Genomic DNA, 487,587 nt, shown 5'->3' with positions numbered 1-487,587 from the left:
TACGACTTTGTTTAAACGGCCTGATAAAATAAAAACAGAAAGATCGCGTTTAAGATCTGAATAAAATTAAAAAATTGATAATACACATCGAACACGAAAATTTAAATTATTCATACATAAGTCTATTAAAAAAATATATTTTAATTAGAGTTACATATTCAGATACTATTTTGTCTATGCATCCTTTGAATAAATCTTTAAAATATTATTTATTTGTCTCCTTTTGTTTTGATATTGAGTACTCGAAGATCGAACTATCATCAACTCTTGGCAAAGATTTGATTTTTTTTTAAATTATTCAGGCGGACTGAATTCTCTAAATTAAAACAAGAATTTCCCTTTTACTATAAACCTGTGAGCTTAATATTAATGATTCTTATCCTATGTAAATGTTACTGTAAAAGCTCGAACTACGGTAAATCTTAAGATTTTCCAGTAAAACCTAAGATTTACCGATTATGAATGGTAAATGTCCATAAAACTTTGGGATTCGATCTTTTACCATCATTCACTTGGTAAATCTTAGGATTTACATGTTAGGTTACGTTGAAATGGTAAAAGTCCGAAAAAGTCGTCCCTTTATAATAAATACTTACATTTACCAACTCATGTCGGTAAATCTTAGGTTTTACTGGAAAATCTTAAGATTTACCTCAGTTCGAGCTTTTACAGTAACATATATACAATTAACCATCCCTCTTTAAACAGTTTATAAAACAATCTAAAATAGATTATTTTCAATTTAATTCACTAAGAAAAATTTAAATCACAGTAGAACCTACCCTTATTGCAAGTCAAGAACAATAACATTTCTTTAATTTAATAACGGTCACGTATCCCAACAGGAATTGAGAACGAAAAATAAAAAATATATATGTACTCTCTGCCACCCCTGGGAGATCCGCCTACGAAGCGTTCCTTTATATAAGCTGCACTGGTTTCTTTAGCGTTCACAAGCACAACATCAGCCGAGACGTTACTACCACTTAAAACAACAGAAACCTTTATATTATCGTTCTAATATGATAATATAGTCATTGAATTACATGTAAGTATTTTACGAGATATATTATATTAATACAATTCTAATGTTATTCGTTTAATTAGCTAGAACATAGCTAGCATAGCATAGCATAGCATTAGCTAGATCTTATGCGAAGATAACGGAATCGAACCCGGCATCCATTATCATATCCTCAGCGGAAAACAAGAAAGGCTTAAGCGCCGAAATGCTATTTTTATCAAATGAGGTTAACTAACTTAAGTTTAATCCTCATCTCGCAAAAGCACACTTTTGGCACTTAAGCATATCTTCTTTTCCACTGACGATATTAATTAAAATGTCTGCTCATAAAATCAACTCATGCTCGTTGATCAGTGAAAATACTGTAAGAAATTTGCATGTACTGGATGAAATTATGCCACCTTTTCTCTCAGGAGGAGAAGAGATATGCCCACCAGTGGGACTTTTACTATTTTAAAATAATATAAAGATAACGTAATGGTATAACAAGATGTACATAGTTTTATAATGTATAAATATTCTGGAGGGGAGACCACGCCTTGGCAAGTGTAGCCCTCCAGCTATATGAAATGTTTGGAAATTGAGAGATGAATATCGAGCTCAGTGGCGCACCATTGGCCTATGACCAACAGTGAACGAGTATAGGATGATGACGTTGAATAATTACCATCAACTGTATTACTACGAATATATATATGGAGTGCAAATGTTATAAAGTTAGAAGGTTACGTAAATGTTTTAATAAGAATATATATAAATTTATGTTCATAATAAACGTCGCCTATAGACATTGGCACTATAGGGCAAAATAACCATCGCCAATATGCCACCAATTTTGTGTCTGTAATTACACTGAGTCTCAAATTCAAATCACTCTTCAAATCGGAAGTTTTGGTGTTAGAATATCTGATGATTAGGTAGTACCTGCCCAGAGGACTTGGACAAAGCCCTCCTACCAAGTAAAACGAACTCATATAGGCCGCTTCTTTAATATCTTTTCCTTTGTTTCAGATTCTAATATGCGAAATAAATTACATCTACTATTATTGGTTCTGTTCATATCAAATGATTTGGTATTCGGTAAAAATGGAAATAAAACTAAATTGCTAAAAGCCATTAACAATAAACATGAAACCAATAACAAGGAAAACAAAACCCGCCTCAAAAGATCGGCAGATGACGACATTGAAAACTTATTTTTATCTCGAAAAGATTTCCCAAAAAACGACCATTATTTACAAGAACGAGGAAGAACAGTAAAGTTGAGACCGATTGTAGAGAAAGAACCACCATTTTGGGGTACGAGAGGCAGAAGAGATAGTTCCTCAGACGAAACAATTCCAGATGTGCAGCTACCAACGTACAGTCACCATAAGAGTTCTGGAAAAATGAAAAATTTGCAAAAATTACTTTTGGGCTTCGATGACAAGCATAGACGGGATGAAGCGGATTCACCATTTTGGGGTAATCGTGGTAGACGCAATTCTGACGAATCTGATGAAAATGACATAGATCTTTTTTGGGCTAATAGAGGCAGGAGGCAAGATGACGAACCTTTTTGGGGCACAAGAGGACGAAGAGAGGAAGACTCTCCTTTCTGGGGTAATCGAGGAAGACGTGATGATGATGAACCTTTCTGGGGTAATCGAGGTAGAAGACAAGAATCTGAACCATTTTGGGGTACTAGAGGTAGAAGAGAAACAATCGAACCGTTCTGGGGCACACGCGGTAAGAAAAAAATAAAGAACCGATACATTAATAAAGATTCAATTGAGCCTTTTTGGGGTAACCGAGCAAAATTGAAGGAAAAATTTAAAGATTCTATTATTGAAGCTTTAGAAAATGTTCAGGACAATATAAGCAATTTAGCAAAATTTAAACGAAACGATTTACAATCCCCTTTCTGGATGAACAGAGGAAGAGATAGTAAACTTAAATATTTATTTAACGGCGCTACACGAGAACGTTTGAGTAGTATGCCAAGTATTACAAGTAAACCGACCAGCAATGAGGGACGGTCTAAGGTATATGAACCGAATACAGTGCACGATGATAGAATTTACGCGGAGGAACCACGTTATATTTTAGTAGAGCGTAATAGTCGTTCTTCGCTGGAAGATGATCCATTTTTTATTTCCAGAGGCAAAAAATACAGTGCACTTGACTTTGTAAAAGATGCTCGAAGCAGACGTGGAGCGCTAGAAGAAATAGTAAAATCTGTCCGAAATGATCCTTACTATATAGCAAGAGGTAAAAAAGATTCAAATTCGATGAAGATCGGAAATACATCTACGTTACAAGATCAATTACTCAAAACAAAGGATCTCGTCTGTTCTACTGTTGATCTTACATCATTGAAATATGAAGGGAATAAAGTAAAAAGAGAGGCAACTGATAACGAAAGAGATAGAAGAATTATATTGAAGAAATTAGCCCTACAATTGCAAATGGATCCATATTTTGTTAGCAGAGGGAAGAAAAGTATCGAATCTTATAGCAGATCGGATTTGGAGCAATTTATAAATAATATAAAAGATTTATGTAATTAGTGTATCAATATATTTCAAATAATAAAAGATTATGGCAATGTAAAGTTCGTAGATGACGATTTGTCGATTCAATTATAAAATGTAAAAAAATGTGTACCTACCTTAAATGATGACTAGGCTGCAATAACGTATAAGGAACTACATTAAATATTGTTTTATTTCATTATATTTACTATCATTTCATTTGAAAATAAATATAAAATACCAGTTAAATAAAATTTTAGTATCTTTTGCAAACTGTGGAAAGATCAACCGTAACATACTGCTTACAAACAAACGCTTTATTTTCTATCAAAGTGAATTTCAGATAAATTATCAAAACTCATCAAACCTAACCGAAAAATTATGAACTATAGAAACTTTCTTATTTATTGTAAGAGGAATCACCGTTCATTCGACAGTTTACAAACTCGCGAGATAAATTATAATCTAACCGCATTTACAATTTTGTTATAAATATCTCAATTGAAAAAAAGGTAAATGAGTATATATAACCATTATTGAAATTTTGAAGGTAAATATTAATAATAATAGTATTACGGTTCGAATATTTTTTTCTAGAGATATTTTTTTATTGATAACTATAATGCTCCTCAAAATCTGTTGACTGATACCTGAGACTTGTCTTATGAACTTTGTTTAATGGGCGATCAATCAAACGTTGATATTTCTCTTTCTTTCGTCATTGATTTGACATTCGAAAGAGGGAGACTGCATTGTTTTAATAAGACCCTTAATACGTATACGTAAAGATTATTGAAGAAAGGTTTCATACAATGAAATAAAAACAAATGTTATAAGTGCGATTTGCATTTATTAATCTGCAGCAACGTTTTTACCTACATCAGCCACATAATAAAATAGTTACAAATCTTGCTCTCATTTTGAAAATGGGTAGGTAACTTAAAAGAATTTCATTTGAGCAATAATTTTAGTTTCTGTATAAGCATCGCATTATCCACTTTAAGATAAAAGTACATATACTTTCATTAAGACTATTAAGATATCTACTAATAACAATTATATTGAATATTGTGATTTTACACAAGCATGTTTTATTATTATAAGTACTCCTCGGTAACACAGTTACAAGTGAAATAATTTTATGAACATATATTTATTTATTTTATTAGGTACATTGATCATTTATCTATTTACGATCGACAACTATTTAAATAGCAAAACAGTTACGGACATTCAACATTTTCTATTGATATGATTAAATAGGTACACGTAAATTTTTCTAAAATATATTCTTGTGATATCGTCGCTAACGCACGTCGAAGTACATTAGTGACCGATTATCTTAATTATGACACTCTAAATAATACTGCAAGATGTTATAAATTTCATATTGACACACATAAATCTTCATCTCTGATAAAATTTGACATTTCATGCCTTACTTAATCATTAATAATCTCAACACAGAATTCTATATGCCATTAAGGCGCAAAACAATCAAAATATCTTAAATTTAAAATTTATTCATATCAACATTTTTTTTAAAAAGCTGGAACATTTATAATTAACAAAAACTTGTGATAAAATTAGGCTCCTCGACGATTATTTACTATCGAATAGTTTATCAAGCAGTGTACAAAATTGTCACATGTATATTCTAGAACATTCGTTTGAAGTTCTTATCCGAAACTTTCTGTATCGGGATTTTCTTGAAACCCTGTAGGCCGAAAAATTCGTTCATACTCGCCAAAGAAGTAGATGATTTGTGGAATCCTCCCTTCCTGCGTCTTCTGTCATGGATGAACTTCTGAAGTCTTCGTAACCATCTCCGCCGGAGATGATTAAAGTCTCCTTATTATTCTGTGTGGTTTCCGTCTGCTTCTGCAGTTTCTCCGCGTTTGTGGAGCGTCGACTCAAGGCCTTCGATTTCAAGCTTTGGGTCGGCTTCGTTGCAGGTTTCTGTGCTACTGGATTTTCGACTATTGTCAGAAATCGTACATGACCAGTGTGGCCATACGTTATACCTGGAACCGGATTAGAATACATAGAAAAATAATTAAGACAAATATTCAACACATTTATTAAATTAATTGAGAGAAAACCAAAAGGTTGTAAAAAAACTAATTAAATGTATAGTATGTATAAAAATGTACTGAATAACTAAATGTGGTTACCCAGTCGTGATGGATCAACTGTGAAAGGAGTGATTGAGATTATGACTGGAGAGGGAATGAAATGAATGGAAGAGACAAATACTGCCCGAACTCATAGAAATGAATGAGCGAATGATGATGCAAGGTATTTAAATTATTTATTTATTTCATTGATCATTGTCTAATTACGATCGACACCTATTTAAATAGCAAAACAATTACGGGCATTCAAAATTGTTTATAGTTATGATTAAATGGGACACGTATATGTTTCTAAAATATTCGGCGAATATTCGAGTACGTAAAAGTTAATCAGTGATCAATGACGACGATGGTCTCGTCTGCGAGAGGAGCGCTGCGGGTCCCTCACCGGAGAGCTGCGGCACGGCGAACACGCCGGTGCGCTTGTTGGGCGCGTTGTGCAGCGGCGCCGTGAGCAGCACGCCGGCGCTCGTGCCCACCCACAGCGTGTCGCGGTGCGCCAGCAGCGCCGTCACGCGCAGGCACGCCGCCTTGTGCTGCCGGATTATGTCGTCGCAGCCTGCGCGCCGCGCCACGCAGTGTTAGTCATCGTTTACTCGCTACATGTTTTTTTATAATATAATATGTTCGATGGGCCGACCTTGGGAGCTAAGATATTATGTCCCTTGTGCCTGTTATACTACCTCACTCACCCTCCAAACCGGAACACAACAATGGTATTACTATTTGGCGGCAGATTATCTGATGAGTGGGTATCACCTATCCAACCGGGCTCGCACAAAGCCCTCCTACCAAGTTAAATACTACTTAAGGTCTCTTTTAGTCTAAGAACATTACGTACCGTGCAGCATCTTGGTGACTTGCGGTGTGATGTTAATCTCTGCGAGCTGCTCCCGACTGGTCGCGTTGTAGCAGCGCAGCTGGGCCGCGTTGTGCAGAGAGAGCCAGATCGAGCCCCCGGCCACCGCCATGTGGCTGATCGGCTTCGTTTCTGAACTTATTTGGAATGTTTCGTCCACCTGTGGATTTTATATTATGAATATTTTATACTCGTATCGAATCCATTCACCCACAAAGGCGAGCCCTTTCGAGTTAAATTATAGGCTTGTATTAACAAATATATTCTAATTATTTTTTTTACATTAGCCACGCTAGTCAGCATTTTTTTTACTTACTAAATAACATCGATTACATATACCGATTTTAAACGCTTGTTTGTAATATTATTATTAAAAATAATATTTTACATTTTAATATTAAGTTTACTTCTTATACAAGTGAATATATTTTTTAGATAATGAATTAAAGAAAATGAGGACGCGTTTTCCATTTTTTATTAAATTTTTAAGGTCTATAAAAAAAAATTTCAAAGCCATGGATAAATTAATAAAGTCTATGGTACTAAAGAAATAGACCTAGGCTAAAAAATTAATTAATTTGTGTCAGTGTTTGGGTCGAATATAAGGTACTTTCTCACTGATAATTATTAAGAGAACAATTGGCACAGTACCTGCAAGGTATGCGGGTTTATAATCTTGATGGAGGAGTGCGTGGCGCACCACAACCTACTCTCCGATAGCAGCATGCTGCTCACGGGGCTGCTCCCGCTGCCCACCGCGATGGTGCAGCGCTCCGACCACGACCCATCTGCAGCACATGGGGCTTAGCACACTTCTGACCTTACTTATAACGTATATGTTCTATATAAATTGGTACAAGTGCTACAAATTCCTTTAAAACTACAAATATAAATAATAGTTCCCATGAAGTCCGACAGATTCATTGGATTGACACAATAACATATTATTTGTCTTTTTTTTTTCAAACGTCAAATCAACAATGTTAGGAAAAGAGATACAGTGTTTAACTAAAAACTTACTAAGCAAAATTTTGTAAGTAAAGCCGAAAATGTTCATTTTACGAAAATGCCAACACAGTTAACAGTTTATTTTATCAAAATGTTTTGGCTACAAAAATAAATGAATGAATAACGTTAAATTGTGTCAAAGACGATATGTATGTATATAAGATACGCTGGAAAGAATGTTACTTGTGAGATGACGTCAGACAGAGAAATATGGACGGAGAAGACATCCTGCGCCGACTCCAAATAAAATTGGGATAAGGGCAGGAGGGTGATGATGAATGACGTTAAAATAATTATAACTTAATAACTTATGAACGTAATTATGTTATACCGATATCTCTGCAATAGACCACCAGATCACCGTTCCCCAGCGCCACAAATACTTTTCCCTCCACGAAACTGGAATAAAAAAAAAGAAAAGATTTATTACATAACATAAAACTGTAAATCCTCAGTCAAATTACAACCAAGCTGATCTTAAACTGCGAATTTTTTACAATGCAAAAGCTTGTACTCAGACATGGTTACAGATTCTTTTCCCTCTGTCTTACAATGCAATGGAACTACAATTAATTAGAACGAATAGTGATCAGAAAAAGGAATTTACCAATCTGGGCACCTACCTACCAACTTAGATCAGCCGATCCAAGATTTAGAAAAGGATTATAACCACTTAAACGAAGAGGTAGGCTTAGCATTAAATATGTAAAGATTAAGTCACATTTCCAAATGGTCGTATCGTAAAGAACAGCAAATTAATGATGGATCATTCTAAAGAAGATATTTAAGACCTGCTGAAACATAGTTTTGTGATCCACCAAATTATTGAAGCTTTATTTTAATTATTTACTTGATGGTAGGACTTTGTGCAAGCTCGTCTCGGTATGAGCCACCCACACATCATTCTTCCGCCGAACATCAATACGTAGTTTTGTCGTCTTATGGTTCAAAGGGTTAGTGAACCAGTGTAACTAAAAGTACAAAGGACATAACATCTTACTTAGAAGTTGTAAGGAATGGTTAATATTTCTTACAGCAACAATGTCATTAGGCTGTGGTAATCACTTACCATGGTGGTCCATTTGCCCTCTCGCCTAACTATATAATAAAATAAAGCTGATAATCTTTATAATACTCACACAATGGAATGCACTCCAGAATTGTGTTGCAATTTGACTTTATTCTTCTTGATTCGTATATTGTCTAAACAGTTATAGACGTGTATACAGCCGTCCTCAGTACCGAGCCACATCGTCGGCTGGTTGGCTGTTGTGGCGCTGTCTTCGGATGACTGTCTACTGGCTGGCGACGACAGAGTACCTAGATGATAGAGAACATTTATTCTTAGTAATAATAGGGAGATAGAAGCCAATGGACTATCTGATAATGTGACTATTAAATTGCTCACTCTAGATTTTAAGTCGAAAGATACAATGACAAAATGTCTTATATCCAATTGTTTCGCGTACAGAACGAAGCTATTTAATATAAGTGGGAGTCTACTGTCATTAAAATTGTATTAATTAAGGACAATATCTGATAACAGAGAATCTTGATGCGATAGAATTTTACAATGTTTATTTTTGTAATCTATATACCACTTGGTAGTAAGACTTTGTGCAAGACCGTCTGGGTAGGTAGCATCCACTCATCTGATGTTCTACCGCCAAACAACAGTACTCAGTATTGTTGTGATCTGGTTTGAAGGGTGAGTGAGCCAGTGTAACTAAGGCACAAGGGACATAACATCTTAGTTCCCAAGGTGCCACCAACCTTGCATTGGCGATGTAAGGAATGGTTAATTTTTCTTACAGCGCCCTTGTCTATAGCGATGGTGACCACTTACCATCAGGTGGCCCTTAAGCTAGTCCGCCAACCTACGCCATAAAATATAAATATAACGATTTATATACGTGTATGTGGGTGTTCATTTAAATGCTATCGTAGGGTTTAGTACCTGTTTACATATTTCTGATTAAACTTTAATGAAGAGAATATACATATGTAAGCATTAAGTCAGCTTATACATTATATTAATACATTATATTAGTTTTTATAACATAGTTCATGAAAAAATGAACGAAACCCAAGAACATATGAAAATAAACAGTTTCAAACAGTATTTTGTTATTATTTTTTATAATATATAAAAAAAATCCATACCAGCCATCACACGTCCAGGAACTAAGTTGCAAAGAAAGGGTATAAAGTTGATTATACGGAAAGGAAAACATGCATGCAACACCGATGGCTAGATTAAGACTAGTGGAAAAATATCAGTTTGAATTAATTAAAATTGAAAGAAAACTTAATGTAGCGTTGACATAAGACATGAAATTAGTTAGTACAGTTAGTAGTTACATTGTGCTAATAATGAAAAATCATTAAATATAAAAAATAATTTACATTCAACTGAATCTTATGATATGATAATTCTAAAGTGTATATAATAACGTACTTGAATAAAGATTTCGATTTTGATATTTTACATGAATTTGAAACAAAAGTTCGATGTTGAAGAAATTAATTTAATTGAATATTGTTAGGATCAAGTTTCAAAATTTTAAGAATATCTGAGGTAAACAGTTGCTTTAAATTTAATATGTATCTTAGAAATGATATGATCATGACTATGTTTGAGAAGGTAGCTTTATAGACTTTAAGTTTCATTAGTTAAAGGTGCAGAAGGAGGATATGAAAATTAAGAAAAATGTATTAGTAAGTATTAAATAGAAGATAAATATTTTAAAGCAAAAATTATCTTACCAGACGTTATCCCCATCGCTTGTTTATCAACCGCCGGATTGGAGCTGGATTTCATCACAGGATGTACTGGGATGTTCTGTCCAGTGTGTGGGGTACTGAGACTCTTGCTATGGTTCGGAGTGAGAGTTCGATGGTTCCCGAGGGTCAAGTTGTGGAGACGGAGGCTAGCTGATTCTTGGCTCCTTTCCGACTGAGCGTCTTGGTTTTCGCTGGTCGATGAACCGTCGTCTTCATCATCACTTGATGATGAACTAATAGGGAAAGGAAATCTAATTATTTGTTAGTTTAATGTTGATATTAAGAGATTGGTGTATATCGGTCTCCTGTTTAGCGGTGAAGGAAAACATCGTGAGGAACCTGTAGGTATCGGATGAAACCTACCCCGTTTGAATTCACATCCCCGTATTTGTCACCGCTACCGTGGTGAAATAAACCGCCAAAACCTTCTCCTCAAAAGAAGAGGAGACTTAAGCCAAGCTGTGAGATATCTACAGGATGTTGCTACTTTATTTATAATGTACTCCTCTTACTCTGAATTATGTGTTGTTTGCAATTAAACGCTTGGCAGTTGCTTTACCTTTAATATAATCTTGAAAAATTACAATTCAAATTATCTCAAGAGCCTACTGTATTAAGTGTATTGAGATGACTTCATTTACCTGTCTAGTCGTATGTTCTTGCAACTCTCATCTGGATCGGAAATGCTAATGCCAGGTTTAGTAGAACTGGAACTATTTAAGGAACTTGTACTTCTGCAAAGAAAAAGCGTGATTAAAAAAAATAGTTTAACACACGTATATTTGATAACAAAAAACTAATTGCCTTAAATACAACAATACACATATTTGAAGTTGTATCGAAATATGCCAATGGACTGTTTTCTTTTTAATTTAAAATAGGTAGCTTGCCTGGCAAATGGGCCACGTGATGATATGATATGCCCATCAGCCAAACCTAAGGTGTCCGATGTCCGATGTACCTACACTTACAATACGTAACGTGAGCATCGCTGGTTGGCGGTAGTTTCTGTTTTTATTTTTATATTTACTTTATATTAAGTTGTCATTTATTCGTAATTTTAAATAGAAACTTAATTGATTCGTATTTTTTTACTTAAAAATTGTTGATTAGTTTGTTTCTCAAATAAATAAGTAGCAAGGTCCGCACGGGATGTCGAGCGTGTGCTGGCGCGCGAGCGCGGGCGCGGGCGGCGCGGGCGGCACGCACGCCACGCACAGGATGCGCGCGTTGCACACGCCGTTGCACGACGTCACCTGCGGCTTGGGCGACAGCGTCAGCACGCACACCTGCCCCACGTAGCCGTCGCTGTTGCACACCTGCGGCCGGGGGATATCATGTGACCACTTTTAACTAAATTGCACGGGTGTCGGGTCTATGGAAACTATTAATGGATTAATATTGATAAATCTATACTTTTTAAAAGCATGTAAAATTTACACAGATAGATTATTTACGTGTTCAGGTGATCAATTTTTTTTATTTAGTCGTTTAATAACATCTTCTTCATACAAGAAAAGCGACGCTTATCAGATTTTATCTTACACTAGACAACTGCCTCTTCGTTACTTCAAATAAAACTTGAAATTAGCAAATTCTTAACTTTTTGCAATTCTTAATATATTATACAGCATATTATTGTCGAAAGCTCGAGAATTCAAAACATAAACGTTTGTACAACACAAAAGTTACCAATTATTAGTGAGAACGAAGCTTATAAACTCACCCAAACATCAGGTGACTGTCCTTTCGGTGGGAGAGTGGGAGCCGCACACGTGAACTGCAGACCAGCTCGAGTTTTACGTATTGGAACTGGGGAGAGGAATTCGGGCGCTGGCCTTTCTTGACCATATACACCTGAAACGCATAAATCTCCTTGTGAAAAAACAATGAAACACAAATTTCCTTAATAATATTAAGTCATTTTTGTATATATGTACCTATATTAAAGAAATATACAATAAAACATTTCGAGCATCGTTAAAAGGATATACTGATAATAATTGTTTAGACTTACATAGCTTCTGTTTGGTCTCATTTATCAATTCCTCCCAATTACTCCTCTTCTCAGTTTTTGGGAAGATGATGGTAAGGTTCTCTGGTCCGCTTCTACAATATTAAATACATCATCATAGGGTAAGCGTACTTGCAATGCCTAATTCTATGAGTAATTAAAGTAACTAATTAATGAATATTACTGATATAATTCTAAAAATTATTATTCAAAATAATTGGAATGGTAAAGTCAAGTTAAATTGTCAAAATTAACTTTTAATATGAGCCAAGAAAGTATGTTAACTTTTAGCGTTGAAAAAATAGTTGATTATATTATAGTGTGAAGTTAAATAACATAATATATTGATATAATTTAATTAAGAACCTTCAATGACCCAAAACTCTGCTAAATTAAATGTATTAGGTTAAATTATTATTGCTTTTTTCGTGACACTCGAGTAGATCGAAATTCTAAGAATTATTTACTTGTTTCGTTAATGATATTTATATAAAAGATAAAAGGTATAAATGCCTTTGCTTTTTAATATATTGCACTTATAAAACAATTGCTTAATAATGGAAAGATTGTTAAGCAATAAATCGACTTGATTTTTTGCATAGGATAGTTCAACGGCGGACGACTGTTCTTAGTACCCTGCGCTACCTTCAAGGCAAATTAATCCTGCAGATGTAAGCTTCTGCTTAGAGTGCGGGTGGCCGAAGAAAAGGGTCACATGCCCTAAAAAATGCAGGGTAGCGAAGTTGCGAATAAAAACTATAATTTATTTATACTTACGAGGTATTAACACTGATCTCCATGTAGCAGAGTTGCGTGTCACTGTTCTGCCTCTCAGACAGCTGTCGGTTGACGGTATGCAGCATTTCCCTCACGAGCTCCTCTAACTGGGAGTGCTGGGTGTGCAGCGCTGCCACGTGCTCCGATATTTGTGTTAATGTATTCACATCTTCTGTAAGTGTTTCTACTTCATGCATTATTCGTCTTATGTTTTCGTCTTTTGCTAAAATTATATGAAATACGTAATTACCGACCATTAAGACCATTTGGTTAGGTTTCGTGTGTGCCCGCCTTATTCTAAAGACAGCTATGAATCTTTGTTTTCCAGTTTGAAGGTCGAGATATAATATCTTAGTTTCAAGAGTTAGGTATTAACATATAGTTGATATTATATTAACATATAGACCAATTTTTAGCAAACAACAAGTCGTAGATGTCATGTGCTAATTTTTTTATCTATATTATGAAAAATATGCAAACAAGGAACTCTGTCATATTGCCTTTGCCATCAAAATTTTTTTTTTTTTTTTTATGAAATTTGTATAATAGGCTATAGTGTCAATTTAAATGTGATAATTAAGTGTGTTCAAATTAATATTTCATAAGTGTTTGGTTCTTATGATTGATATTTATGTGTCAATGCATAATAACAACTTTTAATGACCTAATGAACAAAGACATCCTTTTCTCTTAAGGGAAAAGTATAAGGCAATTTCCACGACGCTATTCCGCCTTGGAGAAAATCGATACCATTTAATTTAATGAGCCTTGCGATTCAAATAAAATAATGTCGTTGCCATAAATATCATAAAGAAAGAAAAAAAATACTACGTGTAATATTTATCTTACCTTTAACGATTTCAACATCAGCCAACGATATCCTCATTAGAAGTTTATACTTGTTTCCTTCCATCTGACTCGCTATACTACTTTGATATGTTCTGTAATAAATTTAATAATACGTTGTAACTCTTATATATTTGACTCGTTACAAGAAAATGAACAAAGGAACTCATTTTTTGTTTACAAACATTTTATTTTATGAGTCAGAGTACGAACGATGTTTTTTTCAAAACATTACTCATAATCCTATTTTCTCAAACTACTAAATCTTACAGTGAGATCATAAACGGGTTAAATAAAAAATCTTTAAGCTTGTACACCGATAGTCTTATGTGCACTGAGATATTGAGACAAATAATTTTAGTAGAAGAAATGTGAGTCAAAACAAGTTTGTTTATTGATTAATGTATCTATATATTCATTTCATATTTCATTTACAAAAGTCAAGTACAAAATACAATAAAATCTAAGAATCAATAAATACAAAATTATGCGTTGCTGTATTTACAAAACGGTTTCTATTAAGTACAATGATATATTACACTGTTTAACATTATCTATCTATGGATTATCGTCACGAGCATAGAGTTGTCCAACTCCTAAAACCGATAGATCTGTTTGCATTGCATTGCTGCATGAGCATTACTTGGAGCTGTCTTGGCCTTCTAGATATCTAATGTTACTTATAAAATGATCTATTGTCTTAATCTTATCTAAAACTTACGGAATGGGTTTCTTTATAGTGCCAGTCCTTCTTTTAACGCTAGTTATGAGAAGTGTATCGTTAAACAGGAACAGTGATCTGTCTTTAATGGTTCCTTGCGCTGAAGGCATCGTGACCATTTCATGTCTTATAAACGTCCTGTCAGCTGTCACCAAGTTTGATAGACCTTCAATCATTTGCTCGAGTTCTCTGAGAGTTTGCTGTTGTTGTTCCATCTCTAAGCTTTCTCTCTCTGTACAGTTTATTAGCTCTAAGAGATCGTGGATCTCTTTTTGAGCTTCGAGGAGCAATTTGTGGTCGGGATGTGATTGATCTGTAAATGAAATGCTCAAACATAACTGATATAAGTTTAAGATTTGTCAAGAAAATACGGTTTATGTCAAGTTTATTATGAACTAATATTTTAGGTAGTTCCGTATAATATATAGCTTTGCGTTATGCTGCAGCCACATGATTGCGCAAAGATTCGTGTGGCGTTATCTCAATAAAACTTCATGTTCGATCAACAAACATCTGTATTAGCTTTATATATGCATAATAAAAAAAAATGCAGTTTAGAAACGCCACGATAATTATCGTCAACTAGATGCGGAAGAAATGGAAATCCGCTCGAAGTTTCGCTGTAAACAGAGAGCGCGCGAAGTGTAGCCAACCACACGAACGTTATCGCAATAAAACCCTAAATTAATTTAATGTGCAGTAATTTAGTAGCCGTGCGAAGGGCACTCGAATTTGCTCGAATAATTTCCATTTCCGATTTGGTGGTCCAGATGCAAATATTCGCCTTATAACGATAAAGTGGCCGGAGCATAATAGCAAGTAATTTTAAATATTATAATTTTCTGCCAGACAACGTTCCAGAAGAATCATTTAAAAACTAAATATTTACGAAACCGTTGTTTGGAATTAAAACGTTAGTATTTCATCAATTTAGACCTACATTCATGATACAAAGACCAGAGGTTATTCACACCTGTCCAACTGAATGCAACTCTTGTTTATAAGGCGGCGAAAAGGAGTAAAATATTTAGTATATGATGTACCTGTATGTTTTATCAGCCTTTGTATCAAGAGTTTGTAACTGGGGAACTTCTGGACTGGTTTTATAAGGAGGTTGTCCAGTGACAGTTTTCCTTTGTGGTCCCTTGCCATAGCGTCCAGGAATTTTGCAAACGCTGGCCTTGAAGCTGCTGCATTCTTTATAGTTTCTTTCGCTTTCTTTAAATTGTTGATGAAGGACATGTAAGTGTCCATTACGGTGGGTTTGGTAAACTAAAAAGAGAATGAACAAATATATTCATTTTAACAATGAATAATTAAATTATTCTTCAAGATTAAAAGTCGCTGTCATTGAAAATTAATTAAGGCATCAACTTTTGTTTAATGAAAGCTGATGAAAATGTATCACAATATTTGTAATAAGGAGGCGAGTAAATTACATTCTACAATCTCTTATTTAGTAGATACCTACTAAAGCAATAAAAACGCATAGAACATTGGAATGAAACAAAAATAGTAATTTAAACCTAAATCAAACTGATTGAAAAATTGAAAATGTTAGTATAATTTTATTAAGACAAAGGTATCTCCACAGATTCTTTAATCTCCAAAAATTTATAGTCTTAAAATAAAAGTAAGGAAAAAAATTTACCACATCTAAGAAAACGTCGCCAACTTTCTGCTGCAGGTCCCATTGTTCCAGTCTTCGTCTCAACTGCTCGAGGAATACTTGGTGCACGTTCAATATCGCCGGCACTTGGTAAAATATCTCGTCCACCACAAACGCGTCGAGGAGACCAGCATTCTCTGGACTCTTCAGTGGTTGTAGGTATTTCTGTTGAATGGATTTTGAAAAAAAATGATACAGAAAGTTTTTGTAAAAGTACAGTAATAACCGGTAAGTATCCAATAGCTGGGCTAAGGTCTCTTCTTCATTTGATAAGAAGGTTAGGAATTTATTTTACCACTTAGGGACATTGCGGATTGGTGAATACATTTGTGGAAGATTTTTATCTGATGACATCCTTCACCACCGAGCACAAGATATAAAAAATACAAATAAAGCACATGCATACTCAATGGTGCTTGCCCAAGTATGAACCCACAATATACGTATATATTCTAACCCCTGGGAAAAATCAGCCTTTGTTTAGAGACTTAACGTCTCAAGTTCTTAAAGTGACAATCTAAGTCAATTTGTTTAAAAATGGACGGTATCACGACTTCTTATAGGTATTTACAAAGGTAGTGGAAAAATATATGCCACTAAGAAGATATAAATGTCAATGCCATTATAGTATTATCTAAGTAATTAATTTAACAATCTAGCGCTGCTTAGTGCTACATCTAACGTAATACAATCAACAGCTGAGCTACTAAGTGCCGCTGTGGAGCGGAAAATTTGCTACTGTGGTAAGGGGTGTCATCTAACATAATGTAAATAAAAATGTAAGTGTCTCTCTTATGTCTTGTAATTTTAGGGTATCGAGTTGACATTAATTTAAACTCCATTAAAATTGTAACATTTTAATATAAAGAAATAATTCAAATTTAATTAAATTAATTAAATACATTTCGCTAAATTAAAATATCATATCTCCATGATCGATGAGAAATTTAACATTTGAACAAAAGTTTCCTCTTCTGCCTGCCTTCTTTCCTTTTAAAAATAATGTTTAGGGATTATTCCAAGGCTGAAAGAGTTTCGTCTGCCGTATCCTCTCAAAGTTGATTTAACAATCAATCACGAGATGAAATAGAAATTTGATTCAAGAAAAATAAGTGTTGATTGCCTGAACTTGAACGGTGATCGTTTAAGATTCACGGATTCTAAGCACTGGGGCAACTCAGCTGCTTGGACTTCAACAATTATTTTATAAAAAAAAAATGTCGTTTTTTTTTTAATTTTACAAAACCCATTTGTTTACTCTACCATAAAATAATTTAAAATTTTATATTGCTATGTCTTGATTTGGAGCGAGTGAGCTAGTGTAAAGATATTATGTCCCTTGTATCTGTATACAAGGGACATTTCATCCTCCTGCCCTTATCCCAATTTTACTTGAGGTCGGCGCAGCATGTCTTCTTCTTCCATACTTCTCTATCGGACTTCATCTCACTAGTAACATTCTTTCTAACCATATCGTCTTTCACACAATCCATCCATCGTTTCTTGGGTCGTCCCCTACCTCTATATCCATCCACATCCATTTTCAAAACCTTTCTCACAACATGGTCCTCATTCCTCCGCATAACATGCCAATAATATCTTGAATCCCTTGGTAACCGGCACATTATGCACCGGCATCACTTGACGGTACAGTGGTACCGTCAAGATATACAGTCAATGTGCCATTAATAACCCATTTATTTATCCATTTTCGTTATAGTATTAAACAAATATAATGGATCTATTTTATACACAAATAATAAAAAAAAAAAACTTTGCCACTTCATTTCAACAAATATATTAACCATCATATTTGAAATTAAAATTAGCATTAAATAATTCATCAATCTTCAAATTACCAATCGTTCAATTCGCGTTTTCATCGTCCCACAGTATCAAAGAAATACATCAATGGAATAAGGAAAATTCATGCAATCATGCCAAAAATTTGCCAGCCCTGATATTTCGATGAGCACGTAAATATCATGAATTTGTCACCCGCCACTTAATTTAGAACGGATGAACGGACAGAGTTATTATTATAATTTTATGATGCCCTTATAACTCAGAAAAGTGACATCTAAAATACATACGAGACTCAATCGAGCGAAAACATTTCGTACGAACATCAAATAAGGTTCATAATTGTGTGTGATTTCGTGTACTTTGTAAGGGATGCTGAACGTTTTTGGATATATATTTTACGATATAATTCAAACTAAATTTTAATTAATTTAATGATTTCCTTTTAATCGATACTGAGATGGGCCAACTGCGAGCCAACTGCGTAGCTTATAAAATAAATGTGTAGTGCATTGCAACAAAGATGCTCTTTCTAATACCTCACTATAATAGTCCAATCAATGAAGGGAAGACGATATAACAATAACGAAAAAAGCCATTATTCTTTAGATAATACCATACCGTAATATAAAATAATTTTATAATAAATACCATAAAATATTTTTTATGGTATTGGTAGGACAAATGAGCCACCTGAAGGTAAGTAAGAAATATTAACCATTCCTTATATCGCCATCGGAAACTAAGATGTTATATCCTTCAAGCCGGAAAACGATAATACTAAATATTGCTATTTGGCGGTAGAATATCTGATGAGTGGATGGTACCTACCCAGCTGGATTTACACAAAGTCCTAACACCTTGTAATGAGAAGACTATCCTATATAGCGTGCTGGAGAGTTCACGAAAAACAAAATTCTTGATCAAACCCGCGATTGTTTCTTAGAACTTATTTACCCTTATATTCTACCCACAGAACCTGAACTTGAGGTATGGAAGGTAAATTGTACACAACTGAATACTGTGTCTAGAAACATTATATCGATATTCTTAATCGGCAATTTAAACCAAATAAATTTATACATTTTTATCGTCTGTTAACAAGGCGATACGCTCATTCGTCTATTGCTTTATCGAATAGGGATTGAAATTAAATTGCAGTTTGAATATAACTGCTGTAAATATAGCCACTATTCCATTACTCGAGATATAAAAGGACTTTGTGCAAGACTATCTGGGTAGGTACCACCCACTCATCAGATATTCTACTGCCAATATTATTTAAAAACATATGCATATATTTTATTAACTATTTATTTAATTGTATTGTGTGATGCACATAGGAAAATTATTTTATTTAATGTGAAATCTATTTTTATTTTAAGTGTTTTTTTTAATTATAGCTAGGCGGACGAGTAGCTGGCCCACTGATGCCACTGCCGACAGACATTAGAGCTGTAAGAAATATTAGCTAATCCTTACATAGACAATGTGCCAATCACCTTGGGAATTCAGATATCATATCCATTGTGCCTGTAGTTACACTGACTCACTCATTCTTAAAGTCGAAACACATTAGTACTAAGTAAATATTGCTGTTTGACAACAGAATATTTGATATGTGGATGGTACCTACCCAGACGAGATTGCATTAAACCCTACCATCGAGAAAATTACCACAGAAATAACTACATAACTATATTACTACAGGAATGTTCTACTATTTAAATTTCATTTACCTTAACTAAAATTTCCAACGCCTCCACATAAGACTTTTCAGTCTCGTAGAGTTCGACCACCACGTGCGTCCGTGTGTCCTGAAAAAATAAAAAATATTAAAAAAAAATAAATGATTATCAATTTATAATTAATTAAATATTTCATATTTACATAAAATATAAATTGTACGCTATAACAATTATTCATCATCTTATGTTAATTTCAAAATCAATTCAAAATCTTTTGTTATACTAGTAGTTTATTTTAATCAAATAACAAAAAAGTTACGTAAGAACGTTCAACGTCCAATTTCCATTGTAACAAACAATCGCCATTGTGTAAGCTGTCTAAGTTAGTATCATTCAAACTTAACTTCGTAATAATTGATGAGATATTGATCGAACCAGTATTGAGTAGATAAAAGCCACTTGATTGGTCAATTCGTGGTAATAATTTACTATCGACTGACATAATTGGCTAAAATCTGGTGACATTATCAATATCATAATTAGTATAGCTTTGTTTTGGTAGAGAATAGCCTATAAATATAATTCTGTCTAGTGTCAAATAAGTTGACATTTGGTATTTATTTGGTGGAATTTGTGGATATAATTACGTCGATAGTTTCCACAGATATTTGGGTACATAATTATAATGTATACGATTGAAATAGAACACAGATTTAAATTCCATAGTGTTTGATAAATGTGGAGTATATTGGACATGTAGTTTTTGATCAGTCAGCGCATCTTTTGAATTTGCATCTTTGGTCACAATACTTATATAATAATTTCCAATATTTTCAAATTTTAAGTCAAATTTATTTGTTTCAATGAGTTTGTATTAAAAAAAAAAATTAAGTTAATTTAGTATATTACCAACTAAAGGTTTGTTTTAATAAATATTTTCTTTAACTTTCTTTTCGAAAACAAATAACATAAATAAATATCGATTTGCTACGAAGATTTTCATATTTTTAAAGATTACAATTAGTTACAGTGAATAAGTTTTCACATGGAAATTAATCATGTACGTTAAAATTATTGTTAAAGTCACTTCATACGAAACCTTATTCAGTAGCAGACATATTGAATACAATATTTTATGAGGTATCGATCGCACGTCGAGGTCGAAGTAGATAAGAGCCTTTAGAATCTTAAATCATGATTTTATATACGATAGTGTTGTGGGAAGTAGGTCAGGATGATACGTGTGATTTAGGCTTTATGTTGGTTATCGTTAACGTTGAAAATGAAAGGTAGGAAATAGGTTTACGTATATTTACATATACATATGCGCATGTACAATATCTAATCTTTAAATTAATTTTACATTACATTACCAGCCTGTAAATTTCCCACTGCTGGGCCAAGGCCTCCTCTCCCTTTGAGGAGAAGGTTTGGAGCATATTCCACCACGCTGCTCCAAAGCGGGTGGTGGAATACACACGTGGCAGAATTTCGTTGAAATTAGACACATGCAGGTTTCCTCAAGATGTTTTCCTTCACCGCCGAGCACGAGATGACTTATAAACACAAATTAAGCACATGAAAATTCAGTGGTGCTTGCTTGGGTTTGAACCCGAAATCATCGGTTAAGATGCACGCGTTCTAACGACTGGGCCATGTCGGCTCACTAAAAATTAATTTAATGACAATTAAATGAGCCACCGTATTTGTACCCGACTTACTAAACGTTTAGTAAAAGATTTGCGATCATTTTAATGCTTCTAATGAGAAAGATCTAGCAATATAATATACTGTGAAATTAGCTTAGAAATTGTGAACAGCGGAAATTGCGCCGGTGTCTCTGCACGCGGAACTCGGAAGACGATCATAGAAAAACGATAAATATAAGGCGTTTTTAATCTGACATCTCACGATTCGCCGCGCTGGCGTAACTACATCGAAAACGAATGGCTGTAAATTTATTGCTTGAGTACATTCGTGCTATGAAATATTATTTTCGAATAAAACAAAAGCCTACATCAAACAATTGAACGTGAAAAATTGAACAAAGTCCAGACTGAAACTGAAACAGAAATAATCAATAAAATCGGTTCATTGTGAAACCAAACATACATAAATATATACAAACGCATCGAAAACCTTCTCCTATTTCAAAGTCGGTTATAAACAAGACATGTTTTCTACAAGTATAGTAAATTTGATAAATTTGTCCTTGTAGATCAACGACCTGTAATTAACCTTCGATCTCAAATTTCTAACAACCCCCCCCCCCCCCCCTATAACATAAAGATAAAGAGATTTTTGTATATATCAATTGCTTTAAGCGAATATTATGTTACTGTACACGATACACAGTATCACGTAAGACTCTTATTTAAATATTCAACAACATCACATACATTACTCTGATCCCAATGTAAGTAGCAGTAGCACTTGTGTTATGGAAAATCAGAAGTAACGACGGTACCACACACCAGACCAGACCCAAGACAGCATAGAAAATTAATGAACTTTTTCTACATCGACTCTGCCGGGATCGAACCCGGGACCTCGGAGTGGCGTACCCATGAAAACCGGTGTACACTACTCGACCACGGAGGTTGTTTTTCTCAATTTAACTAGATAAGTATCCTCACAAGTATTTTATTTCATATTTTGGAAAGATGCTGTATAAAAAATACATTAAAAATAGCATTATTTAACGGTATCAGTTATCCGTTATTTATAAAACGAATAAAATATTTTACAGTAAGAAAACATATGGATATATAACAATTAATTTTTAAAGCAGTTACGCGTAACTATGTAAATGTTTAAGGCACTTTGGAAAATCACTTCTAAGACTAAACATTTAAGTAGATGTACATGGAAAAGGAATAAGCTAATCTGAAGTTTAATAAGTTTGCAATTACGACAGTTTATCTTTTCTTACACAGGAAAATGATTTCAAAATATATTCTTGTATACATCTTGTTAGTTCTATAAGTGAAGTGTTGACTGCAGCACGATGATTGCTTTAGACTCGTGAAGCCGTATTTATTTTGGATTTTCCTCATTGCGTAAATCGTATAGCTCACTTTAATTCCGCTGCCTCGCCTGTGCTTTTTCTTGGCGTACATTAAACCGGATTTCATATTATAATGGCATAGTTTAAATTTATATACCGTAACTCATAACATGGCTCAGTCTTGAAATAATATGTGTGTTTTTAAAGAATATCGCTCGTTCGATTTTTAAATTTGTTTTTTTTTTTATTTATCTCGTGATCGGCTGGGGAGAAAACATTGTATTTAAACATATTGTGTCTGATGAATTTCCAACCAACCCGTGCTGCGGCAGCTTAATGGAATATACTCTAATCCTTCTCGAGATTCTCAATCCAGCAGTAGAACATTTACGGTCTGGACTTCATTTATAATAAGCAAAAACTTTTTTTTAATTAATTTTAAGTATGGCTGGGCAAAGTAAAATGGACTCGACGTAAGGTTTTTTTTTACGGACATACAAATGGTTCGAAAGGTGTTTGGTGGTAAAGCTGCTCTGGTACAACAAACTCGAAACTCGCCGCAGAAATAATAACAAAAATAGCATTGACTAGTAAAATAGAAAACGTGTATTCAATTTTAATGAACTGTAACATTTACTTATGAAACATTGAAATCATATACAAAAATATTAAGATAGATTAAAAATTAAAAAAAAAAAAACATTTGCATTTTGAAATTCGAACTTGTATTATGAATGTCATATATTTATGCATTTATCTGTTTTGATTAAACTCTTTGCCTCTATAGATCATCCAGATTATTTAATACACATAACAAAGCACGGCAATCAATAAAGGTTCTTTAAAATACTCGAACAAATCCACGGGCTCAAGTTTACGATATTGATACTAAAGTTTTTTTTTTTTTTTTTCATATAAGAATCGTAATTCCCAACATGCGTCACAAAAGTTATTATCAGTCGTTTGGGTTCGCGACTTGTAAAGTATTTTATTATTTTCTTTAATAACGGTTAGTTTTTTTATCTATACGATATATTGAAGGAAAATCTTTTTATCCTAACTTTTTCCTCCTATTTTCAAAGCAACATTAATGATATTTCAGTTGTGAGTCCGATATTTCGTTTATTTTTTTTTAACGTTTTCCTCGTTTTGTTTTGGATGATGATTATGTATCTTGACCGATTTCGGACACGTCACCAAATCTCAAGGGAGTCCAGCCAACTACACAGGTTATGTTATAGTTTACAGGTGTGTGCGTAAACACAGATTCATTCTCTATTCTCACACTCATAATCCGATGAGACGGCAAATCCGACACTACTGGAAAGATTTCAGGTACAGACCAACAATTTTACGCGTTTTCCGAGGCACGAGATACATACTTCCAGCTTAGAGACTCCGGGCTGTTAATGAGAATTTCTATAGAAAACTCCAATAATTTTTTATCGGTCTAACAAGAGGTTTGAACCCAGGACCTAGGGATCTGCAGCCTTATGTCTAGCCACTAGACCAATGAGGCAGTCAATAGTTTGTGTTATTCAGAATATGAACATATATACGGGTTTATGTGCAGCACATTTTGAAGTGATGATTTACTCTCCAAGCTCATTATCATTTTATACATAATTACATAATGTCATTCTCGCCACCATTCGGCAAACGCTTACACAGCCGGTATTTTTTTTAAGTGTATTTAATAAATAAAGTTTTTGTAATATTATGGACGTATATATTTACAGATGCAAAATCAACACTGCTTAACTGCACACTCGACGTATAATGCATTACGTAACTATTTATTAAATTCTGATCAGTCCTAAAAGAAATATACTTTTAAAAATGGATAAGTTAATTTTAAATGTGAAATCGGACTCCAAGCAATGTTTTTCTTTCGGATATACAAACGAAATAATGACAAAAAGCAATATATAACAATAAGCATAATAATAATAAGTCGGTTTTCTGCATTTTGAAGTGAGATAGAAAATGATGATCTCCTTTGTTTATAGACATTATAATGTAAATGGTTTAAGAAGTTCATATGAGTATATTACTATAATACTACACATTACAAAAGGTATTAATAACTGGTTAATGTGTGATACCAAGTCAAAAGGACTGTACAAAGTCCGACTCTGGTAAATGCACCGTTTTCATTTACTCGCATTAAGTTTCTATTTAACATCGTTTGTCTATTTAAAATGTATTTAAATTTTACTTATATTGTATTTTAGAAATATTTAATCGTTAGGTAGTTTATGAGGTTGTAAATCCAGGTTTAGACCCAACGTCCAGGGTTCAAGCCGGGCCGGAATTAAAAGTTTTAGATCCCCGTCAAGAAGCTGTCAGTGGCAGCCCAAAGTATAAAAGTGAGAAGTGTTTACGCTCATGTCTCGGGAAATAAACAAAGCCAGTTCGATTCTGTAAATTTCACTTCGTATCTCAACTCTTAAAATTTTGTCAATCGACTTATGATGATACGCCACTTTAATACTCGTAGCCTACAAATTTTATAATTTATAATCAATGTCGCATATCGGAATCGGACATATCACGTTCGTATTTTGCAATGAGTTTCGAGTTTTCCTAACAGAATACTTCTACTGGACTCTCTTCTATCGGAAGAGTGAGGGAGTAAAGTGCTCTTTTTATGGTATAGGTTGGAGCATGAGCATATAGGCCACCTTATTGTCATTAGCGCCGTGAGAAATGTTAACCATTTCTTACATTTTCAATACGACACCAATCTTGGGAACTAACGTATTTGACGACCTCCGTGGTCGAGTAGTGTGTACACCGGTTTTCATGGGTACGCCACTCCGAGGTCCCGGGTTCGATTCCCGGCCGAGTCGATGTAGAAAAACTTCATTAGTTTTCTATGTTGTCTTGGGTCTGGGTGTTTGTGGTACTGTCGTTACTTCTGATTTCCATAACACAAGTGCTTTAGCTACTTACATTGGGATCAGAGTAATGTATGTAATGTTGTCCGATATTTATTTATTTATATTTATTTAAAAAGATGTTACGTCCCTCGTGCCTGCAGTCACACTGTGATCGTGTTAATTCAGTTGTTAATGTTAAATATTTAAATGAAATAATAGACTCGACATATCTTATTCAAGTGTTAACAAGCAAATACCGAACACTGTGTTCCCTTTGTTACGTCAATCTTACTTCGAATCTGGTGAAAGCAAAATAATAAAATCGTAACATTGACCAAATAGGTATGGTTGCAACATTGTCGTCTGTACATTGATTTGTAAAAGCGACCTTACTATTACGATACAAAGTTATTAATCGCTTGCATTGGTTTAGCTTAGAACTAGTAATGGCGTCACTTAGTAGCATTTCCAGGTTTATTATAGCATAGCACATGAGCTTAGGAATAATTGAACTGCCAAAGCTAGGGTTGCACACTTGTCATTTATAGTTTTGAGATAAAACTCATTTAAAATATTTTCTTCTTTTTTGGTTTCACTTATTTACAAGTAATATGTTCATGCGTTGTAATATAATTTCAAATTTTAAATATTTTTGTATTCAATATAAACTTTTAATTTATCTTAAGCAATTTATTGCAACAATATCTTAATAGTTCGTTTTGACAATTCGTAATAATAGAATAGATTAAGCATTAAATGTCTTGTCTTTTTTATGACGTACTACATTTTCGAATTAACTAAGAACACAAGGAAGTAACGCTCTATTAACATGACAAAAGAAACGATAGGTGGTCTAGACCATTCGCAAGTCCAATAAAATATATGCTTCACCTTCAATCCAATTTTATAGATTGAAAACACTAAAAAAATCAATCATAATTCATCACGTTACGATTTGAACCCGAGACTATGTTAATATCTAAGCGTTCTGTCCCCTGGATTATCTTTAAAAATATATAATTAAACATCTTTTATCAATCAACATTATCAATCATTAGACCCGCACATCTTATCTCAGTTTCGTAATCTTGTTTCCTCTGTTCATTTGTAGAAGAACATATCATTAGGGCTAATGAGGAAGGTCGGGGTTCACACTGATGGCCACCTTACTCCAAAATGACATCCTTCGTTAACACCCTTTTAAAGTTGATAGCAAGATCGATTATACAAAGCTAAAGATATTTAACTAAAATGTTAAAATGAGAAAGTCGTAGCCTGATGTTATAATTATCTATACATATGTATGTGGTTACCTATACATATATACTTGGAGCACTCATCACATATTCTAGCAAGCAGCAATACTTATTGTTATGTACCGGTTTCAAGAGTACGACAGTTTAGCAGTCTGACAAGGAACATTAGACCTCAAATCCCAAAGTTGATGACGCATATGTAAAAAATGTCATATGTATGTTAAAATGACATACGACGCCAATATATTTGAGCAGTACTGACCACTTACTATGTCTTATGCAGGTGGCATTGTTCCCCGTTAGCCTACCTAAGCCATAAAAACCTTCCCTAATAAATAGACCATGCCAGTAGTGTTTTTGTTATCAAATACAAATTTCTACCAATTTTTTTACGGACTGTTCTCTCGTATTTATAAAATTTGCGATTTAATCTTGTAGAGAATGTTCAATTTACGATTTGTGTCATTCGTAACATAATAATAATTAATAATGTTGTGACAAATTGATTTCGACCAGAGACTGATTTATATCGTGGAAATTCAAGCGGAATGAATATTAATGGAATTTGAATACTAATGATTTTCGAATAATCTATTTATGGTTTCGTATTTATATACGAAAATTTAACTCAAAATTTAGGAGAAATTATCTTAAAAAGTTAAATGATTAAATTTAAGAGCTGATTCAATTAAAATCATAACATATTCCGTATTGAATAAAACGATATCGTTGGTATCCTTTACTTTAAATGATTGTTCAATCTCTAATATAGTTTTATATTGTATATTGTGTACTGAACTGTTAGCAAGCATTTATATTAAATATCTGTTTTGGCCCGCGACTTCGCTCGCGAGTTATCGGGATATTTCATCAAATTCGGTTCACTGGTTTAGCCATAAAATCGTAACAGACAGATAGACAAAAATGCTTTTGCATTAATAATATTTTTTATGGTTTATTGCAACGTTTTAAAACTATTAAGTTGGACTTAATCTCGATATAACAGCCCATTAAAACCTCAAGTGTCGTATTTCGTGGTCGAATTTTAATTGTTTCTTTATTAACTTTGTACATGAGATCTTTTTGTAATAAGCTACAATTTTTTTAAATTTATATTATGTAAAAAAACAATGTTTTATTTATTTAAGACATACTGCGTATCTATGTGACAATTATTTACGACATATTATACTTAATTCTCCTGATCGATATATTAACGACTATTCAGTTATATTAATATTGTTTTATATATGCTTATATAAATAGTCATATAAACTCCTATATATAAAAATGATCATGGAGAAAACTGATCAAGCAAAACGCGATCAATCGATCATACCTTAATACGAATTTCTATTGCCTGTAACAATTACAACCGCGTCTCTCATTCATGAAAAAGATTATAAAAAAACATAATTGTTTCACGGAATCAACTACAGACAGAGTTTTCTGTTTAAATGATCTCCTTGCCTTGAAACCGTATTTATTGCCTTACCTTACCTGGAATAATTCGTTAGAAATAGTATATTATTCAATAATAATAGTTTCCTACTTAAAGTTTGAATTAAATATCATATTTGATACTTGTGGTCAGAGCAAAAGACTAATATATAGTATGGTCTGCAAAAAAAAGTGCCTCAAACGTTAATCGATTACTTTCAACTGTTCTTATAAATATATAACCACTTGGTATAAACTAAACGCAACAAGTATCGTCTTCAAATCAATAAAAACGTTATAAAATTAACAGCAAGTGAAAGACTATAAAATGCTTATAATAAAAATATTCCAACAACGTACATTCTCGAACTAACAGAGATGGAAATGAAATATTTAAATAAATTTCTACTTTTGCAGAAGCAAGGTCATTTTAATCTTATTTTGAGAACCCTACAATGCCTCTGAATAAACATAGTTTCGGTTCCTGTGGTCGAGAAGTAGGACAAGTATACTTTTATTATAATTTGTGAGAAAACTCGAATATAACAACACAATACTGACGACATAACAACGGAAGTAACACGTTCTTGATTGTGTACACATAGAAATGTATATGCAATTGAAAATTTAATATTTTATTCGAAGACTACAGGCGTTTGCTCGACGATGCGACATTTATCCTGCTTCCTGAATATTTCTAGGTAAAGTGAGTTTTGCTTACAAATAAATTTAAATAATATACGAAACTATTACAATTTTCTGGCAACGAGAACCATATCTCTCAACTAAATGGTTTAACATTACTCGGTTGTTTTGTTACTTAACGTTGTGTTCATGCATTGGATGATTATTTATTTACATTTGTAATAAATCGATTTAATTTTGCGCTTATTTGGGCAAACCTGTTTACAAAGTTACTATTTTGTGCAAAATTAATAACATATTCAACCGTATTTTTTTTAACTGTGAACATTTTACGCCACATCATTATAACGTAATAATTAAAAAAAAAGAAACTTTATTTTGATTTTACTTAAAAAATATAATTAAAACTTAATATTCCTAATTATTTTGGTACTTTTGTTATTTACACATAAATTTTAAGTGTTATAAACATAAATCATATCAACACAAAATCTGCATTGATTTAAAACTATGTATCTTGGAAAGGCATATTTAGCCACACAAAAAAATTAATAAAGTACCGGAGACTTATTTTTTAATTAAATTACTGGATATAATCTCGAAAGCCATTGTTCTTTTTCTACAAATTCGCATTAGAATAAGAATGAATGGACCTAATTAAAACCCCCTTCATACAGCAAGTACCTACACGAGCTCATTTAACTATCTCAGACTTTTGTTACAATTTAAATTGCAATTCTGTATAAAAATAACTTTTCTTTTATTTTATGTCGTTGTTAAAAAAGCGACTGTAATGACATAATTTTACAAAAAACTTAATAGGGTATAAGAATAAGCTAGCCGTTAAGTTATCTTATTCTGTCTGTCGAATTCAATGACGAATTATAATGTCAAAAAGAGAAAGGTATATATGTCTATCTCGTATCACAATCACACTATTTTAAAAATGCTCTAAAGTTATAAGTGTACCGAGATTCAAGAATAAATAATGTTTTGGTAGAAACCGAGACGAGTGGTCGTTAGGTGGTAGAAGACATGATATCATATAAAATAGGTAAACCTTTTCATCGAAAGTTCATAGTGATTTTTCAGCTCTGTTATTACTATTCTTAAATAAAAATACGTAGTACAATATCCTATTCGTGTAAGGTATAAGTATCACAATGAGTCTCCTTTCCTTTCGAAGAGATTAATCTACCACGCTGCCCCAATATGTGTTGGTGAGTACACATTATTTAGAGAAGGATTTCATCTGGTGATTTCCACACGACCTTTTCGAGCTAAATTAGAAACAACAGTAAACATACGAAAACTCAGTGTACAAATTATAATATATTATACAACAATTAAAAGTAATGTCTCATGGCATAAACTATACAAACTAACCTTAAAAATATATTCAAATTTAACGATCGTTAAGAAAGACACTTATAAAATTAAACTCGTTTGTTTTTACACAATAAAAGTTGACAAAAAAACTTTAGTGAAGAGCGTCTCTACCCCATGGTTCAACGCGACAAAGACTCCTTTTACTAATTGCAACACTAAGGGTCTACACACCTAGATTCCTCTTTTTTTATAACAATACCAGCCCGTATTTGTATATATGTAGTGTGTAACACAAACGGCTAAAAGATCTTTATATGATCGTTACTTCAAAAAGGCGATCATATTACATTAATATTGTATCACTATATGAAAACCAGACTTCGCTCTGGTAAAATAAATAAAACTAAACAAATATAAATAATTAAATATACTAACTACCGTACCCCAGCACGAAAATATTATTTGGAACACACTTTCTGATTGCACCCGTAAACGTCAAACATGGCCGCCCGTTGAACAGTCATGTCATTGAATTTCATGTATTTAATATCGAAATATTTAGATTATACGAATTTTGCGGATGTTATCGATGCAAAAATCATTATTTTTTAACGATGTATAATTGTGGATAGGTTTCGATCGGGTCTATTGTAGACCTGCGTGAAATCTATATATATTAAAGCTAAACACCACTCACTGATTAATCACGAAATCTCAGAAACTATACCTACAAACTTGAAATTTGGTTAGGAGGTTCCTTATAGGGTGTAGACATCCGCCAAGAACGTATTTTTACGAAATACCACCCCTAAGGGGGTAAAATGGAATTTGTGTTTTATAAATTTCGCGCGGGTAATGCCACAGGTTCAGCGAGTTAATAATATAGATTTTAATTTCAAAACAGTATCAGTTACATTAGAAAGATTTATTTATAAAATTGCTTACTTCTGCCGCATTACTTTTGATGGTTAGAATCAGGCTGTGATAAATAACAGTTACAAAATGTAGCTCTCTTTATTTAATCGAATAATTTGAACAGCAAGCGACTCAAAACCCGATGTATATATTATACAAATTGCTTAGATCGATAGAAGAGTATTGAGACAATCTAGTGTCGAGCTGCAACAAATTGAACTGTATAAAAACGTTCTCCGTTAAAAATATACGTCCATATAATATACATTTTTCATGGCGATCGTTTGAAGTTGATTAATCTTGATAATTATACCAACGTCCATTTTTAAATATAGAATCCATAGCAATGCAACTTATCGTCACGCGATCTAATAAATCTATACTTTTTGAACGCAAAAAGCAAAATAAAACTAAAACCCTCCGATGCATAAAGGACATTGTTATCACATAAAACAACGTCACCGAAAGTTTAGGATTTCGCGTTAATAATACAGCAATCAACACTAAATAATTTAGTATTTTAAATGAAAATTTTGATTTATTTATCTCCACTACGAAGAGATAAAAAACATTGTGACGTAAATCATAGGATTTATCTTGTTTTATTCAAAATTGTCTCATCATTCTAACTGTTATTGGATATTGAACATACTATTAATACAAGAAATAAGAATAAACTTGTTACTACTTACCCTACTTTCCGTTTGCATACGGTACAGAGAACGTTTTTGAGCAATAGTATACGCATATATAATAATATACCGGGAAATATAATCAATTTACCATTTACTAAATTTAAAAAGTTTATTAAGACTCAATTAATAAATAAATCTTATTATTCATTAAAATAATACTTTTTAGAAAAAAAAACTCCTGGATTTAGGCTCGGGTTCCATCCCAGTACACAACAGCATTGTTTATTTGAAAAAAAAAGCAACTATGCGAGTTTCTTGCCGTTTCTTCTCGCTGGAGGCTACTTTCCGAAACGTTGCTAGTATTTAAATATTAACAATTCAAAAACTCTTAATTATGAAGTTTACTTGAATAAAATTGATTTCTATTTGATTTGTACTAAAGTATATCATTATATTTTTATCGCAGGTTCGATTCTGACCTCTGGGGCTATTGTCGTCCATTGGAGCTAACTGGAGGGGTAAATTGCAATATTAGTAATTCCTTATAATGGATTTTGCAATGCTACTACACATTTAACATACAATACAATCTGTTTCATACAATCAGATGGGATAAAAATCAGGCAGACCATCGGTAAGCACGTCTTACCTATTCTATTCGAGGCACGGTAGTGTTAACACTGCTTAATTCCAGACGCCGTATGGAACAAAGAAATTATCGACAAAATCTACAACCTAATTCCTTTTTATAACCCCGACCCGGGACATGAACCCAGTACCTGAGTATCTGCGGAGGTATAAGCTAGCCACTAGAACAGAATGCGATAAAATATGTACTATAACGTAAATAAAACCATAGTCACAGAATAGTGTCAAATATAATGACATTACCCAAAGCATTCTATTTGCGTTAATTATAATAGATCCCGCGGCTACAGAGGAACTTTTATGTCGGATATAAAATTTTCCGAGCAGTCGAGTACATGTTTTGTTAAACCTTTTTACACGGAACCTCATTTGAAATGCCGTTTACCGGTGTTTGTTTTGTAAATAGCAAACATTTTACTCCAAAGATGTTTCAGTGTAGAATATTTTTAAAGTGAAAATGTTTCTTTTTTAATTTTCTGTGCTTATTTAATTGTGGTTTTTATTTGAAATAAATTAAAAAATGAATAATGTTGGAATTATATCGCCCAGATAAAATATAAAAAACAATAAAGTAACAGCCTGGAAGTATCCCACTGCTGGATTAAGGCCTCCTCTCCCTTTAAGGAGGTTCGGATCTTATTCCACTACGATGCTCCAATGCGAGTTGATAAATACGCATAATACAAAATTACATTGACACATGCAGCTTACCGACGAGCACGAGATTAATTATAAATACAAATTAAGCACGTGGAAATTCAGTGTCTCTTGCCTAGGTTTGAACCCACAATTATAGGTTAAGATTCACACTTTCTAACTACTGAGCCATCTCGGCTTAAGAGCCAAGCCGATAGAGTATGTAGATATTAATTTGTAGAATTTCACCCGAAACAAGCAAATTACCTCATACATAAATTATAATATGACTATCGGAAATTCTTGGCTAGATTAGTATTACATATTATGTCTATTTCCGCCTTAACAACAGTTTATAATGGATTTGTTTCATTTAGACTCCTAACATCCGTAACTAGACTATCGTAGATATAGACCTTACACAAAATTAATTTAACCCCTAACACATAGTTATTAAAAAAAATAGCATATTGCATCGATATTGTAACTACATTTATAAAATTACCATTGGCTAGTCCAGGAAAGATATTACCAATAATGTCCTCGCTCAAGAAAAAATCCTACTAACAAAATTTCTTTCCTGGAGAATACATAAAATCAATAGCTTATCTACATATGCACGGTTCATACATACTTGAGCAGCTGAAATCGCTATAGGAATCATGTTGGCATTGTCAGCACTGCTTCTCGAACCCCTGCCGCTTCTCTTAGATATCTCATCATCAGATTCAGAACCGTGAAGTGAGGTGCTGACGGATACGGAGTGCGGATCACTTAGTTTTAACTTCAAACAGTCACGGCGCATCGTTGACACTGTCTCATTATTCAAACTTTTTTTTTTCTTAACACTTTTTTTTTTTTGGTTTATTCTTTGGTTTATCTTTGGGAATGTTTAATTTTTTCCTTTTTTACATTTCCAGCTAAATAAAAAAAAAAAACAAAATCACTTCAAATTGACTTCGATAAGTTATTACGTCCATTGTACAAATGTTTAATGATTTAATAATATAGGTAAATGTAATATCATAGCTATGGTACAATTGAAATAGACGTAAAATAATTTTGACGTAATTAATATCTAAGCTTAACTAACATTGCTTAGTCCATCAATCAATAATTCAAATTGGTATCTAATTACACTGTCAAACGATTCTCTATCATATTACTGGCTACTACGGTCGATAATGGTATATTGTTACTGGTATTAACTCATGTGCATTATTCGATTCGCTTAATACGACCACCTCTAGACGTAAGGTTTCCAAATTTTTGACAAAGGTAAATGTTAAGCTATTTATACTAAATTAAATTATTCGTATAAGGCATCTCTTTGTATTTTAGTTATTTTAAAATAAGTACAGTATTCGAATTACATTTAATTTTAACAAAATACTTTGACCATGAATATAAGAGAAATATATATTTAATTTTACATTACAATAAATTTATCGTAAAAACTACAAGTACAATATTATTGATATTTCAGTTCTAATATAGCATTTACATTTTAATTAATAATGATATATTAATCATTAATATTCATAAATCAGTTATTTTATTTATTGATCATAATCATGGTACTCCTACTCCGTCGTAACCTTACACTCTGCTTGGACGAGGCAGTTTCGGACGTCTTGTATTAGCAAGCCTTGTGATAACTTTATACAGAATTTAAACGACATGCACTTCGTGTTAAAGTTAAAAATAAATTAAAACTTAAAATATTAATTAATATTATCGGTGGTAGGATTTCATACAGGTCCGGCGATATTCTTAAGTTTTGTCTTGCTGTGTGTTTAAAGTTTGTCTCGCGTAGAAATTACAAACCAAAGCATAACGTCTTTGAATCTATGTAAACATCAACTGTGCAATGTGTGATTTATATGACATAAAATGCCAGTATATATATATATATATACTGGCATATTTATATATGTATATGAAAGCGAGTACATCTAAAAATAATTTTAAAAAATTCATCGAATAATATCATATCCTATTAATATATTTTTAAAGCTGTTTGATAATAGAGTAAACATATTTTAGTAAGTATATGTACAAATTGAATAATGTACTTAAAATGTATTCAATCAAATTAACATCGCGTTAACACTATAAGCGAATTTAAGTCCATATAATCAATAGTCTTAAGATCATGATACTTTACTGTAGTTTTATTATAAATGATTCAATTATTATAATATATTTTAGTAGCAATTTCATTTTGAAACAATTTATGAGAATTTAATTATCGTAACAGTAGTGTAGTCGTCTCTGTATCTCACATCGTATCTCACTCGTGAAACTTCAAAAAACCAATATATGTTGATCCACTAATTTCATGTCTGTATCCAATAAATATTATCATTTAGTTAAAGACGTATATCACTTTTAGACATTTCAAGATCACGTTATATTATTAAACTTAAATTAAATTAAAATATTGTTTTAATAGATAGACAAGTAATAATAGTAAGTAAATCATCGGCCATTAGTCACCCACACAGACGATAGTGTATAAGTGTGTGCAACACAAGCTCGTCATGGAGATTGCCGAAAGAAGGAAGAACTCATTACAAATTAAAATACGTATATTAATAAAATAACAATTTATTATTGAAATTCTTTGAAAATAATACATTTATATTGTTCATTATATTGTATATAAAGCTTAGTCCTTTAATTGGGACAATATGGGACAACCGAAAAATTATAATTGACAAAATCAAACATCCAAGACGATGTCACGCGTACATGCGCATATGCAACAACATACAATAACTTTAAGGGATTATTAGTGAAAGCTCGCACACATGCACATGCATACTGCGATATCGATACTCTCGTGTGTGTGTGTGTGTACGCTACTGACTGTGTGTGTGTACGTGTCTATAAAGAAATAAATCGAATTTAGGCCTCCGTTTCATTGTAGTTTAATTCCATTTATATCATAGCACAATTTCATAAAAAGAGTTTTTGTGTTAATGTACGAGTGTGTTGCACGACCTTGAAACGTCATATATACATATATTTATATAGAAAGCCCTTGTAAGTTTTACTGTACAGTCACACGTACGTTATAGATACGGTTTCTTAATCATCGGTAAAGAATTCGATGTTTATGTCCAATGGAATGGTTCCATCTTCCTGCTTTTTGGCCTTGGAGGGAAATCATTCTCCGTTTTTTATGAAAACTACTGTTTGGAACAGAATTTCGACAATACTTTATCATCGCGTTAATCCTATGTTTTTTTATAGGAATTATTTTTTTAGTATTTCGAATTATTTACGATTCAGGGGATTAATAATTATCTCGATTACTAGGCGATATTTTACTTGTTCTATCTTTGATTTAATTCTTTTAATATTTCTGACATCGCGTCCAATTCACATTAAATATGTCATCGGAACTTAAAAGTTTATGACTGAGTAAACCAATTCATACAAATTTTAAAAACAATATGTCACACCTGCGCAACTAGAAGTGGCTGTCACAAATTCATACGTAAGCCGACGGTCACACCGCAACCAAATATACTTTGTTGTTATAAAGCAAATATAAAAATTAAAAGTTATAGTTTAATCGCAAAGGTATGGTCGCAGCTTTAAAGTAAATTTCGCGTAGCGGTCAGTTTGTCGTACACATTAGCTAAGCACACAACTCTAAGATTAACTGCTAACATAATAACTTACATTAACATCAAAAAGCACTTGACGCCAAATATCTTAAGTTACTTCTTTTATGTACTAGACACATGTATTTTCTATACAAAATACGTCCTTCCTAGTCATAACTCAATATTTACTTAAACAAAATTACTACCCGTTTATAGCAAACATAAAATCTTTAATAATTGGCATTATAAGATTTATAAAGGTCAAGGTCAACTTTAGAAAACAACGTGTACTGAAACGCACGCACTTTTTTCAATATTTACATTTCTGATCTGTGACCTGTTCACGCGCATTTTTGACTCACTTTGCAAAAAGGCCTTGTATTTAAAGATAGAATACTAAGTAAGTATTCTTTCCAATTCAAAGTAGGTAGACAGATAAATAGGGCCACCTAAGATTGGTACTATAAGAAATACTAACCATTCCCTGTATCGACAATGCTCCACAAACCTTGGGAACTACGATGTTATATCCCACACTGGCTCACTAACTCTTCATAAACTATATGGATTTTATAAAAGCCTGAATTAGAATGAAATGTCACAACAGAGCGAAAATAGAAATTCTAAATTCAAATTTGCTAAAAACTTTATCACATGACTAATGTATATTCGTAGTAGTTTGGCGAATCAGAAAAACACAATACAAGAATTCGCAGGCGCGATATAATACAATTATTTTTACAATGTTTCCTTTTCTCAAACTAAATGTGTTTTATGTCTGCCACTGAGGAATTTCCATTCTCATCGATTTCAACCTTCAATGATCATGTATAATCGTAAACAATTTCACGATCAATCGATCAATGTTTAAATTTCAATTAATTGATTCAAATGTTTTACTAAACGATGTCCGTCAATGCCAAGAATTTGACTTGAATTACTTTTATACAATACGTAGATTATATTATAACCAGCGACCCGACCCGGCTTCGCACGGGTGCAATGCTGATACTAAATATACTACAGAATTTCTTACAACTTTTCTCTGCGTTTTAAATCTGTTTAATCGAAAATATTTATTTAAATTACATGCTGTAAAGAGCCATATTGATCTATATTAAATTCATAATGTATTTAAGGTACTTAACTCGATAAGGATTAATGCTGTATTGCTTAAAATCGCTTCGGATTTCGAAAATCGGAAATATATAAATTAAAATTGATGATATTCAACAAACACTTTTTGAATATAGGTGAACATCGTCTGCCATAATTGATGACGTCATATTTAGAGTCTCTGATAAAACGAAGGAATGACAACAACTCAATTGTGATAATAATTTGAGATATTAGGTTACTCACGGCAAGTCCTCTAACCGGTTTTCGACCACGCGTGTCAATCTTAAGAACTAGCTAACTGCGCAGGAGATATGTACTACACAAGTGTGGTCATACATTCCCACACTTATAATGGGATGTGACGATAATTCGTTAGTTCCGGTAAGAGATCAAGCGAAGGTCCATCAAGAGTTCTACATGTTTTCTGAGGCATTGGGGGATAACATGCTAACCTTTTAGATTTAGAGAATTTTTTATTGACCAATCCTGAATTTCAACCCAAGTATTAGGGTTTGGCTATCTTAAAAAAAAAATGTTATTTGACATTACTCTTACTTATTACTAATTTAAATAGCTGTTTCTAATTAATGGGGAATAAATAAAGTAAGGAACTGACATCATTATTTTGAACTTCGTCAAATATCAAATTAGTTTAGTTAAGATATTGATTTAAATGAATCGATACTTTGACAAAGTCCTACTCGTAATTATTAAAAAAAATAACCGTTGAGTTTCTATTAGAGTTCAGAAAAATGAAAATTTTCTCTTTGTCATATTACTTTTGACATACCTATGTTTAAGACATTCGACAAAGATCTTAAGAGTCCATTCCATTGTATTCCATTGCAGTCAAAAACGTATTCCAATTACAAATTTAACCAAGCAAGAATTCTGAGCATTAATCAAAAATCGAACGGAATGGAATCAATACAAAATAATGTTTTGCCGTTTGATACTTCGGTCATCTGGATTATCTCAAGTTCAAATAAGGATACGGAAATATTATTACTGGGATTACTTACATATTTTTTAACGAATTAAATGATTATCGGATGAAAATACAAGTGTCAGGCTTTACAGATATTCTTATTAATTTATAAAAAAAATATATTCGATATACAAATTAGCTTTGTGAATTAATGCTTTTTTTTAATTAATATTGTTTCATAAAGGTACGTTGTCTATCAGCCGTTCAAAAAAAAATATAATTATTCATTTTAATCTTAAATTAATGATATCTGTTTCGTGTTATCTAAAATGTGATACATTTTTTAACGTATCTAAATTATTTTATTAAAATCAGACTTTCCACGACATTAATTTTGCTTAACTCTAAATATGTTCATTAGTAATTTATGAATGAATGAAAATAGATCACTAAAGGGCACAGATATATATCAAATACATAACTGAACATGAACAATTTAAACATATTTAACAGAATTAACAAATGTATATTTATATATTATTTTCACCTATACGTAGTCTTACTAATCTCATTAGGCAGGTGTAAAATATTTGACAATTATAGACCATAGTGCTTTGGAATAAGGCATAGTAACACATGATAACGATCGGGCTCTATTGACATTGGACGTAATAATTTGAAATCGATAAACCTCAAAAACAATGTTCATAGTGATGGAAGAGATTTTAATAATTAATAGATATATATATTTTTAATTATAATTTTCGATTTTGATTTTAATTCCCTTGCAACTAAATCACCGGGGAAGTTGGTAAACAGATTGGGCTGTAACCGAACCGTATTCCCAACGCACGCAATCGGACGCCATGCCGATATATATCATAAAATCCTTACGAAATACCTATTTTCACGACGCAAATCAATAATCGAACATCTACACAATATAACATATCACAATAACGTAATAGAACGTAATATTTATCTTACAATATACATTTAATTATATTATTTTTCACCCGAAGTGTTATTTTTTTCAGTGAAAAGCGCGGGGTGACTTCGGGAGCGTCGCGACGGCCACGCACAGTGGCGCCACGCGCGGCACTGACGCAAAACCTGTTATACAGGAACGTTCCGCGTTCATAACTACATCCACCCGTCTTTATTACAACGGAATAAAGTCTAAAATTAACGATTTGTAACAGGTATATGTATTTATAGGGCTGTCCCTTTTGTTCGGAACACGTTTGTTCCGCTCGTTCTAGTGGATTCTGTTTCATAAGGGAGCTACAAAATCGTTATATCAACTGTCATTACATCGGGTTCAGAAGAGTTAATAAGTTTATGGTTATTCTTTGTTTTAATAGCGGATACAGGTGGTTTAACTAATTATCATACAGTCGTCATACGTTTTCCGGTATGGGAAAATATTTTCTATTTTTAATATCATCTCTGATCAATGATATGAATTGCGAAGTATTTTTAGATTTTTTTTTTTTTGTAAAACATTTTTTTTGTCTCAGATCGAAGGTTACGATACAATCATCCACCTTATGGTTAATGATCGAGGCGTCTTACAAACATTTGTCTGAGAGAAGTGTACGTCAATTTTACATTTTCAATACTTTGCCAAACCCGGTATCTCAGATGTTCCCCTATATTTGTAATAACATTAGGACACTCTCTAGAAATGAACATACAGACAGCTATTGAGACAACCAGATCTTACCGTATACTTATACAAGCCAGCATAGAATCCGCTAATCACATTTAATTACACTAAGTTTAATTAAATACACCATACACAATATCGTATCTCCCATTCGTGCCAACATCTACGGGAAGTGACCACTGATCGTCAGGTGGTCAAATTACCCGAACGTCTATCACTTCCATCAACACATCAAACGTAACATCAACACGGATATATTAGCTATTTAAAATATCCGTATACAATCTTTAATCGTTCATAATTTTGCAAAAATATATAAGATGTATTGATGATATCAATAAACCTTTTGTTATTTTATAAAACTAAAAACGTGAACCTCACGTTTGTCACAATATGATATATTATAACTTTCTCCGAAATCCGCTGAATCTTCTGGTAAAAGTTTTACGTATATTGGATAAGTAGTTCTTCAATTAGGCATTACAAAAGCGCCTCAACATTTGTTAGTATAGATAAGCATTAGTATTAACAAATTAAATGGTTTTATTACTAGTACTAATTTTGGCAATTCGATTCATTGTTTAAAGGGTGGTTAGAGGAACAATGATACGTCTTCTTCTTTTGTATGTCAAACCAATGATGCTAGAAAGAGAGAAAACGATGTTTAACTAAATACCCGTTTAATAACGCTTATGTAGGGCCGTTAATCTTTATCTAATAATAATACAAAAGCATTCCACTTGAAATTGTAAGTGCTACTCTAAACTTAGACTTGACGGTCTTATAAAAATTCATTATTCAAAATATAACAACAATAATAAACTTTTACACAATTTATCATTTTTCTTTCGTAATGTCAATGAATTTACTCTACCTGTGATGAGTAATAAAATTGTCAAGTTTGTGCTTAGAACACCTGAAACGTAATTATAGGTTGTGGATTTAAACTAAGACATATTATTTGTATTTATATTTCATCTCATATACATATACATATGCCAAATATCTAGACCAACTCAGATTGGACCATAACGGTGGAAAAAACTCAAAACTACCTCTTCAAAGAGATATAAGATATTTTATCAACAGTGGAATATTTACTAGACATTATTGTTGTTTATTGACATTTGTAAAGTCATCACATGAGGTACCTGATAGTCACCAGTAACCTCTACCAATGGTAATTTTGTACACGATAAATATATCAAAACTCTTAAAAAAATCGGCCAAGGGCGAATCGGACATACATACGAAGGGTTCCGTACCATTGACCAGGTAAACAACAGCAGGTACACAAATTTCATATTGAAACAAAGTATATAACGCGACATACTAAATATAAGTAAATTTTCTGTAAAATAATTAATTGTTAAATAAAACTAAATATTTTGTGAATATTTCAAGCGTTTACTTGGTGCTGATTTTAATAACGAAAAAACGGCCAAAAAATCACTACTTTAAGGGGGCTCCCTTAAATATTTATTTTATTTTATTTTTAATATTTGTATATTATATTTTGTTCTGGCAACAGAAATACAAAATACATAAAAATTTCAACAGTGTAGCTATCGCGATTCTTGAGACACAGACTGGTGACAGACAGACGGACGGTACCCTAAAAACACCTAATTTGTTCTGCCCCCATAGCTTCAAGCTAGAGACCGTTTGCAAAATAATAAGCACCCTTGCAAACCAAAAAAATATAGAATTACATCGAAAGGTCCGCCAGCCAGTCTGTACCACGGCGTTTGGTTTCTCAGAACTTTTACGATTATTTGAAACAAGCGTTTCATTCTGATATTCAAGAAATATCGAACACGAAAGCTTTGCGTGACCTCGTTCTTCTGACGGGTCCCGTTAGCACTGACAGTGTTGAATATTTATAGATATTCAATATTTATAATAATTTACAATACTTTTCAGATTTGTTCTTTATTATTTTTTGAAATATTGGTTTCCGTCAAGAGCAAGACACCTTAAGCACAACATCAAATCCCTTTAACCAAAATATTAGAGCGCATTTGGAATAAGTTGTCCAAAGATGTTACGATGATTAGCTCTGTTAATTAATTTAAAAATAATTTCTCGTACTTTGATTTATTTCTAATACAAATAAATAAATCAAGGCACAAGTGTTACATATGCATCAGCGAAAGCTGGTTACTCGATTATGATGAAAAATTATAATGAGTAAAGTAATTTACAAATAGATCGTATTTAACTATGAGAGAATTTTATCTAATCTAACGTTAAGCTAATCTATATAAAAAAATATAAATTAGCTTGACATTAGAAGAATTGTCCAGTTGATTTTTATAATTTAAATATAAACATATTTCATCTTCAAAAATTTATAAAAGATAGAAGTAACAATCTAATACTACTATCTATATATTCCTATCTAATTACGCAATTAGACAATTCTAGAGAATAATGAGGATTTTCGACTGAACCTCAAATCAAATCTTTATATCTTATATAATATCTTATATGATGTCCTCCATACCGATTCAACGGGACGCTAATCGTATAGCGGGACATATTATATTACACAAGTTTGTGAGTAAACGCAAAGACAATTAGTGCATTCTGTATTTATTCATTCTTATAATCCTAAGGGTCGGCTGATACGACCTTTTCGATTTTAGCAAGACCAACAGTTTTACGTACTCACAGGCACGGGATTGTACACATACTTTCCAGACTCTGGGCTACTACTAAGAATTTATCAATGAACCGTGGATCACGGAATATGCAGCCTTAAGTTAGTCTAGTCTTAAATACCGAAATATCAAGACAGTTGTCGTTTTTTAATTTTATATATTAAGATACCTGCCACTTTCAGTAGACAAGCTCACTAAGAATTTTGACTATGACCTTCAGTGTTCTATTTCTAAAGTATCCTATATATCCAACCAAGTTTATTTCCAAAAACCCGTTATAAATTTATTATAAGTCGTTTTCGTAAGTCATAATAGGATTTTGTTGGAATATATCTTCAAAATAGCTTTTGCTAAAATCTCCCAGAAAATAATAAATCAATTATAACGTTATATATATATATCGTTATAAAGTTTATAACGTTACAACTATAATGGGAATCAGATAATTAGAACAACATCCTTTTTAAGCAACGTATAATTATTGTGAATTCACATAATTATATTGATTTACGACCTATTAATATAATGATAAAATTATTTAAATATAGAAAATGAACTATTATTTATAACGTTACAAATAAAAAAAACGTTATTACAGTTGCATTCCATAAATTTAATTACATAGGTATCATATAAAAAAAAATTGATTACTTATGTATGTAAATATAAATGAAGCGATCTTAGGTCATTTACATAATTGCGATATTGAAAGTATTTTTTTGCAATCTGTATTTTAATGTTTGTATTCGTGATACTGAAAATAGTACGTTCAAAATAAGCATAGCTGCGTCTTTAGTAATAAAGGATGAAGTTCTCGATGTCCATGACGGCAACTCTTAAGGGAAATTAACCAATTGCACAGAAACTATGGTAGGGCACAAGTCTGTATTGCCTTAAGCTTAGCTTTCTTTATCAATCAAATCAAAATATACTTTATTCAAGTAGGCTTTTACAAGCACTTTTGAATTGTCATTTAACAAACTATTTAAAGTAAAGCTACCGCCGGTTCGGAATGTAGATTCTACGGAGAAGAACCGGCAAGAAACTCAGTAGTTACTCTTTTTCAACATCTAAAAATACAGTCAGGTTAGTTAAATACAATTATACATGTATGTTATGTCTCCTGCCTGGACGTCAACAAGCATTAATTCCACGCTTTTTTATCATCAATATAATCTTGTATCGAATAATATGCCTTCTTTACCAATGTATTTTTTACAAATTACTTGAATCTATGAAAAGGCAAAGTTAAAAATGTCGGCGGAATTTTATTATAGAAGCGGATACCTTGCCGCAAGAATGATTTATTGACTTTGCGGAGTCGGAAACTTGGCGTTCTAACCTTATCCTTACTTCTTGTGCACATACAATGATTATCACTGATTTTATCAAAGAGATCAATACTACTGTGAATACGACATGTTTTCCGAGTCATGGGAGATTAAATATTGTCAACTCGGGACGTATAAAATAGATACAGTATACAATTTATTTACCCTATACAGCTAGGGGCTAAACCAACGAGACAGGCACGGAAGCTTTATGTGGACCAGAAGATACTAGTTGTGATCCACGTGGATAATCATTCGCCTATCCCGTTTTTAGTGCCAATGCTGTATAGGTGAAAAAAAAAACCTATTTTTGTTTTTATATAGATTTATACAAAACCATACATAATAAGAATTTAAGCTCGATGTGTCTGTACTGAAGTTTTAATCAGGTGGTAGATAATTTGGGAGCCGAGATGGCCCAGTGGTTAGAACGCGTGCATCTTAACCGATGATTTCGGGTTCAAACCCAGGCAGGCACCACTGAATTTACATGTGCTTAATTTGTTTATAATTCATCTCGTGCTCGGCGGTGAAGGAAAACATCGTGAGGAAACCTGCATGTGTCTAATTTCAACGAAATTCTGCCACATGTGTATTCCACCAACCCGCATTGGAGCAGCGTGGTGGAATATGCTCCATACCTTCTCCTCAACGGGAGAGGAGGCCTTAGCCCAGCAGTGGGAAATTTACAGGCTGATTATGTTATGTTATGTATAATTTGGGATAGTCTGGCTTACCACCGGTTTACCAGACCATTCAACCGCCAAAGCTATCTTTTTGCGATGGTTTTGCTGTTTGGCGGCTAGGTCTCGGTTAAAACCCTTCATCTGCTTGCCTATTTTTTTCGTCTGCCTATTTATATACATTACATAAAAAAAATGAATCTAAAAATAGAACATAATTTATCTGCACTTGATAATAATATCATACTTACTAACTTGATCCTTGAAAACAAACTGTTGAACAAACTAATTTCCGAAGTGAACGCGAAGTTTTCCTTCTGAGAAAGATGTTTGAAGATTGCATCCCATACAAGAGCTTTGCCACGATTTATCTTACATTATTTTAATTTATAACCTTCAATGAAAATCCGTTTTAGAAGTCTTATGTAATATACTTCTGAGAAATGACGAATTTATATTTCTTTCATTGATATAATATTCTGAATGAATAGTTTTTTTCTCCTGATGAATGAATATTGGTGTAATTTAGTAAAATATTTTAATTAATTTAACTATATTTTTCCTTGAAACAAAACTTTTGACAAACATCAAAATCACAGAAATAACTTTCTAAGTTGCACATTGTTTTTTTATATTATTTATAGTCTTAACACTATGTTTAAATATATGTCTTACTCGAAGTAGTGATTCATTTAAATTTTCTTTAGTCCAGCCACTACTTCTAACATCTAAAACATTCGCATCCTAACACATTCCGCGTGAATTAAAACAATAACAAAAAAATAAGTTTAAATAATATTATATAAAAACGCAAATATAAATAGAGAGACAGAGAGAAAGAGGAAGAAAAGGTCGCTTGGAGGGGCATAACTCTTTTTCTTTACGTGAAGCTTTGAGTCAGTTCACTCTACTATAAGCCGCGTAAAAGAACTTCGTTCCAAATAGAATATCATTAAAATATATCTTTAAACAAACCAGCCGCGACAAAAAAAAAACACTCATTGCGAAAAGATAATTTAATTTTTAAAACCCAAGCTGTCAACGAATTTGTTATTAATATATATTACACAACATATCTCAAAGCTGCAAAACATAACATACGTTTGTACATAATACGCTTATATGAAGTCGACGTATTAAGTCATGGCACGTAGGTCAAAAACAGCGTAGGCAGCTAAAGATCTGCGCAGACTGGCAAATAAATTGACAAATAACTCAAACGTACAAGATACGTTTTTCGTGAATAATTATGCACGTATTACATTTCATTGATATTGAAGTATCCTCCTTTTAGTAATCACTGTTTTATTAGTAATCTGGTTGATTATTATTAATAGTTTATTATTATTATAGTGGCATAGTTTTGTTTGACCTAAAAGGTTGACTGGCAGAGAATGCCTTCAGGCATTAAGTCCGTCCTTCGTTCCATTTACGTTGTGGTGATCAATTAAGTCTTTAAATAAATAAAAATAAATAATACCTGTGAAAATACCTTATACGAACTTGTTAATCGTAACATAAATTCATATTAATATATCTATAGTAATATTATAAATATGGAAGTACTCCTCACGCTTGAGCCGCTGGGGATAGGTTGAGTCCCGGAAAGAACGTATGCATTTTTTTTAATTCACCTCTCAAGGGGCTAAAATGGGAGGTGAACGGTTATGTATTATATATTTTTATAAATTTAGACGCGGGTTCAGTTAGTAACTTTAAATACAACTAGTTTCCACCTATGGAATATTCACGTCCACGTATGCGAGGGGAGAGGTACCCCTGATAATGTATATGCAAAATTGATTGATCGGTTGAGTAGTTGCGACGTGAAAGCGTAACAAAGAAACAAACTTACTTTCGCTGTTATAATATCAGTTTGTAACTGTTTCGTTGTTATAAAACAATAAAAGGTTTTTCTCAACGAAATCTCAGTAACAGATCGGAGTTAGAAAGTGTAGTGTTATACTCTTGTGTATTGTGAAGAACTGTTAGTCCTGAAGCTGATCGTTCCCTCGTATCAGATTGCCGATCGGATTATGAGATTGAGAGTATAGTAAGTAGCCTGTGTTTGCTTTCAAACTTGTGCCGTGTCTTGTCTCTTGCGGGCTTGACTACTATCCCTTAAGAATAACCACCGAGACCAAAACAGTCTAAAGAACATCATCATCAGTCATTTTTGATAACTAATAATCCTTCAAATTCCACAATAGCGTGTATCAGTTATACATGCAGATATATTTAAATGAAAACAATAAAATGATAAAACTATAATTGGTATCAAAGAAAATTTTGCATTTGAAAACCCAATGTGCCACTTTCAAATTCTGGCTAAGAATCTAATAACATTAATACGTCGAACTTATTCAGAGTGACCGAGCGTACTCAACCGCACTAACTGCGTTTAGACGGATGGATACACAGTCAAAAGCGAAGCCAAATAATATTGGATAGACAGCTGATTTGTCTAGCTTCGCTCGCCCAGCTAAGCGAGTGTACGTTCATTTGGTATGCCTCGTCATAAGGCAGGATAACTCGACTTTTTCTACGACGTCTCCCTTCGGAGCACTGTCGGTTTTTTGAACGAATGTTACCGGTTTCAACTGGACGTGTCTGTATTTTTACGGCGACCAGTGAAATATTTTCGTGTCAGTCGTGACTTTAATCAGGATATGCGAGTCCAGAAGCTAAGACCCTTGCTGAGGTTCTTGTATTTTAAATCCTTATTAGGACACGAAATAAATTATTTTATCAATTTTCCTAGTGTCGCATTGGTCAAAGTTGGAGAACATATATTTGAGCTTAAGAACATCTTAATATAATATACTGAATGTACCCGGTACGTAATATGCCTTTTAGTGATTTCTGTACACGTATATACAACACATTTTTTTCCTTTATCAATTTGAACAAGCCCTAACAAGTCGTCTGCATCACAGTAACTTAATTTAAACGTGCTCATAACCGTGTTAACTTAAAATATAATTCATTTTAATAATTAAATATCTGACGTTTCCTACACGTGTTCATCATAAAAGTAAAAAGTAACTCTCCTTTTGAAGGAGAAGGTCTGAGCTTACACGGCAGATACACGAGGCAAAGTCTCATCCGCAACATACACGTTTTCTTACGGAGTTTTTCGTCATCGCTGAGCATGAGATGATTTATAAATACAAATTAAGCTTTTGTTTTAACTTGGAATTATGATAAATATAAAAATCTCGAAATTCACGTCTTCTAACCACGGGGCGATCACGGCTCTATGATAAAAGAGAAGATCTGATGTCGAGCCGAGATGATCCAGTGGTTAGAACGCGTGCATCATAACCGATGATTGTGGGTTCAAGCTCAGGCAAGCACCACTGAATTTTCATGTGCTTACTTTGTGTTTCTAATTCATCTCGTGCTCGGCGCTGAGGAAGCCTGCATGTGTCTAATTTAAACGAAATTCTGTCACATGTGTATCCACCAACGTGCATTGGAGTAGCGTGGTGTAATATGCTCCAGAACCTTCTCAAAGGGAGAAGATGCCTTAGCCCATCAGTGGGAAATAACAGGCTGTTAATGTTGTTATGTAATAGCTGTCGAAATCGGTAGCCGTAAGAACGATCGTCGATTAAACAATTTTGTAATATATTTTTGATAGAATTACGATTTGTGTAGAAACTTTCAATTGTGAATTCGAGTAATATTCAATTTAGACCAATTGAAATATTTACGATTATGCATTGTCTGAATTATATTTCATTTAATCTAAATAATTGTCAGTTAGGTTTGTCCATTTTAGATAAACGATTATAGAACTGTAATAAGGGACCAGTCTAGACTTAACGATTAAATCATAAATGATTATTTCCTAGGTAGTTATTTTACATAAACATATAATTAGGCTGTAGGCAATTTATGTCTATAAATATATATTAAAAAAAAAACGGGCGAAAACTAGTACATAATTATAATATTATGCATCTCATTTGGAAGACATTTCATAAAATATTTTTTTATTGCATATATTTGATTTTCTATCACGTTAAGTAACAACAGATAAAACTAACTACAGGACAAATAATTTATAGTCATAAAACAAAAGGTCGGTTTCAATGTCTTCTATCTTTTTTCTTTTCAATGTTCGCTCATTATATACTTATATAAATAATTTTATTTATGAGACATACCCAGTAAAAGCGCGTAAATCTAAACTGAAGATTTAAACTTGGACAAGAATACTCGGCTGTAAAGAAATCATAGTGAAACCTTCTCATAATCATAATTCACCATCCCGTATTAAAGTACGTAGATGGAACGAGATCCAAAACGTCTCCAGGAGAGGAGAGACTATTAGAATATTTAGATACTGTTATCATAAAAAAACACAAATAATATATTTATCTCTTTCTAATTATAGCGATGAAATTTCTACGTCAAACATATCGAGTCATTTCAGAGAGGAATGTGTTAAATTGCACATTACAAACTCGTTCTATGATCTAAGATTGTTTACTGTGACGTCACAACTCTATTTCTATTGCATAGTTTATTTTATACCTCCAGTTTACAAATTTCAATTCCTATTTATAGTAAGTTTACGTAGCTATTTGTTTTCGTACATCCGCAATAGATCATGTATATTTTTATTGAGAATTAATTTAAATTTACATATAAATATATGTATATGAAGACGTTAATTGGGTATGTAATAGTATTAGTTACATTTCGTACTCTTAATTGAAGAGGACTTATAATTGAGAAGACGTTTTTTTATAATAACAAACTGAATAAAACTACTTAACCAACATATGTAAAATTTACTCCAGAATGCAGCGCGTTTAGGGGTTTTAACATATTATATCATCATCATCATCATAACCAGCCTGTATTAGTCCACTGCTGGACATAAGCCTCCCCCAAAGCGCGCCACTGAGCCCGATCTTCGGCTCGTCTCGTCCACTTCCTACATATTATATACTAAGTAGAATATAAGTAGATGCTGTAACTACATGTTATTATATATACTTGGTGGTAGGGCTTCGTAAAAGCCTATCTGGATAGGTATCAATCGCATATATTCAACCGCCAAGCAAGCACTTAGTATTGATGCGATCCGGTTTGAAGAATGAGTGAGCCAGTGTAAATACACAAAGGACATAATATCTTAGTTCCCATGGTTGGTGGCGCATGTGCGGTGATAGGAATTTTTAATATTTCTTACAGCGCCAATGTCAAGGGTGACTTATCATCAGGTGGCCCATACGCACATCCACCATCCTATACCATAAAATTGGATATAAATATCTTTGTGTCAGTTTTATTTTCTAATTACAGACGAGAGCAGATAGATATGCTTATAAACGCTAACTGAAGAATACAAAGAATACCTACTAGTTCCATATAAAAAATCTAATATGTTTAAAGATATTGTCATCACAAAACATCCACAAAAAATTGTACACAGTTTGTATTTAGAAAACGAACTGTTTTTATGAAATAAGAAATATTCACCAATGAAACCAAACTTGTTAACTAAATTATCCCTTTTGCCTCTTGGGCCTGTAGTTGCATGGCTCACTCAATGCTCTTTGACATGGTAGGTGACAAGTGGCAGGTACCTACGCAGACGGGCTTCAATAAACCCCTACTACCAAGAAAACTATTTATACAGACTCGTTTATTTGTTAACACAAGATTTTATAATTTTTACTTTTCTTTTTATAACATAAACGTGAAGTTTAGACAATGAATTGTTGACGTATGTACTTTGTAAGAAAGCAAAAAAATGATTATAAAACCGTACGACGCTTATTAAACCCACGCGATTGAAAATAAAAATCCATCTTAAATGTCTTTCAACGTTACACTAAAAGGCTTCTTACGACATAAGCACTAAAAACTATTTTTGTTTGTATGTATTTAGCATACCACCCCGTTATTTACAGTCTCATTGAGATTGTGAAACTTCAGAGATTTTCTTAAGCTCCATCAGCCGTTGATGTTATTACAGTAATAGATGCTTTATGTTTTTGACGCATACTACTAATGGGGATGAGTTACATGCTTAGGATTCCGTAGTCAGATAGGTGTTACGATTAAAACAGGAACAGTTAAAGATATATTGGTGCTTATGTTCTTTGTGTGAACTTGGGCTTATATTTCTCTTAATTCTTATGATATAGCTCTGATGATATCGTTCAGACGAATTACGTTCGCGACCGTCGATTTTTAAGCTAATTGCTATATCCCAGTGCACAGTTGTAGGAAATTCCCTTTATTTCCTTATTCTCATGATAATGATGTGCTTATCGATTTCGGCCACGGCAACAAAACTTATGGGACAATAGTTAACTACGCAGGATATATTAGTGTACAAGTGTATGGGGACACACAGGTGCACTCTCTATTCCCTTAATCTCATAATCAGATAAGACCGCAAATCCAACAAGACCCGAAAAAGTTTAGCCGAAGAACCAACGGCTTTACTAGCTTTTCAGGCACGGATGTGTACACACATACCTTAACTAATTATGGTATGGTAGTTAAACCCAATAACTTTTTACGGCTTGACCTGGGGCCTATCATATTTTTGCGAGATACAATTAGAAAATATTGTGTGATCTATTTGCATTCATCAAAACTACTTGATGGATTCGAAGATCCTCAGCATGAATAGTTTATGGTATAGTTACTATTAAGGATTACATAATCAGCCTGTAAATTTCCCACTGCTGGGCTAAGGCCTCCTCTCCCGTTGAGGAGAAGGTATGGAGCATATTCCACCACGCTGCTCCAATACGGGTTGGTGGAATACACATGTGGCAGAATTTCGTTGAAATTAGACACATGCAGGTTTCCTCACGATGTTTTCCTTCACCGCCGAGCACGAGATGAATTATAAACAAATTTAAGCACATGTAAATTCAGTGGTGCCTGCCTGGGTTTGAACCCGAAATCATCGGTTAAGATGCACGCGTTCTAACCACTGGGCCATCTCGGCTCTATTAAGGATTACCCTAGAATACCTTTTTATGACAAAGTTGTTCTTACGAAACAGTCGTGATATTATTTTGTCACTAGTGTTTTAATCTAAACTGATTCACATAAAGCAAATTACCTCAAGTTAAACGACCTAGAGGCATCTATGAGTAATAAAAGTACCACCTTATGGTCAGGCATGATAAATATAAAATTAAAAAAAAATAAAGTAACGGCTTGTAAATGTCATGATTCTGAGCTAAGACCTCCTCTTATTTTTTGAGGAGAACGCTGCTCCTCTCTGGTTGGTGGAAAATCGTGACAGATTTTCATCAGCAGAAGCAAGTTTCCTCTGGATGTTTGTCTTCGTCATCGATTAAGAGATAAATTATAAACACAAATTAAGCACATGAAAATTCAGTGGTGCTTCGGCTAAGATAAACGTCATCTAACGACTGCGTCATTATGGCTCACTTTATTATTTATAAATGTATATTTATATAGATATAAATTTACTATATGTCAAAACCAAACAAATATAATAGACTTAGTGATTTACTAATTTCCTGGAGCACAGATGTGATCGAAGTTTATAAGGATTCATCGTCTCGATTTAGTTGCGCTTAGTGATACAGGTGTATGTGATCTTAAATCTTGCCTTAACTATAGAAAAGGTGTTCTTGACCTAAAAATCTTGGCAATCGTTCAAACGTCCTCTGTGTATAAACAATGTGTACTTCCATGAATAACGCGATCCATTCGTTTATCGAAACGGCGCTGGATAGTAACAGTAACAAAGATCGTATAATATCGAAGGTTTATAATTGGCAGGACTCTAACAGCTACCTATATGAAAACCTATATTTGATCAGAACGGGCGCAAAAGATGTGCCTCTACTGTGGCGCGGACCACGCTAAGCGTACGCTCAATGCAGCCTATCAATGAAAAAACTATTTTACCTATATTTAATCTAGTAGTATTTTAAAGATATCAGTCTAGTTAATGTCATACAACATCACAAGTTGTCCCAGAGGCCGTCTTATTAGTAACATTGGAAGGAAATTTGTATAAAGTATTGGATGATTTTCTAATAGTTTTGTATTCACCAACCCGCATGGGGTGCCCTTCACTTAATTCTTAAGAGAGACGATTCATGACCATTGGGATATAACGGACTGTTACTTTTATTAATTCAAAATTCCAGTTTTAAAATACAATAAACGAGCAATAGAATCGATATATTTAATCAACTTTATTTGAAACAACCCTGACATTGTAAAATTGATGTTACATGCCGGTCCGGAGAGTGTGACTGGTCTACTTAAGTTCCACCACTGGGGCGCGTTGAACTGTAGTTATTTATCTTATAGCTACAGGAAGCGACGGGCACGAAGTAAAGGCATCTATCAAGAGGCCATTTAATGCTTCAGCCTCTCAAATTCAGTTGCCAACTTACAAGCAAATGTTATTGCCATACGTTTAATATGTTATCAATTATTATATCAGTCAGCAGTATCTTATATATTGATAGCGTAAGCCGATTTTTATTCCAGTGATTATGGGGCGATAGCTGCATATAAAAAATCAGTTATGGTCTCATTTTGAAGAGCTAAAGCCGTAGATGTGCAAAAAATTAAAGAAGATTATTGATGGCATTCTACTAAATTGCTACGAATTATCGAAAAAATTAGTTTAGAGAGCGGAAAAAAGTTATTGTCCGGTTAGAGAGCACTATGGCTGTATAAGAAAAAAAAATGAAAAACGTAAACAAAATTAAAGTAAATTGTTTTCGACAAGCTCCTATTCTAATGGAACTGATTTATACTAAGTATTTGACTTTCAAAATTTCATTTAAATATGGTTTCATAATTTTGGCGCCAAATGTAGATGAGTGACTTGACATGAAATCAAATCTAAATAAAACCTGTCTCAGGTTTCGAAATTTTTAAATAAACGCGAAGTTTCGCGGGAGACGCACTAGTTATTATTAAGGTCTGAGTAAAAATGTAATGTGTTTAATAAATATTTTTCAAATTTTCTTTAATATTCATACAATAATACAACAATAATAAAGTATGTTCATTTCAAGAAATTTAAATCTTCGATTCGCCTTTATTTTGATCTTGTATTTAAATGATATCTAGGAATAAATGAAAAACGTCTCCTTTTCTTAATGCTCAACTAAAAATACTAAACCAATAAACATAATACCAGAAGATACAGCGCGTTTGGGAGGTTTTAGTATATCTTTTCGCTATTCCATAGCCGTCCTTTTGTTATTTGATTTTCTAATTCAAACGTACTAACGTTCCAAGTCAAGGGCGACCAAGTAACATAAGATGACATAAAACGAGACACTAACTTTGATATTAACGACCTGAAACAGATGTTTGAGATTCAGGTCAAAGGTATTATGTGATCTAAGACCGTATGAACATGAAAATAATCCACAGTTAGATATACACAATTATGCTGTTCGAGGAATAGTTTTAACTAAAATTTATCGGAAACAACAATACTGGAAAAGGAATATTACAAAAAGGGTAGATAGCATTTGATGCTCCTACAGAGTTCTGTAGGAGTATCAAATAAACTTTTTATAGAAATGAAAATTAGCTTCGAAAGGTGGGTCAGCCAGTGTAGAGATTCGCACAAAACTTAACGTACATTATTTGGGACACCACAGCGTAGTTTAAATGCAACAGCTGATTTATATTCTTGTATATCTCTTAGGTCGGTGTAATTTATTTTCCAGTAGGTGTAATGATTCTATATTGAATATAGAAATTTGAATTTTATTTACTTATTTACGTTCCTATAATAAATTACAAAAAAAAGTACAAACATTTCTGTCTATCACAAAGTAAACGTTATGATAACCTTTTCATTGACGTTTTTATGAGGCATTTATCTCGCTAGTTGTAAAACTTGTGAAATAGGTCAGTCTCAAAATAATGTTAAACTTTTAGGGCCGTTACACAGAACAGTGTAAGAACTAGATTGTGTTATTTTATTCAAGAAAAAATCAACACCACCAAATCATAAATTAGATTTTTGAACGAATAATATTTATTATTCCGAAGGTACATCATAGAAACACAAAATTTATGCATTGTACAATTTATTGTAAAGGTTACGAATTTTATGTTTTTTAATAATTGTAATTAGGCACCGGAGAGTTTAAGCGCGGAACCAACAGTTTATGGCATTTCCGAGATTAACTTCCAAAAATTCGAGCTATTAATGACATTTTTAAAATTTTTGCTTCTCTTGCTTCTCCATGTACTGTTTAAATAGTCGTTTCAAAATATCCAAGGTAACCTATGACTTCCACAACGCTAAGGGTCTTCCACATCGTCTAGCTATTTATACTATATTAACAACTTCTAATTCGAGACATGCGGATTCGCACGAAGTTTTCATTCACCGTTGAACACGAGATGAATTGTAGATGAACACAGTTGTACACCTTAGTGTGACATAAATCAAAAATATGAATATTAAAATGTATGTATGTATATTCAATTCAATTATTATTCCAAGTTTTCGACGTAGTAAGGTGTGAGGGAGGCAGATGATACCTGTCCTTTTCTGACCCCCTGAAAACTTGTTGGCAAAGTTTCACGATGATCAGTTGAGGATTTAAAACGTGAAAGCGTTTAAAACTCACTTTCACATTCGTAATCAAGCATGCTACTAATCAAAAATACTAGTAATATATAAAACGAAGCAGCTAAAACGATTCCCATAGCATTTGTCATGAGGATGAATGAGATCACCAAAGATCAGAGTCATCAGTCATCGAACCGAGTTTATCTTTGAATTACGTCGACGGAGACACATGGATTAACCTCTAAAAGGTTTCTAAATGCTATGAGATTTAACATGCCTTATTTATGCTTGTATGTCTAATTGTCACAGCCTAATTCTTTTGTATTAATCTGTGAGACATTAAAAAAAAAAAAAACATTATTCAAAGCTACAAAAACATGAAAGACGTTTAAATTTAGAACGCTTCGATCAAATATATTTCGCAAGACGTCCATTCCCTTTTAGATACGCTATATCAAGTTGTCGTCTACGTGACGCGGTCCTCACAAAACAAGTATAGGACCGCACTTTTCTTATTTTAAATTATTCGAACTTTACAATCTAAATAAACATTTTTTAATTCATCTTCGTGTACGTTGACTTGATTCAAAGATTTAGATATTGTAAAATTAAAGTGTATTTTTTTTGTCTTTTCAAAATCGGACGCGTAGTTCACTTAAGATCGCGATTTTAAGACCGGTTAAGCACCATAGAGTTTTGATGTAAGTAATATTGTACGTTCAAATTCCTGGATAAGGAAATAAGGGTACGAATACGTACCAGATAACATGTTTACACATTTACATGTTTCGATGTCATTATTGTGTCGGTTTAATTTTGGTGTAGCATCATTGGCGGGCTTCAAAAGACCGACTCGTATGCCGTCACGGCAAACGGCGTGACGCCCTCTAAAATCGTTATGCTGTCACCCCACTCTACACTCCTTTACATGAGTTTGTCAATATCAATTATTTATTGAAGTGCAACGTTTCTGAGTATTAAAATTTCTATGTGTATAAAATATTTTGAGTTACAGAGACTCACAATTTTTTTTTTTTATTTAAGTACTCGTATCTTTTAATAGTGTTGTTAATTATAAAGTTATATTATATATTGCTCTATATGATGAACTTATGACACGTGACAATCAATATTGCTATGCTGTAAAAACTCACTTCGCATTTCACTCGTGTAATGTTGAAAACCGTCTTAAGGCACTACGTTATGATCCGTTGCTCTGTGTATATTTAATATTAAATGTTATAATTATTAAAGTCAATGTCGCATATCACCTTCTGACATTTCACGATCATGTTCTGCGGTGGGTTTCGAATTTGTTCTTACAGAATAGTTCAGACTATTAGACCATACTTACATAATCACACAATTGCGCAAATGCCAAAAATAATACATTACACGACGTATTATCAGATACACTTTTTTAGTCAGAAGTGTCACAAATATTATTGACATATTAAATTTGTCAAAACTATAACGAAATAACACATAGACTGAAAAGTAAATAAATAAATATTGGACAACATCACATACATTAGTCTGATCCCAATGTAAGTAACTAAAGTACTTGTGTTATGGAAAATCAGAAGTAACGACGGTACCACATACACCCAAACCCAAGACAACATAGAAAACTAATGAACTTCTTCTACATCGACTCGGCCGGGAATCGAACCCGGGACCTCGGAGTGGCGTACCCATGAAAACCGATGTACACACTACTCGACCACGGTCGTCGAAAAAGTCCCGGGCCTGACAAGTTTTTTTTTTCAAAATTTGCTTTAATTATCAACGTTATTTCCATGAAAAACAACACATTAATTCCAGCGCCGCTCTAACATTTCAACACCACTTTTGTAAAACGATTTATCTTTTGCCTCAAAATAGGCCTTAGTTTCAGCGATAACCTTCATTAGAGCGAAATTTCTTACCGGCGAGCATTTTTTTGGGTCTCCGAATAGCCAGTAGTTGCTGAGAGCCAAATCTGCCGAATATGGTATCCACCATATTCGAAGTTCAATTCATGTAGTTTTACCATTGTTTTGATTGACTTGTGACACGGTGCATCGTCTTGATGAAACAAAACTTTTTTCTTCGCCATTTGCGTACGTTTCTTTGCAATTTCGGTCATCAGACGCTCCAGTAACGCTATATAATATTCACTGTTGATGTTATTTCCCTTCTCACGATAGTCGATGAATGCTTACACCATACACATCCCAAAATATCGAGGACATAACCTTTCTAACCGTATGTTGTGTTTTCGGGCGCGTTGGTCGAGGTTCACGTTGCTGTCCACTCAGATGACGATCGTTTTGATTCCAGAGTGAAGTGATGGATCCATGTATCATCCATTGTCACATATCGACACAAAAATCAGGTTTGTTACGTTTAAACATGGCCAAACACTGCTCAGAAACATCAACACGTTCTTGTTTTTGGTCAACAGTGAATAAACGCGGCACCCATTTTGAACAGAGCCTTCTCATAGTCAAATACTCATGCAATATAAAGCCTTAATACTCTCTTTTTAATATCTTTATGATGTCAGCTAACTCACGCAACTTCACTTTTCGATCATTCAAAACGATTTTGTGCATTTTTTAAACATAATTCTTAGTGGCATTTTACTAAATTGTTACGAAATAACAAAGAATTTCTTTTGAAAAAAGTTAGTGGCCGGTAAGAGGCGCTATGGATGTGTATGAAAAACGTAAACAAAATTTAAGTAAATTGTTTTCAACAAACTCCCATACTAACTGAACTAATGTGTCACTTTAATTTAAAAGATTAAATGCTGCCAACAAGTAACGATATTGGCGGCATTTAATTTGGCAAGAATTATAAAATTTGATCAAACAATTATTGCTGACAAATAATTTGCTTAATTTGCTCACTTGTTCCATTAATATACAAATGCATGGAAGTGTTATTTTTGCCGCCAAAAAACGTCATCGAATTAATTACGTGCGATGTGGACAACTAAAAATAATTATATACAGTTCGCTACAAAAAACAAACCATGTTAAATGCAGTAAACGAGGCAAGAGTAAAACCTTTTTGCGTCAACATTTTATATACCTTAAGAAACATTTTATAGAAATTTATATGCATAATTGACGCATTCATATCAACCGTGTTGCAATTTGTTAGCGTTCGGGCAAATGGGTCACCTGATGGTAAGTGGTCACCACCGCTCATAGACATTGAAGCTGTAAGAAATATTAACCATTCCTTACATGACCAAAGCGCCACAAGCGTTAGGAATTGATGCATGTACTGAAGAGATGCATATAAGACCTTATGCCCCGTGTACCTGCAGTTACACTGGCTTTCATTTCTTTCTTGCTGTTTGATAGTAGAATATCTAATGACTGGGTTATACCTGCCCAGACGGACGTATAAAGCCCTACCACCTAGTAAAATAATTCAATAATCGTATATTGCAATGGGATAACTTTTTTCACAGTAAACCTTGTGGATTAGTTTTAATATTATTTATTTATAGAATGGACTTTCTGATTGAATGTTTTAGAAAAAATATTTAGAGCGAGTTTTATTTTAAATAAGTGTAAAAGCACTATATTTTATAAAAACGAATTATAGCAATTAAACGTTAATAAAAATCTATTCAAATCAAAAGTAGAACGATTATTGATTGCAATAAAAGTACTCTTAAATAAATAAATATATAAATTAAGTTGAATTTTGCTGAATATTTTGCAACTGAAATATTTTGTTTTATTATATTTAATTTTGAGGGAATGTCTTCATGTAAATGTATTAAAAATTTTTAATTTAATCCAAAAGTTTGTATTACAAGTTGCTCTTAATATTTAGATTTTTCACTCTTCTAAAAATATACTACAAATCTCTACTGATATAATAGATGCGAAAGTAACTCCGTCTGTTACCTCTTCATGCTTAAACTGCTGAACCGATTTAGATGAAATTTGGTGTGGAGTTAGTTTGAGTCCCGGGGAAGGTCATGGGCTACTTTTACGATTCGCCCTTCAAGGGGGAAACTGGAGTTTAATGGTTTGTGTTCTATGGGCAGTTTTATAAATTTAGCGCGGGCAAAACCGCAGATTCAACTAGTATAGTTCTAAATATCCTTGCGATATTCTCTACCACCGTTAGTAAAATAAGATAAAAAACTTTGCTTTCATTTTAAATTATTAAATGTAGCGTATTGTATCTCATATGTAATACATAACTATATACATTACATAACGATAATTCTTTGGCATTGGCATTAGGCTAAAAATAGCGCACATGTGCGCAGAATAGCGGTCATAAATACGAGAAATTTTCTATCACATCGAACTCGATATTCTAATTTTTTGTCGTATCGTGAAAATTCTTTGAACTAGACTCCATACGAACTCAAAGATTTATATTTCCAACACGAGATGTGATATTGAAATAAGTTCTTTATACTGAAATATCTTATGAAGTTATGTAAGCTATGTTTGAAAATGTCGAGAGTAAAATTTTAAGGTTAAATTCGAGTGCATATATATCTTGCAAGAAAAATCTAAACGATGAATGAAATGTCAAAGAAATCTCATTTCATAATATAAAACAAAGAATATCAGAGTGACAGCGAATATTCGATTACTTTCCGGCATTCAGTGAGTTTGATATAATGTTTTGTATTCCATTAATATATTATTTAAGCATATACATTGTTCTACCAAAGATGTTTACGTGATTAAACAAAAAAGAAAGTCCCATTTCCAAATATCAGCCCACGTACAGCAGCACAAGTACACGCAAGCACAGGATCTCTTTTTCAATTTTATAGCCCAGCCAGCCGTGTAACCGGGGATATCGTATCGGAGAAATCGAATTTTCTGAAGCACCTCTTAGATTTTTTGGAAGATTGCATTGCCTACCAAATTACACATATGATATTGCAAATATTAATAAAGGAATTAATTTTCAAAAACTCTATATATTTTTTATTAATAACAAAAGCATAATGACTTATTTCGATATTTACATAGAAAAAACTAACTTCTGTACAAACTTTCATCCTCAATTTAAGTCCCACAAAATTATTTCTTAGCGCTCATCTAGGTTCTTAAAGAAATTTTCGTTCGACCCAACGGTTGGTAAGTAAATAGGTTTAAATGTATTAAACTCAGCAGCAATCGTACACAGCTGAAGGAAATTCAAGGACCAACGGATTTACGTACTTTCTGAAATACAGAAACGTAACATTATGAGATTTCCAACTCCGATCTTGTGTTAAGAATTAACTGGACTACATTAGAGATTTTCATGGACCACAATTTTAATAGCACCATAATATTTTAAACGCTCTTTACTAGCTATCGAGTTGAACATTTCTTAATTGTGCCTGAAATTAGCCTGTAATTAAGTCTTTAAATATATTCCGTTAACGTCCTAATGTAAACTCTGATGTTCTATCTCTCTCTCTGCACGTATTGCTTTGGCTCGGTGTCATTTAAAGCGTCACTAAATTTCGTTCGTTCGACGCTAGAATAAACGAAGTGCAACTAAAATATATTAATAAAAGTATACAATATGTTATAGGACAAATTATATTTAGTCATTATACAATCTCAATGACGTACTTGGACGTGTAATACTACGAATTATGAAGAGCGTTTTTGTTGTTTTTATCATTTGAATAACATTTAACAGGTGTTTGGCATGTTCTGCGTACGATTTTTTTTTTTTTTTGGTTGAATGGCAAACGTAAATATGCGTTGTGACGTATGCATTTGGCAATGTTTACGAATAATTAGGTTTTTCTTTCATTTAATTATTATTTTCGACTGTGTATACAATGGATTTTTATGTCAATTACACTACTGTCAATATCATTATTAAATGTAAATATCACTTCTTGTATACCTATACTAACTGTATAGTATATATAGTATACTAAGAAATATTTTAAAAGGAATAACTCATAGTTTGTTGAAATTAATTAAATATATAAATTTGAAAAAAAAAATGAGTCACTGCTGAGCTAAGGTCTGAGCTTACTCGTAAGCTACGACTGGAACTTCTGGAATTTCCAAACATATATAACATAAAGTAAGAAATAACTATTGCCATGCACTACAGAACACAAATAATGAGTATTATTAGGAGTAGGAGTCAGCTCAGTATAGCAGAGTCGAAACACAGTATTGATTTCCAGCAACTCTTCTAACATAAGAAATTATACAAAATCAACAAACAATTAAATATTCAAACAGTAGCAGATATAAATGTTTTTTTTTTTTGTTATTATTATTATATAATGAACAAAAGTAGCATAACTTAAATACGGATGGCAGCGTACTCAATTTCCACTAACCAATTTCAAACTCCCGACATTCGAGTATCTTTATCATTAATCCCGGCTCTCGCAACCTGTCACGTCATATTTTTATCTTACACCGAAGCATGTATTGCTTTGTTCCGAAGGTTTAATGAGTCATTGTAATTACAGGCACAAGAAACATATCATAATCATCCACACCATGGTTTGGCGTATGTACGATGTTAGCAGTGTTTCACACTTCCTGTAGAACTAGTGTCAGATTAGGAACACACACACACACACACAGATTAGGAATCAATCATAATTTACAAATGAGAAATGCGGACTGAGCCCTTATTGAACCATCATTGGAATATTTTAAGTTGATTCAAGACGTATTATGAGTACGTAAAACGTTTTATTTCATGCCATTCAGTCTAGAGATCGAATCTTAGACTTGGCAGAAAAACTGGCGACTGCACGGCCAAATGCGTTGCATTAAAAATAACATAGTTTGAAACGAAACAATTCTTGATATATACTCATCTCCGCTGATTTTGAACGACAGCAGACATTAGACGAGACAGGCGCAAAAGATCGATCTTAAATACTCTTTAATCTGATAATGTCTCTTTTGTAGGATAGGAAGCCTATGCCAATATTTGTACGAGATAATATATTATAAACTAGTTGAACCCTCGGCTAGGTCCGCTTAGAATTCAGTGTGTGCCAAAATTTCAAACTTTAACCCCTCAAATTGTGAAAAGTAACCTCATCCTTGGCGTTCAAGCTTGCAAAATTTTATCAAAATCGATTCAGTAACTAAGCCGTGAATGCTTAACAGACAGACAGATGTTTGTTGACAGATGATCACTTTCTCGATTTATAATGTTAGTACAAAAATTTTGTGACAGAAGTTATATAAAAGAAGCGTATAAAGTAACGTTGCTTTCCACCAACCTATTCGTTAAACTCTCATCGTGCTTGACAAATTCAATAATTATAAAATAACTGCGTTATTATTTATTTTATAACATATAATTGGGCCAACATTGGCTCGAACCGGAACACAGCTATACTAAGTGGTGTTATATAGCAGATGATGAGTGAATAGTACCCAAACAGGCTTGCACAAAGCCCCATCACTAAGAAAAGAATTGTTGTCTGGTCTACCGTCTACACTGATCCTAAGGCACGTCCCACATCATATAAATAAATCAACAGGTGTCTAATCTTGGACTAAATTAATAAACGTCAATAAACCCTGCAGCTAGCGACATCTGTCTGTCCGGCGACGCATTATGAGGAAATATCACGCCTGCGATTACGATCGTTTAGAAGAGAAATGATACATGCACTTATAATTATTATTGATGCCAACTTTATATTAAATATTATCTATTCGTTTTAACTTCGCACGGATATTGGTTTAATGTTTAATTTATTTTTGTTTATTGTTGAAGTTATGCATTCAACAAAGAACGAGCTTAATGATACAAATATTATCATCTTGATATATGTATAAGGAAGTGCAGGGCGAATGTTAACTAAAACTAAAACGCAATTTATTCCGTGTTTATGTGTTATGCAATATTGACTGAAAACATTATAAATATTATAGTATACACATATCAAAATGGCGTATCACTTTAAGGCGATTGTCAACATTTCGCACTGCAGTATATTTTAATAAATAACTTAGACTTTGAGTCTTTAATAGTCCATGGTATTGAGTACGGATTGGACAAAATATGGTGTTTGAAGTGTCGGCATATTTCTTATTGGATCTTTGGGAGTTTAATTAAAATAGATATAAGTGATTCATTATTTTATCAAGAACTATTTGTAATTTACAGTATAAAAGAGCTACTAACAAATCGAATAGGATGTATAAATCTAAGGTTTGTTTACCTGTACTCCTACAATCAGAAAAGACTTGAGTATCAGAAATTGGTTTATAGTCAAATTCTTGTCAGAATTGATTATGGCCAATTCACATTTAAATTTTATATTTAAAATCACATCATATTTTGATATGAGGAAAATTGTAAGGAATACTTCGGCTATCCCTTGACATAGTAACATTATATATTATATTAAAATAAATAAAAATAAATAGTAATCTTTGTATTTTTGTAACCGAAGGAACTACAGTACAGACGCATCCAAAACAGCGTAATGAAGGCAAATATTTATTTAAATACAAATTGATACGTAAATAAAATTATTAATTGTCAGTAGTACAATAAAATACAAACATAGTAACTCAAAGGATTTTTCTGTCCGTACGCAGCTTATTGTACAAGCTTCGATCTTATCATACGCAACACACCTTTTTTGTACCTATTTTTAATATATATTGGAAATTAATTTCTTAACGAAATAAACTTAAATTATTTTTTATTATATGCATGATGACAAAAGCAATAAATATAAACTGGAATACAAATAAATTAAGATTACTCAAATTATTTATTCAAACTTTTTCTTAACATTTGAATAAGATCGTAAATTTTATGTAATAATATATGCATAACGTCATTTTATCATGGCAATTTTGGCTTCAATTTCGATAAAAGTCTTATTATGATATCGATAAAAAAATCAACCCTAAACACAATAAATAATAACGCAGTACATTGCAAGCGTTTATTTATAAGAGAACTTACAAACAAAATATTGCTTGTATCTGGCTTCTAACCCACGACCTATAAATACATAAATACATCGTATCAGCGGTGATCTATCAAACATCTATATTCGATTGCTAGTTCGTTCATGTTGTGTCCGTAGACTAATATGTTTTTAACCGACTCCAAACAAAAAGGGCTATATTATAATATTTTTAAAAGATACGGGTTATAACTTTTTATATTTACTAAATATTTTATATGTCTCAGTCGATTGATTACGACTAATCAATCGACTATATACGATCAGCCTTTCAGTATATACAGAATTGAAATTTAAAGAAAACATTTGTTTCATAATGTAGGACACGTAAAAAAGTAGCTTAATTATTTTCATTGATAAAGTAGGACTTTTATAATTGTATGTATGTTGCTTTTTTTTTTTTATTACAAAGCTAAGCAAACTACACACATATTCCATGGTAATTAAATCTAAAACGAATATTAAGCAATGTGTACACTGTCACTTATAAGCCATTTCTAAATGGATGTTATAACAAAATGTAATAAAACATAATTATTCATATTAAGTGATTAAAAATCAAATATTGTAGCGGATAATGATACAAACTGATTAAGACATACATCTTATGTAGAAAAATAAATAACGCACATTAATAGATAAGATATGGAGGAGGACTGTAAGCTGGGAAGACGATTTGTGGTCAAATTCAGAAAAATATCTCAGAAAAGAAAACCATGGTTAAAATGGTCGCCATTATTAATTTAGTTAAGTCAAGTTACAAAACTGTTCAGAAAAATAAAGGAATTACTATTTTAATACTTGAACTTAAATACATATATACAAATATGAATTAAAAATAGTTACTGTATAAATTATGACTGCGTGGAATGGTGGCAAGAATGCTAGCAGCATTTCCCCGTTGAAACGCAATTCCGATCCTCTAGGCAAAAAACGAACCAGCCCTCGTGTCACCGGTAGAGGCAATAAGGCGAGGTGTTATACTTTAAACGAAGTTTATTACACTACTCCGAGGTCCAAGCGCTTAAACAGAAAATAAGACAAAAGAAAATTGGAAATAAGACACGAATATTAGGATCGTTTGATCGTTGGTTCGTGTAGGGTCCTACACTAGGGCCCGTTCTCAAAAAACCATGTCAGTCCATCTGGGCTCTTGACAAATCACCGGCTTCAATATGAGCAGGAATGTCGATGGTGGCAAGAGCCCTTTTTATTGTATCATTAAGAGTGTGGCCGAAAAACTTAACTGAACTTATATAGTTTATGTGCTTATATAGTTATAGGCTCAAAAGTAGCCAACGTATACGTATGCCTTGGTGTTAAAGTGTGCTTCATACCAAAGTTCATTAAATTAGGTTTAGTGGTTTGGCCGTGAAATAGCTATACACAGACAGAAGGAGTTACTTTCATATTTATAATATTAGTATAGATAAAGTCCATAAATAAACATTTATATTTTATATATATTCATTTGTAAACAAAAGCAAAGTCGTTCGCAATACCTATTGCTGAATAAACCCACGGTAGCTTTTGTGATATTTGGCGACGAGCCAGTCGCTTCCGCTACGAAAAAAAAATCATTTCTAAACTATCGAGAAGATCACCAGTATTAAAAATAGGCGACAAATTGTCATATTTATCTCAATTCTATTAGTGTAAAAGTAAAAATATATGAATATCATATTCGCATCGAAAATAGAAAGTGCAATGCAGATATATTTTAAAAAATTACATAAAATTTAAATAAAAAGTCAAAATAATTCACACACATATAGACTCAAATGCGTATGAACTTCCTCTTTTTTAATAGACAATACTTTCTAGATTGACACGTTCTTGTTTATAGGGCTTTGTGTAAGCCCGACTGGGTAGGTACCACCCATTTTTTATATTCTACCACCGAGCTGCAATACTTCCGGATTGGAGGAATTGAGCTGGTGTAACTACAGGCCCAAGAGGCATCTTAGGTGTCAAGGTCGGGGGCGCATTAAGTAAGAGATGATTAAATATTGCTCTCAGTGCCAATGTCTATGTTCGGTGGTGACCTATTTGATGACGTATTTGAAATTTATAAAAAAACGCATATAATTCCAAAAATTGTGCCACCCCACTTAAATAAGTTGACCTTTCGTTTTCTTAAATCATGTTTGAAATTCGCGTCGTATTTGACGATAATGATATTTGTAAAAAATGTATGTCGGATTATTGTTCTTTAGAGCAGCATGGTCGAATCTCTAAATTGGTACGTTACATCACGCAGGCATCCAACCATCAATTCCGTGGTTCAGTTCGAAGAGTCAAAATAGGTACCACTGCTTTTTTAGTGGGCGCCGGAGAGTCTCTGCTTCATGAAAGAGATCATACTACGCGTGATACGCTTGAAATCCGTTTTGCCAGCCAGTTAAAGAAAAGATGTCCAGTCGTAAAAATCAGACAAATTCGGTTCAATGCCGACCTCAAATAAATAGGATAAGGGCAAGCGAATGATGACGAAATATTATTTTTCTTTTTTTATGGCTTTTGTTAATACGGTTTCAGCCCACAATAAGTCAGCCAATAAAAATGTTAGTAAAATTAGTAGTATAAAACTATACATTTTTTTATATAGTGTGTACATTAATGGTTACGATTAAATAAACAATTTTAAAAAAATTAGGTCAGTAATTTTAAGAAATATTAAGTCGTATTTTAGATTAATTCTTAACAGATTGTTAAAAAAAACTAGTAATATTCTTCACAGTGATATCTCCGTATAACCTTAAAAATATGTTTCGATTCAGCATTACTATTAATACATACAACATAATCAGCCTGTAAATTTCCCACTGCTGGGCTAAGGCCTTCTCTCCCGTTGAGGAGAAGGTATGGAGCATATTCCACCACGCTGCTCCAATGCGGGTTGGTGGAATACACATGTGGCAGAATTTCGTTGAAATTAGACACATGCAGGTTTCCTCACGATGTTTTCCTTCACCGCCGAGCACGAGATGAATTATAAACACAAATTAAGCACATGAAAATTCAGTGGTGCCTGCCTGGGTTTGAACCCGAAATCATCGGTTAAGATGCACGCGTTCTAACCACTGGGCCATCTCGGCTCTTAATACATACAAAGGTTTTATTATTTTTATATGACAAAAGGTGTTAACATTTGTATGCTAAAATTAGCTGTGACTTAGGTTGACACGCTACTTTGATTCGTATATCTTTCAAATGTTATAATTATTATAGACAATGTCGCATATCACTTGGTGACATTTCACGATCGTGATCAGTGAGATTCGATTTAGTTCTTGTAGTTGTAATTTAATATTCGCGTTTATAACGGTGTATCGAACGAAACATCAAGAGAAATAAATTCCAAAAAATTTTTGAATACCCCGTACTAATTTCATAATTGCGCTTTTTTAAATAGTAACTCTGATACTAGAACTCTAAACTACGATAAAAGAAACATCAAAATCTCGTTAATAGGAGGTATTTTGAGTTTTTCCAAACAGGATCGAGCCTGTTGCCGTCGCTGAACGTCCTGTCCGAGCAAATTTATATTATTAAATATATATGTTTCTTTGGATATATCTTAGCTCACATTTTGTTTCTTACTTTAGTCGTTGCCCGCGGCTTTGCTCGCGTTTGAGGAGTTGGTCGTCAGGGGTTAGATATCAAATTTCATAATTGTTTGACCGTTAAAGAGCAAAATATAGACAGAGAGAGTTACTTTCCCATTTACAATGTTAGTATAGATAAAGAATGAAGAAGACGAAGCATTCTATCTTTCTATCTATCTATATATCTAACCAACTATCTATCTATCTATGCCTCTGATTCGTTATACGGATGTGCGAAAGAACAAAACAACGCATATTTAAATTGATGATCTTCGATTTCTGCCATGGCTGCACCTTAACGACCTTACTGACTTAACCAACATTTCCAACCCAGGAGCTAAGGATCTAACGTCTTATAAGCTGTTCACCAAGGCAACGAGGTAGTTTAAAATTATTACATCATACACTATGGATGATATCAGTGCGAAGTTAATACAGACTGTAGTAAAATATAAATTTTGGATACAATTTACAAACATACAATATACCAGTTGTATGACTTATCTAACCAATCACAAGATGATATGTTTAGTTCTTAATTCAAACTTTCTTATATATAGGTCGTTATGTGACCTATTTAATCTTGAAATAAACTTTTTAAGCTACACAGTTTGATCTCAATTATTTTTATTTTCACCAATATTTTTATAACGCGGTATGAATCGTAAACGTCATACGCGCGAATGTTTATCTGCGAGTTTCATTTAAATTATGTTTTTTTTTTTTTTTCCGTGCTCACACTTATCGTTTGTCTTCGATATGCGTTTATAATGACGTTTCTATTTTCATAAATAATAAATCTAATGACATCTTAAAAGCGTTCTTTACATTTATTTCGAAAAATTCTATAAAACTTTTTCATTATAATTTATTTTCTATTCTAAAACAACCGTTAAATATTGAGCAAGGCCTCAAATAAAGCCATTCAATAAAAAAATATTTATGATAATTTATTATTATCCTAATATTAGTTAGATCAATGTTCTCTAAAGTAATGTAAAATTAATTAGAATTTAAAATTTGACTCAAATAATATTAACGTATTTTAAATTAAAATCCGTAGGCTTTATACTTTTCGACTGTTGCTTAAAAAAGAAACCGATAATAGAGTCATATATTATCTCGTATGTAAACACTCTTGAACTCTGAACAATCGCGATGCGAGAATGCAACCTCCACTAATATCCTTATAACATGGCCATCTCGTCGACATTTGCATACAAAAACGTACAAAAGTTTTAAGGTTATTTTCGGGGCCACTTAAAAACTAATTTACATTAAGGTTGTAACGACCCTTTTTCGATTTTATGTCGGCAATTCGAAAGCGTTACATTGCTGTTTTAATATCCAATTAAGATTATAGAAATACATGATAATAAACAACAGAATCATTTCTTTTGACGTATATGTTTTAAACATTATATGCATGTCGCTTGTCTATCGCGTGTTTAAGGAACCATTTAAAGTTAGGAAAATTACGTGGAAAAACGTGTGGAAGAATAGACAGCATCCGAGACATAACTACCAGTAAAGTTCCAATTGTAAGGAACTACGAACAAATAATTACATGACAAGCTGTTATAAAATCTTTTGTATCTTCGATGTACATGCACATTTTTTCGTTCTATAGAATATAGTCTATTCATAAAAGATATGTGTGTGTGTTTATTTATATAACGCGTGAAAGTTATTAATAAAGAAAAATATTTTATTTAATTATAATTTATACCCTACAGCTATCAGGACTAATATACCATTTTTTTTTATTAGTAGTTCCGGAGATTGCCCCCTACATAAACAAACACATTTTACCTATTTATAATATAAAGTATACATATATGTATGAAATCACGTATAGCCTATTCCAATGAAAGTAGGAAAAAAGATAAACAAACCTTAGATTTACGTATATAATAACTCAACTATGTAGTGCACTACTAAGAGTTTATGATTAATATATATTTATTTATAATACAACACTATTACACTTAACTACTTATTTCCACTTTAATTTTACTTCCATGATTCTGATAAGAAAATCGTTGACGTTCAAAACGCCATTTTTTCGAAAATCCATAGTGAATATCATAGGTTAATTAAGCTCTCAACCAATGATATCGCGTCAATTTGCTGTCAAATGTGATTTATTTGGCTTTTTTCTGTTATGGTTGGAATAGAGTATAGGACATTGAAGATCTTACTAGGCGTGTATAACATTTCAATGAATACCTCTATTGATATTGAAAGTTAAGGTGACTTTAAAGTTCTTTAAGGTAGGAGATATCTTTATTTGAACAATAAAATAAATTAGCTCTTTGAGTACAATATGTTTTAAAATAAATAACGAAACTAAATGATAAATATTTATTGACGTGATTCGATAAATTTTATAACCTTTGTTTAGTATTTCATTTTAAAACATTTTTCGCATGGTATTTTTGTTGCATTCCAATACAGAATTCACACATATTCAACACCAAAATAATTCGCAATGCCAGCAATAGTTCTCAAACTATTATGGATTCGCAATTAAATGCGCCGTTTCGCTCTGGCTTTGCAATAAACAAACGTATTCCAAATTGTTTTATAACCGGAATTGTTTCTTTTATGCTTGAATTGCACGAAACTCAGCGATTGGTGCAAAGTTACGTGTACTGTATACTGTAGTATCTTGGTTAGATTACTCCTCATGTGAACGTAAAACGGTAACGACTGATCCATATATGTTCATGTAAATATAAGTACGCATATATATATTTTTTAAAGTAAGAATACTTATGCATAGAAACAGAAATACACAAATACTTTATTAATATAGAAACACGTTATACGTTACGTCATCTAAATCCATCAGATGCATCAAAATATCTACCTATTTAAATGTTTCTCGGTCACGATGACATGTTTAATTATTTTAATGGCGCCAAATCTGAAAATAAAAATGGCGACGCCGGTATTATAGTGCTCGTCCAAGTTATCGATTTTTATCGAAACGAAAATAAATGTGATTCAGAGCAACCTCTCGAACTAATAGACATTTTATTTATGAAAAGTAAAGTAGGTCTGAACTTTTTTAATTATTCACGTCATTTATATTGCAATTAACTTATGTTATATTTGGTTAAACAAATAAAAAAAACTATTTTTATATAATATTGATTTATACTGGCAACATTACACTAAAAATCAAAAATAGAATGAAACGTTAAGTGCGTGTATAACGTGTTTATACGCTAGCCTCGTACAATAATACAACAATAAAAATATCTTTATAGACATAAATCTGCGAGTGCGTATATAAGTGAACTCCTCTTAGGTTGTTGGAGTGATTTCGATTAATTTTTTGTGTGTATTTGAGTAAGTCCTTGAATGGTTTAGACCCGGTAGGTAATTCAGACGAATTTACATGGTGGTAGATATGTACCACCTACTCATTAGATTTTCTACCGCTAAACAGCAATTCTCAGTACTATTGTGTTCCTGTTCTTGAGCCAGTGTAATTACAGGCACATGGGACATAACATCATAGCTAACAAGGTTGATGGAGCATTAGCGATGTAAGGAATGATTAATAGATAGAGCCAATGTCTATGGGCGGTGGCGACCACTTACCATTACATGGCCCATTTGCTCGTCTGCCTACGTTATAAAAAAATAAAAGTAACGACGAGTAACCAGTTTTTTTTATATAATTACATTTTCAACTAATAAATCATCAATTTAATAGAAAAGCCGGCCAAGTGCGAGTCGTATTCGCGCACGAAGGGTTCCGTGCCATTATCTATAAAAACGGCAAAAAAATCATGTCTATTTTATGGGTGCCCCCTTAAATATTTATTTTATTCTGTTTTTAATTTGTTGTTATAACCCAGACAACAACAACAACAGAAATACATCAACTGTAAAAAATATCAAGTGTTTTTCTATAACGGTTCATGATATACTGCATGTTGACAGACGGGCGGACAGCGGAGTCTTAGTAATAGGGTCCCGTTTTATCGTTTGGGTACGGAACCCTAAAAATGAAGTACATCTGTTTATATGATTTCTTCAATCAATGTTACGTCTAATTGACAGTTACAATAAAAAAAAAACAACCAATGAATCATGCGTGTAATTACGTTGTTCAACACCACATGTGCATGTCCACAAATAAAGCTACGACATGTGATTAATAACAAACCGGTAACAAATCGTAGTTGAAACACGAAACTAAACAAAGAGAATGCATGTCAAACAAATGCAATTGCGGTCTGGGAAACATCGGCGCTTTATCGATAGGTTACCTGCCTGAAATACGATTGTTCGAAACTAATAAGTAATATATTTATGGTTTTAATAAAAAAAAAATATTCGTTCTAATTGTTTCTATACCTAACATAATATTTATATCAAAATCAGAAGTACTCTTAGCATATTAAAATAAGTTTTACAAGCAATTTTTAATAGTAATTTTACAAGAGGAAAGAATGCAAATCTAAAAACGGTGCGGTTTTCGAATGTAGATTCTACATACAAGAATCGGTAAGAAATTCGGAAGTTACTATTTTACACGAATACGCAAATTAATTATATTTTACCTACATCTAACACATATATAATTAAGTTCTACATCGTAATACTTTCATAACTGGTAAAGCGTCTACCAGACAGGTGGGTTGATATTCGAAAAAGGTGACGGGATCCGACAGGATAAGAAAACCAAATAATTAAGAGTTTTGCTACACTTCATTATCGATTTAATAATCATAGATATTCATTACAGGTACACGCTAGTAGTGAGTTCAAAATTTTACACGTGATTTTAGTCGATAACTGAAATCGACTTTCAATCGCACTGAAAAAATACAAAAATCGAACTAATATAAGTTTCCACTTTAAACTGTCAATAATTCACTTTCATTTGTTTGAATTTATTTTGAAAATCAAATTTTAATCAACCGAAATCGAAGTGCGCGAACTCGCGTGTGTTTCAAATATAATATAATATTTTGCCTTATTTACCATATGTACATATGTACCAATCATATTTACAGTATGATGTAACCCAGAAACGAACGCAAACAGTACATCGCCACTGACCTATTTCGCGGTGACTCACTGTAAGGGTTGGATTTAATATAAACTCACGATTATGAGTTTATTTCGAGTGATCTAGACGTTAAATTTTATTATTTCAGATACAGTTATAATTTTTTAATCGGTGGTAGAGCTTTGTGCAAGCCCGTAAGTATTACCCGCAAATATATTACCGCTTAACAACGGTAATTAGTAATAATTTAGTATTGTTGAATTTCGGGATTGCTGCGTGAGTGAGCCAGTGTAACAGCCTGCTGTGCCTGCATACAATAACAAGATACATTATATCTTAGTTCCCGTGTTTGGTTGCGCTTTGGTGATGTAGGGACTGGTTAATATTTATCACAGAGCTAATGTCTATGGGTATACCACTTACCATCAGGTAACCCATTTGCCGTTCCGCTTCTATAAAAAAAAAAAATTGTAGACAACTTCTTTCCAAATTTAATAAACAACGCCCCGTCACCTTATTCTTTTAATAAAATATAGTATGGGAAGAGACAAATTTTAACACTGGAATCATAACCCGATGTAAAAGTACGACAGGTTTAATCAGAAGTATTGTGTAGAATATTCTTTTTAGTATTGTTCCAGTGTAGGCAGATGTTGCAGACAAAGAAAACTAAAGGTTCATTGTATTGATTCAAACATGAATGTATTTTTTCAATATATCGACAGCGTAAATGTATTTTAAATATGTACCTATATCGATATAGATTAGGTTCTATTTTCAAAGTTATTCTAAAAAACTTGTACATAAAAATATAAAATGGTAAAAATAATTTATTAAAATCGTTTTATTTAAGTGTTATTACGATCAAGACAGTCAAATACTTTTTAAATATTCGAAACGAAGATATACTCGTTTCAATTGCAATGCCAAATTTATACATCACTTACAGAAATAGTAATTATCGATATTAATATAATATGATATTTTTATTTAATTTCTTCAATCGTAAAAAGTTTCACAAGCTCGTTGATTTCATTCGTACCAACGATCTTACATTTTTATTATCTTTACGTAATAAAATAAATTGACCTTCAACGCTTGAATACCAATCCTTTACTTAAAAACTTTCAAGAGAAAGTGACATTAAAAAAAAATCATTCAATTAATCAATATTACCAGTTCATTCTGCAAGTGCGACAATTAAAAACGAGATCATAATTGCGAAAGTGCTACCATAATTAGTTGTTTATACTTTTTGGATATAGTACTCGTTTTATATGAGTTACAGTGATAGCAATCTTTAAACGACATAATATAGGATTTACAACGTTTTGCAGCGGATATTGATTAAGCACTGAATTCTTTTGGCAAACGAACAGGAGGCTCACGTGATGGAAATTGACGACCAACGGCCAATGGACATCTGAAACACCGGGGGGCTTAAAGGTTTTGCCACAATAATTCTTTCTCTCTCTGCCATCATCGATTTGACATTAGAAAGAAGATACAACATCGTTTATCAAATCACTATAATTTAAATTATAAATATATACTCGTAAAAAAAACAGTGAAATACAATGATTCGGCGTGCAATTAAGTTTCACGACGACGTTGATCTAGTAAGCTTATAAGTCTGTATATCCCGAGATCCAGTATTGAAACTACAAATCAAAATCATAAAAAAGGGTTTTCATGATAAAGGTGGCTGTGCTTTCACCCAAATGCTTTTTTCTGCGTCTGAACTCTCGCCGGTCATGTCGGATCGCCGGACAGTCGGACAAGAGTGAGGGAATAGAGAGTGAACGTTTATTTGAAAAACTTTATGATATATCCTCCTCAGTAGGCACCATTAACTACAATAGTTCAAGAAGTAATCAAGTTCAATAAGTGTCGAGGAGAAAGAAACATCTATTTCGATTTAATTAAAATAATGTGCGTAGACATTCATCAAAGAATGAGCAATTGTCAAATTAATAAAAGACAGATATTAAATTAATATGACAAATCCGCCGAATTGTAAAATCACCGAACGCTAAGTTCACTGTCGACGTTCTATTAATATCCACAATCACCCTTAAAATTTTAATGTTTTTGGAACAGCTGTTGCGTGAATCATACGACATTGGCCTGAGAAATGCTGGGAAACACGAGTAATGTATTTAAACATCCGACCATGAATCTGATCTCGGATTAAGTGGAACCGTAAGCGAAATTGTTTATATTATTATATATGACCAGTAAAAATTTCTAGAAAATAATTTAGATGTACACATATCGGAAATAAAAATATATTCGTCCGCTTTTTTCAAAGATTAACACGATAAATAAATTTAGTTTATAAAAGATTTTGCTAATATGATGAACGAAGGTGACTTACGTCTATCATTGCAACGATTGAAGTTGCGGAAAGTGCTGTATTATTTATTTAATGATCTCTTAATATTATAAATCATAATTCATTCTACGTAATATGAATGTAGGTATCTAAATCCAGATATAGTTTTCTAGAATTAACTTATACTTAAAATCAGTCTTAAAAGTAATATATAAATAGAAAAAAACACTCACGTTATGCTGATGCAGGGTCAAGATCACGTTGTCGAAAGTCGAAGAGTTAGACAGCGCCTCAGAACTGCCCCGAAGAAGTTCGGCCAACAAATCCGTGCCTGGTTTAACGCCTGCAAGTTTTGAAGGCGAAGATGTAGCCCTAACATGTGTAGGCCCCTTTGTTCTCGTACCGGTAGGTACTGCACCAGCGCTAATTTTTCGACATGGTACGGTGGCATCTGAAAAACTCCTGCGACCTACTTCAACAGATCGACTTGAAGGAGCCTCTAAATTTTTTCCAAAAGGACCTCTTGTGAATTGATGTCGTTTTACTTCTACATCTGAAGTGTCTGAAGGACTAAACGGAGAAGGCGATGCAGTTCTATCTCGAGAACAAGAATCGCTTTCTGCTTCAGACGGGGAGTCTCCACGAGAAGTAACTCCGTATTTTCGTCTTACTCGAAAAGTATCCTCATCTCTTTCATCAGAGCTCTGTTGAGAAAACCGAGCACGCCTCGCCCTTAATTCTTCTGATTTTGGCCACACAGGCGTTGATCCTTCACTTGGACTCGGCGGTCCATTTGCACATGAATCGTCGGATTTTTCTCCGAGTAAAGAAGATGTTCTAGCCTCTGCTGATAAACGCATGTCTGAAAGGGAAACGTCACTGCTTTCACGTTTACATCCGTTTACAGAAGATGGAGGATCTTCTTCACCACCGTCATCACTTGCAGTTGTAATATAGATTCCTTTCCTTCTTTTAGTTTTATCTAGAGGCCTGCGTCTCTCTCGTGCACCGATAGGCGCCGCTGTGCACGGATTTTGTACAGCAGCTAATAAATTTGCAACCTGTTCACTGGTTATTGTTTCGTCTTCTTTGTCTCGATCCAAAGAACCATCCGATGCACCATCTGAACGCTGAGCTTCCTCTGATGGCAATTCCTTTGACCACTGTTTCACTATACACTCATATACAGGTACAGGTATCGGTACCGAATTATCAATTTCACTAGCTGATTCTTTACGATGAGGAATATTAACACATTCACAGTCGACGTTCGCACAAATGTTACCTGGAGGAGCTGGAAGAGGTGGGAACGCAAAAGGTTGGGTGGGTTCAAGGGGTGACGTGCCTTCACTATGCGCCTGCGCACTATCAGCTTGTGAACCGTCACTTTCTTCACGTAATTCGTGTAAAACACGTGGGGTCATTAACACCGGTAGGCTACCACCGGCATCGGCCGGTCCCTCCTCCCGCACTGGAGGTACGCGACGCGGCAGCGGATGCGTTAACGATCGAGCACCAAGCTGCTTATGAAGTGCATCTGGCGGTGCAGAACGTGGAGCTGGCGAAGCATGCACAATCAATCCTTCATCCGAACCGACTGCAGAATCTACTGACGCTACCGACCCGCCTTCTGTCACATTTTCCTCAGTCACACTCGTGGTCTCATCACGACCGGAAACAGATTCGTTTTCTTCTTTTCGTTTGGTACGTTTTCCAAAATCGAAAATGGATGGTTGCTTCCCCCGATAATACTTATCCTGCGCAAAGTCACCTTGCGAAAAAGACGCACTACGATATGGTATAGTCTTTTGCGCATACGATCCGACAATTGAACGTGGCTCTACGCGAACTAAGGTAATTTTGTCGGTATCAAAGTCATCATAACGATCAACAGATATGCCACGGGATGGGCTGTGGCGATGCCGTGACCGCGGAGGTGGTACTGGTGGCAACACGGGCGCTGAATGAGGCGGCGGCGGTGGCGGCGGCGGCGGTGGCGGTGGGGTGGGAGCAGTGTGTGAGCGCGGCAACAGGCGCTCGGTGAGGTCTCGCAAGCGCTGGTGGCGCGAGGGCCGCTCGTCGCGCGCGCCGCGGCCCAGGCGGCGCTGGAAGCGCTCCAGCGTGCGGCGGTCCGGCTTGGCGCGTCCGAGGCACGCCGCCACCGCCTCCTCGGAACAGCAGCGGCAAGGGCAGGCTCGCGGTGGCGGGGCGCGGCGAACGGTGTAACGCACCGCGCCCAGCGTCACGTACGGCGACCTGCGCACACGGCGATATTTTTAGCGTAACGTGTAACCCGCCGAGCGGTTGGGCGGCGAGTGCGACGGATTTAGAGCGGGCCAGCTTCCCCCGCAACTCGCCGCTGAATTCCGGGAGGATTCCCCGCGACCCACTCCGACGAAGAGTTATATCGGAGCAGATGATTCGTATCTGCGCTTTTCTTTGAAGAGCCATTATGGACGTTAGACGAAAAGACATAGATATAAGTGAACTTGAAATTATGAAGTAGAATACTGCAGATATTATCAGAAATGGTTGCCCAAGAATTGAAATTGCGAGGTATTTGCGAGAAGACAGCAGGTGGCAGACAGACAGACGGAAGACGCCTCGTGTATAAATAGGCGGACGTTGGCAATTCGGCGATACGCGACCTCGTAACAATGTTTACATGTCGTATCTTTTTGCAGAAGACTAATTTATGTTATTATATTTATTGAATTCCTTGAAATACAATTGAAGACGAGAGGAAAGACAAATTATACTTAATGAGTGAGCAAATAGAGGAGACGTGAATACACCTCCATGCTGCCTACACGTAAAATATCTTTATTGATGTATTTATACTTAATGCACTGAGTCAGACATGCTGTTATTTAGCTGACTTTCCGACGTCTTATATGTCTACGAGCAAATAAAAATGTTTCATTTTATTTATTTTCTGTTTACTCACGCGTCTCACAAACATTTCAGTCTCATTGAATTACATAAACAATTTATAAATATTTACCGATAAATCGTTTCTGCTAGAAAATTCGTTTTTTTTTTTTTAATAATAAATATTCACAAGATAAGGTCACACTCTTGCTAAATCAATGTTTTAAGTATGACTTTGCATTAATTAAAAAAAGAAAGAGAAAATCGGTAAATACAGGGGACCTGGAGAAGTCGCGTCGTCTTCGGACGCCATCTTGGGGGGAACGCGGGCGCGCGGTCGCCATTGATCACGTGACACCGCGCATAATGCGCGCACCTACACGGTCATCTGAAACAACAATAATATAAATTATAGCGGAAAATTACATTATAACTTTTTATAAGCGCAATGTGACTTATATTTGTTTTCATAAATATCAATTGATATGAGCTGTTTTCGAATTATATTTTTCGATTAAATTAACTGAAAAAATATATATTTTAATAGAATGAAATTGTACTAAATTAGAAAATAAAAATGATTCATAGAATTGGGATTTCATGTAATAAGATAAAATAATTTTGAATAACATCCAGTAAAAGATCAGAAAAACCATTTATTTTTAAAACAGCATTATAAAAAACAGAAATTAAACCGGAAATACATTAACAATCGTAATTTAAAATCATAATTATATTACAACCAAGAATCACATATCAAAAAGATTGCGAATCCTTTGATGTCCCACAACAATGCCGCCCGCGGGACATAAAACGGGACAATAAAGCAGGCATTTTTCTTACATTCAATAATTGCTACTTACACTAAAAAAGGATCGGTTCCCGAAGATTCGGTGCCCAATATATCATTTTACTTATCGTGTTTTTATATATAAAATCATGTATGTAATTAAACCGTTTTTTAATAATTTTTGGAAGTTAGATTAGTAAATGGGCCATTTAATAATAGTCAATAATAATTTCAATCAACCAACCAACCGAACCAACACTGCCAATGCGAAGCCAACCATTGGACTAAGATGTTTCATTGCAAAAATCCATCAAAAAAATACACAACTGAGCCAGTTCAGTACTATGATATTGTTTATAAGTAAACTGCATATCACCCATTCGTGTCGCAGAACAGTAATATAAACAAACCCTTATACGATAGCAATACTTTTAATATGGTAATACATTCCACATTAATCTCAACCTTATTAAATATTAAAAGAATATAAAATTTACTCATGAAACGAAAACAATCTAAATTTTAACCGAGTGGAACTGCGAATCGTAGCTACTAATTCATATAGTTCGCTGGTGCCAGCGAACACGCGACAGAGCGACATAAAGTTGGCCGTATGGATTGGAAACTGGATTCGCTTAAAGTAAACGAAAAGGTTTTTGGAATGAGAAGGAACCGGAGTATAAACATAAAATCATCTGCGCCGTACCTATTTAAATTTATTTTCAAATGCAACATTACTGGAACTCTTTAAAAAGATTTTAACCTTATCAGCCCTGATTCCATAACACTCCGATTTTAATAAAACTATACGCTATATGTTACCCCAAGGTTACTAAAGTACTAAAGAAAAATCCAAATCGGTTAAGCCGATTCCGAGTAATTAATTATTCGACTAGCGATAACAAACGAACAGCTAAAAAGACAAAAATTCTAAAAGTCATATTTATGTATGTGATTGCGTTAATGAATATGTACAGATTTCGATCTGTTACGATTTATATGTATAGATATATATATATAGACTATCTACCCGTCCCGGCTTCACTTGGGTACAATTAAGATCAAATCTTTTTCATTTTTGTTTTTTTTTTCCGGCTAGGAAAGGTGACAATATGCATTGACTATACCTTCCTCTTAAATCATTCTGTTTATTGGTGAAAACCGCATTAAAATCGGTTACATAGTTTGAAATATCCAAGCGTAGGTACAGTGGGAAACGACTTTGTTTTAAACTAAGTAAACATTATGTACCAAAACATTTTCCAAATCGCACCGCATCTTCTGGTGTAAATTTTATGTATACTGATTTAGTAGTTTTTCAGTTAAGCGTTACAAAAGTAATATCCATTATTAAATCCTCATAAGTATAGATTAAACATGTCCTTTTGTTTTCGTACCCCCAATGATGAATCGAACCCCTACTGTCTGTACACTACGTCTAACTAATATGTATGTATTTAAATATGCAATAGAGTAACTATGCAATAGAGTAACTACTGAATTTCTTGTTGGTTCTTCTCTGTAGAATCTACTTTCCCAACAGGTAGTAGGTTGACATTTAATATAGGTACATTACATTAGCCTGTAAATTTCCCACTGCTGGCCTAAGACCTCCTCTCCCTTCGAGGTTGCTGCTCCAATGCAGGTTGGTGGAATACACATGTGGCGGAATTTCGTTGAAATTAGACATGCAGGCTTCGTCACTATGTTTTCCTTGACAAACGGATTTTAATTGAATAGTTGGGACGACTTAAATTAATCTCTTTGTAATGTGTTGTTATCTTAAAATATTTATATATGTATTAAGTACCTTATTAACAGCGTAAACCGATTTTTGTCCCAGTGATTATGAGGCAATAGATTCATATAAAAACGGTTATGGTCTCATTTTGAAGAGCTCCAGCCTTACGAATTAATAAATCATTTCTTTTGAAAAAAGTTACTGGCCCGTTAGAGAGCGGCGATATGGATGTATAAGAAAAAAAATGAAAAATGTAAACAAGATTAAAATAAATTGTTTTCGACAAACTCCAATTCTAACAGAACGAATGTATACTATTTGATATTAGAAAATTCATTTAAAAAAGGTTTCATCAGGAAATGAAATCAAAACAAAACCTGTCATAGGTTTCCAAATTCTGAAAAAAATCTTTTGAATAGACGCAAAGTTTCGCGGGACACCTCCTAGTAAATATTATTGTGTAAATATTTGTATGTAGGCTGCACCGCCTACCCTGATTACGTTTTGAAAAATCTCTCTCAGATTCGGTTGCCTGGAAGAGATGGCTAATTAGGCAGAAGACCGTTGTACCGTTGTACAACACATCAAATATTTTTATATTTTTACTTTTAGTTTTATTTCATTTTTAGTACTAAGTTTTATGTATATAATGTTTGTGTGCAATAAAGTATACTAACATTAAATTTGACAAAATTCAAAAAAATATATTGAAGACTGTAAATTCTTTTAAATTTTTTTTGAGTCAATTAAACCCGAAATTTGATTTTGTTCAAATATTAACCTAAATTAAAAATAGTTTATTTTTGATCCCCTGACTATTTTAATGGCTATGCCACTATTGATTCGTGTTTTAGTATGTACAGAAATTCACTTTTTGGTACATTATTATTGCTATAGGATCTTTTTGGTGAAAAAAACGCTGTGAATGTTTGATTTTTCTCTATGTAAAAAAAAAACTGTGGCGACATCTGTAGGAATGTAATGAAAACTTGATGCGTTTTCCGTAAGCAACGCTTGGGCGGGCGGGATAGCTGTTACGTTATTACACGCTAGATGTCGTTTTATAGAATAAAAAAAATCAAATACAAATAAAAATCTACATTTTTTCATAGAGAAAAATATAAAAGTCGGTCTTATTGTTAGTGGAATTCAAAAATTGAATAAAGAACACGAATGATATCGCATAATATAATATATAATTCATAATGGATCTTTCGCTTGCCCTTAACGAATTTATCCAGGGTCGGCAGGGAAAAGTAACAGTTTGTAAATATCCCACTGTTAGGCTAAGGCCACCAACACGTTCTGGATTGAGAAAAAGACTCAATGAAAACGCATGATATTTATCTAGGTAAGCTCCGAGATTAAGATCCGGAATTCGAACCCAAAACTCACAATCAACTTAGTCGAAATGAGAAATACATATCACATCGATTCTTGGCTGCGCTAAATCACTCGAGTTACTTCAAAAAATAAACCCTTTATCAGTTTTTTTAGAGGCGTAAAAAACACTCTTACTTACACTTTATATTAGCATTTCATATTGGAGAATTAACAATAATCTTGCGTAAACCGCATTCACAGTGCAATAAAATGTATTCGAATTTCGAAATATATTGTTTTAAAACCGTATGTGCCTTATACAGATTGGGAGTGATTTATTCGCTCTTTTAAATCGACATGAACATTTGTGTTGCTTTTTAAATTTCGAATCACATATTATTTTGAAGATATAAAACTTTTTATGACTATTAATTCGGTGTTAAGCGAACACGTTAAAAACTCAAATCGATCAATGTTTTATATAAAATAACATTTAAATTATATGCATCGTAATTTTTTATTTTTTTTTGAACAAAATATATTTTATTTAATTATTTATTATTTAGTTCTTATTTTAAAATGTAATGGCAGAATTTCTAATACACTTTCAAATGTTTTTTAAGAATTTTTTTATTTGACACTAATCTTCTAATTATAATATTTAAAAGGAGAAATTTAAAGCTACATAATATTAAACTCTTTACGACTATTAATTTTATATTAAGCGAAAAATCATCTATTTTTTTATGAAATTATGAATATGTTGATTACCATGTCATTACTTAAAAAATATTACATAAAATCTTAGGTTCCAATTGGGAATTAAATAAAATTCTTAAATCACCCGGACGAATTCTAAATGATCGGCTAGTATCATTATTAATATTGATAACAAAATAACATTTACGCTTTTGTAAAGTTTTATTAGTTATAAAGTATTTTCAGTTTTCAACGAAAGAGTTTTTATGATTTTTTTTTAATATTTTCAATTTTTTTGACAGCCTTTAAGATATACGAACCAATACATCAAGCGTCTATTCTAGTCTAATATTAAAAATATATAAGTGACTTTAGTAAATTATAATTTATTAGTCGCCCGCTACTTCGCCCGCTTAAAGGGTTGGTCGTCATAAAAAAAATAGCCTACGTCCTTGGGGTAATTTTAAAAGTCAAACTTCAAACGAAATATAGTTTACAGATATAACGCTAAAAAGCAAATATTGAAAATGTATCACTTTTTTTATAGCACCATATCATTATAATTTATCGCGTACTTAAACCTTGATGAAATCAATTATGTTTTAATTTTACACGAGTGTTGCTTCGTAAGCGAACCAAGGGCAAGATGACAATTCCGATAATATTTTGTCACCAAACTTCCGTACACTACAGTGCTGTAAATGCCAAATCTGCATGCACTACCGGAATTGGTGTTGGGTATTCCCATTAAAGTTTTGATGAGATCATAAATTTAAATCCAAGATACATCGTTGAATTAAGATTTTAAAAATACTTTTGAGCAAAAACATATGTAATAATTGTTTTTTTTTTTCATAATTATATCAGCCTTATATAAACAAGTATTAGACGTCGTTTCATTTAATGTTTATAAGATTTTATGTAATATTTAAATCACACGATATTTAAATAATAATTTTATTTATCGTCATTGAAATTATTCTCAAAGGTTATTAATTATTTTGATTGTATCTATCATTTAATATATAATATATAGCAAAGGCAACTTCGATTCAACCGGGAGTCTCACAACATCTCTTTTTAGGGTTCCGTAGCCAAATGGCAAAAAACGGAACCCTTATAGATTCGTCATGTCTGTCTCTCCGTCCGTATATCACAGCCACTTTTTTTATTTTACCACTGCTTACTCAATTTAATTTCTACATCAAATAAACTTTTATTTCTTTCATATATTATTTTTTGGAACAAATGTGGGCAGTGTAGTTCCGCCAAAAATGACACAATCGAAATTTAAACTTTAATAAAATTAATATTCTTTTTTAATTTAATTTGTAACATTATATAAGATCAAAAATAGAACGTCCTTGCGATGCGGTCGAAACTGCCGCAGACCACAGATTATGTAAACATATTTCACAAAACAGTGAAAAATGATAATATTTTGTCAAGATTTAGCAAAAAATAATGAAGTTCAATTAAAAGCTCATATTTTAATACAATAATGCTTCAGTGAATATTTGGAAGGTTTAATGACCCTCAAATCAAAACTCATGCTGGTTTACCTCCTTGACATGTGCATCACAGTACATAAAGTTATTTTAACATAGTATAATCGTTATAATATTAACTTTAATATATAAAAAAGGCACATCGTAAATCAATTTAATGTTTGCGTTACAATGATGTTCTAGTAAATCTATGTATACATAACAGTATTCAAAATTACAACCGGCTAAATACTCACGAGTTACTTTGTGTTTATTTGTGCAAACCCGTTTGCGCAGTTAAGCGCAGTATAGCAGTAATCGGATCTCAAAAAAGTACTAAAACAAACAATTTTCGTTTGCTTTCGTTTTTTGGTATACTAAGTAATATAACACAATAAACAAGTTAACCCAATATAAATAAGTTCCGTACTTACGCAGTGTCTTAACTTCGTAAGCTGGGTTGAGCAATGAAGTCGTCACGCGTCGCAGAGCTATTAGTCTAACAATGGCAAATACGTTCAGAGGGATTAGCCTTTTTCACTGACATGGCACTTCACATGGAAGGGTAACACCCACTCGCTAGTACTATACTGCAATGATTTATGTTCTATGTTGCAGTATGAAAGGACTTTGTAGAAATTTAATTACATGTACAGGGATAGCAACTTTTCACAAAGTAACATATATTTCATAATAGCTTAATATTTTAAATATTATTATTGATTCCATAGAAGAAAACAACGACATTTTATTCTTGATTTAACATTAGTAATTTTCAAAAGGGCCTTTGATAGGGTTTCGTTTTATTACAAGTCAACTATCCTTTGGTATGGACCACGTGTTTCAAGGTCAAATGTTTTAGACTTGGACAAATCCAGCAATATTTTCAAGCGCATGGTAACCCTAGCGAAATGGTCTGTTTATGCTAAGAGTCGAGTTGTACTCGTAACATTAGAACAGTTGTCAGCTGCGATACGTTACGTAGTCTAGATTTCTTCGTAAAATAAACTTATCGTATCATAAATGTGAATATGTATCTAAACTATACCATGTTAACTTGATATTACTTGGTATAAATTATTTAAGGAGATTCGGAGTTGAAATGATCTAGTGGTTAAATCGCGTGATCGTTAAGCGAAGATTGCAGGTTCCATTTCAGGTATCTCTGAGGTTTAATGTGGTTTATTTGTCTGAATAGTTATTAATTTCGTGGTCGGTGGTGAAGGAAGACGTAAGATATCTTTAGGAAACATGGATTTTCATTATTATATGTAATTGTTTTATTCGAATATAAAACATATTTAATACTGGGATAGTTATGATTTTAATTTCGTTCTTTTTGTCAGTCGATAACAACACCTAACAATAAAGAACTTTTAGCTGTTTGAGATTGAAAATAAACATGTGTAGAAGATGGAAGAAGAGTGGGGAAAACATATAAAAAACAGCGCCAGCACCCGGCGCGATCTCTTTGCTGTTCGGCAGTTATCGAGTCAACATCTCGGCAACGTCATTCTGTCTGTTGGGTTTTTCGTTAGATTGTTCCGTAAATGTTGTAATAGTTTCAGAGGTCTTACATGTTTAGTTTTCGTTTAATTTAATTTTGGTTTGTTAAATTTAATTGTTTTCAAAGTAGATTCGTTTTGTAAATTGTTTTCTTGAGGGTAGTAATAAATTTGTTTTTTTTAAAAAAATAACTTCCAGTCTTATTTCTAAGACATGTGTAATTTCCTTAACGAACACAGAATACATTATTTCTTCGCCATATATCTGGCCACCGTTTTTTATTTATAAAAAAAACCGTAAAACTCGATCGTGTAATGTCAGAAAGACATGCGACATTTGATACAATATTTATAACATTTAATAGATACACGATTACATTGCATATCACACCTTATGTCAGTATAATAATTTCGGGATCGGATCGAGAACAACGTGGCAACATTATTTCAAACTCATTTTTGCAATTTTGTACGATTTCTTCGTTATAGTAATTATTTTACACCGATAAATGTACACAGAATTCAACGTAAAGTATAGTTTTATCTACATTGAATAAGAAATTGTTGATTAAATCAACATACGCACTTAAAATTACGCATTTAAAAATATTCGTTCATACTCCACGACACGATAAATGAATTTAAATTAATAAAATTAATTATTATATAAAAACTTTAGAAGTAATTTTATTTAATGAAACGGAATATTTGTAAACAATATCCGTTATCGGTTTATATGTATATATCTACTAGTATTACCCTCACATTATTTAAGGCCATTAAAATTCCTTAAACAATTATCAGACATTCTACCGACAAACAGCATGCTTATTGTTGAGTTCTAGTTGGAAGGGTAAGTGCGTCAGTAACAGGAACAAGGTAACATCATAGCTCCCAAGGTTGGTGGCACATTGGCGATTTTAGAATTGGTTATGGTTATTTCCTTCAATGTTTAGCCCATAGATAGCCAATGTCTAGACCACCGCCCAGGTGGTGATCATTCGCAGATGGCGTATTTGACCGTCTGCCTAACTAAATTATTTACAAAAAAATGTCACTCGCAAAGTATATATTTCCAAGTTTATAGGAATCTAAGAACCTTTAAGACATACAATTTGAGGCAGTTTATTACATATTATAAACATTTTGTCGTATGATAATAATAGCACTTAAAATTTAAACCAACGATTCCAAACAAACGAGTAATAATATTGATGTGTTAATACTTAACAGTAATAAGCAGGTTTTAGTATTTATTTATAATTAATTCTTCTCATTGATTTGTTGAACCATTTAAAGTGAATTCATTCAGATTTATTTTGAACTGTTCGAAATATACAAGAAATTGTCTTTTTAAAATCTTCGTAAATTCGTTGGAAATAGGGTTGACTCAGACACGAGCATCTTGTTAATATACGCTGTGATGTATTTTGATACAAGCCACAGATATGACGGCATTTTTGACACTATTTTCATACTCAGATTATTAAAATAAAACGTCTTGGAACGCTATATGTACTAAGGTGAAGGTCAAGGTTAAATTTGATTGCAACGTTAAATTGTATTAAAAAGTTTCCTGACACATATTGTGAGTTGTAAGCATTATAATAATATATTTAATGAATTATATGAAGAGATGGGTCGTACACTCGGTTGGAACGAAATTGCTTTCGATATATATTATGTATTAAATAATAGAAACTATGAAATAAATTAACAAAGCTTAAGAATAATTAAATGACAAAAAATTCAATTGTTATATTAATCCCGTCTGAATTAAAAAAAATAAACATTCAAATAACGTTATATAAAACCGTATAATGTTAGAAAGAGATATAGACAAAGACAAAGAGAAGGAAAGGTCCCCTGGAGCGGGGGGGCATAAAACGCTTTATCGTGTAACGCTTTAACGCTAAACGTTATGATTGCTGCCATTTCACTCTACTATAAGCAATTCGTTCCAATAATTATAAAACGGACAATACATTTAAACGGAAATTGGTAAACTTACGGTTAGTGAAGATATTCTTCCAAAAACAACGTCTTTAGAACACCCACTACAAAGTGACAAAAGCAATAAAAAAACAAAATAAAACTGCTGTGGGCGGAAACATCCATCAACACTTAGTCCCGGTAATAATTTTCACCGAATGTACTTTGAAAATGAACGTAGGTATAAAGCCAATATTTGCCAATCCGCCCGAGACCGTGTGGCTGGTCGTGACGTTTTAAAATAGAATAACGTGTTAAAAAGGTGCATAACCTAATAAAAAACGAATATGTGAAAATAAAAATTGGCAGAACGCCACATATAAAAAAGACATATGTCACATTGTATAATGTGCATACATTTTTTTTCTGACGGTACAGCTTAGTGTGTTACTTGAGTTTACTTTAAGAGTTCGAAAATCTTCTTCTCTAAACAGTGTTAACTAAATCAATTGAATATTCATACGGAAATTGGGAAACGATTGAGTTTCATGCCGGTTTTCATCCGTAGAGTCATTCAAACTGACAATAACATTACATCCGATTTAGTCCTAAAACATGAAATATCGCGAACTCGGAAAATTGTCACAAGATCTACTTGTATAAGGAATAGTATCAATGGCCCAAATTAATTGAGGAATTACTAATATTCCTATTTTTATTTTGAGTGTTTGGAGTGGGGACGACAATAGCCCAAGAGGTCAGGATCAATCTTGCAACTTTTTACATCGCTAGATGGCCGTAAACTTTTGCGCTATTGACGCTTCATTTTGATCGTTCAAATAGAATGCCCTAGAACATATACGACTACATCCATTTAACATTATATAAGTAATAACAGCCTTCTAATGCCTTGTTGTTGGGCAAAGGCCTCGTCTCACTTTTGAGGAGAAGTACAAGGGATATAACATATCAGTTCTCAATATTGGTAGTGCTTTGACGATGTAAAAAATGTTTTTTTTTACGTCGCCAACGTGTGGCTGTGGTGACTCACCATCACGTGTCCAATTTTCCTGTCCACCTATCTAAGCCATAAAAAATAGTTTTCAGTAGAAATTCATACACACAAGATATTATTGAAAGAAAAAAAAGTTTAATTTGGTGCTAGCAACCAAACACTTCATGATTTTGTCTTGCCAATAATAATACGTATATTTATATCAGTGATTCGTTGGCGAAATCTTTCTATGATATTTTATTTTATAAGGATTGTATGTAATACACTTTTGAGTTTATAAAAGTATGTAAGTATATCTCTTATACTTGCAGTTAAACTGGCTCATATCAATCTAAACATCGCTGCTTGGCGGTAGAGAATATGATAAGGCCAACTATCCAAAGAGCTTGCACAAAGCCCTAACCACCAATTCAATAACTATCAATATATCCTAAAATTTATACACAGATTTTAAATTGAATTTTTTATCTAAGTATGCCAATATAATCAATCGAATCGCCAAAACAACTGTCGTACGGACAATACTAAAATACGTTACTTGGAGCATGTTATAAAGAATGCTCGAATGATTTTTCATGATTGCCGAATGCCGAATGATGATATCTGTAATTGCCAGTACTAATAGTCCAATTTTATTATTGGCACGTACGTTGAATATCGATCTATTTTCGATATTATGCTTACATATATATATGGTATTAATTTCAGCTCTAAATGGACACATCATTAGGCAACACGGTGAGTCACAGTCCATATTATTATTACATCAGTTTCCGTCCTCAGTTAGCGGGGGGATGGGTTTCACGTATGAAGCTAGCCTATACCATATTAAATGATGATCGATTCAGTAGTTAAGACGAGAAAGCATTACAAACAAATGACCCAAATTAATATCGTATTTGTAATTTATGTGAGAATTTAAATACGACACTAAGTCTCGTTGTTTGAGGGTAGAATATTCATGAAGTGGTACAAACACCCTTTTAATTTTATCATGAGCAAATAAAATCTTTGTTTAATGGAATGATAAAATTAATTAAAATATAAAATCGCTTTAAATAAAGTTCATTGATATTATTATAAACTCACTATATGTTCTAAGCCGTATAAGTATAAAATCACGTATCGATACAAAAAAAATATTTAGTATATAAAATACTCGCTCAAATTCTCCAATCAAAACAAAAACAGTGAATCATTTATCTTAAAAATTATCGTCCGTTGGTTTAGGATCAAGTGTTGAGTTGTTAACACAATAACGTTAAACAAGACTGCAGTTTAATAATAAACTTTTATGATCTGTAATCCTCAGATAAAGCCGAGAGCGGTTTCTTTGCTCGTTGAATAATATTTGATGATTGAAGTTGATATGAGAAACGATTAATATTTCTTAAAGTACCAAAATGTAGGTATGGGGCAAAGAAATCTAAAATCACTTTGATATGAAATAAAAAACGGGCAAGTGCGAGTCGGACTCGCGCACGAAGGGTTCCGTACTATTGACTAGGAAAAAAGACAGTAGGTACACACATTTATTAATATCGAACAAAAATAGGAAAAAAATGACGTTTTTCGTATAGCCCCCTCTAAATAGTTTTTTTTGGGATTATTGTTATAGAGGCAAAAGAAATACATAATTTGAGAAAATTTCAACTGTCTAGCTATCGCAGTTCTTGAGATACAGCCTGCTGACAGACAGGCGGACGGACAGACAGCGAAATCTTAGTAATGCTGTCCCGTTTTTACCCGTTGAGTACAGAACCCTAAAAATCAATCATGCTGACAAATAGACAGATGGATAAAAAAAACATTTGTTAAAATAACACTTAAAAAGGGGCAATTATTTTGAAATCACTCGCAGATATTTCAATTTAATTTTTTTTCCACCTAAATATAGATAAAAAGGGTCTTTAAAACGCGAAACATGGACACGAACTCGTCACATCATAGCTATTTATGGTAAACATATTAAAATATTCTTTTCTTCACTCTTCCTCAAAAGATTATAATATTTAACGCCCATTACTTTTTCTCCTTATCTTTTTAATTAAGTGGTACTGGGATATGCTATTAGCCCAATTTGGTATAATATGGTATAATAAACCGAACAGCCTTTACTTATACGGTATAGAATAATTAATGGAATTTTATAAATATCAGTGGACTTTATTTGTAGCGATTTCTTGTTATTTATTGTCAAAAATTTATAAACGAAATGTCATTTTATTAATTAATATAATTGTAATGAATTTTAACATTTCATTAAAGAATATTTGTATTTGTTTATGTTAAAATTAAAATGTTATTCGGGTTAAACTAAAAACTCAACTATAACCTTTTTAGAAAATATATAAATCGAATTATGTGCTTTCGAATTCAGAATGATCTTGCACGAAACCTACCAAACCAAGTCTATAAAAGACTTGGTAGGGTTTCGTGCAAGGTCATCTAAGTTGGTTCCAGCCATTTATAACATATTCTACCGCCAAACAGTTCCAGTTTAAAAGGTTATATGCAAGTGTAACAATAACATCATACCTTCATACATATAACATCTTAATTTCCAAGGTTGGCGTCGCATTGGTGATGTAAATAATGTTTAGGGTTTCTTAAAGTGCCAATGTTGTAATCGTGACCACTCATCATCAGCTGACCAAATAAGCCACGAGCGACACCATTTAAAAAATCGATAAGGTAATTCAAGCGCTTATTTAAACGATTTTAAAGATTTTCGGCTCAGTTATATTAAAATTTCGTCCAAACCCATTCAGCCGTTTAAAGCTGATTAAGTTACAAACATCTACTTTCGCATTAACGATGTTACGAATAATAATTCAAAAGTTTATTTCTTTGAATTATCATGAACTCTTTATAACAAAAATTCTTACTTTGAGAATCTGGTTAATTATTTATACGAAATTAATTAGAAACGACATTTGTCGGTCCAATGGTAATTTATTAATTTTAATGAATAAATTTAACTTTCGGTCAGCCTTTTTAATGCTAATACACGAGGCCAGTAAGTGTTAGAAAAGACATTGAATTTCGCCTATTAAATGTATAATATTAATGAGTATCTAATTTTTATCGTTTTAAGATGATTACATTTAAACTCTTAAACACAAAAATGTTAAATCAGAGTCCAATCTGTCACGATCTTTTGCTTATCTTAAATTAATTTATTCATAAATAATCGCAGTTTTACTTTCGAAGATTTTGCGTCTCAATCAAAAACTCCAAATTCTTGTATTTCGTAATGTTTAAAAATTACCTTTTATATCATATGAACACAACATTTAAAGTTTGAGAATACAAGCACATTAAAGCGAAGCGAAAATATCATAACAACTATTATAGCAAAGTAATATAAAGTAACTCTGGTCTGGAGAATATCTGAAGAACCCAGATTATCCAGATTACATCCCTTGTAGTGGCTAACAGTTGGTCACTAAATATACGCACATTAGTACAGTCGTATGAAGTTTGGCAAGTATCAAGCATAGCTGTTACGCACACCAATATATTAAAGTTTGCATATTAAAAATCCCAGGATATTAAGGTAATTATATATGCCCTTTTTGGAACGTGCTTCGCACATATAGTTATAAGACTCGCTCTTCAAACGTACGCAGAAATTCTAATTCGATTATTTGTGTAAAATCGATTTTCTCTAGACAGAAAGAAGTAGGCACTTCCTCAAAATATCCCGACATCTGTATAATTTTCTTGCAATATTACCTTAACCATGAAAAAAATATATCGCACGCCAACATTAAACAGCAGTCAGACACGGTTGAAACACGCATGCATAAACGCATTATCTCCAATTTCACATTAAAAGTTTTGAACTTTTTAAACCCGTGGACGTATTAAAAGCAGATAATAATGTGCTGTCGCGAGAGATTTTATTATTGCAAATGAATAACATTAAATCTTCAGATCTGTCATCTGTCACTTGCATTTCGATTATAATCGATCGTCAATTGTATGGGAGGAGATTTTTAAAGTTCATGTTTTTAAATCACGTGTAACCGTTGCCGTGTTCATATTTAAGGTCGGCTTTTATTATTCATTCAAACATTTTTTTAGCCTTCTAAAGGTTGGAGCTGAAATATAATCAGTTCATTATGCCTCGCTGGTCTTGTATAGGTGGTAACAGCTTACGTCCTTTCCTATTTCCTGAATTCAAATAACAGGTCACGCCAATGAAAATTAATTGAATTTTTCTGTCAAAAAATGCTCAGCAGCAACCCGCAATTCAGAAGCTCACTGATTGTTATTCAATATTTTTAATCTCGACAGACTTGCTGTCCTTTTTGTTTGTCGTATTTGTCTATGATCTGATCGAGTTTATTAGTTAGATGTGCCTGCAGTTTTATATTTCCAAAAAATAGGATAACAACTGTTGGCTGTGTTTACGCTCATGTGGTTCTAAAGCTACCTTAAGATGTTGGTTTAGTTTCTAATTACTTTTCCGTATTATCGGATTGTCATTTCATGGAATTTCATTGGATTAAAAGAGTACAGAAGATAGAGGGCGCATCTTTCTTTGTGCACGATATTTTTTTTTATGTTAGAGGTGGCAAACGTGCAGGTGGCTCACCTGATGAAAAGTGACTACCACCGCCCATGGATATCTGCAACACCGGGGGGCTTGCAGGTGCGTTGCAAAATAGCTACTCTACCTTAAGCATCGGTAAAGAAGAATATATATTATATATATTATTATATACAGGGTTATTGGTAATTCGACGTATTCCCGTTAGGGGGTGATAGGGGTGACAATTTGCGATAATTTTATCCCCCATATGCATGATGAAAAAGTGAACCATTTTTGAGTTTTCGCGTTTTTCAGATTTTTTCAAAATAAGTCAAAAATGCAACTTCAAAAATTTATTTAAAAAAAAGTATCAATTAAAATCTAGTTTTTTCTTCTGATTTATAAGAACGATTAAACACTGGATATTTTTCAATATTTAAAGTCATCAGTCAGTTCAGTAGCTAAGTTACAATTAAGATATTTTCAACAAATAAACTTTATCGCATCTAATTCGGTAAATCTACAAAACTTGGTACAAACATATATACATCGAGATCAATTGAATACGAAAGGGATTGCTCGCAATTCAGCTTTAAGTGTCAGAACAAGAACAACTGCCAATGGATTTCAGTTTGACAACTAGTTGCAACAAACAGAGATTTCTTGCGGTTCTTGTTATAATAATTTACGAAAAAAAAACCACCTTTTAGTGGAATCCTAAAACACGAAAATATAAAACAACAGTTATTTAGGAATGTACAATGATTAATGTGTTTATTCAATTTGTTTCCATCAGTCATGCGCGCACGCATCTTATTGATTAACCTACATTTTATGAATCATACTCACTAATTCGAAAAAATTAAAAAAAAACAGTTACTAGATAAAATTAGAATTAAGAAACACTTGTTAAATGACACGCATAATTTGTCACTATTTATATTAATATATATAACTTATCACTGAGTGATACCTATGACCCTTTATTTCAACTTCAGCTCTTCTGCATCCGAAGTTGAGCTGAGATCTTAACCGATGGTTGCGGGTTCAAACCCAGGCAAGAATCACTGAATTTTCATCTGCTTAAATTAGGTTTATAATTCATCTCGTGCTCGGCTACGACGGAAAAAATCTTGAGAAAATCTGCATGTGTCTAATTTCAACGAAATTCTGCCACATGTGTAACCAACCCGCATTGGAGCGTCGTGGAAGAATATACTCAAAGCCTTCTCCTCAAAGGGAGGTAAGCTAGCTACTTGAACAACGATTAACAAAACCTTTTAAGGCAATATATTAATGTAGTCTACAAATCAATGAGCTTAACGGACGTATAATTATCATAATTATCTTAATTTATATTGGAGCGAAATCAATTAAAAAGATAACATTTATTTGTGAAACATTTTAAAAAAATAGTCTTTGTATCAATTGATTCGACTGTTGATTTTTTATTTGAGACCCTTACTAACGAATATAAATAGCATACTTATAAATAGCACGTTCAGTGTGTAACGTATGGAACTCGTTAAAACGGTAAAAGCCGAAGTCGAGGAGATTACTAGATCGAAAACTACTCATTGAAGAGTTATACTGTTTATCCTTTACCTTCTTAATCATATAAGCTCGTTTTGAATCAAATCTTTGTCTTGGTATCCGAACATATGTATTTATAGTTGAACTCGAATTTTGAATCGAAGATTTATATATACATACATATCTTGATAGTGTTGCATGTATGTCAAATAAATATATAGAAATCCATTTTTATTTTATGTTTCATGTTAGGTAGCCGAGCAAATAAATCTCCTGGAGGTATATGATAGTTTTGCCTATTGACTCTGGTACTCTTAGAAGTACAATTCAACTGCCTACACCACCAGCTACGTTTTTTAAGATGTTATTTTACTTGTGCGTGTAATTACACTGGCTCACTCACCTATTACAGTGTCCCCAGTTTAATACAAAGAAAACTTTAGTATAAGTACTGTACAAGTACTTCCTGCTGTTTTGCGGTAAATAAATTGGTGAGAGGATGGTACTCTTTGTTCCATACCGTCGGACAATTAAAGATAATCAGAATCAAATTTTGATTTCTATCCAACCGCTGGCAAGTACTTTTTGTGTATGATGGAACTTTATCCAAATAACGTTTATCGTATAACAATGTTTAACTTAAATTACAATTTTAAACGATAATTAATAGTTACATTATTTACATATTGCTGTAACTGTAGAAATAATATCGAAATATATCTTGCAATTCAATTTCAACCGTGTACACGAAGCAATAAAGTTTACTTTCTTGAATACAAAAGACCTTTTTACTTAATATTAATTAAAAGCCAGTAGCGCCGATTTGTTTGTACTTACACAATCTCTAAATAAACTAATTTGAGAGGACATAAAATATTGCTATCTCTTTTACACGTGTGTGGTTGAAAAAAATACCGAGTCTTTATGGTCTGTCTAATTGATTTAATTTTGGAATTGAGGACAACCTATAGCATTCTGGGTCAGTTTTACTGGACAATAAGATCTACATAAAATTAGCGGATACGTTAATTTTTTTTTTTAATTTTTAATTTCTTTTCAAGATTAATTAATACAGGTGATAAAAAACTTAAGTGTATAAAAGATTGTTTATTTGAGAGATCAATATTGGTAAGTGTAACTAACTTCCCATTTAATCAGTCCAATAAAATCAGAAAAAGTAACCCCTAGGAAGAAAGGGAAAATTGCTAAAGGATATTACAACACTAATGACTTTTTACATGACTGCACACCTTGGGAATGATTGAATAAAGATTTTTGACTTTTGACTTTGACATTTGGAATTGAGGTATTTTTCTTCATTCATGAATCATTTATATTATATTTTAGAAAGAGCTTTAATTGATTAATTATTACAATCGAGGTATGATTATGGAAACCGTTTTAATTTCCCGGTTGGCTTATTGCTTACAACAGGTGAATCTCAACCAAAAATTGCGGGTTTAAAACTGGAAACGAATCAGTTAACTTTTGCAAGCTTAATTTGCGTTTGTAATTCGTCTAGTGCTCGGGTGCAAAGGTAAATATTATGTGAATGAAAATCAAAGATATTTGAGTAATTCTCCAATATAAGTTAACAAATAAATATTTTTGAAGCTATACTACTTTTGGAGCGTTGTGAAAAAGTATGAAAGTGAATTTTTATGCGTGCGTACAGAGTAACGCGAATAGGTACTGCACGATGAAGGTGCTAACTAAGCCGCCTATTAAGTGTCAGTCGGTGGTAAAAATGGATAAATGACATTTATCGTAATAATAATAATAATTTTGAAATTAATAAGTTGATTACTATTATTTTGATGTAATTAATAATTTTCGTCCTATTATTATTATTGTAAACTACTTTTAATAAAGGCGAAAACGTAGAACTTCTCACGCGCACATAATTACACGCAAGTTTTTTTATAAGGTTTCCCATGTAAAATTATATACGGAATCCACTAACATCACTGCTTGTATCAATTTTAGATTAAGCATAAATTAATCTCAGCAAAACGTTTTCCGGTAGTCGTAATGTCAACTAAAATGTTTTTAAGAGATTTATGGACACTATCTTTCACCGCTAGGAGTAATGTAATTAATATCTTTACTCAGCTTAAATCACAAACTTTTATTAACTATCAAATAAACCTTATCTCTATATTAATATAAGCTATAATCGCTAAAAGAATTGTACTAATCGTGTTACTTTTGCGACATTATTATATTTGCGTTCATTAAAACATATTATATTTTTTATGCGTCTTATTTCTTAGGTATAAGGTTTAATTTTCATTGGCTGTTGTTAAAGGAAGTTATGTGTATGTTTGTATTGAAGCGTCAAAACAGCGCACTATATGGCCGAGAGTTAAACGAACTTACACTTGACCTTTGCTAACGTTTAAAGTTCATACCTACTTTAATACTTTACTGTTATTATCAATGTAATAATACAGTAGCTTATATTAGATCTTAAATTGAAAATAATCTTTGGAAGTATTGTCGAAAATTCCGTCGCACTAAAATCCCTTAATTTGACATGATTAAAAAATTAGCAATTTTGTTTTTTTATTTCACGATTATGAAATTGATGGCAGCACTTTTATCTTTGTCATAATATAAATAAGTTAGAGTAAGCAATTTTTACATAAATTAATTGTTAAATAAACGTACAAAAACCTGGACATTAATTTGATTTATTATTTTTGGGTTAACTATGATAGATAGGATAGAACCTCCTTGGTCTTGTGTTTACTTAAACTACGAAAGTTTCACAAAAATAAAAAATAATAAGAACACGCATAACTAACAAAAATATATAAATATACGTACATATATCCATATGACGATTCTTATACTAATTTTATTTTATTGTATAAATAATATATGTACACACAGACAGTAAAGATTACGATTGTGTCTCTAAATGACCGTATAAATTAAATAAGAGAAACATTATGGTAATAGAATGATGTGGGAAGTAATAGATTTATGTAAAACATTGTCCTCTAAGCCATACTCTTTATGGCCTTGTTTTATGTTTTGTTATGTACTTATTCTGTAATAAAATTCCGCAGATATTTTTAACTTTGCCGATTCATAAATACAAATAATTTTAAAAATATATTTCGGTAAAAAAGGCATATTATTCAATAACAGATTACATAGAAGATAAAAAAATGTGGAGCTAATACTTGTTGACTTCCAGGCAGGATGTATCATACAATTATATAGTATACTATACATATATAATTGAATTTAACTAACATGACTGTATTTTTAAATGTTGAAAAAGAGTAACTACTGAGTTTCTTGTCGGTTCTTCTCGGTAGAATCTGCATTCCGAATTCGTAGCTTCAATTAATATAGTTTGTTAAATGACGATTCAAAAGTCCTTGTAAAAGTGTACTCGAATAAAGTATATTTTGACTTATAAATAAAGCATAATGCAGAAGAGTTCCGAGTCCGATTGATAAAAAAAAATTGGTGCGATGTTCTTTTACGCGGCTCACAGTGAACTGGCAGAAACTGTCACGTAAGGAAAAGGCGTTATCTCAGGCCGATCTTTCCCTCTCGTTCTTTTTATCTCCGTCTCTTTCTACTGCATATGGATTTTTACATATTTTAAACTTATTTCTGTTATTGCTTTAATTCAAACGGGATTTTTTATAAATTTTTACATTGTTATTTAATTATTATTATCAAGCGTTGTTAATTTATTTTATTGTGTCTGTTATTTAATACTATTATTAATACTAATATATTAATACTAATATTCAGCGAAAACAGCTTCGTTCCAACCGGATGACACACGACAACTATATATTATTTCGTAAGTTAGTTTATTTAGTGAGAAAGTTTTGTAATCGTTTCATTATCACTCTACGCCCCACGTGGGAGGAATAAAAACAAGAGGGAAACCGGATAGTCAATAATAAACTTTAATGTATAAACAACAATATAATTAACAACATCATTTAACATTTCAAAAAGTGATGAAATGCTTTATCTGTTCGTATTCTTTATGTCAACTTTTATCAACTATGTTTTTTTTTTAATTTAATCTAGAAAGACAGTACGTGGTAGGTTACTTGATGGTACATGATGGTATATGGTCATTGACCATAGACAAGGACAATATATCCTGAATAAAATACCTCAGTGGTTTGAACGCGTGCATCTTTAACGTTGATTGCGGGTTAAAACGTAGGTAAGCACATGGAAATACCCACAGTATTTTCATTGTGTTTATAATTCAAATTCGCTGGTGAAGGAAAACATCATGAGGAAACCTGCATGTGTCTCATTTCAGTGAAATTCTGCCACATGTGTATCCACCATCATGCACTGAAGCAGCGTGATGGAAAAAGCTCGAAGCCCTCTCTTTAAAGGGAAGTCTCAGCGTCAGCAGGACACTTACAGGCTCTTATTTTTAATATATTACAACAGCCAACGCATCGCCAATCATGGAAACTGATACGTTATATCCCTTATCCATGTAATTACACCGTTTAACTCACCTTTTAAACCAGAACACAACAGTATAAATTACTGTTCTCTCTAAATATAAGAATAACGTATCTTCAAATACGTTACGAAGTAGCCAAGGCCACTTCTGATAAGGATTATAAGCTTGATCTGGTACACTTTCGGATCTTAAGCATAAAGTGATGTTTACGTCCACCGAACAAAGTGAATTACAAACAAGAATATATTTTTGACATCAATCATATTTTAAAAAAAATTATGACGTAGGCGGATAGGCGAATAGACCACTCGGTAGTAAGCCACCAACCACCAATAGACATTGGCGCTGTAAGAAATATTCACCATTCCTGACTTCATGCGTCACCAACTGGGAACTAAGATGTTATGTCCCTTGTACCGGTAGTAAGACATTGACCCTTCAAATCGGAATACAAGAATACTAAGTACTGCTGCGGGTGATAGATTGTATGATAAGTAGGTAATTAAATGAATTAAATAATATATATCTCATTTGCATAATAATTATCATTAAATACGAAAAAAATAGCTTCTGTAGTCATTAATACCGTGGGCGATTCTCTGGGCGGAAAATTTATAGATCACCAATGGAGGCAATAAGATTTTATAAGTTTTTTTTTTTTTTTTATTTTTATCCAATCTACCAGTTTCAGTTCATTCAACTGCAAACGGAAGCTTAGATCCTACATTATCACGTTGACAAGTCGATAGTTTTTTCTAAGTATTAATAATAAAAAGTTAACCGCAAAATCGATACCTTGTAATAACAACACAATGTTTAAATTAAGATAATTTGACAACATAAAAAATATACACACATCTCTTTCTCATATGTGGAGTTAAAAAGGATAGCAATATTTTGGTTTGGACATTATAAGACTTGTCTAGTATAAAAATACATCATAATAAAATTAAATGATACCTACTAAGAAATGTTCGTGCTAAATATAGTATCTCAAGCCTTATGGGATCAAAGGATCTTCAACACAAAGCCTCCACCGAACTGGTTTGGATTCAATCGTAACATTAATTTCGAATGATTAATCGAATAACATTAATGCCATCAACGATTATGTGCAGAGTAATATCGATAAACCTGTATGTTTTTTTTAAATTATGGAATTGTTATAAATTAGAAGTAAAATTCATGATTTTGATGCTTTTATTTGAAAATAGAAGAGTATTTTTTTTTATTAATCCAACTTCAATTAATTCAATGAAATTAGTTCAAATTAGAAGCAAAGGTTCAATATATAGTTTTGACTGAAACGTTTTAGATACTGTTTATTGTCATGTAAACATGCATGCACTTTTTTTCTTTTATTTAAGCATAGTGCTTTGGAATATTAATCACTATGAAAACTTATATAATCATAATTTTATGGCCATCAACATAAAGCTACCACCTCCACATAAGTATTATAAAAAGTCATCCAAAAACAAGAGTCGTAACACATTGTTCCCAACAACAATGGCTCAATAATGATGGAATGAAAAAATATTTCTCAAACGCACATGATTGATTAGACATATTTTTTGTACATATATACATTAATAGTCGGATATAGTATTGAAAAATATAAATAACAACTCTAAATGACCGAATATAGACTAAGGCCTACTCTCCTATAGACGAAGCTTTCGAGTTAATTCCACGCTGCAAAAATACGGTGGATACGTGTGTAGTAGATTTTCATCTGACACATGCAGGTTTCCTCGCAAGAGACTTCCGCTACGCAAGACCTTCACTATTGAACAAAACATTTTAGTTTATTTCCAAAAAGGAAGTTTCCCATTAAAACACGGATAGCAATATATACGACCGTTACTCATAGCAAGACGTAACATATATCACAGAATTTTGAACACAAATTAAGTACGTTAAAACCCAGAGGTGCTTGTCTGATTGAGAGTGAGGTTAAGAGATGAAATAGAACAAATAATAAAAATAATTTAATCTTTCAGTTAGTAAAAAGTATGAACGGTACTTGTACTCTATCTGAATATTTATTAATTTAAAAAAATACAGCTATCTTAAATAATAATATCATAATTCATAGATGCACGGCCTCCTTATAACATTTAGAATGCAATCACAAACGTAACCTGGGCTACGTATCCTCTGCTTATTATATTGGACTTTAATATATATTACAAATATTTGTGTTGGCCCTATTTATCATAAATGGTAAAGTTACTTTGTCTGTTTCCTCTTCACGCTAAAACCGCCGAACCGATTTGGACGAAATTTGGTGTGGAGATAGTTTGATTTAAATTTTTTTTTTAAAAATATTACAAACTTTAATATAAATTTTCATCCCCAACCTCACCCTCATGTGTGATAAATTTTCGTACATACTGTATAATCTTCCTTTTCATTATAAACAGAAGCCTTAATACCTGACCTAATATGGTAAATATTTCAAACACTAAAAAAGGTCAACTTCTATTGACAATTTCATCCCAATTTTCAAAATTGTACTAAGTGCGTTGCCGCAAAACATTCACACAAACCGCCCATTTCATTGCTTCACTTTCTCTCTATTGTTTTGTTTTCCATGTTTTCCGTTCGAAATATAAACATACTGAAATATATTTTATGTTTGTGTAATCTGTGCGTATTGTTTGCCAGTATTTTTACTACATAATACCTTATTATAAATATTAACAAGCACACAAAATACAAAATTATTACCTTCGCTTATTACTGGTCATATCTAAACAGTACCACCCACCACCTGATAGTAATTGGTCATATTTTAACCATCGCCGATGCACCATCAAACTTGGGAACTAAGATGTTATGTCCCTTGAGTCTGGAGTTACACTACCTTGATCACACTTCAAACCGGAACACAACAATATCAAGATCCTACATATTGCTTTATGGCGGTAGAATATTAAAATATGATGAGTATCTGGGTATATACCTCCCTAGGATCGCACTAAAGTTGACCCTAAAATTAATTTGTTCTTCTTAAATATTTTTATTTTTTATTCGGTATGTATGTATTAAGTCTTTTGTTGTGAAATATTAATAAAAAAAAAGTTATAAATTACACGGCTTATAAAAAACCAGACTTTTATTGGTGAATTTGTATAATTTATACACTGTTATATACGTTTGACGTATGTTATTTATGGTTTTCACTTATAAGTGTTTTGCAATTTTAATAGAGGTGACATTTTTTTTTATTATGTTTTTAAAATAATGTTGTCGTTGGAAAATTGTGGATTAACATTAAATCGGTACGAGCATTCAATTTAATGTTTATTACTAGTGAAGTGTTAATTACGAAAATTACAAAAAAAAAAAAAATTCATAATGTACTAAGTTCTTGTTATAATATCTTCTTGTATACTTGATATACAATTTTCTAATAAAAGAACAAACAATAGAAAAACGTGTTTTATTTTCGTCTATGAAAGATGAAATTCTCAGCTTTCTGAACTATGACATGCTTGTGTAATACAAATAATTATTCCTTTTAAATTTAAAGCCGTTGCGTAGTTTAAACGATAGCGTATAGACGACAAGAAGCTTTGTTTAATACTGTGTAGAGATACATACATTCATTCGCGCTGTGAATACCCTAACATGTCAGAACCCGTTCAATAGCGAGATTTCGAAATTAAATACCATGAGGGAAATCATATAAAGTAAACATTAATATTTAAAACCTATTAAAATTAAGTTATATACATAATACTTTCTTAAATATTCACAAATATGATACACTAACGGTCTTTTATCAAAGACAAATAAACGCGAAAGATTAAAACATCTCGTACGAAACGATATCGAGAAGACCATAAAAATTTGAATAAAACCGTCATAAAATAACTATAAATAAATAAATTATTTATTTTCATCTATTTTACAACATAATATTAAAAACTTTTTTGTCTATCGGATTCGGTATAATCACATTCAAATTACAAAAAATTGGTGTTCTATTTTTGAATTTCGAAATTTTACAAATCTCCATACAATTACATCAGATTGGTGATAGGGCTTTGTGCAAGCGCGTCTGCGTAGGTACCTACCACTCATCAGATATTCTACCGCAATACAGCAATACTTAGGATTGTTGTATTCCAGTTTGAAGGGGGAATGAGCCAGTGTAACTACAGACACAAGGAATCTTAGTTCCCAAGGTTGATGGCACATTGGCAATGTAAGGAATAGTAATAGTTATTATTTCTTACAAAACCATTGACTATGGACGTTGGCGACCAATAACCACCAGGTGGCCCATTTGCTCGTCCGCGAACCTATATCAAAGAAAACGCCTTTTGCTGGTGAAAACAAAATCTAGTAGGCGTTGCATTAATTCATACAGTCATGTCCTCTTGTTTCTAACGACACACGTATGATGCGTACAAATGTACGTGTCATTTTGATGTTGACAAAAAACTAACAATTAACTTTAATTATGTGCCTTTATATAAGATTGATGGCTGTAGTAAGTACTTGTTTTAGTGCTGAGAATTAATTGATATGTTGAGTCACGCGTTCGTTTTGTTGCTACGTTTCTAAGTATGCGATGATAGAAATTGTTCGCAAAAGGTCAATTTCTATATTCAATCAATCTTTATTGATTTGAAGGCATTCTATTAAGAGTTAGTGATTTGATATAAAATTTTCTTCAGCTCGGCTATTATTTTACTAACTTTCAATAAATTCCTCTTTATAATAGTAACTTAGTACTTAGGTATGTGGACTTTTAAATGGGTTACGAAATGCTAAATGTATCATTATAGCTCGTAGACATTGACACTGTAAGAAATATTAACCATCCCTTACATCTTCAATCCACCACCTTTAGGATGATGTATCACTTCTCTTATCTCACGAGTATACACTGGCTAACCGACCCTTTAAACTGGAACACAACAATACTACTGTTTAGTAAAATAATAGGTGGTACCGACATTGGCAGGCTTGCACAAAGCCCTAACTCGTAAGGAAATACTTTCTATCGTTTCTGTAATTGAATTACTCTAAATATCATCACTGAGTACCGTTTATTTAATTATTCTAATGAATAAATTATTTATAAATTCTTGTACGCACACTCGCAGTAGGTATATGATAAGTGATATCACCTTACCTATTGTAATGTTGTATATATAACGCAGTGATCTGTCAAGGTTGAAAGTAAACAAGACGCTTATAAATCGTTGAATTAAAAATGACAAAAAGAGATCTGAGACAGTTCCTTATCAGAGGTTTTTACTTTAAGGATAAAAAAAAAACGTTTCAATTGTCATACAGGATATATAAATTCCTGTTCGTAAATTTAACTATATATAGTTGACTGTGAGTTTCATTTGAGAAAAAGAATATCTACTGAGTTTCTTGCTGTTACTTCTAGGCAGCCACTTGCATTTTATTTAGGTTACTTTAGTTCACTTTTTTATACAGTTATTATATCTCTAGAGTATTTTACACAACTAGACGACTCTTCTCTCTTCAATTCTATTAGATGGCGTTATGACTTTAGCCTATTAAAGTATACGTATTCCATGGAATTTTCTAATAGTCAGCTATATTGAAGACTAATTAAAGTTCTTGATAAATATAGTATTTGTAATACAAAAGTTCCATTTTATTCAAGCTTTCAACCAATGATATCACGTCCAGTCGATGTCAAATGTTGTTAAATTGGCTTTTGTTCTCTTGTGTTTGAAATAGGCTATACAAGAAATTATCAATAGTACCCGTCGGAAAGTACATACAGCTATTAATCTCTCTCCAAACACAACGAGAGGATGCAAGTTAATAGGTACACGTGAAATTACACTGCAGAAATGTTCCATTAAAAAAAAATCGAAACTTCGAACTTTGATATTTTATAATTTTAAGTGTAACTCAAACCAAGTTTCACTTAAAAACAGATTTCGTTCCGACAATTCGAAATTAAACTTGTTAAGAATCGTTGTGATTTGAAACTCGATGAAACGACAATGCATCACGATAAAGTTACGAACAAAAAAAACAATTGTAAAGATTCAATTCAGCGTGCAAATTGCGTACACACACAGACACTTTTTTATATTTTAATTGAGTTTTTTCCAGAACTTGCTCTATAAACGTAACTATCCCGCAAAATCTTGGGAGATATTTCTCGGTATTAATACGTTGAGGATATTTTTATACCGCCCGTCGGTAGCTCACTAAAATTGCGACTACAGGCACAGGCGCCTACCATTGTAATTACATAAGGCTGTTACAAGCCTCTATACCGTAATGATTGCGTCGCCATAACGTAACCATATCTTTTAAAACTGTACCGTTTATGTTTAGCTTGCATCGGATATAGTTATGTTATGTAAAAAGTTATCTTAGCAATTTTCTATCTATCTATATTCAATCTATAATATGTTTTCATCTACAAAAGCATTAATTTACATACATAAAAAAAATTATACAAATTAATTAATTTACAATTAAAAGTATGGGTGGAAAGTAACAGCCACGAATATCTAAGAGTCTATAATCAAAGAATAAAAAACTTAAGTGTTTTATAAACAACTCAATCTGCAGTATGTATACTGGTAGGAGTTGGTACATAACGTAAGAAAATATATGATTTCTACGAAGTCGGGAATACTCACATCGTGTCCGATAGGAATGCGATCAAGAACGCTGCCAAGACCCTGTAGTGTCGTGTAGATATCCACGAATCACGTTATTAATTGTGCACTCGTGCTGTCGTTATCATTTTATTCTATAATACCATTAAGTAACTAGAAATTTTATTGCAATTATTGCGATAAATTAAAACCCGACACGTATTTTTAAATTATTGTCTCTTTTTGAAACGTTTGGACGTGTTTCTGAATTGCACGCGCTTCAATTTTTTCTTCTTAAATGGAAGTTACAATTACATACATACATTTAAGCCATATAAAACAAGCTTGAAGACAATACAGTACAAATCATTATTGTATACTAGTGAAACTACACAGAATTAAGAAAACGAAGGCCACAAGGAAAGGCCATGTCGTTCAGACAGCATCCTCTTCTAGATATGCTTGGCTAAAAGTATTTATTGTGAATAATCTAATTAAATACTACTGCAATATATAAAACTATAGAGGAAAACATACCTGTGAAACTATTAATCATAAACAAATTGTTGGAACAATAAAGGAGTTATAGCTACTTATAATATGATCGTCGAAACAAGATAGAAAGAATAAAGATAAACTGTTAGAAAGACTCAAAGTCGAAACATAAAACGCTCTTTTAACGGCTGAAAACTAGAGGGAACAAAACCGTAAAGAAGAAGATGAACAATATGGATATATTGCTCATATTCTTCTTAGGAAAACGAATTGGTATCCACTTACAATACAATAACAAAAAAACACGAGAAATACAACTAAATAAAAAAATACTCAATACAACAGACGATTAACGCGATACCCACTAAAATCGTTACTTCGCTTGGTATTAAAATAATGGACCATCCCCTATATGCTAACGCACACATTGACAGGAATGATGACGTTGTTCGTATCCAATGATTGAAATGTGTAGAGATTAGCGAATCTTTGTAAAGTGTATGTGTTTCTTTGTGAAACTTCATATAAAGTGGCGATTAAGTCATGGATGACATAATTCCGTTATCTTTTACATAGAATGATAAGAATTTCAGGTATGCCTATCTATTATTATCAATTTTTAGCCAGTTTTAAACCTTTAATACAAATTAAAAAAAAAACATCACTTAATAAATTCCAAATTGGAATAATGATTTTCTATTGAAATAAAATTATGGTATTTCTAAGATATTTATAAAGGTTATTTTAGAGGACTCATTAAGACAAAAAAAAAAAAAAAAAATTTAAAAAAATACAAAAAATCTTCCAAGAATCAAACATTCTAAAAGCAAAATCATCCAATAATATGTAGAATATAAAATACGGATTTTACGTAGACGGATAATCCTCCAAACACTTAACAATATGCAAAATGTTCTCTCCGATACATTATATCTGCCAATTTACAGTAAATCAGTGTTGTGAATAATCGTGGTGCTTATTCGAGTTTTTGACTTCAGCTTTTATCTCTTACTAGCCAAGACTGACCTGAGATCTTATACAATGAACACTGACAGGCCATTACCTACTTATAACAGAAGTGTTAGTAATTTCGTTTAATAAAAATCAAACAGCAAATACAATCATTACAAAGATTTCGATCTTGATAATTGCTTACACAATGAGTGTTTGCCTTTCACATTCATTTGTACGTTGATTAGTCTTTTGTAAAAAAAAACTTATTGTTACGAACATAAACACTCTTTAAATATACTGTTATTGAATGGATACGCTGATTCAGCAATTTTCGCATAATTACACGATGAATAACTGTTTATTAATGAATTTATAATTTAATTGTAAGCTTTTGATTATGAATCTCTTAACAGAATATTTTATACGAATTTGTAATGAATGAACGGTTTCACGAGTTCTTTAGTTCATATGTGTGTGTGTTATACAATTGGATCTGAGTAATCTTTTGGAGCAGAATTGCCTTTGGGTACTAAAATGTTTACTACCAAAAAATAGATTTCTTTTGTCGTTATTTGTTACAAGAGATGTGTAAGCTGATGTGATAAGAGTTCATCACTTTATTGGTGAAAACACATACCTATATCCTTTTTAATAAGACGTGATGTGTCATCATCATAACATCATGAGGTATTAAAAAGGGAATTATGATTAATGTGAATACTGAAAAATGTGGCAGGATATAATACTACTTAAGTTAAACGGAGTTAGTTCAATAAAATTTTGAATAGATAGAAGAGAATCTAAAATATAAATTCTCCTTTTCATCTGACTCATTCGCTGTCTGACATTCGCTTGCAACAAATTACCAGAGTCCATGAGGAAAGCTAGGTGACGTTTTTAAACGACAACTTAAGATATTATTTTTATTCTGCGCCTCCTAAGGTTTACTGGTAGAGAATGCATTTACAATGTAGGCCGTCATCTGTACAACGTACTTAATTAAATAAATAAAAGCAACGCTTGGTATGATCAGTATAAGTCTTGAGTGAAGTGAATACACTACATTTTGATGTCGTATTTGCTCACCTTCGTTTGTTTTCGTGCTATCAAAATTATAAGATCATGTGCTTTTTAATACTCCAATCATTTGCGTAATAAAAAATATGATCACTTATGCATTTATGCAAAATAATGAGCAAAACAAATAAACTTTATCTCGGGAATGCGGTTAAACAAATTACACGTCACTGAATGGATATCCCAAACAATGGAGTCTGCTCTTGATAAGGTGTAAATATTGATTCTGCCATCAACACGAGATCAAGGACGTCCCCTTGTACGTATAATCTCCTCAAGTGAGTGTCTCACTTTGCAACAAAACAATTCATAAATCTAACATTCTAGAAAATTTAAAATATTTAAATCCTCGTTTTAATGGTTCCGTGAAATGGTTGGTGCTTTTGCTTTAATAGGAATTTATTTCGAGAGGAAAATAGCTGCATATTTGCCACCATTCCACGAAGCCATGATTTGTTTTATAATTTTATTTTTAAATCGTGATCTGTTTCTGTCAGAGTTGTTTTCTTTAGTGTCAGGCATATAAAGAGGTTACCTGACAGTGGATGATATCTTCCCTAATGATCGTCGTATAATAAATATATATATATATTATTTAACATTACTTAATCACGAAATTTACCTGAAAAGAGTAACAACGTTTGAAGCTGAAACACAGCAGTTATTATAAATTCTATAATTTAACTTCTATATTTAGCATGCTGTAACAATCGTTCAAATAATGACTGACAGCTCCCTTGAACTAAACAATTTCACAGATACATTAAACATCAGTTATTACGCGATGAATACAGACTATACAAACTAAATGAAGTGTCACGCACTTTGTTTAGATATATTTAAAGAAAAAGATTATAATACTTAAATTGTCATGACCAAGTTATAGAATCTAAATTTTGCCTGGCATTTTCAAACCAGTTTTATTTATATCTCTACGACCTCCGTGGTCGAGTAGTATGTACACCGGTTTTCATGGGTACGCCACTCCGAAGTCCTGGGTTCGATTCCCGGCCGAGTCGATATAGAAAAAGTTCATTAGTTTTCTATGTTGTCTTGGGTGTTAGTGTTAGTTAGGTATAGTGTTTGTGGTACCGTCGTTACTTCTGATTTTCCATAACACAAGTGCTTTAGCTTCTTACATTGGGAACAGAGTAATGTATGTGATGTTGTCCAATATTTATTGTGATATTGTGAATTAGCATTAGCATTTATATCTCTACTAGCTGAACTGCGGCTTTACCCCCAAAACTTTACCTATAGCACATAAACATTTCGTGTATTAAATTCACTTTGAGAAGTACTCCTTTGTTGAAAATTCTAAACGACTACATAAATTTCATAGGAATTTTAAAAATATCATACATCTCCATTATTACGTTTTAATAAAGAAGTCAAGTAAAATCTTAAATTTTTTAAGAAACTTTTCATCAAAATATTTTTTTGCCGTACACGTAATCATGAGTATGGTACAAAATCCTATAATGATGGTCGTTGATAATGATACAGTCCACTTGACTGCAGCACTCAAATTACAACGTTTATATAAAATTTATGATGCGACGAAATTATTTACGATCAATTATAGTAATTACATTGACTCCCCCAAGTTTTCGTGCTACTTATTTTTTTAATATTGGGAACTCTATACACCTCGAAACGTATTTGACTATAATGGTTATTAAATCTTATCAACAACGCGGTAGTTTGAAGAATATACTAATACTATTTTGGTAACAGTACAATTGTCCAAATTACATCGAACATTTTTAGCGAATCAGTATCCTTTTAAATCTAACGTGTAATATTCAAATGAATAGGAGTTTTAGTCACAGATTCCCAAATTTATAGTTATAAATACAACAATTTTTTTTACCAAATGGCAAAGTTTGGTAATGAAGGAAATATCGCAAATTTCACATGTGATTCCGTTCGTATCCAATACGAAGCCCACTCGCAAACCCTAACACTAATTCTGTTTGTCATCGTAATAATTTCGACCATCCATCCATTATTCATATTCAATATTATTTGTCATTGAAATTATCAATTAGACGCGAACACGACCAAACAGATGAGCGAATCATAAAAGGCGTGACAAATAATTCCGTACAAACAAAGCATAAAAAAAATATACGCTCGTGAAATTCTGCAAATTCCATACAAGTTTAACATAACGCTACAAATATGGCGCGCAAATATTTACGCAGTGTACATTTTTTTTTTAACCAGACGTGTAGGCGTTAGCGCCATACTGATCATATTGATCATATTTAAAATAAATACTAAATGCGATTCCGTTATAACAAGATTTTCCTTAGGAGACCTCTGAAATTTATCTAAAAATACTTCGCGACTGCGCCCACGTATGAGGGGGGGGGGGGCAGTATTAGATACCATATGTCCTTTTTTGTGCCTCCGACGTGTATGCAAAACTAATTATATGTAACAAATTAACAAACAAACAGCAACTTTCGAATATATTATATTATAGGATTAAAATGAACCCACGTTAGACTTAAATTATGACATTACGTGATCATACTTATCAAAGGTACTTGTTGAGCTGGTTAGCTGTATGGGGCGTAGGCTCTAGTTCTGCTGAATTACAATATGTAAATGATGTTAATTATCTTTAAAGACTCTAATGTTTATAATACATACAACATATTTTTACAACATTAACAGCCTGTAAATTTTCCACTGCCGGGCTAAGGCCTCCTCTCCGTTTGAGGAGAAGGTTTGGAGTATATTCCACTGCGGTTTGGAGTATATGCACTCCATGTTGCTCCAATGCGGGTTGGTGGATACATGTGGCAGAGTTTCGTTGACATTAAACATAGGCAGGTTTCCTTACGATGTTTTCCTTCGTCGTCGAGCACGAGATGAATTATAAACACAAATTAAGCACATTAAAATTCAGTGGCTTGCCTGGGTTTGAACCTGCAATCATCGGTTAAGATGAAGGCGTTCTGACCACTGTGCCATCTCATCTCTTATATAATTATATAATGCATAATCTATACTAAATATAATAAATGAGAAAGTAACGCTGTCAGTCTCTCTGTCTGTCTGTTGCACTTTCACAGCCAAACCACCAACCGAATTTTATCAAATTTGGTATAAAGCAAGCTTGAACTCCAAGAAAGGACTTAAGCTACGTTTTTATGCGTAACACCTAACAATCACCCCCTGAAACGCGAACGTAATCGCCGGCAACAACTAGTGTATCATATATTTAGAAGCAAGGCCTGTAGTTTCTCTTCGTAACGAGAGAAACACAATTGACAATATTTAAATTAATATTACATATTGCTAATTGTGTGGAAAGTATTTATCGCGATATACTTACAAAAAATTAATGGTTTCTAAGAATCAAACCCGTTTTTAAAAGACAGTCGCGTGTCACAGAACTCCAAATATTTCAGAGTGTCCCCTTTTTTGTCTATTCATCAATATGCGAGATTATTATCTTAAATGATTGTAATAGCCTATAATTTATGCAGTACATTCGGAAAAAGTCAAACTTGATCGGACGTGTTAGCATACACAAGTTTAATGAGTTTTTTTTTTTGTTGATCTGCATACGTTCAGTGTACACCTCGTCCTAAAAAGCGTTAAAGATAATGAGACACAGATCTATGTAAGCTATAGAGTTGACTCAAACAAATAAATATTTAAGTATCTAATTAACAATGTATTCGTCCTTCCGATTATGAGGACTAAAACTGCGATAGTTAAAAATACAAATTAATTAATTTATATACATTATTCAAGTTGGTTCTCACCGGAATTTTTAAATCATCGTTTTAATATTTAATTAAAGGTAAACTACCGGTTCGAATGTAGATAACTCTGAGAAGAGGCGACAAGTAATTAAAACATATTACATATAATTTAAATTAATTAACGTTTCTTATTAAATAGCAGCTCGATAACATTATAATAATTATCTACTAATGAGACAGACGCAGATTCCTTGTTGATATATATGTATTGTTAGGGCTACTGTTGTATCTATCAGACAACCTTTCTGTGGAACAAGCATTCGCCGCAGGTTTTCCAAACAGATAAGACCTGAGCGCCTTTAAAGCCGGCAACGCACCTCCAAGCCCTCGGGTGTTGCTGATGCCCATGGGCGGTGGTAATCACTTTCCACCAGGTGAACCTCCTACTTGTTTCAACATCCTTTTGCTTTGTTCGATCGTCACCACTATTATGCGTTGCTGAAGAGCTAAGAAGGCTTGATGGATGACCATGACAATAAAGTAAAACCATTACATAATTCAACATCAACAATTCTAATCTGTTCCAATAAAAGCTTATCCACATGTTATTGGTATTGATCTTGATCTGAATTTATTTACACCAAGAGATAACAAAATGTAAACCAATGACAATAATAATAATATAACTATAAATCTTTTTTTAATTATACGACAATGAAGAATAACAAATACTTAAAGGAAACAACCGCTAACATCGTTGAAAAAAGTTTGCGTTCAAAAAGATTCTATTTGGTTTTTACGTGATCATTGAAATAAGGGAACAAATCTTTTAACGACGGACGATATGCGCAAAAGTTATCAAATAAAATTCAATTTACATACGTACTGACATGATTAAAACCCTGAATAAATATCTAAGCTTCTAAATCCTTAAAGTAAAGAAAATTCGTCATTGTACGACGATTATGTTGAAATAGGTATCACAATCAATACAATAGTACTAAACTCATGAACGAACCGTATCTCGTGAAGAATTTTCCTTGATTCTATATCTCTCTAAACAGAATCATCGTCCAGAAAAACCCAGGTATTTTAACTTTCTTCGAAATCAATACAACCGTTTACTAGAAACAAAACCATAACTATCAATAATCGAAATACTTCGTAGAATATTTATTATAGAACCTAACATAGGTGAACAAATATACTAAAATAAATTATGACTCTAATAATAATCACTTGATAATTCTAATTTTAAATGTCACGTTCTTTTTTGTTTTAACTTTGGGCAAATTTCTCGACCAAAATCACATTATTGACAGATGTAACATTTTACACATCTTGCGCAAACACCGCGACACACTTATACCCATTATTTTTATCCCAAAACCCGTGAATTCAATACTTTTCTCGAAGAATCTTCATCGAGCTGGAAATATATACATATATTGTATAATATTTTCATTGAACAGCTGTATTTTTAATTTATGTAGATCGACAGATAGGAAAATGATACACTTTATGATCACTATCGGCCTTAGCGCCAAAGAATTTATGACAGTGTATTTGAATGCGCCACTAACCTTGCATTCTAACATACATCCATTGTGACACTAGTACACATAGCCTTAAATCTGGAACCACTGGTACAAAGCCCTTGTAAATTGGGTTATCTTGTTAATTAGCTTGTAGCAATATAGCAATCTCTTCTTTTTTATGACAAAGGTAGTCGAACAAGCAAATCAGCCGCCACCCATAGATAATGGCGCTGTAAGAAACATTAACCATTTCTTGCAACATCAGTGCGCCACCAACCTTGGGAGCTAAGATGTTATGTGCCTTGTGCCTGTAGTTACACTGGTTCACTCACCCTTCAAACCGGAATACAACTATACTGAGTACTGCTATTTGGAGGTAGAATATCTGATGAGTAAGTGGTACCTACACAGACGGAAATATTTGTACAGCTCTTTAAGGTTACTATTTAAATTTCGTATTTTATTATTATTATTAGTTCAGAAATTTACCTCTAGTATATATTTGAACATTTTGGAATAGAAAAATACTAAATCTTATTTTTTTAGTTTTAATCGCTTGATTTATTTTTTTGTATTTCTTTGGCACAAGCTTATCGTTAGAGAGGAAAGGATGAATTATGGTTTAAGGTTAATGTAAGCATTGTATAAAATCGTCATTTATCAGCTTTATATCACATAAAACCAGTTTATATAATTATAATTATAATCTTTAATGTTTTTCAAATTCGTCTTAATATCATGTCATGTTTTTTTTTTCACAAAATCACAGTATGTGTCTAACAACAAAATATGTATCGTGTGTGGTCGAACACTTAGTTTACATCAATCGATATTTTTTTTAATACACATATTTTTTTATAGTAATTAATTAACTTTGCAAACGACGAAGAAGTCTTTGAGATCGTAAGATATCCCCGATTCTGTTTTCTACTCACCATAAGATCACCACCAAAAGGAGGTGGTCCTTGTGGTGGTGATATCACTCATCTGATATTCTACCGCCAAGCAGCAGTATTCAGTATTGTTGTGTTCCGGTTTGAAGGGTGAGTGAGCCAGTTTAACTACAGGCACAAGGGACGTAACATCTTAGTTCCCAAGGTTGGTGGCGCAATGGTGATGTAAGGAATGGTTAATATTTCTTACAACGCCATTGTCTATGTGCGGTGGTGACCACTTACCATCAGGTGGCCCATGTGCTCGTCCACCTACGGATATCATAAAAAAAAGATCTAATATATTATATCCTGTACCTGTCATTAAAATGGCTGACAGCCCCGGAATACAGCAATACAGGTGTAATCTCGCTTGGCGTTACAATAATTGATGAGTAGGTAGTCAATATAATACAACTAGTTACTATACAAGTCTTTTTTATCTCGCTATATAAACACGGGTATGTTTTTCGCCCACATGAACAGGGGGACTTAAAACTAGCAGTACCCACTCCGTCTCTTCGGTGTTGCTCGATCAGTTACGCCACTGTTACCGCCCGGAACTCCTTGGGTAATCCCGGGGTACAGACAGACAATTCTACTCTACCTATGTTTTTTTTTTTTCAAATTAGTCTATATTCTATATATTCTTTTTAAGTCGATTATAAATTACAACAATGCAGTCAATATTGAGACAAATATTATTATTAATATATTCGTAATCATGTCTACGTAACACCGAACTCTGTATGGAAAAGCATACATCAATATATTTAAATCAGGTTGTCGATACAAGATATTGGCGGTAATTATTTTGACATGCTCGACCGCTTCTTGACATCGCGTGATGTAAGCAATTGTTACCTTAGATTATAGTACAATGGAAGTGAAGTCGTAATTAAACATATCATTTCATACACCAATCACAGAGTTGCTGCTTCCATTGTTGAGGGTAAAAGAGCCAATGAAAAAACGCAAGGAATATATAAACCAATCATTAACAGTAGGCGGCAGCCAGGTTACCCATTCATTCATAACCTCCCTCAATAACAACAATGAGCTTACGAAGATTTCTATACTTGACAGTTTTCATTAAACATCTTAACGTAAAATATTGCAGGTTATAAATAATAAATTTTAATAACACGTCTCATTTCTGTCAGGTTTTTGTTCTGTAGGTGGTCAACGGTAGCGATCACGTGGAATGCCTGATCAGAAGTCTAGCGTTTAAATGGTTGCAATGGTCATTTATATCTGTTTCTCGCGCCGAGAATACAATTAATCATTTTTTGTTAAAAATAACGAACGAGAAAGTGCTATTTTTATTAATTAACGTGTACTGAGCAAACATATATTCTTCATTCAATTATTCGCTAATTTATTAACTCCGACATTCGTATGGACGTCTTAAGATAGCCACGGAACATCCACAGATATAATTGTGTATTAACATAACTATAATATTAAACGAAGGTTTTTTTGACACTTTATTATCTGACTAGATTTATTATAAACTAACGGTCCTTACAATTTTACGGTGACATATATAAAGACGTGCACTTAAAATGTATATGTTACTGTAAAAGCTCGAACTACGGTAAATCTTAAGATTTTCCAGTAAAACCTAAGATTTACCAATTATGAATGCTAAATGTCCATAAAACTTTGGAATTCGAACTTTTACAATCATTCACTTGGTAAATCTTATGATTTACATGTTAGTTTAGGTTAGGTTGGAATGGTAAGGGGTGAATGTCAGTCGCCTCCTGGTGGCGCAACCTGAGCAACGGGGCCGGCTTGAGCTTGCTCGTCGGCCACGGCTAAGACTGACGCGGAGGGATGCCGCGAGGTCGCTCCTGGTACTTCTCCGACTAGCGGAGTGGACTGTGTGAGCGGCCTCGTTGGCAAGAAGGGGGGAGGCTCGTTATGAGCGTCGGAGGTGTGGTCGTACACCGGTGGTCAGCGGCGGAGCCAGTCATCCTATCCGCCGCAGGGCGTCGGCACTTGGCGCCCGGCCTCCAGTGGCGGACTCAGGGGAGTCCGTTACGTTAACGGGACGGAGGTAGCGGAGGAAGGCGCGCCTTCAGGCGCGCATTCATTTATTTGGCCGCCTTACGGTAGCCGCCGCAGGCGGGGTCGCGGTGGTAAGCCATGGCGTTCCCGTAGCCCCACCATTATACGGCGCGGAAACCCGAGGAGGTTTTAGTGGGTAGGACAGGGCATTAGCGTGCCCTGGCACGGGGCATTAGGCCCCGGTTGAGTCCCACATACCCGTCCCGGTCCCCCGACCGGGCGGCATGCGTAAATGCATTTCCTCCTCGTAAAAAAAAAAGTTTGAAATGGTAAAAGTCCGAAAAAGTCGCCCCTTTATAATAAATACTTACATTTACCAACTCATGTCGGTAAATCTTAGGTTTTACTGAAAATCTTAAGATTTACTTTAGTTCGAGCTTTTACAGTAACATATACATGAATGACCAATTCGAAATTAGTCACGATGACAAATAAATAACGAAACGGTTACCTTAACAAGAGCTCTCTTTGTTATGAGTTGTGAAATCGTATTCCTTGGAAAAAAGGGTATTTTCACTAAACGTTCTTGCGCCTTAAAAAATGGTAAGAATTTTTTACATAATGGAATTTACTGTGACTACTATCAGTATCACGTCATATAATAATCTACCGAAAAAAAAAAAAATTTTTTTTGGAACGCACAAGAGCAAATCTGCCGCCTTTGCTCTGATGTACTGGTAGTGTTTGAAATAGTAGAAGAACCCTCACCGTCAATGCTCTGACAACTTATTTACACCCCTTTAAACTGGAACACAGTAATATTGTATGACGGTAAGTAACTGAAAATGAATGAATTAATTAATGGAATGTATGTTACTTATATAAACTAATTTATGTACAATTAGTATAATTAAAGATAATATAGATACTATAAGAACTATAAGAACCTCTAGGTTATAGTCAAAAGTATTTATAATTATATTTATTAAGTAGTATTAAATACTACTGGGTCTTAAGAGCCAGCGATTAAAACCGAGTTTTCATGTACATGTGTTTATCCCCTCCACAGAGGTGACGGAAAACATCGTGAGGAAACCTGCACGTGTCGGATTAACTTCTGTCACAAGCCTGTGTTTGTAGCAGCGAGTTGGAATAAGCTCCAATTCTCAATAGCAGAGGATTTTGCAATTTACTTAAATAAAACTTTGAAATCATTAAAACGAACATGTCTTTTGACACGCGACATAATAACACGTAAGTTTAATAAAAGCAAAAATAAATCAGCAGACGAAAATAATAACTGAATCCAATAAATTATTTTCGCATACACATAAACTGATAAATAAATTTACGAGCAGACGATCAAACATAAATAAAACTACATATAACCGAAATCGGCAACACTTCGCTTCACTTAAAATCAACAGCTATTAAGCTGATCGTCCAATGCCAGCTCTTCTAAAGATATATTAACTTAATATGGCATGCTATGTCAATAAGAAAAATTAATAAGACGTGTGCTTTAGATTTTTAGTATCTTAATTAAAGTAAAGCTATTTTACTATAATTATTTTTTCAAATTAAGTTAAAAGATAAAAAACTGGAGTTAATACTTAACGGTATAATAACATATAACAATAATAATAATCAGCCTTACTTATAATATTTGTTTAGTAGGGGTTTAGTTATCTCTTTCTGTCATTATTGATTTCACATTCGAAAGAAGAAGACACAGCATTGTTTATCTAATCACCCCTAAATAATTTTAAAATTAGAACAACTAAATTTTTTACTTGGACTTGGGATTAGTAGTGCAAAAACCTTTCATTAAAAGACCACTTCTTGCCACCATTCCACGCGGTCATCATTTGTATAGTAACTATTTTTAATTATTATATATGTATATAGTTAAGGCCTTAATATTAATAATTCTTGTGTAAATAAAGTTTTAAAAGTTGGATGAATGTTTCTGATACGGATTTGGTGAAACTTGGAATAGAAATAGAATACTAATCTAACACTTTAACTTAATATATAGCTACTAAAACCTGCCCTATTTAAACGCGAGCGTTTCCACGGGCGAATTGTTTTTATATATTGTATATATAAATGCAATTCGCTTGCCCTTTAATAAATATAAGTTTTATAAACGGACAGAAAATTCATAAAATCCCTAAATGATTGCGCTCAATATATTTTAGCTTTAAGTACAGATGTACGTTAATATTTTTTCGCATAATGATATCATAAAGATCGTATTTCACGTCTGAAATCCAATACGAAATTTTCGCCGGCACAAATCTGTTATATGATTGAAACGGCCTCTTTATTCGTTCAAATAAAATAAAACATTTCTTTGTAAACATGATTTTATATATCTAATACATCCTTTTATTTAATACGAAATAAGTAGGCGGACTGGCAAATGGGCGACCTAATGGTAAGTTGTCTCTTGTATAGCCAATGCATTAGGACATTATGTGTCTTGTACCTAAAGTTATACGGGCTGATCTTACAAACAAGAACATGTGATGTGTCCTTAAATTCGAATCCAATATCTTAATTCAACGTAATAGTCTTCATGATTATGAAAAAAGGATTAGGAATACTGGGTTACTAATAGATTCCCGGCCTCGTGCCTTACGCCTTACCGTGGGGATAAGAAAGACTGACTGACTGACATGCCAACTCTTCGCCGGCTCTCTCTTCTCTCTCGTGTGTGCGTAGCGCTTATCCATGTACGGGCGTCCCGTAAAACATTTTTTTAATAGTTTGGTTACGAGTGAACTAAATGAGTATTTTATATTCTATAAATATGAAAAAAATCTTGACTCATAGCTGAGAAGAAACGGCGAATCTCAGGGGAATTACATTTTCTTCAAAGTTTTTATCGTAACGCACACGAGATTATTTTTGTGTTTATAAGGCTATTCGTGCAAGACATTAATTGTGTTCAATGGGAACCGCAGCAGTCAATAGGATCAAGAATCCAGATCCAACTACAATTATCTCATTCGGTCGGTCCATATACAGTTGAAATCTTGATACTCAAGATATTTTTTTTTACGGTATGCAAAAGACATTCAAATGAACTGTATGTAGTTTATTTTAATGATAGCTATACAATTACAGTAATTGTTGAACAGTAAGTGCAGTGATTATTTGCTTCTATGGGATGTAATGGAGATCTGTGTGAATGAATATATCTCTCACACTCAATACGAAAAATATACTTTAAAATCGATTTTTATCTATATCTATACCTAATATTATAAATGCGAAAGTAAATCTGTCTGTCTGTCTGTCTGTCTGTCTGTCGCTCTTTCACTATCAAACAAATTAACCGAATGAAGCAAACTTGAACTCCATGGAGAGGACATAGGCTACTTTTTTTTGACTAACACATGACAACCAACCCCCCATACAGCGAGCAAAGCCGCGTGCGACAGCTAGTATTATATAATATTATATTCTAAAGATTTTTTTACAAGAGTTAAATTAATGTCAGTAGTATTCTGTTTCTTTAAAGTAATACAAAACTTATGTACATTAATATATACAGTCGTACTAAATTATTAAACGCATGCGCAAACATACAGTAGCGCTCTCTATCCTGCTCTAAGCACGTGCACAAACAGAAAATTCAATGAACCCTGTGTCGTTTCAATGAGACTAGATCTCTTTTTATCTTAGACTTAGAGTAGGTACAAGTACTATCTGTGTTGTGTGAGCGTGTGTGTATCAAAATAAGCACGTTGTTGTTCTCTTTCTAATTTATGGATATGATAAAGATTTATTATACACAACAGAATTATTACAAGATGACCCATTGGTTAGGATAGGAGAACCTAAGCCGAATGTTACGGGTTTAAGTCCGAGCAAGTACGACTAAATTTATATGTGATTAATTTGTATTTATAATTAATATCTCGCACTCTCCGCATTAGATCAGCGTGGTGAAATAAGCTTCTAAACTATTCAAGAAGAGAATAATAAATTGACAACATTATTAAAAGTTAAAAAAAAAAACAACATTTAAGTAGGATTCAAGTTCCATACTTCGTACAGGAGTACACCACGTATCATCTGGTCCCATGGATATTAGACATACAACGAAATAAGCTATATATATTTGATTATACAGTAATAAAATATTTTATTGTTACTTCAAAAGTATCATTATTCAGAAACAATTTTGAATGTGACGCAATGTATAAACTTATTGAACTGTTTACGTTTTATGAAAAAGTATAATACTAAGTATTCAATTTATATGTATATTCGAAGATAACCATCATGAACCTAAACGGTTCAATTGATTTCAATAAAGTGAATGCGTGATTGAATGTTTTTTTATCTGATAATGACGCAGCTAGAGAGGGTAAAGAAATGTAATCTGTTCAATGTATCTCCGTATTATAGAACCTAAACATCGCAACCGATTTTGTTAAAAGAGGATTCCTCGTTTGTTACGTCACTTTTTTTTATTTTACGCATCTGTGCTAAAAGATTATTATTTTTTATTACATAGTATAAAACAAAGCCGCAACAATACAACAGCCGAACATATTCCACCAACCCGCATTGGAGCAGCATGGTGGAATATGGTCCATACCTTCTCCTCAAAGGGAGAGGAGGACAGCCCAGCAGTGGAAAATTTACAGGCTGTTTATGTATGTATGTATGTATAAAACAAAGTGGCTTACCGCTGTCTGTCCCTGTGTATGCTTAGATCTTTAAAAGTACATAACGGATTTTGATGCGGTTTTTTTTAATAGATGAATTCATTCAAGAGGAAGGTTTATATGTAATAATATATGCACAATATAGTAGAGAAACACTGATAATTTTAGAGTTTTCTGAAGTGATGTCGTAAGTGCACATTTTTTGCGCTTCAATTGCAAACGCTGGCTGAACCTTACGAGTTCAAATTAATGATATAATTGGTAAAATCTATGATTAGCGAAAACTGACTTTTTAGTATGTATACGAAACTTTGGAAGAAAAATTAAAGTATATATATAGTCGAAATGTACATATATTTACTTGAAGTTTTGTATTAAAAAACATATATTAATCAAGAACTGTTTAATGCAGAGCTATTACCAAAACTCATGGAATCTTTCAATCCATTGCTTGTTTATACGGAGTAGGTATAAACATAGTTAGGTAGGTATAGGTAGGTAGATTTCTCCGACAGGAATAAACTATACAAAGATTGGTTAATGTACAAATCATGATCGCGAGGATATTGATACGCAAATGTTTCCCGTTGAAAAAACTAAGACATGATTGAACCACTTATTGAATAACCTAATTTTTTTGTCTCTCAATACAAATATTAACTTAATTGTTTACAGATAATAAGTAAACGATGATTTCAATTAAAATAATTTATCGTCCCTAACGTATGACCTTACGTTATATTTAATCTATAAACATTTATTTATTGACATAATATCGTAAGTTTTGTTTATGATCAATTGAAATAAATAAATAAGAATCTTTCAAAAGAAAGTTATACGTTGGTTTAATAAATATAATACATTTTGTTTAAAAAACGTACAGACAAAAGTCTCTAGGGTTACTATGAATATTGAATTTTCGCGATAAGGTTGTTTAATTCGGAAGTATAGAATCAAAATAAAGATTTAAAGTAATCAAATACCATATTGACATCAGAATAACAGCTAAGTTTCTATTAACTGCCTACCTATTTTCTTGGTGGTACGGCTTTATGCAAGACGTCATCATATATCTTATCGCCAAGCAGCAATACTTAGTACCACGGATTCCAGTTTGAAGGGTGAGTGAGCCAGTATGACCAGAGATACAAGAAATGAAACATCTTAATTCCCGAGGTTGTTGGCCCATATTGGCTTTGTGCGGAAAGGTTAAATTACGGCACTAATGTCTATGAGCAGTGGTGACCATCAGATGGCCCAAAAGGTCGTTGACAAATCCATGTTATAAAGAAAAATTGTTCTCTAGACCAGCTAAGCTGTAGTCTCTAGACTGATCCATAAAATAATCTTGATAGTTGCAAATTTGATAATACATCGTATATTTAAGTAAATATTTTATTTACAGCTCTTACATATTATTCTTCTTATAAATTGTATCCAAATTCAATAAGGTTTGAAACACCTGGTCTACCCTCACTTTTTGACATTTGCTTGTACCTTGCCTGAAGTATTATAACTTTAAACAATCTTGTTCTTATTTCTAGTTATATGTTGTAAAAGCTGGTTGAGTTCAATGTAATTTACAAGTATAATAAAACTATCCGACTGTGTACATACAGAACATTAACATAGTATTTGACCATATTATTACTCGACTAACTTTAAATTGTTTAAAGGTGTAATATAACTAAATTATATTTAACAACAAAGATCAAAATGATATGAAATGATTTCAAAAATATATTTAAAATTAAAAGCGTATAGTTGATTTGCGACTGGGTGTTGACAATAAAAGTAAATCGATTATAAGAATTTTATACTATGAGACATTAAAATCATGAGGCAATATTTTAAGCTCATTGTCAGCTCTTTTTAAAAAGGTAGTATGTACTTATGGTAAATCGATTTTATTAAAAAAGTATTCGATAATAATGACTGCAAAGACTGCATTTAATCATTAAACATATTCTCGTTTATAATGATTAAATGATGTTCATAGAGAGCATTCGACTTGACTAGAGATTACTCGACAACTGATTCCGAAAACCATTTTTAGGCATAGATATACAACGCATGGGAGAAATCACAAAATGCTATAACCACATTCTATAAGTAATTTGTTGACCTTCTGATTTTGTAGAGTTCATAATGCCTTTTAATAAGCTAATGTGTAAATAGGTAAAGATAATACATCAATTTTCTATTAATGAAACAATTACTTATATATTTGTATTAAGAAAGGGTGTTCCACAAGGAAAAATTTTAAGTCCTTTTATATTTTTGGCATACAACAAAATACAAAGTGACTTCCTTTTCTATGTTAAAGGTACTTGTGACATTGTATTATTTACTGATACTTTATGTTTATATATATATATAAAAAATCGTATTATAGTAATTGATAGTAGATTGAGAATGTCCGCGGACGCTTTATATTGGACCCGGTAGATGGCGATACCATCGGAAGGTAAATAAAATTTTTATTTCAATCGGACGAAGTCGAGTCAGACGGCTAATTACTTTATAAATTTGACAAAAAAAATTCTTTATTATGAGAATGCATTCTTATTGAGACGTATTTGTGTTTGACAGGAAGAGTCAGCTTCACGGCACAAACGGCTACAAAAATATAGATAAGTAAATTATATTTTTATACATCGATTGATACATTTCGCTTATTTTCGTAGTATATGCATATAATTCAAGGGGAAAGCTACAAACATTGAAAATGTTTTCGTTCTACAAAAAAAGCTGACCACTATTTTCAATAATATTAATATTCCAGCGCTTACTGGAAATTAAATATGTATTTTTTTTATAAATAATTTAGAAAGTAAGTAACTATTTTGCGGACGTTGATTCAGATATAACTTTATTAAGATAAGCGATAAATGATAACAATTAAACTGATTTTTAATACTGAAATAGCATATTTAATATTATTTATGTGTGCGTATGTGTGTATGAAAAGGGAGTTGAACAAATGTGAGTTTTTATTAAATCAAATCATGCCGCTATTTTTACTATAAAAAACAAGGCGTGATTCAGTACTAAATTTCACAACGTCAACTTAAAATGTCAAAAGGGAAAAGGAGAAACACTTAAACTCCTTTTAATATTAAGGATGTAATTATGGCGGGCAGTAAGACAACGTTATTGAAAGTGCAAAGTCCGAAACGCAATCATATTTGTTCTTCAAATTAACGCGTCGCCTGTGTCAAAATATATTAGCACATATAATTGTGCAAAACACTTAGTAGCATTACAAAAACCTTCATTAAAAGTATAACACCACGTCTTATTGCCTCCACTGGTGACAGAAGGGCTGGTTTCTTACGACCAGAGGAATTGCGATTCAACGGGGAAATGCTTCTTGCCATCATTCCACGTCATGCTTTATACTGTCATGATGTATACGTCTGATTTTCCATAACACAAGTGCTTTAGCTACTTGCATTGGGATCAGAGTAATGTATGTGATGTTGTCCAATATTTATTTATTTATTTATTATTATATCAATTTATTTCATTCATAAGAACATCTCATTACACATACAAACAAATGTTTTTGTTTTTCCAAATCATGAGTATTAATTAACGATATAGTGTCTGTCCATAAAATATTTTCTTTTTTTTTTTTATTTGTTATCGGAAGCCAATGGAGCGTTGTTATGGTAAGTGGTCAAATCAAATCTACATGGACGAAGTATTTATGTTAAGTAACGTTATCGTTACAAAAACTATATAGTTGGATTTGTATTCGACGACCTTGCCACAATGATATTAATACAATTTTGTCTCTAATCTTCTATCCTAAGCGAATAAAATTACTCTAGTTTCGGTTTATGTGTGCAGTTGCACATTTAACTCACACAGGTGTATTCGTTTGTCGTGAGACACACAGTCTCATATAAATGTTATCGAATATAAAGTATATTGAACATGAGGTATTACTTGAGTTAGACAGTATAATATTTCAAAATGTAGTCTTGTTCCCTGGTACCACCTACCTCCCCACATCTAGGTAGTTTTGCACTATTAGTTTCGTGACTTAGTAGTTAAAAAGTATCAGAGCTTTGGTATCTTTCTCAATAGTATACCGATAAACCGAAATAATTAACCGTTTTATATGTAACGGTATATATTAGATCGTTAATTGACGCCGAGCCGAGATTCACAAGCGAACACGTGGCTCTCGGCTGAAGGTTAATTACGAGCATATAGGAGTCCTTAATTCACCATGCGTTGAAATGAAGTAAAAAAATATGGTCATCCGGAGATGCCCGGTATGAGTTTCGTTAGTCAAATTTACATTGATAACAACGAAATAAATATATATGTATATACAGTAAACACTTACTCCAGTAGTACCCCCAAAAATCAGCATGCGAATCGATCTTGCCCCCAAAATGCGCTAATTAATGGTTCACATCAAAACATCCTGAGGAATCCTGCACATTCACGGTTAGAATATTGAGTTAGAAACAAGAGTCGCAAATTCGAAATAGATAATATAGTTTCAGCACCTATTAAAGGTGGGTTATTTATGTTATACCTAATTCATCTCGTGCTCTCTTGCAATTAAGTAACGTTAACATTACATACATCAATCGTATTAAGACATTTTAATTAATAGAAGAAAAATCTAATTATAATTAAACGCTCCCGACGTTACTTTGTAGAGACTGTACTGTACATTAAAGTCTTGAGTTTTTCTCAACATCTCTTCACGTAGGTACTCAATATCTATACTAAAAAATAATTTATGCAAAATCGAACCATAACAATTAAAATGACGATAAAATTATATTTTCATAACTGGCTGCATAAAATTTCATTTAGAAAGTTGTTTTTAATATTTTTTTTTTTTTTTTTTTAATTGCGACAAATATGTCATCGAAGAATAGGTACATCGAATTAATTAATCTAAACATTATCGCACGAATCAATGTTAATTTTTAAGTTATATATAATTAAAGTTATATATAAGTAAAAAGTAAAAACACCAAGTTTTTTTTTAATATTTGCTTTTTGTATATTTAATACGTGAATTTGTATTACAAAACCAGCGAATGAAACTTATATAATATAAAACATACACTGCCATAGATGTATAAAAAAGAATCGGCCTAATATTGATCACCTGTTGCTAGAACAAAATGAGTTTTAAAAAAAAAAGTATATTGTACACCTGATTCCATTGTAACGTGATGTTAATATTACAATTGTCGCCAGTCTTTCCACACGTATTAAAAGGTGTAGGTTTCGTAAACCAGTTGAAGAGACGTATAATTATTGCGTGTATGTCGTTGTGCACCAATCTCGCAAACGTGACTTATCCACGCATCTTTTAAGAGAAACTCAATGCAAGTCTAACTGTATTTTTTGTACTTTGTGTTTGTTACGTCATTATTTTGTTCTTGTTTTGTAATATAGGCCAATAATTATTGGCTGGTTTTTAAGGTTGGTCTAATTATAATCAATAATAAAAGACCAACCTTTATTCACTTTTTTTAGACAACTTCAAATGCAGAGAGCAAGGGTCTCGTAACGTTCGATATACACAATTTTTATACAGATTACTTTAAAATTATTGTAATCAACTACATTTATTTAATGTCAATTAAAGTGATGGAATAAAATCTTATTTTAATTAAGATACGAGGAAAATGTTTCTATATTTAAATTTTAATTCGTTTTTAATCTTATTAAACTATTTGACCAAGAAATTACGAGCTAGGGCAGAAAAATAAATGTTTCAAAGTTAGATTTTTATACAATTATTAAATTTGTAAAACATTTTAATCCAGCTTTTATTTATATTGTACATAAAGGGAGTTGAACACAACGCTCAAAACTGCAACAATGAAGAAAGTGCTACAATCATAAATCCACTTACCAGTTTTTGAATCAAGATAACCACGACAATGAACTTGACTGAACCAATTGGTATCTGATACCACAAGACCAATACCGGTACCAATTTCACCCGTACCAAACTTTAATAACACAGGGCTCGAATGCAAAAGTTGCGATGCAAAAAAAATCTATCACTTTAATATCTTTCACTGACAATATCACTTAGTCATATTCGAATAACACGGATGGGTTCTTTATAATCGATTGTTCACTAAAACTTGCGTGGTCGGGCTATGTATTGTAGAAAAAAAAGAATGTATCGATCTCGCCGGCTAAAGATTCAACGCCGCGGTGCGCGGACGCGGGACGTTCTAAAACTGAACGAACCGGTATGAAGTACACGCGTGTGCGAGCGTGACCATGCTCGATCAGCCAAAACGCGACTAACTTCACGCTGCAATATGTTTAATATGAAAACGCTTAATAAATTTCTGATGGACCAATCTCGATTCTCGATAACATGTATGATTGTCATCAACATCGTGACTCCGGAGTCCGGTCCTTCGTCAACTGTAACTTTTTCGTGAAAAATGTTTGAGATTACATCTCCAGAAAAAGATACCGTTGCCGTGTTCCAGTGCTTTAACATTGAATATTAAAAATGCATTGAAAATAAAAAACAAAGATCATTGTTCGTCAGAAAGGGCCATTTCCTGACGATAGGATAACTTCCCGTTACTTGAGATATAGATATTACGTTATTATATAGAAAGTTTGTGAAGTACGTACCTACGTTATTAAGTGGGATCCCTTCAAGCTTAAACAACCCAGATACTACGTCTAAATCGGGAGCGAGGAAGCAGAATAAACGGCGACCATCAATTTATTGCAGTTTATAAAAACACTGACGTCGTTCGTAACCTACATTTATCGATGTAATGAAATTTTCAAAAATAAACCGCGTTTGCAACATAGTTTATCAGTTGTTTTTTTATCTAACGTATGGTTTAAAAATAATTATTAAAATTAAAAAAAAATGTATTTATAGTTTCGCTGATATTAATAATAAATAATTATGAGAGAGTGACTCTTTAATAATTTTATACTTTTCACATTGTTGAAGAAAAAAATGCCTATGTTTAACGCTAAGAAGAAATCTTTAATTAGGCATGAAGTATTTGGGTATTTATAAAAATTTATTATAGATTGAACGAAATAACTACTGAGTTTCTTGCCGGCTCTTCTCGGTAGAATCTACATTCCGAACCGGTGGTAGCTTTACTTTAAATAGTTTGTTAAATGACGATTCAAAAGTGCTTGTAAAAGCCTACTTAATAAAGTATATTTTGATTTGATTTGCAAAATAATTCCTTAAATAAAAATATCTATTGGAACTGTCTACCTGATAGGAATACGAGAACTAATCCAACTTCTTTGCGTCGGAAACAAATTGCAGTCAATAAGATTATATTCGCTTAAATGATGTAAAAGACTTGATTAAAAATTAATTAAATCAATCATGAATAATAGCAAAACATTTCTTTAGAACACTTAAGAATATTTAACTTTCAAAAGTAACTATTATTTTGCATCTGATAACGTTGCAAGGTGAGTGAATTGTTATCATTTGTTTATCATACATTGACATTGTAATAATTCGCTATCGCTACACGAAACGTAACACATTTATATCGTCTATCAATCGATTATTATCAATGTCCTTATCGAAATTATCGGTCATTTACTGGGGAAATTCGAGCGAAACGATCGAAGGTGTTTTGTTTTTTTTTTTCTATGCAAAAATTAGGTCTTAAGAAAATGTATATTTGATCTATATTAGAAACAGTAGGTACTGATATTATAAAATATTATCTAAATAAATAGATTACATAGATTACAATTTCAAATTAATATATTACAATAACAACATAGATTAATAATAATTTCGTATGTTATTGCGCGACGATAAGTAGTCAATATATAAAAAACATAATTGTTTTTTTTTTTATAAATGCCAAATAAGATTAATTCTTAACATCCTAACGTCTAACGTACTTACGTTAATATCAATTAAGTTCATCAATAAATTAAATTAAACCATGATATATTTAAGAAATAACATAATCAATTAATTCAATTCAATTCCTTGTTTAATGGCTTTAAGATAATCAGTTAATAATTTCGTTAATTGCGCCATTCGTTTTATCGCATAGCCTTATTTATCGTTAAAAACGTCTTTAGTATTTTTTTTCTATTTTCTGTCTTTACTCTGTACTTTACTAGGCTACATAGTAACTTTTTATACGAAAGCATTTTAAGAGGAAAACTATCTAAAGTCTATTTAATCACGAACCATACAGTTCTCGAACCCTAACATTTTTTAATTCTTATACGAATCAGATAGCGATCAATTAGATTAAATAATTAGACACGCTATCTCTCTTATTCGGCATCGAACGTGCATTTGAAGAAATCTAATTACAACTACAGTGAGTCATAAACTCACGCATCGTTTACAGTTTTTTAAAGGAAAGCGAAGACTGTTTTGGTTACGAAATCAACGACGGCTATCACGGCTAATTTTTCTATGATAATAATATGTCATAGCATTTTTGCATTTTTTTTTTCTATCTGTTCTATTTTTTATTTTGGATATGGCATCACTATTTAAAAAGATTTTGGGCAGAGCCGGTAAATAAATAAATAAATTAAGATTATTATAACATTTACCTCCACAATTTCTTCGAAATTCTAATTCTAATAAGATACAATAAGACCTATCGTCATAAATAGTCATGCTGTTCTGGGATAAAAAAGGAAAGAAAGTGTGGCGTATTAATTTCAGTGCTAAAAATAAAATCAAAGGGATCATCACGTTGTTTTATGGATGTTAAAAATATACATCAGCAAATATAAAGTAGTCTAATATTCGTATCTCAAATTGAAATCTTTTTAAATTAAATACTATAAAAGGAATTCAAATTTACATGACCTCTTTTTTTTTTAAATTTGGTACCTTTATATTAAAACGTGATATTTTGACAACATTTTGACCGATAAAAAAGCATTCTATCAGTTTTACTGTAAGTTCTTATTGACATTCATCAATTTATACAAAAAAAAAGTATATTAAATTGATGTTTTGCCTAACCGAATAATTAAATAAGCCCCCATACACACCTAACATTATAGTAATCTTTATATTTTTCAACTCTTGTAATTATCACGTACTATTTAATCTAAGTATTACATACAGGTCGTAAGATATGCCTCCTAAGTTCGATATGAAGGTACTTTTTATCAACAATGAAGTTCTCGGAATAGAATGAGCATGGTCATTGTTATTGAATAATCTTGTTTGTTTTGTTTATTGTTCGTCTTACATTGTTTGAGGTGCTGTATTTTGACCTCCGATCAATTATTTTGTATAACTTTAATAGTGTTTAACTAATACGTATCCGTTTTACGACACAACTATTAAGAGTATGTTTATAGTTTCTGTTATATGAGCAATTTCAACATATATTACTGGTAATTTAAAAAAAAGATAGAAATTAATAAAATAACCTAACAAAAAATATTTATAGTTCAACCTTTTTTTAGGCCTACCTTTAAGTATTAGGTAAGCACACGGTAACTCACAAACAAAACAACGAAAATGTTACATACATTTTATTGGGTTAAGTGTTGCTGTAAATAAAAATAGGTTAAATAAAGTACAGTATCGAGAAGTAAAATGCCGATAAAAAGGATAAACTTGCTATGTTTGTTTAGGTCATATCTTGCATGCTGAATAAGAATCGCTTCCTCTTAATACTACCCTGTCGTTGATACAGTTCCGATGATAATGAAATTTTAATTGATTTTATGGTAAGTGTGACCTCATTATGCACCCAGGATTGGCACCAAATGTAGACACTCTTCAACGGTCAACACCGTAGATATACGAGGTTATTTCTATCAATTCATTTAATCTCGTTGAGCATTCAAAAAAAATGTTAATTTCAAATTCATAGTTCGATTCATATTTCAAACAAATTTTAAATGTAAGTATTTTCACGAGTACCTGCGTAAGTATTTTTATCATTATGAAAAGCTCGTAAATAACTCGTTAAATTTAGGAGCCTAAGGCCCGAAATATAAAAAAAAAAGTTTAATATATATATCATTGTGTCGAGGTTATTGACATACAACAGGAAATTTCTCTGGCTTACCATTTATCCAATAATCTTAGCATCCATTTTCTAAACTTAATCATGTACTTATAAGAGAGCTATTCAATGCAAATCAATTTACCGACCATGAATAATTAATTTGAAAGCTAACAAGGTTCCTTCGCAGAATTACGTAAATTCCTTTATGTTTTGTAACTAGATGTTTTAAGTTAACATTGTTATCGAAGTTAATTATATTTCATATAAATAGGATAGGTAACCTACTAAGAATATGTATGTGCGTTTAAATTACTTAACACTAATTAATGACATTTTCATGAAATATATAAAATTATAAACTGTCTGCCTGGCGCTACAACATATTATTCGTTAATTTAATTATGAGTTTGCTTAAATTTTGGAAGATCATTATATTTATAAGCCGTCGAGCATTTCGGGATGTATAATATGGTTTACTCATGTTTCAAAATAATAGGGATTAAAGTTCAGGAGCAATATGAATCACTTTTGATTTACTGGACGTAAATTAAGATCCAAACTCGACCGTATGTCATTACGTGTTATCGCTACAAGTTTGAAAAAAAAAGAGTTATAAATGCCCACAACTGTCACTGGAGTTGATTATATTCCAAATCAAAGATACATCAAAACATCAACTTTGAATTACAACAACGCGTATTTTTAAATTCGAAATGAATATTCTACTAAGTTAATTCTGCTATTGGTTCTTTAATTTGATTCATTATTATATCAAACTTAAACAAAAGTGTTATTTTTTTCAAAGAAATAATTAAGATACATCCATTCAAATATCATTAATAATATTTTACGAATATTAAAAACTCAAATGTATTCAAAAATACTCGGTGTAAGAATTTTGTGTATGCCTGTCTGGGTATGTACCACTCAAATATATAATCTATTGGCGATGTTATACGCACAATTGTTTGGATATTGCTATCAAATGGCCCCCTTTTGCGTACTAAATTTAATATATAAAAAAAATAACGCTCTGGGAAATGCTAAATATTGTCTGTTACCGTGTATTATTTTAAATTATTGTACAATTTAGATCTGCTATGTGTGTGTATAATATAGGTACTGGTTGAATTATTATATATTTAAAAAAATATACTATAAAAGAAAGGCTTTATCTGAAATATATTTAAATATAAATTATTAATAAGTATTGTACCTAATTAAAGTTAATTCTAGTATGTAATTACTAATAAAATAACCAGACACAAAAAACAGTAAAATAAATAATAAGTAAATATAGTTCTCTAGTAGGATATAATTAGGTAGGTAAGTATCTCCTTCTTGATTAAAAATACTGTACTGATCCAAATACACTGCCTCATTTTCTTCGCACCACGGCGAAAAAAATGAGGAAGTGTATTTGGATTAGTATAGAAACAAACTTTAACGTTTCCACATTTTTTAAAGACAAGTAACCCTATTTGCAAGTTAACAAACTTTAAAATCTTACATTTCAATTTATAAATATTTATTTGAATGCTTGATTAATTGAGTGGCCCTTAATTGAAAAACGTCGTTCCGTAGTAGTAATCGATTATTTTCAGCGTTTTGATTAACCGGAACAACAATAATTACATCAGTCGTACTCTGTTTTTATTAAATTAAATTAATTTTTCAAGTCAACTTGTAAAATATGTTGTAAAAAAAACTACATATAAAATATATTTTATTAACTAATTTTGATTTTAGTGCTGATTAACAAGTCTGCTAACAATCAGGAAGTGGGGTCACTGTTGAGTGTTATTTAAAATTAAACTAATGTACCCTACCAACCACTGTGTCAATCATCATATTTTAATATTAAAACAATTTTGTGTACGTTTTTATATTTTTTTTTTTTCGTTTTGTCGATTTTTGTTAGTTGCTATTTTATGTTACCAATATGAAAAACTTAGTAATTATTGAACTGTATAGTTATGTTTTATCTGTGCACGATTCTTGTCACCTTTGAGGCTATGTCACCTGCGTCAGAATATAAATCAAAATTGTCAATGTCAACAACGTATTTCTAAAATTCAAACGCTTCTATTTTAAGGTGTATCTCAAATGTTTAATAAAACACTTCGATTATAAAATAAATTAATTTTGAGTTAAAATCGAACAAACAGTGGCGCTCGTTTTGTCTTTTTAATTTAAAAATAACATCCGAAAATAACTGTAAAGTTGTTTATTGACTAGGTGTGGCATATTTTTTGCCAACAAATTTCTTAACATATTTGTTATTGTTTACAGGTGTTAGGACAATCAAGAATATTTATTATATCCTTCCAGATAGATATTAATAATTTAAAGAATGCCACTATTAGAATCGTGTTGGTCACCATGTATTTGGTCGTCTACTGTGAAAAGCGGAACCAGAGCGGTAGCTGTGTATACCGCGGCTATGAGTATAATTCTCATAATATTTATAGCATACCAGATGGATGGTGGTGATTCTACACAGCTATGGAATCCTCTGTTTGAAGCTGATGTGAGAGGGTGTGAGTGATCACTGATATATTATTTAAGGGTTATGTTTTTGTTTCATGCATATACAAAACTATTTTATTAATTTAAGTTATCAGTAACGAATGCAAAAATATATATATTTTATAATTATTCATTAAAATTGTAATTTGTTTATTTTTTAGCACATTGAATATTATTATTGTCATATTTGATAAGACATAATGATTGTAAAACATTATAAACATCCTGTTGAACATTAATATTATATGTCCTCTAAAGTATTTAAAAAGTGATAAAATATGCTGTTGTACATACTATTTGTCCTTCATTTCCACTGCTTAAATTAACTAAATAACTTAATTTAACTACAGTGAAATTGATTAAGTAGTACCTCAAGAGCTACAGATTCATGTACATTATACTAATTATAACAGCTTGACATTCATTAAAATGAAATATTTCAATTGTTTTAAATGCACAAAATCATGCAGATCGTATGTCTTAATTCTTTAAATGAATGATTCAATTTCATGAACATGTACCAACATATATTCCAGTCAAATCCCTTTAGCAGATTTGAGGTGATTGAATCAGATCAATATTAATTTTCTCTTTTGGTTTTCAGCTCTACAAGTATTTGGAACGATTTTCATTGTAATACTGGTCATTCTTTTTGTATCTTCAATATTAATGGTAAGATATATAATTATTCATAAATATTTAAAGACTGAAATTCTTCCATTAAATTTTTTTCATTTCACCTTTGCATTGATTCCTCTTGTGCAAATAAAAAAAAAATTATATATCAAATTTATTTTAAATTCCAGTATCAATGTTATAAGCCCATAGAAATATATATACAAAGTGTTTATTAGTTTATTATTTATTTTAGGTAATTGGCGTTAACATATGGATGCGCGGATTAATGCTGCCATGGATGATTACAATGGGTTTAATCATAGTCTTTCAGTTATTGTTCGGCTTGTGGCTCATCGGAGGATACTATATTTATGTAAGTTAAGAGAATGTTTTTTCTAATATATAAAAATAAGGTTGAATAAAAGCCTTTAAATGTTCTGTTATTGGGCAGTTCTTTTGAGAGAATAGTTTCAAGTTTACACTACGAAACTACTCCAATGGAGGGTGGTGTACACATATGTTGTAAACGTTCATCCAACACATGGCATTTTCCTCAAAAGGTATTCCTTAGCCATTCAGTGGAAAAAATAATAAATATATAAAATCAATTTAAGCACTTGAAAATTTATTGATGCTTGTTTAAGTTGAGAGGTTCCTATCATTTAATGACTTGAAGTAAAGTTGAGGTTGCTTCTCCTGGTTTTGCTTCATCAGCAGGTTAAATTTTTATTCATGTATTTAGTGACAGATATTTGTACACACATTATTAATACCAAAATATGGTTTTACATGAGTCTTATGTATATCATTAATGTACTGATATATTCAATTTATTTATTCCTATGCAAGGTTGTATGATTGTTTCTATTTTTGACAACACTTAGTAAATGCAATTTTTTGGTATGTGTCATCTTTATAGACACCAACTCTGTGCGAGATAGACATAACTCTTAACAACAATAAATTGTATGTGCATATTGGTACAGTATTTTGTATATTGTTTTGTATCAGTGGTAGGATAGTATTGAAAGACCAAACAAAACTATTGGTACAAATTATAATTATATACTTCTCGTATTTTCAGCTCGATGCCACTTTTGCTGCATTCCTTGACTTTTTATGGATGGCATATAATGTAAGTACCTATTTCAAATTGTCTGTTACGATTAGACCTTTTAAAATTGCACAATGTGGTGGATTATGAATATTAAAAAAAAAGACACTTAATTTCTACTTCATTATATTAAATGTTATTTCATAAAGAGTTTATATGCTGGTGCATGATTTTATGAGGTACAGGGGTGTATACTTAAATTTTAATTTCCCAGCTACTAACTTAAAGAACCCATGTTAAGAACCATATTAGTTAGCCATATGAACAATGATTTTTTCCTTTTTTATAACTAGCCTAGGCTATACTAAGCCCAGGATTTAATATGAGTAAAATTCAAACAAGGCAACAATTACTCTGTCCTTTCGCCCTTGAAGTTGATGTTTCCAAAAATTCTTTGAAACACTATAGGTGATCAGTAACGCACCTATGACACACATTCATCTAACGATGATTGCTATTATTATAATTACTAGCAACTGATTTAGTCAATAATCATCCCGTATATACAAATAAAATTTTAAAACTTTAGTATATTAGTATAGATAAATTGTTAGATTGATTAACTAAAATGTTTTAATAAATGTTCCTTCTCTAATTTCAGATCTATTGCTGGTTATGCGTGTTGTCACAGTATCAAATAATATTAGATATGCAGTCACCGAACATAGAAATTTTAGTTGAATACTAATATTGTTTTAAAGGCAAGACTTCAAAGGTTGTATTTTCAAATGTATGTATGTACAATTTTTTTAACCACGCTGGTCACAAAATAACATCTAGAAAGAAAAAAAAACAACAAACTATACAACTCTAATTCTTGTGATGACTTTAGTGCTTCTTTTGTATTTTTTTAATGAAATTAATTTAAAATTATGAAATTGTCAAACATCAAGGCATTTAAAAATATGAGGTAACTTTAATATTAATTACTATGCATGAGAGATTTGGGTGGTTAACACCCAATTGACATATATTTTACTGTTAAACAGCATTTATTGACATTGCTATTTTTGGGTTTGACAGTGAGTGAACCCAGTGTATTGGACAAATATAAGATATTGTTTCACTATTTGCCGTTACCAGTTAGCCCATTTTGACCATTGGTTTGCCTAAAATAGAATTTAAAAAAATGCTTGATCTTATTAAAATCAAAGAAGTATTTGGAAAAATATATAAAATATTGTTAAATACAGATAAAATTAAACTAAAACATCAAAGCATTTTATTTATTTTGTACTTTTAATAACTGGCAACATCATTCATGAATCTCTTGTAATTTTTATCTTTTTTTTTCATTATGATATTCCATTGGGTTTTATTAAATTAGAAATACTATTTTAACCAATCAAATGAATCTTAATAATAGTGTAGTAGGTTATCTTAGAATTAATGTGTTCGACTTCAAAGATCCTTAAATGTTATTAATCTTAGTTATAATAATATTATTACTATGTATGTGACTGTAATAGAAATACAACAAAAAGAAATAATGGTACCACATCAAATAAAGTTTGGCTGAACATAAATGATGATCCTATAACTTTCCCAGCACATTTTACTTTTAATATAATAAAGTAAGTCTAAAGGAAATAGTAATTTAAAGAAAAAACTATTTAGATAAATAAAAATTGCAAATCATTTATGTTCTGTTCGTATTTTGAACTTGCATACTGCGGCAACCCCAAATTAATCAGATGCTTATGGATAGGATTGAAGGGGTCATTTTTTTTGGTTTAACAAATTCTATTTGATGTTTAATAACCAAGTATGCTGGACATCTCACTGGAAATATTTCAAAAAAATGTCTCAATTCATAAAGTGCTGTTAACTTTATATGGAATTATTTAATTATTGAATATTCATGTAAAGTTTTACTTAGTCTGTTATAAATCCTTATAATTAATAGATTAATATTAATGTATTTTTATCACAAACAAAGAAAAATTACAGAAAGTGGGCATTGAATCTGATAATTTAATGTATAGAAACTAAATCAGGTTGCTCAGAGAATAAATAATATCTGTCAGGTCATGTCTAGTGATATATTACAATACAAAAACAAACGTTTGACATAACAGAGCTCACATTACGTAGCTAGAAAAATAAACAGGAGCTTAACTCTGTAATAGCAGTATGGTTCGTCTGTATTGTAACAGTTCAGATTTGAGGATTACATAACTAAATGACAAGAACTGAGCATCACAGCACCCGTAACGATATAATTCGTCCGACATTGTAAAAACAATTCAATCAATTGCAGGCGAATGTTCAAAATTTAACTTAGATTTTTACATTACAAGCGAATGCTCCCGATGAGGTACAGCATTGAAAATAAAAAAAAAATAGCACAAAATTATAATATAATATGTTATGTTATTATAATAATCGTAAATGAGTTTATTATGAGAACTTGTGTTTAACACATGATCGGCAACATTAAATTACAAAATATTTTTATACAATGAATCAATGTATTTTCCTGCTAAATTGTGTAGTGTTAGTTATAAATAAAATATTGTCAAAGTAGATGTAATAAATAATAGTTAAGTATAAAGTGCCTGATAGCGATGTGTTGCCGATTCCAATGGCCGGAGTAGAGGTAAATAAACAATGTCCTTGAATTTACACATCATCATTGAGATCCAAAATAAACTGGTATTCATGTGAAAAAATACTTATGTGGTTAAGTGTTGTATTATAAATATCGATATATTTACCATGAACTGTTTGTAGAAAGCAGAACTGTTATCAAATTTAATGGAATATGTTAATTTAGATAGAACTTTAGAGTTTGTTTATCTTTAACGTTCCTGCCATCGGAATATAGTATAGATTGTTACGTTTTATAATAGTTGTGGCATTAAAATTAATTATAAGTGCAATTATGAGAAAACATCCGTCCATTTTTATAACATTATATTTTAATGTCAATTAAATTAATCAAGCATTTATTGTTCAATTTTTTTGTTATATTATTATATTATTAGAGCTGGTTCACATTGACATGTATATTGGCGTGAATTTCAATTCCACTATTCGCAGTGACTTGACTGACAATTAAAGCTAGGATATATACATAGTATTTTGAAAAGCAAACACGAACATTGTCTACGAAGCGTAATTCAAAAACTACTATTGAAATGTTACTTTTCGTCTTTCTCCTCTTTTCTTTTTCTCTTTCTCTACGTAAAATCTTCTCTCTGAAATGTGAAACAATGTTCCTAAACGTGTCACGTCCCCAATCAAATCACCTAAGAAATTTCAATTTTAAAAATTGTTAAATTAAATTAGATTAATTCGGGTTTTTGATTGTGGGATCGGATATTTTTAGGAATGGAATATTATGGAATACAAAACTGTATATTTTTGTATTCCACTAACGATTGAGCACCGACAGCGACAATAGTCCGTCTTAATAGAACCAGCTCTAAATTATATCATGAACTTTTTATATATATTTGATAATATTGATAAATTGTAAGTATGAATCTCAATTGTATTAAATTTTGCCTTTTCATTTCCACCGATAAAATTGTGTATTAAACTTTGTATCAAATTACATTGAATTATTAAATAAAAGGAGTATTTTATATAAAATGGTGTTTTGATTTGATATTTTATTTGAAGAATATCTAACATTGTTTGATTTCCTAGTGCACGGTTCATACGATAAAACGCTAATGACATAAATTAGTCATTTACGTACATATTATTGCAATCTTTTGACAGCAGAAATATAGGTTAACTCTTACTCTATTCCACGAGGAGATATAATCCAAATAAACAAAATGTAACGATAATGATGTCATCGGACGATTACTGAAATAATCTGAAATTAAGTAAGGATTTGCGAAAAAAATATATATTTAAAATATTATATATTTTGAATGTCGATTAAGTTGTAGAAACTTTGGAATTAAAATTAAAGTGATAAATGTAATAATAATAATGTATTTACAAAAATATATATGAACAGTTACATAATTGATCTAAGACTACCGATTTCAAGTGTAAAATAATACATTTTTAAACTAAATATAGATCAGATATCTGCTGGCTATTCTAGTTAGGCTAATTAATACTCAGTCCTCTCTCCGAAATTTGAAATAATCGAAATACGTCAGAAATATCGTAATAATAATATCCTAGTAATAATAATTACAAAACATATTGTTATCAATAGGATTCACATCCAATAAATTATTGTATTTGTTCTTAATAGATAAGACAGTAATTATAACAACATATTAAAATATTTAGGTTAGAACCTATAAGAAAAAATAAATAAATTTAATACTATCAAGTATATATAATTTATGCCGACAGAAGACTATTGTTTTTCGAGACAATATTTTTTACAGTATCGAAAAATGATAGTCGGCATTTTTGTAAAAGTTTTTGTTTTTAATAGTAGGTAGGTATTTCTTTTTTCTGCTTTTGGCATATCTGTTTTAATCTGTTCGTTAATCTGTGTCGGCATATCGGTTTTATCGAAAAGGCAAACCAAGATGTCTGCCATGCATGTAATTGTCGTGAAATTAATTGTTATGATGTTATGAAATCATGTAAACAAAGTAAGTATGTAAATAATAATGCCTTTTTATAACCCACTAAATAAAAAATATCAGAATTTATTAAAAATACAAATAAATTGCTAATTTCAACAACTCAGCTCCTCTCAGTCGCTTGCATTCTACAAATAAATTGTGATCAATTGACTGTAACTTAGAACGCAAAGTCTCAGTACCGGACAGCAAGCCAGCAACAATAGGCTATTTGACAATGCGAAAAATAAAGTTTCAATTATTGTAATCAGTATATCTTATGAGTTATTTATTATCGAAAGTTGAAAATAATAATTAATTTATGGAAAAATCCATAAATAAAAATGTATCTTTGATTGGTCGGCTTTATGATGACGTCACTTGCTTGTTAACCTCGTTTGCCTACTGTATGTGGATTATATGTGCCACAGATTACAATACAGGCAAGTGACGTCACCGACTCCATTGCAGCGCCATATTGTAAAAGTAGTGTTTTACGCGCGCTATTTAAATATGGAATTTTTAATTTGATATTTTTCAGCAAATATGTACTAGAATTTAAAAAAAACAACTTTTACTGGGTTCCTTAACCTCTACTAAATAATATAAAATGAATTTTAGAATCAGTCAAATATCCTCTTGTAGTCATTTGACTATACAATATAGCAGTGTCCTCTACTTATCCTCTTATGCTGGTATAGAATTTCATTTAAGACGTCTCATTGTCTTACGCTAAGAACACGACAATTTTAATATAACAAGTTGGTTGGGTAGAGTTTTGGCTGAAAAGTTCCTACTTTTAAGATGGCGCATTGAGAAATTTCAAGAGGCTCAGTTAAGTGGAATAGTGTTGTATTTAAATTAATATATATTAATCGAGTAATGTACATAATATAAAACGTAAATCTAAAGGTTTTGTTTATATTTATTCCTTCTTTGATTGGAATAATCTGGAATGAAAAAATCCATATTTAATTTTTCCATATATAACCTAGTGAACTATGAAATGAGGATGTTTTTTCGTAGCAGCCAGCAGCTTGTAGTGTTTTTTGAGGTGCAAAATAAAACCAGCTTATTGAAAATTCTTAATATTTTAATGGAGATTTCGTTCACGTTATCGTTAAAAATAAAAAAAAAAATCAGTTCATAAAAGAGTTTTAACATAACAAATAATTTCGATACAAGCCTATACCCAATTATTATTTTAATTACAACTTTATTACAATTTTTAAAGATTATCTTAGATTACGATACGATAACGAAGCCTTTAAATTATAATGAACAACTTTTCCTCTCATATTGCACAATAAAATAGCATAAATATATTTTTTTTATCATTATAAAATGTCATCTAAAATTTTAATTTGCATAAAAATAGATTAAAAATAATACACTGGAATGGACATGAGTATTTAATTGTCATGCATGAGTACTTAAAATAAAAAGTAATACTTTGTGGAATGTCAACATTTCAATGGAAATCCTTTAAGTTTTTTAATTGATATTATAAAATACATACAAGAATGGAATTTTAATTACATTTCATCTAAAAACATAAAACTAAATTCCGTACTTTGTTTTTACTTTGTTGGTTTAGCTACCAATGGCAACCAGTTGCTTTTCTGGCATAGTCATAGAGAGGCTTCGATATAAATTCTATACATGATATTTATACTTTTTTTTATTTTATTCACGAATTCTAGAAAATAGTTCCGGTACGGATTACAATTAAAAAATCTACTTAAATCCTACAGATTAAAACGTGTAACAGAATTCTCTGAGCGTTGTCGAGAAACAAAAAAAAATCCTTTCATAACTAAAAAAGGTCATATTTACATTGAAATCTTATTTCGTATAATAAAATATTATACAATACTTAATCTATAATTTACAAGGTTATTCAATACATCGCCTAAATACAATGTCTAACTATTTTACAATAATTTACAAAGCTTATTTTAAAACATTTAAGTGATATGCAATAAGCTATAGTTATAGCTCGCGGGTAAAAATTATCCGCCATTTTATTTGCACTAACGAAATACTGTTATGGCTCAAAATTTACCGCCATTAAAATTACACACGACGCCATCTTGTGACCAAAGGGTATAGACAATTTAACAGATTTATTTAAAATATAGTTCATTGTTAATTTCTAATAATTTTATATGTTGTATTACTTTTTTGGCACAGGCATGTTTTAAAAATAAACATGTTAATAATTTGTGAGTATTTCATAAATTCTTCTTTGTACGATTCAAATGATAATAATCTATATCAAATTGAAATTCTAATTCCACTTTCAAAATAGAAAAAATAACAAACCACGTTTAAAAACAGTAACAATAAATAAACAATTATCGAACGTACAAATCAACGCTACAAGGAAAATTCCTTTGAATATTTCAAACCTTTCGTCACTACCGCAAACATGGCTATGAGCTGGTGGAATACCAATTAGTATTCGGTGGCGCGGACTTGTCTACTGGTTGGTGCGAGTGAGACGCATGCGCTGAATGTGCTTGAGGATGATAGAGATGGAAAGAGGATGGAGGATGAAAGAATTGTGATTGGTCCAATGACGACGCGTAGTCCAAAGCACCAGGAACCGCCGAATATGCCTGAGGCTTCAATGGCAACGGAGCCTCTCCTAAATACGGATGCCTTAATGCTTCGGAATAAGCACTATTATCGTAAGGCAAAGCGTACTGTTGTTTGTCTCTCGGAGATACTGACCCCGGCGGAGTCATTGCTGAATGATAGTCTGCGTATCCTCCATAGGCTAAGGAACCTATATCTGTTCCTTTGTGACCTAATTGTTCACCATACCCAGAACCTTCGCTCCCGGGTGGTGTTGGCAAGGGTCCTGACTGACCATCGCTAGAATAATATCCCGTTCTGCCATCTCCTAAGAAATTACTTCTAATGACGCTTTCCCGATTTGCATAAAGTTGCCTTAACAACGCTGAAGCTGGCGTTGATGTATGATTACCTGGTATTTGACGGTTTAGATGGTTAAGGTGGTGATTTTGAGTGCCAATCCATTGTATGGTCGATTTCTGTTGCTGCTGTTTCAATAGTGCATCAGTGGAAAAATCAGTCGGCCGATGCGATATTTCCTTCCCATCCAACGCTACCGATGGTAAATGTTTGGACATAGCATTTTCTAGATCTCTAACGGATGTAGCGTCGGTACTTTCTGGAAGAGCTAAGTTTGCCTTATTCATGTCACGGTCGGCGGGTGATATGGCGGCGCCGGGATTTGAGGAACTCTTTCGTCTCTCATCATCCTTCTCCGCTTCGTCTTCACAATCTGTAGTGTGTTTTCGTTTCTTCAGTCTTCTAGCTGGCATCGGGGAGGTTCTCTCCTGGTTTGTGTGGAGTGGTATCGGCTGTGTGTCGTTTAGTCTGGTTAAATGTGTGACGTCAGATGTTTGAGGAGCAGTTGAAGCGGAATCATTGTTGGTGGGTGCCTCGGTTCTCTCAGCAGTGTGTCGCTGTGGGGGCGGGGGAGCTCCAGGCGTGTCGGCATCTGGGGGCCCGTTTTCTGGGTCCCCTGTGGTCTCCTCACGCTTTACTCCTTGCACGCTTTCTTCTAACTGACAGCAGTCCATCACAGTGTTTGGATACTCACGTCCGCTGAAAGTAAAAATTATATTTAATTACTTATTATTTGCTAATCTTATACTTATATAAGATTTCTATGAACTGTATGCTAAAAGTATTAGATTTTATACATTTAAATACGGATTACAGATACTTTTAAATTGCAATATTACTTTATAATTGTCTTTTCGTTTTTATCTTCATTTAAAAAAAAATCTTATCTATCTACAACTTTATTTTATAGGAAGTACATTTTTTTATTTTTAATTTCCTTACCTTATGACATAATTAACGCAAATAATGTTCTGTTCTTCAGCATTCTTGGAGGAGCAGACGACCGTGGCGCATGTCTGCATCCATGTGTATCCTCCCAGCTTGTTCATCAGTCTGTAGTAATGTGTCAGCACTTGACCTTTGTTCATTACTGTAAAAAAGTATATATTTAGAGTCACCAAAGTTATATGAAATCTTGTTACGGTGTATTGGAAGTCTCTTATAGGGCGTAGCATAGATGACAAAGACAAAATTGTATGAAGCTTAACGCCACTGACCGTTTTCGTTTAATTAACATTGGTGGTACTACAATGTCATATTCATACATAAAAACAAAAATATATATTTGTAATGAAACGCCTTGTATTTTAACAATGCCTGAGAGAATTTCCCAGTAGCAACGATGTTAAGCGTTTGATAGAGAATGAAAAAAGTTCAGTAACAGTAAGAAGGTCGTTAAGTTTATAAAATTAACAATGCTTTGTTTTTATCTTTGAATTTATGTTAAATCTATAATGTCAGTAACAGACAAATTAGTAAATAACTAAACACCACCTCAACAACACGTGTAAAGTAATTACGTAAATATTTATCATTACAACAAATAACAAGTTTATATGTACTTCTTAAAAGTACCACGAGATATTTACTTCACTTTCATGGATGCTCGGTTCTTATTGGTCAGAGGAAAGTCACTCAGTATGACGAATTAATAACGATATGCATATTTAAATTATTTTATTTACATAAAAATAATATCGATTAATCATTACAACCGCCATAATTATATTTATTGTAACTAAATCAGGACAGATATTCGTAATCGCGACCTTGAATTAGCGACTTAAATCGTTTGATGACGATCATATTGAAATCGTATAGAACAATAATGATTATGTAACTTGCGTTATAATCAGACAAGACAGTCTTGAGACATTTAATATTTATATTTTGATTAGAAAAAATTGTCAGTGTGACGAAAACGATGTTAAACGGAGATGGCCGACTTCATCCGAGTTACCGGTGAAGTGTCAGGTGCCTGATTTGTTCTAGTTAATCATCTCGTGATCGACGCTAAAGAAAATCGTCGTGAGAAAATCACATAACTGTCAGATGAAGCACTGCAGCAACGTATTCCGCGTACGCTCTATGGAAGAGCTCTTTGCTTTTTCGTTAACCAAAGCGACATTATAAAAGCTTACTATAATTTTATGGAAAAAACTTAATTTTTGTTACTAAAGAAAATGATATATTGTCTTAAAAATATCTCTAGTTTTGAGATTTAATGTCTTGCGTCTGTAAAGTTCTTTAAAGTTGCATTATATTCCATACATACAAAAGACAAAGTGTTCGACATGTGTATTGTGTACGTGAATCATTAAGACAAACATATTTTTTGGTTTTGTTGTTTTATTGTTTATTGTTGCCGTTTAATTTACAATACGCTTGGCTTCGCGCCAAAACTTAGGCGTCATTTGTTAATAGTAACTTATTGTTGTGGTAAATTGTAATGATATTTGAGTTTGTTTTTAGTTTATCGAATTTAGATGGCTCAGTGTATTGAACGCATTGCTTTTTTTAAAGATCCCGTGTTAAATATCTATCTTGAAGATTTCTTGCACGAAAACTACTGTATGTTTCAACGCTTGTGTGAGTTCCGACATCTTCTACCTTCCATTAAGTATAAGGGTGGTTGTGTTTATATCTTAAAACTTCTCATAAATTTATGTAAAGACCGATATAATTTCTAATTTTATTAATGTTACCCAGTTAACTAGTTTATGATCTTTTTAGTCATCATTAGGAAAGTCCTTTATGTAGGCATGTAGTAAAATACTTTGTGTAGACAATGTAGGATAGCTTCCTTTATTGTTGTAACATATAACTTTATAAGTATTTCAAAAGCTTTAACATCATATTAGTAACTTCATATTAAAGCAATCAAAAATATAAATACTTTTGAAAAGAAACTAGATAAAAAGATAAATCGGTTATGTGTATGCAATGTACATAAGATCAAATTAAATTATGCAGAGTAAGGTTGTGTAACGAAAAATTTAATCGTATTTGCGTGAAATCGATTATCCTTATTGATTCAAACGATTGTTTTCGATGATTCGTCCACCCATGACCCAATAAGAGTGAAATCCATCGACGATAATGTCGTAACGCCACTTCGTATTCAGTGTGTGCGAATAGAAATTCATGTCAAGACAAGCCTTCAAGGCAGCAGGTAAATTTATTACTGATCTCCTTTAAATAGTTTCGACTTGAATATTTAAATTAATATTACCGTTGAACTTTCTAATTTTGTCGTATAGTTGTATCAATTATACTCAATATATAATGTGTTCAATAATTAAAAAACGACGGTAAAATAAAAAAAAACAATCTCAGTTTCCAGTCCAAACAAGCATCACCTAAGTTTGTTAATCTGACTTTGTATGTATCAAAAAGGAGGTTAGGTTTTGGGCGTAGTGCGAGTTTGTATGCAAAATTGTTGCATATGGACGCTGTCATTTTTATTATAACATTCTCTCATAATAAAAACATAGGCATTGCGTGCAGCTACAACCAGATAATCTTTGCAGTTACTGTTCGTATTTTTATAATACGTAAGTAATCATTTGTACGCTTATTAGTTTAATAAAATAATATAAATCATAATTTAGCTTATAATCTTTGAAATGTATATGTATTGATATTATATTCATTAAGTCTTCATGTTAGCGGTTGGATTACGTCCATATGGACGTTTTACGTACTTAAAAACTGCCAAAGATTTAATGCTAAAACAAACTCATTTGTCGAATTAAATGAAGGTATTTCATTAAAAATAATTAAAGTTAAAGTTATCCTCATCACTTCACGTTTAGTTAAAGCAACCTTCAATTACGTATCTATTCTTCTTGATTAACGCATCGTACGCACTTCCTTATATACAAAAGCGGAAAATATATAACCAAATAAAGTCCTCCGTCTGTATGTATGTATGTGATATCATTATTTTTCCACGTATCCGTCAGAATACAATTTAGGCCTAGCGCCATACCCGACTGTTTGTGATTTGAATAATAATATCCTAGCATCATTTCGTTTCCTTTCTACAGACTTCGACGTGGGAAATGTCGGCTCTTAATGCTCCTTGAGCCTTTATCCGTTTCTTGGGAATGTTATAAAGTTGTGTCGCTGTGGACATTTTATATTTTAGTAATTTTCCATTCCTTCTTGCGATTGTTGTATCAAATTAATTTATATTTATTAAAAGATACTTTTACAAGTACTTTCGAATCAACAAGAGTCAACACTGTATAGTGTTGACTCTTGTATATTCTACTATATTCTAATTTCTGTAGATACGCTTAAAAAAATAGATATTTAGATTGAGCATATTTTTGTGCTTTTGCTAAACCCACATCTTTGTTTGAGAGTTTATTATGACATGGGTCCAGTTTGGCTAGATTTATTCAATAGACTTATGGCTGGAGTTCCCGAGGTCCTATGTTCAAAACTCAGGTCTGAGCAACAAAATATTATTGAGGTTTTCTGTCAAAGACTTCTGAATGATACACCGAAGTCAGGAAGTTTGAAGTGTTTACCCCGAAAGGCACGTAAATCATTCAGTCCTGTGCCTGAACTGTATCCGGTCGTGTTGCCGTTCCATCAAATTATGAAAGTGAGAGAGTTTTTCAAGTCTCCTGTGCATCGGTGCACTATAATATATACTATAATATTGGCCTTTGGCCGAAACTAGTTAAAAGGACTGTATCATCATAGACTTTGTATTTTGGGATTTGTGAAAGCTTAATATAGATACTTTGCATTGTAATTAAGGATGTAACACCTTAGTCCCATGACAAAAACACCGTCAGTATTTTTTACACTGACAATTTTATTACATGCACTGGATACCACTTATCATCACACAACTGGCTTTCCTACTACAAATAACAATGTACCCGAACTTTGGACGTAATATCAACTTTATTCAATACATATATTTAAATTTAAAGTCCATTTCAATGACGTAAATTTAAATGAAGCAATATTATACAGTGCGTATATTGTGTTTCGAAAAATCACGAAATCAATTGCCAACTTATGTAACCATATACAAAACAAAATGGCCGCCGATTAACTCGAATCACGGAGCATCGAAGTCATTTAGTAACTTTTTCACTACAGCCGTTGATAGCTTTACGAGACCATTAATTTGAATTTAAAATGCACAATATACAGATGCCGGTCAAATGTGGACAATTCTGGTGTAGAATAACAATTGTCCGAATTAACATATAACACCGGGTGTTTGCTAGAAAGCGGGTAATTTGGTTACAACCGTACACGCGAATGGGATTCCTGATTCTGATATAAGTTTATAATATTAAAGTATGTGTGGTAATAAAATTAGAAGATTATGGCTAAAACTTCCGTCACGGAGCGATGGCGGAATTTTAAGTTTTGGACATGTTAAATTGATATTAGTTTTAAATACATCATTGTATATATATTTATTGCTATTACGTTTGGAAGTTCCTAATGATTCAGGAATAATGTAGTCCCACTGACCAATTCTCGACATCCTAAGGCTACCTAAATGTATTGGTAATACTCGTATGGGACGGCTGTTTGACGCATTGTGTAGTATAGGAAAATGGATTATTAAAATTAACCTAAAGAATAAATTAATTAATGATTTTGAGATTTTAATTGCTAATGTCATACTTTAGATATAATTATAATTGAAATGGTTTTTTAATTAAATTGTGGGATCGATTTAACGTGCTGTCCAAGGAATGGTATTTTCAAAATCACAAGTTTAAAATCTCACTGCGAAACATCCAGAACCACCGAGCGAAAAAGCAGCATCGTAAAAATCATTTAATTCATTCAATTCATCATCAGGCTTAATAAATCGTATCACGTAATGTATTATACTTATATATTATAAAGTGTAACTTACAATCGACATGACATTTTCTTAGTTTATTAGCATCTTCGCCGTGACATAAAGCGTATAGATTTTTCCCTGTAAGTTCTTCAGCGGTATATCCCAACAGCTCCGACACCCTGCTGATAGACACAAAACATATCATTAATACTCCAATCCGGACAACATTTTATTGAATTCTATAATAGATTAATTTCGATACATAGATGTAAAACGCCTGAAGCTATAATCTTTAAGTAACTATAATTGAATGCGAATAAGAATATATTGTTTACAGGAGATGCAAATAACGGACAAAATTGTATCGTATTTAAAGACAGTTCAACAATTTTATTTAAGAGTGTTATGATAAGTTATGTTTTTGTAATACCTGGGCTCGCAATGCGCTATTCGAAAGTCGAAGCCGATCCTCGTGACAAACATGTCAGACTCCAATCTGATTTCGTGGACCGACGGCGGTGGTAGCGCTATAGCCAACGCCACCATACCCAAGAGTGCTGGAGGAGTCTTGCGACTGTGTGAAAAGGTATACTGCGGTCGGAGGCGGCAAAGCATCAGTACTACCTAAAACAAAGAAAAAAGTTGTTCAAATAATAAAAATATCGATGTTGGTTTGTAGAATTTGATGATTTTGTAGATACGACTAGAACGAGAACATTAAATTGATAACATAATTAATAATTTACAGCAACATATTTAATTAAAAGATAAAAATGTCCAGTATACTTAAGTTTAAATACTATATTCCTATATATATTATATAAAGAACAAAAACCTAAAGAAAAAAATGGTATACAATGTTAAATATCTAAATTATTTGAATCATTAATGTGGTGTTCAGATGTAATTACATCCAAATAAACTTAGCCGAAACTTTTCAAATTTAAGATTAAATACGAAACGTGGTTTACAAACGAAACAAACTTTTAGAGATTTAGAATAGAATCACAGCGAATATCACGTATACAAATTCCCAGGTAACTCCTAAATTCAAGAAGGATGAACTAATTTCAAATTTTCGCAATAAACGCTTCGCCTGTGGCACAAAAGCCATATAGAGGGTTATAAACGATTTTCTCTAATTGCTCTGTCGATATTTACGAATTGTATGAGCAATTTAGATGTAGATAAATACGAATTATGGGTTTAATTCACAAAGTACTAATCTCAAGATGCATAATTTATTCTACTGTGAATTTGATTGCTTATGGAAACTTAGAAATGAATCTAAGTAAAGTCATAGTTGAAGAAGAAATTCACAATGATACCGCTAAAGATTAAGGCTCAAATGAATTTACAGTTTGACATAGGATAATAAAAAAAAAACATGTTAAAACTGATAAATAAAAGATACATAACCACCGGAAACAATCTATTAAGGACAGTTTAACCAACCTAGTACGTTATTCGCAAGTCGCTAGAGATATAATCACATTTTATGTTCTAACACCGAGTTAAGGCAAAAATTATGGACCACAATTCGCCCTGAGGCACCCCACGCCGAGCAATAACTCTAACAATAATATTTGTGATCCTAGCCGGATAAAACCCGTGCGAAATTATTTAAGTGTAATAATATGGTTACTTGTTTATTTATTCGACTAAACGATTTGTTTTTTCAATGTTTTAAACCATTTTCATTGTTTAACACCTCTATTTGCAAGTAGTCGCCGATTTATAAGGGCAAATTCAACATTACAAGCTAGTAATAATTCTACTATAAATTTACAAGTATAGATATTAAAAACTCAAAGGAAAGTAGATCTCTATTGTTTTTAGATAAACTTTTCTGGCATCTTGAATACAATACATATTTGATGATATAAACAAAAAGCAAACAATATTATTAAATTAAATTGAAAATTTAAACGAGTATTGACAAAATTACGAACGTTGTCAAAACTATCACAGTTACAATAAATGATTTTGGTTGAAGAATTAAAATGTCAAATGTCGTGCTTTACGACGTATAAGCGCTGGGTGATAACGGCTGGGAACAGACGGAAAAATCACGAACTCACGAGCACCATGACCAATTGTAATATTAATTTTATTATATTTTTTAATAAATCTATTTTAAAAATATTTGCTGCGATTTCGATTGCATTTTATAACAACCGTCACTGAAAGAAATATATTTTAATTCAGACTAAAAACCTATTGAAACTTAAATCTCTGAAAACTAAAAAAATGAAGAAAAATACCTCGTTGTCACATCCTTCAGTTGAATTTGGGTCATCTATTAAGAGAACAACATAACTAGAAGGTATAGAACAGCTTTAATATGAAAATGAATATCGTTGTTTCTAGAACATAGAAGTTGCAAATCCTATCACAAGGAAAAGTGTTTCTTCGTTTCTGATACCCACCCGCCAGTTACCACCCTCTCCGTTTCTCGTATCACCGTCCTTGCTTCTTCCAACCTAGATCGAAAATGAAAATTCAGCTTCCATTTAATTCTCATAATAGATAAGAAAAATGTCCACATATTTTCATGCCTTTACAGGAATTTCAATATTTCAAAATCAATAGCTAACAACAACATTCGATATAACTTGGATAGTCATGTTATAGGACTAAATGTAAAGCTATCATTGGTTCGGAATGTACCGAGAAGAGCCGGCAAGAAGCTGATCCGTGTGAAAGTTGATCTTGATACTTTAGTGAAATTTGGCTCACTATTGCTAATTGCCATACTCGCTTAAATTAGTAAGAGACTTTAGAACACTAAATCGGTTAATACTGTGTTTTCCAAACTTGTCTTATGCATCTTTTTAACCATAGATTTCATTGGTTCTATAGATAGAATATTCTAGACGTACCAATATAATAGATTAAGATATAACAACAAAAAACTCTTGGGAATATAGAGATTCCATTTTCAAATCTTTTTCTTAATCAGTTTTTTTTTATTTATATGTTATATTACTTGTATAATCATTGCATTAAAACTTGTACTTGTATTCTTACCCTGTAACCAGAGGATTTGAAGTGGCAACCTCTCTTCGTTAGGGTGCTTTTCATTCGTATGCAGAAAGCTCGGTCCATCCCTCGGTACAGCGACCCACTCGCTGCCAGACTCATTTGTGCTGACACTGTGAACAATGTTTGATATAAGTAATAATTATCTCATAATCTAAAAAACGAGGTAGCACAATTGTTATTACACGCGAAGTTTTACGAAGGTTTAAAATGCAGGAGAGAACCACTAAATTTGCATTTAATTTATCTCGAATTGGTAATCGTGAGGAAACCTGCATGTGACAGATGAAATTCTGCCACAAATTTTAACCCGCACTAGAGCGGATTGTAGGAATAAGCTCCAAGACGAGAAGTTGAAAAGAACTTTACCCAGAAGTGATATTTTAAATACATATGTTGGTAAGAAAATGTGGTAGCTGTAAATGAAATTAATTATAGGCCTAAAAAAAATCTCAATTCTACGGTAACGCAGTGTAAATGTTTCGAATTCGAGTGATAGCTTGATTGATTACGGCGCATATCTAATTAATGGCTCTCTATCGATGGGAGCTTCGAAGCGTCGTTTAATTGATTTCATTGGAGCTGAGGACTTGTAAAAACTATCAACGCTTCTCAAACTTCACTCGTAACATTTTATGTTAAGCTTCATATGAAAACGACGTATACAAGTATGTGTGCGTATATATTTTTTTAAATCTTCATGCAATTTAAACGTGTCAAATTAGTATGAAATTTAAAATTCGCCGAATACGCTGTGTTTTAATGTAATATTACTCAATTTAAGAAACTCAATTTGATGTAAAGTTAAACAAAAACCCCGTTATAGTCAACAATAGGTACTCTGTGAATCATTTACTAAATTACAAAAGATGATTCACGATGCAATGTTTTTAAGTCGGTGGTATATTTCATACGTCTTCCTTATAAAATACCTTTGAAATTATTAACAAAGAAAAAGAGATTAGGAAGTTATTATCAAGACCCTGGTCGACACGCACACAGTCACACAAACACACAAAATATCGAATTGTCTATTAGCGTCTTAACGTTTCGTAAGTTTGGAAACCACTGATCGGAACAGCTACCACCAGATAGGTACTTGTATGGCTATCAGACGACAATACAACTTTATCCACGCATTTCGCTTGTCCATCACTTCTGTGCTTCTTTCACCACGCCATTCGGAATACAATCGACGACTGTCACATCTGGTCCTGATTGATTTTTTTCCAACACTTTTTTCCACGTCCAAATTGATTCCTTAGCATCACGTAAAGTGTTTTTAAAACTGGGCTAATAGACCGTCACCTTGAGGAGCGACAGCTTTTTTAAGGTGTAACATTAATTAACATTTTTTTATTATGAATGAAAACTTGTTTAGTTTTACTAAATATTTTGACATAACAAAATACTATCATAATCTACATTAAAAAACAATGTAATATTCAATAGGTGAATGTTTATACTCCTTTACATATACGTCTTTCAGTACGGATGTACAGACATATCCCTAGATAGTTTAGCTTGGGCCGCTCTGGGACCGGGTTTGAAGACTTTTTTTAACAAAAAAATAAATAATATTCTCGCTTCAACTGTACGATATCGGGACGAGCAGCAAGTTTTATAACAACCATCGTAAATTTAAAGAAATATAAAATAAATAATCTATCAAAATAAGTACAAAAGCAAACGCGTTTAATGCAGATCATAGTTTTTATAAGGAAAACTTTAACGTACTTCTGAATGCAGTGGAGCGAGTAACGACCGGTATCAGAGAAATTATACCCGATATTTTTTGTTCATACTCTCTTTTAATTAACTTTAGCCTATATTTTTATATAAAAAACTATCTGCTAACATCTCGAAAGTTAAACGAAACGGTTTCCTAAATTCAATAAACATCTATTTCTTTCCCATAACGATAAAATATAATATTAATCAACACAATAAAGGTGCGTACTGACTCCCCATTGACCATTTCATGAGATGCTAACACCGTGAAGATTCCATAATCTAATTTCAATTTGGTGCACAATTTGTTACATTAACAGTGGGCGATGGAATGATATTTTAGAACCAGTACAGTCGCAATCTTAAAAGGTGCCTTCGATATGGAGGAACTTTAATTGAATTGCGTCTAATTTTGAAATAGTTAATGGTTCTTTTAAAGTTGAAGATTTTCAGCCGTAAATTTGCTCAGTAGATTGGCTACGGGTGTCATCACTCTATTTGAAAAATTACAGCTTTTTGTAGACATTTTCGGCCTGAACTCTAATTATAAACCACACCATGCATTCAATAAAAGCGTCGCCTGTTATAGAATATCAAAATTTTGGCTTTGCTGCAATTTCACACATAATGCGGGTTAGAATTACGACGAAATTGCCGTTTAGATTTCATTCAACAATAGACGCTTATGATAATGTTTGCATTGATCAATCTATAGGATTATTTATGAGTTTCCAACATTCAACACAATACTATAATTTACCCACATTTACATTACAACCGTCTATTACGTATATCTCATATAGACCACAAATTCACTAAAAATTGGATCACATTTTGTTTTAGTAAAGTTGAAACAAATGATAATGTCATATGTTTGCTGGAATCTTGACTGAATGTTGCGGGTTCAAATTTAGACAAGCACGAAATGGAGATGAATTTTAAACGCTAAATAAATACATGAAAATTCATGTACTTGCATATTGGTAACAAACCACATGTTTATCTTACCCGCAGTGGCACAGCGAGTTAGAATAAGGCTTAAGTCTTCTCAATGAGAGGTGGCTTTATACCAGTAGTAGATTATTTACTGGTGGATATTTCTACAACTTCCTTCTTAAATTCAAGATATTGCTTTTAACTTTAAATTAAACAAAAAAAATGGTTTTTGTTAACACTAAGTTATTAAGGATTCGGCTAGTCTTTATTATATAGTTAATAGAATATCCAATCTAATTTAAGTCTTTGAACTCCGTCTGTTGTTATTTTAAGATTTGTTACGGACCAAATTAGATTTTCAGAAAAATTCGCACAGAATGAGAATTTACATTCTGACTGTACTTTTTAATAATGGATATCGCTAAATAAAAACATAAATGCATGTTTTTAGTCATAGTATCCATTCTTAGGTGTTGCAAAAACTTGGACAATTCTTTTGTTAAATCTTTGTACAGCTATGAAAACTATAACGGAAGCTCACTTATTAAAATTACTATACACTTTTTCTTAAGTTAATTACGTTATACCGTTTGGTTATAAAAAAATCTGTCGTTGTGATATAGAAGCTGTATAAATTTGGAGGAAAATGAATCGGGTCGGTTTAAGTCTTAGAGAGACAGACAAATTACAAGAAACCTCATCAGATTCAGTTAACTTCGAATATATGTTTTCAGAAGAATGTGTTAATATAGAAAAGTTTTCGCCATCAATTTTCTAGAAAATTCTATTGTTACATGTAAGGAAAAATAAATCCGTAACTATTTCACTACTGACAAAGTCATCCACTACTCTTAAGGATTGGAGGTCATTACACCATTCTGGTCTGCCGATATCGCGTATATATGTCACAGATTTTTCTCAAAAACATCCAGTTTTTTTTATTGCTCATCTCATCGGAACATGAGATTCATCAATACAAAATGAGCACTTGAAAAGTCAATAGTACTCATTTTAGCTTACAGGTGTTCTACTCATTAGAAATTAAAATAATTTGGTCAATTTAATGGCAATACTTTCTTATGCCTTCAAATATAAAACATTCAGAAAATGTTACAATAAAGTCACCCACCATCAGGATTATTGGTTCCATGTTGACTGCCTTCTTCGCTGCCTGATGCAGGACTGTTCAAGCCCGCACCAGATCTGCCCGCCAACGATAGTCCAAGCTGTTCAGCAATCTCTGCGTGATCGGCTTGATGCACGTAGTCAAATATGCTGCTTCCAGTCATTTCTACCTGAGAAGAAAAATTATCGTTTAATTATATTTCATTCTATAAGAGTAGAGTAGAGTAGAGTAGAGCCTACAGAAAATCGGTGGGACGCAATTTAGAGTATTTTCTAGATTATTATGATCTACTATGTGTTAAAAAAATTAATGAACTACAAGCATATGTACGATCTTATTTAATAAATAAACCGTAAGTCAAGTTTTTTATTTATAAGTGAAAATAATTGTAAATATTGTCGTATATTTTTTAAGCACAATTCTACTAAGGAATCTATTGATATCGTCGTTTTATTTGGAGTCGATAAGATATTTCATTCAAAAACTTATTATTTATTTTAAAAACATTTAAATTAATCTCAAAGCAGATAAATCAGGTTACATAATATTAAACCTAAACAATTATTAATCAAATACCTTTTATTAGAGTCAAGCAAAACAACACTGTGTTTATGTATCTGTATTCGAGATTGTAATTCATCTTTTGTTCGGCAGTGAAGGAAAACATTGTAAGGTAAACCTATGTGTCATATGACATTTTACGACACGTGTAGCATAAATCCTCAATGAATCATCGTTGTGGAATAAGTTCCAAAACCTTCTCCTTAAGAGGATCAGCCTTTACCTAGCTCTAGTATATTGTAACTTCCTATATGTAGGCTCAAAACCATCAGCAAATATTTGTTAAATATTTATAACTACAAATTATTAGCTTAAAACAACGCAACTTGCACCTTATGTGTTAAGTAATTAAGTTTAAAATAATATAAATAGCAATGAAGAAGCTAAGCAGTGGTAGTCAAATGAAGACGCGTCACGTACCATCATCGTTATGAATGAACAACCTGTTATCATACATCGCGAGGCAGGTGGCTTCGAAAACAACAATAAAGTACACAAACTGGAAGCCGTGAACATCCTCGAAGACAGGATTTAAATAAGACTTATATTAGCGTACGGAAGATGGAGATAATTCTAATGTTCGCTTAATATGAATGACAAAAATTTTAATTTAAGAAAACAAATTTTGGACATCCATCATAATTTCTTTACTTGAAGCTAAATAAAATGAGAAGGAAGTAGTAACTGGTAGTTAACTTATTTGGTAACTTACACAAAAGCCATACCATGCTACATAGATAATTTCTCCTCCGTTAAGAAGTATGATCAATAAATTATTAAATGATGGAAATTCTTCATCGCACACTATTGGAAAAGCTGTTGCTATCTAACTTTCTTGCAGGTCCCTTACACGGAGTATGCAAATGTATCTTTAAATAAATTTATCAAATATAATTGTGAGACCCTATTAAGCATTCAAGTATCGTGTATCCGCAGTGATGTCGCGCATGTGAATACCACAAACAATGGTGAAGTTACGGTGGTCGGTTCTGGGAAAGATCCTAAGGATTTTATGGCATTTACCGATTCAACGATTGACGGCCCACAAATTTGAAGCTGGTGACAGGTGATTTGAAGTTGAATAAATGAGCTGAGTTCGCAGTAGCTTGGTTGTTGTTGGTGCAACGGACGTTGTTGATGTCCAATTAGAATATTTGATAAATAGATGTTCATAGTAATTAGATAACAACTGAATCCGCAACAAATATATGTATGTATTTGAAAGAAACATATAGTTCCAAAAACCATAAAGAGAGATCGAATATCTTTTGAAATAGGTCAATCTGATCCAGACCTTCAATAATGAACCGACAAGAAGCATCACGTAAATAATTTTCAAGAAAGGGTCCGAAAATGTCAAAACAAAAAGTGAAATATCCATTTTCTGATTTATCTATAGAAAATACGACTTCGTACTGTCGACGTTATCATCAGTCTTTACGGGCCCCGAAAAAATGGCCGCAACAGAATTTAATATAACGAGAGCGTTAGGCAGGGCTTATAAGAAAGTTGTGTCTGCTTATTTACCAGGAAGTTTATGTATTTTATGTCTACACACACTAACGTGTGATGTAGTGTCCATATGTTAGGTGTTTGGATGATATTTGAGTTTGTGTGCATGTTTGGGGGTGTGTGAGTTAGGTTCGCAGCATTAGGATGAAAGGCACGCGCGCGCCTTGCCCGGAACGTGACTAGCATCTCTCATCGTCCCTTTCCCCCCATCCTCTGTCTCCCTCACACCACCCTCCAGCCATTTTGGATCAACTGTTTCTCAGTTTTCAGATCTTTTCCTTTTCCCTTTAATTTCGTAATTTTGTTTAATTTCATCAGGATGTAAATTTTTAGGTAATTTTTCGTGTGGCTTTTCGCCGACTTAATTATTCTCCGTCTGTTCTTTAATGGCAATCCTGCGTGATGTTTTACCATAGCCAGCCCAAATTTTGGATTAAATATTTAATACGTCGATTTAGTTTTTTTTATGTTTTTAAGAAGTAAGTATGAATTACTTTTCTTAAAAATGAAAATAAAAATCAAGGATAAAATATTTTTTAACGATAGAATTCCCTTTTATTAAATCGTAAGCAGACGAATATAAAATAATCATATAACTTATTATTATATGTTATGTTCGTTGTTAATAGGCGAAGAGATAATTTATTAGGAAAGTAACAAATATTCAACAATGAATGATTTCTCGCTTTGTATTGATCGAGAAAAATATATTCCCATTTCTGACAAAGAAAGTTGTCTAAGAACTGAGAAACACCTGCCAAAAAACGCAACCAGATTATTATATGATACACGTTTTAATACATATATATAAGAAACGTCTACATGTATTATAAATACGAGTATATATAAAAGTTAAACAAAAAAATGATAACGCAGTCATTCATAGTTTCACATGAGACGGTACAGATGTAATCATTATTCGGCGTTAAGACGTCCGACAGATTTCGGATAAGCCGCTACGTGGGCAGATGGGTTTAAGCATGCAATTGTAGTTACGCTTGTTAAAAAATATTTTATAGAAAAAAAACTTTTAAACGTAAGGAATCACTTTATGTTATTTTATACTCGAAATTTAGCATTTTACTTTAACAATACATGACTCAGTTGTTTATCTTTTTTAACAGTAATATTGTCGTATAGTAAGTTTAGTTATCTAATTTAATCTTTAAATGTTTCTCTGTTGAGTATAGCTGTTAAAGAAAATGATTGTTATTTTTGTTGGATATGCTATACAATTGTTGGAATTGCTTCCGAAAGAGGCAAAATTTCAAATTTGGCAACTGATACATTTGTTTTAAATCCACATGTCTTACAATTTTCCAATTTTTAAATAATTCAAGTGCAAACATATCTGTGATAGTCCACATGTTTTCTTCTCAAATAATGATATCATTAAATTATATGAACACCACAAGAAATAAGTCCAGAAAAACCTTAGAATTAGTAATGTATAGTACAAAAGACGGCCTTATGGCCAGTTAGCCATTCTTTCCAGACAATTTACTTCAAAAGGAGACTAATACATATCCGTAATACAAAAATAAAACATAAAACTACGAATGATCGTTGATCATACAAAATTTAATGAGTCTCTATGAAAATGTCTTCTTTGACCCGAAATGTAGTGTTAAAGTTTTCCTTTAAGGTGTTTGTTATGTCCTGGATTCCTAGACTAATGTAGTATTCAGTCAGCCTGCCTTTTATCAGATCATTATTATTATCCGCTCGTTAACTGCACATTAGTCACACTTCGATAAATATAAAATGCAGCGAAAATTCCAAGCACATTGGAATTATAATAACTCAATCGGGATTTTATAAAACACTCAATCAGACACGTAATGAAATACGACTCTAGACGACACCCATCTCAGTGCGTACGTTGAATTCATAACATTTTTAATTACCATTAAGGATATTGACAGAATGACATAGTGCGGATGTGAATTTATTAATAAGGGATCAGTTTTATGTCTAAGTGTTGTCTAACTTCGCATCCTTTGCAATGAATAGATACATTATTCAATTGAAAGAGAAAGAAGTAGACGAATGCAATGATTGTAAGGAAACGAAGGTGATCTGCTTCAGGCGATCTTTTATAAGAATACTTATCGAAAGTTTGAAGATGGTCGGCTGGTACAATCAACTCATCAGTTGGATTAGGTTTTCCGGTTTGAAGGATGAGTGAGCTAGTATAACTACAGGCATAAGAGACAGCATCATAGCTCTCTAGATTGGTGGCGCAATGTCTATGGGCGGTGATGAGCACTTACCATCAGGTAGCCAATAAATAAAATAAAAGAAACAATGTACTATAATCAGACGCATGCAGGTTTATTTTATTCTCACGATATTTACCGTCACCGAAGAGCAAGAGTTGAATTATAAACAAAAACGATTCTGCTTATCTAGCTTATTTGATCCGTAATGACCTGCATAAAAATGTACAACTGTTACATTAAAATTTAATTTTTAATTAATTCAATTAATTCTTGTTCGAACAAGAAAGCTTCTAGCTTTATACAATTAAATTAAATCGGAAGATTTCTTCCTTACGTTCGATCAACAGATTATTGTTTTATAGGCTTAGATGCGGACTAACAAAATGTACATACAGACGCCTTTATTTTAGTTTTAAAATATATAGACTACCTGATTTTTATCTTAGTCGTATTATTTTATAAAAATAACTATATATACACAATTATATACTAAAGTGATTGATTTTTAAACTGCAGCATAAACTTTACAATTTAATTTCCCACAAACGGTGATAAATGTCAGTCTGAGTGTCGCATCCTAATACAGTGTATATACGTAATGAGTATTCATACCATGTATTTATATGATTATAATTATAATCTAATAGAAATAATTAAATAAATTAATGTGTCGGACATAACACGTGTCCGTGCGCTACATTAAACTTTTCAATTAACTCTTGTCAGCATTCTTTGTCACTGAAATATACACACTAATACGCAGCACACACACAGATATACATATAACCGTATCTACTTTTGTATGTAGATAAAATATGTTAAGTAAACAATCGGATACATTGATAATATAAATGCTAGTAACATTTTGCTCACATCGTGTTATTTATGTAGAGTCTAGGTGTCAGTCTATATCGTAGGATAAACTATAAATATTTACTTCGAAAAATAGAGAAAGATGTCAAGTCATAGACAAAAACCTGTTTATCTCTCTATAATAGTCAAAGTCTAGACAAGTGAAATCTCAACGGCTAAGAAAAAAAAAACATAAAACCTAATTTTACGCTAAATTTTCTAACCTGTTAAAATCTTACAAATACTTGTTTTTAAAGAAGAAATCGTAGTGAAACAAAATAAAGCAGGCATCATTATTATAAACCGTGAAAAGAAAAAGGACTAAAGTGCCAAAATGGTGATTTTGAGAAATGAGGTTTAAAGTTACGTTTATTAACCTTTTTTTTCTTTTCTCTGTAATGAGTTTTATACCATTGTTAATTACCTTGATTTTAATTAATATTGGATAAAATATAATACACAAAAAAAAAATATATTTATATAATACTTACTTGTGATAGTCCTAGATATATAGAAACAGTTTCTGATATGTACAGAAATCTCCCATCGGCCGCCACCGACAACGCGAATCCGTCGAGAGACTGTGGACAAAGGAAAATATATTTTAATACCATTACAATATAATTCATTATTGTTTTAATTTAGTCAAAATGAGAGCTTATATTCAGCTATAATATTTAAAACTAGATTTAGTTATTTATATCAATGTATCGACTCTATTGATAACTAGTTACCGCTAGCGGCTTCATTCGCGTGTTACCCCTGGTGATGTGCTATGTACCCTATGTACTTTTCAGTTACCCCGAAAACGTGTATGCAACAATTTACAACGGTCCGTTGAGTAGTTCAGGTGAAAAAGGTACCAAACAAATATTCAAAGTCAATTTGGCATTTAAAATATTAGTAAGAATGACTACTAATTTTAAAATTTGAAGTTCTTTTTTTTGTCAACGGTACTTTAGCAAAAAAACTGTATTAGTTTCAAATTCATCTACTCACTATTCGATTGAAGTCATAAAAAAGCTAAACAAACATTAAGAAACGAAATAGTGTTATAACATAACGTTAATGTACAAATAAATGGATACGGCATGTTTTAAAAAAAAATTCGATGAAATAATTACGACTTTTTTTCTCTCGATTTTATATAAACTATATTTTGGTTAAATATGACTTACTGATACGATAATATTTTTTTATTTTGTATCTAATAAAATTTTTGAATATTTATACATAGTTGGCTAAGTTATAATGAATATCAGTAAATGACATGTTTTTCAACATATTTCAAAATTCACTTATAGTTAAAAGGAATGATTAGTGCCATTTCAGTATCGACTTCTGTTAAAAGTGTGTAAAAAAACGGCCCATCCATTTTTTTGGTAACGCCACGTAAACTACAATGATAGACAGTTGACAAAATAGTTTTTAAGACGAAAATATTTTTTTACGAAAATTCCAATTTGTTGATGATGATTGTAGAAAATAAAATTAAAAGAAAACTGTTACTAATGTTTTTACGACGTTTTCTCTAGACGTGAGTCTATTTCGAAATGGTACATGTAATTTATTTAATAAGAACAAAACGATTACGTAGTACCGACTACCGAACTAAATATCGAACGGTTTTTTAAATCTAAAATCGCATTAAGAGACCAATCTTTTTTTTTTATTTAATTCACAGGCAAAGGCAAAAATTCAGTCCTACTAATCGAATGTACTATATACTAAGTTTTCACGTGCTTAATTTGTTAAACACAAATTCTTAACGGTGAAAGTAAGCATCGTTAGGAAATCCGCATGTGTCTGATGCAATTCTGCCACATGATAAACTTAGCAAAACTTAACTTTCAGTACGAAACACAATACAACGACTTATTGCTTTGCGATCACACACTTGTCACAGTTACGTAACTATCAGTAAAATATAAAAATGTCATATAAGTGTTACCTGATTAAAAAAGGCACGGTTAAAAAAATATCATTAAAATGTATACATTATTATAATCAGATGTACATACTTTTTACGTTATTACTCATGAAATAGTTTTAAGTCAATATCGTAAAAAAATCGATATGACCTCCACAAGTCGCTGCCTGTACGTCCTTATTTTTTTCCTAAAAACGTACAAATAGTACCGCAACGTTGCATTTAAAAAAAAAAAACTATCGGCGCAAGGAATCACGTACTAACCCGTTTTCGATCCGTAATAGAAACCGCAACACCCACAATGTTATAATACAAGTTCGATTGCATAAAATTATAATTTACGTGATCGAATGACAGGTAAATCGATTTTTTAGCATACCGCATTAGTTACGGAGGAACGCGTTAATCGATTTAAAAAACGAACGTTAATTATAAACGATCGATTTAATCGATTATAACGACACTTGTGATGACAATGAGTTCAAATTTTCTCATTCATTATCGTCTGATTACGTCTCGGTAAAAAAATGTTGCTTGTATGATAAATAACATTAGGTATATACCCAAATTGCTTTTAATAAGGCGTAGTAAAGATGCTGAGAAAGAACGAAAGGTTACAGTTAGACTCTTTGAACAAGTTTGATTTTACGTTTGACGAATTTGATTTTAATAAGAAACTAAGAGCCGAGATGGCCCAGTGTTTAGAACGTGTGCATCTTAACCGATGATTGCGGGTTCAAATCCAGGCAAGCACCACAAAAATTTCATGTGCTTAATATATGTTTATAATTCATCTCGTGCTCGACGATGAAGGAAAACATCGTGAGGAAACCTGCATGTGTCTAGTTTCAACGAAATTCTGCCACATGTGTATCCACCAACCCGCATTGGGGCAGTGTGGTAGAATATGCTCCCAACCTTCTCCTCAAAGGGAGAGGAGGCCATAGCCCAGCAGTGGCAGATTTACAGGCTGTTAATGTAAGAAACTTTCAGCTCTGACTTCCGATTGAACTAAAGCATTATATTCAACTGTTTTTTTTATTTAAATACTTTCTAAAGTAAGGTCGAGAGTAAGTAACTAAAGACATTATAAGTTATGCAACTTCTTACACTGGCAACTACAGGATCTATGATGTTATACCCTTGTGCCTGTAAACCGGCTCACTCAGCCTGGACGGCTGCGATGGTGTGTTTATAGTCGAATAATAATGAATGGGGTTTTACCCACCCACATAATATTAATATTTACTGTATATTTTTTATGTTACCGCTAATCTTAAAAACTAAACAATTTCACGAACACTCGAGTAATTTTACTGAAGGATAAAGTAATGGTAGTTGCGAACTAAGAAAAAATCTTAAAGTTTTTTTCAAAAAAGTTTATTTATATTTAATAAAATGCGAGCTATCTGTCGCTGAGACCGTTTGTGCAAATAAGCATTCTATGACTTGACATGATTCATCAATAGTTCAAGTCTCATAGCAAGGTCAGATTAATATATATTTTGATACTACATATTATAATTTTTTTAAAAAATGTAATCAAGTATCGGGTTTTTTTTAAAAAGTTATCTCTGACTGATTTGTAAATTCTTACGTAGTCTTACGTTATGGTATGAAATCGATATATTTTCAGCCGTCAATTAATAATTAATTAAGGTTGCATTCAACTATAATCAGGTAAATATTGCCCCTAATGGTATTAAATGGAGTTATGATGAATAACTTAAAAGGTTACCCTTTATCTATAATACTTAAATGTATAACTCAAGTGTTGCTGTTGCATCTTCGTTATATAAATGACTAAAGGAAATAAAGAACATTAAAAAACATTAAAATACTCAAATTACAAAAATTAAGCTGTACTTAAGACGTTTTTAGTTATTTATCGCGTCTATTTAGTTACAATAAAAATGTTTTATCGATGCTTTAAAATACACAATAAATAATTTGTTGTCGGCACCGAGACGAATTTTGACTAAGTAATATTTAAGTAATCGTTCGCTTATGGCAATCTCACGTCACAATAGACAATCGATTAAAAAAAAAAACGAAGACCGATATAGTCAACACTCAACAATAATCAGCCAAGAACTATTCAATACAGAACCTAAATCACGAAGCCTTTCGCACTTGACCGAGTTTTTTTTTCTCTCTCAATCAATCCTTTGACAAATTGTTCCACAAAGTATATATCCAATTAATTTCGTTATGAAATTTAGGTGAAATCGTCGAATTATTAAATCGAAGTTTCGAAAGTTTTGTATGAGTAGGCAAAGTGACCAAACTCTTGTATACGAACGTTCTATTGTATAGATGCTATTGTATAGTGCATAAAAAGCATGAAGTCGGCCGATTGGGTAACAAAGTCAAGTTCGATTGTGTTTTGAGACGTTCGGAGGTGACGAAAATAAACAAACTTTTATCGAACGAATAAATCTAACGGAAACAAATCCTCAATACAGGTGTGAGGTTAAATTTTAAATGCTTATATTGTTATGGCTCTTGCTTGGGCGACCTTGAGTTCAATTTAACAAATATTAAAAAAAAAAAACTCTGTGATTCAACTTAAGAATGTGTTTATAACATTTTTATATGAATTATGAACCTACATGATCTTGCACACAGATTTATAACAAAGTTGTTATACTTTTATTTTACGGTTTTTGGGCGACTTCGCTTGCCTCTAATTTAACCATAGTATTTGCAATCATTTAATTTATATATTTAAGCATTAGTGACAATCATTGTAAATATAACTGTCGTTACGCGTCAATACTTCCAATTTATATGAAAAAAAAAAATGACATAATAATTGTTTTTTTTTTCTTCATTTAAATAATATGTTGCCATTTGTTGTCTATCAATGTTAATAAATAAATATTCTTTATTTGCTTCCGCGATTTAAAATGGTAGAGCTTTAGGTAGAGTTTGTCTAGATACCATCCGCTGGTGACAGACTCTACCGACAAACAGACATATTTAGTATGTACTGTCTTATTCCAGTTTGAAGGATGAGTGAGCCAATGAGTGTAACAAGCACTAGGGACATATAACATCTTATTTTTCAAAGTTGCTCTATGGGCGGCGGTTAAAATTTGGCATCAGGAGGTCCATTCGCCTGTCTATCAATTTTATTTAAAAAAAAGTGTACTGGTATCGATCCAATGGTATTCTAACGTCTGAACTAAGCGCATAACTCGTCTATGTTTTATAAATAATGAAACTTACCTGTAGTATGTGTGTGCCTTGATGTTGCTCAAACAACTCCAAAGCCAGCCCAGCAGCTGTTCGTCTGTTTTGAGCACCTGCAACAATATGATATACTTTTAAACAAAAACTAAATACCGTCTAATGACCATTTTTATCAAATTACATATAATAATTAATCATTTTTTATCTGTGGAAATTTTCTTACGAACTTACAATATGGTAACAGAAATATTTTTTAAATGTAATACGTGTAACAGATTCGCTTTCGATCACGCTTTGCTTGCGCGTCAGGAGAAGGGTGATAGAATACCCTCGATCTCAGGGATATGAGCTATCTCTATTTCAAATTTCATCCAAAACCGTTCAGTAGTTTTTGCGTGAAAGAAACAGAAACATCCATCCAACCTCAAAGACTTTCGTAGTTCATATATTCAGCAAGGTTCGTCTTAAATAAAACTGAATATGTAAACTACGCGTATAAACAAAAATATAGCGTCGAAATATAATATTGTAAAAAATAAAATATGTCATCGAGAAGAACAAAGGGCGTCATAAAGTAGGATGTAACCCGAGACTCTGATGGTATCGCGACTGGCGGTAGCGACACGAGTCCCTCTTCTACGTACCTGTCAGGGTATCTGCGTACTGAGATGATTACGTTTTTTTTTTTTTTGTGTAAATTTAATTAAGTTTTTCATATCTTATTTAACATTGTTGTAAATTTTACGCACACAAATGTAAAAATGTGTCACGAATTTATTGATATGACGATCAAAAAGTAATTAAGTTATTTGAACTATAATACGACTTCCAGTATATTAAGGTGGTAGTACTTTGTGCAGGCGCATCTGGGTGTGTATCGACTCACCAGTTCCACAAATACATCACTTAATTTAAATGGCGAGTGAGCTAGTGTAATCGGTACAAGATAATTATAATAAAACTCAATAACAAAATCATTATAAAAATACAAACGCAATTTATCGCATTTGAGTTATTGAGCGATTAATCAGTCATTACGTAGATACTGTATACTGTAGAACTGTTAAACTCTAGAATAAAAACACCGTATTATAGACAAAGGCTTTTTATAAAAACTTGAATCCATACTCATAAATTCATATTTTTTCCATAGAAAATCATCTTTAAAAAATTAAAGGAAATAAACAAAATTCCTTATATTCTAGTAAAATAATTATAAATAAGTAATACGTTACTAGAATAAACGCAATGCTGTATACTCGACTCAAATAAATCGATGTAATTCAAGAGTACCGACAGCACAAAAAGGGTACGAGTTAATTCATTTGTTATTGAAAGTGACACTAGTCACAAGGACACAAAACTTCGTGACCGTGCTTCGTGAGGCGGCGACAGACGGACATACAAGCACGACCCGCGCAATATTACGATATTAGTGCAAGGAAGCTAACCATCACGAGTTTATGTAATGTTACCGAACATGAATTCACACTGATTGTTCACGTGACGTGAAGTTTTATTGAGAAATGATTATGCGCCATGAAGACTTACGATAACAGAGAAGCGATGATCTCTTAGACATTTTTTTTTTTATGTTATAGTTGGCAAACGAGCAGGGGGCTCACCTGATGGAAAGTGACTACCACCGCCCATGTACATCTGTAACACCGGGGGGCTTGCAGGTGCGTTGCCGGCCTTTCAGGAAAGAGTACGCTCTTTTCTTGAAGGTTCCCAAGTCGTATCGGTTCGGAAAAACCGTCGGCGAAAGCTGGTTCCACAGAGTGGTTGTGCGAGGCAGAAAATGTCTTAAAAATCGCGCTGTTGTGAATTTTCGGACATCTAGGTGGTGCGGGTGATATTTGGAATTTTGACGAGATGTTCGAAGGTGTAATTCAGCAGCTGGGATTAAATCGAACAATTCCTCGGAACATTCCCCGTGATAAATTCTGTAGAAGATGCAGAGCGATCCAACATCTCTACGCAAAGCCAAATGATCAAGCAGATCGGAAAGGGCTTGATCGTCGATAATTCGAGCCGCTCTACGTTGGATACGGTCAAATGGAAGGAATACATAACAACTTACAGACGTATGTGTTACTGTCGTTATGTGACACTTCTAGTGGTGGTGGTGACCTCTTACCATTCACACCACTAACACTAAGCTACTCTTTTGCCTGCCTTTCTTCTGATGTATATTATATAATACAAAAAAAAAGAAATGAACTTTTTAATTTTGTTAATTTTTAAACTCAAAATAAAAGCATTAAAAGTTCTTTAAGATATATTTAAACACTTTCCCTGAATGTTATAACAAAGGAATATTTAAACGTTGCATATATTAAATGTTTTCGAGTAAAATACAAGATGCATATTGTTTAAATAACGTTGTCATAAGAAGTCAACCGTAACTTTTCAAACAAAACAAAGCAAAACTGTTTGTGCTATGAGTTTAACCAACAGTAGTGACTACATACTCAAGAAAGTCCAAGGATAGTCTTGAGTTTTTAATTTTGTTTTAAATTTGTTCGAAACGAAACTTATTTGGTGATGAGAATGAAATTTAAGTTAAACTATATAAAACTTTGTAATATGTGTATATGAAAAAAATAGGTCGCTTATTATATGTGCGTCTAAATTATTATTTTTTTTTTAGAGGCATACAATATGACCAAAATTTATGCAAACAAGAGCTAACGATTCAATTTATATGCATAACATTCCAATAATGATTCATTGGCGTCATTACGATTTGAATCTTTAACCTTTCAATATTACATTTTTTTACATTCAAGAACTATGAAACAATTTTATTGAAGTTAATATAAACATATTATATTAATTTACATTTATGAAACATATTAAGTGTCATTACATATATAATATTGAGAATCGCTTTATTATAATACTATCGATATCATCGTTATAGTTTTAATATTTGATTTATTCATCTCTTTATTAAACGTATAAGAACTAAAATAGATACAATAAAATATCTAAAAAGCACTAAGTAACAAATTACATGCTTGTGTCTCGAAAAATATTCCAACACACTCAAGAATGACAAAAGAATTTAGATAGACAGATGCAGTTTTAATTCAATTCTAAAGGGACGTTTTGAAAGCTTCCTTGTGTATAGTTTAGTTCATTTTGATTATGAGTCAGGACTATCCGCGATAACAGGTGAATCGTATCGTTCCTACAGACCAAGTCGGCGATTTCAAAGCGCAGTTCTCTCTGTTCTGTTGAATTAAATCGTAATAAAACACACGCTCCGGCTATCGCGACATCGCGAGATAAATATATACCCAAATGTAGCATGTGAACTTTTTTTATCAGTGTAAAATTTCAGGGTAGATTGGGTCAAACGATTACGCTATGCTCTTTGTAATTTCTGAACGATTTATTATTTGCTATTACGGATAGTTTTAATATGTTGAAATTTATATTTTAATTTGAACAATGCTTAAGTCGGTTTATTACCATATAATGTGACGGTGGTCTCGGTGGACTGCCTTGTCGGTATAGTGGCTGGCTTAAAAGGCTGAAGGATCTGGGATCAATGGTTCTATTTTGTAGAGAGAATATTTCTGCGTGGCTGCTGGAAGTTTAAGAGTTGGCAGTATCGACCTGTCCTATCCCCTATCTCCTATCTCCTGTGTCTGCCTGTCTGTGAGTACTCGAAACGGTTTGATCCTGCACCCTGAACTGTATCCGGTTGTTTCGGATAATGAAAGTAAGGGAACAGCGAGTGCATCTTTGTTTTTGTACACGCTTAAGCCCTTCAAAATCTCTTTACAGCATTCACAGTCGCCGTGACCGAAATCGCTTAAAAGATATCATCAATTTTATGGAACAGAGTAGGATTGGAGCGGACGGTGTATGGAATGACGTATTAAAATTCATACTAGATAAATGCAATGAACCTATATATATTTATTTATTATTAATCTCACATAACGCTATATTTATGTATCCCAAGTTTTGTTAAAAAATAACCTTATCTTAGTATAGAAAAAAAACATACAATAGAAAATATTGTATGTTTTTTTTCTATACTAAATCATCAATTCATTGAATATTATTATAGTTTCTGATAAAATGTTTATAAAATTAAAAAAAAAAAAAAAAATTGTATGGTCTAAATTTTTGCACGTCAATTGGTTAAAGTAATTTCAATGTGTTCAGCCATTTAAAGTCAGCTAGTTTGTGTCTATATATAAATATATCGATAGTCGATGCGGAAAGCTAAAGATATGAAAATAAAATATAATAAAATAAGTAATAAATAAAACAATTTATATTACTCGATCGACCCCAACAGGAACAAATTTTTATTAAGGCCGCTAAGACTCGGCATAATTTTCTCATTACGTACGGAACGGTGTGGTATTACTCTAAGTCAGATTCCGACCTCATAATGGCTGCAATTTCGACGCATTACGAGCTATAAGCTAATAATGTCATATTAATCGATAGATTTTGTACATTCGTGACGTCACACCTCCACTAGCTGATGCGTAATTAAGATAAAAACCTTAAGGTTAGTTCTAGCTTATAAATTATAGTGTTTTAAAGTGAAGCTTGAGGTCCTTATGATCTAGAATTAATATACTTTAGTCATACCTACTTATGTTGTGAAAATTAAGATGTCATTATTCTTTTATAAATTCCAAATATAATGTAATGTTTTGGTCTATTTATAATAGTCTTTCACGAAATATATGTAATCAATTTGCAACTGATAAGTTTTAAAAAAAAAATTACGATATCAAAAAAGATTTTCTGGCATGGCGTTTGACAAATACATAATAAAGTTTATTAATAAATAGAGTAAAGGAGCCATACATATAATACGGAATGGAAAGATATGAAGAAGGTAATAAATATTTAAAAAAAAATATCTTAAAACTATCTCGCAATAAAACCTCATTGTAACATTTCCTCATGTTTGGATAGAACAGTAATAATTTGGAGTTATTTGTCCTTTTCGACATGTGCGGCCAGTGCTAACATTGACCAGGGGGTGTTTTCACAGAGCGAAATTAAATAAAACTCAACGCCTAATAAACTGAGGGTTCGTGGAATTCAGAGACTGTCTTATTTTAACGATAGATTTGTGGCTTATTATTACGAGTTTTTTCGTTTTATTTACCGAAAAAAAGGTCTATTTAATGGTGTTTGCGTGATTTTTCAAATTCTATACTTCCGTTTTTTATAATTCGTTGACTGTCATACTATAGTTAAGTGAATGTTCTAGTATATAAAATATATGTACAAACTTATAAAAATTATATACATAAAGTATGTTTTATATAAGACTATTAATAGAAACAATTTACTTCGAATTTTTATATGAATTCCAATAATTAAGAATTACAAGAAAATTTCAGAATAATTTTGAATACTATATTTCATATTAGAATACTTACATTTCTTTCAATAAACAGGATTACTTATATTAATAATATACAAGTCATAAAATAAATAAAATATACTATAATATATAATTGAATACAATTTGAACATAAATATACTCCATAAAACTAAAAACGTTTCCAAGAAATACCCCAAGACAAAGTTTTCCCTCCCTTAAAAATAATACAACACCCGTTGATTACCAACCCCCGGGGCCCTTGACCGGAACTCGGGCATCTAATGAAGAATTACCACCCTTTGTGGTTCCACTACTTAAAGATCACTTGTTTTTATCAAAACTATACTTGTGGTATTCCTTGATGGTCAATTTATTGTAAGCGTGATATCATAGTTGCGTATCTTTTACAAAAAATGTAATAATTATTGATAAAAATCGGCAAGAAATAATAATAATAAAAAAACAAAAAAAAACGATTTACCAATTAATGAAGTATTTTATTTTATTATTTCTGCAATCTTGTAAATTTAATTTTATATAAATTTAAAGTAAAAAAAAAATTGGAGACGTAGCACCTATAAACCGATGAATATTTATTAGTTAAGACAATTATAACATGCGTAATACCTTTAAATAAGTCATAAATAAGAAAAAATCAAGATAGCATAGCATAATGAATTATAACTAGTCAATTACACGGACGAATAACCCTTCAACCGGCTGCCGGGGTTGGAGCGACCGACGATCGATACCAAATAAAAATGGCTACAAAATCCCGGAAAATGTTGCAGTATTCAGAACACGTACTGTCAATATAGAATGCCGGGCGATGATTGTGATGCACCGACAGAGGGACGAGCAAAAATGGTCTGCCAACAACTGCGGATTGAAAATAAACGCGAACTATGAATAGTATCTATAGTTAGTTTGGTATTGATGTTCAAAAAAGTGTATGTTTCATGGCTGTATGCAAAATTATATTATGTACTTCTATTATTATATGGAGAATTCATTAAGTCATTCGATAAAACAATCGGTTACTATATTTACTTATATGTTTCTTTTTGTTTTTTAATATTGCTCAAACTAAATATACGAGTGAAATTATTAGAGAATAAAAACAGGCTGAATAATTATTTCTTTTGTACATAGATCGATTATCGGAAAAAAAAAGTTTTGTATTAATAGCGCGTAGAGGGTTAGAGAGTTCATTAAAGAAGGCTTAGGAAGGGTTAAGTTATTGAATGAGATCAATGTATTGTATAAACTATAGATGAGGGGATCGAAGGATGTGATTAACACTATTTATGAGATAATGACGTAAACACCGGTTCATTACAAGAAGTAATCATCAAGTCTCCTATGGTCTACTAAACTAAAACTAAAATTTTCACAAAGATTCATAAGATTAAACAAAAGATTTGACTATGAAGGTCTGAATAATTAATTACTAAAATATAAGGATACCATGAGAAGTACTAAATAAAGCGGGTACAAAGAAAAATTGTAAAAATCCAATATTTCGTCTGAACCCGTGTCGCGACACTGTTTCCCTTATTTATTGTTATTTTTCTATTTCGCTGGCAGATGTGCCGTACCATGATTTACGGTATATTGTATTCGGAGCCAAAATTATAACGGGCTCGTAATATTTTTCTTTTATATATTTTTTAGATGTAGTAACAATTTACACAACTATTTATTATTAATTATGACATTAAATAAACGTCCCATTACAATGAATCAATCAACCAATATAATAGATATTAAAAAAAGTTAACATTAAACCCGAAAATTAATTTCGTTTTTAATATGGAACATTTTCTTGGAGTTTATTTTTGACTTACTTAGCTAACAAAATAAAAGTAAAGCTTAAAATAATATTTGAAATTTAAAAAGGATAGAATGGAGAAGTTACTTTAATGCACGTTTAATAAAATAAAGAATCAAAAGACCTGTTAACATACAACACGTCCGATTTCCACGAACGCCAACACCCTACTGCAATAAATCAAAGGTGCTGCCGCCAAACGGCAATATGGGGAACAAAACATGTGTTTACCACCAAGTTAATTTGTCGAATTTATCTGCTTGTCTCTTGTTATTGTATTGAGAAATATTGCGTTTCGTTGAGTTATGTGTTTAGATTCTAAGATAGCCTGCTTGCTATTTTCACCGTACTCATTCACGTGTGTGTATACCTATCAATTTTATATTATTATGATAAAATTCGTATACACACATTGATTATTCGAAAGTAGTTGTTATTTTGATGTTAGTTAAACTTATCTCAAAATCTCATTGAAAGTATTGTTCGCAGGTAAAACTAACTGTTATTTCAAATCACATATTTTCCAAAAGGTATGTAAACTTTCAAAGATATTCCTGCTTCAATAAATTCAAAATAAATAATTATTTTACGGTAGATACATACAAAGAAGGATTTACTATTGAGTTAAAATTGAATGTAAATTATACAACTAATTGCGTTTACAGTTGACATCTGTCATTTATGCTAATTAATATCAAATCGGCAGCTGATATTTAAATTTCAACTATTAATATTAGAGAAATTCAATTTTTTTAACTAAATGTTTTTATAAATGCTATATAAAACAATTTACGTTAGTTTTTAAGGTTTTTTCTAAATATTTCATATACAAAACTGACCAAGACTGCTACTTTATTAATATAGTTTTTATTTTGTATAAAATTAATTTCCAGTTTAATATTTTACTAAGTAAATCGTACTAAAAGTGTATTTATGAATTGATTTATAATTTAAATAAAGTATATCAAACTATCCTATTTGCTTGCACATTTCCGAACGTATTTCTAATAGATAGTCTCAGATAGGTTGTATTTACGCTTAAATATTTCTAATAGTGTTGCCATTAAAAAAAAGTTCCATGATAGTGTTGGTAACGTAACGAGGAATTGACTAGGCCAATCTAGTAATCCATTTACGGTAGAAATATCTACTGTTATATGTATTTAAGAACTTAATTTAGCTTCTTAATAGATCAAGACGACATTGCAATAGGGACACGAGATTTCAACGGTATATATAGATACAATTAATGGGACTACATCGTAAATCACTGATCGTAGCCATATTTGATTGTGAATAGAAAACTTTTTAATACGTATTTATATGGTGAAGTGTCTGTTCGGGGTATTGAATAGATTTCAAGTGTTTGTTTATGATAAATAATAACTATACAACTACCTAATAATATTTTCTTACGAGTAATTTACCTATATATCTGAAAATACTGGACCGATTTTAATGAAGCTTACACTATTCTCTAAGTTGAAGTGTACTAACATAATTTAAAAATGATCATCTCGATACGACTTTTAGTTTTCGAGAAATTCGTGAACAAACATACACTTACGAAATTAAGCACACGTGATTGGAAGCCTAAATGGATCATCGTACTCAAATATAATACAATTCTAACAATGTTACATACATACATGTCGAACTGATAACCTCCTTTTTTTTGAAGTCGGTTAAAATATTGAACGATGTAAGTATTCGTGTGACTTTTATTATAAATAAGACATACAAACTATTAATCAAATGCATTTATAATATTAGGTATTTTTGTCAAATAAGGTCAAATAAATAGGACAAGCTCCTTGTCTGAGTCAAGTAGAACTCAAATTGAATATACGCATATATTGTGCACTACTAAGAGTTCGATAGCTTATTTATGATACACCACCATTCCCCTTAACTACTTGTGAATTTTACTACCAAAGTTCCGATAACAGCTTACGTTTATACTGCATTTTTCGCAAATCCATAATGAAAATCATACTTCAACTTTATTGATGAAAACGCCAAAAAACCAATGATATCGCGATTCGACGTCAAATATTGTTTATTTGTCTTTTATCATCTTGTAATAGGAATAGATAATAGATATATACATAAAAATGTGTTACCTCCTAAGTCCTAAACGCGATGGTCGATCAACGAATGCAATTGCTACAAAACTTAATTTAAAACGATACTAAAATTTAATCACTGAATCGGCATAGCGCGCATCACCCACATGAGACTCTTAGTGAACCTCAAACTTTACACAATGCAAGTAGCGCGGTGAGCCAATTAAACGGGCCAGACAAAATCGTCAAACGAACCCCAACAATTTGAATAAACCAAGTCACGTTCGCCAAATAAGCAACACTAACAAGCGGGATATCGCTTGCACTGATTGTTAATTGATTAGATTAAAAATTTTGGCCCAATTCGCGTCGTATTGTTACACCGGGGGATGGCCTGAGTAATTAGATGTTTTATTAGCGTCGGTGCCTTTTACAATTAACGTGTTGACATTTATCAATCATTTTGTATAATTTTAAATTTATTTTTAGAAAAGTTTTTTGTTTCATAATAGTAACAAATGTTCTTTTTTTTTGCGAGTAGGCAATTTTTTTATACAATATAAAAATCAGTGAATCATACGCGGATTTTACAAAAAAATCGATATATTCGATGAATCATTACTCGCAATTTTTTTAAGGTCGTTTTTATTGATTGATGTATTTTAGTCACATTTGGGATTAGTAACGACTACGTCAGATGAGATATTTGCATGAATTTTGTCTTTATCGTCGATAAATAGAGACAATGATTTAGAAATATTTGCAGAGACAGTCCTATCGCTAAAATACTATCCGTCCCAGACCATATTTAGGTAGAGGCTAAGAAGTCGAATTCAGTGACAGACAAAAAGCCCAGTTAGGTAGTTTAAAAATTATATAATATATAAGTTCTGTGTACTCTTTAACTTACATAATTTAAGCACATCGTATTATCAATCACGTAAAAAACGAAATAACTCTCGTACTAACTTACGAACTGTGGAATCTGTAGTACGTCCATCATCCCTAAATTAAATTCGAATTTTACAGAATTAAATTAGCGCTGTGTCTTTATTACGAGTGGAAATACTGCTGATTAAATATTTTCTACTTTCTCGTTTAGAAGTTTCGTAAGAATAATATAAATATAATATTTTCCATGGTTTATTTTTTTACTATATTTTGAAAGGAACTGAAACCGTTTAGAGGACGTAAAATAAGAGACAGTGCGTCGTATAAATCTCACAGGTGACATTTACTTACAAATCGTAGTACTTTCACGAAGTTCCCTCATCTTTATTGCGTACGTGAGCATATTGGAAACACCGTTGCCCCAAAACATTTTGCTCTACAATTGTGACACCCCTAAACGTGCATGTTTTATTGTCGAATATTTTTATTTTAATACCGCTATAGACTATAGGCGGGTTTGAAAATTGAGTTAAAATGACAGTGGCATACGTAGTGATTCGCTCCGCGGTCGCATTAAGCGCATTAGGGACTGAAATTGGATTTGTCGTGGGGCGGTCTGTTAGTACACTTGTTACGAATTTGAACATCTCTCACTAAAAAACTCTTTATTACATCAGTATAATGCGAGTTATTTACTCGTATTATAAATAATCAGTAAGATTACAAAAAATAATTGTACTATTTTCGTATACACACATATGATGAAACTGTAAGATGCTTTTATTTGGTGGTAGGGCTTTGTGCAACCCGTCTGGGTAGCTACCACCTACATAATACATATTAGAATAGGTACTGGGCGCCTCCGCAATGCTTGGTATTGTTGTTTTGTCCACGAATACTATAAAAAAAAACCACTTAGACATGTATGTTAGTGAAACGAGTGTTGGTTGACTAAGCAATTATAATTAATCATCACTTACTAATGTTGTTTTAAAAATTTTAATATTTGTTTGAGCAAATCCTAATCTACTTAATTTTGCACAGTGTAAAAAAGGTTTTATTGAAAAAAAAAAAAAAGTTTTTTAATGATTATTATAATAATATTTTAGAGCTATTAGTTAATCAGTAGCTGATTGATGAGGTAATGTTAGTTCAGGTCATACCCAGTAAATATAGCAAGAACTGATATTGTAAATGCGAAATTGTGTTTGTTGGCCTGTTCTTCTTTCATACATTAAAGGAGGACGAATAAACTTGTCGATTTTCTGCGCAGACGTCGCACCATATTATAATTTAAAAAAATTGATATAAAGCTACATTATTCTTAAGCATAATTCGCATCCGTACGAAGCCGAGGTGAGTCGTCCAATGATTCATGTAGTAGTAAGAGATTTAATATAAAAATATACTTGAATATCCATAATTATCATCAAAGTAAAAACTAAAATAATGCGATCAATGAGTTCTACATTTAAAATTAAACAATACATACAAAAGAAACTTCATTATAAATTAGTATGATTTACCAAAATACCTACCAAGATTTCCAAACTAGAAGTACAACGCATTCGACAATCAACCGCATAGGACGTGCGTCACGTTTACACAGTAAAACAAACATTTGTATTTTTTCCCAATAGCGTATAGGTAATTTATTTATTTGAAGTATTGCGGTGAATCAGAGTCCCCAAAGCGTCTTTATTTGCGTGCACGCGTCCCTTGTCAATGTTTGTGATTTAGTCGCGTATATTTTTTGGCCACGGAAAAGTGGATTCGATGCACTGTGTTTTTTTTTTCTAACACATGTGACACAATATTTATTTGCAAATAATTATAGAAGCGCGAAATTATTATTTTGAATATTAGATAAAGTAACAAGCCGTTTCCCACTGGGCAGAAACCACTTCTAATCTTACGTAGAATATTTCACTATGATATAGAACAGACGAATTAAGCACATGAAAATTTAATCTGTTATCCACTGGGTCACCTAAATTTTTCTATATTACTTAATTATAAAAGATGAGGTAATCAATTATAATGAAACAATAACCTTCCCTTATAAAGATTCAGTAAAACAATTATTTTTCATATGAAAAATGTAGAGCATATTTCTTGTAATGTAAACATAACAATATTAAACTATTAAGTGTAATAAAATTAGCATATTAAAAATGTATTCTCACTATTAAATATACGAAAACCTTGTACAGTTGAAATCTTGTTAAACTGTCTGTAGCATCTCTAACACGGTTAGCACCGACAATGACTTGACGAAGGGAAATCAGATTTGCGAACCCTCCCAAGTTATTTTAAAGCCACTCAGTCATTTTGCATAGTTTTGAGGGGACGGAATATTGTGTCTTTTAGTAGAATACTCGACTATTTTATTTTATATTAATGTTTGTTATCTTACCGAATTATTTGTATGAATACACATGTTTGGAAATAATTATAAATAATTTTAGGTAGCCTTTAATTGATCATCATCTTAATGCTTGCTCTGGTGACAGGAGGCCTGTTTCATTTTTGAAGAAACTATTTTAAATTGTTATTTGTATGTAATTATGGCCTTAATTTAAATAAAATTATATGATTTTAGTCATAATAAAGTTATCAGAGGTATCTGTTTGAATTAGATAGAGTTGGAAATTTAACGCATTGTAAATGTGATAATGTTCATAATTAAATTACTTTTCAGAAACCGGAAGTTTCTGAAATATGAGTGATCAATGAATCAATTAATTAAGTTGATGAAAATGTTATAACTTGCGTCACCTTAAGACATATTTATTTTGTTGTTGTGGATGTTAAGTGGTACCAACCCAGATGAGCTTGCACGACAAAGTTCCATCGAATGGCAGACGGTTTGTTCAAGCTACATTTTGAACTAATTGTAACTTCATACTTTACATATCTTGTAAAATGTTGATTTAAAAGCCCTTAAGAGTTTGTAAGAGTATACTTGTATAAAGAATATTTAGATTATTATAATACCAACCTTTCAAGGTTTTACTCGTAGGCGGCGTGTCGCGACTCCACGGCGGGTCGCCATGACCGGAGAAGTCACGTAATTTGAGGTAGCTTATTGTCAGCCTTATGATCGACGCCTTATCCAGTTGACTGGTGATGGCGGCGGGTAGAGGTAGCATCTTAGCCAGTTCGTAGAACTCGTAGTTCTCTTTGCCTCGTCGGGAACGCGCTGCGTCACGACTTTTCTCTTTCCGCAGCTCGAGGATGCTGTAAAGATATGTTATATTAGTTTGAGATGTTCCACGTTTAATATATGATTTTGTTTTGTGTCACAGGCTATATATAACATTATATTTTTTTTGTTTAATGTTATAGTTTCGAGAGATTTAAAATTCAAATATGTTTTTAAAATTTCAAGCAACATTCAAATTATTATTCACAGTTTAGACATTGACGGCCTAATTGATAGGGCTGATTAGTTAAACAACCTTGTGTCTTCTTTTTTTAAATGACAAATCGATTAAGACAGAAAGGGATAGTATGACCGTAACCCATATTTTAATAGTTGCTTAACAATTGTCTAAAATGTTCTGAAGCTGCTCTCTTGTATTATGACTTTGTATTTTCTCTTCGATAAATATCGAGATTTATTCGATAATAAACAGCGTAAACACCAAAACACACAAAATATATACATTCAGTAAAGAAAGCATATAAAATTCCCGATAAGAATCATATTATATTTCTTCTATATTTCTCCAAAGTTAATAAAACGAGGCTGGTAAAAATCGTATTAAGCCGGCAGGTGGGAGTTTCGCTGTTACGCCACACCCACGGGCGGAGTCGCTAATGAGTTTGTTTTAATAAGGACCAGCCTGCAGACGCTAACTTAATATGCAAAGAGTTTAACGTAGAGACGTAATTTGTTTTATAAAAACAACATTGCATATAAAAAAATTGAATTATTCGTTGAATTCAAAGCATCTTTTCAAAGTAACTTACTTACATATCATGAAAAAATAATTTTCATTTACAGTTATTAGACTTATTTTCAGTGTAGGTAATTAGACGGAAGATAATTAGATAATATTTTTGATAAGTGGTCACATCTGCCCGTGAACATTGCACGGCACTATTAATCGTTGCTCTTAAATTGCTACGTCCTGTAATTACACTGGCTCACTCAACAGTCCACAGCACAAAACAGCGGTGGAATGTAAAAAACGAAATACTTCAAATTAAAACGTTCAAATTTAATAGGCGTCTTAATATTTTAGTGATGGTTAGAAGGCAATTGGCCTGCCCGTATGTATGCGGTAATCGATATAGATTTTGTCTTCTCGATATTACTAATATAATGAAGCGTTGTCATTCATAGGATATGACGTCATCAGCTTTAAAGTTTCATATGAAAATTAATGGAAATATCGCCATTTATCGTGACTTCTAAAATGACATCAAAGTTTTATTTTTTCCATATGACGTCGCTAATCAGATTCCTGTCTGTCTCATTCGATCTTTATGTATAAGTTCTAGATAGTACCTACATTTATTCAATACAATGTTAATACGTTATGGAAATTGCGATTTGCAAGTCTTAATGTTTTGATTTTTTAAATAAACTTAAAAATATATATCTTTATAAAAGGTACCTTTATGATATTTAGCGTTATCAATAAAAATGTACTTATATACATATATGTAAATTAAATTATCATTCATTCATGCAATCAAAGCTGAGATTGCCCAGTAGTTACAACGTGAATTCAAACCCAGAGCTAGAACACTGAGTTCATGTGCATAATGTGTATTTATAATTCATCTCGTGTTCAACAGTAAAGGAACCTGAAAGCGGTGAACGAGAATCTGCCACGTGTATCCAGCAAGAATATGGGGCAGCGTGGTGGAGTAAGCTCCATGCCTTCTCTTCAAAAGGAAGAGGAGGCCTTTGTTCAGCAGTGGGACGTTAACAGGCCGTTTCTTTATTTTTCCAGTATGCAAATTTATCTATGTTTTCCTTAAATTTTCATGAATGGATAATATGTGTTCGGATAATATTCGATGGGCGAGCATTAGTAATAAATAAATGATTGTTTCGATGTGTTTACGCATCGTTTGAAGGATTCCTTTGAAGCTTCGTATTGTTGGTGCCAATACCTTTGTGAAGGTTTCTGGCAGTACCATCAACATAAACTACGTGTCGAATGAATTGTAATAAACAAATAATTTATTATAACAAAAAATTAAGAGGCTCTCAACTCATATAATTGTCTAGTATAAAAATATAAAGAATTAAAGAATCTTTATAAATTTTGCATCTCAACATAAATATACTAATAATTAAAAGTTATTTTTGTATTCGATATTAAGTATCTTCTTGTAAATTTCAATTGGAACAGATTTGTATGCTTATTAATGTTCATTGATTGGCTTCTTTAGGGACTATGTTGTTTCAAAAAAAAAAAAACAATAACAAAAGAAAATATTTGCACCAATATATATATAATAATAATAATAACCTAACGTTATTAAAACATGTTTTTACACACGATACTGTCCACTTTTATTATGTTTAACAATTTTAATCAAAAAACAAAAATACATTAGGACACCAAGTTTAAGTTTACGTGCAGGGGTGCTAAACCCAAGGTGCGGAGTAAGCGATCCTCTGATGGGCCTGGTTTACGATCGAGCTAGATTACTGACTTCCCGGGAGACTCGAGTTTATTGTCACCTGAGTAAGGTCATTCGGAAATGTCCGTGACGTTGCTGAAATGTTTTCGTGTCATGAAACTTGACTAGTCATTGTGAGTCATAAATTTAAAAAATACAACCGATAATGTATAAATCACCTTTTCAAGTATTTACGTATAAAAAAATGATTTTGGTAATAATCAGCTCGGTAGTATTATTCTGCCTATATCCTAAAATTATAGCAAGTTTAAAAAATAAAAAACAAATATCTTATTCGTTAATTTTTTTTGTTCGAAATTCAAATAAATTTGGGTGACCTAGTATTATGAGTTTTTACAGTAATCATCCACAGTGCATTAAAAATAAATTTCGTTATGGTATATACGTTACGTATAACTTAGTAAGTATACAAAGCGGGCTCAAGTGTAAGGAATTGAAATGAAAATTAAAGTCCAGTTCCCCCACTGAAAAATAACTACAGTTTAGGGACTAATAACTCTTAAATATAAAGAAAATCTTTACGTACCCTTTAAAAGATATCAGATCAAATTTTCCGATAACGATACAAAACGGTTAAAGTATAAAACAACCGGCCCTTTGAGCTTGATTTAATGTTACTCGAGGGTCAGTTTTGACCCATTGCGGCATTAAATTGTTTAAAATAACTTTACAGTGACCGAGGGTTGACCGCCCCTGGCTATTATGTAATATATCAAGCGATATTAAATTTTGATTTTTCTTTTTCTTTTATTTTATATTATTTATAGTTGTAACGTTTTATGGTAGTGTGTGTGTTTTATGACGTCACTTTATGTATCTATTTATGATAATTATATTCGTAGATGTGTGCAGATGTTGATTAATAAATAATTTAACAAAACTGATTAAAATATTACATCATGTATTTAATTATCTGTTAACGATGAAGGATGCCTTCTATACATAGAAATTACATACATGCAAAACTATTCGCTTTTTTTGTAAAAATATTTTTTATGTTAGGTATATAAGATTTATTATTTTTTTAATAATTTTTAATACAGTGAGTAAAAAAATAACGGTTCATAAAATATAACAAAAAACTTTTTAATGAACCTTGAGGCACAGAGCCAAAAGGCCGTAAGCATTTAATTCTGATAGGTAGGTTAATAATCTTAGCTAACAAGTTAAGCTTTTGCCAGCTTTGCGTTCTGAAAACTAAAAGATGGTCATTAGTTATATAGTTAGTACTATTTATTCTATACGTCGACACATAACCTCATTTACGATAGACATTTTTTTATTTATCAATGCATATGATCAAACATCTCACCTGACAGACATTGGTACTGTAGCAAGTATCTATATATAAGTAAATCATTTATCGACGCATTGTAGGCACAGCGGAAAATATATTTACAAAGTATTATAAGGCATATTAAGTTACGTTTTTATCGAGAATAATCGGTGAGGTCCCACTGCGTCATAAAGATAGGTAATGACGTTAGTTCCCGTAATATTATCTAGATATAATAGATTAAGTTTATAAAATTCTTTCACAATAGTAGATAATATTTAGGCGAGTCGGTGAATTCCAATAGTAAAACAATACTTCGTTTTTATTTTGGATACCTTTTCCCCTATAAATTCTTCTTAGTACTAAGATCACTCCAATGTTTTCGTTCCGTCCAATTTTTATGACGGACCTCCCTTCATTTTAGAAGTGGCTGTCTTTAAGTGTTCCCGTACGTGTCTCGACGCCCTGTACACCTGGGAATCAAACCCACAATACGCTACTAACGCCTTGACCCCCTTGAATATTCACTCAGCCAATCTACGCGCGAAAACGGTCTCTATTCCTGACAGACTTAGAGTCTAAATTTACCTCGCATTTATCAAACACATTGGTCAGCGTTGATTGGAATAGGCTCAAAGAAAAACGTCCCAATTCAGAAAAATATATAAGCTAAAATCAACTCTATTTCAAAGCGCTAAAGGCTATGTGTATTCTATAGGGAAAAAAATAGTGCAAATTGAAATAGGGAGATGTACACGGAAATCGAAGTCGGGTAGAGGTAATAAAACGCCGTCCACTACGCAACCGTGTCGCGGGAGTTACGACTAATGTGCCCGGGACAAATTGAGTTGTGCCCGGGCAAGAATTAGTTCGCCCCGGGGAATAACTTGCATAGCATGACGGAGATGACAGTTCGTCTATTACATTTAAATGTCACTTCGGTTCTCATTTTGTGATATTAATTAATTATATCATCAACTAAAATAAAAACATTTTGTTAATATAAATTTAATAAATAAAAAATTAAATCCTATTGCGGGTTGTTTAGTCACGCCTTGGCTATACTAGCTTTTATCGATTCTAAAAAAAATATCGTTTCAAAAACATTATTTAATCCCTTATTAACGAGCAAGCAATAAAGTTCTTTTTTTGAAATATCGCACTTTAACCATTGTTCACAGATTAAGCTATCAGGTAGCTGTAGTTTAACGGAGCCTAAATACAGTCTTTCCGACCTTTTATGTCATCGCATTTATTGTGATCTGTCACCTCTGAAGGGTTGACACTAAAGGTCGACACTTCGATTAACCGTTGCAATGATGTGCGTCTATTCGGTTGTATAATCTCTTGTTATGGGTCTTTGATACCGGCCTGGGAATTTTTAAGTATTTTCTGCTTGAATAGTCGTATGTCTAAACATTGGTTTTCTTTGTTGTGGTTTAATGTGATCAATACATGGGAACATGTAAAATATTTCACTTAAAAACATGTATTTATTATTTTATTTATTGAACGAAATCAATAATAAATTAAAGTTATTAATTATTATGATCAGACGTATCGATGTATGTATATTATTATATTGTATCTGACACATAGTGTGTATATTAACCAATATATTTCGAATATATTATTTACGTGTCTAAAACGTGAAATCTTTGTGTCTTTGTCAATATAATAAAATCGTTGTGAGAATTTATTCTAAGGAATATGATAAAACATTATTATTTATAAGTGGTAACGAAAAATGATCCACTTGAGATCAATGAGAGACATTCTATAAGGCGACAATAATATGCTTCTTAATATTTTTATGAAATATGGGGTTGTAAGTGGGTATTATGGATCATTAAACTGTTACAATTTGTGACAAAGGAGCTGGAGCTGAGGTGTGTTACAATCATAGATATTATTATTGTGGTAATAAATTCCATTTTCAAAAATATTATTTATTAAACGTTTCAATTGGGAATAAAAACAACCAAATTTTTTTTTCTTAAATTTATGGTACTAAATGGAACGCCTTAAATATTTAAATATAAAGCCTTGTTCAAATAAAATCCGAATATTTTTTGTATCATTAATGTAATTCAAGACGTAATATGTAATTACAGGTAATAAGCAAATATAGGATCAACATGTCTATTATATTATAAGATACTACAAATAATAAAGATAGAAACAGACTCACTATCAATAGTTATTTATTACTCCTCGACAAATGTACCTTTATTCTTTAACTCGTTCTTTGGAATGGGATTCCGTTAGAAAAATTCGATACAAAGTAGTGGGTGTAATAGAGTTAAACGGAGTGAAACTTTTCAAAGAGAAATTCACACCCTATAAGCTAAGGGTCGGCTAGCTTTCTTTAAAAGCGGACATTTGAGCCCCTGGAATTTAGTCAACCGTCCAGTCCCGGGGGCCTTTCAGACCTACGGTCACTTTTAAGGAAATTCGAATAAATCGAAGTATTTCAGTGTTAGAATTTCTTTAGTAAAGTACTGTATTTAAGATTGACTATTTTTTAATTTTTGGTATTTTTTTTTTTAAAGTTTAATAGGATTTATCGAAAAAGAACTATAAAATAATTTTGACAAAAGAAACCATTGTACAATACGATATTTTAGAACATAAGTAATTGAAAACAATATGTTCTTATTTATCAACAACAAAAGATCATTAATCAACATCGACAATGTTAATATACACGTATTAGCTAAAACGACCAAACGAAATATTTATCCAAAGGGCATAAACGCTTGAAGGGTGTCACTATTTGACATAGGAAATGAAAATGTCATCGGCTTATTACGCCTCGGGATTATTGATATGGCCGACGATTATTTTCGCAGATATAATCTGTGAGTATAATGTCATAATGACAGCCGCCATCTTTGATTGCATAGATTGCTTCGATCCGCCCGTCATTATATGTTCTTAAGTTAATAAGGACATTCTAATAACCTATTTGGCGTGGAATTCCAATCGAATCGTTCAAAAATAAGAAATAATTTATGATAATTATTTTGATATCTCATTATTCAAGGCTTTAATTCTTACGTATTTATCTAATATTAAATAACAAAGATCGGACTAAGTTATCAATTGTATTACAAGTTTCTGCATACGGCTTCACCTGCTGGTGATGTTGTATTACCTGAATCCTTAGTGATGTCGGGTTCGATATGTAATTACCTCTCTATAACCCTGATAACGTATGAGCCAAATGCCATCATGATCAGTTGAGTAGTTAATACAAGTAAGCGTAACAAACAAACAGACTCTGAATTTTTAATATTAGTTGGGATAATCAAGACTAAGTTATTACTAAGTATTTAAAGCTTCAAAATATAGGCAGTGTAACAAAAAACTTTGGTTTAGTTTTTTTATAAGCATGTTATGTCAAAGGGTGTGAAATGCTCAGGACGTTCAGCACGATTGGAAATACGCGTGTCCAAGCAAAGGTCACGGTAACCGTTTTAGCTATAAGACGAGTGTAGCGTAACCGAAATGTCGTGATACTTTAACATCGTTTAGTAGACCAGTTCTAAATTTACAAAATTAAAATTTGACGAGTATAGTACAAAAATAATGGTTGATATTTTAAATATAGCCGAACTCATGTCCACAGGATAAACAATAATTTTAACCGAAGACCGCAATCTTATTATGCTAGAAACACTACGTTTTCATGTAATTAATTTGAGATTATCTGTTTATGACGAACATAACGTAAATTATTATATTATGTTCGGCAGCACATTTAAAGGAAGTTTGCACGTCTTTTCAAAATCTCTTAAAACGTAACTTCTATAGTCATTGTCGCTATCAAACGTTCATTTCGTCCGGTTCGGAAATAATCAGACGGTTCCCGTCTCATGGTACACTCATCTTACCGGGCACCTTGGAGATGAATTTAATATGACTCGGCGAATTTCAGAACGACCTCGTGACTTTGAATAGCTTTCCACTTTGACTTATCAGAATTACTAAGCACATTGGTCAGGTTCCCTCACAAACGATGATACGTTCGTTTAAGACACACAAAACGGGTTCAAATACTACTGTATCGCTATTCCATCTCGTTTTTATATTCATAGTTATTATATAACTTAAATTAATTATATTTGTTATCATATGTCTTGATTAATATTGAAAACAAGCTCAGTGGTGCTTGCCTTTGTTTGAAACCGTACCGATAAGATCCTAGTACTCTATCCACTGAGTCTAAAATTTGCTAAAAAGAAAAATATTTTTTTATATAATAACTTTTTAGTAATATTTATATTTTATTTATAGTATTACTTATTATTACGATATTTTTGCCGACCGCTCTAGCCTCATTAAAAATTGTTTTAAAAAAAATATTTCAATAGATTAAATAACTCAAATTAAACAAAAAAAAAATGTATGCTTGGTATCTGCTGCTCCCATGGACTAGACGCTAATTGGTACTTAATATTAAAGGCATGCCGTGTCTACATCATGAAAAATGTAATCATGTGTATTTTTGTGATTGTCATTTTGTTTTGTAGACCTTTAAATATAGAAAAAAAAAATACTAACTAATCGATTATTTCCAAAATATTTTATACGCGTTAAACAAGACATAAGAATACGTACTTCATTTTTTTCTAAGAATTATATAAACATATGTAAAGTTAAAATATATGTTGAAAATAATAAAAAATATTGTACGACATCGTCTTATCCAAAATCTTCTAACGCCTTAATAACATAAAGTTTACAGTTAGATCTGACGTCATTTACAAGGTTAATCTAGATAAATTTTTATCACTTAAATGCGGAATTCATGGGTGCGGGCCAACGTAAACTTAATAAATTCAAGCCTTTAATTATGATATAAAGAGTAAAAATTTCTAGAATGCCCTTAAAATATAACAATTTTCGAAATTCAATTACTTTTATAATCAAATTTTTGTATTTATATGAGACATGTATTTTTGCAAAGTCAAATAAGTGCGCATTGGTGCATTTATCGTAGAATTCTGGCCAAAAATAAATAAAGCCAACTGCCCTGTCCGCTGGGACTAGCGATTTGCGCACTGGCCAAATTGCCGGTCTTTAGACGGACTTTAATAATCACGTCATATCCAATTTTCCTTTCAAACGAGATAGGAATATCAATTGGGTAAGATGTTGATTGAATGCTTGCTTACATTGAAATAGCTAGCAATTAACAGGTATGTTTGTTTTTGCTCTAGATAATGTATCTTCTTAAATGTTTTAATTAACGTGGGCGAGAAATACTAAAAAAACATACTCGATACAAATTTTACAGTAATAGAATGCTTGCTTGATTTATATAGGATCAAGACCGAATGTTTATATTTATTACAAAATAATAAACCGCGAAAGAAACAATTTCGATCGTTGCTTTATTTAATGTACATTCACGAAAGAATAATCAAGTTTTTCTGCAATATCTAAATCAAAGTTTTTTCACGCGTCACAGTCTTTTATGATACTTCAAAATGTAATGACTAAATTATCGAATTGTAATAAGGTGCTCCGACGTAAGCGACTAATATAAATGGATCGCTGTAGATAAAAACTAGAGAAAAATAGTATTCATTCTGCATACAACAGTCTCGCACCCCAGTGGGCAGTGATCCCGCATTTATGGACAAAAAATGGCCAATCTGCTCGACGCGTCGATACGAGCATGACTAATGGTTGCTAGCCGCTTAGCAAATTGCCTGCCGAAATCGTAACGAAACTGGAAAATTGTTTCATTCATAAATGCAATAACCGGGATTTGCTTTGGATGGTTCTGTGATGAATAAAATAGTTATCTGGGGATAAAGGTCCCATCTGAGAGTGGGCAATGGGATTATGGTTGAATTAATGAAATTGTTTTATTTTTCAACACAAAAAAACATATTATATTTATTTATAGCAATTTTTATAAAATTTTAAATAGTTGTTCAAGATTTTCAAGTATGACTTAAGGGTTCCTTATATTGAAAACGTACAAGTCAAAATAATAAAGTTAAATAATTCGAATGAGTGAATTTAGTTTCTAAGGTGCCTCTAAATAGAGTAAAACTAACGTTGCTTAAAATTAGCAATACAAAGAGAAACGTTGGGGCTGTATTCGCTGCCAATTGAAAGGAGAAGGAAATAATAGTTATTTGCAATAATCGACTGAAGGGACGGCTGATTGCGCCCGGGGCGGGAGCGAATTTTTCCCGCATTTTTGTCTGGAAACTTGCAGTTTAGGAACACTGTGCCGCTCTTTATTATCAACGACTATTTCGACGCGTTCTTTTGAACTTCAAGCAAAATGTTCAGCACAATATAGACAAAATATAGCGAATTTTACTGGTAATAACCAGTAATAGCTTTTAACTTTATGTTAATTTTTTCAGCCAAAACGCTATTCTCATGAAAAAGCCAATGTAACACAGGCACAGGGGACATAGCGTTTTGGCTCCCAAGGTTGGTGTCGTATTGGCGTACTGGCACACTTACCATCGAGTGGCCCATTTGCCCGTCCACCTACCTACATCATAAAAAAAACCCGGAAATAGTCCTTAATGACAGATAACAGCTGATCAATATACCACAATGAATCGATGATGACCCTCGCCCTATCTCGATGCCAATTCAACCCTAAAAGAAGGAATTAAAACAACAGGGGTCACTACAAAAGTCCGTTGATGAGGTAAAGGGGGAAATAATGCATCATTTTCGGGACACTTGTCCCGTTAATCCCGACTGGTCTGACTTGATTGATGGTCACCCCACATACCACTTAGTTTAACGGAATGCTTATTAAATTTCGTAGAACTATATGGCAACGAACATACTTCTATTGAGATGCCGCTTATTATTTTTTGTAAACAATCTTAGATAGTATTTTTCCTCCTTTCCTATGTAAAAAAATATAAGCAAGATATTATATTTCAGCCAATTTAGTGCCAATTTAGAGTACTTTTAATCGAATCTACCTTTGGTTATGAAAATTTTCAATTAAATAGTTCCATAGCAATATATTTCATGCGAAAATATGTTTACGGAAACGTGTATGAGTAATTTATAGAGTAGTTAAGATGAGATAGCGCATTTTATAATTTTACCATCAAAATCTGGTATAAAATAATGTTAATTGTGAAAGAAACATACAATGCTCTGCTCTTGATCTTATGACAAACTCTGATATGTTGTTCTGATAACACTGCATTCCACGAGATTGCACGGTAATAAAAATGTAAATGACAACTGTATCATAGCTATTTAAAAATAAATTTGTCGTTTTTTTTGTTCTTTTGAAATGTTACCTACCTTGAATTCCTCCTACGTGTAATGAGTAAATACCATATTATTGTACGAAATGAAGTTAAGTCCAATATTTTTTAACATAGGGCTTTGTGCAAGACCGTATGTGTTGATGTCCCCACTCCTTAGATATTCTACCGCCAAACAACAATACTTAATATTGTTGTGTTCCGGTTTTAAGAATGAGTCAGTAACTAAAGGCACAAGACAACATCGTCGTACCCGAGTTTGGCAGTACACTGGCGATGTAAAGAATAGTTAAAATTTCTTACAGCGCCAATGTCTATAGTAGTGGTGACCACTTACCATTAGGCTGCGCATTTGCTTATCCGCCTACTTAATACATATAAAAAAAGAAAAAATATACGATAAGGAAATATACCCATTTTTTTATGTAGGACATAACTTGGCAAATACGTTTACTTATAAACATTGCTTAATGAATTGTTAGTTAAATACTGATATTTATCTTTCTGTTAGGATTGATTCTATATTCGAAAGAAAGACAGCATTTTTAAATAATTAAAATATGAAATATTGTTTGTCTACCTTAAACCACAATACGACATAAAATTATAAAAGCATTTTTACCAGAAGTGAAACTATTACAAACTTTTAAATTTCGAAAATAATTTACCGGTATCACTAGGTATTTTTTACCGAAATATAGAGAATTCCGTTTTAAAATAACATTTCAAAAAGCACCTGCATTTAACCGCATTCGAACCGCAGACGAAAATTGATGCAGTTTTTTGAAACATCGATTTCATAAATTTTATTCGCTTTTATAGCCAATAATGGTTTCGTAATGTCGGATAATCGTTTGTCAAAATATAGAATGAGACTATAATTGACTAAATGTGAACATAACGGACGCAATAATATGCCGCCTTGGATAATGACCTTGGACCCCCAAGGTCTTCTATCGTTATCAATACTAATATTATAAATGCGAAAGTTACTCTGTGTGTTTCTCTTACACAGCCAAACTACTGAACCGAATTTAATAAACTTTGTTAAGAAGCAAGCTTGAACTTCAAGGAATTACGTAGATTTCTTTTATACTTAACACCTGACAACCAAGCCCAACGTGAAACTGCGGACGACAACTGGTCGTTTATATTTGTTAGTAGGTCTTTAATCAAAAGTATTCTATTACTTTATCATTAATCAAACTTAAACTAAGTTCCTTGCCATGCCTCTTCAGTACTAATTTATCTAATGAAGACGAAATTTATTTTCACATGTGAGTAACACAAACCACACACACATGTTAGCTCTCAAATCAAAATATTATTTATTCGGGCTCTTTCGAGCACTAATCGTCGTATTACATGATCAAATTAAATTTAAAACTACCCCCGATTCGGGATGTAGATTCTACCGAGAACTGACAAGACACTCAGTCGTTAATCTTATCCAATAATCAGTTACATAATTAAAAACACAAAATTTATTATTTAGCTTAGATAATTATTTTGTATGAATAATCAAGAGCACCATTGTGTATTCTTACGCTGTCAAAGGTCTTATTTTAAGATATTATTGATATTGTTAGAATCGTGTCTAAGTAATAAATATCAAAATACAAACCCTTTGCTGGATAAACTAAACTCCTCTATATATTTTTATTTTATTTATTTTTATTTATCTTTTACGTATATTTTCATACGTCTATTTTGTCATAACTTGATACTTTAATGATCAGTCTACATCTTCTTGTTATTGCAGATAGGAAACAGTGCGACAAAGAAGTCCTCTTTGTCGACTTTATTTATTTTTATTTAAATGCTTTATTGACCACCATAAAGTTAAAAGGACAAAAGGCGGACTTAATGCCTGAAGGCATTTTCTGCCAGTCAACCTTTAGGTCAAACAGAAAAACCATGAAGGCGGTAATTAAATGAATTAAAAATAAATTAAAAATTAATTAACAATATATGCACATACTTACATAAAACTACATAAAAAAAACATATACATACATATCCATATAGTATCTACAAAATAAATATTGATATATACTGTCTATCGTAAAAACATATATATATAATAAAACAATAGTTAATTTAATAATAATAGTGCATAACAGAAATCACAAGAGCTAGAGGCTTTCTGACAATATGTGCTTTATCACTATATTAAAGTCTCAAAGATTTATCATCACGGACAGGAAGATATTTATACACATTTTATATCTTTAATAAAATGGTTGGTCCATTTTATTAATGTTATGTTATGCCGTTCATTGCTTGGATATATTCGAAATGTACTTTTTCTTTTAGTTATTCTATAATATATCTAGTTGAAAGTGTTAAGACACGCTATCCGGCAGCTCGACAAAAACTCGAATGAACAGAGGGCGGGACGAATTAGCGTGATTCAGCGTTCGCCCGCTGATTGAACCCACTACCGTGATCTACAGAATGTTCCTAAAGTATTTTATCATTTTAATTAATACTTTATCTACTTTAACACGACTTAGGAAAAATATAAGTCGTGTTACTATAGAAGCTATACATTACAGCATCAGAATCGTTTAACTCAAACGTTGCACTCAATTTCAATCTTGAAATGTTACTCAAAATGAATCTAAATCATTTTTCTTAAAAATTACTTAAACAATTGAAATTATGTGATTAGTGATTTTAATACCGCTAAAAATAATGAAAATATTAAATATAAACACTCTGTATACATCGAGAACAACACAAGACAAAACGTAATAGATCCATATATCTAAAAAGGGCCCGGCTATCATTTTTAAATCCAACAAAACTGTCGTTTACTGTTAATATCGATATAGCATTATCTCAACGGCATAAAGTTGAAAGTCGCTTGTACATTTACTGTTCGTACATCATGTTATAATGGTAGTCCCAGTTAATCTTCATCTAATGATTGCTAGGTAGCTGTTGAATAGTTTTGATATTGTGTCCAATATTGATATTACTTTTTTTTACAAATTTAACGAAATAAAAGTTTCGTAACGTTCAACATATTTGACCCGAATTGCGTTTTATAACGCTTGAAATACGTTGAGTTATAGAAACTTTAGTAAAAACTAGTATACACTATACACTGCTGCTATTCTTCTGCTCGAGGAGAAGGTTTTGATCTTTGCCGAGCAATGAACGCTCCACAGGGGCATAGTACATATACACATGTCGCACAATGTTATCGCACACATGCAGATTTTCTAATGTGTTTTTTTAGTAGTCACAGAGTACCAGATGAATTATGAACACAAATTAATCACAGTCGTAGTTGCAGAGTTGAGTTCACATCGTCGAGTTTGAAGGCGAATTGTAGTAAAAATCGATACACCTACGTTAATTAATATGGTGCTTCACACACAAAATTAATTATTCTATCAAAACTTATTTATTATTTGATTAAAAAATATTGTACTAACTGGCTGAATTCGAGTTTGAAATTCGAATTATTTTTGTATTCACGACATGAAATTTTTATCACATAGAATACTATACATTCGCTTGTAAATTAATAAAAAATAACATTTCAAATGTCAAAATTGATCTCTTTGTCAATGTGTAATAGATTTCAAATCTAAACAGTCAGTATTCATTCAGTCTTACTGCCGGTAAAAAACGTTTTACTGTTAGTTAGATGTAAAAAATGTCACAAGTTCTTTTATTATTCAATAGTGACTTTATGTCAGTTAATTTAAGATTTAATATTTTCTTATTTGTGGTCTATGTTCCTTAAAAAAAAAAAATAGCCGTAACTGTACGTAAACGTTTTCAAAAATATATTCGGTGACATTATTATGTTGAAAGAAATCCGAAAATATAAATCTTTTTAAACTGTTTTTATTTTCTAAGCCCATTGAACCAACACAAAAATTTATTGTTTTAAAAAAAAAATTTAAAATTATTGACCAGTAAATAGAAGTGACATCATAATGAGAATGCTACAAATTAATAAATAATAATTATTTTCGAAATATTTGCTTCATATATCTTAGCCTTAAATTTACCAAGCAATTAAAAAAATACTTACAGGAAGATATTAAAGAATCGAATAATCAGGCGTCAAATAATGATTTATCAATGAAATCAACATTTCAATTTATTTCAAGCCATTTAAAAAACAATAATTATATTAATATTATTATTACACGCTGACCATTCTACACATCACTAGTACCCATTTCATATCATACTTATAAAGATATATTACTCATACATACAAGAATTCTCTAGCACACATCCAAGTTTATTTCATTTGAATTGTAGAATTATATAGATACGCGTCTTTAGACACGGTCTTTATTTTTCAATCAAAATAACTTAACAACGGATATGGGTTACTTTTTGTTTTCTAAACAATTCTAAAGATTTTTTAAGCAAATTTTGATGAAGTGTGAAAGGGTTTTTGAATTGAATCAAAGGGTCTCGTTTTCTTATCGAACGTTTAAAAATAGATTCAAAGTAAAGTGTTACCATATGTTATAAAATGATTAACGTATTTTAATTGTATTTTGTAAAATCGTATAGATATGAAACTTGTTAGAGACGACTTAAAAAGGAAAATATTTTAATTATACTTAATTGTATTTTTTTAATTCTGTTTCTATAATTAATATGATATAGGGTAACCTAATTAGTGTAGTGTGTGTTCAAGTTAAGATAAATCAATTACCCAGCCGAGGATTGAATCTACTACCATAAGATCAACTATAACGAATATGCAAAAAAGTTGTTCAAGAGTATCTTAGAGCTACATTTGAAGACAATAAAAAGTCTAATAAACTTAATTCCCAAGCCAATTATCCTTTCATACATTATATTTGTATTTGAATAAGACGTAGTTCATAGCTCATTAGGAAATAAGTTTTTGTATAAAAGACGAATTTCAAATTTAGTCAACGCTAGACGATATTGACAAATGTTAAGATTCTTATCGTATTGCTTTGCGTGATATTGTTACTGATTATATTATATATAGCCTATACATTAAATTAAAGTCACAAAACACTATTATGCTTATCATTTATGCACATACGAAATAGAGAGCAATATTTTTTGTTCTTTGAGTTTGACGTTATGGATTCACAGACGAATGTTAATTATGTCACATATCTTTGTCAAGATTAATCACAATAAAACAATTAACATCAATATGTTTTTAACAAAACTTTTTTAAAACGATAATGTATATTCATCGTTTATAAATAATATACAAACAAACCTACAACATATATAAAGTTCAATATGATTTACACGTCCATTTCTAATTGTTACTATTTATCATATTTCAATTATCAACTTTTGTATATTTATTTATTTATTAAATTATTTGTTTTTTATTAAATAAATATAAAATTAACTCAAGGCAATACAAATATCTCATACTCAACAAGTCTGCGTTTGCGCCGGTGCGTTATTGTTCAAGAGTCACGACACGATAACATCTTAATTTACTTTACTTCGTTCCTATGTATTATACATAGTTTTTAATATTGTTATTTTAATACGGAAAATAACATCAACCTTGGTCAGTTTCGTATTGTAAATTATAATGTTTAGGCTCGAAGTTGCGATGTTATAACATGTTATGAAATTCAAAGCGGATCTCTTTCTTGTAATGTTATGGCAAAATATCTTGAACAATAAAGTATATTACTTCCTGCCTTAGCTCGTAATGACGATAAAAGCATGTTTATGTTATGACTCCTATTTTTTATGGAAAATACAATTTTTATAAAAAGTATTAAAATATTCATAAAAGTTTTATATTATATCGTAATATAGTATGTTAACAAAACATTGAAGTTCACACTTCTTAATTTTGTTTTGTTTATAGAAAAGTTAATTTCTCGTAACAATTGTCGTAGAGTTATTAGAATGGTGATCCAGTGTGTTAATTATTATTATGTTAAATTTAATTAAAATTAATCGAGTCGTTTCTGCGTTATGCCTATAGAAAGTTACAGACAAATACTTTTCTAAAAGTGTTTTTTATAAGTTTATATATTTTTGTATATGTTTTTTTAAATAATATTTGTATATATTTTTAATATAATGGTATGTAAATTAGTTTACAAATAAGATAATCATAATGTTACTGTTGAAACCGTCAAGGCTATTTTAATAACAATGTACTCGAACCCTTAATGACGGCTCGCCTAGAAAATAATCAAGTCGAAAAACCAGCTATGATGTCGTTGAGATTAAAATCTTTACATTTTGGAGGTAAATTCGCTTGTTTCGTGCTCTTAATATTGTATCGTTGTTAGCAGTTTCATTACAAGTATTCGTAATATTAAAAAAAAACATTGAAACGCAATTTTGTATAAGTAATTTCACGATTATTATGCTATTGCTTGTTGTTTTTTTTTTCGTTTCGTTTCGTTTTAATGACGAGTAAAAGGTTTAATAGGTTTTTATTTTCAAGATATTCTATTCGAATTCTGATGTGCTTCTTTGCGGTTGGTAATTGGATTTTCAAGAATATACTAATAGTAGTATTGATACCAGGTCATTACAGCCGTCTGGTGACAGATTGGTTCAGTTTTTTCCAAAAAGAAAACCATTTTTCTTTTAAGATGTTTCATTGAAGTTTCTTGATCCAACATTTAATATTAAAAAAAAAAATCATTTTCTTCAATACATTTTTACAAGCTTTTATTTAACATCAATGGAATTTTAAGCTACCTCCTCTGCAAAAAAACTGCAGGATTTGATGATACCGTCAATACAATTAAGTTTAATATTCAACATAGTAATTAGTCCATTAATGGCGCCAAATAAAAACTTGTTTAAACTTAAAACTATAATACTTGTACAACACCAAGTTCAATTCTTATCTATAAAGCACGTAATCAGAAGCCACGTAAAAAACAATGCTAAAATAAAAAAAAAAATGCCGTCAAAACATTGAGAATTTACTTACTACATTTTTTAAATAACGTCTTTAAGTACAAAAACTACTCATTAAAATTGAATTAGCAATTTAAATTTCGTTTGAAAACTTTACCTTTTACTGTCACGTTGGAACAAATTTACATGTCTTTGTTCAAGTATCAGGTAAGTAAAATTAAAAACGTAATAAGTAAATTTAATTCAAGAAGAATTTATAGCTAAAAATAAAAATATAAAGAAAAAAATGAAACGTGCCCAGGTTCGAGATGCGATTGGTTGGATGCTTGTTGCTGCCGACAGATATCCGGGCTTGTCTGTACGAACCAGGAATGGGTGAAAGCCGTGTTAAGCCCCGGGTTGAGGCCTGGCCCAGGCCCTGGCAGGCCCATCACACCAGGCAGCCCGCCAGGTCGCTGGTGGTGGTGGAAACCAGCGGACGCCACCGCGTAGTCCATTGCCACCGCTTGGTACGGCAACATTATCACACACTTCAACGTTCTTTCGATTACTCCAATCTGTCAGTTCCACTTTCCCGCGCTGTCACACGCATTTTGTCCAAAATAATCTGTATTTAAAGTTCCATTTTTAATGTTTACGCGCACTATTTTATTTATTACGAGCCTTTGTGACACTAGTTCGAAATTGAAATGCCAAACATTTCGCTCCTAAGTTCGTTGTCACAAAAATTCACTAGAAGCAACACTGCAATGTCTATTGTTTCAGGCGCAGACGTTTTCAGTTAACAAACAAGTCGTCCTATTTCCGCGACCGATCATTTACGGGGCTAGCTATTCACAGGAGAAAAGTCACGCACAGCCACCCACTTAATAAATATTCTGGGCATATATCCGTTTTTACGCAGACGTGACTGGCAGTGTACTGTCCGATTTTCACGTACGGAACGCGCGGCCGATTATCGAAAACAGTTGCATGCGTCCCCCTCTTTCGACCTCGGACGTGCAACTGAAACCAAGCACGCGCCAAACGCGACTCTATCACACTCGGCCTAGACACGGGGTACGGCGTCCGCTCGGGAATCAAAACGAGACGTCGCTCTACGGGCGAGCGAGAGACGCATCGATCGGACGTCATCGCGAAGTTAAAAGCCTGCGTCGTTACACGGGCCGTAATAGGCGGTTACGTGATTGGGCGTGGCCTGGACTATTAAGTTGAATTGTCGCGCTCTGATTGGTTAAAATTGGTAGTAGTCGCCTACGTGATATGTTCAGGAATACGTTTATAGCTCGCGCTCATAGAATATAATAAGTGAGTTGTAGGTTGGATGCGCGCCAGTTGCGAGTAGTCTTCTTGTTGCGGTTTCGCTCCCTATCCGCGTAAAGGTTTTTAATTATTGCAAAGGGTACCGTTAATAGGTTACCGTGTGGTTATATCAGATAAATGATCGCTTTGAATAATAAAGCACGTTTCAATGAGCGTGCGGGCGCTGGGTGTGGTTCACACCTGTAGATAACTAGTATTGATTGATGCGAGCTTGATAATACACGATATCTTGAATATTATTATACACGCACATATATACTATGAGTTAGAGCAATATACCGTTAGAAGCGATTAAAAATATTCTTAAAACTGGATATATTCTATATAGGCAAATACGAAAACGTAATATTCTGTTATATATTACCCACGATGCTTTTGCTGGAATTTATTAGTTAATTTGTAAATAAAACTTGAGAGGATACGGTCTCTTAAAACTAAGATATTTCTATGACTTATAGATATTGCAATCCGTCATAATCACAAAAAATACGTTTATAAGATAAAGATCAATAAAAAATAACTACATTCGTCTCAAAACTACCTCAAAGTATAGCCTTGACTATTTACCTTTATACAAAAAGTATCAAAAACGTAAAAGTCGCAAAAACTATAAGAAACGTATCCCGATAGAGCTGTCATTGTCAATTTGAAGAATTGTTGTAAAAAATTTCGTCTTTCGTTTTATTTTTATGAAAAACGTTTTTTTATTTATCTGCTAGGTATTTTATAATAGTAGGTAGGACTTGCTTGTAAAGCTGTAGATCTAGAGGTTGCGGATTGGAATCAAGTGCAAATTTTTCGTGCACACACACTCGTGCACTAGATCTGACAGCTGAATAATTCTGTGACTGACACGCTTGACTGATATTTGGACAGAACGACCTTGATCTCAGAATTTGATCGTAAATAGCTATCTTATAAAATGAAAGGAAATAGAAATTAGAAATAGGGTTACAAAAATGAATACAAAAAAAATTATCATTGTTATTGGAAAATTTAAATTTTATAATGGTAGATATATCTAATTATTTTTAACCTTTAATTGTATTAGACCTCTTTATTAAGTATATGTGTACGTGAATAATTTTGGCATAATTATTGTAACTATGACGCTCTAAATAATTAGGAAAAAAAAAAAAATATAAACTAGTTTTATAAACAATTGATATGTGTGAATAAATCGTTCCCTTGAATTCCGTGAATCTTACTTACAATGAAAGACAAGAACGTCTGTAATGATTAAATTATTCCTCAAAACAAATATAAGGACGGCTTGGATTTAAATATTTTTATTTATGGGATATTCTCCAATAAATCCTTCTTCAAACTTCAGCCAGATTGGGCTGTAGGTAGATAGATAGCGTCAGTAGCCCCGCCCACGGCGCGTCTAAATCAATACACGCCGCTAAGAATATATCTAGACAATCTTACACACCTATCTCGTCTGATAAACTTATGAGATTTGGAATAAACTGTATATCGCTTTATACTCATACAAATAAGTATTTATAAATAGTTTATTAATCTAGTTACTGGATTACTATAAGGTCTGCTAGTTTATAACAAATCTTGTTCTTTAAGTCGTTTCGCTCTTGGTAGAGCGTCGTTTTTAGCTCTTAGTGTTCGTTAATAAATCTAGCCAGATTATAAAAAATATGATGTGTACATAGTTTTCAAAATAACGGATTAATATGAGTAATTATAATTATAAACACACTAACCTAACTATTGAACGATCGAAATATTTATTCGATCGATCGAAAGTTTTTTTATAAATTCTATAATATACAAATTTTCCATAAAGTAGATTCAAAATCAAAATTAACTTTATTCAATTAGGCTTTTACAAGCATAATTATTAAATAATCATTTTACAGAACTATATGTACTAAGTAAAGCTACCACCGGCTTAGAATGTAAATTCTACCGAGAAAAATCGGCAAGAGCTTCAGTAGCTACTCTTTTCCAACAATTTAAATACAAAGTTATATTAGTTAAATATTATTTATACATATAATATGTCCTGCCTGATAGTCAACAAGTACGATTATGAATAATTAAAATAAATAACGATATTAATCTGATAAAGACTGGCAATTGGATAACAGAAGACGATCATGGTGTAATATAATCGCAATCACAAACAGCGCGTATCATCGAATCAATTGTAGCGAATTATCAGCAGTCCTGTTAGCCGGCTAAGCCGGACGTTCATGCGTTTGTGGCTTCCGTCCGTTAGCCGACGCCGGCTAGCAATTTAGCTGTTAGATCAGTTGTGAATTACATCATCTGATTCAATAATACAGTTAGCTAGCCGTCGCAATAACAGCCGTGCTGTAATAAAATAAACCGAATTCTATCTATTATTCAAAATGTAATTTAAACATTTAAATATTCAATGTTATTAAGATATAAATGGGAAAAGAGACTTTAGATTCTTATATGCAGGTATAGAAAGAAGTCTTGAAAAAGCCATCGAAAGCATTTTTATTTAATTCCAAGCAAAGGGGCTGGTAGGTTCTGGCTGGTTTCGTTATACTCTAATCAAATTCGCAATGATTTTTTTTTTGTTTGGAATTTGAAATAAGTATTTCCAATAGGATATGCCAGTAACTTCTTATAGGTCCCATCCGGGATCTTAAAGGTTCCACCTGAAAACTCGGGATCTGCAGCCTTATAATCTAGCCACTGGTTTAAAAATGAAGACTTCAAAAGTAACTATTTATAACGTGTAATATATTTAATACCTAATTGAGGTATGAATTACTTCACTTCAAGATATAAATATCGATATTTTTATGTAACGTTTATATAACAAAAGAAAAAGTATTATTTTAAAATTATTAGGCAATGAACGAAATGAACAAAACATATATAACTATGTAATAACATATTAGGTGTAATATACCTAATGTCTATTAAACGAAATAAATATTTGTCCTATATACTTTTAAAACATAAAAAGTAAAAAGGACTTTTACTTTACTTTTTTAATTTTTATACGGTATAAAAGTATGGGGTACTTAACACAGTTTTAAAAGCAGAAAATATATAAATCATAGTAAAAGTTTCTCCAAAAATTCCAAACGAATCGATCGGATACAACTTTTGTTTTATCATAAAAATGTTTTTGTTTTGGACATAGTTACGGTAAACAGCCCCTGGTTATAATCAATAAAGAGATCGTTCGACGGACACGGTCACGACGCTAAGACGCGCGGACGCATTGGTACGCGGGATGAGGCTTCACACACGAGAGATCGCGACAGCGGATTTAATACAGTGTTTTGTTTGTCACTTTAGGTTTTTTTTTATAGTAAGTTTATTAAATTGAAATCTATACGTGATGTGGTTGATCTATGATAATATATAACTTAAGTTTAATATAATATGACCATCTAACTATAACTATTTCAGGTATAGCGAAGCTTTTCAGTAACCGTTGTTAAAGACAAGCAATCATCTCTCCCCAAAGTATAACTAGACAAATAGGTAAATTATTGATATTTTATGTCTTATATAAATTATCTGATGAAGTAAATAGTGTATACAAATTAAATACAATCTTGGACTTTAAGTACTTTAAGACATGATTCAATAGATACAATACGATTAAGTTTCTGTAGTAACTTAAACAAAGTTATTTTATTATTAATAATAATTTATAATTTTATTTGTTTTCATAGTAATTGAATTATAATATTTGTTAGAACTGATATTCAGACTCGATATGAGTTCTTATTTAATATTAAACAGTTCCGTTCCTCAACGTGTCCACACCCGAACAACATTCAACCAGAAAAGTGCTTCTTATTGGATAATTCGTGATTTTCATTTTTTTACTCCCATCAGGTGTTTGAACCTGCCACGATCTTGACATTGTCAGCACATTGAACATTTCAGGTATTTATGATGCACCAATGGCGTCGCGGTTCGATGAACTTCAATTGTCTATTACTTATTGTTACGTATTCAAGCGATTTCTGTGCTTACTAAGCATTTCATGTTACATTTGCTACAAAAATACTCAAAGATTTTCAATTCAATTAGAAATTAATTAAGTTTTTTTTTTAAATAATTTGAGCCGAGATATCAAGCAAACGAAACTTACAGATTCAAAACCGGGCAAGCAGAACAAAATTTTCGCGTACTTGATTAGTGTTTATAAATAATCACGTGCTCGACGGTGAAGAAAAACATCGCGTGGAAACATGTCAGATCAGATGAAAATCTCCCACTATAAGAGAGCGTGGTAGAATAAGCTTATAACCTTCTTTTTAATAAAGGCTCCTCGCCCTTAGCTCAGCTATGGGACTTTCGCAAAATGTTACTTTTTATTTTAATAATTAATCTTAAGATTAATTATTGTGATATGTGTGTGTGTGTGTTAGATTAAGTGTGAGTGTATCGTATATACTATCTATCCGGTTTTTATTCATGTTTGGTAATGGAATTCAACTAATTATACACAAAAATTATTTATATCCTTTAAAATAATTAAAGTAATTGACGACAAAAACTAAGGTTTATTTGTATGAAGCCTTATTAACATTCTTTGCACATACCTGTCAACATAGTTTATGCGAAGAACGCTAATTAAAAACAAACATAGTAACATAAATCAATCTTGATACTATGATGTAGTTTGTTGACTTTGATGGATGCAAATTAATCAAGTGTACTATTTTTTTCAAATGAATGCTTTAAATATTTGTTATTATTTATTGGTATGTATGTTATACTTATAAGTTAAAGTTCGAAAACAAAATGATAATCGTTTTGACTTTTGACTACAGCTGCTTAACAAATTCCAATTTTGACTGCCAACGTGGGAAGAGTTATCTTGGCGGTCATGGGGAATGGAGCGTGGTAGCGGTCGGTGCGTACCATTTTATTTACTAAGTGGTAGAGTTAATACTTAAAAAACAGTCAAACTTTTTATATTATTAGCAAAGGTATTTTCGGTAAACATGCATATTATTAATTGTTTCTTATACAAAATATTACTAAAGTCCTTACTAGCTTTTGAATCCTCATTTTCAAAACGTTTATTTTGAATATAAATCAATGTGAAATTGGATGCAGGATATAATCCTGACAGACTGATAATCAATGAACAGCAATTATAACTAACAAAATTTTATTGAGATTTCGTCTTGTTGACGAGACACATCCGCTTACCTATATCTAATAAAGGATTAGTATAGACGCATTAGTAACGACTGATAGCCTCAAACTCTCTTAGGTTATCTATTTCTTGTATCTTTACAAATATTAGCCAAGAAGTTAGTGCAGCGGCCAGATACAGTAACCACTACGAGCTAATTGATATACGTTGTAATTTTTTGTAAGATATAAAGATAAAACTTCTATACCAACTCTGCATTAGTGAATAAGTGGCCTTTCGTGGTCACATTCTCTCAGCTTTCGATCAATGAAGGTCGCTGCAGTAGCCTTCCTCAGTGTAAGTGGTGCACCAGTGACGTCACTAATCCCCGCACCACGATACAGCCGATACGGAATTTTAAGCAGCATCGATCGCCTCTGCCCTACATTCGACAAGGGACGCACGTACAATGACCTAACCATTATTTTATTGGTAGGGTATCAAATAAATCTTCGCCTCCAACAGTTAGCACACTCGTGGCTTGAGAGTTTAATTGATGTTTAACCTTAACTGTATTTCTTGGTAATCGATGAATAACAGAAGAAACAAGTGAAGGAAACTTCTGAACAATTTGGACGAAAAATAAAGGTTATTTTTATTTTGAATATTAGGTATATTCATAGGTATATTCGTCATTTTGTATCGAAATAAATTGTGACCAAGTATAACCAAATTCTACCAACTAAATGTCTGCTGTGTATAATAATATATTATATAATATAATCACCATATATTTGTCATTGAATAATATCAATATACAGGAATCTAAACCTTTGCCAGTTTTGATCAGTTTCAGTCGGGTTTAAAATATCTCTTTTTTTTAGTTTAATCAAAAATAAACTATTTACCCTTTATTTATTTGTCTACTGGAATTAAGAAGTTGCTATTTAATTAATTCGTGTTTATAAATAATCTCCTCCTCCTCCTCTGTGGTGGACGACCTCCGTGGTCGAGTAGTGTGTACACCGGTTTTCATGGGTACGTCACTCCGAGGTCCCGGGTTCGATTCCCGGCCGAGTCGATGTAGAAAAAGTTCATTAGTTTTCTATGTTGTCTTGGGTCTGGGTGTTTGTGGTACCGTCGTTACTTCTGATTTTCCATAACACAAGTACTTTAGCTACTTACATTGGGATCAGAGTAATGTATGTGATGTTGTTCAATATTTATTTATTTATTTATTTTTCTATATTTAACTAACAAGATTAAGTAAATTATTAGTACTATATTTTATTCTCTGAAGCACCAAAAGTGTGAAGAAAATACTAGATCAGATCAGTGGAGTCTTAAAATTCTTTGGTAAGGTTTGACTCACACAAACAGGTGCTACAAGCCAAAATAACAAGACCAAATGTAGCTAACCAACATGAAACATAATTACAACATATTACAAAGGCTTTGTCCCAAAATGTGTATCTACCCACATAAATTCAGAACACAAACATTCACTTACACAAATAAACATGTCCGAACGACGCGAGTTTATCTCAGCATTACTGGAATTAGGGAGCACACATTAAGATGGCAACCCCGATACTTTGATATGAATTAAGATATTCTAATTTTAATTGCGAGTGTTGCAATATTACTATTGCGGAAATTAGCTTGTTTTTATGTAGATAATTAATATTTTTAGAAAATATATTTTGTCTATCTACTTAGTGATAAATATATACCAATAATATAACATAAAACATTATATGTATCAATTTTAATATAATTATATCACAGCAATTTTTATTTAAAAAAGTATAAAAAAATATGTTTTTGTGAATAATATTATTCACTTAAGAATAATATTAGTTTTATCCACGCATAATATACTTTATATATGTAATATATTTTTGAATTAAATAATATTCGCAAAAAAATTATATACTGTTAACGTATACCACATTTTAAATTATATTGATATAAGCACACTGCCGTAATTCTATTAACCAACGGTATATTTTTTTAACTTTTATTTAGAACGAAGATTAAACTAACAAAATATAAAGTCAACCAAATTCAACAGTTATAAAACGATATCTCCATAACAGCCCCTACCAAGAAAATGTATTAAACATTGATAAAATCAGGGCAAAACATTAAACTCTGCATATGGGGCCAATTATGATGAAATTTGTATAATTTCGAAGATACGCGTCTAAATAAATTAATAAAACAACCCCTAAGTGAAGGGGTTAAGTTGCGAGATAATATCTTCAACCTTTTTATGACTGTATCGGTTATTTAAGAGTTAAAATTGTTTAAAGAATGTTACAATACAATGCCTATGATAAAACTACCGTACCTTACGATATTTATAAATTATTTGAAATTTAAAATCGGTTACTAAAATGGTCCACCTGGTGGTAAGTGGTAGGTACGCCACAATGGAACGTAAGTAAGTAAGTATCATCTTATATCATCCATGGGCCACCAGTCCTGTGAATTAAGATATCATGTCCCATTGTATACTTCCACTGGCTCACTCACCTCCAAACCGAAACATAAATATACTTACAACTCACAGACAGGTCGGTGGTGCATTAGCGACTTAAGAAATGGGTAGTGACCACTTACTATCAAATGGTCAATAGGTATATAAATAATTTAACGACGAATACCGTAAGTACCAACAATATTTTTTTAGTTTAGGTCATTTTTAAATTATACTATAAGGCTGAATTAATAAGTAATTTTGTACCAATGCTAATTATACATTTTAATAGTAAGTTAAAATACAACATATATTTATATATTTAAAATACATATTTATTAATTTTTAATGTCGGTTTATCCTCATTAAAACTCAAGACCAACCTTCAAAGAAAAATACACAAGAACCAATCTCAACCTTTTATTTCATCAGCGAAACTCAAAACTTACTTAAAGGAAAACAAAGTCGTTAACGCAATATTAATCCACCTCTAAAAATAGCGAGAAGAACCGGATATGAGTTTCGGAGTTGAATCAAATATTCTGTTCACGTGACGACCCCTGCGACGAATGTACCTTACATAGTTATATACATGTAGCTAGCGAATAGAAAATCGATTTTTATCTTAAGCTTAATATCCTATTTACGCCCGCCTATCTCAGTGGTGGCTAAGCTAAATTATAGCGACTACAATCATTATGAAGTTTATAGAATACATGTATCAAAAAGGCGTATCATTGTGAGTCGCTCGTAAACATTTCATAAGTGAGTTACGATTCTAACAGAATCGCACTGCAAAAATTTTTATAAAAAAACTTCAAATTCTTATATATCCTATATTTTTCAATTTCATTTCCAATCAATAATAATAATCGAGGTACTTTGGTAAATCTGCATTTTTTTAATTTTTACAGTACAGCGTGTTTAAGTTTAGTTGAGGGCGTGTAAACTAATTTAACAAAATCAAGACCCAACTAGCCCTGTTTATAAGATATTATTCACTACTAAGCAAATAAGTTAAAAATCAAACAGAACGACGAACGCAATAATTAATTATTAAGTCAATAATATTCTTATATAGGTGTAATTTTGTGTCTTTACGAGACTAAATATTCTTAAATATAATATAATTACTTGCGAATGGAAAATGATGATGTTTTAAATACAATGTAATGTTTGGCATTCGTATTACATTCTATGTTTTTCGTGAAAAATAATATACCTAATATGTTTAACGTCACGTCGATATAAGCTTAGAACCATTAAACTAAAAACTTTTTTCCTTCAAATGCAATTTCAACAAATTGCAGCTTACAATTTAAAAGAGCTGATTATATTAACACCCCCTTTGCAAAGAACATTTTTCTCGCCTCGGTGCGTGCATTTTTTTACCGTAGCCAATCAAAAACGCGTAAGTGAATTTTTTCCTCAGGAAACCTAATAACGCGGGTAATTTTTCAATAGTCTTTAAAGTTAGTTTCAAATACATTGACGGGATGGTATTATGCCGTCGACACATAATAATATATCCCTTTAAAGAAAATATTAAACATAATATATACTATTGCATATTTATTATATATTTATAAATTACATTTTATTTAAATAAAGTCAATTTTAAGACAAAGATAATAATAAGCAAATTGAATAAATTGAAAAGAGAGAAAGTAAAACGAAATATATCCAAAGATTAAAGTAATTATTTGGCACGTTATGAACATTGATATACGTTACGAGCAATAGAACAAACGTTGAACTCAATAGTATTAAAATATTATTAAGTTATTTTTAACTTAGCTTTTTAAAAAAATTTAAAAACAAGTCATAAATCATTGATAAACATTACTCAATACAAGATTATATTATATAAAGATAAAAAAGCGTGGCCTTAGTATTTATTGATATCTAGGCAGGATATACAAAAAACATGTACTTTTTGGCTTCCTCTATAATTAAAATGGTGAAAAAGAGTAACTATTTTGTTTCTTGCTGGTATTCTCGGTAGATTCTACTTTCCGAACCGTTGGTAGGTGTACTTTTGATTCAGCACTGTAACATGACGATTCTAAAGTGCTTTTATGAGCCTACTTGAATAAATATCTTGATTTGATTAAGCCTTAGCGATTGGATGAGGAAATGCAGCTGGCTTTCGTGCTACAAGCAGTCATGCTTTGTATTTTGGTAGCGAAACGAAGCTAAGTGTATTGCTAAGAAAGCACGTGTAAAAAGACCTGCAGCCTGTGGGTATACTGTACGCTCACAGTGTACAATATAACAATAGTTTTAGAATGTTTATGAGTATTTTTTCCGCAATACCTATCAAATGTTTTTGGACGCTTATGTAATAATTTGTTAAGATATAATTTGAGAAAGATTACGTGAGTGCACAAATGGCATCCTAAAAAACATGCCAGAAAAATTAATATTTCGTGTGTATGGGGTTGGCAACTAGTGGTACAACCACTACAAGTTAAAAATAAATTTCAATTAAATGTATATTTAATAAAGCCCATAATCGTAATGCGAGCCACTTTAAAAAAAAAGTTTTAAAGAGAAAATAAAAAAAGCATCTGTTCTATTGTATAACATCACCATTTCCAGACATTAACATAAACAATTTTTCTTAACTGAGTTCCTTGTTCGTTTTCGCTGTCTGAAAAACTCGGATAGATTTTTCTTTACAATGCTTAAAACGAAAAAAACATTTCAGTTGGCAATAACAATTTAAAAAAAAAACACTTATTAATCTGTCAAAATGTGTTCAGAGTTCCGTTTTAAAAATAAAACATTAAAAATGATTCTTGATTTTAAAAATCGTTACCATTGGCAGACGTTTGAACTAATTCAACTATTGTATCTGACTCCCGCATGGTACATGTTGACGACGTGTTGACAGGCGACTGAACTTGCGACCCAGCATTGCATACGCCAATGAACAATAAAGACTTGCAAATGAATAGACATGGCAAAAATATATAAATTGGTTTATTATACATATTTTTATCTTACGAATTGCGAAACATTAAACATATTTTGTTTTAATTAATACATTAAAAAAGTATTCAAGCGGAATATTTATTTTCTAAAAAAGTGTTAAATATAAACATGTAAGCATTATTGACGTTACGTTATATACACGTTACATTTACGTTAGTATTATATTTAAATTATTATATATTATAATGTTAAGATGTAACGCATATCTTATTATAGTTGAGTGTTACCACACTTAAATATTCTGAGGTTTTACTTTAGAATTAACGTATTTAATAATTATATCATGTAGTTAATTACTTTTGATAAATATACGCCTTACATATATGTCCTCACTAATGTGTTCTTTAAAATAAAGTACTAATAATTTTAATACTCTTCATTTACAGTGAATAAATATAAACCTAACCATTATTTCTAATTTTATTTAAATAAATCATCAATTACAATTATGTGTTTGAAGTAAGAAAAGCTAGTAAAAAAATAGCTTTGTAATTCTGCAGATTATTATTCAGTTTTAAGTGTTACCATAATAACAAAACAAAATTATACATTTTGTAATAAAAAAAATAAAACATTTTTTCAATCTCTACTTTTCGCAAGTCTGTCGTCCACCCCTCAGTTCACTGTAACAATCTCAAGTTTGTGGGTGACTTTAAGAAAAAAAAGAACGTTTAAAAAAAGGTTCGAATTAAAAACATGACTTTTGCATTATGGCGGGCGACATTTAGACTTATAATAAGATTGCCAATGTAATAATTTCATAAATGTTTTAATGTATTTGATAGATATCAAATAATTGCAGACAGAAATGATAACATCCCTCGATTTCGCAGCGCGTTGACCTTGTAGGGAAAAATAATTATTTTAATAATGTCCAATAATATTTTACAGTGTAAATGGTACTTTCTCTCAGGTAGTCGATTTGCTGGTCAGAATTTAACTCTGATACTGATTATTAAACTCCACTCGGAATTTCATTTCCGTAGGTTGTTTATATTTTTTTATTATTCTAAAGTAGGTATAACATACATTTAAATTTAGGAATTTTACCTTAGGCTGGCTTTAAAAAAAAGATAGTTCAACTAGGATTTTTTTATTTTTTATATAGAGACTGATCATTGTTTTATTCTATATACGAATTACATACACATGACAGAAATAATGCTTTTTGAACCACTATTTTCAAATTTTAAAAATTAATATTTAAAATTCTTCAAATAAATTTGAATTTTTACTTAAAAAATGTGATACTATAAATAGTTCTCAATTTAGGTCTACTCGCAGCTGGATTATCCATTAGGCTGCGTATTCAATTCAACCTGCCTAGAACCCCGCATAGACTAGAGCCCGTATCCCAAAAACTAGGAAATTAAGCATTTAAATTAATTGTTGAAGATAAATATTAATCCTATTGCATACCATTATAATCAGATAACAAAAAAACATCGTGGTAGAGTATATATCCTTTAGAAAATTAGCAAAGGCTAAACGGGAGACAACACGTGCTTTGCATAGGTAGCGTTGCAATTTTTATAGGAATTTTATACCGAATGAATTTTACTTTAAACAGTTGTTTAATGTTCGTGAATTAGAAAAGTGAGCATCAGTTATCGCACTAAGAGCTAAAGGAGACAGCATGAAAAAGTCATTGGAAAAAAAACTGCTTCGATGATTTATTATACTCAACAAAAATGTAGTAAAATATTGTATCGGTTAAAACAGCTGACGTTCAGAGCTGTTATGTGTTAAGGGAAAACAATAATGATTATGATTTTCAGCCGGTATAAAATAACTCACTCAAATAAAGCGCTACCTTCCGTACTATATTAATATTACATAACAAAACACAAAATTGAAAATACCTACATATTATATACTTATACGAAATTAGTGAGTAAAGAACAGCGTACGTGATTATTGAATCAAATGATGACAAAATAAGTCCTATCGCATTGATTTCAGTACAAGAAATATCTATAAAAACACTATAATATAATATTTAAACGTACTTGTCAGTAAAACAATGAATGAGTTCAATACAGTAGACAGTAGCAAAGGTATGCGTCTTTGTCCATCAAACGTGTAGCGTGTCTTTTTAATCGATAGGTTTTGATACTCAACAATATTTGTAATTTGTAATTTTTATATTATAAGTAAATACCCAATCTAATAAGTCAAATATCTTCAATTTATTTTTTAGTATTTAGAAAATTATTAAGCCAGATATATATCAATTATTATCGTAGTTATTCAAATAAATATTTTCACATTAATTATGAACAAAACCTTAAAATTGACTATTAATTACGTTAAGAATAGCTAATGTCGTTTTAATTTGACCCTTGAAAAACCTTAAATGAAAAGTATGATTGCATGATATTTTCCAACAAATCCGATCAGGAGGTTTTTATGAATATAACGGACATATCAATACATACCTACATACGTGCAGACCCGAATTTTATTTAGCTAAATATAGATTTTTCTCTTTCTATCATCTAATATGATTTGATATACAAACGTAGGAGACACTGCAATGTTTAACTAATCAAGTAATCACCCCTCATAAACATTTATAAGTCGTAAGTGTTAACTATAAGCTTAAAGATTTTAAGAAAGTTGAGAAAAAGCCCATAATTATACAAAAAATTGAGCAAAAATTAGCACTATAATAATGGTAAACAAGATTGTAATGTATCGCACATGTAATCAAAAATAACAAGTATCAAAATCAACTCTACAGCGATCTCAAAGTCGAACTCAAAAGTCACGTAAAGGCGCGGTCGTCACCGCACGTACACCAATCATCTGAATCGCGCCCGTGACCGTACACCTGTCCCTTTCACTCTTAACAATATCCCCTCGCTCTGTCCCTGTCGCTCGCGTCGATCCACCGGGAAATCTGAATGGTATGAAGCCATCGTCGTCGAATTAGGTGCTTTGACATTTCTGTGTAAGGCGTTGATAGATTGTATTTGATATACACTTTGGTACGAGGCAAGGTGAAATGTAGGAAGTTGGTTTTATTTTAACATTTGTATGTTAAAATATATGTATAAAAATACCTAACGGCTAAAAAAACAACTAGTCATATAATGTAACGGCTGGTAAATGTTTGGTTTTCGCGTTAAGATTTTTTTTTTTTTTAAAAGAAGATTTTTATTTCGGCAATATTATTATACATTTGTCTGTTACAAATTCGTCTTTTTATTCGATCGGTTATAATACAATCGATTTGACAATTTCTATATTTGAATCTTGCTCTGTGTGGTCTCGATATCTTCGGTTATTCTGAAATGATTTCTTATTTTATTAAATCGTTTATAGGTTAAAGATGACACCATTGCATTTGTAAAGCTGTAAAATAAGCGGTTTCATAGTCTTACAATATAAATGTAAAAATATCAACTGTTTTATTCGCGTTTTTACATAATATACGTTATAATTAAAAGTCACTTCCACATCAAATCCTAAATAAATATATTAACTCTGAACAGAAATATATATAATATATATTAGTATATAGAAGTTATATATATTCGACTTATTCCCAAATGTACGAAAAATAACGTATCCGAGAGCACCGCAAGGAATCGTTCGTGCGTGCCGTCTAGAAATGGAGTTGCAGATTGATTCTGAATAACGTCAAACACAAAATAACTGGAATCGTATGAAATAACTATTTAAGTATCTTATTTTCCCGGTTTTATTTATCATTTAAGACGACTATTAATCACAATCAATTTTGTTCAGTCAAACCAGTAGATCATATATTATAGGGTAAGTAAGCCAGTATAACTACAGGCACAAGGGCCATAATATTAGTTCCCAAGGCATTAGCGATGTATGGTTACTATTTCTTACGTTGCCAAACTCAATAGGCAGTGATGACTTACCATCAGGGCTCATTTGCTAGCTTTCATACATATTTAAATAAAAAAAAAAAAACATATAACATACATGTTCTATTATTGTTGACATGACGCGTCAAAATCGTTTTGTAGACGCCCATTGTAAATATTACTAATTAATTGATATTTGTGTATTTAGTAGATACATTATTTATATACAAAGAAATTGGTCAAGCTAAAAGATTTCATTTATTTTACAAAAATCAGTTTGATTTTAATCAGAATAGCTTGAAGCTAATTTAAAGTAAAATTTTTCTACATAATAAAATATGATAAATGAATATAAAGCTATACTCTATTCCAATCAAACAGGAAAAAAGCCAAATAAACAACATTTGACAGCAAATTGACGCGATATAATTGGTCGAGAGCAAGCGCTCGATAATCAAGTTTAATCTATAAAATATTCACAATGGATTTGCAAAAAAAAATTGCGTTTTGAATGTCGACGAAACAGTTATCGTATCGTAATTGTGGAAGAAAAATTAAAGTTGAAATAAGTGCATTAAAGATATATTAATCATAAACTCTTAATAGTGCACAATATAGTTGAGTCATTAGCAAATCGCATGAAAATCTAAGGTTTGTTTATCTTTTTTCCTACTTCCATTTGGATTAGGCTATATGTAATAGAACCAAAAAATCAATACTCAAATCATCGTTTAAAAGAGTTATTAGCTTCAAATGTCAAATCCGCTAAATACCTAACACCTGTTAAATGCCCCGCTGCTGGACAAAAGCCTCCTCGAGATTAATTTGAACCACCAATAGGCGCATAAAAACTCATTAAAGTTTTGTTTTTATTTGCCCAGATTTTAACTCACCAGTTTTCACTCGGAGACTATTCTATCAAAACATACTTGATACAATTGTGCTCTGACATGATTTTTTAGTTAATTACAAATGTATTCATTGAACATATGACTGGGTTTAATTGAACGTTTTAGTAATGAGATAAGTAACTAAAAAAGTACTGCAAATTGTGAATTTTGTTACAGAAAAGTATTCAATGTATATTTGGACGAAAGCCCCTATACCAAAAAGATACGAGGGTTCAAAAGGATTTTCATTTCCCGCTTACATAGCGTGTATCAAAGTCAATTTTTCTGGTCAAACGGACTCAAGTGTGCGCAACCGACGCCATCATCGATCCATCAACGCGGCTCGCGAGTTGAATCGCAAATGACCAATTGCGTAGCCCGATTCAAACGGACTTAAGAATACAATTCGAAATTTGAAATTCGGACCAATGACTTTTGTTTTACAGATTTAATTCGTGTTTTGCGTTCTTCTGTTCAGTACAATACACACAGTCCAATTTGAAATCTACCACAGTGTAATATAGTTGATATTTGGTTGTATCAGCATGGTTGAACATCAATTTATTGCAATTTGTTTTGAGAATATAAACTATTTCCTGTTAAAAGGTCTCTTTCGCGCTGCCGTTTCACTTCGTGGTGATGTCATGCGCAGCTTTCAAATGGTATTGTTTTTATGTAGAAGAAAAAAACATGAAAAATATTTGCATTAAATTTTACGTCTTTGTTTGTTAAAGAGGAAGTCGTTATTTAAAAAAAAATCTTATCAATATTTTCTATATATAGAAATAAAATTGTGTTCTAAGGCTTCAAGGCCGTTACGTTAAAAATTATTGTCCAAAACTTGCCCGTTAATAGTCGAAATAAAAACTTTTTTTTTAAATAAATGATAATCTTAAATTATATAAAATTATATATACAACAATCCAGAGTTATTAAAGTATCATTCCACACACCATAAATTCCCGACCCAACCCTTCACTTCAGGTGGATAAAAATAATTTATTCAAATAAATCTTTCGAAAATTTCACTACGTCGGGGTCTAGCGTGCCCCGGGGCGTCGTTTTGCGATTCTTTTAACTGCAATGAAGAGATTCTTTTTATCATGATCTTTGTGGAAAATACCAAGAAGGTCGTTTCAAAATACATAAAAAAAATAAGAAATAATATATTATATTATTTTATTGGTTATCACTACTCAAAGTTAAACACGAAGATCATATATTTATTTATTGTCTTAAAACCTTTCTAGCAACTATACATGTTTTAAATAAATTCATTAATTCAGTCGAAAACACGATACAAAAGCCTCATATATCAAAAAGAAGATTGCCTACGAAGAACCAGAAATGAAAAACCATAATCGGTAAATATATCTCTGATGGTAACATTAACGCGTAATGATTTTATAAAGTAAATTTTCCTATGGTCTTTTTAATAATTTAATAATTTTCTGAACAGTATTTGTTCTATGACTGTAACAATATAATGAATACAATTTGATTAATTTCTGAATTCGTTTTAATAAGGCAAATTAAGGGTTATTAATAAATTGTATTCCATATAATAAATGGTTTCTATAAAGTTCTTATGCTTGAATGAAATATAATTATAAAATTATTGTAACAGAATGCGATTAACAACAAGAATTAGATTGTTTTAATATGGATATGGTAAGGCAAGAAATGCTATTGCAAAAAGAGTTAACAATATTATATAAGTTCTTATCGTCGTAATCTCGTGCGGTCATTTAAAAAAATGTTTATTTCTTCCATTCGATTTGCGTGTTCTTTAATTGACAATGATTACTTTAGTTATATGAAGTATAGTATCAACTCGTCTACTTTCTAGTTACTCCTTCAAGAAAAACCTAAACTCATCCCGAAATGAGTCTTAATTTATGAAATATTTTATTTCATGATTATACTCTATATATATATAGTCCATATATTATATGAATATAATTATTGACTTAAGTAATTGAAACTGGTAGTCCACTTGCAATAACAAAACGCTAATAGGAATAACTCGAAAATCCGCAAGCATTACTATTTTGTACGATTCGTCTGTTAATATATCACAGTGGCACTTGTCTATGTAAAATTTTACTAATTCAGAAATACATTATTATCAAAATGATCTCTTAAATAATAGCACAAGTTAAGAAAAAAATATATGATTTATAAGATTAAGGAAGAATAAATTTTCGATTGAAACATCATTATAACACCATTAGAGGAATATAATTTAATATATTTCAGGAAGTATCGTAGGTCGTAAATAAGATAAATACAACATTATCGCACTTGTTTTAATTTCACTCCGCATTAATCATAGCTCTGTCGCCCCCATTTATAATTCTGGGTACTTTTAATTTGTAGCGGCACGCGGAGGGTTGGACTTTCTATGAGAAGCTGTTGAACGTAAGAACGAATGGTTCTTGATAAAAAAAAACGGTACAGTGTAAATAGAATGATCAAACAGTTCATTAAATATGTTTAATAATACTTGATTTTTTGCTGCATAAAGGTTTTATATACTTTATTCATTAAATTGGATTGTAATTTTATGTAAACTTTTTTGCGTGTATTATATAGGCATACTTTAAATTTTATAAAAGTCAGTCTAAGAATAAGAAATCTTAGCAAGTAAATTTTCCATATTTTTATTAAACATCAAAACTATTACTTCCTTAAGTATGATATAAAACATTATAGCGTCATCAACCGCTATTGTCAAATCTAAACTTCTTTTGTTTAATATGATGATTAAAATTTTATGTAAAAATAAGTTTATACGTGATTTTTTATAGTATTTTAAGAAGTTAAACAATTTATTTTGAATGGAGGAAACATCCTTATTATTATAACATAAAACTACCGCGTTCATGGCTTGTGTCTATAAAACGACAAAGTTACGACAGAATTAATACTAAATTAGTACTTAACATTTTTTTTCTTTTGTAGTTTCAGAATTTCGTCTTAGAAACCTATCAACTGGAATATTTTTTGGAAGTAAGTGGACATTCTTTGAATTTACTTTTCGATTAAATTAAAAACATAAATATGTTTTTTATTCATCTATTATACTTTATCCACTTGGAAAAGCAACGGTAGTGCAACAAACAGCCTTCTTTTTGTTTAATTTAAATTTGGAAAACTAATTATTAACGATAACATATTAAAAAATCGAAGGTAAATTTAAATATCACGATAAAAATGAAAAACAAAAACTGTTAAAATCCATAAAACACAAATAAAAAAAGCGTTCGAATAGTCAAAAATATTCCGAGACCGTTCCATACAATGCAAACGTCACTTGTAGGCGCCTGTTTTGTCATCAGAGCATTGTGGGTTATTTTACGACACCATAAATCCGAACACGCATTATGATCTAACGATAATCTTACGGCTCTTATCAGTCAGGTGTTTCTCGATGTACCTGGGATGGAATTTTTTGTGGAACCAACCAGACTTGGTGGAATCGTTGTGACCTTTTGCGGAACTGTTAATAAACGCGTGATCTATGCACTGGAAATTTTTGAAATGTTTCTTATTAAATAAATATTGTTAGAAGTATCAATTGTTTGTGTTTATCTATAGTAAGATTTGAATTATTAAAGATAATATTCATTTTATATGCACACGTGTTTGAGAAATAACCATAGGAATCAATTATTGTTATTATTTATAATAATTTATTATTTTGTTAAGTTTTTATTTTATATAAAACGTTTTTTGTTTTTTTTAAATATATATATCAGTTGTTACATAATTTAAAAAACACTGTATTTCCTTAGAAAAGAGAATTTATTAATAAACGATTTGTTTTAATTACGTTATTATATGTTGTTCTACATTTAAAATATATAATGGAAACAGAAAATTTTTTTTTCTAGAATGCTCTGGTACATTCTACTTTAATGGAAAAGATTTCTCAAGAAACTTCAAACGGTTACTTTAAAAATTAATATGCAGGAAGGATCTCTGTCGAAGGCTTTACTGAATTCAGTGAAAACAACGGTCGTTTGAATTCCGATATCTACTAGCCGTGTTTGCTCAATATATGTAACTTAACCCTTAATTGCTGATGGGATATTTGTAATTCCACTGAAAAAACCCCTTCGAAAATAAAATTGTAACTTACTCTTACAGACACAGTTTAAAGTCCTTAATAAACAACATTGATCCAAAAATATTAAAAACGGTGTCAATGTTTTGGACACAAACGTGTTAAAATAATTATTGTTTATCAGAAATCAGAGCTCTTCAAAGTTCCCTACTCCAGTTCCAACCTACACATACATTCTAACACCTACATACTTTTATCACGACGACATAAAAAAATATTAAGCATATCTTCATCTGAGTTCATTCACAAACCCACGCACAAAGTAGATCATAATCCGTAACACAATTACCGTGAAAACGTATAACAGAAGGAACATACACGTTCTGATGTCGTATGTACCTGAAATGCTTGTCAGATGTTTTCCTGTCCCAATGTACAGTGACATACATAGATGGAAAATAAAAAAAACATTTGACATCGAATTAACGCTAAATAACTGGTCGGGAGTTTAAATAATAATTTATGATATTAATTATGAATCTGTAAACTTTGTTTTTAGTATAAACTGTTAGTAGTATACCATGTAGGAGAGCTATTAGCAAATTAGATAGAATACGTAAATCTAAGGTTTGTTTATCTTTATTTTTTCTTTGATCGGAATTCAGTGCAATATACAGTGTGATGTATAAATGTTCCTTTGCTAGCCTAAGTCTTGGAGCTAAAAGAAACGGCCCAACTATATTTTCTTGGTGTGCGTGACACTCGCCAAACGTCATACTACTTTACTAGTGTGCGTGTACTTAGTGTTCAAACGTTGGCTACCAATTTTTCGATGCGTTCTCAGATTTGTCAGTCTACACAGACAGACGGATAATCAAAGATTTAATGTAATTGCTAAAAATTGAGTGTAGAGTTAATAATGTGGCGAAATCACAAATATTTTTAGGAACAATCTTTGTAGGAAGTTTCAACAGTCTGTACCAAGTTCTTACTTTTTTTTTTTAATTATTCACTATTGGAATCCTCATTATCTTAGAGAAGGATTAAAATTATTTCATATAGAAAGCAAAGAGGTCATAATAAATCGAAAGCTGTTTTAGCTTCCTAGAAATAGTTATATTATTAATTTACAAGCCGCTAAAATATATAATCACTCTTTTGATAATGAAACTATCATAATATATATTTGTACATAACAATTCTAGCGTTATACCTCAGGATACAACGCCTCTTTTCGGTTTAAAAAACACGGACAAATTAAATTAAATAATAAATATTCCAGAACCACGTGCGGGGTGTTTAAAAGCGTGTCAACAAGAAAGCGCGTTTAAGGCGAACACACACAGTCACACATACAATGTCTCTAACAAACCTTCTGTACTAGGAAACTGCGTAAATGATCTCCATCAAAGATTGTCATCTGAGATTTTTCTTTGAAGTAGAAGCAAAGTTTTGGGGTAAAATTGAATATTAATAGCGAAATTATAACTCCGTCCGTCCGTTTTCGGATTTTTATTACTTTATTAGTCTCGTGTTCCTTTTAATGCGATAAAAACAAATCGTCGAGTTTTATACGTTCCGGGAAGGGGTCTGGTGTCAAAAAACAGTAGCATTTTTATAGCTTAATCGCGTGTGTTTGTATTATGTAATTTATTTATATTAGCACTAGTTTTTGTTGATTCTATTAAAATTTTTTGTTCGATTTCGAAGAGATTTCCGAGAGCCGTCAAAAAGAAATTTTTGACTTCTTATATTTATTGTAATATATTTTTTACAATATAACCGTTAGTAAAATGTAAATTGTTGTATATAATATATTTATGTTATATATGTTAATCACATGCCTTACCTTAATAAGATTATTAATTTCTTATCATATTTTGTGGTGTTTATACAAAAGCGCAATTTACTAGCAAAGCATATTATAAATTGCGTTACCCCGACTGCGCAAAAAATGATCAGTGCGCATAGCCAGAAAATATTATGTATATAGGTATATCTTTATTTTATAAGATTTATTTATTAATCCTCTAACATGGTAAATGGGAAAGGTTTGTGAGGATGTATAGATGATTGTTACTCTTTCAAGCAAAACTACTAAAAGGATTTTAATGAAACTTTGCAATAAAACTTATACATCAGAACAACACATCGGCTATATAAAGATTGAGTAAATTGCGCAAAATATACCGATAAGTGTAATGCAAGTAGATAAAAAAATAATTGAAGAGCTATTTTAAGGTGCACCGAATAAAGAGCTGTACGAATCTATTCTAAAATTTATAAAACGTAAAATTTGTTTGTTTGTATGTAGGGGGTTCTGTAACTAATGATCCAATTTCAATTTTTTTCACTGATAGTAATATACATTATACCTTAGTGCTATACCGTATAAATTATATTTATATCAAACAATTTTCTGTATTAATAAATTGCTCCAGTGCGAAACCGGGGAGAGTCCATAGTTATCTCATAATGACTAATATGAATGATAATTCTATTATGAAACAAAGATCAAAGTGTGTCCACGATTTATAGATTCAAATTTGAACCATAAATTAACTGACAAGGACATTTTTTTGTCGTCGTAGGAACCTATCCGACCACCCGTTTCGCAGCGAACGATTTGTTTCGTTGCAAATAATGGAAAGTCTCCTAAAGTATTCGAATGTTATAGACTACAAGTCGAATTAAATTTTCATTAAATGCTCAAGGTAACTAACAATAATTTATCTGAAAAATAATTAATAATTAATTGAAATTAGATTGAAAAAAATCAAAACATCGCAAATAACATAGTTTTTTAATTTGTAATAAATAAATAGTTCTTATGATACCTTGATACCTTAGAAGATAATTGCATGTGATCGCGGACTTTTCTGTAGTTTTTTTTTAGAACTACAATTTTTAACACATAATTTGATGTATCTCTATTGATGTAATATTAGTCAGCCATGTAAGCACACAAAAACAGATTTGAGTGAAACACTGTCATAGTTCAGCAATTTTATACAACATATTTACAAATTATAAGTATAGAACTTCCTAGTATATTGTTCTTTCTATTAGTGAAAACCGTTTTTAAACTTTTGGGTGGTTTCAAAGAAGCTAGTAAAGATACAGACAAAGGTAGAAAGCGACTTTGTTTTATACTATTTATTTATTTTAATTTACGATATCTTCAAATACAATATTTAAAATAATTTTAAATAATAAAGATAATATTTAGTACCTATTATTACATCTTTTGTAATAATTAAATATTATTATTATTCATAAGGCAAATAAAAAAAAATACGAAAGAGTAAAATATAAACTATATATTTTTTTATTTGATTATACAATCACCCCTATACGTAGAAATAAAATATTATTTAGGAACGTATTCGTAAATCATTAGTCCTCGTAAATAATTATAACGGTTAATAAATTAACATTACACACAGAATGTCAAAATAGTGTCGGTTATTCACGGAGAAAAAACAATAACAAATTGACCATAAACCAAAAACACCCGTTTTGTCTATGATTTATACTTTTTTTTGTAGTAATAAAACTGAGGTTGTCTTTTCAAAAAGGGAACAGTCGTTTCGATTAAGTCATATATTATCTGCAAATTGCCACAGATAATATCAATGTATTAAATTTCTGAATCTTTGGACGTATTCCAATTTTTTTTTTGGCAATTTATGTTTAAGGGACGAAATGTACGTCGTACAAACGGTCCGAAATGGTGGGAAATGACACAATAATTCCATAACACGAAATCACGATAACATTTCACCATAAATAGTCATATTTCATAGAAATCTATTCCCATCACTTACTGTAGTTAATTTTATTTAAAAAAAATAATAAATATGTATATCTTTTTTTTTAGTATCCGCAGAATAATTTGCTGATTTATTATATCTTACAAAAGAAATAAGAGAAAAATAATAATATAAATTTCGTTTGTGCTCGAATAGTAAACGTTCATATTAATGATACTAATTTAGTTACTACAAATAGGGAATATTGTATTGAATAAATACAACATTTTTAAAAAGGCAAGAAATTTATTTAAATAACATAAAGTAAAGGCTTTTGTAAATGATAATTAGGATGTCTATTTACTCTATCCCAGCGAATAAAAAAACGTGAATTTCAACCGAATTTCGCTTGTTTTAATCCGAGTAAGATTTTAATCATTGATTTTTTTGTGTCTAAGTTGAGAACGCGTTAAAAAATGTAGTGGCCAACAGTTGGGCGGTAAGTAAACTTACACTAGTAATATGACGTTTAGCAAGTGTTAAGGGTAGCTGTCAAGCACACCAATATTATAAAGTTGGCTCGTAGTTCTTTTGCAGTGCGACACTATAGTCTAAATATATTTTAAGGATAAGGTTTTCATCTCCTTTTTATGTTTATGAGTAGAGCTCTTTGTCCAGCTGAGATGTTTAAAGGTTATTTATCATATACACGATAATGTTTATTTTCATGGTAGTAATTGATAAATTTTTCGATTAGTTTGAGACTTGCAAGTGGACTATCTGATGTTAAATGGTCACCAGCATCCCTGATATCGTCCATGCACCACCTTAACCATCACCACTAACTTTAAGAACTACTCAATATTATGTATGTCCCTTGTACCTGTAGCTATACTGGCTCACTCATCTTCCAAACTCGGAACACCACAAAAAAATATCATTTTTTAAACAGTCTGTTTTTTATGACAAGATTCAGCCGGCAAATATAATTCTCCTGTACTATTTATATACATGTATTTATTAACAAACTCGTACGAATTCGAGACGAGTAGTTATGTGTAATGGGTATTTTTATTCATGGAATACAATTTTAGATTGTTTAATAATACAGTAGGTATCTGAACGTGACTTTTAACACTATTAGGGTAAAAGTAAACACTGCCCAGCAAGAAGACCATTTTTCACAGCGAGACTTAATTTTTGTCCGATCGTTTTTCATCTAACCCTAACGTCAGGCTCTCGGGTGAAGAGAAATAAGTCTATTACGGATGGATTCGGAAATTCTAGGGACAGAAAACGTTTTGTATTCATTTGGAATACAATAATACACCTTAAAGGCTTTATACTTTCGATAAAATTTTATTCGTTTTTTTTTATACAAAAATAAAATAAAAACTTTAAAGTATTTATTTGTATTCTTTCTGTTATTTATATTTAATACTATATATAATATATTTTCATAAATAGAAATACCGATACAAAAAACAATGTCTACAACGCATTCTTAAATATAAATCTGTATTTTATTTCTTTAGTGATAAATTTCCCTATAAAATATTAATAAAACTCGGTTATAACATTTTATATCAGAACGAATTGAAAGGTCGTGTGTTGTCCGTGCTTCGAATAGAATATAACGCAATTTGTTTAGTGACAAAATATCCTTACACAAACTATACTTAAAATTAAGTCTACATTTTCATGTATTTATCAAATGCCTGCCCAATAAATACTTCTTTTTATTGGGCGGTCAGAATCTAATGATTCATAATAATATGTTATCTAATCTTGTACTAGTGAACCTATATTTATTAGATTAGATTAGTACTGCTTATAATAGCTTTATTAGGCCTTAACGGCCGTTCAAAAATTGCCATAGCGGTCGGTATTTCACGACCACACGGCGGGGTATTGGTAAAGTTTTCAACTAGCAATAATCGCACCTCGGATTAACCTCATTGGTTACGATATTGCCTCTGCGCAAAGTTAACAATCCCTGCCGAGCATGGATGTCTTATACAAACGACGCGAACCAAACGATAGCGCGATGTAACTAGACCGTAGCGACATCTATTGGCGGTTTATCGCAACTGACAGAAATAAAACAAATTATGTGTCACACTGACCGTCAGTGACGCCTGAAATTGCGTCAAAAGCTATTTAATTTAAATTTTTAAAAAGAGAAACGATGCAAATTTTGCATACTATGTTGCGATTGGACGATTCGATGGCCGAATTTCTCCGAACGTCAAAATTCAAATTGTACCACGATCACGCGCGTGGACCGTTAGTGCACATTTCAGAAATAGAACATGCCGGCCATACTGAGTGCTTGGCCAGTAGCGATACATGTCCAGCTTATTAAACAGACTATTTATTTTATCGCAGTCAATAAAGTATGCATAAGGCGCGCAGTGACCGCATACGTTCCCGTGAAAATGGCTATAAAGCGGCGTATAATAGACCTAGTCAATGATATTACGAGACGGCTTCGCACATGCATGTTAATCCCGCATTCCATTTTGTATAAGCAAAATATAAACTAATGTATGTACTTTTATGAGAAAAATGATACGCTCTTTAACTCAAACTTTAATTAGTAAAATAGTTGCTCATTTTTTTACAACAGGGGTTGGACAATGTTATTACACATAAAACTCTTTATATTAAGAGCGGCTGTGCAAGCGTTTGTCAATGTCCCCCGTTTTAAGACGGATACAATGGAACCAGTTATGCTTGAACCTTATACAAAAATGATTCACTTCCCTTCATAATCTTTTGTTTCGAACGCGGAGGTCAGATTGTAATGGTTACAGGGTACAAAAGTCATTTCTCATGTCAGATGCTGGTGATACCACGTCTCATAGTCTGATGGACAGAGATTTGTGTAATACAACCTATGAATATTTTTACTGTAATATTCATTTATGACAGAAAAAAATAAATAATGTTACAAGATACAAAAAAACAAACATTTTTTTAATGTACCTCCTTCCCTATTTTATTCCACCAACACTAGTATATTCTAAAATCAAAACCAAGATATTCTTTATTCAAATAGACTCAGAAAAGCACTTTGGAATCGTCGAATGTTATAGTATTGAATCAAATGTAAAGCTACCACCGGATCGGAAAGCATAACATACCGAGAGGCACCGACAATAAACTCAGTAGTTATTTCTTTGCATTTCAATTCAATTCTTAGTTTAATGGCTTTTAGTTGTGCCGAAAGGGCACAAATTATTTCGCCAATGTCACGTTGGATGGAGTAGACACGAATGAGATTAATCGGGACAGTTAGACAAGTACAGTAGTAGTATTTCCTTGTTAATCCTTAGCCTAGAACAACACAAACATTAAAATTAATAATAGGGTAAATTTAAAATAGTTATTGGTATTCTAAACTACAGTTATTATTTTCTATCAATTCACTTACGTGTTTATGTCAATTTACCGTCTGAAAATTAAGAAATCCGAACTCCACTCTTTTTATAATTAATATGATCTTGTAATGAGTAATGTGCCTTATTTATTAAAGATTTTCGACATTAAATATAAATTTATTAATAGGCCGAGTTAAAAATTAATATGGTATTCTATTATAGAAACGAATGTTTACATTTACTCGTAGTTTCTTTTAAAAGTTTATACTAGGTATATTTTAATTATTTTATATGCCAGTTTTATAAATACATACATATATAATTATTACATTTATTATCTGTTACTTTAAGTGAAAACTAAAAAAATATTGACTGTAAAATTATTCTAAAATAAAATCACATTTTCAAAATCCATTACAACTGTATGAATAACAAGGTACAAATCGCAGAGCAGCCATTAATGTAACACCGCCACAGAACATAAATAAACATTAAAAAGAAACCGCGGGAAATCTTTTAAAAAATTCATCGTGATTTTTCTTCAAAGAGTTCGCACCTTACTTAGCCTTTCCTTGGGGTTTCATCTTTTCCCCGTATCAAATTTACATATTTCCTTCGTAAATTTTGTCTGTCTGAAGATTATAAGTTTAGGGCAACGCCGCCTCAGGGAGTTGACTACTTTGTGACGAATATTTTTCTCTTTCTTAATTAACACTTCAAATACTCAATCCTAAGTTCGTAAATTATTTAAATCACGTTATACTATTAATTCAACGCTATGTTTAAAGTATAGCAACACTTTAATGTATATTAATAAACTAACCATTTCATAAAATAATTATGTTACAAGTTTAAATCGAATAATTAAAAACAAGTTTAAATTATTTAAGAACCCTAGTAAAACGTCATGGCTTAGATTCCACCACACGATAAAACCAAGCCACCAGTAAAAGCATTCCTAAGAACTGTCAACTTTCTTAGCACACTGCGCCGGTCCCGAATAGTCTATCTATTTACGGACAAGCGAATGGATACGAGTCATCTAATTAGCAAATCCCCTGCCAAGCTCTGGGCGACTCCAACAAACATACATAACACAAACATAATTCAAATCTCAAACATAAAGGAAATTTCCAGAAATAAACACGGAGGCATTACGTATGACAAAATGTCATAAATTCTTACGTGAGTTGAATAACTGAAATAGTATTATTAAAGATAATTTATTATCAGAAAGATAATATCATAATCAATGGCGAGTTGATTATAGTTAATTTTATTTACGATTGGACACAACCATCCCTTCTCCATAAGACGACATTTTAAGGCTTATTCCTCTCCAATTATTTGCTCAAATGATCCAAGTTTTGCTTGATTAACTTCGACGAAAGTTAAAGTAAACATTTTTAAAAACATAATTTAATGCCATATTAAAATAATCTGTAAAATATACATAAAAATCAAAATATTCATCCGTACACTTTAATACTAACAGCACTTTCCACTGAAATAATTACGTCACATTTTCACAGAGTACAAAATAGTCCGCATGTACCTATTTATAATTCTATACTAGGTTTGTAATTTGATTGTAGCTGCGCGTAAAGATTTTGTATGATGTAGATAAATGGGCCACCTAATGATGAGCAACGGTCAGCAACGCCCATAGACATGGTACTATGTGTGTACTATGTGCATTGGCACTGTAAGAAATATAACTTTGGGAACTAAGATGTTATGACCCTTGAGCTTCAAACCGGAAGACAAAATTGCTGTTTGGCGGAATAATATCTGATGAGTGGGTGGTACCAACTTAGACGGGCTTGAACAAAGACCTTGTACAAATTTTTCTTAACAAATTATAGTGTCCAGTCACTTACCTTGTGGATACGCAGCTTAAGGATTTATATATGTTAATGTTAATATTAAGTGTATAAGTTATTAACTACTTTATATTCACAACAAGTAGATCCACATTTGACAGCTAGTCAGTAATGTACAAAATATCATGTGAGAGTCACTTGTAATTCCGACCATCTATGGTGGCAATGTATGACGACACTGACGAAGACATTAATCAAATCAAACATTCAGGTCAGGAATCGAATCGACTACCGCTTCCTGTACACCCAACACTTGGGCAACGTTCATTAAAATCTTACAGTACAGGGTAGATGATAATGAACCCTATTCTTAAAAACACAGAGTACATTTCAGCATTGATGTAGCAAATCTTTATTTGGGATCAAGATATCTTCACCATTATAGTTTATGGAGAAATTATCACAAGTAAAGTCACCGAATATCCTTCAAAGATCATAAATAATATATTTGAATAAATTTAAGTTTAGTGATTTCATGAGAGAAATAAACATAAAAAATAAAATGTTTTTATTAATATCCTAGAACTCTAGACAGTGGCCCTATATTATATTAATAAGAATTAGGTATATTGAGATCATCAAAGTAAATATCAGTATTTTTCTTAGATTGAAACTATCTTCCAGTGTCTTCTCTCGTCACGAAACTGCAATGATGTATTGTGCAAATTCGGTTCTTGAAATTACTTTACTAATGATTCTATCTTAATTCGATTCAAAGAAAATTTAATATTCGTAAATAAATAACAATACATTTCATTAACATTTTAAAATTAAGAATGACTAAAATTACAGTGATTTATTGCATTAAAAATCGCAATCTTTATTAAATAGGAGATCGGCGGTCAGCTTAAAAACAAATATGTATGCTACATTCCATTGTTTTAGTACTATTAAAATTATATTCTTTAAAAAACACAGATAAAAAATGTATACATTAAAAAAAACCATTCACAAACAGATGTAACATAAATTCTTTTAAAAAATAACTTGAACCTATATTAACTGGAAAACAGAACATCGCCCCTTGTAAGCAACCCTTAAGTTCGAAATTTAAAATGTCCCCTCAGATAATAAAAACTACGGTTAGAGTGCCATAGACAATAAGGCGATCATAAGACAACCCTCTTGAGCCAAACCGAAAATCCGACAAGAGTGAAATGTCTCGAAGCTTAATATGGTTTCTTCACTGAGAAGTATTTAAAAAAAGTTACTATGAAATAAAAAAAATAAACTTAACGTTCATTCACCACTAATTTGTAAACTACAGATTAGTTATGATTTGCTAATTCGACATAATACTGAACGCTGATTGGTCGCTTATTACGTCATCGACTTCCTTCGTCCAATGAAATCATATTAAAGTGAAATTAATTAATCTACCTGTGAACACATTCGTTGTGGCGAAAATTCTTCCCCAAAAACGCATATAACATTTATTTGGTATATTAATTAATTCCACTACTAACAAACTGAGATACACACATGTTTAACAACGATTATCATACATACAGCATAGAGCTACGTCAAAAAATATCAAAATTCTTTTTTGGTTTTATAAATATTCCTGCGGATCTCTAATAGAGCTGAAGGTGAGACCGGGACTTGCTCGGCGGTAAATTTAAACAATACTCTACCAAATGATGTGCGTCGGAAGCCGAGTGCTTTAAACTGTCGTTACGAGTTATTGCGTTTTTATATTTGCGTAGATGTTTTGTTCATTTCCACTTATGTAATGTAACGAGTTTACTCTTAAAATATTAATGGAGCTAATTATTATAAAAGTTATTTTCATTCAAAGATGAAAACAGAATATTAATATTAAGATATTGATCTATATTTGCGACAATCGCACAGATCATAAAGTTTATTTATTTTTTAAATTGGAATTATTTAATTTTTAAAATTGGAAGCTATCATCAAGAAGGTATAGCAGTACCTATAGCTATTATTTAAGAGGAAAATCGTCGCAGAACGAGCGTGAAATATGAAAATGTGGTATGCTATCGACTATAATAATTATTAGGATACACGTTTCAAAATGGCGTATAACCGTATCACCAAGAGTCAGTTGTTAACATTTCACGACTGATATACAAAGTAAATTCTTACAGTATTACAAAATCGAGCGGCTGGTCGTCAACAGCTATCAATTTGTTGATTCTAATAATAATTATCTTTTTTGCTAAAAGTTTTTTCGCCATTTAAGTTTCTTGTCGGTTCTCCTCAATCTACTTTTCGAAGTGGTGCTAGTTTTACATTTCAATTCAAGACCGTAACGTACGAATCAAAAGTACTTTCATGAGCCTACATCAATAAAAAGTATTTTTATTTTGACTTTGATTGATCCGTTTACACAACCTTAATCCTTTTATATAATTGCTTTGTCCGTTCATTATTGGAATACGATTCTGTAGTCTGGAACCCACAATATAAAATTTATATTGATACAATTGAAAAAAATTAACAAAAATTTGTTATCTTCAAAATCCGCTTAAAATTACCTCTTTATTGGATCGTCGATTACTGCGGGATCAAAGTTTTTTATTTAAAGTAATACATAACGTAAATGACAGTCCTTTTCTTTTAAGCAAAGTTTATTTTAGATGCACAAGACTGAATACACGCCATAATGCCTTATTTCATTTACCCTAACTAAAACAAAATATGCTCAGAATGAATTTATTTATCGCTCTTGTAAGAATTACAATAGGAAGTTTAATGACTTGGACGTGTTTTCTTGTTCGCTCAATACATTTAAAGAGAAGGTTAGTATGCATTTGTCAATTTAGTCATTGTTTTATATATATTTACCCTGTTTTTTTTTTTATTTTGGTGTTTCATCTTTTTGAATTTAGATAATTAATATTTATAATTCACTGAATTGCTTGTTTACTGCTATACATGAATTAGTTTTTAGTGGAAACTTGACTGGTTTGTGCGCGGGTTAATTGTTATATAATGTATTTTTCCCAAATAAAAAAAAAAATAAAAAAAAATCCCGTTTGCGCGCCATTTATATTCTTTTATTTGTGACACATCTTACAATAAAGTAAATTAAATATAAGTAAATTAATTTATAAATGCACCTTTTTATACTCTTGCCACGTGTAATTGTATTGGTAGTTCGAATAAAATAAATAAAGAATACTTAAAACAAGCAATTCAAAAAGCCTATTCCAAGTAAAAGCAAATGATAGCCAATAAAAATAATAAGGGAGGCAATCCTTTTCCGTAACAACTGTAAGGGCGTGTTCACACTCCCCAGGCACCTGCCGCGACTTATTTATGTCGATCGTTTATAATGCGCTTCAATAGGCACGGATTGACAATCAACGTGCTCTGCTTGCTATACGAACGAGTACAATATAAGAAATAACAAAATCATATAATTTACTTTTTTATATTAATTCGTTAACATACTGGTTTAAGTTTTGAACGCCGTGATAATTTTTTTTTTATTTATTAACAGACATATTTTTAATTTGTATTATCTTTTAAAAAGAACAATGCATAGACTACGAATGGGTAGTTATTATTTGTTCGTTGTGCAGAACTTACGATATAGTTACCTATTTTTTAGTCATTTATAAAATGACATGATAGTGTTCCAGTTTAAATCTTGTGCCATTTTTTATCTATATTGGTGACCACTTACCATCATTTATGGAAGACACTAGGAACCAACTGATTACCACCGCCCGGAGACATTGGCACTGTAAGAAATATTAGCTATTCCTTACATAGCCAATGCGCCACCGACCTTGAGAACTAACATATTGTGTAATGCCCCTGTGCCTGGAATTACACTGGCTTATTCACTGCTCAAACCGGAAAACAATAATACTAAGTACTGCAGCTTGGCGGTAGAATATATGCGTGCGTGATACTTACCCAGAAGGGCTTTAACAAAAACCTAACACCAAGTTAACCCATTACTCATATCCCTTCCAAATATTTTATTTTTATGATATAGGTTGGAGGACGAGCAAATGTGCAACCTGCTGGTAAGTGGTCACCACCACCCATAGACGACGGCGCTATAAGAAATCTTAACCTTTCCTTACATCGATAATGCGCCACCGACCTTGGGAACTATGATGTTATGTCCCTTGTGCCTGTAGTTACACTGGCTCAGTCATCCTTCAAACCGGAACTCAACAATACTGAGTACAGCTGTTTGACGGTAGAATATCTGATAAGTGGGTGGTACCCACCCAGACGGGCTTGCTCAAAGCCCCACCACCAAGTAATTACTAATTAATAAAGAAATAATTGTATATAAATCGAAGAATAAAATAATTTGACTCTTAAATTTCTTTTCTTGAGTTACTAAACACTCCGTGATTTATCTTAAGATTTTTATCCCACCAATAAAGCGTTTAACATTTTTACGAAGCTGTCGTCTGTAAATTTAAACAGATGTCGAAGGGAGCGCCCTCTTCACGAGACAGAATATATAAATGAACAAAAAAAAGCTGTTCATATTCCGCGATTTGTAACGGATCTGAAAAAACGATTTATAAAATCTTACATAAAGACGGGTAAGAGATAGCCGAGATGGCCCACTGGTTAGAACGCGTGCATCTTAACCGATGGTTCCGGGTTCAGGCACCACTGAATTTTCATATACTTAATTTGTGTTCATAATTCATCTCGTGCTCGGCGGTGAAGGAAAACATAGTGAGGATACCTCAATGTGTCTAATTTCAACGAAATTCTGCCACATATGTATTCCACCAACCCGTATTGGTAGCAGCGTGGTGGAATGTGCTCCATACCTTCTCCTCAAAGGGAGAGGAGGCCTTGGCCCAGCAGTGGGAAATTATTATATAATTATTCATATTCATTATTTTATTTTTTTAAGACTTAAGTTCAGTTTAAACTCCCTATTCTATAATGTTTTTTTTTAATTCTGCTAGCGTTATTGCCAATATTCCACGCGGTCATGATTTGTACAGTAGTTTTTTTTTTCAATTTTGATTTGTGTATTTAAATTATTATTTATTATATTTACCTCCTTGAAGTAAATATTCTATTTAAAAAAATAATAATTAAATCATGTATATGATATGTATGTATTAAATATTTACGATTGCGACCAAAGGTTTCGTTTAAAATAATTAAAAATACAAAAACCAATGAATAACACTTTAAACAACAGATCAAATAGATTATCACCGATTCAAAAGTGACTTAAAAATGGCTGCAATTATAAAAAGCTATCTTCATATTAAATATCAATGATGAAAATTAATCTGAATTTCTTATATTATTGAGGTGATGTCGTTGACAAGGCGTCGCGGCTAATTGACAGATGACCTTGTGAATAGTTCATCCTGAGCTCATATTATAAGTTTTTATTTTTGTTTTCTTTGTTATTTTAGTAAGTAAGTAAAACAGATTACAAAAACACTTGGTTTCTACAATCGTGTCCGATCATGTACGTAAACGATTAACTAAAAAAGCTTATAGCTTAATCTCAAAAATCACAGTTCATATTTTTATGTGTCATAAAATCATTTAAACTATTTTTGAAATGCAATTAAAAATGGACGCGATCGTGATTTTCTAAGACCACTTCACCAAGTAATCACTGACACGTGACTATGACGTCATAGTCTATGACGTATTTAAATTTTACTAGCCGCATTTATGCTGTGTTAAATTACAATAAAAAGGAGAGATGGATACATTTTGATACAAATCAAATTAAATCAAATTCCTTTATTAAATATAAAAGCATTGCACTTACTTATTGATTGTCAAATTAAACACTAGCACAAGTTCGGTAAAGAAAATACCTGAAAAGAAACGACGTAAGAAACTCAGCGGGTTTTTTGTCAATTTCTGATGATTAATATAAATTTAATATCAAAAAGAAATACTCTTTAAATAGCCCTTAAGTAAACTGTAAACAAGATATGGCTTTTTCAACTTCACACTATCCAATGGGACACCTACATAAAGGCGTATTCTATTCGCCTTAATAAACAAAGATTCATTTCAAGTACAACCAAGAGCAATTTAATAGCCCTTAATTTGACAATCAACGTATATACAATACAATTAAATCATATTACGAAAGTATTAAAAAACAAAACAAAAATGCTAATCATTTTTTAAATATAATTAATATGATAGCAAAACTTTTAATTGCTACAATCTTCTAGTACACTCGCATCGAATTTTGCCGCACTAATTTCGTAACTTGAAGTCTAAGTAAAATCTAAATACATAATACGCAATTTAACCGCAGTCGGATAAGTTCAAGTACTCACGCCACGTCTTCAATCGCGATGGAGTTTCCAAGACAATTTATATGCTAATATGATCTCGAGGTACCTGCCGCGTATTGGTGTGAGGATCAAAATTTTACTACAGAATTAATAATTTATTAAATTTATTCAGATATACATTACCCTTGTAACTGAATATATTTAAATTGTATTTTGTATTCTGTGATAAAATAGTTACGGAGCAAATAGTGATCACACAGTAATAATGGAAACAATTATTAATGTGCTCTGTTTATTGTACTTGTAGTGTACTGTCAAATTTTAACTGTACACCTTAACACTTCTCTGCGTATGCGGTCGTTATCGACCAACTAAAAGAATAATTCATTGAAGGCATTAAAAGCCTAGTTGAAGGTCTTTCATAAACATAATTTATGAAAAATATTTAATTCAGACCAAAAAACATTCCAGACATATTGGGTTAATTGAAAACTGTTTATAATACAACCATGGGATTCCACGGTCATAGGTGATTACCTATGACCATTTATGACACACATAATATAATCCTTGACTGCACAACGATAACTCGGAAGGTTGATGTCAAAGTAAACGACGAACGAAAATTAGTAGCTGAGTTATATACGTATATATAATATACTGATAGAGTTAAGTACACAAATATATATTTAGAAAATCATTTAATTATGATATTGAAGCTTAGAACTGTTTAGCATTGATTTATTGATTTTATATTTGCAATTGTTAGTTCTGTAAGATTTTATTTTTTTATCACAAATGACCCCATGGTCAAATAGGGGGTAAGGTATAGATAAATGATAACATTTTGGTATCTCCCATTCTACCTTTTCTCATCTACCTTTCGTAACTTATACCTTCCAATGAGGTTATGGAATTGAAAAGAAACATGAAAAATGACACCTAAAAACATTCTGAATTGAATTTAAAACAAAATCTTGGGGCCCAAATTGGTGGCGTATTGGTTATGTAATGTTTCTTTGAGTGCCAATGTTTGTGATGTTTGACCAAAACCACAAGTTGGCCTATTTGCCAGTCAGCCTACCTTTCATAATAACATTTACTTAAACACGAAAATACAAACTTATAAAATATTTATGTAAAGCCGCGGGCAGGCAACCTCTGACATATTGTATTATCAAACGTATTGCTCACCCCGCTTGTTTAGTAACCTTGTCGATATCACGGTTGGGGTGAAATAGACAAATTGGAATCACAAATCAGATTCTGATTCGAAGCAATGAATAATTACAATCTTTGTCTCAATATATATCTTAAGTAGAGATCGTGTCTTCATTTCCTTAAATACAAGTCTACATATAATAAGATGAACGTTTTATAAAATGTTGATCTAGTGGCTATTTGGGAAGAAAGTATTGGGTTCAAATACCAGGTCGGGCCAAATAATTGGATAATTTTATTAGAATTTCCTAAACGTTAGTCAGGGCCAGAACTCTATTAACAAATTGATACTTATACCCTGCTCAAGTTAGCTTGATCTTTTTGACATTGAATGCGTAATTTAAATTAGAATTCAATTTTTTTTTAACTTATTTTTCTAAAAAGAATTGTACCAGCTAAAGAGACCCCAACCAAATGGACCGTTCGTAAGAATAACTTAACAATGATCTTTAATAACGATTTTTGTAATCGAAATTTGTAGCAGTTACTGCCTGTTATTCGCGTCCCTACCGTCCGTAACATTGTACAAGCGTCTCTTGTACAAAAACTCTTAAAATTTTCAGATAACGCTTGAATCTTTAGGAACTTTTGTATTATATGTATTTCTTTTTAAATATTTTTACAATTATTAAAATCATTAAATTAAGAAAATCATATGTTCGTCATTGCAAAGTTATGTCGATCAGAAAAATTTACATCTGTCAAAAAGATAAAGTTATCTTGTACAGGATATAATTGCAGTCAAATCAAAACCTAACAGTTGCCATTCAACCGAGTACTCATTCTACAAACGCAATCCAGTTGCGATTCGGTCGAAATTGGTTCGTAACCGATATAATTAATTAGTAATTAATCCTCAGTCAATATTAAACTGAGGTTAAGGTTAAGGAATAGTCGAAGTTATATCGGAATAAGATCGTATCATGACCCTTATAAGTTAGTAAAATTGTCCCTAAAAAACAGCGTTTTAACACCTTTTGTGCCTAGGATAGAAAAATAGCCGATGGTCATGCGTGTAGCCTCCTAGTGGTTTCTCATCTCATCAGATTAAGACACTGAGGAGATAAGCATATTATCAATGCACTCTGCAGATATGTTTGCACACACATTGGAGCATTAAACATGTCTTGGTTATAATTTCGTCATAGAATGGCTGTGATAATAATTGTATATAATATGATTTACTGTTTATAAATATAGATCAGCAGTGAGATTCTGTTAGAAATCACTTCGTATCTCATTTGAGAAATGTTAACATTTTAATAATATAATATATATTTTATAATTTTTATTATTATTACAGTCAATGTCGCACAACACATTCTTACATTTCACGCTCGTTCTGCGGTGAGTTTCGAATTTCCTTTTACAGAATATGTCTCCAAGTGTTCCTTTTTTCGTCGATTTAACTGCTATTGGTAAACTATTAAAGTATATTTGCCTCTCTGAAATTATATTAGAAGGCTTTATAATAAGAGAATTATTTATAAAATAAATAATACAAAACAATTTCATAAGTAGCTAAATCAAATAAATCTACTGCAACTATTAGGCGACAAATTTTAAATATACTTAAATCTTTAAACAATTAATTATTATTATTATTAGTTATATAATATTGTTTATTTTTCAGGGGATGTGGTTTTATTTTCTTCAATGGGCAATTTCTTAAAAATAGTAGATTACAAGGTCCGTTAAGCTGTAACCCTTCCGTAGCTAATGGGCGAGTCTCGAGGAATTAAAAGTGTTCGTAGTTTGAGGGTTAAAGATTTTATCGTTATTGTCGTCTGCTAATTGACCGTGTTATGTTGTAAGACGAAACTTCGTCGGATAAGACTTGAATATTTTATCTTTGATTAAAATATTCTTGTACCTTTGTTTTTAACTGTGATATCCTCTAAGATCTCACTTCGCATATCACTCGTGAAATATTAAAATTTACGGTGATACTCGTTTTTGATCCTGCGTCATTGAAATTTAATTAAATTATAATGATTATAGTCATGTCGCATATATAATTTTAATCATTCATTTTCTACGTGACTGCCTCGTTGATCTAGTGACTGGATTTAAGTTCGCAGATCCCGAGAGTCTGAAAAGTTTTTGGGTTTTACTGTAGAAATACTCTCAGTAGCAACCCGACTGTGAAAGATCGATGTGTGGTTCGAAATGTTCGTAAAGCCGTCGGTGTTGCGCCTGAACTCTTTCCGGTGTGGGTTTTACCGTCCCATCGGATTATGAGAGCGAATGGATAAATTGTGCATCTCTTTGCACACACACATGGACAGTATATATTACACTGTCCTGAGCAGTTGGCTGGTCTTTAGATGTTGAAAAAGAGTAACTTGCCGATTTTTCTCGGTAGAATCTACATACCGAACCAGTGGTAGCTTTACTTTAAATAGTTTGTTAAATGACGATTCAAAAGTGCTTGTAAAAGCCTACTTGAATATAGTATATTTTGATTTGATTTGATTTGAGATTGGCCTTTGGAAATTGTTCAGGAGAACTTCATCATCATTTCATTTCCTTCTGCGTGACGTTGCCTCCATTTCTCAAGTTTTTTTTTTAGTAAAGGTAATATCTCTCCGTCTATTGCGAATTAAAATTCTGATAAATGTATACATATATACATACATAAAGCCTAAAATTACCTCAAACACGAAATTAAATATCTAAAAACGAATGCATTCAACTAAGATGAGTATGTTGAGATGGGTATGAGGGGTGAGGAGAATGGGTAGAATACGAAATGAGTGTATAAGAGGAAGCTTGAAAGTAGCTCCTGTGGCAGAATAACTGAAAGAAAATCGATTATCGTATGAACAAAGTAAAGTAATTTAACAGCTGTAAATGACCCACTAAGGTCTAAGGTCGCCTGTCTTCTTGGGATGAAGGCTTAGGGCATATTCCAAGCTGCTAAAATACAGGTTGGTGGATCATGTGACAAAATTTCATACGACACGTGTAGTTTCCTCACGATGTTTTCCTTCACCGCGAACACGAGATGAATTATAACCCCAAAGTAAGCATAATAAACATTTTTTTTTTAAGAAATGTCATAGCTTTATTTTAAAATTAATATGAATTTGGAATTCTAAGTAGAATAAAATATATATTCACAATGGATACTATTAAAAAAAATGAATTTCACGAATCGGTAAAGACCAAATAAAATACGGGTAAGTGATGATGTACTAAAATTACTTTATATTATTTGTATAAAAGCAATTGTTTTTTAGATCTTCTAGCATTCCTCCAGAGAATATTGTCGATATGGTATGTGAAACAAAAAATAGTTTAAATCAAAGTTTAAAACAAAACTAACAAATGATATAATAAAAAAAAATCTAAGACTAATAAAACAGTAAAGCGGTGTTCTTTGTAAATGTTCAATAAGCGTTTATGCGAAAGTGTAATTGATTACGTTGTATAGGAAATAAAATGATTGCAATTCAAATAAAAAATATAAGTAAATAACTTATTTAAAAATTTTACTTAACCAGTTCTCTTGTGCATAGTATCTGAAACAAGTTATTTTTAATTAATATGTGTTATTTATCACCAAACCAAAAATAAACACGAGAAATATAATAAAAGTAAAATATTCTACGATTGTCATATCGGAGAACTCAAAAGAAAGTTTTCATAGTGGTAAACACCTTGACGTACACAGCTTAATTATTATTTAAATTTATTCTTATTAAAAAACGTCAGTTTAATATTTAAAGCACAACGAAACGAACGCACTAAAGCTTGTTAAATATAAAACGAGATTAGATATTGTGGCGCCATCTCTTAGCAATAAGTTAAACGAACGGGATAGTTATTGTTTGGTTTATCCTGCTGACACAAGATGGCGCTACTGTTACGTTTTCGCGTTGTCGATGAATATTGATTTTTGTTTGATGCATAATAGTTTAAATATGGATTGATTAAATGATTTTAATAAAATATCCTATAGTCTTAATACACAAGTAATTAAGTTTAGGTACTAATTACAAATTATAAAAATAAACTAATTTATATTAGCATAATAATAATAAATAAATGTTCACATTTGAAAATTATATAAAGTTAGTTAAATGCATATTACATCTCCGCTTAAGCTACTGCTCTATTTGCGTTACCGGTATTGTTAACAACAGTGTTGTGTCCAATATTGTGCTTATAATAAAAATATTATGGATTAAGTCTGCGGCAACACTAGTGTACCTAATTCCAGATCAAAATTTATTTCTTCATTGGGGAGGCTGTAAATTGTTCATAATGCAGATTGTGCTGTTATACTACGTTCAGAATAAGATCGCGTTCAAGATCTAAATTAACACACTGAACCCTCTGATATGCGTTTATTGTGAAGAAAAAACTAACAGGAGTCAACAGAGTTGTAGTCTACTAAAACATTATTAATGTCGTTGCCGGATAAATTTACGACTTAAAAGTTCGGTAGATGGTGATTAATATTAATAATATTAACACGATAAAAAAATATTGTTTTACCGGATATTTAAAAAAAACTTTATATAGTTTTAGGAACAATTATTTAAATTTTGGATATAATTTTAAGATTTCGTTAACAAACAAACAAAGATGTCTCGAAATAATACAGGTTATTATACTTAATTACTTATGGTATTAACAATACAGCACAGTGAGGGGCAGTATAAATAATATGAACATGTTAAAATAATAAATACACCCAGAACCCATTATGAAGTTTTCCTCAAACATGTGCACTATCTAATGTAATTTTTTTTAGACTGAACATAAAAATTATTGTAATGTTTTTTGTCATATAATAATTATATTTATATATTTGTTTGATGCCTATTTGAAACAATACACATAAAATATATGAATAAAGTAAAATAAATATACAGAGAAAATAATTAAAAATATTACATACAAAACTGCTTAGTTAAATTGAAATTCCGTAACCGTCAAAAATAAATCAATCAAAACAGTATATTATATATAATACTAATGTTTAATCAAATACATAATCGTAAATAATATTCCTCTAAAAACTGCGTACTACCGAATCTAGAATCCCCTTATTTAAAGTCGACTTAATAGAGCTTGGTTATCTAATATACCGAGAGATTGAATCGTAAAAATTAAATACAAAATTAAACGGTAACCGCTATAATGTTATTAATGCTTTAATACAACCGTACACTCATGTAGAACGTCGATAAAAATGATTGGTAATCGAACAATATGAAAATACGCATAATTTACGCGAATTTAATATGAGAATGTATGACCTTACATTTGTAATCTGACCTTTACAAGCGAATTGTTCGAGTGAATATTTTCATGGGAACCTTATTCGAATTGAGAATCGCGCTGTACCATTGGCTAATAATGATTTTATCTTAGCACTAATCAAAAGATTCGGTTAAGATTTAATTATCGAATCGATTTCTATTTTAATCTTATTCATATAGGTACTAATTTTTTTTAATTTTGGAATATAAACTATCGTAATCGTATTGGAGTTGCCATTATAAAGTAATTTATTCTCTAATAAAATGTATATTTTACTTCAAAATATTTTTCTTATACCACCCCTAATATTAATTTACAAAAAAGTTAACCTTAAAATCATATCCGCCATCAAATCAACATTATGAAATAATAACTGCGGCACACCTTAATCTTATTACATTATAATAACTTGGAATAACTTATAGATGTTTTGTCAATCAGATTTGTGGAACCCCAATTTTTCATCATAGGAAATTATGCTTCGAAAATTTGCATTGCCATCGGCGCCATCTATGAGCGAGTAGCAATACTCAGAACGACTTTGCCGATACAATGCACTAACGCTACTTTCGGTTACTTTAGCTTTTATTACATAGCTGTAAAGTCTAATTTTGAACATTAATAAGTTTATTAAGAACAGATGCCAATTTGTAATATTTTGAAGCATAAGATTAGGGTTTACTCCGCAACGCCCTTTGTAAAAACAGTATGAATAATAATGCGATTTGCATAATATCGAAAACTGATCTAACAAGGATATTTACTTTGATAAGGGCTCCCGGAGTAGTTGATTTATGGACTGAAACCGATGGTTCGGAAGAAAAGAATTACATTAAGTTAAAAACATTTCTTGCGTCGTCTACATAAATGTACATTTTTTTAACGAACAAACGAATAAGTATGTAAATTATAAAATTACCTGTTGCCACATTCTAAAAGCCATTAAACTAAGAATTGAATGTAATTGAATAAAACATATACATTATTAATCAATTTTATTAACATTTGTATCTACATTTATTATCTGAGTAGCTGAACCTGCGACTTTACGCGCGCGATATTTATAAAACTGTCTATAGCACACACCTGTTGCCTAGCCTTTGTCTTTCTCTGGGACTCCAACTATCAGATCAGGGATTTAAGCGTGAAGAGGTAATAGACATATATAGCTACTTTTGCATTTATATTAGTATACTAACGTAAAAACCACTCTCGCTCCCTAACAATCAATACATTTTTACGGGTCATTTTTTTGCCCACATTACAATTCAGTTATTTTAGTTAGTTGTGTGCATGTATGTCTCTGTAGTCTACACTTGTAATGGTAATTTCTGCTCGCATATCTTAAGAGCAAAAAAATGTATCGATTCGAAACCCATGTGCAACGCGAAATCCCATAATGAGCATCTGATTGAGTTTTCATTGCATTCGATTGAGAATCTTGTTTATAAGTCATAAAAAAATACACAGTAAGGATATTAATATTGCTCCCAAATTTTATTTTCATATAGCACGGATCAGCGGACACTGGTGCTGTTCATTCCTCACGTCAACATTGCGCCACCGACATTGGGAGCTGTGATTATATTAGTGCTGTAGTTACACTGGCTCACTCACCCTTCAACCTGGAGGAAACCTGCATGTGTCTAATTTCAATGAAATTCTGCCACATGTGTATTCCACCAACCCGCATTGGAGCAGCGTGGTGGAATATGCTCCAAACCTTCTCCTCAAAGGGAGAGGAGGCCTTAGCCCAACAGTGGGAAATTTACAGGCTGCTTATGTTATGTCTTATGTTGTAACGACTTTGTGATTTCACACGCTCACTTTTAACTTCCAAATTTCAGGCTATTACTGAGAATTCTTCAAAAGAAAAACCCACTCAATTTATATCGACTCGACCTGGGGTTCGAACCCTGGACCTCTAGTTCTGCGGCCTTATATCTAGCCACTAGACTAACGAGGCAGTTAAAAAATAAGAAATAAAGTAAAGTTTGACATTTTTTTTATTATTTATATTAAATTTCATACTGAGAAAAGGCTTATACTTGGTGGTAGGGTTTTGTGCAAGTCCGTCTGGGTAAGTACCACCCACTCATCAGATATTCTACCGCCAAACAGCAGTACACAGTATTGTTGTGTTCCGGTTTGAAGGGTCAGTGAGCCAGTGTAACAACAACAGTATAACAAGGTTGGTGGCGCATTGGCGATGTAAGGAATGGTTAATATTTCTTACAATACCATTGTCTATGGGCGGTGGTGACCACTTACCATCAGGTGGCGCATTTGCTCGTCCGCCTACCGCCTACTAAGAAAAGGCCAGATGTAAAATTATTGGTAAATTAAATGTATATTAATTATTTTACATACAACCGAATCATTTTTTGTAGAATTTTATATGCTACATAGAACCTTACCAAATTAAATGTTATTTATAAAAGCGTTCGGAAAACAGACATTCTTACATAAAAAAATCTTATTAAAATTCATGCCGCTATATGGAGGAAAACACATCAAGTATCAAACGCGTTCAAGACCACTACACACAAGATCGAGTCGCCTCTGGATGTCCGTAATGACCGCGCACTTTACATAATTCGGCGATGCTGACCCAACCTTTATGACCTCCGACTGATACCTCCCTACCACCCTCTGAACTACCACTTACAAAATATATGAATATTAGAGAAAAAAATATAGAATTATTTAACTATTTTAGTTTCTCATTGAATTTAAGTTATTTTAATAAAATTGATATAGTATTATACAAAAAACTAAAGTTTTGCGTTTATTTAAATAATGAAATTTGTTAAGAAATTTCATATCGGGCAACTTCACAGACGCAAAATTAAATTATACCTGACTGTAATATTATATAATATTATGGAACTTGAATAATGTAGGAAGAACTATAATAATAAAAATATTCTATCATAAATATAATAGCCCTTGAAGTTATAATGTCAACAAACAATAATTTATTTTTAACAATGAAACGGAATACTCCTTCAAAATGCAGTTAAGATTAGCAATTTCGCTTAACTAACTAAGATTACTCTCAAGACCAAACATTATTCATCAAATATCTTTACGAGTAATATTATTAAAAGTGTTGCCTATCGCAAATTATGATAATATTACGTCTAAATGAAATATATAAGATATTAATTACAACTAGCAACATAGGTTCTACCATTTTAAATATGATTTTAATAAAACCATAACGTGAATTCGTTTAATAAATTTAAAACTAATCCACATAAAATATAATATATTACAATAGTAAACGGTTATCTATTTACAAAATACTTCGTCTTCTTCTTTCGTACGACAAATCACAAATGAAAGACAGAGATAAGAGAAGATAAGAGTTAAGGCGCTAAATATTCACTTAATTAAATTTTAACACGATACAAGGATCAATTTATCTTAGTATTATGTAAAAACATACAAACCACAGGCAGACGAGGTGATAATATTCTTCATACGTAATTTTTAAAATGTAAATAATATGTATCTCTACGATCAGCTGGGAAGGTGGCCGGACTGATTCTTATTAGCTCGGAGTTCGGAGCTCGACAAAAACATAAGACATAATACTAAACTGTAATATTCATTAAATGCTAAACGATGATTAACAATTAAAAGTGCTAAGCGATCGAATATTTATACTATTGGTTCCGTATTGCATATGTTGTTATTTATTTTTCAATGCTGAGAAGATCGGGGATTCCAACCTAACTGAATTTTTATTTACTTATTTATGTTTAAAATTCATTTCATGGTCAGCGATAAAATTATAAATTATGAAGAAACCCCATAACTATATATGCTTGCATAGAAATAATGTTACATGGGTATCCTCCAACGTGGGTAACACATGGGGGGAAAAAGATGAAAATTGCAACTTTAAGGAAGGAAAATGGGAGCACTAACTTTATAAGAATTTTACCCGCACGAAGTCGGGACGACTTAGAACTTGTTTTCAATGTGTATATCATTATAAATTTCACGTTACTATTATCACAATTATATTATCAATATTTATTAATAATATTATATTAATATTAAAATAGTATTTAACATCAATCTAACAAAGACTTGACTAATTGTCAAAATCCTTCTCGATAATTTTCAAATGAGGAAACGAAATAATGCTATAAATAATGACAGCTTCTCATTGTTCAATATGTTAACGAAAATTATTCTTATGTATAATTTAAATTTCGAAGAAAAAGTTTTCAAATCAATTTCGTCATATTTCCCTGCGGAACTTCAAAAGTGGAAAGTAAGCGCAGCAGCACCTGTCAATCAACGTCCCTTCGTTATTTATATTAAAAATGTCGTTTTTATGCGCAGGCGCATAGCTTAAGACGAGAGCGATAACGAGCTGCTATTGTAGTGGAAAATAAAAGTATTATAAAACATTTATGTTTTGCAAATATGGTTTTAAAATAAAAATATGATTTAAAATAATAACTGCGGCAATTTTTATAATTTTTGTTTTATTTCTCTCTCTCATAAGAGTTAAGCGATAAATAAAATAACATTAACGTGAGCTAATTTATTTTTTAAGCTGTATCGTTCCATTAATAGTAATACAAGTGGTTTATTAATCGCATAAGATAGGTGTCATTCATTATCAACGAGACCTTTACCGACTTTGAGAAACGAAGGTATCCAATAAAACCTCGAGTGATGTAGTTTAAGTTGTCCACTATCCATAAATCTGTGTCTTATGTTTTATATTTTTAATTAATTTTGTGGACAGCGGTGACGAAAAGCATCGTGAGACAACCTTCATATGTTGGATAAAATTCTGCCACAGCTGCTTTTAAGTAGCGCGGTGGAATAAGCTGCTAAACTTCTTCTCTTTTTTGGCAAAGGTAGCCAAACATTAAGAGGCTATAACATTCAATTAATTAGCCTTATATATGACAGTTCACAAAAGATATATGAAACAATATGTAGATTTATATTATACTGTGCTGTTTTCCCTTTGTAGATCGCTACCAAATTACTTATTCCATTATGAAAACGAAAGGTCAGTGAGCAGTCCATTCCGGACAATCTAACCGCGTATTTACTGCCGAGGAATTCCACTAAACAGCCCCCGATAGCTCTTGCTCTAACAAACGTTTATCGAAACTGCCCCAAATTTTATGAGACATAACCGTCCACTCGTCGACTATCTGATGCATTTTTAGATTCGATTTTGGGTTAAGACAATCGAATGATTGTGCGATCCAATATATAAAAGTTAGCGTTTTAATAAGTTTTATAAACAAATAAATAAATATTGGACAACGTCACATACATTAATCTGATACCAATGTAAGTAGCTAAAGCACTTGTATTATGGAAAATCAGAAGTAACGACGGTACCACAAACACCCAGATCCAAGACAACATTGAAAACTAATGAACTCTTTCTACATCGACTCGACCGGGAATCGAACCCGGGATCTCGGAGTGGCGTACCCATGAAGTGGTGTACACATTACTCGACCACGGAGGTCGTCGAAATGAAATTAATATACATAATGTTCGATGAAATACATAATATTGTACTTTACATACATAAATGTTATACTTTATTGTGCCTAACATATAATAGTTCCGTTTAAAATATTTTTTTTGATGAATATGTACTTGTATGAGTTTTCGACTCTACTTGATAGAATCATTGATTATAAAAAATATTGCAAAATAACCGACAAAAACATGATTAATATAATCATAATATAAATAAGATTATCATTAAGTAATCTTATGTAAGTTAGTTCATAAATATCTAATTGTTATATATATAGCATAATAGTTCATAAATTTATTACAAAACGTATTATTTTCACTGAAATTTCTGATATTAATGTCATCATCATAATAATCGTTGTTATCTGTGTAGTTGTGCGTTTTCTTTCCAATTGAATTCTATCCCTAGTTATCTACATCCTCATTCCCTGCCTTATTGACAGTCCATCATATATTTTTTAAATATACTCTTTCAATTAAGTAATTTAAAAAAGTTAAGAGCGTGTTTAAATAATTCGCGCATCACTAATAACTTGTTCCGCTTAACAAAAACCAATCTTCCCTGTATAATACAGTTCGCTGGATTAGGATAAACGTTGGTTACCGTTTTTCTGCCGTTAAAGACTATCCCGGTGACGCTTCGAATGCTTTGCGGGTAGTAAAACCGTACGATAAAAGATTTTTATTACACAAAGTAAAGGAAAAGATTATGCTTTTTAAAATAACTGCCATATTCTTCACATATTGACTTAATTTCATGAATATATATATATATATATATATTGTCATATATATTAAAAAAGAAATAAAAGTAGTACCAGCAACGAATGCCCCACTACTGTACTAAGTCCTCCTCTCCCTTAGAAGAGAAGGCTTGGAGCTTATTCTACCACGCTGATCCAATGCTAGTTGGTGGATACACAACGTGGAAGAATCTTATTGAAATTAGATATGTATAAAGGTCTTAAAAAAAAGTAAAGGTCATCAAACACGAGGTGTATAATAAACACAAACCTTGCCTGGTTTTGAACCCGCGATCATGGAATGATTCACACATTCTATCATACGGATGGAGTATTACTTGTATTTGTTTAATATTAATGGAGTCTTTGCTGCAGTAATATATCTAGTAACAGACAAATAGAAATGTTTTGTGACGGTAAAAATCTTAAACATCGGCCTACGATAAGGAACTTTGTAGCAAAAATAAGAACTTAATAATATTAACGAACCTCTGTATGTTTATTTGTTAAGCATTCCTAAACTATTCATCCAAATGTGAGAAAATTCATGAAATTTGGTGAGAAGTTTTGTGAGACGAGAAGTTTCTTCGGTGGCTTACGTACGCCACCCAAAAAAAAAATCTTTTAACGTCTTTCAATATAAATATTTTACGTATACCCGTATTCTGCTCGTCTGAAGCCGGATGAGTACCTTATATAAAGTAAATACAACGATCAAAGTCGCAAACTACAACAAGTTTTTAATAGAATTCAGTAAAACCAAATGCAATAAATATTTCAAACTCATCCATTTCAAACACCGCAAATGGCGCACCGCTGATCCTAGACGTATAAAACAAAAATAAAATACGTCGGTCATGCTCTATTTATTATTTATCAATTGTATAAATTATTGAATTGGTATAGCCCAGCACCTTGACCCTTGATATCGTAGGGTCAATTTTACGACCGCCCGACGTTCTCTACTTAACTTAATTCAACGCGTTTGCTTAAGAATCGATATCTTTAAACATAGTTTCTGATCATTTTCTTTAACACTTAGATCATGTTTTAAATCTAAGAAATTAAATTATTCAAATTATTTAAAAAAATCCACTTAAAAAAGACTGTTACAAGTGAATTGAATCTCCGATTCAAAATAAAAAAAGCTATTCAACTTAATAGTTGAACTAACTAATTTTAACGAGAGGTGCCATTCTCCTCCAAATTAAAACGGAAAATTAGAACTATAATTAATTATTAAATCTGTTGGAATTCATTTATATTTGTTTATTATATGTATTTAAGTTTGATCATTTAATATCTACAGGCCAACATTATCAAAATAAAATATAAAAGGTGAGCAAGGGTTTCATATATATACAAGTAATATATATTTCATGAACTGTAAACGCAAACACAGACGCAGCTGTCTATTCCCTCACTCAGTCATATTCCATGACACAAAAATTCCACACGACCAGAGAGAGTTCCGACGCAAGACCAACGGCTTTACGTGGCTAAGCGTGGATATTTATATAATAATGGTAATGATTACCGGAAAAACTTAAAAAATAATGCGTTAACCTACATCATATAAACCATTTCCTATTATTTTTCAAAACATTGTACACAATTAGTAGAATTATAAATAAATATTCAAAGTACCCTCTGAATTGATTATTTTGAGCTTTTTTTCCTAAGCTAACAATCACAAGAATTTTCTTTTACATTGAAATATTAAGTAAAAAAATACAATGGGAACCTTCGGTGCATATTCGATAAATGTAGTATCTTTTTTTTTATTAACTTAAATTTATGTTGTAAATAATCGAATAAATACTCATCGCAAAGGAGGTTTTAAAATCGATAATTTTGTTTATTGTTCCAAATTTAAAATACGATGAGAAAAATCCACAAACACTTAACAATGTGCATTCACACTTTCTTGCTCCTCCACTAAGGTTATAATCGATAACTTAAGCAGCTCATTGAATAATCGGGAATTTGTGTGAAAAAAAACAAAATTGTAAGTGTGCTATTTTGTTTTTAGGGTTACGTTCGATATATTCAGAAAATAAAGATAGCACTGCGTAATTTAAATTAAAGCCGCACATGTGGATATTTGTTCCCGAATATCACTGAAGCTATAATTGAAATAGTTCTTTTTTCAGTCCGCTTGATTGAGATTGATTAATTTGTTATGTTCTTATATATTATCTTCATTTAAGACAATTTTATCAGAAAAAGGTGGAATAAATCAGTTAAAAATTACCTCTCGAATGATCCTTGAGGATAATAAACATTAAATAGCTTGATATGTAATAACATTTAATTTTTAATATTTTCTTTTTTTATGATATAGGTAGGCGAACGAGCAAATCGGCCACTTGATGGTAAATGGTGACCCCCGCCCATAGACAACAGCGCTGTAAGAAATAGTAACAATTCCTTACATCGTGAATGCACCATCATACTTGGGAACTAAGATATTATGTTCCTTGTGCCTGTAGTTACACTGGCTCACTCTCCCTACAAACCGGAACACAACATTACTGAGTACTGCTGTTTGGCGGTAGAATATGTGATGTGAATGGCTGGTATCTACCCAGACGGGCTTACACAAAGCCCTACCACCAAGTAAGTACAATATTATCTTTAATATTTCAATCATTATCATTACATTTAAATCATTTAGTTTAAATTAAAATTAAATTTGAGTAAAGTCACGATTCAGGAGAAAAATTTACTATAATCAATTTTCTAATTCAGTTTTGCTAAAATTAGGATTTTAATTATTTAATATCTACGGAACCCATTATTTTGATGGTACACTTTTACGATTGATATCAAACGCTGCGTTAACAATCAATCGTTGAATAATATTTTTTTCTTTCCTCTGATTCTATATGATTGCACATTTCACTAAACAACGTGAACTCGCTGAATTCGAATAGCATTCCGTAGCAACTTTTAATTTAAAATCCATCATTCAATAAACAATCTTAACCGTTATATTATAAAGTTGATTTTCGATTACCGTTTATTTCCTTTCGTTTCGATCTACAATGGAAATTGTAATCTTTATGCACCGGCAATAAGATCGATTATTACGTGATAAAATCCGCATCAATCGTAAGGTCACGAATGAAATACTCAAAAAAGCATTTGATCTCATATAAGGTGTATTAGGTTCTTCATAATGGGCGGATTGCATTGTTACGGATGTTCGTATTGAGTGAAACCTTATCAGAAAATACCTTTTAAGAAAAGGCGCGAATGTCTATTTCTTTGACTCTAAGATGAAATCTTCGTCTTTGTGATTTCGCTATTGTCTGTTGTATGTCAGCATTTCTTTGATATATGTAATAAAAATAAATGTGATATTTTTAATAAGTAAGCGAATATTAACCTTAAAGTACAGCCATCGACAAAAATAGTTAAATTTGAACAAATTTATATGCAAGCAAAGTAATAAATGTATTCTGTATTAGACTTTAAATCAATATATTGGTTTTATCATTATACAAGCACATACATTCTACCAACGGAGAATTAATCAAAAAAATATTATATTTATTTATTAAAGTCTTTAATGTAAATATTTTTTTTATATAAATAAATATGTCTCTTATTTTACAGCATAACATTTGTTAGAAAATAAATTACAGTAATACATTCCAGACGATTTTAATGCAATACTGCCATAAATCTTGCAAGTTATTAATGAAAAATTACATTTAGTACGTTGTGTGTGAAGTTTATAAGTAAGGAAGAGGTTTAACAAAGAGCTTGGTAAAGACAAAAATCCCTACTGAGTCGTCCGGCCAAGTTTACGATCTAACGACTGCGGTTTAATGACTCTTAATGAGGTCTTCCTAACTTCCTACTTTATGAACTTGGACTGGCAAGTTTGAAACTTGTTTTCATGGATTTTTTTTTTTTTACAAAGCTTTGAATATTTTCTATTTAGATGAGCTAGGGATTGTAAGCGATTGTAAAATTTAAAAGGAGATGACCGAAACTCGTATGAGCAATTGCGTAGGTTAAATACAAGCGCAAACACTAATTTTATTTAATTTATTATTTTTATTTTGACAACAAAAATATTATCATTAGCATTAACATTAGCGACCTGTAAATATCCCACTGCTGGGCTAAGGCCTCCTCTCTCTTTGAGGAGAAGGTTTGGAGCATATTCCACCACGCTGCTCCAATGCGGGTTGGTGGAATACACATGTGGCACAATTTCGTTGAAATTAGACACATGCAGGTTTCCTCACCATGTTTTCCTTCACCGCCGAGCACGAGATGAATTATAAACACAAATCAAGCACATGAAAATTCAGTGGTTTTCAGGCGTTCTAACCACTGGGCCATCTCGGCTCAGAAGTAAATTTTCCTCAAAAATATTATCATTTGTTATTAAAATTTGTATCGTGCTTAGTTATAAGTATATGGGATGTACCATTTACTTGGTAGTAGGGCTTTGTGCAAGCCCGTGTCACTAATCATACATGCCACCGCCAAGCAGCAATACTATGTTTCGGTTTGAAGGGTGAGTGAGTCAGTGTAAAAAAAGACACACGCGTCATAACATGTCGGTTCCCGTGGTTATCATCAGGTGGCCCATTTGCTTGCCCGCCTACCTATGCCTTAAAAATAGCACATTTTAGAAGAATTTCAGTACATATGAAACTAGCATTAGAAGACTATGGTGCTCGTGAGTAGTAAGTATACATCCACTTAATAAGAAAGTATTCCCAGTTGTGGGATGTATATATGCTGTTACTGTTAATATTATACATGAAATATGTTATCAAGAACTTAGCCTTATATATTTATTTATTTATTTTCATTAGGACAGCCAACAGTAGATACAATATAACATCAAATTAAAAAAAAATACATTTCAAAATTATCTAGGCAAGAGTTCTACTTACAGGTAGTATCACCATGCAATATCATATTGCACAATATGTATTAAAAATATAAAATAAATATAAGGAAAACTTAGAGACAAGAAGCATAATATATAATGTATACATATATATTTTTGCCGATACTGATTATTTTTCATTGATTTTTTATGTATTTCATTAAAATTCAAAATGTTCGTTATTTAAGTTGCCTTATTTCGTCAGTCGCAACGAACGCTGATAGAAATGTTTAACTTAGTGTTGATTGTTATCAAAGCATTGTTTGTGAACAAGGCTGTTAGTGCGTTTCCTTGCTTTTTTATTTAAATAGTTTGGCAAACTGGCGCGTCCAGTATACACATTACCACTGCTAAATATATTAAACCATTCCATCATCAATGCGCCACATACCTTGCGAACTGAGATATAACGTCACTTGTGACTATTTAACTGGCTCACTGATATTCAAACCGGAACACAACAATAATAAAATTGCTGTTTGATGGTAGATATATGTTGGTACCTGCCCAGGTGGGATTTTACAAAATCCTACCAAACCAAAATCGCCTCTCAATTCTCATCAATCGTAATGTTGTTATATCACTTTAAAGTTACCTAACAGTCGATAACAACTTTAAACAGAAAGTATGAACGGTGAAGTATCCGTGGACATTAACTCCGAACCCCAGCGAAGTCCCCTAACACGTAATAAAACAATAATTAAATCCCGCTCGGGGTTCGTGAAAAAATCCTGTCTTTTACGACAGTACTCCTCAATGCGTGGCAGTACGTGAGTGTCGATTATGCTTTACCCCCTACACTATTGCAGTTTAAACGCGGAAGCGTATTTTTTGAAAATATGTGCTCGTTTCACAAATTAATTATTCGTAAAATCTTTAATATATAAGGCATTATTAATTCCTCTAATTTTCGCACTACTGGGCTAAGACGTTCTCCTATAGATGATTTGTTATATACATATATAATAAGCAACTGTTTTATTCTATAAACAGTTCACTTCGTATCTCACTATCAATCATCTCATCTACTGGTATCAATTTCAGATCAAAACGTAGCAATTAATATAAAGCAAAAATAAATAAACTTGATAAGATGCTAACGGTACACGCGTCAGCTGATGCAAACCGTATTGAATTCCAAAAGGTCCTATCCCTTAAGCATTTGGAGCGGATAACCTCTAACATTATAACATTAATTGCTTTTTAATTACGAAAATGATTTCAAAATATATATAAGAAAATTAAAAGTAGACAAAAAATAATAGAATCAACCTTTAAGTTTACTTGGTGATAAAGCATTGGCTTCCATTACATAGTCTACCGTCAAATAACAATACTTAGCATGGTGGCCCGACTACTCATCATCCTCCTGCCCTTATCCCAATTTTACTTGGGGTCGGCGCAGCATGTCTTCTCTTCCATACTTCTCTATCGGACGTCATCTCACAAGTAACATTATTTCTTAACATATCGTCTTTCACACAATCCATCTATCGTTTCTTTGGTCGTCCCCTACCTACCCTATCTAACCTATCCATGCTCAAGACCCTCCTCACAACATGGTCCACATTTCTCCGCATAACATGCCCATACCATGCCAGCCGGTTTCCCGACTACCCATTTTGTAAAAAAAATATCATTTTCTTAATGCGCTCAAGTTTGAAACTGAGATTTTTAATAAGCTAATTGTCGCCTGCGATTTCGCATGCGATTTAGGGTTTGGTCATCAGGTTCGAGATGGAGTTCAAGCTTGTATGATACCAAATTTCATCAAATTCGGTACAGGAGCTTGGCCTTGAAAGAGCAAAAACAAACAGACAGAGTTACTTTTGCATATTATTCGTTTTAAAATTCACAGTAGAAATATATATAATATTGACATCGTATTTTAAACTTGTATTTATAAAAAGAATTATAGAAACGCTGGTCTTGACAAATAAGATCAATAAAACAACGGAATATTGGCTTAAGCAAAAGTCACTTTATCAGGCGGAGGGCTCGACTAACATATTACTCATGTGGGGTGACATGGAAAACAACGAATGTGAAATTTTTAAAAATACATTCCAAATTTAAAATTGAATTTTCTTTTATCTTATTAGAATTTACAGTTTTTTTTTATAATTAGTTTGAATGACGTATAATTGGTGTGGATGAATATAGAGAGAGGGGACGACCGAAGAAACGATGGATGGATTGTGTGAAAGACAAATGGCTGGAAAGAATGTTACTTGTGAGATGACGTCTGACAGAGTAGTATGGAGGAAGACATGCTGCGCCGTCCCCAAATAAAATTGGGATAAGGGCAGGAGGATGATGATGAGTTTGAATGACATATTCTGAATTTAAGTACTTTTTTCTTGAATTTGTCTTCAAAAATTCGGTTTTCAAATTGCAAGAAACTTGAAAGAAAAATTCATTTAGTTTAAAATCGAAATCAGAATGTACCTTTTCGAAGAAGGCAAATTATATGTTATTTTACAAGATAAACTACTACCAAAAAGACTTGCCCATATATATTTATATTGAAATGAGAAATATATTTAACTCACAACAAATTTGATAGAACATTTATAGCACATCAATTCATCTATACATTATCTAATTTTAAACGGAGCGTGGTTTGTTTCTGACAAAGTCCAAGTTTCGGATATATGTCTAATCCTATAGGAAATTTTCTTTAAAAAAATCCAGTTGGATCCCTTTGTTTCAACCCCGTCCGAATAGGTTACCCCTCAATAAATAATTTGGAATGATATTAGCATATGTCGATTTATCTCGTAAGTCGGGGCAGGAATTATTATTTATGGCAACCCCACTACATGTGTTAAGTAAATCCGCTCTTGGATTGAGAAAGGCGTCAAACGCGAAGTTTACCGGATTAAGGGGAGAAGGGTTATGTATGAATGTTCTTTTTTGTTTTGCATTACATTACTTGGATTGAACTATTTACGCAAATCCGCTTGCTTGATTTTTACGTTAATCTTAACGTTATAATTCTAACACTAATGTTCCGAACAATTTATATTTAATCTTCTAACATTGTTTACTATGATAATTACAAATATCCTTTATGAGTAAATATTTCAACACTGCTTAGATAATTAATGTTTTAATAGATCTTAAGTACTAGCACATAACACGCTAACATTATAATAAGAAAAGAAATATATATATCTCATCTTCGAATTTAGGGCAAAGGCAGATAAAAGAAGGTATAAAAACAAAAAAAAAGCGTTGTGGTGAAATTTTATTTTTACATATAAGAATCGTATAAATTATTTAAATGTTTATACAATAGAATTCACACCTTTTTATGTAATAATTTCAAAAACATATTAAAGATACATTGATATATTATAATATTTATGATATAATAGGTATCAAAGAATATAAAGTCACGGGCTTTACTTATTTATATGAATAGATATGACTGTCAAAGTAAAGCACGCGTAGAAAAAAAAAACCAACAGTTGGCCACTAAGTACACGCACACTAATAAAGTATTATGACGTTTGGCGAGTGTCAAACATAGCTGTCACGCACACCAAGATAATAAGTTGCCTCGTTTGTTTTAGTTCTTTTGTAAAGCGACACAATCCAGATACACAAATAATCTAAGAATAAGACGAGCAAAATATTCCAATTTGAATCTTATAAAAAATAAAATAAAATCACTTTTTCAAAGCCCTACATCATCAATAAAGTAATAACCGTATTTTAATATCATCTTCAAATAACATACAAATTGTTCAAACTATATGTATATACAATTTCACACGGTTTTCTTGTAACAGCCTCTACATTATACATTCAAGTTCATCTCCCCGTGTCTCGCTTGGGACTCCACTTTGATTATTGAAGTTTGATGTCTTCACTCGAAGACGTGGTATTAGCATCCGTTAATTTGTTGACACGTCATGTTTTTAATATATATAGAGTACATTATAATAATATTTCGTAGCAGAAAGATTTTACACCTCTTTGCTTTATAATCATTGTAAAATTAATGCCAAGTTACTATGAATATACAAAAAAATAGCTTGAAGCTAGGAAGCCTCGATTCCTATAAAATATTTAACTGTACACTACAAAAACTTACAAGACAACCAACACTCCATCCATCTAAAGCCTTATTTATATTAAATTTCATAAGTCTTGTTAAAATTCATTGCAAATTAGTATTATCACCGCTGTTATCATAAGGGTGGGGCCGACGAAGTGTCGTCGATTACTGTTGACGTGAAACAAGACGAACGACGTATTACCGGAGTTGTTCTTGACTGATGAAGTTAATTAAAATCAAACATTTAAAACACCCCCCAGCTATATAAGGGTCGTTCTGTTTTATTCTCGACGACAGCTCCTTGTTTAATCGTCTTGATAAATTTGATACAATAAACGATAAACGTGAACAAGCGTTATTCATCTGTATTGTTTAATGACGGATCTTATCGAGGATGTGATATGAATAATTTAATTTAATTTATTAGTTTTATTAATTTTAAACATGATATTTATATATGAACTCTTTGGGAGGGCCGAAAGAGTTTAGTGAATTGAATACGCGGGGCGTGATCAAAGATTGCGGATTCAAAGCCGTAAAAGCACAGTTATGTTTAACTTGCAAAACTTGACAATGAAGGAACATATACTCTTTGGTTTGATTGATAACGATGTTCAAAGTCTTCAAAAGTCAAATAGATCAGTCAAGTAATAAAATAACACGTTTTTGTACACTTTATTACATGTTCGATTAATGAATGAAATATCCTGAGGAAATCTATAACATTTCAGGAAATTAAGAATCCTTTTTTTAGACATTGAAGACAAATGTCACCTTCGTTCACTGACTATGGTCAGTATCGTTAACTATAAATAGTACTATGAAGCATTTTGATACTCTTATAATATACCATAACAACCCTGCTGGCCAGTGCGGACGCAAAAAGCCCTAAAATATGTAATACTGAATCTAGCAATATATATATATATATATATATATATATATATATATATATATATATATATATATATAGCGGTGACAGATTAAACTTTCAATTCATCTTCAATTTAAGATTGAAAAGAAAATTCTAGAACGTTCCAAGATTTTATTAATACATAAAATTAAAACCGTAAAATGATTTGAAATCCAACATCTAGTGACATCATTCATTGTCAACAAATTCAAACGAATTTAAGCGACGGTAGCATTGCTTATTCAAGAAAAAACAACTGTCAAAGGCGCCGCCCGAACAATCGACGTCCTCCATTAATCAGGAGCCCGAGGGTAGGAGACACTTAATCAAAGTATCACAATATGACGACTATAACAGATACATGAATATTTATAAGAGAATTAGGCGCGGTCGAGACGCGTCAGACAGTGTGGCCTTGCCTTAATAATTGTTTGCTCGTCTTTAAGTTTTTTGTTTGTCCCTTGTGATGAATACTTGACATTTTTAAGACGGCTTCAGACTGTTTGTTTTTTTTTTTATACAGTTTGAAATGTTACCGTGGATATAGTAGAAAGTAGAAATTATGTTGAAAGTTATGTTGGCGGTTTAGTTTTTGTTTATAAGTATAATATATTTTGCAGAATACTGAAGCTTATTTTAATCTGATACAATTCAAGCGCTACCTGTTGTTAGTGGCACAATACTAGAAACTGGCATGACAGTATCAATGACGAATGCATAAAGTTTCAATTCTTTGCGGTATGTGGACAATGTTGCCAATAGAACTTCAACCTCCATAAGATGCTATGTCCCTCGTGCCTGCACACTGGCTTACTCGCCCTTCCATCCGAGACATAACAATATTTTTTAAGCCTTATGTTTTCTGCGTGTATTTGGCCTCAGTAGATTTTCTTCCGTCCTCCTCCGTCCCTTTTCAAATCACAGATTGCAAGTAAGCGAGAGAAAAAATGTTACTCAAAAATGTACTTTGGTAATAAAATCAAATGCATTCGGTGGAATAAAATAAACAAGTGTTTTCATTTGTGCAGACAGTTTGTGAATGTAAAAATAAAAATCAATTCCAACGTTTTTGAAAGAGAACAAACAATAAGAACACGAATTAGTGCTACAAGTGACCAAATCCCAGTTTAATAATATGACGCTGGTCATCCGATCCCGGGATTAGAGAATTGATCCCGGGACTAATAGCCGGGAGGGACACTCTTCATTTACCACGATTTAAATCAAGAAACGAGACTAAACCTTAATATATTGAAGTAAGGTTGAAATTACAATGTAAGAGTTTTTCGGTTTGACAAAATAATTTTTAGGCCCCCTAGAATGCTCTGTTGAAATGTGAAAGCATTTCGTTGTAAGATTATGATATTACTTTAAGTTGTAGTTATGGCTGACATATTTATGGTTCAGAATTTTCGGAAAATTTTGCGGAATATAAATCTACACACGTCATATAAAATGCTCCTTAATAAATCAAATATAATAAATTAAAACATTGAAAAATATATAATAACAGCTTTTACTTTTTATCTGAAAACCATATAATTTTTAAAGTAAAAATTATCTAGATTTATTTACTTTATCTTGTATAGAACAAATATAATTTAATTTAATTAAATTATTTCTTTTTATCTTTCGTCGAGTATCTTAAAAATCTAATAATATTCAATGGCAATTTCAAAAAATTTCTACAATTGATTATAACTTCGACTTACTGAATTAAAAAATATATATTAGGATTAAAAAACAAAACCTAATAACATACAATGAACTTATAATTATTAATTAAGAAAAATATAGGCAATTAAGGAAACAAAGGAGAATCAACGAATTTTCTTATAAAGAACAAATAAATTACCCGCCGCCCTAATTGTGCGAGGAGCTTCTGAACATTTTCGCGAAGCAAAGAATTTATGCAAAACACTTGGCGCGTACAAATTAAAAGTGTGAAGAAAAAAAAGTATAAATTAATGCACCCAATACGAATTCGTTTTAATTGTGTGGATAAGTAAGAAACTTGTGGATGTGACGTGGCGAAATAATGTAATCTAATAATAAATGAGCTTTACATAATAAAATTTACATTGAAAGTGAAGGTTTGACAGGATGTTGTGGAAATAACTCGGATGTATTTATTCTCTTACCCGGCTTTTAAGCAGTGTTGAGAAAGTTGATCTTCTATGAATCCAAAATTGATATATAAATAGAAAACTCGTTTGCGTTTTTAAAGAATTAAATCTTAACATTAACGATTTATTGTATATTTTATTCATTGAATAATTTGCTGAAATAACGTAACTTAGACAGGTTTGAAGAAAATATAAACTTAGTCGAACACATGACTTACTTTTATTAATGAAATTATATTTTACTCGAGTAAAGAATTTAGATATTTAAATTAAGAACGCTCACGAGCAAGCGATTTATTTTTTGTCCGGAATGTCCACGTTACGTCTTTAATTTACTTAAAGTGCTGAAGTCGAGGGTCAAACGGCGTTATAATCGAGACAATAAATTTCACCTTCCACTAATTACTACTTTATATTTTTACTCTATAATATAAAACTTTATTAAAAGCGATTAAAGCTTTTACAAAACAATAACATTGCTAACATACATATAATATGATAGAGAACATTTTAAGCAACAAAATAGTAACTTTGAAATTAGATAAGTTTGAAAAATAAATAAATATACAATTCATAACATAAAAAATTCAGCTAGTATGCGTACTGATGCTGGGCGTACATCTTTTCTCCTGTCAAGAAGTTAGAGTTGATTCAACCTCGCTAATCTAATGTCGGTACTGCACGATAATTTCTGTAACCGCGATTCATAAGATGGCTTATAAAAACAAATTAAACAGGTAAAAGGTTGCGAATTGATGGTTGTCCGGAATTTAAATGACGATATGCAAAACGAAGATTATCTTCGAAGATAAACTCTTAGCTCATTTCGATTCTGTATATTTTGTACTCAAGAAAAATATACACGGTTACCTTATATTCGATTCGTTTTTAATATTAAAGACAATGAGCTTACAAGCGTTTCAACCTTGTTATAAAATGTAGGTATGTGTGTAGTATTTATTAGATAAAGATAATTTACATATAAAAAATCTCTTTTGTAGTGACAGTAAGCCTGTTAAATTGTATACGTATGTAACTATAATGCTATGCATATTATTTTAAAAATATTTCATAACATTTTTTTTATGTCATAACTTTACTTTTTAAGTTTCTATCTTAACAGCTTTTATTACTCTGTGGGTTGGTACATTTCTGCACAGCACGGTCGGATTGTGTTTGTAATATTTAAAGGCGGTTACACCGCTACAAAGGGAACTGGCTCCGGATAGACTACCTCTCTAAAACAAATGAGAGTCATCAATTGTTTATATGTAGAAAATTGTATGTTCATACCAATGTTATAAGAGGCAAGATATATTCGCACGAAAGATACAAGTCGGATATAAATTAAAATTTTCTGTTATAATAGGGGCTCATTTTCCAATGGGATAAGGTCAGTTAGTAAATTAATATGATCAATATATTAGCATATATATATGACAGAATTAAAAACAATTATAATGAACTATTTTTTTTATCGAATTCGGTTACAATTTCAGATAGATTTTTATTTCGGATATCCAAAGTTTCGGTTACGGCTAGAAAGCTAGAAAGCTAGAAAGAATGATATATATATAACTAAATATGTTAAACGAACCTTTATATCTCAATTAATGGGAGAATTTGCATTTGATTTTACTTGATATAATAATAACTCTACCCAGTTGTACATATAGGTAACATATTAACTACAGATCTTAGTATTGGTTGAAGATTTTCATAGATATTGTCAACGGCTGTAAAAACCGCAAAATGAACTCACAACCACATATGAGACTAATATTTTTTTAAATAGGAGTTACTAACTTAAATATGAAAAAACATCTAAGAGCGATCCCCTTATAGAAAAGTATTTGCATACGAATGCTTCACGGACAATACTTATTCACTTTCGTTTCTTCACACTGACATTCCTCGGATTGAATGGAGCATAGGACTCCCACAATGGCCGTGTAATAAGATTTTTAGAGACCCTTTTTAAAAGCGAAATATTTTTCCGACGTTCGATATTCAAAATTTATATACAAATATTTGGATTCCGATTTATTTTCAAGTAAAAAATCTTAATGTTACAAAATTTTCAATGACAAATTTATAACAAATTTAAACGATTGCTAATTTTTTTTAAAGCCAAGAATCGAAATTAGTTTTTATTGAAACTTGTTTTTTTTATGAAACAAAGGCTATTTTATTTATTTTTTTATAGCTATGTTATTATTCCGGCCTTTTTGGGTGGAAGAAATCTCTTCCATATTCAAGCTTAACTTTTGTTCTAAGTTCTCTTTAACATAATTTGTATATATGATTTTATTTTGATGGTATGTATAATAAAGTGTTACATAAAACGAAAAAACTATACCCTTCAACAAAGATAGCTTAACATTTATTTGAATAGTAAAATGAATTCTTGAAGTTATTATTTTAAATTAATAATGAAATTTACATTTCAAAGTTTAAACGACCTTCATTAACCAAATCGCATAACAACATTGAATATTATATCCCAAAAAAAAAAGAGTCCGAAATGTTTTTCTCATTACATAGTTATTTATTCCGGCCGAATAAGCCGAAAGTATTTCAAAATGCAGCCAAGAATGTTCCTAAGCTTTATAGTCAAACGATTATATCCGGGAGCTCGTTTGGCAAGCTCGCCGTACCCGGCCAGGTGATTTTTCATGGAAACTGCCATAAAGTAGGGAAAACTTTACGTTGCTTGTACGCTGGTCACGTGCCCGTGAAGTGCGAGAGGGATGGACGTATGTATAAATTATGCAAGTTAAATAGAGATAGCTGCGTTTGATATATTGAAGGTATTTCAGTGACTGCTCATCAAATCTAGTAATACTATTACAGAAACGTCTAGCGATATAAATATATGAATGTTAAAATTATTCATCTCGAAGAAGGTATTGTTTTGTGTTAGTAATTATGAAATCAAAACATTTATGTTCAAAATTTACTCATATTAAACAAGTAATAACTACTGTTACAAACAAAGCCACCAAATTTGATGAAAATGTACATTGGAACATTTACACATAAAAAACAAACTGTTGAAACCTCGACATGGAGATTTTTCAAAATTTAAAATGTATTTTATGATGCACGATGGAAATACTTTATACATAATGCTCACCATGCTTATTTTACTGAAATAAAAATTAAATATTTGCTATTATTACCCGAAAATTATTCATCTATTTTATATTTAAAAAAACTATGGAACCATATTCAATGAAAATGTACATACGAACACTTAAATCATAAACTCGGACTAACGCGAACTCAAAACAGAGAATTTTTAAAATATAACTTAGAAAGCGTGAGTTATTGAATGGTATCCGATAGAAATACTTTACGTTGATCCGTAGGATGTACCTATATTGGTAACTACTTATGCCAATAATCTGGTATTTGTTATTCTACCGCCAAACAAATTAAAACAAACATCAATACTTATGAAGTATGGTAGTGTTCCAGCTTAAAACATCAGTGAGCCAGGGTTATAACGTGGACAGTATCTTAACTCATTTGATTGGTTGTTATATGGGGCAAGATTTTGTTATTGTGACATAAATCCGTGATGGCGACCTCTTACGTCATGTACCTTAGTCTATCTTCCTAATTTAAAAAAGAAAACATTTTAATTTTAAAACACAAACGTATAATCTATAGAACAATAAATTTAATTTCAAAAAATTGCCATACGTTACGCAAAGCATTCTATTTTTCCAACCAATTTAAAAATATCATTTGAACATCCATAACTTACAGGGTTCATCCCGACTCATAACTATCGTATGCAAATACATTTTGATTAAAACAATAACAATAAAGCAGTTGAATCGAATAAGGAATCGATACATCGAGTATCGATACCGATCTAGTCGATTCTTGTCCCTTACTAGGCATCCAGTAATTACTCCCAACTATTGTTATAAGATTTATCTCCGATGGTTTAGGTTATGTTTTAATGAGCGCCGCGTATAGAATTTACGATGCTAAGGAATATTATGATTGTAGATACAAATCGAGTTAAGCGGTATTCGAAATAATTATGTTTATGACTTTCAGTTTAAAATATTCGTCTAGAGATCTTGAACAAGCTATGTCATATATCTACTATTGTAAGTATGGCTACAAAATGTATATGTTTTTTTACGTTTGGAGTTCAAATTTATGAAGGATTTTCAATATAATTGCGTCCATACGTTTAGTATTTTGGTAAGGTTGTATGTATTTTGTTTTAATTATTTGTTTACTAAAAAAAAAAAAAGAAAAGTTTCGTTTATAAATATAATATAAACTTATTTGAATTTTCGCTTCAATTGAAATAAAAATAAATTAAAAGTATAATTTCTGAAAAGAGATTCTTAAAAGGTATTAATAAAATTTTATCTAAAATCCTCAATAAATTCGAACTTCAAAAGTAGAAAAATATTTTTTTTTGTATCAATAGTTTAGTAACAAAATTTTATACTCAGTTTCGTCAAAACTCATAAGATTGCTTAAAATTAAAATTAAACTAACGCACAAATAACGTAAAATAAATTTGTTGCTATTTCATCTTGCTATTTATAGTAGGTACAAAGTGTTTTTCGGCTTACTTTAAAATAACTAAATGCTACATCCTTTCAAAATTGGTATATGGTATAATTTAAAGAAGGTTGTATTTCTTTCAAGCAATAATTAGCAACTAGTATGATTCGATTCACCCGACACCTAAACCAAAAATAGATATTTTGTAGTTCTATTATTTTAATAAAAATTATTTTGTGCTTGTAATTAGAAATTGTGAGATGTTAAACCAAGTTAAGGAAAATTTAAAACAGTGGTGGACTTACTCTAGTTTTGTTAAACTCTGGCAACATTTACGGACTGTCAGTTGAATAAAAAAATATTATTTTATGAATCTATTAAAATATTTGTTTTATTTATAAATATCATAAAATATTTAAAAGTTTTCTAGTTAGATATGCTAATAAATTAAAAAAAACCATAACATAACATTACGGGAATTATATTTTTATGATATTTTAAAATTAAATATAACTTAAACACCTGTGTTTCCCCAGCATAACATAAACGATCGTAATTAAAGAATATATATCGCCCGTATGATCACATTGCGTTTGTCTGTTTGTAAATGGCTATCTTATTGGACGTCGTATTATATGTAAATATGTACCGATGAAACGATTATTCAAGACATTTCATTAATAATCGATTAATATGGGTTAAATTTGCTTATAACTAAAATAGAAGTAATTTAATTGGGTCTTTACTTTAATTTTACTGGAAGGTTAACGACATTGCGGTTCGTTTAATTATAATAATAATAAATAAATTTTAATTTCAAATTTTATTTTATGGCAATTTTTTTCTACTTATTTATTTGTTTTTAGTGATTAATTATATATATACATATATTGTAGTTTGTTTGTGTACCCAATATATATAAATTATGCTTAGTGCTGTGAAAACTATAATATAAAATCTATATGAATCATTTCGTTACTTAAAAATACTATAAAACAGGATACAATAAAAAGTGTTTTTAAGAATTTATGATTTCATTATTTTTACTCTGGAAACATGACAGGACACGTACATACGTTAATTTTAAGTCAGTATTGTTGTTACATTTATAAAATCAATAAAAGTAATCAGTTATGCAAGGGACAATATGTCTTTTATTAATATATCTCTCTAGTATTCGGTGTCTTAGTATAAATTGATGTTAGAAAAGGCTATATTTTTTTTATAAATATTAACATTACAGTCCTCATAACAAAAGTGCACTCAGGGATTGTGAATAAATTATACTACTTTATATATGATTCGGATTTTTCTCGTTTATTTACAGTATGTAGGCGGTTTAAGGTACGAAGCGCTGAAGGTCACCGTTCATATATACTGTGAGAAATATTGACCACTACTTACGTTGCCAACGCGACAAATGCAACACAACAATACTAAGTACTGTTGGTAGATGGTATAATAAGTGAAGCGTTGTGGTACTTACCCAGACTTTCATAAAGCCCTACCACCAAATTCAATGTGATTGTATATTTTAAGCTCAAATTAATTGTTGGCACTGCATCCATTGTGGTCGCATGATTAAAATCAGAAATAAATTTGAGGTTTTTTGGTTAACATGGTTAACCTTCATGCTGCATAAATAACAATTCAATAGTATTTAATTAAAAAGTAACTAATCAGTTTTTACAAATATATATGTAACTCAAACATATATACAGAAATCTAATTATAAATGTTAATATATTATCTATATGGAATAGGCAAGATAACATATAATATCAGTGGGTGGATGTGACCCCAACGAACAAAGATCTAATTTGTGCTGGCTTAGCCGAGTGTGGTTTTTCATTATTTTTCGCCAGTGTCTTAAGCCGGAGATTACTGGACTAAAATGTTAAACAAACGTATATAATTCGCTTTATCTATATTAACATGAGCCGAGATGGCCCAGTGGTTAGAACGCGTGCATCTTAACCGATGATTTCGGTTTCAAACCCAGGCAGGCACCACTGAATTTTCATGTGCTTAATTTGTGTTTATAATTCATCTCGTGCTCGGCGGTGAAGGAAAACATCGTGAGGAAACCTGCATGTGTCTAATTTCAACGAAATTCTGCCACATGTGTATTCCGCCAACCCGCATTGGAGCAGCGTGGTGGAATATGCTCCAAACCTCCTCAAAGGGAGAGGAGGCCTTTAGCCCAGCAGTGGGAAATTTACAGGCTGCTAATGCTAATGCTAAATATTAACATTATAAAAGAGGTTAATATGTTTCTTTGCGTGTGTATCTTTTTTTTTCACTGATTGTACATACATTATTCCTGAGTGCTAGAAGCTAGGGTATAAGTTATATTTATATAATATTATTTGCTTTATTAATTAATTGCATCCGTGTGAAGCTTAAAAAACTTATATTAATTTTATATAAGCTCAAATATAAAATTTAAATGAAAATAACGGCAGTTTTATGTTTTTGTTCTATATATATATATAATATATAATAAGTACATTTTCTTGATGTTTTTATCTTAACTATGATTTTATGGAGATCGATTTTTCCTAATAAATATAATAGATTATAATCTACATTTTGATCGATTTTCTTTTACTATTTCTTGTAGAAATTCTTAAAAACATTCATTAATTATTATTTTAGCAGGTTTTGACTGATATGTATGCTTTATATTTGTATATGTGTGTGTTCAACGTACACATGCGTTTTATATCTACCCTAATCAATTAAATTTAACACGTAGGGCACCGTAGAATAAACGTATAAGATACTCATTACACGAACTATCAAACATTTTACTGAATGGTAGTTTGGTTTGGAGGTGGCTTTGTGCAAACCCGCCTAAGTAGGTACCTCCCACTCATCAGATATTCTAGCACCAAACAGCAATACTTAGCATTGTTGTATTTCGATTATCCGAGTTGGACATACTAGTAGTCATTTTAATGATATCCATACCAAAAGTCTTCGTAACATAAGTTAGTTACTGTATTTGACATATGAAAGAACATACATACAAACGAATCTATAGAAGTAAAGTAATCTAATCTATAAAAGTAACAACCGCAAAGTATTGTCTTGTTGTTAAAATATGTATTATTAGAAAAATAAAGGTCGAGTCGCACCTTTAATTTTATCCTTATTCCTTTACGTCATACGAACCGAACGTCAAATTACACCGATCGACATAATTGTGATTGGATATTGTCTCTTTTTCCCTTTTCAATACATTGGAACTTTAGGGTTCACTGGGTAATGTAATAAAACTGATGTTTTATTGAGATTTTTAATCGAAAGTGAACTACAAAAAAACTGTTCTGTATATTGTGTAGGAAACTTTTTTCTTTACGAATTATTTTCATTCCTAAATAATTTCTCACAAATATATATTATACTATGGTCCACAATTAATTAAAATAAATATAGTCAATAACATCACTGTTCAATCTTCAAACAAAATTAAATTATAAAAATGACGATAAATTAATGAATTGCCTAAAAAGAAAATCACAAGTATGCTTAAGAATTGTACACTATGCCCAGTTAAAAAACTATAAAATTGTATACATATATTTTGTTTTTAATTTATAGTTCCTTATGTCATTTATTTTAGTATTTTTTAATTATTATATATTTTTTATTCGGCGAAAGTGCGAATTAAAAGTTACAATGAATTATTTTAAAACGGCTCGCTCTTGACAACTTTTTTCACTAGTGATCCTTTGTTTCATCCGTGAGAACAGCGGATCGGAAATTACCATTTTTAGAGATTGGATTATCGGATACGAAGGATTTTGAGGTCGTTCTCGAAATTCGATAGAAATCGATTCGGAAGCGATATGCAGATTGCTTTAGAATACAGCTTTAGGCTGCGAGTACGTCGACTGTTACCCTTTAGTTCATATTTGCTATATTATATCATTAAGTTAATGTATATTATTAGAATAATTTGATCGCTCTAAATAACCAGCGATGCCTCTGTTATATAAACTCCTGTCCGTATTCGTGATACATACTAATTTACATTATGTTTATAGCAACTAGAGAACTCTCTCAAACATAATATAGGTACTAAAAAAAAAAAAAAGTATTTGTTCTTTGTGCTAATACAATTTTTATTTCTATGTTTAAGTAAATGTGCTAGCTTTATCTATAGCGTCACCGATCGTAATTAAAGCAGCTAAAATAAACATACATAACATAACATAATCAGCCTGTAAATTTCCCACTGCTGGGCTAAGGCCTCCTCTCCCGTTGAGGAGAAGGTATGGAGCATATTCCACCACGCTGCTCCAATGCGGGTTGGTGGAATACACATGTGGCAGAATTTCGTTGAAATTAGACACATGCAGGTTTCCTCACGACGTTTTCCTTCACCGCCGAGCACGAGATGAATTATAAACACAAATTAAGCACATGAAAATTCAGTGGTGCCTGCCTGGGTTTGAACCCGAAATAATCGGTTAAGATGCACGTGTTCTAACCACTGGGCCATCTCGGCTCAATAAACATACATAACTAATTATTTAAAACTAACAAATATATAGCATATGATAGCCGTATGCTATATAGTGCGATTTAAAATACATGTACCGCCATCTAGCGACCGCAGATTAAATATTACTATTAATAATTTAATAATTAAAATATACGTGTGTTGTAAATCTTTTGATATCCGGTACTAAGCATATTTTAGACAATCCTTAAAGTTCGATATCAATTTATTTAATAAAGATTTTCACTCCTTATTGAAAAATATATTTGCTGTATGTATTGTTAAATATTAAAAAATCATTTACAATGAGCATACTGATAAAATCATTTTCGATAACTATTTCTATGAAATAAAATAAAACAATTAATAAATTTTATTGCTTACCGACTGTTAACTGAAGCGGCATTGCTCACTCCATCTACCGACGGTTTCCTGTAACAAAAACGTTTTTTTCACCACAGAACAGAGTAATTTTCAACAAAAATGGCATCACCTTAAATTAAACTTTTTAATTTTTATTAGCGACCTGGCGAGGGAGCAATTTATTAATAAAAAAAAGGCTTGATATTAATATAATTTGTATCATGTAAAACTCAGAAATCCTGTAGTTATGTATCAGTGTTTTTTTTTTAATTCGATCATTGGTTCCTATAATAATTGTTATAAAGTATCATTTATTTTAATATCGTATAGGAAGTTCACAAAGATGGCGGAACTTTGTATTAAAATATGGTCTATTGACTTAAATGCCAATATGTGCACTCGTCAGCAATGATCTTTCTGGAATTATTACCAATTGATAAATATAATTAACATTCAACTTTAAATTTAATCAGTGTTTCTTGATACTGAAATCATAGAATACAGAGTATAGTAGACAATTGACATAAGAAAATTTTAATTGCGTTTAAAATAAAATCTCTTTTTATCTTCGATCAAAGTCAAAGTTAAAACAGAGTATTAGTACATTATACTTACATCCAATATTGTTCTGTAATACCAGAGCTATGAGGTCCATAATGCCCTGCCAAATGATATGGCGCACAATAGTTAATCATTGGCACCGCATACATATTGAACAATAACGAACTATAATACACCAAGCACTATGTCAATAAATTGTGTATTTCGAAGAATAATTTAAAGTTTATTTACTTTTTCTCAACTATCGCCGAAGTAGGTATAATTGCTGCAAAAAATCGAAGTTAGTTATCTACTTAAATTTCCTTACAAAAAAGGACGACGTACCATTAGAAGCGGAGGTCGCGGGCGGTCACCACCACAATAAAACCTAAGGAGGTCTTTTGGTAAGTACTGGCAACAAAAACCACGCATTCCAAATTTAAAATACACCGCAACCGTCACTAAATGCTAGCTAGTTGACAGAAAAGCCGCCGAATGTTTCGACCGAATCGAATCCCACAAAGGTTCCACTTAGCGCCCGCTGCGCACCAACATGCGGTGATACGGAATTGGGCTCGATTTTGAATAGCTGATATCTAGTTAAAGCGGAAATAATTAGGTTCTTTATATGGCTACTGCTCCTTTGTGTCGTTGCAATAAAAAGCAGGAATCAATATTAAGATCAGTAATATATTTAAAAAGTCAATGTGATTGTTTGTGCTACTAAAATTATTATAATAACTGTTGTTCTGTTATTATAAGCGACCGTTTTGAAATAATTATTTATTGATTACTGTGCAGTATGATGAAATGTAAAGTATCACCAATACAATATTAGTAACAAATAAATAAGTAGAAGAAAATCAGGAAGCCCGACCGATTACGATATATCCAGGTTATATATTCAAACTCCTTGGACATTTAACCGATTGTAGCGCGATCAACACATTCTGATACTTTCTAATTACATGTCCTACCATTAAAGTAGTCAATGTTTAAAACAACAAGTACTTTATAAAGCTAAATTTTAAATAAATTAACAAATTCTAACGGTTTTATTACATTGTTTACACACATTTTATTTTCTTCTTTAATTATAAAATGGATAACTAGGTATATCGAAATATTATTAAAAATCATTAATAACGTTATGTAATAATTATTATTAATTATCTTACCGAAATGAAAATGTATTGACAGATTAAGATTAATTATAAAGATAATTGATTTTAACTCTTGACATATTTCACATCAATATGTTTTCAAATAAATTAAATGATTTAATTGTAAAAATCATGGTAATTTAAGCATATTGGTTCAAGATTAGCTCAGCGAAGTAGCATCAATCAGAGACCGATCACAAATCGATCTAGCCGTCAACAATCGCCACCGACTTCGATTCGATTCCGATTTATTCTCGATTGTTATTCGATGTCGGCAAGATCAATGGACAAAGTTAATTCGTCATGGAAAAGTTGTAAACGACGTTTCTATATTTATTTGTAATTATGCCATACGTGGTTTATAGGAAAATAAAATGTTTTTAAACAACAATGTTCGATATGAAAATTTCAAGACCCAATTGAACAGAAGCATACTTCAGTCTTTAACAGTTACCTAATAAACTTGTAAGTGATTACTCTCACACGTGAACAGATCGTCATTGCTTTATTTATTTTTTTTCTTTATAATAACCTGATGGTTGGTGGTCACCACCTCCCATTGGCACTGTACGAAATACTAAGGATTGTTTGGCGGTAAAATATGTAATCAATGTAGGTATTACGCCTACCCTGACGGGCTTGCAGTCCCTTGTTTTCCATTTTATTATTATTTAACAGATTTCATCGAATTATATCACTTGTCTCAAAGTAATAGATCAATGCTGATAAAACTTTTTTTATCTTTTGATGCTATGCAACATAACCTACTTGGAGCATTGCATTAATTAAATAATTGCAATACTTGAGCATGTAATGTATACATTTGTAGAATACTATGTGTTTGATATTAACGCTGGTTTTCACAATAAATCAAACTAATAAGTTGATTTCTTTACAACTTGTATCTTGTATAATATTCCTTAATAAAATGTTAAGAATATATACAAAAAAGTAATCATATTATAATTATTACGCTTAATTTAAAAAAAGGTTATATTCTTAATAAATTTTCTGAGTAATTCCAATTATTGGTTTAGCAGCGATTAAAAAAGTCCTATTGAATCTGTTTTGTAACAAGAATTTTTCTTTCTTGGTACCATTGCAGTCCGAATTCCCTCAAAGTGATCATAAAAACATTTATAATTAATTACAGGACATACTACGAATAAGTTTTAAATTCTTTCATTTACGTGGTCGACAAGTCAATACAAATGTCTTCATTACAAGCGGTCGGTATTTTAAGCAAAAAAACGAACTCCCACATCGCGAATTTCCAAGAAAACTCCTCAAAACGTCAAATACCACAATAAATCGAATATGGCCTGCGAGTGATTAATCGGGACGTTGCGAATAAGCAATCGATCACAGACTCGTTTCGCGTCACTAAGTCCGATGTAACCGCGAAAAAAGTTTTTTAATGTCTTCCTGTTGCTATAAATTTATTTTAAGTTGCTAATTTCACTTTAATTTCAACTGCACAATGTAAAAGAATCAAATGAAATGATTTAAAATTTAAATATAACTTTATTTTTTGACAGCACTAAAACCTTTTTGGTGAGTGACAACTGAAGTTTTGGAGTTCGAACTTGGAGCGGCTAGGCCTGCGTCCGTCGCGGCGTGCCACGTGTTTATGCGGCGACATTGCAAGCGCCCTCCGGAAAATTCGCAACCCCCTTGCACTTATGCCTATAGGATCCGTCCCCATGTGTGGGTATGCCGTAATCGAATAATAATCTGTAATCATAGCCATATTAATGATTCATTAATTTGAGCACGTTTTAACCTCTTCACTTTACGGTTAACATAGAATATTAAATTAATGAAAATCAATAACTTTAAGTTATATTTACAATATGTGTAATTAGTAACTAAGTATAGATATTTTTTTCACAATATTTTTTTTTCCAAAAGCAAGACTTAGTTTTAAGCGAGGTCTTTAAGAAAATAAATAATTAAGTGCTATTATTTATATCAAAAGAGAACTCTAGTCATAACAAAAAAAAAATCTTGAAAAACTAGTCATAACACGGCTTTCTACATCTACAGTACACGCATTCTAGTCACAGCTTCGGAATATATCTCCGATATTAGGGTAATACGGTTGAACAGCCGCAGCCAGTGAATAATATATAAACTATTGGGACTCCCGTCGCGCGCTGTCAATTATTTATCCGCAAATGATGGAAGTGGTCTATAGTATTCTGTTTACAAGAAAAGAAAAGAATATTTATTGTGTACGAACCCGCGACTTTCGTCGTTTGGATATTTTGGTACGGAATTTTGTATTATGTCAGGAAATGTTTTCGAAAAATATTGGGCTGTTTTATACATATTTGTGGGCAGTGGGCAGTGGTTGGGAGAATATTTTGCTTAACTTCACGCCTTGTGTATTATATTTATGTGTGTAATTCGACCTTACGGATAGTGTTACCATTTATTAAACACACTTCTGGTACCTTAAAATTATGCCGAATTTAATGTAAATTTAGAAAAACTATTTTTAACGAATAACAATAAACATATAATTCTTATAAATATAAAATTATTGAAAGTTATGATACAGAAAAAATAAATAACTTTATCACGTGAAAGGAGAGTAATAATGTTTCTCTTTTAGATAAAGCATTTATATTCAATTGGTTAAAAAATCCTACTGTTGCTTAAATAACTCGCAAAATAAAATTACAAGCGAATTATTGTAACTGTGCCTCAAAGATTTACCTTTTTCATTTTCAATCGAATTTTTAAACACAAATTTGAAAGAATCATTGTACTTTCTTCGATCCCAAATAACATTTATATCATAAAATTATACGCTTAATAAAGATTTCATACATAAAAACAGTAATTTATTTAGAATCTTGCCAAACGTACGACGCTTTGAAGAAAGCATCGCAAACATAAACAAAACAAAAAACCTCTTCAACCTGATCACCTACTTAAAATGATTATGCAAATTGATATCGAATATTGATATGGAGAGAAATTTTAATTTTTTGCGTTTAAATAATGCATTATCCGAACAAATATCTAAAACGCCTCAAGGTTTAATGGTTTAACTCAGACCATAGACTCAAAAGCTTAGATAATTTCTATACCATAGACAAGTTATCGATGATTCTTCTATCTTTAAAATAAGGATGAATATTACGAAGAATTAATTCCTAACTCCTGATTTCCATTTTGTTTTGTTGAGTAGTGTGTTTCATATCAACGTTTTTATATATGTTTTAGTTATAAAAACAATTGTTTTAGTTATTGCCAGTGGTGAATATTAATTACTTTCTTCTCAAATTGTTTTGTTTCCATATAAAATCTATAGAAAACAACCAAAAAAAAAAATTACGATAAAGTAATAAATAAATTATAAATATATAAGAAATCAATGCATAGAGGCCAACATATATGTCACTTTTTATGTGTAAACTTCAAATGAAAATATTTAAATTCATCTAAACAAGCTTTCACCATATATTGCAAACATTTTCTCTGACGTCACAACCTTACTCAGGATACAACAAAAGTCTGGGGTAATACAATAGTAATAAGTCCGTTTACTATCGCAGTGGGACCTGCTCATAAACCCGGGGGCGCTTAATGAGGATTTATGCGAAGTGAGAGACGTATGCGTCAGGGCCGAAGTACATTGAAGAATTGTAAATTTTTCCTTGCAACCGAGTTTTATACTTTAAAGGAGTTTTAAATATTTTGGAAAACACATGCTGTATATAAAAATATGCTTAAAGAAAAATTAAGGCGATTATTAATTACCAATCTACACAGTCATCAAGTTTATCTATATTCATTTGGGATACAAGAGTATAAAAATATATTTGACTATCTATACTAATATTATAAATCCAAAGTAACTTTGTCTATCTGTCTGTCGGTCTGACGGTCTGTTCGTCGTTTGGTTTGAAGCAAGTTTGACCTCCAACCCTCGTGTGAAGCCGCGAGCGATATTTTGATATACATTTTATATAGTTGAAGTTGAAGTTCAGTTAGTTATAGGTTAAGTTATAGGTAAATCATAATCGATGATTCAGAGTTCAAACGCTGAGCACGCACCACATACTCGGCAGAGAAGGAAAACCTCGTGAGGAAACCTGCATGTGGTGGATGAGATTCTGCGACGTGTATCCATCAAACCGCATTGAAGCAGCGTGACAGAATAACCTCTAAAACTACATCTTGAAAATGAAAGGAGACCATAGCCCAACAATGAAAAATGTATGTTCTGTTACTTATTTACTATTATGTTGTGAAATTTGAAAACCGCAAAAACGAAAAGTAACAGAAAAAGGTTTAACACCTCTGGCATGTTGAACAAAGTTTACCTTTCGATGATACCGTGACATTGGTCCCTTTATTTTTTACCTCCAAGCCGTACAGTCGGGGTGAGCGAAATAATACAAGGGAAATGATTAAAGTATTTCGTTTAAATATTTATGACAGAAACAAATACGGTACAAGACGCGCTCCGTGAAAAAAAGGACGCATAATGTTACATGCCCTGTGGTCGATTGCACTTTCGATAATATTTTTTACTATATCGTATGTGTGAACTGACATACATGGTGTTTAAAAAATAAAATAAAGATACATTTACTCTTAGTGTGCACACATTTATGCTAAGCTAAATTCTACCAACTTACGGAGTACAGTATTTCTTCTGTTACCGGTTTTAAGGATAGCCTTTTTTTATATAAAACCTCGTTAGTTGTGTAATATGTTTCAATTCTTATACATTGAATTGAATATCATAAAAAACATATAATTATAGACTCTGCATTTAGTTATTATATGATTAATCTTTTATATATGTGTCTAGTTCGGTCTTCCTTTTTTTTTTTGTTAACAATAACTTCTTCTTTTACAGAATTAGTCTATGAATCAAAAAAATCTACGTAAAGAGTTTGGTTATTAAAATCACGATCATTTCTTGTCATAGTATCGTTTCATCTGTGGAATGAAATGATTGATTTCACAGAGATTACCGAATTCTATTCAAATAAAAAATCATCCATGTCAACGCAACAATATTAGTAATTAAGTTTTGTATGTTGAAACTGCACGGTTTTTGTGATATAGCAGTGTTTGGTCTAGAGATATGCGGCACAATTGAATATAAGATTATTTTTTTATTAATGTTATTATACTAAAAGAATTGAATACGTATTGTGTGTGTGTGTTTTTTTTTAATTGAACAGTAACTGAAATAAAATTTGAAAATGGAAATCTTTTGATAGTGATGATTCTAAAATAAACTCAAACTCAGTCTCTCGAACAATCATTGAAAATACAAGAATGTTTTTATGATTCCTAATACAGTTATCCTGTTATGATGTGAGATAAATTTCATAAAATATGTTTCTATTTGACTTTGTTCTTCTTTCTAGAAATATATGGTAGCCGGTCGCTCCTATCCACGGATTGTCAACGTAAAAGGTATTAGCGAGTCTTTATGTCGCCAATGCGATGCTAATCACAACGTCTGAGGTGTCCCTTATATTGAAAATAGCCATACATTAATCTATTTAAAGAATATCAATATCAGCGGTTTTTAGAAGTTTTGTTTGTGATTTAATGTTATCATTTATGAAGGAAAACTTATACATTACTACAACTTAATATTCAATTTAGCTATCTATCAATCACACGGTAGTTAAATTTATAATTATTCAATGTTTTCCGAACAAAACAAGTGAAGACTAGCGAAAAAATTTCAGACGCTTTTCCAACGGCCTTGCATGCTCTCCGAGATATAGGAAGGTGATGCCAACAATACTTGGGGCTGCTACTTAAAATTTCTCATCACAAAATATTCCCTGCTAAACAACCACCTCTTCTCTTATGAAGAAGGTCTGGAGCTTATAAATTAAAATTAAAAAATCGAACAAGTGTCAATGTCCTTCTACACAAGATAATCTAAAATAAAACACAGTGATATGACTTTATTTTCATATAAAATAGTATAGTATTTATAATTAAAATTTAATAACAGTAAAATATAAATGGATTAATTATTTCATGTTGGGCCAACATTGTGCACCAATATTTGTGCCGCTGTGAACTCTGTTTATAAATGCGCGCTCGTGGCCATATCGCGATCATAAGTCGTCGCAGACATTCTTCATTAGCGTCCCTGTTAATATTTGTAACAAAAAATTAAAGTTATACAGACGCAAAATTTTATGTTAATCGTCATGTCCAAAATTTTATTTTAAATAATACATTATAATTAATCAAAAACAATATTTTTATATAATTGTATACATTCTCAAAGACAAAGATTTAAGAAAACTTTTAGTAAGTATATCTAAGGCTACGATTCTACTGAAATAGTTGGCAATTTCTATGTTTAAAGTTCATGCTATTGTTAAATTTTCACACGGGTTTACAACTTTTAAATTATTTATATAGATCTAAGTAACGTACAAGGTGCTAAATTGAAAAAAAAAACATTCTATTTGTTGTGCAGCTTAAGACAATAAAATCTTATATATTAATAACGTAAGCCGATTTTTGTCCCAGTGATTATGGGACGATGGCTGCATATACAAAATCGGTTATAGTCTCATTTTGAAGAGTTCTAGCCGTAGATGTGCAGAAAATTAAAGATAATTCTTGATTGCAATTTACTAAATTATTTCGATTTAATAAAGAATTAATTTTAGAAACAGAAAAATGTTACGGGCCGTTTAGAGAGCGGTACTGCGGCTGTATAACAAAAATATTGAAAACATTCTAACTAAACTAATGATGAACTATTTGATATTAAAAAGATAATTTAAAACTTCCTATAAAATCTTTCGAATAAACGCGAAGTTTTGCATAAATAATCAAAAATATTATAATGATACTCACGTATTAATTGTTCTGAATCGCGCAAACAATATTTTGACCTAAACTATATCAGATAAATAAATATTATAACGATAAACCAGATGTTTTGTTACTACGCTCTATTGAAATATTGTAATAATATCATTTTTATAATTATAATTAAATAATTTGAAATGTATTTTGTTAAAAACTATTCTAATGTTAGTGAGAAAGGTACAATAGATACATGCATTTACTTTAGCAATAAAGAGAGTTTGTATTGCCGAACGCGCTAATCTCAAGGCTTTTTATATTGTGTATGTAGGTGGACTGACAAATAGCCCTCTTAATGGTTAGTGGTTACCACCTGTGCTATAAGAGTGCTGTAAGAAAACCATTTCTTACACCTCCAAAACGCCACCAACTGTGGTAGCTAAGATGTTACAACCCTTGTCCCTGTAATACATTGGCTCACCCACACATAAAGCGGATCAGAATTGCAGTTTGGCGCTAGAACATCTGATGAATGGGTGGTACCAGACTAGCTTACAAAAAGCTCTTGAGTAACTCACCACTAGCCAAGTAACTTGTCGGATTTGAATTGTTTTTGTATTAGTTTATCCTTTTCTTAGGCAACATTTATAACTTCATGCCATAAAAGCAATGTCAACTACCTCCATATTTATTTTAATAATAAAACATGACGATTCAAAAGTGCCGTTATGAACATGTCACACAATATAATATTGTATACCAAAGATGTATAATTCAAGTTTAGCGCGGGTAAAATCGCGGGAACAGCTAGTATATTAAATAGAAACAAAAACATGATACTTAACTAAATCCGCTCCATATCTTACTAAAAGTAATTTTAAAACGAGCGTAAGACTTACAAGACCCTCTTGGTTTAATGCGAAAGATTTAAGAGTACGTAGAGGGATTTGGCTGCGTTTTAGGGACGAAATGTCATTTTTATATGGCAATTAAGAAAAGGAAAAAATATGCGTTGTTATGAATCAGCATAATATACATACCTGTAGACGTCAAACGAAGATCGAGGATACAAATCTGGGCGAGCTTCGGCACCTTTTCTTCAGATTAGCTTAGTGTTTATGTTAATTTTAAAAATGTTGTATGGACGGAAGCAGAACTCTTAATCACAAAACATTTCAGTCAATGCCAAATATCATAGATATGATAATTGTGCCACCGTTATAAAGTATTTCAACGAGCATTATAGAGATTACGAAAACAAAGAGAATCCAGGTTAAGCCACTAACGCCCATAGAGTAATTAGTAAAATCCACACAAACTTTCATTTCCTTCTGTTATATCTTAGAACTTTTAATTCTCAGTCGCGTTATTTGAGAGTACGTTACACAACATGGAGTTTCGCGTTATGCATAATTATATTTATTACATTATTTTATTTGTGACACACATTATACTTTACGACCGTCTGGTGCTACGTCAGTTTGAAACCTGCTTATGATATTTTTTGTATTGCATATGATTATTTACGCATGAGGCTGGGGTACCAGTTACCAGCTACTTTATTAGGACCTAAAGTTTCAGGTTCGAATCCTGGATCGGGGCAATAAAAGAGTTACTTAGGTTTCATCCCAGAACAGATTTGGTCATAACTTTAGGGCTGACAAAAAATACACGTAAAAACAAAAAAAACATTAGACTTTTTGGCAAGGAATTCTCGATGGTAATCTAAAGTTTGGATGTGCTCAGGACTTCTCCGCTGGTCCTCGAAAAGCAAATAAAGCCGTTGGTTTTCGTTGGTCGTCGTCTGCTTTGCTGTCCCATCATTCTACAAGACAGTAACGATGAGACAAAATATGATCCAAGAGATATTCAGTCAACAGAACATTAAGTAACAGACATACAAAATTAAATTCACATTCGTTTACTTCATATGCACAGACAGCTAGATATAATACTTTTCTTACTTACATAATGATTTTCAAATATTTCATTAACTTATGTATGTGTTCAAATTTAAGGTTCGTTGATATTATATAAAAATACTCGCTTAAACACAGGCCTTTTAACCTAGCTGTATGTCTAACGGGGTGCATCAGTCACAATTTAAACAAAACTACTTCGTAAGACGATTTGATGCTGAACTCGCTTCGTTACCAAAGTACCGTTGGTACAAAAATGTCTGTGAAATCTGGGGATTTTCTAAAAACAAATGTTATTATTTAAATGTACTTGTAGTCTAAGCGGCGGATATGCCGAAGGTTTTTAACGATATATAATACTAAAAATATTTTTGTAGTTCATTTGTGTATCGTCTTGAATTAATTAATAAAAATCAATTAATAATTTCTACGAGGCTTGTTAACGTCGTTTTTTTCACATTTAGTTTTCAAATCTCCTTTAATATACAGAAGTCATTTCAAACTTTGTATATTTTTTAGAATTAAAAAAAAGAAAAAATCACTTGTATGAAGAAACTATCTTTTAAATTGCTACGATCATTATTAAGTAAAAAAAATATATAAGAATAAGGCTGACAGAAAACACCTGATTCGCATCAAGTCAAAGGTAATTTGCGAACGGTACTAGAAAGTAATAAGTCAGTAAAAATGTGCATACAATGGATGCATTTGAAATGCAAAGCGCAGGCATTCAAAGGTGGAAGCGAGACGTCACTCGGCGCCATTATATATCGCAATGTAGACGTGCAATTGTCAACTTTGTGCTAACTATGCCTCTGCCCCGACTTTGTTTATGGACTGCCATTAAATTAACTCGAATTAACCTTAGTTTTATTAACAAACACGCAGATAAACCTTGCAGAAGTCAAGTGACAAGCGCTTTTTCTGACCTAAATTAAAAAATATACAATAATTACTTTCATATTTAAATCCTAAGTAGAATCCTCATCCACATATTCTAATACGGATTATGGGTTATATATCAGATACATCTTTATTTGAAATCAACATAATATATAGTTGGAGTAAGCCTTTCTTACAAAATTATGTTACATAACCGAACATGAGTTTATATACTTTGAATATACATCGCATAATTTAATTACTTTTGCACACGCACATTTATTTAAAATAGTAAGGCAGGTGAGCAAATAGGCTATACAAAGGTACTTACCATTGTATAGCCAATTTGTTACCACCATTCATAGAAATTCATACTATAACATATATTAAACAAACTTACAAAGTACTGCTGTTATGCGATATAATAATCGTGGAGCGACTAGTGTAGACCCGCCTATTAATAACCGGTAAGTATTAATTACAATCATAAATGTAATATTAGACTTCTAATAGTCCTTGATAATAAGAATACAGTCATGATCGCTATCTCACTAATAATAATTTAGTCAACAAAAAAACATATGAAACAATCTTATTCGTATATAAATGTTACATTGCACCACCGATTGAGCAACGGTGACCGTGTAAAAATTATGCAAAACAATAAAAAAAAAAACCTGTCACATGTCAAAGCATTTAAACACACGTACACGTAACACGAACGAAAAAAATAATGATCATCGACATTAATAACAGTTTTTGAAACCACGCATTGTTTTGTGGACATTTTGAAAGTTTCATTCGGTGGTTCTTTACGTTCACAATCTGCATGTTAAGTGAGAGGATAATAAAAATTTACATTAGTACAAAAACCTCTTTGTTTGACCGACTGAGTCAGATGGGACGGTGTGAAAACCTCGGTCGTCGGCCTAAACAAAGTTGACATTCGTGTTCCTGTCTCTGAATTGGATACTGTCAAGTGTTAGTATAATTTTAAGAATAATTAAACGTATACTTGTACTCAACGTAGTTTTTCTTGCTATATTAATGTTAATCAAAAATCAAAATCAAAATATACTTTATTCAAGTAAGCTTTTACAAGCACTTTTGAATCGTCATTTAACAAACTATTTAAAGTAAGCTACCACCGGTTCGAAATGTAGATTCTACCGAGAACAACCGGCAAGAAACTCAGTAGTTACTCTTTTTCAATATCTAATAATACAGTCATGTTAGTTAAATACAACTATATATGTATGTTATGTCTCCATCCTGGAAGTCAACAAGCATTAACTCCACGCTTTTTTATCATCAATATACTCTTGTATCGAATAATATGCCTTCTTTACCAATGTATTTTATACAATTGACTTGAATCTATGAAGAAAATCTTCAAAATCTTCTTTATTCAAAAAGGTATTTATAAGCACTTTTGAATAAACATCTTATGGTTATGTATCATTTGAATAATCATATTCAATTATAAATACTCACTAGTTATATATATATATTAATTGCATTAAAACCAACGAATACTAAATTAACAGTTTTTTTATTATTTAAATAATTTTAAAAAGAAACAAATACTAAAATTATTGTAATTATCGGAGTTTTAAAAACATATTATACGATAGCTAGTATTGTATTCATTTTATTTCCCTATCCTTACTAAGTAGCACACGATTATAGAAAAATGTGTTAAACTTTATTTAAGTACAGCATATTACATTGTCACTAAAAATGTCAAAGTAGACCCATAAACAGGCAGGTAATTAAATGATAAAAACTGACCACAACTTTACGAGTAACAAATTCAAAACATTGCGGTATTTTCAATTGTATAAATAAGTGTTAAATACAACGACCTCAACGAGAACACATTGGCGCGGAACTAAAACACTTCTTTCTCCTCTCGTTCTCCTAACGACAGACATTTACAACGTAATGACAAATATTGCGACACATGTAAAACATGTACATGCACCTGTTGTTCTTATTACAAAAACATAAAGGCTATATTTCCTCAAATAATCTTTTCAACTGTCTGCCTTACATGCAAAGCGTTCGTGGAATTCATATCTAAATGAAGTAATGTCGAACCACATTTACTCGTATCTTTATTTATAAAATCGTTTGTTGCTGACGTCTATTAACGCACAGCCAAAAATTCTGAGACTAGAAAGTTAAAATTTAGATCATAGGCTTATTTTATAATGTAAGCATCTGTAAAGAGAATACTTTTGGAAATTTTAACTTTAAGGAGGGAAATGGGAAGAGAAACAGTCTTTGTTTTTTGAATTAGGAAACATAAAAACGTTTTACCCATGTGAAGTCGGGACGGTAGCTAGTCTATTTAAATAATACATAAAACGAATTTTTCCATATAATTTTTGTTCTTTTTTAAAACGTTTGTAGACTGGTAAAGGATTTTACAAATATCTGATTTTAAAGCGGACTTCTTTAAGGTTTTTCGGAATTCTTCTGAATCTCTTTCAACATTCCGTGCGGTCGTCGCGACTTATACGTGATCCAAGCCATTCGGCATGGTGGGCATTAAAATCGCCAAGAATTACGATCTCTGCGGGTGGGATCTGCTGCAGCACGGAATCTGTAGCCATTTGGACGTGCTCGATCAGTCGGTCGGTTTCGGCATTACCGCTATGGGACCTATAAAGGCACGCGTAGATTCGCGGATGGTCGTCGCAACCTACACGCAGCCAGATAATCGATAGGTCCTGCCCTTCAGGGCTGCCGAGGCGTCGAGAGCAGATATCATCTCTGACGTAAACGCACACCCCAGCTCGTGGTATAAAGGAATGTTCCAAATTATACCCGGGGTAGGAAAGAAAAGTCGTATCGGCAAGAGAGGATATCTGAGTCTCGGTAAGAAAGAGCAAGGCCGGCTTCGCCGTCTCAAGGTGAAAGTGAACGGCGTTCAAGTTGGAGTTGAGTCCCCTTATGTTGCAGAAGTCCACAGTGAGGGTGGTAGGGGTTGCCTTATGATGCCCGCTCCGCTTGCCCCGAACAGTGGCGACCGCAAAATTGCCCCCCCCCCCAGAATTCGGAGGGCAGCCTGGGCATCCCTGCTCAGGTGGTGTACGTCCTGAGCATGGATGCCCAGAGAGGGATTCTCCAACGCAGTCGCTGATGGTACCCTCCTAGGGTAATGTAACCAAATTCTGCACAACCATCATGTTTGGGGGGGGGCGGTATCGGGCCTCTGGGACTCTCACATACCAGACGAAACGCGGCAGCGTAGCTACTACTTTACGCCGGTTTTTAGTGAGAGAGTGGTACTTCCCCGTGCGTGCCGGCCCATTCGGCTGCAACCCGAAGGTATGCAGTGTGGACATACAACACTTTAATAATGATTTGCATACTAATTTTCAAAATAATTAAATTTAAAAACAATTCTGTATCTTATAATATTTTATAAAACATCTGATATAAATATTGATAGAAATATGATATTTATTAGATTTTTAACAATGAATACTATGTTATTTATTAATAATTATTTAATACTTAAGTTGTACTTAGATGATATAATTAGTCATTCTAGTGTTTCTAAGATAATCAGCACTAAGCCGCTAAGATGGTGCATCCCTTGTGCCTGTCATTGCCTCACTTACTCTTTAAACCGGAATCAATATTAGTTTGGCGGTAGAATAAATTATGAGTACCTACCCAGATGGGATTGCACAAAGCCGTACCACCATTTATTTGTTTTTTACATTACATTAACTGCCTGTAAATTTCCCACTGCTGGGATAAGGCCTCCTCTCCTTTTGAGGAGAAGGTTTGGGGCCAATTCCACCACGCTGCTCCAATGCGTGTTGGTGGAATACACATGTAGCAGAATCTCGAAATTAGACACATGCATGTTTTCCTTCACCGCCGAGCACGAGATGAATTATAAACACAAATTAAGCACATGAAAATTGAGTGTTGCTTGCCTGGGTTTGAACCCGAAATCATCGGTTAAGATGCACGCGTTCTAACCACTGGGCCATCACGGCTCTTACCTACCTACCCACCACAAAGTAAATCGCAATTCTAATTCCACTCAGAGCGAAAAATATACCAGCACTCCTCTCACCAGTTGAACCAATAAACATAATAACGATACGATCTAAACATAAAATAAATGTATTGATTTGCATTTATATACAGCTTTGATGTACAGATGTTTGTGGTCTTTCAATGTCTGTGACATTGTGACCACCAAAGTTACCAAAGTTCGTAAACAACACATACAATGTACCGATATTAGCATACGTTAAAACATCACCTGCCTTGAAAATACCCATATTAAGGCCAGAGAATAAAAAAAAAAGAAATTGAAACATATTATTGAACTAATAGCCCAGACAACGGTTACTATACAATGTTAAGAAAGTAACATTTCGTCTCAAAACTTAAAGTAAATTTTATTCAAATAGTAATAAAAATAACCACCTTCATTTAAAATCTTATATAATAAGAATTTAGGTTTTCAAAAATGAAAGACCAATCTTTGAATTAGAAGAAAAACTGTTTTCTTCTAGTGATGTGCAAAAGCAAAGAATATGGCTCGCGTTTTGTTTATTTGATTAAGTTGAGACTTTGTTAAGTTTTTATTGAGGTGAAATGAAAGTTACTGGTATTTTACAAACATAGGAGTCGAAAGTAGTTTTGATTAGACGTAAAAATTGGTAGATTATATTTTGTTTAGCTATGATTAGACATATAGATGAGATGTTATATCTACCTATATACTCTAATTAAAAACCTCAGATGGACACCTAAATAACCTTGCAGGAAACTGTAATAAGCGTGAAGAACTAAAGCAGTGATAAATTTGTTAATTCTATAAATACAGCATTAATACAACACTTATGATATTAATATTATAAAAAAAAACCCTGTAATATGTACATTCCACGAAATATGTTATGTGTATCGTGAACCTCTTTTTAAATATTATTTACTTTATAAAACTATTTACGATACGTGATTATGCAGTCTGTGGCTGGACAATGCAACGTACATTCATTGTTTCTCGCTAACGATGATGTCTGTCAGCCATTACTAGGTAAAGGACGCTAACAGATGACCGCTGGGTGCTGGGCAAAGGGACGATTTGAATTTGTAGAAATACATTGATTACTCTCGCTTAAATATAGTAATGCAAAACAAACAACAAATGTATGGCTATGAAAATTGCTTTACCAATGTAAGCTATGCTAGAGAACATTTTAAATAAATTTATTGTTGATTCTAAGAGTCTCCTTAATAATGTACTTTTTACATGTCCTCGCCTTAACGTGAGAAACCAAAATTTATTTTTAGTACCCCTTTGTAAGTGTGACTATTTCTTGTTACGTGCATGTAAACATGTAAACATACATTGTAAAGAATTAGATATATTTAACTCAAAAATTAGTGAATTTAAATTTAGTTTACGTCATATTTTGGAGTCAAGTCTATCCTAGGTGAAGTATCAGGTCGTGCTTATTAAAAAAATGCCTGTCATTTGGACTAAATCAACATGCAAAATTTTAACTCCGTAAGATAATATGCTAATATATATAAATATATATATATTTATAATAATATGATAATATATATATATATTTTATAATATGAAGTGATTCTAATAAGTTAACCTAAACATACTAGCGAATATTGCAAGTGAAATAATTGTTGTAAAAATATTCTTTAGTACATTATAAACTTGGTGTTGTTTTATTTAATCTAATGGAAATTTATTCGTATAAAATGATATCAGCTATGCCATTTTAGGCTTCTAGCCAATATGGCGATCGACTTTTTTAATAACTAAACTCAACACTGTTATAGGTACGATGCGTGTACAAGAGTTTTAAATCGGGGTAAAATGTACGTCATCGTCATCCACATTTACTTGAAAAACTATGTAAATAAAAATAATTTATTGAGACTTTATTCGTACTGAATCAGTAGTATACATACAACAATTAAAATTAAGCGAACTCATTATGTTACATCCCACATAAATATTCTAAAAACTTTACATAGCATATCAAATCCTGTTTACCTGTAATTTATACAAAATCAAAGTGGATTAATGAAGTATCCTATACCAACAAAAACGTAATACAACTATCCCAATAACTGTCAATCAGCAACGTACAAGTTGAATGCGCTTAAGCTCTTTCATAATTCATTAATAACATCGAAAAGACTTAACTAAATCGAGATAAGTCGAGTACGACATGCCCTAATTCCGCAACTGTTCGAAATTGATCGACCCTTACAAATACCGAATTCGATACCAACCATTGTTGCATTCCATGTTTTTGAGACGCGCACATTCCGAACATCGCACTGTCGAGACAGCACTTCGTTTAGAGTAATGCTTTTTGCACGCATTTGCACGAACTGGTCGTCCGCACAATAGTGTTACACCTTGTAAGTGGTTATAAGCATTGCCAAAAAATTATCGGTAATCGTTTATAATGCTTCGGCTGTAAATCGAAAACGTGATCTCGCTATGCTCTGATAAATACTTTTTTTTTTTTGTTATGACACATATGTACAAGATGGTTATTATATCCTGTCATAATATTTTATATACTTATATATATTGACGAGAACAGAATAATAGCTAAGCGTTTTATTTTAATTAGACCTGTATTACGTTTAAGAAATTCAGGTTTTTATTTAAAAATACACACGTTTTAATAATTCGATTCACTGAGGATCATAATAAGTATCGTTGAGTCTGTACAACACCATAATAGTTGAAGTTTCAACCGTTATCAAAAAAAGTTAATTAGCAATATTTGAATGTATTTGTATAAATTAATTTATGTTGTTGAAAACTTTAAACATCAAATTGATTTTACACGCGTATCTTTTATATTTCAACGGATTTATAAAGATTAAAACAAAATTTTCAACATATTCTCAATCGGCTAAGATTGTTTTATTCGAAAAAAATAAATCGATTCCTGTTTTACAATCACCATTTAAAAATAACCAACATAGGTCTCTCATATTTCCAAGTATAATTAAGGGCACTTAAAATCGATACCTAGAAAGCAATCAATTCCTCAATGACATCGAAACAAACCCTTATTATTTTTTATTCGATAATAGGCTGTCTTGAATCACTTTTAAACCAATGTGAGTTATAGCATTACTAGAATTGTTATGACGTATGTAATAAGGTTCGTTTTTGACTGTCCCCGTTACATTTGCTTAATTGTAAATCAAATTGCTCAAAGTATTTTATCCGCCAATTATACTTGGTATAATTGAATTCGATACGGTGACAATTTTCTTTAATAATTCTAGTTAATAACTACATAACATTATAACTAATATTATAACTTGTTTAATACATCATTAAACAGCTTTAGAATTTCAAACAAAGAATGTACTTGTTTATATAGATTATAAATTTATATGCAATCAATAAAAAAACGGTTCAGAAATCTCAACTGTTTCTCATTAAGGTAATTCGCAACAGGCAATAAAAAAAAAACGAATTCAAAATTCGAATTGTTTAGGTTACAGAGTCTTTTTCAATGCTATGATTTTATTTCGAAGTCACTGTTGTTATGCTGTGTATTTTACTTGAATTTTTTTCTTCTACAATATACTGATAATATGTGATGATATGGCTTGTCCTCAGAAATTAATATAATTACTAGCGTTTATAACTCAAGCGCACATATAACATGAAAGATCGGAGCCTGTGTGAATGAGATAAAGGATATTCTTGTAAAGAAAGAAAGAGATGCTCAATACTAGAATATTTACGAGCAGCAATTTGGCGCGCTTATGAAAATTTTAACTACATATTTGCACATTATTTTTATTTTCGATAATTTTAATGTGAGCGTTTTATTTAAATTATAATACAATGTCTTCTAAACAATTAAACACAAATTTATGTTTGTACTTTATTTCAATTACTTAATATGTTCTTTTATTATTCCTACTACAAATATTTTCAAATTGGAAATTTATCTAATTTTACATTGCATTATATGATATGTAGAACCACTAGCTGTCAACATATCTTCGGTCTAATATATTTACTAATAAAAGTGAATGTTTTTTTGTATTGTATAAGATAATAGATCCAATCAACCAATGTACATAAAATTACGTACTACGTACGTTTCGGTGAAGATTTTAGTACATAGTCAAGCAAATCAACGTCCGCCATTCTCTTGTATAAATAAGTACAATTAATATTGTAGAATTTGAATTAAAAAATAATATAAAAATAATTAAAAAAAGAACAATTTTTGGTACAAATTCATTTAATAGAATAACTATGACCCAAATAAAAATTCCAAACAAAACGTAATTCCAAATTTAAATCTGCCAAGTAATTTTCGAAATTGTAATTTGAAGTACAACTTTGTTATTATATCTTGCATCTTATGTAAATGTTTATTCATTAATAATAATGATCTTATTATATACTTATGTGGTCCAAAACATCTGTTCATTTAATGAAGTAAGTACCTAAGATTACTGCATTATGCTGTAATGCTTGTCATAATTTTAATGTATTTGATATACGAAGAAAAAGTGTATTTATTTGCTTAAACAAATTTTTACTTTTACTGGTATATTAAAATTTCAAATTAAAAATTACATAATAAATATGATTTGTTATATTTAAAAAAAAAGGAAGACTGATAAATCAAATATTCTTAAAATTGCCATCTCAAAAAAAATACCGCCAATTCCTTTTGAATCGATGTTTTAGTGTAATCGATATCAAACTGGTTTCTCTACCGTGCAGCTCGTGATTTCTTTAACGCGAATTTTTCAAAACTCAGAAATATTTTTTTTGTATATTACTTTATATTTTGACGAAATATCTTTTATAAATATTACTTACGGAAAATGATAACACATTTTTTTTTATTCAATAGGGGATTTCTTTAATGTTAAGACAAGAAATAATATGTCTTGTTTCGATAGTATAATTAAATCCATTAAAATTGCCACACTCTGACTGCATTACATCAAAACACCCGTCATAAGATAGACGGTGGGTACTTGCGCTGCAGCGCCGTAAATCACATTCGAAGATCTTTCGTCCTTTTCTGACTCGTCTTTGTTTCATATATCCGTCGTCTTCGCACACACGATTATACAGACGTCCGACGTCTCGATTACAACTGAATATTATGAATCAATATTGTGAGATTTACATCTCGAATTATGTAAGATGAAAATCCTTTTCACTAGAGTTTAGGCTTTTTTATCGTAGATAATCAATAGAAAATACCAAATCCACCAAAACCTAGTAAATACGCATAATGTTATTGTACATTTGTATCTTCAAATTAAATATTTTATTTATGTAAGAAACATTAATTATTATTAAAAAAAAAAAGAGGATGGGGTAGGTACGAATTGAAACATAGATATAATAATTTATTCCTAGTATTTTCAGTTACTTTTTTTATGGCATAGGTTGGCGGACGAGCATATCGGCCAGCTGATGGTAAGTGGTGTGTATACTTGAAAAAGTAATAAGTTTAATAAGAAGAGTTTTAAAAAAAGCTTTAATTTATTCCAAAATAAATTATTCCAGTGCAAAATTTCAGCTCAATCGGTTGAGTAGAACTGGTTTAGTTTAGTTGCAAGATTTGACCTACACTTACTAACAGGTTAATAAAAAACTTCTAACCAGTTGGATTGATGACGCAAAAATCTTAAACAATAAACCTTAGACCAGTTAAGGAGTAAAAATTACTTCAAAATTAATAAGTAAACCATAACATTATACGAAAAAAACATCGAAAGACTATAATATCAAAATTGGTTAATCCAAAAAGCCTGTGTTCTTTTATATTATATTTCAGTAAAAACCGGTAAATATAAAAGTGACTCGAGCTACGTTACGTGTATGTAATTTAACTATCTATTTTACATGGATGCTTTAACTGCTAATTTTTTCTCATCTGATAACGTATCGACGTCTCCCGCATTAAGACGTAGAGTTAAAAACATTTAGAGCTGTACAATAGTTTTAATTACAAATTTCTATTTTTTGTAGTAATACTATATTAAAATTAAAATATTTGTTTACTCTTAAAACCTGTTACGTATAGAATATTTTGTTTATTTATAATTATATCTAATTTATGTATCTATTTCAAACGTCACATCAAAACTTGAGTAATACTGATATAAATTCAATGAAATTCTTATCATTCAATCATACCGAATGTTTAAGTAGCAAGAAATGAATTGGAACGAATGTTTTACATTAATATCTAAATAGTGACTAATCTTAGTCGAATACTTTTGATCATATAAAAGAAAAGTCACAAACAAAAAGTTTAATTAAATTCTATAAAATAAACTTGATCGTAATACAATTTATTTGAAAGCCAAATTTTTATATGTCTAAAGATTCACAAATTATCGCATTTAAAGTGTGAAAATTACGCATAAATTATCAAGGAAAAACATTAATCAAAAGCTAATATAATGGCACGTCAGCACTAATAGAATATTGCGCCTGCGCACGTCGTCTGAACGTAATGAAAAAATAATTTAGCAAGATTTATAGCTTACTCAGACCCACGCAAATTGCCGCCAGTTTGGGACGTTTAACTTAAGTATTGCCTGCGCTTGCGCACTTCGATGTTAATTTAAAACAAGAAAAATGCATAAATGATACATGAAAATTAACGAATAAATTAGTTCGCATATCCGTTGTAGCAAACCCTTTTATTATGACTATAAAAAATGCAAGAATATATGATAGTACACGATTAATGAGTACTATTAATCTCTGTAATTAAAAACAAGAAATTTTAAACTATATAAAAATAATCAACAATATTCTTATTAAACGTATAAAGCTAAAAATAGTATTATAAGCTACTTCACAAACTTAAAAATTAAATTCCGATATATGTATATTATTCTTGTATGTACGTTTATCTATTATACATTTGGAAAGTTATATAATGTTATATACATACATTACATAATGTTATATAATTTGGCAGACTAAGAGTAACTGGGACACATTTCTTAGTCCATAAATGACATAGTCTTAAAATTATTCGTCAAGTCACGGTCCTAACAAACTTTTGGAATTTATAAACAGTGAAACAAGGGAATAATTGAATTAGATTTTATTATTAAACACTGGTTAACAATTATTTGGATTTATTAATTCCTAACATAAGTACTAGTCCTTATTAGAAACTTACTAGGTTTTGGTTCCTAACCTGTTATAGATTAAGTATTGTATGTAACACAATAAACATTTTTTTTTATTATATCGGTTTAAGTACATGTCGCGGACTTTTGACATTATTTTGACATTTAATTTTCTCAAATATATTGAAAATATTTCCGTCACACAAAGACATTTTAATATATTTCAATTCGAATTAATTTAAATCGGATTGTGTTAATAGGTAGTTTATTTAGTACTGTATATTTTTACCCGTCTTTATACTGGGTCATTTGCACTCATCCTTCGAACCGAATCATCATAAACAATAATTCTATACAATATTATCAGTATTATATGTGAGGACTTCGTGCTAAAAATTAAACCTACAATTCTGTTATGTATTGTTTTAAGCGGCATAAAAAGTTATCTAATTAATACAGACATCCATGAAACAGTACAAACAAGAACGCTTCTAAGGAAGTACATTCTACATCTGTAAATCAACACTCAGCCACATCTGGATCTGAGTACCTTTACACGTGTTATCGTTATCTTAATCAACATCGGCCTCAGAGCGCGATACTTAAAAGTGTTAAACGAAAAACGTTTAAAAATGTAAGACGACATCGCGGGCGGGCACTAACTGGTTTCACTTATATCAAAGTTTTTGGGATACATCGATCGAAGGCGATTTTAATAAATACAGGTTCGAGAAATGCAAATAAGTGACGTGCAAGTTTACGAGGTAACATTAACTCGTATTTGATCGATACTCGATACATGGAATCTGTCTCGGTATTATATTATTAGTGTATAATCATAATTATATAGTTCATAATTGTGAAGATATATTTAACCCAATTATATTTATTTTTTCCGGTATATCTGTACAATAATCGTTTCAGAATATTTAATAGCTCTTGCGTTTTAAATGTGCGGTGTCATATATGTATGTACGCGGTATTATATTTAAGATATGAAGAAAAAACAGTAACTAATCAGTTACTTTGGAGAAGACTCCTGAGAATTAAGAACCTTCAGCCAATGTGCCAACTACTTTACAATATACGGCTTTCGAATTTGGTATCGACATAATTACCATTAGCTGACAAATTTGTTCTTCTACGATCAAAATTATTAATAAAAACTTTAAAAAAAAAACGTTCTTATTATGAGCAAAGAGTTCCGATATATTTACATAATTTAATAAATATGAAGAACCTAAATATAAAAATTTAATGTAAGTATGTTAAGGATATAATTTTTAGCAATTTCAAAAATATCGATGCTTGTAAAAAATATAAAAGTCGTTTAGTACAAGGAATCATAAATAATAAACGGTTGTTTCAAAAGACAAACAATAAAACATGACACACGACATATTTTCACTTCGAGAAAAATGCATTCGACAGCAAAAAGTAAATACCATTGCACAAAGATAAACATTTTACAAATCACAATAATTTAAACCTTACGACTTACGAGACAGGGATTAAATCAGCCGCACATTAATCTAAGTAACTTGTCCCTAAATGTATGTCTCTGTACATTTATCATTCCCACGCCATCGGTCGTTATGCAAATAAAACCACATTAGGCCGATCAATTAAGTTATTCCGTTTGTTCTGAACCGCCTATTGTAATTACAGAGTATTTCATTTTAACAGCTTCAAATATTTTTTTGTGTGGAAAAGAATGCTGACAAGTGTATAGACCACCCGAATGTACTCCTGCCTGGATGAATCAGCCTGCATTGACTGAATCAATGGAAAACTTAAGGTCCAAAAAACCTCTTTGGTCGATTCAAAAACGGGATGCGACGAAACATAATATTGAAAAACAATAGAACGTTTATTTCAGATTATGGCTAAGCCAAGCAACAACTACTGATTTTTTATGTGCTTAACTTGTACTCTGTGGTCTAGGAAAACATCGTTTGGAAACATACATAAATGTGCATGTAAATTTTAATTAGTCTATGTTAAGAGGTGACGCTATAGACAACCAATGAGCGTTTAGTATTTAATCAGATTGTTAAATCTGTTTATGAAATCCTATAGGTCCAAATATCTCTAATATAACCAACTGGTTTGCCAATATGATTAAAAGACTTGCGTTTTTTTAATAATTTTATTCATACTTAAACTTATTAATTTCATATAAGCTCTTTCTGCAATAAAATATAATTTAATAAATATTATCGTATATTATATTGAACTTGAAATAAAATTCTATTTGTGTATTACTAACGAATTTAGGATTTAATAATCGTCAAAAAGAAATGCATGATTATCCAAAGACGTATGTAAAATTTTCTTACTTCCGCCATACAAGTGATAAAGCCAATTAAACAACAATTTCAACCCGTTGCGGCGACACGCGGTCATTATGGCCCAGGCGCGGGCCCAAATCCGCCGTAATTGCCCGTCCGCGGTACCCGATACATAACTCCCTAACCCTAACTTAAACTGCGGTGACCGGTTTGACCCATTGTTTTAGGGTTGGCTAAATTTAAATTATCTTCAAAACATACTCAGATAGTAAATATATTGAAAATTTAGGTGAAATTTTAATTATTATCGTGATTACATGTTTAAAATTATACATTTAAGTGAATACTTTAAAAAAAAAATCTATCGTGCAAATTATAATTACAACAACAATAAGATTAAAATATAGAATAATCTTATTAATAAATTGGGAGAAAAAGGTTTCTTTAGTTGAAACGGTCATGATGGTGGAACGTGTTAGTTTTAACCAAAGATTAATCATCAGAGATTTATCACGAACTTAATTTGTGTTTATAATAAATCTCATACTTTTCGGTGAAAGAAAACATCGTGCACGATATTTGCACGAATTATGTCACTTTTTGACTTCACTTAAATAGTCGTAAAAACTTGCATTAAACAAAGTGACAGCCCTAGCAAATATTCCCATTGTTTTCCAAGCCACAAAATAAGCCATTTCTGACCGCCCCTTGAAAGGGGATGTCGATATCCAATTGAAACCGCATGATTGTGATCATTCCGCTTTATGATGTAGACCTTAATATCAGTGATGGATGTATTGACTCATTTCCGTATGCCATGTGTCTTTTATACCATGGTTAGTATAAGACGGTTAAATTGTATTGCTTTAAAGATAAATGATCAACAATAGAATTTTAATACCAATATTTAATAACACAAATTCAAACTTATAAGAATTAAGAGGTATGTGTGTAATTCACACACGGTAGAAATGAAACTTAATTGAATTATTTAGAGTTGTTTTTATTTTCTCCGTCATTTTTATTTTCGTTTCATCGAGTCTCAAATCATAACGATTCTAAAGAAGTTTTACTTCAGTATACAAATTGCTTTAGGGAATATAGTTTTTTTTTAACAGTTTTTGTTCCGAGCAGACTGCATTTTTATGTATAATATTTGCAAAAGACAATATATTTATGTATTGAAATAGGAACTCCATGATCATCACCATCACCCGCGTACCCTTATCCCATTTAATTTGGGGTGAGTGCAGGGCCGTAACTGTAGTATCCTTTATTACTATCCCATGTTCTTCTTTGTTATATTAAAAGTCTATAAAACTAGCTGAACCTGCGGCTTTGCCCACGTGAATTCAGTTTACATACAACTCGTATGCAAGTTCTTGAAGGATTTTCGTCAACAACTTTACAATCTACATCTCTACAACTACCCCCTTGAAGGGTAAAAAAGTTACCTATGTCCGTCCCTCCTTTAACATATGACATACATATATCATCATCATCATCAAATTTGGTGGTTTGTCCGTGAAAGCGTAACATACAAACAAACATAACATACATTTATAATATTGGTATACGATTATATTACAATTTTAAACGAAACTAAACAAACCTGCTCAATTTCTTTGGCCGGTTCTTATCTATTTAGAACCGTTGGTAGGTAGTCTTGAATATGATATACTATAAGTGGTTGTAAATTTAATTGAATAAATAATTTTGAGTTTGTCATGTCTTCAACTACTCTATTTTATTTTTTTTTTCATCCCCCAAACTTTCTTAGCAAGGCAAACCCGTCTGGGTAGATACCAACCACTCAACAGATACTCTACCGCCCAAGAGCAATCGTTAGTATTTTTGTGTTCCGGTTTGAAAGGTGAGTGAGCAAGTGTAATTTTAGTATTGCCATAATTGTTATTAATTTTATTTAAATTATTCTTATCAACGGTTTTGTCTGTCACTTCTATAATCCAAAATTTGGTTAACAAATATATCATGTTGGCGATATCCGGGGTATACATAGTTTATATTTGTACTTCCCTAAATCAAATTCTAATACGAAATCCGTCGGATTAGTGCGGAACACAAATATTTGTTCGCTTCGAGATTAAAATATTAGAGTGGTCAGCGCTGTTTATTCTGTTGGACGTTTGAATTTGTATTATGTGGCCTTCGCTGTTGTTTGCTTAATTATTAAAAATAAACATAATTAAAAATGTCTTCTATGCATATATTAAATAAGTAAATGATTTTTTTTTATTGTATATGTAAGAAAAATATTATACCAATATATGTATATTGTCTTTGAGTTATGATGGTCGGTTTATTGAATTACATAAACCAGTTAGTCGTGGGTTCAAATCCAGGAGTGTATGATTATGTTTTGACATATAAATGTGTGTTTACAATGAATCTCGTGATAACAAGGCTGAATGATAAGTAGCACGTGTCAAGCGGCAGTATTAAGGCAGTATGAGCTTCTAATCATTATTCCACAGAAGAGCCTCTGTCCTGTAGTACATCAACTGACTATTTCTTTAGATTTAGAACTCGTCTTAACTTTTTTTTATTTTAATATAGTGATGATTTCGTATAGTTTTCTTATTGTTATGTATTGTATTAATATGTTGTCATATTGTCTACGCATTTGGTGTACCTTAGCTTTAGCTTCGTTATTTTAACGTGCCTGTATGATTTATTACCAGACACAATCACAATTTAATTTTAAAGATATATCTTTTTAAATACGATTAATGGGATATATTTGCAATATAAAAATGAGTCTACATTAGAAGTCGTAGTATAATATAGTATGTTATAACTTTAATAATAATAATAATCAAACTATATTGCTGTTACCTGTCCGACCAACACAGCGCCTCATCTCGATACCTGTAAAATCAATAATTATTATTAAAATAAATTTATCGAAATTATATACAAGTGCGCGCCCCGGCTTTGCACCGGTGCAATTTATTAATAAAGAAAACGATGTGTCATAAATGTATTTTATACCCTATATTGCTCAGGAATAAGTATAATACCAGTAGTGTTCGAAGCAAACAAATTTTACCTCCTTATAATATTCATATAAAAGTACCATTAAAAGTATTTTTTGGAATAACAGACACTACAAGGCCGACGTTTTAATTATAAATGTGGTATTTAATTAAGTATTTTAAATTTATATATGTCCTAACCCATTCCACGACATTTTCGATTGTGAACGGCAAACGAAGGAAATATTACGGTACAAGTATAGGAAATATCTGACGCAGAACAAACAAAAGAAGCACGGAAACTCCCAGCCATTGGATATTATTTGGTCCTTAATCCAAGAACGCTTATTTACTCCACGTGGTCTTTGTACTAAGATACCTGATCTTCATCCGTAAAAGATTGCCACTAGACCAACGAGCTGTAACTTTTATACCAATCTAATGGCAATAATGAACGTGACAGACGCCTGTGCGATCAATTCGTATTTTTTTTCAAGATCACTTACAATTTTTTAACCCATGTATTTTTTATGAGCTTAGAATAAGTGGATCCGAGTAAATTATCATGAATACGCAAAACCGTAGCTGCAAGTCAGTTTAAATATACAACCTAAGTAAATAAGGAGTAAAAAAACACGGCGCCCGAGCGCTGATATCTCATAAGAGTTGAGTGTTGAATTAAAAAAGCAAACGCAATAAGGCATGAGATGAGCGATAATGGAGATATTGAAATAATATTCTGTATTCTAACTTAAAGATAACTACGACAATTCCGTTCGCACCTGACACGGATATTATTAACTGGAAATGACAAATGCAATTATAAATAAATATGGATGTTTGAGAATAATAGACTTCGACTTCGACTTCGGTTACATATCATTGAAAGATAACGTATTTCCATCCATGGCACCAATTCTACTGAAAAATTGACAGTTTATCGCAATCGAATCGAAACGTAAACGTTGCCGTTCAGCCGTGTGTGCCTATTCAAGAAAAACGATACAGCTACTGTTTGGTCGAAGTTAGATCGGAATATAGTCGGAAGAATTGCTCCTCAGTTACCATAAAAGTCAGGTGTGAGGACTAGGTGAAGTTAGATCGGAATAAAATCAGAAACGAAACATTGCCGTTATAACTTTGTAGAATTTGTGCCTTTTTTGTAATTCGCAACATTAATTTCTATAGCGCTCAACCGATCGACGTTCGTATAAGAACGTATAAGAGACAATTCGTATATAAGAACTGAATACTTGAAAATGCACTAAAATATTTCGAATATACAATTAAACTCTCACAATGGTACACAAAAAAATTATTAGACTAAGAATTGTTTTTGTTTTGATCGAGTAAATTTGCCGATTAATCGAGTAACCAGCAACATGGACTACTTACAATACATTATAAAAATGGACTACTTACAATCTTGTCAACAATTTAAATAATTCATACGGCATGTAAAACTTTGCCTTCAGCTACAAATACTGACATCTTCTAAACCGAAACACAAAAAAGATCTGCGCTAATGGGTTGTATAATAAATGATTTCTTTGTGGTACCTATAATAATTACTAGTAGAAAACACCAATTATCAATACAATTATACAGTCACCTTCAAATAAAAATAAATACCTTTAAATGATTCCTCAACCGAATTTATTATTAATTTAAAATTCATATTATAATAATATTCACAGTTTATAAACAAACGTTCATTAAAACAACCACTTCCAATAAACCTTATCTTTAGATCCGTGACCTAGGCCATTTTCGAAGTCTACGACCTCCCGGGCCGTAAATGAATAATTCAGAACTCAGTGCTGGCTACAGCGTGGCTACATTATTAATAACTAAACGCATTACCGCGCTTCGCGTATGTAGGGCCAGTACCGGTCAAGATGCCGAGTGATATATTATTATATGACTTTTATTGCTGACTACTGATCTGCAATGCGATTCTGTAAGAATTCACTTAGTATCTCACTTGTGAAATGTCGACAACTACGGTGATATATTTTGATACGTGTATCCTTTTATTATATAATTGCTAGTCAATATCGCGTATCAGATTCTGACAGTTTACGTTCGTGTTATAGGGAGTTTCGACGCGTGGCTTACAAAAAATATTTTTTCCGAAATAGTTAAGGTATTTTGTCATTTATAAATTGTAATATAGTTTTATAAATAGAGAAGATTTTTTTGGATTTATAACAGAAAAAAAACACTTTTAAATTTTTATCACGTTCGAAATATTGTTAAGAGTACTTGAATCATTCGACAAAACCATGTTAATATTAAGAATTACCTTCATATTTTATTTAAATAGTTGTTTCATTGAGGAAGGTTGAAGATCCTACGACTTTAATTAGCAAAACCTAACCATAAACTGCATGTGGCAAACTGTATAAAACAAGCCTTTATAGTTCAAACCATAAGTTCAGCTAGTATGTATGTCAACTACTAGATTTCGTCCACAGCTTACCCCGCAGATGAAGTGGGGGGAGGGGATAGGTACCTTGTCTTTTTCTATTCCCCTGAGAACGTGTATGCAAAATTTCATGATGATCGGTTGAAGAGTTAGGATGTGAAGGCGTAACAAATAAACCAACTCATTTTCTATAAATAATTTAATTCTGACTTGTTAAATTACTCTGTTTATTAAAAAAACACATAATATGAGTCGAATTCGATCGGGAACTATCAAAAAATCAATTATGTATTTATGCTGTTTGGTTCCATTGTATTATCATAATTACTGTATTAAATATCGCACGTCAAGCAGTACGTTTTTTTTTTAATTCAATTTATGGTCGAATTCAGTATTAAGTTTTAAATTGGTTTCTTACAGAATAAGGTTGGACTTGAATTTTTTTTCTTTAAAATGAATTAATAACGTACACCAAAGCATATTTTGGCAGTTGGTACGTGAAAATCTGTAAGTGTTTTTATTTCTATGAAAACAAAATATTACTGTCATAAATCATATTTTTTTAATAACGTGCAAAATATATAATATATACATATTTAAAATAAATATAACGAAGCAAATAATAGTAACTGCTCAGGAAATCCTTTCAAAGTCGTATAAAAGGTTGTTTCTATGTTTCAAAGCCGATAAGAGTAAGTTCTGTTCAAATGCTAACCAACCTTTCACGTGAAGCTAAGCCTAAACATTTAGAAAGATTGTCGTAAGTTCAATGTAATGAATACATTTAACTGGGTTACTCTTTAATGTTCTTATTACAATTTCAATGCGCCTTTTCCATAAGTAACTAAATTTTTTCCTTTTTATTTTTTATATATTGTTTATAGTAAAATATAAAAAATAGCTTTTATGAATAATGAATTGTATTATAAAGTATACATTTTGTGTATATATAAAAAAGAAACAAAAACAGAGAACAATCATTTTATGATTAATTTAAATTACTTAATAACGAATAAATTCCCCGAAAACGCAAAACTGTTAAGCTAATTACGAAATCTGTGACGTTTATGTTCCCAGTCGGATGCAACAACGTCATCGCGTTTTGAATTTAAATTTTCTAATTTGGAACGCATTCGGCGCTCTCAGCACGCGTTTGCGCATAAAATTACAATCACACACATCCTTACTTAGCGAAATGGCTGTTATAGCGGCTTGTGATATGACGAACGAGTATACAATACATAATTGTTATATAAAACCTTTAAAAGTGGACTACATTAAATAAAATGAAGTATTTTTTTTTTTTGTTGTAAAATTATCCCCATAATATTAAAAAGTAATACTATAATATTATTTTATATTTGTAGTTAGTGTTCGAAATAGTCCTTCGATATATTTTCCTAATGAAAAATACAAAAAGATGTTACTTTAATATTTTAAATTCGCTATGTTAAGTATTAGGCTGAATGTTTTGTTCTTTCGATCATCCCTCCCTTGTTTTCGTCATTAAATCTCCTACGAACATAACTATATCATAGTGCTAGGGCAAAGCATGTCACGTGTGTTTTATGACGACAAGTTCGCTCGTTTAAAACTTCTAATCATAGAAGTTCAAAGAAAGTTTGACAAATGTAAATTTGATATTTTAGTTGATAACTTTCGAAAGCGTCTTCAAAACAATTGCGATATTGTTTTCATCAATCATCAAATTTCTGTGAAATTTGAAATAAAAGTTAATAGCACACGGGAAAAAATGTTGCACCACTAAATAATTTGAAAAAAATATTGAATGTTCAAGTTAAAATTGATGGCAACATTAGCATGTCAACAAAACGTTCAGAAGCGTTAAAATAAGGAAATAAAATGCAAAATGACAGGTCGCGGGTGTTGACAATAGCGGAGAACTCGTCGAACGCCGGTTTCTAAACTAAATTCGATTACGTTTTATGACGTTCGAACTTTGAATGTTCATGTTCTACGTTTAAATAGATGATATTAGTTGTTTATTTAAATTTGTTCTTTACGATTTTCACTTTCAAAATACATAGTATTTTATATTTGAATATGTACATTAATATTTTGAATTTCTGATATAAAAGCTGAAGGGATTTTATAATGTATAATATAGTTAATTGAAGCGCAACAAAGTCTACGTGGTAGAAGAGAAACTATGTTTCACTATACATTACACAACAATCGTTGTACTCAAATAAAAATAAAGCATGGCAAGTCACGACTAAACACGTTTTACTTAAATAATCACCCCAATTGCAACTCAAAAATATTTAAAATCTAACGCCATTGTGGCTTCGCAATATGTAGGAAGAATTGCCATTTTATGATAACATCAACGCTAGCGAAGATTATTATTGTTCGACGTATTTCATTTCGGGAATTTACGCCCTAGTCGATGTTGTTTTATTAAAATTTTCTACAGCGTGTAAGCATGTGCGCGATATTGGTGCTATTTATACACACCTCAATTTATAAATATTGGTACCCCTTGTTTTTTAACCAGGGATATTTATTTGCGAATTTCTTCTTAAAATACCTCCTGTTCTTTTTGATGTTTCAAGTTACATTTTGTAACTTACTAATTTCATTTAATAAATTAAATTGTTGTTTATATGTATATTTATGTTAACTTAGTGAAACTGTATATTCAAATATTACTCCAGTTTTAAAAAAAATATATCAAAATTAACTTTATTCAATTTGGCTCTCTGCCGATGCCAGTGAAGTGCCGATGAAAGCCAGTTCGAAATGGTGATTCTATCGAGAACCGGTGAGCGATTAAATTAACAATTTTTAATATGGAATTACAATTAATAGTAAATATTATTCTACTTAATATTTAACGACTTATAATACTATGCCTTTTTATCATCTATACATTTTTTATTGAATGATATATGCATTTTTCGTGAGCGGTATTAACGTCATCTCTATTTCCAAAACTGTAATATACTTAGTAAATAATTGACCATGACCACCTCGGTCGTGGTCAATTATTTTACCGTCAAACATTGATACTTTTTTATGAACAGTATATTATTTATATTTATGGTATGATAGTTAATGCTTGTATATATTTTTGTATAATTATAATATTTTATTATAATTAAATTTAACGTTAGTTCATTTATTTTAATCTTTATTGCATGCGGTCTTTATCTAAAATAATAAATTTATCATTTTGTTTTAGTTATGTATAAGTTTGAAACTGTCATAGTCGTTTATAAATTTTATAAGTTGTTGGTAAACCAAATAAACGAATAATTATATAAAAATATCTATTATTATTATTATTGCAATAAACAACATCATATTGCTATTATAAAACTGTGTTAAAAAAAGACATTTCTGAATTTTTTAAAAATAAATCACTGATTCTGTGAATAGCTGTCTTTACGTAAACTTAACGTAGACACAGAGGATAATTTCTTTGGATCATAGAGTTACCAGCACATTGACCGTATAAGGTACACTTAATATTATGGTGTCAATATCTTAGGGGGAAAAGATTACTTAAGTATAACCAATCTATCTGCTTTTCTACTAAAAAAATACATACACAAATATTGAACTTCTCATGAGATCATCGAATAAATAAAAGTCATGTTTATAATTTTGTAATTAGCATTAGCATATAATAGTAATTATACCTAAAATATTTATAATAGTCGAATATATATTTTTTTTATTTGTCGTTTGGCCTACGGCAGTAAAAGACATTTTACAAGCATATGGAACAAATCTTAATATTATAAATTCGAATGTAATGTATCTGTCTGTGTGTTGCTCTTTAACGGCCAAGCCACTAAACCTAATTTGAATAAAGTTGTTATGAAGCAAGCTTAAACCAAGCTTTTTTATGCCTAACACCTGACTACCCCTAATTTTAGGACAGCATTTGCTAGAGAAACCGCGGGCCGCATCTAGTTTATATACAAAATTTGAAAAATAAGGCGCTCATTTGGAAAGGCGGTGATAATAATTTACCTCTTCGTTTGTGTAAAAACTTATCAGTAATTATTTTATACTTTTTACTGGAAAAAAGCATGATGAATATTTTTTTTATCATTGCAAATTTACAAAAAAATACTTATTTACGTAGATTCGGTAGTGTAAAAAGTATTAAATGTTTGCAATCTGCTCTTAACTACTTGTAGCTCCTATTTTATTAGTAATAAGAATCATATTTGAATACAATATTGTGCGTCTATAGGGATGCAGATACGTTCTAATATCGGGAGCGTTCGCGTCGCGCATACAGATAGGATATTAGAGTAATTTGTCGGAGAGGGCGCCACCCGCCAGCGAGTTCTTATTTCAAATCTTCAACGCACTGCCTGCTTTGGTTGTGTTATTTAAGGTTTTATTAAAATTCCAAGAAGTATTGTAAGTTACGTAGTATAACCAAATTGTTCAGCATATAATGAAGTTGTATGTTTTCTTTCAAGGTTATATCTGTTAATAAGGTTATACTATAAACTTTTGACAGCCTCGTTAGTTTAGTAGCTAGCTTATAGGGCTGTCGAGTCGGATGTCTTGAGTTCATGCCCCAAGTCGGATAAATAAAACGGACTTTTCTGTCTGTCAAGAAAATCTAACTAACATCCTAAGCTTTAAAAACACAGTCCCGTGCTTTCCTTTGTGTGTAAAGCAGTTGGTCTTACAGCTGTACATCGGTCCGAAGTTGGTCTCCAATCTGATATATACGATTATGAGATTGCCTGGGTTCGCGTACACATTTGCGCACTTAGCTAACATCCATAGACAATTGGCGTCTCACCAGGTCAGATAGACATAATCATCATCACATTCTAACTACTAATAAAACATGAGCTTGACACTGGCAACATTAATTTAACTCATTCGTATAGAATATTTTGACACATACCGTTCCTTAAAAGTAAAAAATCAAACAAATATTTAATAGCCATTCAATATTTATAATATAATTAAATTTAAACCAGATAAGAGAGATAGCAACACATTATTAAATCCTAGTAATATAGACACACACACAAAAATACACGAACTTTACGTTAAACTACATAATGAAATCCTCCTTTATTAACCGTTTCTGTTTCTGGTACGTTTGTATACTTCTCTGATTAGGATATCTCTACAAAGTATAAAGTTGTTTATCGCCCTCTGTACTCTTAGATCTATTAAACTACGCAATAGATTTTAATGCAGTTTTTATCGATTAACAGAGTGATTCAATATTGTACACGTATAACACATGCATATTATTTTAGAGAAAAGATAAAAATTACATCTTTCTTAGCTGGAAAAAAGGCAAGAATTTTTCTTTTCATATTCAATCAGTCACCCGTTATTGTACCAGTGTGAAACCGGGTTGAATAGCTAGTAATTATAATATACTCATAGGAAGATTTAAATATAAAATATCGAGCTACAATGATTATAGACAAGTGCACAAATAAATTAATTGTTTATTGATTGATGCAATTCGTTTATTCAAAACAAAATGTAACATAAGCTAATACATCATAAAGCAATACGTCCTAGACTTCCACAGTAACCGAAGACGTCGATGCGAAAACAATCCCGACTAAATATTCACTCGTTAATAAAGCAAACAATGCGACTCTTGTGTTGTATATGATTACAGAGGAAAGCAATTAGCGAATTATCTTAACAGCAGATAAGCTAAGATAAACATAGATACCTGACACCTTGTTAGCCGAGCTGAACCTTTCCGTGATGGAGTACTGGCTTTACGAGGTATTAATACCATGTCTAGAGCTCTTTATGTATCTAACCTCTTTGGTAAAAACTTTTTATATACTGTTTTCATTATGGTGTATATTGTAGATTAAAATCTGTGCAAGTACCGCATTTATGGCCTTACATCGTTTATAATTATTCTGATAAGAAAACGTGCACCCCAATTCTATTAACAAATCGACAGTTCGCAAATCGAAATATAATCGTAAAACAGCAGTGGTGGATCCACATATGGCACAATTTCGCTGAAATTAGACATATGCAGGTTTCCTCAAGATGTTTTCCTTCACCGCCGAGCACGAGATGAAATATAAGCAAAAATTAAGGACGAGAAAATTCAGTGGTGCTTTGCTGGGTTTGAACCCGCAATCATCGATTATGATATACGTGTTCTGACCACTAGGCCATCTCGGCTCTCAGTTCAGCCAGAAGTCGGTCAATAAATTGCGGTTCGATCAAAGTTAGATCGAAATATAACCGGATTCTTATCGTTACTGATATAAATTTGCAATATTGGGCCTTAGTTACCATTAAGCTGAGGTTTATTTTTTGAGGAATAGTCCTAGTTAGATCAAAATAGAATCGGGTCATTTCCGTAATAAGTTTTACGCTATACGCCCTGCCTTTGTCGAAAATGCGGTATTTACGTATTAACGCGATTGAGCCAATATCGGTTAAGTTAGGCTAGGTTTTATTTATTTAAATAAAAAAAATAAATATATATATATAAATAAAACCTAATCTAACCTAAACTATATTGACGCATTCGAAGACTTTTTGCTACGGTGGCGTTAATTCGTATGTACCCAAAATTATTTATTTTGTAAATAATGGAAGCATCGTGTTGTAATTAGTTGTAATACCTCTAGACGAATCTTTGCCTAGAAGCGAAACATTAACAGTTGATTGCTATTTATTTATTATGAATTCATATTGGCTAATCTTTTTGATGTCTGAAAATGATTCTACCGTAAAACATTTTTTTTTTTTTTGTTGATCGTAATATAGGCTGTAATGCCAAGATGTGGTTGACCATGGAGCGAGCAATAAATTCAATAAGGATTAACACCAGTTTAAAATGCATTTGAGTTGTAAGTGCTCGGAAATGCAGATACAGGCAGTGAATACTACAATTTGCACCGTTTGCGAAATGGTTTAGTCCTGATGTTAGGAATTTTCACCAAATATTGATAATATCCTACAGTACTATAGTAGGATAACATCCTTATTCAGATAAAATCACACAGACGGTATCGAAGTTATAAGGCGAAGTCTATATTTCGTATAACAACATAAAACTTGCTTATAATATAAGCAAGTTGTCAAAAAATCTAGATCTTGAAGAAACACGAGGATAACAGAATCATTAAACAATTAATAATCAAAAAAGTATTTATATTTAGAATAATTTTTAATAACAAAATGTTCCTTTAAGCTATTATAAAAAAAAAGATTTATTTATTAATTAACACATTTTTTTGATTAATTAACATTAAATATTTGGAATTCACTAGACTCTAGTACTCATCAATTTTTAATTTTTAATTTATATCTTTTTCTAATACACATAAATACAAATAAATCAATTATTGAAACAAGTTATAAAATCCAGGATAATCACAAAACTGTTCAAATACAGTAAAATATTCAAATACACTAAATGAACTGTTCAAAAAAACTAGTAACATTTATTTATTTACAGTACACTTAAGATGTATAGATTATTCTTATTACGAAATTCAAACAAGCGTATAATAGTTGAAGCAATCACAATATGGCGCTAAATCCTTGATCAGAAACAAAGCATTGGGCAACATTATCGCTCGGGTTGCCATTCGATCTGCGCCTGCGCCGCAATCAATAATTTTCTATCAATGACCGCACCAACCGCTTATTAGTATGGAAAAAACAATAACTATACGTAAGATTATAGACGCAACACACGACGAGACTATAAAGATATTCCATTAGTATATTAATTAAACAATATTTTTTATTCAACATTTTATATTCTAGTTAACAATAATGGAAATAGAACATTTTTCAATTTTATTTATACATGGCACATACAATATAGATCATTGGCTAAATTAAATAACTAACATTCAAAAAAAAACTATTCATTTCAGTTTTTTCTTCATTTACTTGTTGTAGACAACAACATTTCCAGAAGCAAAACTAAAATAACATGAAATATAATTACGACAGACATTCCGTTAATTGGCGTCATTAAGGTATTAATAAATTTTATATACTAAAGATAATCGGACCATAAGCATTCATTGCTTTAGAGAATGGCAGTTATGACATGCTATGAATTTATGCAGTGACCGTCCATCAATAATTTTATATCACCACTGTAATATGATGGCAAATTCATACGCACCATGTTTGCTATTTAAAACACGGTGTTGTTTAATGACTTGGAATAAAAAATATATTAATTTTTATGTGTTAATAATATTTGTTGAGGGTTAATTGTATTTTAGATACATAAACGATATATTCTTATTCAGTAATTAGTTCTAAGTAGTATTAATTACGAGAACAATTTCAAATCTCAAAATCATTAAAGTTCCTATCACATTTTATAATCGTAATGTTTTAATAAGATTGAACGGAACTTTATATTATCATTAAATATACGTTCCTAAATTGGCAGAATATTTTACGGCCAACTAACATAAACATCCGCGAGAAAAAAAAATACGGCTTTCTTTTTTATACCTTGCATGACGTTTACAAAACGTTTGGTGAATAAGTATAAAAATCTTAAGAATAAAGGACACTCTATTATAGTTTATAGACACACTTTTAAATAATGTAATTTCCAAGTAAATACCACTCATTCGTCCGATAATTGTAAACGAAGTAACCTTGAGTTGTTTTCCGATTTTAAGGGTGAACGAGCCGCATTAATTACAGAAACAAAGGATATAAGAACATAAGTCTCACGGTTGAAAGTGCATTGACTTTGAGCAAAGTAAATTTTACCAATGCAATGGGCTTACGTGGGCAAATGTCCACAGGCATGGGTGACACTATCGGATAAAACAGCTGATCTATTAAAGTAAATTAAGGTACATTTTTTTATGTTCCTAATTGAAAAAACACCTTAACCAGTGCATGCAAAACTTATACTAGAAAAGTTTTTTGTATGTAAAAATAACAAATAAATATATATATATTATATATTAAACACCTGGGCCTGTATTCGAAACATTGTTAGTTTAAGAAACTGGAGAGAGGCCTATCTTATGCACAAGAAGCGCCCGGGTGGAAGAAAAAGACGATCTCCCCTCCCACAAAAAAGATTATTAGAAGACCGTTTGGGGCACTTCACCGATGGTCCGAGACATGACTCGGTACGGCGCCCAACAAGCAGTCACCCGGATTCTTTGTAATCACCCTGGATTTAGACGGACTGACTGTAAAGTTACCAGTGGTAAATTTTAAATATTACATATATGTTTTTGTAAAACAAAATAAGACTTTTAGATCTAATTTGATCAATGATAAAAGTAGTTCAACCTTTTTTTTAAATTCACATTTAATATTCATTTACTGTAAAATAACTTTTCCAATTTGTTTTTAAGATTATACTTGAATATTACTGAAACTTATTTATCATCTATAATTTAGTATCGAAAAATATTGTTCATTGATTTTACTTTTGTTCGATATTCAAATATTATTAACAAACAAAATAAATGCATCGACCGATCCTCGTTATTTCTTACCTATCTAACAAGTTTCCTTTGTAGTGTAAAATCATAGATACAATTCTCATAATCCGCTGCGCGCATAACCTTTCACACCTAGTCTTAGCAGTCAGCATGCCAATGGACGCGATTGTACATTTTAACATGTTCATTGAGTTTTGAGCGCGAGTATACATTCGATTGAGTTAATTTCTGTATATTTTTTAAAATTGTTAAGTACGTTGTTCTTACGTTAATCGTTTTTTTTATTTAACAAGTACCTACGTCGAGGCTTGGCACTTTAAGCGAATCGATTTGATAAAGTTGAAAATTGAGGAAGTGTAACGTCCCCTTAAATTATATGGCAGTGTATTTCTTTTTCTTTATAATAAATTAATGCCATACTCTGTGTCACAGTAGCCTTTATCTGCGATGACGGATTGCATAACCAGAACAGTTTAATATTAAGAAATCCAAATCTGTAAGTGTTGTCCTACTGGCCACCGCGAAGTTTTTAAAGAAACACTACGTAAACACTAGTGCAGTTCTATTCTCTCATTCTCATAATCCGATGTGATCACAAATGAATCTTCTAAACTAGCCTCTGACAAGGCAAACACTATGATTCTGTTAAAGAATACTAACAAAGAAAACCAGATATTAAAGTCCCTTTAAAATTAAGACTTGCTTTTTCCAATAGTTTGAACACAAAATATTCAAAAATACTGACTGAAATTATTCGACATTTTATAAATATCTAACATTAAATATTTCTAATAAGTTAGTTCTTTATTTATCACGGCATTCTAACGTTACCACGTTCTCATACCTACAGATCCCATCCGTTAACCCAACAGCATTGAAAATAAACCGATTCACACCAATCATAAGTAATCACATAACGTATGCAATAATTGTAGTAATAATGACACGTAGTACGAAATGGGCAGTCGTTACTAGTCTGACTCACGCTTAACTACGAATAAATACAACCGAAAACACACTTTATTTCCATGTTAATACGTTCGAAATGATCTTAAATGGATTAATAGTGCTGTGGCTTACCGTACAATAACGGTAATAAGTATTTTCACACGAACATATGGCGACATTTCCCAGTATTTTTCGGTATTATTGTAAAGAATATTATGGTGTTAATGTGTCGGCCAAAGATCGCGAGAGTTCGCTAGAAATTTTGTTATTTTAACGTTTTATGTTAAGAACTGGGTAATAAAATAAGAAATAATATTTCGAAAATCAAAATTAAATAATTAATTTTAAGTACCTATTTTATTTCTGTGCGAAATAATTCTGAGTATTTATGTGTAACGGTGCATTAATATAAAGATCTTTGCTAAGTTTTTATTATAAAATTAAAAAAAAACAATTTTCAATTATCTTATTAAATTAATGGGGTCATTATTGATACAGTTTCTATATAATTACTTAAATCATTTATCATTTGTAATTTATAATGCCGTGATCAGCTGATAAATGATTCTATATGTATACTAGGCCATTTATTTAATATTTCCTTACATTTTTTAAATACAAAACATCTGTTTCAGAAGCTTCACTTATATAAACTAACCAATTTCCGTTTTATAATTGCAATTACATGTGTTTAATTATAATTCATTTATTGAAATGACCAAGTTGCTTTATTTTACGGTGTGCTTAATTTTATTAATTAACGGTGCACTCTTGACGATCGACCACGCAGCCCATCTCAAGGGAGACTGGCAAGTTACACAGGATATATTAGAGTGCGCAATTCTGTGCACAAACCCAGGAACATTCTCTATTCCCTTACTCTCATAATCCAATGAGACGACAAAACCTACATGATCGGAAAGAGTAACTTATGCTATCACGACGTGCTATCACGAGAGTGTACACACTTCTAACTTACAGACTCCGTTTACGCCCGAGAATTATTTGGCAGAAAAACCCAACAATTTAATATTGACATTACATGGGATTTGTATATCAGAACGTAGAGATTTTTTATTTTATGTCATATAAGTAGGCGGAATGGCAAATGGGCCAACTGGTGGTAAGTGGTCACCACTGTTTCATATATTAATCAGTCCTCATATCGTGCGTTACAAACCTTGGGACTGTTAGAGTAAACTAATATGTTTAGACTGTCACACCCGCTGGTTACACACCTTTCAAACCGGAACAATGGTAAATATTGCTGTTTGGCAGCAAGTTTGTAGTATGTGCTGGGACTTACCCAGGTGGGCTTGCACCTAGCCCAAGCCAAGCCCTAGCTCCATTCAATCATCTACGGACTTATATACAGCCACTGGACCAACAAAGCAGTCATCCCTTTATAATAATAAGGATATCTGGTCATACCATTTATATGTTAAGACTTAACGTACTTGTTAAAAATAAAGCTAAGTGTAGATGAGACGATGAAAAAGTATTCATTAACACTAACAGCCTCCGACACTCGTTAACAGACTCTTGTCATAGTCAGCTCATGTAATGATAATAAGAACACATCTCAGTCATAATTTAATACTCATATTTGTTTTTTAAAACCTATTTAAGATTATACTCGTCACTTCAAACATTGAAGTCATTAACAGATACATTAAAACGTTCACATCATAACGCGAACTGTTCGTTTATCATACAAACAATCGCCCATCACACATTCTTTACTCTATGCTTGTGTGAAACTAGCTTAAAATAATAATTACGCGAAATCAGATCTTGTTGTTATGTGTCATAAATGTCATAATCGCATGAATTGGAATAGACAGGTGGAGCAATAAGAGCAATATGATATCGATAATCAATACGAAACTACGCATATAAGGTGCGTATACACGACGGTATTTTTAGACGTTCAAAACGCCCATAATGCTCGCACTGGGGCTATAGTCGTAAAATAATATTCCATAATACATTATAATAGTCGCCATCCCGGGTAATGTTCGTAAGTATTGGAATTACAGGGCGGCGTTCGAGGTCTTGTGAGGCGCTTGGTTCATTTTACAAGCGATTACGGGTTGCGAGAAAAATATAAAACTTCAATCTGTATAAAGGTAAAAGAGTGCAACATTAAAAATATATAAAACTACCAGTAAGTATTTTTTCATTATATTAAATCATTCTTACGACAAACATTATTAATATAATAACCTAAGCTCTTTTTGCAACGAATAAGCCTAAATTATCATAACTATAACTATAAATATATTTGAAAAAAAATGTTTTAAAATATATTTAACAATGTATAGCTGTATTACGCCGTGTTTCAATTTATTACCATAAAACGCTCCCGCTTATGCACATTCACCCCACACGCACATCTGATCTCATCGCAGCATTTGATTGGCTGCGGGTGGCGAAATTGTCCGATGATGATTCGATTCATTTCGATGACAGATTATTTTTCAAATTTAGAACTAAATCGTTTTTGAATCGAAATGGAAGCAATTTCTCGCTATAAAGAGTTTCAATACAGATAAAAAAATACATAACTGTAGTAAGAACGATTGCTACTAATTTTGTTTTTAAAGATTGCTTTCTTTCCGTATTAAACATTATAACGCTCGTAATTTATAAAATAATAAAAACAAATTCCATCCAAACCAAATAGTTAAATTACACTTAAAAATATACAGATAATATTTTGGCATGATGTTGAAACACTTCGTATCTATTATTTAAAAAAAAAACATCACAGTCATAAAGATAATACAAATTATATTAAGTATCAATACAAAAAAAAACAGTAGCGACCCAACAATAAAAACACATTTCCGAACGGATTTTTAATATAAATTTTGATATGTCTTATCTTTAACAAATCGACGAAAACGCCACTTACGGCGGGTCTTAAAAAGGCCTAATTACCATCACAATCTGAACGCATAAAGTACTGGCTGTAGTAATTAACTATAGCATACTCCTTGTTAGCTTATCCGAGAGATAACAGACAAGATAATAAATAAGGCGAATCAGATACATATGGAATACTACTTTAAATATTCAAATCGTAAATTCAACTGATACATTATAAAGGCGTAAATAACGATTTATTGGATTACATTTATATATATACATATATATATATAATATAATTATTCAAATTAAACTGTATGTTATTAATTATTATCTGTTGATAAAATGAGTTAATGACTAATTAATTAATGTGATATGGTAATAAGATTTTTTTGAGAGAATATTTATAAAATAGTTGATGTAGTGAAACATATCTTAATATGTTCCACTATTCTATAAATCGACAGGATTTATATAAAAATCGAAATTAACTTATACAATAAATCATCAATTTTACTCTCCCTTCCAAGTATTGACAGAATTTAATTTGTAGAGTGTTATTGAAAAAAAAAAACTCCGTAACAGTTCCACAGATAAGCAAAGGCTCCTCTTAAGGAGTAGAAATAGAGCTTATTCTACCTCATTGCTCCATTACGTTTAAACGAATATATTTGGCAAAAAAATAACCAGCAAATGCAAGTTTCCCAACGGAGTATTTCCCCAGTCGAGCACGAAATAATTCATAACCTAAATTTGGCACAATATAACTCCGCGGTACATGTCCAAATTTCTTCCCACGATCTTCAGTTCGATCTATTCAATTCACTGAACAATCTCGGCTCTTACAAGATAAGTTACATATATTTTTATACGTTAAATTCGAAAGAAGTCAAGGTGGATTACATGTCATAAAATAAATACTTTAAGTCATTCAATATCCATTACAATCCAATATAGGTATCATGTTCGTTCATAAATCGAATGCAAAGGAGCTTAATAAACCAAGCCTAAGTGAGACGTCAGAAGCGATATTAAAGAACAAATAACAGGACACAGATTTAAACAAATAAAGTACACGGTTCGCCGCGACACTCACAGCGTGAATCCAAACCTTACTTATGTCCTCTCCTTACTTATATTGTTTCTGCGGTTTACCGGCAGGCGGCGTGCGATATGTCAAAATTTTGACAGCTAACCTCAATTTTATTGGCGGGATTTAATATTGATATATTATCTGTATTTTAAAGTTTAAAAATTGGTATAATTCGTTTAAAGATCGAGTTTCGATATTAGTATGTATTTAATAAAATCAATATAATTAAAAAATAACTAGTTATGTAATAAAGAACTAACTGATTATCACATGCAATTAATGGCTTTAAATTCTAATGTATACTTCGTTTTGAAATCGAGGGGTTCTAAAAGTGTATTAAGAAAGGATTTTAATAACAACTTTTTGCAAGTTTTTTTAGATTTTAAGATTGCAGCATCATCGCTTTTTAGAACTTGATATGTTCTACCAAAACCTAGAAATACTTCATCTAAAGTTTCGCGTCGCGTTATTCGGACTACAGTATCACATTTTTTTTGTAATGTATTTTGAGAAATAAAGTATATTAGACCGATGTATTTTTCACCTTCCCCTAGCGAAGCTTCGATGGTTTAATCTTATCGGGTAATCTAAAAATATATTCAACAACCTTTTTATCTTTATTTATCTTTAAATATAATTTATTTTACCTTTATTTATTACCAATTCAAAATTGTTTTTTTTTCCGAGATAAAGAAGCATACGAACAAAATACGAAGATGGCCCAGAAGTTATAACACATGGAGATAACTTGTGCAAACAGAGTAGCTTACAAAGTGAATGATAAAATCGTAATACCACATTTAAAAGATGTACCGTGTTTCTATAGAGTATATTAGAATCATCATCCTCCTGCCTTTATCCCAATTTTACTTGGGGTCGGCGCAGCATGTCTTCTTCCATACTTCTCTGTCGGACGTCATCTCACAAGTAACATTCTTTCTAACCATATCGTCTTTCACACAATCCATCCATCGTTTCTTGGGTCGTCCCCTACCTCTATATCCATCCACATCCATTCTCAAAACCTTTCTCACAACATGGTCCTCATTCCTCCGCATAACATCCCCATACCAAGACAGCCGGTTTCCAGATAGCTTCTCGGTATAGAGTATAATAGAACCCATCTCAAAATGTGGGTATCCAAAACACCGACTGACATCATCAACAGAGCGAATTCGTAAGCGTTTACTATAAACTACCCAAATGGTGGCTGGGAAATAGTCCACTAGTAAAATTACTACCAAGGGGATTGGCATCGAAATCAAAAATCTAATGATACTTTATTCAAGTAAGTGTTTTTTTATACATAAAAACCAAAACTTGTTCTAGTTGAAAAATCTATCTTTAATACAAAATTAATGAATTTTAAATAATAAAAATAAAAATGCCGTACAAAAGGACTACTTATAGAGCGATAAAATTAAAAAAAACCAATCGTTATTAATAGCCACTAATTATTTCAGTAAATTAAAAGAAAAAACATAATGAAAGATCAATTATACTGTGCACATCAAATTACAATTCAATGTACATATGCTGAAACATCCATTATCATAAACGTCAGCTAATTGTAATCCACAGCTGGACATAGGTCTCTTCCAAGGTTCATGAAGAGAACAATAAAGACGTTATATAACCCAAAATGAATATAATTCCGTCCCACGATGTCATCTCTAGTTCTATTAAAACTTTACTCTCTAATAAATGTGGTAGACATATGTGATTGGCCCAAAATAGACTCATTCCCTAAAAATATTTCATAATGGAATTCGTCTAGCGAAATTATAGGGTAGTTCAATCTAGACTTATTTATTAGTCGTAGTTTATTTTTCTTACCCAATCTCTTAATTTACATAGTATAGTTTTCAAATTTATTTAAGATGATAAATGTACAGACACTGCTTAGTGGTAAATCAAATCAAAATATACTTTTTTCAATAAGGCTCTCGTAATTTTACTTAAATTAAATTTAAAGCTACCACTAGTTCGGAATGTAGATTTTACCAAGAAGAACCATCAAGAAACTCAGTAGTTAGGTACTCTTCGACAATCGGTTCCATAGATTATTAAATAAAATAATTAAACTAACTTGACTAACTCCACACCTTTTTTTCATCTATATTATAAATAGTATTTTTTTAAATGTGATTGAAATTTATTAATTGCCAAAGCTAAAAGTATCTGAGCAATTTTATTACACTACCTTCCACCAATATGAACATTGAAGCTCTAAACGTAACGCTGCAGCAGTAAAACGAGGTCGATAAGGGCACAATACTAAATAATTATAATAAACAATATCATATATTCAACCAGCTTTAAATTTAATTTATTGTTTAGTTAGAAAAAAAAAATTAACAAAATAATATTTAATAATAAAACAAAAAACGAATCATGTATCATTAATTATAAATAAAAGAAAAATATATGAATTAATAAAAAAAAAACAATTTTAAAACGAACGAAGTAGCATGATAAAAGCTAGTTCTAAGTAATTTGTGAATGAGACGCAATCGAGACACCGCTCGTTATGTGTTGAAGTTAATTAATGGTGGGATTCGTTTTGCTTGTATTTTGTTTGTTTTAATGAAAGTGTAGCGAGATACCGCCACGCGACGATGCTTTATGTGGTTTTGATGGTAATTTAGCTGTTCGGCAGATGTATTTTACTGAGAAATGGATAATTAATACATGTATTTATATTCTGTTAATGAAAATGAAGCAACAATATATTTATAATACTATTGATACTAAATCCGATACAAGTTCTACGAGGTTACCGATTAAAAATTAATAAACTGTCTTTGAAGTAAAAGTTGCTAAAAACGAGCATAGGTTTGAGGTTCAAACATTCGCATTTTGAGAAGAAGGTTATTAAAGCTTATTTCACGATGTTACTCCAATGCGGATTGGGTGCACTAGTGGTAGTATTTCACTTAACACATACAAACAAAGTATTAAGTAGATGAAAATTGGTTTGAATAAATACAACATTACAACATTAACAGCCTGTAAATTTCCCATTGCTGGGCTAAGGCCTCCTCTCCCTTTGGGGAGAAGTTTTGGAGCATATTCCACCACGCTGCTCGAATACGGTTTGCTGGAATACAGTTGTGGCAGAATTTCGTTGAAATTAGACACATGCAGGTTTCCTCACGATGTTTTTCACCGCCGAGCACGAGATGAATTATAAACACAAATTAAGCACATGAAAATTCAGTGGTGCTTGCCTGGGTTTGAACCCGAAATCATCGGTTACGATGCACGTGTCCTAACCTAACCACTGGGCCATCTCGGCTCTTTAAATGTGTTTTTAAATAATAAATAAATTATTTAAAAACATTACAGAATTACCAAATTAAATTTCATCATATCAGCTATAAAATTATATTGTTAAACCTATTCTTCTGTTATTGGGGTAATATATGTAGAATTTCATCCATGGATATAGACGTTTTAGTATTGCCGTTTTTTATTTAAATTTTTATTTATTTATTATAAAACGAAATAATGAGTCACCTTACAATGGTGTAAGAAATATTAACAACTCCTTAAAACATCTAAATTTCGGTTGTCATAGTTTGATCAACCAAGATATTATGTTCCTTGTGCCCATTACACTGACAATTATTGATGAGTAAAATTATTGATGAGTGGCTGATGCCTACTCAAATGGCTAAAAGCCCTAACTGTGATTTACCTGGATCCGTAACAGCGACTTTTAATTAAGATCCACGATCCACGGGATTTAGTAGAGCTATTCTCTAAGAATAAAATCAGTCAGAAAATAGTTCGATTACAATAATAGTAATGAGATAAACATCATAATATTTAAAGCATTAACTTATCTAAATTGCTCATGAATACTCGGTTTTCAATATTTTACGAGATATATACGAAGTATGTACTAACAGAATACTACACAGGGTGTCCGCAATTAGAAATAACAAATTTAATATTCAATAAACAAAACTGAAATAATTTAAGTATACACAAGACGATTGTAATTGTTACTTCACTACTTACTTTATTATATACTAGCGACCCGACCCGGCATCGCACGGCTGCAATGCTGCCACTATATATACTACAGAAAGTCTTACAACGTTCATAGTTTTTCAGTCGTTAGACAATAAAAACCGCCTATGTCCCTGCATTTTAAATCTGTAATATCTTCAAAAATATTCATTTTAATTACATGCTGTAAAAGGCTAGATTGATCTATATTAAATGCACAATGTATTTAAGATACTTAATTGGATAAGGATTAATGCTGTATTGCTTAAAATCCCTTCGGAAATCAGCCATTATTTCTCGTAAAAAATTAGGATAAAAATTGGTTGTTGTGGGCTATCCCTAAGAGATAGACATATACCATCATGGACTTTTTTGAAGGCCTTTTTAAGGTGTACAATACTGTAGTACATTATTTTGATCTATCTCGTAGGGTTCAATCAGCGTTTTCAACGTAAGCGCAAAAAATGTGTTTATTTACGACATCACTTTAGAAACCTCTAAAATCATCAGTGATTCTCTACTATATTGTGCATGTATTATACAAATAAACCTTCCTTTTGAATCAATCTATCATTACAAAACCGCATCCAAATCTATTGTGTAATTTTAAAGATCTAAGCATACATAGGGACACACAGCGGTAAGCGACTTTGTTTTATACTATGTAAACATAATGATATAACATTATCAATATACGTCAAAAGAATTATTCAATTATCTAAGTTACGCATTAAACAAACATATGAATAACTTCATATATAGTTATATATTACATCAATTAGTCAAAGAGGCATCAAAAACGCAGCGTCAAAACGCCAGCTCATATTCCATAACCCTTCCAAAGCCCCCCACAGTCACGCGATTTGTCTTCACTCCCCACACGCTGCAGACGTATCATAACTCTCCGGCACAGATAATAAAATTATTTATTCAATAAAACAAATAGACTATAAAGTGTGAGTTTTGTCACTGTTGCCTTGTACGAGGTAATGGCGGACATAAATATACTGCATACCGCGACCGCTCTGTTAATTTAACTGTGACAAATTCATAAGTTTAAGCGTTTCTCGTAACTTTACAAGTGTATTCTTAGCTGGAATCATTTTTATATTAATAACAGATTGTAAATTATTATATAGGCACATATAGTGCCTATATTATAAGAGGTCTTTAAGTTTTATTGATATATTTAATTTTTTTTTACCAATCCAATCTTAATTGAGACCATTTTTTTTTTAAATATACAATCATTACACTGACTTATTGATTGTCAAATTAAACACTACCGCCGGTTCGGAAAAGAAAATACTCAGCGGTTTTTTTTCGTCAATTTGTGATCATTTACTTTTATTCAATATCAAAAGAAATAGCAATCTAATTAACAATATTATCAGATCCTTGTAAATTACAACATATGACTGTCTCGTACCTTATTACGAATATAATATCAACGATTATAATATATTATTTATTTATTTATTTAAATTTTATAATATACCAAATTAAACTGCATTACGACGGTCAATATAGTTTGTTATTATTTACGTATATTGCCTAGTGTAACTGCCATCTGCCTTCCTGTAGAAAGTACTATTATATGTAAGTTTTATTCGGGAATTTATTAATGTCATTATTTACTTTTGGAACATAGTAAATTAAATCAATATCCTAGTCTGGTGGCGCGGTGCTTATTCTCAATGCAGAAGCTATTATAGCAAACGAGTACACACGAAAACATGCATACACACTCTATAGCGGGAGAATCAATCTCATAATCCAATGGAACGGCTATCCGACACGACTGAACTACGCTTTTACTTGATTTCTGAAGCAGAAGAGTATAAAACCAACTTTAAAACTCCTGTCTGCTTCAGAGAAGTTTCATGGACCTAATCTAGGTTTTGAGTCCGAGTGAGATGGCGCTTTATCACATGGAGTCCTTAGAGGCATTATCTGATAGTGGTCAGTGAAGATCTCTTGCCGCCGAGTGTGATTAGTCCAATCTAAGATGCTAGAAGGAGATGATCGCTTTCTGCGAAATTGTGATGTCACAGAAGGAGGCTGCAGAGCGGGAGTATGAGTAGGGTGCTTCCGCTGACCCACTTCGCCGAAAATCTATCCGCGCTTTCTTCCCCCGATGCAAACGTCACTGGGATTAGGGGGACTAACTTGTTACCCGCATAGGTGTGCCAAACATCGTGGCGTCACTGTACCACGCGCGAAAGATCACGTTTTGCCAGCCGAATAGACTAAGTGTGAAGTGCTGTTTTTAGTGGGTTTTCCTACTAGATGGCGAGCAGTCCCACCTACTCCAATGTATGTGGGACAAGCGCGTAATTATCTTAATTCGACGAAATAAAAAAAAGTATTTAATTCCGAGTCCTCAGGATCTACCACTATATAAATAGCCATTACACCAACGAGGCACTTTTATATTTAAATTATAAGCCTCCACGTTTATCATTATATATAGCAAAGTTAATTTGATTGTTAATCTTTATATTATAAAATGAAATTACAAAAAAAATTATCGTCATTTCAAACAAGACAGCTGCAGACGTATAAGGAAAGAGAAATGTCGTTTAAACAGTCCTAATTCCATTTTAAAGTCTGCCAATAATCAAAACGGCTAATAGAGGCAACGGGACGCTGAGCGCCTTTTAATTCTCACACCCCATTTGTTCGACGCAGCCTGCAAATGTGGCTTATGAGAGGTATGGAATAGATTAATCTACAGAAACTCTAATTTATTAAGTATAAAGTTACTCTTAATTTCATTAGGTTAAGTTTTTAAATGTTTTATTTTAATCTATGTTTTGTGTATCTTATGGGTTTGTCTGGAATAAAGAATATTTAATTAATTTAATTTAATTTAAATTAGGAATACAGTTATAGTTATTGTAATAATCTTTTCTTGGTACATAACTTAACTTTATATATTTATTTATGTTGGTCAAATATTACAAAACTTTAAGCAGTTTCAATTAAACTATGCATTTACTTTTTGTGCTTCGATAATCATCAAATGTTCACCGTTTGAATAATATTCAAACATAAGCTATTTTAATTAATATCTAAATAATTCCTCACTACTGAAAATGTATGGAGCTCATTCCGCCATGATGCTCATGATATATAGCAGAATTTTGACTGCATAGCGTGAGACAAATTGGAAGACTAACTTGGCACATGGAACTCAGTGGTGCAAATCCTGACTAGTACCCACTATTATCAGTTAACATAAACGTGATGTAGTCACTGAACCATCTCGGCTATGTTATCCTTTTTTAAATCACAAAGTCTTTGGCTAATGACAGTCAATCACATTTGAAATTAATAATTAAATATAACGCATTCGTCTCCACAGCCACCGTTGTTCCAATTGTTTTCCTGATTTTGCCCTCAGTCCGGCGCCCTTTCATTTGTGCTCAATCGTCCGACGCTGTGTTCGCACGTTTCTTTTATTCGCAGTTTTTCCACTCTTTCCCCTTTAAGGAATGTCGCGACTACGATTATCCACTCCCATTCTAATTATGAGTCGAAAATTTATTTATCTCGCTCCCTGAGGGAGAAATAAAAGGTGAAATTCTTTGAAAGGTTTCTTTAAATGGCAGCAACAATTATTGAGGCGTCTTAAACTTTATTCGTGAATAATTTCTTCAGTTTATTTATAAATTAATGAGAAAAGTTTTTAATAAATAATATACTAATATGCTTAATACAACACCAAAAACATACAAAGAAATACATCAAATAGATATATTTTTTCCACATAAATAGTTTCTAGAAAAAAAAACATTGACATAGTAGGAGTAAATAATATAAAATTAAATCGGAGAGCAGAGATGGCCTAGTGGAAAGCCCAAATGGCTCAGTGGTTAGAGAACATAAATGTTAACTGACAATCAACAAACCAAAAAATCAGATTTTGATGCTGCTTGGCAATAAAATACAGTCATGTTAAAATAACATAATTAATATTATAAATAATATGATATAACAAAGCCACGAACAGCACGTCTGCGGAGAAATTACAATACGTACAAAAATCCTTACATTACACCTTCATTTTCATTTGATTAATTTGTGTTTATAATTCTTATAAATCTCGAGTTTATCGGTGAAGAAAAACAGTATTGGAGTATTATGCCATAAGTACCAAGTCTTCTGTTATACATATTCAATCATCCTAATTAAATAATATGGTTTTATGCCATATAAAGACTAACACATTATAAAATAAGTTTTAAATAATACTACTTTTTCGGAATTCGAATAGATACAACACCAGTGTTATAATCATTATTACAATACGAGATTGAAATGTTTACATAATCAAAGTATAATACCCAGCAATGAGAGGCAATGATTAGACAGAATTACGCGGTTGATAAGCATGATTTTGTAGTGACATTGCGGTTATACGCTTGCGCACAATTACCGTACACCGGTGCTCGGTTATACTACTTGGCTTCCGAGTAAGTAGTGAACTATTATGAAAATACTAGTGAGAATTGTCTGTTAAGTCCTTGCAAAGCATAGTTATTAATCTAGATATTTCCCACTTTGTTTTTTATCTTTACCTTCGTTCCTTTCTTTAATCTGGCGTTAAACTAATCTGACATTCACACTGGTGTTAAACTAAGCTAACGTAGTACGTATTCTACACTGATAACAAATAATTAAATTAATTAATAAGAAGCCCTAGCTTCGCTAGCCCTTACCGAACGTTTACAACGATTATCATATTTATTTGTTACTTGAATTATTTCTTCGCAGACTTTTATATCCGAGCCATTTTTCGAATGTCAGTTTGTTTTTTTTGTTTTGTGTCACTCCGTTAATTGGGTATTTCTAATACATTTTTTAGAAGAGTTGTTGCATTTGCATTGTATAAAGTATTACTAATATTCCTATTTACCCCTCCAGTTAAGCTTAAAGCTTGGGTTAAGTGTGGGGATGATAATAGCCCAAGAGGTCAGGATCGAACCTGCGACTTTTTCATCGCTACGTGGGCCATAATCCATTGCGCCAATGACGCTTAAAATGTGCTTAAAATGACAGTAATACTTTTGCAGACTTTATTAAAATATTGTTCCGAAAATCGTGGTGTCTGAGAACAGGTGATATTAATACCTATTGTGTTGGTGGTAAAGGGAGGAATAGCGAGTACGCCTTGTGCACATTGGTGGACTATAACATGTCCTGCGATGACTCGAATAGCTCGACAATATACACTATCAAAGTATATTCTTATGCTTGTACATTGGTTCACACACCATTCAATCTTTTACTCGGTTTTCTTGTTAAGATTCGAATTGCTAATTGTTTTAATATACTCCTAACATTAAACCACTAAGTATATTATACATAACATTTTAGATCCCATGGATGGCGGCGCATTCTAGATAAGAACTGGTTTTTATTTTCTACAGTGCTCATGGATATAGGTGAGTGTGATCATGTATTTTGCCATTCTAAATTTTAAAGAAAAATACTTTCCTATTTAAAAAAATATGGTTAAGCTTATAAATAATAGTTTGACTAATCAAATAACTGCGAAATTACGAATGAATTAGTGTGTGTTGTATGTTATTTTCGAGTATATGTTTGTAACCCAAACGCCACGCGGTCTAAATCTTTGACATTTGTATAAGCCCCGCATTTTGTTTTGCCTTAGCAGCATTATGCCGTAATAAGCACGCGCTTGATTGCGCAAACGGGTTTACTCAACATATATTATATAGAAGCATGGCTCACGTGAGTTTAGATTCTTACCAATCAATTTACATGCTATGTACATTTTTCAATAAATATATGTATATATATAATCATGATTGATCTACCCGTCATTAAAAAATAAAAAATATACTGTCAATATATTGTCAAAAAAAATTATACTATTTAAGTTTATAGTGTTAAACTAGACAATACAGCTATTAATAAAAATGTCAAGATTTAGTACTTCATAGAAAGTTTACCAAAAAAAAAAAAAACTACATGACATATCATAGATCACCATCTAATAGCGATCAAAATTCGTATGATCGGCTGACTGGATTTTGATTAAATTTGGTATAGAAATATCTTATACTATACCATGACTCTGAAACCCCACACACGTTGGACGAAGAAGCGGACGGAAGCTAATATTATAAAAGTAATATAAAATAAACTAAACTTGGGCACAGCAGAAGGTAAATCTAAAGGTCCACCTACGTATCGCCTCCGATACATTACATGAATGTGATCAGATTATACCACTATCAGCGCCACGGCGTCTACCCACCATTCACACGACAATCCATCGACAGACAAGCCGACTTCGAATTAATTTCTATAGGGCAATTAGCCATGGATAAGGAGCCTTACGAAATATTGTATGTAGAATACGTGTTTAACGGTAAAATTTCGTTTCCAAAATGCAATTTAAATATAAAACCATAAATTAATTATGTTTTTATATTTAAATTTAAGTCAAAGTTTCAGTCCGTAATTATTGCTCAGCTGGTCTAGTACATTCAGTCCTCTTGGGGTTACTGTTCCACCATGCTGCTCTGCTGTGGATTGCTGGATTCCCTAACTTTTTTTTCCTTCACCGTCGGGCACAATATGAATTATATACAAACGAAACCACGGATTCGACCCTGCAGTTTTTGTTAAAAATTAGACGTTCTAACCAATGGGTCGTCTCGGCTTTTAACTTAATTATCGAAACAACATTTCTAAAACTGTATTTCGTTTATTTACTAGCTAATGGCAGTCAGACTTTCAATTTCCTTGCAAGCAATTATCTGATACGACGCGAGCCACTACGTTGAAGTTAACATATTAGAAACTTTGACTGCCTCATTGGTCTAGTGGCCAATATAAAAAGGCTGCAGATCCCGAGTTTCTAAGATCAAATCTTGGGTCAAGTCAGTAAAAAAATATTTCGTTTTTCTGTCCCGTGTCTCAACACGTAAAAATGTTGATCCTGTTATGTTCGACTTCCAGCTTTTGTTCGGATTTTCTAGTATTATTTTGGTTAAGGAAAACATCATGAGGAAACCATGCATGTGTCTAATTTCAACGAAATTCTACCACATGTGTATATACTAACCCGCATTAGAGCAACATGGTGAAATTAGCTCCAAACCTTCTCATTAAAGTGAGAGGTTTTAGTGCAGTGGCACATTAAAAGCTTTACGTATAGAGCAAATTATACAAGAGTTGAATGATAGTCAGTTTTGACATTGTAAGCGATCCCTTACAAACATTGGTATATGCATTGCAACTAATATATGAAGCTAAAATTAGGCAAAATCTAAAGTTTGATTTTGTACGAATATAATATAGTATAATTAAAAAAAAACTTATAACTACAGTGGAATCTCGATAACTCGAATGTCAAGGGAAATTCTAAAAGTTTTCGACTTAACAAGAATTTCGACATACAAAGGATTTAACTCATAAAATATCGGCTTATGAAGGCACGTCTTCTAATTAAATTTTAATAAAACTCAGCCATTTTTTTTTACTTTACATTAACAGCCTGTAAATTTCCCACTACTGGGCTAAGGCCACCTCTTTGAGGAGAAGGTGAAGGAGGTTTGGACCATACATCAATAATTATTTTTTAAAAAAAGTTTTCTAAACATATGTACATAAATAAATACCAAGATGTCTTAATATTGCTATAAATTCTCACATCATAAATATTAATACAAATTTATTCTCTTCCTGTTTTTAAATTAAAACAAGATAAGTAGTTATCGTACATCTCGTGTGCAAATACCCTCTACATATACAATACAACATGTCTTAAGTGAACAGATTTTTTATTTTCTTCGATAGATCCTACATGTCTAAATAAAGTAACAGAGGAGTGCTTTATACCTTCATCAATCCGTCAACGTCGGTCCTGCGGTTATAATATTACTCATTTCATATACAACGTTTTACTCTAAGACTAATCCGATCTCTTCCGTAAAGAGATACCGTGAAAACGAATCGATAAAACTTTTAAATTTTCATTTATATCTATTTATGTCATGATATAATGCGTCATAGTGTCACGTCAAGTGCTTCATTTATCGTGGATTTATAAGATGCCGCTTAAGCACATGGCTATATTTAAAAAAAAATACATAAATTAAACGCTGGCATCTATCGATGCATTTTTAAATTTATTAATAAACAATTGAGTGATACGAATCGCATGTTACCTATTGTAATGGCCTACCTATACATATTATGTTAGATAACGTGTACTAACGACAATTATACAAAGTTTTGTCTCAATTAGATGATACGAAACACATACAATATGAACGAACACACACACTGTCACATTCTCACACACACATACACACACTCGTTTTATTAACAGTCTTGACATCAGTTTAAGCTTTAACTTCCATTAAATTAATCATGCTGTTTATTTCGTGTTTATTTTTATATATGAGCAGAACAATAAATAATTAACTAACATAATTGATTTATTCTGTATTCATGTCCTAATATTTAATCAAGAGCCTTATTGACCTTAATTAAATTTGATATTTAAATATATTATAAAATAAATAAAAAGATAGAATAACCACGCTTTGTTATTATTATCGAGACAATATTTTATTGAGTTCTTACATTCTTTTGAAAATAAGATTCAAAGTCATTTGGCAAAATTAATTGAAATAAAGTCGAAATAAAACCGATTGCAATTTATGCTAAATTTTACATTCCACTGCAAATTATTAAGGCTATGTATGTATGAACAGTCGGTGAGCCATACAATAGAGTGATAACTCAATCAACTCGTACGACAAATAGAATAAACGACGTTATGGAACAATTTGTTTGTTTTAAATTATTAACAAGATATACCAGTTGCCGTTAAAATCACCTGCGTGAATTCGTTTCGATTATTTTGTTTTAAATTTCTTTAAATTATTTTTGTTTTAAAATTAAGCTGCATCTGAAATACTTTTACGTTTTAACACAAATGAATTGAAAATATATTTAAATAACATGAACGAGATATATCATTTCGTACCATTGAAATCAGATACACGCATTTGCGATTTTAAAATTCGCTTGAAAAATTCTTAGCTTGATACAAATTAGACGTGTTCGGTGCGGGTTTTAAATTTTAATGGCGGAATAAAAATCGCACAGTGTAATTATCCAGTTCGTCCTTAGTCTTGCAATTTAAAATAATTAAAAAAAAATGTTTTCTAAAGAAATTCGCGGGTATGTATCACGCGGGGAAGAATATCTATAACAATATTTGTTAACCAAATACATTGAATCAGAAATTCATAACACATTAAATGTGTAATAATAAATATATTTTATAAACAAATTTGTGAACAATACAAAGCTTATTTATATTACTATGCGACCACCACTTACCGTTAATGGTACTTTCGCTCGTTTGTCTACCAAAATTATGAAAAACAATAATTTACAACGAAGTTATCAGGATACGTTTACGTATCTTATTTCGAAAACGTTTCAATCAGACGTTGCTTATTTTTCTTTCCCCTTAAATCGGACCTTAAAATTACTCACATTGGGCTCAAAGTACATACACATTAAAAAAAAAAAATCATTAATAAAAATAACTGTGAATACTATCGTTCAGAGGTAAATCCGCACATAGAATATAACTTGACTCGACTGTAAATAAATCGTCTTTTCTCTTTACTTGACTAATTGTAGAATATTTTACGAGCATTGCACAAGAGTTAAAGAGCAATCGAAGTAAGCAGCGTTTTTTGATTTTGCTATTTAGTAGCGTTTAAAGTCGTTTGAATGCCGTATAAAGACGCTCTAATAGGATATTTATAAAGAGTTTTAAAATGAGAAATGCAAAAGTGAATTTGTTATTTTGTATCTATTTATGTAATATTATAAGTGTAAAAGAAAATGTCCTTATTAAATTGTTTTCTGTAACTTTAATAAAAAATCAATAAACCACTACTGGGCAAAGGCTTGCTCTCGTATTATGGATAATGATATAAAATATTATGGAAACTTAAGAGCTTTTTTTATGATTTATGTAAGATATTTATCCTGATGGTAAATGGTCACCACCGCCCATTGTCAATGGTGCTGTAACAAATATTGACCATTTCTTACATCGCCATTGCGCCACCAACGTACAACAATACTGAATACTGCTGTTTGGTGGGCGGTACTTATCCAGACGGACTTGCACAAAACCCTACTACCAAATAAGCGTATTCCACTTTGTTCCTTAATTGTTTGATGGTTATACTTACGGTAGAATTTCATCCGACTAACAAAGCACGAAAACAATTCAGACACTTTCCAAATAGTAGCCTACGAACTTGGGCTAAGATCAACATATTCAGAGCCATAGCGTTCTTTATTGGCCTAACATACTAATGAGTTGCTTTTTATATTTATGTATTTATTAAAAATCTATTGAAAACTTACTCAATGTGTGAAAAAGATATGTTTAAGTATTTGTTGCAACATATCAACTACATATGTTGATGAATATAATTTCGTTAAAATAAATAAGTATCTAAAGAACCAATGCTCCGATTTCAAGTTAAATTTAAAACGTAAAAAAAAAAACAAAATTCCGGTCACAATACGAGGTATTTGTTTTAATTATGCTGGCGGTCGCTCATCATTAATTATTGATGATTAAGAGAAATCGGACAAACGCAACCAATCGACACCAAAACTAATAAAGTGGTCTCAATAGCAACAGACCAAATATTGACATAACAATAAGAACCTCCTTGAATTCAAATCATGTATTTCGATCACAATTAATTCTTAAGTCAAAAATTTTGAGAGAATGTCACTTTTTTATTTATTTTCGGGCTCTCATACAGGTGGTCGTGACGTGTTCAATAATACTGGTGGACGTGTAAAAAGGCTCGGGTGTAGAGTAACGCTCGTCACGTATATTAAGGAATTAGTGCAATGTTCATAACAATCTCTCGTTGAAGTTTTTAAGATTATTAATTCTCTCTCTGGTCGTATATAGAAATGAAAATTTCGATTAAGATATTTTAAATACGTATGTGTTCTTTTTTTTTTTAAAGACAGCGTAGTATGATAACGTTAAAAAACGTTTAAAACTTGGCAACATTTATTCAATATATGTATCAATTCGATTTATTATCGAGAGCTATCCAGGAGGGAAATGCTAATGCAAAAGAATAAAAAGCAACGCTTCATGCGAGCAAAACAACTTTTTATAGGCAGGTAGGCTATCGATGTCGTACAAATCGTAACCGGATAATATAAGAAACTGTAATTAGGATCAGATCGGATGACCACATCGACCCGCGAAATGACACGGTTGCCGCCATTTTGATTGTAATTTCGGAGTGTGTACGCGCAGATTATAGTGCGGTAGGACGACGACACACGATGCCAGATTCGAATACGATACGCTCATATGATTTGTGAAAAAAATGCGGTTATAATAAAAATACTAGTGGCGATATCCAGTTTATAAAGGCATCAAGACATTTCTCTAATACAATATTTTTCTTTAAGTTAGTTGTTTGTTTTTTATTGTAGAAGTAAGTTTATTGTACGATTAATTTAAAATTGGAATTAACAAAATCTGTAAAAAAAATGTACTGATATTGTATTATCATTCTTTTCTTGCTCAAGGGAATATTATTCTTTTTATATTTTAATTCTGTACCTACTGATGCTAAAAAATCCTTTTTTACCTTATTATTTTATACTAGCTACCCATCCCGGCTTCGTACAAGTAGAATAACGGTTCACATAACACGTGAAGTATAGGACTAGAAGATCTTTAGAGGACAAACATACAAACAATATTTATTAAGAATATATATGTAAAAAATTGAACTCTTTGTTACATTAATTAAATACACTTTCAAAATTTTGTAGTACTAGTTTTAGCACACAACTTTGCCCGCGTATTCGGGGCGATCATAAGTTTTAGGAATAAAAAAGTGGCGTATATCCTTCTTTGGGGCTCAAGCTTGCTTAATACCAAATTTCATCAAATGCTTTAACCGTGAAATCGTAACAGATATACAAACAAACCGACAGGCAGGGTTATTAGAAATTGTAAATTCGGTAAATAGATACCAAGTATATACCTTTTTACCTCTGTTATTTCATTATTGTCAAAGCTGCTAGAACGTAATGCTCTAGCACTACTGCGTCGTATTTTGTTCTATCAAGTAAAGGCATGCTTTTGCAATTCATTCTTCGTTTTTTATCTATCTTTCTTTAAGGTAAAAGTAATCTATTAATCATTGCCAGTTCCTTATTTATCCCTTTTATGTAATTTAAACTCCTCACTTCGATTATATTATACCTTTCAAATTAAAATAGTTGAAACATGTTACAAAGTAATATATTTATTTCGTATCTATATTTTACACACTATTAAGCGTAAATTGATCTTTTAAAAACAAATACATTTTCAACGAATGTACCCAAAATGAAACTTTCCATTAAAATAACACTCAAAAACCCATCACTCAAGCATTTAACGACAAAAAACACATACCAAACATTCACGTACACACGCACACATACGAGAATTCCTAAAAGCGAAACTTCCTTGAAAATACGAAAATACTTCCCTCAGTCGCTAAAAAGTGAACACAGATATCGTAAAGTCGTAACTTTCCTCGGATCCTCTCATCTCGTGCTTTATGCGACGTGTCATACAAAAACCCGCAGCGCGCGGCATCCAGCCGTAATAGGTAACCTTATCCGAGGAACCTGTTTTTTACGCTGAGATTTTGCCCCGCACTGGATAACGCTCGTTTAATAGACAATTATAACATCTTTTCTTTTAAATAAGATACGCGTATCATTAGATTGTGTGGAAGTAGACATGAACTAGTGTGGCACTAATTATTGTTTTCCTTAATATAATATTATACAGTTCATTTCAACGGAATTTCAAGCTATTTTCATGCGTTTTAACTAAAAAATATTTTCATTTAGGAAACGTTTGAATTCCTCATTTTTTTTGTTTGTACTATCTGACTTCGCACGGGAAAATTGAAGTTTTATATTGTTAGTAAGTATTAATCAAGCAAGCGATCTTTTCTGGGCCATATCTGCTTATAATTCTTACTGCTTAAATTTATTTTTTGAATATCTTGTAGTATCACTAAAAGTTGTAAACTCGTATTATCACTAAAATTTATTGCCGCTTACTGATAACTGACAAGGAAAATCGACAAAGTGTAAACGACAATTTCATTAACAGAAAATATTTGATATTATTATGATATTTATTTATAAAAATAAGAAAGAGATAGATATACATATATTCGTTTCCAATGTAATTTGAAATTAGAACAAGATGTTCTAATACTGAATGTGTACACAGTATGGATGTGCTGGCCCCGTGGTTAGAAGTTGAATCTTAACTGATGATTTTACGGCCAAACCCGGGATAGGCACCACTGAATTTATGTGCTTAATTTTGATTTTTAGTTCGTCTCGTGGACGTCGGTTAAGAAAAACATCGCGAGGAAACCTGCATGTGGCGGATGAGAATCTGAATCATGCCAAAAACTTTACTTTGCTTTACACATATACACACATACTTTACACACACACACACACCTTTAAATCCGAGCATTATTTTGAACAATTAATATGTTTATAAATATAAAAAAAATTAAAACTTAGTTGAACGCATTCAAATTGACCATGTTTCTTCAGTTTGCCGCTAAAAATTACGAGAAATTTATCCTTATTAGTGAAACTATTGATTGAATTTGAAAATCCAAGGATAAGATTCCAATCACATTTTTCTTAAATTGTGAGTATTTGTGCTTAGAAAAAAAAAACGAAACGAAACATCTTCGGTATATTGCATTAAAGTTTATTATAATATATAACAGGAAATATATGGAGGTTTATCGTGTTTACCCTTCTTATCGTATTGCGATTAGTAGTAACATTGATAAACTACCAAAACGTCAACTAGTACATAATGTGCATCTAACTGTAAAAATATAGATTTTTAAACGACACCAACCGTCAAACTTTAAGAATAAATGTTATAACTACCCGCGAAACAGTGTTCTAATCCCGCTGCCCTTTTTCAATAAACGTGCTAACAAACGTGCTACCAAACTAAAATATCTAAAGATTAGCGAGTTCGAATTTCAGCTTTATAATAATGGTATTAGGTATTACAATTTTAATTTTAATGTTTTGAATTGACTTATAGTTATTATTAGCTAAACATATCGTCTCTATTAAATATAGCTTGTATCACAAGTTGTAAGGAAAATCAGAAGCAAAATAAAATATAATTTGCTATACCCCAACTCTCGACTACAATTTCATTGTACAATGAATCGGCTAAAAAAAAACATTGCATTAAAATTTATTTCCGACAACAATAGCCAATATTTTATTAAATAAAATTTCAAAAACCCGTTTGTTCATTGTTGAGTATTTGACATTTCGATTTAATCAAGGATGGATTCTACAATATCAAATTTTAAATTGAACTTTTAATAATTATCTACAAAAATCCGGAAACATATAAGTTCAATGAAAACACCGACACTTCGACAAGCATTTGTATCGAAACTTTAAAAATATTTATTCTAGCTGACTATCTACTTGGTGGTAGAGTTTTGAGCAAGTCCGTCTGTGTTCTACCGCCGTACAGCAATACTTAGTATCGGTGTGTTGCGGTTTAAAGTCAGTATAACAACAGGCACAAGGGACGTATCAAGCTAGCTCCCAAGTTTAGTGGCACATTGACGATATAAGAACTGATTAATATTTATTACAGTTCCATAAAAAAAAATGCTATTATTAAAGAAACCTACCGTGTCTAGAAAGCTAAAATTTGGAACGCAGGTTTATTTTGTAAGGTTTACGTTTCAGAAATGAGAGGGGGTATGACAGGTTTGTATAAATTCTGAATGAATTCTTGAATTCCGTACGAAGTCGAGAAGGGCTGCTATTTTATATACCTTATAATTATCATGAGAGAGAATTGAATCTGTTCAGATTTTCTGCAGCATTTGGTCATTATCATTGTCAATAGAAAATTAGTAATAATGCCCGAAAATTTCGTCATACAAGACAAAGACCTCTTCTAATGACATAATAGGTTTGGAAATTGCTACAACTGGTTGAATAAGAGCTGATAGATACTTGCATCTGCACTTTATTTGACTCATGCAGGTTTCCTTGAACTATCACAAGTACGAGATGAATCACGTATACATAAGCATAAATGAAATACATTATCCAGATATAAACACGTAATTTTTTTGTCTTCACATCTTCTAACCACTGAGCCATATCCGCTCGTTCTAAATATAAATAAATGAAACAACGTTCGACATCTACGATCTAAGATTTTAAATTACCTACAATACCTTATAATGTAATAATTTACATGTCACCTCATAAAGTATTCCGAACGAACGAGCACGTTGGTTAATTATTCCTAATGAGCACCGCATTAACTGCATTTCCTATATAAAATAACCAAACTTCGATTCCATGGCTGTTTTCGCAATAATTATAGCTTAAAAGAAACTCGTACACTTACCGATAATACGGAAAAGCTTGCGGCACATGCAGATCCATTGGCATGGATGCGTGTGCATGCGGATGCGTGTATTCGTGTTGCATCATGCCATGCATGCCGTGGCCCAGCATGGCCGCCCAGGGGGAGGATGCGAATCCACCTGGGTGCTCCATTTTCACTAATTAACACACGTCCATTCTTGTTTTGATTTTTTTAGTTTTCACTTTAGTTTTTATACAAACACATGGTTCTAGTTAAATGTTCATGTCATTTTGATTGTATCACAATAGTTTATTGTTTATAATAATTATTTTTCCTAGAATAGATATTTATATAATTGATTAATTAAATTAACAATGAAATTTGTCCTTATCGAAGACGTTCAAGTGCAAAAGAATAAAAAGGGTTATTGCCACCAATGTTCCTACTCTCAATGAGGTCTGGAATTAATTGTGATGATGGCAATAGATCTGGTTGACATAATATGCCATATTGTGGGCCACTACATTGACACATTGGCTCCGTCGTGTCAGAGAAACTATACGACTGGTTGGAGCCGCAGCGGAAGATCCTGAAGAGAATAAATGCGTCTAATTATATCTTTCAGTTTGTACTTAAAACACCTGGACGTTGGACTAGTAGTGCAGTAAAACTCATACGTTGAACTGGTTAGTTTTTCACTCTAAGTATCGGAATTGCAATTGAAGACTGAATCATTGCTGATATTCTTTGCATAATTACTACAATAGCTATTTATAATTTTTCAGTTGTATACATTTTTAAGTCCTCAATATACTGAATATTTATGCAATCTTGTATTGCATTTTTCTCCTTAACTATATCTTCGATTGCTCAAAATTTGCTAACGATTCTAAAAAAATCTCTTAAATTGATTGAAATCATTATACTGTTTTTATTTATACATAATAAATTTATATTACAATTTAAAAATGGAGTTCATTCATTTATTTGTACAGAAGGTGAAAATAATCCTCTATCATGATATGTTAAAAATATCATTTATAAACGTATCATATGATTTGTTAAAGTGTTAAGAAATAAGTTTAGTAACACATCATTTCAAAAAATTAACAGCAATATGACTTTATGAAAGTGAAGTTAGTGAGGTCCATGTCGGTCCCCATCGATAAAATTCATGTTTAGAATCCGTTGCAACTTCACATGACGGACTTGTAAATTGAATAGTTCATAGAAAAGACTACTTGAATAAATTATTGTTCGAATTTAATTTAATTTAAATACTGTGACATGAAGAACCACTTAAGTGAACCTTGCATTTTATCATACCCAGATCTTTATTACGAATTATTAACACGTAGACATAGATAAACTTTTTTTTATGATCCATTCATTCATCCATTCATTTATAATCCATGACTTATTCAAATACCCGCAAGCCTAATATACTCTTTGAGTACTTTAATTTATTAATTTACTTTTTCATTGAAAGGGTAGAAAATACAAGCTATGCGATTATAATACTTTTAATTTAAATGTCATAAAATTGCAAGAATCTGTGGTCGTTAATTTTGTACAATAAAAATTCACTTTAAAAATAGTTTAACGATATGTATATAGCTTAAAGTAATATCAAATATTCTATTTTATTTGCCATAATTATATAAAAACAATGAAATCCTTGATCTTCCTATCTAAATGATAAATCTGTGACGTCATATCATTTAAATTAACATCAACATTAAAACACACAGCTCTTATGTGAAATAGAATATTTTTCATATTTAAAATTTGAATAACTATAAGTATAATTCAATGTAATATATAAATCATTAAAGATTTCGTTTCGGACTCACTAGTGAGCATGACCCCGTCATTCGATATATTTACTAATTGCGTGTGCGCACTCAATATTTTTCGTATGTTTTATCGGCACCTATTATTGAAGTCTTTACGATATTTACTCTTCACTAAAGTATTTATTGCGCAGTGTTTTGTTAACCTCAGCGATTACGGGTTTGGGTACTTTTAATGTTTGTGAAGCAATAGCATCTGTTTGAGTTGGCTCGGGTGCGCGGGAGTGAAAACTAAGACTCGCTAAATTATCTTTACTTTATAGTAATACTTATCTACAATACCTACTAGCTCAGTGATTTCCAACTATAATAATTTAATTAAAATTATTTAGTAAGGAATGTGCAAATAAATTATAGAAAAAATATTTGAAAAGTTATCAATGTTATAGTTTAGTACTTTGTGATGCTGAAAAATTAATCGTCTATTACTATACCAGTATTCAAAAGTAGCGTCACTACATCACTATGACACAAAAAATCTAGCACAGGCACAGACTACAAATCACAAAAAAAAATCCACAGTCACGGCCGCGTCGCGATAGAGGACCCGAAATTTAAAAAAACAAAAACAGAAGCGCGCGAACGTCAACTGCCAAACTTTTCCCGCGCGCGCAATGATACGTTCTGAAACGCGCGCGTGTGCATGCGTTATTAACATGCATTTTGGTGAAGACGGCCGCGAACACGTGTGCCGAGTCTGTCGGTCCAGCGGTCATTGAGAGGATGCTATCAAAACTATACTCGTGGATGTGTGCGTCGAACCGGCCCAGCGTACGGCATACGAAACAAGCCCGGCTCGAGCACAGCGGCTCGACGGGGCGTGCTGTCGAATATCTGAACGTCACGTCGTTGTAATTGGGTTACCTTTACGTGACGCGCGCTAGTGTCACGTCTCACGCCATGTTATTGGGGTGTGCCCTAATTATTGCTTTCGCTAATCTTTTGTGTACGGAAAATGTTTTGCGATAGATCTGTCGGATATTGCTATAATTGTTAAATATTTATGTATATATGGTTATTAAAAAATAACGATTTCCTATTAACATAATAAACAAATTTATGCGTTTTTTATATTATTTTTGTTTCAAAAATAACGAAGTAGAATTTTCTTAAAAAGTAATTTATTTAAAAACATAAACACGTCTTTACGTAATTTAACAAGCTATTTAATATCACGAGATCTGACCGTGTAATTCAGCTTACATGCCAATTTAAATATCTACCTTTAATAAACCTAAAATGCTAACCATTCGAAATGTACAATTATCATCAAAATGCTTTGACAATAAAGGAGATAAGCTCATTTCTCACGACATTACACCTATGACCTAACCCCGAATACATTTTGTTTATAACTGTCAAGCAATTTTCAAGTGAATGAACTACCAGTATTAGCTGATCTGCTCTTCCCCTCTGTGTTCATATTAGCTCTTATAAAAAGGAGGATATGTGATAGAAGTTAGGGTTCAATTTATATTTGCTGTGTGTGTAGTAATTGCTCAGTGAAATGATACAGAATGACTAATGCGTAACAGTGACTTGAAGGTATGTGTAATTGTTATGTGAAAATGAGATTTTTGATAATTATATTTGAATAAAAAATTCAATAAACAGTCAAATAAAAAATATACATTGCAACATATTTCATATTTATTTTAAAATGTGGTCAAGTATAAAAATAAATTCAGATTAAAGAAATATATACTTAAAGAGAAAAAAAATTCAAATGTGTAATTAATAAATTAAAGTAGCATACGTCATGTTTGTTACGACCCCTCTGAATAATTTACCCTAAAGTAATATTTCTAAAATTTTTTATATATAATTACTTGAATAAAAAAAGTACACATACCTATATTTAAAATACGAGTAAACAATTAAAAATAATAGCGTAACAAAAATTACATATTTTAAAGGCTAGCTAATAATTAAAAATTTAAATAGATTCATGAAGATAATCTTCATTTCTATTTCAGTTCTGATAAAAATAACATTTAATATCATCTCGTAAGCATAGAAGCTCAAACATGTATATTAAACAAGGAAATATGAAACGAAACCAAAAATAAATATCTTGTCATCTAAACGAGAACGGCAACAGAAAACAATGCTGATAAAATTAAACCAACAAAGATTATCCTTTAGGCTTTACACAAAAAAACCTATAAAAATCGACTTTTTACACACGTCTCAAGTGTCACGCACCATAATAGAGCGAAACAGCTATATCGAGCGAGTGCCGATTTAAAATTCAAATGTCGCGTGCTCATTGGTCGTGGAACGTCGATGTAGAGGGGAGTTCTCTGATGGGCGTGGTCAGCTGATTACGTGTGAATTCTGACGGATAATAAATTAGTTTTGTTACAGCATAAGCACCCTTTACGGGCTACGGTGCTACGGCGTAGAGTTTTAAGATGATGAAAATGGGTTTATTAAACTAGGATACTATTTGGTTGTAGAAAGTTGCATTTTGCATTCAAAAACAGCTATTGATTTTAGATATACAGATTAAACGAAAAAATATTTCTTGATATATTTTTTTATATTAATTAATTGATATATTTTAGGTAGATATAGCAATAATACAATATGTTCAGAAATATTACATAAATTTTACATAATTGCTTTTGTTTAATTGCTTTATGTAAATAATTGATTTTTATGTTAAAATTTTTATGGATAATTTTAGATCATTCATAATAAATATATTTATAAAGTATACAATACATATAAAAATTCATATATCCACTGTATATTTTTTCAATTCTATCATTAATTTATCACATAAATTCCATTGCGTACATATACTAGTATAGACCATTTTGGTCACAGCTACTAAAGTGTTATTAAATACCGGTTTATATATGGCGGGACATCTTATATAAATTTTGTTTGTTCCAAAATGTAATACTTTAATACTGAGCGGTATACGACAAACAGACAGATAATCTGATAATGATACCGTGGACTAAGTATAGTCGTAGCTGATATTCAACGTGAGTTATGTATATATATATTATATATTTGATGAAAAGTATATTAAGGTTTTTTTTTTAAATTTATATTCTTATTAAGTATCTTGAAATTTTACTATTATCTTCTTTAAGTACATCAGAATTTTATACTGACCTTCTGCAAAACCAGCGCATACTTCGTACACAACAAATCATACGAATTTGATCGTTATTGCATTGAAAATAAGGTTCACCAGAAACCTCTTTATAAATGTGCAAGCTTTCACATTAGGTATTCGTGAGGCGTAGGCGGCAATCGATAACACTGGGGAAACGAGACCTACCGAAATTCAAGACTTTACAGTGAACATTAAAGGAAAATATACTTTTTTATGACTATGGAAATACTTCGGCTAATACTTTGTGTAAGTTAAGAACCGTTTTATAATAGTACAGATAAATTTGCAAAGATATAATAGATTTAGCCGTTATAAAGAATATAATGTAATTTTTTTTATTTCGTAAACTTTAATTACTAATAAAAAAATATTCATTTTTTTTTTTACGCTTTAAGAATCATTTACTAAGGTCATAATAACACGTGAAGCGCCATTTTCACACAAACTCATTTCATGCGGGTCGTATTTGGAAAGTAATGCGAAAATTACACACAAATTACTTTTTTATGATCATAACTAATACTCATTTGCCATATTATACTCAAATACAATCTTGTAATGAATAACAATATGTATATTTTATATATTAATGTTTTCTTTATATAACTTTCGATCTCATTACATATAAAAAAACTGAAGAAAAATACATTTTACACATTACGTGACATCTAATGATGCCCTGACTGATTTCGGTCACGAAGCCACCTTCAAGGAAAACTAGCCAGAGTTTTGTGCAAGCCCGTTTGGATAGGTACCGCCATATATTCTAGCGCCAAAAACAATACTTAGTATTATTGTGTGTTAGAGAAGTGAGTGAGCTAATATAACTACAGCTACATGAAAAATGATATCTTAGTTCCCATGGTTGATGGCGCATTAGCGATTTAAAGTATTGTTAAAATTTATCACAGCTCCAAATTCTATGGAAAGTTTTCTTTTTCATTCTCTATGTCCTAGCTCTCATAGTCCAATGGGATGACAATTCCAACACGATCGAAAATAAGACAGTTGCAATAGCAATCGTTTTATTTAATTTCCGACACAAGAGTATCAACACTGACGACTTTTAAACTCCCGCTTCTCATAGTTTCCCCGAATTTCTTGATACATAGATCAATAACTTTATATTGGCCCACTTACATACATTTATTTGATCAACTGCCTATAAACAATCGAAACAGTTAATAAGTAAATAATGTACATTATATATGACCTACATAGCAGCTGCGATATACTAATATCCATTTGCAATTTCGAAATAAACTCACTTTTACATGTATAATATTAGCTGAGATGCCCGTTATATACGAAACTATCGGAACAATTGTACAGACTGTAAAAGTATTATTGTAAAGAAACGTGGTCGATTTATAAAAAAACTAGTACTAACTATTGAAACAAGATTATATTTACAAGATATTATTAATAGTTATTTCTACTTAAATTATATGATAGGAAGGCATTATTAAAAACATAATTACTATTATAACATTTAAACATTATTTACTGGTTCTTGGAAGGTCAAGTATGTCGCAAGACTTCGAAGATTTGCATAACTTTTCTCGGTACTATAACATAACCAGCTTCCGCCGACGGTTTTTCCGAACCGATACGACTTGGGAACCTTCAAGAAAAGAGCGTACTCTTTTCTGAAAGGCCGGCAACGCACCTGCAAGCCCCCCGGTGTTGCAGATGTCCATGGGCGGTGGTAGTCACTTTCCATCAGGTGAGCCTCCTGCTCGTTTGACACCTATGATTAAAAAAAAAAAAAAGTACGGGACGGAAAAAAAATATAGTCGTACTATTACTATTGTAAGTTTTACCTAGACTCTGAATAGATCAATGTACACATAGATGAATCAAGTATATTTAATTTTAAATTATTTACCATTTGTAGCAATAAATATTGCTATCGAGTATTATATACGAAAATTGCAAATCTATAAGTTTTCTTAGTTTTTTTTACTGATATAATTTCAAGTTACCTTTTATTTCCAAAACAAAGTAACGTGCTTAATTACTTAGCTACGTTAATATCAGTTTTATTTCCTATCGGCCATTGATGATATCTTGTTCGAAACCTTCGCGCACATGTAAACAACAGCTGTGCAAAGTTTCACTCCAATCGGGTGACCGATAAACACATAGAACAAAAACATATACAAAAATATCTTAATAGATATAATCTTGTACAAAGTGATGCCTTATATGTTTAATAAATAACTTCGTCAAACGTATAAAAAACCGTAGTCGATATTCTATCAGAAAATTAAGATAAAAATATATTTATTCTTAAAAATTAAAAATGGCTTTCAAAAAGTCATTAAAAACAGAGTAGTTTAGCGCTAACGCGAGTATTACAGTTTTTATGAAAATTCTTTAATGTATACCAAGCTAAAATATCTCACGTTCATAAAATTATGGTACTTATACAACTTACAATAAGAGCCAATTTCGTTTAAAAGTATTGTTATAATGAATATTACGTTACCCGATCTACAGTACATACAGTTGGCTGTCAAGTCACGTGCCTCCATCGATCCGTAGTCAGACGCCTTCGAGAGGCTGTTTCGGATATTACTACGAAAAACAGAAAAAAATTAAATAGGAAACGGACTTAAAATTGAAATTAAATTCAATTGTATTACAACATTAATGAGATATAAAATATTTTGGCTTCAGTCGTAAGTCAGAAATCAGAAGTTTCCCTAACGAACAATTACTTATTTACCAGTATAGATCTGATCAGTGTCTATTGGCAAATATGATCTAATTTGTATTTTGGTTATCGTCTTTATGCTTACGATGATGCACGTCAATAATTGTACGTGGATGCACCTTCGCGAAAGAAATGTTCTGTAGTAACAGATATACTTACTTGTAGATACTAGGATAAGTGTCTTCAAACAAACAATCAAGCCCTTCAGCTTTATTTAATAGTATAGATTACAAATGTACCTTCTGGTTTTTTTTCCAGATATCTATTTATTTTTCTGTTATATGGCAAATATAATGTAATTTTCATGATTATTAATTGAATTATATATTTCTTTGTCAAACAATTAAATACTGTGATGACTAGTTCCCAAGGTTGGTGGCATAATGTAGATGTAAATAATGATTAAAATTTCTTACGGACCTCCGATAAGATGACATCTTTGCCCGTCCGCCTACCTATATTATAAAAAAAAAACTTTTAAATGATATGTCAACTCTATCAAACTTTTTATAATCTATCTCTGAAATTTATTTCTATTTCGGTTTGATACGTTGACATATATACAAACGTACAAACACAAGGGCTGATTCGCGGTGCAGTGCTAGTTTAAGGATATTTCTTATAGCTTCAAATATCGTGGACAAAGCGTGACCATTTACTATCCGTTTGTCTAACTTAATGATTACAAAATAAATAGTTACCTATAAACTTGGTAATTAGGTATAAATAACTTTTATATATCAACATTTTTCAACACACTTTTACTAGCTCCATCTGTATGTACGAAACATAATCTTTAAAGGTGACTTTCACCATCTTCATTCAAGACATCTGATGAACTTTAAAATTGGCAAGACAAGACCGGCCTCAAAAAATGTCTTCTTTTTTTCTCGAAATAAACAACACATAGAAAAACATACAGAAAAAAATCTAATTAGCCCAGCGGATAAAACACGTGAAAATTTATTTAAAAAACCTTAAATTAAGACTTATTAATCCATCAATAAAGTAGCCATATATTTTTAATTATTATGATACGGACGAGTTGTATACATTGTGTAATGTATACAACTCGTCCGTAAATATACCGCGATACATCATTTGTTATAGTCAAAATAGTAATAAAATATAAATGGAGATGCCGGGGATCGAACCCGGGGCCTTTCACATGCAAAGCGAACGCTCTACCACTGAGCTACATCCCCGATGACAGGTAATGCGAACGTCAAGCACAGATAGTGTTCTATGTTTTAATCGGTACACACATGTGCAAATAACACTTATGAATAAATTAAAATACTCGTATATAACATTTTTGTTTATGATATTACGACGCGCTAGCCTAGTGTTAGTTGACGGCAAGACATAACTTCGTAGTAAAAAGTAAAATGTCCTTAGGATTGTTGTTTTGTCATTCTAAACTAACTGTGTATCCTAATTTTTAATTGATATTGTTATATTTGTAATTTAAATATACATTATTATCAGAAAATATCCTAAAAGTTTAGGGGACGACCAAAGAAACGATGGATGGATTGTATGAAAGACGATATGGCTAGAAATAATGTTACTTGTGAGATGACGTCAGACAGAAGTATGGAAGAAAAAAAAATTAAAATGGAGTTAAGGCAGGAGGATGATGAATCTAAAGGTTTAAATAGCAAAATGATAATGGACATTTTTTGAATATTGGTGACAAGCAACAAATTAAATGTTTGTAGAGTTTTGTGCAAGCTAGTCGGAATAGGTACCATTTAATCATCAAAAATTCTACTACCAGGTATTAAAACCTAGTATTGTTTTTTTCAATAAAATTAAAGCTGAATTTCAAGCGGGTGGTGCCGGGGGGATTCAGCTACTGTTATGGTAGTCAAAGTCAAAATCAAAAATCTTTATTCAATTTGGAAGTGTTAGCCGTCAGGTAAAAAACTTACTTATTGATAGTCAAAAATCTACCACCGGTTCATAAATTAGCACCTCGGACCCGAGAAGAACCGGCGAAAGAAACTCAACGGATTTTTTTTTTTTAATTTCATAATAAGTATTGATTTCATGTTTTCATGTACAATAATAATAAACATAATTTCTTTATTTGAAATAGCCTGGAGGCGATCATCTCATTTCCAAGGTGTGCAATCAACTAAAAATTCATTAGTGTTGTAATATCCTTAAGCACTCAAACGCTCTTTAACGATTCAATTAAATTTTACAATTGAATATTTTTGGTATTTTTAATAAGAGATATTCAAGGCAATATAAATAAAACAAATATAATCTTATTTTATTTTGTCACTATTAATAAACTGTATTTAATCTATATTTTTTTATTGTATTTTCAATTGTGAGGAAAATCTTCTTTTAATTTTATATGTTCGTTTGAAATCTTAATATATGGCTTATTAAATATTTCTTTACTATCGATGATAATTTGCAAGGTAATTAGATAAATATTTTATTACAACCTAATTCTCAAAATATTAAGAACTAATCATCGCAAATAAACTAGTAATTAAAAAACGTAAGCAGTGATCAATTTTGGTATTAAAAAATTGGAGATGCCGGGGATCGAACCCGGGGCCTTTCACATGCAAAGCGAACGCTCTACCACTGAGCTACATCCCCTGACATTATTTCAATATAAAACATTAATCAAATGAATGAAATCTAACACTCGAATAAATAAAAAACTTTCAAACATGTACATCGAAATGAAAATTCGCCCACGGCCAATCCCAAGTCCTTGATCTTATGCATATTATGCGGTTGGTTGAAATGTAGGTAAAATCGAAGGCGCAAATAAGGCGACGCAAAAACTCACGGATGTCATAAAAACCGGACTTCCTTATACAAAGTTAATTTACTTAAATAATCGATAAATCTCGCGCCCAAGTCCGAAATATAACAAAATTCGTGAAAACGCAAAAAGATTGAATATATGAAGCGGTGTGGACGGACGGACCGCAAGAAATCATTATTACGGTGGAATCCATACAAATAATTGGCCCGTAAACATGTCAGGGCGGCGTCTCTACCATGTATATTACATCAGGGGTGACGCGTTGTTTCGTCAACAATTTTTTATTATTAAAAAAATAGTTCTAAACGTCATTAGGCGTTCATTCTTGCCACCATAATATGTTCCTCGTAAATTTACTCTATAATCAATTAGCTACCCTACGGGGCTAGTTTCAATCGGATGCAATAAGGGCTTATGTACAACTTTTCATTGAAAAACAAACATAAAAAGAAAAATTATTGTTTGTACTTGGCTAGGAAATTTGAAATACTTGGCTTTTCTCTACTTTAATGTGCATGTATTATACATATAAACTTTCCTCTTGAATAAGTCTATTTAATGATTCATATAAGTAGTTTAAAACATGTTCGCTTAGAGATACATTCATTAAAATTAAAATTAAATTAATTAATATAATAAGTTCTGAATATATTAACTATTTTTGTTTTATCTGACTAATATTTTAAATAAGTAAGACTAACATAAAATAAAAACACAAAGTAAAATCGATTTAAAAATGACCAATGATATAAAATAATTTATTTATTATGAAAAACATTGTTATTTTCACAGCCCTGAGCGATGCCCGAATCCGTCAATGTCGTATCAATAGAGTGTGGAGGCGATTTTTTGGCGCGCACGGGTTGAAGCTGCGCCATTGTGCGCAGGCGCAACCGTCTAACAATACAAGTGATATCTTCATTCCTATCTAAACTACGATATTATCTTCGATAACAAATAACCTGTACTGCGTGTCAATTGATAAATAATAATTTGTAATGTCTATCATAGATTGAATTTATTAGACAATTGAAACGAATTATTTAAGTACTGTGTCCATTTTAAATTAAATTAGAAGTATCGATTATGGAGATTAACCTAATATCTGACTGCTGGACAACGCCTCTTTAACTATTATTACTGGTGATCAAATGCGAAGGTAAATGATCACTATATCCATCCATTGGATTCCACATATCACTACGTTCGACCATTACTTACCATTACTTTCAACCATACTTTTGACCATATTCAACTTGAATGGATTGTAGTAATTCAGTCAATTATCCGGATTTGAGCCACGATTAAAATCCACGTGTTCTCGGAACTGATGTTTGAGATGGCCATCTTAAGTCAGAAAAATAATAAATCTGAATATATTTCAACGGACATTTTAATTGTAAAAACAATGGTTTAACTTTTTCTTAAAAATATGATATTATGGAATAAATATGACATAGTTAATTATTATAAAATAATATGTAAACATATACAGATAGAACAATATAAGTTGTTACGTGACTTATTGAAAATATATTATGACACCCGAAACGCAACATTTATAACAATAAAATAAATGCCAAAAAAAAAAATAAGATGAATATTTAAAGCCATTAACGAATTCGTAAGTACCTGAATTTGCTCTTTAATTTAATTGTTATCATTTCTAGCATTCCCGACTTTTCAATTACTATTTGCGCCAGCCATTGAACGTTAAGATTTATTATTGCTAATTTCTTCCGTTTTTGTTTTCGCTCGGCCATTTCTTCTTTATCGCATATCGTAAAATTGAGTGATAACAATAGCCCAGTCGAGTAAGGTTGAACTTTCGATCGAAGTCTTAATGATTAGTTGAAGCTGCAATTAGGAGCAATTAGTGAACTTTCCATTCTATACATGTACGTATTCGTAATATGAGGAAAAACTAAATACATTAATGGAAAGTCAATCAAAGGCGGCACCTGCAGATTTATGACTTTTTTTCATTCGCAATTCCACGGTTTGTCGCTTAAATATTTTAACAATATAAATGCTGGCTCATATACGTGTGATTGCGTGGCCGTACCATAGGTTCCTTTTTGTTCCAAATACGAACGGATGCGCTTGCGCACGGCACATTTCAGCGGCCGATCAATCGATCAATACATCGATCGTTAGTTCGGCATTCCGCCGACAGGTGGCGTCATTGTCCGCCAGTAATTATAATGTAATTAATGTACGGTTTAATTAAACTCATCAGATAAGTCGCCATCATGGCTTATTGATGCTCCAATTAAAGTAATTAAAGGACCTTGTCGCGATCTTCTGATAGGTTGAAATTATAATTACGCTGGGCCGCCGATATCCTTCATAGGAGTGTCAATAAAATTGTCCAATCGACGTTTTCCACTTATTAAATATTGTAGCAATATCTTTTTATGCATGCTCCGCCTTCCGCACGCTTGTGGTATTCCGGTTTCATAGAAATTAAATAAAAATATATGACGCATAATTTCGCGTTCAATGCAAAATACTTATTGAATTTTTATTAGGTATTGGCTCAAGTATTTTTAATATGTTCGAAATTCCATCGGTTTACCAAACATTCGTATCCCGAAAAGTCAATGCCTATTTTTAATTCTGCCAAATATTCCTTTACGTAGACTATTTATTTAACGTGTTAAATTGCAGCATTTATTTATGCATTAGTTAAAAATTTAGAAACTCTATATAGAAATGGTTGCTCAGAATTGCAGAAGAATCCTTGTAGCATACATCTCGCGAAAACATCTCAACCCACAAATTACATTGTAGTTTTGAGTCCCGGCCAAAAAAATTTCGAACTTTTTTTCCGCTCATTATTTTACTACTTTTTTAAGCACATGTTAATGTTTTACCGCTAACTAATTACTGCAATAACAAGCCAGAGAAAATGTGGTTGGTCAGCAGGGGCAAAAGCCGCAGACGCACTTCGACGCAGGCACACTTCGGAAAACAATCCACCAAATTATCAGCTGCTTAAATTTTAATATTCGTTTTGTAAAGCTGGTCCAACGCTACTTTTAATTTAAAATAAGAATGCAAAACAATTTATGAAATTATAAAATATTATTTCAATTATTGTTTACTAGTAACATTGCGGTAATAATCCCAGGAATGTGTTATATAATACGTGAATCTTAACCGAATATTGTTTATGTAAGTTATGTTTGTAATGTTGTCTCGTCTTCGGCGACGAAGGGATACATTGAGAGGAAACTTTAATTACTTTACTGTAATTTTACTTTATTGCAAACATTACTTATTAAATAAGTGCAGCTCAGACTTCTGATCTAGTGTTTATCGTGCGTCAGAAGTCCTTCCCAATACAAGCACAATTTAAAAAAGTGTTACAGTAAGTTCTTAAAACTAATTTTCTTATTTTAAATTAATCCAAACCTTGATCACTTGAGTGTGTGTGTTGCTTACCCGTGCGTGTGTATACGCGTGTGTCTGTGCGTGGTTCGTACATTATTTTTGATAGGCATGAAGTTTATACGTCTATTTAAAAGGTTTCATTTATTTAAAATAATAACACGATAGTTGATAGCTTGTAATCGTCTAACTGCATTGGAGTAACGTAGTGAAATATTTTCCAAATCTGTCCCTCAAAGGGATATGAGACCTTAAGTCAACGTTGTGGAAATTATTTAACAGATATAATTACTCAGATCTATTGTTTTTAAAAACAAAAGTGTATTGGGCTTTGTGCAGGCCTGTATGGGTAAGTACTGAATATAAAACAGCGTAAAATAGTATATTGTATTTAAATGTTAAGTGTGCCGGTGTACTTGTGCACTTTACTTTACTTCACTTTATACTTTATTGTAAAAGAGAAAAAAACAACTTGGATATAGCCTTAATAGAAGTAGCATACCATTTTGACGACCTTATTGTAACATAAACGATCTCCCCCGGACAACCGACGGTGATAACTCATCGAATAAGAAATGCGTGGTGCTGTAATAATAAATAAAATAACATTAATCTATAACTAAAACTAATAAATAAATGTAATTATAAAAACAATTATATTATCAAAACATATAAAATTACAGGTATATAATATAAATACATAAGTATAAAGAATAAAAACGATAAGTCCTCAAACATAACAAAAAAGAAAAAATAAAGAAATATACAAAAAAAATAATACATAATAAAAGAAATTATTGGCGATAAGGCATATGAGACAAAAAGTTATTTTGATAAGTTTTTTTAAGTGTGTTAGTTAGTTTATTTTCAGGTATAATGGAAATAACTAATTCGTTTCCAGGATCGATAGAGCATTGACGACGTGAAGAATAGTTATGCCATACTTCTTACGGGACTCATGTCTGATGGAAGCTGTGATCACTTACCATCAAGTAGCCCATTTAACAGACCGCCATTACAAATAAAAATATACTTTAATGACGACCATTGACCATTGATCAAAGCAACAGGATTCCGCGCTAATGACCGCGAGACCAATGACTGCTAATCTTAACAATAATTCAGCTGAAACTTTAAGATATACAAAATCCAAAGATAAATTCTGGCATATTTTTGGTGATTGAAATATTTAGAACTCGCAAGACTATGATTTATTAACTGCGTATAATATAGGCTTAATGAAATTAATTAAATTTCTAATTTATAAATATAACCTTAAAATTTTATTGCAAATTGTAGACAAATATTAATGAAATTAAGAGTAATTATTAACCACTTTTTCGACTTTTCTAATTTTTTTCTTCCTAAATACTTATAATTTATTTGCCCTTCATGTCTCAGTGTACCTCAATGTCAAATTTTATTACGAGTTCAGAGGCTTAGTCGTTAAGTAACTAACAGACAAACATTTATAAGATACCTCATTCCATAGAATACAATTGATATTGAACGCGAGTTAATGTTGTCCGATATTATACATGTGGAGTTTGAAAGATAGCGTACTTACAGAACTTGGGAGATAGCATCGAAACGCCATAACATATACCATAAATGTAGACACTAAGGTTCCGCAGTGCTTAGAGTAGCGTACTATCAACCGATCTCGAAAGATAAGTATTAAATCAAACGACGCCGCTTTTTCAAACTCTATTCTTATTCATTAATGCTTTAAATAAAACGGAAAAAGGCGCTGCGAGTGGGGGGTTGACATAAACCGTCCTGCAAAAAATGAGATTCCAGATTTTAACATAAACCCTATAAAAACCGAATTGACTCGGAGTCTGCACGATGTATGGGTTCCTCTTAGGTAAGAATGATCTTTTTCTAAAGTACAGCGAAATCTTCGTATTGAGCAAACATTTTTTTTTTTTAAATATTTTTTTTTAAATTGACAACGAACAGATTGGTTTACGTTTCTAAAGCTATGTACAAATACTTCTTATTAAACTCATATGTTAAGTTCTACATGAGTTTATTTATCGACAGATGTATATAATTTGAGTATCTTTTACATTAAATTGTACCGAGTGACATCGCGTACGAATTTGTAAAATTTATGCACGATGAATACATACTCAAATTGTATAAAAACTTTTTTATTTTCATTTAATGTCGAATCATCCAGTTACATGAACATTACCTAAAGCGAGTTCCCTTTAATCGTTTTCAATGAAACAATCTATAACCGATACATTGCGATCGAATATAAAATCGAAAAGTACCGGCTTTTGTCAAAGCCGTCGGGTCGTGCAAAAAATACTGTAATTATTTCACTCAAAGGGTAATTTCCACTCATTGTTCTTGAGAAATACCAATTATATACAATTACTTGTATATGACAATGTTTCGTGGCATCGGCCGCGGATTCTTTCGTATCGATATAGAATCGATGTCGCAAATGTCTCGGATGTCCGGCGTGTTGGTTTCGGTGCCTTTGTTCTCGTAAAAAGTAGAACAATGAAACCTAAAGAATATTATGTAAGATAGTCGGTTCGGTGTGACAGATAGGTGTGAAAAATTTTGAAGTATTTCAAATGCATTCGCTAGTTTTTATTTGAGGGCATTTTTCAATGTCGTTATCAGAATCGTTCGGAAATCGGATTTTAAATATCGAATTTTTTACAAACATTTGTTAAAATAAAAACAATAAAACATTAGATGGTTAGATTTAGACAAAAAGTAATATGTACCTAACCGAAACCTGTTGGACGAGGACTTCTATTTTACGTTCCTTCCGACTTGCGAACCGGTCGGGATAGAGCTGCCTGTCTTTCCTTAAACAGATAGATGCGTTAACAAAACAATGAAAATAACATATTAATTCCAATGTCGTATTTTTATAATACAAAATACCGTAACACGAGCAAAACCGTACACCAAATATGTACAATACACAATTGTTCCCTTTCATCTTTTGAAAATAATTTGTATATATTATATATACTCCGACTTTTATTTCGTTCGTATTGCATACCGATAATTATTATATTATTAAGGGTCCACAGACCATTAAAGACGCAATGAAGTATTTCTAGCCCGCATTGTTATTAAAATTACTCAATAAATAAGTCGGAAATGACTTCGTTTGGTAAATGTTTCGAACCAGTTCAAACTAGATTATTCTTTGAAATTAATTTTGTACAAATTTAATCCCAAAATACATTTTTAATTCGTATTCGTAGACTATACAGAATTCTATATACTTTAATTTTACTCGTACTTGGCTGTTTTTATAAGTTTTTGCGATCTTATTAAATAATAACGATGGAGTATTTATATTATTTAAAACACGTAAGATAAACGTTTCTATCCTTTTCAAGACACTATATGTAACTAACTTTTTTAATAAATATCAATATCAACTATACATTGTTTTTACTAAAACAATACGTAAACTTTGCATCAATTATAATTATAGTTATCTTTTTGAATATCGACTTGAAGTTTTGAAATATTATATTAATTTACCGGAATTCGTTGTAAACTTTTTACTCATTCGCTTATGTCATGTATGAATGTGCCTTATTGTACAAGCAAAAGCGCCGGCAGATGTTATCCAGGTTGTTTGTAATTTACTAAAACCTTCTCCGAAACGCGCTGCGTTTAGATGTACTGCAAAAAAAACGGCACCTAAATTATTAGTATATGTAATTAATCAGTATCACGAATGATATTCTAATGCCACGACAATTAGTATTTAAAAAAATAATTAGTGTAGAACATCGTTACTAAAATCTCATTAGCATCCACGCACAAAAGGATACAAAATTAGACGCCCTAAATGTAGAGATTAATTAGCACACAATTTTTACACTGATCGTCGATTAAGTCAACAAATCGATGTTGAATTTAATGCTCGTCAAAGACCGGTCAAGCCTATCCGCCGTATATGAGCAGACAATGATCAACCGAAAAGCAAAAACGTCCCTTACCTCCTTGGATTTATTATAATTACATTGAGACGGCCGATAATGACTCTTAGGGCTGTTTTATACGTTGTTATACATTCCTTGAAATTGTTTCGTTGTAAACTAACACTATAGAATCTTGTTTAGCTTCCTGTGGACATTAAATAATGTGTCGTGCTTTATTATGTACGATAGAATGTATAATATAAAAGTCTATATAAAATTCTATGGTCGAAAAAACTTTGTGAATTTCTAATCGTTAAACATGGAGACTGCTCGGCTGCTCAATTGATTTCTTATAAAAATACTGTTGTTATTTTTAAATGATAATTTATTTATATTAAAATAATATTAAATAATAAAAAAAAAATCAGCTTGTTCAAATTACTATGTGATTTATTGAATATGTATCACGCCCAGTGGGAAAATATACTTATCGTTGCGTAAAGACTGAATATTTTTATGCAAGTCTCCGTACCATTTTATTGTACATCTTATCAACATCTCAGAACTCTGAGTATAATAAAAGTTCTAAACCCTACCTACCTTAAACATCATTATATAGAACCTACATTCCGAACCGATGGTAGCTTTAATTTTAAATCAATACTGTAATTATATGATGATTCAAAATGTTATTATGAAGTTGAGTAATTTTGAAATTTTAAAGTACAATTTAAAAATAATTTATTAAATTTCTTTTAGAATATAAAAAAAAACTGTTGCCATTTTTAAGCTTAACTTCGTGATCGGATTACATAACATGTATTAAATTTAAATTAGAAAACAATGTGTAACAAAAAAGATGAATATCTAGGAATTTTGTTAAGTTCGTCACGCCATGCGTCGTTATAGTATTTTTACTTAATAATGGACATTTTTTAAACAAATTTTAAAGTAAACAAATATATATTGTATTACTTATACAATTATAAAATAGTTTTATTTATTTTCTGCCAATTAAGAACAACAATGCCCGATGCAAATACCTATTTATAATTTACTTTAAATTTCTAGAATTGCCGTTTATTTTTAACTGCAATTATCAAATTCCATTCAACTCTACTTATAGGTTTAAATCTATTTTAACCTAACATGACTTTTTACATTACTAGGCACCCTTGCCTTCGTCCACGACCGAGTGGGGACAGATGTTAGTTACGTTATATCCTTTTCTGTACAAACTGTTTGACTTGTATGTAAAATTTCATAATTATTGTTTGAGTAGTTAAACGTAACAGGCAAATATAATAATATATTTATTATGGTTTATCATTTTTTAGTATTTATGATTTTTTTAAGCTCAGAGTGGAAATTACAGGGAATTATTAAAGGAATCTGGATAATAATAATATTATACTATTATTTGTTAATAATTAATTTATACTCAGTATTATTACAAAATTTATATTAAGATCGGGAATGATTTTTATTAATTTGTTAAGTCTTAATTCGTTTTGATGTTACTTATAATAAACGAAAAAAAAAAAAAAACAAAATCTGTAACTCTATTACTATATTATAAGTGAATATATGATAATATTTATATGTATTACTCATCTACTTATCTAAAAATTACGATGTTATCTTTAAAATTTTATATTAATCTTTGATAAATTGTCATAGCGTAAAAACAACTGCTTTCTGATTTTTTAATAAAATCTGACTAGCTGATACTACGAGTCTGTTACATCTCTAACCCATATATGCCCTGAATATTTTGGCACAGATTATAAAAAAACACATAATATTATGATCTTTATCAAATACTTCAAACTAGATCTAAAATTCAAATTTATATTTTCCACTTCTATTTTTTTTTTTTTGTATAGTGCGTTTCTTTTGTTGATAAGGGTTACTGTTAGTGGCTGACATAAACCTTTAAAACAAAAAGCAGTAATTCGAATTATTTGCTGTTTTAAGGTGGAATAGGTGAGGTTCTATCTATTTTGATGAATGTACATACATATGTACAAACATCTATCGGCTGAACAAACAATTATTAATCTATTGAAATTTCGTGTATGCTTAATTAAGATATATATATATATTACTTGGTATAAAATTACTAATTTTCGCATAATGGTCACCGGGGATGTAGCTCAGTGGTAGAGCGTTCGCTTTGCATGTGAAAGGCCCCGGGTTCGATCCCCGGCATCTCCATTTTTTAGCTGTATAATCAGTAAAAGTTTCTTTAGATGTGAATATCAGTAACAAGTTTTACTGTACACACTTAAACAAGTTTAGAATAGAAGTGACTATATTATTGATTTTTATGGATCTGAATTGAATTGTCACTAGAGAAGTAAATTAACGAATTTTCGAAGTGAATTCTACTTTTGAAATATTTCTTTTAAAATTAATACATGGGGTAAAGTCACTGAAGCTGATAAATGCGACTTAGATGTTGAAGCTAAATCAGAATTATCCGCCGAATATCTTATAAACTTCACATTAGTTTTAGTTATATATATGTATGTACGTTATACATAGTGTTTACAATACGTATAATATATTATATGTTTGTGTAACGAATAATATTATTTTTCTAGATACAAATATATCTTTGGTAGCTTTACTTTAAATAGTTTGTTAAATGACGATTCGAAAGTGCTTGTAAAAGCCTACTTGAATAAAGTATATTTTGATTTAATTTGATTTGGAAATATATGTATTGTGTAAATTAAATACTGGGAATTGGTATGAAGTTATGAATGCCCCTTTTATGGACAGCAACTGTTATTCCGAATACTTCTATAGTAAATAGCTTATTATTAATATCACTTATTTAAAAGCAATGATTGATTTGTTCCTTAATATTATTAATGTCGTCATCAGGAAGATTAATTCTGCTTTTAAGTGTTTGATTGGAATTCGACAACTTCATTAACGGGGGCAATGGTACTCAAAGCCACCACCAAGTAGATGGTCGCACATCGCATATCATACAGCCAAAAAACTTTTTTTTTTTTAAATTTGGTTGAAAGGGTGAGCCAGTGTTCAGGACAACAAATATACCATATTAGTACAAAAGTAATTTTATGTTAAACAAAAAATATATTGAATTACGTAAAGCTAATAGTTTTTCTTGTACAAGATAAAATTAACGGACGTAAATAAATACTTCACAATTTTTTATTTTTTATTTTAAATAATGAAAACATCTCCGCAATACTGACAGCGCATCTGCACGAAAATCGAGATGCTAAAACTAAGTACAGGATGACTCATGAGGCGTCAATTTGACAGAACAATAGGTTACGATCTACATACCTACATCTCAGTCACACCGTGAAACCGATGGGAAATCTCATAGGGTTGACTGTGGTACATAAATAATAATCATGCACATTAATTTAAGTACCAATATATGTTCAAGATGTCACTAATAAGCGTGTGTACCAGAATTAAATTTACGATTGAAATTTAGTATTGAACCTGCAACTTTAATATCTATAGAGTTTACATTACTCCTTAACTCATATCATCATCATCATCATTATCGGTCCACTGCTGGACTACACAACTGAGCTCGATCTTCGGCCCTCCTCATCCACTTTCTACACCCACCTACCCTACATCATCGATCCACCGAGCCACTCTTACACTACGCTTGCCGATTCGTGTTCTCTACTCTAGAATATTTTTCATCCAACGGTTCTTCGATATAATTCATAATAATATTATAATCCTTAACAGAAGAGCCTTCGTCTATTTAATTTATTTATTATAATACGCAATAATCGAAGAGAATTTTCTGTAATGTATTATTATTATTATTTATTTATTTAATATTTTTGTTTGTTATTTATTTGGTCAGAAAATGATATTGTGCGCAACACTCAGCCCTACAAAATCCCGTGTGTGTTTTTACGTAGATTCGCGAATTCATCGCATACATTGTCTTAGTATGGACAAAATAAGTGAGTCGGAACTACAAGTAAAAAACTGTCTACAGTTTTAAAATTCAAACCAATATCACCCTTATTTGGTACAAATTTTAGAGTCGACAATGCATTTTATATAGAAATCAGTGCATTTTCAAAAGTGCAACAGAAAATGAGTTCTAAATACGAGTATATATGACTTAATTTTAAATATTTTGTTAATATGCATTTAGGCAACAAACTATAACATAAAGACAAAAAGAACGTGATGATGGAGAAGTAAGCAGAAACGTATTAAATTCGCATTGACGAAAATGCCATTTCGAAAGATTTCTTATTGCATCGAGATTTTTCTGTGGATCGCGGATTTTTGATGGTTCAAGAAAATCGAGTGGATGCGACCGGTTTTTTCCGATTGGCAATTAGGAGACGATGAGTAAGACGATTTATTTCATTAATGTACGCTGTTAAATTATATGTGGATTTTTCTCATTCTAAGAGCGATTCGAGAAATACACTCGTTTGCTTATATTATAATTGAGTTACTCCAATAGGGGTATAATTAGTATAATTATGTAACAAAACCCTTTTTTGAATTTCGAATTATATCTTTTTTATTGATTGCATTGCATAGAAAAACTTAAAACAGACTGTCGAAAAAAAAAAAAAAAATTTTTGCTCAACAAAACTAAAAAAAAAAACAATTTAATTATTTTTTCGTTTCAGAAGCGATAGCGTTAAGGTGTTAATGCTAAATGTATGTTAAGTAATTTTATATCCGTCATAAGATTTGTCATTTTTTGTATTTCTTTTTCGTTGGCGCCCTGATTTAACTTGCTACATACATTTACTCTTTTATTTTCATTTCACAACTTTTTCAAAAAAAGAAAACAATAAATGCACAATGTATTAACTTAAAACTATAATTATTAACTCTATGTTGTTTGAAGAATGCCTATATGGATACCGCTATTTAAGCTATATCGTTACTTGGAAAACTCCGCTGTTGAAATTCGCTCACCCCAGTTACAAAAAGCGCTTTCAGCGTTTCACGGTCAAGTCTCTGCCATTCATTTATTTATTATAAGGCACACTTATGACAAATTCATAAATAATTACCATTTTTATGTCGTAATTAATAATTTCACATATTAAAACTGACTAAGCTCTTTGAATAAACATATATTATTTGTTAGCACTTGAAATTCAAAATCGATTTTCAATATAAGATCCGACCAATATTTAATATGTAATTTTTTTTTTTTTATTATTAAGATGCAATCAAACAATTTGTGATCTCCACGATGTCCCCCGGATTACTTATGATTTACGACGTCAGTCGCAGGGCAAATGCACCATTACTGCTCTCCCGATAGCCATTACTTGGGGCTACGAAACGTTTATTTGTAGAATATTATATTCATTACATTAAACGACTTTTCATATAATTATAGTATTTAAATTATTTTTTAAGAGTGTATAAGAGTGGATATTATATTATTAGCTTATATTATGATGCATGTTTTTTTTAAAGTACTAACAGTAACAGGGTGATAATGTCTCAATCCTGATCTCCAAGCTGATCAAAAGCCTGCTCTCCCTTTTGAAAAGAAGATGCATTTATTTTTATCTCCAACTATATAGATAATCGATATAAATAATGGCTAATTACAGTTAAATAATTAATCAAATTTGAACGTGGAATGCTACTAGCATTCCTAACCTTACCACGAGATCATAATAACAACACTATTTATAGCATGCATACAATCTATTTATTTATTTAATTTATTTAAATCATCATCGGAATATTCACAAAAAGTAATCGAAAAATATACAAACCGATACAGTGTGTGATACTCTAAAAATAAAATCAAAACAATACATAATAAATAATGATTTGTTAGAGCTAAAAAGATTTTGATTGTAAATATTGATGCAGACTGTTTATAAAATTATAAGCTCTGATACATCAAGTAATTGGTGTGAACTTCCTTGTATTCATACAGTGTCTAGGTATAGTAAACGTATTTATAATAATGATTTCCATCAATATGAGACGTTTTTGAAAAGTGACTACCGGAACCCTCAGTATATTTGAAATATTTTTATATTTATTTATATTATAATACTGCAATCAGCATGCTCAAAACATTTAATATTCTTTTGGAAAATCAATAGCGCGATCAAATTTAAAAATATAAATAAACGTCCAATAAAACATAAATATGCTCAAAATTAAACGAACCTTAATTTTTAACTTAATTTTTTTTTTATAATACAATCAATAAAACGCTCATTTCGTGACCTCACTATGGTGTCCAAGCACATGTCACAGTAGTAATCTTTTAGCACTTATTGTGACATTTTTTTAATATAACAGCGGAACCGGTCAGTGCCCTTCGTAAAAAACCATCTGAGCTAAGATGAACGCTTTTTATACTGTTATTGTTTGGAAATTTCGCCTGAATCTAATGAGATAAAGAAGAATGTGACAGATTGTTTAGTGGATTAAAATTGCCACGAAGTTTTTATTTTGCTTTTATGAATTTCGTTTGTTTCGCTAAGACGGATTCCTTAAGCATAAGTCGGATAAAAACCTTCTTTGTAGACTTTATTGATTGGAATTCAACTGCGTCGTTGTGTAGTGGCTTAGCTTATCGTTGCTACTGTAAATCATGAGTTCCCATGTTGAATTTCAGGTTTAAGTTAATGGCAGTGTGTCTCACATCGTGTGGGAATAGAGACCAAAGATGAATATTTGAAATAAAAAAAAACAAACTAGAGTTTCACCTTATTTAGAATTTCAATATGAAAATTTAAACATATACGAACGCTTCGCACGTAAATAAAATTAAATGATTTAAATATAATTTATACCCTTAGATTACATAGAAACAAACATAAAAAATTTTACCTCTTTATAATATTAGATGAATATCAAACTGAAATAATGCATTGTTAAGTATTTTTTTAATTTTATTTGAATATAGATATCGGGATTGTGATTTGGTCTTATAAAAAAAATGGAGATGCCGGGGATCGAACCCGGGGCCTTTCACATGCAAAGCGAACGCTCTACCACTGAGCTACATCCCCGATGATAAATTAAGCGAACAATTTAATTAATTACATTATAAAAACATTTTGTTTCACGAGTTTTTACTTTAAATTAATGACTTACACATCCTTTAATTCTTCAATTAAAATAATTTATATGATACAAATGTATTCATGTGTCATATAGTTGTATATTTGTAACTTGTTTTGTTTCAATTGTCAAGGGGGATGTAGCTCAGTGGTAGAGCGTTCGCTTTGCATGTGAAAGGCCCCGGGTTCGATCCCCGGCATCTCCATTTTTTTTATAAATTAATTCTTCTATCGTATTATTATGTGTGTATAACACACACACATCATACTCTAAAGTCGTGAATGTCTTTTAGCTATTATAAAATTATTCTTTGTTGATTATATTTTTCTGTTAAATAAAATTAATTACATTAAATTTCTAAAACTGTTAATTACAATTAAATCATAAATGATCATATGATTTATGTATTACGATGTACTTTAATTACATATTCGAATGCATAAAAGTGACTTCATTCGAAATGAAACTATTTAAGAAAATCCTACTATATTAATAAAGTTTGGAAGTCGTGGCATAAACAACCAATGCAGAAAATATAATGCACCGTAAAGTAATAAAGACCGGTCGATTATAATCGATCTCGCGAGATTGTAAACTGTCAAAGGAATGAAGAGGTAAGGTACACATTACAGTCAAACGTATAAAATTTCAATGGTATTATAATCTTTCAGTTATGTTCCGTTTCAAACTTTATAGTTTAACTGAAATTCACTTCGATAGATATGATGAATAATCTAGCAAAATATTGTCTTTAACGAATTAACCCTAAAAAAAATTAATTTTTAGGTGATAAAAACAAAACACATTTTAAATTGATAAATAAAGATTTAAACCTTCTACTACTTCTTTTTCTTCTTAGTAGGGCTTTGTGCATGATCATCTGTGTTGATACCACCCATTCGTCACATATTCTACCACCAAACAGCAAAACTTAATATTGTTGTGTTCCATTTTGAGGGTTGAGTGAGCCAATGCAATGACATGCACAAGAACGTGACATCTAACTTCCAAATGTTGGTGACGCGATATAAGTAACGGTTTTATTTTAATATTTCTTTTGGTGCCAATGCATATTTGTAACTTTTGTATTAATCGTCAAGGGGGATGTAGCTCAGTGGTAGAGCGTTCGCTTTGCATGTGAAAGGCCCCGGGTTCGATCCCCGGCATCTCCATTTTTATAAAATAATTCGGACAAGTGCACTGTATAATAAACTGAATAAAGCTTACAAAAATCTATACACTAAATTAAATTTAAAACAATTTTCAGTTATCACCTTCCAATGACGCCGCAACACGTAAGCTGATCTTTTTCCTAATCACCCCCTACCGTCACAATACTAGGGGGTCGGATTCCCATCACGTACGTTGTACGTGGGTGCCCGGAGAATTATTACGCGTGTACGTAGATTCTACAGAATTTACGGACTGGTTTTAAAAATACGCAAAAAATAATATTCTCTTTCGTGATTATAATTATGTATGTATGATTATATAATTTAATGTAATTTCTGTTTAGTTCAAATTGTATGTAATTCGTATAAAACATCTTGCATTCATTTGCTGCTTAAATAAAACTCCCATGAAGACGATTTTCCCAATCGATTTTAAATTAAAGGATTAATAAAATTAAAAACATTTGCAATTTTTTTTTATAATTTTAATTATATCTTTTATTTCACATTGTATTTTAAGCTTACTATTTTGATACAGCTTACTTGATTGTATACCTGTATTATATTACTTATTTAACAGATTGACAGCCGAAATCAGTTAGTAGATAGAATACGTCAAAAACATATTTTTTTCTTCTTAAATTTATACAAATAATACGAGCAGTTTCGAATCGTCATTTTACAAGAGCAATTGAATATCATTTGTAATTCCGGCCAAATATTACCAAAATTTTTTAGTGTTAATATGGTGAAAACCACTCCGCTTTTAATATGTATTAAAGTCATGCTTAAATATAAAGCAAAAAACATTGGATGTGATGTTGAATACATATATCCTCTTGATGATAAGAGTAGAGATCTCTGCTCAGTAAAAGAGACAAAATGCAGCTGGGCAAAGGCCTCCTCACCTACAAAGATTTTCTTCAAAGTTGATTACAAGAATAATTATAAACACAAATTAAACAAATGAAAATTTGGGATTGATCTGGTTTGATTTTATCGGCTAAAATCAACGTGTTCCATTTACTGAGTCATCGATATCATTTGTTTTCAAAAAAATTAGAAAACATTAGATTAAACAACAACGAATTATATATATACTTATTATTGGCCGTTCCGACTTCGAACAGATGATTTTTTTTTTATTATTTATATATTAGGTCCTTACATATGAAATTAGCGTTTTGTCGTACTGACCACTTTCATCTGAAATATCTCCTCATTCATTTGTTTTTTCCTCATTACTTTTTTCTGTGGCACCAGTACTGCAGAAACAGCAAAAGAAAGCACGGTACGTTTTTGGTTTTAACGTTTTCGTTCTGGAAAATGAAGAATTAAAGGCTGTTGTAGAAGCAGATCCATCACAAAACACTTCAGAGATAGCTGCAGGCTTCGGGGTAATTGATAAAACTGTATTAATTCACTTGAAGCAAATCAGGAAAGCAAAAAAACTTGAACGATGGGTACCTCATTAATTGAGTGAATCGAACTTGCAAACACGCGTCGACTGCTGTGTTACTTTGTTCAACCGATACAATAATTAAGGAATTTTAAATCGAATCATTACTTGTGATGAAAAGTGGATACTCTACGATAATCGAAAGTGCTCGTCGCAATGACTGAACCCTGGAGACCCAGCCAAATCCTGCCCTAAATGAAAATTGACTCAGAAAAAGTTTCTTGCGAGTGTTTGGTGGACTAGCGCCGGTGTCGTTCACTACAGCTTTCTAAAATCTGGCCAAACAATTACGGCAGATATCTATTGTCAGCAAAGGCAAACCATGAGGGAAGAACTAGCTGCTTAACAACTGAGATCGGTCAATCGCCCTAGGCCACTGCTGCTTCACGACAACGCACACACACTCTGCACAACAAACAACCACTAAGTTAAATGAGCTACAATTGGAATTTCTGCGACATCCACCATACTCTCCAGACCTTGTTCCAACAGATTACCGTTTTTTCCGGAATTTGGACAACTTCTTTCAAAGAAAAAAAATCAACTCCAATGCGGCAGTTCAAACCGCCTTCAAAGAGTTTATTGATTCTCCCCAGTCGTTTTTTAGTAAAGGGATCAATAAACACATACATAGATAACAACGGAGCACTGATTAATTAAATATACTTTACAAAAAAGAAACTTTATATTCCTCCCGTACAATACGCCAATTACAAATGTAAGGACAAATATATCAAAAAAAAAAGTCTTGTAAAACGAGCACAACGTCACCTACCGGATCCAATGTAGACATTTTGGAGAACTTCTATGATAAATTTATTCAAATAGACTACAACCACATCTGCATCGTTATATTAAAATATTAAACTATTAAATGTTAGTCGTGTCACAAATAAAATTTACCGACCGGAATGTAGACGCTACCGAGAAGAATTCCGAAGGAATATAATGGTTACTCTATTTTATTATCAATATATTATGTTACATTGATATGTAATTGATTTAACAAAGAATAAAATCACTTCAGATTGAAATTGAATTACTTATATATAATACAAAATAAATTCCATAAAGTTATTAAGTCCTTATGAAAGTCTAAAAATCATTTCTCTAAAATATTTTGCATTCTAACCAGGTGTTACCAGAGAAGAAATTTTATTTCCGAAATAATTTTCCGTATTTCCATCTTGTTTTTCGTTTTAGGTGTATCTGTGACAGGAAACGGAAGATGCCGGTCACGTGCCGACTACGTGCCCCCTGCGTATTACAGAAAGCGATAGACGTAGATATATGTATGTAACATCAAGTCGATAACTTTGTCAATACCTTGCCTTCAAGTACTGAAGCTGAGATTAATTTTCTTCACGAGTAACTTCCTATATGATGCATATAGCTCAGTCATTATATATAGACAGGCACTTATTATAGTGAATATAATGTGTTAATAGTAAGCCTGCATGTATTGTGAAGTTATTATGAAACAGTAAAGAGTACGTTCCGAGCACGATCATAGTATGAGACGGTGCAATAAGCACTCATTTTTTAAGAATAAGCCCTTAAAAAAGTAAGTTGGTAACATCTATAAATTAATTGCCTAGCAAAGAGCAGTGGAAGTAACAGCTGCAAATATGCCACGGCTGAGCAGCCTGCACTAGTAGTCTTTGTGAAGGCCTGTCTGTATGGTCACCTATTATTTATTTATCCTAACGATATTGGCAAATTCAGGTTTAAGTGAGCCAGGGTATTTACAATCGGGTTTAAACCACTTAGAACCCATAACTTAAAGGGCATTCTTGGTTTGTGAACCGGTTCACATGGCTTGCAGTGCCGATGTCTATGGACTAGTTGCCACTTACTTGGCCCGTTTGGTTATCTGCCTTCGTAAAATAAAATAAGAACAACTTGGCACCACCATCAAGCTGCTCCATGACTTGGTGGATACATACATGTAAAAGAGGTACAAGTGCATCCACCTCATACAATTTTCTCACCTATTTCTTAATTACCATGAGAACTTAACCTCAGTATCTACTGTACAGTAAGCCATCCCAGCTGCAATTCTCATCAGGGCTGTCTGAAACAGGACACGCGAGGCCTCTACCTTACGGCTACAGCCCCAAGGTTTAAATCTCTAGAGGTCGGTGCTGTCCATTAATATACCTAGTCTATGACATAAACTCCCTGTTTATAAAATAGCATTTATTAATTTATAGCTCATATTAAAACAATAATATAATTGTAAGAAATGCTTTCATTATTATTCACTTCAACCTAAATGCCTTGAATTAAAGATTACAGTTTCCAAAATCCGCCTCTCAATTCAAATTATCTTTCCGATGAAGCCGTATTTATATTAAAATATAGATCATAATTTCTAAATAATAGCGTCAATTCATTAAATAGGATTAAATCCTTTATTTGGTGCGTGCAAATATTTTTATGGCCGGCGAAGAATGTCATCAGCCATCCACAACGCACTCCCCTTGACAACTCTATGATTTAATGCTTTACGTACTATTTGATTATAAAACGTTGATATTTAATTCAAACTTAATAAAGACCCTTTAATTTTGTGTGGAAATACTCTTATATACACATAAACATTTTATTATATAATAATAAAATACCAGAGGAAAGAATAGTTTGATTTTGAATCCATTCATTTAATTGCGTTCTAATATTATGTTTACTTTTTCTTTATTTCGTTTGTTATTCTGCCTTGAATACCACACCAATGAGGTTTACATGAAATAAAATCGAATATACAATCATAACTCTAAGTTTTAGACACTTGAACACGGTATTGTTTCTGTTCATCATCATCAGCAGCAGCCCAAACTGCTGGACGTAGGCATCTCCAATTGCACGCCACTGTGATCTATCTTCTTGTTTCTGTTTACTAAAACCATTTTGATGCTAGTTTTCAGGCAACAGGGATCTTTAAGAACGAAGAGGGTAAACAGTAAAATAAGTAAAACATTAGCTAATTGTGATATTCATTTTTAAAAAGATATTTTCTATTGAACAGAGATGGTTTTTGGGAAGTTTACTAGAACTGAGGGCTGCACTGCGTAGTTTATAATTATATATCGATATATATTATCAATAACTCCGTAATTTTCAAGATCACAGATGTAGGAAGGTATAATGCTTAACAAGAGTGAATTGAAAGGTTATTTGTTCAACTGTTTGTTTTATAATAATATCATCATTAGTATATTTATACAGCGGGTATTTGTTTTATTTTAAGATGATAATTATGTATATTTTTTTTAAAATGAAAGAAGCTCTTCTTATTTCGTATTACTGTATTTAGATATTAAGAATACACGGGGATGTAGCTCAGTGGTAGAGCGTTCGCTTTGCATGTGAAAGGCCCCGGGTTCGATCCCCGGCATCTCCAATTTTTGTCACTTAGTTATATTGTTACAATTATTGTAATTATTTAATGTTGAAAAAGGAATTCTAACTATGTGCAAAATACACGAAATGTTATTCGAAATTCAGCATTTTTTATATTACTCAGATGAGATTTACTTGTGTACAAAAGGTTACATCTAAATTATAGATTATAATAAAAAAAACGAGAGGAAACACGAAATGTACAAAACTAACCGCAAAACATAAACGAGCAATTGACAGTAAAACAAATGTCGAAGTCATTCCAAAGTTCATTTACAGCAGATTGACAAGCGCGGTAGAATGGCCGGGCTGCACCCTGTAACGCGGGAATTAGCAATAAAAACTTTTTTATAATCAACACGAGGACGGTAGCTGAGCCTAGTGATGCGACTTCATCAATATTACAAAAAAAGGGAGTTTATCGGACATTTTATCGTTTACAATAAAAAAAATTGTATCCATAAGTTCAACTAAATACTAGTTTAAGTCACCAAAGAGACACAGAAATAGTTTAAAATAAGAATTGTTCCAATTAAAAACCCCTACAACTATCTACTTAATCGGTACTGTTGGCAATGTTTATCGATATAGCATTAGAAAAATATAGCCACCCCTAGTTTCTAACGCAATAATTCTTGGCCGCACCTCATTTGCATTTCTTTATTGGATCACGGGGAAATTGAGAAAAATTTGGGTACTCTGTTTTAATTAGGACTGCACTTGAATTTAGAATTTATATAAACCAACGAATTTGTATTATTTGATCGCAGTATTAGTATACTTACTACACTTTAAAATAAAAAAAATATAGTCAAATCAATTTGTTTATTTTTAAGACTACAGTCTAGCTAGGTAACCTTCGCACGTAAATACTGGTTAAAAGTATATTCTAGACCTTACACAGTTAATACACCGCCAATCGTGGAAATTAAGTAATATAACACATTTTCAATTCTTTAATTAAAACATACTTTCCGTTAAGATATTAGATTACCAATTCACGCTCGATCGGCGAGTTAAGGAAAAGTCATGGTCGGTGTTTTACTAAATGGTCGCATCAAAAATTAGTTAATTCGACAAAAAGCATAAATAAACCGACGTATCCTGGAGAATTAGCAAGTTTAAGAAGTAGTGGACATTTGCCGCAGAATGATGAGCAATAAGGTAAACAGCTTCTTCAGTGTAAGTAAAGACTTGGCCATCATGAGAAGTAACGTCCTCGCGCTAGGTTGAGTGACGACATCAGCAAAAGGCCGTGCTGGGGGTAATGTAAGTGCCAAATATTAAGATAACCTAATAATGCCTAAGAAACCTAAGAAAGACCTATGTCCAGCAGGGAAGCTAGATGACAGCTAATTAAATAATTTGATTATAATATATACTAATATTATAAATGTGAAAGTAACTCTGTCAGTTGCTCTTTTGCAAACCAGTGAACCGAATTCGTTGATATTTGTTTATGAATAATACTCTTTTATGCCTAACACCAGACAACCAACCACTAAAACGCTCGCGAAGCCGCAGGCTACAACTATGTCTACGTCATATAACTCGAAAAAATTAGCCCTAAGAATTAATGTAACATATGTATGTATGCCTGTATGTAACACCTTGGATGCTAGTTAATATACCAAGACAAGTATTATATGACTCCTTGTCTCTTAAATCTCTATTTGCATGTATTCTACTTTCTACGGTATTTTCTATATATTCGTTTTCAAAGATAATTATGAAATATACCTGAATACTTGAGATACAAAATAGCCATTAATTTGTTGCTAAAATGTCCATTTTTGGCATCATATTACTGTACGTTGTAGTTCGTATACACTCGTAATAGCTACTTCTGCATATCCTTGATGTTAAAAAGTTCATGTTTGTAACTTGTTTGAAATGCCAACCATGCTCATGCGTCACCCGAATACGTAAGGCTTTCACTGTTGTATGTTCGAAATAGAGCAACGTTTGCACAATGTTATTCATCGGGGATGTAGCTCAGTGGTAGAGCGTTCGCTTTGCATGTGAAAGGCCCCGGGTTCGATCCCCGGCATCTCCAAATTTTTATTTAAATTAACTGTGAATAACATTTATTTTAATGTAGTAATCATATATTCTTAAAATCGAAACATAATAAGAATCGAAATATAATTAAATGAATTGAGAATATCAAGAAGTTTTATTGATTTCTTTTTTATCTGGAATATTAACATAAAACTAGAAATTAATACGCACAATGTAAATATTCTTGCTTCGTAGATATGTATATATATGTATATATAAAAGGTAAAAAGTACAATCTAGTCCATTGTAACTCAAGCCCAGCGCGATATGAGCAACGCATTAATTCGCGTTATTGTTTCTCTGTATTATGTATAAGTTTCTGTAAATCGTATAACCTGTAGCTAGTAAACATATAAATTGACAGTTATAGCCCATTCCAAGTGCAATCCGAGGATGAGACGATACATCAGCACCGGCACCATCCATCGCGGTAATGGCGCCGTACTTCGCGCTGTTACTGAATCTTTAATACGCGAATCTACGGTTACTCGATCGAAAATGGCGGTAATAGAATGTTAAGTTCACATTTATTATCATCGAAATATAATTTGATTATAATTTCCATCGATAAACCGTTACCTACTTTCAAATCAGTTCACAAAATAATCTATACTAATAAATCATCTTAGTTTATACCCAATAATATATATGGAATCTTCAATGTTTCACACGCCTTAAATTTAGACTATTGACGTGAAATACTCAATTACAATTACTCAATTACAATATTAATAATAACTTGTAACTAAAACTATAGAACCTTAAACATCACCACTAAAGCGGGTGAAAAAATAACCCATATAAATTCTAGCAATAAGAAATATGGCGCTCACAACAGAAAGAAATGATAAAAAGAGTCATTTTTCAAAGCGACAAAATTTATAGCTGCTCAATTGAATTTCACAGTTGATTTGCGCGGCTGGGCCGTTTGAAAAATCCTTCCGGTTTTCAAATTCGGAACGCATCTGTCAAATAAACGCGAGAAAACATAGAGCGGGGTTGCCCGCTTAAGCGAAGGGTCGCCATGTGTCAAACGGGAAATAGTTATTTATGGGACCCATTCACAAATTGCATTCGTGGCCGAATTGATATATTGGAATGTTTTATATGTAAATGTGATCAAAGACGAATGCCTTGCCCCAGAAACGGATAGCGAATGATTTACGAGCTATGTTTAACAGAATAATACATGAAATATAAATTATATTATTTTTATAATTGCTTTAAGATGAGAAAAGTTAAATTTTGCTTTAACAATGCGTTTATGTGATTGTATTTCTTCAGCTGCAGATTGAAAAATAAGCATAGTACTTTATTAAAGCTCCCTTATTACAATTTTTAGAATCAGGTATAGCAGAAGACATCTTTCCGAGAGATAAGCATGATCTTTCTATGTTGAAAAAACTGCTGAAAAATTGTCAGATTTCTTCTGATTGCGTTCTTCTGAATTCGTTTGGGTCGAAAATATTATATGTTAAAAAAATATATTTTTTTATGTTATTAAAATGTATAATACAAAACTAGTTTAATTAAATATTTATAATAGGTGTCAAGTACTTTTTTAGTCGTAATCAGCTAGGGCAAGGTAGTCAGTGAAACATTTAAAAAAACAGATGATTTGTTTTATTTTTCATTTTCAGATTCGGCTTAAAACGATGGTAGCGATATTTTTAAAGATAATATTTTTATTTTTTTATTTATTCGGGAAGACAACGTGATATACAAAGTATCTAAGTCTATACATACAAGTCTTAGAAATATTTCAATGTACATCTCTCTGACAGGCTAACTTTTGTAATAACAAAAAAGAAAAAAGCTGTGCATTTTAAAAGAAAAAAAACAACAAATTTCAAATTATAAAGTAAATATATTAGAAAAAAGAAACAAAAAGATAATATAAAATGTTATAGTAAAAAATATTTCTTTAATTTATTTTTAAAATTCAATTCAGATTTGCTAAATATATCAATATCAGCTTGTTTAAAATAGAAATATATATATGGTTGAACTCATGTTTGAACAACAGTAAAACAGAAAACATTGCTTTTTTCTGATTTATATTAAAAAGCAGTTACTGTTACTTATCATTTAATTTTCAGTTTTCTGATACATTTTAATTAATTTTTTCCATCACCGCCGAACACGAGATAAATTATTTATATACAATACAAATATGTAGGGTTTCAAATTAATTTTACTTATTTATAATTGGTAAATAAATATTTGATAGCTATATATATTTTGTTGCTTATAGCTATAAATGTTTTGTTGCTAATTTAGCAACAAAATCGAAAATACTATGTGAGCCTCACAGCAAAAAATAACTAGTCTATACAAGATAATAGGTACTAGTACTAACTACTAAGTACTAAAATCAAAACAAATAGTTCATTTAGCATTGTGCTTACTAAATATATTATTAAAACATGGTCACGATTATTCCATAAATCACTTCGGTTTCAGTAAATCAACATCCGGTCTCGCTGAGTCGGAGGTCAATTCGTGGACATTATAGACAACTTTAATATTGCAACCAAACATTGTAAAGTTGTCCTTAGTCCGTACTGTATATATTTAAGAAATATAAGTCAAATTGAGAACATATTATAAGCTAGGGTTCGTCAATACGGTTTCGCGGACCGGACCATGGAGGCTATATAACTGAGCCGTCGATCTTTCAACGCCTATCTAATCGCGTCATTAGTTCCTTCTTTTGCGAAATATATTCTAATTAGGAAAGCTATTTTTTTTAACTCTGTATTAATATTGCAAGGTCAAACGGTGAAAAGATATATTTGTTTAATTCTCAACTACAAGGTTAAATTCAATCGGTCCTCTCACAGTATAAATATTAAATGTAGACAAATATTAGTATTGTAATATATTTTATACCACCTATTGCCAAAATGCTTAATTACTGTCAAATGATCACATAACTCGAGGAGTACAGTGTTACTGTTTTCTTAAATCCTACTATATTAATCATAATTTAAAACTAGAATTACATGAAATGTTTTAAGTAAGATAAAAGTTTATTATATTTTATATCAATTTCATTCATTTCAGTTCGTTTTGTTTGATTAACGCAGAATGTGCAGGAATGTATTAGTAGTTATTCTGAGATTTTAATTTACTTGTTTATTGTTCTCACATTATGGTTTAATTTACGCCTATAATCCGTATTAAGGCTATGGTGACAGCAATTTTAATAAAAATCGATTTTATATTTAAACCGTTAATCGAATGATATCGAAAAGTAAGGCGAAGATAAATTTAAACTAAAAAAAGCAAGTCTTAAGATGGATAGATAAAAAGTTAACAAACCAGAAGGTAAACAAATTAAAAAAAAGAAGCTAACACATTCTGATTTTAAAATATTGAAAAATTAACTCAGGTATTTTATTTTTCTAAAGTACTGTTTCGTATTGTCCTAAATACTTATTAGAAGTAGAAATCTGAGTTAAAAGCAGGTAACACCAAATGTCAAAAAATCACATAATACTACATACTACTACATAGATATAGACTATATTGTTTGTATATAAAGATCTAAAAATAAACTATTGTTGTATACATATTCACTATTCAACGGCCACTTAAATAGGAACTATACTTTAGAAAGGTTCTATTTGAAAAAAAAAAATAATCCAGAACTCAAATGGATTTCACAAATAAAGTTGTATTAATTACTGGCGCAAGTTCAGGAATCGGAGCGGCGACAGCGATATATTTCTCAAAATTATCTGCAAAGCTAGCCTTAACCGGAAGAAAAGAAAATAATTTGAAAAAGATTGCTTTGTATTGTGAGAAGGCTAAGGGAATAAAGCCTTTGACTATTGTGGCAGATTTAACAGAAGATATAGACGTTGAAAAACTTGTCAAAGAAACTATAGAACACTATGGTAGACTCGATGTTTTAGTTAATAATGCTGGTGTATTAACTACTGGAGGAATAAAGGATACGAATATGGAGAAGTATGACAGAGTTATGTCAACGAATATGCGAGCGGTTTACCATTTAACGATGTTGTGTGTCCCACATCTTTCTGCATCCAAGGGTAGCATAATTAACGTATCTAGTATCGTTTCTTCAAAGGCCAATACCATTTATTTACCATATAATATTTCAAAAGCTGCATTAGACCATTTCACGAGATGTGTAGCCTTGGAATTAGCACCAGATGGTGTTCGTGTAAACTCTGTAAATCCTAGCTTTGTCAAGACTAACATCCTAAAAGATATGGGATTAACTGAAGATCAAATAGAATTATTAGTTCAAAATATTGTGAGCAGAACACCTATGAAAAAGACAGTTGAAGCCAATGATGTGGCTGGTGTAATAGCATTTTTAGCAAGTGACCAAGCCAAGAGCATTACGGGATCGTGTATGTCAGTTGACGGAGGCAGCATATTGTATTAATTATTTTTTAAAATATAAAACATACAAATGTAAATGAAAAAAAGCTATAATATATTTATTTCTAGTCATCAGTTTTGATAGATAACTTATTAATTTTAAAAACATTATTATATATTTTATATAGGAATTAATAAAGTTAACATGATATTGTAATTTCATATTTTGAACTAATATATAACGCTTCATATAATTATTAAAGTCAGACTTTAATATTTGTAATTATTATGATTAAAATATTTCTTTGTATTACTGTGTTATCTTGTTGATAAAATTTGTTATAAATATAATAAATAATTCTGTAGCGACATAGAGCATTTCATTCATGAGTATTTTTTACAAAATATGTATCTTCGTTCTCATTCAAATAAATATGAATATATTCATGTTTTAAATTTCAAGGCCTCCTTGTTAACGAGAAACTGAATACTATATTAGTAAATAAATTCCTGCATTTATTTATACTACTGGTAGTGATACCTTGAAATGGAAGGCCTCATTGATGGCTTACGTGTCCTGTTTCTAGTTACTAGTACCCAAGTTTCCTGCGGTCTTTACCACAAGTCATTATTTGCCTTCCTCATTTCCATAATACTGCTGGGATACCACTGTAATATTTTTGTTATTTACACATATAATCACTTTTATAGCTATCACTATGTATACAGATATATTTTAGACTCTTAATATATTATCAGAATTATTAGTACTAAATATTGAAAAATGTTTGATAGGAAGATTAAAAAGGAAATTCTTAACAGTTTTTCTTATGTTCATGGGGAAAGAACAATTCGTTTATATTCATTGGCTCCACCTGGCTAAAAACCAACCTTGTGAAGTTGGCAAGGAAATGAAAGATTGTTTTCGTTGTCATATACTTAATATTTCATAAATCACTCCGAAATGTGTACACTATTTTATGTTGATTTGATGAAAGTGAACTAATAAAAAATAAAAAAATATTGATGCCTTGAAATATATTTTTTATGTAATAGATTTAGTATTTAGACATGTTCACTATCGGGGATGTAGCTCAGTGGTAGAGCGTTCGCTTTGCATGTGAAAGGCCCCGGGTTCGATCCCCGGCATCTCCAAGTTTTTGCAAAAATTATTTTTTAAAACATTTCTATTGCACTACTGCGTTGACCTAGATCTTGAAAAAACACTGCAGGCATTAAAAAAACCCTGGAAAACCTGGATTTTTTTCGGCCCATTCCTAGAAAAAAAAACGTAAAATCGTTGGTTTTGCGCCTACTCTTTCCGGTCGTGTTGGGTTTGGGGTCCTCAGCCATAATGGGATTTTGAGAAATGCTGTGTTTGAGTATATACTTCGATAACATATACCGTCGTCGGAATCAATGTCAAAGTAATGTAGCATAATAATTTCGGTAAGAGGATATATAAAAAAAACCACCGAAACACTAATTAAATGCGTATATATTTATTATTAAGTTGTTCAGCTTGAGTAAACGCAAAATCATTAAGAAATTGCTCAATTTGATAGCCTGACATATCTTTGGTTGTTACAATTTTAAAACTACTATTTTATATGTATTTGCGATCAAAAATAACAGATTGCTATATGACATGTTAATAAAATTCGAGGTTTCAAAACTAAAGGTATAAAATGGACTGCCCAAAGTATATGTAGTAAGAGTAACAAAAATTATCAACATTAGTCGTACGTTAAAATACGTTCAGCGAAATCATCAGCATATTATAGTTATGAAGACGTCAATACCATAAGTTAGGACGAATTATGAATTCTCATTGTCCTTCAAATTATAAAAAAATGTTTTATACTTAAACCATGTTTTAAGTATTTTTAACATTTATCAGAACAATAATTCATGCAAATAAAGAACACAAATTTATTTTTTGTACTGGCGACTCCAAACGTATAATACCAAAGACATCGTTACAAATAAATACGCAGACTTAATTAAAATATCCTAATACACAATTCATAAGGTTAGCATTTTAACTGTTTCGCAAAAGGAATGAATACTATTGACATCAAAATTGAAATCGATTATTTTAATACCATGATATATACACATAAAATTTAAATCGATTCTAATCGAACATATCTGAACACGATTCGATGACATCACAAGCTTACCACGATCCACTAATCTAGCAACACTAGGTATACAATGAACACATTGTAATAATTTTTAAATACATCTTGACAAACCCGACATTCCTTATTAACATAATCAAATGCAATTTATATCCGACGTTTGCGTTTTCAAAGTATAAGAGAGTGCTATGTTCAATATTTCATAACCTTATACTTTAAATTTATTTGACATCTAATTTAACTTTTTTTTAAATAATTTAATTGAATGATAATGAAGTAAAATAAGGAATGTCAAAATATTAGAAATGAAGAAGACGGAGTGGTTTGATATAATCTTATTAATTTTTACCACAGAAAATTCTATTCAACTATATAATACTAAAGAGAATTAAGCTCCTGTCTATCTTATAAACTGGAGCACACAAGGCGTGTCGCGTGCCAATCGATGGCAGCATTAACAGCAATGAGACCGTAGAAAAATATTCTAACAAGAATTTAAATTAATAGGAATCCCCTGTAAACGTGGGGCATTGGACTCCCAGCCGTACATAGTAAATGCCAATTGCACATACAACCGTTATTGCTTGCGACAGTAACGCGTCGTGTGTTCTAGTCAAAGACCCACATACAACGTTGTATGTTACTATTTATTTGTCATCCCTTATATTATACTTTCTTTCAATTTAAAACTATTTTTGTAGTCAAACTTTAATCGCATTAACAGTAGACATAAGTAAGAAGCAGATATTTGCCAATTGTTGAATTTTATACTTTAAATTTACAATCGATTATTCTAGAACAAATCTTTTCATAAAACAGGAACGAGTGCTCAGTGGAGTCGAATATTTGGCTCCAGTGTGACTCAAGTGAAACATTTGTAGCACAAGTTAAAGATAAAACTAAACTTAGGTAGCTCGTATGTTTGACGGTAGCTACATTAAGATTTTGACAATTAGTCAATGGCATTATATTTTGTAAAGCATACATCGTACGTGCCGTATGACATTACAATACTCGATCGAAAGAAATCAGCAGAAATTGTATACTGGCTTACAGGCAACGTGTCAGCAATGTTCTTTTTCGTCGCATTCGTTCATGTTGAGGTCGGTGCGCGGCGGTGACGGCGGGGGCGGCGACGGAGATGACGACGGTGACGGTGACGGCGGCGACGGTGACGGCGACGCGGCCGGCGCGGCGCTAGGCGCGGGGCTGCAGCGCGGCGGACGGCGCGAGAGGCGGCGCGCGGGGCAACGAGTCTGCGCAGGCGCGCGGGGGGCCTGCGGGAGTGAGGGGCCCGAGCGAGACCGTAGAGGCCCGCTCCGACGCGAGCGAGGGCACGGAGGGCCTCTCCGAGGCGGGCGGCGACGGCGCGTCCACGTCATTCTGCAACGATCCAACTGCTGAGCCGCCGCCCGCTACAACACCGGGAGTGGAGCAGGAGATGGAGCGGAGCGGGGCGGGGAGGGGAGGGGGGCACCGTTACTCACTCGCTAACCTGCCGCCTTACTACCGTCACTGTACAGCGTATGTGTTCAAATCGGATGGAGTCCGGTACGACAGATTCCAGTCTTTGTATCTGATTTAATAAATTAAAGTACGAGTAGTCAAAACAGGTCTATTAAAAGGAAACAACGAATTTTCTAAAAAAAAAAAAACATTTCTAAATTTAAACTGACAGTTAACGGTCGGTAAAGCGGCATTTGTGGTCTACGTTTGTGCTGATTTACATATGGTCAAAGTACTTAAAAACATTTTTGGACTGAAAAATAAATATTATATTTATAAAATTTTAAAACAATAGCTTATACATTACTTAAAGTAACTAGAGATTTTTAATGCTAAAGCAATTTGGCTAAATGAGAATGAATACAAAATAAAGCGAATTATGGATGATTACTTTGGTATAAATGTGGGAAAATCTAGGAAAGTAAATATAATAAAAAGGTTGGAGCGACAGTATGTTAAATCCATTTTTATATTTATTAATTAAATCATATACAAATCCACCAAATTTATATTAAACTTTATATATAAAAGAAAATTAAATAAAAAATATTGTATATGACTCAATACTTAAGCCTAAGGCCTTCCCTCCATTTTGAGAAGGTTTGGAGCTCATTCTATCCTGCTCCAACTAAATTTCGGTGGATACCCATGTGACAAAATTTTTATCCGACACCTGCAGACTTTCTTACGATGTTTTCTTTCACCGTCGGGCAAATGATGAATTATAAACACGAAATAGGCACTTTATAAATTCCGTGGTGCTCCTGGACTTTTACTCACAAGCTCCAGCTTATGTAATCTCAGGCTCATATATAATAATGGATATAACACATCTAATTTTCACAATGAGATGGAAAAACAGCACATTTCGCGAGTTAAATGGTGCGTGAGGTTAGTGTACAGCAAGCATATAATAATGAATGAACAGCGAAGAGGGCGAATGATAACAAAAAAAGACAAGAGTCGCAGATTTTGATTAAAAAAAAAAAACGTTACAACTTTTACAAAAATGTCATATATACATGACTGAGTTAAGATCAAATATGCGACTTTCATCCAAAAATCACTACAACTATTATTTAGTTATTGATAGTTAATTTTATAATACACACAAAAATCAAACCACCTTGAAGGTCTATTTATAAAAAATATTTAATTACCAGACTACAAAACTCTTTGTCTATTGATCTGGATGTAAAATACGTTCATCACTATTTTCAATGCATAAACAATAATTGTCAGTATGTTGGGATTCATTTGACTAAAAAATAAAATGTTATCTACGAATTGAAAAGCATGTTAAAGCGCAAGGTATGATAGATTACAAATAATAATAATAAATAGCATATAATGATAATATGTATGTATATAGATAAATAAGTTTTACATATAAAAAAAATATATATATATAATATATTCAACATGAATATTGTAAATGAGCTATCTAAAAAATCTTAAAATCTTCCTAAATATAAAACTCGTATGAAAATGGCCTATTAACCGACTTACACATCTACAAAATATATATATATATATAATAACTGCACAATATTTAATAACAAATATACGGACCACAACACATTTTAGCGTTTAAACAAAACTTGTATTACCTGTTACAATGATGATGAAGATAATAAAACTGTTAGGTCATATACATTTCCTAGCTCCCGAAACGTAGCCGACTAAAAAACAATACATTCAATATTACATAATAACTAAATAATTCATAACCAACAATCGGCTTTCATTAAATACACTATGTATGTAGCCTTTACGAATTCTATTTTTGAAAAATAATATTTAATTAATTACAATAAACTACGATGTTATGTAACTACATTGAGCTTACATTATTTAAATAATTTACTTTATACAAACTATTTCTCTCTCTATTATAATATTGTATTCTAAAAAATAGTTATCATTATAAAAAATATAATGTCAAGTTTAAAATTCGAACACATCGCCAGTGAAGTATTCAAGGGATACACATTTTATCCAATCATGCATTCTATAAATATTCATTTGGTTGCTTTTACAATTCGGGATTAAGCAAAAACGATGAACAAAATAACATATCAACAACAATATGCAAATATACAAGTTCAAAATATCCGGATCTAGATAAATCAAAATGTTCCATTAACTTTTGTTTTTGTCGTTCAAATGTCTAGCACTAACATTGAGTATCTAGCTTGTAATGTCTATTTTCACATAACGAACTGCTATTTATTGTCTATGGCAGCCCTAGTGGTTCCATTAGCTGTGTACAGATACAAAATACTAAGGTGGTCGCTCGAGTCGACGTTGCCATATTCTCTCGGCCGTTCCTATCTACACACTTACTGTGAGCGACGTGTTTACAACCCAAGTACGCTCGCCTGAGCGCATTTGTGACTTTGCCCTGACAGCCACAACAAAAACGTCTTAGTATCCATGCTAAGACTGACAAGTTACAACATTTCATTTTAATTATTTTACAAATATATAAACGCCAACGATATTTGCGTATTGATTATTATATTCAATACAAACACTGGAAAGACAATAAAAAGGTTTAATACTACACCCTCATGTAAAGTATATTACGTTGCAGAAAAACCGATCTTTAAAGGTGAATACTATTTCTCTTCAAAGGCTAGTTGACTGAGGTCATTTTATTATATAAAAATTGACAAAAAAAGGACAAAATGTCATGCTTGGACAGAAAATATCTCACCACACTAACTCCGGTTTTGGCCTGCAATTATAACACTTTGACTTATTTCCTAACTCATTAACCTATCCTACGATGGCAGTGAAATCTTTAAAGTCTTTTCTCGAAAAATAATATAAAAAAATTATATAAGGGCCACAATCAATATGAAAATATGTATAAATATAACGTAAACATATAAAATAAACATACAAAATATATTTGTTTATTTTCAATCTTCACTTCTGTTGATGTTACCTAATAACAAAAAAATAAAAATTAACTAATAAAATATTCTATTTTCCTTAAATAGGAATATGAGCATTTATTACGTTTTTGTCGATAATAAAATACGACGTCAATGAACGTGTTTTACGTGTAAAAGATGATATTAAATTTTCATGTTGTTAAACTCAATTAAACAAATGAATGGATATTTTTCATCTTAGTGAAGATTGAAAATTATACACATACATACACAAGACAATAAACCAAATCCCAATACGATAATATATATATATATATATATATGTTTATATGAAGACGATTGACGATTAGAAGAGGAAAACACGTTGCTCCACACTAATGTCATATTATATGAAATATTTACATAGAAAGAATTTAAATAAAGCAAAGCTAATTTTTATCGTACGAAATTAAATAAGAAGTAGAATAATATTTTATCTATGAAACTAGTTACCTAATATAGACGGAAGTAAAAAACAAATTATCCCAAACGAATTGGGATATGCTATTCAAAAATTTGTTTCATATATAACGTACGGTCGATATAGCCGTACGATAATATGTAAACAAAATGTTATTAGAACAATAATGCGGATTATATTCGAAATAACCGTTTTCATTTCAGTTTCGCGTTGGGATCGTCCCGATTTAAACAGCGATCGATAGACTCATACACATTTGAACATTCACGGACATGTAATCGTCCAATGACATGAGCGTGCAGTGTGCGTGTGCGTGTGCGTGCGCGTGCGTGCGCGAGCGTGCGGCGCGCGTTACCTTGAGCGGAACGCCCGGCGTCTGCAGGTGGTAGCCCATGTCGCACAGCGCGCGCAGCAGCTCCACACCTGCCGAACGAGACACATACGATTGATTATATTTGTTCGATTTATAGAATTTAAATATGAATAGTCATGAGCAAGTTTGTTGCAATGATTGACTTAATTCTCATACGCAAAGTTTCACTTTAATTTAAAATTTCTATTTTAGTTATATGTTAGCTAATTAATAAAAATAAAATGTTATTTAACATTTCTCTGTACACATTTCTGTCGCACCCCGAGTGCGATCACTTTATATAAGGATTTCTTATTGTATTTAGTAACTATGACATAAACCAGAATAAAGGTAATTAATATATTTAAACTATTATTTGTTTAATGTAATATCCTAGGTAAGATAAAGACGTATAAAGGTAATAAATAATCCAACTAAAATATGCAGAACAATCGTACTCACCGGGCTCCCTGTCGTCCGCGTACCGCGTCTCCCAGGCGTCGAAGAGGCGGTTGTAGTACCTCGGGCCGGCGAGGTAGGGCAGGTACTTGTGCGAGTGGCGCGTGGGGAACACGCGCTGCAACGCGCCGCTCTGCGTCAGCTCGTCCTCCGCCTGCAGCAGGTGGCGCACGTCGTCCGGCGTCAGCGTCGACAGGATGTCGCGGAGGTACTGCACAGGGAACTCGTGTTCATTTTGTTATCATTTATCAACGCCACGGAGTTTAGCTTCGCGCAGGAATGATGCTTGCTTTCCGAGACATGAAAGTATAAACACTGCGAACTTCCCTCCAGGCTACTATTGAGACTTTCTGGACAGTACCCACATATTACTATGACTTTTGCCCCCTTTTGAATATGCTTAATATTGCGAGCACAGAGGAGTGCTTGAGATTTGTCATATTAATAGTTTAGCAATACTTGATCTAATGACATACCAGGTCTCTATCTTCCATGTTTGTATAGATTATATGTTTATCCCTCTCTTCCTTGGATAAATATACTGTATACAATCTACTATCATACGGTAGCCCTGCCTGAAATCCAAAAATAAAAATAAGTTATTAATTTAATTCTTAAATGTGAGATCATTAAAAGATTGAGTGACAGCAAATCAATATTTATTTTTAGGTTTTAATGGTTTGGCCTTGAAAGAGCAACAGACAGACACAAAGATACTTTTGCATTTATAATATTAGTATAGACATATTCCCCAAGACTTCCTAGGCCTTTCATTTATGTATAGTACAGTGTGTGTGTATCTATCTGTTCCGCGTGTGCGTCGAGGCGTGTGAGTGTGTGCGTGTACCTGTTCGGCGCGCGGCACGTGGAACTGCGCGGCGTTGAGCACGGCCGCCACGAGCGGGCCCTTGACGTGTATGTCCAACGGCGAAGCGCTGTGCAGGCTGGGCGAGATGTTCACCTGCAAAGAACACAACACTTTGTTGCTTACATCCGCACTTCTACCTGACGCTTTATATACGATAAATCGTGCTAACATTTTTTATCTAAATTATAGGATTTGTACAGAATTATTCTTATATAACAAAATATTAAAATCACAATTAAATTAATAAGTTATAAAATTCATGATTACAAAAAAAAGGAAATAAAGAAACTAACTAATGTATATCAACTAATTTGCTTAAAAAAACATAAAAATAATATAAAAATGAATTCTCACCTCCAATAACCAAGGTTTCAGATCTTCGTCGAGAAGCACATCAATACCGAACAACTCGTAGCAATTATACCTCGAAGTTATATTCGCTTTAGTTAACGAACTGATGCTAGCTTCGCCGGCTATAATAGTTTTGATTACTAAGTCCTTAATAGACTCCCATAATGCATTTATGTCTACATTCTGTTCAGTCTTGAGGTATTGAAAAAGGGTTTGAAGTGTCCTGTAAAATATTAATTGTGTATATTAGATATATTAAATGATGTATGAGCTTATGATTTTCAAATTAATACATTTTTATGTTCTAGTGGAAATTTATAAGTTACTAATTCAAACAGTTTTTGCAATTTTTGATTCTGGCAAGATGGTGTTTATTTTTTGTTAAGAAAAATATTGTTAAGGGCAAGCCATAATTTAAAAACAAAAAAAAAATCAAAATTCTTAAAACAAACACAAACTATGTATCATTTGTTTTATTTACTTCTAATAGACGGTTATTACTGCAACTCAAATAATTTAACTATATTATTTTTAATTACTAATTCCTTATTCTCAATTACAAGTTGAGATCGGAATACTCTATCACAACTATAATGTTCATTGAAGATATTTACCATTTATGTCCTTCACAAGCTGCGAAATCTTCGTTGGGAGTATAATTTTTAGACAGTCTGTTAATTGAATAATTTGTTAAATGCATGTATCTATCGTTCAATGATGACAGCTCATCATTGTATTTTACTGAAAAACAATATAAAATTTATATTACTTTCTTAAATATTTTTTGAACAAGATTCCATTTATCTAACTTAGTTTTAAAAAAGAATAAGTGTTCAATACAATTTTAATTTTTTTTTTAATTAATTAGGGATGCATCCGGTACCGATACCGATATATCGGCGATACGGCAGGTTTTCCGATATATCGGTATCGGCGATATTTTTCTGACCGATACAACGATACTGTTCAAATTACATGTTTTGAAAAAGTAATGTAAACACGCCTCTTGTTTTGTCATTTTCGTTGCATACGAGATATTTGGTTTTTTAAACAAAAATTTGATTAGTTTTTTTAGTTACTAACTCTTATTAATGAACCTTTATTACTGAGATTAATTACCAATATTCATATTCCAAGTCTGTAACGTTTTATATTAATATTTTTTTTAAATAAAAACAATCTATCAATATGTCTACTTACATTTATTTAAATTCGATAAGTGTATCGGTATCGCCGATATTTTTCTAAGAATATCGGTATCGTATCGGCAAAAAGGCGTCTCGATGCATCCCTGATTTTAATATATTGAATTTATAAAATTTTAATTTTAAATGATATTTAAAATATACAGCCTTATTAATGAACATTCTTCAACAGCGGTTAAGTTGAACACAGTATTCTGTTTGCCTGTCATTATTGATGTGTCTTTCGATAAGAAAAAACAGAATATTGTTTATCTACTCATCTCCTAAGAATCACTTATAGCTAAAGCCGTAAGGTTTTCATGGAAAATTAAACAATAGAAACACGACAGATATAAAATGAAAATAAAATCTCACCCGAAGCAAACCTAGCTAATCCGTCTTTATATAAATATATTCGTAAAGGGTGTACTGACGTCACGAGCACGTACAATCTCAGATCGAACTTGCTACCATTTATCAAATATGGCTTCGATACGTAACGTTGAACTACAACCGGCTTCTTTTTGGGAATTTGAGTCCATCGAGATACAACTTTGATGCCAGTCCCCCGAGCTGAAGCAGGCTAGAAAGAAATTTAGTATTGTAGTTTATAACTCAAAATATTATGTATTAAGGTCGAGGTATTTGGTGTTATCAGGATTAAAAAAAGGAGGAGGTTATCAATTCGGCTGCAATTTTTTACATAAGAAGCCCGTTATTTTGGCTCCGATTAAAAAAATTCATTCTTTGTATTTTAATAGTTGATACTGTCCGTGCTTGTGCATAATATACGCTTATCGCTACGCCAACGTTTGCCAGATGTTAAAATTTTCATAAATAAGTGTGAAATGAAATAATTAAATGTATATATTGGCATATATTTGCTTTTTCGAGTACATAGATGTACTCTTTTACTGTACACCACACAAGAACAGAAGTACCTAATGGCACCTTATTACGTGGAAAATCTACACTGAATTAATTCATTTGCATTTTTAGCAATTTCTTCCAATATGTGATTATTGTGATTCCCCTGAAATTGTAATTGACAAATACTTACAGGTTTAATAATCCATCTTTCGTTATTAGCAGCATATTTCTCCCAATCATGCTTCAATATCTTCAAATCGTGCGGCAGAACGTAGGTCTTAGGCATTATACCGAACTCTGCAACTCCATACTTCGAAGCTAACTTCTGAAGGTTCCTCCAGAGACGATCCTTTCGACCGATTTGAAAAGTACCCGGGAAATGGTTCATCTTCTGCCCGTCTTTAATGGCTCGGAACATTATCGACTTCATATGTTTACCCCATATACCTATCCAGTCTACAGTTTCTAAAAATTTCAACGGTATATAAATGCAAAATACATATAACTAGAGACCGGATAATATGCATTTGCATATTTAAGCCGTTTTCAGCGCTAATAGCATATTTTTTCTAAGCTGTAGTGTAGTGTAGCATATTATCGCTATAATTTTGGAGCGCAACGCACTCAGCAGTCGCGCGTCTTTTGTTTTGGTAGGATAATAAAATGAAAGAGACAAAATGATCGTCGCGCTCGCCTACCGCACTATTCCTTCCTCCCCCTATTACCTACGCATGTTATTGTTTCTATTGTTCACGTGCGTGCTCATTGATCTGCAGTTAAAGTTTTTGTGTGAAATTGTACAATGCCTCCCGAAAAAAAAAGTGTGTCTTCGTGGATAAGTGACTTTCTTGGAACATTTACTTTCGACGGAAACGTTTTATATTGTCGAGTTTGCGAGAAAAATATTTCGTGCACTAAAAAATTTCAAATAGACCAACATGTCAAGACAAGTGTTTACGTCGCAGGATTGCAGAAAAAAAGGTCCACGACAACAGCTTATAACCGCGTCTACTTCTAACTCTAAATGTAAACAAAACAACCAGTTTAGCATGGATTTATGTGAAGCATTGCTTGCAAGTAATATTCCTCTCCATAAACTAAAAAATCCTATCCTCAAACAGTTTCTGCAAAAATATTGCTTGAATCAAAATATACGAGACGAGTCAACATTACGTAAAAATTATATACCAAGTATTTATAAAAATGTTATGGAAGAAATACGTAATGAACTCAAGGAGAACCTTATTTGGATTTCAGCTGACGAAACTACCGATTGTTGTGGTCGTTATATAGCGAATTGAATTGTCGGTACATTGAAACTAGAACCTTCTCCTCCCTATTTAGTGGCCTGCAAAGAATTAGAAAAAACAAATCATTCAACGATGGCCAGATTTGTGAATGAGGGTATTAAAAATTTTTTTCCTGTATCAGTTGCTCCCTATATGATCAAAGCAGCCAAGGCCCTCCAAGTATTTTATCCCAATTTAATTCATGTGACGTGCTTTGCCCATGGAGTACATCGACTTGCTGAAGAAGTACGATCCACGTTTGGGAATGTAAATAAACTGATTTCATCAACAAAAAAAGTGTTTCTTAAGGCACCTGCTCGTAATAAAGCCTACAAAGTAAAACTACCAAATGTTCCTCTCCCTCCCGAACCAGTTATAACGAGATGGGGGACATGGATAGAAGCTGTATTGTTTTACAAAGAACATTTAGAAGCCATCAAAGGCGTAGTAAATGACTTTGACAGTGCCGAGTTAAGAGCGATTTGTGAGTCAAAGACAGCATTCAACGATTCTATCATAAAAAAAAAACTGGGCTGTAATTTGCACCAATTTTTCTCACATACCTGAAAGTATTAAAAAGCTTGAAACTCACGGTTTGGCGTTGAGTGAATCCATTCAAACAATGAATAAAATCCGCCAAACTAACTCAACGTTGCCAAGTACGTTGCCGCATAAACTTAAAGAAAAGTTTGAAAATATTTTGAACAATAATCCTGGCTTTGAACATCTGTGTCAAAGTTTTGCCAGAAAATAAAAGCGCTAACATAGCACCCAAGTTCAAATTCTGCCCAGTTACCTCAGTAGATGTGGAGCGATCCTTTTCGATCTATAAAAATATTTGGGATGATCGAAGACATAATCTTACCACTGAACATTTAGAACAATACTTGATTGTTACCGTTTTCAAAAATATGAAATAATGTAACATGTTACTGTATCGATTGTCGTCTATCAATGAACAGGTACTAACTATACTAAATGTATGCTGACTTTGTAATTAATAAAAAACCTACAACTTAATCGTTTCTTATTTTATAAATTATAAAGACACATACTTAATAAAGTAAAACTTAAAACAAGCATTTACTAACAGTAAACTTAAATTTAAAGGAATAATATTTACAAAACAAAAAGAAAAATGTCATTTAATGTCGCATATTCTGTCAGTTTTCGTGCATGTTTCAAACATTTTGCATGCATATTTCGATATTTTTATGTTGCATATAATCCGGTCTCTAAATATAACATACATAGTATTCGACTTGGCCTTACATGAAAAATAAATAAAAATTGAACATTAATGTTACAAAAAAAACATATTTTGCTGACATATTATTTCCATTACAAATATATTAATTAAATATAATGGAGTCCATACTCATACTATCTCATACAATTTATATTTCAAATATATTAAGGCTGTATTTGTCGATATCAGATTAAAACAAACAATACCTTCTTGAGGACATTCCGCTGTATCACACTCGCTCTTAACCAGTCTAAATCCAGAATTCGTCAAAGTTTTCTTAACAACTATTGGAGTGATTGTCGTCAGCTTCCACTTGAGATGTTTCTGAATCGCTGTAGGTATTTTGAGTGGAATTGTCTCATCGTGACTTATGAACTTCAGGTAAGGCGGTACTCGTGGGAAAAGGGACGATCGGAGACAACTGGTCAGTGACTCCGGTAAGCTTGGAGATGATTCTGTGAAAAGGTTTTATTATATTATTAAAAAGTTAATGTAAATTAAGTCAGTAATAGTATTTTGTTTTTCGAGTAAATTAATTAAACTGTCTATGGAACCACTATTTTTATGCAACAATATGATTATAAGCTAAATCAATTTTAACCCTGAAGCAGTTACTGACTAAATATATTATTTGAAATAAATACTCTCAGAATACAGAATAAATCAGAAGACGCCAACGCGTCCCAAATGGGAAGGAACATAAATCACACGTAAATACTGTGATTTTACGTTTTAGCGCGTGGACTAACACTAGAGCATAAATCGGGTTTGATCTTCCTTCGACTGTCATATTTAAAAATGGTAAAAAAAATAACATTTCATTGCATGATTAAATATATTAATTTCTGTTCAATCTGTATAATTGAACTAGCAACACTAAGTGAAAAAGAAGAAGCGTACATATTGTTCTTGGACACGTTGCGCGGCAAAGAATTGAATTTGTATTCTGACTTATTCTGTATTCTGAGTTTATACATAATTTTCAACAATAATAATCATTATTATTCAAATATACTGTTAGAGATTATTTGGTAATTTATAAAATAGTCTAGCACAAATGTCGTATAAATTATTACTATTTAAGTCTATAAATGTCATAAGCTATGATTCACACAATGATACAGCAGTTTAGCTAAAATAATAATCAACTGTTAAGCCAAATTTATTGAAGTATGAATTTTGAACATCAAATTTTGAGTAACCTTTTCGAGTGGCTATTGTTTTGAAGGGATTAGTTGTGTGTAAAGCGGTCATAAATAGTTGATCCTTGTTAGGCTTCTCTGTAAAATACAAACATTGATATTTGAAACATAAAATATTTTACAAGAGTATTAATACAAGCTATTTCAAACCTACACACTCATTCTTTCACATTATAAATATATACGTGTCTTAAAAATAGTACAATTTGACGTTAAGATTTTATTCGTGAAAACGAATATTTGACGACATGTGTTAAAACATTACATTTTACAAAACATATTAAGAATACTGTTAATAAAATTCTCAATGCCACGAATATTTCACACAAGACAATTGAGAACAAATTCTTTTTTTTTTCGCGATCATTAATTTTGTTTTGCTTATGTTGCCAGCTGTGAAAATTATCAAATCTTAATTTAAAAAAAAAACCAAGTTCGCGTTTCGACCTCAGTATACGTTATTTAGATATGTGATGCAAATATATATATTTTTTACACTATTAAACTATACATAGGCATAATTTATACATGCTACTCTGACGACCAAGACTAAAGTCACTGATAAAGTAACCGTTTTTTTTTGTAGATATAATGTCTTTAAATTACAACAGGTGTAATGTCTTTGAATAAGTATTGACTCTATAATGCAAATTAATTGAAATAAAGGTCTAGTTTATAGACAAAAAATTGTGTTTCCTTACACACTCCTGTGCAGATGTCTAGTCTCGTTTGGGAAAGGCTAAATGACGAAATCGATAAGGAAGATGTCATACCTACTCTGGGTCTCTAAATAATAATTGTCTATTTGTTATAGATATGTCTACATCATTAATAATATATCCTATGATATATTCTAATTGTTATCGAAGAATATACCGTTTCTATAATAAATGAAAATTTTACAAAAGTTACCTTTCGATGGTGCTTTCTTAAGAGACACAACTGCTCCATTGAGTTTGCTGGCCAACTTAACCATAGAGTTTTGTTCTATATCGTTCTTTATAGGGGCAGAGAGCTTATCTTGTTTCTCTATCACTGTGACTGCATCTGTTTCCATCTGCCATGTCTCTATTGTCGGGTCTGGTGACGGCGACCGACTGTGGGAACTGTAATTGTTTTTTATTTGTCAAGCTGTGTTTGTTTAAATACAATATTTTATTTTCTTCTTACATATTGTAAAGAGTCGAATGATGAATGCATCACCGAAGAAAGGATACTGCTATTCGCTTTTGAGCTTTTTATCGCAACTTAGCTTCTGAATTATATAAAATATTTGCATACTAAGCTTTACATTTTTAAGGCCATCTATAACACGGACCTATATTGTAAGTACTCAAAATTTTAGACATCATTAATATTAAAGAAGAGAGAGAACTCACTCATCCACCTCCCCGTCGTCTCCATTACACTCCCTACTGCTAATCTTCATCTTGGCGACCTTCGCTTTCGTCTTAGTCTTCTTCTTGGATTTGACGGCTTTCTTAGCGGCAGGTATCGTCGTCACCGAGCTGACGGGCAGCGCGGGGCTGACCGCGGGACGTGTGGGCGTATGAGTATCTTGGCGAGGCTGATCATAGACAATTACAAAAAAATTATATATTAATGATATAGATGATATCAAAAGATAAATATTACAAAACAAATTAGTAGATTAAAAATAGTTTATGTAGTCTCAGAATACGTTATATAGAAAAATATTTAAGTACCTAGCGAGTTAATACAATAACAGGACACGATAAAAAATTAATTCAATCGTATCGTTGTCATAAAACACAATTTGAAAATATTCTTATACGAAAAAGAGAGTATTTTTTATTAATTTAGAGCTTATTACACTTCGCGGCTCCACTGCGGGTTGGTGAATACACATGTAGCAGAGTTGTTTCCGACAAATGCAGGTTTATCACGATGTTTTCTTTCAACAAGATTATTTTTAGAAAAAGCTTTCTGGAATAAGCACTATTTCGAATTGGCTAAAATCTGGGCGAACGCGTAATATTGTTAGGATCTTGCACTTTATCTTCATAAAATATTGTATTGGAGAGGTGACAAAGCTAGTGTTTCGTATTTTATTTCTATCTAGACACAGAATTAGCTCTTAATATTATAAGCAGGTAATATGCGAATATAGTTTTTATTATATCTATCAAAATTGTATATTTCGCACTTGGCTCATAAATGACACCAATTCTGTTGGACACAATACATAAACAAAACTTATTTGACAGCACTAAATATCTTGCTATCTTTTTTAACCGAATACGCTAGAAAGAGACAGATTATTAACCGTATAAAATAGATGTAAATAATTTAAATATTGCACACAAATAAATTGTTTCATATTTCTTAAAATCCACATGCCAGTTAGAAAGCAATATTGGAAAATAAAGGAATTGGCAGACGGGTAACGAGTTGATACCGTCTAGTCTGATTGACATCGCGTCAATCAGCTGCGCCGTGAACTGGAAATACAATTCGCTGTACATAAAAACTATACATGTATATGTATATAAAATTTTAGCGAGATTTTGTTTTCTTTTTTTAAGTTTCCAAATGTGTGTAACTGCTTAATTTCCTATGGTAATTGTAAGTTAATATTAACCATTCCTAACACTATCATAAACAATATATGATCTAAAATAATAAATTCCTTGTACCTCTTTATTTCAATGGCTTACTACTATTATACGCAATACTGAGGGAATGGGTGATACTCAGCACCATTTGCACAAAACCCTACTCTAATCAAATAATGGTACATTATTAAAATAAATAATTTGTATAATTGAATCGCAATAATATATCTTATTTGAAAAATAATGTTTTCTTTAGAAAACCCTATTTATTAAGTAAGGTTATTATATACCAGTGCGCTGTGACCCTAAGGAACGGTTTAATAGACGCCAATACACGTGGCAACCTGTACAAATATTTTGTTAACGAGATGCCCTTGGTTATGTTCTCATCGTATATTACGATTATAAAACCGCGAGTCATAGACAATAGCACTCTAAAGCTAGAAAGCGGTATTATCAGAAACTACAAGCTCAATTTAGAAAGTTAATTTAGCGTTATATAGCTAAATTATTAAAGAAGTAAAATTTAAGTTTAAATTTGCGCTATCAGGAACGAAGCAGTAATTGTAAATTTCGCAGTTGCTCTACACAGATTTGAGGTGATTCTTTCCGAACTGGTGATAGTTTTTTTGACAGTCAATAATCAAGTTTATGTTTCTATATTGAATAAAGATTTTGACTTTGTTATGAACTAATCATATGCATGAAACACGCAAGTACGATCCCAGTTAAAGTCGGAAGCTATGATTGATGGTAAGCGTAACGTAGCAAGTCTCAAAAAAAGTTTAAAAAAAACAATTAAAATCAAAACAATCTGTTACCAAGGATGTATGTATAAACTTTACTAATGTTATAAATGCGAAAGTAACTGTCCGTCTCTGTGTGTTACGTTTTCATAGCCAAAACACTGAACCTAATTTGATGAAATTTGGTATGAAGCAAACTTGATCCCCGAGGAAGTAACATAAGCTACTTTTTTCCTCACCTAACACCTGACGACCAAACCCATAAAAAACGAACGAAACTAAGAGCGACAAATAATTTCTTATATATTTAAAAATAAAATGCGTAGAATATATTACACGTCTTCATTAATTAAAAATGTTTAGACAAAAGACAGAAGTTTTATACTAAATGATTTTTATAATAAAAAAAATGCGTATTTAATAAAATCATTGACGGCCACTATTCTTATTATTAAAAAGTAATATTATAAATATATGAAAAAATTAATATATTTGGATGTTTGTATTTGTGATATTTTAATAAATTTTGATAAAAAAAACTCAATATATTATTTTTATACTTAATTAAACATTCAAAATATTTCAATTTGCGCCAAGCAGAGTTAGCAAACGTTCGAGATATTTAAACACGTGTTTAATAAAACAAAGAAATATCACAATAACTCGAAATAATAAAAGTTTTACGGTATTGAAAATCGTTATTTAAAAAAATCGATATGTTAAGCACTTACTATTAAAACTTCGGTAAACTGAAAGCACGTTATTACCGTACCTGCCACGTGGAAAGCGTTAAACAGGTTAACAATCAAGCAACACTTGAGTTGGTACAAGAATAGCCACGAAAAAATATATATTAATACAACAAATTACCAGCGCTGCGCAGTTCCGTAACACGGATGCCTTTGGCAACCATCACTGGAACACCAAGGGAATCACTTTCTTACTTATTTCACTGCACATACCGCACCTTGGATTCGTCAACGATCTTTTTTTAAACGTAACCGTAATCATGTCAAGGTTTCCGTGATTCGGGCCTCGAGATTTATAATTCCTATCGGTTTTTTGGAAAAACGTTTGTTATAAAAAAATATTTAAACCCTGCGCTCGATCGATTAAGCATCGAAACGGTGTGGTGGTAAGTGTATTAATGCATCGTATTGACATTTCGTACACTTGGCATATCGCCCGGTCTCATGAATCGCTACCGCAATAAGAGCCTAAACCCACTCACGTGCTTTAGTGTACTGTTAGAAAATGTTTCATTAAAAGATGCATCAATTTCATTATTAATTTCACTATTTAAAGATTGATGATGTATGGTTTACGAAGGTGGAAACGTCACGGCACCAGTCAAGTGGGGGTATTCGTCAATGGTAAGGAATTCAAACGCAGGCAAGTAACGACTGTTATTATTACCATAAAATATGTGCTCGTAAAATATCAACGATGTGTAATTTTCTCATAGCAAAAATGTATTGCAAATATATTTTGTGTTGTTATTATATTATTCATAAACGACAGTGAATTATTCAGAAGATTTCGTAGTTTCAGTATCTGGATGAAGAACTTAATCTACCAAGAAAATTCCGACAGTAATTTTAATATTTAACAAGTTCAAGCCGGTATGCCACAGCCGGTATGCATTCAACTATACTAGTACGCAACAATTTTGTAGATTTCACATATAAAAAGAAATTTCAATTGCATTATATAACGCGTTTAAAATCTTTATGGCCGCAGTAACAGAATTTAGTTTGATCATGAAAATAGAATCAGAAGAAAAATAATTTTATCGTACTAAATTTAAACAAAACTATTACGATTAAATAAATATTATTATTAGTACAGATAAAAACGAAAAGACTTACAGAGTGACATAACTTTGATATAATATTTTTCAGCGATGGCATGGTGATAATGAATGAGTCAATTCCACGATATCTGGACCACTATTATTAGCATTCGTAAACAATATATTCATAGTCACTACTTGCTCAATATTTTCGTACCACAAAGTATAGTCTCGCAATAAAACCTGTCGTCACAACACTTCGCGGTAACATCGAAAATATCTTTGTAAAAAAAAAACTCAACTTCCGCAACACGATAGATGCGGCTACGCGCTTGTGTAAACAATTTACATTGTGCGAAATTATGACAGGCCACCCACAAACGAGCGTATCACGAATTCAATCTTTTTCAATTAATTTTATGTATAACATAATAATTTACAAAAAAAATGATAGCGAAAGAATATCGTAAATAAAGTTATACGTTATAGTTAACTAATAAGTAGTTTTGAGACTGTTTTTTTTTTTAAATTTCGAACGTGCATTTGCTGTCAGTTATCGCACGAGAATACACCCTTCCTTAATCGACTTGGTGGTAAAAAACAACTGCTTTTACCCTTTTATGCAGCAATTTGTGCGTCAGTGTAGTAGTCCTTAATATACTTTTTATAATAACATTTTTACGACAATTATCTACCCTATTTATATTACGATAAGGTTTATTGTTATACGGATAAAACGCGTAAATATTTCGTAGGCGCCGTACTGGGATGTGCCAGGTGTTTAACGAACCGTGAAATCGCCTTAAAATACAACTTATCAAATCTAATTTTCAATGACAATAAGACAACCACTAACATGCAAATCGAGTTTGAATAATTTAAACTAAGTAGGTATTGTTTTTCTGGTAACGAATATAACAAACAAATTGCAACTCTATAATCTAAATTTGATATTGAACCGAGAAACAAAAAAAAATCTTAACAAATATAATATAAAATGACAGTATTACCATTATATTCAATTTACAAATAGTTAAAATATTACATACCTTCGAACTTAACAAAATATATGATTAAACAAATTTAGCATTTACCTATATTATATTATTTAGTGGTGTTTCTCCAACATTTTCAAAACGAATACTAGGTAGATCTATAATACAATAAAAAAATAATCCCGTAACGCATTTTATAAATATCAAACGAATAAATCAATATAATGTATAGATTTTACTCTTGTTATAGAGGAGTTAAAATAGACAAACTTTGCAATTATTATGACATAGTTATATGGTTTTATTTAAACAGATTAATCTAACACCATTAACTTCTACAGAGTTTCTTGCCGATTCTTATCGGTAGAACTATCTGAACCGGTTGTAGCTTTCCATTTAATATATTTTTTTTAATGAAGATTCAGAAGTGCTCATCAAATCTTACTTGAATAAAGTATATTTTAATTTTCGTATATTAAATACTATCAGTGGTCAAGCTAGATAAAAAATTGAGCTTCCACATAAACTATTCAATATATAGTAAGGATATAAAAGAAAAGTAAATTTAGAAATTAAATGTTTATTAATTTTAATTTAAAAAAACGTGTGAAAGCGGCCCTTTTTTAAATAATTAAAAATCGAAATATCAATTAAATTACTGATAGTCATGATAAAAATCATTTATGATAATTATGTTAATTTATTATGTGTGTACTCTGAAATATTAAATAAAGGAGTCATGTTATCAAACTAAAAAATTCAATTGTGTGTCTAATGATATAAATATAATTGAACTGTACAATTTTTTTTATCTGTTCATGAAATATGTTTTATTACAAATATTTAGGGATGTTATTAATTTAAAATAAAAAATAAACTTTTCGAATAAGCTTATAGACTTATAAATTATAAGTAATCAATAAAAACAAAAAAAGTAATTAAGATAGATGTGTGAGAAAGTATCACGAAAAAACTAAATAATTATAGTATTTATCACAGGCAAAAGAATTAAAACCATTAAAAATATAATTGTAATCAAAATTTAGTAAATTTTGGATAGATGTTTCAAATATCCCTAATATACACAGGTAACCTTATCATATCTATAGGATCTTCAACTTGATCAATGCATATATAATGTAGTATTAATCAATAAAAACAGCTAAAATGTCATGTGTATTTTACAGTTCGTATCACTGGAATAAATAGGACCAGACCTTGTACGGATCACAGTAATTCTGGATAAAAATACATGTCTATATTTAACATATTGATACAAGCAGCATCAATATATGTAAATGCTATATCTAACAATATATTTTTTTTTATTTATTTATTATAATTATTAATTGGCTTACTTTTATTCAATTTTATCAGTAACATAAAGTATTAAGCAGTCCTTGGACAGGGTTTAAAGATATGTCGCCAGGTAAAAATTGGATCAGAAATCATTGAACCAGACATAACTCTCCAGAAGGTTAAGAGACAGTAAAATTTAATTAAACAATTAATTAAAACACACAAAAAGAAAACTATTTTTTTACAAAATGCTTGAACTCCTGATAATATGTTTAATTGCTATTGGAATTATAAATGACAAGTTAAATAGTAATAATAATCTTTTAAATAAAAACTATACTAATATTATAGAGGTACATCTCTTTTGTTTATATATATGGAGAAGTCTCCAAAACGAATGATCAGAGTCTAAAATTTTTTCATCGATAAAAAGCTATATTATCCCCAAGTGCTAAATTATATAAATTATATTTATATCACTTTCTTTATAAATAAATTGCACCCATACGAAACCGGTGTGGGTCACTAGTATATTATAACAGTTTTGCAGAAAATGTCAATACTTAAAATAAAACCAGACCAAATACTATTAAAAAATAACCCATATTTGCATACCAAAATAATACAACACTATAAAATATGTAATAATTTTTGATATTACTAGAATTGAATGATAGCAGTTTTACTTTTAAATTTATAAACATATTCCATCATGTCTACCATTGAGATGTCAAATATTGTAACCTCATAATTTATCTTTTTTATATTCAATTATTAAGTATATATCAATTTCTAAGTATTTAATTATATTGAATCTGGTTAAAATATATTGATTATGAACTATCATTATAAAAATGAAGTACAGAGGAGTGGAGTGGAAATTGTTGTATTTAAGTACTGCCTAAGACCCCCAACAGTCTGGATTTTTTTACAAAAGAGTACCTTGTAATCCAACAAATTACATATCCAATCATAAGATTCCATACGTTATACTCTGATGTACCAAATATACTTCCTACTAATCTACTATTGCATGTAGTCAAATTCAAACTAAGCAATCAGAATCAAAACAAAAAAATACGCGTCGAGCACAATTGTAGTGGTGCATACAAGTTGTAACCAGCTCAATCATGCATTATCCACATTAGTGAAGATTGTCAAAAAAAATATTCAATAATAATAGATTACAGGGGGTACCAGATTAGCCAGAGGCCGAATTACCGAGAGTCCACTGTAATATGGAGTCAATGTGTACTTACCACTTCATCGGAAATATCATCAACATTGTCATTATTGATTGCAGTAGTTCTTAAAATATGCATTTTATATATATCCTCCTTTGGTGCTATAATAACTTTATCTCTGCATGTACACCTTGAGTTCTTTGAGTATATTTGAGAATTTTTAGCTGGAGAATTGCCGAGAGCAGCAATTGCTGTACCATATGAATATCCTGTACCAGAATTATCTTTAGCACGCTTCATGTTACTTGAGAGATAGGACAAATGGCTGAAATCAGATATTTACTTTTAAAATTTTTAATTAAGCAATTTTACATTACCATTAAAATGTAATTCCATAAAACTGCAAAATATAAATAAACAAAGTTATTCTTTTAAAAAAATACTAATATTTACATAATGTAATGTTTTTCAATTATTATTAAATAAACTGACAATTTGACAAATGATAAACATTATACCAACCAGATTGATTTAAATACTTTTGCATATACAATAAACCAACCTGTCATATCCTGGTATCGGAGAACCTATGTGAAAACTACAATAAAAGTTATCAGATTCACTAGAAGCTCTCTGCCTTCTTCTTCCTTCTAGAGATGACTTTGAATCCTGGTACGATCTATTTTTGGGTTTCTTTAGTATACTATGTGGTTGTGACTTTGGCAAGGGATTGTTGAGTATTGACTTAAGGGGTTGTTTAGCCATTGTCACTTCCATCATATCTTGATCCATCTTCTCAAAAAGTTCTTCGACTTTCGGTAAACGACTATCATCAACCTTCGTGTTAGATAATGTAGTCACTAATAATGGCCTTGTTGGACTTGATCTATGATATTTAGTTCGTCCTGGTTGGTAACTAAAAAGGGTTATGACAAATTATTTCATCACTTTTTACATTACAGGAATAGGTTAGGAATTATCACACTATTATATCTTACCCATGATGAATATTAGTATCGTGAGACATTAGATAATCTCCGTTTTCAGCAGCCGGAAGGGAACACTCGTGATGAAATCTATCGTAACAGAAATTGTGGCCGTTGTTTATAGTAAAGTAACTCTTGTTGGGTAGAGCACGATGATGGCGAGTAATGCTATCAGCGGAGCGATGTGGCTCGCGCACGGCATCCTCGTACGGCGACCGATCGACGCCTTCACTGCGACAACGTCGCCTTAAAACCCTCGCAGGTCCACGTCCCGACCACTCAAAAACCGATCCCAATTGATCACATGCATCAAACCCGGCGTCGTAGCTTGGGCACGTTCGCGTGCCATCCATATCCGCACCTATACGTGATGCATCATCAAAAGTCCACATCGATTGTGTCACAACAGGAATTTCACAATTGCACTATTAATTTTGGTCAAAAAAACCCTCTGAACCATGGAAGTCCATGGAAGGCGTCGAGAAGGCCAGACGACGACGACAGCTGACAGATCACCATTTAACAATCACAAAACAACGTGCCAGCTCTCCCGCCAAAATTGAAAGGAACAATAAACTCTTTTTGATAAAAAAAATCACTATTCATATTTAGACAAAATGTCTTTTGTTTATAAGCATTGGCCAGATATTCAAATTCACTGTACACCGTTAATTTAACAACACATGCTAGTAGTAATGGCGATCGGGATATATTTTTTATAATTCATATTTCATCGTAAACAACGACAGGAAGTCAAAGTAAATTCAATGCACGTTAATTTAACTACGTTTTCAATACAAAATTTAATACGAATTTTATTTATTTCTCGTTTTTAATTTTACTAGAAATTTATACAATATATGAATTACGAAATCGAATACAATAAAATTTCTTTGACGATCTTACTATGCCGCTACATGCCTATAATAAAAAGACATTGATCTATTTTTTGTAGCGGTATCTTAAGATAGTATTTCAATGCGTATGAGAGGGAGATCCGATCGAATCTCTTTCGTGCCACTTTATTCTTCATTTTGTTAGCCTTAAAAATACTATTTCTCATTCATTCAAACGATTGATTATTAATTTGAATGTTACCATAATATATTTCATATACTTGATTTTTAATGAAATTGTTCTCTTCGTCTCATTTAATGTATTTGTTTAAATAGACTAAAATAAAATGGGTTTAAAATTAAGGTATTCCGTTTTAAGTACATGCAAATATTTTACATCAGTTACTAAATTCTAATGAAATATATTTTTTTATATGTTATTCTTGCTGTTTTTTTTTTATAATTGATTAACAGTATTTTTTCCTTAACTTTAATAAAACTTTTTTGTACGAATAACTATTTTTTGTTTAAAAAATTCAGTGTTGTCATCAGTAATCATCGATATTGATAAAATAATCCAATAAGTAAAATAAAAATAAACTACTGAATATAAGTGATATCAAAATAAAGAGAAAGAATTTAACCATCTAAAGAATTAATTTTATACATATTCGAGAAAAAAAACATTAATACCATATGCATAAGTAATACTGTAAGAGAAATATTACTGTCAAGTCTATTACCATTATAAATTAATAATATACAAAATATATTCAATATTTGTTTAGGGTAGGGTCCGGTATCAATGAAACACATTTTACGAGAATCAGTATTCTTTTTACACAGTAATAAACTACCTCAACCTCGCAACTTATATTTATATACTTTAAAATATTATACGAATCTGACTTCTTAACTATATTATCATTTATTTCAATAAAAACTTCTATCTGTGAGAATATTTTAGTTATATTTACGATTTATAAAATGAATGATACTACAACAAAAGTGTGCATCCCTCACTATAAACTTGGAATTTTACTTAAATCTATAACTATATATCAAATATGTAATTAATATTACACAAATGTAATAAATTCTTATCCTGGCACTGAGGAAAATAACTCAAGTCTCCATTTTTTGCTAGTCTAAAATAAAATGAATCTATACATTTCAACAGAGAAAACAAACTTATGTTGCAAATCGCTTGGCGTGATTATTTACAAATTTAAAAAGTTCTCAAATAAAATCGATAATCATTAATATTTTAGTGATTTTATAATTATATTCGAATATAAAAAATTGTGATTATTATTTATTCCAGCGAAATTATTGACAATAAAATTATAATCTGTACATACGAAAACAGTCCTGCACACAGTACATAAGTCTAATTCATTGGAACATCGTAAAAAATGGTTTTATCATAGGCAATATTAATAATAATAAACTGTTCCTTCACAGACTGATATACAAAGTAGAAAAAATATACATTGTTACCAACTTTACAAACACAATTAAACTGTTTGTTTTGACTCAACACCACAGTTTATACCACTTTCAAAATAAATCTCCATAAGTTTGCGACAGGACTTTGCAACAAGCTGTCGAAAATTCTTCTAATTTCAAAGCCACCATATATTTGTTGAACAAAGTCTGTAAAGCAAAATTTTTTTTAAAATCACAAATCAATAATAATGAAGTGGAGCTTTATGTTTATATTACAGAACATTTCCTGTAAGTGTATACAAGTTATAAAATGCCGCTGTAATGAAAATCATAACGATAATCGCCAAAACGGTACTTTTTGGAAAGGATATTTGAAACTAAAAACTTTAAACCCACTTTCTAAGCATCTTTTCCTGATGATTTAGTTTTATTGTGTAATAATTTAACAAATAAGCTTGCTGACGAATTACTTGTGCATTACTTTTTCATATTCCGAATCCCTTCTTTCACTGTTCGACAATTTTTTGTGACAATAAAAGAAACGTCATAAAAAGACATTTTATTTCATGACGATCTCAATCATACTATTCCTCCTTCTCATAACCAATAATGAGGGTTAGTACCCAGTCTGTTACTTTCAAAAACTTTAAACTGACTTTTTTATCATAATACCCAGTTGTAACTTTTTAAAAATAGCTTAACTTAGGAATCACATTGAATTAGAGAATTGGTGGACTCAGAGGAGAAATAAGCTATTTTTTATTGAATCTGCTCAAAATCTTTTTTACATTGCACATTTTTGCATAACTGGTTTCATTCAATAGTCATGATTTATATATATTATTTATATATTTATTTATTAGTGTCTCGACATCGTCTTGGTGAAATAAGAATTTTATTTACTTCCCGATCGAAGCGTAATCTACTGGGTCCAATCCAAATCATCTCAATACACAAAAAAATCATCGAAATTGGTCCAACAGTCTTGTTACACATACAGAAAATTTATGTATATAAAGATTTATAATAATAGCCTGTATGCACCTTAGCTTGTTAGCAGCGCGATATTGATTTCTTTGACCATCTTGACACGGTGAAGCATCTTGGCGAGAGCGGCACGACTGAGTGGCTGCGTGGAATACCACACTGGCGAGTCGGGCACGCATGATCGCTCTGGCTGCAGGTAGAATACGTCGTTGCGCGTGCGCACCGATTCAGGACTGCGACACCAAATATTAAACTCAAATTAAAATTATTTATTAAGTAGTATAAAGTATGTTTAAGAAAAGGAAATTAATTTATATAGCAAATGTAGTCTTACGATAATTTTTTTGGCATATATATTTTAGTTTATAAAGATTACACATACTCCTACTCACCATTTAGAAATATAAAATTCATATAATTTAACAGGACACCTAAGTGGGTTTTCTTCATTTTCTTGTTGTTCATACACTTTCTTCTTCCTCGAATTCGCCTCTGAAACATTAAAATGAAATAAAACTATAATTAAAGATATTAAATTATTGTGTAAAATAATAATATATATATTTTTTTAATGTTTATTATCCTTTAACTGAATCAAAACTGTCAAGGATCTTACCGAGTGCAGATTGGGGTGGATAAAATCTTAAAAGAACATTCCTAGAGCCTGGTATCTTTGCCTGTCCTGGCTGGTTAGGATTGCGTTTCCAATGTTTCATTATATGTGAAAATGATAGCTGCATGTGCTCTTCTACTGTCTAGAAAAAAGATATATTTGATTTATATAAAACAAAGACATTATCAATAAATGTCGTTGGTATCTATCAATTGAAAATCATATCTAGAGGAGTATTAAGCTTGGTGTCCTTAAAAAGTTTTTGCTACCATTTAATTGTGAGAGGTCACTCATTTGTGGAATCGCGCACACATTATCTTACGGTAGCATTTCCTTATTATCACTTCAGTTATATACTAATAGAAGTGATTGAATATTTGTTTTTTTTTTCGTTTAATTTACGGCTGAGGTTAATAATATACTCACTACTAGGTTAAAATGTTTTGTATTGAAGAACATAAGCGTTGATAATAGGACGTGTGGTGAGTGCGCACCAAGCTGTTTGCTTTCCCATAAATGTTCTTCTTCTACGCGTGTTACTATGTACTCTGAAAATTAATTGTACATTTAATAAAATATCGACCTATAAAATTCTCGAAATCGTATTTTTTTTTTGTTTATTATTATGGATTTTAATTTAGCATAAATTAATATATCATACACTTACGTGAGTCATTATATAAAACTGAAAACTTTCTCGCTACTTCATCTAAGCAATCCGTAAATTTTTCGTAATACGGATCCGTAAATATGTTGTCTATCCTACCATTTTCGAACAAATATTGCTGAATACCTGCGGAAAAAATGATTTTTAAATGAGTTAAAACATAATCATATCATTAAATTATCTAAATTATGAAATATGGATAGGACAATCTTATATATAAAAATAAGTGGCATTTTTCTTTGTCACTTTATAACTCAAGAACGGGCTCATCTATCCAAACCAAATTTTCAGGGTTTGTTCGGACTATTTAGTAGATTGTTTATGTGAAGTTTGGCACAAAATCGGTCGAGTGGTTCTACATTTATCACATTTTTTGTGATACAATATTTACATTAATCACAATAAATGGCTGGTCATTTTGTTAAAGGAGATTTTTTAGACGGGGAATTGTCTGTCAAATTAAAATAAAGTATCAATTAAAAATGAGTACATTCATCCAGCAGTTTCAATAGGTAATACGTCTTAATTCAATTTATTATTTCCAAATAACCCATGGCATAGCATTAAATACTGGCATGTAACACGATTTATTATTTTAAAAATGATTGAATGTCATTACAAATAATACAAAAATCAGTTAGAACATCGATTCATTTCTTAAAAAAATATATTACTTAATTGCTAGCTATTTAAAAACTAAAATCATATAAATATTTATTTACGTTTGTCGATTTAAAAGTAGCGTGTACTTTCAATTTTTAAATTTTACTCAGTTTTTTAGTGCGCCGTCGGTGTTTCATGTAGGCTTTATTTGAATTAAATTGTCAAACGCATTTACACAAACGGTAAGTTTTGAACTGTTGAAGTGATTACATGTATATGAGTTTCTTAATTTGAAAAAAACATATTGCTGTGTATTTTATTATTTTGTAATGGATTATTTTATTGACATTTTTTTTCCAATGACAACGTATGCAGTTATATAGGTACAGGGTGAAATTTTGTTGGTTGTTTTCCCGCAAAGAATTGATTTTGTAGTTAATACCTACTCCTTTTGTATTTTTATTATTATGCGAAACTGAATCGATATCTTGCGGGAAAATAACCTATTATATATATATATATCAATGCTATTAATTTTCAAGTTCAAGAGAAACTGCCAGGTGTATTCACGACATATAAATCAATTGAAAGTGCTATGAATCAAGATGAGGCATTGAACTTTCCAGTTGAATTTTTAAATTCATTGGAACCGGCTGGTATGCCACCGCACTGCTTAAATCTGAAAGTTGGTTCTTTAATTATATTATTGCGAAATCCACCAAAACTGTGTAATGGCACCAGATTGACAGTGAAAAAGTTATTGCCAAATTTGATCGAAGCTACGATCTTAACTGGTAAATCTAAAGGTGAAGTTTGTTTGATACCGCGTATCCCTATGATTCAAACCGATATGCCATTCGAGTTCAAACGATTACAATATCCTGTTCGTTTATCATTTGCGATGTCCATCAATAAGGCCCAAGGGCAAACACTTCACGTTTGTGGTGTGAATTTGGAAGAATCATGTTTTTCACACGGCCAACTTTATGTTGCATGTTCCAGAGTCGGTACCCTCAGCCGTTTGTATATTCACACTCAAAATGGAAAAACCAAAAATATTGTTTATCCAAATGTTTTGAATTATTTTTTTAAATAACTAGCAATTAAGTAAATATATTTTTTAAGACATGAATCGATGTTCTAACTCATTTTTGTATTATATCACTTTATACGTAGCGAAGCACGTACCGGGCCGCTGGTATATTATATAATCCAATGGCAGAAATAAAAAGATTTAAGCCATTTTACCTTGAATTGACATCAAATTAGGGTCAGGGTCTTAAATAATATATGGAATTCATATTCATGAAGAACTGTTGAATATAAATCGTTTAAACCTGCCCAAACCGCATCTTCAATTTTCAACTAGGGTACAAATATTCGATCGTTTTTAGCATACTAAGGTGTTTAGGAATTGAGGTACCGTTATTAAAACGTATATTTACGGCATCCAGGTTAAAAGTAGAATTGATAAAGTAACAAGACTTGACAAATACATATCAAATGTAACAAACCTAAAACCAAATAATAAATAGTGTCCGGTGCATATTCGCTGCCATTCGGTTTGCGCACCTCCTTCACGAAAAGACAGAGAGAGTAATTTAACTCGTCCGCTGTTAACTGTAATATCTCAGATTTGAACGGCTTCCGTCGTATCGAACTCTTCTCTATTTCTGCGTTTTTCGTCATCACCCATTGCTTCCACGCGTTTACACCGAAAGTGTACTGAGAATATTTAAAATTTATTCCATTACATATCCATGTTACAATGTTGATATTTTATTTTAAATATTAGTATAAAATAGTGTACACTACAGAAATAAAAATAATTGAATTAGAGGCACAGGCTATCCACAAACACAAGTGAACAAACCTTGAGGCACATATTGGCATCGGGCTTCTCTTGCGGCTCTCGCGGCGGGTCGGGCGGCGGCGCGGGCGCGGGCTCTCTCCGCCGCTTGGACGGGCGCGGGCGCGTGCCGGGGGGCGGCGCCGGCGTGCGCTTGCGAGCCGCCGCGCCCACGCCCGCCGCACTCGAGGCTCGCAGCGCCGCCACCGCCCGCTGCTGCTGCTCTAGCACCATCATGTGATGCTGATGCATACCTTCGCCTTCGAGACCTAGTGATTAAAATCATTATAATGCCTTATAGAGTATTGGATATATTAAATAGAAATATTTCATGGGCATTTCTGATCAATTAACTGTTTATAATGTATTATGTACCTTAGAATAAAACAAAACAAAACTAACCAGGCATTCCTGGATGAGAGCTGGGCGTGATAGTGTTGGCGGTCATCGCAGATTCCAGATCAACAGGCTGGTCCTCATACTCTGTAGCCATCTTTAACGCCATCTGGAGCATGTCTTCACCAAAGGCATTGTTTCCATCCATGCCACCAACTGGACTAAAACCTTCCTCTGTGACAATACATGAAATCAATGTATACTTTATTCCAGGTAATTTTTAAACGGAAAATCGTTAATAATGGTACAAAAATGTCTATAAACTAGAATCTCGATATTTATTTGGCCTTTCCAATGTGAGTAATAATAAAATAAAACAAAAAATACCGTTTTCGTCCTCAGTGTCGGAATCACTCTGGTCTTTTTTCTTATCACCAGCTACCATTTCTGCCATCATAAGTAACTCAGCTTCGAAGGGATCCGTCGGCATTTTATCATGAATCTTGTTTATTTCCTTCATAATACCCTTAGCAGAATTCCTCGTTGTAGGGATAAAAACTGGGGTCGGAATAGGTATGGGAATAGGAATAGGAACTGGGAATGGTAGAGACCACATGACGCAAGGAACTGGAACATATATTGGTACAGGTACAGGAATAAGGACTCGTCTTTCCAGGCTCGGGTCAGTCTGGCACTCTTTCGTACATGGATGGGGGCGACATGAAACACCCTTTGGGACCATCATTGGTTTGGCCATGGTACCCTTATTAGCCACTTCATGCGGGGGTAAAGTTTTTACAATAACGTGATTATATATTTTAGGGGGTGGCGGTGGAGGTGGTGTTGGGGGTTTGGGAGGTGGTGGTGGAGTTTTAGGAGCCTGGACGATTTCCGGTTCAGGCTGAGGCTGATGCCGTTTCGATTTCGCACGAGTAGTCGTTTGCACAAGTGGTGGCGGTGGTGCCAATGACTTAACATTTGAAATTACTGGCAAACCAGATCTTGATTGTTGATTTTTCATAGCTGAGAATAAAATTATACATTTTAATAAAAAAATATTTTATAATATCATACTTTTCTCTGAAAAACAAAAATATCTACCATTATTTTTATGTGTAGCCGCAGAGTAAGTCCGTCGAGGAGCTCCCGTAGGTACGGCTTTTGGTTGATCAATAGACTCACCCGCCACTACTGGTGGTACTTGTTTCGAATATTGACCCTGAAAAAAAAACGGTTGCTTAGAATATGTATATATTGCAACTATATCTTTACAAATAGACATGTTTTGGTTTGTATGTTTATTGCTTGTGTTATTTATAACCAGTAAAGTTTTCACCATCGTTTTTCAATCGAAAATGTTCGAAACTAATCCAAAACATAATACTGCATATTTTACTTACTTTTTACTACATATATTCATTATTTGACTTTTTATCTTCAAATTGACTTAAAATTCAAATTATAATAATGAAATGAAGAAGAGTTACTACTTGAATACATATATAAAAACAAACCTAAAAAACATAAGAATAAACATACTGGTATTGTTTGTAGTAAAACTAATGACCAATTTTTATCTGACAGTGCTAATTATTTAATATTTTTGTGTGTGCTTGCTATCTTTGAATACTTATGCACATTGCCAGTTATTCACTATATCTAACCTGAAACGTCATGACGCACTGGTAGGTGCAGAAGTTCCGCACGGTAGCATCCGACATCGTAAGGTGATACTGCGCCAGCGCAGTCACCTTGCACATATCACATTTAGTCCTGCAATGTATATTTGCTTTTTTTTTATCAATAATCTATCAAAACAGTTGATTTTTAAGATGAATTGTTTTTCTTTAAATTATTTAAATAAATTTTGCGTACATGTAAACTAATTTAATGCACTTGAGTTTGCACACACTTATATATGTATGATATTGCCCTGCATAATACAAAGTTAAATCAATAGTATATATTATCAGTTTAGTTCACGCATAGTTTACACACATGTATACATGAGGTAAAAATTCAAATTGATATATTAATAATATATAATAATTACTATTGAAGATATACCTTCTGGAAGATACTGCATTAACAGACACTTGGTAGAGATTCAAGCAGTTAAGTGAACACATCATAATAGCCTGTCCATTCCCTTGTGCTCTTCTTATCATATCGAAATTGTATTTCTTCACTTTGCACCAATTACATGGCACTATGTGCCGAGAATTACTAATATAAATATTCATACAAGACTTAGAACAAAAACAGTGTGGCACTGATGCTTCATAAATAGTGAAGAATAAACTTGATTTTCTTTCAAAATATTTTTTACACCATCGACATTGATCTGAAAATAATTTAATAAATTTAAATTATATATAACAATAATTGCTGAATCAGTTTTTTTTTTAATTGTTATCACATAAGACACAAATAATGAATAGACTTCTAAATGTTTGTATTAATCATTCATATAATTAATTGTTAATATATTTTGAAAGTTTTTATTTTTGCAGGGCCATGAACTAACCTGGGAAAATATTATTAACAAATTTAAAAGCAGCAAAACATGGGTCCGAACATAGTCTCTGAGAAACATTTTTGTTTATTTCAACTTCAAAAGTTGTTGCTTTTTCTAGTGAGCAGACTGCACATTTTGCCCACAAAGGCTGAGGTACTGGATTTCTACTCATATGATCAAACTTTTCCATACAAGTTTGTGAGCAGAAATCTTTGAACTGTCCTTTATCACCCACAGGTGCTAAGAACCCTATATGCCCCGTTGATATATCCTTTTGACAGTAACAACATATTTTTAACCCTTTTTTGAATTCTTCCAAACAACCTGAATTGCAAAATTGACGTATATCACAACCAAATCTTACGCAATATTTCCCTAAGCTTGTATGCTGAACTTCGTGATTACAGTTAGCGCATTTAGAGCCGATTTTATTTTGATACTTTCCAAGACAAACTTCATTGCAAAAATCCATTGCTTCCCAACTAAGCAATTTTTCTTCATTGTTCAGTATCAAGTGGCATTGCACACACACGCGCATAAAAGTTCGTTCTCTCTCTTCGCGTGCCGCTTTAACCATTGCTGGTGTCTTTGCTTGTATTTTATATGCTTCATCTAAATATTTATCTGTTGCATTACTTATAACTTTTAATTTAAGAAGAGGGGGATTAGATCGAGCAGGTTTTGCCTGGGGTTGGTTGCGTGTGACTCTTTTCTTTTTTAACAAGTACCTTCCATTTTCTTTTGTGTTTAAACTCCTTAGGCAAGTTTGTTCACAGATCACTAGAGATATTCCATATCGGTTTAAGGTATACATGCAACTTTTTGTTTCATTGCAAACACAACAGGTGCCTTCTTTAGGTGTCCTTTCTTCAACTGTTATTCTTCTTCGTTTGAGTGTATAACAGTCTTTTTCATCAGCCATCATACTATGCAGGCATTCTAGTGAACAGTAATTTGTATCATCTCCGTCAAAGTTGTAATAAAAGTAACAATTTTTTTTCTCTTCACATTCTGAACATGTTAACATTTTAGGGGCAATTTCTTCGATCATATATTTCTTACTCACTAGTATATACATTCCTGGATTTTTATCTTGAAAACACTTAACACATGTCATTTCACATAAATAATTATAGCCCTCTTCCTTGCTGCTGTATCTGTATTGGCAAAGTCTTTCTGTATTGCATTGAGTACAAGTAGCATCAACTGGACTTATTTGTTGTATGGAATTGGGTGCATTGCCTTCAGATTCTGTTGATTCCTCATGTTCATTTTCTTTATCTGTAATGGAAAGAGCAAATAAATTCATATTTAAATTAACATATTTTTATAAATCATTGTAATTATAAATGCATACATAATTTATTATCAACTTTTAATTAAGAAAATAACTTGGACGCCACCAAGAACACCATTCAACTATGGATTGGTAAGAATTTTTGTCTAATAATTCCAGTTAAAGTATTTTAACTTAAAGCTGTATATAACAGCATGTTTATATTATTAGAAATAACACTGTGGGGAATAAGTAATGAGAACATACCACCTCCATTTTCCTGAGATACATCTTCAGTACTAACGTCTGCATCAACAACTTCACCAGTGTCCTCTGCAAGTGCTGGCTCTTCTGATATGCTTTCAGTAGCTTCAGGTGTTTCAGCTTCCGTTTCTTCTTTCGGAAATGCTGATTCTGCTGCAAGTGCTGCTTCTGTAAGAATTCAGTTTAGTTAAGTTTCACATTTCCCCTTACTTATGTATGAGAGTACGAGGTACAAAACATTATTTTAATTAATGAAATCATTGGACAATAAAATTTATGAACTCTTTTCTAATGGGAATAGGAGAAAAGATAAATAAACAACTTTGACCTTGAATTGACATGACATTTTAGTTACACTAGTGAGGAGAAAATGATTGAGTGAATGGGTAAAGAATGCTAAGGAACCATATATTTTATTGGTTTTACGTAATTTTTTAAATAAATTTTATATAAATTGCAACAAAGGTACATATTCAAATTTTTAGATAGCAGCATTTTTAGGCTTAAATAAAAATTAGGTCGTTAGTTTTGATTTGGATCGTGGTATTTCGCAAATAGCCTTATTAACTTATAAAGAGGTAGTTATTTTCAGTGATAAGTCATAAAAACACACAATTTCATTTATATGAATAGATTTTTATTCCATCATTAATAAAACGAAACATTGTATGTTTCAATAATGAAGTGGCATTTTCAAGACATGACATATTGTATAATACTAAGGTTTTGAATAAATAAAATTTTATATATCTTTCAAAGAAACTCTTACTTTATCTTATATCTAAAACGACTTTGACCTTGAAATACATTTCTTAGCATTTCTTCAAACCGAAAAAATAATGTTCTATCAGCGTAGGCCGTGTTGATGGAAAATCAAAAGTCAGTAGGCAAAGGCAAAAGGTCGTAAATACTAAATCGGTTACAATTACAGTTCGCTTAAACAAAGCCAGGTCGTAAGAAAAAAACTGATAATTGCGATAAGTGATAATTCCGAATAATATCTTACTTTTGTATTATTTTCAAAACTATAATTTAAGTGTTGCTTTGCATAAAACTGATCTATATTTTAAGATTTTATATTTCTATAAAATGAATTAATTCTTTTAAATTTTTTGTCTATACCTTACTATATAAAATAATAATATTTTTATTGAACAAAATGTAACTTTCTATATTATATTTCTATATTATATTATAATCCATATTATAACCAATTAAATAATTATATATTTAAAAAAAATATATCTAAACTGTATGTTGAAACTAAAATAATAAATTTTTTATCTGTATAAATTTATTCATTCTCCATTCGTTTAGCGAACATCCTTAGCGAGGCTTCCATTTTAATTGTTCGTTCATCGAAAAATGGCGTTTTGAATGTCGGCAGAAATGTTTTCGTTACTTTGGAAGTCAAGTTAAAGTGGATTTACGTAGTTAAATGAAATATTGTTGTATTAAAAATGAAGATATATTAATCAAGAACTGTTTGTAGTAAATCATAAAGCCGACTTCTCTACAAAACACTCGTGATATTGAAAAGTATGGTTTGTTTTGGTTTTTTCATATTCCCATTGGAATAGAGTATACAAAATAAAGAATACTTTTGTTGGTTACAAAGTACATTTATCAAATTACATTGCTATACACAACAAATAAAAATTTATTTACGAAATTATAGTAACATACATACCTTCATCTCGTTTCCTTTTCTCTGCCAATGCTTTTTCAGCTGCAGCTTTATCGGCTTCCGAAATCTCTCTTTCCGTGTCAGGTAAAAGACAAACTTCTTCATCAGCACCTGGTTGATCCACTATCTCAGTTATATTTTCATCCTCTGTAAATTTTTTAAACTAATATTAAAGATTTTTTCAAGACAAAAAACTATACCATTCTTTCCATTAAATTGAATAATTAAAAAAAATTGTAACACTGATAGTATGTCTAATACTGTAGTATACTTGTTGGTAGGGCTTTGTGGAAGCCCATCTGGTAAGCCAGTGTAAATACAGGCACAAGGGACAAAACATCTTAGCTTTGGCAATGTATGTTATGTTTAATATAATTTACAGTGCCACTGTCTATGTTCGGTGGTGACCACTTACCACCAGGTAGCTCATTAGCTCGTCCGACTACACATATCATAAGAAAAAGTAATATTAATTTAATCAAGTGCTAGCTGAACCTGCGGCTTTACCCGCGCGTAATTTATTACCTCCGTCACCGTCACGCCCATTTTACCTCCTCGCGAGATGTATAAAAAAGTAATCTATGTCCTTCCCAAGGACTCCATCTATCTCTATACCAAATTTCATCTAAAAATCGGATCAGTGGTTTAAGCTTGAAGAGGTAACAGAGAGTTACTTTGACATTTATAATGTTAGTATAGATTATCATGTATATTATTATTGATTTTCTTGTCTGAAAAATAGTATGATTATGCAGATTGATTTTGACCTGGTGCATGCTCATCTTCAATGTCCTCATCATGTCCTAAATCACCGAGAGTTTGGTCAGCATTATGGTCATCATCATCTTCATCAATTGTACATGCTTCTGCATCGGCTTGAGTGGCAGTTTCTGTTGTTGCATCTGTGCGATCTTTGAGAAGTGCATCAAACGGATCTAAGGCCTATAACATTATATGATTTTATTTCAACAATATAAGAAATTCAACAGCAGTCAGGAATTATTCAATGAATTAGAATGAGCCAAATAAAACCAATAGGTGTGAGGGACATCTTAAGAATATCTAGGGAATATCTTATTTTCCTATGTTGGTGGCACTTTAGCAATGATGGAAATTGTTAAATATTATGAATATAAAGTATATAATATAATAATTGTATATTATTTTAAGTTTATAATTTCGTTTCTAACAGACCTGGGTGTGATCTTCTTGTTGCTCTTCTAAAGAACAATTTGGAGCCGTCTCAAACTCTGGTTTTCTAACTTCTATTTTATCATCATCTTCTTCTCTATTTTCACTATTTTGTTCTTCACTGAGTGTTTCTTTTTGAGGTTCAAGTTCACTTTCTTTTTCAGAAGATTCAGGAACAGGTGAAGATTCCAATAAAGCCTCTGGTGCAGTTTCTGTTTTTAATTCTTCAACTTCATTTTCTTGGCTTTCCTTTACTAGTTTTTCTTCTTTTAGAATATCTTCAATAACAGCAGTCTCTTCTGAGGAATTTTCTGTTTCTTTATTTTCAAATAAAATTTCTTTTTCTTCTGTAATCATAATATAAATTAGTCTAACTATGTTTCAGATTTTTTTATGATTTAAATACATAAAAAAAACATACAAATTGATATTATTGAAATCAAAACATAACTTAATACATTCCATACATTCCAAACATAACTTAATACATATTTAAACCAACAGATTTTCTGTTCAAAAACTTTAGTCATATTTGTGTTTGAATTCAGTCATTCAATGATTATTATAATTCAGCATAACTTTGTGATTAATTAACAATATATTAAATTGAATTCACTTATTATATAATATCATTCTAGTTATTACAACATCAACCTTTTAAACTTTTAACCTTTATGCAAACTGTCAGACAGTTAGTGACATTTGTTAACATTTATAGTTAGTGCTATTAGTGTTGTAAAGTAAAATAACATATACATTGTTAATACTTAGTTTTCTCATTGAGCACACCTAAAGCCAAAACAAAAATCATGTTTCACCAGCACAACCCTTAAATTCTTCTTTCTCATTTGTATCTCTTTCTAGTAATATTCTATTTACTTTGTTTTTTGTGCTGTACATGTTTTACAAATGATGTATTCTGAGGAGTATGGACTACTGTTCTTTTAAATATATGATAATTAAAATGAAGTACTATTAAATATTTTACTGTAGTTGTCTTGTCTCAACAACCTCAATGACAGATTTGAGAGACAAATATTTTGGAAAGAAAAGTTAGCCAGAACCAAAATGTTTCCATAATTATTAAAATAAAATGATTGATTTTAAAAAAAAAATCCCTAAAGGCTTGACTACATTATTTGTGCATATAACATGTTACATGTGCAACTTTTTTCTCAAAAACATTATGATATAACTTTAAAAACATAAAAATTTAACAAAATTTAGTTTTTTTTTTTTTAATTAAGAACATTTTATTTTTGTCTTCGATTGGATTTACTCATACAAGATCAAGTAAACAATTATCAATTTTGCTTTGTTCTGTGTCTTAAGATAACTATCTAATGTAAAAAAAAAAAAGGTTCCAATTGAATGTGTAGTTTCAAAGCTTAGATTATTATTCAACTAACCAGCTTTACAGTATAATTATGAATATAATCTCAATGCATTAGGGTATACAATGTTAATTTAAAAAAATAATTTGTTACAATATTATAAAAATAATACAGTGGACTCCCGGTAATCCGGCCCTATCTAATCCGGAACCCCCTATAATCCGACATATCTATTACTCTTGAATATTTTTTTGACAATCTTCGTTTATGTAGAAAATGCACGATTGAGCAGGTTACAACCTGGGTGCCACCACTATTGTGATTGATGCATTTTTTCTTTTGTTTCTGAATGCTTAGTTTAAATTTGACTCCATGTGATAGCTATCACTTCTTTATACTTTAGAGTATAACATATAAAAATGTAATTTGTCAGATTACACGGTACTCTTTTGTAAAATATTCCGGACTATTGGGAGTCTTAGACAGTACTCTATATTTCGACAATATTGATAGTCCGACACTGCCCTGCAAAATGTTTGTCGGATTACCGTGGGTCCACTGTAATATCATAGTAAAATTGTTAATAACTCTTACAGCTTGCTTTAACCTGATTCTTTCGAATATACAGTCTATATTTATGTTTTAAGTATATAACTGCTCTAGTTAAAAAAAAAAAAATGAGTGAAATAAATAGTTTAGTGTTAACAGTACTTTATATCAAAAACCTATTATACATATAACTTTACGTATATGGTATATTAATTAATAATATATTTATTAGTTTTATTATTTTGTTTTATTGGCATACCTGTTTCTGTGCTATCCACTTCATCAGGGACATTCTTTGATAAAGTCACATCTTTTTCTACACTATTTTCACAATGATCACTGTGTTGTTTTTCTACATCATGGTCAACATGATTCTGTATATCACTAAGGGGTTCACTATTTAAATTACTAGAACATTTTATATCACTATTTATATCACCACTATCAGTTACTTCAGGTTCTACAGACTCAGCACCTGCAGGATCTTCCGCGATGTCAACACTTTCTGACAGTTTATCTTCTCCACTAGACGTGTCCTCTTGTTTTTCTAAATCTTTAACCGGCAAATTCTCTTGCTCCACCTCGCCAGGACTATCTGATACTTCTTTATCCATTCTTCTACTTCTATTGCACCGGCAACGCAAATGAGATGATTAAAAACATCTGAAAACCGGAGGAAATCGAATCTTTATTATCATTCCGTAATAATAATGTTTGCTATATTTGCCGCACCCGGCAACATTTTAGGTTATGAATGCTACAAGAATCCGATTTGTGAATTTAGAAAAAAAACAAAATACGGCATTTCGATTTAGATCAAGAATTATATCATATTGCCAAGAACATTAATGCAATTATACCTGTTTTTTAATAAAAGAATAAGCATTTCTAATGTACTTGACGCCAAAGGCGAAATTCAAGCGACATATCCCGCGCTTATTCGTTTTATAGTTATAGCACATATAAAAGCAATTTTCAGTATTGAATTATTATATTAGCATTGCTTGTAATTTAACTAACATAAAATACAAGTTTAAAATAATTATAGTTTCCAAATAAAACTTAACTGCAAGGATATGGTTCTTTGTAAGTGGATAAAAATGAAAGGTCACTTGCATTAGTAAATGCAAAAATTGATATTTGTAATTAGAGGTAATTTTATAGGCCCTATGTACTAAGGAGATTTGAAAGTTAAAATAACAAAAGAATACTTACGAAGATGAAATATTTAACAAATCACTTGAAAGCCACAACAAACGACCACCATTTTGGAATCAACCTGTGCTGCAATTTGTTGCGGATGTGAAGGGTCTTACCAACTGAATAACTACATGCTACCTTGATGTTATATTTTATTTGTTTTTTAACTGAAAATCATATATCGATAAACTTAATTACAGTTGAACATACGCAAAAAAAGTTGGCCAACGCATTTCACAGAATAAAAAGTAATCAATGGATAGAATAGGCCGAACCAATTTATTAGATAATGTTGGTACAACACAATATGACGCTTATATCATAATTAGTGATGTTCACCACAAAATATAATATCGAGTATCGAAAGTACTAAAAATATATATTAGATGAAATTATTGAATTAATCTTCATATCGTAAAATGTATTAATATCTTACTTCTGTTGAAAGCAAGAATTAATTCAGAAAAGAAAATAAAAACTTTTAAAGAATAAAAATCCTACATGTATTAATACTACAATGTAATATATTTATTAATCATAATACAAATGAGGGATTATTATAAAAAAAAATGTTATAAAAACAAATTGACTAAAAGCTTAGAAATAAAATAAAAGAAAGTTTTTATTCAATACTTAACTAAACAAAATGTATTAAATTAAAATAAAACTTTAATTGAGATTCTCTTTCTATATTATACAAGACACTCTACTCTCACTAGTCCAATCCCGTGAGATAAAATAATATGTAGTTCAAAATATTTTACATGATTAGTTTAGAATAAGTTGAATGTGATCAATTTTATTAGGAATTTTAATGTATAATTTGTATAAAATAGAGTCAAAAAGTCAATTGAAGTCATTTTTTAATTATATTTTTCAGTAATATTATTATAAAATTGAATGCAACCTTTGGGTGTTTACTAGTTAGTTTTCAATTCCAAATTGTTACTTAAAAATATATTTGTTTCACTATTGGTCAATAACTGTTTATACAACACCTGTATTGGTCATTTGACTATCAAAAATTTTCATCGCTTTGATGATTGGATATGATTAAAATATTGGTAATAGTCACTAGTCAAAATGTCCTGGCTTATTATGGCGGGTTCGTGTTTTTTCAAGCTCAAATACGAAATGAGTAGTAATGTGCGCCGCTGGGGCGGCGACATTGACAGCGATTTGTCGAATATTCTCGTTCGCCATTTTGTGAATGTTATGGAATTTCGTGTTAAGTAATCAAGACGAACACACCCCGAAGAGTTTGGAATTTAGCGTGAGTGATACTTTGTATATTGCCTTACCGGAACTAATACTAACCGATATTATCATAGTTCTTGTGTGATAGCTACCTACATATTGATCATAGTTATTAGATTCTTTTTTGTTTATACAACGCTTAAAAAAACTTTCCATGGTCTTAGCTTTGTTATGAAACACGACTATACTTCTCTTACGGTTTCAGAAGTTGAGATGTCTGAAAAGTCTATGGTGAAAAAGACTATATTAAAGCGTCATGAAGTTGCGAGACCTATTCACATTCAGCGTCTGGAGGCCGCCTTAGACATCAGGCCTTTTGTGAACCAAGTGGAGAGAATCCTCAACTCTGATGGCGGCAGTGATAGCGATGACGATTCCGATAGCAAGTCAATGGTCAATGAGATGTCAAAAGGTGATCAGGACATGCATGGCGTTGTGACCACCAAACAGGGTATGTTGTCTTTTCAACAATGCTTGTTAGGAAACTATCCAAGTTTTGTGCCAGGAAATATTATCTTTTGGTATCAAAATATGTTAAAAGTCAAGTCTATTTAGACAAGACAATTTAGGATCTATATATATTAAATAAGCTAATAAATTATAGGTCAATTTCATTGAATTTTTAATTAATTAAGGTTTTTGGCAACCTCTCTGGGTAGCTACCACTCACATGTTAAAGGGCTTGAAGGGAATGAGGAACATAAAACATTAATTTAGAACCCATGCTCTCTGTCACATTAATTAATTAAGGAATGGCTTAGACTACTTAAAGTACTGATTACTATAAATAAAACATAAGTTAAATGATTAGATCTTATTGACATTTTGTATAATCAATCAAAACAATTACAATAGTAAGGTATTGCAATCACATAAAATTGTATTTATGTAACTTATGAGAATTATCATTTCAATAATTCTCTACCATGTAAAATTATATTTTTATATTTAGTTATTGGTGAAGTAAGTGGCACTTATTAGATTAAGGAGATTTACATTTATATCTAGTATAGCTTATACTTTACTTGAGTGCTAATAAGAAACTTGTATCAATGTTGTGTATTATTTTATATTTGATATACCTATATAAACATTTTTCTGTTTTGATTTGGTGCTATCATTTTAATTTCATTATTGTATATAATATTATCTTAAACAAATTCAATGTGACAAGCCTGGTCTAGACCAGTCATGTCACAATAACCCTGTAGCATTATAAGCTACCTACTAGTAGCTCCGAGTATAGGCCAATAAAAAGATAGTGAGTTTTGCCATTGAGAAATATTCAGTAGCGGCTCGAAGTTTAGAAGCGTACAATGTTAGCACTCCCATAAAGCTGTTTGCTCTGCACCAAAACTCCAGTTGTGTCAGATTGCTGTGAAATTATGAAAGTGAAGAAATAGAGATTGTAGCTGTGTATGTGTATGCTACTGTGCATCATAATATCCAAAAACCCAAAATTGGCTCTTCTGTATTATATTTATTCCTACATACAGTTTTTTTTAATTACATAAAACGTTGTTAAGTTAGTATTATATTTTGAAATAGAAAGGCAAAGTGATCGCCTAAGATTATATAACTTGGCATCTGTTGGGGAAGAGCGGCAGTGGCTTCGGGATGTTTTACTCTCATCAGAATCAGAAATAAGCAGTGATGATGACAGTCCAGCTGCCAAAGAGCAACGAATAAAAAGATTGCTCAAAGAAAGACATTTCCATAATAAATATGCTAAGGAATATTACAAGGACCAAGGGGTGTGTACATTGATCTATATATATATTTTTTAATTATATCCATTCATTCATTCATTCACTTTATATATAATATGTGTAATGGGATAATGATAAATTATGTTATGTTCTTCAATATAGAATTCCCGCTACATGTACTATGGTGCTGGGCTACTTTCCACTATAGACCGCTATCCTGAACGGCGAATTAGTCGCCCTATGCCTACTCCTAGTAGAGGTCGAAGAGGTCGTCCAGCGGAGAGAGGCTCGACGAGAGGTATGCCGAAAGCTAAAAGAGGTCGTGTTAGAGAGAACCGTGGCTTTAATGACAGTAGTGATGTGGTAAGTATTACCAGCTAATTTTATCATTAGCTTAATTTAGTGATACAACTGACACTTTTATTAAACATTTTAAATAAATATTTTAGCCAGACGGTGTTGATTGGGAAGATCAACTCAGAAATATTAAGGAAGAAAATGATACTGATGAGTTTACCAGTACAGAAAAACTAGGAGTTAGGTTAAATATTTTTTTTAACTAAGACTTACTAAGAACTTTTTGTATGTGTTAATTTTATTAAAATTAGTGTATATTTTATAGAGGCCGTAAAAAACTAGCTTCACTCAAAAGTCCCGAAGCATTAACCGCTCGTCGAAGGCGACACTGGCAACTTCTAGTGAAGAAAGAACTGGGTAAAGTGCAAAGAGCCCGAACAGCAACGCATCGAGAGTTGATGCTTCAAAGAAAACGATTGGCTACTCTCTGTTGCAAACATTGGAGGCACGTAGCGATGCAGGTTGGTGATTAATTTGCAAATACTAGACTTTCTTTAGTTTGATAAAATAATCTGAAAAAAAACTTTAGAATATAATAAAAATTAAGGTAACACAAAGGAATAAAAACATAACTGACGGATAGTATGGAATGATTCTTTTCACAGTCCCAAAAGAATATGAAGGAGACGGTCTGGCGATGCAAGCGTTTGAGTCGCGAGATGCAAGCCTACTGGAGGCGATACGACCGCGCCGAGCGAGAGACCCGTCGACGTATGGAGCGGGAGGCTGAAGAGCAGCGTAAGGTAATATAGAGAATTGAATTCGAAATTTATGTATATTGATTAATGAAATTCTTAATAACAATTGAATAACTCACTTCTAACACTAGAATACAAGAAAAAAGTAATAATTGAAGGCACTAAGCCAGGCTGAATAAATATATTACAGATGGATGTTGAATTAATGGAAGCCAAACGACAACGTCGGAAGCTCAACTTCCTCATCACTCAGACAGAATTATATGCCCACTTCATGCAACGAAAATTGAATGCAACGGAAGATGGAGATGACAACGCTGATATGATACTTAAGCAATTAGACGAGGACCGTGACCCCAGGCTAGCTGCTATTGATAATTATGACTGGTAGGTGATATAAAATTGTATTCCAAAATCCCTTGTATAGATTTTATTCATGGCTCTATTATTGCCAGAAAATAGACATTCCACTCGGTTTCAAATTATTTTCTTTTCCATCCTTTTTATATTTAATATGATGATTATTATTGATTCAAAATTAATGAAAATAGATACATAAAGATTCTTATTTTTTTTTTATTGGTAATAATCGTGAGAAATGTAAGAAAGCTTGTAATATGATTGATTGAATAAAAGTACAATTGAACAAAAATGTTTGAAGACATCGAAAATGCCTTTATTCAGCGAGGCGATGAAAGCGCGCGCGTCGAAGAACGCCCTGGAAGCGTTCCAGGCGGAGCGCGCGCGCACGCTGGCGCTGGACGCGGCCGACGGCGAGCGCGAGCGCCGCGGCGACCACGACCAGCCCGCCATCTTCCGCGGGACGCTCAAGGGCTACCAGCTCAAGGGCATGAACTGGCTCGCCAACTTGTACGACCAGGTGACACACATGAGACATACCACTGTTGTGTGGTCTATTCTATAGAATGATTATTTCATTTTTATTAATTATTTAATGTAAATGCATTAAAGCATACATTGAGCATATTTTTGTGTAATATATTCTAAAAAGAAATAACAGATACTAAAAGAATAGTAAAAAATAAAAATCTATAATTTTTCTAACGAAAGTATGTATATACTTAAACATAATAACAAACTGACTCGACAAGCATGTTAAACTGTTAGTACGGCGGCTGAAATATTTCCGGTCGTATCGAATTTCCATTCCCATTGAATATTGCGAGAGAATAGAGAGTGCAGTCATGTTTGCTACCTATAATATGTCCTGCGCACGCATCTTACTTGAGACATAATCAATCAGGAAGAATTGTGTTTTCATCATCTGTCTATATCACAACAGTGCTTATCATATAACGTATTCATCAGGGCATCAGCGGCATCCTGGCAGATGAAATGGGGCTTGGGAAGACTGTGCAGTGCATAGCATTCCTGTGCCACGTGGCGGAGCGGCTTGGTGTGTGGGGACCGTTCCTCGTCGTGTCGCCCGCCTCCACGCTGCACAATTGGCAACAGGAAATGCAGCGCTTCGTGCCGGACTTTAAAGTGGTTGGTGTCCAATTTCCTTTGGTTGTTTGTATTGAGAAAATATGTTCACTATGTTTGGCAAAAAGATATAAGTTTCATTGAAGTTTTACAATTCATCTTGCCTTACAAAATAAACAATTTACATTCTGGGTTATATGTGAGTTATATGAAGTCTTAATTAGACTACCAAATGTAAATTACTTCTATGGGTAGACAACCACATTCATAACCGATTGTAGCCTGATCAAGTTGAAATGTCAAGGTCAGAAAAGATGAGTTGAATTATATTTTGGAAAAATATTTTACAGGTGCCATACTGGGGTAGTCCCAGCGAGCGTAAAATACTTCGTCAATTTTGGGAACGTAAAGATTTACATACGCGTCAAGCGGCGTTCCACGTAGTAGTCACATCGTATCAGATAGTTGTGTCCGATCTGAAATATTTAAATCGCGTGTCTTGGCAATACATGATATTGGACGAAGCTCAAGCAATAAAAAGTTCTGCTAGTATGAGATGGAAGTTGCTGCTTGGATTTAGCTGTAGGAATCGACTTTTGTTGTCCGGTAAGTCGTTTTTTTGTTAAACATTAAACTTATAATACAAATTGTTAGCAGATATTCCTATAGAGCCAAAGTTTTTTGATCCATGTTGACCATTTATAATAATAAGATTGCTCTTTTACTCATTTGCTTACTCACAAATATTAAAACGAAAAAACATAATAATGCCCAGAAAATAAAGACATTTGATTCCAAATATTTTTAAATTAACCAAACATTTATAATTTAATACCCTTTTTTATTAGGTACTCCTATCCAGAACAGTATGGCTGAACTGTGGGCTCTGTTGCATTTCATAATGCCAACCTTGTTCGATTCACACGACGAGTTCAATGAATGGTTCTCCAAGGACATTGAAAGTCACGCTGAAAACAAAACAACTATAGACGAGAGTTAGTTATTATATTTATTCATATTTTTTACTTTGGCAACACTAATTATATTTATTTATTTTTAAATCTAACCATACCAAAAACCTAACGTAAAACATTATTAAAATTTTTGTATATGATAATGGTGTGAATTGAAAATAATTATAATTTTTTAATTTTCCAGAGCATTTATCCAGATTACATATGATTTTAAAACCATTTATGTTGCGACGTATCAAGAAGGATGTGGAGAATGAATTGTCGGACAAGATTGAGATTATGGTTCACTGCCCTTTAACTATAAGACAAAAACTTTTGTATATAGGTAAGGTAGAATTATGAATTTTTTTTTTGTATATTTACTATTAATGGACCTTTCATAAATATATTTTTTTTAACTATTTCTTTTTCAGCTCTTAAGAAAAAAATAAAAATAGAAGAATTATTACATTATTCAGTTGGAGCCGAATCTGGTCATAATGTAGATAAAAATTTCACATCAAACCTCATGAACTTAGTTATGCAATTTAGAAAGGTAATAAAATAATTTAACTAACAACACACTACATTTAAAATATAATGAAGTGTTGAAAAAAAAATTAATTACTGTCTAGTTTTTTTTTTGTTTGTGCTTAATAAATTTGATTGCTTTGTACAGTAAGGTTATCTATAAGTTCGAAAACTCAGCAAACAGAAATGTTTATATATCATACTACATATATATTTTTCATGTTCAGATATAAAACATAATAATTGCTTTTTCATTTATTTTACCAATAGGTATGCAATCATCCGGAATTGTTTGAAAGACGAGATGTGAGATCGCCGTTTGCTATGCAAGTGGATGATTATCATCTACCAAAGCTTATAGCTGAAGATGGTATTCTATTGCGATCTATACCATCGAAACGACACATTCTATACAACAAAATGTCGGTTTTAACCCCCGAGTATGTGCACAAAAGTTGTCAAAGTGAGATTAGCAATATTTTTGCATTTACGAGGTTCATGGATCTGTCTCCTATGGAACTGTATAGGGTGATGGTGTGCGGATGGTTGTATGCGTAAGTATATCAATAACCATCTTTATCTAACAAGTTACTACTTCCGTAATATATATTTTAACTATCTACCAGACCGGCCTCCGCACCGGTACAATATTACTGCTACAACATAAAAAGTATATAATATTCATCTCTATTGGTCGGCATATTTTTTTTCGGCAACTTCATCAATCATCATCATATTTCAGCTAATTCACACAAAATAGTAACGAATTATGCACTAAACTTTCCCCATAAATTACTCCGTCCATTAGTGAAAAACTTATAAAAATCGTTTGGTAGTTTTTGAGTTTATCGCATACAGACGCGACGCTAAGGTTTTATTTTATAATATGTAGTGATACTGCTTTTTTCCTTGGGTTATTATTTTTCATTTCAATAACTCAATATCAAATTTCACTTAAATGTTGATTTTTTTTCTTCAGTATGCTTCATATAGAAAATTGCTTAGAAAAATATGAGAAACTCCGACATAGACATAATTGGTGGAGACGCGTTGAGGAGAGTTGTGTTAAACAAGAAGAGTGCGAGACAGAAGTATATGGAGATTACTTTGATAGAGTAAATAGCAAAGATATGCTGTTAATTTGCCCTGATGGAAATATATTGAAACGTAGAAAACATGATAGTCTACTTTGGAGGGAATTTCTTTTTACAGATTCGCTTTGGATTGAAGGTTAGTAAACATTTTATTATATTTCAAAGGCACCATTAGCCAACAACATCAAATAGGCATAATTTATTTTGCCTATTATACAATTATTATAAATATAAATATGATACGAATTTTGTACAAATTCGATTTTTTTTTATAATTTATCAGGGGGTCCATTCTACGCGCACACAGAACAAGTTGTACATTATATGCAGGAGACGATCGAGCATCGTGCTCTACGGACAAAGAACTTAAAGACTGAGGGACAGGTATGGTTTTAGAAAACTTGATAAAAATATATATGACTTAATAGGCAAATCTAAAAAGCTTTTCCATTTTAGCCTGAGATGTTAAGCGAAATAAAAACAGAAGAGGGTGGCGTGATACCAGTGGTGACGCAACCAGTAGAGCTGCCGGAATTCGAACACGTGGAGCGACCACCTGTCGTTTATATGGATGTACCTACACCACTACCGGCATTCCTGTACACGGCGCAACAGAAGGTGATATACTATTATAATTATTACTAATTTGAAATCGGATTGTCTGTATATTCTGTGAATTATAAAATAAAAACTTAGATCTACACATACATTAAGTACCTCTAAAAAAAATCAATTTCATCAGTATTTTTACATTCTGTTAAATATTTATTTATTTGATAAAGAAAATAAAATTATTATTTAATTTATTATTATAATTTTGTTATGTATGTATATAAAATGTACAATAGTAAACTGTATCGGAGTTCCTTTTTTAAACGCAGGTGAGCGCCTTCACTCGCGTTGCGTTCGCGTCGTCGCGCAGCTTCGCGCACCACGTGCGGCGCCACGAGCACGGCGACAGCGCGGCGGGCGCGCGCACGCTGGCGCGCCTCGTCGCCGCCGCGCGCTCGCCCACCGGCTGGGCCTCGCTGCAAGTGCCAGGTGATTCACTCATGCGTTCGCTTATTCATATTCTCCTGCTAGTTCTTTCTAAAATAATAATAATAATTTGAATTTTTAATTCAACTTTATTATAAGAATCTGACACAGTTCCAGTACAGCTTTTGTATATGTACAGATAAGAACCAGCTGGTGAGCGACGCGGGAAAACTGACTGTGCTGGACTCGCTACTTAAGAGACTAAAGGAGCGTGGACATCGAGTACTTATATACAGCCAGATGACGAAGATGATAGATTTGTTAGAGGTGACTGTTTACCTACATAGTTGTTACTAATGTTTTCGTAAAAAAAAACTTATAATACCTTCATTTTCACTCGCACGTTTGTTATAAGTAACAAGTTTCAATCAATGTGTATTGTTCTCAGTTTTTTAATGTGTTGTATTTTCTTTACACGAATTTCAATTTATTTGTATTTTATTACATTTACCTAATTTAAATATTTAATTGATTATAATTTACAGGAATACATGTGGCATCGTAAACATAAATACATGCGGTTAGACGGTTCAAGTAAGATTTCAGCTCGACGAGACATGGTAGCTGATTTTCAGGCAAGTGAAAACTTAACAACATTTCATGGGTATCATGTACCCAATAAGACCTAATATTTGTCAATTACATCAAACTACAATTGAAAATGACTTTACTCAGCTCTGCTCTATTTATTATAGGCTCGCGCTGATATTTTCGTATTTCTACTATCGACGCGTGCTGGTGGATTGGGCATTAATCTCACCGCTGCGGATACTGTAAGTGATGACGCTGCCTGCGTACGACTCTAGTTTTGACTTTTGTCATTTTTCTGTCCAATCTTTGTATTTTAAGTACTTGTGCAGAAAGTTAAAGACCGCTTTTTCTCGTAGGTAATATTTTACGACTCCGACTGGAATCCTACTGTAGACCAGCAGGCAATGGACCGCGCGCATCGTCTGGGCCAAACGAAGCAAGTCACAGTATATAGGCTAATTTGCAAGGGAACGATAGAAGAACGCATTATGCAGAGAGCAAGGGAAAAGAGTGAAGTAAGTTTCTGTTTCTTATAATATTATAGTCAATATATTAATTGTAATTTAGTTAAATTACTTCTGAAATAACTGTGTATCACAATAAAAATATTCATTTATGATGATGTTATTTCAAGTTAAATTTAAAATTTTATTTGCCGTTCTGTTACGATCATTAATTGTTAGTGACTCTTGTGTCTCCAAGTCAGAAACTAAAGTTGCTATATTACATTATCATGGCAAAAGCTTTAGATATAACTCGTTGATATATCGTTTGATATTTTCAGATTCAAAGGATGGTCATAAGTGGGGGTAACTTTAAGCCAGACACGCTTAAACCTAAAGAGGTTGTATCTCTCCTCTTAGATGATGAAGAAATTGAATTAAAATGTGAGTTGATTTTTTGGTTTTTGATTTCTAGAAAATATCTTACTAAAGATATTGTTTAATACTTTCAAGTTGGGTCATTACTATTTTGTAAGATAACGATAATATGTTTAAGTAAAAATCTATAATAATTATTATGTATTTATATGCATTTAAATTTACAGATCGTCAAAAATCCGAAGAGAAAAAAATTATGGAAGAAAGGGAACGTAAAAGGAAAATGGGAATCCTACCAACAGTAAGACATACAATTTGATACTTTGTTGTTTTTCCGTTATTGCACCTGTTGTCAGTTTTTCCTTGAATACTATTTACTTAATAATATTTGCAAATGCAAATATATATAAGTGTATGTATTTACGTGTAATGTATAAGTACAGTTTTACGGTTGTAAGTAAGCATTCATGAAAAAGAACAGGAGCAGGTGACTGTATGTAAATAATATTAATATTGTTTCAGCAACCAGCGGTGGTAGAACCGAAACGCCCGCGGGACTCGGCGTCGGAGCCGGGCAGTCCGCTGCAAGTGGACGACGACAGCGACCATCTCGTCGTGGACGCTTCGCCGCAACCGCTGCGTGAGTGGACAAAAATATTTTCATTATATTATTACCAAAACGAAATAATGGAAGTAATACAATATTTGACATTTGATTCTTATCGACATTCTTCAGACTTTTAGACAACTTTACGAAATATGATATTGGAAAAAATGGCCGTAATTTCTATTTACTACTGTATTGTAAAAAAAAATTGTCACGCCTTCAGCTATTTATTAATAATCTAATCTATTATTTTTACTTTTATAAAATATTACATTTAATATCAACATTTAAACACTTCAAGTAAAGATAATTTGTATATGATGACTTCCACGTTCGCAGCGTTCTCGCCGCCGGTGCGGCGCGCGACGAGAGGCGCCCGGCGCGGCCGCCCGCGCGGCTCGCGACACGCGCCCTCGCGCCCGCACACCGACAACGCGTCCGCCGTCGCTGCAGGTGAGCACAGGAGACAGGGGCTCATAATAAAACTTCGTCAAACTTTGTATACCGCATACAATTATATATTATATAATTATAAAATTCAGGTGCAGCGCTGCTCGAGTCGGACGCGCCGCTGGAGGCGATCGAGGTGCCGGCGGGGGCGGAGATGCGCGGGCGCCGCGGGCCCGGCCGGCCGCGCCTGCGCGCCGCCTCGCGCCCCGCGCGCCCCAGCCGCCGCGCGCGCCGCCCGCGCGAGCCGCTGCTGGTGCCGCTGGCGCCGCCGCCCTAGCCCACACCACACCCGTGCGAATACTGATTATCATATTATATTATAAATATGCGAACTGAAAGCAAAATAAGTTTTTTTTAATAATTCTATTTGGACTTTGTGAATTCACATTGGATAAGTGAATAATTAAGTATTTAATAAAAATAGAAAAATAAATCGTGCATTATTTTAATATATTAAGAATGAATACATATAATGTGTGCATACATTATCGTCGCAAACCTTATATTGCATAATACCACGTAGCTAAAGTGGCCGTTAACTTCGTATTTAATTTATAATGACATTAAAATAATAGTGACAATGTATATGAAAATATACTTGATTAAATTATAACTTTATAAGGCAATTCATTCAAATATAATAATGACGAACAAAATGTTACCCGTTCTTAATCCGTGCCTGTTTCTTGTTACAGATGATTAACTGAAATGGACAGAAATTGATGTGGTTTGCTCGTGAAAACCCACCTGTGTTTGTGTTGATTTAAATTATTGTATAATTTAATTTATTTACAATAATTATACCGTGACGCATATGTAAATTATACAACTTATATTAATACGATAATGTACAAAACGTGCTTTTACTTTTGAAGTATTACGTGCAAAGTTTTAAAAACTTTTGTACAATTTATTAATTATATATACTTCGAGTCAAAGGAGAATGTATATAAGAATGAAGTATTTTATATGTTAATGTAAATTTTTGCATAGAAATGTATACAGGCTTTGAATGAAATACAGATTTTTTTATATTTATTTAATAACTAATCAGACTAAAGGAAGGAATGAAATAATAACACAATTATTTTTCTACAAAATGAAAACGTATTTAATGTTTTTTCCTTTGAAACAGATAAGTTGTTAGATTAATCATAATAAAATAAAAAGTAAATTAAAACAATGAAAAATGTGATTAAATTATTTCAATAAGAAAAACTTATTTTTTATTTTATACTGCCTTGCTCAACTAACTTAAAATACTCAGAAACTGTCTCAGAATTAGTCAGTTTGTTTTAATGGATTTAATAAAATGCATTTTAATGAGACTTTTTTTTTCTATTTAATTTAATTATTCTTTAACTTCTTATGCAGTGATGACTTTCATTTCCGAGACTTACTGACAGAAGATAAATATCCCACTTCTAAGCAAAAGTCTGCTAAGGTTTCGTTGGAGCTTTATTTATTGTGCATTTCGAAATAAATAATTCAGAATACAAAGACGGATTGGAACTCACAATAAACCCTTACCAGTTACTCGGTCATCTGGGTGTATCCTTTGTTCAGCTTTAATTTTTTTCATACAGCGCGGTTGCAATTCCTCACGCTCTTATAAAATGAGCTTAAAGTAGGACATGCCCTATTAAAACGCGGTTACAATACGACACGTCCTACTAAAAACGGTTACAATACAACATGCCCTATCAGAGCAAGACTTAAAATATAATTCATAACACAATCTAGCCCCCGGAAGTGATGTAGGCTGAACATACCTTATCCGATCTTTGGAGCGAATAATATGAAGTAGCGTACATATTTCTAGTAACAACGCCCATGAGTGGAAATCACTGATAACCAATTAACAGTTCAGGCAATTCAGTTTACGTGAATTGTAATTATCAATTTAAATTAATAATGAAGATATTTTTTTGTTTTTTAATAAAATTATGAGAGGCGATTTTTTAAAGAGCATCGATTTTATATATAATAATATAGTTAGAGGTATATATAGGATGTTAAGTAGGTACGTAGTGACAGCAGAACAAGCGCCCAGGTCAAGTATTGAGTTGGCGATCTGCCCTCCCTCCCAAAAATATAGAGGGTTATTGGTAATTCGACGTAAACCCGTGAGGAGGTGATAGGAGTGATTATTTGCGATAATTTTATTTTTGCATCATATTTGATTGATACATTTTTTTTAATAAATTTTTGTAGTTGCAATTTTGACTTATTTTGAAAAAATCTAGAAAACGTCATCATCCTCCTGCCCTTATCCCAATTTTACTTGGGGTCGGCGCAGCATGTCTTCTTCCATACTTCTCTGTCAGACGTCATCTCACAAGTAACATTCTTTCTAACCATATCGTCTTTCACACAATCCATTCATCGTTTCTTGGGTCGTCCCCTGCCTCTATATGCATCCACATCCACATCCATACTCAAAACCTTTCTCACAACATGGTCCTCATTCCTCCGCATAACATGCCCATACCAAGACAGCCGGTTTCCAGATAGCTTCTCGGTTACCGGTGCCACTTTCAAACTTCCTCTTATGTACTCATTCCTTACTCTATCCATTCGCGTAACACCACACATTGCTCTCAGCATTCTCATCTCCGCCACATGTAATTGTCTTGCAGTCATTCCTTTTATAGCCCAACACTCTGATCCATATAGATCAGCAGGTCTGACCATGGTCTTATAGATATTACCCTTAAGTCTAAGGGGAATACGGGGTCACAAATTGTTCCCGTAACCTGCCGCCATTTCATCCACCCTGTGTTAATCCTGTGCTTCACCGTTCGATCTATTTCGCCATCGCCTTGAATGAGTGAACCGAGCTACCGGAAGTCGGAGCAGACTGGAAGGGCCACGCCATCAAGCGCTATGTCTTCAGGACAGGAGAGACCGCCGAAATCGCAGAACATGTATTCAGTCTTCGTTCTACTGATTTTCAAGCCAACATTCTCCAGTTTCAGTTGCCAATCTTCCAATCTGCTCTGGATCTCAGGTCCATCTTCACCAACCAGTACAATGTCGTCGGCAAAAAGCATGCACCAGGGTGCCTCCTCGTGTCCGCCGTTAGAGCGTCCATAATGAGCAGCAAGAGGTAAGGACTAGAGCCGACCCTTCGTGCATACCTACAGCCACACTGAACTGGTCGGTGTTGCCGGCAGACGATCGGACATAGGTACAGGATCCCCTGTACATAGAAAAAATCTAGAAAACGTGATAACTCAAAAATGATTCACTTTTGCATCATGCGAATGGGGGTTAAAATTATCACAAATAGTCACCCCTATTACCTCCTAACAGGAATACGTCGAATTACCAATAACCCTGTATATTAAATTATAGTTGACCATCATCGGCGAGGCGTCCCCCATGCGTAAGGCTCTGTTTTATTGCCTCTTGCCATGACTTAAGACGGGTATGCGTAGTTAAAAGAATCACATTAAAGTAGTACATTAACATAAAGTTAAAATTTATAATCAGTAAAACATAATTCTAGTCTGTTATGAAATGTCAGTACTCAAAAATGGCTTTAAATTAAGTATCCGCCGTAAAGAATGCCAATGAAATCGTGATGTGCCTACAAATAAGTGATCGAGCGAAATCCGTCCGTCTTATCTTATACGGCGAGTTAAATTGTTCGATGTTGTTCATGTAAAGGAATTTTATAAAACAGTTTAATGTTTGTAAAAAATAGGCGTTTAAAATAAACTTTTGTTAACGTGAAGTGGAAAATGTTTAAAATGTCATAGAATGAACATGTATTTAAAATATTATTATTAAGCCACGAAACAATTACTATTTGTAATATAATCTATTTGTTTGGTTTAGTGGCTAGCTAATAAGTCGGCACATATAGAGGTCCTAGATTCAAATCCCAGGTCTGAACATTAAAAAAATATTGCGTTTACCTGTCGAGAAACTCTAAGTAGCAGTTTGGAGTTTAGAAGTTTACACTTCTGTGCCTCGAAAGTACGTTAAAGCCAAGGGTCTTGTACCTAATCTTTCCAGTCGTGTCGGAAATATGATGTATACCGGTTCGTGATAGTTGTCACTATCACATAAATATATAGAAAATACATTTTTCTTTGCGCACTATAATATGCCTACGTAAATTACAAAAGATTTTATGTGATTTTAATGAAACTTTAAGTGTGTATCATTTCTTACGATATTTTTATTTTGTTATTTTATATATTTTTGTATTATATTATTGTATTATACGGCGATTTGGTTCAGCCTATAGACATCAGGATTATTTGTCAGTAAAGATCCTTAACATTGCGGATATTATACATACAGAGTACATAGCCGTCTCAAGCTATGCTGGGGAACTTGGGCACACATGAATTTGGGGACCTTTTGCTAGATAAATTAAATATCTATATAATAGATACTTAAATTAAATATCTAGCAAAATGTTTAACAAAATAATAATGGAACTTTTTTTTTTTGAAATTCGGCTACCATGTTGAAATCATTTGTTTATATCCAGGCCTTAAGTTTAGTTTCAAACAAACGGTGCGATAATTTTCGTAAATTCTTAGGAATGTGATTGGTTGTACTATCTTATGGCCATTCTGAAAGATTTCAGCATCTATTTCTATCATGAAGAGCACGTCTATAGTTTTCAACTTTTAATATCGACTATCGTCACTAGCCTTTTGATAAAGATTTAAGTTATTTCTTACAAAATATGGCAATTTCGAAAATATACAAAGCAGTCAACGTGTGCACAAATGTGTGAGAGAAATTATTGGTTCTTCGGGGCCCCCTCAGGATGAGCACGTGCCTCGTGTACATATATGTTTATATTTTAATTAATAACCGTTACTTATGCCATAATTTTTAACTTCTCATATTTGCTTTATCGTCTTGCGAGGTTTATTTAGTCTACGTTAAGTACAGATACGATATTTCGTGAATCGTGTCGACTTGTCGCGCACCATCTAGTTTGTAATTCTGGTTGCAAACGCGCACGACGTTAACGCCTTTGTTATCATGTTTTCCTCAGATTTATGTTTTATACGGAGTTTCATTTACTGGAATCGTGGAAATTTATACACCACTAAGGCTTATTAGAGTCATGAATTGTGTTTTGTTATGTATCGTTTCTTTAAAATATGGTTTTTATTCGATTGATGAGAAGCTATGGTGTTAACGGGTCAATGGTATTATAATTCAGCGGTCGAATTGTCCTTTTCGTCCAAAAATTTACGATTCTATACTGCAATTGTTTTGGGTGTGGGAAAATGATTATACAACGTTTTGTAAGAGCAACAAAAGATACATTATTAAGCGGGGATAAGGCCGCCTTTGTGCCAGTTAACTTTGTATTTTTCTTTGAATTCTTCATTTAGTATATTAAATCTAATGTTATTAATTACTATACACTAGAGAATCAATAGATGATCATTCTATATATACTTATGATAAAGATTTCAATTTATATGTTCTAATGAGTTTTTTGTTGGTTCTTCTCGGTAGAATCTATATTGCGAACGGGTGGTAGCTTTACATGTTACCATCACATGTCCATGTCCAATGCTAATCGAAGATCACGGGTTCATTTTTGTTTATTATGAGAAAACTTGCTTTGGCCCAACAGCGGGACATTTACAGGCGGTTACCTATTTTCCTAACTATATTAAAAAATATATTTTTCAAACATTTTACTTCTCAATTATTATTTATGTTTTATACATACTCATACTGGACTCATACTTGAACAATAATGGACAAATTTATTCTAACAACTCAATTCGTCACCTGTGTAGGTACGCATATCTATTTAAAGTGACGCATAATAATTCACCGTAGCATGTCTTGGCGCCCGTCGATAGTTAGTCTATAGTCGCACGAATTCAACTTCCTCGGCTAATTGTTGTAATTTAACTAGCGTTCTTCGATGCATTAAACATCGTTTCGATATGTCCAATGCAATGAACGTTTTGTTCAGTATGTAAAAGTTCATTCAACCGTTTCTAATTCGATATATAGTTGCTAGATTCAAAGGTTATCGATGATTTTGATTGTTTTTTTTTAAGCTACTCCAAGTAGACAGTTTCTATTATTAATATTTTTTGTATCTTGTTATTAATTGATAAGTTTTTGACTTTAATTAGAAGACTGTACTTTATCTTCCAGGAGATAGATTGTTTTATACCTGCTTACACCTACTGCCTGCATTTACTGCCTGTATTTACACTTGCTTACTCACTTTGAATACCACAACATAACAATATAAAGTATTGCTGTTTGGTGCTAGAATATATGATACCTGCACTGAGTTCATCCGCACCAACGTGGTAGTCACTTTCCATCAGATGAGACTCCTGCTCTTTTATCATAACAAAAGCCCTACAACCAAGTTAATATATTGACAATTGTTATTTAGTTTGTGATTTATTAAATGAACATATAACATTTTCTTAAAAAAAAAAACAATTCAAATTTCAATATAATAAAATCGTATGACACAGAGACTTGTTACAAAGTGATTACTAGTCGCAACTATGTTTATATACAATGTGTGAACATTCAAATGGCAAATACGTTTAATGTGATACATAAATGTGGAGCTGGCTTCAGTGAACTGCATGTGGAGGTCGCATACGAACGAGTGCGCTAATGAGATGACCCTGTTTACAGTTCGCTTGCACGCCGCACCGTGCGCCGGCCCGGCAGCGGCTTAGACTATATGGAGACAGACTTGTATTCATTTTAATTTAAAACGGGAAGAAAGATTAGCGTGGAGTCACTACTGTCAATAGAGTTTGTTATTGTAAGAATTATAATATTTTATTAATTTTTTAGTGTTCTACTGACTATTGGACTATTATACTTATTACGAGATAACGTCTTATACATTCCTTATGACTGTAAATACTGGTTACATTCAAATTTCAAATATTTTATTACAAAAACATATTGTGTTGATATTTGGCGATAGACACTCGTAATATAAATAAGGCCAAATATATAAATAAAGCTGGTTTTGCTAACTGCATATTTTGATGATGAGTATTTATACCAAATATGTTATTCAATAAATCCATTCATTTTCCTATATGAGACAAACAGTCCGCTTCCATATACAGAAACATCGTGGTTGTCGAATCACGTAGTTCACAGTCGCGAGCGGTCATTATCACCGCTTACCCCCCTTCCATACAAATGGCACTAGATGATGTGATCTGCTCTCTTTGAATAAACCATCACGTGCAGAATGACAGGAAGTTCAAGGTTCTGTAAGGTCTTCCCACATACATTATGACATTCCTATTGTTTTATGCAATAGCAGTTAAATTAATAAAACTATCTACTGAAGTAATCGAATAGAAATTATATTAGGAATAAGTGGTGTTTGGAAAATTAATGGCGTTCATATCTCACATATTAAGATTACTGGATTCGTCGAAGCAGAAACATTCTTCGCGCAAATGTATGTTTTATTTGAACTTAAAGTAAAAAGATTCAACGGATAGCGTGTACAATCGCTATAGTTCGATCAGTGCCATTAGGTGTAAGTTTTTAAATACAACGTCAGATCAGAGCTGTGCAAAAAGTATTTAGTTAAGTCATTTCTAATATGTTTTATTATTTAAATAATAGATGTCACTGTACCGAAATTAAATCGCGCTACCGTTTGGTATTGTTGTAAATACTAATGTTCGAGAAATGTTTGTGTAAAAAATGTTTCAAAAATAATAATGTATACGTGAAGAATAAAATATCAGTGTAAAAAGTGAAGTGTTTTACTGGTTCCCGAAGTAAGCTTATGTATATGTACGACTGTGCGGGTCGTACATAGTGGATGGATACATCCAACAGCAGTAAGACAAAGAAGATTAGTATATAGTTATATACGTAGTAAATAGTAATAGATTAAATATATCTGATGGCGAAACTCACTCAAAGGATAAAATCAATTCCAATTATTGAATACAAATTATTCCCGAACAATTTATTGTTGACTAATAAATTATAACTAAATAAAAATTGTTTCATGGTTAATTAAAATAATAGTAATAAAAGTTAAAAAGGGAGAAGTGTTTAGTTATTTTGTTAAAACCACAAATAAACTCTGAATATTGAAAACTGTTCTCAACGTGTAAGCGATGCTGTTCGAAAAATGTAACAATGCAAAATAAAAAAAACTACATTGTATAATTATCACAATTGAATTTTAGTCTTGTTTAGTTACTATTTATACTATATACTTATCCCCTTATTTTATACTCCCCCGGCATGGAGCCTACTTTAACATAGTGTTCTGGCTAGGTTAAATATTATATGTACTAATCAAAGATATTGGGATTTAGACAACGTTATTTTCCTAATATGTAATACTAGCGACCAGCCTCGGCTTCGCACGCGAGCAACACTGGTACTAAATGTACCACATAATGTCATTATATACAAAGTTCATAGATTTTTTGTCATTAGACAATACAAACCGCTATGTCCCTGCGTTTTAAATCTTCAATATATACGTAAATATTAATTTTAATTACATGCTGTAAAGGGCCATATTGATCTATATTAAATGCGCAATTATTTTTAAGATACTTAATTGGATAAGGATTAATGCTGTATTGTTTAAAATCGCTTCGAAAATAAGCCAATATTTCTCGTAAAAAGTAAAGGATAAAAAATGATTATCCCTAAGAGATAGACATATACCATCGCCTTTTTAAAGTGTACAATACTCTAGTACATTATTTTGATATAACTTGTAGGGTTAAGCCAGCGTTTGCAATGCAAGCGCAAAAAAATGTGTTTATTTACGACATCACATTAGAGACCTCTAAAATTATGAGTGTTTCTCTATTAGATTGTGCATGTATTATACACTTCCTCTTGAATCATTCTATCCATTAAAAAAAACATATCAAAATTCGTTGTGTAATTTTAAAGATCTAAGCATATACGAGGACAGACAGACTGCGGTAAGAGAGTTTGTTTTATACTATGTAATTATTCCTAACACATCTACTTCATTTCAATGTAGTGTAGACCCGACAGGGTAAATGTTACTCTCATTAGGAACTGCTCAAGCAGTGCCTACTTCTTTATCTTATACAAACAGTATATGAAGAATTGCCATATGACGATGAATGGAAAGTCTTTGATGAAACCAAAAATATCGTGCACTTTCAATGCTAATTGGTGGCCAGAGTTGACGAATAAAAAACGCTGATAGAAGTTTGGTGAACTAAAGTGCATTCCATATGCCTTAAGTAATTTGGAAAAGGTAATCTTCTACGAAAGGATCAGGAACAATAGCTTCGCGTGCTTTCCAGGACATTTAAGTGTAGGCTTGGCTGTAACGGAGGTTACAGAGAAATCTAGTATTTTTTTATGAGCCTAATCTGGGATACTAATACAAATAATCTGCAGATCAACGAGGCAGTTATACAATATTTCCAATTACTATCAGCTGACAATTGCTCATCTGTTTTCCAATTTAATAGTATATATTCATCTTACGTCAGACATTAGAAACAATTTGTTGTAAACAAAGATAAATAAAAAAAGTACAATTTAAATACGAAGGAAAATCAATCTGATTTAATACAATATAATGCAACCACGTTCGTTTTAATTAGATTACCTTTGCAGAACAATCGAGGAATACATTAATTTCATTATATAGGCCAGATGTATAGATTGAAAGGCAAACTATTATTCACACCGACGTTCTCTTGCTTATTTAACAGAAACGAAATGAATTTGATATGAATACATTATGTTTGATTAGTGTTATTAAATTGAATCCAGAAAAGCTTTACCACTTTTTTTATTGTTAAATTTGTATTCGTGCCTTTGATGTATCTTATATTCAATTTGTATTTTTTTTTATTTTTGTATATGACTTTAGGAGTTGAAGTTGAACACTTTTTATATTAAAAAAAAAACAGAAATACCATTTTAGAGGCAAGTTTATTTAAGAACATTTTAGATGGAAGTCGAGGAATCGGGACCTTTGATGCAACTTGGCAGATATCTATGTTCAGCAGTGTATAATGATTAATTAATAATGATGATAGTAAATAATAATACTATAATAATCGTAATATCCTTTAATTACTCTACATGTGTACTGTTATTGTGTTTACTTCCTTTTTTTGTTTTGTTCATTTGTTTTTTTATACATTATATCATTTATAACTATTGTTACTTCTGTTAGTATTGTTAATTCTGAATAAATAAATAAATTAAATTAAAATTAAATAAACATATTTTACATATTTTTTATTACTTCAAAGATAATAGATTAGAGATTAGATCGAAGATAATAGATAGATTGCTAGATATAAATAAATATATATTGGACAACATCACATACATCACTCTGGTCCCAATGTAAGTAGCTAAAGCACTTGTGTTTTGGCAAATCAGAAGTAACGACGGTACCACATACACCCAGACCCAAGACAACATAGAAAATGAATGAACTTTTTCTACATCGACTCGGCCGGGAATCGAACCCGGGACCTCGGAGTGGCGTACCCATGAAAACCGGTGTACACACTACTCGACCACGGAGGTCGTCAATAAAACATTCCTATTGAATTATTAAATATGTTCTGTTTTATATAACCTTAAGATGTATCAATAAATGTATTCACTTTGTCTATTGACATCTCCTTTCTTGATATAATAATTTGAGCTGTTTGATGAATACAGATGTTGTTTTTTTTTAATATTCTTTGATACTGAAATATTAAATACCGTTATGATATTAAAACAGTATAAAACCAAAAAGGTTTTATAATTATTTTTATGACTCAGTTTATTTAAAAAGGCCTATTTAAAATCCGCAGCTATAAGATAACTTTGAATGTAATTAAATTTCGAAATAGGTACGTTCTTAAAATATGTACACATGAACTATTTATAACTGAGACATCGTTAAATAAATCAAATCATGTAATTTTCCACCCCTAAACCTCTGGATATTCATCAAGTGATGACAGTTACAAACTGATGTTTTTGCGCCCATACATCATCACTCCGCCCAGACCGCCTTACCTCATCAAGGAATTGCAATCCGTACGGTTTTGAGCGCATTCTCTCAGCATGTTAGCAGATAATTGGATCCATTTGTGTAATGGTGCACTAAATATTGAATATCAATCATTGCTAAGAATTTTGGTGAGTCCACAGGAATGTCACAGTAGTACCGGTGACGTCAGTTTTATTTGGCTTTGAAGGTATGGATATAAAAATCTCGGTATTCTTTTTGTCTATTTCATTGCAATTGATATGTTATTCAAAAGTAAAGTAATAAAGTGACATATTGTAAAGGTCTTGACAACGACCTCTCATAAGAGGAAGGGTTGAACCTAATTTCACAACGATACATCAGTTCGGGTTGGTAATTATGATGTGTAGCCTCCCAATTATAACCACAAAGTAAGCATACGAAAAATCAGGGGTGCCTGGTTTTCAAATCGCGATGCAATAGAAAATATAACTTTACCAACAAACATTTTTGGATTTGATTACACGTAATTATTTAAAATAGCGATTCAAAAGTGCTTAAAATGGCTTAAACAATTTGAACCTAATGTGTATATTATAATCAGAGAAACTATGAGATTCAACTATTAAAAATGATGAAATAGAAAGCCTCCAAAAATATCCTTCTATTTATGTATGCAGCGTTTGAAACTTAAACCATTTAAAAAACCGTATACCGTTTTAATTTTTAATAGGAAATAGCGTATTAAAACATATACCCCTCTAACTAAATTATAATGACCTTCTCAAATTGCATTTTCTTCAAAGACATATCTATCATTAGAGATCTATTTAAATTGGTGAGTCAGTATCACCTAAAAACATAAGGGTCGGAACGGAAGATGACGGATGTCTTTACAAGCTAGCGAAGTTGTCAGTGTAGGTTAGGAACTAAAGAGGCTCTCAAACTTTGGGTGTATAAGGTGAGCTAGAAATCAGATAAATAAATAATGATAATGTATCTAGGTGATAAGACTTACTTTGTATTATATGGGGAATAAATACATTCATTTATTCATTCAAATTATAATGTTGTATTTTTTTAGGAATTTTTATTTTGAATATTCTTAATGTATTAGCTGAAACTTATAATCATCTGAAAAAATATGTAGTAACAATTTAAATAATTAACTACAATTAGTTAACTGTGAATACTAAACTCAATTAAAAGAAAAACTATATTGCGATTATTGAATAATAATAATTAATTAATGTCTTAATCGTTTCGAAATGTTATACTGTATTTTAAAAAGAAAATAAATGTTTAAAAATATCTTATTGACAGATAAAGTTTGACAACCACTGTAATGTAAGCGATAACATATCGTTCGCACGAAAGATAAGTGTTTTCTATCCCTCAGTTTTTTACAGCGTATTAAAAAAGCGGCAAAAAGTATCTCATTGCACCCCTCGTGTCGGAAATACAGTGAACGTATGTTACATATACATGACGATTTTGTTATGACTTAAATTACTTACGAGGTAAATCCCTTGTACGGAAATAGTTAAAAGTCACAATGAAAAAAAATATAAAAATAAAATGAAATTAAACAATAAAGATTTTTTTTTTTTAAATAATAATATTTCGTTTGTTTTGTATTAACAAATATATTATTAACCGTAAAAACGTCAAACGCATTAAAATGAAATAATTTTGTTAAATTTTTGGACTTTAGGGTTACTGCCTTCACTTACTTCTTTTTTTAATTTTTAACATAAATTTTACACGATAGCATAAATTATTCTATTAACTTATTTCAGAACGTCGTTAAATTTAGTTACCATACTAAAAAAACTAGTTCACAGAATGAACTGAATTCATGAAATGGCTTCGCTAATTTTATGAAGACTTCTAACGACGTGACCTTATTTACTTACAGATTTATTATGTTTTTAAGCAAACTCTTAATAAATACATTTTGATACTGATACTATAATAATTATTTAAATGTGTGGGTCTGTTTATTGATTTATTCTTGTTGAACGTAGAATACATATATGTATCATTCTATAAAAAAATGCAACTGTAAATAATAATTTAATTACTTTACAGACACGAGTATATATGTATAGTTTTAGTTGACTTTAGTTGAGTTTAATTTATGTTTACACTTATTTATGAAGGCATTTATCAAATATGGAATATTAATATTAATGTAACTGCCTTAATAAGTATTTCTAACACACCTTAGATGTTGATAACTAAAAAAATTAAAAAGAAAATATCGCCTTCAAATGCAATTATTAAAAACTTAAAAATAATAGATAACCAATAACTACGGGCGCAAGGATTCGTTGGTGGGAATTATTTCATTTGGACAGAAGTTACTGCACAAAATCCAGTCCAATTTCATAAATTAATCTGTATACTGATAAATTAAACACTAAACCGAAAAAGACAATCAAAATAACAACAATAGTAAAAGAATTACAATAACGAAAACATAATGTAAACAACTGAACGCATCGGTCGTTGCCCAGCCATGAAACCAGCTAAGATTTTGACATTCACTTCAGAGTTTCGTCACTAGTACTTCTATCAACAACATACGCGTCGTGTAATTAAATTACCAAACCATTTTGCACTAACATGTTAATAATAACGTCGGAGAAAAGTATATAAGTATAATATTTTTTATTGTCATTAAAATGTTTAAACGAGATGACAATGAGGTCTTAAACGATTTGCATTTTAAGCTCAGGCAAGAACCACTGAGTTTTCATGTGTTTACATTTATGTACGTAAACCATTACGTGTCGTGAGGAAACCTTAACAGTCCCATTTTTGTAGGACAATCATTAGTTGTTACATATTTTTTACTTTCTTGTATTATTTAGGAAGTTGTTAGCAGCTTTAGGATATATAAAATTTTATATTATAGTTTCTAAATAAACTATCAATCGAAAATGTATGTTTTTTAAAACATTAAAGCAAAGATCCGACGGTTAGTGACGGATACATCCGACAGCAGTTTTAAGATGTGACTTCCTAAAAGATGGGGTGCGAAAATCGCGTGATGATATATTAGTGAATGAGGGGAGAGTTGCGTGACTAATGGCTCTATCTGTTGAAGTATGGGGAACGGAATTGGGGTAAGATTATACCAAAAAACCGTTAAAAAGCCAAAAAAGTTAATACGAGACATAAAGATTATCTATATTTTATTATCTTATAAACAATTATAATGTATCTAATTTTGTTATATGATCGCTTAACATGGATTTATTCAATGATATGAACGGCAATTGACACAGAGAGACACAATTTAAAAAAATATTGTTAAGTGTCTTAGAATTAGTGAACACACGGCGTGTTTTTAAATCTATGTGTGTTTTCTACCGAACTAAATTATGAAATAGGATTTTATTTAAATTCAGTATAATGGTTTATACTTTGCATAGTATACTAAAAAAATCTTTTCCTGGAAATGAAAAAGATAATAATATTGTTATATTATTAGGTTTTATAGATGATGTGATGAGTGATGTAGAAAGATCACAAGTATGTATGTGTTTATTTATAGATAATGTTACATTACACCAGTATCAGTTTCCAACTTATTCAAGAACTGTTTTCCTGAGTTAGTTTTATAATTTTTTTAGTAAAACTTTGTAATAAGGATGTGCCCATGATAACTTTGGCCGACTAGCCGACTAACCGATTAGTCCGTTGTACAGAGACCGACTAATCAGCCAAGCCGATCACGGTTGATTTTTGCTTTGCAAAGGCAAGAGCAGTGTTTTTGGTTAAAGAAATAAAGTGTTATTGTTCATTAAAATGAAAGAGCTTAAGTTAATTAAAATAAAGCTTAAGATCTTAAATAATTAAAATCAAATGTAAATCTTGTATAGTAAGGTAAGGTGTGAAGTTGTATCATATATATCAAGTGACTTGACACTTTATTGGCGTCTTAGAGCAACTTCATTATGCAATTTTTCAACCACGCATCATAAAAAATCATATTATTTTCATAACGCGCCCAAAGAAGTATAAAATCAATAAAAAATAAGGATGTTTTAAGGTTTTACTTTATTTGCTCGTTAATCACTGAATACAAATATAATGACTGCGTTTATAGATTTCCCATTAAGCGTGTTCAATTATTACAGGCTGTGCTACAGATCAATACGTAGTCTGGTCTAGTCTGCATAATGGCTTGTACAGTCGCGTTAATAATTGCTGTAATCCAATTAAGTTGAAAGTAGGTCGTACTTTGTCAGTTTTAAAGTTCCTTAAATGCTTCCATACTCCTATTATGTTTTTGCACACGGAATAAATATGAGAAAAATCCCGTTTACAGTTAAAACGATGTAATTTATTATATAAAAATGTCCTCTCAAAGTCAATATAACATAACTGGAGCATAAGGGATAAGGCTCTTTGTTTAGTATATGATGTTTAAAAATGACTTGCTTAGATTATTTCATATATTATGTTATATATCCTTGAGGATTTATAAATAAATAATTGTATCAACTATTTTTCAATACAAAATAAACTACACTATTTTGTATGCAAATTAAAAAATAATGGATAAGTATGAGTTGGGCTCCTAAATATTTAATTAGGAGCCCAACTCATCAATCCTAAATATTTAATTAGTTATTTCAAATATGTCAACGTAAAAAATAAGAAGAGATTTTATTATATTAGTCGTCAATTAGAAATATTACTTATCTTAAATACTCCTATTTAGTTATATACGATTTAAAGAGGGCAAAATTGTAAGGCACGGCTAGTAAGTAATAAATTAACATAACAAAAGACCTAAATATAAAAGTCACGGTGGATTGGGCCACCGCTATACCGGATAGAAGATGGGCATCACCGGGCTTAAGTGTATAAAATCGATATTTCGAAGAAGATTTCGCATACGTAAAAAAGATAAATATGTCAAAAAAACGTAATAATTATTAGTTCAAGCTCAAAAACTCCAGATATTCACACGTTTATATCCAAATATAACTTCTCACTTTCACCTAAGAGCAGAACCATTTTTACAATCATGTGGCATGGTGTTCGTTTCTTAAAATAAAGAGCTCTTATTTATGTATAAAATCTTAACAAAATATTAAGCGTATATACCAACTACTCATCATTATTTAACCGACAAATATGAGTACTGTAAATTGCTCTGTTTCGTTTGGAGGTGAAACAGTTTAATTATAAATGTTATAATAAAATGAATAGGAAATAAAATCATATCAATAAATTATTTAATTTTCTTTTGTACAAATGATATAGTTTAATTGTTTAACGCACTTCTGAATGCGACTGTATAACGACGTATGCTAACAATATTTTAGTGCCGTTTGTCTGGTTTGTGTCGGCTAATTAATGACGGTTTATCAATTCATTACCCGCCATATCGGTGCTTACACACGGGACTGTTTGCGTTATCGGGTTCCATTGTTTATGTAATAGTAATTAATTGTATGACAAAGCTCGTTTAAGTTAAAATCTGTTGTGATCATTGTATTAAAGAGTTTTGACGCAGTATCCAATAAAAAGTGTTTGTCAATAACAGTCCAATTAATATTTTGAGTTTCGAGAGTAATATATGAGATTCGGTTCCCTATTATTAGACGAAATACATATTAGTTTTAGAACAATTTATAATGAATCCTTAATATATAACTAAGAGTATGGACAGTAGGTACAATTGATTCTATAACATAATCATATTCCTTGAGCTATTTCTTAAAAACATACTCGAATCTTATCCCAAAAAACGATTGAAAGATGTTAAAAAGCTATAGATGATATTAAGCATAATAATTGTAACATTAAAACTTAGGACCATCAAAATAAATAAGTTATATAAAAATAGCAAAGCTGTACGAAAAAATGTGGAATCGTCTTTAAAACAAAATAAAAACTAAGTATTTTATTCAAATAGTCGATTACAATATTTTAACTCGAATTTGAGTCGAGATGGTTTATTAGATGCCATTGGATTGCATGGAAAACGTGTATTTTATGTCATCGGTAGGGGAACTGACAAATATATCACTTGATGGTAAGTGTTCACCACTGCCCATAGACGTTGGTACTCTAAGAAATATTAATCATTTCTCATATAACCAATGCGCCATCACCTTGGGAACTAAAATTTTATGCCCTTTTTGCCTTTAGTTACCAGTGTAACTGTACCAGTGATCCGGTTAGAAGGGTTAGTGAGCCAGTGCTACTAACGCTTCTAACCGGATCACAACAATACTATTGCTACTTGGCGGTAGAACATATGATGAGTGGGTGATACTCTACCTTGTTGGGCTAGACAAAACCACCAAGTAATTGTATGTATTACTTTATATTAATTATTAATGCCTCTGTGAATAAGTTCCATCCCTTTTTCTTTGCTAACTAGGGGATCATTTCATACACTACCGTTGAAGGTCTTATAGTTAATGTAAAACTTTTACCAGAAAGCATAAAAGTGACTCGTATCATTGTATGATATAATTTCTTTCGACTTACGGAAATCGAAATACGATTGAACGCAATACCCATTGGAATATGCAAATAAATTGCATCGTTTTTACTCAGATCAATTTCCATGAACCTATTTAGAGTTCGTTTGCTTACGAATTATGAGTTCGGTCGAGTCGTAAAGAATACACAATCAAAGTTTTCAGACGATATGCCGAGATCGCGTGACGGTTGACAGGAACGGATTGCTTTTCGAATATTGGAACGATAAAAATTGATAAAACGATTCCTCTGTTTTAAATTTGTTTTACGTTCGGATATTCCAGTACAAGTTTATGGCAAAACGTAAACTAACTTAGATTACCTATTCGTGTATTTGTAAAAAATATTATTTTAATTGCGCTATTTGAATTATAAATTTATATTTTCAATCTGGTCAAGTGTCTAGCTTGCATGAATCTTGATGTCGAATTCTAGATCAGGTCAAAAATAATGGATTTGATTAAATTATTCTCAGGGGCAGTAGATATGTGATATGTTATTAAGTAGATAGTTGAATGACATGAATGAGACCATAAATGCCATCGTCATCACTATTATTCTATTTATACCTATGACTAATGTTAGCCTATTAATTCAAGTGATTTCGTTAAATAATTAATATTATACACGAGGTTAAATATCAGTTCAAAGGTAAACACGAACCTGTCATCCGCTAGTTCATAAGTTGTTTATATTAAGACTTTAAATTGTAATGATACAATGTTTAAACTAATCGTATATACACTTTTATTAAGGTAAGTACGTAAATGTTTTTTTGAAAATGAATGTAAATTATATGTGACTTATTTGTGAATTAGTTGTACGCGGCTTCGTTCGCGTTTTAAGGGTTGGTCGTCAGGTGTTAAAAAAGCGTATGTTGTCCATGGGGCTCAAGCTTGCATATCAAATTACATCAATTTTTAGTCAGTAACAGGCAGACAGACAGAGTTTCTTTCGCATTTATAACATTAGTATAAATTATCCTTTTGAATTCACACAAAAAATACAGTTGTTTTTCATTCTTATACACCATTGTTAAGATTCCAATTAGAATATAATTCATTTCCTAGTAACTCCTGTCTGATCTTGCATTTCGTAACTATTGTTACTGATGTAACAATGTTATTCGAATTTCACTTGATGTATTAAGCACTGTAATCAAACTAAATTTGTCCAGCAGGCGGCTCCGATCCTTAAGCGACTGAAAATACGGATTGATATTCTTACTTAATCGTGAAATAAATCTTTGGTATAGGTTATATCTTTATTTATTTAAAAATGTATATTTGGGTATATTTAAATAAATATATATTTTTAATTATTTGAAAATAAAAATATTTAATATGCTTATCTTTGAGATTCGTTACGTTGGTTGTTACTTATTAATAAAATTGTTATTATTTTATAAATTATTATTAATTTCTAAGATAATAATTTTGTTACACTCTTGTGCCTCTGGAAGCTAGTAAGACCTTACGTTCGATCCCTTTCCGTTTTTTTTCGGACTATGCGAGTAAAGGAATTCATCAAGCTGTTGTTGCGCTTTGTTTAAATCGGCTTAGAAGTTTTTGAGATTGGCTGCAGTGGTCAATAATAATAATTATGTATATATTGAAAACTACAGAACTCAGCAATACTATCAATTATATGTGAAATAATTAAATTGTCGGTTCTTATGTTGACACAATTTACAAACGAATGTACATTAATTTAGAGTTTTAATAGCGTCTGAGGCATTGGTAATATTTTTTTCTTTTTCTTATTTTTCGAAATATAAAACCGAATGTTTCCACTGACTTTCCATATTGCTCTTGCGCAGTGAAAGCGTACAGTGCGGTGGGCGGACGTCAAATCACTGTTACCACATTACCGTACTGTTACCGTAAACGTTCCGACATAAAACAATAATGAAAACTTGTATATGCTGATTGCGAGGTACACGATAATATACGAATTTATTGTAAAATATATGTAGTTTTGATGACGAAAGTTTCGCTTAAATTAGCGATCCGTATCGCTATTCTATAGAGCAAACTCGAAACTCATATATATAACGCGTTTGTGAAATTAACATGATATAGAACATTGATTTTATTTATAAGATATAAAGGCAACAAAATAGCATGTAAACGTAAGTTATTTATCGATATTTCATGAGTGAAATATAGAGTGAGTTCTTACAGAATAGCACCGTTGATCGTGAGAAAATCTTTCGAAAGTTATACCCAATCTGATTGTTTGTCTGATTGTAACGGCTGATGCTTGTTGTAACACAAAGCAACAAAAGCGTATAAATAAATGTAATGTGCGTTCCAGTTTTATATTTAGTTTATTTATTTCGTTTAATAAAATTGCAAATGCATCACTTATCAGCGACTTTGTTAAGGTTCATTGACCCTTATCATTGTGCATGCTGATCTTGAAGGAATCATCCAGGCGTTTGCCGTCTATTTTGTTTACCTAAAGTGAACTACTAAAAAGAGGAGCTATGAATATATTAACACCTTATTAAGTTTTGTTGAAAGAGTCGTTCTCTGAATAATTCGTCCATGTAAACACACAGTCGAATCAGCTTCGTCTCGTATAGTATTTAATTGAAATGTGAAAGCACTGAACTAGATGAAAACTGGAAGAGTTTTGTGTACTCGTTTGAGTAGGCAGCAAAGCTCAATTATTACAACGGCAAACAGCAAAACAGAGTATTCTGTATTGGTGAATTGAAAGATGAGTGAGCCAGCGAAATTAATTGTAAATAAAGTTTTCTTTCTAAATCAAAATCAAAATATACTTTATTGAAGTAGGCTTTTATAAGCATTTTTCAATCGTCATTTAACTAAATATACGAGTACAAGTGACGCTACCACCGGTTCGGAATGCAGATTCTACCGAGATGAACCGGCGAGAAACTCAGTAGTCACTCTTTTTCAAAATTTTGATATACAAAGGCATGCTAGTTAAATACAATTATACATATATATATGTAATACATACTGCCTGCGATTGCCCCTATTTCATACTATATATGTCGTATAATTTGTTTCTACTTTTACTTTAATTTTGTATTATTATAAAATGTTTACATGTTAAATATTTTATTAAATTCTATTAATATTAATTAAAAAAATGAATTAAAAGTTCATTTGGATCTTGTGTCGTTAGATCTAAATTAGATAATTTACACGCCACAATATCTTTAAAACAATTTAATTTATTATCCCTTATTGGTGTTTGGTTGACTTCATTCTATTTTATTACAATATATCACTAGTTCACATATATACAGTGTAAGTTATATTTTAAATATATTTTGCAGGTGTTTGAAAAATTAATATACTATATCCAAGATTACAGTGATCGACTAGAAAATTTAAAACGTGGATGTGGACACCTTTTCATGTACTAAATAAGTCTTCGTTGTTAATGAAGGTGATGGAAAACATCGTGACTTTATCTAGAATACAATTGGTTTTGGTATGTTACTTACGTTAGTATGTTCACTTTAATAATTCTTCTCGTGCTCAGAGGTGAAAAAAAATCGGCTGTGTTTCATTTATGTCTGTCAAATATAGCTACCTATGTATAAGAATAACCTCTGGTGTTATAATTTTTATGGTTTTTTAGAAGGCTTTTAACTAACTAAAAAAGTAACTTATTCGACAAAAAATATTTTAAGTCACAATTTATAACCTAAATTTTTTTTACTCGTCTAACCTACAACTAAAGAGGGTGCATACATGTTTATATATTCATATGTTTGTCAACAACTGAAGACCATTTTGAATATCTGATATATTTGTAATGTAACTCCAAATGTCATTATAACATTGTGAATCTATTATGGACTGAAGGTGACCAGATGAACATAATAACAGTAATTGTAAATTCATACTTGGTGGTAGGGCTTTGTATAAGGCCGTCTGGGTAGGTATCACCAAAGAGTAATATTTAATATCTATGCGTTCTAGTTTAAAGTCAACCTTTATTGAGTTAAGTGTTAGTTAGGTCCTTAATTCATAAATTTGATGACGCACTGAAGATACAAGAAATGGTTATTATTTTTTTACAGCGCCTTTATCTCTGGCCGATGCTAACTACTTACCACTTACCACGAGCTGGTATGTCTACCTATTTTTAAAAAAAAAATTATATTATTGTCCAAACACTGGGACGCCTTCAAAGAAAAAAATAACCCTAATATATGTAAAGCTAAAATTATGTAATTTAAATTATGAAATAAGCTCAGGATTTAAAGTATCAAAACTAATTAATAAAAATAAATATTTATCATCTGTTGCAAGTATACCTCCTTTGCATAATCTGTTACTGGTTTTAAATAGTTACTTAAAATCTTTGAGTTGGGTCCATAATTCAACTTAACCTACATTCGGCAAGGCTATGTGTTTTAAATATGACCTTAGCGTTATTATAGTAAGATTGTAATAAAAATATGTCTACCAACTTTAGTTCTATTGTTGCATATACAAAAATAAATAAATGATCAGTATTTTAATTAAAAAATTTTATTTATCTAATTTAAAAGTAACTTATTTTATAACCTATTTTAACGAGATGAAAACGCTTGATAAACATTTTGTTCCTAAATATTGTACTATAAATTCATAATAATGTGCCAATACGATGTTTCCAACATTCCAACTTATGTCCAATCGTCATTTTAGTAGAGGTGTTATATGGCTAACGATTGGTAAAGAAGCAACGATTGCATTATTTAAATTGTAGGTACCAACAAATGTGCGTTCCAACGTTGGCCCTATTTGTGGTAGACAGCTATGTGCAATCGCTACACTCTTATATTATGTCATAAGTATTGCGTTGTTATTGCACAGAATCGGCAGTTCGTTGGCATATCTGTCTCGTTTTATAGTTGTATGATTTAAATTTAATTTTATATTTGAAGTATGAGGAAGGATTGATCAATCTTTCCGTTCGAGCAAATTGAATACTGACATAATATTACATTAGTAGGTGTTAATTTAATCCTCTTCAAAGAATTCCTCGGTTAGTGGGACTTTGCTTATTTGATCATATGTGTAAGTGCTAAAGAATCGTTGGGTAACGTTCATCGCGTAGTCTATTGCATAGTCGAGGATAGGCCCTCCGAACTCCTGCGCGACTAGTTGAGAGTTTGAATTCAGAACTTCCAAGATGTTTGCGCCTGTAAAAAAAAATATGATTAAAATCGGCCCTACGAAAAGCTATCGTAATACTTTTAAAAATGGAACTATCATGAAACTAAGCTAAAATTGATCAAACATTGAAATTATCGACATTAAAAATATTTGTCCTATTTATGGTATGTTTCTGTTTTGTATTTTTGTAGCGGTTTCATAATTCACTTACTTATTTGTGGACTGCCTCTAAAGAGGTTTGTAAGATTAAGTTTGAGATCAGAACCGTAGTCAGCCTTGTATTTATAAGAGTTAATTTTGTAATGTCCTTCTCCATTTTTGTCTTTTATGACCTTTTCTAACACTTCTAAATGAATGCGTTGATTCCCTGTTAAATAAAATTAGAATTACAAGTCTCTCATTTCTTGTTGATAAACATATTAGATCAATATATCATATTAAAAGATTCCAAATATGATTAAAAAAAAAATGATTGAAATTAGTAAAGAATAATGTTTGTATTTAAATATTTCATTTAGCAAGTTTTTGGTTCCTTTAACTGAACAAAAATATGATATTGTAACAAGTATTTAATAAAATAAACGTACATATTTTAATTTTGGCACTGCCCTCTGTGTCAAGATTGAAAAGCAGAATTCTTCCAAGAATACTGTATTGACCTCTAATAGTAAAGTTACAATGTATGTCGAAAATAAACGTCCGTTTTTCACGTCTTGATCTAGAAAAAAAGGAACTTCGTTACGAATATAAAATGAATAATTTAACAATTATATTTAAAAGATCTAAAAAGACGCAGTCATAATTTGCACAGTAGGTACATACATATCTACTAAATATACAGTTTTTATGCTCACCATGTCAATATAATTGATGTGTTATTTAAACGAATGCATGAATAAAATCTAATTAAACTCTATCAAAAATCCGGAAATCAATTAAATTAAAATAATAATTATTGATATTTTTTGTGATGCAGGTATAATTGAAGGTGTATCGAAATGTCACTAACATTAAAATTGCACGGAGTTTTGTCAGTTGATTTTATTTCTAAAAAAATATACAAAGTTCCGTCTTAAGTCAAACTGTAATATAATTACACTAGATAAATTCAATTATATTATAAATCCATGTTCTTCTAACAGTCCAATATGAAATTGTTAAACTTTTCGAGGAATCTGAACTAGTTAATCAGAAACAACTTACAAATTTAATCAGGAATCACTTTGCTATAGTATCTGTCAAACGATCATACGAAACGATCATTGATGACAGTTATTAGATGCACTTTACCATTCTGGCCTGCCGCCTTACGCAATGGCACAAGGTTATTAATAAAGGATTTAATAGATAATTTTGGTGGACATTCTCATCGGACCAGAAGCTAGCTAGTTGGTGCTATTTCCCATGAAATTATTATTTACACTGACCATTAAATGAATCAATGAGCCCCAGTGAAATTCATTTTACCACTAATCATATTGTAAGAGATCAGTGTGACTACAGGCACAAGGAATACTAAATTTGAGCGCGCCAGGTGCATTGTATTTAAGGTTATGTAAGGAATGGTTAAGATTTCTTACAGCGCCAATGAATATGGGTGGTGAGTAGATAACGCCCTCTCACCATCAGGAAAAGAGAAACTTTTTTTTTGGTTTTGAAGATATTATTTTTCAATGGGAAATTATATGTTGGTCTATCACGAGTTGGATCATCCCAATAGATAATATTTTGGTGGAAAAAAACATTTCACTATATAGGTAATCATAAAATATAAGTAATTTAGTATGTCGCTAACAATACTCAATTTAATTACAAATTGAGCTGAATATTGACGTGATAAAAATTAACACTATTCCCAAAATTCCGTGCTAGGAAATTTAAAATTAAACGGGTTTTACAATCCTGTCTTGAAGTAGAATTGCCTTATTAAAAAAATATTTGAAGAATGTGATGTGAACGTTATAATCTACGAATGGATTAAACTGGTGCAGTAAGACTTCAATTTGTAATTATATTCGATATCATTAAAAAAATCTGTTACTCTGATATCTGATATTTTTGGTAGAAACTATATTCCAAGCCGGCGTTAACGCTTGACTATTTGCGGATAACGAATGTTGAAACTTGTGTATTCAGCAAAACTAGTTTAATTTACCAGTTTTTTATTAATTACGGTAATTGATAAGATTTCTCGTCAGGAAGAAGGCCATTATGCCCTTAGCGTGAGAGAATATTGTTTACCGTTGGCAATACAGGAAAAATGTAATTCCTCTAATATTAATTAATATTGCAATGTCTTTTTTTAATAGTAGGACGGTAGGTAGGCGAATGGCCTACAAATTGTGATTGGTCACTTCTGCCCATAGATATTGTCCTCGTTAGAAGTATTAACCACTATCTTAAATGCTTTACCAAGCTTTTGGACTAACCTAATATATGAATTTGAATTATGTATTTCTTATACTATGGTATCCTTTTAATATTATAATTTTATAAACTCCAATCCCTTTCATAGCATGGCAGATATCAAATACACCAAAATTGTAACATGATAATGTAAGCTTCGTGCGAGAATTTTGATCGTAATTACACTGACTCACTGAACCTGAACTGAAAGAACAGTAAAGTAACATTCCGTTAATTTCCCACACTTAAGAATATTTTGGGTATTTTTCTTACACGCTGCTCTTATGTTCGTCGATACACATGTGGTCGATTTTAATACAATTCGGCAAATGCAAGTTACTTCGTGACTAAATACTAAAGCCAACTCAAAATCCTACTAAAGATTTAAATCATAATTACCATACTAAATTATTTTCATTGACATTTTCGAAATTATTACCAACTCTACTCATTGTTCATATTGTGTTATAATTGGTTTTCCAATAAGTGTATTAAATAAACCCATGGATATTTAAAGTACGGTGTTATGTAAAGTTGTTTTACCATACCGTACTGTTAAGGTAAAATCTACACGCTTGAATAGATTTTTTAGTTCAAGGCAAGTTCTGTAATAATTACGTGCTTACGTAGCACAATTTTTGAAGTGTTTAGTTGCTTGACATATATTTTGAAACTTTATGCCCTGAATAAACGACCGGTCACAAAGGATTATTATGAACGCTAAAGGCATATAAAAAAAAAACATTTCGTCATCAGAAAAAGTTAATAATAAGGAGTATCTTCTCTTTTTTATTAATGTATTTATCGTTTTTTTATGCTATCGGTACCATGACCGAGAGTGTTTTTAAATTGCGACTTAGCCCTTGAGTTAAAAGCCAACTTTTAGGTCACTAGAAGTACAGACTATTCGGCATATATTTTGATGTATATGTTTATGTTTTATGATCACCGTTTCAGAAAAATATCTTTAAGATATGACTATCTCCACCAGAAGTAAGATCTGCGATACTTCACGTCTACTACCAATCCTTACAAATATTGTATTCGTCAGTAATGACGATAAAATTAAAGGCAGGAATCATATATCTCTACATACCTACTTAATGAGATACAAGTAAATAAAACAAGCTTAAGAAAATAAGGAAGGAATGCGTTACATAAAGATGTGCTATTTGTCCGACAATATATCAACATTGGCAAACAAATAGTACATCTTCATCTCGCTCTCTCTTACCTATAAAAACGAGTTAAGGATGTGTGTTTAGTTATAACATGTTCATATATGTATGTATGTATGTATGTATGTAAAATTTTAACTGACCCATGCTTCATATGAGTATTACTATGGGTACCACTAGATAACTAGACAGATAGTGTGGTGGATTTTTTTTGACAGCTGTTTCATCGGAACAGTTCTACGATATTTTATTCTTTATTTCTATTCAAACAGCGTATGCTTTGGAAGACTAAGACTTATCATTTTTTTTCGGGCACTAAAATAGTACTTACTCATTATATCGTTAGCTAATTTACAAAATGTTCCTAAATTGTATACTTAAAACTTCCTCGCAAATCAATCTGTCTCAGGAAAACGGAATGAAAATCGAAACCGTAGTTCCTGTGATTAGTCCGTACTTATGTACAGACAAACGCCACGGGGACTTTAATTTATATTATACATACTTAGATATACATTACATCACTGAGTCATTCATTAAATAATTTTTCATATTAATCCGCTAAAAATATAAAAATAATTTAAATTTATATTAAAATTTTAAAAATGAAAATCAATGGGTACTTTTTTAATAGTATAGTATTTTTAATTGACGTTTTACGTATGTTTGAATGTCTGAAATGTCAATGTCAATTAAAGGCAATGCTATCGCTATTGGAAACGTCTAAAACAATATTGAATATTTAACACAGATTTTTGTGCATATATTAACTACCTTCAATTAAAATTAAACACTCTGCATCGAAAACAAATTGCACGTTTTTTATCATATAAATTATCTTGTACAGAATATTGTGTATTACCTTGGTACACTAAAAATGAAATTTGTAATATACTTACGAAACTTTGTCCGGTATACAGGTGCTTAATCCGGTTAATTTTCCATTGTGGAAAGTCATTTTAACATTTCCCGGTAAATTCATAGTTATGTTTCTATCTAAGTATAACGGATCGAGTGGCGGTATATCGGCCTCCGGGATGCCTCGGACCACCCCCGGGATCGCATCCAGAGTTGCTTTTGTGAAACATTCATCGGTTAACTCGCCGCAAGGATGGATAAAGTCAGCTGTGAATAAATTATTATAATTTAGTTAAATATATATTAATTGTTGCACTCCAAAACCTAACATTTAAATATATCTAAAACTAAAGCTGTGATCTATTTCGGGAATTATAAGGGTTCTATAATTTGTAAGTTATAAATATATTTATATATAATAATATATTTCATTATATATTTTGTTAAACGTAAAGTTTACAAAATTTTCTATGTCAAAGTTTAATTAATATCCCGTAACAATATTAATCCATTAGGATCGATCGTTCCCATTATTTATAAAATATATGTTTGAAATTTTACTTACGCAAAGGTACCAATTGCAAAGTGCCATGGAAACAAATACAAAGCACGGTAACACTGACCAAGTTACGTAAAAATTCAATGCCCTTAGACATTATAAATAATAATAAATATTAATTTAAGACGGTATCGCCACAGCCGACGATCAGTGTGTGAATGGCTTTATGTCGCTCCCCTGGCGTAAATACTTATTTCGTAGTTGTAATTAAATAATGTTTCAAGGATTTATGGGGCAGTCTCGTTGATGCGTTTTAGTATTTTATTTATAAAGATTATTTTATTAATATATTTCTTATAAAATGAAAGATGATTATTTTCGTGCACATGTTACCAGTGGTAGGGTAAATATTACAAGCATAAGTACTATTACTTATGAATTAATTCCTAGTTCTAACGTCAAACTTCGATGTAATCGTGTTCAATTAACTTGTACGCGATACAGTGTTATTTTTGGCATGCATTGTTATTGCTTAAATTTAATGGCAGTTGGCATTAAATAATAACAAAATTTTAAATTACATTTAATTTACACCGAAAGGTATAGAGTAGGTATAGGGTATACTTCAAATCTCAATAAAAAAATAATTCCAAATCGGTCCGTAAATTACGGTGTTCTAATGTAAAAAACATAAATAAAATACAAATCGAATGATAACCTCCGTTGTTTTTTAAGGTCGCTTAAAAATTGCTATGTCATATTCAATGATAAATTTAAGGGTACGAAACAAGAATATTTTTTTTAAAATTAGAAATACTTTTTGCTTCAGACTTTTTTGTGAAATTGCTTCTTTAATATGACTTAAGCCCAACCTTTAATCTTTACTCTAATGGTAATGTGATGGTAAACGTTAACATAAAATAGACGTACCTATTTAAACACAGTACACAGTATTTGGAATTAACGTCCAATTTATATTTTTGATGTCAGACGACTTTAAAAATCAACCAAAGTTACACTATTTTTTTTAAACGGTAGATCCATTAAATATATTTTGCAATTTTTTATTTCGATAACTGTCTTAGTGGTATGAACATAAATGTAATTAGGTAAATATTTTTTACCTATTAACGTTTAAGCGTTTTGTGATTGATATCACATTTTTTGCTATATCATTAATTAATTTTCTTATGCAGAATACTTGTGTTGAAAGAGGCGGATCAGCAAATGGGCTTCCCATTGGTATGTGGCTATCTCTGCTCGTGTTCACTACAGATCCCTGTGGAACACCATTAGTTCCACACACAGGGATCTGTGTTGTACTCGGAGCAAAAAAGTGACATCGACTTTAATGCTACCTACGTCCATTTCGAAAACTAGCGATTCAAAAGCTCGGATTTTCCGGAAGTCTGTAAGTAGGTAAATTTTTTTCCTCAGAAAAGTTCCTGAGACCTTGAGGCGGTCATCACACTTAACCTGACATGGTATGTTTTAAATGTGACGAATCAGCATGATGAGATCTTATTAAAGGGACATAATTATTATAACCTTAGTTAGTTAGGAGATTCTTAATAAAACCAAATATACTTTAAAACAACGCAAAGACACAATATAAAAAATATATATTTAGATAGTTATAACGTGATGCTAACGATTATTACGAAACACATTTGCATTGAAACGAAATTGAAAGCAGATAGATGTAAATTAAATATTCATAAATTACCAAGCTATTACAAAATATTTATTTTTAAATATTATAGAGTTTAATCTTCAGTTAGGTCAAATGAGTTTTACGAACAGTATTATCCGTACATACTAAAGTGATTTTATTTATCGATCTATTAATATATTTTACCCATTAAGAGATGTATGGATTATTCCATATATACGTTTTATTTTATAGCCGAATCAAAGTAATTGACGAATTCGTCAAGTACTTTGATTCGGCCAGTTATTTGAATAAATCTGATGAATTATTTTTATTCAGACAACTGGTTAGTGCAGTGTGATTTGCAATTAGCCGCTAAAGGTTGATTGTTCGAATTCTGCTCATAACAAAATTTAGTATAGAATGTTTCAAAGTTAATACCAAGACCATTTCGATTATTGAGTAGTAAGCGATGTAAATTTTAAAACAAGTTATTTATGATTTTTATTTGTACAATGAGTAAGATGTTCAAAGGTGAAATACGAAATAAACTAAAATAATAATTTTACTAAAAAAAAAAAACGAGTAAACTTTGTACAGTGAAAAGACAACGCAGTAATTTCTATCCAACCAGATTTTAGAAGCCGATGGGTCTGTCAGGTTTTTGTTAAACTTCTGCACACCTGACAACGTGTATGCATAATTTCATAATGATCTCTTGCGGAGTTAAGAAAAGAGAAGAGAAACACGTAACAAACAAACAGACAAATGAAGAAATCAATGTTCACGTTTATAATATTTGTTAGGAAGTTAATGCCAACAAAGATGAAGCATTGAAATTGAAATATAACAATACAACTTTTTATTTGAATACTGACTGTATTCAGGGACTTTTTAGTAACAAAGCTAAACTTTAACGTAAGCTGGGAAATCATTTTGCTATATCTGAGACAGGTACAGACAGTGCGTCTTGTAAAACTCCTACATCCCTAGAGACATATAGGTATGGCGTTATTCACCCACCGCCGCGCCCCTTTGTATTAAATTATTGGCGTATAAATAAAATAAACTTAACAAATATAATTTGATTGTATTTTGTGCTGTCATAACTCTTAGTCATCAATCAAGTTGTTGAAAGTGATATTTTTCTTTATCCCCTTTTTAATAAACTTACCTACCTACCTGTAAATTCCTCTGCTGAGAAAAGATTTTCTTTTCTCTCGGGGTAGTGCGTTATTCTAGCGAAAAAAAAGTTTGGCATATATACATGTAATATGTATATTCATTCAAGCTCTGCTCACGACCTTCAGTCAGACTGTCGATGTTGAAAAGTTAGAGCAATAAATTATATCTAATGTTAATCAATTTTGCGTAATATCGTATATGTCACCGATGACATTAATAAAAGACGAATTTTGTTTTCCTTGAATATTTGGGAAACTTTATTTAAATTTACTATAAAATTAGAAAGTAACAATTAATTACAGTATTAATAAAGTAATTAAAATCACTCTATTAAGCACAAAGAAAGGATTTTGCGATATTTGATTTTGATTGTGGCTAAGGCTGTCTGTCTTAATCTTATTCAAATATTAATCAAATTTGAACTTGTCTGATAAGCCCATTCGATATTTCAATGTTTTAAGCAAATGTATTCGATATATCGTTGATGATGAAACTGCCTTAAGGTGATATGCTATGTTGATGTGAATAATGTCATTATTCTAGATATAAACATTATGTCTCTCTTTGCGACATTTCACTATCTTTTTCTCCGTAAAAATACGGGATTCTTGTTAATGAATAGTTCCACAAAAAGCAAAAAAAAAGGTGTTAAATGTTTTTCATATTAAACGGGACGGACGCGTGTAATACTTACAGTTAGTTAAATATACTTTGCGTTTGTCTGGTTTTTTCGATATTGATTTGGTCTTTATAATTTTTTATTTATGTATTTTTTTACGAATGGTTACAGCGTGCAATACATCCAGATGCTTAACATGTATTTTTTTATGTAATAATTAGCCGGACGAGAAAATTGGAGATTTTATATACAGTATAAGTTATGATTGTTGTACTTAAAAGGAATATTTTATTTGCTCGATGTCCGTCAATTTAACTTTAAAATAAAGAATATAACTTACGACGAGTAAAATAATATATGATGATTCTCATTCTCATATTTTATTGATAGGTTTTTGTTTGTACCATTTATTTGGACTGTTTCATGGGCCACTATTGGCTCTATTTAAAAGTATTTTAAATCATTCCATGATATCCATTGTGGTAGTAGTTGTTCGTCTGAGTCGGTAGTCGGACCCATCCGTAACATATTTTACAACTAAACAGCAATACTCAGTATTATTATGTTCTGGTTTGAAAGGTGAGTGGTTTTACAGGCACCTAACATCTCAGACTCCATGGTTGACGGTGTAATATGTAGTTTATACTTCTAGTGGTGTCAATGTCTATGGGCGGTGGTGACCACTTACCATCAGTTGGTCCATTTGCTAATGTGTATAACTATTATAAATAAAATAACAAAAACATATATTTCAATGTTACTGTAATTATTATTTAATAATAAAATAACATCAATTATTAGTATGGTAATTTTTTTGACATAAATGTGACTTAATCCTTGATCTACTGTTTTTTTCTAAGAATCAAGTATTATTACGACAAATTGTTCTAAAAATAAATAACATAAGTGTAGGAAGAACATACAATTTTACTTTAAAAAATGTAAACATACAAACTTTATTGCAATCGCCATAAAGACTATAATCATAAAAAATCGCAAATGTAGCCAAATGTACTGGAATAAGCAATGGTTGTGTAATAAGTCGCGTAGCAGTCATCTTTAATACACTTAAATGTGGACTTTAAAGTTTTGTAATAAGGTTGATTTCGCACAATCATATTATTTAGGCATAATAGCATGGACAATCCTTGACATAATGACGTAAATACAGTAAACGTCGTCTATGCCATTGTTAAAAGTCAACATAATTTTTTTAATCCATTGTATTTTCTTTGCCTGAAGAAAAGCAAAGATACATTGTACACATACTATTGTTTTCTTAGCTTCAAGCAAACATGGATGTGTTGTGAATTTTAGATTAGGAGCTTTATACAAGCTAATGAACGCGTCTGCAACAAAGCGAATTCTTCACAGAAATATAAAAATAAGTCGATTGACATTTTAGCTGTTCTTTGGTAGTGTATCATGATTTGATATTTCTGAGTTTTCTTGATTAATCAGTGAGTGGTCTTTCACTTATATATACAGGGTTAATGGTAATTCGACGTATTCCCGGTAGGAGGTAATAGGGGTGGATGCTTATGGGGGTTAAAATTATCGTAAATAGTCACCCCTATTACTTCCTAACGGGAATACGTCGTAATACCATTAACCCTGTATTTATATATAAATTTATGAAGTCCGTATTATGGATGGATTACTAATATGTATTTACCCTTTCAATTATGAAATTTGGATTGAGGACTTTTAGCCCTAAGGGTCAGGAACTGCAACATCGTAAACTATGGCTGTATTCATATTTAAATAAATCTTGTCATTTTAATTCAAGAATAGTTGTTAGAGTTAAAAGCTTAAGTTGTTACCTGGTGTCTAACGGCGTCTTAAAAATAAAGAGTTAGTGATTAGATTTTCCTGCGATATATTCTCTTGTCTTGTCCATCGGTGGAAGTGACACTTAGAGTCTCCAGATAAATGGAGCCTTATTCGGTCCTGATATGCAAAACACAATCATGATAGTCGTGTAATAATAAATATAAAATAACAAATAATAAATGCCAATACAATTCTATATTAAATGGGTGTATTTTTAAAAGAAGTGACATTCATTTCAAAGTACAATTCCATGCTATTACAACAAATACTTAATCGTACATATTTTATAAAAGAATCAGAGCAATTTTATGGAATTTCTCTGTTACTCGTCCAATTAAGTTTAAAGGATCGAACTTACGACTTTTTACATCGCTAGGCGGCGCGTTAGCAATTGCGCTATTGAATTGGACTTAGTTATAATAAATTCGTAATCAAATATTTTAAATACAATAAAACATCAAAGAAACTTTTATTAAAAGTTAAAATTGTTGCAAGTAATAATAAAATAGAAATAAAAATAGTAATAAAATAGGTAATTATTAACATTAATTGTTTATAAGTTTTTTTTTAAGAAAATTTATAAATGAACGTGTTCATATGGAGAAGTTCGTTAACGATTTATCATAGCAAATATGTTTAAGCGCATTAATGCTGTTATGAACGGACAGGATATTAATACTTTGAACAACTACTTATATTTCTATGTAAAATTATTACAATGTTATTATTATTTCATGTCTATTTTTATATAAAACTATATATCTACACTGTTACTTAATATTAAGTAACAATGTAAAAAATATGAAACATTTGTATTTGATGTGTTTTATATTATGTCAAACACACGAATTGTACCTACTTTAACCTCTTTTTTGATATTATATTCAATATACTTTGTATGATAATGATGCTGAATATAATGTTAATTCAGACGCAGTTCTAACAAGTCTGTTATTCGTACAAGATGTTTCAAGGAACGCATATGCAACGTAAGAAAAAACTACTTGGGGTGAACGGTGAGATAATAAGCCTGTTTCGACTCCACGCGTGTAAAATTAGGATATGAAAACATAAAATGTTTTATATTAGATATAAATAAATATTATTGAACCAATCCAACTATCCGTTGGTATTATTCTTTTATCGGTGTTTTCTAGAGTTTTCTTTCTTAGCGTTCCACGCAGGGCGCTCCTGAACAGAATGTTCAAGAACGAATAGCGCGCTATCACGGAACAACTTCGCAAGACATGGAACAATTTCCCCATACTTATGGATGTACACCCAAATGGCTGAGATACCAAATGGGCGCACCGTAAAGGTCACGTTACTAGTGTCATACACATGTGTCAGAATTCAATTAACATTTGACACATGCATTTCGTAATGTTTCCCTTTACCGCCTAGCCCGAGATCTTGTAATATCCCTAAAACTATTTACTCAAATTGCATCGTAGAAATTATTTTTAATAACAGCTTCTGTTCAGTCGTTTGGCTGTGAAAGAGCAACAGACGGACAGAGAGACTGAGTTACTTTCGCATTTTCATATCGATCGAATAAGTAGTTTGCTTGCATCGGAAAGAAACAAACAAACATAACTAACTTCTTTGTAATGTCAGTATGACGATTACAATGTCGTCAACACAAAGTTGATTTCGATTCCTAGTTATATCATTACTTATATTTTATTAGGTACGTCAAAGCAACATTTTAAATGGTCGTTACATTGGATTATGTTTACGTGGGTGGTCAATTTTCGCTATACAATGTTCAAAGCGATTTCACACGGTGGCCAGCAATCGAAAACTACATAAAGCAAACAATCTTCATTGTATTCGTGTCGGTAAATTAGAGGTTTTGTATTTGACAATATGACAGACAGCTTTGTCGGTAGCTAATGGTCTGATTAATAAGATATTAAAGCGATTCCAATCATTCATCGCTTTGAAATTGTGATTTGTTTCAATTTCCCATTAAAGTTTTGTTGTGTCAATACTTTTGTTATGGGATTTGACTTAACTAGTTTAATCAAGTTTTGATTGGTTTTTTTTTTTTTATGTTCATTGTAAAGTTATTATATTATAAGGATAACAAAATTTAATAATGTATTTGTTTATTTTTTATATATTAAATGTGTTATGTTCGTATTAGAATTTTAAATTTCAGGACAGAGTATAAAATAAAATAAAAAATCATTAAAAATATTATCATTTGTAGGATAATTGAAACGTTGATTAGCAGGATTTATTTTTTTTGTTTATTTATTTTCTCTTGGAAAAGGCAAAGGTATTACAACGTACAGGCTCGTTTTCAGCATTTCGACAGGATCTTTGTATATATTCTTATTTTTTGGCAAATCAGAATTAGACAATAGATTTTTTGTCATAAAAGTGATATATGGTCCTTCAAATGAAGTCATAATTTCATATGGTTGTGCTACGCGAATGGTTCTTTGTGATCATAAATTTTCATTACTTAGGTATCAAACACGTAATGAAATGGGCGGGTCGGGTCATACACTCGCCAATGGACCGTAAAACTACTTTCTCACGCGATATGACGTTGTGTCTGAGTATCGGGCCAGGACACATACAGCGAAATCTTTTTACGTTTCTTTCGGAACTTTCCATGCGAAAATTATTGTAATTTGGTTAATTGCATATTTCACAACATATTTAAGACTTGATTAAGATTTTGTTACATTCGGCGGATTTTATTCATCAATTGTGAAAAATGAAGAGGAAGTTTGTCTCTAAAAACAATCTCAATAGAACGTTTATAGTTTAGGAAACGTACGATTAGCTGGATCTATGTTGGACGTTTGACTATTTAATGGCTATATGCTGACTATATGCTTTATGGAATTTCTATAAAGTAAGTATTTCTATTTTTATTTTGTAAGCAACATTGATCACTTTTGTTCTTAAAAACGATATAAGCACACTCACCTGTGACTCACTTCGGACCTGTCAACGAGCGATCTTAATCGCTCATTTTATACTTTAACTGTTATAGTTGCAGTAGAAAAATACACCATAAAAAGTAGAAAAACATTCAGAGTGGACCTCGTTTTTCAGGAAGGACGACGATCTCCAACTCCAACGAAGATCTGCTGATGTTTGCTAAATAATAAAACTTGTAAATCGCCACACCTAATTAAATTTAAAAAGTGAAGAAAGGCACCTGCAACTGTGAGCCGTTAATGTAGTGTAACTTAAAAAAAAAAAACAATTGTTTCAATACAAATTATTATACTGGCGACATAATCTACATTTATTAAAAAAAAAGACAGTTCTGTCATCAACAAAATTTAGATTCACAAATTATTCTTTAATTGTAAGAACTTCATAAGAATCTCTTATAATAGTGTATTTTATTTTCATATATACTCGTATGTAACTGAATATGTATTCTATGCCTTATTTCGTTCCCATGCTCGAAATGTCCGTCTATATATTACAAATGACTCAATTGAGCGAGGACGTTCACGCTCGGCCGGACCATTGTTGTTGGTGAAAATTCCGTCGATTCAGTAATCATCAGCTTTTCATGTGAAAATATTTCATTCTCTGCTCCGGGAAAAGTGTAATTGACTATTCTACTTGCGTATAAATGGGATTCAAGTTTATCGATAAAAATGTTAAATGTCATATCTCAGACAGACTTGCCATACGTAAAAATATTAAATATACAAATATTTTATTAAAATAGTTTTTATACTATATATTATATCCTATACTATATATATATTTAGTAAATTGAGTAATTTCAAATATGAAATCGTGATTAAATTGCCTTTAATATAATAGAATTTTATTATAATAGCTATAAAATAACTATTCTAAACATTTAACGACAATTCTCCAAAGAAATAATCTGTCAACGTAAAGAGATCGGATTAGCTTTAGCAAAGCATTCCTTCACGTTTGTTTTCGAGTCAATATACGTCCGTGTGAAAGACGAGACTGCTCTGAATTTGTTTAAGAATGTATATTTAATTTTGTGTCATAATCATTATTTTAAAATGATCTTAAACTGTCTTCAAGTTTTGCAATGAAACTCGAAGGCGATCAAATTTGACGGAATACTGGATCATAAGCTTTTACGTACGTTATTAATTATACATTAGTACAGTACAATAGCACATTTTGTATTTTCTATCGATATTATAATTGCGACTAAAATTCAAGATCAAGGATTAAAATTAAAACACGCTTTTAATCCGAAAATCCGTGTAACAGATCACTTCTAATTAAAAATATTTATTTGTTTATGGTTTTTCTTTTTAATAATCTAATAAATGATTTATGCTTCTTTTTGTCTATTATTTCCGCTGACTACTATCGGCCTATTTTAAGATTTTTCACGCTACTTACATATACTTAGCAAATTGAGTTATTCGTATATTGTACATCTAACTAGCTTATCTATCAATCAGCATAAAGATCAGGGAATGACTATGTTAATTTTCTCAACTTGACATATGACACATCTTCTTTGTGAAATAGTCATGAATTCTGCACCGAACTAGAGCTAGTTGGTGGATCCTTACTCTTTCTAAGGAACACATGAACTTAGTTAAAGTCCTGTCTCGTTGGAATTGTTGAGCAAATTGTATCACATTTGCGAGGATGACACGACGCGGTCCGCTGTAGAGATGCAGGGCCACCATAACAGTAAATCTGAGTCGTGCCGCCGCTCGCCTGTGGAATACTAATGCATATTTTGTGACTGTTTCCATACCACGGGTGGATCTAGAATGGAATATTTCAACCTATTTTGTTTTTTTACGTGTTCACTTAATATGCAAGGCGTTTCGCAATAAAGGAGGCTTTATAACGAGTCCAGTATGTTTCGGAATAAACAGTTCTATATATATATACATAAAGGATATAATAGAATAAAAAAACTTATATTTAAGGCTATTGGAATTTAAAATAAGAGGTAAAATAGTTTACTGGCATTAGTGTAGTGTTCGGTACAGTTAATGGTTATTATATATAATATTATGGCATCTGCAGACGCCAACGAGTCGACGCAGCATAAGATTTCACAAAAAACTTACAGCACATATATTATCTTTAGCTCCGCTAAATAAATATTAATAAAAAGTTGGGAAATCAATCAAGTCTAGATCTAGATTCACTACACGATCTCAACCAGTTGTTGGTCCAGGAAGAAGGCGATTGTTATGACGAGTATTAGAAAGATCTGTAATTAATCATGGCGTCGCGGATAGCTCAGTGAATAAATATTTAATTTTGACTTCTCGGTCCTGAGTTCAATAATTATTTAAAATATCGATGACAATAATTTAAATCAAATCAAAATAAAATATACTTTATTCAAGAAGGCTCTTCAGGCACTTTTGAATCGTCATTTTACATTAATTTAAAGCTACCGCAAGTTCGGAATGTAGATTCAACCAAGAAGAACAGGTAAGGAAGTCAGTAGGTATTCTATCTCGACAATCAGTTAAATAAATAATTAAATACAATAATTGAATTATCGATTTGTTATGAAATCGTCATGCCTGACTATACCCGAAAAACAGAAAACATTTATGTAATAATAAATAAAAATTAACAATGAGGAAATTATTTAAATATATGTAGGTGTTAAATAAAGCTGACTGCCTGTACTACAATATATAAAAAAATCAGGCTTCTCGGTTCATTTGCACTTCTCGGGCTATTTTTTGTATATAACGAGTGGACTATTTAGGCATAATAATAGTTTGTCGGTTGTCTAGTTTTATATATGGAGATAAATACACATAGAGGATTGTTTTAAACAAATGTTAATGTTATAACATTATTGTGTATGATTATATCAGTAATAATACTTGATGGTGGAGCTTGGTGCAAGCCCATATGGGTAGGTACCACCCACTCATCAGTTGATGTCCCGCCAAACAGCAATACTTAGTTTTGTTGTGTTCCGATTTAAAGGGTGAGTTAGCAAGTGCAAGTGAAATTAGGTTTATGCGAACATTGAAACGTCAATATTTGTCTATGGAATGATTTGACGTATGACGTACTTCCTTTTTCTCTTCCCTTCTCGTGTGAGCCGCGGTGACGTGTGTTGTTTGAGTGCGCCGCGCTTTTGAAATTAGCTTGTGTAACGGACTTATCCTTCTCCTGTAATATCACCCATCCCTTTGGCTGTGTTCTTCGAGTGTATGAAGACCAAGGCAGCGCTCCCAAGAAGAACGTGTCTTCATAAGTCAGAGCCCAGTTTTGAGGTAACAACTCCCCTTTTTCCTTAACTACAGTCCACTTTTCTCTCGCGCGTACATTTTGGTATAATATAGCTCAGAAGGTTGCTGGTGCATGGGCGATGTGAGAATTGTTGAATATTTGTAACAACACCATTGTCTATGGGCATAGATGGCCACTCATCAGTATCCATCAGATGACCCATTTGTCTGATATTCTAAATCCAAGCACAAAGCTTAGTTCGATAATCATAACTTAAAATTACATATAAAATAATCACAGCAATGTTTTAATTTCACTGTAACTAAACCCTCAATTAATTTCTTTAAGATTTAAGTTAACGTAAAAATAGTCTGCTAAGCGGTAAATACAGGAAAATAGTAACATTTCATATTATAACAATGAAAACAAACGTAGTTCATAGACAAAGTTCGGGCGTACAAATATGAATTTACTCGGCATCGTTTATCAAAAATTACCGTGGAAAGTAGGATTATAACATATTGCTATTTGCAAAACTCGTGGTGCATTTGAACTTTTGAATATTCGCTATTCGTACGTGCATTCATATATATATATATATTATTATTATTTTAAATTATGAATTGCAATGTAACAGCCTCTAAATGTCTCATTGCTAGGCTAAGGCCTCCTCTTCCTTTAAGTAGAAGGCTTGAAGCCTATTCCATCGTCCGGTTTTATCCAACCTATGGGGGTTTGTGGATACATGTGGCAGATTTCATCTGACACTTGCAGGTTTTCTTACGTTGTTTTTCTATACTGCAAAGTTCAAAATAAATTATAATCATATGTCGATAACATGAGAACTCAGTGGTACTTGCCAAATCTGAACCCGTAATCTCTGGTTAATGTTCACTGTGTGATAACCATTGGGCCATCTCTGCTCTACCTCGTAGGCTTAAATTTTACATTGATGGTGCTAATTATATATTCAACATAATTATATTGTTATTTTAATTTACATACTATATAGCAGCATCGAAAAATGTATTGCAGATTAATGATGTTAAATTTTCACTTGCCTAAGTATTTTGATTAATCTCAGGAACAGCCTGTAATAAAAAAAATCATAATTTTTAAGTAAATAGGTAGGTAAGTTTTCTACGTTGGAATACAAGTGAAATCTTAAGCAGTTTTTTTTATTCATATAAAAATAGGTTAAAGGTATATTTTAATACTTTGACACTAATCGTAGATTCAATAATAATTCTGTAATAGTTAGAATGACGTTTCATCGAAGGCGGAGCGATGCGCAAGCGCAAGGAATGCGTTCTGTGTGACCCAGTAAGGATTACGTAGTTAGTATCATAAATAATACATTGTGTAGGAGTAACTGAAATATTACAAACGGCTTAATACTATTGATTGCTTTTGATTAGTTTTAAGTACATTATTTTATATAAATATATGTTTATTTAAATAGTATAGTGCAGGTAGGCGGATGAGAAAGTGAACCACCTAATGGTATGTGGTCACCACCATACGTGGTATAGACATGGGCGCTGTAACTATGAAATAGTAACGTCAATGCGCCACCAACCTTGGGAACTATGATGTCACGTTCCATGTACCTGTTACATTGGCTCATTCATCCTTAAGACCGGAACACAGCAATTTAAGTATTGGGGTTTATCGGTAGAATATCTGGTGAGAGGATGGTACCCAGAATGAAGCCCTTCTACCAAATAATTATTTATAAAAATTATCAAGAGAAATTCCTTTAATTTCATAAATACTTTTAAAATAATAATACAATTTTATTTATTCAAAGAAAACGATAAAAAAATACCTCTAGTTGAATTTTATTATATTTCTTATCAGGCAAAAGCATAATAAAAATAGGTAGAAAGTTTTTTTAAGACATTTATTGGATTATTTTTGTAAATATTTAATGTACTAAAGAGTTTTTGTCACAGAGATTGATGATTTGTATGTAATCATTTGATCATTAGTAAAAAAAAAAACGTAGTACCCACCGATACAAAAACGCTTTGATAGTCATACTTTCAAATAGTTTAAAAGGAGGGCTATTTCGAAGCAATCGTGTCGATTCTTAACTTATTTATAGAGTAAGTGATCGTCAAGTGCTCATCTTGAATCTATTGAAATGCTCGACCAGTCTGAAAGCCGTCTCCTTTGATACCTCAAATTATTTTTAGTTCAATTGATATTTTAATTCGAATACATTATTGTTATCACAAGCAAATATATACTTAATTATAAATATCAGAAGACTGTTTATCCTTGATAAAGGTTATGAAAATAACCTAGGACGAAATTTGATCCTAAATTTGAAATAATGTAAAATACTCATAATTAAGAAAACTGATTACGTAACGTTTAATTAGCAGTGATTTTGTTAAAATAATAAAAATATGACATTGCAAATATCTATAGCTGTATATTTAATACGTGAATCAAAAGCTTTGTATACACTAAATAAATAAATTAAATTAGTAATCAATTATGCTTTTTTAATATCGATACTGACAAGGTATCGCCCAGTTGAGCCATATTTTTCATATCTTTCGAATAAATATATCTTAAATTTATGTTATCAATTCTTAGCAAATTTCAATCAACGAGTGTCTACTAGTATTTATTAAAATATCTTCCATTGTTGCATAAATAAAACATTTTATGTACATTATAAAAAAAACGATATATATATAGTTGAGGTTTTTCTATTCCACGCTAGATGGCGCTGCAAGTATCCAATTAAGAAGTAACTATTTGGCGAACTAATAACAAGTATCGTTTTTTTTTTATAATTACAAAAATACTTATAAGTGTTTCAATGTAATAGACACAGATATCGTTTTCTATTTAAATAATTCTTATAATAATTTACTACAGGCAGATAGACTATTATGCAATTGAATAACAATATTGCATTGAAGATTTAAACGACGATTCTGAATACATGAATCATGTATTCTAAATACACAATCCATAATATTTTGATTTAACATACAGAGATTGGTTATATCAATACGGCTGTTTTTGAAGATTCACAATTTAGAACGTTGCTGAATATTTGTTATACTAACTGAGCTATCCCATTACGAATCACGAACCTCCTTATTTTCTTCTTACGAAAGTTACAACAGTAAATTCAAAATTCAAATCGGATGAAAGATTCATTCATATAATTATGAAAAACAAGCACTAGATTTATTTATATTTATATATTTTTTTCTTTTTTTTAATCGACAAATGGGAAAGATATGGCAATATTTTTGTTTCTGTCATATTTGCTTAGTTTGGAAATTGTGTTCAACAGAATGAGATTTTACACTAAATATTATAAAATCCTTTTATTTGCTGTGTCTGTTTATCATTTATGATATCGAATCGTATTTAGTTTATTTATGCAAAAACATATTCGAAATTAGACAATGTTTTAAAGATGGAATAATTGGTTGTCTGTTTATCACATAAAAAAAAATATATTTTTGGATATATTTTATCTAGATGTTGGGATTATTAATACGAAATAAAATTAAATTAAAACGCATCAAACAAAAACCATCCTTTTTTAAGTCAGTTAAATAGACTGCCTACCAAATGTCGACTCTATCAAGGAAGCAAAAACAATAACGGATACCATTTTATTCGGATAATTATTTCAATGTGACATCACAGAGATTTAATAAATACCTAAATTATATTAATGAAGATTCTTACAATTAGCACATAATTAAACCTATCTTATAAATACAATGATATGATTACAATTAAAATAAAATGATTTAATCTCCATTTTAATTTGCAAAATATTGTATGTTTTTTGTTACTCAACTATGTCAAAATCGCTTAACTGTTTCTAATGAAACCCAAGAAGGTATCAGTATGGCTTGGAATAAGATATAAGATAAGATTTTTTATATACAATACTATTTACTACTAATCTACAAATTAGTTATTAGACCTGTCATGCATGGATCGAAATGTTGGGCCGTGAAGGAGAAGGATGACAAGAAATTGCATGTAGCAGAGATGAGGATGTTGAGATGGATGTGTGGAGTAACGACAATGGATAGAATAAGAAACGAATATATAAGAGGAAGCCTGAAAGTAGCGACAATAGTAGAAAAAGAAAAAGGGAGATTTATATAGACGTGTGAGATGCAGAGAAGAAACACATGTAACTAAAACAGTGATGAGCATGAGCGTAGAGCGATGGAGGGGAAGAGGATGACCTAAGGATACATGGATGTGTGGAGGGATACGAAAGAGATGGATGTGAACGATCAGATGAGGAATAATAGAGGAGAATGGTGGGAAAAGACATGCTGCACCGACCCCAGATAGCTTGAGACCAGGGTATGGAAAAGAAAAATACTATTTGCGACTTCTAATTTAACTTTCTTCTCGATTGCTAGGTCGAGTCTAGGGTTGCCAAATTTACAGGTTTTCGCGGACAGTAAAAAATTAAGAATACCTATAATAGTTATTAAGTCAAATTTTAATTTATTCTACTTAGTCTAATCCCTATTTTTAAATATCTGAGACATTTCAGGATATTACAGGGCAAGCGATATGATCTCACATTCCAGAACAATCTCGGACCATGTGGCTAACCTCTTTGGATTTACTTAAATATATTAAATCCATACTAGTACTACAAATGCGAATTAACTTGTCTGTCTGTCTGTCTGTTGTTGTTTCGTGTCAAAACCACTAAATTGAATTTGAGCAAGTTTGAACTCAAAGAAAGGACATAGAATATTTTTTATGCTTAAAACCTGACGTCCAACTCCTAAAACGCGAACGAAGCCGGGGCCGATAACTAGTAATAAATAAATTCCCTAATGGATCGATTATTTCCTCCTCCGCTGTCAAATATCACACGTATTAACATGTTCGTAAACTATTTACACAATTAATATATTTGATTAATAGTTGTGAGTGTGCATGTTATTTTAGTATGCATAAATCCGTGTTATTTCTGCGTACTGCTGGCCTGAATGTGAATCTCGAATGACTCTCATTTATCAATCAGTAAGTACATTATATTAAGGTTGGTTTGAAATTATTAGACGAGTCTGATATTATTGTGTAATAAATTAGTATAACTAACTTTCGCAGTGTGTTGTAAATTGTAAAATTTTATGTAATCAAAATTAATGATTACTTTATTGTGGAAATAATTATCTTATCGTGATTGAATATATCAAATACTAGCTGCTCCCGCGGCGTCGCATGGAATTCTGCTTGTGACGAAAGACGTTCAAGAATTTGTATACAAGCTCTCATCTATAACTTTGCCCCCTCGAAGGGTAAAAGTAGCTTATATCCGTTCTTCAGGTTCAAGCGTCCTTCGTACCTAATTTCGTCAACATTGGTTCACGTTGCAACGTTTTCACGGCTAAAACAATAACACAGGCAGGCAGGCAGGCAGGTTCTATTTATATTCAATATATGTATTTATTTAGATTGACAAAAAAAAGACCCGCTGAGTTTCTTTCGCCGGTTCTTCTCATGTCAGGGTGTTTCCTTTTCCGAACCGGTGGTAGTGTTTAATTTGACTATCAATAAGTAAGTGTAATGCTTCTATATTGAATAAAGGAGTTTGAGTTTAAGTTTGAGTTAGACAGAAATGTGTCATTTATTTTGATATTACAAAAAAATATTGAATAGTTTTGTATATCTTCATAATACTAGTATAGGCCTTAAATGGAAATGCTATAGAGTTTAAAATAAAATTAGCTTGGAAGTTATTTTGATAACCGAACTGTATTATGACCATTTTTATAAACATATAATCACAACAAAACGACGGGCTATGCGTGGATATTACGAGTATATATGTCAGTATTACCTAGAAACAAATGCATATAACCAACTGATTTAAATAAAACTTTCATATATTTACAAACACCTTCTTCGATCTATTTTGTTAAAATTTTTAAAGTGTAATAAAATTGAGAACAAAATCATATCATAATAAAAAAATACACTGTGTCTATAAGACAGCTAGTAATTTAATTGTATTCAATCAATGTGCTAATTCAAACATATGATAAATTTCACCAAGATTAACATAAGGATCAATTGGCGTTTACAAAATAAAAAAACAGTGAGTGGAGGTCTTGTTTCGGGCTCCCCCGCGGACCGTGAGAACTGAGGCACGTGTGTGAGCGACCTCCAGTCTTGTTCAGACACGTTCGCGAATTCATCAAAGCTTTGTTTTGGGGTTTAATGTTTTGTAGGTGATTTTAAACATGTTTATAGAATGATAAAATTATCTACTTTAAATAATAAATAGGACTTATAAATCATTTAAGTATTTTTTTTGTGTTTAATTTAAACGTCGAAAATTATTTAAATATAAAAACAAAATGGTGGTCTCGTAAATTAACTTTAAATTTTTAAATAAAACGTTTTCTTTAGTATTTTAAATATCTTCTATGTGTCTCAAATATAATTATTTAGGTGTACGTACTTTATTTGCAAATACAAGAATATAAAAATATTGGTAAATTCATCAACATAACTATATTTAACATTCAAGTCAAATGTTATGTTATGTTATGGTAACGTGGTCTCTAAGTAACTGTAGATTTATAAACGTAAATAAAAGATAAATAATTCCATCTTTACCCTAAGGGCACGTTGAGCACGAGCCCAGGGAACCCCTTATATGGCATCCGAAATGCCGTAACCCAATGTATTTTTTTTGTGGTTCTCGCTCTATTTCTAAAAAGGGCTCACACTATATGTGCCTGTTGGGTATGGCCCAAGGCGTATTGGCATTGATAAATTAAAAGCCTGGCAATAAAACTGATTACGATAGTTCATATTTTAATTGTATTATTTATTCGAAAACTTGACAGTTCATATAAATGCAGCCATTGTCGCCGCCACTAACAACATACTTAGTAATTAAAAAGTCATAAAATCTAACTAGCAAATAACTGTTTATCGTGCTGTTTCATAAATACTTACAATATTATTATATCAGCATGATTTAAATGTAATAATTCATACCATGAACATATGGGATCACGCACCCATAACGTCTTGCAAGGAGTAAACGGGGCAGCGCGGTCAAGGTGAACTATTTCTGGCGGGTCGACGCCCCATGCCACCACGCCATAACGATTGATTTCATATTTCTAATTAGCTTGTTTTGTTTTACAGTTCTGTTAGTGAAAGGATCGTAACATAATAGCTTGATAGTCATAGGTCAGTTTGCGCTTATTGTATTAAAATGTAAATATTTGAAATAATTAAATCTTCATAGGCGTGTTTGTTGCTTTGGTGTTCCTATACTTTCCTATTGTTTTGTTTTAGGTTATTTTTGATGTGCCTGCGCGATTATACTTTCAGACACATCATACTTTAATTGGCCACTAATCTTGTGATAATTTGTGGGATGTTGGACGTTGGCTTAGGGTTTCTGGTGTTTTTTTTTTTTTTTTAATATTGACAGTTGCTTTGACCTTTGTTGTGTGCCAGTTGTCTTTTTTAATAGTTTTATAAAAGTATGTCTTAGATTTAAATCAAATGATATCAAATTATACTGGTTCTTTATAAAGAAACATTTAAATAATTTGCAATTGTAATTGCATTGATTAATTGAATGGGTTTAATGATTGCCTAGTTACAAAGTCGAAACGTATTTCCATTGTTATTTAATTAAAATAATATATATTTAAGCTATACAGAACGCAAGTCTGAGAAGATATTACTAGATTCAACAGTCGAGTGTTGGTTCCTGTAATTTATAACGAAGATCTCACGCTTTTTGTCACGCGACGTCGACCATGTGTTCGGTGCTTTTATATATTTTTTTTAATTACAGATATAAAATTAATTAGAGGATTCTTTGATCATAACAAGTTTGTGCACGTTCAGTTTCGATGAGCGAAGATTTTATCAATGTAATTCATTTTTATGTGCCTATTGAAATCTTTTTACGTCTGTGTAAATTTATATTAGCGACGATAAGAGTTACTTTATTATATTTACATATGATATAATACTTAATTAGGCGTTTGGTTTCCGGCAGTATAAGATGGAGCCACCCCATGGCAACTAATGGGTCGAAAGAAACAACTTTAAGAATTTGTGGTCTATTATAGTCAAGTGCTCTTGGCACCTCAAAAATCCTCATGGTGGCAGAAATATTATGATGAGGCCATTCTGAATGACATCACGGTGATCAATCTCAGCAAATTACACACGACCGGAAAAAGTTTATAGGGCATAGGACTGGTTCTACGTTTCCGAAACACGAGGGTGTAAACTGGCAACATTGGTATTCCGATCATTGGTGCTCCTGATTATTTCTTAAAACAAAAACGCAAATATTTTAGAGGCTGAATGAACCCGTCTTTCTTGCCAGTTCCTTTCGGTAGAATCATTCAAACCGATATAGTTATTTTCAACTTTATCTTGTAAATTGACGATTAAAAAGTATCGGAGTTTAATTGAATACAGTTTATTTTGATTCGATAAGCGAAGACGCAAGCTTATATCTGAATAAAAGTTTTTTTTTTAATTGATTTGGTAACGTAGACAGAATTGCTAGAACCGTGATTAAAATAATTAAATTCACTCATTCATCTCCGGCATATCCGGTTCTTTGTAATAAAGTATTTCCGCAGTATTGTTTATAAAGGATAACGCATCGCAAATTATAATTGCATCACGATTACAGCCCGACGATTTATCTACGAGGATATTTATAGGATAAGGGCTAGTCCTTAATATAAAAAAAAGCACATGGTTTTATTTTTGCAACTCCGTGACACTTGTAATCAATTGTACGAAATTATTTGCTAATTATATTGAAGCTGGGCGGATATAAGTCGCGAAGGTGGAAGTCGTGTGGTGGGATTTCGCTGTCCCTTTAGCCTAAATAGACAGTTGACTATGTTTAATTTCGAAACATTTTTTTATAGATCTTAATTATGTACAAATAAAAATTAAAAAAATATTAGTGTACAGAACATGACCGCATGGAATGGTTGCAAGAATGCTAGCAGCATTTCCTCGTTGAATTTCGATCCTCTGGGCAAAAAATGAATCAGCCCTCCTGTCGCGAGAGTAACCAATAAGGCGAGCTATTATACTATTAATGAAGGCTTTTAATTAATTCTTATGTACATAAATATACTTGCTATTGTTTTTTTATACATCTGTGGGTTATACTTATTTTAATATAGATTGATGATAAAATTAGCTTTTTTTAGTGCATTTGTAATGAATTTCGACGACCTTCGTGGCCGAGTAGTGTGTACACCGGTTTTCATGGGTAACTCCACTCCACTCCGAAGTCCCGGGTTCGATTCCCGGCCGAGTCGATGTAGAAAGAGTTTAGTTTTCTATGTTGTCTTGGGTCTGAGTGTTTGTGGTACCGTCGTTACTTCTGATTTTCCATAACACAAGTGCTTTAGCTACTTGCATTGGGATCAGAATAATGTATGTGATGTTGTCCAATATTTATTTATTTATTTATTTAACAGAATTTTTTTAAACGAAGATTGTAATTTATCTAAATCTAAAATCTAAATAAGTGTATGTTTTTATATGGTTTGTTCAGGTTTTAACCGCGAAATGAATTTGTAACATCTGCTGTCACTAGATCATGGCAAAAAGTTACGTTCGCGCTTAAAACCGGAGTATGTCTTAAATATTACTTTGTATTAATACTGTAACGACATCGCATGTTATGTAAATAATTTCCAACTACTCTAAGGCTTCTGTTAGGGAGTTCTAAGAGTGCTATATTTTTTATCTATATCTTTTATGGTACATAAATAAGGGTGTAGTTTAGAAACTGTGTTGCTGTCACTTTTTCGAGGGTTCGGTGATTCTGATAATGATAAAAAAGATATATCGATACTAATAAAATAATTTCTAAACTGAAAGTTAAGATCTTTAATTAATTTCTTATCAAATAGTAACAGTCTGGTCAAGCTGGTGCTTGATATACCGCGCTGCTGTAATGTGGTTTGGTGCGTACATGTGGTAATTTTTTATTGGATATACGCAGGTTTTCTCACGATATTTTCTTCCATCGCTAAGCATGTGATAATTTTCACACAAATTAAGCATATGAAAATTCTGTGATACTCGTTTGGGTTCGAAATTCAAATCTGTAACTTTCGGTTAATATTCCGTGTCTTATAAAATGTTTGAACATAATGCATGAGTGAATTTTCAGTGCCAAATTTCCTACAATGCATTGACTCTGAAACGAGAATAACTTTAACCGTCTTGTGACGATACTTGAATTTCACACAGGTCTTAATTGTGCTAATGCAGCTTTTGTTTTTTAATGTAGCTATTTATACCGGCGTCTGCGTTCCCATTGGTTGAGGCGATGCTGTCAAGGTAACGAAATTATTTCAATGACTTTAACTGCTGATCACCTAACGTTTAAGATTTATTGAACGGATATAATCTTTCTTAATCCACAGTCTAGTTAAATCAGCTGATTTTAGATGTCGAAATTCTGTTTTATTGATGGACATCGTTTCGTAATAAAAATCTTCAAAAATACGTACGTCGTTAATGTGTATAGTTTTTATTATTATAAACTTTTTTAAAGTCACCTATCAATATGAATAGGCAGACTAATTAACGGATTTTTATTTATGTAGTAAACTTGAAAATACATTTGGAAAAACATGTCTATCAATACAACAAAAATAATAATGGTTTACTGGATAGTATACCAGAAGTGTGGTTGCCTCTATACTTAACTACGAAGTCCATACATACCTGTTTGGTGGTAGAATATTTAATCTAAATCCTCGTAAAAGTCGATGGTACGTGATTCTAGACCAATAAATTCGCTACTATGTGCAAAGTAGAAAAAGAATCACAAGAAAATTACATTCGAAAAATGGCACGGACGAAAGAGACATTATTATTTTTAAAAAAACTTGAGTGTAATGATTGTGTCAAATATTGCATTTTATATTTGACAACACATCTGTCGCTCGCAGCTTATATGCAAACCTTATTCTATTATAGTTTTATGCAATATTAAAGCAAAGTCGAACCTCACTATTGTGAATCACGCGTCGAACTCTATTAGCGAATTAACGAATTTATTGTTATCGATGTATTGCTACAGACTTAGAAATATACAGAAGTAACATTTCAAAATTAATAAACATAATTTAACAATTTATTATATTAGAAATATTATATTAATGATATCATACAAAAACAATACAATAAAAAACTTTAAAATGATATTTCAAATATTGTATCTAAAAATATTAGTAATATTATTATGACAATGTCATTCTGACCGGTCAGTGTACTTTTAGGCGCAAGACTTAATGCTTAAAACTTCCGAAATATTGTGAACGGTGATTTAACTGAAAATAAAATGTCAACAATTTCGATAGTTTATGAAATTACGGTTAGGTCAGAGTTATGTGTGTGTGTCAGTGGTATACAGACAGCCAACTTTTAAGAGATAGACAATTAATTATATTATAAAGGCGATATCTATTAAATGTGATTGTAACTCTATGGTACGTTGTCATCGAATGGTATGTCTCCACCCTATTCCCATGTACTTGTATTAATTAAATAAATCCCTGTCTTCACGCCTCCGTCACGTACATCCGCACATGTTTTGAGATTTGTTGATGATAAACGTTTTACAACCGTTAAGAATATTATGGACAAACTGTACGGGGCTGTGGTAGAATCGATACCACTTGAATGTTGACTAAATCTGTTCTATTCAGTTTGCAAGCTGTGACGAAGGAATAATTACATTGTAAACAATACGTATAGAATCAGTATTTGTAGTGTTAACAGTATTAACTATATTTTATCTGAATTTATCGACGTTGTGAACAATTGAAAACTACTTTAAAGTTGTCTTAATAGGATCTACAGATTTTTTTCTTAAAACATATCACGTAATTATAATTATAGTAAATATAGTTTTCTTAAGAAAAACTTGCTCTTGTCCGATATTTATTTTTAAGCCTCATGATTGTGTCCTTTTTTCTTTAAAATATCGTATATCAATTTATCCTTCATCAATTCATATAAGCACGTTTCACACAGGTCGAAAACCAATCTGGAGAAACATCTTTGTGACACAGGGATAACGATATCTCGTTATTGTATCGGTATTTTAAATGGATACTATAAAGAAAGAATTTTGATAACCTATTTAAAAAACAAGGTATTTCCCATACCGTAACCCGTCATTATGATGATATATCTCATAATCCACCTTCTCATTAAGCTTCAATTAGATTTCCATACTCATTTAATCCTAAGTCCGTATTCGGATTGCTTTGAAAATAATTCATAACTCGGCGAAGTGAAAGTTATCTCGTCATTTGATAATCGATTTTATAGATAAAACGAGAATTAAGATATTAATATTTTTTTAATCTTGAATATTTAAGATATTGACTTGACATTATTATGCCATATAATGTTACTCGTGAAATTCTTATTTCAAACATTCAAATTTTTATATTTGCAATTAATACATAGGTACTATAACCTTCTTGGGTAGATAATATATTATTATATAAAATTATTGGCTATTATTATACTAAGTATATGTTGATAAAGGCTGCATCTGAAAATATATGAATGCGATTCCAATTTATATTTTATATATTTGAAAGATATTAAGCCTTCGATATTACGAAATACAACATTTATCGTAATAAGTTACAAGCAGATAGTATGTATTAATGTAATTAAAAATTATTAATAAACATGGATAAAAACAGTACTATTATATGAGCACATCACTAATTTCTCCAATGTTTACAGATGAAACGTTATTAATCTATTTGTTACGTGCGCGGGCGCATCTTTTTTCAATTACAGCGACTTCGTTAACAAATGAACATTATACAAACACGAGCGTTGATCATAAATAATGTTTATTATCCTAATGTTACGTATCAAAATAATTTATTTAGTACAAGTCGAGAATTATTTATGTTTTAAACATGAAAGTTAATTTGTTGTTAATAAATAGTTTTTATATGCGAGATTAAAATATTATGCATGATAGAAGCATGTGTTTAGCTTTATAAGCCCAGAGACAATATTATAAGTTAAGACTATCTATTTTCAAAAATTATTTAATTCGTTTTTTCTTAAAGTGGTACCAAATGCTTCTGACAAATCAATGAGCAACGCTGAAAAATTTTGCATTTTTTTCAAAATATTAAATAGTTAGTAGGCTGTTACAAAAAAATAATATTTACAATCATAAGCACAACTTTCTTTTCTGATTAAAATTAAAAAATATTTATATTTAGATAAGTTTTATATGTTAGTAAATATATCGTTATTTTTAATACTCTGTATTTGTTCCGGTTTATTGGGTGAGTCCGTGAAATTAAAGGGACAAAGAATAAAACATCTTGAATTAGATAAATAGAAGCGCATTGACCGTGTAAGAAGTAATTTTTAATTTTTGAACTATCTATAGGCAAAGATGATTACTCATTCTTCCTAAAATATTAATAATAATAAATTGGCTCAACTGTTGCATATTTGTTTACCATTAACCGGAATAATCTAATGATATTGAACATTCAAAGAGGATGTACAATAAAAGTACTATGTCACTGTTCACCATGAACTTTACTTGGTATCCGTTTGGAATAAGACCCTTCACTTACAGAAGTAATCGTTTCGAGCAAGTTTTAATTTTTATTACCTTAATAATAATTTGCGTATTGTTCTAGATTATAGAGTAATGTATTCTTATATTACGGTGACAAGAATTTGTTTTATATCTATGCAGTTCGATTTATTTTAGAAGTTTCAAGACTATGTTTGTAACTATTATAATAAAGACATTCTTAATCACAGCATACATATCTTACGAGTATTATCAAAATATATTTAAAAATTAAAAATATTAATTAAAATGATATTTTGTTACTTAAAACTAAGATTGTTTTTTTTTTTTTTCAAATAGTCCGGATGGTAGTGGTAACTGCCCATAGACATTAGCGCCGTAAGATTATATGATAAGTGGATGGTATTTAATAAATAGCAAAATTTTCAAAGTTCAAAAATAACGATACTCATTCAATTAATTTTAAGCCGAATTCTGTTCTATATTTAAATTGACCTGACACTAAAGAAAAAAAAAAATAGGCAGTAGATATAAATAGCAGAAAAGAGTTCGTATAGCAATTACTCCGTCGTACACGCTAGTAGAGGCATAATGTAGAGGAGGCTCGTGTCCCATCGAGACGCTGTCGATGCTATCTCCGCGCTCGGGATTCCACTCCACTCGAGCTACGAGTATTGGCATCAACATTATATTGGAAAAATATGTGACTTGTATGCATTTTGCTGTTTATACTGAATAAAGAAAACCCTTTCCTGCCAAAGATATACATAAATATTAATATTTATTTTTAGGATTCATTGGTAAATAAACGGTCAACTACTAACTTTTGTTATATTAGTGAATCACTGTCTGTAGATATTTAATGATAGTTTGGAATGGTTAAAAATAAATTATACTTAAATTCAATTAGATTTATATTTTAAAGATATAACTTATATATTTTTAAAAAGGTATTATATCCGCTAATTTACCTTTAGGCCAAACCATAGATCATGATTCAGTTGAATCATTTTATTCATATAATATACCAATTTAATTTTAAACTGGAGCCATTTCACTGCAGTCACGCAATACCGCCGATCGCCGAGTATTTATTTCGCGAAATTGTTTATAGGAGGTGCGCGGGCGCATCGCAATAGCGAAACACTTAACATTATTCAGCCCACAATACGATACGTTACCCAGGCCAACAGTCACGCTTTTGGGCTCTTCCTAGGAATCTGCATAATACTGAGACATTATAAAGGAATTAAATTATAGCCATTCAGGTATAATTAAATGAGCGTGTTTAAATAGTCCATTAGATTACTGATAATAAAAATAAGATATTTTATTTTTAAACAAAATTGTACAAAATAATTAAATTTTAAAATTAAAAATATGTTATAGTTTAATGAAAACAAACTCGCCCTTTTAAATTCCAATTTTGAATGTCTATTTAAAAAACCGAACAATTAAGAGGATATTGAAAACATGTTCGAATTTCAAAGTCCGCCGAACGCCTATCTTCTTACATGTTTCCTTTTACGCTGTTTTTTTCAAATTTAAAAATAGAACACTAATATGAATTAATAGTGCTCACGCGTCGACATTCATATGAGTAACGGTTGTGGTAGAATTTTCTAGAAAAAATGATGATTTTGTACGCTTCACGTATTTGTTTTTGGAGTGTGAAAAATCGCTTTAAGGACGGTTTGCGGTTATATTTAAGTAATACGAATTTGTTCGCATTAGTTCATTTCCCGGTTTCGCTTGCAGCTGTGTTACACGTGATTCTTGTTCTTTAAGCTTTATAAACAGTTCGTGACGTTAAAAAATCGCTTTTGTAACATTGATTTGTGCAACACCTAAGAATTCAGCTTTCACTTCACGATATTTATTTTAAGCTATTTAATATTACTTGTAATTGTAATGCCCTGTTAAATATATTACTTTAATGATATGATATAAATCAAATACATCCAAAATATGTTCATAAATAAAACATTATATTGAATGTAAACAAATAATAATTTGAAATATTTTTTTTTCTATTACAAGTTTTTACGATTGGTAAAATATGGAATGATTATTAATAATTTTTGCGTTATTAAATACGTTTTTAATCGAATTGTGTATATTTGTTAATAGATATTTTTTAATTAGTGAAAATAAATAATTACATGATTTCTTGTTATTTTAAAAATCTATATCAACTTGTAGTTGATACCAAGGCTTAATTTAATCTTCTGAAATGACGATTCAAAATTGTTGTATATAACACTACGTATATATGACTCTGCTCACTAATGCAAAAAGTTCAATGAAGAAGTTTACAATTTTTTTTTATAGATTAATTATAAAAAATAAAATAAAATAAAAATATGAAAGAATAATTAAAATAATATGTAAATTATATGAAGTAATTAAGTATAATTATATAATTGTTTCTAATTAAAATATACTTGAAATGATTTAGCTGTTTTTAGTGTGCAATAGCTCTAATTTAATTAATTACCTTATATTGCCGAGCCGAGATGGCCCAGTGGTTAGAACGCGTGCATCTTAACCGATGATTTCGGGTTCAAACCCAGGCAGGTGCCTGCCACATGTGTATTCCACCAACCCGCATTGGAGCAGCGTGGTGGAATATGCTCCATACCTTCTCCTCAAAGGGAGAGGAGGCCTTAGCCCAGCAGTGGGAAATTTACAGGCTGTTTATGTTATGTTATGTTACCTTATATTTTCGACTAATAGTGTGTGGAGAACGTGAAAGCAATGGAAGACACGTTTCGCATTCCAAATTACATCCTGAAGAAATAAATACGTGTGAACAGTTATAGCTCGTAAACATAGTGAAATGTCAGACATACACAATCAGTTGGTGCTAAGCCACTTAAAATTGTCATCGTGCGGTTGCTTGAATTTAAATTTATAGATATAGGAATATTATGTACCTATAGTTACTTTTAAGATTGTTTTTAACGATTTCAAGTTTTGTCGTGCTTGGGCTGTTTGTGATTATTCTTTGTCGATTTTATTTATAAAAAATAAAAATATATTTCGGTTGAGAATTGTTTCAGATTGATAGATTTCGATATTGTTCGATATTTATCGAAACGAATTACCGTAAAAGTTTTTATGGAGAAGGTTTTTATAATATCTACTTAGTTTTTTTAATATATTTAGATAGTGTCGTATTTCAAAAGAACTAAAACATACGAGCCAACGTCTACGTATATAGTTACTTTGAAAAATATGTCAAAAATAATGTTATAATGAAACTTGTTTTTGATTGAAAAATGATAAAAAAAATAATGTTTATAATAATCAACAAAATTTTCTTAACATAAAAATAAATTAACGTATTTCTTTTTATAAAGTTCGGAAAAAAACATTATCCCAACTGAATCACAGCTGCATTTATATGATCGTGCGAAATCAGAACACACTTAGTTCTTAATCTAAGTTACATCTAGATTCATTGGCCTACTTTCGACATAATAATGTTCACACGACTTTTGTTTTTATTTAAATAAGTACGAAAACGATTTAAGTAAGCGCTGTAAGTCATTATTTAAAACATTATTATTATTATTTAGATTAACATACAACTTGTAAATAATAATATGTGTTTGTGATAAAAAATAATAGTATTTTTTTTTTTTTATATTATTAAGGACAACTAACAAAACATGCACCATTTAGAGGTTAAAAATAAAGGTAATTACATACTATAATTATGAAATGGAATTGTTAAAGCTGTCAATACCTTGTACTGTCTATGTTAATATATACATATATAAGGATGATATAAGTTTCGTATTTTTAGAAGTAATTTAAAATATATATAATGCATATAAATCTTCATAGTAATGCCAGACCTTTCACTTTTGAATCATTATTTTACAAGATTAATTTATCAGTTCGGTCGTAGATTCTACAGAGACGAACCGCTAAGAAATTATTATAGGTAGTCGCTCTTTTCCGACAATAAGAATAAATACATTTTTAATTACAATATATATTTATTTACATAAGAGTTATTAACATTAAGTCCGAATATAACTTAAACGTCCCTCACATTAATTCCCGTAATATGAGTCATTTCTTTTATACCAGATTATATAGAACGCAAGTAGGAAAAAAATCCATCATAACGAGATTATCATTGTTATACATCACCATCAGTAATCAAATAAAAGATTTAAAAACATGTCACGATAGTTGCCCTCAGTTCAATCGAAAAATAAAGAATTTTATATGTATTTAATTCTAATATTATGGTTTATCTTTTTGGTTTTATTATATAATAGTTAAAAAATGTATTATACTTCTTATTTTGAATTATTGCTTATGTTTATATTTTTTTAATTTTTTTATTTATATTTTCAATACATACATACATATTGCATGCCGAGACTACCTGTAAGTAGAACTTTTGCCTTAATATTTTTTTAAATGTAATTAATTTTTTATTTTGTATGTAACATTGTATCTACTGTTTGTTGTCCTATTGAAAATAAAATATATACAAATATGAATTAAAAATAGTTACTGTATAAATCTTTACCGCTTGGTATGGTGGCAAGAATACTGGCAACACTAACTATTACAATTGTGTTATAACGTTTCAATTACATGGAAATCAAAGAATGCCGAGATGGCCCAGTGGTTAGAACGCGTACATCTTAACCGATGATTTCGGATTCAAACCCAGGCAGGTGTTTATAATTCATCTCGTGCTCGTGCGGCCAAGGAAAACATCGTGAGGAAACCTGCATGTGTCTAATTTCAATGAAATTCTGCCACATGTGTATTCCACCAACAGCAGCGTGGTGGAATATGCTCCAAATCTTCTCCTCAAAGGGCCTCTCCCTTAACCTAGCAGTGGGAAATTTACAGGCTCTTAATGTAATGTAATGTAATTACATGGAAATCAACGAATGCAATGTTCTTTTATTGAGTAATATCGTATCGCCTCAACGTATGTGTTATTACAAAAATGTTGAATGCGTCTTAATGAAGCTGAACATAATACGAAATTGTTTTCAGATGTAATCTTGTTATTATAACGCTCTCAACAACGCGCTGACAGCAAACACGTGTTATGGGCATTTTGATAAATGTCACGCCTAATTAGCGTTGAAATTTCACTTGGTTTGTAAGATTCCTTCGCAAACATCTGAAGAATGACTATTATTGCAAATCGAATTTTATTACATAGGTCATTAGATATAATTTAGATTAGCACTCCTTAATGTCACATTGTTCCCCTTTAGAGGTTCATCCGTTTAATTATGTCATCCACATTGGCGGAATTATGCCTTGTTACGAGAGTTTTCCTATTTATAAAATTAATTAATAATTTTTGTACATACTTATGTATAAGGTAAACACGCGGCTGGAACTACGACACACAAATCATCTTCAATAATCTCACTTAATCTGGCAATAATAAAATTAGGAAGAGGAATGACAAAGCATAATTTAATATTATATCATATCATATTGCAGTTAGGCAATCGTTGGTTTCTTACGGCTGTAGGTCTCGAAGTTCTAAGTCAAAGAAAAAAAATGAATATATCCGTAAATAAAATCTCAGTAACAGCTCGGAGTTAGTATGTTGGAAGTGTAAAACCATTGGTCCAACGCCTAATATCTCTCCAGTCGTGGTAAAGTGCTTTGTTGGTTATCCTTATTAATGACAGCCAGGGAGTTGATTACGCATTTTTGTTTGGCCAAACATACAATGTTAACATTGAGATTAGCCGCTATGGCTGCAATTCGGTCTTTACTGTATTTACTAACAATGAATCCGCATTGGAGCAACGTGTTGGAATATGCTACAAACCTTCTCCTCAAAGGGAGAGGAGGCCTTAGCCCTGCAGTGGGAAAATTACAGGCTGTTAATGCAATGTAATGTAATTAATTTTCAAATACAACATTCTGTATTGTAATTTTTATGATCAAAATAAATTCTTTCATTCCATCTACTTCTTATAATAAACTTTCCGAATAATCAATCTTGATACTTGCTGTATTTTATTTATAATCATGTCGATGAAAAATATTATAACTATATAGGTATGTATGCTGCTTTAAATTTTACCGCACTTTTACTTTGAAATGATCTTAAATCTTTATTAATGCGTTAATTTATTAATGTATGAACAATTTACTAGTAATAACCACGACACAAGAGCACGACGTTCGCTCGTGTCGCAAGTACGTGTGTCGCGTGCCTTTTATTTGTACAATACAATACAATACAATACGTCGCGTCTCGTCGTGACGCTCTGATCGCCCGCCGCCTGCTAATCGATATCAAATGTAAATTAAATCCGTGTTCCTACTAAAAGAAATTCGTTTCTGTCGGCAAAGTCTAATTGGTTTGTGCTTGTCTTACATGAGTCTAGACAAGCCCTTGTATTCGAAATCAATTTGTTTATTCGTAATACGTCATGTCGTGTTTTTAATTTTTGAATATAAGAAATATTGTTATGTCTTTAAATATTAAACTACTAGTTGTCGATCGCGGGTTCGATCGTATTTTAGGGGTTGGTCGTCTTGTGTTAGGTATGAAGATAACCTTTGTCATACGTTGCGGTTTAAGCTTGCTTCGCACCGAATCTCATCCTAATCGGTTCGGTATTACGTTTGATACAAATTAAAATATGTTGTTATAGTATGTATTACTATTATATATTAATAAATCATGTTTCTGTCCCTCGAGAATTGTCGGCTCGTTATCGTTACTAAACACAATCATAATATTTATTGTCGTACTAAACTTGTAAATTTGTTTTTTATGTTTCTTTAAAAAAAACATGCTTCAATTATTTGAGAACGCCATGTAAGCCTATTCAAACGACATTTCTATAGTTTAAAGTTGAAACCAATGTCCTGCAACAGCTTTCATCAAGTATGTTAATGCTTACTCAGCGGGATACCCAAGATATGACAATATTGTTTTACTTTCGAAATTATTGTTCATAGAGACTAATGATGTGCCTTAATAAAATATAATAAATTCCCATAGCCTTTTCAACTTTCCATAACATTTGTTTAAAAACTGCTTTAAATACTTGGAAGACAATATTTGTTTCTAAAGAAAAGAAAATTCGAGAACCTTTTTTTAAAATCTTAATCTCAACTGTAACATTACAATATAATACAAAATGCATATTATTGAATACAATATATACAAGATTAATGAAATCGATAAAATATATAAACTCCATATGCTATCATATAGAGTTTATATATGAAATTTAAATGACATCAAAATAATTTATTCAATATAGAATTACTACACTTATTTGGTGGCAGGACTTTGTGCAAGCCCGTCTGGGTAGGTACCACCCACTCAGCAGGTATTCTGCCGCTAAACAGAAATCCTTAGTATTGTTATGTTATGGTTTGAAGGGTCCGTGAGCCAGTGTAAGTACAGGTACAAGGGACATCAAATCTCAGTTCCCAAGGTTAATGGCGTATTGTGCGCTGGTGACCACGTAACATCAGATAGCCCATATCTATTACACAAAAAAAAATCTAATATATTGTCAAATTAACTACCATTTTTAAGTCTATCACAGTTCATATATGAACTTAAAGTTTTAATGTTGTTAAGTAGGTATATCGAAACATTAAAACATATGATATAACGGCTTCGAACACCTTTCGTCGCACCGATAGTAATCGATATTATCTGCCATAGTATTATCATCAAGCTTTCTAAAAACATACAAACCCACTTTAAGCATAGTTACGTACAAACAACAGATTAAAAATCTATTTCTCACATCATTTATATGCTAATAATGAACATATAAAAAATTCGTGTCCACCTCTGACATCATTAATTCGTGGTCCTTATAATTAGTGTCTTGACAACGACTCCCATAAGTGTGTACCCGACTTAATGTGCGCGTGGCTGACGTGTGTTATGGACTTTATCTGTTGTATTTTTAACCGTGTTGAAAGCGCTTACTAAATTTGCTTTTAAAATGGTAATAATATTAAAAAGATAAAGATTGAATTTAAATAGATCATTGATTCTTTTAATGTGGCTACGGTGGTAACGAGGTTTTTATTGGTAGGAAGCAGATGGGTCTATAGCCTATTCCAACGACAAGGTGAGAAAAGCCAAATAAACTACATTTGACATCGACTTGACGCGATGTCATTGGTCGAGAGCTTGAATAATCTATGATAAACCTTATTGGATTATGTGAAAAAAAAATACAGACGAATTGATAACCTCCTCCTTTTTGAAGTCGGTTAAAAATAGGCATTTTGAATGTAGTCGAAGCTCTGGAATTAAATGAAACTGGATATAAGTAGTTCAGTATTATAAATAAAGATATATTAATTAAGAACTGTTAGTAGTACTCGAAATAGTTTAGCTATTAGCAAATCGCATGGAATAATTAATGTCTACGGTTTGTTTATCTTAATTCCTTCTTCGATTGAAATAAGCTCTAGTAGTGTTAGCCGTTGTCTTCTAACAATATCGGTATTATAAATATAATGATAATTCAAATCAAATCAAATCGTTATAGCTATACACGCAACTTCAAAACTTATTTTAAACGGATGCTTTGATTTCTAGTAACTTGCTACGGTTTTGAAATGTTTCCGATTCTACTCCGATCGAAATTCGTCTGAACCGGAACTAGATCGTTGTGTTTACGACAACGATTACGTTTCTATTCGATTGCGATAAAGAGATAATGTATAAGTGTGTAAACGTAAACTATATGTTGTCTATATGTTGTGTATTTGGTATGCTTTGAATCGTTAGCTTGGTAACATTGTTTCACACGTCTTAAACTCAATGGCGTCATCAAATAACAATTAATGTACTTGGTATGGACCAAGATTTAAGACCGTTAATTATTATTAAACGAAATCTTGCTGAAGCCACGATGTAGCCGCGCTATTTATACATGCGAGTCTTTTTGAGCACATCAAAGTTATTAGATTCCTCTCTGTGATCTATCGATTCATACAATGTGATAGATAAGCCGATATGGCCCAATGGTTGAAACTCAAAGCAATGACCGAGTTCTTGTGATTAATTTGATTTTAAAATTTAATGTCGTGTCGTTGTGGTGAAGGCTGACAGTGTAAAGGTAAACTGCATTATTGGGATGATGTCTTGCCCAATGCAATAATACCTACCAATTTATCGGCAATAGACGCTAATTAAATGATAACGATTCAATACATCGTCTCACTTTGTAAATTATTTGTATGCCATCATTATTTATTGTTGCGGTAAATAAACTTAGTGTGGTGCTAGCTTTATAGAAATTTGTAGAAAGTAACTGGTAAAAACAATTAATGCTTTTTAATAGAAGTGTGTTTAATTATTTCTGTAATAAATACGCTGATTATTTTTTGAAATTAACTATATTATAAAGAAAACTATATAAAGGTCAAGACTAAACGATAACTTCAGAGGACGTGAGATTTGAGATAAGGAAATCGTGGAAAACGTTGCGTGTTAGAGTTGTAGTGTAATTAAATCATTTATGAGAATAATTGATAAAGAAATACAAATTTATGAAAAAGTTTTTTTTTTATTTATTTCGTTTATATTAAGATAAATATATAACATAAGGGTACCTAACTCTTGGTTCTGAATATGCAGGAGTTATAGGCGGAAACTAGTTTACTGTTCATTAAACATATGTTCTAAATCAACATTGATATGCTTATAATGAAATAAACAAAACTGCACTGCCTATTAATTCATCTAAGACATTATATTTTAACTGGTATCTATTTAAGCTATCAAACCCGACTAGCTATAAGACCTATAAGCTACAGTTCAATTTATATGATAAACATATGAAATTACCATTAAAAGTGAGTTCAAATCTACTTCGAACAAAATACATTTCAGCTTTTGATAAATATAACAATATATCATTTTTTTCTACGGATAAATAAATCAGTACAAATTCTTCCTTAGGAATCGCTTAAGCTAATTTAACAAACAGTTTACATTTTCATTTCTCGATACAACCCTTGGCTTCTCACCAACTCTTCAAATAACATCTGTAGTTCCGAATAGTAGTAAGCAGTAACAAATGACATGCCAATAAATTATTTAGCCATCTCTCAGGAATCTAATCATATAGAAATGAAATTTACTGTCACGCAAAATTGAACCTTGTTATGTTGCTATAGAATATAATTTAAATATCTTTCGGTTTGCACTCAAAATTATAATACGGTACACGCAAAATGTGCAATTGTATTACAAAAGGATATATTGTATTAATTGTTACAGCACACACAAACTCGCAATGCAATGGATGCAATGCACACGGAAATACACCTTTAGATGTCAATTTGACGTTTGGGCGGAAACAGTTGCGAAAAAATTAGTGCATTTGTGATTGATGGTCACTGAAAGGCTTTAGTTGTATCAGCTTTAAAAGAGCTTGTACTTTTGGCTGATATGAGTACACTGTGTTAATATACAGGCTTCTTAGCTTTAGTTGAAAACATATGTTAATGTAGAGTTCTGTTTCTATTCGTACATTTTGATTCAATGAACTTAGTATATGATTTAAATTATTCGGATTTCACTTATCACTACGTTCATTGTATTTTTTGTTAAACAATGTATAATAAGCATTGACATTCAGTTGAGAAATTTACTTATTAAAATTATTAATAAAACCTGTCAAAATTAAAAATATAATTTTGGAATGATATAATCTACCCTACATAGCTTGTTAATAAGTAGTATTTTCCAGACAGAATTGCCTGTGACTTCTTTGCTCACGGTACCCTGAAATAAATAATTCCACTAACCATTGAGCTAGTAACACACTGTCCTATTAAGTTTCCTATCGGAAACGCAACGCGGCATCTGCAGGTAAAGGGTTGAATAAGCTTTGACACCTCGCCGACACTGGGGTATTGTTATTGTCGAATTTGTGGAAAAAACGCCCGCACCCGTCTAGCCGTTGCGCATAGATTATAGACAGGGGTGGACTTCGTCTTGCATTAAATATACATGTATATTCGAAATATGATACATCAAAAAGGTTAAAAGTAAATAACGTATAATTTAACAACAAAATTGCTTTTTACATATAGTCAATAATTATTCCTTTTTGAAATTAATTACACACATGCCATTGTCGTTAAATATTGCATAAATTCTTAACCGTGATGTGTGTATTGTATTATTTACTAAAATTAAAACTATTATTTTTTTACAACAATTACTATAATACTATTTATAAAGTAAAAAAAACATTAGAATTCATGTCTTGATATGACTAAGGACTTCAAATACTAATGCATACTATAATTCAATGCATTCGACATTAAAATCCTTCCCTGTCCTGGCGATCGGCGCATGCGCACGCTCTTGCGTTATTATTATATTAGACCGTCCGTCACGCCGTATGTTAATGATCAGCCGTTGCATAAACGTGTCCTTACGCACGACTGTTGCTTTGTATCGGAGACTTAGTTAATAATAACGCAAAGTCATAGATTAACTATTCGATGTGTTTCCTTAACCTTAATTGTCTCACTAATGATCACAATATCCTAATCATGGACCTTCCGATATTTGACATATCGCGGGTTAAAATCATATAAACCTAACACTATACTGATATCCAGATTTAATTTTTTAAAAAAATTTTTTTACTGTTAGTCCCATGTCCAAAGTTTGATTGCAAGAGATCGCTGCTTTGGCGATAAGGCCGCCTGTTGCACTTCGTGATACTTTATAAAATTTTATGTGTATTTTATTTTTAGTATTGGAGCGCAATACATAATATATATGTTCATGTAAATATTCACACGATGGTATATAATTTGCAGGACCGTCTGAGTTCTATATATTCAAAAATGATATTCTATCGTCAAACAGCAATACTTTTTGTTAAGTCAAATAAAAATGGATGTTACAGGCGAGGTATGTATGTGGTACGGGGGACATTAGCGATGCAAGACGTGGATTATACTTCTAGCAATGCAATTTACTGGTGAAGGTAAATTAGGTAGCTCATTTGCTCCTTTACCGTGAAATATATAACACCCTTTTATACAAATATATATATTACTATAAGTATCTATTAAATATATATAATACTTTGAGTATCTATTAAATTAGACTCTTATTTCAAAGTATAATAGTTAATATTTTCGTGGATTTAAATGTTTTGCCGTTTGCCTTAATAAAAAAAAAACCAGTGAAATACATAATTCGGTTATTCTCTGTTATAAATAAATAAGATCAATGTTAATCCATTAGTCTCTTATGTTAGACGGTAGTGGGTTAAAAATTATCAGAAAATG

The 487,587-nt window shown here is 31.7% G+C and overlaps 9 protein-coding genes and 10 non-coding genes across 40 annotated transcripts; 10 read left to right on the top strand and 9 right to left on the bottom strand.

Moving 5' to 3' along the window:
* The first annotated feature begins 959 nt into the window (after window positions 1–959).
* LOC113401650 (uncharacterized) lies at window positions 960–3,603 on the top strand. Its single transcript, XM_026641642.2, has 2 exons — window positions 960–1,048; window positions 2,036–3,603. The coding sequence occupies exon 2, from the start codon at window positions 2,044–2,046 to the stop codon at window positions 3,571–3,573; it is 1,530 nt and encodes a 509-aa protein (XP_026497427.2). The 5' UTR covers window positions 960–1,048; window positions 2,036–2,043; the 3' UTR covers window positions 3,574–3,603.
* A 764-nt stretch (window positions 3,604–4,367) lies between these two features.
* LOC113401694 (uncharacterized protein) lies at window positions 4,368–127,931 on the bottom strand. 4 transcript variants are annotated; one of them, XM_064218038.1, is made up of 21 exons: window positions 127,585–127,931; window positions 78,895–79,007; window positions 75,982–78,004; window positions 19,893–19,970; window positions 16,333–16,515; window positions 15,725–15,953; window positions 14,682–14,994; window positions 13,964–14,055; window positions 13,115–13,337; window positions 12,341–12,432; window positions 12,050–12,180; window positions 11,473–11,642; window positions 10,965–11,057; window positions 10,306–10,556; window positions 9,703–9,723; window positions 8,679–8,859; window positions 7,871–7,938; window positions 7,183–7,319; window positions 6,514–6,691; window positions 6,061–6,231; window positions 4,368–5,561 (listed from the first exon to the last, which is right to left on the bottom strand). In XM_064218038.1, the coding sequence occupies exons 2-21, from the start codon at window positions 78,930–78,932 to the stop codon at window positions 5,275–5,277; spliced, it is 4,959 nt and encodes a 1,652-aa protein (XP_064074108.1). In that variant the 5' UTR covers window positions 78,933–79,007; window positions 127,585–127,931; the 3' UTR covers window positions 4,368–5,274. The 4 variants fall into 4 exon arrangements, with proteins under 4 accessions (XP_064074108.1, XP_064074107.1, XP_026497493.2 ...); XM_064218037.1 differs by having other exon boundaries at window positions 78,902–79,007; XM_026641708.2 differs by lacking the exon at window positions 9,703–9,723 and having other exon boundaries at window positions 78,902–79,007.
* A 5,778-nt stretch (window positions 127,932–133,709) lies between these two features.
* On the top strand, window positions 133,710–137,237 carry LOC113401696 (uncharacterized). Its single transcript, XM_026641721.2, has 6 exons — window positions 133,710–133,793; window positions 133,991–134,238; window positions 134,832–134,899; window positions 135,099–135,218; window positions 135,930–135,980; window positions 136,561–137,237. The coding sequence occupies exons 2-6, from the start codon at window positions 134,052–134,054 to the stop codon at window positions 136,645–136,647; spliced, it is 513 nt and encodes a 170-aa protein (XP_026497506.1). The 5' UTR covers window positions 133,710–133,793; window positions 133,991–134,051; the 3' UTR covers window positions 136,648–137,237.
* A 4,338-nt stretch (window positions 137,238–141,575) lies between these two features.
* Window positions 141,576–334,468, bottom strand: Trh (trachealess). Of its 11 annotated transcripts, none has more exons than XM_064218010.1 (15): window positions 334,203–334,468; window positions 331,955–332,249; window positions 295,450–295,482; window positions 267,826–267,873; window positions 238,321–238,341; window positions 179,544–179,782; window positions 166,417–166,511; window positions 161,747–161,836; window positions 156,112–156,277; window positions 152,304–152,428; window positions 151,703–151,756; window positions 149,704–149,897; window positions 149,346–149,455; window positions 144,386–144,533; window positions 141,576–144,142 (listed from the first exon to the last, which is right to left on the bottom strand). In XM_064218010.1, exons 2-15 carry the CDS (start codon window positions 332,104–332,106, stop codon window positions 142,939–142,941), a joined length of 2,679 nt encoding a protein of 892 aa, XP_064074080.1. In that variant the 5' UTR covers window positions 332,107–332,249; window positions 334,203–334,468; the 3' UTR covers window positions 141,576–142,938. The 11 variants fall into 11 exon arrangements, with proteins under 11 accessions (XP_064074080.1, XP_064074081.1, XP_064074082.1 ...); XM_064218011.1 differs by having other exon boundaries at window positions 149,346–149,452; XM_064218012.1 differs by having other exon boundaries at window positions 166,417–166,493.
* LOC113401724 (U4 spliceosomal RNA) lies at window positions 223,944–224,082 on the bottom strand. The gene has a single exon (XR_003369163.1). It is a non-coding gene; the product is annotated as a U4 spliceosomal RNA (small nuclear RNA).
* Window positions 334,469–340,753: 6,285 nt separating the features above from the next.
* Trnaa-ugc (transfer RNA alanine (anticodon UGC)) lies at window positions 340,754–340,825 on the bottom strand. Its single transcript has one exon. It is a non-coding gene; the product is annotated as a tRNA-Ala (tRNA).
* Window positions 340,826–342,170: 1,345 nt separating this feature from the next.
* Trnaa-ugc (transfer RNA alanine (anticodon UGC)) lies at window positions 342,171–342,242 on the bottom strand. Its single transcript has one exon. It is a non-coding gene; the product is annotated as a tRNA-Ala (tRNA).
* A 9,627-nt stretch (window positions 342,243–351,869) lies between these two features.
* Window positions 351,870–351,941, top strand: Trnaa-ugc (transfer RNA alanine (anticodon UGC)). Its single transcript has one exon. It is a non-coding gene; the product is annotated as a tRNA-Ala (tRNA).
* A 4,751-nt stretch (window positions 351,942–356,692) lies between these two features.
* Trnaa-ugc (transfer RNA alanine (anticodon UGC)) lies at window positions 356,693–356,764 on the bottom strand. The gene has a single exon. It is a non-coding gene; the product is annotated as a tRNA-Ala (tRNA).
* A 185-nt stretch (window positions 356,765–356,949) lies between these two features.
* Window positions 356,950–357,021, top strand: Trnaa-ugc (transfer RNA alanine (anticodon UGC)). Its single transcript has one exon. It is a non-coding gene; the product is annotated as a tRNA-Ala (tRNA).
* Window positions 357,022–357,916: 895 nt separating this feature from the next.
* On the top strand, window positions 357,917–357,988 carry Trnaa-ugc (transfer RNA alanine (anticodon UGC)). The gene has a single exon. It is a non-coding gene; the product is annotated as a tRNA-Ala (tRNA).
* A 4,790-nt stretch (window positions 357,989–362,778) lies between these two features.
* Window positions 362,779–362,850, top strand: Trnaa-ugc (transfer RNA alanine (anticodon UGC)). Its single transcript has one exon. It is a non-coding gene; the product is annotated as a tRNA-Ala (tRNA).
* A 1,983-nt stretch (window positions 362,851–364,833) lies between these two features.
* Window positions 364,834–364,905, top strand: Trnaa-ugc (transfer RNA alanine (anticodon UGC)). The gene has a single exon. It is a non-coding gene; the product is annotated as a tRNA-Ala (tRNA).
* A 3,561-nt stretch (window positions 364,906–368,466) lies between these two features.
* LOC113401698 (uncharacterized oxidoreductase TM_0325-like) lies at window positions 368,467–369,359 on the top strand. The gene has a single exon (XM_026641728.2). It carries the CDS (start codon window positions 368,569–368,571, stop codon window positions 369,328–369,330), a length of 762 nt encoding a protein of 253 aa, XP_026497513.2. The 5' UTR covers window positions 368,467–368,568; the 3' UTR covers window positions 369,331–369,359.
* A 990-nt stretch (window positions 369,360–370,349) lies between these two features.
* On the top strand, window positions 370,350–370,421 carry Trnaa-ugc (transfer RNA alanine (anticodon UGC)). Its single transcript has one exon. It is a non-coding gene; the product is annotated as a tRNA-Ala (tRNA).
* A 325-nt stretch (window positions 370,422–370,746) lies between these two features.
* On the bottom strand, window positions 370,747–394,707 carry LOC113401697 (tubulin monoglutamylase TTLL4-like). 8 transcript variants are annotated; one of them, XM_026641722.2, is made up of 16 exons: window positions 393,694–394,707; window positions 393,258–393,611; window positions 392,771–393,020; window positions 385,483–385,670; window positions 385,016–385,209; window positions 384,104–384,181; window positions 383,108–383,356; window positions 380,554–380,828; window positions 379,869–380,076; window positions 378,924–379,050; window positions 378,313–378,532; window positions 377,938–378,051; window positions 377,567–377,665; window positions 377,094–377,301; window positions 376,635–376,702; window positions 370,747–372,825 (listed from the first exon to the last, which is right to left on the bottom strand). In XM_026641722.2, the coding sequence occupies exons 1-16, from the start codon at window positions 394,071–394,073 to the stop codon at window positions 372,475–372,477; spliced, it is 3,363 nt and encodes a 1,120-aa protein (XP_026497507.2). In that variant the 5' UTR covers window positions 394,074–394,707; the 3' UTR covers window positions 370,747–372,474. The 8 variants fall into 8 exon arrangements, with proteins under 8 accessions (XP_026497507.2, XP_026497509.2, XP_026497508.1 ...); XM_026641724.2 differs by having other exon boundaries at window positions 370,747–372,793; window positions 393,694–394,706; XM_026641726.2 differs by lacking the exon at window positions 370,747–372,825 and adding an exon at window positions 374,111–375,869 and having other exon boundaries at window positions 393,694–394,706.
* Window positions 394,708–395,332: 625 nt separating this feature from the next.
* LOC113401707 (zinc finger MYM-type protein 3) lies at window positions 395,333–411,335 on the bottom strand. Of its 2 annotated transcripts, none has more exons than XM_064218007.1 (20): window positions 411,056–411,335; window positions 410,100–410,503; window positions 407,961–408,304; window positions 407,534–407,708; window positions 406,770–406,913; window positions 405,083–405,247; window positions 403,549–404,820; window positions 403,089–403,365; window positions 402,686–402,794; window positions 402,123–402,240; window positions 401,409–402,044; window positions 401,088–401,255; window positions 400,710–400,954; window positions 400,351–400,561; window positions 398,234–398,359; window positions 397,993–398,114; window positions 397,570–397,708; window positions 397,346–397,445; window positions 397,011–397,186; window positions 395,333–396,173 (listed from the first exon to the last, which is right to left on the bottom strand). In XM_064218007.1, the coding sequence occupies exons 2-19, from the start codon at window positions 410,452–410,454 to the stop codon at window positions 397,012–397,014; spliced, it is 4,881 nt and encodes a 1,626-aa protein (XP_064074077.1). In that variant the 5' UTR covers window positions 410,455–410,503; window positions 411,056–411,335; the 3' UTR covers window positions 395,333–396,173; window position 397,011. The 2 variants fall into 2 exon arrangements, with proteins under 2 accessions (XP_064074077.1, XP_064074078.1); XM_064218008.1 differs by having other exon boundaries at window positions 405,086–405,247.
* A 781-nt stretch (window positions 411,336–412,116) lies between these two features.
* On the top strand, window positions 412,117–423,674 carry Ino80 (INO80 complex subunit). The gene is made up of 29 exons (XM_064218009.1): window positions 412,117–412,313; window positions 412,503–412,748; window positions 413,846–414,051; window positions 414,169–414,369; window positions 414,456–414,547; window positions 414,629–414,824; window positions 414,969–415,106; window positions 415,252–415,448; window positions 415,746–415,941; window positions 416,391–416,570; window positions 416,858–417,113; window positions 417,356–417,502; window positions 417,666–417,806; window positions 417,895–418,016; window positions 418,262–418,545; window positions 418,971–419,221; window positions 419,369–419,469; window positions 419,542–419,703; window positions 419,967–420,126; window positions 420,263–420,390; window positions 420,609–420,698; window positions 420,819–420,896; window positions 421,011–421,169; window positions 421,439–421,541; window positions 421,703–421,776; window positions 421,998–422,115; window positions 422,422–422,535; window positions 422,625–422,823; window positions 423,228–423,674. Exons 2-28 carry the CDS (start codon window positions 412,511–412,513, stop codon window positions 422,807–422,809), a joined length of 4,317 nt encoding a protein of 1,438 aa, XP_064074079.1. The 5' UTR covers window positions 412,117–412,313; window positions 412,503–412,510; the 3' UTR covers window positions 422,810–422,823; window positions 423,228–423,674.
* A 20,875-nt stretch (window positions 423,675–444,549) lies between these two features.
* Window positions 444,550–450,396, bottom strand: LOC113401661 (uncharacterized). Its single transcript, XM_026641656.2, has 5 exons — window positions 450,205–450,396; window positions 449,681–449,906; window positions 445,785–445,915; window positions 445,409–445,564; window positions 444,550–445,223 (listed from the first exon to the last, which is right to left on the bottom strand). The coding sequence occupies exons 1-5, from the start codon at window positions 450,293–450,295 to the stop codon at window positions 445,042–445,044; spliced, it is 786 nt and encodes a 261-aa protein (XP_026497441.2). The 5' UTR covers window positions 450,296–450,396; the 3' UTR covers window positions 444,550–445,041.
* Between the last annotated feature and the right edge of the window lie 37,191 nt (window positions 450,397–487,587).

This window comes from Vanessa tameamea, chromosome 20 (genome assembly GCF_037043105.1).
Source record: "Vanessa tameamea isolate UH-Manoa-2023 chromosome 20, ilVanTame1 primary haplotype, whole genome shotgun sequence".
Taxonomy (NCBI): Eukaryota; Metazoa; Arthropoda; class Insecta; order Lepidoptera; family Nymphalidae; genus Vanessa; species Vanessa tameamea.
This window is presented reverse-complemented; position numbering and strand designations above follow the sequence as displayed.

Coding starts and splice junctions, on each gene's coding strand:
- LOC113401650 (XM_026641642.2), top strand. CDS start 2,044: ATGCGAAATAAATTACATCTACTATTATTGGTTCTGTTCATATCAAAT.
- LOC113401694 (XM_064218037.1), bottom strand. CDS start 78,963: ATGGCGACCGCGCGCCCGCGTTCCCCCCAAGATGGCGTCCGAAGACGA. Junction 19,971..75,981: donor TGACCCTGCATCAGCATAAC/GTGAGTGTTTTT, acceptor TTATTTTTTCAG/GACACACGGACGCACGTGGT. Junction 7,939..8,678: donor TCTGGAGTGCATTCCATTGT/GTGAGTATTATA, acceptor TTTTTATTCCAG/TTTCGTGGAGGGAAAAGTAT.
- LOC113401696 (XM_026641721.2), top strand. CDS start 134,052: ATGCCACTATTAGAATCGTGTTGGTCACCATGTATTTGGTCGTCTACT. Junction 134,900..135,098: donor TTGTATCTTCAATATTAATG/GTAAGATATATA, acceptor TATTTATTTTAG/GTAATTGGCGTTAACATATG. Junction 135,981..136,560: donor TTTTATGGATGGCATATAAT/GTAAGTACCTAT, acceptor CTCTAATTTCAG/ATCTATTGCTGGTTATGCGT.
- Trh (XM_064218010.1), bottom strand. CDS start 332,106: ATGGAGCACCCAGGTGGATTCGCATCCTCCCCCTGGGCGGCCATGCTG. Junction 152,429..156,111: donor TGGAACCAATAATCCTGATG/GTGGGTGACTTT, acceptor CATTGTTCACAG/TGTCAGCACAAATGAGTCTG. Junction 151,757..152,303: donor TCAAATCCTCTGGTTACAGG/GTAAGAATACAA, acceptor TTTTCGATCTAG/GTTGGAAGAAGCAAGGACGG.
- LOC113401698 (XM_026641728.2), top strand. CDS start 368,569: ATGGATTTCACAAATAAAGTTGTATTAATTACTGGCGCAAGTTCAGGA.
- LOC113401697 (XM_026641722.2), bottom strand. CDS start 394,073: ATGTGGACTTTTGATGATGCATCACGTATAGGTGCGGATATGGATGGC. Junction 383,357..384,103: donor AACAATAGCCACTCGAAAAG/GTTACTCAAAAT, acceptor ACCTTTTCACAG/AATCATCTCCAAGCTTACCG. Junction 377,302..377,566: donor ACATGGAAGATAGAGACCTG/GTATGTCATTAG, acceptor TTCCCTGTGCAG/TACCTCCGCGACATCCTGTC.
- LOC113401707 (XM_064218007.1), bottom strand. CDS start 410,454: ATGGATAAAGAAGTATCAGATAGTCCTGGCGAGGTGGAGCAAGAGAAT. Junction 398,360..400,350: donor TATTTATTATTTGGTTTTAG/GTTTGTTACATT, acceptor TTTTTTCCGCAG/GTATTCAGCAATATTTGTTC. Junction 397,187..397,345: donor GAATTTTATATTTCTAAATG/GTGAGTAGGAGT, acceptor TTGGTGTCGCAG/TCCTGAATCGGTGCGCACGC.
- Ino80 (XM_064218009.1), top strand. CDS start 412,511: ATGTCTGAAAAGTCTATGGTGAAAAAGACTATATTAAAGCGTCATGAA. Junction 419,222..419,368: donor AGATTCGCTTTGGATTGAAG/GTTAGTAAACAT, acceptor ATAATTTATCAG/GGGGTCCATTCTACGCGCAC. Junction 419,704..419,966: donor TGTACACGGCGCAACAGAAG/GTGATATACTAT, acceptor TTTTAAACGCAG/GTGAGCGCCTTCACTCGCGT.
- LOC113401661 (XM_026641656.2), bottom strand. CDS start 450,295: ATGTCTAAGGGCATTGAATTTTTACGTAACTTGGTCAGTGTTACCGTG. Junction 449,907..450,204: donor TTTGCAATTGGTACCTTTGC/GTAAGTAAAATT, acceptor ATTTATTCACAG/CTGACTTTATCCATCCTTGC. Junction 445,565..445,784: donor CAGTGCCAAAATTAAAATAT/GTACGTTTATTT, acceptor TTTATTTAACAG/GGAATCAACGCATTCATTTA.